The 576716-nt window shown below is 45.1% G+C and overlaps 4 protein-coding genes and 2 long non-coding RNA genes across 12 annotated transcripts; 3 read left to right on the top strand and 3 right to left on the bottom strand.

The window, feature by feature from the left end:
- Window positions 1–51547: 51547 nt before the first annotated feature.
- LOC135984024 (uncharacterized) lies at window positions 51548–54094 on the bottom strand. Its single transcript, XM_065598369.1, has 2 exons — window positions 53112–54094; window positions 51548–52117 (listed from the first exon to the last, which is right to left on the bottom strand). The coding sequence occupies exons 1-2, from the start codon at window positions 53686–53688 to the stop codon at window positions 51642–51644; spliced, it is 1053 nt and encodes a 350-aa protein (XP_065454441.1). The 5' UTR covers window positions 53689–54094; the 3' UTR covers window positions 51548–51641.
- A 95308-nt stretch (window positions 54095–149402) lies between these two features.
- GFRA4 (GDNF family receptor alpha 4) lies at window positions 149403–294480 on the top strand. The gene is made up of 8 exons (XM_005291472.4): window positions 149403–149900; window positions 240749–241027; window positions 257429–257509; window positions 266503–266848; window positions 278135–278244; window positions 279468–279602; window positions 281579–281736; window positions 289774–294480. The coding sequence occupies exons 1-8, from the start codon at window positions 149861–149863 to the stop codon at window positions 289915–289917; spliced, it is 1293 nt and encodes a 430-aa protein (XP_005291529.2). The 5' UTR covers window positions 149403–149860; the 3' UTR covers window positions 289918–294480.
- Window positions 294481–302621: 8141 nt separating this feature from the next.
- ATRN (attractin) lies at window positions 302622–558722 on the bottom strand. Of its 3 annotated transcripts, XM_008169620.4 has the most exons (29): window positions 557170–558722; window positions 497067–497150; window positions 490452–490565; window positions 476349–476477; window positions 472598–472803; window positions 470716–470884; window positions 469091–469181; window positions 467959–468202; window positions 465201–465384; window positions 463705–463859; window positions 458039–458123; window positions 451937–452157; window positions 450050–450165; window positions 449356–449494; window positions 446736–446917; window positions 444343–444559; window positions 442113–442298; window positions 439202–439435; window positions 437569–437706; window positions 432080–432173; window positions 418841–418893; window positions 417139–417233; window positions 413720–413798; window positions 413191–413348; window positions 382995–383056; window positions 351022–351100; window positions 327713–327820; window positions 309468–309582; window positions 302622–308008 (listed from the first exon to the last, which is right to left on the bottom strand). In XM_008169620.4, the coding sequence occupies exons 1-29, from the start codon at window positions 557439–557441 to the stop codon at window positions 307884–307886; spliced, it is 4134 nt and encodes a 1377-aa protein (XP_008167842.3). In that variant the 5' UTR covers window positions 557442–558722; the 3' UTR covers window positions 302622–307883. The 3 variants fall into 3 exon arrangements, with proteins under 3 accessions (XP_008167842.3, XP_065454439.1, XP_065454440.1); XM_065598367.1 differs by lacking the exons at window positions 302622–308008; window positions 309468–309582; window positions 327713–327820; window positions 351022–351100 and adding an exon at window positions 375207–375699; XM_065598368.1 differs by lacking the exons at window positions 302622–308008; window positions 309468–309582; window positions 327713–327820; window positions 351022–351100 and adding an exon at window positions 375207–375696.
- LOC135984028 (uncharacterized) lies at window positions 335777–345150 on the bottom strand. The gene is made up of 2 exons (XR_010601965.1): window positions 336495–345150; window positions 335777–336314 (listed from the first exon to the last, which is right to left on the bottom strand). It is a non-coding gene; the product is annotated as an uncharacterized LOC135984028 (long non-coding RNA).
- LOC135984025 (myb/SANT-like DNA-binding domain-containing protein 2) lies at window positions 357458–378504 on the top strand. Of its 3 annotated transcripts, none has more exons than XM_065598371.1 (4): window positions 357458–357559; window positions 370716–370976; window positions 374664–375201; window positions 376191–378504. In XM_065598371.1, the coding sequence occupies exons 2-4, from the start codon at window positions 370971–370973 to the stop codon at window positions 376412–376414; spliced, it is 768 nt and encodes a 255-aa protein (XP_065454443.1). In that variant the 5' UTR covers window positions 357458–357559; window positions 370716–370970; the 3' UTR covers window positions 376415–378504. The 3 variants fall into 3 exon arrangements, 2 of the variants coding, with proteins under 2 accessions (XP_065454443.1, XP_065454442.1); XM_065598370.1 differs by having other exon boundaries at window positions 357477–357559; window positions 363971–370976; XR_010601961.1 differs by lacking the exon at window positions 374664–375201 and having other exon boundaries at window positions 357477–357559; window positions 363971–370976.
- LOC135984027 (uncharacterized) lies at window positions 384788–437689 on the top strand. 3 transcript variants are annotated; one of them, XR_010601963.1, is made up of 4 exons: window positions 384788–384884; window positions 384968–385451; window positions 420407–420491; window positions 429068–437689. It is a non-coding gene; the product is annotated as an uncharacterized LOC135984027 (long non-coding RNA). The 3 variants fall into 3 exon arrangements; XR_010601962.1 differs by having other exon boundaries at window positions 384794–385451; XR_010601964.1 differs by lacking the exons at window positions 384788–384884; window positions 384968–385451 and adding an exon at window positions 414637–415395.
- Window positions 558723–576716: the final 17994 nt, after the last annotated feature.

Genomic DNA, 576716 nt, shown 5'->3' with positions numbered 1-576716 from the left:
TCAGACTGGGGTATGGATGAGGCCCAGGTCTCAACACAGACAAGACGGAGGTCATAGAGAAAGCCTGTGGGGAGAGCAATGAGAGGAAATGGCAAAGATTATGGCTGGATACTCATCTGGCTTAAATCAGCCCAGATCCACTGACTGAGGATCTCTGCATCTATCCGCACGAAAGTGAAGAATGTGCCCAAAATGCAAATTTCTGTAGAAGATTTTACATTTTGATTGACATTTGAAACTCAAAAACCAAACAAAAAAATGCTAAAAACATTTGGTTTTGGTAAAAATATTAAAATTATTTATATTTTTTAAAAGTTTGGGGGGATTTTTTTGGTTTTTGAAAACAGATTATTTTATGACTAAAATTATTATTTTATTTTACAGTAAATGTTACGTTTTCAATAAACATTTTTGTTCACATTTTGGGGGGTTGGTTTGGCTTTCACTAAAACTTCCAGCTTTTGGTTTTCAAAACCCCAATGTTTTTACTGAGAACTGAACGTTCATACTGAAAATGACTTTTGAAAAATCTGTTTATTATTATTATTTATTATTTATTTTGCTTTTTCTGTTGAAAAACCAAACCATTTTCACCACCAAAAACTAGGCATTTTTCAACCAGCTCCCCTGAACAAGGGGAGGCATCTTCTAGTGAACAGTCTGGTGATCTCGAGATCTTTGGTTGCTTGGCTACTCAAGAAGTCTCTGTGGCTGGGAGCATGTTCCACTCTCTGTACCTACCGAGAAAGGTGTGACCACTGCTTCAGACTCCAACCTCACCACAGCGACTCTGGGCTTTTTCACCCTGAGACAAGACTGCGATAGTGGGTCCAATGAGATGGGGCTGCCCCTTGGGCCTGCTCATAAGCTGGAGTTAGTGCAGAATGGAGCAGCCTATTGCTGCATGCAAAGAGCACGTTGTTGCCTATTAGTTTCCAGGTGGAGCTTAAGGTGTTAAATTTGAGGGCAGGGGATACCAGGGGTGGGGGGAAGCATGACTCGAGTTGTTCCGGGGTTGTGCGACCCCACTGTCAGCAGTCACAGGTCACCTATGGTGGCAGGAGTGGGGCCGTGGCAGTGAATGAGATGGGGAGCTTCCAACAGCAGGGCTCCCTCCTATGCAGTTCAGAGCTGCTGCCCCCCAGCAGGACCCCTGGGGCAAGAGGAGACATACTGCCCTAGCCAGACCCCACCCCTGTGCAGCTGCCCCCGGAGTGCAAGGGGCTGTGTCCCCAGCGTTTGTGGAGATGGATCACACTCTGAAACCCACTGAAGTCAGCTGAGGGCACCTCCTGGAATGGCCCTTCTGCCTAACCCTGCTGCAGGACTCCTCGCAGACATTTATTCCAGTGAAGTTTCCTCTCTCTGCCCCTCTTGCTACAATATCCATTCTGCTGCTGCCAACTGTGACAGATCATCCTTCAGCTACCGAAACAAACGGCCGTGGCCCACTGTTTGCGGCTTACAAATCACCCAGCCGTGTGAAGCAGAGGGCTCTGGGAGATCCATGATCACTTGACTTATGCTCCTTCTGGGTTTATCTGGCCTAAAGGAATGGAGGAATAGGCATTTGCTGACTGGTCATAACTTGTGATGGCTGGAACAGACTTTCCCTGATATCAGACTCTGAGACAACAAAAGACGCACGCAAGTCCAGAGGGGAATGTTGTGCCATCTAGTGGTGACCCCGGGGACTGGGAATGCTGGGTGATGGTACCCACTGATTTGCTGTTACCAAGCACAAGTTCCAGAGTCCCGGTTCAGATACTTAAACACCACATGCTTAACATGCTGCATATGCCTGAGTATTCCCCCACTGATGTCAGTGAGACTACTCACCTGCTTAAGTGCCTTGCTTAAGGGCTTTTAATCTTTGTGCCTCAGTTTCCCCATTGAGCTATGGGGGGAGGGGGGAAGGGCTTCACATACGGTGCTAAAATGTTTTGAGATCTGATCAGCAATGTTGCTATGGAATTGCAAGTTATTATTACCACAGGTCCCTCAATGGACCTTGTCACTGGTCTATCCATCCAAAGAGGTTAAAATGAGAATCTTTCCCTTCCCTCTCTGCCTTTAAATGTACCTGGCTTTTAAGTGGGCTTGTTTGTATTCAGGGTTGTTTGTTGCAATGGTGGCATCCCCGCTGCCTCCTCCTGAGACCCTCAGCAAAAAACCACCCCCAAAACCCAAAACTGGCTGAGCAAAACAAGTAGGTAAATAATTGCTTGCATTGTCACCAGGCTGAATTTAAACTCTCAAGTGGTACTGCCAAGGTGGCAGCTTTTAAAGACAGGCGGTGTATCCTTTAGGGGAAGGATGGTCTTATTAACCGATACCCAGCACTCGGCGTCCAGACTCCTGGCTCCTATTACCAGTTCAGTCACTGACTTGATGTGTGATCTTCCATAACTCACTTATTCTCTTTGTGTCAGTTGCACCTTCTGTAAAATGGGGATACAAATACAAATTCTCTCAGGGTACATCTACACTACAGGGGGGAGTCAATTTAAGATACGCAAATTCAGCTACGTGAATAGCGTAGCTGAATTCGACGTATCGCAGCCGACTTACCCCGCTGTGAGGATGGCGGCAAAATCGACTTCTGCGGCTTTCTGTCGGCGGCGCTTACTCCCACCTCCGCTGGTGGAGTAAGAGCGCCGATTCGGGGATCGATTGTCGCGTCCCGACGGGACGCGATAAATCGATCCCCGAGAGGTCGATTTCTACCCGCCAATTCAGGCGGGTAGTGTAGACCTAGCCTCAGGTTGTGAGGATGAATTTCTTTAACGGAGCAAAGGATTTGAGCTCCTCTGGTGGAAGGCTCTATAGAAGGGCAAAGTACTCTAAGGAAATGGGATGTGTGTGTGTTTTCCTATCCCCAGTGGATGGAATCAGAGCTGGTTAGCTGTGTACCAGAGGCTGTGAAGGCACGTGCTATCCCCTTAAGGGACAGGCTGGAGTCTACAACCAAAACAGGCTGGGTCTACAAAGGAGGCCCGCTCTGGGGCTGGGCTATTTGAAACCAGAAAGGGACGCTGAGTGTGAGAGACGGGAGAAGAAGCCATGCGGGCTCTGGGGCTGCAGTCTCGCAGGTCCTGTCTACACTGGTGCAGGTGTGTAGGTTACATGCAGCTACATGCTGCAGTGAAAAGCAGGCTGCGACCCCCTTGTGATGTGTAGCTACATATGGCAGTGAAAGGCTCTGGTGGCTGAAGGCAGCAGGGAAAAGGTCCAGAGATGGGAAGCTGCCGGAGCTTTTCTCCACTGTCTCCCCACAGCAGAGCCTTTCTTTGCTGCCGGAGTCTTTCCCTGTGGAGGGGACACGCTCCAGCAGCGAGGAGGCAGTGGGACACTATACACTGCTATTTTTAGCAGTAGACAGGGTGATCAGATGTCCCAATTTTATAGGGACAGTCCCAATTTTTGGGTCTTTTTCATACATAGGTTCCTATTACCCCCCACCCCCATCTCGATTTTTCACATTTGCTGTGTGGTCACCCTATGTGTAGGTGAGGGAGGCACTGCTTGGGCATATAGAGAGCCATGTAGTGTATGGTACTCTAAGGTTCGGGTGTGTCTTTACTTGCCTTAAAAATGTCTCGCTATCGATCTGCTATTTATACCCTGCTAGGGCAGCCATGCAGTGCAGTGCTCTTGATGTCAGACCTAGCCTCAGGGTATGTCTACAGCCCATTGTAAACGGTTCTGTGGGACCCAGGCTTGTGGGCTAAAGTGTCCACGCTGCATTGTAAACCTGGGTCACACTTTCTGGCCTGAGGTCTCACTGCCGTGATAGTGCGTCCATCTTGCACTATGTGGACCTTCTGACTTGGGTCTGTGGCTTGAGCTGTGTCCATATTGCAAAATGACAGGGCTTGGATCTGAGTCACAGAAGGACTCTGGCTCTGACCCACCTCCCTAGCAGGGTCCTAGGACCCGGGGCCTGAGTGCTTGCTGACCCGAGTCACGCTGATTTGTGTGTGGACAGAAGGCAGGCCCTGGCTCAAACCCTAGCCAGAACCAGGCCTTAGTGTGCGGTGTAGACACACCCTCAGGCTTTAGGGCGCTCCACTGCCTGGGCCCTGAGACTTTTGTTTGGAACAAGGGCTTGGAGGTAATAGCCTTAGGAACTTTAAGATGGCTCCTTCCTGGAGACGGTCTCAAAGGGGACATTAGTTTTGTTAGTTTGTTTTACCTTCACCCTTGCTTGGATCCTTTATGTAGGCCCAAGAACACTAACAGCGCTGCTTTCTCAGCTCAAGTGGGAGGAGACTGTGCTTTGGGGGAACAGGAGTTCTGCCTGGGTATACCATGCAACATAGCAGTCACCATGAAATCTTGCCTCATATACAGTTTGCTTATAATATCTGTATCTGTGAGGGGACAACAGAGGCAGAGGGTTGGGCTGCTGTTACTATAAGGAACAATTGCTGATGGGGACGCTCATTGAAACTAAGGCCTTGCCTACACTGGCGCTGTACAGTGCTGCAACTTGCTGCACTCGGGTGTGAAAATGCCCCCCCCCTCCCGAGTGCAGTGTTGTAAAGCGCCAGTGTGATCAGAGCCTGCAGCGCTGCACGCTCGCTCGCAGCGCTGCAAGCTACTCCCCTCGGAGAGGCGGCACAACTACACTCGCGCTTCACAGCGCTGTGAATTCCCGAGTGTAGCCAAGGCCTAAGCATACTCCTTGCTAGCTGCAACTGTTGGCTTAACTTGTATCCCATGGCTGATCCCTCTTCTGAGGACCGTTCTCTCCAGCTTCCAACAGACCGGTTCTGCAGTAAAGACTGTTCTAGATCCCGGGTTTTTGAGCCAGCTTCATAGAATCATAGACTATCAGGGTGGGAAGGGACCTCAGGAGGTCATCTAGTCCAACCCCCTGCTCAAATCAGGACCAATCCCCAACTAAATCTTCCCAGCCAGGGCTTTGTCAAGCCAGGCCTTAAAAACCTCTAAGGAAGGAGATTCCACCACCTCCCTAGGTAACACATTCCAGTCTTCACCACTCTCCTAGTGAAATAGTGTTTCCTAATATCCAACCTAAACCTCCCCCACTGCAACTTGAGACCATTGCTCCTTGTTCTGTCATCTGCCACCACTGAGAACAGCCGAGCTCCATCCTCTTTGGAACCCCCCTTCAGGTAGTTGAGGGTTATAACTTCTGGGTAGTTATAGAATGTCCTCTAGAGACCACTGAAAAGCAAACCACAGGGTTGCTAAAAGCAGAGTTAGTGGCTTCCTATTAATCCTTCCCTTCACACAGTGCCTGTTAGCGATGACTTACAGCCTTCCTGAAAATCCTCCAGCCACCGAGGACATACTTGTCTGACAGCCGCCCATGCTTAACTGTCTCCTTTGGCTCCTAATTGCAGTTATTAGCTTTCTGGGGAAGGTTTATTACTATTATGAAACAGCCTAAATATGCTTCTCTTCCTTCCAGTGTCATATTGTCTTCACTTATTTGGAAATCGCAACAAAATGCAAAGAGTTGGTGCTCATTAAAATGCCATCACACGGCAATACATTGACATTTAGTGGAGGATGTTTTGGAGTTTTCTCTGACCTTGTACATAGCCTTCTCTGAGAGTTCGAGGGCGCCTCCCTTCAGAAGGGACACCTCATTCGCATAACGAGCTTGAAGTACAATCATGATTGCTACCAAACACCGGATGCCCGGCACAAAGTTCACTTTCCGTTTTTAACACCCGTGTAATTCTTTTCCCTGGGCTCTCATTTCACGAGACCCTACCAACCAGGCTCCGTATGAAAGCCATGCGGAAGAGTTTGCAACTTCAAGGTTTCCATATGCCAGAAAGGAAATTTTCAATCAAGTCTCAAGTTAGACCAAAAGAAAATTAGCAAATTGGACCTGACCACAAAGTGAGTAGCAAAATTATGCACTCTGTAATCGATTAACAGTATCTTACTTAGATAAGAACCTCACTTCTTTACCCACGAAAGCTTATGCTCCCAATACTTCTGTTAGTCTTAAAGGTGCCACAGGACCCTCTGTTTGTGAGGTGAATCTATGATTCTATGACCCTCTGTTGCTTTTTACAGATTCAGACTAACACGGTTACCCCTCTAATACTTTACATGACTCATGTTGTTGTAACACCTCACAATCTTTGCAGGGCATTTATCCTCCCAACTTGCGTCTGATGAAGTGGGCATTCACCCACGAAAGCTTATGCTCCAATACTTCTGTTAGTCTTAAAGGTGCCACAGGACCCTCTATCCTCCCAACAGCACCCATGAGGTACCAAAGTGCTATTATTCCGATTGTACAGATGGAGACCTGAGGCACAGAGAGATGAAGTGACTTGCCAAGATCACACAGGGACTTGAACCCACGTCTTAGAAGTTCTAGGCTAGTGGCTTAACCACTAGACAATACTTCCCCATGTACTCTCATTGCCCTCATCACCTTATTATCTGAGTATCTCTCTCTCCCCACTCCTGTATGTTTTTGGTGGTCTAGTGAAACGTTAGTGCTTTCACCATCCATTATCACGGGGAAGAATAGGCATGTAGATTGTATGGGACGTTTCATTTTATTGTTTGTTTTGAGGTAGTGCCTAAACTCTCCAACCAAGTGGTGAGGCCCCACTGTGTTTGGTGCTTTACAATCTAAGTGTAAGATGACCAGTTTTGCAAGGGTGCCTTAGATTTATTTCTAGCAAGGAGGGCTGCACTCCTTGTACAGATCTAGGTTTTGTGCACTCAATCTAGGCTTTTTGAGGTTTTTTTGGGGTCTGCAACATTAGTTGAGTTCAGAAGCAATGCGGAGGCGGTGGTTAAGATGGATTTAATGTAAAATATCTCTCCATATGTTTTTCTCTATTATGAAGAGAAGCACAAACCCTCCTATGAGCAGGGATGTTCCCCACTCTGCCCCAGATACAGCCTTCGTGTGCTGTATAAGGTCAAACTTACCACCTTCCTGGGGTTTGCCTTTACTGGGAACCCAAATAAAAGGAACCAACCTCAGCCTACACTTTTGCCCTAAGCCTGGCTGTTCATAGGGATCCCTGCACGACCTCCCCATCTCTGTCCCCCTTCTCTCCGTCCAGAGGGCCATGCCCCTCTCTTTTATAGGGTGCTGGAGCTGGCAAGCCACACAATGTCTGGTTCTGCAGACCGTGTCCTTATGCAGCCGAGCATTTCCTGTCTTTGGCAGTTTGGGATCGAGCTCAGCCTCACAGACTCGGCCCTGATTCATTCTCTCGTGTGAAGAATGGGGTGCGTGGGAGACCCAGGAAGCAGAGCTCAAGCAAACCGCCCGGCTGAATGTTGACATGTGAGCCCCAACAGGGTTTCCAAACTGTCTGCTGTTGGCCTGGAATTCTGCCTCGGCTCCCCATTCATCACAGCCCTGACTGCGACTGCTCCGTGGCCCTGGAGATGCTGGGACTTTTTGGAGCTTTGGGGGAGCTCAGATTTATCCTCCCTGTGCCCACCCCTGGATTCAGCTCGTCCCAGCCTCCCTCAGGATTGCACCTGGGCAGAGCAATTTCACAACAGTTTTCAGAGGAGCTAATTGGCCAGGATTTCGTTTCACTGTCTGCCTCCAGCTACCAAAGGGCATGGCACTATAACAAACCCATAAACTGAGGGCAGTAGAAATCCATGTAAAATAAATCCCATATGCACCCAAAGAGCTGTGGAGATGGGACTAGAGCTCCCCTCCTTCACTCAAAAACTCCACAATCTACCTCCCTATTTTACCAACCTAAATCCCCCCTGCAGACCCAATGAGCAAAGACATTTTTCTTCACTCCCTGTCCTAAAACTCTTGCATAAGGTCGTGCATTACGAAGCAGCTGTTCTGTTTTAATTGGTGAAGTGATTCCTCTTGTGTGTGTAAATTTGGGGGAGGACTTTGGGGGCCCTGGCCTCACGAGATTCTGTATTACCCTCTCACTGGCACCTAGCTTGATGGAGCATAAGCTGTTTCTTGGATTTGCAATCCAAGAGCGAGCCGGTGCCCAAGCCTTCGCTCCAAACTCAGGCTCTGTTTAGTGCAGCCGCTGCAACGCATCAGAGGTTGCTAACCTGAGAGACCCAGCAGAGATACAGCAATAACTGTTAATTGACCAAGACTAGTTGTTGCGGGGCCAACAAAAACAAACAGCTGGCATTGCCATCTGTGCCCATTGAAATGCAGCTCAAAGAAGCTCGTTCCCAGCTGTGAAGGAAGTGTAACCCTTACCTGCTTGGTGTGGTGCTCTGTCTCCCTCTAGTGGCACCTAGACCACCTACAGATTAATGAGTCTGCTACAGCCTTGGTTAAGAGCCATGTGGTCTTTAGCTCATGCAGTGGAGGTTCATACACTAAACTTCAGAAGTCCCAGGTTTGATCCTGGCTACCGCCAACCGGGGTTTGTTGGCATTACAGAAGGGAGCAAATCCAGTACTAAGCAGGGGTTGCAATGTGGTGGAGGCGGTGGTTCCTAGCTGTTGGAATGTGCACCAGTCCTGGCTTTTGTAAATGGTATACCCCCTCCCTACCGTAGTGATGAGCCTCTATCCTGGCCCAGGCTACTACCTCCCACTCAACTGTGCAACCTTGAACTCTCCCTGCTGCTGGGGTTCTTCCAAATCCCAGCCTTGCAATCCATGATGCACTGGGAGTTGAGACTGAAAGGGTCCTTCTCAGTCATAAAGTCCCATTCTCTGCTGTCTCAGGCACTGGAGTAAGCAGTTGGGTAGGAGGTGATGGGCACTGGTTGGCACCCTAGAAACAACTGATGCATTGGTAGATGGTGAGTCCTGATCTAGCCATGGAAGATGATTATTGTTCATAGGCTTGTCATTAGTGATGGACCTGATTCAAACCCCCATTGATGTCCATGGAAAGACTCTCATTGGCATCAGTGGTCTTTGGATTAGGCCCTATCTGTTAGAAGTATTAATAATATTAATATGGGAACCCACCAAACACCAATTTTAACCATACATTCCTTTATTAAATACAAAGGCCAAATGGTATTTTATTCAGTTGCTCTAAACGGGTCTAACATCTCATGCAGTGCACTAAATGCCCCAATAACTATGTGGGTGAAACCAGACAATCACTATGCTCTGAAATGAACTCACACAGGAGAATGAAAAAAGAACACCCCTTCACCTGTGAATGAACAGTTTTACCCAAAGTGATCACTCCATATCTGGCCTCTCAGTCCTCATCTTCAAAGCAAACCTGCACAACGCTTTCAAAAGATGAGCCTGAGTGGGAACTTAAATTCATTATTCTGCTAGATACTAAAAATCATGGCCTGAACAGAAACACTGGATTTATGTCTTATTACAACAATCTGTAACCCACTAATCTCCTTTTTTGTCCTAAGACTGCAGAGGTGTTAATATTCACTCCCTTGAATGGTTCCTTACAATGTTTAGCATAAGTAGTTAGCACAATCTGTTCCATCTTGCATTTTGCTATGATGATGGGAGTACCTTTCCCAGAGCTGAAGAAGAGCTCAGAAGCTTCTCTCTCTCTCTCCCTCTCCACTAAAAGATATTACCTTGTCCATCTGTTAGTCTTTAAGGTGCCACCAGACTCCTTGTTGTTCTTGTCCATCTTGTCAGCCTAAACATAAGCAGTCATTACACCCAATATAGTAACAAAGTATTCATAAGCATGTAATTCTTCTGCTCTACTCTGCGCTGATTAGGCCTTAAGTGGAGTATTGTGTCCACTTCTGGGCACCACATTTCAGGAAAGATGTGGACAAATTGGAGAAAGTCCAGAGAAGAGCAACAAAAATGATTAAAGGCCTAGAAAACATGAGCTATGAGGGAAGATTGAAAAAAATGGGTTTGTTTAGTCTGGAAAAGAGAAGACTGAGAGGGGACATGTACATTTTTAAGTACATAAAAGGTACTTACAAGGAGGAGGGAGAAAAATTGGATAGGACAAGAAGCAAAGGTCTTAAACTGCAGCAAGGGAGGTTTAGGTTGGACATTAGGAAAAAGCTTCCTAACTGTCAGAGTGGTTACGCACTGGAATAAATTGCCTAGGGAGGTTGCGGAATCTCCATCATTGGGGATTTTTAAGAGCAGGTTAGACAAACACCTGTCAGGGATGGTCTAGATAATGCTTTGTCCTGCCTTGAGTGCAGGGAACTGGACTAGATGACGTCTCAAAGTCCCTACCAGTTCTATGATTCTGTGTGATCAGTATACTTACCAGTTGGCCAGACCTAGAGAAGACTGTCTCATTCTGGCATCCTCCAGCATGATCAGGTAGGTTCTGACAAAAGACCCTTAAATTCATAGCTCTTTTTATACCCTTTAACAAATAAATGGTGTCATTGCCAAGCTGACTTCAGATAAAAACCAATTTGAGCCAGTTCATCCTTATTTCCAGTATTAATTCAGTTCACATTTACAATCTCCTTTGTCCCCAAAGCCTTTCCTCCCTATCTCTTCCCTTCCTTCTTGCTGGCTAACAGCTTCTTCTTTGCACCTGGGTTGACATCGGACTTATTTTTTGAGATAACACTGTTATGTGGGGTGGGAAAGACCATGTTGCCTCATTTTAAGACATTATTTTTGTCTTATTTAAAAGCTTCGGCAGTCACCCCCATCAATCAGGGCCTTCTTTTTAGGGGGTTCCCCTTATCTCATTAGTTATTCTTTGAACCAGATTTTCTCCCTACTTTATCCATTCTGTCCTTTATAACTCATTATTTTCAAAGTTTCCTTCTACATGCTAGTCAGGGCCTGTCTGTATAACACCTAGATATATTTCATATACAGGGCTGGCTCCAGCGTTTTTGCTGCCCCAAGCGGCGAACAAAAAAACCCCAAAAAAACGCGATTGGTGGCACTTCGGCGGCAGCTCCACCGGCGCCACCTCATTCTTCGGGAGCAATTCGGCAGCAGGTCCTTCCCTCCGAGAGGGACCGAGGGACCCACCGCTGAATTGCTGCCGAAGACCCGGACGTGCCGCCCTTTTACGTTGGCCGCCCCAAGCACCTGCTTACTGCGCTGGTGCCTGGAGCTGGCCCTATTCATATATCATACTTAAGGTAACTTAAGGGGGGAGGGATAGCTCAGTGGTTTGAGCACTGGCCTGCTAAACCCAGGGTTGTGAGTTCAATCCTTGAGGGGGCCACTTAGGGATCTGGGGCAAAATCAGTACTTAGTCCCGCTAGTGAAGGCAGGGGGCTAGACTCAATGACCTTTCAAGGTCCCTTCCAGTTCTAGGAGATAGGATAGCTCCATTAATTTATTTATAACTCTAATTCTTTAATTTTATATTTATCCTACACTACACATGAGCAATTTCCCCCCTAAAAATAATTAGGCTAGCTATAGGTCCAAAACTGAACAGCTGTAAGTGCAGGCATGGGTGATAATACTGTGTTACAGAGGAGCAGAAAATGCTTGGGAATTGCTTTCTCAGAGGGGAGGTGCTATAGAAGTGCAATTGTTTCTATTGCTTTCCCTTATGCATCTCCAGCAGAGATCATGTGTTTTATCACTTCCTTGAGCAGGAAATTCAGTAGTCTGATTGACTGATTGGGTTAGCATCCCTCTGAACCACCAACCAGGATGAAAAAGAGAAACAGGCAGAAGATGATCAAAAAAATTCTTGAATAATGCGAAGCATCCAACTGTGTTACTGTTAAGACTTTGTTGTCTTTGTCCTGCACCTTCAGATCTCTAAGGGCTTGGCTGTAGAGCCAAGGTCATAGAATCATAGAATATCAGGATTGGAAGAGACCTCAGGAGGTCATCTAGTCCAACCCCCTGCTCAAAGCAGGACCAACACCAACTGATGGATCTAGACTGTTCTCAGTGGTAGCAGATGACAGAACAAGGAGCAATGGTCTCAAGTTGCAGTGGGAGAGGTTTAGGTTGGATATTAGGAAACACTATTTCACTAGAAGGGTGGTGAATCACTAGAATGGGTTACCTAGGGAGGTGGTGGAATCTCCTTCCTCAGAGGTTTTTAAGGTCAGGCTTGACAAAGCCCTGGCTGGGATGATTTAGTTGGGGATTGGTCCTGCTTTGAGCAGGAGGTTGGACTAGATGACCTCCTGAGGTCCCTTCCAACCCTGATATTCTATGATTCTAAATCATCCCAGCCAAGGCTTTGTCAAGCCAGGCCTTAAAAACCTTCTTGTTGCTGTGCTACATTTAGGTTTTATTCCTTCCTCTATATATACTGTTCTCTCTCTCATCAAGCACTTCCTGACAGCAGAGTTCTGGAAGTTGCTAGACATTACACTACAGCCCCCCCCCCATGCTGGGAAACTCTTTATTGTAATACTAAAGGCTCTCCTGTCTGCAGAGCCAGGCAGCCATTTTGTGCCCAGTTCAATGCAGACTGTTAAATAAGGGACAGGCACTTCCTATGTGCTCTGCCAGGAAGGCTTAATCATTGTTTCCTCTCATTCGTTTGCTTTCCTAATCTAAAATAAAGGTCATTTGGACTGAAAGTATATGATGAGGGGAAGCTATAAGCGAGGCTGGAATGCATGCGATAAATATTTCCCCGTGTTTACTCTATATTCATGCACAACACATAACCCAACTAGCAAAGCCTTCTTAAAGTAAGGGGAGAAAAACTGATAAGAAGTATTCTTTATATAACCCAGGCGAAACTATCTCTGTGACAGAGCAAGATCATTATCTCAGTAAGATTTCATTAAACGAGAAAATATCACAGATTTTGCAAGTCCCTTTCTCATGTGGTGTGTCTGCAAAGCAACAAAAGGAGTCTTAAAATAAAATGTTATGTTAAAATCAATATTGATTGCTGGGAATAAGTGTTAGACGAGGCAGTGAAACATCAAGAAATTCCTCCCCCAAACAACCCTCCAGTCAAAGCAAAGGAGAACAAATTGTAAGCCCTTGGCAAATTGGGAAGTATCATTGTGAAGGGCCGTGTCCATACAGCAGCATCCTCTTCCAAACCACGTGCCCTCCAACAAGCGCGGATAATAGCCCATTACTGATTGCACCGTAATCGTGCCTTCAGGGATGGGATTAGCGTCAAGTGTCACTCCAGACATTTGCAGCCCGGCTCAGTGAGTGACACCCTCGCCTTGCGGGGGCAGCAAGCCATTTGAAATTTGCCCACGTGCTGCCGCTTCTGATGTCGTCGTCATTATCTCCTCCTTTCCCCTCTGCGCGGTGTCCCCGTAGCCTGCAAAGGCAGACGTGCTGTTACGCGCAATCTGATCGCTAGCACAGCAGCGTGTGTTCATAAAAGGCCCGAGGAACAGCCACAGACCTCCCGCCCCTTTGCCCTGAGATGGGCTGCCTGCAGGAAATTAAAAACCGGGCCTTGCGCAGTACGTGCCGGCTGCCTGCCTGTTCCCAGAGCCAAGTCTCTGAGCCAGGAAGGGCCTCAGCTCCTTGCACAATCAGCAGACATACTCGATGAGAGTTAGTGCGCTATCAGGAGCGGTCGTGGCCCCGGCCTGCTGTGAGGAATCAAAGAATTTAACCCCCTCTGACAGGGTTTAATAAGTGCTCGGTGTTTAAAATACAGATCCCTGCTCACATTCTCAACCCTACCCCCACAAACCTGGGGTGAAATCCTGGCCCTGCTCACGTCCATGGGAGCTTTATCATTGACTTCAGTGGGGCCAGGATTTCACCCTTGGTCTTCAGCCACGGTCGCTTGGGATGGGCAGGGGCAAGGTCGCTTGGGATGGGCCAGAAGAACTCCCGTCTGGCAGCTCAAGATAACGCCGCCCCCGCTGCTAGCTCAGCTTAAACCTTGGGCCAAATCTGAACTCAGTGCGCAAACACTCTCCTCCCACTCCCTGGTTAGGTGAAGTCCATCCCTGGGTGCCTTGGAAAGCTCTGGCAAACACATCAGGGTCAGGTCCTGCAAGCTCTGGGGAATGCTCCAGGGAAGGGCGGGGGTGGTTGGTGGCAAGACATTAAGTCCCGGAGTGCATAAGATCTTGAATAAGGGAGTCAGAGCCCAGCATAAAGAGATGGGGGGGAGGGAGGGGAGAGCCTCCACTCACTCAGCTGTGGGTTAGTCAGAGGGAAGAGCTTTGTGGCCAAGGAAGCAGGGTTGGGGGAAGGAGAAGACTCCGCTGCGAATGGGAAGAAAGTAGCAGCAGGGTGGGGAGTGGCGAACAAGAGGATGAAGCAGGAAAAGGACCTGAAGAGAATAGTCAGATCAGTTTCAGAGAAGCACCCAAATATTTGAGGACATAGCCAAACTGCAGAGCCTTTTGGGGTTCCACCATCCCTACTCCGTCCCGTACACCACAGCAAGAGGGCCAGACCATTTCATCCCGCCCAGGGCCCATATGAATACATCGGCTGTCATTTTCACTGGCCATGGCTTTGAAAAAGAACCCTACGCTGCAATGACTCCCTGCTTCTGTATAATGTGATGACAAGCTACAAATGCAGGGGGAGCGGCTGGCATCAAACCAAGAGATAATAGCAAATAGCCCCGCCCCGTCCCACCCTGACCTGTGTTATGCAGATGGTCGGCGCTGTCCCTTCTGACCTTAATCTGTAGGCCCCATCATCAGCTGGCGTGAATTGGCGTCAAGGGAGCACCGCTGATTAACACCAGATGAGGGTCTGGCTCACTGTTGTCTGTCTTGAACACCAGCAGGATATATACAGACTGGATGGAGTTCGGAAAACAGCCACGTGAGTGAGTAGAGGGATGGAAGATCTGACCCATGAGACGGTTAAAGGAGCTAACTTTGGAAAGGTCTGGATTCTGATCCAAACACTACACCTTGGGCCCATCTCTAATCCTGATATTTTAGACCCCCACCAATGGCTTCATTTGAGTATGCAGGGCCGGCTCCAGGCACCAGCCCCAGCAAGCAGGTGCTTGGGGCGGCCAACGGAGAGGGGCGGCACGTCCGGCAATTCGGTGGCAATTCGGCGGCGGGTCCCTCAGTCCCTCTCGGATCGAAGGACCTGCCGCCAAATTGCTGCCGAAGACCGAAGCGGCGGCAGTAGAGCTGATCGCGAGTGTGGCTTTTTTTTTTTTTTTTTTTTTTTGCTGCTTGGGGCGGCAAAAATCCTGGAGCCGGCCCTGTGAGTATGACTCGAAAATGTTAACATTCAATCCTGAATGGTGAGGCGTGCTTGCAGCTCCCTCCGAAGACAACACGAGATGCAGCTTCTCAGTCCCTCCTGTAGGGTTGCCAATTTTGGTTGAATGTATTCCTGGAGGTTTCCTGGAAGTTTGATCACATGACATAATTTTTAATTCCTGGAGACTCCCGGACAATCTTGGAGGACTGGCAACCAGACTTATATCTAGCTCTTAGCATTTATACAGTACTGTTTATTTTTCACATGCAGTCAATTAATTTATCCATGTGGCAACACCATGAGACAGACGCGTGAGTACGGTTGCCTCCATGTGGTCAGTGAGACACAGAAAGACTTGCTTTATGTCTCCACTACTTTTTTAATTATTATTTTCAGGGGAAATAGTTGGGCACTGGGGAAGAACTTCTGTCTGTGCCCCTCAGTGAACCGGTAGCTGAGGTGGGATTCAAACTCAAGACCTCCTATCCTTGAGTTCTAGAGCTGGTTGGGAATTTTCCGTTGCAATTATTTTTTGACAGAAAAGAGAATTTATGCAAAAATGAAATTTTCTGTAGGAAAATTTTGATTTCCCCCCCCCCCCCAATTTTTTTTTTTATATGTTTCCATCACAAAAACGGAAATGAAATATTTTTGTTTCAGGTCATTTCAACCTGAATCAAAATATTTCAGTTTGTTGAGCTGACCCCAAATGTTTCGTTTCAGATTAGTTCAATATTAAACTATCTTCTTATGGTGCCACTTTGCTTCAAGAGTGTTGCAGCTCAGGTTCTTGTTGCCCCGTTTCTCTCCTATGGACCAGGCTCTCAGGCCATATTACGCCTACCATGATACAATGTCCTCTGACCAAGCTGAATGGTGTGCCATAGGAGTCACATGACTGTGGGTGCATCATGGGAGATGTAGTCCAGGCCTAGGAGACCAGCCCATACAGGAAAATGGAGGCATGAGGCAATGGGGCAGCATAGGGAGATGCTGTTAGTGTTAAACTGACTCAAAGTTAAACATCTTCTGGAACTTTTCATTCCATGAAAAATCTCTATGTTTCAGCGTTACGTCCCAATTTGGGCCAAAACCAAACACTGAAATAGCGGAATTTCCTTGTGGGATGGAAATTCCAATTTTTGCTCAGCTCCACTGAGTTCAATCCACTTCAAGGCAATGCCTGATGTGAAGGTGGGTGCAGAGTTGGGGGCGTCCTTTTAACCATGCCAGTTTACTCACCCTTAGGAACCACACTGTACCCGTCCTGAAAGCGTTGTTACATCCCTGTCCCATTTTCCAGTTCTATCGAGCCAATTCTTCTTAACCTCCTCTGGCAACAACCAAATATTACTCCCCCTTCTGCATAGGGTGACCAAACAGCAAGTGTGAAAAATCGGGATGGGGCGGGGGGTAGTAGGAGCCTATATACGAAAAAGACCCCAAAATAGGGGCTGTCCCTATAAAATCGGGACATCTGGTCACCCTACTTCTGCACCTCCCCAGTCAAAACAACACTCTTCCACCAGCACAAGTCGGAGTGCTGGGAGACTGTTTAGTTTGGACCCAGCACGAGTGATGGGGATTGGCTGGGGATGATGTGATGGCTTAAATATTGTTTACTGCTTCCCCATCTGCATTAATATGCAGAATTAATGCAGCGTACACAGAATTAGCTCCAAAAGGTTCTTGCTGTGTTTTTCAGTTTTGTTCTTTGTTTATTGAAATTATGGGTTGTGTCTAACCACCAATGACACCATGAAATGTAGCTTGAGTTTTTTTACATTTATTCAAACACCTCTTTAATTGAAAATTACAATGTTTGATGTTCGGGTTTTTTTAACTCTTATCTCTTTCCATAATGAACTGGCAGGGTTCCTCGCCCCTTTTGGTTCGACAGACACAAGCAGAGGACAAAAAACAACCCCACATGATGCACTTCGGCAGCAGCCCCCATGAGAGAGCCCTCAGGGCGTATGAACGATCACCCCAGCACTGCCCCCTGTATCCTGTCAGCAAGCAAAGAACACAGCCACTGAACAATGGCTCCGGCCACCCCTGCCAGAGGCCTGTCAACAAGAGGACAGATGGGACTCGGGAGATTTCAATTCACGGATCTTGGGCAAGTCAATTGCTCTGTGCCTCAGTTTACCCTCTCTAAAATAGGGATGCTAACAATATTTCCCTGTCTTGCAGGAGTGTTGTGCAGTAATGCAGAATAGCTTGTACTCAACACCACCTTGAGGTGGGTGAACAATACCAAAGACACCTGTTAGATACAGAAGAATCAGCATGGACATGTGGTTTTTCATTCATCACCAGGAAGAGTTCGCTGATCAGTGCGATCTCTGCACTGTCACGAAGGTCTATCTGGGCTCCCGAGTTGTTTTGCCCCTCTGTCTTTCACCGTGAGAGGAAGACCAGAGTCTAGACAATGATCTCGGCTCTCCGAGCTCTGGTCAAGTGTAGGTAGTCTCTTGGTCTATCCAAGGCCGTGATCAAGTGTCTTGATGTTTTTGGTCTTTTGGCCTCGAGGTGAAAACCTTGTCTTTGTTTCTGGGACCTTGAAGTGAAAAAAATAACAAATCAGTTACAGTATTGCAAAGAGCATTTTCCTGGCTTGTTGCTTCCACCAAGTGACCAATCTCTTTACATCCGGCTCTGGTTCCCCCTTCCCCATCGCATCAACCACATTCTACTCATCTTGGATTTTAAGGCCCTTCATGGCCTAGCCCCTCTCTACCTTATCCTCTTTCAGATGCTATTGAGACATCAACCACACCTCCGATCGGGCAATGAAGCCAGCCTTCATCACCCACTGGTTACACCAGGCTGCCCCTTCTTCACAGGAGTGTCTCTCTGTAAACTTTTTGCAAAGCCACCTTGTAGTCCTTCAAATCCATCCTTAAAACTCTCCTTTGCCATGAGGCCTGCAAAATACGTGACAATGATTAGGCGGCAGGTTTGCTGAGACTACTGCTTTTCGTGCTGATTAGTTTGGTCTCGTTTCCTTGTTCGCTGCCATCTGGCTGGCTGCATCCCATCTATTGTCTCCTGTCTTATGCACAGATTGCCAGCTCTTTGGGGCAGGGTCTGTATCTTTGTGCTGTGTTTGTACAGCACCTAGCACAGTGAGGTCCTGATCCAGGATTAAGGCCTCAGGGGCATCTGCAATACAAATGATTAAACAATGCTAATTAAATGACAGTATCAATGGCAAGAAGAAAAGGTTTCACAAGGCAGTGCTGCTTATTAGACAGAGCAGTGGCCTGGAAATCTGGAGACTGGCATTCAAGTCCTGACTCTGCCACTGATCTGCTGGGTGATGCCGGGCAAATCACTTCATTCCCCGGTGCCTCAGTTTCCCCACCTGGGAGGATGATACTGACCACCTTTGTAAAGTGCTTTGAGGATGATGGCTGGAAAGTGCTGTCTAGAAAACGTAGGTAGCCAGGGCCTGAAAGTTGCTTTGTAAGGAGAAGTTGGTATCCTGCTCTCTTCAAGCGAAGCACTGAGAATCCCTGCCAGTAATGGAACCCATTGTCTCTGTACTAAGGCTCACCAAACAGCAGGCACATAGGTGTTGAAAGTTGTCTAACTGGACATGCGAGGGGGGTCTCTGTTTCCCCTTACAGCAGGGCCACGTGCTGACCAAACCAATGAGCAGCTAGACACAACATGTGGACGACGCTCACAGAAGCAGTGCTGAGGATAGGCAGTCTTGTCTAATGGTTAGAGCAGGGGACCGTGCACCAGATTCTTTCCCTGCTTCTGCCACCAGCTTGCAGGGCGGCTGGGCCCGTCAGTTCACCGATCAGTGCTGCAGTTTCCCGGCCTGTAACACCCGCATGGGAATGTTGTCAGGCGGTGGGATTTGTATTGCGTCCACGGGTCCCAGTCAGGATCGGGGGCCCGATGTTAGGTGCTGTGCAGACAGACTCGGTTCCCAATCCAAAACGCTCACAATCTAATTGAGAACAAGTCTCAACAAATTAATGTAACTATCCGGGGCGGCTCTATGTTTTTTGCCGCCCCAAGCACGGCAGTCAGGCGGCCTTCGGCGGCGTGTCTGCAGCGGTCCGTGGTGATGAGGATTCAGCAGCGTTTCTGCGGGTGATCTGCCGGTCCCGCGGCTTTGGCATACCCGCCGCCGAAACCACGGGACCGGCGGACCTCCCACAGGCACGCTGCCGAAGGCCACCTGACTGTTGCCGCCCTCACAGCGACCGGCAGGCCGCCCCCCGCGGCTTGCCACCCTAGGCACGCGCTTGGTGCACTGGTGCCTGCAGCCGCCCCTGGTAACTATCAAATGATAGGAAGGGAGGAGACAGGTAATGCTAATAAGATGGTGCAGTTAACAGGCCTGATTCAAGTGCCATTGAAATCTATAGCAAAATGAAATGTAGACTGTAAGTTCTTCCAAGCAGGGTTTGTCTCTTACCATGGATTTGTACGGTCCCTAGAATCCTGGGGCCTGATCCTGGCTACGGCTAGTGGGTGCTAATGTAATAACAATTAATAATAGAGGGGCCCTTAAGGATTAATGTTTAAGGAGAAAGTTTTAACAAGCACCAAGAACCATCTTTCCCTCTGGCTAAACTGATCCCGTTAATACCGTCTGAAGCAGACACTGAACTGTTACAGGCAACAGATGGGGGAGTACGTTCCTAACGAAGCCTTCTGGGCCAGTGGCGGTGCAGCGGTGATCTCACTCGGCACAGGGCGCGCACGACTGAAATGTCACGCTCCGCGCTGGGGCCTGCCTCTGTCCGTTTTTAAATGGGGTGTTTGTGACATACCCCGGCTTTTGTCTTGGCCTGGGAAAACCTAAACAATCCGTTCGTTCATTCTCTGGCTGAGCGGGATTTTTGGCGGAGGAAAGCAACTGGCATCAGCTTGGTGGGATCTGACTTCTTTTTGTTTGTTTCTCTTGAAATACCTCCGTCCCACAAAGGGGGGGGAGGCCTCATTCATCGCGGCACCCACGCTGAGCTCAGAGGAGGAAGGGAAAAAGGGGGCAACGGTAGCTTTGTGTCAACTCTTCGTCTCCCCTGTTCTAGTCCGCAGCACGGGTTACAGCAACCTTGGGTCTCCCCTGCTGTCCCCAGGGTGCTGTTTCAGCTCCTGGTAATAGCTGAAGCACGGTGGTGCTGTGGTCACATCCCAGTGCCACCACCCTTTACATAGGGGGCTGCTATCGGAGGCGGCATAGAGCCATTAAACTGGATCTGTGTCACCCAGGAAAGCCCCTTATACCGAGGGAGTGCTCGGGGGGCCAGAACCATATGCCTTTTTTGCTGGCAGAGCTAGTGCCAAGAGGACTGAGTGTAGTGCTTAACCACACCCTATGGGTCTGATCTTGAGAGGAAGGGGCTCTGTATCGCCCAGGATCAAGCCCCAAACGATCACCCCTCTGTCCCCTTCTCCCACATTGAATTTTGCCCTGCCAGTGCTCATCTAGGAGCTGGATTTTGCAGCTGACTCTTCTCTCTCCAATGGGACAAGCCAGCGCCTTGGACCTCCTCAGCACCCCTGCTCTCTGTGCGGGAACTGGGAGGTTGCTAGATCTTGGCCCACCTCCCAGTTTCACAGCTCCCGCCCATCTCGAAAATAGTGTCGCGTAAAACAAGCGGCCAAGGAAGGCTATCTTTTTTTTTTTTTTTCCAATTCTATTAGAAAAAGCACAATTCCATCTTGTAAGCTTCCCATTTTCCTCTCCGTGGGTGTCCGCTAATCAATTTCACAAGCCACTGCCTGAAGAAGCAGGGAAGTGGTGCTCTTGTTAATCTGGACCTTTTCCATCAAACTGGGCCAGTCGGATTTTGTTCGTGGTGGGCTGTAGCTCGCGTTAGGGCCCCACTGCAACTCTCTCTTCACCGAATGCTGGGGGGAATAAATAGTTTAGGGGGGTTGGTTAACCGGATTTGGAGCCCTTCACCTCTGGCTTGCTACTTCAAAGCCAGCAGGTGTCAGACCATGATCGCAAAGCTTTGCCCATGGCTACTCATGAGACCTGTGAGTCTGAGGGTACGTCTACACTACCCGCCGGTTTGGCGGGTAGTGATCAATCTATCGGGAATCGGTTTATCGCGTCTAGTGTAGACGCGATAAATCGATCCCCGATCGCTCTGCCGTCAACTCCTGTACTCCACCGCAGCAAGAGGCGGAAGTGGAGTCAACAGGGGAGCGGCAGCAGTCGACCCCACGCCGTGAGGATGCGAGGTAAATCGATCTAAGATACGTCGACTTCAGCTACACTATTCTCGTAGCTGAAGTTGCGTATCTTAGGTCGATTCCCCCCCCCCCCCCCCCAGTGTAGACCAGGTCTCAGTCCATAGGCCAATAGACATACCAGTGATTAAACTGATCCATTGACGGTACTTTATATGGCCCTTGTTACCATTGTATCTGAGCACCTTGTAGTTTGAATGCATGTATCCTCACAACCCCTGTACCATATGGAAGTCCTATTCTTCTTATTTTATAGATGGGGATGGAGACGCAGATTTTAAAGATATTTAGTTGTCTATCTGTATCTTTAGGCAACTAAATACCTTTGAAAAACCTGGTGTAGGGAAATTAAGTGACTTGTCTAAACTCACAGAAGAAGTCTGGGGTATAGCAGGGACTTGAACCCCCGTCTCTTGAGACCCAGGCAACCACCTTATCCACCCTTCCTCTCCAGCAGACATCCAGCCCAATGTACCTAGGAGTGAGTGAAAGAGAAGTGTGTGTGTTTGCTCTTGTACATCTCAAGATGCTCAGATCTTACAGTGCTGGGTGTGAGACCGAGACATTGTCCATGATTCCAAGGGAGGGCTGGTCTCCAAAAGGGGTCCGTTTCCTTGCGGGGAGAGAGATACGTTGGACCAGATGCTGGGTGCTTTGTTCTACAGCAGTCTCTTTTGGTCTCTGAGCCCCTTTGAACAGCAATATTACCCAATGAAAGCCGAGCGCTCATTAACTCACATATGTAGCCTAGTACTTCCAGGGCTCCTGTCACCAGCTTTGTTCAAAACTCCAGCCAGGCTGCTCCTCGCCATCAGTGCATCAGGACGCCGCGCGATTTAACTTCTCCCGCAACACTTTACAGGTGGGGTTTTCAAAAGCGTGCAGTGCTGGCCTAACTCTGCTACCCCTGAAATCTGGGGGAGTTTTGTCATTGACTCTAGTGGGAGCAGAGTTAGGCCAGCACTGCGTGTTTTAGAAGATCGTACCCTACCTCTTAGGTGCATACCCCCAGGATGTCACTCATGATTCAGGAGGTATGGGTGTCAATCAGAACCAACCCCAACCAGTGTTCCTGTGTGTGGGTGCTGGGGTACCTTCCCCTTCCTCTTGGACTGCTGTGCAACACCAAAGGGAGCCCCCCGCTCTTCACAATAATGGGCCAAGTGTCTACTAGTAGCTTCCCAGCATTTATTATTCCCACATAAGTACTCAATTAAGTTAGCTGAGTATTGTGAATCTGCTGGATCTGATCCCTATCCACTAATCGGTAATAAGAACTGTATTTTTGTTTGTTACAGTCCTATCAGCGTTTGGTCATCCCCTAGGATTCACCATCTCAGGAGCAGAGCTGGAGAGTAAAGGTAAATGGGCTCACAAGTTTCCCCTTGATAAAAAGGCTGAGTTTTAATCACTAGGATGCACAGGGGTCATGTTACCTGTTATACCTCGGGTGTTCAAGAATCTCAAAATGTTCCAGAAGTTTAATATGAATCGGGGGAGGGGGGGGGGTTGTCCAAAAATGTATTCTGGAAATTTATTAGCCGCTTGTTTCAAATGTTTCAATCATCCAGTCAGGGAGCAGAAACAAGACCGCGCGGCACAGGTGAGACGCATGAATGACAAATGAAGAAGAATTGGGCTGGACAGCTCAGAAATAACCCAACCCCTGAAAATGACTTGCCAGAACTATTCAGTGCACATCTGTGACTCCATGTGCAGATGCATGATAGGATTCTGTGTATTCCAGTAGTGCTGATAGTCTGCAATCATGGATCACGGCCCTATTGTGCCAGGTGCGTACACAGGAAAGAAAAGACTGCCCCTGCTCTGAAGAGCTGACAGTCTAAGTATGAATGCAGGGTCCGTTGACAAATGATTTGCTAAACGAAAACTGGGTCACGTTCGTAATGAATATTAGTCTAAACTAACAGTCGGACCAGTAGCTTGACTCAGATGCAGCGGCTGGATTTAAAAGTGACGCTGAACATTCTGAGCAACAGTGACATTTCTTCTTACAAAGGTTAAAACAAGGGCAATCCAGCCGTAAGCTTTAAGCAAGAGGGATCATTTGCAGGAGTGAAGACAACAATCGCTGCCAGTGCTCGTGGGCAGTAGTGCACAACGGGTCAGATGCACTGCGGGGCAGGGGGACTGCCTTCCTCTGAAGTGTTCGGTACTGGACTGTCCATTGCTGGAGGCCGGATGTCAGGCGTGATGGAGCAGTGCTTTGACTGGGTACAGCACATCCCTTCATGCAGCTCACACGCAGGCAGCGGATCGAGAAGTCAGCGGCATTGGTCAGCATTCCGTTCATTTCTTACATTATTTACTTTCCTCTTTTCCCTTGTCTCGGCAGCCGATCTGTCAGAGCAAGCAGAGCAAATAGAAAGAGAATTGTGGCTGCTGCAGGAATATTACAGCAATTAGAAAGGGCCATAAACAGTTCCTTACATATGAAACCGCTCATTGAAATTGACAAGCGGCCTTTTTTCCCTCTCCTCCCGCCGAACACAATGCAGCCTCTTTCACGCTCATAAAGACCATCGCTTTTTCATTCCCACCGAGGATCCTGCATGCTCAGATCAATATGCTCTCAGGCTGAATGAGACCTTTCTCCCTGCTCTGAATGTCTTGTGGATAGAATTAACACTGATTGAGCATGTCACTGTCAAACTGTAATTTAGAGAGACATCATGAAACCATGCTGGGCTGGCACCGGTCCAGCTGTTAGATGTAATAGAAAAGTAACACGGCTTCCTCCAACACAACAGTGCACCAGTTTGCAGCTCCTGGGTTAAGTATTTTTGTGCTTTTTGATTGGGTCTGATTAATAAGGTACCGGAGACGCTTGATATTCCATATCCCTGAGTGAGGAGTGACCCTAGGGGACTTTGGAGGGTCAGTTTGGATGAGTGCCCAGGGCCCAATAAACAAGCCAACTGGTTTTTAAGATAGAGCTTGACGAGTTTATAAACAAGATTATATGACGTGGTTGCCTGGATAGCAGTGGACTGGAGGTGGTAATCCAGGAGGTCCCTTCCAGTCCTATGTTTCTAATTCAATAAGAACATACGAATGGCCATCCTGGGTCAGACCAATGGTCCATCTAGCCCAGTGTCCTGTCTTCCGACAGTGGCAAGTGCTAGATGCTTCAGAGGGAATGAACAGAACAGGCAATCATCGACTGATCCAGCCCCTGTCACCCATTCTAGCTTCTGGCAGTCAGAGGTTTAGGGACACCCAGAGAATGAGGTTGCATTCCTGACCATATTGGCTAACAGTCACTGAAGGACCTGTTCTCCAGGAACTTCTCTAATTCTTTTTTGAATCCAGTTATACTTTTGGCCTTCACAACATCCCTTAGCAATGAATTGTGTATTGTGTGAAGAAATACTTCCTTGGGTTTGTTTTAAACCTGCTGCCTATTAATTTCATCAGGTGACCCCCTGGTTCTTATCTTATGTGAAGGGGTAAATAACACCTTCCTATTCACTTTCTCCCCACCATTCGTGATTTTATAGACCTCTATCATATCTCTCCTTAGTCATCTCTTTTCTAAGCCAAACGGTCCCACTCGTTTTAATCTCTCCTCACATGGAAACTGTTCCATTGAATGCGCTGTTCCTTGTGGTCAAAAACTGGCCAAGGGTGCGGTGCAATGATGAACTGAACACCCAGCATTTCAGATGGGTCCATGAATACCCTCATCTCTGGCTTCTGCACACCTGAGCTAGAATTCTGTCTCTGTACAGAGCTGCAGTCACCCCAGTGTCTAGGGACTGAAGCCTCATGTGGACATCCCTTCTGTGGTTTCTGGGTAGTATTTGAGTTGGGGCAGAGATGCCATGCGAACAGCTGGTATTTAGACTCCTTGGGGGCTCAAGTGCCTCCTAGGAATGGAGTGATGTTGTAGTGGGGTGGACTGCCCCATTCCCTGAGAGTATGGGCTGCGGCAGGCCAATGGGCCTGCGCAGACAGGGAGCCAATGGGAGAAGGGCTTACTGGGAGCCAATCAGAGCCCAGATTGGAGGCAGCCAATCAGGGCCCGGCTCAGCCCTATAAGAAGGCTGCTCAGGGAGAGGAGAGTCAGTCTGTCCCAGGCCTTTGACAGGGGAAGGTCTGTCTCCAGAGGTGGGAGACTAGCACCTGGGATGGCGCAGTGCTGGGCAGGCCCGGGGGAGCAGAAGGGAACTCCAGCCCGGTGTCTGCCAGGCTGCAGGCCCTGAGGGGAAGGGCCTAGCCGGTGCGAAGGGCCGAAGGGGAAACGGCCCAGGGATGTGGACAGACAGAGGGAGAGAAGGAGGGCAGGACGGCTGCCACTAGAGGGTCCCTGGGTTGGGACCCAGAGTAGTGGGCAGGCCTGGGTCCCCCCCCTTATCCTCCCTTGCAGTACTTACAGCCATCGGCTGTAGGGAGCGGCCGTCATAGACCCACCAGATCCCTGACAAGAAGGGATTAGACTCAAAGGGTGTGGTTGGACATGGTGGCTGGAATGTAGGATTGCTGATCACCCAATCCCCGGAAGGGGGTATGGATGGACTGAGGGGCACTGCCGGAGGGCAGTGGTCCTGAAGAGGATGCCACGAGTTGGTGAGCGATGTGGACTCAGAAGCCAACCAAGGGCGAGACAACGGGCAGGATACCACCGAGAGAGGGTGCTTCACTGGACTGAGCTAATTCCCAGAGACATCCAGTAGGAGGCGCCGCGGTGGTGATTCCCAACCCTGTTACAGATGTGTATGTGAGACCAGTGGTGGAGTAATGGTCTGACAGGTCCCAAGCACACATTTGAAGAGATTCACGCACATGCCATGAATTTATTGGACAAAATTATTATTTTTTATTATGGTGGTGCCATGGGGCTGACTGAGACTGTAGGTCTGTAATGGGTCCTCGGTGGGCCGAGGAGCTTAGGGGTTAGTGTCCACTCGGTCGTGAGGCTGTGGTGGGGGAGCCCGGGCTCACCCACTCCACCAGGCTCCGACCCAGGGCCCTAGGAAGGTCAGCAGTGTTTGGCCTCTGGGAGGGGCCCTCTAAGCTACCTTCCCTGGGTTGCTTCCTACCACTGCTCCCTTCCATCAACTTCTGGTACCAGATAAGGAGAAAAGCTGGGCTCTGCACACCGTTCAGATCCTTCAGGGAGGCTTTGCCAACCCTTTTGGCAGGAGCCAGCAGGGTAGGTCTGCGCTCCTCTCCTGCCTCCCCCTTCTGAACTGGGTTGCTCCCCTTTCAAGCCTTTCTCCATCTGGAGCATGCTCTGCCGGGTTAGAGCCAGGGTGGGTGCAAGGATGTTTCGGGCCCTAGGCGAAACTTCCACCTTGTGCCCCCCCCCCCCCAGCCCTGTGACAGCTCCCCCTCCCCGCCCTGAGGTGCTCCCCCCGTGGCAGCTCCCCCCGGCCAGGGGAGCCCTGCGGCAGCTCCCTGCCCCAGCTCACCTCTGCTCCGCCTCCTCCCCGAGCACGCCGTCGCCGCTCCACTTCTCCTCCCCCCTCCCAGGCTTGCAGCACCAATCAGCCGCAAGCCTGGGAGGGAGAGAAGCAGAGCGGGGCGGCGTGCTCAGGGGAGGAGGCGGAGCAGAGGTGAGCTGGGGTGGGGAGTTCCCCTGCATGCCGCCTCCCTCCCCAACTTGCTGCAGGCAGCCCTCCCCGCACCCCCCTGGCCCAGATCCCTCCACCTAAATGCCAACGATGACCGGGGCGGCCGAAGAGCCGGTCACCACCAAAGGACCCGAAATGCCGCCCCCCAAATGCTAGCGCCCTAGGCGACCTAATGGGTTGGTCGCCTAATGGGTTGCACCGGCCCTGGTTGGAGCTGGGTCCAATATAGTCCTTTAACCCCTTCCATCCCAGTGTGGGGTTTGTATACCCCATCACAGGGTCCATTGTGCTTGGCGCTATACAAACACAGAATAAGAGGCAGGCCCAGCCCCAAGGAGTTTACAATCTAAATTGAGACTCTAAGTTGTGTGAAAAGGCAAAGGGTGGGAAAGGGTTAAAACAGGCAAGCGGCGTGATCCATGTCATGACAAATTCTCTGCCCCATGGTTGGCAGGAGGTCAGCCTACGTGTTCCTAATGGTCCCTTAAGGCCTTAAAATCTGAGACTGGGCCATGCCCTCAGTGAAGTTCTAACAAGTTTGTCGGGGTCCAGCTGATTTCCTGGCTACCAAGAGAAGGTTAAGAGGCGACTTGCTCGCAGTCGGAAAGTACCTGCTTGGGGAACAGAAATTTGCTCACAGAGGGTTCTGCTGTATTAATTTAGAGGGAACATACGGGCCAAAGGTGTTAATATAACCCACTCACTGTCCAACGCTGAACCTAAGCAAGGTTCAGGGATTGGTATGCAGCCACCCCAGTCTGCTTAGCACCAGGGCAAACACGCCATTAAAAACCCTCTTATTAAAGACACAGAAAAGAAGGAAAAACTGCTACAGCGTTTGAAATGTAAAGTGTTAACTAAGGCTGGCATTTTCCTAACACCCTTTGTTCCCTTTGCCTGCGAGAGTTATTAGAAAGACCTCCTCCTTGCTTGACAGTCGTTAGGTGGTATTAAAGATGGTAATAACTGTCCTTTTGGGGAGAAGAAAAGGAGTCAGTGGCGTTGTTGGTGCTGTTATTGTTAAAGTCTGATCCCGTTTTCTAAGACAAAAGAAGACAAAATACACACAAAAGAGGAGGAAAAAGAACAACAGGGATAGAAAATGCAGCTTCTGTCTCTGGTATTGACTCTCACTTGCAACCTCGCTGCTGGGAAAACACTGGCCCAGCACGTGGTCTGATCAGCCACCCCGAGACCTGACAAATTCATACTGGCATCAGGTTGTTTAGGGCATTGATTTTAGTTGTCTCTTTCTAGTCACAGGCTTACAGCAGTATTGCAAAATACACAGGTTTGGCTGATTAAGCCAGACTCTTATTAAGCAGAAGGAAAAAGGAGAGGGACAGGAAAGAGAAGCAATAAGATGGGGAAGGAAAAGAACACACAAATAGGAAGTGTGTGTGTGTGTATATGAGAGAGAGAGAGAGAAGCAAAGTCAACATCCCAGGTGGTAGCTGGGATTTAGCTGAAGGTAGCGATGTAATTTGGCTTCCTCTCTGTAGCCGAGTCTCTAAGCATTAGAATAAAGAAGGTCTGGGATCCTAGGAGATAGTGTGGGTGGCAGCCATGATTGTCAATCATAGAAATGTAGGACTGGAAGGGGCCTTCATAGGACATCTAGTCCAGTCCCCTGCACTCAAGGCAGGACTACATAATAACTAGACCATCCCTGACAGGTGTTTGTCTAACCTGCTCTGAAAACTCTCCAACGATTGAGATTCCACAACCTCAGTAGGCAATTTATTCCAGTGCTTAACGACCCTGATGGTTAGGAAGTTTTTCCTAATGTCCAACCTAAACCTCCCTTGCTGCAATTTAAGCCCATTGCTTCTTGTCCTAGCCTCAGTGATTAAGGAGAACAATTTTTCACCTTCCACCTTGTAACAATATTTTAAGTACTTAAACTATCATGTTCACCCTTAGTTTTCTCTTCTCCAGACTAAACAAACCCAGTCTCTTTCAATTTTCCCTCACAGGTCATGTTTTCTAGACCTTTTTTTTTTTTGTTGTTCTCCTCTGGACTTTCTCCAATTTGTCCACATCTTTCCTGAAATGTGGCACCCGGAACTGCATTGCAATACTCCAGCTGAGGCCTTATTAGCATGGAACAGAGTGGAAGAATTACTTCTTGTGTCTTGCTTACAACACTTGCTTGCTCCAATAGCAAATTTTTCTCTCCTCTTTCTTTAGGGAGCCCAAAAGGGAGTGATGGGTGGATGTCACTTTCTGGGGTGCAATCCAGATTGGTGAAGAGTTGTGCCGCCTCTTACCCTGTAACCCTTAGGTACCTTCATGCTTTGCTACTGTAGCAGTGATACCCACAGTGAGCAACAAGTATGCACTGTATGTCTGTGTATTGGGCAGCCCTAGTAGAACACTGGATCCAGGACTTCCACTGATCTCCACCAGCCTTGGTTAGCAACCAGTAAGTTGATTCCACACTCTCCCCAGTCTTGGTTTCCTCAAAAACAGGTGTTCTGAAAGGTCCCGCTCTGTCCTGGAACAATCAGAGGAATGTTAAGGTTCATTGGTCCCTTAAAGCGTCAATATCCAACATCAGAGGGGTAGCCGTGTTAGTCTGGATCTGTAAAAAGCAACAGAGTCCTGTAGCACCTTTAAGACTAACAGATGTATTGGAGCATAAGCTTTCGTGGGTGAATACCCACTTCATCAGATGCATGTAATGGAAATTTCCAGAGGCAGGTATAAATATGCAGGCAAGAATCAGTCTGGAGATAACGAGGTTAGTTCAATCAGGGAGGGTGAGGTCCTCTGCTAGCAGTTGAGGAGTGAACACCAAGGGAGGAGAAACTGCTTTTGTAGTTGGATAGCCATTCACAGTCTTTGTTTAATCCTGATCGGATGGTGTCAAATTTGCAAATGAACTGAAGCTCAGCAGTTTCTCTTTGGAGTCGGGTCCTGAAGTTTTTTTGGCTGTAAGATGGCTACCTTAACATCTGCTATTGTGTGGCCAGGGAGGTTGAAGTGTTCTACAGGTTTTTGTATATTGCCATTCCTGATATCTGACTTGTGTCCATTTATCCTCTGGCGTAGTGACTGTCCCGTTTGGCCAATGTACATAGCAGAGGGGCATTGCTGGCACATGATGGCATATATAACATTGGTGGACGTGCAGGGGAATGAACCGGTGATGTTGTAGCTGATCTGGTTAGGTCCTGTGATGGTGTTGCTGGTGTAGATATGTGGGCAGAGTTGGCATCGAGGTTTGTTGCATGAATTGGTTCCTGAGTTAGAGTTGTTATGTGCGGTGTGTGGTTGCTGGTGAGAATATGCTTAAGGTTGGTGGGTTGTCTGTGAGCGAGGACTGGCCTGTCTCCCAAGGTCTGTGAAAGTGAGGGATCATTGTCCAGGATGGGCTGTAGATCACTGATGATGCGTTGTAGAGGTTTAATCTGAGGACTGTAGGAGATGGCCAGTGGAGTTCTGTTGGTTATATCCAACAGTTTGTTACTTTAACTGGAGTTACCAAACAGTTCAGTTCAAACGCAGCACTGGATTGGTCTAGATTAAAAATAAAATAAAATCTATTTAATTCTAAAGAGAGAGGTATTGCATGGATTAAAGTGAGAAATGGTTGCAAGAGAAATAAAGATTGAAATACTTTCTAGGGACTAAAACTTAACAAGCTAGACTGCTGTCGTGGAAAAAGTCACCCACGCATTGATTTTAGTTCAGACTCGAGCCTGAGGCCCGTTTATTGCAATACATAACAATGCATTGGGGTAGCAGTCCGAAAACTACCACACCTAGCACAGCATGCAGGCTGCTTTTATTCCGTCAAACCGCAAGCATAGTACAAATAATACGTCATTTATGCGAAAATAAGAGTTGGGGTCTGTCCCTTTTTCCCGGCAGCTTCCTCATTATTTACGAGAATTGGGTGCCTATTGGGTGGGAGGTTTCTTGGTGGTTTCCGACATGGGTGGTACGTGGCACCAGTTGGAGTGTTGTTCTCGTCAGGGTACATGTTTTTTTCCGGGGTCATAGGGGTTTATTACGGGATGCCCAAAGATGATATATGATTAGCTGGTTGGCAGATAGCTGGAACTATAGGAGAAGTTGGCCTTTACTAGAAGCAATTTCTTCATATAAGCCGTTATTATGTTTCGTCAACAAGCGGTTATCATGTTTTTCATAAACAAGCAGTTATCATGTTGCTAAGGCCTTTCGCATTGCTTCCTTCCCCTCCCTCCTCTGGTCATAGCCCATGACGGTATTTGGCAGGGAATTGTACAGCTTAGTTTTGTTCAGGCTCTGGCCTGTACTGTTCTATGTAAAGGCTGTCTATATAGTCAGCCTCTGTCAGAGGGCCTGAATTGGGCCTTCGGTGTTACTTTGGCTGTCATAAAGAAGGCCACCTAGTTCTTTTTCTCCACACTGCGTTCAAGGTAAAATCCTCACCTCGTGATTCCAGCTAGATGGCTGATGGAGCTCCTGGGTCAGGGTCTATCCCACAAAGTCAAAGGGCTGGTACCTTTATCTTCTTAGATGAAAGACAGATAACTTTGGATTCTGCCCCCCTCTCTTTTATAGTCCATTGAATCTTCGAATGGATTCTTCTGAAGGATACGTCCAGATAAAGGCGATTTCCAGCTGTGAGGAAGGCAACATGGAGTCTGTCTTGAAGGAAGTGTCCTGCTGCTTATTATCTGCTAAAATGCAAATTATTTAGTTCCTGCAAGTGAATGAGCATTAGACATGTGATTGTTAATCTCCTCCCCTGCCGTGATAGTGTGTGGTTTGTCTCCACCCCTTGTTAGCTTGATGGCTCTGCTTATGTGACACATAAATACATTCTCATGGTCTTTCAAAATACTTTGGAAGTAACTCCGGGTGGCAGGGCCGGCTTTAGGCCGATTCAGCCGATTCGGCTGAATTGGGCCCCGCGCCAAGAGGGCCCCGCGCTGCAGCTATCAACCCCGCCCCCAGCTCACTTCCCCGGCCCCTCCTCCCCTCCCCTGAACGCCCCGCCCCCTCCCCTGCTTCCCGCGAATCAGAGATTCGCGGGAAGTCTGAGACGAAGCAGGGGCGGGCCAGCAGCACAAGGTAAGCTGGGGGGGGGGGGCGGGAGAAGGGCTCGGGGAGGCGCGGCCCGTGCCCGCAGGCCCCAGCGGCTCTGGCCCAGCTTGGCTCCAGCCCGGCCCCCGTGGCCCGGCTCCGGCCCGGCCCGGTCCCCGCGGCTCGGGTCCCACCCCGGCGCGGCTTCCGCGGCGCGGCTGGGATTCCCCCCCCCCCCCCGGCGCGGCTTCCGCGGCGCGGCTCAGGTCCCCCCCCCCGCGGGTCCCCCCGTCCCCCCCGCGGCGCGGCTCGAGTCCCCCCGCGGCGCGGCTCGGCTCGGGTCCCCCCGTCCCGCTGCCCCCCCCCCTGCGGCGCGGCTCAGGTCCTGGGGGCGGGGCTTGCAGCAAGCCCCGCCCCCAGGAATCGGGCCCCGCTCTTGCTAAAGCCGGCCCTGCCGGGTGGGGAAACCACATTCCTTTGTTTAGAGTGGGCTAACTCCCTGTTGGCTGGCAAACACATTTTAAGAATTATAATTTCAGTTTATGTCCATAACTTTGCATCATTTGCTTGCCCCCACATTACACGATGATGTTAATGACCAGTGAATCAGGAACTTTTCACTGACACCTTGCATGGCACTTAGATACATTGCATGACATTGAAGAAGTGGCGTACATTTGAATGGGTTAAGCCGGCTGCAGTTCATTACCGCATATCGGGTGCCCCTTGCCCTCTACCCTTGGCTGTCCTTAATGTCTCCCACTCTTTTCTTGTTAACCAGGCATGATCTCAATACAGTCCTTGAATTATACCAGCAGGCCTTTTTGTTTGGACCGATTCAGTCTCTCTCTCCCGTTTGCAACGTTTCCCATCAACATTTGTTGCTACAGGTTATTGTGACACTTGATGAACTTTCACTCACTTCTCTCAGTTGGGCTCACAATTAGGTACATTTGTAAGTCAAATTATCACAACAGTTGTTCCATTTATTAGACAAAAATACAACAAAACATCCTGGAAGTTGAAGCTAGAAAAATTCAGACTGGAAATAATGCACCAATTTTTTAACAGGGAGGGCAATTTATAGAGCTGAGAGAACTTAAAAATGTCCATCCTCTGGGAAATGCTGACACTTAGACATTTGCTTGCATCCCAAATCGGAGTTGTATTTTGGGAGCCTCATTCTCTAGGCCAGGCTCCATGGCCGGGCTCCATCTCCCATAATGCACATAGAGGCTAGGTCTACACTACGGGAGGAGAGAGGGGGTCGACCTAAGATAAGCAACTTCAGCTATATGAATAGCGTAGCTGAAGTTGCGTATTTTAGGTCGACTTACCTGGCTGTGAGGACGGCGGCGAGTCGACCGCTGCCGCGCCGCCGTCGACTCTGCTTCTGCCTCTTGCCACGGTGGATTTCTGGAGTCGACGGCAGAGCCATCGGGGATCAATTTTATCGCGTCTTCACTAGACGCGATAAGTCGATCCCCAATGGATCGATTGCTATCCGGCGGGTAGTGAAGACGTGCCCAGAGTCAAATGACTCCCATCCTGCCCCACGCAGCTTGGTGGGAGAGGTAGTGTCAGCCGACTGGAACGAAAGCAGTCTAGCCTCGTGCTCAGAGTGGGTGTCAGACCCGGGGCTTGGAGCAGGCTTCAGGAACCAAGGACTAGGGTCAGCAGTCAGCCAAAACCACGGGTCAAGCTGGAGGGCAGGAACTGGGGCAAGCAGGGTATCAGGCAAGGAGCGGTTCAGGGAAGGGGCAGGACGGATTGCAAAGCAGAAGCAACAGGAACAAAGGAACACAGGAGCAGGCACGGGGTGGGCATGGGCAGCAAGCAAGTGGCTGCTGTTGCTGGCTTAAAAGCCGGCCCGCTGGCCCCTCCAGCCAAGCAGGTGGCATGGCTAATCAGGCAAGGCCAGTTGTACCGCTGAGTCCGCCTGGAGACTCACTCTGCCGCAGACTCTGACAGGTGATCCCAGAGTTCAAGACCAGAAGGAACCATTAATTCATCTAGCCTGAGCTCGTGGATAGCACAGGCATAGAGGAGTTTGGAGCCTGGAATTACAACTCTCATAAAGCAACGGGCGTGTGATAAGAAACACGGTTAATGTTGAAATGCCTGGAAACAATGTGTTTCAGATCATTTCAACGAATCAGACTGCCTGGTTTGGGTCAGATTGACCCGATATGAAATATTTCATTTTGGTTTTCAGCACAACCAGAACTCTCCCACAGAAAACGTAGATTGTTGCATTTCCCAGCGGACACTCATTTTGACAGAAACTTCCTGGCCAGCTCCAGTAATTAACTCTTGGAACGACTTAGGAAGGGCCGTGGTGGATTCTTCATCACTGGACACTTGTACATCTAGTCTGGATGCTTTTCTAAAAGCCAAAGTTCTGGTTCAACCAAAGCAAGAATGACTCCGGGGAAGTCACATGGCCTGGGATTACAGGCGGTCAGATTAGATGACCACAACGGTCTCTTCTGGCGTTCTGATCGCCTACTTCTGCGAGCTCTCCTCTGAGCTCGTGTGCTAAAAATAGTAGTGTAGCCGTGTTAGCACATGCAGGATCAGCAACTTGCTAGCCGCCCCACGTACACCCCTGCCTGAACCTTGCGGGTACATATTTGGGGTGGTTAGCGCATGCTGCCAGTGCCTGTAGTACCGCAGCCGTGTGCTAGCGCGGATGAGCGCTAGCAGGAGTATGGCTAGGCAAGAAGGGAATTGCACCCCTAGCGTGCATGTAGCCTATGCGTTTTGAACAAACTTTCATTCCAGGGGGTTAACTCACTCACCCCTTCCCACCCCCAATTTTCCAGGGCACACTACACCCACAGGCCAACAAAACCACTGCAGATTAAGTGCAGAGGGTCTCATCCTCTGTGCCATTCAGTCTTTGAAACTTTCCCTGGGGGGCAGGTTACCCCATAACTGCCTGTTGTGGAGTTTTCGTGCACGTTCCTCTGAAGCCTCTGGTGCTGGCCACTGTTGAAGACCGGCCATGGGACTAGATGGTCCGTGGGTCTGATACGAGATGGAAATTCCTATGTTGCTAATGTGTGTGTTGCCACTGACATCAGGAGGAGGATTGGATCCCCTCCCCCCACCTTTGGACAGATTGTGGTGCGGGGTGTGGGGGGGATGGGAGCGGAGGTTGGCTGCAGTTTACCCATGCTTAAAAGTAGAATTCTTTCCAGGATGTATTTATCTGAGCTGAAATGTGGGACAAAACACAAAGGGGTGCTGGGTATATAAAGATGGGCATTAATCAGCAGCCCACTAACACTGCAAGGGCAGCCCTCTGTCCCTCTAGAATAAAGAGAAATGTGAATGCACGTAGTGATGAGCAATCAGCTGAGGTGAAATTTTAAGCACTCACTAGAAATGATCTCTGGATGGCAGGGTGATTTTCTAGCGCCGGGCAGCGCGTTTTTGAATCGTAATCCGCTGAGAAGTCCTCCCCAGACACACAGCTCAGTCTGCTGAGAAGAAAATGTTTTAGGAGGGACAGTGGAGGGGTGTCCTCATGACCTCTTTCCATACATTGCAGCTGTACAAGTCACTCACCCCAGTCGCTTGCTGATGCTAATGTTCTGGCTCTTCTGTGCGGCCAGCCGGAAGCCACTGGCCTGAGTTGCTTCATCCACCTCCAGCAAGATCCGAGCTTTACCTGCTAATTCGTTCCCATTTGTGTCCTGAGCCCCCGGGGCTGTCTGGATCTAGAAAAAGGCACTATAGTGCTGAGTAGGCATAAATGCAATAGATAGAAGGAAAGTTATCTGCCCCAAATAGCACACAGCCCATGAGTGTGATCCGCTGGCGGTTGAAACGGATGGGAATCCTTCCATTGACTTCAAAGGGATTTGGATGAAGCCCTTCAGGACAAGTTCTGCTCTGAGGGAGCCTGTATGGTTCACGGCCATCAGGTCAAATTCTGCTCTCACTTACACAGGTGTTACTCCAGAGTAACCGCACTGATGGAGAGATGTTACTCCAGATTTACACCAGTGTAACTGGGAGCAGAATTTAGCCCAGGTGACGGGCTAATGGAGAATCCCCAAAGCCGCCAGGATGTTCTGTGTAGTTGAGTCTCTCTCTGGCAGTTGAATTCTGAATTTGGACGAGAAGCGCATTGTGCACCTAACCCCAGACCTGCCCCGTCCAGGTGTTGAGCTAACTCAACTCTGCACCTTGCAGGATTGAGTCCTCTCAGAGTAGGCCCTGATTCAGCAAAGCATGGGCTTAAATCCTTCCCAAGTCAGAAAGACACTTAAGCACATGCTTAGGTACTTTGCTGAACCAGGGCCTTAGAGATGAGTGTGAAGTAGTGCTTCTAAACTAAGCCCCTCCAAACTTCAGGGCTGGCTGGATCTGAATCCTCGTCTAGAGTTTTCCTCCTGGTTGGAATTCAGAAGTTCTGCTTCCAGTTCCGCCATGGTTGAAATCACACAAGAGCAGTTATACAAGGTTCTGGCCCAGAAATCCTGCAGGCCCAGCTGGTCTCTGCTGTTCTAAACCCCATGACAACTGTTGCTGCCGGTTCTGAACCCTGATCTCTGAGAGGACCCTGAACCTGAATCTGATCCGGATGGGATAAGTTACGCCCTGGTCCTCCCCCTTCTGAGAGCACTGGCTTCATTCCCACAGGCAGCAGGGCAAACGGGAGCTCTACAAAAGGGTCTAAAGTGTTCAGTGGCTTTTAGAAAGGCAGGAGACAGGAACAATCAGGGAAAGGATTTATGGCAAGACACTGAGGATTTGTCATGGTGTGACATTTTATTGTGTGTCTGACGGACCATCACGAGCCCTGTGATTCACCGAGTGAGTCTGTCTCAGGCTTTTTGATTGCATGCTTTTCTTTTGTCTGCTGGACTTTTTTTTTTTTTACTGGTGATTTTATGTTAATGGGATCAGGCATTTAGGCAGAATCTCCCTCCCCTTTGAATAACTTACTGCTGTGGTTAAGTGGCAGCACACCAATTGCATTGTGGGTAACAGGAACATCTGCCATCACTGTGGGTCAGCATCAATCAGGCGAAAAGAGAAAGCACCCATTTCAAAGGTGCTGAAGGACAGGGGACTGGGTGGCTCAGGAATGGGTGATAGAGCCTCTCATTGGCAAATCTTTCTTAGACCTTGTCTCAGCAGATAAAGAGGAACTGATCACAGAACTACAAGTTAATGGTAGCCTAGGTGCAAGTGATCGTGACTTGATCACATTTGTTATGTGCAAACACAATACAGTCCAGACGAGTGATCTATATACTTGATGCTTTAAAAGGGCCAACTTAACAAAGCTGAAAATAATTAAGAGCAAGATCAACTGGGAGGAAGAATTTAATCAGAAATATGTGACTGATAATTTGGAATTGTTTAACACCACTTTACTAGTTGCCATAAAAGCTACAATTGAGGAAGAAGGCTGTATTAGTAAACCAACCTGGTTTAGAAGGCAGCTATAAAAAATAAAATCGTATATGACAAATGGAAGAAAGGAGAAATTGATAGTAAAGAATAAAAATCACCAGCTAGGAATTGCAGACAATTGATAAGGGAAGTAAAGGGACACAAGGAGAAATCTGTGGCCAGCAGAATTTAAGAGAATAAGGAGTTTTTAAACGATCTTAGGAATGAAAAGAATCCTAACAATGTATTGGTCCTTCACTAGCGAGAAACAGTAGCGTTATCAGTAATAATGCAGAAAAGGCAGAAGTGTTCAATACATGTGTTTTGTGTCAACCTCTCCTGCAGTGGTTCAAGAGCATGAGCACCAATGTCAGGGCAGCCTGTTAAGAGGCAGGGCACAAACCCCAAATTTGCTGTGAGGTCTATAACTGTCACCAACCAAGTATCAAGTGTAAACTCCTCAGGCTCTATCACAACCTAATCATGGAGTCATAGACAGCCCCCTTGCCACCCAGACAAGCTGGTCTTTGTGACAGATGGTCTCTTACACCAAAAATCACAATAATGTTCAGGTTACTCCCAGTCCCAAGGGACCAGTCACTTACCCCACGTTAATTGCACCTTAGATCTCACACCAAAGACAACATATATACACACATGAGTTACAGTTTTAAGTTTCAAAATGTAATAGAAGCTTCTATAACAAGCAAGATCTATATGTCCCTTAGAGCTAACCCAGGCTAAACACTGAGGATCACTTGCTTATGCCTTGAAAATCTTGCCCCCCAGTGTACAAGCAGCATAGAAGTATTTTCTCCTTGTCAGGGATTTTTATTCCCTTCCCCACTTCTCTCAGCTGCCAGCTTAGCTGATGAGAGGAATTCATTTGCAGGTCTCCTCTTCATGGGTTCAGGGGATAGCAAGCAACGGGGTCTTTTGTCCTCCTCAATGTTCCACAATAGTTTGTTTGGTGTTGATGGGCCTTTTCTGTGGGGCAGGTCCGAACATCTTTTTTTATTGCAGGCCAGCATGTCACACTAATCAATGCCTCTCTCCTGTTTGGTGACTTACTCATGGCTTGTCTACACTTAAAATGCTACAGTGGCACAACTGCACCCCGTAGTGCTTCAGTGTAGACACTACTTGCACCAATGGGAGGGCTTCTCCCATCGGCATAGGTAATCCACCTCTCTGAGAGGCGGTCCCTAGGTTGACGGAAGAACTCTTGCATCTATACAGGGACTTAGGTCAGCTTAACTACACCACTCAGGAGTGTGGATTTTTCATATCCCTAACTGATGTAGCTAAACCGACCTAATTTTCTAGTGTAGACACAGCTACAGATGCTTACAATGCAAATGCTCGAATATTACCTTGCAATAAGGGATATAAATGTTATAAATGAGATTGATGCAGGCAGCAATTTACAAGCATGCAATAAAATCTAAACCGTAAACACTTTTGTATAACTCTAATATTGATTTTAGCAATACTAACACATAGGTGAGCCAGACTATTCCAGCTACATATTTGTCGGTGTTCAGTTGAGACATGGGGACTTGGCATGAGCTGGGACATGGTTGGTCAGCATCACATTCTGTATTTGGGGGAATGTAATCATATTCTATGATAATACTCTCCATTCCACTAGCATCTCAGGAGGTTGTTAAACAGCAGTTACCAACGTTAGACATTTTTAAATCAGAAGGTCAAGAGACCTTGCATCCAAGAGTTTTAAAAGAGCTGGCTGAGGAGCTCACTGGACTGTTGTTATTCATTTTCAATAAGTCTTGCAACACTGGGGAAGTTCCAGAAGATTGGAAGAAAGTTCATATTGAACCAATATTGCTGCTGGAATACCATGTCCAGTTCTGGTGTCCACAGTTCAATAAGGTTATTGAAAAATTGGAGAGGGTTCAGAGAAGAGCCATGAGAATGATTAAAGGATTAGACAACATGTCTTATAGACTCAATCTGTTTCGTTTAACAAGGAGAAGGTTAAGGGGTGACAATTACAATCTATAAGTAACTATTTGCGGAACAAATATTTAATAATAGACTCTTCAATCTAGCTGAGAAAGGCATAACACAATCCAATGGCTGGAACCCAAAGCTAGACAAATTCTGCCTGGAAATAAGGAGTAAATTTTTAACTGTGAGAGTAACTAACCATTGGCATAATTTACCAAGGGTCACGGTGGATTCTCCGTCACTGGCAATTTCTAAATCAAGACTGCATGTTTTTCTGAAAGATCTGCTCTAGGAATTATTTTGGTGAAGTTCTATGGCCTGTGCTATCATGGGGTCAGACTAGATGATCAGAATGGTCCCTTCTGGGCTAGGAATCTATGAACTGTGGGAACACTTTTGAATTTAGCTCAGGTCAGTAGAAACTGAAAGTCAGCTGTATTTATGGCTCTGTGGGGACCTATGTTAAATGATTTGTATGATATTTATTATTAATAATAATATATGTAGGGGTCTCAATCAAGGATCGGGGTCCTGTTGTGCCAGGCACTGTACAGACTAAACAAGGAGACATTTCCTGCCCTAGACAGCTTATATAAACTTGATGGGAGAGCCAGGAAAGGGTTAAGGGCTGCCTGCTTGTCACATGACTCATCGGGGCTTTAGAGGTGCCCGGGGCAGAGAGTGAGAGGTGCAAAGGGAAAGACTGCTACAGGCTGTTTTACACTGGGAAATAGCCTTCTTTGTGTTTGAATTAATAAACCATGCCCTGAGTGAAGGGCCTGAGAGAGACTAGGCCTCTGGATTTTCCCGGGCTGGGGAGGGTCCCAAACCAGCTTACAGTGGTTTATGACAAGATGCGACAGGTGGATGAAACAGCTAACGAGAGGCAGGCGCACTGGGGAAGGACAATATGCAAGAGCAGAATGAGCAAGGTCTTAATTTGCCCTCTGCCTAGCCCGTTGGTGGCCTCCATCCATTTCCTGGTGTTCAAGCCCCCTCTTCACAGCAGCCACCGGCAGCAGCAATGAAAGAGAACAAACTCATCTGGGCAGCATGTCATTTAATTACAATAAACTGGTACAATTCAGGCTGAGATGTTTAAACCTGCCGAAGGGATTTTGATGCACCCATTGGAGTTGATGGGAGCTCTTTGGTAATACCCCTGAGCAGTGCAGAAAATCGTTGTAAGCTCTTTGGGGGCAGGACCAGTCTTCTTTTGTTTTCTCTGAAGAAGCCAGCTCACTTGTAGCATGGGTGGTGGGGTGTATACCTCATGCAGACAAGGACTGGGTTAGTATAGGCCCGAGAGGCCAATTTGCTGCTTGACTGCACCGGGAGGGTGGGCCAGGCCTAATTAAAGATGAAGCTCAATTGGGGAAGAAGGTGGGTGATTAGTATAAAGAAAGGAAGCCCAGATTAGAGGAGGACTCCATGGAGGGGTAGGGAATGGGGATAGGGATAGGGATGGATATTCTGCAGCTCTTCGCTCTGTACTAGCAAGTGGTGAGACTGGCAGGGTCAAGCAGGCAATGCAGGGGACAGCTGGCTCTGGGATCCTTCCCAGAGCAGGAGCCTGGGAGAGATGAGGAGTGGCCACTGTGGGTGGAGCAGGCTCTGGTGGCAAGGAGTCCTATTAAAAAGGTAGGCTCTGGACTCCCAAGGAGAATACCCTGGGGGATGTTCAAGTGAGGAGCTGAGTAAGGGAAATATAAGAGGGATGGAAGCTCAAGCTGGAGGAGGCAGAAGTGGGTTTCCAGATGTACTTTGAGGGGTTAGTTTGAGGGGGTGCCAAGGAGGCCCTGTGAGTCCTGGCCCTGAGGGAAGGGTGGATTTAGGTAGGCTGTGGGAGAGGCCTGCTGCTGAAAGGCTAGGGTAGGAAGAAGTACCAGGAAACCTGCAGCCAGGAGTCTGACCGAGCCGACTTTGGCTGCTGGTTACTGGAGCCCAGAGTGGGGGAGGGACTGGGCTCCCCTACCAGCCCCCTTGAGAAGGGGATAAGGATGACTGAATGTCCTCCGAGAAGGGATGTGAGGACCATGTGTAGATTAAGGTTAGTACAGTCCCAGCACAATGTGTAGCTGACATACCTAAGGCTTGCTTCTGGAATGGCCTCGGGCAATAGTCCATGATTTTACATGTTTCAGAGGGGTAGCCGTGTTAGTCTGTATCAGAAAAAAGGAACGAGGAGTCCTTGTGGCACCTTAGAGACTAACACATTGATTTGGGCAAATTTATTTGTTAGTCTCTAAGGTGCCACAAGTACTCCTTCTTTTTGCTTTTACATGGTAATCCCAGACCATTAGATGGAAAGCAGTGATCCCATCTTTCTGGGGGTTTCAGTGCATCAGGCTCCTCTGTGTGCCACCACTCAGGTACCACAGTGATGGGTGACCTCAGAGGAACCTAGATGTCCGAGGGAATTGTGGTTGCCCCGCACACACCTCCTCCCCAAACTATGATTTTTAAGTCTCTGAATATGGATTTAACTGCTTAACTTTAGGCACCCGAGTGTGAAAAATTTGGCCTCCCTGTTTGCAAAGCTGTCTCAGCTGATGGTGCAGGAAGGTCTATAGAAGTGCCATCCATTGTTTTATGACATTAGCGTTAGTACCTCGCCCTGCTTGTTTTTTTCCAGTTATCTAAGCGTTTGGGGTTTGACGGTGGCTTTGTCACAACCCAGAGTAAAGAGCAGTGTGTATTCACCTCCTGGAGCAGGGCAGGCAAAGTCATAATCTGGTTCCTTGTTCCTCCAGGAGAATACAGTCCACACAGCCTACCCTGGGCATGGATCACCTTCTGCTTTGCACAAGCCCAGCTGTGCTAGCCAGTTCCTTGACTCCACCCCTACCTATCTATGGTGGTGGTTCAGTCCCTTATGCTTTGACCCATAGTACAGCTATCCCAAAGAGGGGATTAAGGGGTTACGCTCCCTTTGCATGGGTGTATACCATGGGCCCTTGGAGAGAAATACCCAACTCCGATAGAGAGAGTGCTTTTCATCAGTAGTTCTCAAAGTCCTTTACAAAGGAGGTCAGTATTGCTAAAAGCAAAGAAAATATGAGGGCAAATACAGCCTGCCACTCACAGGGGTATGTCACACACAGAACATGCTATAACCCCTCAAAACATGTCCCCATCTGCCTTTCACAGACACCCCTTTTCTTATCCCCCCTCGTTTCTGTACCAGAAGATAGGAAAATCCTGTCCGGATTCTGTCTGTGTGTGCATGTGCTGTAAATTGTCCATCTATCAAAGATATTGTCTACATCCAGCATTTAATGCTACCAGTAAAAATATAATGGGAGGGAAAAGTAGTCGCTCGTGAGGAAGAATGAATAATCTGTGTGAAATATTGAGCCTGTAAAAGCAGCATTTTTCCTTCTGAGTGGTGTGCTGGTATTTCTGACTTTCATTTCCATAAATCAATGCTAAAAAATGTAACAATAACAAAGATTGGCTTCTATTGCTGCAGGAGGGAAGTGGGTTGGAGTCCTGGGGACGGACCATGCAACTCATTCTTACGTGCGTAAACGTCACTCATGCGAGGAGGCCCATTGACTGGGTCCCACTGGCAAGTTCCTGGTAGAACTGATTGGAAAACCAGTTGTAAAATGTCATGATGCTTTTTTTTAAAAAAAAAAAACTTTGCTGGTTTTTCACAATGTTGGCGCTATTGAAATATTATAACCAGCTCTGGAGCTGGTCAAAAAATAGAAAAAAATGTAGATGAAATTTTTCATTGGGGGAAAAAAATTCCCTTTGAATTTCCAATCAAATATGTTGACAAACCACATTTGAAATATTTTCCACAGCTCTAGTTCCGAGCCTGGAGCCATGGACAGGGACACAGGAGACCTGGGTTCTATTGCTGGCTCTGCCATTGGGCTACTCACCGTGAGCAAGTCACTTTAGTGCTCCGTGCCTCAGTTTCCCCAGCTGTAGAATGGGGACGATGCTACTGAACTCCTTTGTAAAGCACTTGGAGAGCTACGGTTGCAAAGCGCTACATAAAAGCTAGGTATTGGTGGTGATAAAGAAAATAATCTTGGAGTTAAAGTCTGAAATCTGGTTCCCATTGAGTTGATATGTGGCCTAAGGAGAGGCAAACTTTGCTATAACGCATCTTTTATAGTGATGTTAATAGAGCCTATGTCTTGGGGAGGGGGCTCTCACAGTATGTGGCGCTGGCCTTTTACCATTTCTCCTGGCATGAAGTCTGGGAGGAAGAGAGGTGTGTCTTAGAAATCCTGGCCCCATTGAAGTCAATGGCAAAACTCACATTGATTTAAATACAGCCAAGATTTCACCTTGAATGTTTTCTTAACGCAGCTTCTTTGTCAACACTGTATGCACCAGTCCTTGAACAGAGGTGGGCACAAACAACATCTAGAGCAAGCTCCTTTTTCAGAAATCTCAGCCCAAACCCCAGTGCTTGATTCTTGGGAGCCACCTCTTTAATTGTACCTCATACCCATTGAACAATATGATAACCGTAGGGTGTCCAAACCTCTTGACATGCCCTAGGGTCATTTTCCCCACAATGAGAACCCCTCGCTTAGTACGTCTCACTGTTAGCTTTGTGGTTTGCAACTGGTCTGGACAAAGGATTAGGAGATATACTACAGAGATCAGCTTTGACCCGCATAGTATGTCCTAAATGACCTACGAGGTCTTGTCCATATATAGTTATGTATGATTGTAACTTCCATAACTCTTTGTCTGAGAGCATCCTTAATGAAACTAAACTGGGACCAAATAGCTAAATCCTCTGCAAATGAAAAACTGACACTCTAGACCTTATTCTCCATGGCTTTGCACCCCGGGTTGTCATTTGTATTCACCATGCACAGGCGCAAAAGGCGGTCAGCACTGTAAGTGAGTGGAAAATTCTAATTGGGAACCTTTGTACCCACTTTGCACAGGTGAAAATGACAATGAAAGGTGAGAATCGGGCCCCATATAACCGTTATGGGCCAGCTCCTGCCTCCTTTACAATGGGTGTAAATCAGGAGTAACAGGATCTCCACTGAAGTCTAGGGAGCGACGCCTGCATAATGCTGGTGTGCGATCAGAATCTGGTCTTTTAAGTGCGATGGAAAGTGCTTCCCCATTTCTCTCTCCTCTGTTTCCCACATTCCCTTTTTCTTTTCCCTGAAGAAGCTGCTGATTATAATTACAGTGCAGGCTGAGGTGGCAGCTTAGCGGAGCAGGACTTTCTATTTTTGTGCTTTGTGCATTGTCAGATAAAATTACCCGGATTATTTGTTGTTGTTGTTGAAGCATTGAATAGATTTGATGTTTAAATCCAGCAGTGTTTTCGATGGACTGCGAGTCTGTGTCGGGAGGGGAGAGACTGTATTTTCGTATATTGCAGTGAATTTGTTTCTAATTCTCTTTTTTTCTTTTTTTTTTTTTAACTAGGCAGCTGAAGTTGAAGACTAAATCCTAGTGTTACAATGAAGGACCTGATTCGGGTGAGAAGCAATTTGCTCCGTAAGGAGTCCCACTGCGATTCACCCCCCCCCCCCCATTAGCTTTAGGGTTCTTATGTGCCTAATAGTATTATTGGATAGTGCAGACCTGGCATCAAGGGAGAATGTGGCTCACCTTTTGTATCACTTGTCATTCCCTACAGGTTATTTCCAAGTGTGTTGTCCAGCCCATCATCCCTTCTCAGGTCCCACCATGGCCTTCTCAAAGGCCCTTCATCTCCAACACACTATTGGAACGTTCCTCTTCATTCTCTTCGGTGGTTTAGCCTGGGTCACCATTGTTCTATCCAATCTACCCAGCGAGGACCATCAATAGTGAACGCAATTTGGTCTCTGCAGCCAGGACCAAAGCCAGCCACAGGGAACCACGGGGAGTGGAATCAGTGCGGTTCCACTGTTCATAGGAGGAGAGGTGGATTCCAGATGGCCACGCAGTGTGGAGGCACAGCTCCCGGAAGGTTTGTGGGTTTGTTGTTGTTGTTGTTTTTGTTTTTTATGTTTTGCTCAGCAGTGGTATGAATGGGGCCAGAGGATCTGCCCCTGTGTAACACGGACAGACCCTGGTCGTCATCGTCCGGAATCAAACCTGGGACCTCTTGAGCTTAATGCATGAGCCTCCACTGCCTGTGCTTAGGAAGGCTGTAGCAGGCTCATCAATCTCTAGCTAGTCTAGCCGGCACTAGAAGGGGACAGAATGCCACACTAAGGGCTTGTCTATACTTACCGCGCTGGTTCGGCGGCAGGCAATCGAACTTCTGGGTTCGATTTATCGCGTCTTGTCTGAACGCGATAAATCGAACTCAGAAGTGCTCCCCGTCGACTCCGGTAATCCTGCTCGCCGCGAGGAGTACGCAGAGTCGACGGGGGAGCCTGCCTGCCGGGTCTGGACGGCGGTAAGTTCGAACTAAGGTACGTCGACTTCAGCTACGTTATTCACGTAGCTGAAGTTGCCTACCTTAGTTCGATTTGGGGGTTTAGTGTAGACCAAGCCTTAGCAGGCCTGGGTTATGCCTGCAGCCCTCCCCCCATAGAACGGGCGCATTAGGGGCTGTATGTAGCTGCCAGCCGACTCACCAACCTCGCTGGGGGGAATTTCTCCCTCTTGCCTCCAACCAGGGTCTAGCCCAGTGACTCAGGTAGGACTGGGGGGGGGGTCGTATTCGGCCCATAGCAAACTGTCCTATCCATAACAGACTTTCCTAGCCCATCGGAGAGACCTTTCCTCATGTGCATTCATTTAGGGTCAGACCTGGCCGCTGCATTCTCTGCCATCACCCAGGCAAAAGCCCCACTGGCTGCAGCTGGAGTTGCGGGTGCTCAGGGAGTCGGAAGCTGAGCACCCCAAGACAGAGATGGCCAAAGTTAAACACTGAGCGTAGTTGGCCTGTGCAAGGCTCCAGGGGGAGTAAGTAGGCTTGGCAGGTGAGTCCTGCGAGGGGTGCTAATTCCAGGGGACAGCAGGTTCTCTGATGCCTCAGAGGAGGGGCAGGTCCAGAGTCGGGTGGGAGAACTGCCAGGTGGGAGGCTGTGAAGTGGGAGAGCAGATGCTGGGGTAGTTTGTGGCAGTGGAAAGACTGGGCATTAGCAGAAGAAAACGAGCAGGGGAGGAAGGGGCATTCTGGGAATGGTAAGAGAGCTGTGGGGGAGGGGGTGGACTTGGGGTGGACAGTTGAGGGGAAGGGGGGAGCAGTTGAGGTTGTTGTGGGAAAGATCAGGAATTGAGGAATCTGGTATTTCACGGGTTAAAAGAAAAGCTGGGCAAACCCCAGGGGTCCCTGCCAACCTTGTGTTCTATTTCAATGCCTGTGAATTTGCAAACCGCTGAGTGCCAATTGCAAATTCTGATTGCATCAAAGAGACACAATATCTCAAATGGAAACTCCCCCCCCCCCCCCCCACGCAATCCCACCAAGTTCCACCCGAAACTCCATAAATCCCTCCCTGGCAAACCTGAACAAAGTGAACACAAGCCAAACTCAGCCTGCCTGGCGCCGGGTTTCACTTGAAAAACCTCTTCACAGTCCATTTACTACCCCAGCCCGAGACGGGACCGAGCGGCTGATGTGAAGCCAGATCTGGGGTTTGGCTCAGACCCATCTCTCACTGCAACCCGGGCACAATGGAACCCCTTTGTCACCCCGTCTGGGACCCGCTGCCGGAGAGCACAAGCACTAAGGCTGAGTGGGATTCCCCTCGCTGGGGCAGCAATTAATACGTCTGTTGAACAAACAGCTGCAAAGCAAAGGTGTGTGACATGCCCAATGCTGACGAGGACCCTGTTTGTCCCAAGTAAATTGTTCAAGAGCAGGTCGGCCATGGGAAAACATGACATTTGCAAGGCTGCCTAGGTCAGGGAGACCAATAGTGATCCAATGAGCATCAGCCATACAAGTTTAAAGCTGCCTGCGGGGGGCTGGGTCTCAATCGTCTGATTTTTTTTTTTTTTTCTTCCAAAGAATTATACCGATTTTTAGCAAGGAGAATGCATGGGTGGCTTGATCATTTGGGTCAGTTCCTCCATTTGCCTTCCCTCGTTTGGGGCATCCCATCTGCCCGCACACATCTCGCAAACTCCCTCCAACATCTGCACTGGATTCTGGGCAGAGGGATCATACAGTCCTTGGCCTAGGCACGTGGTGGTGAGCAGCGAACGCACAGAAGGAATAAGAGGAAAGAGGGTGAAGGTGGGTGATGGGTTCATGCCATTCTCATCTACGGACCATTCTGTTGGTGAGTGGTGTGTGCTCACTAAGAGGATGGAGACTGGATAATGCTGTATCTAACTGAAACATGTACCAACAATAAAATAGCTCCTCGCCTCTTGGTCCATCTCTTCTGCCAATTGCCCTCATCTTTCATTGCTTTCTAAAGCTTTTCCCTTCTACCCTGCTATCAACAGCAATACCAGCAGAAATGCCCAGGGTTAATATATGGACGCAGCTGAGCCATAGATGCTACATGGGGCTTATGGTGAGACCACGTGTCGAGGGAAACATCTGCAGTTCAAAGAAAGGATGATTTAAAGTGCTGAGACGTAACAAAGCTTTTAAGGACCAACCCTTGGGAATAAAACTGCATGGTCCACCTGAAATGCGTCCTACCTGCCCGTGCTCAGAGCACATATTTAGTGCTAGTGGTGGCACCGTGACAGACGGCTTAGTGGAAACAAATGTTAATGTTAATTAAGCTGGAAAACTTCCCAGATTTCAAGAGGGAGAGTGTTTGCTTGGATAATCATTCAGATCGCCGATGCCCTGCTTGGATCGCATATAGTGGGGAAGACAGATTACTCACTCAGAAGCAGGTAATCATACAATTGCAGCAATTCAGCCAGAGCCCATACTTACTCGAGGCTAGAGCAGGATTGTTCCCTTGTCCAGGGCTTTGAGCAGCTTAGGTTTCAATGACCCAAGTGATGTGGTTTCTCTGCTGGGAGAGTATTCTCTAGGCTAATAGAGCTCACTGTTAGGCAATTCTTCCAGGTGTTCTTCCTAAATTCTCCTTCGCTTCATTTCATCCCAATGCTGCGGGATGATGAGAATCAACCTCCCTTATGCAATGGCAGGCACTCACAGCTGTGGAAGGGCTGGAAAGAGGACAGGGTTTAATCAACATGTCCCCAGGTCCTCAGCTGCTATAACTCATAATAGTTCCATTGGCAAAGCTCTGTAGGAGCCAATCTGCACCCGCTAATGCTCGGGCCAATAGACTTTAGCTTCCCTGCCACCACATCCCCATCCCTTGTCATTGAAATCCGTTGCCCGTGCCAGCCTGAGAGTGGTGAATATCCGCTAAGAGCTGTGGAGTAAATAGACGTTATTGTCGTCCTGGGATGGGAATATTATTTTTGCTTTTTAAAAAAGATGTTAAAAATAAAATCAGGGATGCACAGAGCCAGCCTGGAACCCCCTGGTCTCACTTCTAGTTTTATTGGAGGCCATGTGATGGCTCCTATTTTCTGTGTCAGTGAGGAGACTTTCCGTTTTTGGATGGGATGAGCTCTGAGTCCCGGCTGGCAGTTCAGATGCCCATTGGTATTGCAGTTAAGTCTCTTTAGGTTTCTGACCAGGTGATGCTCCCTGGAAGGCTCCATAACACTTTGTGAAGGGACAGCTGAGATCCCACGGAAGCCATGGGCGTGAGGCTAGGTGGCGAGACAAACACGGATCAAGAAAGAGGAAAACTTCTGGCCTTATACTCCATGACTCTCTGTAATGTGATTCCTGTTCCATTTGCGGCATGATGCTCTGCGGAGTTCTCCCAAGGATGATGGACTATGCCCAGCCAGCAGCATGGTTTTATTGCCAGTTGTGTGCAATGAGAGTTACTCACGGGTTCCTTTTCCATCTCTGTTTCTCCCTTTGCTTTCTTCTCACTCTCATTCTTATTTGCACTAGAATAGCTCCTGGAAGACCCAGGCGAAATCAAGGCCCTGGTGTGCTAGATACTGTACAGACATATAGTAAGGCCTTGTCTACACTACGAGAGTAGTTCGATTTTACTTGCATCGAATTTTTGTAATCGATATTGCAAAGTCGAACGTGTGTGTCCACACTAAGGACAGTAATTCGACTTTGTGCGTCCACACTAACGGTGATAGCGTCGACATTCGAAGCGGTGCACTGTGGTCAGCTATCCCACAGTTCCCGCAGTCCCCTCTGCCCATTGGAATTCTGGGTGTAGCCGGCAATGCCTTCTGGGTAACAAAATGAGTCGAGGGTGCTTTTGGGAAACTGTCGTCATCCGTCCATCACTCCCGCCCTCCCTCCCTGAAAGCGCCGGCGGGAAAACAGTTCGCGCGCTTTTCCAGTCATTGACAGCGCGGACGCCACTGTACTCCGAGCATGGAGCCCGCTGCGACCATCGCTGCAGTTGTGGCCGCTCTCAACGTCTCGCAGCTTATCATAAAGGTTTCCCTGAGGCAGATGCAGAAAAGTCAGGCAAGGAGGCTACGGCACCGCGGTGATGTCCTGAAGTCTGAGAGTAGCACAGACCTGTCAGAAAGCAGGCGACCCAGCGCCGAGGACATCACAGTGGCAATGGGTCATGTTGATGCCGTGGAACGGCGATTCTGGGCACGGGAGACAAGCACTGAGTGGTGGGACCGCATAGTGCTGCAGGTCTGGGATGAATCCCAGTGGCTGCGAAACTTTCGCATGCGGAAGGGAACTTTCCTGGAACTTTGTGAGTTGCTGTCCCCTGCCCTGAAGCGCAGTGACACCCGGTTGCGAGCTGCACTGAGTGTACAGAAGCGAGTGGCCATAGCCCTGTGGAAGCTTGCAACGCCAGACAGCTACCGGTCAGTCGCGAACCAGTTTGGGGTGGGCAAATCTACCGTGGGGGTTGTTGTGATGCAAGTAGCGAAGGCAATCGTTGATGTACTGCTGCCAAAGGTAGTGACCCTGGGAAACGTGGAGGCGATCATAGATGGCTTCGCAGCGATGGGATTCCCAAACTGCGGTGGGGCCATAGATGGAACTCACATCCCTATCCTGGCACCGGACCACCAGGCCACCCAGTACATTAACCGAAAGGGATACTTTTCCATGGTGCTGCAAGCACTGGTGGACCACAGGGGACGTTTTACCAACATCTACGTGGGATGGCCGGGCAAGGTTCATGACGCTCGTGTTTTCAGGAACTCTGGTCTGTTTAGACGGCTGCAACAAGGTATTTACTTCCCGGACCACAAAATAACTGTTGGGGATGTGGAGATGCCTATAGTCATCCTCGGGGACCCAGCCTACCCGCTAATGCCCTGGCTCATGAAGCCCTATACTGGCGCCCTGGACACTGAAAAAGAACTCTTCAACTACCGGCTGAGCAAGTGCAGAATGGTGGTGGAGTGTGCTTTTGGCCGTCTCAAGGGGAGATGGAGAAGCTTACTGACTCGCTGTGATCTCAGCGAAACCAATATCCCCATTGTTATAGCAGCTTGCTGTGTGCTCCACAATCTCTGTGAGAGCAAGGGGGAGACCTTTATGGCGGGGTGGGAGGTTGACGAAAATAGCCTGGCTGGTGATTACTCACAGCCAGACAGCCGGGCGATTAGAAGAGACCAGCGGGAAGCGCTGTGCATCCGGGAGGCTTTGAAAGCAAAGTTCCTGAGTGAGCAGGGTAACCTGTGATTTTATAGTTTGTGTACTGAGAAGCTAAACCTGCCCCCGTTTCTTTACCCAGGTAATGTTGACTATCCTATCCAGTTACATACCCCCTTCACCCCCCCTCCAACACACGTGTCGAAATAAAAATAGTTCTACTTTGTTAAAGCACACCGTTTTCTTTAATACTGTTTTAGCGGGAATTTTTTAAAACTGGGACGCAGACTGTGGTGCGGGGCGGGTCTAGTGTTGTGATGCGAATGCAGCTTCTAAACTCAAGGATTGACAGGCTCCGCTGCGGTGGGATGCTTGTTTCAACGGAGCCTGTCACCCCTCCTGATCGGGACTGTGTGTATGGGAGGTCTATTTGACTTTGTGGCAGGGGGAGGACGGTTACAGATCCCATGCTGTGTGGCTCTGTGATCCTGTCTAAGGACCGGCGCTTAAGATCTGTAACTGCCCTCCCCCGCCACAAAGTCACAGAGCAACCCACCCCCCCCAACATTACATCAAAACAACCTCCCAGACTAACCGGGGCAACTAGTCACTGCATCACTGCACTGTGTATGTGCCCTGCTGCTGTGCCTGCCCCCGACTATGTACCCTGCCAAAGGAGACTGTCCTGTCCAATTTCCAACCCCCTTTCCCCTCCTCCTCCAAAAGAACATGATTGAAACAGTAGTTAACAGAAACGAATTTTTTATTATCAACTACACATGGCATTGGGAGGTGAAACTTGGACGTGGGCTTGTGTCAGGCGGGAAGGAAAGAACTTTTCAAATTTTGGGAAATGAGAGCCTTCTGCTACTAGAGCTCTCTGCAGGGGTGGAGTGAGAGTTAGCAGGGACTCTGCCGCCTCTCCTTCTTTGCACTTTGGGTGAGGTGGGTATGGGACTTGGTGGCGGGGGAGGGCGGTTAGAGATGGACTGCAGCGGGGCTCTGTCCTCCTGCCTCCGTTCCTGCAGAACATCCACAAGGCGCCGGAGCGTGTCCGTTTGCTCCCTCAGTAGTCCAAGCAGCGTTTGAGTCGCCTGCTGGTCTTCCTGCCGCCACCTCTCCTCCCGATCCATGTTGGCTTGGTGCATTCGGGTCAAGTTCTCCCGCCACTGGGTCTGCTGTGCTGCCTGGGCTTGGGAAGAGGCCATAAGCTCAGAGAACATGTCCTCCCGTGTCCTCTTCTTCCTACGCCTAATCCGCGCTAGCCTCTGGGAGTGTGATTCCAGGCTAGGTTGTGAGACAGTCGCAGACGGGGCTGTGGAAATGGGAAAAAGGGAGTGAATTCCTCTGAAAGATAAATGTAGTTGTGAACAAAGAACATAGTCTTTCTCTGTGAACAAGACCATGCACAGCACCTTTCACATGCGCACTCAGCACAAGGTCGAATTCTCGGCCTTCGCATTCTGTGCCTGGGGTCTTGAACAGCACATTTGAGAAGCGAGGCAGCACAACGGAATTTCTGTTGCAGGCAGACATGGTAAGCCGTACACTTGTGGCAGTTTAAAACTTTTATATTACCACTGGCCTCATTTCACATTTAAATCAATGTCAGTCCCTGCTGCCAGCAATCCGGCAAGCGGGAACTCTGCCCCTGTCCCACCCCCTCGCGGCTGTCCCCGGGAATGATCCCTTTCGGCTGCCCCTCTCCCGCCTCCACCGCGTGGCTGCAAACCAGCGGTGACAGTTCTGTAAAGGAACGGGAAAGCAGTCCCAACACTAACATTCCCCTACCTAATTAAAAGCAGGTCACCATGGCCGACATCACCCTGATGAGGATCTCCGAGAGCGACAAAGAGAGAATGCTCCGGGAAAGCCTCCAAAGACCAGGGCCGTATGCCGCCCTGCTGTGCAGAGCAATGATCCCCGAGTACCTGATAATCTCGTGGCGCGGCAACGTGTCGTACTTCGGAGGACCCAATAAGGCCGCTCTCCCCAAGAACCTCATGCAACGGCTTTCAAGTTACCTCCAGGAGAGCTTCATCGAGATGTCCCAGGAGGATTACTGCTCTATCCCCGCACATATAGACCGCATTTTACTGTAGCTGCAGTAGCAGGGAATACACAGTAGAGCGGCTTGTGCAGGACAATCACTGAAAACCGGACATTGCTAGATTTCTTTTCAAAACTTGCACTGCCCCTTACTAAACCGTTAAGCGCCTAGGGCACACTAATCATGAACAACCCATTCTTTTAATTGTTAATATTCCTGTTTTGTTAAAAATAAATGTTTAGATGTTTACAACACTTACTGGCTGATCCTTCACCAGATTCTGTGTCCGGGGTAATGGCTGGGGACGCTTCGTAGGGGATCTCTGTAAGGGTGATGAAGAGATCCTGGCTGTCGGGGAAATCAGCGTTGTGAGAGCTGCCAACTGCCTCGCCCTCCTCATCTCCTTCCTCATCTTCCCCGTCCCCTAACATGTCTGAGGAACCGGCCGTGGACAGTATCCCATCCTCAGAGTCCACGGTCACTGGTGGGGTAGTGGTGGCGGCAGCACCGAGGATGGAATGCAGTGCCTCGTAGAAACGGGATGTCTGGGGATGGGATCCGGAGCGTCCGTTTGCCTCTTTGGTCTTCTGGTAGCCTTGTCTCAGCTCCTTGATTTTCACGCGGCACTGCGTTGCATCCCGGCTGTATCCTCTCTCTGCCATGTCTTTAGAGATCTTCTCGTAGATCTTTGCATTCCTTCTTTTGGATCGCAGCTCGGAAAGCACGGACTCATCGCCCCACACAGCGATGAGATCCAAGACTTCACGATCAGTCCATGCTGGGGCTCTCTTTCTATTCCCAGACTGCACGGCCATCACTGCTGGAGAGCTCTGCATCGTTGCCAGTGCTGCTGTGCTCGCCACGATGTCCAGACAGGAAATGAGATTCAAACTGGCCAGACAGGAAAAGGAATTCAAATTCAAATTTTCCCGGGGCTTTTCCTGTGTGGCTGGTCAGAGCATCCGAGCTCGCACTGCTGTCCAGAGCGTCAACAGAGTGGTGCACTGTGGGATAGCTCCCGGAGCTATTAGCGTCGATTTCCATCCACACCTAGCCTAATTCGACATGGCCATGTCGAATTTAGCGCTACTCCCCTCGTCGGGGAGGAGTACAGAAGTCGAATTAAAGAGACCTCTATGTCGAACTAAATAGCATCGCAGTGTGGACGGGTGCAGGGTTAATTCGATTTAACGGCGCTAACTTCGACATAAACGCCTAGTGTAGACCAGGCCTAAGAGATAGTACTTGCCTTGAAGAACTTACAAAGTACAACTCGCCTAGGATATGGTGGATTCTCCTTCAAAATATTTAAATCCAGACTGGGTGTTTTGGGGGTATATGCTTTAGCTCAGCCAGAAGTGATAGGCTTGATGCAGGGATTAGTAGGTGAGATTCCCTGGCCTGTGTTATGAAGGAGGTCAGAGAGGATCACAATGGTTCCTCCTCTAGACAAGGCAGAAAAGAGGTGGGCAGAAGGGAAGGGATTTTCCCCCACTCACCCAGCAGGTCAGCGACAGAGCTGGGTGTGTACTATCCTCATTCGTTAATCACGCTCACTGTTAAAAAAAATTTTTTTCTACTTTCTAATTTGAATTTATCTGGCTTCAGCTTCCAAACACTGGGTCTTGTTCTGCCTTTTCCCGCTAGATTAAAGGACCCTTCTAATATCTGGTATTTACTCCCTGTGACGGTATTTAGACACTGTAGTCAAGTCACTTCTCAATCTTCTTTCTGATAAACTCTAGCTCTTTCCGTCTCTCACTGTGAGGCATTTTCTCCAGCCCTCAAATAATTTTTGTGGCTCTTTCCTGCCTTCTCTCCAATTCTTCGACAACCTGTTTAAAGTGTGGACACCAGAACTGGATGCGGTATTCCCGTATCGGTCTCACTAATGCCAGGCACAGAGGTAAAATCGCCTCCTTACTACTACCCGCAACTCCCCGGTTTGTACATCCATGGATCGCATTCGCTCTTCTTGTAATAGCATTGCACTGGGAGCTCCAGTGACTTGTTTGCCCACTGTAACCTCTCAATCCCGTTCAGCGTCCCAGCTTTGCATAATACAGCTCCCCATTCTGAAGGTAGGGCCTGCATTCTTTGTTCCAAGATGCTTAACTCTGCATTGGCTGTATTAAACCATATATCATTTCAGTGAGCCAAGCAATCCAGATGGCTGCGCATGACTGCCCTGTCCTCCTCGTTATTTATTATTCCACCAACCTTTGCGTCATCCACAAACTTTGCCAGCAGTGATTTTTGTATTTACTTCCAGATCATTGATGAAAATGTTGAATTGTGGCAAGACTGGAACAGATCCCTGCAGAATCCCACTAGAAACACCCCTATTCAGGGATGTGTCCCCATTGACGACTAGTTTTTGAGATCTGTTGCTTAGCCAGGTCTTAATCCATTTAACATGTACTTTACTGATGCTTCATGGTTCTATTTTGTTAATCAGAATGTTGTGGGGTACTAAGTCAAATGGTTTCCAAAAGTATATTGGATCTTCACCGTTACCAAACTTGTAATAAAAACAACAAGGAGTCTGGTGGCACCTTAAAGACTAACAGATTTATTTGGGCATAAGCTTTCGTGGGTAAAAACAGATGCATCTGAAGAACTGAGTTATGCATCCGAAGAAGTGGGCTGTAGTCCGCGAAAGCTTATGCTCTAATAAATTTGTTAGTCTCTAAGGTGCCACAAGTACTCCTGTTTTTTTTGCTGATACAGACTAACACGGCTGCTACTCTGAAACCTGAAGAACTGAGGTTTTTACCCACGAAAGCTTATGCCCAAATAAATCTGTTAGTCTTTAAGGTGCCACCAGACTCCTTGTTGTTTTTGGAGTTACAGACTAACACAGCTACCCCCTGAGACTTGACACCAAACTTGTAATGTCATCAAAGAATGAAATCGGGGTTGTTTGACACCTGTTTTCCATAAATCTATGTCGGTTGCATATTTATTTTCCTATCCTTTAATTCTTTATCAGTTGAATCCTGCATCAGCTTTTCTATTACTTTTCCAGGGATTGATATCAAGCTAACTGGCTTATAGCGTCCCACATCATCCTGCTTGCCTTTTTTGAATATTACCACAACATTAGCACTCTTCCAGTCTTCTGACATTGCCCCAGTATTCCAAGGTTTATTAAAAATTAACATCAGCAGGCCAGAGAGCTCCTCAGCCAACTCTTTTAGGACTCTTGGGTGCAAGATATCCAGGTCTGCTGATCTAAAAATATTTATCTTGGCAATGAGGTGGTTAATGAGGGCCTGTGGACCCAATTGGCCCCTCTCCACTATACCTGCAGCAGATGTCACTTGTGGATGGGGAAGTTAACAGAAGAAGGTCCAGTTCAGTTTGGGACTGGCCAGGAAGGAGAGCAGAGCTCTATGTCTCTCTTGGTGAGGAAAACCTGGATACAACCAAAAGTCTGAGACAGCTTGCTGCCTGGATGAGCCTCCCAGTAGATGGTATGACTGACTCTAGAGCGACCAACTGAAGCACTGGCTACATGAAGACGAGCCCTAAGTAGAAGGGTGGGGTCCAGCCGAAGACTCCTTGGTGAGTCCTGTTTTGGGTTCTTAGCATTGCTTTCTTTCTAGATTTTAATACCCTGGAAGAGGTGGGATGCAAGGATGCCTTACCCAGAGGGCTAAAGCACTACAGTGCCAGAGCCTGTGAGATGCAGCAACCGGCTGTCAGAGACCCTGCAACAGGGTGAGTAGTGCCCAACTGGGTCACAAGGGGGCACTACAGAGGCCAGCTCTGTCACACCCCTAGCAGATATTGTCTGTCTTCCTCTTCAGACTGGAAAATACTTCACCATCCTCATGTAATATGAGTTGACTTGGAAGGATTAGATGTTTATCAGTAAACATCAATTTCACTGTGCACATACAAGCCAATGGAAACATATTTCTATCAATAATAGTTGAAATTTACAGATAGGCAAAGGAAGAAAAACGCTGTTTGAGAACTTTTTTGAGTTTGATTTAAGGATATTGACTTGGTACATTGTGACACGTGATGTTGACAGTTTGGGTTTTAGCAGTTATAAAGCTTTAACTCTTTGAATCTCAAAGTCTACTGTCATTAAATAATTGTCTGACCCTCCCCCATCAGTTTCCTACAACTGTGAAAATATAAATTGTTAGAAACAGAAAAAATGCTTAAAAATAAACATCAATATTATCCATCAACGTTATAAAAATCAAATTCTGACAAGGCTAGATCTGCATACATAATCCTGCTTCTTTCCAAATAGAGAACAGAAGTATTTGTTGAACGCTTCTGTCTTTGTGCATTGTTGTTAACAATTTTACCATTGCCATCTAATAATGGGCCCACACTGTGGCTAGCATTTCTTTTTTCCCAATATACAAACTCCTCCTTATTGTCCGAAGAAGTGGGCAGTAGCCCACGAAAGCTTATGCTCTAATAAATTTGTTAGTCTCTAAGGTGCCACAAGTACTCCTGTTCTTATTGTCTTTAGTCTTTCCAGCCATGGATTTTTCTCTCATGTCCCTAGCTTCCTATATCAATTTTCTGCACTTCATAACTTCTAATTTATAAAATCTCAGATGCAGATAAATTTGGTCAGATTCTGATCAGGAACAGTCAACATGGATTCACCAAGGGCAAGTCATGCCTGACCAACCTGATAGCCAGTTATCTCATCATAGAAGGCACTGTGGATATGGGGAAAGTGGTGGATGTGATATATCTTGACTTTAGCAAAGCTTTTGATACAGTTTCCCACAGTATTCTTGCCAGAAAGTTAAAGAAGTATGGATTGGATGAATGAATTATAAGGTGGATAGAAAGCTGGCTAGATAGTCGGGTTCAATAGGTAGTGATCAACGGTTCAATGTCTAGTTGGCAGCTGGTATCAAGCAGAGTGCCCCAGGGTTCGGTCCTGGGGCCGGTTTTGTTCAACATCTGGATGATGGGATGAATTGCACCCTCAGCAAGTTTGCAGATGACACTAAACTGGGGGAAGAGGTAGATATGCTGGAGGGTAGGGATAGGGTCCAGTGTGACCTAGACAAATTAGAGGATTGGGTCAAAAGAAATCTGATGAGGTTCAACAAGGACAAGTGCAGAGTCCTGCACTTAGGACGGAAGAATCCCATACACCGCTACAGGCTGAGGACGGACTGGCTATGCGGCAGTTCTGCAGAAAAGGACCTGGGGATTACAGTGGACGAGAAGCTGGATATGAGTCAGCAGTGTGCCCTTGTTGCTGAGAAGGCCAGGGGCATATTGGGCTGCATTAGTAGGAGCATTGCCAGCAGATCGAGGGAAGTGATTATTCCTCTCTATTTGGCACTGGTGAGGCCACCCCTGGAGTATTGTGTCCAGTTTTGGTCCTCCCACTACAGAAGGGATGTGGACAAATTTGAGAGAGTCCAGCGGAGGACAACAAAAATGATTAGGGAGCTGGGGCACATGACTTAAGAGGAGAGACTGAAGGAACTGGGTTATTTAGTCTGCAGAAGAAAAGAGTGAGGGGGGATTTGATAGCAGCCTTCAACTACCTATCTCTCACCAACAGAAGTTGGTTCAATAAAAGATATTACCTCACCCACGTTGTCTCTCTCTCCCAGCTCAAAACCAATTGAAGAGCTTTCAGTGGACATCAGGCCCCGTTCAGCCCTTGCGTAAGTGGATGCAACTCCAGGTTCTTCACTGAGATAGAGCTGTGTTCACTCTCTCACACCCAGGTTGAACGGAAGCAAAGGTCTTGAGTTCTCAGTCGCTAATGAAACCCAAAGGAAAGATTGGTGGTTTCTTTGTGAATATTTTGCTCATGCAGGATGATTTAGTTGGGGTTGATCCTGCTTTGAGCAGGGGTTTGGACTAGATGACCCCCTGAAGTCTCTTCCAACCCTAATCTTCTTTGATTAGAAACCTAAGGACACACTTATTATGTATTAATTGCATTACTGTAGCACCTCAAAGCCCCAGTCTTGGACCCGGACCCTGTTTTGCTAGGTACGATGACAACAAAAAATATTCCCTGCTCCCAAAGGGTTTACAGGCGAAGTACCTAAGACGAGAGACAGCAAGTTGATACAGACCCATGGGGGAGAATAAGGAAACAATGAGACAGGAGCGTTCAGCCTGATGGGCAGTGTGTCAGCACAGCAGCCGCCTAACCTTGCCAAATTTTTTGTAGGCATCATGGCCAAGGAGAGTTCTGGGGAGGGATTTGCTATAAAGAGGCTTTCTGCAAATAAACACGAACACAGTGTACCGTCAAACTGCAAGCTTAAGAATAAGGAAAATGGGCACTCAGTGTTTGGTCATAAAAATACTGGAAAAGATGCTCCACAATGAGGTGGAATTAGATGAAATTCTAGCCACTCAGAATACATTATCCCTGCAGCATGTTCCTGAAATCACTCTCTGAATTGCAGAGTAATTTGCTCTTAGCCTATGCAGCCTCTTTTTTTTCCTCAATAGCAATCATTTGGGAGCTCATTTCTCACTTATCTTACTCCCAAAGGAAATATTTTACAACGGGACAATGGTGATGTGTCATCATGACGTTAGGGGTCACTCATTCAGCGGCGATAATGTGCAGTTTCCCAATTGCCTGCCTGTAATCACTGCACTAAACTGCTTCTGGAGGACTTGCATGTCCTTTAACCCTTTGCTGACTCATTAAGGTTTCCATCATTCATTTCAGCAGCCGTGAGCCTGATTTACCAGCAGATCAAGATATGTAGATCTGCCTGGCAAGACTCCAGCTGAAACAAATTCTTAGCCCTATGCAAAGGTCTGGTGCAGGAGATTAATTGTGGGCTAGGGGGTTTTCCCTCTTTTAGGTCATCAGTTCAGGTCCATCTCAGACCAATGATAGGTGGAAGTTATTTCCCTCCTAGAGCTATCTTCAGTTATAGCCTATGTGAAATGAGCACCACTGATGAGTGGCCAAGTGTTCCTGTCACAGCTTGCGCTCATTGGTCGCCTCAGCAGAAAGGCAAAAAATGCAATGTGTTATAAAAAGAAAATGCACTTCTTTTGTGAAGTTATGCTGGCCATGCACTCTGGGGAAAACTTTCCCTGCTCCGCGGCTGAGTAGAGGACTTTAAATTGATGGCTCTGCATTCTAGCCTTTTTCACAAGCATTAGCAATTCATTTTTAAAACAGCTATAGCCCTGAGGACTGATTCTCCCCCGACTCACACTTTGTATTGTGCAAAGTGCTGCCCGATCAGGATAGGGTGACCAGACAACAAGTGTGAAAAATCGGGCTGCGGGGTAATAGGCGCCTATATAAGAAAAAGACCCCAAAATCGGGACTGTCCCTATAAAATCGGGACATCTGGTCACCCTAGATCAGGATGGTAGTGATTTTCACACTCTTTGCACTGGTGTCAGTGACACCACAAGGTACAAGGCAGTGGAATATCAGGCCCTGGTGTTTTAAAAAACCAAACCAAACCCACAACCTCTTCATGTCATGGCCTCACAACAGCTCTTCAAAAATATTATCAACTTCCACAGAAATAAAATAAACCTTTATGATTAATTGAGTTGGTTCAAAAAATTCCATCCAAACATTTCTTGCCCCCTCCCCTGAAAATGGCGCTTCGACTAAATGACAATTAATACAGAATGTTTTTCTCCAGAATATTCAGGCATTTGTTGATAAAACCTAAATATTTATTTTGATGAAAAAACAAATGTCAACCAAACTTAGGCTTGGTCTACACTAAACCCCCAAATCGAACTAAGGTACGCAACTTCAGCTACGTGAATAACGTAGCTGAAGTCGACGTACCTTAGTTCGAACTTACCGCGGTCCAGACCCGGCAGGCAGGCTCCCCCGTCGACTCCGCGTACTCCTCGCGGCGAGCAGGATTACCGGAGTCGACGGGGAGCACTTCTGAGTTCGATTTATCGCGTCCAGACTAGACGCGATAAATCGAACCCAGAAGTTCGATTGTCTGCCGCCGAACCAGCGCATAAGTATAGACAAGCCCTTATTCTTTAACATTTTTGTTGAAACTGGTTTTGGGCAGAGGAAAAAAGCCATTTTCCAGCCAGCGCTAGTAGCTGATACCCCAATCCTGCAAAGACATACAAATAATAATAATAAATAATAATAATAGTCCTGTCAGCTCCAGTAGGACTACTCACAGACCTTAAAGTTAAGCATGTGTGTATCTCTTTGTAGAATTAGGACGCAAGAAAAGAAGTAGAAAAAACCCTGTTTGGATGCTGTTCATACAAATCAAAAGGTTTTTATCGCCTTATGTCTCACTTCAGTGACCTTTATGCTACTGTGTCTCTCTCTGCATGTTGGTTGCCAATCCCAGCTACATTTGCTGATGTCCACCATTAAAAAAACATCAAGAACAGATTTAGTAAAAGTCAATAAAATGTATATGTCAAGGGAAAAGGGCAAGAATATTTAGAAACACTTTTTCCTTATTCTGGCATCAATTCCAGATTCTGGTCTGGCTCACCATTAGGGTTGGCAGGTGCCTGGTTTTTGACCGGAATGCCTGGTTGAAAAGGGACCCTGGTGGCTCCGGTCAGCACCGCCGACCGGGCCGTTAAAAGTCCAGTCAGCCATGCTGCGGGTCTAAAGGCAGGCTAGTCTTACCTGTCCTAGCACCGTGCTGCACACTGGAAGCGGCCAGCAGGTCCAGCTCCTAGCTGGGGGGCCTCGGGGCTCTGTGCACTGTCCCTGCCCCAAGCACCAGCTCTGCACTCCATTGGCAAGGAACTGCAGCCAATGGGAGCTGGGGGGGGGGGTGCCTGTGAGTCAGAGCAGCACGTGAAGCCTCCTGGCCCCCCTCCCCCCCGCCTATGAGCCGGACCTGCTGGCTTCTTCCGGGGCACAGTGTGGTGCCAGGACAGGCAGGGAGCCTGCCTTAGACCCACAGCATTGCTGACCGGGAGCTGTCTGAGGTAAGCCCGGGCCCTTGCCCCAGTCCTGAGCCCCCGCACAAACCCGGAGCCCCCTCCTGCACCCCAAACCCCTCATCCCTGGACCCACCCCAGAGCCTGCACCCCCAGCCCAGAGCCCTCACCCCCTCCCACACCCCAACACCCTGATTCAACCCACAGCCCCTCCCGCACTCCGATTCCCTCTGCCCCACCCCATAGCCTGGAGCCCTCTCCTGCACCCCAAACCCCTCATCCCCAGCCGCACCCCAGAACCCACACTCCCAGCCAGAACCCTCACTCCCACCTGCACCCCAAATCCCTGCCTCAGTCTGGAGCCCCCCTCCCCCACCCTGAGCCCCTCATTTCTGGCCCCACCACAGAGCCCGCAACCCCAGTTAGAACGCTCACCCCCTCCCAAACCAAAACCCCCGCCCCAGACCTGAGCCCCCTCCTGCACCTCGAGCCCCCTCCTGCACCCCATACCCCTCATCCCTGGGCCCACCCCAGAGCCCACACACACACCCCTGCACCCCAACCCCTTCCTAAGCCCAGAGCCTCCTCCCACACCCTGAATCCCTCATCCCTGGCCCTACCCCAGAACCCCGTACCCCCTCCTGCACCCCAATCCCCTACTTCAGCTCTGATCCCCCTCCTGCACCCCAAATCCCTCATCCCTGGCCCTACCCCAAAGCCTGCACCCCCAGGTGGAGCCCTCACCCTCCGCTCCAGTGCCCCAACCCTCTGCCCCAGCCCTGATCCCCCTCCCGCCCTCTGAACCCCTCTGTCCCAATCCAGAGCACCCTCCTGCACCCCAAATCCCTTATCCCTAGCCCCACCCCAGAGCCCACACCCCCAGCTGGAGTCCTCACCCCCCTCCTGCACCCCAACCCTGCCCCAGCCCAGTGAAAATGAGCGAATGAATGAGGGTGGAGAGAGCGAGCGACAGAGGGAGGAGGATGGAGTGAGCAGGGGGCGGGGCCTCAGAAGGGGTGGGGCTTTGTGGGGCGGGGCAAGGGTGTTTGCTTTTGTGCGAGTAGAAAGTTGGCAACACTAGGTGCCACAGGTGCTCTGGGGGCATCCTGGGTGCTGGGGGGGGAGCAGCACACATCCCGAGGGCACCGCAGGTGCTGGGGGCGGGGTGCATGGCCTGGGACCCCTGCCAGTGCTGGGGATGGGGAGGGGGCGGCCAGCGGCCGCCCAGGAACCTCACTGCTGCTGCTGGGAGGTGGGGGGCTTAGCAGCCTGAGACCTCCACCGCTGCTTCTAGGAGGTAGAGAGGGCGCGGCAGCCCGAGACTGCCCCAGCAGTGGCCCCTGCGGAGTCCCGGAGGCAGCCCTGGAGCCAGTCACACCGGCTGCTGCAGAAGTCCCGGCGGTCCTGGAAGGTCACGGAATCCGTGACCTCCGTGACAGACTCACAGCCTTATTTATAGTACATAATCTTGAGACATTGGTTCTTTGCTGATTGAAATGATGGGCTTGTGGGGAAGGTGAAACCAGATATTATGGGGCTAACAGAAACACGGTGGGATAGTCGTCATGACTGGACTACAGGGATTGAAGAGTATGTGCTGCTCAGGAAAGACAGAAATAAAGGTGAAGGTGGTGGGGTAGTATTGAATATTAATGAGGAGGTAGATTGTAAAGAAATTAGAAGTGCTGGAATGGATAAAACGGAACCTGTCTGTGTCAAAATCACTTTGGGGAAGAAATAGCGACTCCACTGGGTTGGTGCTTGGGATATGCTACAGACTCCAAAGGTCCAATCTGGATATGGATAGAACCTTTGTAATATTTTAATGAAATAAATACTACTGGGAATTGTGTGATTATGGGAGACTTTCATTTCCCAGATATAGCTTGGAGGGCAAGTGCTACTAATAATGGTAGGGCCCAGATACTCCTGGCTGTGACAGCTGACAGATTTCTTCACCAAATAGTCACCGAACCAACAAGAGGGGAGGCCATTTTAGACTTCGTGCTGCTAAGTAGCGAGGACCTCATAGAAGAACTGGTTGTAGGGGACAATCTTGGTTTGAGCGATCATGAGCTAACTCAACAAAACTAGGTCTGCAACAAGGGTCCTTGGTTTCTTTAAAAAGAAGAGAATTAGTTAGGGAAGTGGACTAGACTGAAGAACTCAAGGATCTGAATGTGGAGGAGGTTTGGAATTACTTTGTCTAAATTGCACCTGAATTGGAAATAGCACTTTTAGGTCTAATTCCCCCTGGCCTGCACCCTCTGTAGTCGCTTAACCCAATGGGAAGTGGCTATAGAAAGCTGCCGTTCTGATCTAGAGCATTTTATATTCAGCTTGCATTGATGGAAATGACTACCCACGGTATGGCCCAATGGAAAATTACGCCGACGGAGTGGCATACATAATCACCCCTTTTGCATACACAGTTACCTGTCTGCACAACTAATTGACTATTTCATGGGCCCAATCTAGTTGCAGCATTTTGAAAATGTGACCCTTACAGTGGAGTCTGGACTACATCTCTCTTTGAGCTCCTTAACAACACCTAAAACGAGAGGAAATGGCTGCTTGTCAACCTGAAATCTTTCTGATGTGTTCTCAGCTAAGGAGGGTGGGTGGTCTAAGGGTTAGGGTAATAGGATAGAAGAATGGCCCAGTGGTAGGGGCCTTAGTATTGGAGTTGGGAGACTTGGGTTCAGTTTCCTGCTCTGCCACAGATCTCCTGGGTGACCTTTAGCAAGTCACTTAGCTTCTGTTCCCCATCTGTACAATGAGGATAATAGCACTGCCTTGCCTCACAGGGGTGCTCTGACAATAAATCTATTAAAGATTAGTAATCACTTTGAGATCTTCGGATGAAAAGTGTTACGTAAGAGATTATTAACAGGCTGGGGTCGTGAGGCCCTTTCATTGATGAGTTATATGGCAAATGTGAGCTAGATTTCATGGCATTGCTTTATTCTTCCCTCTTGGCTAAGGTGGCCGATACCCCTGCCTCCCTAGATGGCATGTGCAGAGAAAAGATTGCACACTTAACACAATAGCACTCTAGTCCAGTTGCACTGTTGGGCCCTCAGAGAAAGCTGACAGAAGTTCACAAACTATGAGTGAGTTTCGATCAAGTTCTTCAGAGATCTGAAGTGGGGGTGGGGCCAGATTTCTTGTTTTTAATGCAAAACAGATAACTCGTCGGATTCACATAGTTCTGATTGGACAGTTAAAACTCAGCCATTTTGTGTGAATTTCCTTTTGCAAAATTTCAGATCTGGTCGAAATATTTTCATTGAAACATTTTATTGACAAAAAATAGCTTCTCAACCAAAGCAAAAAAATGTTATGGACCATTTTCATGTTGGCCAAAAAAAATTTCTCTTTCTTTCTTTCTTTCTTTCTTTCTTTCTTTCTTTCTTTCTTTCTTTCTTTCAAGCCAAAAACCAAAAAAAAATTCAGTAAAAATATTTGGGGTTTAGTTTAGAAAACTTGTACTGAACACCAAACTTTTTTGCCAAAACCAACTTTCAAAAACCTAAAATTGTGCGGTTTTCAGTTTTGAATGTTTGTTGGGGGGTCGGGGAGGTAACGGTGGGACAGCCATACTGGGTCAGACCAGTGGCTAGTGCCACATGTTTCTGAGGGAATGAACAACACAGGGCAATTATTGAGTGATCCATCCCCTGTCATCCAGTCCCAACTTCTGGCAGCCAGAGGCTTAGGAACACGCAGAGCATGGGATTGCATCCGTGACCATTTTGGCTAATAGCCATTGATGGACCTATTCTCCAGGAACTGAGCTAGTTCTTTTTGGAACCCAATTATATTTTTGGCCTTCACAACGTCCCCGGCAACGAGTTCCACAGCTTAACTGTGCGTTGGGTGAAGAAGTACTTACTTCCTTATGTTTGTGTTAAACCTACTGCCTATTCATTTCATCAGGTGACCCCTCGTTCGTGTGTTATGTGAAGGGGTAAATAACACGTCCCTATTCGCTTTCTCCACACAAGTCATGATTTTATAGACTTCTATCATATTCCCCCTTAGTCATCTCTTTTCTAAGATGAACAGTCCCACCCTTTATAATCTTTTCTCATATGGAAACTGTTCCATTCCCCCTAATCATTTTTGTTGCACTTCTCTGTACTTTTTCCATTTCTAATATATCTTTTTTTGAGATGGGACTACCAGATCTGCACGCAGTATTCAAGGTGTGGGCGTACCATGGATTTATATAGTGGCAATATGATATTGACTCTTATTATCTATCCCTTTCTTAAGGATTCCTAACATTCTGTTAGTGTTTTTGACTGCCGCTGCGCATTGAGCAAATGTTTTCAAAGATGATTGCAAGATCTGTTTCTTTTGTGGTAACGGCTAGTTTAGAGCCCATCGTTTTGTATGTATAGTTGAGATTACATTTTCCAGTGTGCATTACTTTGCATTTATCAACCCTGAATTTCAGCTGCCATTTTCATAGAATCATAAAATCATAGAATATCAGGGTTGGAAGGGACCTCAGGAGGTCATCTAGTCCAACCCCCTGCTCAAAGCAGTACCAATTCCCAACTAAATCATCCCAGCCAGGGCTTTGTCAAGCCGGGCCTTAAAAACCTCCAAGGAAGGAGACTCCACCACCTCCCTAGGTAACCCATTCCAGTGTTTCACCACCCTCCTAGTGAAACAGTTTTTCCTAATATCCAACCTGGACCTCCCACACTGCAACTTGAGACCATTGCTCCTTGTTCTGTCTGTATTTTGTTGTCCAATCACCCAGTTTGGGGAGATCCCTTTGTAACTCTTCGCAGTCAGCTTTGGACTTAAGCTATCCTGAGTTAATGGGAAATTTGGACCGAAACGAATAAAAAAATAAATAAACCCCGCAAAAATATCATGAGCCCTTTTCGGCCAACTCTACAAAACTCCCATGGAGAACGGGAGCAGACATTTTTTGGTGGAAAGCAACATCCTAGCTGCTGGGGTTCCCTCCCGCACAAAGCAAAACTAGCCTAGAATCTGATTCTGCAGAATGTTCAATATCTTCCACTCCCAGGGAAATGAGTGAGGACTGCAGGGGGCCAACGATCCCCCGTTACACTCAGCACTTTGCAGGCTCAGTCCTATTAAAATATTTCCTTGCCCCGTTTCCCACCTGCCCGTGCAGCAGGGACGGGGCTGACGATGATGCAGAATGTCAGCCGCGCGGATCTGCTGCAGGTTGCAGGGGATGAGTCAGGTGCCTGCTGTCTCGCTGCAGTGAGTATGAGTCCTCCTGCCCTCACTGGGCAAACTCCCTTCCTCTCGCAGGGAAGATTTAGGGAAGGAATAATAGTGATAGGTCATTATGACATTTTAGTGTGTGTTTTATAGGACACCATGAGTCACTGATTCGGGGAAGAACTTTGTAGCTCACTATAAATTGCCTGTTTCAATCAATCCTGCCGGGCGATGTCTATAGGAATTTTATGTAGTGTAACTTATATTGGAAACCTGTATTTATTCCAGTTACCATGTGCACCAGCAAAAAGCCAAAGCACCTAATTGGAAACGTGCGAGTTTGAAAGTGCTGAAAGCAGCCGATAGAACACCGATGCATAGCAAACATAGGAATTACCCTCCGGATTGGACCCACGGCTCAGCTAATCCAAGTCCCCAGGAACAGGGCAGCAAAGGAAGCACTGATAGCTGGTGAGTCTCTGCAAAACGGGTTGGGAGGGAGCCCAAGAGGTAATTAAAGGTGTTTACAGACGGACCTGAGATATCGGTGAAGGATGGGAGAGTTTGGGGATTGTGATGGGGTTGCTCGGAGGAGTTTCATTCTGGGGGAAGGAAGTGACCCTAGGTGTTGAAGCAGAGACTAGATCAAACATCTCCTTCCCTCTAAAGGCCTAAGGTTCAGGCTTCCAGTGGAGAATGCTGGAAGGAAGCCCATCTCTTCATCCCCTGGCATCAGATTGGGAAGCCTGCACATACCCTCAAGCGAGAGCTGTGGCTGGAGATGATGGAGAAGGGCTTCCTGGAGCTATTGCTTGTTTGGACTCTTGTTTATCTTGGAAGGGGTGAAATTTCCCTGACTTAGGTACAAGGCTAAATTAGACGACTGTACTAATGGAAAGAGAAATCCAGGCACAGCCAGATGGGGAAACTGAGGCAGGAGATGAGGTAGGAGGTTCCTGGTAGATCGATGCATGTTTTTCATAAGGGAGTGCACTAGTTGGAGGGATTTAAGTCCAGAAGGTGGCCAGAATGAGCGGTCAGCTTGTCAGAGCTCATGTACCTATTGTAAATGCATTGGGTGTGTCTGATGCACAGTATGGGATACGTCCGGAAAGGTTCCACCTCATAACTGATGGTGATGTTAACAGAAAGCTGCTTCTTGAGATGGACAAGGAGCAGCAAACTTCTCTGGTGTTCAACCTACGACCTCTCCTTTTTCTTTCTGGGAGGTTTCCCATCCTTAGCGTCAAATCAGGGCTGTATTATTGGGTCAGGCGGTTGTTGGGCTATCCCTGAGTGGAGCTATGTTTCTGCCACACTGCATAATGGATCTGGCTAGTTCTTCAGTGCCCGACTCCTTTGCTGTTAGTCTATGAACAGTTCATTTGGAGGAAGAACTCACGAGAGGCTCTGGGTGTTAAGGGTTTTGGGACTAATCCTGCTCTCATTGAAGTTAATGGCAAAATTCCCATTGATTTCCAGGGTAGCAGGATTAGATAAATAAGAATCATTATACCAGACTAGACCAATGGTCCGTTTATGCTAGTGTCCTGTCTCGGGCACTCAGACTCAAGTACTGGTTGCATCATGGAAAAGAGTAAACCCAGCCATAACACTTTGGGGGATCTGTCTATATGAAAATTAAGAATTCTGATTGATTTTATGAACTCTGTGTATATTGAATCAGCCATTTGGTAGCAAAGACTAAGCTCTCAAACCCTGTCTGGAAGCTGATACTGGACAATCAAGCAGTCATTAGAGAAAGGTTGGTTGAGTGGTTAGGGCACTAGCGTAGGACTTACAAGCTCTGGGTTTAAGTCCCTGCTCTACTACAAACTTCCTGTACCACCTTGGGCATTTCACACAGTCTTCCTGTGCCTCAGTTCCCCATCTTTACAATGGGGATATTAGCCCTGCCTTATAGGGGTGTTGTACACTAAAGATTTTGAGGCACTCTGATACTATGCTAATGGGTGCCATATAAATACCTAAGATAGGTAATTAGCATTGAATGACTCTGGCCGCTAGAACAATAGGATGCTAAAGAGAGTGGCCAAGCGGATTCTGCTAGCTCGCGTGCAGGGGGAAGTGTTGGAGCAATGGTAAATCCCCAGCAGAAAAGAAGAAACAAAGGAAGACGTGTTAGGAGCTACTGTTAAAAAAGGGACATGCTCTTTGAGTGGGGGAGTCTTTTGACCACCAGACCTGACCAAGCTATGGAGTGAAAGAGAGACCCTGACCAGAACCTGGAAGTTGAGCAGGAGGAGAGGGGTGCAGAAAGTGGGACCCCTGGAAGGACTGCCCAAAGTCTAGAGGGCTCTTGGAGTGGGGAGAACAGAAGAGCCAAGGGATGGGCATGCAGGATTTGTTGTTTTTCTATAGATCTGTATTTCTCTTGTGGTTTCCCTATGAGTAAAGTGGATGTATGCCTACTATGCAAACAATAGAGAGTCTTGTTCGAAAGGAATTCGTGCCCTCCTTCTAGAACCACCAGGGAAACAAATAAAGAAGCCTGCAACCGTTCCAGAATTTGTGCTGTGCTAGAGCCAAATGGGCCTCAGAAGTTCTAGCTCCAGAACCCTTGATCTTCCTGTGGGTTCCAAACAGACTTGGCAAAAATAATTTATTCTGTTGCTGAGGGATCATTTTTAATTCTGCAGCACCAGGATTGAGAGCTCTATTGAGTTAATCCCACTTAAAAGTAATACCCAATGGTATTCTTATCTCCTACAACGTATTTTTCATATAAAGAGAAAGCACTGCTCTTGGTAACATGTTTGCAGATAGGTCCATAGGGATTCCACTTTATAATGCTGCCGTCTCTCTGTGAATGATGGAAGGATGGCTATAGAGCCAAAACACAGGACTGGTAGGCAGGAGACCTGTATACTGATCTCAGCTCTACCACAGACTTCCTGTATGACCCTGGGTAAATCACTTAGCCCAACAGGCTCAACTTTTGATCCCTGAGGATGAGAATTTAAAGCCACAGTTAGGCCCCTAATTTGCAATTTTTCGGCCTCAATCTCGGTCACTCTTTGTGGTTGAAAATATTAACCTATCGGGGATGATGGGACTCGTGGGAGGGGCACAAAGGGTCAAGTGGACCCTCAAGCAGGGTCAAGTGCCCCTCCAGAAGCCGGGCGGGGAAGGGGCGGGGCCAGATTCTCTCCTCTTCCAGCCACGCTGCCTTGGACCCTGCCTGGTTCAGCATAGCAGATGCCTGGGAGAGCACCTGGCTGTGGCAGCAGCAGGATCCCCTCGGTCAGGCTCAGCGTCTGGGGACTGTGGCCGAGCGAACCAGAGGGCCCCCCCCCCCAGCTCCCCAGCATGCTCAGCGTCGGCTCCTGTCCCCAGACGCTGAGCCTGGGCACGGAGTGGAAATAGAATCAAGGTCTTCTGCCCACCAGCCCTGTGCCTCATTCCCTACTTAGTCATATGGGACCATCTAGCCAATATTGGATGTTCTTTTTCTAGACCAGTTTGAAATAACACAAGTAGAGACGTCACCACTTCCCTTCCACAGCCTAATAGATCACACCACTGGAAACGTTCCCTCATTTTTTCCTTTGCTTGGCTGGTTGATACTTTGTATCTTGAGAGGAAAGAGTTCTTCTAGGAACGTGTTGCAAATCCTCAAGTGAAAAAAGAAATACAATGGACGACTAATAATGATGACTGCTCTGTTGGTCCTTGGAAATGCGAACTCATGCCAGCATATCCAGTGAGGGGAAGTGGGGAATCCTTTAAGTAGGGAGAGTTGTTTTACACTTTCCAGGAAGAGCACTCAATATGCAAGCAAAGTGGATAAAAGCTGCTCGATAACAGCCCCAATTGCACAGAGATTGCCTTCTGCATTTCTGCACATCGCTGTCGTTTTGACATTTAACGTTAATTTATAGTAATTTAGCTTGTTATTAGAGACTGCACTATGTTCGGGGAAAGAAAATGGTCTGCTAAGCAGTTGCCTGAAATTCAAAGCAGATACCAAGTAGCTTTGTCTCTTCCTTAAAAAACCCAACCTCCCAGATCTGTGTGTCTTTTGCCACATCATCCTAAATTCTTCCTTGGTGCAAATCCTCTGTAGTGATGGAATTCCCCACAAGGATGACGTTGGCCCATTGGCCAAGATTTTCAAAAGTGGGTGTGTACAGTTAAGTTCTAAAAGACTTTTTCGGGCACCTAGCTAAGGCCCTGATTCAGGAAAACAAAAAGTACATGCTTAAGTCCATCCCTGTTCAGGAGACCACTAAAGTTGGTGCTTAATTTTAAACATATGCTTAAGTCCCTTGAAGTTCTAAAGCTCTAAAGTTAATCGATGCTTACATGCTGTTCTGAACAGAGATCCCTTTCTGAACTGGGGCTTAGGGGGCCTGACTTTGAGCATCCAAAAGATTCCACTGAACTCAGTGGAAGCTACTGGGGACTCAGTAATTTTGAAAAACAGGCTACTTAGGTGCTTAAAAGTAGACATTAGGAGCCTAACTTTAGCACAGGTGCTGGAACTAGGTTTACTGGGGGGGCTGCCATACCCCCCAGCTTGAAGTGGTTTCCATTATATCCAGGGTTTGGTTCAATGGCTCTCAGCACCCCCACTATACACATTGTTCCAGCGCCACTGAACTTTAGGTGTCTATTTTTGAAAATCTTAGCTGCTGGATTTTTCTACATTATCAATGCACGTCGGACGATCACATCTCTGGCAGGGATAAGACAATTGTGTTGCATTAATACACCCAGCTGAAAGGAGTTTTGGTGACTAATTTGTCTGAGCTTTGCCTCTTTCTGTTCATGAGTTGTCTGCAAGCAGCCTGTGATTTTCTCAGAATGGCCCATTATTCCAAATTGCTTGTTGATGACCTTGTGAATATTTCTTGGCCTTTAGGTTTATTCATAAGAAGTTTGTGAGGAGTATTATTTGAGAGAGAAAGCATTGCCTTGTGGGGAAGGCACAGGACTAGCAGTCAGGAGAGCTGGTTCTGACCTAGGGCAAACCACTCTAAAGCGCCACGGGTCTAGAACACAGGCCTAAAGAGCTGTAGCCAGCTTGTGCTCCACTTCCCATGACCCACTGTGGGCACAGACCATGGGAAGTTCCGCCTCAAGGGTTTGACAGACAGCAGCCCCATGACTCGTGATTGGCTCCCTGCCCTATATAAACCCAAGGGGCCTTCCAGGAAGTGTTCAGGGAAAACAGTGTGAGTTTTCTGTTGCTGTCATGACTGGTCCTTACTCTTGAATTCCTGGTTTGGCCTTGGCTTGATTTGGACTTCACCTCCTGATTCAGACCCTGAAACCTGACTTGGACGCTGACCTGGCCTAGAGCGGAGTATGACTCCTGGGCTACTCCTGACTGGCCTGGTTGGGATCCTGACAATCACTTACTCTCTCTCCGCTACCAATTGCTCATTTGTAACTGGGCTAATGTTCTCTTTCCACAGAAGAGTATCGTGTGATGATGCATTTATTAATGTCTGATGTGCTTGACTATTATGGCAAGAGGGGCCATATAAGTAGAGCTGGGTGACCTTTTTCACCTGTGACTTTTTCGACAAGGGTACTAAAAACATAGATTCTCGGAGACCGAAATGTTTTGCAAGTTAGTGTCAGTTTCACTGACCCCCACCCCCAAAATGCGTTTTGACATTTTCTAAATGAAACATTTCAATTTTTCAATTCAAAACAATTTTCTGTTCCTGAAAATTCCTTTAATTTTTTTTAAATTAAAAACATCAAATTCTTGAAATCAAAACAAAACATTTCATTTTAAGCCAAACAAAACTTTTCATTTGACCCAAATGAATTTTTCAGCTTGTTGATTCACTGAACATTTTGAATAATTTCAAATTTTTCAGAATCCAGTATTCACCTAGCTCTGTATATAAGTGTCTGTGCGTATATATGCGTCTGTGTGCCGGTACCTTTGAGCTGCATTGGTTAATTCAAACTGGCCACATGATTGTTTTCATTCTCAATTGGATGAGTAATTTTAAAGAATTGGGTTTCAAAGTACAACATTAATGTTTGCATTAAAGACTGGATGCCTTTCTGGAAGATATTCTTTAGTCAAACAAGTTATTGGGCTCAATATAGGACCAATTGGATGACAGTCACTGGTTATGCAGAGGGTCAAACTAGATGATCTAATAGTCTCTTCAAGGCCTTAAAATCTATGAATTCAAGATTCCCTTTGTAGGCATGCAGCAATTCTCCAAAAAGGGCTATATTGTTGGAGTTTAACAGACTCACTCTACACATACCCACATCACATACCATTTGAAAGTTTATATTCTGTACATTTAGACAAGGTATGATGTGCAGTTGCCAAGTGCAGTAAGCCTATAGGCGAGGTGAAACAATGGTCTCCAAAATAAGAGAGTGTCATTTTTTGCACAATTCCAAAAACATGGCAACAGTTTATGGTAATTTCAACACCTAAATGTGGTGGTCATTGGTCAAAGCTACTAAACAACATTTTATTGGTTTTGCATGGGCAAGTATTTTTTTCAGAAGTAATGAAACTGTTTGGTATGTGGCAAAAATGGTGAATATCGACATTTTGTAATACGCTAACATATTCTGAATTGTCAAAATGTCTTGTAACACCGACAGACCCTGGTTGTTGGTGGGCAGGATTGAACCTGGGACCTCAATGTATGAGCCAAAAGCCACATGGCCCTTAGCTAAGGCTGTAGCAGACTCATTACTATCTCGGTGATCTTGGGGCCACTAGAAGGGACAGAACACCACACCCAGAAGATGTGTGGGTTACAGTCTCACAAGTGATTATAACAGTTTTCTATATTTTCAATTGAAATTTGCTGACCAGATCAGTCTCACACGGAAGGTTGTGAACCAGTAGCAGTAGATTGCGTGCTCCCAGTGTGTACTGCATAGGGAGTAGATACAAATGTATTTAAATTCCTAAGTTAATGCTTCTTTGTTTGTAAGCTCTTATGCATGCTATGTAGCATCTAGTCTGCCTAGCACAGGGGTAGGCAACCTATGGCATGCATGCCGAAAGCGGCACGCGAGCTGATTTTCAGTGGCACTCACACTGCCCGGGTCCTGGCCACCAGACCGGGGGGCTCTGCGTTTTAATTTAATTTTAAATGAAGCTTCCTAAACATTTTATAAACCTTATTTACTTTACATACAACAATAGTTGCGTTATATATTATAGACTTACAGAAAGAGACCTTCTAAAAACGTTAAAATGTATGACTGGCACGCGAAACCTTGTATTAGAGTGAATAAATGAAGTTTCGGCACACCACTCCTGAAAGGTTGCCGACCCCTGGCCTAGTATAAGGTTTTAATTTGCAATTGCCTATGTATGCGGTACAGGGCTGGCCTTACCATGAGGCGAACTGAGGCGGACGCGTCAGCTGCCAGACTCTGGGGGGCGCCACTAGGACTCAGAGTGTAGAAAATTGTGTCTGCTGCTGGTGCATATGTATTCTCTCTGCTCTAGATGCACAGAGATGGTGGAGTGCTGGGCTGGAGGAAGGAGGGCACAAGAGACAGAACAGGCAGGCAGGAGAAAAGGTGAGAGGGAATAACAGAAAGCAGCAGGAGCTGCAGGGAGAGAGAGGCGGAGCCTCTTATGTACCTCTCTAACACCCCCAGGAGCCTGGACTGATTAACACCAGCTTCTCAGGGAGCTTCCTGTTTCCTGCTGCTTCCCTGAACCCACTTGAGGAGAACAGGCAGTCAACTGAAGTAGTAGGAGCCAGTTAGGCCCTTAAGACGCTGATATCTTCCCTCACTCAGGCCCTGCTACCAGCCTGCTTATTTGTCCCCTTCAACTGAGTGCCACTATACCTGGCACAGAACAGCAGTCATGAATGAAAGAAGAAAACGCCCCTCTGAGGCAGCATTCAGAAGAAGAAAGAAAACAGAGGAAGCTTTTCTATCTAAGCAGGAAGGAGCTCTCCTGAGATACATAGACACAAATGTTCACGGTGAGCCTTCCGGCCCCAGCGAGGATGTGAGTGGTGAGGAGATGCCTGATCTTCCAGTTAGTCAGAGTGCAGGTGACCTCGCAGCTACTGCGGCATCCATATCTCCATCTCAAATGGATGTAATTATGCACATTCTTGAAGAAAAGTGTAGCTCAGAGAAGAGTGTGGTGGAGGCACAAGAAACAGCTGCTGCTGAGTTTAGTTCCTTGAGTCTAGATGATCGAGGACTGTGGACCCATTTGAGCAGTAGCCTGAGGGACTTCCTTGTACTGCATGGGCCACAGCAAGTGAAAAACGTCATGTTCCCCAAAGACAATGAAAATAGAAGTTTCCATCCAACACATCACTGGCATGAAATCCCCAATGGTGACAAAGTGGAGAGGCCATGGCTTATGTACTCAAAAACCCAGAATGTTGCATACTGTTTTTGTTGCAAACTCTTCCAGTCTAATGTTCCAGCCACATTGGGTTCTACAGGAACAAAGGACTGGACAAATCTGGCTAGAAATCTGGCAAGCCACGAGAAGGCAGCAAATCACCAGAGAGCAAGAAAGAGCTTGAGATGAGACTAAGGTTAAAGGCCACCATAGATGATCAGCATCAAGAGAAGATTGCATCAGAGTCTCTTTACTGGCAAAATGTTCTGAAAAGGCTCGTTGCCATTGTGAGAATGTTTGCTACCCAAAACCTAGCACTGCGTGGCACTTCAGAACAGCTGTATGTGCCAAACAGTGGAAACTTCCTTAAAATTGTGGAGCTGATGGCTGAGTTTGATGCTGTACTCCAGGAGCATCTAAGAAGAGTCACCACCCAAGAAATGTACACACACCACTACCTTGGAAAAGCAATTCAAAATGAGATCATACAGTTACTGGCAACAAAAGTCAAACAGAAGTTTGTGGCAGATCTGAAGTCAGCAAGATATTACTCTATTATTCTGGACTGCACACCTGACATCAGCCATATGGAACAAATGATTTTAATGGTGCGTTTTGTAACAACAACAGAACCTAGTGAAAATCACCCTGCAGTGGTGACTGTCAGAGAGCATTTTCTAGAATTTATTGACATTGATGATACTACAGGAGCTGGTATGCCAAATGTGATTCTTAAAAAGCTGGAAGATACGGGAATTACGATAGCTGACACGAGAGGTCAGGGCTGCGATAATGGTGCCAACATGAGAGGAAAGAACAGAGGAGTGCAGACACGGATCCGAGAGTTAAACCCCCGAGCTTTTTTTGTCCCATGCAGTTCTCCTTCATTGAACTTGGTAGTCAGTGATGCAGCGTCAGCTTCTAGTGAGGCTGCTGAATTTTTTAATGTAATTCAAAGCATCTATGTATTTTTCTCTGCATCAACTCATCAATGGCAAATTTTGAAGGAACATCTGGGAACATCCTCTCTGACACTGAAACCACTGAGTGTCACACGATGGGAAAGTCGAGTGGAGGCGATAAAGCCTATCAAACACCAAATTGGGAAGATAGATGATGCCATAGTTGCCATTATGGAGGATAATGCTATGACAGGAAACTGTTCATGGGAGAACAGTGACAGAGGGAAGTGGAATCACCAGAAACATACATAACTTCAAATTTCTGTGTGGCTTAGTGTTGTGGCATGACATACTGTTTGAAATAAATGTTGTAAGCAAGAGACTCCAAAGTGTTGACCTTGATATATCTGGAGCAATAGAACAACTGGACAAAACAAAGTCATACCTACAGTCTTACTGGTCAGATGAGGGATTTCAAAACGTTCTGAAGAGTGCACAGAAGTTGGCAGAGGAACTTCACACTAAAGCTATTTTCCCACCCATTCAAGAATAAAAGAGTCACCGAAGAAGACATTTTGATTACGAGGCATGGGATAATCCCATAAGAGACCCCAAACAACAATTCAAAATTGAATTCTTTAACCAGGTGCTAGATTGTGCAATACAGTCAGTTGAAGAATCTTTCATGCAGCTCAAGGAACACAGCAGTATATTTGGGATGTTGTATGATATTCCAAAACTCCTCACTATACCTGAAGAAGACCTACACCAGCAATGCAGGGCACTAGAGACAGTGTTGACACGTGATGACATGCGCGATATTGATGCAAGTGATTTAGGCGATGAACTGAAAGCCCTTTCAAGATACATTTCAGCAGGATCAACTCCAAAGGCTGTTCTGGAATATATGTGCACAAATAAGATGACCACCCTCTTTCCAAATGCTTTTGTTGCTCTGCGCATACTTCTAACACTTCCTGTAACAGTTGCCAGTGGAGAACGCAGCTTCTCCAAGCTGAAGTTAATAAAAACACATCTACGCTCCACAATGACACAGGAGAGGCTGGTCGGCCTTGCAACCATCTCAATAGAGCACGAGCTGACCCAGACTGTGGACCTTCAGCAGGAAGCAGTTCAAATCTTTGCAACCAAGAAGGCACGGAAAACACCACTTTGATTATTCAAACAGATAAAAATGCCAGTGTTTACTATGCAGATAAGAAAAGTTACATTTGCTGTTCAGGCGTTTGAAAGTTAAGTGTTACTTAAAATTTTTGAACAAGGCATTTTAAGTTGTTAGTTCTCCTGTATTGGGGTAGGTAGCAGAGCAGTACCATGGGAGGAGTAGAACAGGAAGAAGGTAGAATTGAGATCTTTCAAACTTTTGGCCCAAGCGAGGGGGCACGTGGGCAGGGCCGGCTCCAGGGTTTTGGCCGCCCCAAGCAGCCAAAAAAAAAAAAAAAAGCCGCGATCTGCAGCGGCAATTCGGCGGGAGGTCCTTCACTCCGAGCAGGAGTGAGGGACCGTCCGCCGAATTGCAGCCGAACAGCTGGACGTGCCGCCCCTCTCCGAAGTGGCTGCCCCAAGCACCTGCTTGGTAAGCTGGTGCCTGGAGCCGGTCCTGCATGGGGGCGTCATTTGAGCTCCCCACCTCAGGTGCCAAAATGATGTGGGCCAGCCCTGGGTACTAACCTTTGAAATATTTTAGAAATTAGATTTTTAGTTCAGTGACACTTATGCACAGGTCAATGTTAGAGATGACAATACACAGCTTCATATAAGGAATATGGAAAAGTTATGAGAGAAAGAAGTAGTGAAGGCAAAGTCCACAAACAAATCCTTGCCTCTGCACTGAAGAGGAATGAAGAGCATGTTACAGCTCTTTCTAACTATGTCATCAACAATATGAAAAACCCATGTGATCCTGAATCAATCCAAAGGTGCTTATCAACATATCTACTGGACTGCATGTAACATTAGAAGTACCGAGTCTCTACTGAAAATAGCAAATGTTGGTGAAGAACAAGTGGAGAGATTTGCAAGAGTTGCACTTGATTCTGATGGGACATGTAGCTTCTTCAGGCTAGTCAAAAAATCTGGCATCAAAACATTTACTGATGTGGCCAAGACCAAATTTAAGTATGGCAAGGGAGGGACAGTCACTGCAGCTGTCAGTCCAGAAATTGTGTTCCACAGAGCCCTGTCCTTAGCAAGCTGCAGAGATGATGTTGCAGTAGTAACTGTTCTTAGTCACCCAAGAGGACTTGTTCCTATGTCTCTTTTCTATGCTAATGGGACAATAAGAACAGACTAAGCTGAATTAGGCATCAGACGAAAGCTCAAGCTGAAAGAATAAATACATGAGCTAAGAGCATGCCGCAAAGAAACCACAGTGAACATCAGAGATGCTATGACTGTCATGCAAATGATGGCTGGAGACAAGGTTGATGAATTGGCTGCTGAGTACCTGAGGCAGATCCTAAAAGGATTTGACAAAGCTAATTCTGTAATGGAAGTCTTTGACATATATGACAACAGTAACTCTGTGAAAGCTGCAGAAAGACAGCGCTGGACAGGATCTCAGGATGGATACAAGAAATACCAGGTGGTTGGTGAATGCCTTGTGCCTCCATGGAAAATGGTTCTAAACATGGCATCCAACAAGCAGTCATTTGTAAAATTCTTCTGAATATATGGCTCAAAATGCACCTGAGAGTGTAGGAGCATCCCCACCACAAACATTCCTCCTTGCTGGAGGCTTTTCCAATGGTGTAGTAGCAAAGTCCATCACCAGGAGAGGTGGTATAGAAGCTCAAGGCTTGTACAATACTCGGGAGGAAACAGATCCAAAGTTGCTTCTTCTTGCTGTATGTGCCAATATGGCTTTTGGGTCTCTTGCTATCAAAGGAACCATAGTAATTAGGTTTCAGAGTAGCAGCCGTGTTAGTCTGTATCCGCAAAAAGAAGAACAGGAGTACTTGTGGCACCTTAGAGACTAGTAATTAGGTCACCTGTTACAGATGTCCTTGCTCTTCACTCATTTCCAACAAAAATGGAACACATAACGTGTGGGTTGAAACAGGCACCATTACCAGCACAGTTGACACGTGTTGCTTCTGCTTCTGCATGCAATTTTTGATGCCCTCCCTCCTGTTTTTCTGTAACATACCTCCTGCTGTACACGCATTAACAAGATGTGACTCTGTGTTATCCCTGTTTGGTAATGGTGGGTGGGGGGATCTATGTTTAATGTTGTCAAAACAAAGGGAGCTTACTGCTTCAGAGATCTTGCCCAATTGGGGGAGAATGATGGACAAGCCACAATTTCTGCGGCAAGGAAGTTGGAAGCAGTGCTGTATGACCAGAGCAAGAAAGAAAAGGAGACCCACAGAAACAAATTGCTGGTGCCTCAGTCTAGCTACTCACTGGCCAAACTTCTACCATGTGAGGACAGTTTTGAGGACCATGTCAAAAGAGCATCTTGGCAAACACAAATTTGGATGTCTTTGCACATTAGTAAACCAGTAATTGGATCACCATTGCAACATGGATGGAAAAATGTGGATGATGAACTATTTCCCGTATTCTTCATGGGCCTAATGGTATCTGAGGTTCTACAAGATCATATTTGTGCCTGTACCAGTGGAGGTTGCTGCACAATCAACTGCATCTGTAGTCAGAACGATCTGAACTGTGCACGTGCCAAGGCAATGAAGACTGCGGTAACCCATGCACTCTCGACAGAGGCCATAATGATGAACAAGATGATGATAATGTTGCTGAAAATGCTACCAGCGCTATTACATTTCAATAATACTGTGCAAATTTATTATTAGATTTTGTTTTACCTTTAGATTGTTGTTGTGATGCTTTTGAGGTCATAAAGGAATCCAATTTTCTGTCTAGAAATAACACACAGTCATTAAACTAACTGAAACAAATGCGGATATTTCAAAGTGGACACTTTACTGTGTTGATAGTGTCATTGTTTATCCACATTTCTATGGTAACAGCACCATTTGAGAGCTGCACATCATACCTCATCTTAAAGTAGACATAATAAACTTCAAATGAGGCATGAGGTTGTGGGTGGGTATGTGTAGAGCAGGTTTATCAAGTCAACCAAATTGGTGGTGTTTGACGCTCACCCATTGGATGAATGTTCTGTAATGTCTGTTGCAAACAAAAAATTTTAATGGATATTCTTCCTAGCAAACTCATTCATTAGGCTAATCTCAGAAAACACACACAAAAGAAGTATCAAAGATGAAGAGAACTTGTTGAAAACGCTACTGAATACTGATAAAAAAAAAATCCTTTGTGACGTTCACTTGCCATGGCTCTCCTTAGAAGCAATCCCCAAATTTCCCCTCAGAAGACCAACCCAAACTCTTGCTGGAGGCATTCCAGTTTCAGGCCCATCGTTATGCCTCTCTCCTTCAGACAATAGAAAAATCCTTCTCGCAGCCTTCTCTCTGGCTTTCCGTGACTTGCTTCCTGCACTTGGTGTGTTTTCTGGCAGATACCTCCTACAAACTTTCTATAAAAAGCTTCCCATTGGCGTCTGATGGAGCGAAGAGCTCAGATGGGCTGACAACCTCAGCGCTGACATTTAGCAAAGGGAAAAACCTACAGTCGATTAGAACACTGACATCAGTGTCCAGCACTAAGTTACTCATATTTCCCTTCAATTCGCTTGACAGACAATGCAGGGAGCGTACTCAGGCATATATCAGTACAATCTCCAACTTCCTGGAGGCAACATTCCTTAAGGTAACGGGCTGGATTATTTGAAGCTTCCCCAGGCCTTTCATTAACACACTGCTGGATATTATGCAGATAGTGGGGGAGTCATACTTGGATACAGTTAGGGTGTCTAGTTCATAGGTTCATTAACTGTAAGGCTGAAAGGGACCATTATGATCATCTAGTCCAGTGATACTCCCACAAGTGGCTCTTTAATGTGTCTCCTGTGGCTCTTTGCAGCACATGATATTAACACACTGTGCGATTTAATTATTAACCAATCAGGATGCTTTTACTGTGTTATTAGCCAGTTGAATTATCAACTGGCACTAAATTATTAATTTATTTGTTGTAAGAATAAATATGTAATTAAATATTTTCCCTATCGTTTATTTAAATAGGAATAGTACTATAGTAAATCGTGAATTCACACGACTGGCTCTTTTGAGTAGTGTTGATCGCTAATTTGGCTCCTAAACCACCGAGGTCTGAGTATCGCCAATCTAGTCTGACCTCCTAGCACAGATCAGAGAATGCACTGTTTTGATTCCTGCAATAGAAGGAATTATTCTTCCCTCCTATTCCAGTGGCACCAATGAACCCAATGAGTGGTGGTTGAACGAGAGCGTATCTCTCAGAAAGCCTCTGGGAAACTGTTCCACTGAATACTTACCCTCCGTGGTAAAAATCGCCTTTTATTTCCAGTATGAATTTTTCTAATGTCAGGGTCAAAGCTTCTTGTGTCAATGCATGAAACAATCTAACATGAGTCACTGCAACCATGGCATTGGAGACAAGTGAGATGGGATGAAATTCTGTCTGTTTCAGGTATTTGTGCCATCCTTATCACTGCAGTCTCTGGGCTGGGCGGAGCCGCTTCATATACCCAGGAAACATAGGCCATTTTTAATACTATTTATACGTTGCCCATGTGTGGCTCAGTACAGCAGAACTGGATTATGCCACCCTTCCTCACAATGGGCTTGATTCTCCGTTGCTCTGCCCCTGTGTAGCCATTAAAAATGGGCCATATTGGAAAATGGGGGGAGGGTGAATCCCACAGAAATGGCGCTTTTTAAAAAAAAAAAACCTGAAACTTTCACAAGCCAACTTTCAATTTGTGAAATGTCCTGTTTCTCCAACAAAATCAGCACGTTTGGTTTTTCCCTCCTTTTTAAAACTTTGCCATTGAAATAGGGTGAGGGCTGGGGGAAGGGAGCTGTTTTGAAGATCTGCTCCATAATGATGTCCTCTCCTTGGGCTTTGAACCCACAGCCTTCAGCACTAAAGTCATTGGTTCTCTACTATTGGAACTAAGAGTAATGCCGTTAGCTGGTAGCAGGCCCACCGATTGGAGGGGGGGCAATTGCCCAGGGACCCGGGCTGCAGGGCACAGGCGACACTGGGGGTGGGTGGGAAGGGTCAGCTGCCCGCCCTCCCCAGATGCCTACTCAGGGCACTCGACCCAGCCCCAGCTGTGGAGAGGAAGAGGTGGGGCCAGAGCCTCTCCTCTTCCAGCCATGCTGCCTGATGCAGCACAGCCGCTGCCCTGGGGCTCAGCTACTCTAGGGACAGTGGCCGAGTGAGCCGGAGCCCTCCCCGGCGTGCACAGAGTCGGCTCCTGTCCCCAGGAACGGGGGTGGTTCCCAGGAGGGGGGGGCGGCCTCCTGCTGCCACCGCCAGGCGCTGCACCGGGCAGCCTCCGGGAGTGGCTCCGGAGCCAGGCTGCCAGAAGAGCAGCCGAACAGCCACGGGGAGCCGGGTCAGCGCAGCAGGAGGACAGAGCCAGTAACGTGGGATGGGAAGGAGGGGATGGGAAGATCGTGGGGGGCCCTGGGCTGGGGGTGGGGTCACATGGGAGGGGTCACATGGGGGTGTCACATGTCCCCCCCCATTAGCTGGTACCCCCCTTTGTGTCCTCCCACTAGTCACTTCTGGCAGGGCTCCTAGGCACGTGCGGGGTGGTACCGGCGGCGGCAAAGGCAGACAGGCAGGCATGTGGAAGCCCTGGCCATGCCGGAAGAGCACGCCCAGCAGTGCAGCCAGCAGCTCGCCGGATACCAGCCAGTGCAAACACCGCACTGCCCAAATGTCAGGCAGACAGCATCCCCCTTGACTGTTCTGCCCTGGAGCCCGGAATTGCTGTCAGCGGGCCTGGCTGGTAGCAATAGTAGGTTCTTATCCTCTTTTGTGAACCCCTACTAACAGCCTGCTTAGTGTGTTATATAAACAGTAGAGTGCCATTAGTCTGTGTCTGGCGGTATAGACCAGCAAGACCTTTCCCCAAAGAGCTTACAATCTAATATTGTGCCTTCCAGGATCAGTCTTGTCTTGGGCAGGGGGGTGGGGGGTGGGGGTTGTTCTAGGGGAATATCCAATTGTTCCTCCCAACAACCAGCAGCAGCATCGGTATTTTAACTTTACCACGCAGAAGAACCTGCCCACAAGAAAAGGAAAGAAACAGAAAAATCCATGTAATTTTATAACCTCCCTTAGTTTGTTAGATTGTCCCTGTGTGGGTATGAGTTACTGGTGCCTGAGGAAAACTACATGACACCTCATCTAACAAATTAAATGTTTCCATGCAATTAAAATGAAGCACTCAGCCTTAGTGTAATAAACTTAAGGCTATTAGTATTCCTAGTGCTGTTGCCTTCATTGTGTTTTACAGTGCCATAAATATGAACTCAGCGTGATGGCTCAGCAGGCACCGGGTATGGAGAAAAATATCTTGTAATATTTTGTTATTAAAACATTAAAAAGTCCTTTCCTTGAACACACACATTTTAAAATGTGCTTGAATTGGAGCCTCTGCTTTTCGTCTTGCAGTTATGTGCTGAGATATTACATCATAGCCTCTTGCGGGCCGGTGCTGTGAGAGATGAAGCACCTAAAGGCCTGGTCCAAAGCCAAATGAAGTCATTGAGAGTCTTTCTGGTTAGAGCTGGCCGAATAATGGATTTTGGGTTCGCTGGCAATTCCAAAAGAAAGAGAGATCATCTCAGGTTGAACTGAAACCCCTTTTTTTGGTAAATTTTTGGTGGGTTGAACAAAATGCTTGACCTGAAATGAAACATTTCATAGACTTTGAGGACTTGTCTATACTATGGGCTAAATTGGCGCTACTGCGATCAATGCAGCGGGCATTGATTTAGCGGGTCTGGTGAAGATGCAATAAGTCGATGAGAGCGCTCTCCCATCGACTTAAGTAATCCATCCCAACGAGAGGCAGAAGCTATATCGATGGGAGAGTGTCTCCCATTGACACAGAGTGGTGTAGACAGCGCGTTAAGTTGATGTAAGTTACGTAACTTATGTAGCTTAAAGAGCATCATTTACATTGCTAGTGTAGACTAGGCCTAAGAGTTTAACATTTAATTAAAAAAAAAGAATTGAAGGAAATTTTAAAACAAACAGTAGTTTGGAACTGAACAATTGAAAACTTTCATTTTGAAAATATCAAAATGAGAGTTTTGAGTTTTTCAGAAGTTTTTCCCCCCCCATCGTGAACAATTCTACAAAAACAACAAGAATTTGTTAAATGTTTGTGTTGCTGATTCTTCATTTTTTGGCCAGAAAAAGGTTTTGTTTGCAAAATTTCCCCCTGTTCTTTCCCCAAACCTATTGAAATCCTGGTGCGTCTTTACAGAGACTGGAATGAGCTTAGGATAAGAATCCAAGTGCTGATACGGAGCCTGCCACACTAGGATCATAGAATCATAGAATATCGGGGTTGGAAGAGACCTCAGGAGGGCATCTAGTCCAACCCCCTGCTCAAAGCAGGACCAATTCCTAGGATATGCTCTAGGAATTATTTTGGGGCAGTTCCCTGGCCTGTGTTATGCAGGAGATCAGACTAGATGATCACAGTGGTCCCTTCTGGCCTTGGAATCTATGAATTGTTGTGTGGCACTCGTCAGAGTAGTCAAAGGAACTGAGGTTGATCCAATAAATTTGGAGGCTGAAGGGCTCTCAGATGTTTTTATAGCATGGACCACATTTTAACACAGAGCTCTGCTCGTGGGCCTACCTCCCCTTCCACTGGGGATCATGCAATATTCTCGCTGACCTGGATAAAATAGATTAGAAAAGTGTCTATGGATTTTGAGCTGTAGCTAATGCAAAGCCCACCGAACTCAATGGGAGCCTTTCCAATGGGAGTCAATGGGCTTTTGAGTTGGACTCTAAGTGACTAATCATGTCACTTTCTCAATTGCTCTAGTTTTGAATGTCACACGTGACTCCCAGTACTTCCTTTGGGAGACTGTTCAGAACCTGGGAGATATCGCTGTCAAGATTCTTTTTCTTGGTACTCAGCCTAAATTTTCACAGTCTAATTTTCATCCCTTAATGCCTGGTTATACTCCCTTGAGTCACCCTGAATGATTCCCTGGCCTACTTTTTGTTTACACCCTTCCTAGATATGTAGCCTGTGATATTCCACACCCCAGCCTCCTTGGCTAAGCTATGCATATTTGAATTCATTTTGAGAGCAGGGTTTCAACTGTTCTAATAAAATCCCATAAACCTTTTATCTGCTAGTGGTTTCTGCTAAAAATAGCAAACAGCGGTATCTGGCAAGACTTACTCTTTATAAACACATGCCTATGGCTTACAGGTGGGTTTTAAAAAAAATCCACTAGATCTCTAGTGATTTCTCTCAATATTTGTTCTATTATTCATAGGGTTAGAATTGTCAGGATTACGTTCCTTTTTCATAGACCATATTTTGTTTCCATTTGTTTTTCTCCAGCCTTCCAGTACCACTCCAATTCACCATGATATTTCAGAAATACTGTTGGTTAATGGTTTAAAAAATGTTGTTAGGTAATTCCCTTAACACCTCACGCCATGTAGCCTAGATGACTGATTTACACTGTGTATGCTCTCACTTTCCAAGTACTCCCTCACCTGCTCTTTCGTCCAGATCTTTAAAGGTCCTTAGGCAACTAATACCCATTGATTTCATTGGGATTTAGGCACCAAAATAGTTTAGAGGATCTGAGCCTTTATCAAGACTCATCTTCACTCCTTAGACATCCAGTCCATTATTCTTTATTGTTACAGACTGATTTAAAATAAAGAGCTTGGTATCGCTGCTATTTGAGTCCTCATCCATTCCATGCTCCTTCTTAAGCCATCCTCACCACTCCTACTGAGGGCTTTGACAATATACTCCATATTATGCTCAATAAGGACAAATGCACAGTACTCCACTTAGGAAGGAACGATCAGTTGCACACATACAAAATGCGAAATGACTGCCTAGGAAGGAGTATTGCAGAAAGGGATCTGGAGGTCATAGTGGATTACAAGCTAAATAGGAGTCAACAGTATAATAATGTTGCAGAAAAAGCAAACATCATTCTGGGATGTATTAGCAGGAGTATTGTAAGCAAGACACGAGAAGTAATTCTTCCACTCTACTCCTCAACTGGAGTACTGTGTCCATTTCAGGAAAGATGTGGACAAATTGGAGAAAGTCCAGAGAAGATCAACACAAAATGATTAAAGGTCTAGAAAACATGACCTATGCAGGAAGATTGAAAAAAGGGTTTGTTTAGTCAGGAGAAGAGAAGACTGAGAGGGGACATAACAGTTTTCAAGTACATAAAAGGTTGTTACAAGGCGGAGGGAGAAAAATTGTTGTTCTTAACCTCTGAGGAAAGGACAAGAAGCAATGGGCTTAAATTGCAGCAAGGGACGTTTAGGTTGGACATTGGGAAAAACTTCCTAACTGTCAGGGTGGTTAAGCACTGGCATAAATTGCCTAGAGAGGTTGTGGAATCTCCATCATTGGGGATTTTTAAGAGCAGGTTGGACAAACACCTGTCAGGTATGGTCTAGATAATACTTAGTCCTGCCTTGAGTGCAGAGGACTGGACTAGATGATCTCTCAAGGGCCCTTCCAGTCCTCTGATTCTATGATTTTATATTATTTATGAAAATATGCTTATGATATGGATGTGACATAACTGAGATGTACTTTATGAAAGATGGGTCTTGGAAAGTATAATTGGAAAGGTTATGATCTACTGAACGTGAGTATCCAATTTGTATGCCTGTATTATTTCTGTATCTGATGTTAGGAATATGAACTATGTAACAATTACAACTGGGTGTTATTGGAAAGACAGCCACCAGACGACAGGCCATCAAATTTGATGGGCCATTAGGGAGAAACAAGGAGACTGTGAAGATACTAATCTCTCTCCTTCCTGGGAGGCATCCTGGGACGTAACTGTGACGCTACTAGGTTAGGTGGTCTTGTCACCTGTTACTAAACATTATCTTGGACTTCTTGTAACTTTCCACTAAAAGGGAAGGGGGGGCAAGTTTTGGAAACAAAGGATTTCTGCCTTATGTTAGTCTTATTTAAGGGTGGGGAGGAAGGCAAAGGGGACTCTCCTTGATTGCCTACCCAAAAAGAAGGACTGCTGAAAGAACCTGGCGGGACAAAAGAGACTAACCTGAAGGGAAAAGCGGGGGTGAGTCCAGACTGAGACCAGGGTCCAGTCTGTAAGAAGAAATAACTGGAATTCTGAGCTACAGAAAGTCTGCATCCAGCCTAATGCAACATCTAGGGTGAGAAACTAAATTTTGTAACCTATCAGAGGGGTAGCCGTGTTAGTCTGAATCTGTAAAAAGCAACAGAGGGTCCTGTGACACCTTTAAGCCTAACAGAAGTATTGGGAGCATAAGCTTTCGTGAACTTGCATCTGAAGTGAGGTTCTTACCCACGAAAGCTTATGCTCCCAATACTTCTGTTAGTCTTAAAGGTGTCACAGGACCCTCTGTTGCATTTTGTAACCTGTTTCTTTAGTGAATCAAGCTTAGTCTGCGTGTTTTGTTTTATTTGCTTAGTAATTTGCTTTGTTCTGTTTGCTAGCTCTTTAACTATGGAAAAATCTACTCTTTCTAGTTAATAAATTTGTTTTGTTTATTATTAAACCCAATTTCTGTAATTTCTAATTGAGGGGGGCAAGAAGTTGTGCATATCTTCCTCCACATTGAGGGAGGGGGCGAATTTATAAGCTTGTATTGTATAGGTTAGTGGAAGACAATATCCCTTTGGGTCTGCATTCCAAGGGAGGTGGACACCTCAGTGCTGGGGCAAGTCCCTTATGCTGAGTCTTCCCAGAGCTGATCTCAGTGTCTGTGTCATTCTGCAGCGGGGTGTGGACCTGCCTGGGTGTGTGCTGGAGGAGGCTTAAGAGCCTGGCTCAGCAAGACAGGGTTAAAGGGTGCCCAGGCTGGCTGGGCTCAGTGGTATCCCAGTACATCAGGTGGCATCTTAAAGGGGGGCAACATGTCACAGGCTTGTCTCCACTTACTGGGGGACCGACGCGCGGTGATCGAGCCACCAGGGGTCAATTTAGTGGGTCTAGCGAAGAGCCGCTAAATCAACCGCTGATCGCTCTCTCGTCGACTCCAATTCTCCACCTGAACGAGAGGCATAAGGTCAGTTGACGGGAGAGTTTCTCTCGTCGTGTCGACACTGCAATAAGTCGACCTAAGGTTTGTCAGGGAGAACTGGAAGTCCTGGCACAGTCAAGGAACTATGATGTGATTGGAATAACAGAGACTTAGTGGGATAACTCACATGACTGGAGTACTGTCATGGATGGATATAAACTGTTCAGGAAGGACAGGCAGGGCAGAAAAGGTGGGGGAGTTGCATTGTATGTAAGAGAGCAGTATGACTGCTCAGAGCTCCAGTATGAAACTGCAGAAAAGCCTGAGAGTCTCTGGATTAAGTTTAGAAATGTGAGCAACAAGGGTGATGTCGTGGTGGGAATCTGCTATAGACCACCAGACCCAGGGGATGAGGTAGACGAGGCTTTCTTCAGGCAACTAACAGAAGTTACTTTAGATCACAGGCCCTGGTTCTCCTGGGGGACTTCAATCTGCTGGGAGAGCAATACAGCGATCCACGGACAATCAAGGAAGTTTTTGGAAAGTGTAGGAGACAATTTCCTGATGCAAGTGCTGGAGGAACCAACTAAGGGCAGAGTTCTTCTTGACCTGCTGCTCACAAACAGGGAAGAATTAGTAGGAGAAGCAAAAGTGGATGGGAACCTGGGAGGCAGTAACCATGAGATGGTTGAGTTCAGGATCCTGACACAAGGAAGAAAGGAGAGCAGCAAATACAGACCCTTGACTTCAGAAAAGCAGACTTTGACTCCCTCAGGGAACTGGTGGGCAGGATCCCCTGGGAGAATAACATGAGGGGGAAAGGATTCCAGGAAAGCTGGCTGAATTTTAAAGACTCCTTAATGAGGTTGCAGGAACAAACCATCCCGATGTGTAGAAAGAATAGTAAATATGGTAGGCAACCAGCTTGGCTTAACAGTGAAATCCTTGCTGATCTTAAATGCAAAAAAGAAGCTTACAAGAAGTGGAAGATTGGACAAGTGACCAGGGAGGAGTGTAAAAATATTGCTCAGGCGTGCAGGAGTGAAATCAGGAAGGCCAAATCACACTTGGAGTTGCAGCTAGCAAGAGATGTTAAAAGTAACAATAAGGGTTTCTTCAGGTATGTTAGCAACAAGAAGAAAGTCAAGGAAAGTGTGGGCCCCTTACTGAATGGGGGAGGCAACCTAGTGACAGAGGATGTGGAAAAAGCTAATGTACTCAATGCTTTTTTTGCCTCTGTTTTAATGAACAAGGTCAGCTCCCAGACTATTGCACTGGGCAGCACAGCATGGGGAGGAGGTGACCAGCCCTCTGTGGAGAAAGAAGTGGTTCGGGACTATTTAGAAAAACTGGACGAGCACAAGTCCATGGGGCTGGATGCGCTGCATCCGAGGGTGCTAAAGGAGTTGGTGGATGTGATTGCAGAGCCATTGGCCGTTATCTTTGAAAACTCATGGCAATCGGGGAAGGTCCTGGATGACTGGAAAAAGGCTAATGTAGTGCCCATCTTTAAAAAAGGGAAAGCGGAGGATCCAGGAAACTACAGGCCAGTCAGCCTCACCTCAGTCCCTGGAAAAATCATGGAGCAGGTCCTCAAGGAGTCAATTCTGAAGCACTTAGAGGAGAGGAAAGTGATCAGGAACAGTCTGCATGGATTCACCAAGGGAAAGTCATGCCTGACTAACCTAAATGCCTTCTATGATGAGATAACTGGCTCTGTGGATGAGGGGAAAGCAGTGGACGTGTTATTCCTTGACTTTAGCAAAGCTTTTGATACGGTCTCCCACAGTATTCTTACTGGCAAATTAAAGAAGTATGGGCTGGATGAATGGACTATAAGGTGGATAGAAATCTGGCTAGATCATCGAGCTCAATGGGTAGTAATCAGTGGCTCCATGTCTAGTTTGCAGCTGGTATCAAGTGGAGTACCCCAAGGGTTGGTCCAGGGGCCGGTTTTGTTCAATATCTTCATTAATGATCTGGAGGATGGTGTGGATTGAACCCTCAGCAAGTGTGCCAATGACACAAAAGGAGTGGTAGATATGCTGGAGGGTAGGGATCGGATACAGAGGGACCGAGACAAATTGGAGGATTGGGCCAAAAGAAATCTGATGAGGTTCAACAAGGACAAGTGCAGGTTCCTGCACTTAGGAAAGAAGAATCCCATGCACTGCTACAGACTAGGGACCGAATGGCTAGGCAGCAGTTCTGCAGAAAAGGACCTAGGGGTTACAGTGAACGAGAAGCTGGATATGAGTCGACAGTGTGCCCTTGTTGCCAAGAAGGCTGATTGCATTTTGGGCTGTATAAATAGGGGCACTGCCAGCAGATCGAGGGATGTGATCATTCCCCTCTATTTGGCATTGGTGAGGCCTCATCTGGAGTACTGTGTCCAGTTTTGGGCCCCACACTACAAGAAGGATGTGGAAAAATTGGAAAGAGTCCAGCGGGGGGCAACAAAAATGATTAGGGCTCTGGAGCACATGAGTTATGAGGAGAGGCTGAGGGAACTGGAGTTATTTAGTCTGCAGAAGAGAAGAGTGAGGGGGGATTTGATAGCAGCCTTCAACTACCTGAAAGGGGGTTCCAAAGAGGATGGAGCTCAGCTGTTCTCAGTGGTGGCAGATGACAGAACAAGGAGCAATGGTCTCAAGTCGCAGTGGGGGAGGTCCAGGTTGGATATTAGGAAAAACTGTTTCACTAGGAGGGTGGTGAAGCGCTGGAATGGGTTACCTAGGGAGGTGGTGGAGTCTCCTTCCTTAGAGGTTTTTAAGGCCCGGCTTGACAAAGCCCTGGCTGGGATGATTTAGTTGGGGATGGTCCTGCTTTGGGCAGGGGATTGGACTAGATGACCTCCTGAGGGCCCTTCCAACTCTGATATTCTATGATTCTATGTCGACTCCAGCTACGTTATTCAGGTAGCTGGAGTTGCATAACCTAGGTCAGCTTAGCCCCATAGCATTGACCTGCCCAGAGATTTACCCATCGCAACATGAAACACAGTTAGTTATGTTTTGAAAAAGAGTTTCATTTAGCCAACATTAAGGGATGAACACTCTCAAGAGCTGACCCTGAGCCAGCTCATGTAGATACTTGTAGATAATCTATCACAAATATACCTTATAAAATACCCAAGTATTCGGAGACTTCAGCCAAATAGATTAGAGCATTCAATTCAAAGCCAAAGAATCGGAGATTCACAAAAGTAAGTTACTGGAAGAATTTGAATAAAACACAATGGAAGAGCCTCCTCTGCCTACTTCCCCAAATGCCCTTAAACTTTACAAGCAGGCACGACAGGGCCATATGGATCCTACGCACATAACCTAAAGCACAAAGCACTTACCATTTACAGTACATAAATCTAGGGAGCTTTCAATATGGATGATCATAAAACAAGGAAGCACTAGAGGTCAGATCGCTTCTCTGATGGCAATTAAAAAAAAACCCCAACAATGCACGAAGCGAATTCCTTGCCTTCAGAGTTCTGGCAGGACTAATGTCTTTCATCATTACAAAATGAAGCAACACTCAGACATAAAAAAAAGGAAGAGAAAAACAGCAAGTTACATGAATGCCGAAAGGGAGCGATAGCTGAAGTGTGGGGTTGCTTAGAGTCTGTGGGGCCAACCTCCTTCATCACTGGCATTAGGTAACTGAAGGCATTTGCATAGTTCCACCATTGTACTGTCAAGGCTCTGCACAGCTTCTGTCATCCCAAAGAACAGCACCACCATATTAGCATTAATCATGTTTATCAGGCTAGGGCCTAAGGGGCAGCCCTGAATGCAGCCCTATTGTGCTAGGCACTGCACAAGCACAGAGTAGTAGATGGTCCCTGTCCCAAAGAGCTTCCAGTCTAAATAGACAGACACAAGGGGAGGGGCAGAACAAGCCAGCCGAGGGAACGATATGATGGTGGCAAATGGCATGTTAGTTCCATGATGTTTTTTGGAGGTGGGGTGGGTTTGGTGAGGAGGGTGACACTAGCCCTTTAAGAGAGAAGAGACTAGTACAGCTGGGACTGGTCAGCTGACCCCAGTTGGGCTTATAAGAAGGCATCTGCGGGAGTTTGGCAGGTGAGACTTGCTAGAGACCAGGAGACTGTAGGAGGTCCTGGAAGGAAGCTGTAGGTGTTTCTGGGGAAAGGCTGAAGGCAGGAGAGCAGCAGAGGGATCTGCGAGCTGACCTCCCAAAGCCAGGACCATTGGGCTGCAGTGTGCTGAAGGCCAGAGAGCAGCAGAGCTGCTGACTTCTAACCCAGATTGCTGAAACCCAGGGCTGAAGAATGGGGAACAGCCAGGGACGTATCCTCAGATGTCTCTGCACTGGAGGGCGGGAGCCAGGGCAGCAGTGGCTGAAGTACAAACAGTGAACCCATTGCTCCAGGAGCCCAAGTGACTGGGTTTTCTCGTGGGGATGGAAGAGGGGGTATGGGAATGAATCCTCCCTGCCCAATGTGTTGGCTTGGCTCAGGGAGGCCGCACAGCCCAGGGGCCCTTCCACCCTCACGGCAGGAGGGGAAGGCCTGTGGATTCCAGTATCTCCACAGGCAGCAAAGATCCAGACTGTTTTCAGGCCCATCTCCCTGGTAATAAGAGCAGCAGCACACAGGGTGAGTTTCAGCTCAGTTACTCGTAGTGTGACCAGACAGCAAGTGTGAAAAATCGGGACAGGGGGTAATAGGAGCCTATATAAGAAAAAGACCCCAACATCGGGACAGTCCCTATAAAATCAGGACATCTGGTCACCCTAGTTACTCAGGCACGGGTACTCAGTCAGGCCTCATTTGGTGCTGACTGGTGCCCTAAGCACATGGACCAAGGCATGACTGGGCTGCAGACCGTGAACTTCCTTTTGCACCCCCAGAGATGACCCCCACCCTCTGCCCCCGAGTCCGGGCTGTGGCAGAGGGACTAGGCAGTAAGGAGGAAGCTTGTCTTGCTGATTCCCCCTGCTGTATCTGCTCTAGCTAAAGGCCTTCAGTCCTCTGTCAATTGTTCACCTATCACTGGCATTAACTATGCCTGGGGAGAGAGAGACAGACAATACAGGCTCTCTCACCAGAGATGTCTCTGTGTGCTATCTTTTCCACGTGGCCTGCCACTGAGCCTTTTAATTACCTTTTCTGTCCCTCTCCGACAACGGGCATCACTCTTCCTTGAGGACTCGTCCGCTAGAGGTGGGTGGTGGCTTTATTAAAGTCTGCCTTCCCTCAAATGTCAGGAACCAAAGCTGTCACACAACAAGCACTTGCGGCCAACCTCGGTCTTTCATGATCTGACATGGAGCCTTCCGGGGATGGCTTTGATCCAGGCTGGCATCTGACACATTAGCACTCCGTGCCAGCCAGGAAAATATGCTGTCCGTGACATGGTCCAAAGGGTGGAGAAGGCCAAAGACCAAGAGAGAAATGTCCCTCTTATCAGTATCCATTTGGGCATGTCTTCAAACTGACATCTCTCCCAACTGCCTAATAAATGCCTCAGCCTCTACGGAGACAGCATGTGGCAGAAGGATCTTGCAAGAGGCTGTATTTCCACCTCTATTTGGGTCATGTCTCCGATCTCCTTTTTAAACCCCTCCCAGGCTGGTGCTGGGGTGTCACTGCCTGACTCGTGACCTTGCTGAGGAGAGAACTGAGCAAGGGTTTCATGCGAGGGGAGTACAGAGGCGAGGGAGCGACAGGGCACTAGCAGGGAGTGTCAGTGCAAGGGAGGCCACAGGGGGAAAGCTGAGATGGGAAGGAGAGGTTGAAATACTGGTTTAAAAAAATGGAACTAGGGACAGCTGGTTTCTGAGGTAAAGAGAGATACAAGAATAGGAAAAAAAGATGAGAGTAAATCAAAGGGAAGAGAGCAAACGCCACAGGAAGGGGGTGGGGGAGAAAGGGAGAGATGAAAGGAAGCGGGAAGCAGAGACTAGAGGGAAACAAGGGAAGAGGGAAGGATGGCTTAGTGGTTAGGGGCATTAGCCTGGCAAATTGAAATCCCTGTGTGAGTTTGGGCTGGTCACTTAGACCCAGATCCTCAGCGGTATCTAGGCACCTAACTCCCATAGACAGTGGGCATTAGGCACCTAAATACCTTTGAGGATCTGAGCCTTAGTCTCTCTGCACCACAGTTTCCCCTCTGTGCCGGGGGTGGGGTGGGGGGCGGTAATGGCATTGCCTTGCCTCCCAGCGGTGTTGGGAGGAGAAATATATGAAGGGTCGTGAGGCGCTCAGGTGGAAATGGGGCCCATGTAAGTACCTAAGATACATAGAAGGGGAGCAATGGGCAAGGAAAGACACAGCCTGCAGGGGAGACGAATGCTTGATTTCTTCCTGTGCTGACACGGCACTCTTCGCCTGGCAGCCATCCCAGAGCTCCATGTTGGGAGTAGGGAGCGCTAGAAAGATGTTGCATTGGGGATTAGGCGGCGTCCTGCGGCATGCGCATGGCGTCGTCTACGTGTCTGTCACGTCGTCCCAGCAGGAGTTGTTTTCAGAGCCTGGTTTGGGACAGAGGGGAATGTTCCTAAATAACACCAAGGAACCAGGCTGTGACCTAGCCCAGTCACTCAGACGAGCGGTCCCATGCATGTTAATGTGTGAATAACCAGTCAAGGGGGCCCAACGAAATTAAGGAGGGAAACAGTGATTGCTGGCAAACTGGCACCAAACTGCCGTGAGGGCGGCAGCTTCTCCTCCAGTCAATGAGGATGCAGCAGCCAGTGACCCCAGAGGGCATCCAGATTCCAGATGTAACAACATGCCAGGCTAGATGGTCTGTGGGGATTGAACTCCGGAGCTCAGCGTACAATGGTAGGGGCCTCTACTGCTTGAGAAGATAAAATATCAGCACATTAACTCAAACCACTAGAGGGGACAGAGTTGTACTGTTAGCAGGGGCCGCACAGACAAGTCATTCAGCAGCATTATTCATTTTCTGACATTTGTCTTTTTGCTCACTAAGTTATTCTGATATTTAACCTCATCCTGCTGGCCAGATACTCTGCATACGGTGCTTAACAGGTTGATGTTGTCTCGGTTGCTACTGTGGCTGCTCTGAAAACTCTGGTGAAAGAGTTGGGGAGGAGGGTGTCTTGGTTGCTAGTTGTTCTGAATAATAAGATTTCACCTAACATCCCTGAGCACCTCACAAATAGATCACCTCACTTCATCCACCACTATAATGCAGCCACCTCTTGGGAGGAGACTCGGCAGCTGTTTATACACAACAACTCTACCCAACATCCTGGGACAGTGGGTGAATGCGTCATCCAACTGAAACGGTAGGGAATGGTTTGGGAGGTGGAAGGTAATTACTCAGGCTGGAATTTGGCTGGGACAGGAAGTGAAACCTCAGGCCAAATTCCACTCTGAAGTCGTTCCTCTTTGCGCCATGGCTGCATTTGGCCACTTGCTTCCCCAGCAAGCGTGTGCCTGGGGCGGCAAGCCACGGGGGGCGGCCTGCCGGTCGCCATGAGGGCGGCAATCAGGCTGCCTTCGGCGGCGTGCCTGCGGGAGGTCTGCTGGTAACGCAGATTCGGCGGCAATTCGGCGGCGGGTACGCTGAAGGCGCAGGACCAGCAGACCTCCTGCAGGCATGCGCCGAATCCGTGTTACCAGCGGACCTCCTGCTGGTGTGCCGCCGAATCCGCGTTACCAGCAGACCTCCTGCTGGTGTGCTGCCGAAGGCTGCCTGACTGCTGTGCTTGGGGCGGCAAAATACATAGAGCCGCCCCGTTCCCCAGTGCGCTAGGAGGTGTAAGGCTCACAGGCAATCAAGGCTTTCGTTTTGTATACACCGCCACCTAACAACACCCTGCTGGAGCGCTGACTGAGCAGTGATGAGGAGGAAAGAGCTCCACCTACTGTCCAAAAGTCTTCGCTGGCTTCCTCGAGCATAGACCCTGCTGTGAATCTAGGCCAAGGTCTGTTTGGCAAGAGATGTTGTCTCTTGCTCTCCATTTGTCTTGTTCACCGTGTGAAAAAGATCTTTCTGATGAAACAGCTGTTCAGAACTGGGGAGCATGCAAACTCCACAGGGCAGATGTCCGCCTTAGGCCCACCATAGACAATGTAGACTTCCTTAGAGATACTCATGGGCCTCGAGCTATGCCTGAGAGTCTGCTGACACTGAGGATTGCTGGGATCCAAGGCCAGCCCCAGAGGCCACTGTGCCAGTGCAGACCCCGACTGTAGACCAGGCAAGACAAGGCAGATTAGCCCAACTTGAAACCATTTGTGAGCTGGGGTAACCTGCATACCACGGAGCCTGGAAAGGGTGTAAGATAAAGCAGGGTGGAGGCTGCTTTAAAGTGTGGGAGAGTTAGAAGGGCAGACCCATCAGCCTATGAGGCAGACCCACGAGACTATCGGATCTCTAATTTTTCTACAGCTCTGGAACCCGCATTAGTGCCAGCGGGAGTCTGTCTCCCTCGTGGCTGGAGGAGGTTGATGGGGTTATGTAAGAGGTTTATGAGTTTACTACTCCAAGGTATCAGAGCTGGTCTTTTAGCTCGAGCAACCAAGGCTGATGCTTTTAGATCTGGGGGATGCTAGAGTTCATTGAGATGTCATTGATAACGGGGGAACACGACCCCTCATTCTCTTCACCAGCCAACGGTGTCCTAGCTGCTTTCCTAAGTACCTGTCCTCTCGACACCCACAAAGCAAGGCTGCTGTGTCCGCAAGAAAGCTGTGAGGCTCCCTCCTCTGCTGGTAATTATGGGGCATATATTTATAAAAAAAAGAGCTTTGAATAATACTCAACCACAGACACAAATTGCACCTTTTCACACCGGCTTCTGAGACAGAATAGTGTTTGTTTGGGACAGATGCTGTAGGGGCTGGGTTCATTTAAACAAATCTGTCTGTTTCCCCGAGATGGCAGATTGCAATTACGGCACAGCAAGCTGGTTAGAACAGGCAGAGCCGTATTTCCGAATTTTGTTTGTTCTCCCTCTCCAGAGGGGGGCGTGGAGCTCTTCTGACAGAAGCCGTGGTCTGAGAGTGCAAATCCACTGCTGGAATTAGTCACTACTCACACAAGCCTGACTAACGAGGCTGCTGCTTCGTTCTCTGCTGATCTATATTCTTTTTAGAGTTCGAGACCTTTTTTTTTTCCTTTTTGGCCGAAGGACATTTAGCGCTGACGGTAATTGGGGGAATTTAAGTCTGGTGCTTGCTTGTTTCAGACTCCCAGATTACAGTTCTCCCTTGGAACAAAATAACATACATAAATCTGGATCAGACGCTCAGCTGTTGCAGACTGGCATAGCTCCATTGACTTCAGTGGATGATCTGATCTACACCAGCTGAGGAACTTACTCTGCTGTTTAAAGTACATTGTTTACTTTACTGGGGGTATTATAGAGCCAAGGTGTGTGAGGTAATATCTTCTGTTGGCAGAAGAGACAAGCTTTCAAGCTACACAGAGCTCCTCTTCAGGTCTGGGAAAGGTACTCAGAGCATCACAGCTAAATACTACCTGGAACAAGTTGTTTATCTTAAGGAGTTAACATGCATTTCAAGGGACAGTTGAAGGTGAAGTGGCCCATTAACACCCCTCCAGTCCTAGGGGGAAAGGAAGGGACAGGGAGGGAAAGGCAGCTGGGGGGGTGGTTAGTGGGTTACAGATTGTTTTAATACTCCATAAATCCGGTGTCTCTGTTCAGGCCATGATTTTTAGTGCCTAGCAAAGTTATGAATTTAAGGCTCATCTCTTGAAAGTCATGTGCAGGTTTCCTTTGGAGATGAGGACTGATAGGTTAGATAGAGAGTGACAGCTTTGTGAAAAGTGTTCACCCACAGGTGACAAGGTGTTTTTGTCTTTTATCATTTTCCTACGTGAGTTCATTCGCGTGTGTAGTGACTGTCTGGTTTCACACACGCAATTGTTGTTGGAGCATTTAGTGCACTGGATGAAGTACATCAGATATTGTGAAAGGCCTGAGTAGGACCCCAGGGTATTTAAAGGTGTGTTGTGAGAGGTGTTGATCATTGTAGTAGCGGAGCATGTCTGCAGGTTTTGCATCTGTCGTTCTAGCACAGTCTGGTGCCACTTTGAGTTGATGTGTCCTGATCTGTGTGGAACTTGCTTCTGATGATGAGGTTGGGGGAGGTAGTTTGACAGCCTAAAGAGGGGATTCAGGAAAGATTTGTTTCAGGATGGGTTGTAGTTGTTTGATGATACCCCATAGGGGTTCCAGTGTGGGGTGGTAGGTGACAACTAGGGGTGTGCGGTCAGAGGACATTTTATTTCTGTATTGAAGCAGGTTCTCTGGAGGTATTGGATGGCCCATTCCAAGATCTGATCTAATTCTCTGGTGGAATGTCCTTGTCTGGTGAAGGCGGTTTTGAGTGTGTTAAAGTGTATATCCCAGAATCATAGAAGATTAGGATTGGAAGAGATCTCAGGAGGTCATCTAGTCCAACCCCCTGCTCAAAGCAGGACCAAGCCCAACTAAATCATCCCAACCAGGGCTTTGTGAAGCCGGGCCTTAAAAACCTCTAAGGATGGAGATTCCACCACCTCCCTAGGTAACCCATTCCAGTGCTTCACCATCATCCTAGTGAAATAGTGTTTCCTAATATCCAAACTAGACCTCCCGCACTGCAACTTGAGACCATTGCTTCTTGTTCTGTCATCTGCCCCCACTGAGAACAGCTGAGTTCCATCCTCTTTGGAACCCTCCTTCAGGTAGTTGAAGGCTGCTATCAAATCCCCCCTCACTCTTCTCTTCTGCAGACTAAATAACCCCAGTTCCCTCAGCCTCTCCTCGTAAGTCATGTGCCCCAGCCCCCTAATCATTTTCATTGCCCTCCGCTGGACTCTCTCAAATTTGTACACATCCCTTCTGTAGTGGGAGGACCAAAACTGGACACAATACTCCAGGTGTGGCCTCACCAGTGCCGAATAGAGGGGAATAATCATTTCCCTCGATCTGCTGGCAATGCCGTTGGCTCTCTTGGCAACAAGTGCACACTGCTGACTCATATCCAGGTTCTTGACCACTGTAACCCCTAGGTCCTTTTCTGCAGAACTGCCGCCTAGTCACTTGGTCCCTAGTCTGTAGCAGTGCATGGGATTCTTCTTTCCTAAGTGTAGGACTCTGCACTTGTCCTTGTTGAACCTTATCAGATTTCTTTTGGCCCAATCCTCCAATTTGTCTAGGTCACTCTGGACCCTATCCTTACCCTCCAGCATATCTACCTCTCCCCCCAGCTCTTCTGCAAACTTGCTGAGGGTGCAATCCAGATCATTAATAAAGATGTTGAACAAAACCGGCCCCAGGAGGGGCACTCCGCTTGATACCGGCTGCCAACTAGACATCGAGCCGTTGATCACTACCCATTGAGCCCGACGATCTAGCCAGCTTTCTATCCATCTTATAGTCCATTCATCTAAGCCACACTTCTTTAACTTGCTTGCAAGAATACTGTGGGAGACCGTATCAAAAACTTTGCTAAAGTCAAGATCTATCACATCCCTCCGAAGTCACAGCCACATTTGGCTTCTTGTATATATATTTTTTTAAACTCAGAGATGATCAATTGCATCAAAATGCCCCTCATGCACCTGCTGTTTTGAACTTGTGCATGTTCAAACTGTATCTTTGGACTGTAATTTTGTGCTAATCTAGAACTTCCTCTGGATAAATTAAAGAATTATTGTTCATGTCAAACAAAATCCTGCTGATTTAACAATTAAATTAATACATTTCTGAAGCTTAGCAACAAGAGTCACTTCTGAAATATTGTGCTAATAATTTTTCAATTTAATTTCAGAGAACAAACTGTATCTTGATTGTGGCTTTATGCCATTCCGGGAGCAAAGAACCCATCTGGTTTTAAAATAAGTCATTCCTGTCATAAAAGAGGACTTGTTGCAATGAAGATCCTGTTGTGCTTTTCATTATATTCATTGTGGGCTGTGATCTCACCAGATCTCTCAAGCGAACCAGGGTCTCCTTGGGTAAGCATTGGAAGGAAAACACAGTCATTTTAGGAAATGAACTGCTGTAGGTAAAGATGATAGGCATTTCCATCCCCTGGGAGATTCTGATATTTTGACATTTGTTTTCCTCTTGAATCAAGCCAGAAAGTCAAAATATCAAAACTTTTCATGGAACAAAAAGTTCTGAAAAATTTTGACTCAAATGTCAAATGTAGCTCTGCCAGAGAAAAAGAATGCCAGCCGTGACGGGAGGTCTAGTCCAACCCATATGTGAGAATCGGGGCACAAAATACCCTGAATTACAGCACCCATGAGGCACTGTGGCATATCAGGCAGACTCAGAGATTTAATGTCAACCCAAATAAGAGGTTTGTTTTTATTCTTTCAACAGAAAATTCTGTGGCAATGAATCTTTTCCCACCATGCTCTTCCTTCAGACTTATTATTGAATCAATGTTTCAGCATAGTGCCAGAAGTGATGTAAATCCAGCTTCTGGTCATTTGAGGTCATTAAACATACAAGATTTGTGCCATTTTAAAGCTTCAAAATTTAAAATTATAAAAAACATCTGATTTTTATTGCAATTTCTGATTTCATGAACCAACCTACAAATCATCCAGTTTTTGTTCTCAACTCTTCCAATTGGAGTCCCTTGAAGCAAGCAAACAAACCTAAAAATGATTGCAATGTCAACATCTGGATTTTTACTCCAGATGAATCAAAGCATGCAACAATTTGAACTGCACATGTTTCAGCATGAAAATCCTATTTTGCAAAATCCAAAATCATGAAGGTGCAAAATGAGTCTGCAACAATTTTCAGAAAAAGATCCACAATTTTGCCCATCCCTGGTGTTTTTGGGGTGTTAATCCCATTGTCTGGACTACACAAACTCTAATCCAGATGTTCTCAAACTGTGGTCCGCGAGCTCCATTCAGGTGCTCTGTGGATAGTTCCCTCTAAGGTGCACGCCTGGGCAGCTGCACACGAGAGAATGAGGGGCCACCCACCTAATTAGTGGAGCCACACAGGCATGGTTCCATTAATTAGGTGCCTGGACCCTGGAGAAGATGCACATGTAAGGTGAGATGGTGGCCTTGCGGGGGGGAATAAGGAGTAGGTGGGAGGGGATAGTGGGGTGAGAAGAGGGGGCGTGGGGAATTTGGGATGTGCAGGGCTGCGGTGGCCAGAGAAAGAGGCGACTTTCCCCAGCTCCGGGGCAACGGCTGCTGGGGAGAGATGGGTCTCCGTCCCAGCCTCAGCTCTGTGGCTGCTGTGGCGGGGGAGAGAGGGAGATTCCCCCCCTCCTTCCCAGCCAGGGAGCTGCCACGGCAGGGGAGAGAGGGCACATCCATCGCATTAGAAAGGTAAGACTACTGATATTAAAATGAGTTGTGTGCTTTTATTTGTAGAACAAAAACCATTAAGTATTGTTTTATACATAGCGCTTCTATCCAAAGCGCTTTAGAATCATTAGCTAACGGTACAAACAACATTTGAAAAGATCATTAAGTGGTCCGCCAAGACCCTCAGCAATTTTCAAGTGCTCCGCGGAAAAAAAAGTTTGAGAACCACTGCTCTGCTCCTTACAGTCTTCCTAGTAAAACTTATTTCAATAGTTATACTCGTTTTACGCTCACCTCAGCAAACAATGGTCCTTTAAGACAAAGGGATAGATCTTCAGATGTCATAAGTCTGCATAGAAGTCAATGGACCGACATCGATTTACACCAGTTGAGGATCTGGCCCAAAGTATCTCCATTAGATTAAGCAAGGAAGGGAGAATCAATGTAGTATTATTGACTACTAGCTGTACTTTACTAGTTTCACCCAATATAGAGCTGCGGCGTGAAGTCAGTGGGTTGTAGATTTGCCATGCATGGAATGATGGAGACCAGTCAGACATGCATTGAATTTCACTTTCATTTTTATTATGAATTCCATAAATAATTGAATTAACTTTCATGAGCTCGTTAATACCGCTTCAGATAACGGCTACTCCTGTCAGGGACCCAATTTGCTCTAGTTAGTAAAAGTTCTGCCTCAAATTGCCTTGTCTATGAAGTCTGGAGACCACATTTGTAAGTCGTTGACTCCATGTTTTTTGCTTCAATCTATCAACGTCCTCACCGTTGGCTGGTGATTTCCCCATTTAGGTGTATTTGTGGCTTTAAGTCATCGTGTCAGTTAGCCTGCTCTGGCCAGCACAAGGCCAATACCCACCATCCATAAAAACAACAACCAGCTCTTATGATGTAGCTTCAGCTCCCTGGAAAGCCGCCATCACACATGGGGCTAGAGGTCCGCAGCATTCCCAGGCCCACTCCCGTGGTTCCTGGAAAGCATCTGCCGACAAGTCGTGCTGACTTCTAGGTCCTGAGAAAAAGGAAGCGCTTCCTCAAGGGATAAGAGCCCGAGTCTCTACTGACTCGGCCGGGTAGTAGGCAGGGCAGCTGGTGTCTGCAGCCTGCTGGCGATTTCTCCATCTCCTGTGGCGTGATACAAGACATCAAGGAAGGGAACATACTATAAGCAGGACAATGCCATACAACAACCCCCTTTGACCCTCCCTGCACCAAGGTTCCCATTCACCACTAGTGTGCCGCCTTGGGTCTACAGCTGGGGAAGTAGCTCTTCTGCTCACTCTTGGATAGTCTCTCTTCTGGTTACTTGACCTTCCAGCCAGGTCCCCATTTAATCCACCCCGTCCAACCAGATCACTGGTTCAATGCCTTCTCCGGATGGTGCTCAGCCCCCGCTCGGGGCTTGGTACCACCACACACCAGTGTCTGGCAGGGGAACCCAGGCCCACCCACTACACCAGGGACCCTACAACCAGCAATTCAGCTCTGCTCAGTCCCATCCATGTTGTTCTTTCCTAGCCAGCATCATGGGCTCCTTCCTTCCCAGCCTCTCTCTCTTCTCTTTCCTGTTTCTGGGTTTACCACGGGAGCCTGCTCTGCTCTCCATGGCTGCTTTACCCCCTCGCTAGACTCCTTACACCAGCTCACAGGGCTTACTCTGCCCCAGACTTCCTCCTTGTCCCTGACAACCTCTCTCCTCCCCGGGAGTAACTACAGCCCCCTTCCCCTGCAGCCTCCTTCTGCTGTCAGCCTCCTGGCTCTATAGTGCTGGCCCCGCCCTTCCCCAGCCGGGCTTCACTCTCCGTTAACCCGGGCCCTCCCTCTCTTGGGTGATGCCAGGTAACCCAACTGGCCTCTCAGCCCTTGTTAACCCTATCAGGGCTAGTGTGGGGTGCACACCCCATCACGCTCCCCCCACCAATACCTTTCCCATTTGGCGGGGCTATACCAAGGACTCCCCTCCCATTTGGCAATGTGAAAAGGGCAGGGTCTGAGAATCCTTCTGGGTTAACCCTTTAGTAGCTATTCCTCCTGAGTACTCTCATCGGCCGTGGTGGATCTTTCCATTATACAGATCAGCCCGCCTATCCTCATTCGTACCCTGAGAATCTTTGCACCAGGCATCGCTGTTGTTACAATGATGTAAATCCACGGGTCCCGATTTCCCCCCCAGTTCACACATTGTTTAGTTATTTTCACTAGTCCAAAGTCTCTGTAAAACTAAACCTTTCTGAACCAGTAGCTTTTCACTCTCACTTTGCACAGGTGTGAATGGTGAAACAAGGAGCAAGATCGTGAAGAATCGGATCCGGAGGGTGGCAGCTCCACTGAAGTTACTCTGGAATTACACCTATGGGCAAAATTTGGCCATCTGGCAGTTTAGCCTGAGGTAAGGGAAGGCCTTGGGGATCTGATCTAGCTAGAGTCAAGCTGGCAAAGAGCTTTGGGATTCCTGTTGTGAAAGGCTCCATATGAATGTGTAGTGACTATGGAGTAGGTGGACCTGCAGACATTAGACATTATCTACTCCGTCTGCTTGCTATTGTGGTGTTTGCTTCATGTTTTACCAGGGGTTCATTCCAGCAGGAGCTGACTGGCAAATAGGCAGGAAGGAGGACAAACCCTTTTGATAGCCACCCATTTGTGGATACTACAAAGACAGTGCAGAAAACCAACTGCTTTGAAGTCTCTCCCAGCCCCACGGGGAGGGCCACATTTTGACAAGATTCAAAAGACACAGGGAGACAAAGAACTTGTTGAGGTTGAAAGGGGAACTGTTGAAAAACAGGTGGGGGGGAGTTGTAATAACTGGGGCCTGGCAGACCTACCCCAGTTGTAAGCTTAACTGTGGGAAAGTAAATGAACGCATATAAAATGTTTTAATTACCAATAGCAATAAATGATAAAGTACAAAAGGGAGACAAAAGAACCTGCACAAAACCCTCACAAAAAACAAAACAACCCCAGCCAAAAAAACCCCACCTACATTAATTCAAGCGGAAAGGCCCACTAATATAACCCACGGAGTGAGTTAAAATTATGTTTAATAAACAACAGGAGCACGGGACTGGAAATCACTGGTGTGTCGGAAACTAGGCCTAAGTGATGAGCAAAATAATTAGTGGATGGGCTATTCCACCCCTCACTCCCTTTTGGGGTCCTTAAAATACTTTGTGGGGAAAATCAAGTCAAATGCTAGCGGGGAGACAGGTAGAGGAGAAAGACCAAGCTTCACCATCATGGCTGCCATCCCCACTATCTCCTGCAACCCCAGGATCCACCATGACACGGTTGGGCTTTTGGCATCCTAATTCTGAGCCATGTCCTGACCAGACAGGGCCAGAGAGAAGGACTCAGATGACATCACCACCTCGACCAGCTCCGGCTGAATTCTGACCACCTGGGTTGTGAGACTTTGTCCCACACCTGCAGTTCATCTTTCCTTTCTCACCTTCTTCTTCTTTCTTCTTCTCCCTCTTTTTTTGCCTTCTGTTTAATAAGAGTCCGGTTTAGCCAGCCAGGTCTGTATATGTTGCAACAGAGCTGCAAGCCTGTGACCAGAAAGGCAGCTAAAAACAATGCCCTGAAGAACTGCCCAAAGTGGGTACAAGTTAGCCTGGTCTCAGAGTGGCTGATCAGACCATGTGCTGGGCCTGTGTTTGTCCAGCACTTGCTGTTGCAAGTGAGATTCAGCACCAGAGACAGAAGCTGCATTTTCTATTTGTTGCTAGTCTTCCTCAAAAAGCGTGTTGTGTGTGTGTTTGTCGTCTAGGAAATGAGGTTGGACCTCAGCAACAACAAGAGGTCCAGCCCATCTCAATTGTTTCTCCTCAAAAAGAAAGTTATTACCATTTTTAATAACTGCCTCTCTGACAGGCTCTTAGGTGGTTTCTCCTTCTCCTTCCAGCTAAAGGGAAGGGGAATAAGCGATATTGTGGAAATGAAACCCTCGCTGCTTTATATCTCAAACATTTTAATTGTTTTTCCTTCTGTTCCATATTTTTCATATAAAGTTTTAAGGAAACTTTTAATGGTGTGTTTGCCAGGGGCCTAAACAGGCCGAAGTCTCTTTAGTCGGAACTCCAAATTTTGTTTTAAACTGTTAGTGCTGTACGGTGGGTCTTGTTAACATCTTTGCCTCTCTGGGCCCATTTATTCTATAAGAATTGAAATAACAGGAGAGAGACAGGGACTGTGGGGAGCAGGCTGAACCTAGCTCCCAGAAGTGGGGGTACCTCAGGGAAGGCTTGCCTACCTAAGCTGTAGGTGGGACAGATACAGGTGTAGACTGTTTGTTATGTTAACCCTTTCACTCTTGTCAGACTCTGTTCCGACGGTTGAGCTTCAATGATACTTCGATTTGAAAAGGCTGGTTTGGGTCACTGTGTCCTCCTGTGCTGGTCCCAGCTCCTGAAGGGAAGCTGCACCCTGTTGGGGCTACTGAGAGGTCATGGCAGGGTAGCCATGACCCAGTCTGAGGCTAGGAGAATAGCAGGCCTCCATCCCAGGTCAGGTGAAGCCAAGAGGCTTGAGTGTAACCCCCGCAGGTGTCAGAGAGACTGAGTAGTGTCAGACATGTTGCTAGCACGGACCCGTGACGGTGATATTATTAGAATCTGTCCGGGGCAGACTTTTCAGCAAGCAAAAACCAAAAGACAATAAATGAGAAACGCTGAAACCCAGGTAGCTGCTAGAGTGCTGCCTTTGAACAGCTGATGAGATGCAGCGACAGGGCTCTTATCGTCTTCCTTCAGGCGAGAATGGTGGCGGCTACGGCTGCTTTTTTTAATCTCCTTTGATAACAGTATCTGAAAGCCAAAATATTGTCATTTCGATTGCTACACAAGCGGACACATTTGGTGCTGCTCTTAGCCCAGCAGAGTCTCTGAAGTAACATTGTTTTGGCTCAACAAACCTCCTGATTAAAGGAGCCTTCCCTTACTGGGAGCTGGTCTCACTGGGATGTATCTGGAGTTGTCCGTACCCTTTGATAGGTCGGGTCTCTAATGCCCCCCTGTATATACACCCTCCATGCTATTGTAATGATCTTTGTACTAGGTATGCCTTGTGAGGCACCATCTGAAACCTCCTAACTTGCTGATCAGTAATATCACGGTAAAAGGCATGTAGCAACACTCCATGTAAAGTTATGAACATAAGCTGAAATCATGACTGAAGTGTGTTTCCCAGATCAGTCTGGGGAGGGGGCTAAACCATTTTCTCAACTACAAAGGGAAAACTGATGCCCCAGTCAGGTGTCTACAAAGCTGATGAGCCATCACCTATCTTTGGCAAGAAAGGGGGGCAGGGACAAAGATCAAAGAGACAAAGACACAGCATAAGAACGGCCATACTGGGTCAGACCAAAGATCCATCTAGCCCATCTTCTGACAGTGGCCAATGCCAGGTGCCCCAGAGGGAATGAACAGAACAGGTAATCATCAAATGATCCATCTCCTGTCGTCCATTCCCAGCTTCTGGCAAACAGAAGCATGAGGTCTCCTTCCTCCACCAGACCCCCTGTCTCATGGTTCTCAGCTGGAAATGCTTTTCAAAGAGAGACTGAAACTATAAAAAGGAGAGGCAAACACCCTCTCTCTCTCCACCTGCCCATCTCATTCTTTGCAGCTGGAAAGACAAAGGAAACAGCCCTTAGACCCTGGGGCCGGGGGCCTGATCTGAAAATTTGGTCAGTAATGCTGTTGGAAGCACGTGGTGAGAAACTTTGCTTAAATCTAATATAGTCTGTAGAGTTAGGCACTAGAAAGCATTTTTATCTTTCTTTTTCTTGTAACCATTTCTGACTCTTGTGCCTCATTGCGTATACTCACTTCAAATCTACCTTTGTAGTTAATAAACTTATTCTATTGTTTCATCTAATCCAGTGTGTTTAAGTTGAAGTGTCTGGGTAACTCCATTTAGGGTGGCAAGTTGTGTGTATATCATTCCCTTATAGGAATAATGGACTAAATATACTTGAACTGTCCAGGAGAGGGCTGGGCAGTACAGGGTATACATTTCTGGAGGTAAATCTGGGACTGGGAGTGTGGTGGGGTCACCCTACAGTATAATCAAGACTGGTAAGAGCCAGAGTGTAACCCAAGTGCGGCTGTCAGGTGGCAATTACACACAAAAACTCAGGATTTGGCTGGAAGGCTGTTTGTGTGCGGCACAGGTGGGAGCTACTGTCACCACGGCATTGTAAGGCACACAGAGTTGCAGGGCAGGGGTGACACAATCCCCCACTAGTCTGGATTGGACCCCAGTACATCACATTCCCAAATCAGCAGACCTTAGGCTGAGTGAGCGGATCTGCATGCTCAGTAGGATGGTTTTGTGGTTGAGGCAAAAGATGAGGGTGTGGCAACGTGCCTGGAACTTGGAGAGAGGAGCGCGGGTTGCAGGAGGGAAGAGTTTGGAAGAAGCACCCGAAAGTCAGTCTGTGCACATGGCTGGAATGACAGCAGCAGTCGCCGCATCTCTGTAAATCGTTCTCTTAATAAAGAGATGGTTTAGTTTTAGAAATATGGAGTCCTCCCATCATGTTATTACCCAGCATACAGTACATGAAAGTTACCTCATCCAGTGCACCAAATGCCCCTATAGCAACTATGTGGGTGAAAGCAATCACTGTGCTCTCAAACAAACTCACACAGGAAAAGGATAAAAGTCAAAAACAGCCTAGCACCTATGGCTGAACGCTTTCATAAAGCCATCGCTCTACAGCTGAGCTCTCAGTCCCCGTCCTCAAAGAAACCTGCGCAATACTTTCAAAAGACAAGCCTGGGAGTTTAAGTTCATAACTTTACTAGACCCTAAAAATGGACTGAATAGAAACACTGGATTTATGACTTATTACAACAATCTGTAACCCACTAATAACCCCCCTCGGCTGCTTCCCCCCCCCCACTTCATTTCCTCTCTATGACTGGAGGGGTGTTAACAGGCCACTTCACCTTGAATGGTCCCTTGAAATACATGTTAACTACTTATACTAAACAAGTTGTACCACCTTCTATTTAGCTGTGACACTCTAATTAAGTTTCCCAGACCTGAAGAAGAACTCTGTGTAAGCTCGAAAGCTTGTCTCTCTCACCAACAGAAGCTGGTCCAATAAAAGATATTACCTCACCCACCTTTTCTCTCTGGTGGAGGTGTATTATTAAAGGTTCTTTGTGTTGTGTTGGTCTCTTAGTTCTGCAATGGTCACATGAAGACTCCTTATGCCTTTGCTGATGCCCAGCCACCACACTGACTGGTGGACCCATTCATAGCATTTCATTAATCCTTGATGTCCCTCATGGATGAGGTTTAGGATTTCTCCTCGTTTCATTTGGAATTATAATGCAATTACCCTTTAATTATGAGTCCATATGACTCACTTAATTGTCCACGGACTGCAAAGTAGTCTCTTGTCACTTCCTTTAATACTGCTCTGCCCCATGGCCTTTTGGTTGCTTGCACCTTCCACTTTCATTTCAATAACACCTTCTAGGAGCCTATTTTAATCAGAGGAGCTGAGTGCCTGCAGGTCCCATTGGGTGTGTTCTGCCCTTCTGAAAAGTAGGTCCTGGAATGATGTCAATTCCCCAGTTTAGCAAACTTCCTCCTGGACATAGCTATTGTGTAGAAAACAATGTATTTGAATGAGTAGCTAGAAAAATGCTCCTGATTGCCAACCATGACAGAATGTGAATTGTCACTTGGGGAGTGGGAAGGAGGGACAAACAAACCAATCTAAACAGCTGACTTCAATTAACCAATCCTGTCAGAGGCTGCTGGGAGTAGGAGGAGTATGGGGCTGTATAAAACAGTTCCAGCTTATTCCAAGGTGTATAAGAGGAGAAGTAACACCCTAGAAGACTGAAGGACTGCTAAGGGGGAAAGCAGCTCTAGAGAGAGGCTGAAGGAAAGACAATGACTGTGGAGACAAGGTACGGTGTTTGGGGAGGATGGGGTCCAGGCTAGGGTCTGCCTCCCTGGGAAATTTTGGATTTGCCTGAGAGGTAACAGAAATTATGGGGAAATAGCACTAAAGATCTCTGGGTGTAGTTGCTGCTGATGCATGCTTTATTTATTTAGTACTACAACATTCTTGTTGGCTCCCTTTTTCTTCCTGCCCCTGCAACACCCCTTTTTTCTGTGGTGGTCAGGTTGTCCTGGCCCAACTTGGTGACCCCAACTCCTCTGCAGGTAGCCTTTCACTCCTGCTCAGCAACATTTTCTATGTGCCTCCAGAGTCCACTGTCCTGAAGTGAAGATGTTTCTCTTTACTAACACTTGAACTTGCATTGTTGGCAAATCCTCAGTTATTTATCTGAGATGTCCAGCCCACAAGCACTTCAACAAGATGTTATATGAATAACTCCGTCTGGAAGTCCCGTGTGGAGGTTATAAATGAGATTAAAGATACTTGAGCCAAAACTTTCCCTGTAGTTGCTATTATCGCATCACTGCAAAAGCTGTGGGGTCCTGACCTCTTGTGGTAATGGAAGATCCCATAACACTCTTGTAAGAACAGGGCATTCAACCCCGCATCCTGGCTGAATTCCAACTGGGCAATTACATTCTGCCTGCCAATAAGGGCAGCCTTTCCACTGACTTCTATGGGCATTGTTTCAGCCACTAAGCTCCCCCATACAGCTTCCGCGGGAGAAGTTATGCTTCGTTTCTTCTCCACAGAACAGTTGTGCTGTAGTGTTGCTGCTGGCTACCACCATTCACCCTAGAGGTATCTGCGCTTTTATGGTGACTCCACAATCCTTGGATACTTCAGCACCAGCTTTCCAGAAATGCACATGCAGCTCTGGATTTGCATGCACAGATAGACATGCAAGTCAAGGGGCAGGGTTGTGTGTGTGCCTATCCACGTGTATTCATGTTTACATGTGTGATGATCAGATAAAATGTGTATTGTGTGTCCCCTTTAAAGCTAGATTGCATACAGGATAACAATGTGCTATTGCTGGCTAGTAATAATTACAGCTTTAGCTCAACTGGTAGAGAACTGGGCTTTTCCGTTGGGGGTTCAAACTCTGCTAATGACCTGGTGGAGGTGGTTACACGTGCTACAAGTTGAGCAGGTGCACTCTGACAATATCGCCCACAGCCTGCGAAGCATTTTGGAGTCTTTTAAGTTGAAAGTTGCTTTATAAATCAATTGTTGGCTCCATCACATATTAATGCCAAAGTGTTTGCCATTAGAAAGCCAGCATTTGCCAACAGGTACCACACAGTTGCCGAAAACTATTTCCTGCAAGCATGGGGGCGGAGAGGGGAAACTATGGTATCTCAGATTTCTCCATGTGCTTACTGTTGCAATCGTTACCATTTAAAAAATCATCACTTAGCATGTTCTCTAAATAATGCTCGATACAGCCCAGGCCAGAGGCTATTTGAAGTCTGCATAATTGGCACTTAACAAATAGCTAATAGGGGTGTCTATTATAGTCCTAATTAAGAGTGTGAAGTTTCAGGGTTTATTACACTAATATAATAATACTGATTCTCTTCTAACTCCAGTGTAAATCAGGAGTAACTCTGCTGCTTAAACTCCAGCATCACTGGGGCCTGCCCCATAGCTCATGATAACTGGAGTAGCTCCATTCACTTTAATGGCACTCCCTCAGTGTAGCTATACTTACACCAGCTGAGGATCCGGCCTTTGTTGTGAGTTCAGAATCTGGGCCGGTGAATTCAGTGAAATTCTTTAGGAGCAAAGACCTAATTCATTTATCATGTGATCTTAGTCCTGGGCCTCTCCCAAAATGAGACTAGCTATTGGGGGGGGGAGGGATAGCTCAGTGGTTTGAGCACTGGCCTGCTAAACCCAGGGTTACGAGCTCAGTCTTTGAGGGGGTCATTTAGGGGTCTGGGGATTGGTCCTTCTTTGAGCAGGGGGTTGGACTAGATCTCCTGAGGTCCCTTCCAACCCTGAGATTCTATGATTTGACAACACACTTCTCTGGATTAGAATTGATGGTTCTGGGATTGAGATGGGCCCCTGGGGACTGCAACAGTTGAAGTCTTTCCATTTAGCGCATTGGATTAGAATCAAGAATTGATGTGTCAGTGCTTAATTTACTAACCTGCCCCTCCCCTGCCTTTCCCTATATATCTAAGTGACAGTTAATTCACTTGAGGTTGATGCTGTAAGTGACTGGCCCCATACTGGTCTCAAAGCCATCTGCTTCCTAGACTTTGCTCCATAGGAACCTTCTCCACAGGGAACATAGCTTTTGCATGCTGAATCAGGGCATACTCTCATTTTCATCTCTTTGCTGTTCAATAACAATAGCTGGAGGTTAGGCAGAGGCCTTCTGAGTCTGTTGGATATTAACACTGAGCTTCAGGTTGTGTTTGGTATCCATCGCAGAGAAAAGAGACAAGACTCGGAGAAGGAATTCTTAATTGAGGCTGCTGGACCCAGACAGACCCTGTAGTTCTCCCTGGTTTTGTCACTCCTGGTCTGTGCTGTCTAGGGTCACCACACAGGGCCTCCTGAAGTCTTTGCTTGCCATAAGCAGTGTTATGGGATCACGTTATTTGGTAACCAGAGATACCAAACAGCTAGGCTTAATTGATTTTTAGTTATCAAACATTATTAGCTAAAGATTCAAACAGCATAGTGCAGATTGGTGGTAACAGATGGATCTTTCTATCTGTGAGACAGTGTAGCTGGCCGACTGACTCAAAATCTGAGCCACGCTCTGCCTTTATAGATACTAGGGTGGAGGATTTCACCATTTCTTTGCCTTACTACTTATCTGTTCTCTTTGACTTGTTTTTGAAGACTCCTCCCCCGGGATTGCACAGACCCTGGAGTAAACAGGACAAAGTTTGTAACTAGTTAATCTTGTTTTGATCCTCGTATTCCAGAAGTCAGCAAACCCAGAGACAACCTTCATCAGTTATAGCTTGATACGGTGGGCCAGTTAGCAAAGCAACAACAAATAGTTTGTCTTGTCCATGTTCTCTAGAACGTGTCTACCTAACACTGAGACTATACTTCCAATTTCCCCTTGTTTAAACAGTTTAAAAAGCTGAAATGAATAAAATTCATAGTTGTACAAAATACATATTATGTAGTGTGTATGGCTAACACTATAAACTTTACAGACTTTCTTTTATCTGGCGCCAGACATATTTGCAAGACAGAAGATCTATAGTAGCTAAGCATAGCAGAACATTAACTAAAGGCTGGCTGGCTGAGTGTATTTCTCAGACATACTGTGTTCTCCTGCTGTATACAGAGCAAGGGTGCTACAGCCTCCAACTATACAACAGTTTTAGAGTTCTATAAGCCAAGATTCCAAATATAATGTACAAGACTTACTCACCATTGGCTACTTTCTTATTCTGGTTACATAACACGAGTGATTAAAAATGAGAGAGCTACAACAACAAACAAACCCCATGATTTGATTAATACATTGTGAGAGCTGAATGCATCTCCCTGCTGGTAGTTCACAAAAAGCAATTTACATTCCTAGTTAATGATTCGGTTTGAGCTGTTCTTCCCCATGTATTCTGGCTACAAGAGTGAGCTCCACAAACCTTGATAAAGTCCATTTCTTATCTGGTAACTACCCCTTTGGCATTTAGCAATGGATGCAACTAAAACTCTGCAACCTCCCATTTTCGCCTTTGGACTGGTGGCAAACACCGTGGGGCCTTGGCTTAGTCCAGTCAACAGCAGCCGTGGGAGGGACCGCTACAAATGATGGAGAGCACTGAAACTGCACTGGATGTCCTATGATGTTGACCAATTACTATTTACCTGGCCTAATTTGTATGGGATTTTCAAGAAGTGCCCAGCATTGGCCCAACCCTGTGCCCACTGAAGGCCAGGATAAGAATCCCTTTGACTTCAATGTTAGGCCAACACCGAGCGCTTCTTTAGGCCAACACTGAGTGCTGCTTGGACCCTCCCCCTGCTGGGCCCATCATTCTGGCACTAGCCCTGCTGAGTTCCCGCACAGGCTGTCATTTTCAAAAGTGGCCTCTGGTGTTTGAGGCACCTCAGGTTTTGGGTGCCCAGCCTGAGATGCTGAAGAATCCCCCACCTAAAATGGGTGGCCACTTCAGAAATTATGGTGTAATCTTGATGGTGCCCCTGCTCTTCATCCATCCCTGCTACCTTATTAGGCTCCTCAAGGCGTCCCATCTGAGGCTGGTTTGTGAGCCACAGTCTTATTATTTGTCATAGGCAGCATCCGGCATGTTCATTTAATAAATAGGTTAATAGATGTGAAGGCCAGAAGGGACCATTGTGATCCTCTATCCTGGCCACCAGCATAACACAGGCCCAGGAACCTCACTCAATAATTTCCACATCAAGCCCATAACTTCTGAGCAAGCTAGAGCATGTCTCTAAGAAAGATCTCTAGTCTTCAAGTGTTGGAGAATCGTAATTACAATCCAGATACAAAGACAAGGCACGTGGGGGATGGGTACACAATAAGAACTTAGAAGAGAATCTAGTAGAATGGGCCCAGACTTCATTATGTTCTAATTTTAGACTGGTTTCTCAGATGGTGTAAATCCAATAACTCCACTGAGTTCAACACACCTTGCCCAATGAGTCTGGGTAACAAAAGAGTAGGGAAGGAAAAGAGGGAGGCCAGTATAAGGGTTATAAGACTAAGATCACCTGGGTGGTTGGTGATTCAATAGTTTGGTTTGTTTATGGTGCGATTTTTTTTTTTTTTTCCCAAGACAGAAGGGAGGGGCAAGCTCCCAAATCCCACTGGAAGTCAATGGGAGTTAGGTGCCTAAATCTCTTGTGCCTGTGCAAAGCTTCCTCTTGACAGACATAAAAACAAGTAGTCCGAGCCAGAAAAGAGACTCAAATCACTGGGCAAGACCAGGCTTGCCGGTTTTTAGCATAACCAGAACAACAAAGGGAGGAGCAGGGTGCTAGAATTGGAAACAATCAGACAGGAATTCTATGGAGCATATTCAACACAAAATAAAATGCGATTTGTACATAGTGCCATTTAACCTCCTGCCCCACTGGCTAATGAATTTCAAATGCTGGAGGATAAAAAAACAAACAAATTAGTTGACCACCAGCAAAAGAACAGCGTATTTTGCAGAGCTTTCCAGCATTGTATCTTAGGGGGCATCGGTAGGAGATGGACAGGCTCGGAGGAGGACTTAAAGCTCAGTCATTGTGTGACTGATAAAGATTTTAATTACAGTGTTTGTTTCATTGCTCCAGCAACACAGATCTGAGCCAATAATACATCTTAAGGGCTCGGAAGTAACATTTGGAAGATAGATGTGTAGTGTCAGCAGCCCCACTGGGCCGCACAGGCACTGGCCAACTGCAGACTAGCCTTCCAATGTATTTTGAGGGGTTTAATGAGCTCTCCAGCCAAGGAAAACAATATATATTTTTTTATGGGTTCCCCTCCCCCTGCTACTAAACACTGGACAAGATTATCGGCTCATGGAAATCCGTCTCGCTCCATTGACTATCCTCCACTGACTACCAGGCTGGGGGTCAGATCCTCAGGTGGTATAACTTCAATGCACTATGGCACAACACCGATTCACATCAACTGAGGGTTGGGCTCCCAGTTCTCTATAATTTGGTTCATAGAACATACAGTCAAGGCAATGACTGTTGCATATGTCTTGGAAGATGAGTAGCTTTTTGTTCTAAGCTGTTGGAGAAGGATGGCATGTATAGCGATCAGGAAGCAGCCAGCTGGTAATATGGTAGCCTATGTGGCAGACCATCTATATAGGGCCCCGGGTTAGCAAAGATGTGCTGAACACGGAAGAGACGATTGGCAAAAGTAGGCCTCCTATTGTTTCATCAGCAGAAGAACAGCAATACAAGTCTCAAGGCTTCCAGCTGACTCGGACTTAAATTTCACTGTGGATTATGGTGATGGTCTATCAACAGAGCGTTGAAGGGGCTACTGGCTGGTATGAGGCTGGAGACAGACCAGGCAGGATGGAGCCTCCTGGTGGAAGAATGATCACTCTGCAACATGAGCGGGACTGGGGTGCAGAGGCTAATCTTATGTGGGGAGCAAAATCCTTCTGTAATGTGGTCAAGGGTTCAGAGGGTCTGTTCTTCCATGATGCCTTCCCTAGAGGGAGGTAATTCCCCCCGCTAAATTTCTACTGTCTTTATCACTGTGGGGTTGTTGGTTGGTTCCATATCTTTAAAGGAATTCAGGCCTTGATCAAAAGCAACACTCCAACAGCCAGGGAAAGCGCCCTTCAGACCAGGTAGAGCGCAGACAGCAGCAGTGCAAGGCTGCGTCCCCTGTGCCAACCTCCCTCAACCCGGACCTGGAGAGAGCCAGCTCCCGCAATCGGACAGCAGCTCACTCTCCCTAGCCAAGTTTGCAGCAATGTTACTATCTTGTTACTTGTAGGAGCGCTACTCATGGACCAGGACCCCGTTGTGCTGGGTGCTGTACAAACATGGAACAAAAAGCCGGTCCCTGCCCCTGCGCGCTTACAATCTAAGTAGTACCAAGCATGCCAGCTGTGATGGCCCTGGGCATGTCTTCACTAGGCGCTGGGTTGAGATCATTACACACCGGCTGATGAACCGGGTGGAAAACATGGCAGAATTAGACAGAGTCCAGCTGTAAGAGGTAGTAAAGAAAATTAGGATCTTTCCAGAATATGGTGGTGATGAATCAGACTGTCTGGAGACCAGTGGTGTAGAATGGGTCACTTTCCTCTAATACTGAACAAGGATCTTTGTTTGCATAGGGGGGGGAAGTATCTTCATTAAAGCTCCTCTATTTGTTTTGGCCTCATGGCAGTGCTTCTGCCTAAAACCGTCTCCTGCCCAGCTTCTGCTGCAGATAGAAAGAAGTAGTCCATCTGTCTGACAGCTGCTAAAACTTAAGGCCAGGTTCAATGTTTCTATTCCCCTATTCTGGGGCCAAAAGAGGAGAGGGAGCTGCAAGCAGATATATTTCAGCTGTTTGGAAAGCAGAGACTATCCTAGAACAATCCTCCGTAAAAGCTGTAGAGTGTATATATAGCACCTAATTTTAAACCCTCCAAGAGGGAAGATGCAAGAAATTGAAGGTCTCCGCATCTGTGAAAGGGGGGGGGAGTGTTGGCAACATGAATTGGGGAGTGTAGGAGAATACCTGAGACATGTCTAATTAAAATATAATAATCCTGGTTAATGAAATGGAAGACCTCATCTGATGACTTTGGAGTGGATTCTCCAAAGTAGTAATGCAATGAATGAATCCCTCATACAGATATTGGAGTTACACCAGAGAGGAATTTGGCCCTGTGGTTTGAGAGGGAGCAGCAGCCTTGCTGTTTGGTCTTTAGTTCTGCAGAAAACGTTGATCTATTATAATCCCTAGTTCTCCTATGGTATCTTTCAGCAGATCTCAAAGCACTTGACAAAGATCAGTATCAGCGTCCCCATTTTACAGATAGGGAAAACTGAGGCTTTGATGTGAAATGACTTCCCAAGGCCTCTCAGCAGGCAATTGGCCAAACTGAGGATAGAACCCAGGCCTCCTGAGTCCTAGTCCAGTGCTTTAGCCACTAAGCCACACCACCTAGGAAGCAGCACATGCTATTGAAGATGAGCTACATAAATGTGGCAGGAACTAGAAAGGCTGTTGAAGACAGCCTGGAATTGGGACTGGGTTCAGTGTGGAAGCAGGTGGGCAGTGAAGTGTCAGGAGCAGCATGGGGGCAGATTTTGTTCTCTAGCTAGAACCTTGGTCTGGAAGGAGGAATATGTAGAATGTGATTCAGTGGATTTTCTGTACCAGGTAATGTAATTCAACCTTCAGAGTAAGGTGGCTTGACAATCTTCCATTGAAACTCTTTGATTTAACAATTTCCAGAGTGCGCTTTCCTCAACCTTACTTTTTTTTTAAATCTGAACTTTTTTCAGCCAAAATCCAGAATTTTGGGCTGAAAACAAATTTTTAGTTTTCAGCTTTTCAATGAAAAGTGGGAATTTTCCAGACACCCAAGCTGTGGTTGGGTTTTTCTGCTGGAAACGGCCACCATTTTCTCCCACCTCTATCTTCGAGGCTGGGAAGGAATCATGTGGCTCAGGTATTGAGATAGCAAGGTGACACCCCCACACAATCTGAACCAATCAGAGCCTGTTTCTGTATTTCACACCTGCTTGCTACTGATTATATAGAGGGCAGATCAAAGATCTTCCTCCCTCAATCCATGGGCCAGATGTCAACTCTCCCACACTGTAATGGGTTCAAAACCCATCTCTGAATCTTGCAGCTCAGGCCTACGTGTGAAATATACCTTGACCCTACAGAGCATTCAGCAGATAACGAGGGAAAACAGTGGCTAAGAATCGCCAGTGTGTAGGAGAGTAGCTCTGTTTTTATTGGTGAAGAGGGTAGGTGTATGACAAGCTGCATTAAATGGGAATAGAACGTTCACTGATCTACAAAACCCTCAGTGTGCCGGGCTCTGCCTTCCTCCCACACTTCTTGAGACCAGCTGGGATTGTCAGGGGCAGGGCAGCTAACACAGGCCAGCGTGAGGCTCTATGGATTGGGGGCGAGGGGAGAGATTTAACTGCAGCAGGACCCCAGCTGTGGAAGATGATCCCAAGGAGGCCAGGGGTCAGATTTGCCCTCTCTCGCTTATTGCCCTGTGCAAAGTAAGTGTAAATCTCTCTCAAGCCAGAATTCTCCACCCACTTACACTGGGGTCAGCGCCTCACCCGCACCGGGCATAGATGTAAATGACCTGGCTCCCGATTCTCTACTCTGTGTGCTCTTTTTGCATTGGAGAAACTTAGCTGCTCCTGATTTATAGGAGCGTGCCTACGCTGCAGTCAGAGGAGGGACTGCAGCATGTGTAGACGTACCCAGGCTAGCGTTGATCCAGTTTGCTCAGGCTTCACTGCTACACCTATTTGAGCTGCTTGGATGGGCACTTGGGCTCAACAACCCCCCTGGGGACCCTATGTACTTGCGTGGCTAGCCCATGCTGCTGCAGTTCCAGTGCTGTTGTAGTTCGAGCTAGCTAATCCCGTCTCCATTGGCAGTGTACACCTAGCTTTACTCTGGTGTCAGCAAGAGGAGCGTCCCCAGCATGTGTTGTCTGCATTTCACTTGTAACTGAAAATACCTCCATGTAATCAACAGCCCCCAGCCTTTACATGACAGGGGTCCTGCTTAAAATCTGAGATGGACCCAAGCCACAAGAGTCTGATCGGAATCTGGGGCTTTGGTTGGGGAAACTTCTATCTAAAATATCCAGACTGGATTCGGGATCAGGAAAGAGGCTGAGGTGGGGATCAGTCTGACATAAGAACAAGGAGGGTATAAAATAATGCTTAGGAAACGTCAGCAGATCTGCATGGAGTTTTGGTGAAGAAACTGATCAGGGACCACAGGGTTTGATCCTTGATCTACAGGGTCCTTGGGCACTAGTAAGTAGTGACCTGCTAACAGGTACCAGAATATAAGATGAACCCTGACAGAGGACTCCAGTCCTGGGAGCTGACTGGTGGAATGCTGGGGGGTACTGATTGGCTTAAGTAGAAGCTGTGAACCAAGCACAGAAACACACAGTTGTCTAGGCAACTGGGCTCTGCCCACTGAGGATTACTTCCCTTGCAACACCTGTGTCTACAACCTGCCACTGATCACCTGGTAACTTCATCCTGCCTGACTCCTGGTTTGCTCTCTGGCCTGGGTCTTGCTTCCTACTCTGACCACTAGGTCAGACCTCCCAGTCTTGGCAAAACAGCACAGATCAGTCCGTGAGAAGTATCCGTATCCTGTTGTGACGCTCCTCAGCCAAATGTCTCCATCCTGGACTGATTGCCATACACAACCTTCCTTTCAAGGAAGAATGCTTAAGGATGGAGTCGCTTCAGCTCTTGGATCCCCAACACATTCCTAACCCAAGTAAATTAGGTGTCTGGGATTTTACATGCACATGTTCCACTTAGAGGCCCCACAGACTGAATATATCAATGACAAGGCTTGTATCCCATCTCGGTGTGTAGTCCTCTTACAATAGCAAGTGCCCAGCCTCTTGGAGCTGATGACTCAAAAACTCTGCGGAATGCTCTCTGTTCCCTTGCATGTTCAGTGGTGGCCATTTAAAATTCCATCTGTGCTAGAGGGGGATTTCTTGCCCTGCCAGGTAAATGCCATTGAATAACACTGAGTTTATGCTGAAAAATACTTTCTTCTTGGAGGAGGTGAAGAATTTTTTAAAGGGCCCACACAGTACCTTGTGCCACGTGGCTATACAAGCTCTGAAGCCACCCAGCAAGTAAAACTTCTTTGGCTCCTCTCCTGAGCACCTCACCTGCCTCTTTTAAACAGGAATTTAAAGCAACAGTATAATCATCACTCTTGTGTATGCGCCTGCAAAGCCCTAGAGTTCAATCTGTTTCTGTTCTGATTTATATGCAGTGTTTCTGTAGTGTGTAAACCGTACGTTGAAGCCCACAGGCTAATTGCTTTCTGTCGGCTGGCGCTAGCTGGCTTCTTTTCTACACCCTCTCATCTGTGTCCGGCGACGCTGCAAGTAATATCGACGCACACTCCCTGTGTGGGGATTGTTTTTTCCTTCTGGCCAGAGTCTGCATTTACAGCAATGGCCTGGCTCCGAGATTCAATTGAAGGCGATTGGTCCCTAAGGAGTACCCTTGAGACGCATGCATTTCCGTCGGCTGGGTCCTGAAAGATTGTCACATTCATATGCAACACACTCCATTATTCATGCCTGAAAATAGGGCATGCTGTGATATCAAAAGCAGCACCCAAACCCTCACAAACTGCAGTCTGTAATTTATGGCCTACACCTGCCTGCACAAGTACCAAGATGCTCTTTCTGGAAATGTTCTCTTCCTCCTGCAGTACTGAACATAATGTGTTGACCATTGCTACTAAATCTACAGACAGTGGGTCTAATTCTATGTTTAGTTGCACTGGTAGAACGGCACTGAAACCAGTGGAGTTGCTAGCAGTTTATGTAGTAATGCTGACCCTGCATCACCTCTGCTGCAGGAGGCTTGAATGCTGTCTCAGGGGGAGAGATGGTTCAAGCTGCCCTCTCAGTGCCGGGACAGAGCTCAGAATCCACCCAAAGGATGGATATGCTGAGCCAGCAGATGAACTGAAGCTGGGGTGTGAGGTGATAAAACAAGAGTAGGGGACTGGGAAGTGAGAAGAAGGAAAGGTTTCAGGTCAGGACAAGCAGGAAAAAAATAGATCTGAGTATTTGCGCAGACCTTATCGGAGAAGGGAGGCAGAGGGAAATAAAATCTACAGACTTGCCAGAGAGAATCAAGGGAAAGAACGGCAAGGAAACGTAATTGGTGGGGAAAAGGGAATCAATCAAAAAGCCGTTAGATGTCAACGAGAAGCCCACCCAGCGTGGAGCTAAAGTCCATGAACAGAGAATGACAGAACCTCTAGTGAAGGAATACAGGGTAAAGGAGCCTAATGGAAAAGTCCAGGCCCGCTGGCTGAAGAAACCCAGCTTGTGGAGAAACTCAGTGAAAAGCGGTACAACCATGGGAACATCAAATCAAAAGAGCACTTCAATCTAAAGAACAGGACATTAAGAGTTGAGCTTGGCTCACAGCCAAGGCGAGGAAAAGTTGATTCCTTTCTGAAGTGACACAGTATATTGTTGAATAATCTTTTTAGGGGGTTTTGTTCAATTTGCTCCTGTTTCTTCAGGGTAAGGAAGAGCTCAAAGGTTAATGTGTTGGAAATCTCTAGTTTATTATTGTAATGCTCTATGTTTATGCTGCGGATACAACTCTGGCATTTTTCCTTTAGAAATTCTAAAAAAAAAAAAAAAAACCCAACCCTTAAAATTATCCCTTTTGTCTTGGTTTGCCTCTGCCTCTCCTCAGTTAGCCTAGCAGGGTCACCACCATGTGGCCTGGTGGGTCTTGTTGGGTATGGGCATGTGTCTACACTTCATGGTCCAGGTCCTCAGCTGCTGTAAATCCACTTCAATAGAGCTATGTGCTTTACCCCAGCTAAGGATCTGGTCCCCATTCTGTTCTTGTCTAGGACACAAGATAGTGAAGTCCCAGGCAGACTGCAAAGAGTTTCAAAAGGATCTCACAGAACTGGGTGACGGAGCAATAAAATGGCAGATGAAATTCAGTGTTGACAAATGCAAAGTAATGCACATTGGAAAACCTAATCCCAACTATCCATACCAAACGATGGGGTCTGTATTAGCTCTTACCCGCTCAAGAAAGCTCATGGAGTCATTGTGGAGAGTTCTCTGAAAACATCTGTTCAATGTGCAGCAACAGTCACAAAAGCGAACAATGATAAGAGCCATTAGGAAAGGGATAGGTGATTAAAAGTAAATATCATAATGCCACTATATAATCCATGGTACACCCACATCTTGAATGCTGCGGGCAGTTCTGGTTGCCCCATCTCAAAAAATACATAGATTAGAATTGGAAAAGGTACAGAGAAGGGCAACAAAAATGATGAGGTATGGAACAGCTTCTGTATGAGGAGAGACTAATAAAACTGACTCTTCAGCTTGGAAAAGCAACAGCTGGAGGGGGGTATGATAGAGGTCTCTAAAATCCATGAATGGTGGAGAGAAAGTGAATAAGGAAGAGTTATTTACCCCTTCCCATAACACAAGAACCAGGGGTCACCTGATAAAATTAATAGGCAGCAGATTTAAAACAAACACAAGGAAGTACTACTTCACACAACGCACAGTCAACCTGCTGTGGAACTCTTTGCCAGAGGATGTTGTGAAGGCCAAAACTAGAACTGGGTTCAGACATGAATTAGGTAAATTCATGGGGGGGATAGATCCATCAATGGCTATTCTCTAAGATGGTCAGAGATGCAATCCCATGGGATGGGTATCCCTAAGCTTCTGACTGCCAGTTCCTGGGACTGAACAATAGTGGCTTGATCACTTGATTGCCCTGTTCTGTTCATTCCCTCTGAAGCACCTGGCATTGGCCACTGTCAGAAATCCAGATACTGGGCTAGCTGGACCATTGGTCTGACCCAGTATGGCCATTCTTAGGTACTGGTTCGGTTCTAGTTGGCTGTGACCAAAAGTCTGAGGCTTGTCCAGTGAGCTACCATTGCACTTCCTAGTGGATAGATGTCCATGCCACAAACTGCTACAGTAGCTGGCATTAATTGACACCTGTGCTGACAGGGAGGACAAGAACTGAATGGGCTGTCACTAAACAAACCTTCCATTCCTGCCATGGACACATTCCATCATAAATCAGAGGCATTTGTTGTACAGCACAGCGACAACTATAAAGAAATCAGCCTTCCACACAGTTCAAGTTCCAGCCTAATCTCCCCATGTTGACCAGGAACACCCCCTATCTGAAATGCTATAGACAGCGCACACACAGCTGGTGGCAAACGGAAGTACTGCACGGAAACTAGTCTTTCTGGGTCAGGGTTGAGATGCAGTGGCAGGATGGGGGGAGGGATAGCTCAGTGGTTTGAGCATGGACCTGCTAAACCCAGGGTTGTGAGCTCAATCCCTGAGGGGGCCATTTAAGGATCTGGGGCAAAAATCTGTCTGGGGATTGGTCCTGCTTTGACCAGCAGGTTGGACTAGATGACCTCTGGAGGTCCCTTCCAACCCTGATATTCTATGAAGGTTACCTTGCAACTGCCCCTCCTGTGTCTGGATTGTAGCTGCAGTCTTCAGAGATGGTCAGCATTGCACCTTGCACAAACTTTGACATTTACTGACTAACAACATTAAATGTAAATAAGAGAACCTCGCTGAATGCTGGCTTAAATTGCCACCAGAGCTCCAGGCCCTTTAAATCGCCAGGGCAGCTGATCCTTTCCCCCGGGTCAGCAGCCCTTCCCATATCGGCGGCCACTTTCTTACCGGTATGCCATACAGGCCTGAACTGGCTTACTTTCACCTCTGCCGACAAGTGAAGCCAGATGCCAAAAACAGCAGCAGCCGAAGCAATAAAACAAACTCAGCCTGCAGATTCCCCTCCTGAACCTGGCAGCAGAGTGAGCAAAGTCATTAAGGGATCATCCATCTCTTAAAATTGCTGCTACTTTAATTAAAACACTGAGGGCTTCGACATTTTCATTTTGATGCAAGGCAAAAATCAAATGGATGCACCGTTGCCCCACAGTGGCCAAGAGTTTAACTGCTGTTAACAAGCAGTAGTTACACTTGTGTGTCCAGGATGGAAACATGAGTAGTCCGTTCCTGAGCATCTCCTGCAGGCAGGGGGCCCCATGGTGCCAGGTGCTGTACAAACATATAGCAGAACAGTTCCTGTCTCAAAGGCCTTGCAATCTAAATAGACAAGACAGGTCAGGGGTGGGAGGTACAAGAGAGGCTGAATGAGTGACTTCCTTAAGATGTCACAGCAGGGGAGTGGCAGAGGTAGGAATAGAAGGTATGTCTCCTGATGCCCAGACTGGTAGCCCACAGCTAGACCACACAATAAACGACTTCCATTTACCTTCTCAAAATGATGGCTCCTACCCTCCCTCCCAGAGTCAGTCTTGCTTCCTGTGGGTAAGGTGAGGACAGTGAGAACTAGTTATGCCCCCAACAGCTGTATGCAAACACAGCTCACCTTCAGGCCGTGTTGTTGGACCAGCTTGCACAGTTCTAAAAATATAATTCACGAACAACCAGCTTGTGCAGTAACAATTCTTGCCACAGAACGTCATTGTGCTCCATACTTTCCCCACAACCATCACCAGCTTTGCTGGGGTTATCTTCCCTTTCATCCAGGCACCAATGGCCTGAAGACACCATAATGGTTGGTTGGATCAGGACAATACCTTAGTAAAGGCCCATTCCAATACTAATGTTTGATTTGGTAGGACTACAAATCCATTCCTAATGGACCCATGTCCACATCATGAAACTATGCCTCTAGGCTCATGGTTGGATTTATAGACCTGGTAGGGAAACTTCCACTGACCTTCTGATTTTTTTTTTTTCATTGCAAGCCCAGAAAAGACTACTATGATCATCTAGTCCAACCTTTTGTATAACCCAGGCTATAGAACTTCTCCAAAGTAATTCCTAAAGCAGAGTTTTTAGAAAAACATCCAATCTTGATTTTTAAAAATTTAGTGATGGAGAATCCATCGTGACCCATGGTAAATTGTTCCAAAGGTTAATTACTGTCCCTGTTAATGTAGGCCTTATTTCCAGGATGATTTTGTCTAGCTTCAACTTCCAGCCATTGGATCATGTTACACCTTTCTCTGCTAGACTGAGGAACCCATGATTAAACATGTTCCCTATGTAAGTAATTATAAACCATAATCAAGTCACCCCTTAACCTCTTTGTTAGTCTATATAGATAGACTCAAGGAATTCAGTCACTAAAAGGCAGGTTTTCTAATCCTTCTCCTGGCTCTTCTCTGAACCATCTCTAATGTATCACCATCCTTCTTGAATTGTGGGCACCAGAACAGGATACAGTGTTCCAGCAGTGGTCACACCAGTGCTAAATACAGAGGTAAAATAACCTCCCTATTCCAACTCAAGATTCCTGTTTTATGGATCCCAGGATCGCATCCGTTCTTTTGGCCACAGTGTCCCACTGGGAGCTCAAGTTAATCTGATTATCCACCTCCAGCCCCAAATCTTTTTTTGGAGTCACTGCTTCCCAGGACAGAGTTCCCCATCCTGTGTAAATACGGCCAACATTCTTAGTTCCCAAACGTATACGTTTCCATTTAGCCATATTAAAACACATTGCTTGCTTGCACCCGTTTAATGAGTGATCCAGATCGCTCTGAATCAGTGACTCATCGTCTTCGTTATTTACCACTCCCCTAATTTCTGTGTCATCCGCAAACTTTATCAGGGATGACTTTTGTTTTCTTCTGGGTCAATGATTAATATGTTAAACAGGTTAGGGCCAAAACCCCAGTGGGCATATCCTGCTTGATGACGAGTTCCCTCTTACAATTACATTTTAAGACCTGTCAGTTTTAATCCGTTTAGTGTGTGTCATGTACATTTTATATCATTTTAGTTAGTTTTTTAATTAAAATGTTGTGTGGTACCATATAGAAATCTAAATAGATAACATCAACACTATTACCTTTATCAGCCAAATCTGTAATCTCAGTGAACAAAGATATGAAGTTTGACAGGATCTATTTTCCATAAACACATGATGATTTGCATTAATTACATTACCCTCATTTAATTCTTTATTAATTGAGTCCTATACCAGCTGCTCCATTATTTGCCTGGGATTGATGTCAGGCTGACAGGCCTATAATTATCTGGGTAATCCTATTACTCTTTTGAAACATTGGCACAACATTAGCTTTCTTCCAGTCTTGTGGAACTTACCCAGTGCTCCAAGACTTGCGGGGGGGGGGGGAGGGGGACATCAACAGTCCAGTGAACTCCTCAGCCAGCTCTTTTAAAACTCTTGGATGCAAGTTATCTAGACATGCTGATTTTAAAATATTTGCCTTTAGTAACTTCTGTTTAACATCCTCCAGAGATACTAGTGGAATGAAAAGTATTATCACTATACAATGAGATTCTATCATCTGTTTCCCACCAAATACAGAACAGATACATGTATTGAATCCCTTTTCTGCATTATTATTGCTAATTCTACCATTTATGTCTAGAAATGGACCAATACCATTAGCAGGATTCTCTTTGTTCCCAATATAATTTAAAAAACTCCTTATTGTCTTAACTCTGCTGCCCACAGATTTCTTCATTGCATCCCTTACCAATTTTCTACAATTCCTAAATTCTGATTAATATGAATGCCTATCAACTTCCCCTTTCTTCCATTTGTTCTATATTTTTATAGGTGCCGTCACGTTCCCCTTAAACCAGGCCAGTTTTTTAGCCAGCATGGCTTTCTTCTTAAATAGTAAGATTGGGGCATCGACTAAGGTGTTCTCAAATGATTCCCAATTATCATTCACATTTTTCATTAAATTCTTCCTCACAGCTGAATTGGCTCATAATTGTGTTCTGCTGCATGAAATTGGCCCTATTAAGGCTGTGTGTGTATATAGATATAGACCTATCTTACTGATCTGGACTTAATTCTGCTTGCACATTATAAATGTGATCAAGTCATGATCACTTGTACCTAAGCTACCATTAGTTTTTAGTTCTGTGATCAGCTCCTCTTTATCTGTTAGGACAAGGTCTAATATAGAATTCCCCCATGTTGGCTGCCACACTTTTTGAGGTAGGAAATGGTCATTTGTAATGGTTAGAAATTCCAAGGATGTTTTAGTACAGGTAACATGAGCCCTCCAGCATGTCACTCAAATTGAAGTTTCTCAGGATCACACCATTTGGGGGGTCCCCCCCCCTACATCTTATAGATAGATGCATAGGGAGTCAGTCATCCTGTTGCCAAGTGTGATTTGGCAGTCTGTAGCAGACGCCAACTAAAACCCCATCTTGTGCTTGATCTGTTAGGACACTGATCCATAAGCTTTCAAGATCCCTTTCTTCCAAGTTATCAGTGACTCAAACAGATAAAGCCATTTTTTTGACAGAGCGCCACCCCCCGCTACCATTTAGCCTACTTGATCCTTCCTGAGTTGGTTAGAACCATTGATTTTAATATTCCAGCTGTGTGAACCATCCCAGCTGGTTTCAGAGGGATTCCACTAGATCAAATTTATTCTCCTAAAGAAGCAATTCCAGTTCCTCTTGTGTTTGCTACCCAGGCTTCTAAGCTGTAGTATTGGTGTATAAGCAATTTTGTGTCTGAACTGGTTTTCATTAGAGCAGAGTGAACAATTGATTTGGGGGGGAGGGGGATGGAGGGGATCAGTGACCAAACCAAAAAAAACTCCCCCCAATTTTTTTGTTTTGAACGAAAACTGATTTCATTTTTTTTCTCCACAAAATGAAAAACCTTTATTTAGGTTAAAAAATGTTCCAGTTGTTGAAAACCAAATGCTTTAATATTTTTTGATATAAGAAAAGTCTGTCTTTGATCAAAACAATTTTGGGTTTGTGGTTCTTCAATGAAATCCCTCAAAGGTTGGGGGGGAGAATACAAAACCTATTTTTTCACTTCATTTACCCCTGCCAAAAGCACTGAGGGTCTGTGCCCTTAAAATTGTGTGTACTTTTCTCAGCTATGATAGAGAATGTTTATATGAAGTAGGAACAAATACCTTCACTTATGAAGAACATTCCCCTGTCGCTGCCTTGCTAATTAGCTGTTATTAACACTGATAATAGAGCTATCCGATTTAATAGGCAGCAGACTATGGCAATTACAATGGGTTTGCCAGCTATGGTGCATAAGCTATTCAGCTGTGGGAACAAACCAGCAAACGTGACCACAATGAGCATGTGGAGCAGAGCTGCTTGTCTGAGACATCCGCCAGGACAGCTGGCAGAATAATGCTATCGCTCGTCTGCACAGGTTCTTGTATCATCCTCCTTTGAGCGCCTATTTACTTTTTGTGAAATTTCTGGTGGCATTGGTGTGGGGGGTTTTGGTTTGGTTTTTTTCCATGTGCATGAAAATTGAAATTTCAGGGTGTTGGGCTTTTTGGGGGGGGGAGAGAAACCGCTGTCCTATTTCCTTCCCTCTTCTCTTTTCCTTGTTCCCCCCCCCCCCTTTTTTTTTCTGCTGGAAAAGTGTGCCAGAAAGGTGGGGGGGAACCTCACCCTCCCCCTCCAAAAAAGTCTGAGCTAAAATACCATTTTCATTTCATTCAAAAAGTTGTTTGGCTTTTTAGTTTTTTGTTTTGTTTGTTTGTTTGTTTTTAAAGAAAATGGCTTATAGGAAAGAATTGCAACCAGCAGCCCCAGCCATGTTTTCATTAGTGATCATCCAAACCACCAAGCCTCTAAGGGTCCCCCTGCACTAATGTATTTTGGATCTTTTTTCCCTCTTTTCCACTCCCTTAACAGCCCCCTGCTCCACCTCTCTCTCAAAGGCTACACTTATGTCATAGAATATCAGGGTGGGAAGGGACCTCAGAAGGCCACCTAGTCCAACCCCCTGCTCAAAGCAGGACCAAGCCCAACCAAATCATCCCAGCCAGGGCTTTGTCAAGCCGGGCCTTAAAAACCTCTAAGGAAGGAAATTCTACCATCTCCCTAGGTAACCCATTCCAGGGCTTCACTACCCTCCTAGTGAAAGTTTTTCTTAATATCCAACCTAGACCTTCTTCCCCCCCCACCCCCCAACTGCAATTTGAGATCCTTGTTCTGTCATCTGCCACCACTGAGAACAGCCGAGCTCCATCCTCTTTGGAACCCCCCTTCAGGTAGGTGAAGGCTGCTATCCAATCCCCTTCTCGTCTGCAGACTAAATAAGCCCAGTTCCCTCAGCCTTGCCTCTCCCATGTCCCTGGGTTTCAAACGGGTTCTGATTCCTCTCAACCTGCACCACCTCCCCTCTCCCCTAGTAACCATTGTCTCTAAAGTACTCCGTGCAAGACTCAGCAGTGGCATATGTTTATGGGCTCTATTACTATGTATCCCACCGTGCACTGCACATCCTGACAAGTCCAGGACTCATTCAGCAGCAGTCAGAGCCACTCAGATGGAACAAGGAGTAATGGTCTCAAGTTGCAGTGGGGGAGGTCTAGGTTGGATGCGAGGAAACACTATTTCACTAGGAGGGTGGTGAGGCACTGGAATGGGTTCCCTAGGGAGGTGGTGGAGTCTCCTTCCTTAGAGGTTTTTAAGGTCAGGCTTGACAAAGCCCTGGCTGGGATGATTTGGTTGGGGTTGGTCCTGCTTTGAGCAGGGGGTTGGACTAGATGCCCTCCTGAGGTGCCTTCCAACCCTGATATTCTATAATCGGAGCCTGACAGATAACAAACTAGCCCTTGGAAAGGGATCTTCAGTGGGATTGTGTTCAGACAAGGACAGGCCGAGGACTTGCAGGAGAATGGAAGAGAATGCGTCCAAGGTCTCAACAGAGCATCATGGCATGGAGTATGTGCCAAAGTCTGTCAGAGTGGGTCAGTTGGAAGGGGTGAGGCTGGGCACTATTAAAGAGACAGGAATGAGATCCAGGGTTACTGCAGAGTCATGGAAGAGAATGAGGCCTTGGCTGATTGGAGGGTCTCAGAATGAGGCTATGACTGAGGACAGTTTCATAGGCACCGTGGCCGAAGCCATTGGAAAGTCACAGCAAGGGTGGTGCTGTGGCACCGGCATCCAGGGAGCCAAGGCTCCTGATTCGAGTGAGGAAGAGGCAATGGGGGAATTAAGGGGCTCCGTGGAAGGTTTGAGGGGCAGGGACAGAAGTGGGGGAGAGGAAATGCAAAGGGCCAGTAGAGCTCTTCCTTTTGTAAATTGGTTTCCCGCCCCCGCCCCAGCTTTCAGCTCTCCTTCCCAATTAACCAGAAGAGTGAAAGTACTTCAGAGAATAGCATTAACCAATTATCCCCTGCTGCTCTCCAGGCTGGGGAGGAGAATTTCCCTCCGCGCGCATTCTCTTTTTCCCTGCTGAATTTTTCTTCATTAAATCTGCCTCTGGGAGCAGAAACAAATACAACATATTGACTTAACAGCTCATCATTTTCCCTTCCTTCCACAATACATTTACCAGGGCCGTCCGGCCCGCTCTGCTTTCTCCATTCTCATCGTAACTCTCTTCTGACAGTGTCTCTGGTTTTCGCAGCATGCGCTGCTCTCCCCCGTCCCCCTCCCCACTCAGACGTGGCTCCAGGCAGCTATACTGGTAAGATGATCTAGTGTACACAGATCCCGTAAATGGGGTTTAAATGATCATTCCAAAGGGTCCACTTTCTGCTTCTCCGAGCAGCCGTAACATGTTCCATTGTCACAGTATGAGGGCCGTAATAAATGGTGGAGGAAACACAAGAGGCTGCTAAACACTCAGTAGTTTTATTATTAATAATTAGGTCTACTACTGTAGCCTCTAGGAACTCCGACTTTGATCAGTGCCTTAGGGCAGTAGGTGCTGTATGAACACCTGGTAAGAGAGAATCCCTTCCCAAACCGCTTGCAATCTAAACATGCAAAGGGGGGGAAAGAGGCCAAATGACTTACCCCAGGTCACGCAGCACAGACAGGCATACAACCCACATAGCCTAAACTCGGGTGCGATTTACTGGACTCCCCAGCAGCTTTCCCGCAATGATTTCAAAGCGCTTCCCCAGGAATGAATTGAATCCCACAAAACCCTGTGGTGGGAAGGGTAATATTATTATTTCTCTTTTGCAGATGGGGAAACTGAGGCACGACAGTTGAGGATTGAGTTGCAAAAGAGAAACCTACCGGGCTGGTGCACAGTTCTAATTGTAAGGTCGTGCCCCTGGATGGGTTGTCAGAAGTAGGATATAGTCCTGGGACCTCTGGAACTTAAGGCATGAGCCACTACTGTTTGAGCTAAAACAGCCGGCTCTGTTAGTCAAGACTGGAACATGCGCATCAATCTCTGAGTTGCTACCTCACCATTAGAGGGAGATCTGTGTAAGCTACACAATTAAAAGACAATTAGGAAAGAGATCCTCTCGCAAAGCTGGGGAGGACCAGACATTTATCATGCACTAGACAACTGAACAAAAAAAAGCCCCTTGAAAATTAAAAACCATTCCCTCTTGTTTTAGCCATCATAAAGCAGTGACAAACAGAGTGGGCGCACATGCTCAATTTTACAAACCTTTATTTATCTGTAAGGACAATTTTTGAACTCGAGTGCCAAAAGTTGGGGAATTAAATCTGTAATTAGACATTAACATAAGCAGCCTGATTTTTTTCAAGGCATGGAGACCCTGTATCTGTCAATTAGCATGAGAGCTGGCTGAAATCTTTTATTTGAAAGGGTTTTGTTTGTTTGTTTGTTTTTTGTTTTTTCCAGTTGGAGGGGGAAAAAGCTATTTATTGAAAACAGACATTTCCACAGAAAATGACCATTTTCTAAAGAAAAGTCAAGGTTTTCATCAAAAACCAAAATGCTCATAATTTTTTTTTTTTTTTACAAATTTCAGTTTTCACAGCAACTGACAAATTCTGATCAGTTGACTAAAGATTTCCAAATCGCAGAATCAGGTAGCCTGTATAAGACAAGGTAGATGAGATAATATCTTTTATTGAACCATCTCCTGCTGGTGAGAGAGACGAACTTTTGACAATCTGCTAAATCAAGATTTCTTGTAGATCATTTGGTACCACCTGCTCACATGGGGACAGCCCCTGCTTTCTGGTCCAGTGGCGCTTGTAAGGTTGGCATGATGCACAGTAGTCTGCCAAACCTATATGCCTTAGAGCAACATTGACTTTAATGAAAGATTTCTGGAAAACTGCCGGATCTATGATATATTCTTGCATCATAGAGTGGTGATGTGGTCTGGTGCTAGGAGTACAGGACCTGCAGGCAGGAGATCCTCATTCTGTTCCCAGTTCTGTTACTATATGGCCTGGTATGTCATAGAATCTTAGGACCGGAAGGGACCTCAAGAGGTCGTCAAGTCCAGTCCCCTGCACTCAGGGCAGGATTAAGTATTAGCTAGACCAGCAGTTCTCAAACTGTGGGTTGGGACCCCAAAGTGGGTCATTGCCAGGATCAGCATTAGAATTTCTGGTGCCCAGGCCTGAAGCCCAAGGGGACCCCCCCCACAGGGGGAGGAGGGTTGGGGCTTGGGTCTGCCCCCCCAGGTCATATAGTAATTTTTTTTTTGGTCAGAGGGTTGCAGTGCAATGAAGTTTGAGAAACGCTTATCTAGACCATCCCAGACCAGTGTTTGTCTAACCTGCTCTTAAAAATCTCCAGTGATGGAGATTCCACCACCTCCCTAGGCATTACTCTGAGTGTCTCAGGGCATGGCTACACTTGCAGATTTAGAGCACCGTGAATTTAAACCAGCGCTCAGAGACCGCAGCAGGGAAAGCGCTTCAGTGTGTTCACATTGTCAGCTGCAAGCACACTGGCGTGGCCACATTTGCGGCACGTGCGGTGGCATTGGGAGCAGTGCATTGTGAGCAGCTATCCCACAGAGCACCTCTTCCCGTTCTGGTGCTGTGGCTTGTAGGAAGGGAGTGGGGGGGGGGGGTTGCGTGGCATTTTGGGTCCTGTCCCAATGCCCCGTGATGCATTGCTTCGCATCTCAGCAATCCCTGTGCTTCCGTCCACGTTTGGTGCCATCTTTCAATGTTTTTTGTACTGCGCACTCTGTCTTCCCTTTCAGTCTGCGGGAATGGATCCCGAACTGCTGAGGAATATGCTGATGGGTCTCACCAGCACGTCATGAATTGCAGTAGAGTTACTCCTTAAGCTACAAAGTGACAGCGAGGACTCCGATGATGTTGACTCGCATAACGCATATGACACGAGATTGCTTGTGGCATTCACGGACATGCTCACCACAGTGGAACGCTGCTTTTGGGCTCAGGAAACAAGCACTGAGTGGTGGGATCACATCATGATGCAAGTCTGGGATGACGAGCAGGGGCTGCAGAACTTTCGGATGAGAAAAGCCACTTTCATGGAACTGTGTGAGGAGCTCGCCCCCACCCTGCGGCACAAGGACACGAGATTGAGAACTGCCCTGCCGGTGGAAAAGCAGGTGTCTATTGCAATCTGGAAGCTGGCAACTCCAGACTGCTACCGATCGGTTGCTAACCAGTTTGGAGTGGGGAAAGTCGACCGTTGGAATCGTGTTGATGCAAGTTTGCAGGGCCATTAATTGCATCCTGCTTAGAAGAACCATGACTCTGGGTAACATGCATGACACTGTGGCTGGCTTTGCACAAATGGGTTTCCCTAACTGTGGAGGGGCAACAGATGGGACGCATATTTCAATTCTGGCACCAGCCCACCTAGCCTCCGAGTACATAAATCGGAAGGGGTATTTCTCTATGGTTCTCCAGGCACTTGTGGATCACCGGGGGCATTTAATTGACATTCACAGATTCTAGGACTGGAAGGGACCTCGAGAGGTCATCGAGTCCAGTCCCCTGCCCGCATGGCAGGACCAAATACTGTCTAGACCATCCCTGATAGACATTTATCTAACATTAACGCAGGCTGGCCCGGAAAGGTGCATGATGCACGCATCTTTTGGAACACTGGCCTGTTCAGGAAGCTGCAAGCCAGGACTTTCTTCCCAGACCAGAAGATCACCATACGGGAAGTCGAAATGCCCATTGGAGACCCTGCTTACCCTTTAATGCCATGGCTCATGAAACCCTACACAGGGAGCCTTGACAGCAGCAAGGAGCAGGTCAACAAGAGGCTGAGTCGGTGCAGAATGACTGTGGCGTGTGCTTTTGGCCATTTAAAGGGCCGCTGGCGCTGTCTGTATGGGAAGCTGGACCTGGCCAATGACAGCATCCCCACGGTTATATGTGCATGCTGTACCCTCTAACATTTGTGAAGGGAAGGGTGAAAGATTCACTCAGGCATGGACCTCGGGGGTTCAATACCTGGAGGCTGAATTTGAATAGCCAGAGAGCAGGGCTATTAGAGGGGCCCAGCATAGGGCTGCAAGGATTAGGGATGCCTTGAGGGAGTAATTTGAGGCTGAAAGCCACCAGTATGTTTGGTGCCCTGCACGGGAGTGAAGTGCAGTGGTTCCAATGTTAGTAGGAATCTGTGTTTGTTACGTATGATGCCCTGACTTGCAGTGCCTATTGCTTTCCTGGGCTACGGTATCTTTTACTTAATGCAATAATAAAGAATGTTTTCAAAGCCAAAAATTTAATTTATTGAAAAGAAACAACTTTTTGGGAAACAGACAGGGCGTGACATATCTGTGCTGGGTGGGATGAGGGAAGGGGGTGGGATGCGGAACGGGACAATCACAGATTTGCATATGTCCTGCTATCCTACTCGGCCTTCCTGACTAGAATGCTATGCAATGAGTGCTGCACTTCAGGCTGGCTAAAATGCATGGGGATGGGGGTTGAGTGCGGTGGGTAAGGGTTGTAGTTTGCAGGGCTGGGTGGTGAAGCTACACGTGTTGGAGACAGCTGGTGGCAATAAGAACCCAGATGTTGGGGAAAGTGGGTTGGCAGTGACAGGCACAAGGGAAAGAGTTTTGGAACAAGGACTGCAGGGGGGGAAGGGTGGGCACGGAAGTGCTCCGCCTGCATTGCTACAAGTGCCTGTATTGACGCTTAACAGCTGCTCCATGCTTTAGTGCCGGCGATCTGCATTCTGCTGGCGACCCTTCTTTCACTCTCCTGCCACTCCTACACTTTCTGATTTTCATGAAGGGACTGCTGCATGACTTCATGCAGCATGTCCTCTTTGCTTCTTCGCAGACGCTTCCTGATTCTTTGGAGGCTTTCAGCCGTTGATAACAAGGACGGCTGGGATCTCAAGGTGGGGAGAGCCAACAGCTGCAGGGGGGGGGCCCTATATTGAACATTGTCCCCACATTTTCCATAGGAGGTCATCCTTGAAGGTATCTTGCTGATGAGGGTGACCTGGGAAGCAAGGAAGGATCTTCTTCTACAATGTGGCTTCCACCCTGGCCGAGATGCAGCTTGCCTGTGTGCAGCAATGGTCCCCCTGCCCCTCATGGCACATTGGCGCAGATATGTTAGCCTTACTGGGACGCTCAGGGGAGGAGGTGGGGCTGGGGCAGGGATTTGGGGAAGGAGTCGAATAGGGGCAGGGAGGAGGCAGAGTTGGGGTGGGGACTTTGGGGAAGGGGTTGAAATGGGGGCAGGGGTGGAGTCGGAGCAGGGCAGGGGGGCACGAGCACCCACCGGCACCAGGAGAAGTTGGCGCCTATACTTACCAGACACGTCCTCTGATGTTTGTTCTTCCCCAAGTACCGTCCGCTGTGATTGGCTACCATCCTCCTGGCTTAAAAACAGCTCCTGGCTGCATGTATCTAGGGATGCTGGGCTGTCTCCCACCTCCTCAGCACCCTCGCTCCCACTTTCCTCCTCCTCCTCCTCCTGCCTTGTTGAACTGGGCTCTGAAGTGTCCATGGTGATCTTTGGAGTGCAGCTGGGGTTGCCCCCAAGTATTGCATCCAGCTCTTTGTAGAAATGGCAGGTCACGGGGGCAGCACCGGAGCAGCTGTTTACCTCGCCGGCTTTGCGGTAGGCATTCCGCAGCTCCTTCACTTTAACCCCGCACTGCAGTGCATCCCGGTCATGGCCCCTGTCCAACCTGTCCCTTGATATCTGCCTGAAGGTATCGTAATTCCTGTAGCTGGAGCGCAGCTGGGACTGGACAGCTTTCTCACCCCAAACACTGATGAGGTCCAGCACCTCGCCATTGCTCCATACTAGGGATTGCCTGGCACATGGAGGCATGGTCACTTGGAAAGATTCACTGAGAGCGCTCCACGCCTGGCTGAGCAAACAGGAAGGGGATTTTCAAAATTCCCAGAGAATTTAAAGGGTGGGTCTGACGGTTGGTCACCTGAGGGCAGGGCAGTAGAGTTCAAAGTGATGACCAGAGTGGCTAGAACAGACATTGTGGGACACTGCTGGAGGCCGATCAGCGCACATTAATAGACCAGGGTGTCCACACTGGCACCTGAAGAAGTGAGGTTCTTACCCACGAAAGCTTATGCTCCCAATACTTCTGTTAGTCTTAAAGGTGCCACAAGACCCTCTGTTGCTTTTTACACTGGCACCATGGCACTCCAGCCGGGGCGCAGAAAGCGTTATGCCTCTCATGGAGGTGGAGTACCAGGAGCGCTCCAGCCACGGAGTCAGGGCGCTCTACGTGCCTTGCCAGTGTGGACGCATCAAGAGTTAGGGTGCGTGGGGCTGCTTTAATGCACTCTGACTCGCAAGCCCCTAGTTCCCCCATCTAAAAAATAAGAATAGTAACGTTTAGTTCCTTTAATTTTGTGCAACACTGTGAGATCTTTGGATGAAAAGGGCTGTTTACGAGCAAAGTTGTTGTCTTGCTAATGTGCCAGTCAGACCCCACAGTACGTAAGCCAAAGCTACAAATGAAGACTCGTCTCCTGTTACTCATTCCAGAACAGGAGGCAGTGTGCAGACCCGGGGAGATCAGTGTGTGTGTGTGTGTGGTGGGGGGGTTGGGTTACTCTCTGTGTATTAGCATGGAGGGGCCAGCCAGAAATGTGAAAAGGCAGAGCCAAACTTAGTTGCCAAGTCCAAGGCCCGGTTTGGGCTCTGCATTCCTGTGCTGAGGTGAATATTCATGCATGTCTTCTCGGCCCAGCGGATCATGCTGCTCCGTGTACCTCTACTGTCTGTGCTGAGGCCCAGGATTTGTGGTACGCACAGCTGGATAACAGCTGATCCCTGCTGCAATGCCTGAATGCTGTGTGTCGCTCAGCCCGGCGGTGGCTTGCAGTCTTTAAGCTGCAGCCAGCTGTTAGGCTAACGCCCGAGCCCAAATTGAGTCTAAATGCAGAAGCCTTAATCAAGCAGAACCAGCAGGGGAGAGGAAGGATACGGTGGTGATGTGGCGGAGGGCAGATAGATAGAACCCTGCCCTCAAAATCTGCAGAAATGTTGTTTTGGGGGGGGTTAGCTCAGTGGCTTGAGCATTGGCCTACTAAACCCAGAGTTGTGAGTTCAATCCTTAAGGGGGCCATTTAGGGATCTAGCACAAATATCTGTCAGGGACAGTACTTGGTCCTGCTGTGAAGGCAGGGGACTGGACTTGATGACCTTTCAAGGTCTCTTCCAGCTCTATGAGGATAGGTATATCTCCATACAATATAATAAATTGTCTGAGTATGACCTCTAGTCCACTGCGAAGGACCTAACATCATGGCCTGATTGTGCCCTTGATTTCAAAGGTGCAGGATGAGATGTTCCCCAGGCAAAATCACCCTGGGTCTAACTCCACTGCTGTCACTTGACTTGTGTCTCACTTTCTCAGCAAAGGAGACCATAGCCTGAAGTTCCAGTTCCAGGGGAAGTGGGTCATTGGCTTGAGGTATTAAAACAGAGCTGGGTACAGTTGTGAAGCATAGATTGTGCCTGGGAGCAGGGGATTGACCTCTGCTATTCCTGCACCTTAGGTGGCCCCCTCCAGGTCTGGACTGAGGCATGCCACCAGGACAGTGTGGGGAAAGTTTCTCATGCTGCTCCCTGTGGAGAGAAACAGCACTTTTCTCTCCGGGGCTGTCAATCTGATTTTGCTCCTTTCCATCTGCACTAGAATTTACATAAAGAAAAACAGATTGAAATCTCCCCTACTCTGGGGGATTGGGACAGGGGGGGAGCATAACCTTCCTGGAGGGCCCCCAAACACTGCAAAGAAGACTCATGATCTACCGCGCACATGTGATTAGTAATACACAGTGCTGCCAGAGCTCAACTGAGGACAGGGAAACACTTTACTGGACCCTGTTCAAACTCATAGTAAGCGAAAGTCTTTCCCCCGAAGAGTTTACAACCTGAATAGACAAGAAGGTGAGAGGAGAAACATTTTGTCCAGGGTCCTGCAAGTCAGCAGGAGCGCTGGGAATAGAATCTGTGTCTATCTGCCAGATCACACTGCCTCTCAACTCATTGAAGATACATCCTGCCTTCTGTGTTAGCACATTGTATAAGGATTGTGTTTTCCTGACAATCCGGAAAGGATCTAGCATACTCTTGATGCTATAGAAATAATAAGGAATAATATGCCCCACTTACCAAATTCTGTGTCAAATGTAAACCAAGCGGGTTCTAGGTCAGGACAGAATTTGCTTTCCTGCTTATCCTACCAAGCTTAGAAGTGAATGAAAGAATGTTTAAAAAAGAGGGGTGGGAGAGAGAAAGCAGGTCAATAAATAAAAAGTCAACTGTGGTTTTTTTGTTTGTTTGTTTTATTAAAAAATAAATAAAAACAATGAGCAGAAAATTGAAAATCTATGACACTCCTTTGACAAATGTCCCTGTTTTTAAATTAGGACAAAGGATTTGGAACAAATGGAGGTTTATGTTTAATAGTCTCTAAAGAAAGGGTTCAGTTTATGGATGAAAGGGAAAATATCCTTTCTCTCTCACACACACACCCCGGAGTTACCAAGGCTACTGCAGCCTGTAGAAAGCTTATCGAGCTGCGTGCTTGAATTGTTGTTAGTGCAGATCTTACGTGGATTTAAGAGAAGTGGCTTCATCTCAATACCCTGAAGTCTGGGCAAGAGACTGAGATAGCTGGGGCCATGAGCAGTTGTTCTTGTAGTTTGGGGTGTCACAATTTTTGCCCAGCTTTAGAAGGGGTCTCAAGTCAGGCACCCAGGACGGTAGGCACTCAAAATCAGTGGCGACTTTTGAAAAATGTTGACCATAAGGTATTTCTAGGGTACTCCTCACCCTTCCATCAGGTCCCTCTTGTTGCTTGTCATGAACGATTTCCTACAGCGAAAGAGCTACACGTCCATCGCTAATTAAGGACACTCTGAAATAAGACAATTTGTGGTGAAGAAAAATCCCATGTCACTTTTTTTGCTAATTAGGGGTGTCTGTGTTCTGGCCCTGTTCTTACTTGCGTAATTCTGTTCTTCCTATCTCCATCCCTCTTTCCTCACTTTCTGGCCAAACCTGTTACATAGTATTGCTGTTAGACAGCCGCTGTATCCTGCCCCAGCAGTGGCTGCATTTCAGTGGTGGGTGAAATGATTCCTTTGTATATTTGTGGCCCAATTCTGCAAGGTTCTGGCCGCCTTCCTTTCACAGTGAAGTCACTTGAGGACCACAGCACCTTGCAGGAGGTGCCCAGCTCCAGTGTCTCAGCAGAATTTATAAAATATGTAAGACCCTCTAGGTGTCTTATAAACTCTACGGGAGCCTAACACGTTCTAGTGGTGTCAGTGCAGAACTTCTATGTAGCATGTGTAAGTTCTGAAACCTGCAGCACCCTGCAGGCTGTCAGAGGCACTGGACTCCTCCCTAAAACTAGAATCTTTGTGGAGATTTTTGCATAGCGGCCAGGATCTTGTTTGTTCACATGCAAGTAACTTTTCTTTTGTCCGCTATGATGCTCCCCAGGGCTACCCAAGCTTGTGAGGCACCTGACCACTACCTGCCCTTGACCTGAAGGAGTCTTGTCTTTGCTTGCTATGGGTTAACCAACAACCTCTAGCAGCACAAACACTGCTTTCCCCCCCACCCGGCCCTGCACTCTCTGTACCAGTGGAAACAGGCACACACCAAAGTCCACAGAGTGTTCCCTGCAGTCTCCAGCCCCTATCCACTGGACACTCATGGAATTACCAGGCCTGAGGTTTCCAAGGGAACAGTGCACAGTTGCACACACCAACCTGGAAGAGTCAATTCAGGACCAGCACATCGCTTAACAGCACAGCACATACATGGATGTGGAGTGAAACCAAGAATAAGGCCCTGTCTACACTAGCACTTATGTGGGCAAAGCTTGTGTCGCTCAGGGGTGTGAAAAAACCACAACCCTGAGCGACATCAGTTTTGCCGGCATAAACACTCGTGTGCACAGCACTGGGTCAGTGAGAGAGCCTCTCCTGCTGCTCGTTGTGCTGGTTTGACGCTGTCGACGGGAGAGCTCTGTCCTGTCGGCATAACGCGGCTACGCGAGCGATCTTAAGCTTGTAAGTGTAGACGTGGCCTCAGTTAATGATCAAAGAATAGAGATTCAAGTGATAGTAAATAGGAACGTTGGAAACAAATTTAAACCAAAATCATAGCACACTTTTTAGAGACTAGACTTCACTCTCTTGCCTAAGGAAGCTTATCCCAGCCAAAGATCTCTTCTGTCCTCCCTTTTTTGTGACGCAAAAGCTCTGTCCTTTTTCTTCCTCTGTGAAGGGAGCCTGCTGCCCACGTGTCTCCTTTGCCTCGCAAATATAGTGGGGCAAACTTTTGACGAATACCTCCAGATAGGGTCCCCCCTTCCTGCCGCTTTTCTCTTTCTGTTAGATTTTTTTTCCACTGGAAATCCTTCATCCTGCATTCAGTTCTGACTGGTGATTGGGGACCCATTGTGAATGAGACAATACCCAATTTAAATGTAAACCGATAGATGGACAAACCTCTCTTGTCTGGTGGAAAACCTGTTTTTCACCTTTGCTGGTGGCTAATACCTTGATACAGACATTTTTGCAGTACAGATACATAACTCCCTACATAGGCTCTCTACATACATTTCACAATGATAGTGATGACCAATGGGACACCGGCTTTCATTTGAGATCTCATCTGACATTCTTTGGTGAACCAGAATGTACATACCAGAGTCAGGAGATTCCTGTAACTCCTTTGCCAGCTGGTTTTAAGTGGTTCTTGGGACGTATCTACACAGCACTGTTCGATATGCCCTTGTGAAGGAGTTTTCCTTGAGGCCCAGCTAATGCTGGAGTGCCTAGAATGAATTGTTTTTAAGCTAGTGGTGGCCGTTCAATATTAGAAGATGTTTCTAAAAGTGCAGTGCTTGGGAGGGATAGCTCAGTGGTTTGAGCATTGGCCTGCTAAATCCAGGGTTGTGAGTTCAATCTTTAAGGGGGCCATTTAGGGATCTGGGGTTGGACTAGATGACCTCCCAAGGTCCTGTCCAGCCCTGATATTCTGTTTTAAGGCGAGGTCTCCCATAAAGAGCTGGTCTGATCAAATGGAGCAAAAAGATTCAACCATGGAGACCCAATACCCATGAAGAAGTAGGGCGGTCAAGTGAGTAAGCCACTGGGCTCAGAGACCTGGGTTCCATTCCCAGCTCTGGCACTGACCCACTGTGTCATTTAGGGCAAAACGATGTGCCTCAGTTTCCCCATCTATAATATGGGGATGAAATGATGTTGACCTTCTTCTCCAAAGCACTCCGAGATCCGTGGCTGGAAGGCTCCAGGTAAGAGCTAGGTATCCTCCTAGATTGGCTCTACAATCTGTCAGGTAGAAGGGGGAGGTTGTGTCAAAACCACAAAGGCAATGGCTTTACCATCTTAACTTTAAAAAGCAACAGAGGGTCCTGTGGCACCTTTGAGACTAACAGAAGTACTGGGAGCATAAGCTTTCGTGGGTAAGAACCTCACTTCTTCAGATGCAAGTCTTGCATCTGAAGAAGTGAGGTTCTTACCCACGAAAGCTTATGCTCCCAGTACTTCTGTTAGTCTCAAAGGTGCCACAGGACCCTCTGTTGCTTTTTACAGATTCAGACTAACACGGCTACCCCTCTGATACATCTTAACTTTGAAATTGCTACTCCAGACCCATCATTCCAAACCCTCTCTCCACCCATCTCTTCTCATGGCAACCAAATACAGCAATGTGTGCGCAGAATATCAGTGCCCTCATCACAGGGATTGGGGTAATAATCAGCGGTGAGCCCTGCCTCCTAGACAACCTGCCACCATTCACATACTGTGCAGCACTTGCACGTTTTAAAGTGTGTGGCTCTGACCTCAGACTGACTCCAGCCCCCCCTTCTCTGTTCAGGTCATCCTCACGCTTTAACATGTCCAGCCAAATCTTTCCATCCTTACGCACTCTTCACTCAGTGACGTCAATGGGCGCTAAGCCTGAGCACGGTTTGTCCAACAACCTTCTTAGTTTTCATCCCGGCTCAGATCTTTGCCCCAAACGCTCCTCGCTCGTTCCCACATGGGTCCTCGGATTTCCTCCTCTGGAGTCAGTTGCCATGCTGACCTGAGCCCTGGAAGCTCTTTAGGACTCATTAATCAAAGGATCCGATTCCATTCAGTGATTTGGTCAAGGTCTGTGCATGTTATTACCCATCTAGCTCTGTTACACATTTTTTCCAAGAACATGATGGGAAAGAAAAATAACCAAACAAAAGAAACCCTTTGCCGCCAAGTACTTTTGGGCAGCCAGCACAGGTATCTTCTTGCTTCCTGCTGCAGATTGCTTTTGCAGATATTCCACATCTCTGCTCTCCAAACGTACCCTAGAAGTAGAAATGTATGTCTACACTTAAACCGCTACAGTGGCACAGCTGAGTTGTTATAGTGCTTCAGTGTAGATGCTACTTGTGACGATCGGAAGGGTTCTCTGGTTGGCATAATTAATCCACGTATCCTAGAGGTGGTAGCTAAGTAGGCAGAATTCTTCCATGGATCTAGCACTGTCTACACTGGGGTTAGGTCGGTGTAGCTACGTCTCTCGGGGGGGGGGGGGGTTCACACCCCTGTGAGACATAGCTATGCTGATGTAATTTCCCAGCGTAGACCTGTCCTTAGAAGCAAGCTGAATACCCCACCATAAACTCCACTTGCTGCCTACCTCAGAAAAGAGCATTTCCCCTCCTCTCTCCTGCCCTCAGACACGTTTGTACAGAAGAAGGTCTGGGCCTGAGTTTTGAAGAAGCACTGGGGCCTGGATCGTCGAAGGCGTTTAGGTGCCTCACTCCAAGTGAAGTCAATAGGATGAGCGCTCAGCATCTCTGAAAACCAAGCCCTGAAAAATCAAAGAAGTCAGTAGAGCTGGTCCAAAAAATGAAAGTTTTCTGCAAAAAATATTGATGTCCCCCTGCCCCCATTTTTGTCCAAATTTCACACTTTTCAAAATGTTCTGAGCAGCTCCCGAAATCTGATCTGGATACAACTCAGGCACAACCACCGTGTGGGAGATAGCCCAATCGTTTACTGTCTTGTTGATCGATGTGTCTGCCTTAGGGCAGGGGATAAAAAAACCTGCCGCTGGCTGATGTCAGCTGACTCAGGTCTTGTGAGGCTTGGTCTGCTGGGCTGAAAAATTGCTATGTAGATATTTGGGCTCAGGCTGGAGCCCGAGCTTGGGACCCTGCAAGGGTGGAGGGGCCCAGAGCTTGGGTTCCAGCCCCAGCCCGAGTGTCTACACAGCAATTTTTAGCCCCGCGGCCTGAGCTTTGTGAACCCGAGTCAGCAGACCCGGGCCAGCTGTGGCCATGCTGCAGGGCTTTTGTCCCCATGTAGATGTCCCCTTAGGGTTTCCTATAGCATCCTGCCTTGTGGTATCTAAGCACCTCTTCCTCTCTCTCTCTCACTGCTACAGCAGATCTTGTGGATTCTCTCACCATCCTTCTCCCCTCCCCCAAATTTCTTATGCAGTTTTGTCTATGGAATGGCATCTTAGATCACTTATTCTACACCTCTATGCCCTAGGGCCTTAGGCAGCACAGGGCTGTCCCTCTCAGCGCATCCGTCTGTCACAAGACACGGGGCTTCTGCCATTTCTCTTGAGTGGATTGTACCACTCTCCAATAATGGAAGAAGAGATACTTGTATGGTTACGGCCGTGGTTTAGCACCCAATTCTGTCTCTGCTGCAACCTTCCTGTGTGTTCTTGGGCAAATCATGTAATCGCTCTGTGCCTCACTTTTTCATCTGTAAAATGGGGATAGTAATACTTATTTTGTCTGGTTTTAAGACTGTAGTTTATAGTGGTGTTGTAGTCGTGTTGGTCCCGGGATATTAGAGAGACAAGGTGGGTGAGGGCATATCTTTCATTGTTTGGACCAACTTCTGTGGGTGAGAGAGACAAGCTTTCGAGCTCCACAGAGCTCTTCTTCCGCTCTGAGAAAGGCACTCACAGTGTCACAGCTATATACAAAGTGGAACAGAATGTTAGGTATAAAGACTTAACACGTGTTGCAAGAGACCATTCGACATGAAGTGGGGTCAGAGGACAAAGGAGAGTTAGTGGGTTACAGATTGTTGTAATGAGCCAGTATCTCCACTGAGTCCATGATTTTTGGTGTCTAGCAAAGTTATGAATGTAAGCTCCCAGGTGTGCTCTTGAAGGGGGTGTGCAGGTTTCCTTTGATGAGAAGGACTGAGCGATCCAATATGGAATGACCGCTTTGTGAAAAGTGGTTACCCACAGGTGATAGGTTATCATTTTTCGGAGTGAGTTCATTCATGAGTGTAGCGGTTGTCTGGTTTCACCCACATTGTTGTTGATGGGGTATTTGATGCGCTGGACAAGGTACGCCGCATGTTGTGATAGGTGTGTGTAGGACCCATGGATCTTGAAAGATGTATTGTTTGGGAGCAGTGATCATGGTAGCAGTGGAGTGTGACCATATGTCCCGTTTTGGCCGGGACAGTCCCTTTTTTAAGCCCTGTCCTGGCCGTCCAGACTTTTTTTTTCCAAAAGGAGGCATTTGTCCTGTTTTGCTCTTGCTGACTTGATCAGCTGGCAAGAGCAAACAAGACAAATGCCCACTTTTGTCAAAAGTGGAACGTGTGGGGTGGCAAAGGGCGATGCCAGCCTCGCATTGGGGAGGGAGGAGCAGGCAGTGCTGGAGCAAGGAATGACCGCCTTGTGCGATGACAGCCAGTTGCACGAGGGTCAGGGAGGGCTTGGGCAAGCAGAGACTCCCAGCCCCACAGGGGAGGGAGGAGGGCTTGGACCAGCCCTGCACAGTGTCCTGTTTTCCCTTTGGGAAATACGGTCACCCTAAGTGGAGATATAGCTGCAGGTTTTGCATCTGTTGTTCTGGCAGGGTCCGGTGCCACTTTGCGTTGTTCCGTAGGGAGCTTGCTCTGGTGATGAGCTTGGCGAGATGGGGGGGTTGTTTGAAGGGCAGAAGATGGGGTTTGGGAAAGATTTATTTCTGGATGTGGTCCCCAGCAAATATGGTTTGTAACTGTTTGATGATATCTGGTATGGGTTCCAGTGTGGGGTGGTAGATGACAACTAGGGGTGTACGGTCAGTGGGCTTTTTTTTTCTGTATTGAAGAATTGCCTTTTACTGTGTGTATGTACAGCTCCCAGCACATTGGGCCCCGATCTCAGCTGGGACCCCTAGGGCTAGTGTGACACAAAGAATAATAGCAGTGATAGATTTCGCTCTTCGGAGCTCTTCTTATCAGTTGAATTTTTCCCTTTTCATCCCACTCCTCCTAATTCTGCACTCCCGGGACCACCATAAACAATTCCTCCTTTCATTGGCGTTCTGAGCCTAGCCCTCATGGAGAATCACTATTCGGGATTGGGCTAGCATGATGCGCAGTGGCTTTTTTAGACATGGATTGATCAATCTCTTGGCTCTGTAAGGGGGAGCAAACAGGTAAACCTCCCGGACCCATGGGGGGGGGTGATTAATACAAGTTATAATTCAATTCACAGACCCCTGCAGGGAGTGGTGACTCTTCTCACTTAGCCACATTTGCAGCACATCCCTTCTGGGTGGCTGTTTCTAAGGGTTTAGCCTCCCCCAGCACATTTAAAGGACAGGAAATGCCTCAGTGTTGGGACACATCAAAGGTCTTGTCCCACACTGGACTTTCCCCATTCCCCACTCACAGGCTACTTATAGTGAAGGAGGCCATGTTGCTTTTGTGCCATTCAATTCTCTCCAGCCTCTGCATTGCCCTGCCGGGTGCTGCTCATCGCCTAAGCCTAGCGCTGTCTCTGTGATGGCCCAAACCAGCTCCGGACGCCCTTGGATTCTGGGAACATTCAGTGATGGCACGTGACTACGGCTCAGATTCATCTTTAGGTGAGTCTACTGCCTTCAGCAAGCTGAAAAGAGTGGCAGTGCCTTACCTAGCCGGCACCCGCTTTGCAAGAGCTGGTGCAAAAGTGGTGTTGTGCATCCAGTTTTTCTGCTCCATCGACATAAGGTGTCTGGTGTAACCCTGCTGGCTTCAGGAGAGTTGTCCTGATTGACGGTGGCGTAGGTGAGAGGAAAATCTAGCTTGGTGCCTTCAGCTGACCTTTGGAATGGGACAAGGGTCCCCTTCACCAAAGCACCCCAGTACAGGCTGTCCAGAGGACATTGCTTCAGTGCAGACATAGATCCCACTATGCCGCCCCACTGATGCACCCTCTAAAACAGGGCATGGTGTAAAGAAAGCAGCAGAAAAGAGTGTCTACATCTTACTGCTTTGTTCCAGAGGAGAAGAGATTGATGGACTTGGCATGGGTCTTAATGGTAACCTGACAGGAGGAAATATGTTTGTGCTTTCTTTGGTTTCTTTATGATGTGCATATAGATAACCCAGAAAGTGTGTTTTTAGTTCATTTTCCCCCTCTGTTTTTCACACGGCTTCCCTGGTTTGTCTGGAGGATCCAGAGAACTAATTTCATCATGGCATTACAAAAAAAATAGAGAAAAACCCTGAGCAGTTCCAGTGGGAAGGGACTTTTAGCCCGACTTTAGATGTTGTTGTCATTGTTTTATTAACACTCATTGAACTCCGACACCTTGCACATAGGTGGGAGAAAAGCTCTCTATGTAAAAGTTCACACCACCTCCTGCCTCACCATCTGCACATCTGTGATTCCCAAAGGGAAGTCCTCCATCACAAAGAGGAAAGATAAGCCTCAGTGTTCCTGATGCTTCTGATATCCATTTGTTAACCAGAGGAGGATGGGGTGAGTGTGAAGTCCAGGCTTTTTAAACTAAATCACAACGAAGGAAGAATATGGCGGCATGACCCAATGGGTAGGTCACTGAACTGGGAATGAGGAGAACTTGGCTCTAGTCCTGATGCTACCATTGACTTGCTGTGTGAACTTGGGCAAGTACAAGTCCCTTGACTTCTTTGCTCTATCTGTTCTGTGCTGTAGCCTCATTGCCAATGCAGTGAGCAGGTGCCTGTTACTCACATTGTAAAGGACTTTAGGAGGCAAGGATGGAAAGTTCTGTAGAGCACTCTGAAAAAAGGCACAGACTTTTTCCCTATGGAGGTCACCTTCAAGGCCATGAGAATCATCACATGAGGCTAAAGGAGATGGAGAGAGGCACACAGGGGCATGCCATGAGGTTTAAGGCAGGGACGAGGCTCATGGAGGAGTCAGATGATGTGCCTTGGGGGTCACAGAGACAAAGGTCTCATGGAGGCCTTGGCCCAGGGGTCATGTAGAGTGGGTTTCATGGGGACAAGATGGGGGGAAGGAGGGGCTCATGGGGGATGAGGTCTGGGGGTCATGTGGACTAGGGGGCTTATGGAGGACGTGAGTTGAGGATCATGGAGATGCGGGGACAGGAGGTTCCTGGGGATGCAGCCAAGGGATCATGTAGATGAGGGGGCTCATGGAGGATGTGGCCTGGGGGTCCTGTAGATGGGGGTTCATGGGAACAAGATGGGTATTCATGGAGGATGTGGTCTGGAGATCATGGAGATGGGGAGCTCATGGAGGATGTGGCCTGGGGGCTATAGAGATGAGATTGGGGTTAATGGAGGAGATGGCCTTGGGGCTCCTGGAAGACAGGGTCTGGAGCTCACGGTGATGGGGATTCATGGGGATGAGATGGGGGTTCATGGAGAATGTGGGCTGGGGTCATGTAGCTGGGGATTCATGAGGACAAGATGGGGGCTCCTCGAGGATATGGTTTGGAGATCACAGTTACTGGGGGGCTCATGGAAGATGTAGCCCCAGGGACTACAGAGAGAGGGGCTGATGGGGACAAGGGGGGCTCATGGAGGAAGGTCGGGCTGGGGGCTCATGGGGAAATGGGCTTGGGGCTCACAGAGGACAACTGGCGGTGTGTGTTTCCTTTAGAGGGGTGGAAAGGGAGAGCGCTGAAGGAGGGGGAGGGGGGAGCTCAAAGCCCTTGTGTGGAGTGGCCCTTAAGTAAGGGGCCGATGCACCACGGGGGGAGGGGGCAGAGGAAAGTAACAATGCCCCAGGTGGGAGGGGCCCCAGAACAAGGGGACAACGTCCCACGGGAAGGGGCGGGGAGGGGGCAGAGCACGCATCCAGTGCCCCACGGGAGGGGGCAGAGCTCGGATCGGGTACCCCACGGGGCGGAGGGGAGGGGGCAGAGCACGCATCCAGTGCCCCACGGGAGGGGGCAGAGCTCGGATCGGGTACCCCACGGGGCGGAGGGGAGGGGGCAGAGCACGGATCCGGTGCCCCACGGGGAGGGGTTGGTGAGGGGTGGCAGAGCACGGATCCGATGCCACACAGCGGGGGGGAGGCGAGGGACCAGAGCACGGATCCGGTGCCCCGGTGGGTGGGAGGGGGCAGATCACGCATCCAGTGCCCCACGGGAGGGGGCAGAGCTCGAATTGGGTGCCCCACGGGGGGGGGAGGGGGAGGGAAGGGGACAGAGCACGGATCCGGTGCCCCACGGGGGTTGGGGGTACTGCACGGATCCGGTGCCCCGCGGGGGGGCGGGGGCAGAGCACGGATCCGGTGCCCCATGGGGGTTGGGGGTACTGCACGGATCCGGTGCCCCGCGGGGGGGCGGGGGCAGAGCACGGATCCGGTGCCCCATGGGGGTTGGGGGTACTGCACGGATCCGGTGCCCCACGATGAGGGGCGAGGGGCAGAGCTCGGATCCGGTGCCCCACGAGAGGGAGGGGAGGGGGCAGAGCAGGGATCCGGTGCCCCACGAGGGGGAATAAGGGGGCAGAGCAGGGATCCGGTGCCCCACGGAGGGGTGGGGGGCAGAGCTCGGATCCGGTGCCCCACGAGGGGGAGGGGAAGGGACAGAGCAGGGATCCGGTGCCCCACGGTGAGGGGCGACAGGCAGAGCAGGGATCCGGTGCCCCACGGGAGAGTGGGGGGCAGAGCAGGGATCCGGTGCCCCACGGGAGAGTGGGGGGCAGAGCACGGATCCGGTGCCCCACGAGGGGGAGGGGTGGGGGGCAGAGCAGGGATCCGGTGCCCCACGAGAGGGAGGGGAGGGGGCAGAGCAGGGATCCGGTGCCCCACGGGAGAGTGGGGGGCAGAGCACGGATCCGGTGCCCCACGAGGGGGAGGGGTGGGGGGCAGAGCAGGGATCCGGTGCCCCACGAGAGGGAGGGGAGGGGGCAGAGCAGGGATCCGGTGCCCCACGGAGGGGTGGGGGGCAGAGCTCGGATCCGGTGCCCCACGGGAGGGGTGGGGGGTGGAGGAGGAGCGGCGCTGCTGCGCCTTTAAGACTCTCCCCGCTGTTCCCTGCCCAGCCGGAGCTGCAGCGGCGGCGGCGGCAGGAGCCGGCGAGGCGGCTGAGGCGGCGGCAGCAGCAGGCAGCCCGCGGAGCACCCCCACCCACCCCCCGGCGGGGAGACCCTCCTTCCCCCGGTCCCCGCAGCGCAACCTGCAGCGCCGCTCCCGCCGCGCTGCCCGGGCAGGCGAGCCAGCCCCCGTCCCCCCCACCGCCCGGGGGCTCCCCGCGCGGCCCCTCCCCGGGAGAAGTTTGCAAAAGCCGCCGGTGCCCTGCTCCGGGGCTGGCGCGTGGAGCCAGCCCGGCCCCCGGGAGCAGCCGGCTTGCATCGGGGACCATGCCCCAGCAGGACCCGGGGTCCCGTTCCCCGGCAAAGAGCGGCATGCCCCGGGGGGATTAACCCTCCCGAGCCCCGCAGCGCCTGCTAGACCCCCCGAGGGTGCGAACCGAAGCCCTCCCCCGCCCCCTCCAGCTCCGGATCTGCCCAGAGTCAATAGGATGAGGGGGATCTGTTACTTTGCCATGCTGATCCTCACAGGTGAGTAGCGAAAGCCCCTGCTCGGAGCCCGGCTTCCGCGCTGACCCTCTGCCCTTGGCTCTCCGGGCTAGCCCGGCCGAGATGGCGGTGCCTTTGGGGGTCGGTCCCCTCGGCTCTCTTTGCTTTTAAGGAGAGGAGCCAACTTTCTGGGTGCGGGATGGGACTGGCCTTTGGGATGCTCGGGATGAGTTGCTCCCTCGCTGGAGGCAGAGAAGAGGAGTGTGTCGTGGATAGAAAGAGAACCGGCTTTTTCTGGGTGTTTCCCTCTACTTCTGGGGCAGGGCTGCAGTTTAAAGGACACGGGGGATTGAGTCCCAGGGCTCTGGATGTAGGAGACGCCAGCCTGGGTCAGACCAGGGGTCCATCTACCCCATGGCCAGGACCAGATGAATCAGAGGAAGGTGCAAGGAACCTTGTAGTAGCAGTTCTGGGATAGCCTTTCCCCCCAATCTCAGTAGTCAGTGGTTGGCTTGTGCCGTGGAGGGTTTGTATCTGGTCCAAGATGAGTGTTTATGTTTAATATTTACGGTTATAACCCTAGATATTCTTGTTATCCAGAGAAATCTTTAATCCCTTTTAAAATCCAGATGTTGCTGCTTCAGTGATAAGGTTCGACATGGGATAAAACTGTGCCTCTTTGGAAGATTTTTGAAGATCCCATCTAACTCATTTAATGCCCCAAATTAGTAGAAGGGACTCTGGAAAATACAACAAGATTTCAGATTCCCCAACCTGTCAGATCAATTTTCTGGGTCCTCCTTCCCCACCCCCTGCAAAAAATGTGGACCCAATAGAACAGGTCTTCTGGTTGTGTAGAGTGTCATAAATCCTATGTGTATGTGCGAGTCTGCCCTAGTGAGTAGATAGCCTTACATTTAAAATGTGGACATGCAACATTTTCACAGTGGAATTGTACAGGGTTTGTTATTTCCAGCGTTTGTTTGAATTGCACATGGGGGATTATCTGCAGAGGTTTCTAAAAACCTATCTAGATCATTGAAGTCTGGATCGTCTCAGGTGTCTTGGACTGGAGAGAGCGAGGGGTAGATGTTCTCCTTGTAATGTGTTTTTGTTTTCCTGTGATCTTTGGGAGCAGATTAGGAAGTAATGCTGGACGGTGCTGCTAACCACTAGGATACAGTGAATGGCATCAAAACCTGCACCAAATATATTAAAAACATGATGCCACATTGGGAACAAATGGTTTTTGTGTCACTTGAGATAGAAAAGGTTTTTGTTGTTGTTGTTTTTGAGGAGCAGAAGAGGTGCTGCTAAAAAGAATTAAATGTGATGTGATTTGTTTTGACAACTGAAACCAGCGATGATGCAGGTAGCACACAGACTGAATACTAGAGACTGTTCAAAGGGGGGAGGGATAGCTCAGTGGTTTGAGCATTGGCCCGCTAAACCCAGGGTTAGGGAGTTCAATCCTTGAGGGGGTCATTTAGGGATCTGGGGCAAAAAAAATTGATCCTGCTAGTAAAGGCAGGGGACTGGACTTGATGACCTTTCAAGGTCCCTTCTAGTTCCATGGGATAGGTGTCTATCTCCAGCGTTAGTTGTACAGCAGTGAACGATGCCAGTCGTTTAGCTCTCTGGATTTCTCTCTCACTTTAGCTGCTATTGGCACTGTGAAATTATTCTCACGCTTCATCATATTTTGTTTTGCAAACCTGCGGCTTCTATATTGTAAGAAAATATCTCCTCTTTAAGCCAGGGAAGAATGGGACTGGACTTAAAAAAGCCCTGAACCAAGAATGTCCAAGACACTAAGGATTTGTTTTGTTTGTGTCACTATTCTTGTGCTGTATGTTGCAAGGAAGTGAAGGAGGAGAGAGCCCTGTCGCTTGAGATTTTAAAAAGTAGATGGGACGGAGTACTAGCAAAATACTGGAGGGAAAAATCCTGCACAGTCCCATGGGAATGGACTAGATTTGCCAATAATTTATTTCCCCTGAGTCTCTGATGTCAGGGTGGGACAGTGTCTCATTTTAAAGACAAAAATAGATTCTAAAAGAAAATTCCTTAGACCATTAATTATTACACTACAAGGTGATTCCTTTTACCTTTTTTCTGAGCCAACAAAAATTCTAGATTTCCCCAAAAGCAGGTGTTTTTCTACAGCCCCGATCACCATAGTAGCTGGAGTTAGGTAGGCAATCTCCATACAGCAAAGCAACAGTTAAAGGCACAGTGTGGTCATTTCATGCAGTGCACATGCATTGCTTATCTGCAAGTTAAACCAGGGGGTAGGTCATGGGTTTGGAACAATACAGTTTATTTACAGTTTAGAATGTATTCTGTGAGGTACATGCAGTATAGAAAGTGAAGAAAGGTAATACTGCACCTAAAGGTACCACCTTCCTTGAAGTTTACTTTCACATAAGGCTCCTGGAGTAATATTAACCTGGACTAATAAAAGGGCTTTTAAAAAGAACAGATCTCTATCTGAGTACGTGACTTAGGTTAGCAGGTTTCACCACAGGTGAATGACAATTGCCACCGGTCAGAGTTGCAACGTTAGCCATTATCAGCTGGCTTTCACACCTTGGCATTTGCCCCTAAGTGGTAGAGAGCGAAGCTCAAAAGGAAGAGCAAAATGACCCTTTTCCCCTTTGAACTGACATTTGCCCTGGCTGGGGTCACTGGTCAATGTAATTCCCGGTGGGATAATCTTGGGGAAGGCCGTCAGCATGAGCTAAAATTCATGAGAGAGCATAGATATTTTTCACTGGTAAAAGTGTTTGACTCTTTGTAATTATTATTATGAAATAATATTTGTCTTGTGATTGCATCTGTCCGAGATCAGGGCTCCATTGTGCTAGGCACTGTACACGTATAGCATGAAAACATCGTCTTTCAAACTGGACCCAACAATTCCTGTGATAATTCCCAGTTTCTCTGTGTTTGTTGAAATCAGGCACGAAATAAATATCCAGCTGTGATGAGATGTTATTAGTCAAGTACGTGCCCTTTGTTTTGTCAAGTGACCTTGCTCCGTGTAAGAAACAATGGGACGAACATTGGTGATGGTGGGATTGTTTTTAGAGCGTAAGACTTTGTCAGGATTCCTGGGTCCCATTCTAGGACCTGTAACTGACTCATTAAATGACCATTTAATCTCTCGGTGTCTCTGTTTTTCCAGGTTTTTAATGGATAGAGAAAGGAAGTGGTGAGGTTTATTTAACATTTAAAGAGCTTTGGGGTCTTTGGGTGACTGATGGTATAGAAGGGCAGAGTATCATTAATTAGTTTTATTAAAATACTTAGAGTGCAGGATCCTGGTTAGTGCCTAACCCAAAGAGTTTATGACCCTCCTCTGCAGACTTATTTGTAAAGAGCAGAGCAGACATTTGTCACAATAGTGATCATACTTAATAAGTAATTATCATAATGATGGTCATGAAACTGAAAAGAAAAGGGTGAAATGTTGGAGGATGGGAGTTGGAAATAGCCTCTTTCCATTGTGAAGTCTCTATCATGCCCAGATGTGGTTCCAGACCATTACAACTCGCCTCTATTAATGATATACCCTGGGACCGTGAAGTGGCAGCTGGGATGAAACCTTTCCACTGTCTAGTAGTGAAGTGTTTACCTGGCAAGTTTTATTGTGCTTGGTACTTAATATAATTTGTTGGTGTATGTTTCCTGCAGTTTAATCACAGCCGCAATCAAACAGAGACGGCTGTTTCTCTTGCTGCTTCTTACCTGTGAGAGGAACTCAAATCCCAGGGAAAGGACAAAAAGCTCTTGAGAAACCACATGTGTGTATGTTTGGGGGGAGGGGGGAATTGGAACGCTACAAAAATGAGTGCGTTTGTCAGCGACACCCATCTCAGCTTTGCCAGAAACAAGCCATTGTTTGCATATTAATGTGCACCTTATACTTCCATTTCTCAATGACGGTCAGAGCTGCATAAGGTTTAAAATGCTTAGCTCAGCAGGCCGCCCTCAGACACGACCACAATTCTGACTTGTGAAAAGACACCCAAATCCAGGGAAATGTGGGGGTATGTACTCTGCACTAGGGCTGCACTTCCTTAAATAACAACTGATATTTAGACCCTGACACATGTTAATCAAAGTACTTTTCACTGACAGCAATGCCTTTTCTGCCAGAATGAACATTTTCACAATATTTTTCCTTGTATCTGAAATTTTCTGCTTTTTGATGAAGTTTGAATCAAAAAAATGAAGAGAAAAGTGATTTTTTTCCCCCCAGCAATCTTTGTTTTGTTCTGAGGGTGAAAAACACACTTTTGTTTTTTTGCTGCCCTCTTCTCTAGTGTAAAAAATGAAAAAGAATTGGGGGAGTTTCCCACCCCCTCACTCCATAAAATATAGTGGAAAATTACACTACAATTTTTTTTTAACAAAAGTTAATTTTTCCCATTTTTCTGTGAATATACTTACATTTTTGACCATCTCTACTAACAGTAGCACCTATTCTTCTATAGCACCTTCCCTACAAAGGATTTCAAAGCCTTTTACAGACTGGGGGTGAAATCTAGGCTCCACTGAAGCCAATGGAAGTTCTACGAATTTCACCTGGAATTTTGTTATCAGTGACAATTAATAGTATTATTTCTATAGTGATTGCATGTAGATGGGGCGCCAGAACAGTGTGGGCCAGGGGGCCATGGCCCCATCACTTTTAAAAGGGCCTCAGAAGAAGGGATGGCGGGGGCCACAGTTTGGGCGCCGGTGCCCCACCACCACCACCACCACCACTTTTAGGGAGCTTCCATCACTCCTGCACCTAGGAGTATGTCTACACATCAGCTATCAAGCATTCGTAAAACTACAATACCCACCTGGGGAAGTGAGGAAACAGATTGACAGAGCAAGACGGGTAGCCAGAAATCAGCTACTACAGGACAGACCTAGCAAGGACAATAACAGAACACCACTGGCCATCACATACAGCCCCAAGCTAAAACCTCTCCAGCGCATTATCCACGATCTACAACCTATCCTGGAAAATGATCCCTCACTCTCACAGACCTTGGGAGGCAGGCCAGTCCTCGCTTACAGACAACCCCCCAACCTGAAGCAAATACTCACCAGCAACTACACACCACACCACAGAAACACCCATCCAGGAACCAATCCCTGTAGCAAACCTCGTTGCCTACTCTGTCCCCATATCTACTCTGGCGACACCATCAGAGGACCCAACCACATCAGTCACACCATCAAGGGCTCATTCACCTGCACATCCACTAATGTGATATATGCCATCATGTGCCAGCAATGCCCCTCTGCCATGTACATTGGCCAAACCGGACAGTCCCTCCGCAAAAGAATAAATGGACACAAATCGGACATCAGGAATGGTAACATACATAAGCCAGTAAGTGAACACTTCAATCTCCCTGGTCATTCTATTACAGATTTAAAAGTCACTATCATTGAACAAAAAAAACTTCAGAAACAGACTTCAAAGAGAAACAGCAGAACTAAAATTTATTTGCAAATTTAACACCATTAATCTGGGCTTGAATAGGGACTGGGAGTGGCTGGCTCATTACAGAAGCAGCTTTTCCTCTCCTGGAATTGACACCTCCTCATCTATTATTGGGAGTGGACTACATCCACCCTGATTGAATTGGCCCTGTCAACACTTGAATTGGCCCTGGTTCTCCACTTGCGAAGTAACTCCCTGCTCTCCATGTATCAGTATATAATGCCTGCATCTGTAACTTTCACTCTGTGCATCTGAAGAAGTGAGGTTTTTACCCATGAAAGCTTATGCCCAAATAAATCTGTTAGTCTTTAAGGTGCCACCAGACTCCTTGTGTTTTTTTTTTTACACATCAGCTAGACACCTGCGGTTGGCCTGTGCTAGCTGACTTGGGCGGTGGGGCTGTTTCATTGCTGTGTAAGACTTCTGGGCTTGGCTGGAGCCCAAACTCCTGGACCTTTCCACCTTGCAGGGACCCTTGAGCCCGGGCTGCAGCCCAAGACTGGAAGTCTCCACAACAACGAAACAACCCCGCAGCACGAGCCCCGTGAGTCGGCTGGCATGGGCCAGCCACAGGTTTTTCTTTGCTGTGTAGACTTACTCTCGGAGTCCCTGTCATGGGCCAGGATCCCATTGTGTTAGGCACTGCACAAACACAGAACAAAAAGATAGATCATAAGCTCTTTGGGACAGGGACTAAGTAATTTAGCTTCAACAGTTCCCCCACTGGGTGCATAATCACCATTATCCCCTTTTAGAGGTGAGAAACAGCCGCACAGAGTCGAACACCTGACTCCCTTATCGTCTTTTGAGAATCCTAGCCCAAATGACTTCAGCAAGAATGTGGTAGGACCCAGGATTAGAACTCAGGAGTTCTTGGAGCCCTGCCACATGCTCAGTCAAACTAGACTGTTGTTTTTCTCAAGTCTAGCAGATTGAAATACCTTGGGGGTTTTGTTTTGCTTCGGTTTTTTTAAGTGTATGTAGTGCTGTGAAGGGAGCCCTTATTTCCAGCTCTCTAAAGGACAACTACATCAAACAGGGATAGTATGGGCTTCCCTAACATTGCCCCACCAGGGTGTCTGAATTCGGACCTGGAGGGACCAACTACATAGGTGTAAAAGCATCTTTAAACCTCCTTGGTCCCTGCCTGCTGTGAACTCTGCCAAAGACAATATATTGAGCACACCCGCCCCACAGTGTGCTTGAATGTGCATCTGTTCACTTACCTGTTTTATAGCACTCCCCAATGGTGTTTTGACCCTGATTTTCCTCCTCTCAAATTCTATTGAGGAAACTTTGCATACAAATCCTCCCACTGGTCTCAGAATCTACCTCTCCTCTTCCCCCAGTGCTCTTTGGCGGTTCTGTCATAGGGCATTGAAGGAGAGGACTGCCATTGAGTTGAGTCTCGAGGATATTTGAAAAAAGCAACAGAGGGTCCTGTGGCACCTTTGAGACTAACAGAAGTATTGGGAGCATAAGCTTTCGTGGGTAAGAACCTCACTTCTTCAGATGCAAGTAATGGAAATCTCCAGAGGCAGGTATAAATCAGTGTGGAGATAACGAGGTTAGTTCAATCAGGGAGAGTGAGGTGTTCTGCTAGCAGTTGAGGTGTGAACACCAAGGGAGGAGAAACTGCTTCTGTAGTTGGATAGCCATTCACAGTCTTTGTTTAATCCTGATCTGATGGTGTCAAATTTGCAAATGAACTGGAGCTCAGCAGTTTCTCTTTGGAGTCTGGTCCTGAAGATTTTTTGCTGTAAGATGGCTACCTTTACATCTGCTATTGTGTGGCCAGGGAGGTTGAAGTGTTCTCCTACAGAGGATATTTGAGTTGAAGAGGGGGAAAAGGACCATGACATACTGGTGACTTGGGGCCTGATCTGAATCCCAAAGAAGTGGCGGGAAGGACTGCAGTTGACTTCAATGAGCTTTGATTCAGGCCCTCATTGAGCACCAAGGCATGAAGGTTTATATAAATTCTTCCTTTTGGCTGAAATCAAGTGGAGCATCAGTTTAACATCTGGTACATTCTTATATATGCATTTTGCATCCTGCACTTGCTGGGGATGGATTTAGTGATTGAATAAAACATTTTCCCCCCCAATACATAAATTTTTTATATAATTTTTTAAAAAATACAAATATACATTTTTATCACCCTCTCTCCCCACCATTGCCAGCAGATTTCTTGTGGGAGTCATAGAATCATAGAAATGTAGGGCTGAAAGGGACCTCAAGAGGTTATTTAGTGTAGCTGCTTGAACTGAGGCAGGACCAAGTAAACCTAGATCATCCCTGGCAGGTGTTTGTCCAACCTGTTCTTCAAAACCTCCAAGGACGGGGATTTCCCAACCTTCCTTGGAAGCCTGTTCCAGAGTTTAACAATCCTGATAGTTAGAAAGCTTTTCCTAATATCCAACCTAAATCTCTCTTGCTGCAGATTAAGCCTGTTACTTCTTGTCCTATCTGCAGAAGACATGGAGAACAATTGGCCACTGTCCTCTTTGTAACAGCCCTTACCATATTTGAAGACTGTTACCAGGTCCCCTCCACCCCCCCAGTCTTCTTTTCTCAAGACTAAACATGCCTAGGTTTTTTTACCCTTTCTTTATAGGCCAGGTTTTCTAAACCTTTTATTACTGCTGATGCTCTCCTCTGGACTCTCTCCAATTTGTCCACATCTTTCCTAAAGTTTGTCCAGTTCTAGGCACCACAATACTTCAGCTCAGGCCTCACCAGCACCAGTAGAGTGGGACAGTTACCTCCCATGTCTTACATACGACACTTCAGTTAATACACCCTAGAATGACATTAGCCTTTTTCACAATTGCGTCACATTGTTGACTCACATTCAATGTGTGTTCCTCTATAACCCCCAGACCTTTTGCAATACTACTGCCTAGCCAATTATTCCCTGTTTTGTGCTTGTGCATTTGATTTTTCCTTCTTAAGTGTAGTGCTTTGCACTTGTCTTTATTGAATTTCATCTTGGTGATTTCAGACCAGTTCTTCAATTTGTCAAGATCATTTTCAGTTCTAATCCTGTCCTCCAGCTTAACGTAATCCACAAATGCTATAAGCGTACTCTCCACTCCATTATCCAAGTCATTATCCATGTCATCGATAATATCTGAGTCATTATCCAAGTCCCTGTGGGACTCTACTAGATACGTCCTCCCAGTTTGACACTGAACCATAGATTGCTACTCTTTGAACATGGTCTTTCAATGAATTGTGCACCCACCAGGGGGGACGGAGTCTTCCTAAAAGTGTGGGGGGCGAGGCCCTGCCCCCCCTGTGGCCCCACCCCTGCACCTCCTCTTCCCCCCCCCCCCCCAAGGATCTGCCCCCTGGCCAAGCCAGAAGCTGCAGATGGGCTAGGGAGCCTGGGTCCCTCCACCTGCCTGGGGTGAGGGGGGCGAGAGCAGCCCCCCGCCTCCTGGGGCCTCTGCTGCCTATTCCTTATAAATGCTATTATCCTCTGGGTGTTTACAAATTGACTGATTGATTAATAATTGGTTCTAATGTCTTTCCAGGTTTTGAAGTTTGGCTAACTGGTCTATAATTCCCCGGGTCCTCTTTGTTCTAAAGATAGGTACGTTTGCCCTTCTCTAGTCCTGTGGAACTCCCCATCCTCCATGAGTTCTTGAAGATAATGGTTCCAAGACTGATTCAACTAGTTCCTTAAATACCGTAGGGTGAATTTCATTAGGCCCTGCCGATTTGAATACATCTAACTTATCTAAATATTCTTTGCCAATTCTTTTCCTATTTTGCCTTGCATTTCTTCCCCCTCGTTAATATTCATTGTATTAAGTATCTGGTTGTGATTAACCTTTTTTAGTGAAGATTGAACCAAATAGGCATTAAACACTCCGTGTTCTGGATGTCAGCCGTTATTAGTTCTCCTTCCCCACTAAGTAGAGAATCTACACTTTGATTGGTCTTTCTCTTGCCCCTCCTATATTTACAGAACCTCTTCTTATTGCCTTTACTGTCCCTTGCTAGGTGTAATCCATTTTGTGCCTTAGCCTTTCTGATTTTGTCCCTACATGCTTGTGCTATTCTTTTGTACTCCTCCTTTGCCATTTCTCCATGTTTCCACTTTTTGTAGGATTCCTTTTTGATTTTCAGGTAATTAAAGACCTCCTAATTGAGCCATAGTGGCCTCTGACTATTCTTCCTATCTTTCTTTCACATTGGGATAGTTTGCTGTGGCACCTTTATTATTGTCTCTTTAAAAAACCACCATCTCTCCTGAGGTCCTTTTTCCCTTAGATTTTCTTCCCAGTTTGCTGAATTTGTTAAAGTCTACTTTAAAAAAAAAAAAGTCCATTGTCCTTATTCTGCTGCTCTCATGCCTTCTTTTCCTTAGAATAATGAAATCTATCATTTCATGATCCATTTCACCCAAATTGCCTTCAATCTTCAGATTACAACATCCCTGTTGGTCAGTTAAATCTAAGATGGCTGCCCCCCATAGTACAGTGTGACCCCTCTCTCCACTTTCTGAAACAAAATGTTGTCCCCAATACATTCCAAGAATGTATTGGACATTTTAGGTTTTGCCATGTTACATTTCCAACAGACGTCTGGGTAGTTAAAGTCCTCCGTTACTACCAGATCTTGTTTTGGATATGTCTGTCTGTTCTAGAAATGTCTTATCCACCACCACTTCCTGATTTGGTGATCTGTAGCAGACATCTGCCATGAAAAGTCCCCCTTTTATCTTCACCCAGACACTTTCGATTGCTCTGTCTCTCCCCTCCTTCTGGACCTTAGAACAAGTGTATACACTCTTGATGTATAATGCAACATGTCCTCTCTTTTTACTTTGCCTGTCCTTCTTGAACAAGCTATGCCCCCCTATACTGATATTCCAGGCATGAGATTTCTTCCACTAAGTCTCTGTTGTAGTCATATGTACTAATACTTCCAGTTCTTCCCCACACTCTTTGCATTTGTAAATAGACATCTAAGATGTTTAGCTGATTTGCCCACTGTTATCCCTCTTGTTGCTCCTATGACCCTATTGCCCTTCTCCATTCCCCCCAACATCTAGCCCTCTGTTAAGGGCAGATTTTTCTATATCTGCCTGTGGACTTTTGTCTCCTGCCTCCTTTTCATCTAGCTGAAAGCCCTCCCCACTGAGTCAATGCGTGAAAAGGCTCTTCTCCTTCTTGGTCAGATGGACCCCATCTCTTCCCAACAGTTCTCCTTCCTGGAACAGCCGCCAAAGCCACAATCCTTCCGTCGACACCACCTGTGAAACCATGCATTCATCTCCAGGATGTGTGTGTCTCTGCCTGGGCCCTTGTCCTCAACCAGGAGGATGGACAAGACACCACTTGTGCCCCCGACTCCTTCACCCTGGCTCCCACAGTCCCGTAGTCACTGCTGATCTGCTCAGGGTCAGATCTGACCGTGTCATTAGTGCCCACCTGGAGGAACAGCCTGGGGTAGTGGTCAGAGAGGCGATGAGCCTCCATAGCCTTTCCGTAAAGTCTCAAACATGGGTGCCTGGTAGGCAGTACACCTCCCAGGAGACCCTGTCAGGTCAGCAGATGGATACTTCCATCCCCCTCAGAAAGGAGTCCCTGACCACCACAACCATACACCTCTTCCTCTTGGGTGTGATGGCCGTGAGCTTCCCAGCCGTGGGGCCAGGTGGGTTCTCCTCCTGTTGCCAGTACATCACTGCCAGTTCTTGACCGTGATGGATGGGGGGGATGTGATAGGGAGCAGAGCATTGTCTACTGCCCAAGGTGGCCAGCAGCCAGTCCCCTCCCCAAAGAACAGCCAGTTCTCCTTCCTCCTCTGATGCCACTGTAGTCATCTGTAGTTGGTTAGCATCCTCCATCCTGTACTTCTCCATGTGCATCCAGCCGAAGTCCTAGAGCTCCTGGATGTGACACAGGTGAGACACCGCCTCCTGCAGCTCTCTCGCCTACTTTCTGAGGGACACCACCCACAGACACCTCTCACACCCGGTGCTTCCCCTGGCCTGGCTTTCTTCAGCAGCGACATGCAGGCCACGTTCCCAACAAGTCACCAGCAGTTGGGTCGAAGCCTCCAGGGTCAAGATGCCTGTCTGCCAGGGCCCCCACTAGGGCAGACAGAGGAAGAGCTAGTAATGGTGTTGGCGATGTGCCATTTTCCTCCCATGGCAAGGTTGCAGAAGCAGCTCTTGAGGAGAGGGCCATAATAATAATAATAATAATACCCAGCTCTTCCATATTGCTTTTTGTCTAGAGATCTCAATGTGCTTCATGAAGGAGGTCAGAATTGTTGTGCCCGTTATACAGATGAGGAAACTGAGGCACGGTGGTGACGTGACTTGCCCAAGGCCACTCAGCAGGCCTGTGGCAGAGCAGAACCCAGGTCTTTTGCATCCCAGCCCAGTGCTCTATTCACAAGGCAAGACTGCCTCTTAGGGATCAGCCCCAGGGGGGACAGCCTATGTGTAAGGGGCAGAATGATGGGCAAGTGAGCAGACAAGACTGACGTCATTGTCAGAGTAGAAGTGACAAGATCAGAAACAAAATCAGGTTAACTGGTGTGTGTGTGTGGAGGGGGGCTTGTAAGTGAAGACAAGAAGCTTGATACAATGGAAGACGGGGTGCCCACTCCAGGGGGTGATGTGGTCAGAGAGATGGGCGAGGGAGAAGATTGCATTTGGTGTGGATTGTGAGGAGAGAGAGTTGATTGGTGCGGATGGTGATATGAGAATCAGGGAGGCCAGAAACCAGGCTGCAGTAGTTGGGGTCAGGATAGGGTGAAGGCTGGTTGAGAGTTTAGCTGTATAGAGAGAAGGAAAGAAAATCTTAGCAATGTCCTGGAGGAAGAAGTGGCAGAATTTGGACACAGTCTAGCAGGGCAAGATAATCCCTGGGTGACAGGCCCTGGTGACGGGCCGTACGGTGATGACAGCAAGGACAGAGAAAAAGAGGAAGGAGAGATTGGGAGGAAAGATCAGGAGCTTAGTTTTGGGTGTGTTGCATTACATTGACAGACCTCCAGGAAATGTCAGAGACATTTTATAACAATACCTAGCTCTTTTCACCAGCACAGCTCAAAGCGCTTTACAACTTACAGATGGGGAAACTGAGGCGCACACAAAGGTGGAGTGGCTTGCCCAAGGTCACCCAGCAGGCCAGTGGCAGTGGTTGCCCAGGCATAGCGCCTAGGTCTCCTAAGTCCTAGTCCCCTGGGTGCACTATTGTTATTGAATATTTGGCTTGTGTTAGCACCTAGGGTCTCCGATCCCCGATTGTGCTAGGTGGTGTACAAACACAGAACAAAGAGATGGTCCCTACCCCAGAGCACTTACCATCTGAGTGTCAGACAAGAAACAAAAGGGGGATGCAGACAGAGAACAGTCAGTGGGCAGAGCTCACCAGCTGCCTGACTATTTAGAATGATTGTGGGCATCCAGGCAGAGGTGAATTCGAAGGTTGGATTTGAAGGAGGACAGTGTACAGGGCTCTCCTTCCACATGTCTGGGATGCCATGGGAGAAAGCATGACCATCGTATGGTCTTTTCTATGGGCCAGCAGCCGAGTTCCCCCCTATTTTATTTTTAGGTGAAAGTTTCCCCATCCTCTTGGCTTCTAATATATCATGTGCTAAGGTTTGCTGGAAAGATGGGGGCCAGATCCTCAATGGGTGTAAATTATCATAGCTCCATAGGTGTCACTAAGTGTTTCTTTCAAGTGATGACTGTTTGTTTTCTTCTTTTCTTTCCTGGGCCAGGAACCACCTGTCCAAAACTCCATCCTATTCTGTATCCCCTCTGCTCTTCATCTCTTTTACGTTCACCTCTGAAAACATCTCTTTTTCTCTCGGTGTGTGGCTCTCAGCGCCTCTCTCTTTTTTGCCGCTATTATTCGTTACGTACCGAACTCCATAACCATATAATTCATCTTTCTCTTTAAAGCCTTCTGGGATGCAGTTTGCATGAAAGGCACTATAAAAATAGTTGTATTGTGGTTTTGATTTATTGCCTCCAACAGCAAAAATCTCTCCTCTTTCCAATCCTTGCAGCATGTGGGTGTTTTGACAGGGTTGTGCAATATCACTTACTAAGCTAACCACAGACACATGAGTTGGAGGGTACATTGACACTCAAGTGCATGCAGCGGGTTTATAGCTCACATGTCCGGTTTATTGAGGTGGGCGGGGGAATGGAGACAGGTCCTCCAATATCCCCTCGCTAGGTATGATTTACTGGTTTATCTTTCATACACCGCTGCTCTCAGCAGCGTATTGTTTGAATCCGAGGGGAGAGCAGTCAGCTTTGGCAACAAGACTTTAAAATTGTCCAGATGCTAAATGGCTAGGATTTAGGGCATAAGGATCCCAATGGGTTTTACTTTCTGTGCTTGTTACTTTTACAAAGAAGAAAAAAGCCCAAGCACGTAATTCAGATCAAGAGTCACCATTATTCATTCGCCGGAATAGCATTTTGCCTGGTGGAATTGGTGTCAATGCCTTTGTTTCTGGCTGTGTACCAGCAAAGATGAATTTAGCTCCCAATGGTTTTATAAACCATGAAGAGCAATCCATAGGGGTGGGTGAAAATGGCCAAGAGGTATGTGGTCTAGTGACTGTATTCTCAGCTCTGCTTCCACTTGCTGTATGTTTCCCCTCCCGTCCTTATCTATTTAGATCAGGGGTGGGCAAACTTTTTTTGTCCTGAGGGACGCATCAGGTTTTGTAAATTGTATGGAGGGCCGGTTAGGGGAGGGGGTCGTGGCCTGGCCCCCACCTCCTATCTGCCCCCCCCCCCCGCCCGGGACTCCTGCCCCATCCAACTCCCCCTGTTCCCTGATGGCTCCTCTGGGACCCCTGCCCCATCCACACACACCCTGCTCCCTGTCCCCTGACCGCCCCCGGACTCCCGCCGCCCAATCCAACCCCTCCTCTCATTCCTGACATTCCCCCCCCCCCCCGCCCCGGGACCCTGCCCCATCCAACCACCCCTTCTCCCTGTCCCATGACTGCCCCTGGAACCCCTGCCCCTGACTGCCCCCTGCTGCCCCATCCAACGCCCCCTCCTTCCTGCCTGCCCCCTGGAACCCCTGCCCCCATTCAGCCACCATGCAGCATGGAGCACTGGGTCAGGCCGGGCTCTGCAGCTGCGCTGCCCCAGAAGCTCACAGCCCCACCGCCTAGAGCATTGCGCCGGTGGTGGGGCGAGCTGAGGCTGCAGGGGAGGGGGAATAGCAGGGGAGGGGCCAGGGGCTAGCCTCCCAGGCCAGGAGCTCAGGGGCTGGGCAGGACAGTCCCGTGGGCCAGATGTGGCCTGCGGGCCATAGTTTGCCCACCCCTGATTTAGATTATAAGCTTCTGGGGGGCAGGGACTGTCTCTCACTGTATGTACAGCACCCAATGGGCCCAATTTTTGGTTGGGCCTCTGGCTAGTACCAAAATAATAATAAAGCTTCCTGACTAAACAGAAGACCCTTTCCATACTTCTCCGTATCCAAGGTTCTGCAGAAAATAAATGCCCATGTACGTTATTGGGTATATCCTGGTTGTCATGGGGTTGCCTGGGCATCCTAAGGTGCCAGGAAAAGAGGTAAGGCCTTTGAGTATTGATGGTGCTCAGATTCCCCAGTGATGGGGCAAGGAAGGCAAGTGAGTCTTTCGCAAATCACTCCCCTGGCAGTTCAGAACTGGAATCAAACCCCTTTCTGAGGCACCATGGTGGGCCTATGTCTTTGGGCTTCAGATGGCTGCTTCTGGGTTTCTTTCTCCGGGTGGCGTCCGTAATCTAGATTTTTTTTTTTTTAAACTCTGGTAAATGAAGCACTCAGCTGCTGTGGTGACAAATTTAAGTAAAATAAGAAAGAAACTGAGCTTTCTGTGGGCAGCTGAACACCAAAGAGCTGCTGATGTGAGCATTAAACTTGGTATTAACAAAACAGAGCTAAAAATGTCATGACATAAATAAAAGCAGGGGTAGGGGGGATCCTTTCCTCCTGCCTTGTGAGGCTCTGAAATTGGGGGGCTGCTGTTGTCTTGGACTTTATTATACTTCAGTTATGTTAGCAGCTAGAGGCACCAACTGAGATCAGGGCCCCATTCTGCTAGGCATGATAAAGCTATGGAATAAGAGAGAGTCCCTGGCCTGAATAGCTTACCATCTAAATAGACACCCACACGGTGGGAGGAAAACTTTCCAGTCACTTGTCTTTGGGGCTGGCGTATGATTCATTGATGCTAAGGCCAGAAGGCACAACTGTGATCATCTAGTCCAGGGGTCGGCAACCTTTCAGGAGTGGTGTGCTGAGTCTTCATTTATTCACTCTAATTTAAGGTTTCGTGGGCCAGTAATACATTTTACTGTTTTTAGAAGGTCTCTTTCTATACGTCTATAATATATGACTAAACTATGGTTGTATGTAAAGTAAATAAGGTTTTTTAAATGTTTAAGAAGCTTCATTTAAAATTAAATTAAAATGCGGAGCCCCCCGGACCGGTGGCCAGGACCTGGGCAGTGCGAGTGCCACTGACAATCAGCTTGCGTGCCGCCTTCGGCACGTGTGCCATAGGTTGCCTACCCCTGATCTAGTCTGACCTCCCGTTTAGCACAGGCCATAGGATTCCCCCAAAATAATTCCTAGGGTAGAGTTTTATGAAAAACATCCCATCTTGATTTAAAAATGGTCAGTGATGGAGAATCCAGCATGACCTTTGCTAAGTTGTTCCAATGGTTAATTACCCTTGCTATACAAAATGTACACGTTTATTCCCCAGCTGAATTTGTTTACCTTCAACTTCCAGCCATTGGAAGTACGCTGCTTTTCTCGCCTAGATTGAAGAGCCCATTATCAAATATTTGTTCCCCAGGTAGGTGCTTCTAAACTGTGATCAAGTCGCCCCTTAACCTTCTCTTTTTAAAAGTAAACAAATTGAGTTCCTTGAGTGGATCACTAGAAGGCAGGTTTTCTAATCCTTTCCTCATTTTCGTGACTCTTCTCTGACCCCTCTGCAATTTATCAACATCCTTCTTGAATGAATTCCTTGATGTTGATAAATTGCGAGTCTCACAATAGAGGGTCCTGTGGCACCTTTGAGACTAACAGAAGTACTGGGAGCATATGCTTTCGTGGGTAAGAACCTCACTTCTTCAGATGCAAGTCTTGCATCTGAAGAAGTGAGGTTCTTACCCACGAAAGCTTATGCTCCCAGTACTTCTGTTAGTCTCAAAGGTGCCACAGGACCCTCTGTTGCTTTTTACAGATTCAGACTAACACGGCTACCCCTCTGATACTTGAGTCTCACAATAGTTGCTGTTCTACTTCACGCCCCAGCTCCTGGCATCCTGTGTTTGAGAACATTTCACCTTTTGTTTTTTAAATCTAGAGTTGGAGCCCTTGTTTCGGGTGGAAGCTTGAAAACATGATCCAAGTGCACCCTAGGGGCTCAGAAACAAGAACACACAGAAAAGCAACCTCCACATTATTATTTTTTTAAAAATCTCTCATGATTTTAAAGGCAATCTTAATGCTGTTTTGCTACATCCTAAGCATATTTTTGGTGCAGAGTTAGGGGATAGTCCAAGTGCAATTTATTTTATTCTCTCTTTCTCTGTCTCGCCCGCCCCTGCCATCCCCGAACCCTCCCAGAGGTGGCCAAACAGCATGCAGGGCAATCCCTTCTCCCAGATATCTCAGCCCAATAATAATGCCTGGCTCCCAAGGAGCACCTCTGCCTCAAGAGTTTACTCTACTCAGAGACCAAGGTGGAGAGTAAACTCTCGGCCTGCTCCCACAGATCCCTTTACCCTGAAACTTGTATAACCAAAACCTAATGGGATGATCCCCAGGAGTATGCAGAGTTGTGAGGCACCTGCCCACCACTGGCCCAGTCTATGCCTGGTGTAGCTCAGCTCTCGGAGACCAATAGCCTCTGGGAACACAAGCACTGCCCTCCGGGCCTCTGCAGACCTTGCTCTCTCCGCACAGGTCAGTGTTAATCCTCCAAGCCCTTCCTACAGTGTCCGGCACTTAACCACTGGCCACTTACAGAAATTACCAGGTTTGTGATCCCCAAGGGTACACTCCAGCTGGTTGATTCAGCTGAGGATCACTTGCAAATGTAACACCATTAATCTGGGCTTGAATAGGGACTGGGAGTGGCTGGCTCATTACAGAAACAGCTTTGCCTCGCCTGGAATTGATACCTCCTTATCTATTATTGGGAGTGGACTACATCCACCCTGATTGAATTGGCCCTGTCCACAATGGTTCTCCACTTGCGAAGTAACTCCCTGCTCTCCATGGGTCAGTGTATAATGCCTGCATCTGTAACTTTCACTCTATGCATCTGAAGAAGTGAGGTTTTTACCCACGAAAGCTTATGCCCAAATAAACCTGTTAGTCTTTAAGGTGCCAGCAGACTCCTTGTTGTTTCTGAGGATCACATCCTTTATAACATCACAGCGCTGAGATATATTTATAGTGAAAACAATCATACTTTTATTATTAAAGGCTTAGATTTAAAAGATAACCGAGGATAATAATGGCAACAAATGGCTACACAAACAACAAAAAGTGTAACACACTTCCTAGAAAGAACAGGAGTACTTGTGGCACCTTAGAGACTAACAAATTAAAGTGCCACAAGTACTCCTGTTCTTTTTGCGGATACAGACTAACACGGCTGCTACTCTGAAACACTTCCTAGAGTCTAAATTTAGCTTTAACAGGCTAATTCCTTGTCTGAAGTAGTCTCACCTAAAGCAAACTATCTCTCACCATCTCCAGCCAACATGACTGGGATCCCTCTTTCATGAATGCCAAAAGCACTGTCCTTTTTGCTTTCTCAGTGAAGATAAAAAGATAGGTGAATATACATCCTTCGTCTGGTCAAAACCTGCTTGTCAACCCTGCTTCGATTCAGACTCAAACATATTTTCCAATATATATATATATATATATATATACACACGTAACTCCTTACATAGTTTCAGTACGTATATTTCACAACAATATTAATGACCAGTGTGATCCAGGCTTTGATTTAAGGTCCCACATGACATTCTTTATGGATAAATACTGTGAAAGCAGTGTGCAAGGTGTAGTGAGTTTGTCTGGCTTAATAAGAGTTGCTGTTAGAGAACAGGAATCCTTTGCCAGTTGGCAATGAGGGATTCTTAGGGTCACATCTGACACGTATTTCTTCCAAGACTAAAAGCTTGCTCACATGCTAGGGAAAAGAACTTAGAAGACTATGTGGAACTGTGCCACCTGGTGACAGCTGCCTTAATATTACTTGGATACAATAAACTGACTCCTTCTGGGAGTAGATGACTGACATACCAGAGTGGCTTGTATGTTTCACCGTCGATGTGGCTCTGGAGTTGCTCTTCCATTAGAATCTTGGTACATACAGTATTGTGCACCTTTAAAAGACTTCACACCAAATGTGACAAAAGAAAGGTATGGACACTTAGGACATCTATAATAAAGGTTGTGGGTTAAAATTGCATGTTTGCTACCTACTAATGGAGAACAAAGTAAACTGATGCGGTGAATTATTATACAGGGCATGAAATGAATCTGAACCTACTTGCTGAAGGGACTGCATGGAGTTAAATTTGCATCAGTGTTTGTTCTGTCTCAAGCAGCCTTTACGCTCCTAGTAACAAAGGTTAGCTGAATTATACTGACCGATTTGCTGCCAAATTTGCAGACAACTTTGTTTCATTTCTCCTTTCCCCCCTGTAATTCAGTTTGTCTTGTTTCCTTCCCTTGTTAATGATCCTGTGCAACGTTTTCTGGACTTCGATGTAGCAGTTTTCCCCCTCCCGAAGAAACAGATCACGCACCTGTGCCTCTTGTTATGGCAACATCTTCTTTTGGATGGAGTGCAGGAGCCAAAGTGTCTCTGCTAAGAGCAATCCAAAAAGAAGACTTGCATGGCCTATAAATACCTTCAAGGTGATGAGAAGGAATTATTCTCAGCCTCAGAAGAAGCTAGGACAAAGAGCAATGGTTTGAACTGATGGGAGGAAAAGTTCAGGCTCTGTGTTAGGGAAACGTTGTTTTCAACAGTGAGAACAACTGGCATAGAAAAAAGTGAAGTAGACTCTCCATTGATGTAAATGGGACTGAACCGGAGTTGGTTAGAGTTGCAGAACTGGATCTAATGGATTCAGGTACCCAACTCCCTTTGAATTTTCTAGCTGCCGTAGGAAAGCTCTGTGATAATTCCAGCCACCGCTGAGATTTAGGCCACTGGCAACCAAAAAGAGGGTTAAAGGAACAAATGGTAGGAGACCTAGAGGGGAAGAGCTTCCAGGACCCAGTTTCACTAGGAAGAACTTGCTGGGATGCTCTGCTGTGCCTTTGAAATGAGAAGGGATCTTGGATTAGCAAATGATGATGTGAGCTAGTGGAAATGAGGACCCTGTGCAGGATGCAAGTGGCTCTTGGGAGTAGCACATTGGAGGAGTGAAGAAGGTCAGTAGATGAATAGGGTCTGGAGATGAGATGCACAGGGGAAAGGGATGGTCAGGAACTGGATTTGGGGAAACAGGAGGGCATCTGTAGAGCAACTGGGAGTCAAGAAGGGAAGAGTGGAGGCAGCGGGAGGGTCAGAAATTGGGTCAGGAATTTGATAGGTTAACACCAAAGGGTGAGGGGATTGGATTGGGTTTCCCAGTCTGATCTCACTGCCCCAGGCCCCCCAGGGAAACTCTGCATTGCTTGTCACTTGAGATTCCAATTCCACTGGACGCACCTGTCACTGGGGAGCTGGGTCATGTACAACCCCAGGTAATAAAGTTTCAAAGTTAGCACATGCACCCCTCCCCTGACTGAATGGAGGGGAATTCGTGGCTCTCTTCTGTCCTTTTTTCACTCTGTCTGCAGACTGTCAGGGCAGCCCTTGGATTGGGTTGTTAAGCCTGTTTGCAATCAAGTACCTATCACAGCAGGGCCCTAATCCGTGACTAGGGTTCTTAGGTATGAATACAGTAAATACGATCATCAGAAAGGCTTGGGGGTGGGGGGACTTTACATTCTGGAGAATCCTGTGAAATCCACCAGGAATCCCTTGGGGGGGAGGGATAGCTCAGTGGTTTGAGCGTTGGCCTGCTAAACCCAGGGTTGTGAGTTCAATCCTTGAGGGGGCTGCTTAGGGATATGGGGCAAAATCAGTACTTGGTCCTGCTAGTGAAGGCAGGGGGCTGGACTCAATGACCTTTTAGGGTCCCTTCCAGTTCAATGAGGAAGGTATATCTCCATATATTTAGTGGTTAGAATAGGGATTCAGCACTTCAGCCCAGGGAAGTGACTGAGGCTATGTCTACACTGCACTTTTGTTGGTAAATTTTTTGTCGGTCAGGAGTGTGAACAAAACACCCTCCTGACAGACACAAGTTTTACCGACGAAAAGCACCGGTGTGGACAGCGCTTTGTTGGTGGGAGATGCTTTCCCGCTGACAAAGCTACTACCCCTCATTGAGGGTGGTTTTATTTTGCTGGCAGGAGAGCTCTCTCCTACCGGCAAAGAGCGGTTACACAGGAGACCTCACAGCGGCACTGCTGTAGCCGCACAGCTGTGCCACTGTAAGGTATGCAGGGAGACATAGCCTGAGACCCTATTCCTGTAGAAACTCAAGAGCAGAGGAAAGCAGGTGTTAGTGGGACGTGTGTGTGTGTGTGTGTGGACAGCCATCCAACAAAACCAAGCGGGTGAGGCTGGGTGACCCAAGAAGTCCTCTCTGACTGTCAGTTCTACAGCTTACACAATGGATGAGGAGACTGTGTCCTAATTCTTCTCAGAGAAGTACCAGATAAGCCCTCTACCATAGGTCTCCCAGCCTCAGGTACATCCTCAGTCTTTCATTCCATCTCCCCTCACTTCCTTGGAGGATTTGACAGCACCTGGAGGTTAGGTTCATCACTCTCAGCCCCTCAGGACGGCCCCTGCTTAATCCACGCAGTCCAAATTAAACATTAGAAATATGAGAGAGAAATGTAATTGTCACCTTTTATTCTTTCATACTGTGACAGGGTAAGGAAACCCCCCACCAGATAAGCAGCTGCTCTGGGCCCAGGCAGCCCCACCCCACCACATCTGCAAAGCATGCCTGGCTTGGAGGAGGAGCTCAGCTTGGGAGGGCAGCAGAGGTGAACTGATTTAGTTGGTGTTTGGTCCTGCTTTGGGGGTTGGACTAGATACCTCCTGAGGTCTCTTCCAACCCTGATATTCTATGACCTGCGCTCTGAGCTCCTGCTGCCTGAGGCCCGACTATAGTAGTGTTACCAAAGTCGGGATTCTCAGAAGGTCTCAGAGTTTGTTTGACTCCAGGAATTTAATGGCTTTACCCATTGGGAAAGAGGGGTCTGGTAAAAAATGATCCGAGGAAGTGGCAGGATAGCACTTTGGTGCAGAATTTTGCTCAGTGGTGGGCATCCTGCGGCCCGCGCCGCTTCCCGCAGCTCCCATTGGCCAAGAACAGCGAACCGCAGCCACTGGGCGCTGCGGGCAGCCGTGCCTGCGGATGTCAATGTAAACAAATTGTCTCGTGGCCTGCCAGCAGATTACCCTGATGGGCCGCATGTGGCCCATGGGCTGCAGGTTGCCCACCACTGATTTAGCTGTTTGCACTGGGCCCTGGATTGGAACCCACCGGGTGCAGGTACCCCTACCAATACCTAGGTGATGCTGAAGGCAGAGGCCGACCCCTGATACTGGGAGTCTAGGGGACAGAAGGCTCTGAGGACAGAAGGGTCAAGATCCTGAGACCTCAACCCAGGGGGAACCCTGGAGCGCCCCCTTGACTAAACCAGAGGGCTACCCTGTCGTTGGACCCTGAAAGGGGCGGATATAAAACACATGACCTGGCGGGACCACCACAGGACCAGAGTGGCTGCCAACATGGGGGTGATAGGAAAGAAGAGAACCTGCCACACCCTGCCTGAGCACTGGATGGCACCTGTGGTGACTGATCCCCTTCACACATACACAATCAAGAGTAAATATTGACCCAAAGATTTGGATAACCACTGCCAACATCCCTTTTGGTCTCCACATGCAAAGGTCAGCAACTTCCTCCCTGCATCATACAACAATTGGTAAAATGCATATTTCCTTAGAGGAAACTCTCCAGGGTAAGAAGAGAATAGAGCATGTGAAATGAACTTTAACGGGGTGGCTGTTAATGCTTTGTCTGCTGCTGCTTTTGGTTTGCTTCTGGTTTAGCTGTGAAAGGCTAAGAACCTGGTCCAGTAGCTACTTAGAGCCAAGGAACATAAGAACGGCCATACTGGGTCAGACCAATGGTCCATCTAGCCCAGAATCCTGTCTTCTGATGTCCTGTGTCCAATGCCAGGTGCTTCAAAGGGAACGAACAGAACATGGTAATTATCAAGTGATCCATCCCCTATCACCCAGTCCCAAAATCTGGCAGTCAGAGGCTTATGGACACAGAGGGGTTGCATCTCCCTGACCATCTTGGCTAATAGCCATTGATGGATCTGTCCTCCATGACCTTATCTACTTCTTTTTGAAACCCAGTTGTACTTTTGGCCTTCACAACATCCCCTGGCAATGAGTTCCCCAGGCTGACTGTGCATTGCGTGAAGTAGTACTTCCTTTTGTTAGTTTTAAAGCTGCTGCCTATTGATTTCATTGGGTGACCCCCTGGTTCTTGTGTTGTGTGCACAGGTATAGAACTCTTCCTTACTCACTTTCCCCACACCAGTCATGATTTTATAGACCTCTATTGTATCTCCCCCCGCCCCACCTTAGTTATCTCTTTTCTAAACTGAACATTCCCAGTCTTTTTAATATCTCCTCATGTGGAAGCTGTTCCATCCCCCTAATCATTTTTGTTGCCCTTCTCTGTACCATTTCCATTTCTAATATATCTTTTTTGAGAGTGGGTAACCAGAACTGGGCACAGTATTCAAGGTGTGGGTGTATCCTGGATATATAGATAGTGGCATTATGATATTTACTCTTATTATCTCTCCCTTTCCTAATGGTTTCTAACATTCTGGGTTTTTGTTATTGTTTTTGTTTTTTTACTGCCACTGCACATTGAGCAGATGTTTTCAGAGAACTATCCATAATGATTCCAAGATCTTTTTCTTGAGTGGTAACAGCTAATTTAGACCCCATCATTTTGTATGGATAGTTGGAATTATGTTCTGCAATGTGCATTACTTTGCATTTATCAACATTGAATTTCATCTGTCATTTTGTTGCCCAGTCACCCAGTTTTGTGAGATCCCTTTGTAACTCTTTGCAGTCAGCTTTGTACTTAACTGTCTCTTAAGTAATTTTGTATCATCTGTGTACTTTCCCATGTCATTGTTTACTTCTTTTTCCAGATAATTTATGAATATGTTGAACGGCAGTTGTGAAAAATGACCATTTATTTCTAGCCTTTGTTTCCTGTCTTTTTAACCAGTTACTGATCCATGAGAGGACCTTCCCTCTTATCCCATGATTGCTTTCTTTGTTTGAGAGCTTCTTGTGAGGGACCTTGTCAAAGGCTTTTTGAAAGTTCAGGTACACTATATCCACTGAATCACCCTGGTACACATGTTTGTGATCCCCCTCAAAGAATTCTAATAGATTGGTGAGGCATGATTTCCCTTTACAAAAATTGTGTTGACTCCTTGCCAACAAATCATGTTCATCTATATGTCTGATAATTCTGTTTTTTTCTATAGTTTCAAGTCAACCAATTGGCCTGGTACAGAAATTAGGCTTACTGACCTTTAATTGCCAAGATCGCTTCTGGAGTCTTTTTCAAAATTGGTGTCACATTAGCTATCCTCCAGTACAGCGACTGATTTAAGCGATAGGTTACATATCACAGTTAGTAGTTCTGCAATTTCCTATTTGAGTTCCTTCAGAATTCTTGGTGAATACCATCTGATCCTGTTGACTTATTACTGTCTAATTAATCAATTTGTTCCAAAACCTTCTCTATCAACACCTCAATCTGAACCGTTCCTCAGATTTGTCGCCTAAAAAGAATGGCTCAGGTGTGGGAATCTCCATAACATCCTGTGCAGTAAAGACAAATGTAAAGAATTCATTTATCTTCCTTGAATGCTCCTTTAGCATCTTGATTGTCCAGTGGCCCCACTGATTGTTTGGCAGGCTTCATGCTTCTGATATCCTTAAAATTTTTGCTGTTAGTTTGTTTCTTTTGCTAGTTGCTCTTCAAATTCTTTTTTGGCCTACCTAATTACCCTTTTACACATGACTTGTCAGACTTTTTCTATTTTCCTCTGTAGGATTTGACTTCCAATTTTTAGAGTAGGCGTTTTTGCCTCAAAGTAAACCACCCCTTTTACTCTGCTTAGCCATGATGGCATTTTTTGTCATCTTACTGTATTTTCTATAAGGGGTATATATTTAATTTGAGCCTCTATTATGGTATTTTTTAAAATTTCCATGCAGCTTGCAGGCATTTCACTCTTGTGACTGTACCTTTTAATTTCCGGTTAACTAGCGCTCTCATTTTTAAGTAGTTCCTCTTTTTGAAGTTAGATGCTACTGTGGTGGGCTTATTTGGTATTTTTCCATCTACAAGGATGTTAAAATTTAATTATATTATGGTCACTATTACAAAGCAGTTCAGCTATATTCACCTCTTGGACCAGATCCTGTATGCCATTTAGGACTAAATCAAGAATTGCCTCTCCCCTCGCAGGTTTCTGGACTAGCTACTCCAAGAAGCAGTCATTAATGGTGTCTAGAAATTTTATCTTTGCATCCCACCCTGTGGTGACATAGAATCAGAGGGCTGGAAGGGACCGCGAGAGGTCATCTAGTCCAATCCTGTGCACCCAAGGCAGGACTAAGTATTATCTAGACCATCCCTGACAGGTGTTTGTCCAACCTGCTCTTAAAAATCCCCAATGATGGAGATTCCACAACCTCCCTAGACAATTTATTCCAGTGCTTAACTACCCTGACAGTTAGGAAGTTTTTCCTAATGTCCAACCTAACCCACCATTGCTGCAATTTAAGCCCATTGCTTCTTGTCCTATCCTCAGAGGTTAAGAAGAACAATTTTTCTCCCTCCTCCTTGTAACAACCTTTTATGTACTTGAAAACTGTTATCATGTCCCCTCTTAGTCTTTTCTTCTCCAGACTAAACAAATCCAGTTTTTTCAATTTTCCCTCATAGGTCATGTTTTCTAGACCTTTCATTGGTTTTGTTGCTCTTCTCTGGACTTTCTCCAATTTGTCCACGTCTTTCCTGAAATGTGGCGCCCAGAGCTGGACACAATACTCCAGTTGAGGCCTAATCAGCACGGAGTAGAGCGGAAGAATTACTTCTCGTGTCTTGCTTAGAATACTCCTGCTAATACATCCCAGAATGATGTTTGCTTTTTTGCAACAGCATATTTAGCTTGTGATCCACTATGACCCCCAGATCCCTTTCTGCAGTACTCCTTCCTAGGCAGTCATTTCCTATTTTGTATGTGTGCAATTGATTGTTCCTTCCCAAGAGGAGTACTTTGCATTTGTCCTTATTGAATTTCATCCTATTTACTTCAGACCATTTTTCCAGTTTGTCCAGATCATTTTGAATTGTAATCCTATCCTCCAAAGCACTTGCAACCCCTCCCAGCTTGGTATCGTCTGCAAACATTATAAGTGTACTCTCTATGCCATTTTCTCAGTCATTGATGAAGATATTGAACAGAACCGGACCCAGACAATATGGGAATAGTTGAAATCCCCTATTTTTATTGGGTTTTCTATTTTTTGTAGCCTTGCAAATCTCCCTGAGAATTTCACAGTCACCTTCACCATCCTCGTCAGGTGTTCGGTAGTTTATTCCTACTGCGGTACTCTTATTATTCAAGCATGGAATTTATTATTCAAGCATGGAATTTCTGTCCATAGAGATGGGTACAATTTGATTCATTTAAGGTTTTTACTATATTTGACTCTGTGCTTTCTTTCCCATATAGTTACACTCCCCCACCAGCACGACCTACTCTGTCATTCCTATATATTTTGTGCCCTGATATTACCGGGTCCCACTGATTATCATCAATCCACCAAGTTTCTGTGATGCCCATTATATCAATATCCTTATTCAATACCAGGCACTCAAGTTCACCCATCTTAGTATTTTGACTTTTAGCATTTGTATACAAGCACTTATAAAATGTGTCAGTATTTAGTTCTCTGCCTTCATGTGATGTAATTGAACATGACTCTTTCATGTGACTGTTTCTCTTCAGTTCCTACCTGTCCTTTATCAACTTCTATCCTCTCCTATTTACTAGGCTATAGAGAATCCCTATTAATAGATCCTCCCCCAAGGGATAGCTCTGTCTGAACCGTGTGCTCCTCCTCCTCCTCCGCATCTGTTGGCTTTCCCCAGCCCTTAGTTGGAAACTCCTCTACGTCCTTTTTAATTTTACATGCCAGCAATATGGTTCCATTTTGTTTTAGGTGGAACCCATCCTTCTTGTATAGGCTCCTCCTTTCCCAAGATTCCCCAGTTCCTAATAAACCTAAAACCTTCCTCCCTAAACCATCGTGTCATCCATGCATTGAGACCCTGTCTAACTGTCCCTGGGTGTGGAACTGGGAGCATTTCAGAGACTGCTACCATGGAGGTCCTGGAGTTTAATCTCTTACCTAGCAGCCTAAATTTGGCATCCAGCACCTCTCTCCTACCTTTCCCTATGATTGTTACTTACATGTCCTATGACCATTGGCTCTGCTCCAGCATGGCACATAACCCTGTCTTGATGTCTCAAGAGCGCCACAACCTTTGTGCCTAGTAGATGACTCACCATGTGGTTGTCCTGGTCATCACAAACCAAACAATCTATATTTCTATTAATCAAATCCCCCATGATTATTGCCTGCCTCTTCCTAATACCCCAGAGGGGTAGTCTCAGAGCGAGAGGATACCATGACATCTGGAAGCAGGGTCCCAATTATGGGTTCATTTCTCTCCACTCCAGCTTGATGTTCTCATTCCCTGAGACTTTCATCCTCCTCAACAGCACAGAGGCCGTCACACTTAGGGTGGGAACACTCTACTGTGTCTCAGAATGTCTCATTGATGTACCTCTCTGTCTCCCTTAGTCTCTCCAGTTCAGATGCTGTGGTCCCAAGAGCCCTTCCTGTACTTGGTCTCTGAGGGCCATGAGTTGCTTGCACCAAATGCACACATATGCCACCTGCCCATACGGCAGATAATCCTCCATGCTGCCATCAGTGCAATAAAGTGCATGGCCCCCACTCTGCCGCTGGACTTCTGCCTATATTAGTTTTACTCCTGTGGGGCGTTTGTTGCTGTTGTTGTTTTGTTTTTTGCCAGTGTGTGTGTGTCATTGTTGGTCTAAGTTTAGAGAACGTTAGGTGTATCTGGCTCTCCCCCTCCCTCTCTAAACTCCCTTGTTCACTAACTCTATTGGTGGCTTAGGAGCTGGCTTTTTAAACCCCTGCTCGTCCTTAGTAGCTCCACCCCTTCATTAAGGGATCCTAACGGGATCAGGGATCAAGGGATGGCCGGCTAGAACTTCGTTAGGATGCTCTCAGCTGTGCCTACCTGGCTGCTAGGCTCAGCGCTCAGCCCCCCCAAAGACACCATGCTATAAACCTCAATCCAGTGGGCACGTGGCCAGCAGCTGGCACAATGCAAACTTACAGACAAGAAACTCACCCCAAGGGTCACATAGTCGCTCCTCCTTCACGTGGAGAACTCCCTCACCCAGCTCCCCTGTGCGCTAGCTCCAAAAGACTCCCAGTGAGTCAGTGGCCACTGGCTCAAGCCCTGTGAGAAGGCAAGACCTTCTGAGTTGAATCTGTCCAGCTCATCTGAATGCCAGCTAATGAAGGGATGTAGACGCCTGCCAGGTTGTGAAAGCTGCCCAGACCTCGTGGCTGAGGGTGGTCTCAGAGGCTCTGACCTCGAGTGCTGGAATAAGAATGAGACATGAAAACTGACGCCGAAAACTTCACGTTGGTGAGAATAGCGGCTGAGCGTGAAGTCAACAGAGCTCAGATAAGTGTATAAGAGGGATAGGGTTCTGCAAAGCTCCCGCTGACTTCAGTCGAGGCAGAATTTCAACCACGGTGTCTAATCAGCTGAGTGATCCCAATGAGGAAAGAGGCTCTGTGCATTAGGCATTGTCCTCGCTGTCAGGAGAAACTAAGCTCTTCTCCCACCTCTGCCGCTAACTTCCTGAGTCATCTTCATAGGCTGTGTGTCAGAGACCGGGAGGTGGGCAGTCATGTCTAGTGGCTGGAGCAGGAGTCGGTAGCTAGGAATTGGAACCTGGAGTCAAAGGCCAGAGCCAAGTGTCCGAGCCAAAGTCAGGAATTAGGAGCAGGGCTGGGTCTGAGGCAGGAACAGGGCTGGGAACAAGCAGGCCCAAGCCCTCTTGCAGCCATGGGTGAGTGCTTTGAGCAGCCAGTGGCCTACTGCTGCTGCTGCTGGGCGTAAGTGCACACCTGTTGTTCTTCCAGCCAATCAGGCATCTGACCAATCAGGAGCTCCTGATGAAGGCCAGCTGTGATTCAGCTGGGAGTCCTTTGTTGCCCACTTGGGTGGTGGAGCCAGCTGGCCCCAGGATCAGCTGCAAGCCCTAATTCCTGTCATTGTGACCCCATGTGAAGGAGTATGCTATCCTTTAACGGCCAATCAGAAGCTACAATCAGGACCACCTGTATATAAATAGGGAGGCTCCCTGTTGCAGGCGGAGGACTATCCTGTTTAAAACAGGAAGAGGAAGCCGAAGGGCATGTGTGGTTAGAAGCTGCACAACTGGCAAGGGAGGGAGATCCCTGAAGATTGGTTTGACCAGACCAGGGGTAGGCAACCTATGGTACGGGTGCCAAAGGCAGCATGTGAGCTGATTTTCAGTGGCACTCACACTGCCCGGGTCCTGGCCACCGGTCCGGGGGGCTCTGCATTTTAATTTAATTTTAAATGAAGCTTCTTAAAAATTTTAAACACCTTATTTACTTTACATACAACAATAGCATAGTTATATATTATAGACTTATAGAAAGAGACCTTCTAAAAATGTTAAAATGTATGACTGGCACGCGAAACCTTAAATCAGAGTGAATAAATGAAGACTCGGCACTCCACTCCTGAAAGGTTGCCGACCCCTAGACCAGACCCAGAGACTTTTGTTTGGGGATTTTGAAGCTCTGAGGAGTCCAAAGTTGGATCCTGAGGTGTACTAGCTTTTAAAGTATTGTACAAGTTCTCCTTTCAGAGGCTTCGTTAAAAGGAGACCCGCTGATGTTAATTAGAGTGCTCAGCTTCTCCTTGCCCAGGCTGTGAAAGTGAACTCATTGTTATCCTCATTGAAGGGGAAACTGAGGCAGACCTCAACAGAGCCACACCCTGCCATGGGGGGATGCATAGGGTAGCCCATACCTCCTACAGCCCATTCCATCAATGCGTGTGAGATCTTCCAATGCAAAGTGGTGCAGAAGGGGAAAGTACTATTATTGTAATCTCTTAGGTGACGGTTGCACCTGATTCCCATGCTCTCTGCAGCTTCCCACCAGGGGCGTGCTTCTCAGGAGAGAGAGCGAGAGAAGTAACATGAATGTCGTAGATATTTCTTGGCTTGCTGAAGAAGTCAGCAACAGAGTCGCTGCTGTCACCTGCCCAGGGCCGGCTCCAGGGTTTTTGCCGCCCAAAGCAGGAAAAAAAAAAAAAGAAAAAGCCGCGATTGCGATCAGTTCTACCGCCGCCGCTTCAGTCTTTGGTGGCAATTCGGTGGCAGGTCCTTTGCTCCGAGAGATACTGAGGGACCCGCCACCGAAGAGCTGGAAGTGCCACCCCTCTCCGTTGGCCGCCCCAACCACCTGCTTGCTGGGCTGGTGCCTAGAGCCGGCCCTGCACCTGCCTGAGAAAAGAGGAAGGGGAATTGTTTAAACTAACTCCAGGGGGTGTACATGGGTTAATGGGATTAAACAGAGCCAAGGAAATTGTTGGCTGGACTTCAGGAAGAATTTTCTAACAATGAGTCTTATTAGGTCTCTCAAAAGCAGGGGCGGAAGCCCCGTTTTAAATTGGGTTGCACAAAGCATTGGAGAACAGGGAACAATCTAGGACTGGCCACAATAAAAGCGTGACATCTCAGAGGTGAGTCTTTATTCCCTGGCCCGAATAACCTGGTATATCCGGGTGCAAAGCTTAATAGTGGATAGGGGTTGGTATCCATGGACTGCAGTGTTTACTATTACAGGACAGGGCGTGGGCAGGATGAATTACTAGGTATTTTCCCAGCTTCATTGTCTGTGATCTGTGCTCAGCGAAAGCCATTTGTACATTACCACATGTCCCTGTTGGCAAGAGCACCTGCGGCCTGATCCGGAACCCATGGGAGTCACTGGAAAGCTTCCACTTTACTGGGTTTTTATCTGACACACACAATTTTGTACGGCGCTCACTAGGCAGAAGGTGTGAAGGGGAAAAAATTCCTTCATGGTGGTTTTGTCTTGTAACAATGTTGACATTATGTGGAGTAACCGAGTATAAAATCTTGCCTATGAGAGTCAGTGTGCAGAAAAGATGTTATTATCTGAGTCTTTTATGCCCAGGCTCCCATCCTTATTTAAGAGATGTCAGGTCAGGTACGTTCATGTTGTTTTATGTTGATCGTTATATAAAGCCTATGAAGAGAGATGTATGTTTCTATACTCTCAACATGTCTTATTTTAATCTATACATTAATACAAAGAAGAAATGTTTGTCTATTATTTTGGTGTGTATTGTCAGTGCTTCTCGTTCACTCTTATTCTTTCGAATAAAACAGACACCGAGCACTTAACGTATGCACATAATCAGTCTCTACCTTTCTCTTTGTACCTTTCTTTGTCTATCATTCCAGTCAGATTTTAATTTACATACTAACATATCTTCAATACAAAAAAGGCTCATTGCTGGAACATCAAAGGCCTCGTGCTCACGGTTGTGCGTGCACACCCTCCTCCTCATATTAACACACACACACACACACACACACACACACACACTCTCATATTCCCACACAAGCATGCACGGACTCGGACACACCTTGGGCCAGTTTCTCCTCTCTCGTATACTGGCTAACCCCCATTGGTTTGACACGCAGATTCTCACATATGCGAACACCAACACATGCTGACACAAACTGACATCAGACTGACACACTCGCTACAAAATACATTTGCCCATAGGCTCACATGCATGAGGAATTACATGTTCAGACATAAGCACGCAGAGGCTTGCACGTTCATACCCATAGATTATATAAACACCCAAATGTGATGACAGCTAGAGCATCTCAGGAAGAGAAGAACATTGCAGCATAGGTTTCCCTCTGAATATTCAGAGGTCCGAAACAGTCTTGTTCTCATTTTGCCCCAGACTGGCTTCCCACCATCATCTCCCTGACATTCTTTTACTGAGCTCGTGCAGTGAGATTTTTTGATGCTGAAAGTAGTGACATAACCTCTTCATTAGCCTAAGAATCTGCATTACTTAGACATAGCCTAGTGGGACTCCAGTAACCAACTGGACACAGTTTCCTTGTGGTCACTATTGCAGAAACCGTCACTGGAGAAGGAAGGCCTACCTAAATCCACAGTTCATTTCTAGCAAAGATTTCCTGCAACTGTATCTTGTTTTCAAGCTGGAATGCTTTGGATTCCTACATTGCAGAGTTCATGTAGCAGGTTCCCACGTTCGTTTCTGCCGGGGGAAAAAAGGCCTTTTCCAATCCCAAAGCCTAACAGAAGCTGCAGTAGGAAATAAAAACAGAAAGCCCATTAACAACCACATAACACCCAAGTTTAGAGCTGGAGGCATTTCCTCACCATTGCCCAGCAAAGCTAATGGAATCACTACAAAGCAGTGGGGAGGAAACAACTGCCTCCAATTGACCTCACTGACTTTTAGTGGGTTTAGTGCTATTAAAAGGTGTCAGGTTTCCAGACCGAGAGCCAGAGGGGAGCATTCACAAGAGTGATTCAGGAGGCAAAGTGCCGTTCTCCTAAATCACATTTGTAAATTTCATTCAGAGCCCCTCTGTCCTCAGCACCAGTAGGGCATTGACAACAGCAAATGAAGCTCCCTCAGCAACAGGGGCGGCTCCAGGCACCAGAGCAGCAAGTGTGTGCCTAGGGTGGCAAGCCGCGGGGGGCGCCCTGCCGGTCCCTGCGAGGGTGGCAGTCAGGCAGCCTTTGGCAGCTTGCCTGCGGGAGGTCTGCCGGTCCCGCGGATTCAGCGGCAATTCGGCCGCGGGTACGCCGAAGCCACAGGACCGGCCCACCTCCCGCAGGCATGCCGCTGAATCCGCAGGACCGACCGGGGACCTCCCACAGGCAAGCTGCCTTTGCTCAGCAATGTGACTGAACTAGAGCTGTTCAGGAACCGGAATTTCCCTTCCATGGGAAATTCCGACGCTTCAAAACCGTTTTTGTTATGAATCAGACCAAAAAAAAAAAATCGCCACAAAGTTGTGTGCATCAGTTGACTGTGAAATTTCCCATCGATCTAATAGTAATACCTGACTCTTTTATAATGCTTTTTATCGGTAAATCTCAAAGTGATTTACAAAGGAGGTCCGTTTTATCGCCCCATTTTACAGATTTTTTCGTCATTTTTGTTTTTAGACTTTTTGTTTTTAATACAAAATAAATTTCAAAACAAAATAATTTTAAGACGACAAACCAAAATGTTCCATTTGGAAAGTGCTGGAATGGAACATTTCAACATTATCAAAATGCTTCCTTTTGGTGCTTTTTCCTCCCCCCCCCAACGAAATGTCATCAAAAGCCTCGTGTTCCCGCAGAAAGTTTGATATAGGTCAAACTGCATTTTCCAATGGAAAAACGTTCCATTGGAAAACTTTCCACCAGCTCAGGGCCAGCTCCAGGTTTTTTGCTACCCCAAGCAAAAAGAAAAAAAGCCGGAGTCCCGCCCCTTGAAAAGGGCCGCCCCAAGCACATGTTTATGTGACTGCTCTGTAGTGGTCTCCTGTCCAAGCTGGCTGAGGGAAGCAGAGAGCCTGATGGGTTGTGTTTTTGTCTGGCAGTGAGCAGTGCCTGGGTACAGGGAATGCAAACTACGGCTGGTTGAAAATTTTCCATCTGAACTGTTTGGGAACAGAGATGTGGGTTTGCGCCTAAATGATTTTCTTTTCTTTTCTTTTTCTTTTTCTTTTTTTTTTTTTTTTTTTTTTTTTTTTTGCAGAAAGTGTCTGCTTCTAGCACAAAACTTAGATTTTTTGTGTCAAAAGTATGAGCCCCTGATAGCCAAAGAGTTTATACTTGAATATGTTGCCCCTCATGGGAGTTGTAGTTCATTTATCTCATGCCCCCATTCCCTGTGGGCTGGAACTCCCTGACCGGACTAGATCTCCCATGATGTATTGCTTCCTTCCCCAAGACAGGAAACTGTGGTGCATCATGGGAGTGGTAGTCCAACCAGGGAACATAACCTATAGCAGCAAATGAGAGCATGAAGCCCCTGAAATACAACTCCCATGGAGCACAGGGGCAGCATTCCAGAATCAAAGGATTTTGATTTTTCCCCCACAAAAATTACAACTTTTTGGTAAAATATTTTTGACAAAAACATTCTTTTCCACCCAATTTTGTTGAGGAGTGTGTCAGCATGTTTCCTACCTGCTTTAGCATCAACACATTCATCCCCAGACCCAGGACCTGTTCCAAATGGCTGCCAACTCAGACATTTTCATGATGTGTGAGGTCTCCTGCTGGGCCCTGGCAGAGGCTACACTTGTGCTACCAGAGCTGTCAGCAGAGTTTCTACTTTACCTGGTCGGTAACGCCAGCCTCTAATTTCTGAGAAAGAAGAGTTTGATCTTTTAGACAAAGAACATAAGTGCTTTGAAAGATGCTTTCAATCCTCCTTGAAGCTTTCTTGTAAAAAGACAAGAGACAGCTTGAAAGCAAAAGGCCCTGGAAAAAGTAGCTCAGGGTCATCGAGTCTAGTGGAGAAGTGGCTTCCCTCATAAAATCCTCCTCGCACACATCAGCATTAATGAGTTTAAACCCGGTCCCTGCTGCAGATGATGCTCTGTTCTCAGGTCCACTCATTGGAGCCTCGCTCTGATATTTGCCGCTCCTTCCCTATGTAATAACTTCTGATATCCATGGGAGAGCCACATCTGTAGGGATACTGGAGTCCAAATCAGGTGTGGTGATGGAGAGCACCAGGTTGCCTTGCCAATTCTACGCTGTGCTCAAATTGAGCTGCAAAGGTAGCAACCCTAACGACACGTGGAGACACTAAAGAAGTTTAGGAGGGATAGCTCAGTGGTTTGAGCATTGGCCTGCTAAAGCCAGTGTTGTGAGTTCAATCATTGAGAGGGCCATTTAAGGATCTGGCGCAAAAATCTGTCTGGGAATTGGCCCTGCTTTGAGCAGGGGGGTTGGACTAGATGACCTCCTGAGGTCCCTTCCAACCCTGGTATTCTATGATTTTACTTGCTCTACCCCTCAGAAATACCAGGAACCTTGGGCCCTATTTTCCCTGGTTTTGCTCTTGGACCCTTTGGAGGACTGGGGAACTGGAGTGGCGTCTGAATAGGCTGAACCCTGACCTATGATGATCCCAGCCCTCCTTTGAGGAGGGAGGAGATATTGAGTCCTGGACTGCCTCCAGGCATTGCAAAATATATCCAGCCTGGTTCTGTGAGAAATAGGTGCCTCTTCTCACTGGGATTCAGTGGAAGCGCTGTTCCTAATTCCCAGAGATCCCTTTGGAATGCCCAACCTTAATTTTCTGCTAATGGGTACACGCCTTTAGACTGAGGTTCAGAGAAGAACCTACACATATGCATCCCCAACACACACACACCAAAAATTCTCATCAAACGTATTCATAGCACCTTGCCGTACACACACTCACAGCTCCATACACACGCTGAAGCCAGTACACGTGCGCCCCCCCCCCCATTGACACCTACATTTTCTTCCCTGAAATTTGGCCCAAATTGTTTATTGAATCAAAAGCTTATAGTAGGGAGGGGTGGAGGAGGAGACAGATAGGATCAAAATCCCAGGTCAGTCCAGGAAGTTTGCAAACACTGGTTCTCTATATTCCCCCTTATATCAAGCAAGTTGGCTCCTGCATGTAGTTGAAAGCCCTGTGAGTTTGTTTATTTCACCAAAGTGTGCTACAGCGAACCCATGAGAACTGGCACAATGAGCAGGTTTGCAGAGAAAATGAGATTTTTCCTGGCCAGTTTCCAGCTACAGCAACAGCACTCCAAGGCACATCTCAATTAATTAACAGAGTCAAACTTTATTAGAGATGATTGTTGGCCAAAAATAACCCGCCCCTTGGAGCTTTCTTTCTTTCTTTGTTTCGAAACCTATCGGTGCACCTGCCTTTGGGTTCGATGACTGCGTGTGGGACAGGAAAAGCCTGCCCTTAACCGAAACTTGGATGAAGAGTTAAAGTCATGATGAAATCTACATTCCCAAGTAGATCTTTGGCTGTTGGCCCTCAATAAACATTGTACTTGGGTGCCTTTGATCCTAAAGGACACTACAGAACTTTGCAGGCCATAAATGTAGAGTGGCAGATGACTATATTATTATGAAGTTGACCCAGTCATAGTAGATATTTTTCGAAACTGCAAGTTGCCGACTTCAAAATTTATGCTTAGGGTATTATTTTAAGGTTGATGTGTGACGGCTACTCAGAGATATAATACATCTAATTCAAGAAATCAGTTAAATTCAGAGTATGCAGAGAGATGTTGGGAAAGTCCTGCACTAAGGACGGAAGAATCCCATGCACTGTTACAGACTAGGGACCGAATGGCTAGGTAGCAGTTCTGCAGAAAAGGACCTAGGGGTTACAGTGGATGAGAAGCTGGATATGAGTCAACAGTGTGCCCTTGTTGCCAAGAAGGCTAACGGCATTTTGGGCTGTATAAGTAGGGGCATTGCCAGCAGATCGAGGGACGTGATCATTCCCCTCTATTCGGCATTGGTGAGGCCTCATCTGGAGTACTGTGTCCAGTTTTGGGCCCCACACTACAAGAAGGATGTAGAAAAATTGGAAAGAGTCCAGCAGAGGGCAACAAAATGACTAGGGGTCTGGAGCACATGACTTCTGAGGAGAGGCTGAGGGAACTGGGATTGTTTAGTCTGCAGAAGAGAAGAATGAGGGGGGATTTGATAGCTGCTTTCAACTACCTGAAAGGGGGTTCCAAAGCGGATGGATCTAGACTGTTCTCAGTGGTACCTGATGACAGAACAAGGAGTAATGGTCTCAAGTTGCAGTGGGGGAGGTTTAGGTTGGATATTAGGAAAAACTTTTTCACTAGGAGGGTGGTGAGGCACTGGAATGGGTTACCTAGGGAGGTGGTGGAATCTCCTTCCTTAGAGGTTTTTAAGGTCAGGCTTGACAAAGCCCTGGCTGGGATGATTTAGTTGGGAATTGGTCCTGCTTTGAGCAGGGGGCTGGACTAGATGACCTCCTGAGGTCCCTTCCAACCCTGGTGTTCTATGATTCTATGATTCTAAAGCTGTGTCATACCAAGGAGTGTTTTGTTGGTTTTGGGAGGTGGGGGGAGATTTTTTTTAGCATCAGGTAGAGACTGTGCAATCCTTACATGTGCTGATGAGCACTTCAAAATATTACCCCTGAGCACAAGGGATTATTATTTATATTATATTAATACCTAAAGGCCTCACACTGGATCAGGACCCCATTGTGCTAGGCATGCAAATGTATAGTAAGAGACAGGCCCTGACCCAAAGTTCTTACAATCTAAATAGATAAGGCACTCACCATGTGGGAGGGACCACACAGGCATGGATTTAGCCCCTAATAATTTTTTGTTTCTTTGGCTGAAACAAGCATCCTTGAATTTAGGGTACCAATCTAAATGGTGTAATTCATATTCCTGGGTAATTATTATGTTTGCTGTGTACTTAGCACCATCAAAATACATTGACTATGAGGGCGAAAGTAATAGGATACAGATCTTTTCACTGATAGATCACCAGTTCAAATCCAGCTCTGGCTTGGTGGACCAAAAACCATCACCATCTTCTGGCTTGGTGGACCAAAAACCACCACCATCTTCTGACTTGGCTGTTCAGTGACATACGTGTCAACACCATACACATCCCCTTGGCAGGGCAGACAAGCACTGGAGAGGCCTGGGAACAGAGTTCCCCTCTCACCCACTGAGTTAGACACACCGGTATAAATGGAAGAACTCCATTCAGGTAACTGGAATAACGTGTTAGAGAGTGATTTCAAACCAGGAACCAGTCCAGTCCTTCCATCTCAGAGCTGAACGTGACAAGGTTGGCTCTGACTTTGTACGTGTTCTGCGAATAAACAGGTGTGCATTCTCCTGAGCGATCAATCTGGCACCTTTAACCAGACTGAAATTAAACGGGGGGGGGGAAAGCATTAATAAAAATATGGCAGCTTTCCTAGGCCATTTCATTAACTATATCAGCGAAGCATATCGCCCAAAGTCCTGTATTTCTGCTGAATACTAACGTTCCCCCCAAACACTTGGCTCTTTCTTAGAACAATTGCTAGTTTGTACCAACTCAATTTAGTCATGCAAACAAAATTCAAAGTAGGGGGGGGGGAAATCTGAGATGATAAAAGCAACAATTCTGCTGTCTCTGATTAGCTGCCTTCGAGGCCAGATTCTGCTCAGAGTGACGGTGTTACTTGGGATGTACGCTGCTGTCACTAAAACCAGAATTTATCCCTCTGCGCCAGTCACCTTGGTTTTAGCTGGGTTGGAAGGAAAAGGCTAAAAAAGGCAATTTCACATTCCCCGTGGAAAGAGGGACAACTCAAAAAAGAGCTACTGTCATTTTTATTCTTCCTTGTGTTGCTCTTTCTTGAGAGCACAAAGCAGGAGGAAAAGGAAGATACCGAGACCATTATTAAAGCTGGTCAAAACTATTTGAACACCCAGGTTTTTGTTGAAAAGTGGCCTTTTCTCAGAAAACATCTTTTTTTTTTCTAAATTTGTTAACAGAAAACCTTTTTTAAATTTTTCTCAAAGAAGGCAGTATCTTTATTTGCAGTGTCGACTTGAAGAAGAGCTCCAGGGAGCTCGAAAGTGGGTCTCTTTCACCTGCAGAAGTTGGTCCAATAAAAGATACTACTTCACCCACCTCATCGATCTCGTTATTTTTATCATCATTTAAATCAAATTTTTTATCAAAAAGGTTTTGAGATTGTTTTTATTGAATGAAAACTGGCTTCTGAGAAGTGAAAAATTTCTGTAACGGTTTCAATAACATTTTTGATGAAAAATCAGAGCAGTTTATTTGTAAAATGAGCCCGTTTTTTTAAATTAATTAATTGAGATATCCCATCTCCTAGAACTAGAAGGGACCTTGACAGGTCATTGAGTCCAGCCCCCTGCCTTCACTAGCAGGACCAAGTACTTATTTTGCCCCAGATCCCCAAGTGGCCCCCTCAAGGATTGAACTCACAACCCTGGGTTTAGGAGGCCAATGCTCAAACCACTGAGCTGACCCTTTATTATGAAACACCTTTAAAATGTAGAACTTTTTCATGAAACTAGTTTTCCATTTTTTCGACTAGCTCCAACAATTCTGTTACAGAGGGTAGTTATTCTGCACAATTACCGCTGCATTAGAATGAAATGCAAACAGTATCATCAAAGCCAATGTGACTTATCCCAATTGTAAGGGGAGCATGATTTATTATTATTTGCATTGTGGTAGCACCAAGGAACCTCAGTCATGGAAAAGGACCCATTGTGCTAGGCACTGTACAGAACAAAAAGGCAGTTCCTGCTCCCAAGAGCTAGCAATCTAAGACAAGAGACCACAGGTGGATACAGATGAGAGTACAAGTAAATAATGCGACGTTATTGGTCAGCATGGTAGGCAGTGGTCTCTACACATTTAGTTTACAGTTGGTAAATGGTGGTGGTAATGAATTTTTCCCTCCACCTACAAAAATTCCCTTGACCAATGATGGAATGTTACAAGTGTGTGTTTTGTTGCACTTCTGGAGAGCTAGTGCGATCTTTGCTTGTCAGTTCCATCTACCAATTGGTTAAATAACATCGCTCCAATTGTCCTTGTCTTTTGACGTTCGCGCCTCATCAATGTGGGCTTTTTTATCATTGCACATTGGGGCGGGGACAGATCCTCCTCATTAGGTCAGCGGGGCAGGAAAGACGATTTGGGCCATCCAGTCATACTCCTGCACCGTGTTTCCAGCTCTCACAATTTCATCACGAGGGTTGTGATATTTGAAGGGGTTTTTTTAATTAAATCCCCAGCATATGGAGACATATGATCACGTGGGACTCTCAGCTTTCTTTTTTTTTTTTTAAGGTAAATTTTCAGGCCTCACAGTTATGGGAAAAGGCTGGAAAAGGGGAAAGGGTCTAAAGGGTCAAAACCCAGAAGGCAAATAAAAAGAAATGAACATCTTATTTTATTTTTAAAATCTCATGATTTTAAGTCAATCTCCCGATTCGGCGTGAAGCCTGGCTCGTGATTTTTGAACGTTTGGGGTGGGTGATACTGACCGCCTCGCCACAGCTGTAGTCGTGAATCTGAGGTGTGATGGGGTTCTGACCCGTCTCCCTTCCGGAGTCGGTTTCAGTGCTATGTTACTCTTCCTGGATGAAATCTACCAGTGCAGCAAGCCGGGACAAGGCCTGTGCCCTGATTGGCTTTAGTTGGACTTAAATGGTGCCTAGGCCTTCTTGTGTAGCCGCTCCATGGGGGGGATCTTCACTGTCTGCAAAAAATGTTTTCCTTAATACGCTGTCTTAACTTTCCTTTTCTTAGCTTCAGGCCATGGCTTCTGGTCTCCTGTTTTCTGGGAGTGTGAATGAGCTCTTTCCTTCCTATAGACTGTCGTCATACCTCCATGGGGTCTTTTTTCCCCTAAGCTATATAAATTGAGCTCCCTTGCCTCTCATCCCATTTGTTAGTCTCTAAGGTGCCACAAGTACTCCTGTTCTTCTTTTTGCGGATACAGACTAACATGGCTGCTACTCTGAAACCTCTCATCCCTGGATCATTCTTGTTGCTGTTTCTTGTATTTCCTCTATGATGATGGTTTCTTCATTGCTATTCTGGTAGTGTCCACAATATGCTAAGCAAAGCGCTGCCAACACAGGGAGAAGGTAACAGGCCAGAGTCTCAACAGGTCTCAACATGGCTTCACTGAACTCAACAGAGCTTCAGTGATTTACCCCCGTGGTCCAGTGACTCCAACAGAGCAGCACTGATTTATGCCAGCGGGGGAGCAGCCTACTGACTCTAGTGGAGCTGCACCGCTTTACCCCCACTGGGGAGCTGTCCCACTGATGCCTAAGGAGCTACACCTATTTACTCCAACTGGGGCTCTGGCCCACAACTCCCTGCCTACAGCAGCTACCCTATAGTTATTCTAAATTACTTGTGTATGCACCAGGGAGAGCGAATGTAGTGCTTGAGAGATGTTTACGCACAGACCGGTCAGCACATAGGCAGTGGCACTGCAGTGTCCCCTCAGGCCAGCCCATCGATGTGCCTGACCGTTAACCTGCAGGGGCCATGTCTTGGCACGCAAGAAGAATTCACTCTCCACACCCATCCGGCGCTTGGTTTCTCTGCTGAGACTGCCAAGAAGAGTCCGCTGGAGAGGTGGGTTTTGTGGTACAGACACCGGGCCACTAGGAACTGGTTTGAGACTAACAGACTCATTTCATGCCCCTAGACAGCCATGAGCTGGGTGTGAATTAATCCTGCACCGCTGGGGAGATCAGCACTGCCCACAGCGCTCCAGGTTCAGTGACCCCAGGGCTGTTTAAAGTGGAATTATTATTACCACTCCATACAATCCCCCTTCACAGACATCTGAGGACAGCACTAGTACTGCTGGTACAACACCCTGGTACTGCTGGAGTCCTCTTTGTGGTGTATTTAGCTACATAACTGTTATTTGGGGGGGGGAAATAGTGGGTGCTCGGTACCCATCAGCCATAGCTGTTCGGTGGCCCCGTTGATCAGCTGTTTGACAACTTGGGGAGGCGCTTGGGGGAGGGCAGAGAGCAACGAACTGGCAGGGGGCTTCAGGGGGAGGGGTTGGAGTGGGGGTGGGAAGAGGCGGAGCGAGGGTGGGGTTTTGGGGGAGGGGCTGGAAGAGGTGGAGTGAGGGTGGGGTTTTGGGGGAGGGGCAGGAAGAGGTGGAGCGGGGGTGTGTCCTCAGGGGAAGGGGCAGAGTGGGGGCGGGGCCTTGGGGCAGAGCACCCCCGGGGAAAAATAAAATTCAGTGCCTATGCTGTGTTGTCTGCAGAGGCAGGCAATAGGGCTAATTGAAAAACAATTTGGACAGAAAATAGGGTTTGGCTCTAAACACATGGTTTCATGAAAAGTGGTGTATTTCTGTACCCTCAGTACCTCATGGGAGTTTTAGTTTGATTGCCTCATGTCCCTGTTCTCCTCTATGGGCCAGGCTCCCTAGCCAGACTACATTTCCCATAGTGCACCATGGCCGGGGACTCTCATGATGTACCGCTTCCCCTCACCAAGAGGGAAGATGGTGGTTCATCATGGGAGATGTAGTCCAACTAGGGAGTCCGGCCTACAGATGAGAATGAGCACTCAAACTACAGCTCCCATGAAGCACAGTGGGAGTACAGTATTTCCAAATCCTAGCATTTCCATTTTCCAACTAGTTCTAGCAGCAGCCATTTTGCGTTGAGTTCAGAGCAGATTCCTTCCGAGGAGACCCAAATACGCTGCACTCACTCTTTGAGACACTGACTTTTATCCTTCCCTCATTTATAGTCCTAGTACAAATTAAAGGTCACTGAAACTGAAAGCACAGGGCTTCTCTTTGGGCATGGAAAAAATCTAACAGCTTTTCTCATTCTCGTAGCAGTCTGACACCTCAGACCCAAGGAACAAAGCCAATAAAAACACCATTGATCAAATCGATCTTGCAAGTCAGATAGCCCCAGAAGGAATAAAGCTAAGCAATGAACCAGAATTCATATGCATGTAACTTCCACTGCGTTCCTACAGCCCTCGGTGTGTGGCAGGCGTGTTGAGCCTACCATTGCTGTTCATCAGCCCCACAGCCGTTCACTGGGCCTGTCTAGCCATTGTCTCATTGTATCCCCGCAACCCAGCAGTTAGGAAGCCACAGAAACAAACTACCACAGGTATATCATTTACCCCTATCACCCGGGGTTCTTTTCCAGTCCTTTTGGCCTGAATTCTCAGCCAAGCGTAGGCTCCTTTCCACTGCTCAGGCCTGAATTTACACCTGCGTTAAGGTCCCGTTGCATTTCTAGCGTGCACAGCGGGGTGTCAGTGTAACTGAGAATCATGCCCTCTGTCGTAGAGGAACAGGAAGTGCATAGCACAAAGAGGTTGGAGGTGAGAGGATGGGGAAAGTGGACGGTGCTGGGGATAAGCCATCAGTCTTCTCCCGCTTATCACCTCCAATCCAGGTCAGCCACTATTAAAAGTTGCCCCTCTCTGTTAGCATATCGACGGTACAATGAGTCAGTGATTTTAGTGCAGAACCTACTAGTCCCGTGTCCACACTAGTGAAACCACCACGGCAGCTGCCTTCTTTACTCGCATTTTCATTAGAGCCCAGGGTTGTAGCTGGCTTCCACTGCCTTTGAAACCCCAGGGGAGGGGGAAATTGATGGCTGACACATGAGAAAAGACAAACTCAGGGAAAAGGGGAACGCTGCAAACAAGGGGGCTTTGATACAGGAGAAGGGCAGGGGATGTTTTGACAGGGATACTCTTCAAGAACATCTATGCTGCAGCTGGGGGCGAGACACTCAGCCCGGGTAAACAGACCCGGGCCAGCTCTGCTTGGACTAGCTTGCCCTAATGCAACAGGGGTGGTGGCTTAGGCTAACCTCCAAGCGTGGACTCAGGGAGTTGAGCACCCTTGGACTCAGGCAGCTAGACCATCGTGCAACACCCAGAGAGCTGTTTTTAGCATGCTAGCTAGAGCGAGTCTGTCTACCCAGGCCCAGAGGCTCGATCCCAGCTGCAGTGTGGACATCCCCTTCCTGGCCAGAGTGTAGCTGATGTTAATCAGGCAGGCGAGAGGAGAGGCTAAGTGTCTTTATTAGGTAAAAGGGAACGTGATGTCTTTGCTAAGTAAGAGCTGAACAGTGTTACTGCTTAAGTCAATGGCAAAATGGGCAGCACAGTGCCTTACTTTATAATGCAGATGGTGGTTGGGTGAGGGGACGGGGGTTTCTTTTAAAAGGCCCATTTAATGGTATTGGGTCAAAATAGTTCTAGTCACTTTGATCTGGGCTGTCTGAACTTTGCCCCCTCCCAGAGGGGATAAGGCTAATGAATGATCTGTGGAGCTCTGCAGCCCCCCCTCCCCTACCCCCACGCACAGCTGTTCAGTCTACATGGAGAAAGGAATAATAAGTCTTAGCCGTCAGCCGCACACAGCGGGGCCCTTCTCACACCCTTCGCACTCATGACTCTGTGTGCTCGCTAGCAGGCAAGGGAAAGAACTGGGGTTTGCTGCACCCCCAAAGCAACCCTGAGTCAGATCCATTCCAGGGACCTCACTGGAGCCACACCACGGGGGGGCCTTGCCCTGCCTGTGTTTATAGGGGAGATCTGACCCAGATTTTAGGTTGATTACGGGGAGGAAATGAGATTTTACAAAACTTGCAGAAATATTTGCCTGGAATTTTTTTTCCAGCAGGGAAAGAGGGTTTTTTTTAATTCTTTTTCAAGAGACCCTACGCCTCTAAAGCCTTTGAAATGCAGACATTGGGCTAGTACATCATTATTTATTACTGGTTAATTTATGGAGTCTAAAACTGTGCCGGGTGCCTCACAGGCAACCAGAAAAGATGCAGTTCCTGCCCCCAAACAATGTATCATCTCGGGGCCTAATCCTGCAACACTGCTGATATTAAGGGACTCAAGTAGGATTGTTCAGAGTAGCAAACACTCTGGCCCCAATCCTGCTCTGTACAATGGGGTTCTGTGGGGCTGCAGGAGTTACCCACACAGAGCAGCTTGCAGGCTCGGGGCCTTTATTGTGTAAGAAATGTTTGCAGGGTCAGACCTTGCATTTTAGATGTGCCTCCGGCTGATACCCAGTAGAGAGGTGATGGAGTGAAGAAGGATGAGAGTTAACGAAAGGAATGCATGAGAACTGGAAAGTGAAACTGACTAGAAACAAAGTGGTCAAAATAAATAATGCTTAGAGGGTGACATAGCACAAGACCTATGCTAGGGTGACCGGATGTCCCGATTTTATAGGGACAGTCCCGATATTTGGGGCTTTGTCTTATATAGGTGCCTATTAGTCCCCAGTCCCATTCCAATTTTTCACGCTTGCTATCTGCTCACCCTGACCTATGCCCCATTTTCTGGTATATGGAAAATTGTGACTTTAATTTGTAAGGGGTTCTTGCAGGCACGTGATCAGAGTTGGGCTGCAGACAGACAGCCTATAGCAAGCTAGGGCACCAGAACAGGGGCGGGGGTGTCGGGGAGCCATGGCCCCATCCCTTTTTACTGGCCATAAAGGCGAGCGACAGGGGGAGGGGGAGGGGAGGAGAGGAGCGACCAGCACGGGATCTTGGGAAGAAGAGGCGGCACGGGAGCAGGGTCTTGGGGGGGGAAGGGGCAATGCAAGGCAGGGTGCTTGGGGAGAAGGGGCGGTGCGAGGGCGGGGCCTTGGGGAATGGGCGGTGTGGGGGCGGAGCCATGGTTTGGGCACTGGTGGCCCCCCACTTTTATGGAGCTTCCACTGCTCCTGATAGTAAGGTGGGGTGAGTTGTGCCTCTCAGTTTTAGGGCGCAGCCTGCCTTGTCTCTCTGAGGTTTGGCGTTCTTGTGTGGTATCATTAGGAGTGGTAAGACACGAAGTAGTGTTACGTTGCAATCTTCTTACGGGAGTATTTTATATTTTTATCCACACATTGCAGAGCATGTAAGTGAGGCCTGGACCTTGTGCTGGGCCAATGCACAGGGATGAGTTTTGCTCACATAGGGCTTGTCTACACTGCTATTTAAGTCCATGTAAGTTATGTCACTCAAGGGTGTGAAAAAGCCACACACACCCCCGAGCAATGTAAATTACATCGACTTAAAAAGTTGTCCTCATTGCACTGTGTCATGGGAGACGCTCTCCCGCCGACATAGCTTCCGCCTCTCGTTGAGGTGGAGGGTACATCTACACTACCCGCCAGATCGGGTAGTGATCGATCTATCAGGGATCCATTTATCGCATCTAGTGGAGACGCGATAAAATCGATCCCCGATAGCTCTGCCATCGACTCCGGAACTCCACCGCGGCGAGAAGCGGAGTCAACGGGGGAGCGGCAGCGGTCGACTCGCCGCCATCCTCACGGCCAGATAAATCGACCTAAGATACGCCAACTTCAGCTACGCTAGTCACGTAGCTGAAGTTGCATATCTTAGATCGAACCCCCCCCCCCCCCAGTGTAGACCTAGCCGGAGTAATTATGCTAACAGGAGAGCACTCTCCCGTCGGCACAGCGTGGCTTCCCCAGTCACTCTACAGAAGCTCAGCTCGGTAGTGTAGACTCGCCTGTCATATAAGCAAGACTGACTATTTGATTTCCATTGGCCAAGCTGAGAGAAATGCAAAAAGGAAACAAACAGCACGAAGCCACGTGGGAACCAGGAATTTTCCTTTTTTAACATATACTAGGCCAGGTCCTCAGCCCAAAACCTCGCTGACTGCAAGGGAGCAATGCTGATTAATACCAGCTGAAGATCTGGCTCGACATTTTTTTAAACCGACATTGTTCCTTTAAAAGATAAATCAACCCTTTGGAAGCTCTCTCCACAACACACATACTATCTACCTCCCGCCCCGGGATAAAAGATTCCCCACGCATAATAATTGGCCAAAATGGAAATCACACATATTTTTCCCTAAGGTATGCACAGCCAAGCATCTGTGGTCTCAGCTGGGAAGTTCAGTTTTCATTTCGCCATTCAGCTCCATGCTCAATAGAAAATGCAAGAAGGACAAAAACTCAGAGGGCAAGGGAGGGTAATATCGCTGGCGGCTAAAAGTTCCTTTTAATCTGGGCCGTCCTCCTGCTTCTGAAAGGAAATGGGGTCTTCATTAAAGCCAGAGGAGAGAGCTGGAAACCTAGGTGTGTCGGGCTGGAGTGGTTTGTCGAGATAAGATTGTATTTTCCGAGCCAAGAGCTGGAGCTTGGTTGTTATATCAGGAAGGGGTGGGCGTGGGGGGTCGGAGATGTTTAAACTTCGTAGGACGTCAGGAACACGAGGGGCACAAAAAGCAGCCTTCTCCGCGGGCGGTCTGATTAAGTTACATATGCACAAATCCAAGGAAGGAGGCAGGAGCCGGAAGAGCAGAATGAGCCTAATTGGTTTTTCCTTACCTTCCGCTCGGCAGAACCTCTCCGGCTTCAGTGCTGTTTGTGTTTGTTTCTCAGAGGCCGACGGGCAGTTCTTTCTGAGCGTGAGATGGAGGGACAGGAGGGAAAATCCACTTTGCGGATTTTCTTAGGAAAGAGGCTCAGAGTCAAAACGCAGCTGGAAAATATGTCAGCCTGACACGTAGCTATGTTAATACATACGTGGACCTAGGGTGGGATCCTCTTCTCACTACACCAGGGTGAGTAACCCCAGTGAAGGCAATGGGGCGCCAGTGGTATAAAACGGAGGTGCGATCAAAATAAGATCTAAAGTCTATAAATGTGTGTAATAATATTCACGTGGGCTTGTGTAAATGGATGGGGCATACTGGTTAAAACACAGTCGCAGGTGCAAATCAGGTGTGAAGAATCACTAGGATCACTAGCTCATTCACACAATGCAAATTGTGTAAATCTTTCTTCAAGCCGCGCAGCGCCACAGAGTCTGTATCCTTTCCAAGCTGATGTCTTGAAGGGTGACGTCAGAAATGACCCTGAGAGAATCATCAAAGGATGGGAAACGTTAGGGGAGTAAGACATGCCACGGCCGGGACTGGCAAAAGGTTGTCAGTCGATAGGTTTTAATGCTACACTCGATTTCAGTGCTCTGGGGAGGTGTACGTCCTGTGAAGGGGGAGTTTAATCTGTCACACAGCAATATACCCTGGCCACAAAGAAGAAAAAGAGAACGCAACTGGCATTCCGCTGTCTGTGATAGCTGAGGCTGGGTGTATCTGAAGCTCACGGAGGGGATGCTAGCCCAAGGAGACCAGTGAAGTGTGCTTGGTCGTATTTTTGCACATCTGCACAATCAACTGTGCATAGCAATTCAGCTTGTTGTCACTAGTGGGCAGGATGTGGTTTGTGGGTGGAGCTTGGAGGAGTACCACCCACCTCTTTCCTCTCCCTTTGCAAACCCTGAACCGAAGGAGGCTAAAGACTAAGAAAAAGGGCCCCTGGATGTCTCAAGTCATTATTAATAGAGCTGTAAAGCCAATGGGGCTAATTCTATTTTCGTTCTAGTTTTACACTAGTGTATCTCTATTGCCTTCAGATTTATCCCAGTGTAAGTGAGAGGACAGGCCCTTTAAATCCAGAGCTGATTGGTAGAGATTGGTGGTTGTTAGTATCTGATGTCTACCTGACAGACTACGTGCAATGAATAAGGGAATCTCAGTCCAGTTGCTAAAGGATAATTAAACCATCACTGCAGTTTGCAGTAGCTGACAGGCATATCATCAGCCTCAGAAGAGAGGGAAAGGACTGGGTGGACCACGGAGACAGACCTCCCGTCTCCTCCAGAGAGCTGGATTCCCACAGAGCAGCATTGCAGAGGGGCATACGAGCAGGCTGGGAAGGAAAGATTGTTCCCATCCCACAAGAGATTTCAAGATTTCAAATTTTATTCCCACACCAAATCAGGACAAAACACCAAAATCTCGACCATTTTTGAAAATCAAGAAGAACATTTTGGATTGGCTCAGTTGGAATGTTTCATTCTGACCTTTTAAAAAAAAAAAGACATTTTTATTTCGTCCAAATTAGCTACATTTGTGAAACAAAAAGTCTTTTTCAAATGGGAAAACGTTTTTTCATTTCAAAAACGTTGGAATGGGACATTTTTGACAATTTCCAAATGTTTTCGAATGGGGATGTTTGTTGAAACTGAACCTTTCCCGGAGTTTAGACAAATCGACGTTTAAAAAAAAAAAAGTTTTATCAGAAAATTCCTGTCCTGTTTGTCGTAAGTAAAGTACTTGTAGCCCACATCCACGCGGCGGGGGGGGGGGGGGGGTGCCCTGTGCCTCTGTAGTTCTGGCTGGGCCACTAACCGCGCCGGATGAGTCTGCCATGGCCTTGACTAACAAGAGTCAGCTCTTTCATGCTTTAAGTTTCCAGAGGTCACAAGTTCAAACCCTGCTGCTGCTGCCCACCCACCCAGGGTGTCTTGTCACAAGTGAGCAGATGTGGGTTACACTTGCACTGCCTGGGCCCTATTTGTTCTGTACAGAAACAGAGAATTGCAGTGTCCGGGATTGTCAATTTGGCCTCTCTCAAGGACGCTCTGCTCTGCTGAGTTAAAGACAGAGAGAGAAAAACCCCTAATCAGAGGCACTAACAAAAACATGCGGTTGGGCACCTGCTGGAAGGCTTTAAAAAGCTATGGGGTGTGCAGTGCTGTTCTGGGAAAAGGTCACCGGCAGAGCAAGTGTGAGGAATTCGTCAGCTGGGTGTGGGGGGAGGAAGCGGGAGAAGAGAAGGCGGAATGAGCAGCCCTGGGAGCGGCATTGTCCGACTGCAGACTTTAGAGGGAAGAGCAGTTGGAGGCTTCAGCAATTCCTCATGTTTTCCTCTGTATTTCATCTTGCCATGGGGTGGATTGTGAATGATGCAGGAAGGGGGCATGGCCTATGGGAGGGATTGTGGGTAAGGCCCAGGCGTGGCAATCGGGAGCCCTGGGTTCCCTGCCCGGCTCTGGGACTTTGGGCAAGTCATGTCACCTCTGTTTCTTAGCCTTCACCTGTGTAAGACAAGGGTAACGAGTGGCCTGTCTCTCACAGGGGATTGTGAAGGTTAACTGATGCTTATCAGCATAGGTGTTGACTCCATGGGTGCTCTGGGGCTGGAGCACCCATGGAAGAAAAACAGTGGGTGCTCAGCACCCACCAGCCACCCGCCGATCAGCTGTTTGGCAGGTCCCATGGATCGGCTGTTTGGTAGCGGGCAGGAGGAGCTTTGGGGAGGGGGCAGAGCAACCGTGGGAAAAGGTGGGGCTTGGGGGAAGGTGTGGAGTGGGGGCTGGGCCTTGGGGCAGAGTGGGGGTGGAGCCCACCTGGAAAAATGAAAGTCAGCGCCTGTGCTTGTCAGGTGCTTTGAGATCTCCTGGGAAAGACACCTTGAAAGCTTTAGAATTGTGTGCTGTTGCCAGGGATCCATTTAATTTATTGAGAAATAAAACATGAGATGGCCGTTATGTCCGGCAGTGATTAGAAATCAAACGTCAGGTGGCCAGGTCACTACGCTGGGACCAAGGAGCCCTGGTTTCTAATCCCAGCTCTGCCATAAATCTCCTGTGTGACCCCTCTCTGTTTCTGTGGTTCGAGCCTTTCGGGGCCGAGGCTGTCTGTCATGGGGCATTCAGGAGACAGCTGCTACTGTGATACAAATTATAATGGGCACGAAGAGTTCTCCAAGGCTTCACAGGGGGTCAGTTTCAGAACAAGGAGTAGAACTCAGGTGTTCCTGGCTCCCAGTCCTGTGTGCAGATCTCTCTTGTGATCAACTTGCCTGTTTTCTTTTTAATGAGAAATGCAGCTTTCATCCGTGGTACCTTACTTTTCCCTGGCGACAAGCACAGGTTCATCTCAAGCCAGACATGTTTTGCTATAAAAGCTGTCAGAGATTATGGCCTGTACCACTGCTGTCACCAAGGGATCAGAGTGAGACAGGTGTGAACAAAACTGTTGTTTGTGTAACACTCAGACACATCCTGCATTCAAAAATTGGGGTCAAGAACACCCTTACCTATGCTAACTTCTCCAGCCCTATTCCCCTGAATGTCAGATGCAATAAAATAGTTCCCCAAATGCCAGACTGAGCATAAAGGATATTATAAACCTAATGGAGCACGTTCATAGTTCTAATTGCAAGTAAAATACCAGCAAATGACTGAATATTTCAGCAGGGTAGTTTAATAATTACACTGGGATGTGAGAGGCAGAATCAAGATGAGCTGAAGCTCGTTACCAGCGGAGTAGAAGGGGCTTTTACCAATGGATTTTGGGGGAAGCAGGGAATATTAGCCAGCAAATGCTGGAATAAATTACAGAGGATGTGACCTCAGCATCTGCAGCCTACCAGAGTTCTAGCTCCCCGGGCAGACCCACACGGGAGGGGTCTTCTGTAGGTGGTGTGATAACGGATAGGGTTGGTTGAAGAAGGGGCTTTTGTATGTGTTACTCTGAGGTCACTAAAATTCTGTCATTCTGAGCTCTGCCAGGTGTGAGACCCAGAACAACAGGCTGGCGAGGATGGGTTGGGATGTGAGTCTACGAGCTTGACAAGTGCTTTGTAACGTCGTTGTTTCTAGTCTGACTGTAGTACAGTTTCTCTGTCCAAAATGGACAGGAATATATATATTAATTAACCAGGCTAGCTGGCCGGCAGTGGTTTCAGCACCCCACCTGCCGACCACGCTGACCGGTTCTCATTGTTTCCTTGTGCTCCTCCGTTTGTCTGTCCATATCCACCTGTTGTCTCTTGTCTGATACTTGGATTGAAAGCTCTTTTGGGCGGGGACGTCTGTTCTGTGATTGTACAGCACTCGGCACAATGGGTCCATGACCGAGGATTCTAGGTGGTACTGGCATGCAAATGATAAATAATAATAATTATACCTGGAACCCCTGGGCAGGGCAGGTGATGAACAGTGTGTGTGTATGTGTGTGTGTGTGTCTGGAAAATGTCCAAATAGCTGAAATACCACTAATGCTACTACACTGGTGCTGACAATGCCAGCAGGGCAAATATAGATGTGGCACAGATGGCATCCACTTCCGGCTTCTATCCCCGGGCTAGGGTAGGGGGAATCCAGCTGCCTGGCTACCCTAGCTCTTCCACTGTTGCTACCATGGTGGTGTCAATGGAATTGCGGTGCTGATAGATTTCCCCAAATAGTCCAGTGTAGACACAGCCAAGGCGCGTTACAAGTGTGCTAGGCGGTAATTGCCTGAGGCCAGGTCTACACTACAGAATTACTTCGGTATAACCGCGTTGCTCAGGGGTGTGAAAATCCACCCCCCTGAGCGACGTGATTATACCGACCTAAGCACCAGTGTAGATACTGCTGTGTTGTCAGGAGGGCTTCTCCCACCAACACATCTACCACCTCTCATGGAGGTGGATTAACTACGCCAGTGGGAGAGCTCTCTCCGGTTGTTACGTAGAGTGTCTTCATTAAAGCGCTACAGCGGCACAGCGGTGTCGGGGCAGCGTTTTAAGTGTAGATGTGCCCTCAAAAGAGCATCAAACAGGAGTACAAGCCCTAATTTGGACAAAGTGTGTTAGGTTACAGTTGACAGTGTTCATAGAATCATAGACTCTCAGGGTTGGAAGGGATCTCAGGAGGTCATCTAGTCCAAGCCCCTGCTCAAAGCAGGACCTAATCCCCAACTAAATCATCCCAGCCAGGGCTTTGTCAAGCTGGGCCTTAAAAAGCTCTAAGGAAGGAGATTCCACCACCTCCCTAGGGAACCCATTCCAGTGCTTCACCACCCTCCTATGCAAGTCAGCCAACTATTTCATTGAACTCTGTGGGAGATGCTCAATCTATGAGATCAATTGCAAGAAATAGGAGGCATTGTTGGGTCCCTGCAATTCCCCTTTAAAGATGTGCATATTTACGAGGATGCCCTTTACACCTCTGTGTTCAGTAGACCATTGTCTACAGTGGCCTTGGGAGGGGAGGGGGTGAGCTCAGAGAACCTCACAAGCTAGCTACTACACGGACAAGCACAATACAGACATCTACATAGACAGGAAGAAGTAATGTTGGGTCTGGTCTGTACTCAGAGGAAGGGATGTTGTGTGGACAAATACATGAAGGATTATGAGGAACTCAAATACTACAGGGATGAGGCCAGAGAAGTACCTGAGAGAAAGAGAGACAGATGTGTACGGGAACGGATGGATAGATGTGTATGGGTGGTGTTCTTCCTACCAATGCTCCAGTGTAGTGCTTAAGGGCCCACTGACTTTAAGATGGGATATAATTCTGTGATCTCAAGCACTGGTGTTTATTAAAGCTGCTGCAAAATCAATGGTGTGTTCGCTCTGGCCTCCTGGCTGCGTTCCAGCTGGAGTAATTATATCCCTCCTCCCCAAATTCCTCTTCGTTTCTATTAGACATAATTTTCTTCTTCACTTCCTGACCCAAACAGCTGCATAGGTTTGTTGTGCAGTGTTGATTAAACAGTTGATTCCTATAGATGGTTGTCAAGTGCTTTATGGATCCTTTGGGATCTGAGCACTGGTGAAATGGAAGATATTAATAGAATTAATGGGTTAATTCCCTGCTAACAGAAGTGCCGCAGTAGAAGGGAGTCTAATGAAAATGCCTATATTCCCTAAACTGTTCCATTTGCAGCAGATGATTCATTCGCTGCTCCCTTCAAACAACATTAACGAGATTAAAAGCACATTTGCTAAATGTGTATGATCAAGGGGTAAGGGAAACTGCAATTAGCTTTTGACAAACCTTGCATTGCCAGCTTCCCACCTTGGTGGGGCACCCCGGGCTAGAGTAGGGGGAATCCAGGGGTGACTGTTGGTAGTCTTTGTCGCAGAGGGATATGAAAGGCGGGAATCTTGCCTAGTGGTTAAAGAATGGGTTTGTTTGGATAAGGCTCTCCTCCCCTGCACCTTCACAAGAACATAAGAACGGCCATACAGATCAGACCAAAGGTCCATCTAGCCCAGTCTCCTGTCTTCCGACAGCGGCCAATGCCAGGTGCCCCAGTGGGAATGAACAGAACAGGGAATCATCAAGTGATCCATCCCCTGTCGCTCATTCCCAGCTTCTGGCAAACAGAGGCTAGGGACACCATCCCTGCCCAGCCTGGCTAATATCCTCCATGAATTTATCAAGTTCTTTTTTTGAATCTTGTTATAGCCTTGGCCTTCCATCAACCTCATCAAGGTAAAAGGTGTTAATCTTTGTCTACACTAGGGAAAAGATCAGGATCATCTAACATTAGCTAAACCTGGACTGCCTCAACCTCTTCTCTTTTTTTTTCCTACTCCAGAGAGACTTAATCAGACTGAAAGCTGAGTTCTTTTCCTTTCCTTCAGCACTGGCTTGCCGTTTGAACTTGTAACCTCTCTGTGCCCTAGATTCCCCATCTATTAAGTGGGGAATAATGAAACCTACTCCCCAGGGCTTTAAGAATTAATGTTTGGAGAACACTTGGAGATCTGTGGGTAGAAGGGGCTAGGTATAGTTTGAATGTAGAGCTAAAAATATTCAGTGATTACGGTGTTCAGCTCCAAAATTTCAGTTCAACTCTGTCTCTGGTAAGCATGAAGTATTGTCACTATGGGGCTTCCTTTTGTCACCAATGGGAGGCAGCTACATTTGGAAGTATTTGTGGAGTTTTCTGTTTAGTGTTCAGTGGCCTAGCAGGAAGTGGGATTCAAGACCAGCACTGGCTAAAATAAATGTCAGCTTAGACGTCAAGGGCTTAAACATCAGTAGATACTGTAGTTGCTATAACTAGATAGGGTAATATAGGCTGATATGGTAGCCAAGCTGTTACCGTAGACCCTATAATATTGTAGTGATACAAATACTGTAGATGTATTGGAGTCATTCAGGTGATGGTTATGGGACTCCTGCAAAAGAAAAGGAAAAGCATTTAGGAACGTATACCTAATAAGGGAGGTGAGTGGTCCAACTTTTTCAGTGACGTGGGCTACGGGCATAGCACAGGCAACATACAGAAACAAAATGGCGTCCTCTGCACAGCACAACTTTGTGTAACCCACACACCTCCTGGGTGTGGTGTTCTGTCCCGTCTGGTGTCACTGAGCCCACTTAGAGAGAGGTTAATGGGTCTGCTCCACAGCCTTAGCTACCAGCCATGTGGCTTTTAGCTCCAGAGGTCCCAGGTTCGATCCTGCCCACTGATGACCAGGGTCTGTCGGTGTTACGCACTAGCCGTGCAAGGTCCCACTGCATGGAGGATGCCATGTGGTAGCATAAAATGGCAGGGGCTGGACAGGATTGTCCCAAAGGCCAGATCTTGCCAGCTGGCCACCAGTTGGACCTCCTAGAAGCACTGAACTGGGATGCAGGAGACCTGGATTAAAATCCTGGCTCTACTGGTGACCTTAGACAAGTCATTTCCCTTCCCTGTGCCTCAGTTTCCCTGTCTGTAAAATGGAGATAAAGATACTGCTCTCCTTTGTAAAACCTTTTGAGATCTACAGATGAAAAGTGTTGCATGAGAGCTTGGTATTGTTAAGCAGAGCTGGTGAGAAAAAGCTTTTTTTTCTGTAGCAAATGTTTAGAAAAACTAATGAAAATTCATTTTCATCTACATTTTTCCATAGAAAATTCTGAGTTTTTGCCAAAAACAAAAATAGTTCAAGCAAAAATGAAAATATGTTGCATTGCGGCTGCATTTCAGAGTGATCATGGGAGATGAAGTCTGGTCAGGGAGCCTGGCCCATTGGGGAAAATGGGAGTACAAGGGACCTGAACTACAACTCCCATGAGTCATCATGACAGCATTTCAGAATCAAACTATTTCCCTTTTGCGGCATTCTGTTTTTGACAAAAAGATTTGTTGTTTTCATGGAAAGCAGAAACATTTTTGTGGGAAAAAAATTTTTTTTTTTGTCCATAAACCTAATTTTCATAGAAAAACAGATTTGACGGAAATGTTTCAGTCAGCTCTATAAGTAAGTAATTGTAACCAACCTTGCCAGCGAAATAAATCATAATGCTATGTTTGGCTAATTTAAGATAATGACAAACCGACAATGACACTTGTGCTTCCCTCCCACCAAAGACAAGGATGACTAATGGTTTGTGGCCGCCTGGCTGTGCGACTGCTGCCTTCTCTCCCTGAGCTAGGAATTCCCTTCATGATGGCCAGGCATGGTGCCGTGCGAGGCATAAGCAGGCTAAGCAATTGTTTAGGGCCCCAAGCAGCTCAAGGAGCGTCCCTTTTGCTTATTATAAGAACTTGCCTGTTTTGGCATTGTGGGGGTGCCCTCCCCTCAAATAGTCCTGCTTAGGGCCCCCAGTCTCCTCCCCTCCCCTGCCTCTAGATTTGCCAGCTGTGCTTCGCGGTTTAAAAATGCTGTGAGGTTGTGTTGCTCGGTAAATGCAGCAGGCCCACGAGTGAAGGGCTGGTGTCTCTTTAAAAAGAGCACTTTGTGAGGTGCAACAGGAAGACAGGCCTTTCCAGCCCAGTGTGGTCAACACTCATGAATTTACTGTGAGTCTTGCAGTCCTTGGTGTTTTTCTTAAAGTCTCAGCTGCTGGAGTCATGGTGTTACCTGAGAATCTCAGCTTTCTGTGGGGGTGGGCGGGAAGGAAAGAGAAGTTTCGAGCCCTCATGGTTCAAGAAAAGCTTGAAAACATGTATAGAGCCCGGCACGGAGACAAAATTTATATCCGCGGATGTGGATATAAATCGGATATCCGCGGAGCCACAGGGATCAACTGGGAACTGAAAGCAGCAGCATGTCGGGCCGCCGCTCGCAAGATCCGGCGTCCCATGTGGGCAGCTGCTCTGGCCTGGCTGTACTGCCCCCAGCCCCTCCCACTGGCACAGATACCAGGCTGACCATCAGCTGTCCTGTTCATGCTAGAGTATGCAAGAGGCTCTGCCGATGTACCATAAAGGCTCAGAAAGCTGGAGGGAAATGGAAAGAATCCAAAATGTATTGATTGTTCTAACCAAAATAAAACTCGCGATTTTTAAGCAGTCTCATTAGTTTGGGATGTTGAGACTTGGAAATATTGCTGTTGGTTTTTTAAGATTCTTTGTTTTCCATGGGGAAGAAGAGAGAGATTTTTTTTTTTTAAATGTTGCTATTGTTGTAATAAAATCTGGAATTGGTGAATAGCAACCACTCGTGGAGAATTCCTTCTCATAATCGCCAGACTTTGGCAGGCCTCCAGGCAGCCTGCCCAGAGGAAAGAATTTATTCTGAATTATCACACTGTCCTTCCTCACTCTTCCAAGGAACTGTGCTCTGTGTAGGTCCTGAGCGGAGTGGTGACCCACCAATCACTCTGCATTTGTATAGTGCAAAGCAGAGTGAGCCCCTGGATTTGGTTTGTCCCTAGACACACGCAGCAGTAAATCTGGAGTGACTTCACTGGAGTCAATCCAGATTTAGACCACAGATGAATGTTGTCCAGGGCATTTACTCCACAACCAGCCATTTTTCAGACACACATGGGGCTGAATGTAAATGGATGTGCTTCCATTAAAATCAACAACGTGATGCTAACTTACACCAGGTAAGAGTTTGGCCCCATCAGAACTAGTTCTGAGTTCACACTTCAATTACAGCTTTGATGTTATTGGAGTTACACCAGATTTCCACCAGCATCATTGAGATCAGAATCAGTTCTGCCCTCTCAATCGGCATATGGGGCCAGAATCTGACCTGGGATATTGGTGCAAATCCAGAGAAACGCTACTGAAGTCAGTGGAATTCCTCTGGATTTAAAGTGGGTGCATCTAAGGCCAGGTCTACACTACCCCCCTAATTTGAACTAAGGTACGGAACTTCAGCTACGTGAATAACGTAGCTGAAGTTCGAAGTACCTTAGTTCGAACTTACCTTGGTCCACACTCGGCAGGCAGGCTCCCCCGTCGACTCCGCGGTACTCCTCTCACCGAGCTGGAGTACCGCAGTCGATGGCGAGCACTTCCGGGTTCGACTTATCGTGTCCAGACTAGACGCGATAAGTCGAACCCAGAAGTTCGATCGCTCGCCGCCGAACTACCGGGTAAGTGTAGCCAAGGCCTAAGATTAAAACCTTGCTCCCACATTGACTTGTTTATCACCGGCTTCTTTCCGATGTTTGTTCTTGTAACTTCTTGCGAAGTTCCTATTGCATGTTCTAGAATCGCTCTGTGTTATAGATCTCAGTGGCTCGTATGTCAAAGAAAAGTTAGATACTATGGGCCGGATTCTCATCTGGTGTAAACCATTGATGCTTCAGTTGACTTCAGTGAAGCTACAGCAATTCACACGGGCTGACTATACGGTACCATGTGAGCGCTCCTGCTCTCACGAAGTCAGTGGGATCTAAGCAAAGAATGGCATTGCAACAAATAAAAGCTGCAGGAAGATAAAACAAAACTTGCTGGAGACACTTGTAAAGAGAAGTACAAAGAAGCCAGCCTGCCAGCGTAACCTGGAGGCATCACCTGAGTGACACTACCTGATGTGGAAAAGAATTCAGGTTGTAGGGGTTCAGCGCGCAAAGCACCTGGTTCACGAGGCTGTTAAAAGCCTGAGACTTTGGTTCTCGGAATCAAACACCTTCAACACAAGAGTAAAACCAGGGCAATCTGAAATCCATAAACTAAGGGCCGGGCAGACTGTACAGTTCTCCCTGGAACGTACTGACATGGATGAACTTTTTATTTTGGGCACTAACGAAAGCTGCCAAATTCCCAAGTATCTGAAGTTTATTTTTTTCAGTAAAACTTTGAGGGAACCTCCAGAGGCCAAGGCCTGTCAAATCTTTGACAAAAACACAGGCAAGGAGCATTATTTGGGAACATAAGAAGGGCCAGACCAGGGGTCCATCTAGCTCAGTGTCTGGTCTCCAACAGCTAGAGCAAGGATAGCCCTGTGGCCGAGCCTAGTGCTCCAATCGCTGGATGCCCTGGCTCAGTTACTGCTGTGCCACAAATATGTACCTTGGCCAAGTCCCTTAGTGGCTCTGTGCCTCAGTTTCTCACATGTAAAGAGGGCAATTATGGAACAATGGGTTCACAGGGGAAGTTTCTTCCTAACCCTGTTCAGCTAGTGCTGGGCTGAAGCCCTGAGGCATGAAGATTTTGCTCCCTTGTGAAAACATTTAAAACTGGGTAAAATTTTCAAAAACACCCTAAGCCTCGTTTTCAAAAGTGACTCTGGCACTTAGGAGTCCAAACCCCATGGATACTCGAGCTTCTGGGCTCAGATCCACAAAGATGTTTAGACACCCAACTTCCATTGATTTAAACCCTTTGGGGAGCTGGGCCCTGAGTGTCTGAGTTGCTTAGGCACTTCAGAAAATACTGTCCACTATCTCATGTAACTTGTATGTTCTCACTATTCGTATAAATGTTTTTAGGGGTTGAATCTTCAAGTCACTTTCTATCTATCTGTCACTCCCATTCCCTTGTTATGTGTGGGCCTAATCCTGAAGTATGCAGAGCCCATTCCTCTCCACCTAGTTCTTATGATCCTTAGAACTTTAGAGCGCTTTACAAAGGAGGGTGCTATCATTATCCCCATTTTACAGAAGGGGCAACTGAGGCAGAGAAGTGAGGACAAGTGAGTTGTCCAAGGTCACCCAGCAGGTCAGAGCTGGGAATAGAACCCAGATCTCTTGAATCCCAGTCTAGTGCTCTGTGCATTAGGATGCACTGAAAAACGTAGTCAATTCTAAGCTATGGCAAACCCAGGCAGGGTTCAGACAGGAGAAATCCTGCATAATTCAAATAGTAACCCTTTGTGTCCACTGTCTATCGATGGGCAGCCACCGCTCTATGTGAATTTCATAGATTTCCAAAAAGCCCTTGACACAGTTTTATGGCAGTTGCTATGCCACTGTGGAATCCCCCAGAAATTTGTGAATATTATTCAGACTTCCTTGAAAATATGAAATGTCAAGTAATACATAGCAGTAAACTGACTAAGCCATTTGACATGTGCAGTGTTGTTGTAGCCATGTTGGCCCAGGATATTAGAGAGACAAGGCGGGCACGGTAACATCTTTTATTGGACCGACTTCTGTTGGTGCGAGAGACTAGCTCAAAACAGAAGTTAGTCCAATAAAAGACATTGCCATTTGGAGTAACTGCCGGCATCAGACAAGAGTGTTCTATCCGTGACCGCCTCCTGGTAATGGATTGGGGAGAGATCATAGAGCAACTAATGGACTTCCATTTGGAAGCTAAGGGCTAGTCTACACTGGGGGGGGGGGGGGGGGGATCGATCTAAGATACGCAACTTCAGCTATGCTATTCACATAGCTGAAGTCGAAGTATCTTAGTTCGACTTACCTCACGGTGGCAAGTCGACCGCCGTGGCTCCCCCGTCAACTCCACTTACTCCTCCTGCCAAGGTGGAGTACAGGCATCGATTCGGGGATCGATTTATCACGTCTAGACGAGCCATGATAAATCAATCCCTGATAGATCGATTACTACCCACCGATCCGGTGGGTAGTGTAGACGTGGCCTAAAAGACCTCGATTTTGCAGAGAATGTCAACCTGCTGTCCCATGCCCCCACGGATATGCAAGCTAAAACAAATGATCTCCAGACCTCTGCACAGTTCGTAGGGCTGAAAATCAAGACAGAAAATTAAAACCATGAGCATTGAGACACAAGAAACACCAATAACACTTTCTGGAGTTGATGTAGAAGAGGTCAGATGCTTCACGTATCTTGGCAGCAGCATAAGCAAAACAGGTGGAAGAGAGGAAGACATTAAAGCCAGACATGTCTTCTCGAGCCTAAAGCCAATTGGGAGAAACAGAAACCTTGCCATCCAAACTAAACTTTGAATATTTAACACCACTCGAAAGTCTGTCTTACTGTATGGTGCTGAAACTCGGAGATGTATCAAAATGATAGTGTCCAAACGCCGTGTGTTTATATATAGCTGCCTTAGACAACCCTCAACATCAGATGGCCAGAAAAAATCACAAATGAAGCGCTTTGGCAGTAAGGAACACAAAACAGAAGTTGATGGAACAGGAGATTACGGAACGAAAATGGAAATGGCTAGCAGAGACAGGGAGCAAGGAACTGAACAACCTAACAAGATAGGCGGTGGACTGGAATCCCCAGGGCAAGAGGCAATGAGGTAAGTCTAGGACAACTTGGAAATGCACAACTGAAAGCTATTAAAATGACATGGGAAGAAGCTAAAACTGCAGCCGGAGATTACCCAAAATGGGAGGTGGTGGTGAAGGCTTTGTGTTCCACATGGAATAAAGGGGGATAAGTCAAGTCAAATTCTCACCATTTCACAAGAAGTGCCCTGCACTTTGCAGAGTCGAGACCCGTGCTCTGTGGCCTCTTGAGGCACAGTTCATAGTAAATTGCATATATACATTGGAACGATCCCATTTATGCTATTTAGATTAAGAAGGCTATTGGGGCCTCGGTACTTCCTGGATGCACTTGTCTGTGATTAAGGCAATTAGGAAGCCCACGAAATGTTTCCTTCTACAATGTTCAGGGCATTGGTGGCTTCAGTGGGGATACGCTGAGTTCAGTGAATGCATTTTCTTAAGATGTACATAGTACTTTGGAGAGACCCTGCCAAGGTAAAAATATCTCTCTCACACACACACACAACTGCACTAAGGTTGCAAAGTTAGGAAATGCCCTAATTAAGGCTGCCCATGCAACCATAACTCAGTCTCCTTGTGCGTGCGCATGATCGTACCGTCTTTACTTACATGACTGCTATTGTTGATAAAATGAGTGAACACCAAGATAGGTGCAAGGGGAAATAGTGATGAGGACGGGGCCGTGGTCTGGGTCATTTGGTAAGCTGGGCCAATTCAAACAAAAGGCCTACTACAGCAAATGAAAGGCCATGCATCTAGGAAGAAGGAACACAGGAATCCATAGCTACAGAACGGGGGCCTGTATTCTGGAAAGCAGCGACTTTGAAAGGATTTAGGGATCATAGTGGACAAGCAGCTTCCAGTGTGATGCTGTGGCGCAAAAAGTCTAATGCCAAACTGGGATGTGGACATGGGAGAAGTGAGTAAGAGCAGGCAGGAGATTTTACCTCGGCATGCGGCACGGGTGAGGCCAACCTTGGAAAACTCTGTACAGTTTTGAGGCCCAGATCTTTTTTGAAAGTATGTTGCCAACTTGGAGAGGATGCAAGGAAGAGCCACAAAAATGGGACAAAATGCCTTAAAGAGATTAATCTGTTTAGCCAATCAAAAAGAGTTTTGGGAGGTGACTTGATTATAGAGCAGAAGTACCTTCACAGGGAGAAAACACTGGGTAGCAAAGGGCTCTTAACTTAGCAGAGGAAGGCAGAACAAGAAGTGGCTGAAAGTTAAAGCCAGATGCATTCAAGATACAATGCACCATTTTTTAACAGTGAGGGTGAATAGCCATTGGAACAAACTGCCAAGCCAGGTGATGGATTCTCCATCTCTCACTGTCTTCAGATCCAGCCTGGATGCCTTTCTGGAAGGTATCTGTAGTCAGACAGAAGTGATAGGGTTCACTGCTGGGTTAACTGGGTGAAATTCTCTGATGTGTGTTATATGGAAGGTCAGACTAGATGATTCAATGTCCCTTCTTAGCCTGAAAATCTAAGCGCCACATTCTATGTCTTCCACAGAGCTCCTGCCTCATTCAGTATGTCAGACATATGGTGCTCAGGGAATTTATCAGCCATTTGCTGACGACAGAGGAATGTTGAGACTTAGAAATCCAGGGTTCTACTCTGGGTTCTGATGTGAGGTGTACTCAAGTTCCCATAGACCCTGTAGCCCCTGGCCCCTTCTGTCCATGACAGCCTCTCCTTGTGTCAGTTCTAGTCTTCCTCTCTTCCCCTCCCCGCTCAGCTCCTCATCCCAGTCTCTTGCCCCATCCTATACTGCCTCCATGTCCCAGTGCCAACCCCGCTCTGGCTCCTCACCCTTCTGCAAGCCAGTCAGGCTGCTTCCTCTTCTTCCTCCTCCTCACTGCCTGGGCACCAGCAGGGGGACATTGTCTCATCTGGGTTCTCAGTCTCCCTACTTTCAGTTCCCATACTTGGGGCTACAACAGCCCCAGGTTGCTAAGAGGAGCAAGGGCCAGGAAAGTCCTACTCGGTTCCCATGACCCTGGGATGGCGCATACACAGTACAGGCTGCGCTTGGAGAATTTGGCTGCCAAACGCTAACAAATCTCTACTGAGCATATACCGACTGAGACTTTTCAGGGGTTCATAACTCAACCAAATTGGGGCAGATTTTCATGGGGATGGCCTAGAGGCCTGTCTGCCAAGTTGAGAGCCCCATTGTGCAAGGCACTGTAGTAAAGAGCTTGCACCTGGAACAGAAAAGATGGACAAAGGGAACCAGCAAGTAGAGGCACAAAGAAGTGAAATGACTTGCCAAAGGTCACCCAGCAAGATATTGGCAGAGCCAGAATTAGAATCCAGGACTCCTGGCCCTAGTTAGTTTTGCAGGCAGCATGTCTCATAACTTTATTCAGTTCTCATATTTATAACTAAATATATGGAAGGAGGAGGAGGTGCAGCACCTGAATTTTTTTCCTTCCTTTCCAGGACACCTTTTAAAAGTCAGCATCTGACCAGCATTACCAGATGGTGGTATCTAAGATACTGTAGCAATTCCACATACTAGGCATCAGGGTTGTCTGTAGTTTCTCAGAACCCACTGTGTGCTTGTTAGCTATTGAATAGTGACCACTGTAATTTCATTAATAGCCTGTTCCCTTTATTGACCTTTCCTGTCTATTCTCAGGAAGCAGCATAATCTAGTGAGTAAGGCACGAGACCAGCACTCAGGAGACGTGAGTTCTAATCCTGGCTCTCCTCCTGTGGGAGTTTGAGAAGCCATTTTCCCTCTCTGTACCTCTCCTTCCCCTTGCAACCTTTGTCTGTCTTGCCTCTGTAGACTGTAAGCTCTTTGGGGGCAGGGACTGCGTGCTTACAATGTGCTTGTACCTTGGGGATTGTGCGTGAGACCCTAGACTGCGCCTTCATAAAAATGAGGGGGAACAATTAGTGAGAGGAAGGAAGAGAGGAGGGGAAGAGCTGAGGTAATTAAGAGGAGAAATTCTGCAGCAGGTTGGAGGTTCAGCTGCCAGCTGGATTGATGTGCAGCCTGGGGAACTTCCAATGGTTTTCTTTGACTTTCAAATAGGAAAAAAAATAAGGAAAAAAAATAGGCTACAATTTGCCAGAATGCGCACATAGCCCTCATGCCCCAGCTTGTTTAAAAATTGTCCATTGAAAAGATTTTTCAGTTGATGGCAACTATGGTTGTTTCCTAAAATAATGACCTTCATGCAACAGCATCCGTGGAAGCATGGCCAAGCAGGCTGAGTACAAACCTGGGAGCCAGGAACCCTGAGTTCTATTCCTAGCTGTGGAAGTGGTTTCTTTGCATGGTATTCAGCCAAGTCCCTGTGCCTCACTTTCCCCATTTTTAGATGGGGGTGATAATACCCACCTCAGAGGGGTGTTCTGAAGATTGGTGATTCTCTGCTTTTTCTGTACCTGGACTCTTCCCCCATTTACTACTCCTGGGGGAATTCTGCACCAAAATTTGAAAATTCTGCACACAATATTTTAAAATTGTACAAAATTCTGCATATTTTATCTGTCAAAATAACACAATATAATCACTCCCGTTTCAATTATTTAAACTACAATACAATGGATGGAGAATAGGAGTGGGGAGCATTGGAAGAAATCCCCAACTCCCCTCTGTCTAATGGTAATATAGCTAGTATTGATCCTTTTCTTCTAGTTATTAGTCAACAAATATATGCAGCCGTATGCTCAGTGTTACATCACCGGCAACTGAAGAGCAAGTGAAGACTGGGGAATCAAACTCGTGATTTATATTGGCTACTGACCATCTCCAGGAAGGTCAGTAGTAAACAGTTCATGGAGCATATTTTGATAGGAAAATTCTTCAGTCCAAAAATGTAGACTAAACACTAAAGCACCATAAGCATTTCTAAGGCCATACTGTCCTTCACACCCCTCTGGCAATGTAAAGGAGCCTTGAAACTTTTACACCTGTTTTATACTCCTGGGGAAATTCACAAAGACAATGGGAACAATTCACTAAGCAGGCAGGCTACTACATTCTTCTCTGCCTGAGGGGACAGAGCCTGCCCCATGCCTACCTCCTCAGAAACACCCCAAAGCCCTTCCCCACCACACTGAGTGTGCCACAGTAGCAAGTGAGAGAGACAAAGTGTCTCTCTCTCTCTCACATGCATGACTGCCCAGCTTCCCCACACACACACACACACACGGCAGTGATTTACATCTCTACCAGCTGCTCTGAGTGCCCAAATCGACCTGCCTGTGCTGCCAGGGAGGGGCGCTTGACCACTCTTGTGGCTTCCCTTTGCTTCCCTGTCAGAAGTCATTTTTCTGCAGGGAAGCAAAGAAATCTGCAGGGGCCATGAATTCGGCGCACGTGCAGTGACACAAAATTCCCCCAGGAGCATATCTAACCGGGATCTATTTAGTGATATGGGAAGGGCATTTTAGTTAGGAGTGCTGATGTTTGGGGGTTGAGACCCCCTGAGCTAGTTCATATCTGTCACATGCTTTGAAGAGTAAAAACACAGAGCCTTCTGTCATTGTTTACTCCTGGGCCCAGCGGGTATAAAATACTCCCCATCCTGACTCGGTAGCATTTTGCAAAGGGGAAGATGACTCCATAAAGTGCCAGCAGTGGAGAATCATGCCCTGGGAGGAGTATTTATTTTTGGATTGGCACCAAGTAGCTCTGACTACTTTCTAGACATGTGACCTTGGAAGGGTTCACCTGGAACCAGATTCTGGTCTGTTACAGCTATGCAAACCTTCAGTAACTCCATTGACTTTAATGGAGCTACTCCTGATTTACCCCAGTGTCAGTGAGATGAGAGCAAAGAATAGCATATTGAAATAATAACAACGAATGCCATTGAAGGAGAGCTGCAATTAGATGGTCACCTGAACAGGTTATTAGGGAAAAACTGTCTGTGACTGAACTTTATTACTTCTTGCTCTTTCGACCGCCATGGTTCAAGCCAAACTTCATGGTGCTTAACATCTGAATAAATGTTAAACGTCTCTAGAAATGGCCAATTGAAGTCAGACGAGAGAGAGCGGCCGCGAGGGCCCCATTAACCCCAATTGATTATATGATAGGAAATGTAATTTACCTTTAAGGCCCTGTCGATCTAAAGGACTGAAAGTCACTGACGTACAATGGGGTTTTTAATAGTACACTCGTTCCTGGTAAGCCTCCATAATCAATTTCTCTTATCCTCGTCTCTTGTATTATCCATTATAATCATTTTTTCCTCACTCCCGCAGCGAGCGGTTTTGAATTCAAAATTTGTTTTCAACCCTGTGACCTTTTTCGGTTTTAATATGAAGCCTCGGAATAATCATTTAATGTGTGTTATAAATAATTACACATGTACCCAATCAAACCTGAATCCTGGAATCTAATTACAGGGTTCTGCTGCTGTTCCTGGGTGTGTTCATGCTTTTCGGAAGTTAACAGCAGCCTTCAATTGAATTACAGACCTGTGGCGGGATCGAGTTATCTTGGATTACATTTCTGTTTTACAAGATGGGTTATTATTTGGAGTGTGTGAGCGGAGCCTGGAAACATACTCATGCCAAAGGAAAGAAGGGGGATGGAGGGTGGGGAGCATTGCTTAATCACTTTTTATTACTATTATTATTATTGTTTATTATCAGCAGTCGGATGCCCTGTGCTTATCCTCTCGGATGTATTTGCAGAGTCTGTCTCAGTTGCTCAGAGCTTGGGATGGGGGCTTTTTTATCTAGCACAGTAGAGATTCCCAAACTGTTCTGGCTGGGTCCTTCTTCTTCATGGGAGTCACAGAGCAGCTCCTGCCCATCTGGGGCAGAAAGTGACACCCCCTCCCCCCCCCCCCACCAAGGGCAGGCAGGCAGTTCATAGCCGGGGCGGCAACAGGACTTGGCAGCCCCCATTTCTAAAAGAACCCATAGCAGTGCTGAGCAGACCGGGGCCCCTTGTCCTCCCTCCCCTCTGCCCAAAACCTCTTGCTCCCCACAGGTTTCAGGGGTTTAAAACAGGCAGGGTGGAGGCCAGACCAGACCAGTGCAACAGCGGGGAGAGCACGCAGGGAGTCCCCAGTGGTCAGGGATGGCAGGGGGTGAGCATCAGGGTGTTGCTGGGTTGGACAGCGCTGTGTTCTCCCTCGCCTCCCCCGAGCCCCCGCCACACCCAAACTGCTGGGGACTTCCTATGTCCTCTTCTTACTGCTAACCTCATCTGGCCAGCCACAGCCCTGCACCCCACCTCGCACCTCTCCCCAATTAACCTCATCGCTCCCCCCCCCCAAGGGGGCATCATGCACAGTTTGGAAACCAGTGCATTAAAGGACATAAATAGAATATTACGCCCTGTAGAGTGAGAATTTATATCCCTTCCATAGGCAAATTTTAACCCAAAACTCTATTATTATTTATCTTATGGTAGCGCCTAAAGGTCCAGACTGAGATCAGGACCCCATTATGCTGAGTTCTGTAGACACACATTGCAAGAGACAGTCCATGCCCTAAGAGTGCATCTTGTAAATAGACAAGAGTGGCAGGGGGTCTGAGGGAAAGGGGAGGAATATGTGATAATATAATTAATGTAATGTATATGCAAAGGGGGACTGAGTTAAGGTTACATGGGCAGCCTTAATTCTGGCATTTCCTAACTTTTGAGTGCTTGACTTTGCAACCTTAATAATGTTATTTTAATGTAGAGTTGTGGGGGGGAGAGGTGTTAATGTAATTTCCTAAGATGTTTAAAACAGGTTCCAGCATGTGAAACCAACATGACTCCCCACATGTGGGACATCAGCAGAGTTGGTACCTTTAGACCCACACCACAGATCTCTGCCTCTTGAGCTAACAGAGTATCTAGTAGCAATAGCAGGTTGTTATCCTCTATATGGATATAGAGGATATATGCGGGCAGGGGACTGGACTCGATGACCTCTCGAGGTCCCTTCCAGTCCTATAATCTATGATTCTATGATTCTATGATATTGACCAGCGCTAGAGGGGACTGAGACACACACTTTGCCAGTGAGTTTCACAGTTGTTTGCTAACCGCAGAGGAATGGTGAGACTCGGAAATGTTGGGTTCCGTGCCAGGCTCTGGACAGCTCTGTGTTCCAATGATCACAGACCCTTCTGCCCATTCCCCCAAAACTTGACCCCTTCTGACCCTTTCTCTCCAACCCGTCCCTTTCCCAGTCCTGTCTCTTATCCCCCACCGATTCCTCATCCCAGTCTGTGTCCCAGCCCCAGTCTCCTCCTCTCAGTCCCCTCACCTAGCCAGTCCCAGTCTCCACCTTCCTGGGCTCCTCACCCCAGTCTCCCCCATTAGGCTTCCCATCCAAGTCCCAATCTTCCCTGAACCCTGCTCCCAGTACCAGTCTGCCTCTCTGGGCTCCTCCTCCCGGCCACGCCCCCAGGCATCTGTGCTCGTCTCCCCATCTTGGGGAGTGCATCCCAGGCCTGAGGCAGGCCCCCAGCATGGAAAAGAGCAGCCAAAATGCTTGGCAAATTTATAAGCAACTAAAAAGTGGGTCTTCTAACAGGAAGTGCCAGGCAACCTGAACTACAGCGAGCCAGCTTTGCCTCTAATATAAATGTGATGTCCTTCAGCCCTAAATCTCACTGAAAAGTGGCATGAAGAGCACCCTTTGAAGCCCAGTGGTTGTATAGAGTCAGAAGAAGGATCAATGGTCCTTTATTCTAACCAACAACATTCGTCTTCATAAAACTTCAGGGTTGTTTTTTTTTAGCTTTTGCTTTAATGAATTTTGTGACTTCCAGAGAAAACACACTGGGAAAAATGGAGTGGGGGAGGATAATTGAGAAATTGCTTAGCTCTGTATTCATCTTAAAGCACGGAGTGCAGATCGCATAAGCAAGTGTGGAATTATATGTGATTAAAACCTCCCCAGCCTTTGTGAAAACTGGTCGTATCCACCACTTAGTCATTCAAAAAAACCCTAATGCAACAAAGGAAAAATTAATCATCAAAAAGGCCGCTACGGCTCAAGCTTGACCTAGAAAAAAATTGGAAACCAGAACTAACGATTGACGCTGAATGCAATGACTCCATCAGACATTGCAGGGGGTTCGCCGAGCGGTGGGCTTCACCGTTGTTCCTTCACCCATCCGTTTTGTACATGGTGCGGGGAGGGAGAGCCTCATCACTCACTTCTTGAGTATGTGCATTCCAATGTGTGCACAGCTGTGCCAGCTTATCCTTGGACTTGCTGAGATTTTTGCTAGCTCAGCAGAGTTGGGGCTAGATCATTGCTTGCTTGGGGGAGACCTCTAACCACATAGGTGCTCATTGGAATGGTGATGGGTGGAGAGTTAATGGGTGGCCTGCTTTCCTTGAGACGTTGCTGATCTTCATGTGGGTCTTCTCCAGTTGAAGTCAATGGGTGTTTTGCTATTGGTTTCTGAGGAAAAGGGCAACGGTATGTGCTCTGCTCGTACAGAGGTTGCAGTGAGTAGAAAATTGCTTTCCAAAGCAGGTGCTGAAGCCTGTTCAGCAGATGCAGAAAGCAAGCAGACCCATCCTGCATGGGCTTCTTCACCCCTCCCCTGTGTTTTTTGGCCAGGAGAGGGCAGGAGGAACTGGACCTACCCCAGATCCTGGGGTGCACAAATGAGTGAGTAAGAGCCACCTTCCTTCTGCTGTGGGTGACTCCCATCTTGATGGTGTCTAGCAAGTAATTCTGATTCCAATTCCTGTGGTATGTGATTGATTCACAGCAGGGCCGTTATCCTTATGGAGCGGAGAGGTAACTGAGTCACAGAACTTGCCCAAGGTCGCTCAGGGAGTCTGTGGCAGAGGTCTCCAGAGTCCCAGATTAGCATCCTAAGCACTGGACCATCCTTCCTCTCCCACAGTGGCCATCTAGTGAGCTAATTCCCTGCCCCTCATTTGAGACTGGTTTTGTGGTGGTGATACACCTGCCTTGGGGCACGCACCGCACTGTGGAGGCGGTTTGCCCAGTCAGTCGCTCAGGGAGTAGTAAGGTGGAAGCCAGCTCCATGGCGAGGGAGGGAAGCATTTATGGAGGACATGAGCAGGACATGTGCAGGAGAAGTATCCGAGCCTGTCTTCTGATCCCACCGACACCCGTTCTGCAATGAGCCACTCCCGTGTCCATGTGGGAGTAAGAGATGCAGTAGTGAATTTACAGCCAGACATCGGGTTTATCTGGCTTCTCAGAAACTCTGAGATCAGAACCATTTTCTGAACAGCATCAGATTCATTTCCTCCTCTCTCAGTGACCTTCTGAGGGCTTGGGACTTCTTCAGCATGATTGAGGGGCCGAGGGCATCTCACTTGTTTGTGTATCTAAAACAAAGGACACTTCAAACCATTGGCAGTAAATCTGGATACCACAAAGCCCCAGGCCTAGTGCACAGCGATCCTCATGGAGGCTAATGTGCATGAGGCAGCGGCGGGAGGGGAAAGGCTGGATATGAATATCAGAGGCACCATCACCCTCCTCCATAGAATGTTTGCTCAGATCCCAATCCCAGCCCTACCAGTCACATCTGAGTCTTTCTGCTCCCTTCAGAAACTTGAGGGCTTCTTAAGAAATGAATAACATGAAGCTAGAGATGTTATCTGTAAGGGCTTGAGCTGCAGATCACACGACCTAGATTAGAGGGGAAATCCTACTTGCTTTACTCACAGGAGTAATCGCCTTCCTCTTGAGCATTGGTTTGACACTGGTGGAACTCTGATGACTTCAATGACGTTACTTCTGATTTACACCGGTGTAAATGTGAGGACTCAGGCCCAATGTCTTCACCAGAGCCACCCCCCAAAATTTTTAACCATGTACCTGCAGCAGCCACTGGCCCGAGCATGTCGCCTTCCAGCCTGGCCCGCCCAGATGCAGTGTCGCTCCCCATCCCAGAAAGGGCAAGGCCAGGCTGGGACCCCGGGGGGAGGCAGACCCACGGCAATGACAATGCAAAACAGTCAACTCGGGTTTGGTGTTGTGACCCCCGGGCACCAAGTCACAATGCAACTCATTCAATTTTGGCTGCACTGCCCCGCCCCCTGTCATGACGGAGGAGCTGCCGGGCCGGAGTTGCATAGGCAGTGGGGTGGCCATTGGTGCTCCTTCCCGCCATTGCCAATGGTACACAATGGTCTTCACTAAGCCTATTCCAGTGAGGAGAGAGGAGCCGAATTCACATGCCACTGTGTGATTTGATCCATCTCTCACTTACCCAGGTTTGCCTCTGTTGACTTCAGAAGAGTTATTCCAGATTTACATTGGGGTGAGGCTCTGCTGTTATATATTTTTAACACAAACACATACACACACACACACGCATCCCAAGACATCTTAAAGAATCACAAATTAGTTATTCATTAATATGATGATGTTCTGATAGGACCTTCCATCCCAAACCACTTCATACATTGTATACACACAGCATCACTAAAATTCACCACCTCTGCGTTGGAGAACAGCCAGCCGTTTCAGCAGAGGACCTGCTGTACCGTAAGTCCTGGTGCTGGGGTTGTGGGACAACTGGACAAATCTCTACTCTTATGAAGAGCACTGTGAGATGTTTTAATATCCCCAAGAAGTAGGCAGGACTTGGGTTCTAGCAGTCTTACCCAAAGACCCTATCTATATAAACTGAGTTCTGGTTCTTTAGAATAGTTGTACCTTCTTCTGATACCAGTGTTACCCCTCTGCTGAGCAGTAGTAGGTGTCTGGGATCTTGCAGGTCAGTTTCTCAGTAGAGGAGAAATCAGTGATGCAGAGTCTGGTATATTCTTAGTGTAACTTGTTTTATTTACACATGTACATCAGTCCTGGAACAGAAGTGGTCAAACAGCATGCAGGGCTCCCAGGAATGTCAGCCCAACACCAACATCTGGTTCCCAGGGAGCAACTTTGCCTCAAGAGTTGACTCTAATCAGAGGGCAAGGCAGAGACTAAACTCTCTTGTTGCTCACACCGCTCCTTCTCCATAGACCTATCCCTACACAGAAGTTTGCCCCAAACTAACAACTCATTATGTCTTTTTGAGACTGAAAATGTGCTCACACGCTAAGAAAAAGAACTTGGAAGATTGTTTCTAAGAGGTGACCTGGTGATGCCTGTCATAACAGTATCCTGGAAGGTTGAAGTGCTGAGTCATCCATGCCAATATCTGAACATGTAGCTCCTAAGAAGCTAAATATTCCAATATAACAGACTTACCGTGCAGACTGACTCATGCTGTCCTGTGGAGCTACTTATAATGAGTAAGGAGTCGTGGTAGAAGCAAAATCTTACCGGGGGCTTTAACCACTCCCTCTTGGTTTGACAGCAGAGTTCAGCCAAGCATACAAACTCTACACATAGGAAGAACAGAGATAATTTTTAACAGGGAGGCTGATTAACCACTGGAACAAACTACCCAGGGACGTGATGGATTTTCCATCTCTTGATGTCTTAAAATCAAGACTGGGTGCCTTTCTGAAAGGTGTGCTTTAGTCAAACAGAGTCATAAGGCTCATTCCAGAGGTAACTGCGTGAAATTCTCTGGCCTGTGTTACACGGGTCTGATGGTCACTTCTTCAGCCCTTAAAATGTCTGTCGTGTTGTTCAGAAGGGTTAACATTGTGTCCTGAAGGTACATTCCAAACATGTTTCCGGGGAAGCTCATTGGGCTCGTCTCTTCTGGGTGTGGGGATGGAAGTGAGGGTGAAATGACACAGCTCCCTTTGACTCCAGTGAGGTCAGGATTCTACCTATGGTTTTTACAGCCATTAAAGGAAATGAGATGTGAAACGCAGAGCTCTCTCCGTGGTAGAGGGGCTATGGGGAGCCATCAAAGTTTGCTTTACTAGTGCTCAGGCAGGCTGTGATGCAGTGGTGACAGTCTATTTCCCCTCCAGACTCCTGATCTGGACTATGGAACAACCAAAGAACCATAGAATCCTAGGACTGGAAGGGACCTCGAGAGGTCATCTAGTCCAGTCCCCTGCACTTATGTCAAAGAAGAGGCTGCCCTATAGAGATCCTCTCCCAGAGATTTTGCGCTGAGCAGAGTGTATGCTGGGAAGGGATATGGGAGGGTCAGTCAGTGCTTGGGGGGATACCAGTGCAGAGGGTAACCACTCACGCATCCCCAGTTCACCAGACATTCTGGTGCTGCTGGGAATGGTGTGAACCTGCCTCCACCGGCATGACCTCGCACACACGGTGCATATGAGGTTACACCACATGAAGGATGCCATTTTGAAGAGCCCGCTGCTCCACCCCTATCAGCATGACCTTGTACACACGTATGGTGGATTCTGCATAACCTGAAGTCTTTAAATTGAGATTTGAGGACCTCAGTAACTCAGCCAGAGGTTAGGGATCTGTTACAGGAGTGGGTGGGCGAGGTTCTGTGGCCTGCGATGGGCAGGAAGTCAGACTAGATGACCTGCCTTAAAGTCTGAGATTCGGATCAAGGACAAAACCCTCGTCCGGTTTTGGCTCAGTTCCAGATGGGGGATAAAGCACCCAAAAAGAGGACTGTCTGGTTTCAAACTAGGCGTATGGGCTGCCTACTCATGCAGTGGAGACGTGCTCAATACATGTTGTAGTTATATTTCTCCGTGGTAGAACATAACAACTCCCATCCTCTACCCAAGAGCTGATCTCTGGCGGTGTCGAACAGTATATCTCTCCGTGGTAGAACATAACAACTCCCATCCTCTACCCAAGAGCTGATCTCTGGCGGTGTCGAACGGCAGGGCTCTAGTTTTTCAGCCGGGGGTGCCTTCTCGGTATGGGCCACTGACTTCCAAAAGGGCTGGATCAGTCCATGTTTAGCCCATCCAGTTCCCCTTTAAAATGTCCAGTCCAAGGGACTCTGGAATACTCCCAATGCCCTGGTTATGGCCAAGTATTGTAAGCGTATCACTGCTTTCTTCTGGGAGGAATAGATACGGTAGGGTTGGGCACCTGAGAAACAGGAATAATATTGGCTGGAGGGCAGACCTGCCGAGTTGTCTTTCCTGTGGAGGCTGGAAGGCCAGACCTAACACAATTACAGCTAGTGAAGATTTGTCTGCCGTTTGGGTGTGGAAGATCTGTATAAGCACATCGCGCCTTGTTGATGCTATATAAATAATCCTCAGGTGATCCGGAGTGCTGTCACTAATGCTGCATGCGTGCTTCTTAGCTGCTCTTCGCCGTGTCTTTATATATGATCGTCTCATTTTACACTGTGCTTTTCCCGTCTGTCTATTGCATCCACCTGTTAGGGCAGGGACTGTCTTTTTATTATGTGCGTAGAGTGTCTCGCACAATGGGTGAACCCTGATTGGTGACCTCTCGGTGCTAACACAATACAAATAAATAATAATATGGGGTTAAATTAGATGAACTAAAGCCTCAACTCAATAAGGCACATTGACGTCAATGGGATTGCTCACATGCTTAAATTTAAGTGTGTGCTTAAGTGCTTGCTAGACCAGGGCCTACAAAGTGTAATCCATAGACCTGAATGAGCTGTAAACGTAATACAGATCTGGGACAGTGTGATGAGTAGAAATGGAGTGAGCTGTATTGTAGTTCAAGTGACTAGGACATGATTCATATCCGCATTTCCCCGCACGTCAGCAGAAATATTCAAAAATCAAAGTGGACTGCTTGACACTTTTCCCGAACGTCATTTTTGTGTCTTCCTCCCTCTATAAATTCATCAAAGCCCCACTTTCTGCTGGGTAAAGAAGCAGAACCGCAGAAGGAAAGACCATTTTATTTCTGTACTGATAAAAAATTTGCTCTACTTCGGAATGAGCCTTATTTTCACACTGCGTCTCTGCGCATGGGGCCACATCGCATTTAGAAACAGTGAACCGCTGGGATGTCGCTTTCCTCCTAGAACCCGAGAGGGTCAGCGCACTCCCCCGCATAACAGCATTCTTCTCAAGAGCTGCTGAGAGGGAAGGAGACTTAGCCTGCACCTAAAACTTAGGTTGACCTAGCTGTGTTGTTCAGCAGTGTTGAAAAATTCACAGCCCCTGAGAAACTTGGCTAAGCTGCGGTTGTGCCGCTGTAGAGTAGAAACGGCTAGGAGCTGTACAGGGAAGCCACACGTTTCACCTGCTGTTTGCTCACTTAAATCCTAGCGTTCTCTTTAGAACACTCACACTCTCGTGGCATGCAGAGTCAATTGAGATGAGGGGGATGTATGTGTCTAAGGAGGCTTTCATCCCCCAGAATCCCAAAGTGCTTAGCTAGGCCAGCCAGAATAGTGGCTTGAAAAAAATTCGGTGCTGGATAGGCTGATAAAGCAATCCACTTAGAGCTCAGCCTGTGAGATCTAGATATATTCACTCCACTTCACGCAGCGCACAGTCAACTTGTGGAACTCCTTGCCTGAGGAGGTTGTGAAGGCTAGGACTATAGCAGGGTTTAAAAGAGAACTGGATAAATTCATGGAGGTTAAGTCCATTAATGGCTATTAGCCAGGATGGGTAAGGAATGGTGTCCCTAGCCTCTGTTCGTCAGAGGGTGGAGATGGACAGCAGGAGAGAGATCACTTGATCATTGCCTGTTAGGTTCACTCCCTCTGGGGCACCTGCATTGGCCATTGTCGGTCAACAGGATACTGGGCTGGATGGACCTTTGGTCTGACCCAGTGCGGCCGTTCTTATGTTCTTACTTCCCCTGTGTCTTCACTTCATTTCCCCTGTGTCTTCACTTCACTTCACTTCCCCTTTGAGGAGGGAGCAGCATCTCCTACACCTTTCCATTCCTCCCCGGCTGCTTCCTCCTGTCAGCCCGGGCGTCCATCAGGGCTCAGGTTGAGATTTTCAAAGAGCCTAAGGATGTTAGGTGCCTATTAATGTTTGGTACATTGGCCCCACTCACTAGAGTAACCTACCACATCACAATCTTCAATACATTTATCCTCCCGACACCCCTGTCAGGCAGGGCTACTATGCCCATTTTACAGATGGGGAACTGAGACACACAGAGACTAAGGCCCAGTTGATTTCAATGGAAGTTAGGCGCCGAAATACCTTTGAGGATCTGTGCCTAAGTGGCTTGCCTTAGATCATACAGGAAAGTCTGTGGTAGCACAGAGAATTGAACGGCGCTACCCTCCATTGTATGCTGTGCTCTTACCACTAGACCATCCTTTTCAACTTCCTTTTGCCCCATTTCTATTGCATTTCGACCCCCCCCCCCTTTGAAAATGCCAGCCTCTGCTTTTATAGTTAGCCTGGGTCATTCCCTGAGTGTGTGTGTGTGTTTGTCTGTCTCTCTGTCTCTCTCTCTCCTGCACTCTCTGTGTTCCCCAGACTGGCATTGCCTCGAGTCCCCAGTGCCCTCAGAAGCACGGCTGCCCCTCCCAAAGAGGGTTACACGGTAAACACCTGGCGACAGATGTTCTCTAGCATCACCCGTGTCCTTGGAGACGGGCTTTGTCAGAAAGCTGTTCCTTTTCCTCCGGCTGGCTGGCTGCGGTTGAGGAACGAGAGGGAGCTGCCAAAGGAAGGAACTGTGTGCCTAGCGTGTGGGAAGCGAAGTGCTTAGGACACCGCTAGACCTCTTGCCTTGAGCTCTTAAAGAGGCGCTTTCACACTGGAGTAAGCATGAGAAGAGAGAATGCCACTGCCAAAAGCAAACCTGCTCGGCCAGTCGGTCCCTTCACTTCCTCGGCTATTGTTCCATAGAATCCAAGGCCAGAAGGGGCCACTGCGATCATCTGATGTGATCTGCTCGGTAATACAAGCCAGAGAACTGCCCTGAATTAATTCCTGTCTGAACTAAAGCCCGTCTTCTAGGGGAAAAAAATCAATCTTGATCACGGGCAGAGAGTGAAGCCCCCCATTGGGGAGGCTAGCCTGCTGGCCCTGCCCCTTCCACCCTAGCCACCCTTCCCCCCTTGCTGGAGGAGACCTAAGCTGCCCTTTCCCCCACCCCCATGGCCAGAGGAGCCCCGAGCTGCCCTCCCTCCCGTGGCCACAGGAGCCACATGCCCCAGCTGCACTGGCCAGCCCCCCCCCCCCCCCGATGCTAGGCTGCCTGCCCCAGCCCTAGGCCGCTGCCCTCCCCCCCCAGCACCACCCCAGGCTGCTGGTCCCCCCAGCGCTGGGCCGGAACCAGGGCTGCCCCGGGCCGCTGGCCTGACCCCCCACAGCCGGCACCAGAGCTGCCCCGGGCCGCTGGCCTGACCCCCCCACAGCCGGCACCAGGGCTGCCCCGGGCTGCTGGCCTGACCCCCACAGCTGGCACCAGGGCTGACCCGGGCCGCTGGCCTGACCCCCACCACAGCCGGCCCCAGGGCTGCCCCGGGCCGCTGGCCTGACCCCCACCACAGCCGGCCCCAGGGCTGCCCCGGGCCGCTGGCCTGACCCCCCACAGCCGGCACCAGGGCTGCCCCGGGCCGCCGCTGTGCCTGAGCTCCAGGCTACCAGCTGGAGCTGAGCCCTGCCGGCTTCAGGGTGGAGGGGGAGGCAGGGCAGGGCCTCGGGGCAGGGCAGCGGCCTGGGCCAGGGGTGGCTCAGCCTGCCCTGACCTTTGATACCCGCCGCCCATGATCTTGACTTAAAAATTGCCAGTGATGCAGAATCGACTGCAACCCTGGGCAAGTTCTTCTTACAGTTAACTACCCTCCCTGTTAAACATTTGTGCCGCCTTTCCCATCTGAATTTGTCTAGCTCCAATGTCCAGCCAGTGGAGCGTGTTGTCTCTTTGCTAGATTGAGGAGCCCATGATCAAATATTTGTTCCCTAGGAGGTGAAGGCACCTGTTAACCTTCTCTTTGTTAAGCCAGCTGGGCTTGCTTCTGAGATTTCCCCCCTCTCCTTTATCCCGGATTCTACCCGCTGCCACATCCAGCAGGGAAGTTATCTTGTGTTTGTGTCATACTCCATGTCCTGTGATGTCACGAATGGTGTGTTATGATGTCACAGCTGGAAAAAAACTGCACCGGAGAAGCAGGAAGCCTTGGTTTAAAACAGGTGATGACGGCCCTGGTTGTTACACATGCAGGGACTGAACCCAAGTCCCGTGAATGGGGAAGCAGGCGCCTCTGCTGCTTGAACTAAAGAACCCATTCCCTTAATTCAAATGCAGTAGCAGACTCATAAACAAATTCATGGGGGCCATCCACTAGTGGGAGACAAAGATCCGAAAGGCCAAAAATATAACTGGGTTCAAAAAAGAATTAGGTAAGTTCTTGGAGGTCAGATCCATCAGTGGCTATTATCCAAGATGGTCAGGGATGCAACCCGCTGCTCCGGGTGTCTCTAAACATCCAACTGCCAGAAGCTGGCACAGGGGGCGGATGACTTGAAATTACCCTGTACTGGCCACTGTCAGAGACAGAATACTGGCCTTCACAACATCCCCTGGCGATGAGTTCCACAGGTTGACTGTGCAGTGTGTGAAGAAATACTTCCTTATGTGAGTTTTAAACCTGCTGCCTATTCATTTTATTGGGTGACCCCTGGTTCTCGTGTTATGTGATAAATCACTCTTCTTTATTCACTTTCTCCACACTGCTCACGATGTTATAGACCCTTATCATAACCTATCTTCGTCATCTCTTTTCTAAACTGAATAGTCCTCGTTTTTTGAATCTCTCCTCAGATGGAAGCTGTCCCATCCTCCTAATCATTTTGATGCCCTTCTTTGCACCTTTTCCAATTCCAATATATCTTTTTGTTGGGATTCTGAGACAGTTCAAGGAGACAGTCTGCGGGGGGGGGGGGAGAAGGGGGGGACAAGAGGGGAGGTGACAACTTTCCAAAGCTGCCAGGCAGTAGAGGTGAGAGCATGAGAGTGGATGTGAACTGCCAGAAGCATGAGACTCTTCAGGGATAAGACTCAGCTGAGTGACGTCCAGGGAGCAGGAATTTCTGAGGTAGCAAGCCCCAGCGAGGAAGCCTGAAAAGGTCTGTGGGCCTGAAGACAGGGCTGTAAGGAATGGGAAACCCTCAGAAAGGCCTGGAAAGTCTCTGTGGGGAGAGCTGTGTAGAAGCTGAGAACCATTATAAACTTCTAAGACTCAGTGAGCCTGGAGAAGTATTGAGTATTTTATGGTAATAAACTATCCCCAGAAGAGGAGTGGTGTTCTGAGAACAACGGATGTGGCAGTTTGTTGGTGAGATGGACGGTAAACTGAGGCAGTGGGTGGGTTTAATGCCAGGCAGGAGAAGTCCCTACTACATACCTAAAATTGAAATTGAACGGAGACACCAATACTAAACCAGACCGGAGATGGTGCATACGGAACTGATCGAGTTTGGAGGCGATATGTTTGTCCATGTCTCACAACCATACAGAAGTGTTGTTATCACAACTGTCCGACAGACATTTAAAACACCTCCTCAAATCCCGAGAGAGCTAGGGTGAAAGGTCAGAACCCACCCCTGGCAGGTTGCCAATGTTACATTTCACCCGAAAGACAGCACCGGTCTGAAGCATTGGGCTGGTTTTGGCTTTCAAAGAAGAGCGGTAGATCATGAGCATCACTTCCCACAGCATCTGGGCTTCCCCAATGCTCTAATAAAATATTGACCCTGCTCAGTTTGTGCAATTTGATAGGGTCGCAGCATGCAGAGACATGGAGGCAGGACAGTTTCAGTCACCAACAAATGGGAGAAAAATGATGACAGTGAAAAGGGGCTGGATCTGGATTTTGCGGTTGACACAGTACGTTGGAGAACTTGCTGAATATAAACTCTTACAAGGGCCTATAGAAATGTATACTAGGGGGGTCCCAGGGTAATGCTGGGCAAACCTTTTTTTGGTGAAAAATGCAGATTAGGTGACACCAACATGTTTTGTGAATTGATGTTGGCTTTGCTCAATGGTGCATATAAAAAAAATTCTGAAAGAGTCAAAACATTTAGTTTTGACGTTTTCTTTGGGGGGGAAAATCAATTTTTGTTTTGAAATGACTTTTTGTTTTGAAATGTCCTTCAATTTTATTGTTAAAAAGTCAAACATTTTAACAGAGTTAAAACTGAAATGAACCATTTTATTTCAGATCAAAGCCATCTTTTTGCTTGTTTGTTTGACTTCACAATTCAGGTAAAAAATTCTGAAAAATCTCCTTTTTGCTTGGACCCAAAATGAGTTCTTATTTTTTTGGAACTGTCAGTGAACAGAAAAAAATCATTATTCGCTCAGCTCTATCCCCGAGGTCTGCACGAAAGTGGAACAGCTCTATGGAGCAGCTGTAACATAACCCAGGTGAGGCAGACCTAGCACCAGGCAACAATCAGGGGATCACTGCAAAATAAAATTTGAGATTCTTTATTCCATGCACTAATGAGAGAGGCCAGGGCCGTGCTGGGTGGCCAGCAGCCAGGAGAAATGCATCTAACGTGTCTGCTGAAAAAGTTTGTCACGGAGAAAGAAAAGGCCTTGAGCTGGACTGTATTTGATCCTTGTACACAATGTAGCTACCAGGGAGTGTGTTTCTTATGTTGGTGTCTGGCATAAAGAATCCTGACTCATATCCTGCATGAGAAGGTGCGGGAGGTAATATCTTTTATTGGACCAACTTGTGTTGGTGACAGAGACAAGCTTTCAAGCTTACACAGAGCTCTTCTTCATATCCTGTATGTAACTGATGAGTGGCTGCACTGAGCCGAGGGCTGTGTTCCAGTATCCTTCTTAGACTAAGACCCACCACAGACAATGCTCTGAGGTAATGCCACATCAGTATCAGATGGTGTGGATGTAACTTTGCAGGGGAGCATCTGAGAACTTGTCTGATGTCAGGACATCCCTGCATGGTATAACAACTACCTAGTGAGGCCACATCTGGAGTATTGCGTCCAGTTTTGGAGAGAGTCCAGCGGAGGGCAACGAAAATGATCAGGGGGCTGCGGCACATGACTTATGAGGAGAGGCTGAGGGAACTGGGCTTGTTTAGTCTGTAGAAGAGAAGAGTGAGGGGGGATTTGATAGTAGCCTTCAACTACCTGAAGGGGGGTTCCAAAGAGGATGGAGCTCGGCTGTTCTCAGTGGTACCTGATGACAGAACAAGCAGCAATGGTCTCAAGTTGCAGTGGGGGAGGTCTAGTTTGGATATTAGGAAACACTATTTCACTAGGAGGGTGGTGAAGCTCTGGTGTGGGTTACCTAGGGAGGTGGTGGAATCTCCATCCTTGGAGATGTTTAAGGCACGGCTTGACAAAGCCCTGGCTGAGATGATTTAATTGGGCTTGGGCTTGCTTTGAAAAGGGGGTTGGACTAGATGACCTCCTGAGGTCTCTTCGAATCCTAGTCTTCTATGATTCTATGATTCTACCTGTGGCTCTAGCCACATGAGCTAAGCAGGGTCAGATCTGATCAGGACGTAGAACGGGAAATGTCAGGGAAGATACGTGTGCTGCAGAAAGTGATGCTATTGGTTCAATAGAGGGCGCTCTTCTCCCTGTGTCTGTACTGTACGTTTTTTCTCTTACTTAATTGGCCTCTCAGAGTTGGTAAGACAACTCCCACCTGTTCATGCTCTCTGTATGTGTATATATATCTCCTCAATATATGTTCCATTCTATGCATCCGAAGAAGTGGGCTGTAGCCCACGAAAGCTTATGCTCAAATAAATTTGTTAGTCTCTAAGGTGCCACAAGTACTCCTGTTCTTTTTGTGTCTGTACTGGCTCTGTCTTCGCATGGTGCTCGGTAGAACTGTGATGCTACAGGTGCTATCACTAGTTATATCTCTAAGGGTAAGAAAAATACGTAAGCCCAGTGGATAGCGCATTGGACTTGCATTACCTCAGATCTCTCAGACCTCCTGTGTGACCATGGGCAAATCATTGCACCTTTCAATGCTTTTCCTTCCCCATCTGTAAAATAGGAACATGGGTAGTTGCCTCCTTTGTGAAGTGCTTTGAGATCTCAGATGAAAAGCATTATCCAAGATAGGGATTATTAATCTCAAAAGAAGTCAAAGGGCCTGATTCTCCACCCACTTGCATCATTTGGAGTCCTTCACGTCTGTGTTTGCAATGGTAGCATCCTATACGCCCTTTGAAGAGGTATAAATAACTCCACAGGGTGCAAAGGGATTGGATAGGGGAGACTTGGCCCCTACAGGATGGCTGGATGGAGTCTCATGTCGGTGTAGGCATATGAGGATTCAACAATCACTATCAATGAATATGTGGGAGATCAGCTCGATCCAAGAATCGCAAATACAATTGCATGTGGGACGCACACAATTTGTCCATGATCATTGCAGATTGTTGTATCCTTGCTTTGCACTGTTCATGTTTTTCGCATGTGTTAATAACTGCTTGGAAATTGGGTGTAATGGCAACGTGACAAATTTCCCCCCACCTTACTCTGTCATGGGTTGTTGCTTCCCAGGTACTGTAATCTACCTGAAATGCTTTCAAGTTTGACCTTAGTGTATCTTTATTCCATTTGTACTCACCACCATGAGAGCAGGTGCCTCACTTTAACCGACCACAAAATATGGCCTTGGGGATTCTTGAGTTGGCCATATGAACAAGATGCCCAGACCAACATAGTCGGAGCTGTTATGAGCATGCTTTGAATGCTGGACATCTGACAACAATTAAGGATTTAGATGTTAGGAATCTTGTCCTACAATTTGACCCTGAAAACAGAGTGAAGATAGCACATCTGGAACTCACCACGTTTCCTGATATGGCGGTGATATGTTGTTAGCACAACTGCCTGATAGACATTTAGCATAGTGCTTATTCCGAGACCCCAATTGTTCCAAAGGCAGCCGACAATATTCCTCGCCTTGGCTGTGCGAGGGGTAATTCCGGAATCCGTTGTGGCATTCTGTGCTGGCATGCTCCGTCGGCAAGAAAACTTACCCACGGACTTGAGAGGAGTGGTGGTGTTATTAATAATTGGGTGGGCGTGTGCATCCCCCAGCAAGTCTGGTACAACTCTTCAGTTTTCTTTAGGCTAATTGTGAAACCAAAGCAGTTAACTGCACGAGCAAAAAGATGAGTTATAAATAGAATGTCATTGATCGATTGGTTTCAGAGTAGCAGCCGTGTTAATCTGTATCCACAAAAAGAACAGGAGTACTTGTGGCACCTTAGAGACTAACAAATTTATTACAGCATAAGCTTTCGTGGACTACAGCCCACTTCTTCGGATGCATATAGAGTGGAACATATATTGAGGAGATATATATACACACATACAGAGAGCATGAACAGGTGGGAGTTGTCTTACCAACTCTGAGAGGCCAATTAAGTAAGAGAAGAAAAAAAAAACTTTTGAAGTGATAATCAAGCTAGCCCAGTACAGACAGTTTGATAAAAAGTGTGAGAATACTTACAAGGGGAGATAGATTCAATGTTTGTAATGGCTCATCCATTCCCATTCCTTGTTCAATCCTGAGTTGATTGTATCTAGTTTGCATATCAATTCCAGCTCAGCAGTCTCTCGTTGGAGTCTGTTTTTGAAGTTTTTCTGTTGTAAGATAGCCACCCGCAGGTCTGTCATTGAATGGCCAGACAGGTTAAAGTGTTCTCCCACTGGTTTTTGAGTATTATGATTATGATTGATCGATTGAGTGAACTACCAGTGCATGGTCATCAGCACATACATGTGTTTTCTCCAGGAATGTGAGGATCCATCCTGACAAATTCTGGGCATGCAGGCACCTAGGCCCAGATCCTTAAAGGTATTTAGGTGCTTAATTCCCATTGACTTCAATGCGGGAGAGGGCCCAGATCCTTAGAAATATTTAGGCACCTGGGAATAGGAAAGCATGGGTAACTGGTGTTGTTTTGTAATCCTGCCCGAGAGAGTTTTGCATTCACGTGTGTTGCTCTTCGTAGTACTTTGATCACTCATGCATGGCACTACCCTGGTTAGCACGGTGTGTTTTGGATCTATCAGCAGCAGGGACTGAGCATAGAACCTTTCAAGAGTCTCGTCTAAAGCCCGTGGAAGTCAGTGAGAAGCTTTCCATTGGTTTCAGTGGGCTTTGGATCAGAATCCTCTAGCCACTTGAGCTAAAGGGGTCATTTCATTAGCTGGTAGAAGTAGTCCACTATCTGGCCACTAGGGGGCGAGGGACACACTTAGCAAACGTGATAGCATTTTTATTATTGTAGCACCCTTGTTGTGCTAGGCGCTGTACAAACGCAGCACAAAAAGACGGCCCCCACCCCCAAAGAGCTTACAATCAAAGTCTAAGACAAGAGCCAGCAGCCAGGTACGGACAGACCAGGAAATAATGAGACAGCCTTGGTCAGCTTGTTGGGCAGTGGTCTCAGCACAGAGTTGTGCAAGCTGATGCTGCACCTACCAGCTGGCGTTGCTCCGAGAACCTCACGAGTTCGGTTGCTGAGCCGCTCTCACCAAAGAATTCTGAGCAAAACATCTCCCTAGCCAGGAGGATTGTTAGTAACAACCGACCAAGCTGGCCTGTGTAGTTGTTTCATTAGCTGCACGTTTTGTTCTGGGGTTTGAAGCCTGTTTTTACACCAAATCTCTAATTCCACCGAGCACAACTAATAACAATCATTATCAATCAGCGGCCACTTGTGTTGGCTGCTCTGACCTAATTCAGTAAAACAATAAGCCAAGCAGCATGTGCCGTGCAATGTGTACGGCAGGGTTGGCTCTAAAGAAACACTCCCCGAGGGGACTGGTGGAAGCTCCGGCGCGTGGGTTTTTTAGAAGTGGGCTGGCTACCGCCCTGGAGGAGGTGCTGGGAACAAACCTTCACTGGTTCGGTTTCACGATGTGAAAGTGGCCTTACATGTTGCTGGTTCTGTTGTGCTTTTCACAGCATACTAAGGAGCTGGTGTATTTCGTTTCCGGCTTAGCATAATAACATGCTTCTCAACAGTCCCTTTCATGACAAGGCAACCTATTCATTATTTTTGTACAGCACCTTCAAGCATTTGGTATTGTAACAAATCATTGGCTAACTACCCCGTAGGGTTGTCACTAGGCTGCCCGTCACAATAACTCTGAGCTTCCCGGAACGGGTGGGGATAGAAGCCAAATCCTCTTGCCTCTAGCACTTATGCTAAAAGAGAATCTCTAGTAGCCTTAGCAGTATGGTGACTATGACACAAAATTGAGCAATACTGATTCTCCTTGTGCAGGCAGTGTATTCGAAGCACATTAACCAGTCATGATAGCATTATCATTATTCCACCGGCACGTGTGAAAACAAATCGTTGCTGTCTATAAAGGGCTCTGTCCTCATGTACACCTAAGCACCTGACCACGCAAATCTACATACGCAAGCTACAAATGTAATCTTAACATTGGTAACGACAATACAGATGAGCCAGGGAACTTCACAACTGCACAGCTGCATCCTTGGACACCAAAATTTGGTGTCTGTCACCCCCATTTTGTGGTTATCTTCTCCATCAAAGCCACGTTTGACCATTTTTGGGACCATTCTGAATAAACTGGAGGTTCGTTTTCCGAGTATTAAGTATTTTGCTGCTAATAGACATATCAGTATCGAGTAACCAGTTTCAATTTCACTGTCAGTATATGAAAACCAGGATCGTCTAACGGCCGTTTGGTGGCCCTTCCATGAAACTAGTTGACAGTGTTAGCTCACCCCCTACTAGGCAGGTGTCCACACTACAAAATTCCCAGAATGAGCTGGGAATCTTGGTGGAATGGGGCTGGAGACTCACAGCATCCTTTGGCCCTGAAAATCAGAGTGGAGAGATGTTGCCGGGGGTAGCTGTCCATGGATAAACAGAGGACTTCAGGCCGTTGTGCTTTCTGGAATCTCTCATCAATGCTTAAGTGAATTAAGTAAAAACCTTTCAATTAAACTAGAATGACAGTAAATAGCTACTGCCACCTAGTGGAGGATCTGAGTGGCCATTTTCCTCTGAGCAGTAGAAAACAAGGCAACTGACACTCTCCCTAGAGTTCAGAGTTGCAGCCGTGTTAGTCTGTATCAGCAAAAAGAATGTGCCTTGTGGCACCTGAGAGACTAACAAATTTATTTGGGCATAAGCTTTCATGCGTTTAGCCCATGAAAGCTTATGCCCAAATAAATTTGTTAGTCTCTAAGGTGCCTCAAGTGTTCCTCGGTCTTTCTCCCTAGAGTGAATAGTTTGTCTCGGAAATAACGGCGATCGCTATGGTCATCCTCAGGACTGTGCCTGAATCCTAAACCCTTCAAGGGTTTTGAATCCACACCTTGTAAATGCGGAACGTCAATATTTAAAGGGACGTTAGCAGATCGTGTGCGAACCGAAATTTTCAGTGGAAATGGGTTTTATCTGCTGTAGGTTTGCAACCTGAACATTGCAATGCTGGGCTAGTGTCGGAGAATTGGGGCATGTGAACCTGGCGTCTGAGTACCCTACTCATATCTTAACCTGACACTCCCCCTGCAGCCTCAGCTGGACAAAGCATGTTTCACGTCATTCCCCAAACTCTTGCCCAGCGTCACCATCCACATCACTGCGATGTCTCGCCCCAGAGCCAGCTACGTTTCAGTGCTGGATGGAGCTGTCCCCATGGCGTAGAGTGGGACCTGCTTGGTCAGTAAAATACTTTGAGATCCCTGAGTGAAAAGCACTATAGATGTGCTGAATACTATTTAAAACACGGGATGATCCTGATTTCCCTCACATGGTGAAAATCAGGAGTAACTCCGCTAAAGTAAGGAAAGCTACTCTGATGTGAGATCAGAAGGAGATCTGACATTGGGTATATATAGCCATATACAGGATGTGAAAATAAACTTCTGACCCCACCTGCCCACAGTAACAGTGTGGAATTGATACCAAGCAAAGGGAATAATACAGGCAAAAGAACTTTCAAAATACACAAATAAAGAGAGATGGGAGCTGAAAGTTCTGTTACAACAAAGAGGCAGCAAGGGAAAAAAACCATATCCATGGTCCAAATGCCAGGGACCTGAATTTGGCACTCACATACTATGGTGATGGGCAGCAGTGTACAAATCATAAGGTAGAATTGTGTTGAGAGAGACCCCTCAAAGAACCTGGTGAAAGCAAGACCATGAACTTGCCCATCCTTGTCAAAGAAGATCTGATTTAGGGCGTGCGGATCTGGTTGCCCCATCTCAAAAAAGATATACTGGAATTGGAAAAGGTTCAGAAAAGGCCAAAAAATTATTAGGGGTATGGAATGGCTGCCATATGAGGAGAGATTAATAAGACTGGGACTTTTCAGCTTGGAAAAGAGACGACTAAGGGGGGGATATGATAGAGGTCTATAAAATCATGACGGGTATGGAGAAAGTAGATAAGGAAGTGTTATTTACTCCTCCTCAGAACACAAGAACTAGGGGTTGCCAAATGGAATTAATAGGCAGCAGGTTTAAAACAAACAAAAGGAAGTATTTCTTTACACAACGCACAGTCAACCTGTGGAACTCCTTGCCAGAGGATGTTGTGAAGGCCAAGACTATAATAGGGTTCAAAAAGAACTAGATAAGTTCATGGAGGGTAGATCCATCAATGGCTATTAGCCAGGATTGGCAGGGATGGTGTCCCTAGCCTCTGTTTGCTAGAAGCTGGGAGCGGGTGGCAAGGGATGGATCACATGATGATTACCTGTTCTGTTCATTCCCTCTGGGGCACCTGGTTGGAAGACAGGATACTGGGCTAGAGGGACAATTGGTCTGATCCAGTATGGCCGTTCTTGTGTTCTTATGTCCCTTTCGCTCATGGGCAGGTTAAGACGCATCATCCATATTGTAAATTACACAGATTTTCTCAGAGAGACACTTTCTTTACGTTGCATAAAATGACTTCCGAGGGCCATGCTGGGGGAAAGGTGATGTTATGTTGTCTCAGCAGCAAACGTACCGCTAACAATAAAAATCCACCAGATCTTTTAGTTATTAAATAACACGATTATGGAATGGGTCATTTGTAACATCCCAGTTAAAGTTGCTTCCAGTGCCTGCATCGTAAACAGAAAGCACCAGCATTCGGGCCATTAGAACTTGATCTGTAAATCTTGCTCCTGGTCTCTCTGTTCATGTGAGCGGGTCTCAGCTTGAGAACCTATTCACTTTATATTTTGTAGGCAAATTTTTGAATCCGTGAATGTTTGATTTATTTTAAGTAGGCTCCCAAAGTACCTTACGGTCTTTGCAGATTGTCTGTGTTTATACCCAGCATGGTTAGTATCTGCTGGAGTTCACACTGGGTCCCAACATCCATTCCAACCCACCTTTGCCAGTTGCTCATGTGATGCTGACAAACTAATTCCTTTTAGGCTGAAATTTTGCACATTTTTTCTTAGCCCAGACACCTTTTAGAACATCTGAGCAAAATCTGTTGTCCGTTTTTTTCAGTTTTTTTCAGTAAAAAAAAAAATATTTAGACCTTTTCCCAGTATGTTCTGCTCATGTGCATGGATAACTCAGCAGTGACTGAAGGCAGAGACACCAAACTTAGCTTGTTTTATAGATCTCATTAAGATTTAGAGAGCAAGCTCAGTTTGAAGAAAGTTGGTTCAGTAGTTTTTAAGGTTATAAGAGCTGAAGGGGGAGTTTCATGCATGCCTAAAAGAATGTTTCTATCAACCTTTTGGAGTGATCTAAACAATCCTAAAGAGCTGAATAAATTGAGATCCATGAATAAATTAGGCTTGCCTTGAACTAAAATTTGTCTAAAGTTTTGAGACAATTTATGCTTTCAGAGATGGGGGAGTTTGAGATGATTTGGAGTTTGACAGGATTGCTGTGGTTGAGAGCCAACCTCGGCATTTCAGAGCAGCCATGTTTGTGCTGGCCAGGAGCTTGGATGGACAGAATTTAACCAGCTGGTGCCCTCCATTCTAGCCAACACAGAAGCAGCTCTTACCAAAAACGTCCTAATGCTGCCTTGCCTGGAGAGGTGAATGTGTCGGGATCACGTGAGTGGAGTTAGTGAAATCAGGGCAGAGAGAAATGGGGATCGCTGGGGAGGAATGAAGAAGAGGGGAGAAGCCCCGTGAATAGAATGGATGATAGCCCACGATGTCCTCTGAGGTGCGGTTGTGGACCATACTACTTCTCCCAAAGGTGCCAAAAGGGGAAAGGAGACTCCCCTACAGGCGAGAAGGTGGTTTCATGCTAGTTGACGTGGCAGCTGCTTGTGCCATAAAATACATTTCAAAGAAATCAGATTAATTCAAACTGGAGCCGTCCCGGGAGGTTCTGAAAGACCAAGCTGTGATGTGCGTCTGCTGTGAGCTACCCCACTGGCCAGTGATGGGCATGCGAGGGGGGCATGCCACATTACAGCCTCTAAAAAGGGGGATTTCCCAGCACCTCCCCTCCCCCAGCTACTTTCAACTGGTTCTTTTCTGAGATGACCCATAGTCCTTTGCACTTATCCAAAGATGGCACTGAGGGAATCACCACACTGGGGAATGGGCCACTCTGTGAGGTTGAGGAGGACCCAACAAGAGTTGTAAGGCAGGCTTTCTCAACCTGCAGATCGTGATCCCACCCAGGAGCTAGGGCTTCATTACCCCCCACCCCCCATTCCTAAATAGTAGTGGGACCACTGGCTGAAAGTGGAGTATTGGTATGGAAAAGGGGGTCCCGATGTGGGCAGGTTGAGAACTACTGTTCTGAGGTAACGGCAATAGCTCATGTTTTTATAGTGCTGGTTCTGCAATTCCTTTATCGACTATGGGCTTAATTCTCCTCTCACTTAAACCAGTTCTACCCCCATGTGACCCCCCGCTGACCTCAATGGAGTTACTCCAGATTTACACCAAAGCGAGAGCAGAATGAGGGCCCCTCTCACTGGGGTGGGACACAACGGCGCTGAGCAGCCATTTTGGACAGGGAGCAAATGAGAACGTCACGTTAGTTTGAAATGGAAGCCGGGATGTCAAGGCCATTCTCTCACGCCAGGAGGATGTCACATCCACTCTGTAACCTGAGCGCCCGTCCCACAGGATACCCTCCCCCCAACTGTCACCCCCGGCTCTGGGGAAGAACAGCCACCTGCGATCCAGGCCAGCATTGAGCACCACACCCAAATGTTGGGGCTGTGTTCAACTGTGACGTGGTCACAGGGGCAGCTTGGATGGCTGAACGAACAGAGGGCAGGGAACGCATGTCAGCCACTTTCCTTCAGGCCGGGCCTTTCCTGGACTTGGTGTTCTCCCCTCTGTCTGAGATGCTCCATCTGCTCTCATGCCTGTTCACCGGGGAACGCTGGGCCACCATCACGCTGCGTGCATGGCAGCGTCGTGACGTTACATCATCATAGTGCTGCACGGAGACCCCAATTGTTCAGCACCCATCACGGCACGGCTTTGTGTTAGTCCCTGGGCTTTTCCCAATGAGCTGTCTAGGGTGTCGTAGGCCAAGGCCCCAGGGCTCTGCAGCCCCTCGGTCCAGAGGTGCCGACTCCGTGGGTGCACAGGGGCTTGCAGCTCAGACAGACACACCCGTGCTAGTTCTAAAGTAGCCGTGTAGCCGCGGCTGCACCGGCAGCGAGATGAGTGTGATCCTGTCTGAAACAGTAGGTACCTACTCGGGGCAGCTAGCGCCCCCTGGTGCAGCTATAGCTACGCTGCTATTTTTAGCTAGCTGGCTCGCTCAGAGCTAGTGTGGGTCGTCTCCAGGAGATGTAGACGTACCTTCAGAGGGGAAAACTCGAGACCCCTCTGCCGAGACATTGGAAATGATCGGACCAGGCACGAGCCCTGGAGAGGTCCTAATGGCTCGCCGGTGACAAACAGGCCTGCCCCCGGAACATACACCGACCCAGTCATCGCACACCGGGGGGCTTGCCGCTGCACATCCAAACCTCCCCGCAGTTACTGAGGCTGCATGCATTTAACGTTTGGAGAATTTTCCCATCCGCCGCCCCACCGAAGGCGTGAGAGCGAGAATGCGCGCATGCGAAAGGGGCTGATTCTCCTCTCCTCCCGCATACGCCGCTGCCCTCCCCGTGGCAGGCAAGGCAGCCGCACCATGCTCAGCTGGTGGGAGACGGAGGGGAATCGGCAGCAACGCAGTAGGTCTGTCCATGCCAGCGTAGGGCAAAGGGGGCATGTTGCCCTCCCAGTTCCCCTGTAGGCGAATCTGTAGAGGCTGTGGGATGGTGTTGCTACACACTGTTAAGCGGCTGCTGCATTGCACCGTAGGCGCATTTCAGCAGGAGGGGAGGTGACTGTATGTTGAAGTCCTGATTTTGCAGTTTCGACTTGTGCCCTTGAGATCAATGGGAGTTCATGAGTAAGGACTTCATGAGTGGGCCCATTGTTTGTAAGGTGCTTGGGGGAAGCCAGGCCATTGAGCTTGTATATTTAAGCAAAGACTTATTCAGAGCCTGGCCCAGAAAGTGGGAGTTGTTGTTGAATTGCTTTGATCTTCAGTCTGGGAGCATCGCACCCTGACTCTCTCTCTCGTTCTCTTGCAGAAGCCATGACGGAAGCAGTGAGTTCGGGCAGAGATTGCCTGCAGGCCGGGGAGTCCTGCACCAATGATCCCAGCTGCAGCTCCAAGTTCCGGACCCTCCGGCAATGCATCGCAGGCAACGGCGCCAACAAACTGGGGCCGGACGCCAAGAACCAGTGCCGGAGCACGGTGACGGCCCTGCTGTCCAGCCAGCTCTCCGGCTGCAAGTGTAAACGGGGCATGAAGAAGGAGAAACATTGCCTGAGCGTCTACTGGAGCATCCACCACACCCTGATGGAAGGTCAGTCGGGGCCACGTCTCAGCAGGCGGGTTTTCCAAACAGGGTCTTAAAAAGGAAATGTGTGTTGGTGAAACACGCCAGTTCCTGCTCCTTCTAGCCACAGAACAGGATCAGTGCAGGGAGCAGCTGGGCTAGCGTCTTCCCCCCCTTGATATGGGCAGACTGAAACCTTCTCCAGGCAAGTTGAGTTGCCATCTCTGCTGAGATGCCCATCTGGCTTGCAGTTAGTGCTGGCTCTGGTGGTGGTTTTTCATGCCCACTCAGATCTCACCTACCCATTTTCCCCAGGTTTCCCACCAGCCACATCTGATGATAGAGAGTTTTGGATCCTTCAATGGACCAGCAGTGACTTAGACATGACAGGCTCTGCAGTCAGTCGCCTGGGCCACTCAGGTCGGGTCTACGCCTAAATCTTAGGTTGCTCCAACGACGTCACTCGGGGATGAGAAAAATTCACTCCCTGCGCAGCGTAGTTAAGCCAACCCAAGCCCTGGTGTATACATTGCTAAATTGATGAAAGAATTCTTCCTTCGACCTAGCTACTGCCTCTCAGGGAGGTGGATTTGCTACGGTGAAAGAAGACCCCCTCCCATTGCTGTGGTGAGCGTCTTCACTACAGCGGTGTAGCTGCAGCGTTTCTAGTGTAGACATGCTTCAGTTCTGCTACCAACGGTATCCAGAATGGTGTTAACAAGGACATATCAGAGTGGCTACTTCATGCCTCAAGCTAAGGTGAGCCCTGGGCCGGGGGTATGTGTGCAGAGCTGCTACGCCAGCTGCATCAGCTAGACCATTTCATCTTCAAAGCCTTTGGTCTAATTCTGCATTGCCCCCTTTATCTATCATCATTATGACATAGCGCCCAGAGACCCAGTCAAGCTCCATCATTCTGGGCTCTTCACCGAAAGCAATCCCTGCCCCAGAGAGCTTGCAGCCTGCATTGTAACGACGTCTCTGGGAGTTCCATGTGGAAGGCACTTGGGATCAAACCCCAAATTCACTCAGCTTCATTTCTCCCCAGCTGTGGGGTGGGGAATTAATTATTAGGAAGTGATTTTTCCCAAGGCTGCAGAGAGCATCAGTGACAAAATGTGGGTGTTCCTGCCCCCCCGTGCCTGTGCTGACACCACCTGGACACAACTCACACATTAGCACAGGGATGTTGTATTTGTGTTTCCAGCACTGGGAAAGAAATGCAAAACACAGGGGATACTCGGTGTGGTTAAAGCACGGAAACTGGGAGCCAGGAGATCAGGGGGTAATAGATTTATACATTTTAAGGCTAGAAAGGACCATTGTGAGCGTATAGCAATCTCAACCAATGATTCCTGCATCAAGCCCATATCTCCTGGATGAGCTAGAGTTTGTCTGTTTGTTTCATACATCTTGATTTAAAGACACTCAGTGGTGGGGAATCCACCAAAGCCCTTGGTATGTTGTTCCAATGGTTAATTACCCTCACTGTTAAAAACATCCACCTTACTTCTAACCTGATTTTGTCTAGTTTTAGCTCCCACCCATTTGATTTTGTTATGCTTTTGTCTGCTACATTAGATCCCTTCCCATATAGGTACTTCTACATGGTTCTTTCCCTAACTGTGCTACAGTTCTGCTTTGTCTAAATCTCTTTACTGCTTTGTACCTCAGTTTCTCCATCTGTATAATGAGGCCAATAATCATTATCTAACTCCCCGGTGGCTACGAGACTTAATCTGTAATGTTTGTGTCCTGGGTAGAGATCTGTAACTGGGGAAGTGCAGCATTTTTCTTAAAAAAAAGGAATAAACTAAAACTGTTTTTTGTTGAGTTTATATAAATGTCCCTTTCAAGTCAGTGTTGAAGAAATAATGTGGTGTGGGTGACAAAAAAAAAACCAATCTGGGAGTTGTGATGGATCCCAACCTCAACATGAGTCAGCAATGCGACGCTGTTGCAAAAAAAGCAAATGCAATTTTGGGTTGCATTAACCGAGGCACAGCAGGCGAGTCACGGGAGGTGATAGTAACGCTCTACTCAGGCCTGATTAGGCCTCAGCTGGAGAACTGTGTCCGGTTTTGGTCGGTGCCGTATAGAAAGGATGTGGAAAAAGTGGAAAGGATCCAGAGGTGAGTGACAAAGATGATCAAAGGGATGGAATACAAGACACATCAGCAAAGGCTGAAGGAACCGGGTATGTTTAGTTTGGAAAAGAGGAGATGGCGGGGGGACATGATAGTGGTCTTCAGACACTTGACAGGCTGCCATAAACAAGCTGGAGAAAAGCTATTCTCTCTTCCCACAGAGGGCAGGACAAGAAGCAATGGGTCAAACTACAGCACAGCACATTTAGATTAAATCTCAGGACAAACTTCCGTACTGTAAGAACAGTAGGACAATGGGACAGACACCTAGGAGGGTTGTGGAAGCTCCTTCACTGGAGGTTTTCAAAAAGAGGCTGCAGCCACCTTCTCTTGGATGGTTTAGACACAACAAATCCTGCATCTTGGCAAGGGCTAGACTAGACGGCCTTTGCAGTCCCTTCTAACCCTGTGGTTCTATGTTTCTAAACCAAACTCCGTTGAGTTTCCTGCCTGACCGTGTCTTTGGGATGTGTAAGATTTGCGGCACCTGCTCCTGACACTGAATTTCATCCCCGCACCCTGCAAATATTTTAGTAAATGTTGATTTAATATTTTTTAAGCGCCCTTATAAAAGTGCACATCAGCAGCGATAACTCTCCCCTGTCAGGCCTGCCAGTGTTTTATGCACCATGAAAATTAAATGAGGAATAAAATGGCCGCTTCCAACCATAGGCTGCAGAACAGATAGGTTAATAAAACGCTGACAGGAGCAGAAAGCAAAGGTGCCGAGGGCGATGTTTGGATCAAAAGGCTGAGCAGAACAAAGTGAACGGGAAAGGCGCTGCCCAGACCTACCAGCAGCAAGGACCGCGTTGCCCATCTCTCAGAAACCTGAGTGCAGCTCTTAGGCCGAACCTACAAGGCGCTGAGTGCTGTGATGTGAAGTCATTGGGAAATAAAGGGGCTCAGCGCCTTGCACGATTGGGCCCTTCTTTTGGGTTGCTTGTTGGTTGAGTTCACTGTCAATGAAATCCCCAAAGCAGGGCATTTCCAGGGCTATTGTGGAGAGATACACAACCCGGGGCTCTGCTTCCATTAGCTATTGTTGTTGTTAATTATCTGTGTTACCCTAGCACATAGGAAACCGTTTTATCACCTTTTTCAGATTAGTCCTTGCCAGCAGGGGCGGCTCTATGTTTTTTGCCACCCCAAGCACGGCAATCAGGCAGCCTTCGGCGGCACGCCTGCGTGCGGTCCACTGTTCAAGTAGATTCGGCGGCGTGTCTGCGGGTGTTCTGCCGCTGCTGGTCCCGCGCCTTCGGTGTGCCCGCCACTGAATTGCCACCGAAGCCACGGGACCTGCGGACCTCCCGCAGGCACGCCGCTGAAGGCTGCCTGACTGCCGCCCTCACAGCGACCAGCAGGCCGTCCCCCGCGGCTTGCCACCCCAGGCACGCGCTTGCTGCACTGGGGCCTGGACCCGCCCCTGCTTGCCAGCCCATTGAGCAATAGGCCAAATGGAGAGTTTCCTTTTTCCCCCTACATATCGCCACTTTTCATCTTCATTTTACGGAATGAAAAATTGATCGTATGAAGGTTTGCATGACAAGTGGCTTAGCTTACGCTGATCTTTCAGGTTACCGTCACATTTGTTGGCTGCTGGGTGATACAGAAACTCGGAAATCAACATGGCTAACAATGATTGGAAGACTATGCTAAAGTCAGTGCTCAGGGGAGGAGCAAACAACATGTGCAGTCATGTGTGGCAGCTCTGCAGGTCACGAAGGGTCACCGTCTCAAAGCTTGGTTTGATAAACAAGCATCTGAAAATATTAAGAAATGTCAAGTACTAAAAATATTGCTTGGCATAGTCAAAACTTCCGCTACTTTAGGTGTCATCTTCCACGGCCACCGTGAGGTGCTGGAGAGCAGCAAGTGTGGTATTTACCTGACAGACATAATACAACTTTTGCCCAACATATCAGCGACACCAAGATAGTCAAATACTTGAGCAAGACAATTACTGGTGAACTTATACGTCTTTTAGCAGGTGGTGCGTACTTAATATCAGCAAAGAAGCTATGTTTTTTTTTATTGTCATTGTAGATGAAGTCATGTATATTAGCCATGTTGATCAAATGGCCATTTTGCTTCGCTTTGTTAATGTTGATTGTGTCAAAGGAGTGGCAGATATAAAAGAGCAGTTTGTAAGCTTTGAGCAGTAAGTGAGGCAGATGCTGCATCCTTGTGTGACCAGTAATGTTTTATCCTGCAAATATGGATTAAACGCCAAATAGATGTCTGGACAGGAATAGGATAGTGCCAGTGTTATGGCCGGAGATCATGGAGGATTGCAAGCAAAAATGAAAGAATATCCTTCAGGCAGGGGAGACAAAGTGTGGGCACCATACATCCATTGCCCAGCACATCACATTAACCTCGTTTTGGCACATGCTGCTGAAGGTAAGGCCAGTCCAGATCTGAAGGTTTTCTTCACAACTTTGCAGGAAATATATAAATATCTCAGAGACTCTAACCATCGATGGGAAAAATTAATGATTAAGTCTAAAGAGAATCTTTATCTTCTTTATCTGTATCGTGCTTGAGAGAGAACAGCTTTGCAAAAGGAAGAGGAGATAATGATGCATTTCAAGCCCCCCACAGAAGTTGACAGGATTGATGCAGCAGATGAAATTGAACACGCTTCTGAAGAATGAAGGAGACCTTTACATCTAAAGGTACGCTGCGAGTCTAGATGGGCAGCTTGAATGAAATGAGGCAACGAAAGTAAATTTTGAGAATGTAATTGAATGCCTAGAAGATTAAACTGTTGCCGAACGCAGGAGTAGCGAGGACATACGTTGAACAAAAAGCAACCTGTCTTTGATGGCTTGGATGGTTTACCTCAATCTATTATGGTGGCATAGGATCTTAGTTATCACAGCTGCAGCCTCTGGAATCCTACAGTCAAAGCAAATTGTCCTGTTCTAAGTCCTCTGGACTTTTGAGAGCACAGTGAATGATCTCAGCAAACTCAGAGCTGAAGAAAAATATGATAAAATTGTAAAAACATCTCAGAGCAGGTGGGAAGCAATGGGTTTTGAAAACGCAAATTATCCAAGCCACAGGAAGAGATGCGTATGCTACATGGATGATAAATTTGCACACGATTCTGCATTGGAAGCAAAGGTAACCATCAAAGAAAATATTTTATACTTAAACAATATGATCGTGGAACTAAAATCTCAGTGTGAGGGATTTCAAGAGATAGCTCCTCTATTTGGTTTCCTCCATCCCAGGCAACTTCAAAATATAACTTTAAAGAAGGAAGTTCTTAAACTGATGGGAAAATACTCATATTTTTCTTTTAGACTTGGTTCATGAGATTGCCTTTCAAGATGTATTATTTTACAAAGAACACATAAGTGTTCATTTTGTTGCTTGGAGTCCAAAGCTACTTGAATTTCAGTGTGTCAAGTTCTCTTGATGCTGTTTTACCAGAAATGGAAATGTTGTTTTACTTTTTCTCACCGTAGCAATTGGAGTGGCTAGTGCTGACTGCACAATAAGCACATTAAGACATGTCAAAAACGACATGTGTTCAGTATTATCACAGACATGGCTGAGTGCCTAGTTCTCCTGGCCGTTGAGAAAGATGAGACAGCTGGACAGCATCGTAGAATAATTTGCCAAGGGAAAATGTCGCTGGGGTGTGAGGGTCCAGTAATTGGATATACACAAGCCAACACAATTTGGGTGAGAATCCACTTTTGTTTAGGCCTGTGCTTTTTGTTTTATGGGACTTTTCTTCACTTTTTATCTTTAAAAAAAGCCGATGTTGATGTGACCATTGAGCCCTAAGCTTTATGTTTGGTGACCAGGTTCTGCCCCTTAAATCTGCCCCTGATTTAAGAGAGTCCTTCCAGTTTGACTTTTATTCTTCTGGCAAGGTTCTCAACATAGGGCTTAGTTCAGCCTTTCTACCTAACCATTGCCCTGTGGGTGGTGTGGAGTTGTGCAAGATGTTTCAATTTTACAGTAGTGCTGTAACTTTCTGAATACATTATTTTCAAACTCTGCCCCTTGGTCATGATGGATCCTTTCAGGAAAACCAAATAAGTAATTGAAGATCATGTTTGCCGCAGTCTTGCCTGACTTGGTGGTGGTAGGGTAGGCTTGGACAAACTTAGTGAAGTGATCCACTATTACTAGGATATATTCATACCCTCCTTTGCTTCTGGCTAGGTGCAAGAAGTCCATTGATACAAGCTCAGACGGTTCTATTGTAATTATGTTAGTGGAGCTCTGGAATGCTGGTGAGGTTTTGACACACACGTACAGACTCTAGTGGTGTGATGTTCAATATCCCTCTTCATCTGTGGTTTCTTGTGAGACTGATTTCTTGCTCTGCTCCTAAATGTCCCATCTCTTGGTGTAGTTCTTGATATTTCAAGTGATCCAGCTGATTTCATAAGTAGGTTTTCTGCTAACGTATTCCATCTGTATCCAAATGCAACCAATGCCATTCACCCATCAGGGGCAGAGATCTTACCACATCCTCCTGTGCTCTTTTGGTTGTTCAGTGTATGCCCCAAGGACTTATAATAAAGAATTTTAACAATAGATGGATCTTCCTTCTGAGCTACAAAAACGTCTTCTCACTGAATAGGCGTTACGGTGGATTTAATAGCCATGGAGAAGTCCTCTGCTGCCAAAGGGTTGGTAGTAATAACTGCTAACCAAGAAGACAGCATTAATAACATCTTTGCTGGTCTCTTCTGTGCCTTTCATCATATATTTTTTCCACATCAAGGGGCATTCTGGATAAAGCATCTGCAACCACATTAGATTTCCCTGGACAATATCTAACTTTGACGTTAAAGTCAACTAATTCTTCAACCTAACGGTGTGCTGTGGCATTCAGCCTGGCAGAGGGGAGGACATAGGTTCATGGGTTGTTATCCCTGTAAACTGTGAAGGATTGTGCATAGTGGAGGTAGTCACAGAATTTGTAAGTTACAGCCTGCTTCAAAGCTAGGAACTCCAGCTTCCCTGAATGAAGGTGATCATTTTTCTTAGCTGTAATTAGTGTTCTTGACCCATAACCAATGATTCTCGGTTTACTTTCCAGACGCTGGTATGAGACTGCACCTAATCCCTTACTGGAAGCGTCTTCTTTTTTCCAAGTCCACTTTTGATGGTGTTGTGTGACAGATTCCAATGGAACAGTCAACAAGTCATAGAAATGGTGTTGCTACTTGAAAAAAAGTCTTGAAGTACCTTGGATAATAGGTGAGGAAGCCTAGCAGCTTGTGAAGTTCCCCGGGGATATTTGGTGGCTTATCTTCAAAATCATGAACAGCCAACGTGTCAGATGAATCCATCTTCTAACCTTCAGCAGGTACCTTCATTCCCAAGTAAAGTACCTCTCTCTTAAAGAGCTCACGTTTGGCAGCTTTCATCTTAATTCCATGCTTCTGCAATACTCTCCTTACATTCTCCATGTGTTCTTCAAAAGTGCCACTGCACACAAGGACATCATCCAGGTAGGGAATGCATATCTCATCCCTAAATTCTGCAAGGCTCTCTTCCATACGTTGCTGGAAGGAAGCAGCCTAATCCATTCGTATAGACCTCATGGAGTAATGAAGGCTGTGAAGTGATGGGTTTCTTCAGTTAATGAACCTTGAGGGCCTTCCCTTGATCTAAGATGGAGAACCAAGATTTACCTCTTAATCCACTCAGAACATCTTGGATTTGAGAGATGGGTTGCTTGTCTGGTCTGGTTCTTCTATTCTGTTCCAATAGCTGATGCAGAATCTTAGATTATCATCCCTTTTCTGGACACATCACACTGGTGATGAACAGGATGACTTTGATTTTGTGATCCATCCCCTGTTTAGGAGATCTTGCAGGTATTCCTTGACTTCTTTATACAGTGGATGAGACACTGAGATGTAAGCCTTCTGTACATGTTGCTGGTCATATAACTTGATATGCATCTGCAGACTAGGTATCCGTCCCATGTCTTCATCAATGCCTTGGACTCCTCTTTCAGCATCTGCTGGGCCATTTTCCTTTGCATCTCTGTTAAACAGCTTAGGCTCAGTGCTGGTTCAAACAGACCTTGATTATCCCCTCTGGCTAGAGGTAGTTCTCTTTGTTGGCTTAGCCTTTCATCCTTGGGTCTGTCATCTCTCATTTTTGACACTACTGCCACCAGGAAAGATTTTATCTGCTGAGTATCCACTGGAATTTCAGATTTAATCTGCTGTAAAATTCCAAGCGCAGTTCATCCTTTCAGAATGATGTCAAGGGATATTTATCTAGTAAGACGATTCTTTTAGGTATTTTCACTAGTGTTCCTTTTTTGTCCAAATTCTCAGGTGACTGAGCAGCAGACATCTGGCTCAAATATTGCTGTTAAACTTTCAGTATCCAGACCTGTATGAATCCATCATGTTACATTAGTGGGTTTTTTTTTTTCCTTTGGGGATAATCACATTCCTTCTCTCCATTTGAAGCATGCTCAGGTTTCAGAATTGTCGTTTCGGATGATGTTCACAAGAGCTTCCACTTTTGCCATGGCAACATGAGGAAATACACATTGAATATTGTCAGTGAGGCTACATGCTGGTGCCTCATCAGGTGAATTTCAGGATTTGCAGCAGTGATATTTGACTGTCTTCGCAATAACATTGTAGGCAATGATTAAGTGCTCTACCTTGTGTGCTCTGACCAGTCCAGGAGCATCAGGAAGTCATCATCTTTGCTTAATTGGAATGGGACGTCAGTCCGTCCTTTGTAAGGGATTTGAGTTTCATTGGCAGCTTTAAGGCCAAGACCATCTTCTATTTCCCGTAACTCTTTGAACTTTCTAAGGTGTGTCTCTGGGAGATTATCTTCTACCTACCAACTTGAGACCTTGCATACCTGTGCTCTAGTGTCCCATAGGACTTGACAAAACACCACCCCGTGCATTTATTTCCAACTAAAGTAGCTATTCTTGTTTCCTGCTTCTGTGTAAAATGGCAAAGGTAAGCTGCTCCTGGTAGATCAGACGCCGTGTCAGCTTTGTCTCTGCTCTCTTGTGATTTTCCTGCATGACATCCTGACTGATCGTATTCATTACTGCCACATCTGAAACAGTGGTCACAAGTACTGCCTCTGGCAGGCTGCCTGCAGCCGCACATCCTTTTCTCTGGAGCTGCCTGTCTGCCTGTTCGATCAAGCCATTGTGACTTCTGGACAGCTCGCTGTAATATCTTCATTTCGGCATCCACACCTTTGATTTAATCCCCACTGGTCTTTAGTTCCGTTATCTCATTCATTAATGAGTCACCTCCTTTCCCCTTGGGAGGAAGTTCTGCTTTACGGTCTGCTGCTTTGTGTAGGGCCATTCCGCACAAGTACATGCTCCAGTCCCCAACTTCTGCTGCTTCTCTACCGCCTCACCTATAGCAGCATGCAACGTCTCAGTCAGGGTCTCCCCGCAACCGGTCTGTCTTTTAAATAAAGTCACATCACAGTCTGAATATTAGAGAGAGAAGGTTGATGAGATAATACCTTTTATTGGAGCAACTTCTGATGGTGAGAGAGACAATCATTATGCTCTCCAATGAACTCACACAGGATGATAAAAGACAAAAACACCCTATTACCTGTGGGTGACCACTTTTCACAGACTGGTCACTCTATGTCTCACCGATCAGTCCTCATCCTGGGAGCTTAAATTCATAACTCTTCTAGACACTCAAAATCACAAACTGAACAGAGACACTGGATTTAGGGCTTATTACAACAACCTGTAACCCACTAACCTCCTCTTTTTGTCCTATGACTGCAGAGGTGTTAATGGGCCATTCTGCCTTGAATGGTCCCTTACAATGTGCTAACTATTTATGCTAAACAATCTGTTCCACCTGGCAGTTAGCTGTGATGCTGAGAGTACCTTTGCCAGACGTGAAGAAGAGCTCTGTGTGGCTGGGAAGCGCCAGTGAAAGCTATGACTTCACCCACCTTGTCTCTAATGTCCTGGGACCAACACAGCCAAGGCTACACTGCATACAAGTCTGAATATTGGCATTTTGCTGTCCTGCCAGGACTGACTGGAGGAACAGGTTTTGTACAAGGACAGGTCGTATCTTAGGTCAGAATCAGCTTCTTATGAGGCAAGCAGTACTCTCTGTCTCAAATCAAGTGTCTGGGCTAGGAAATCCTGAGGTGTCTCCTCTGGCTCTTGGGAGCTGCAGGTAAAGTTCAGTTGCATCTTTTTCCTGGTAATAGGACCTTAAAATGTACATCCGTTTTTGGCAGATTCAAATGTAGGGTTACCATATTTTAATTTTAAAAAAGGAGGACACTCCATGGGGCCGGGGCCCCGGCCCCGCCCCCACTCCGCCCCCAGACCTGCCCCAACTCCGCCCCTTCCCCAAAGTCCCCGCTCCAACTCCGCCCCCTCGCCTGAACACTCCGCCCCCCTGCTCCTCCCCCTCCCCTGCTTCCCGCGAATCAAATGTTCACAGGAAGCCTGAAACAGGGAGGCAGCAGGTAAGCTGGGGCTGGGGCAGTGGCGGGGCACGAGGAGGCGTGGCCCAGTCTGGCCCCTCCGGCCGAGCGGTTCCATCCGGTGGCCGGCCGGCCTGGCCAAGAGGCTCTGGCCCCGGCGTCTCCCGCCTGGCTCAGCTCGGGCCCTGGGGCGGCAGCCCTGGTTCCGGCCGAGCGGCTCCGGCCCCAGTGGCTCCAGCCCTGACCCAAGCCCCAATACCCCTCCCTCCCTATTTTCCCGGACATGTCCGGCTTTTTGGGATTTCCTCCCGGACGGGGATTTGAGGACCAAAAAGCCGGACATGTCCGGGAAAATCCGGACATACGGTAACCCTACTCAAATTAGTTTTCCTTCCAAGTAGCCCCTGAGCCTCACCCCAAGGCAGACTGCCCTGATCACAGCTTCCGTGATCTCTGCTTCACTGTACCCCTTGGGAATCCCACTTTCAGTTGCAATCTTAGGACCCAAACCTACAAGGTGCTGAGTGCTGTGATGTGAAGTCATTAGCAAAGAAGGGGGGCTCAGCACCTTGCAGGATTGGGCCCTCTTTTTGGTTGAGTTTGCCGTCAATGAAATCCCCGAAGCAGCGTACTCCCGGGCTGTTGTGGAGGAATACGTACCGGGGCGTCTGTGTTTCCATGAGTTATTGCAGCAGCGGCTCCAAGCACCAGCGCTCCAAGCACATGCCGGGGGCGGCAAGCTGCAGGGTCGCCCTGCCGGTCCCTCCGAGGGCGGCAGTCAGACTGCCTTCAGCGGCACGCCTGCGGGAGGTCCGCCGGTCCCGCGGATTCGGCAGCAATTCAGCGGCGGGTACGCCAAATCCGCGGGACCGGGGACCTCCCGCAGGCGCGCCACTGAAGGCAGCCTGCCTGCCGTGCTTGGGGCGGCAAAAAAGCTAGAGCCGCCCCTGGCTATTGTGTACCCCATTGCAGGGCCCCATTGTGCTAGGGGCTGTACAAACCCAGAACAAAAAGAAAGTCCCTGCCCCAAGGAGCTTCCAACCTCAGCATAAGATAAGAGACAAGAGATGGATATAGACCGATGGGGGAGTACAAGGGAACAATGAGGCAATTCGGTCAGCATGAAAGGCAGTGCTGTCTGCACACCAGCAGCCCGACCATCGTCCAGTTTTTTGTAGGCTTCACGGCAAAGGAGAGTTTTGAGACGGGATTTGAAGGAGGACAATGGAGGCAGCTTTTTGGATGTTTATGGGGAGCTCTTTCCAGGAGTGACAGATTCTTCCTAAAAGTGGGGGGCCACAAGGCCCTGCCCCATCCATGGCCCTGCCCTGTCCCTCCTATTCCCCCTGAGGCCCCACCTCCTGGCCAAGCCGGAAGCTGGAGCAGGGCCAGGGAGCCACGGACCCTCGACCTGTCAGGGGGTGGGTGGGGGCCCGAGAGCAGCCCCCGACCCATGTCCCTGCCCAGTTCAGATGGAGGGTCCACTGCTGCCCAGGCTTCCCGGGCCGCTCTCACCCTGGTGGGGCTCCAGCTTCCAGCCTGGCCGGGAGGCAGGGCCTTGGGGGGAAGAAGACAGGGAGGGGGCCGGCCTGTGGCGAAAAGTGGATGGGCCAGGCCCGTCCACACTCAAAAGTGACTAAGTGATTATAAGAATGATGGAGATTGACTGGGAGGGGCCTTGGAAGTGAAGACAAGCAGCTTCTGTTGGATGTGATAAACAAAGGGGGGAGGGGATCCGGCGGAGGGATGCAAAGAGAGGGGTGATGAGGTCAAAGTGACGAGCTAGGAAAATGATCTTTGCAGCAGCCTTCTGACTGGCTGCGAGTAGGGCAAAGTTGCATGTGTCACGACCAGAGAGAAGGAAGTTGCAGCAATCGAGACCTAGGGCCCTACCAAATTCACCGTCCATTTTGGACAATTTCACGGTCCTGGGATTTTAAAAATCATAAATTTCATGATTTCAGCTATTTAAATCTGAAATTTCACGGTGTTGTAACTGTAGGGATCCTGAGACAAAATGGAGTTGTTGGGGGGGTCGCAAGGTTTTTGTAGGGGGGTTGCAGTTCTGCTACCCTTACTTCTGCGCTGCTGCTGGCGGGGCACTGCCTTCAGAGCCAGGTGCCCGGCTAACAGCCGCCGCTCTCCAGCCGCCCAGCACTGAAGGCAGTGCAGAAGTAAGGGTGGCCATGCTGCCACCCTACCTAAAATAACCTTGTGACCCCCCTGTAACTCCTTTTTTGGGTCAGGACCCCCAATTTGAGAAACGCTGGTCTCCCCTGTGAAATCTGTATAGTATAGGGTAAAAGCACACAAAAGACCAGATTTCACGGTCCGTGACGCGTTTTTCATGGCCGTGAATTTGGTAGGGTCCTATGGAGACCCAAGACGATGACAGCTTGGACAAGAGTTTTGGCTGTTTGGATGGAGTCGAAAGGCCATATTCTAAAGATGCGAGACAGAAAGAATTGGCACGATTTAGATGTAGCCTGGATGTGAGGATCTAGAGAGAGGCCCAAGTGGAAGAAGATGCCCAGGTTACAGACCTGAGTAAGAAGTAGAACATTGGTGGTGTGGCGTCCCCAGTGATTGAGAGAAAGGAGGTGTTGCCGAGGGCTTGGGGGAGATTAGTCAGATCCACTTCCCCCAGGGACTCTGCAGGCCATCGTTTTAGGTTCTGCAGGTGACCTTTGACCTAGAGCAAGGATTGGCAACCTTTGGCACGCGGCCTGCCACGGTAAGCACCTGGGCTGGTTTGTTTACCTGCCGCGTCTGCAGGTTCGGCCGATCGCGGCTCCCACTGGCCGCGGTTGACTGCTCCAGGCCAATGGGGGCTGTGGGAAGCCGTGGCCAGCACATCCCTCGGCCCGCAGCGCTTCTCGCAGTCCCCATTGGCCTGGAGCGGCCAACCGCGGCCAGTGGGAGCCACGACTGGCCGAACCTGCGGATGCAGCTTGCCAAAGGTTGCCAGTCCCTGACCTAGAGCATCCCAGGTAAAGAGGAAAGCCTCCGCTCTGAGGTTCCCCCATGGAAAAACTAAAGCCTTGGAGGGCGGGGGGGCAGGTAACTTAACACTTACTGTGTTCTAGTTGTGTGAGAAATGCAGCTGGTTTCCCATCCAACAGTTGAAAGCAGAGCAGGTCACGGCCACTAGACCCCATTCCTTTCATATGCGGTGCTTTGTCGATCTACTCTCCGATGGAAATGGTTCAACAACTGAGTAAGAAAGCCAGTTTGATCCACATTTTGGCCTTTTTCAAGCAAGAGAGCATTATCAGCATCCCCGGAGCCTGAAAGCCAGACCTCGGAGTGGAGTGCTGCACGGAGGGGTATAGACAGAGGTAGTGACCAAGGTCTAGGGTGACCATATTTCCCAACGGGAAAATGGGACATTGCATGGGGTTAGCCCAAGTCCCCCCATCTCCTGCAAACAGGGCTGGCCCGAGCTGCTCTCCCGAGCCCAGCCCCCACACACACACGCAGGGCTGGCATTGTTGTTCGCCCCAACCCTGCCTACCCCCGCCCAAGTCTGCCACCCCCTCCCCCCCGAGCAAGGCTGGCATCACCGCTAACCCCCCACCCCCACATGTTCCTCTGCACTTTACGTTTTTGAGAAAAGTGGGCATTGGTCCCGTTTGCTCTTGCCAACTGATCAAAGTTGTGATGGCTGGGACAAGGCTTAAAAAAGGGACTGTTCTGGCCAAAACGAGCTATATGGCATGGGCGGCGGGTATCATAGGCTGGGGGAGTTCAGCCTCCCCCAGCAGCCAGGGGTGGCCCCGCCCACATGCCGCCCCATTCCCTCTCCTGCTGCCCGCTCTGTGGGTGGCTCCTCCCCTGTGCCATGGCCCCGGCTGGGGCTGCGCTGCCATTGCCCAGGGCTGGGGGAGGGGCTGGGGCCTCACTGCCCGGCCTTCTGCGGCTGGAGGGATTGGGGAGGCTGGGGCCATGCTGCCCGGCCTCCCGGCACTCCAGGGCTGGAAGAGCTGGGGCGGTGCTCGGCGCTCTGGGGTTGGGGTGGCTGGGGGCACTCTGGGGTTGGGGGCGCTAGCCTGGGGCGAAGGCCAGCAGCTGCAGTGATCTCCAGTGGGACGGGGGGATAGAAGGTGCGGGGCCTCGGGCGGAAGGAGCGGAGCTGGGGGCTTGAGCCAGCGGTTCACCCGCCACCCATGCTGTATGGTCACCCTACCCAGGTCTGTAATAGCAGGGGGTGCTGTAAGTCAGGGCTGAGACACATCGGCAGAGTTGTGTGGGTGCTCTACACTGGAATAGCAGGGGAGTTGCGGGTCAGGATTGAGACGCATTGGCACAGCAGGGCTGGAAAGGCAGCGAATGCTGTAAATCAGGGTTTGACTAGGTTTTGCTTCCCACTGCTCGTGACCCGGCTTAACTCGGTGTCGTGAGCCCCTTATTTTCTCTGAAAAGCAGATTGACCCGCACGTCCATTAAACACCACTGGATCTTTGTTTGCTCTGCTTTCATTTCCTTTGGGACACATTTTTCTAATACTAGTTACATATTTAAAAATCCCACATGTCTAATTGGCTAAACAAGGAAGCCGATCTGAAACTGACTTGCAGAGGCTTTTGCTTTGCTTTCATCCATACGTACCCAGGAGGCCAGAAAAGCTTCCTAGAAGACCTTTATAAAAATCAGTTGTGGAACCATATGCCCAGGGAATTTACATAGCCTAGCATTGACTCAACATCTATTGAGCAAGTCTGTGTTCAGGCACTTCAGTATTTGGAGACACACTACCAGATGCCATGTGGTCTCATCAGAACATAAAAACTGCTCCACTGCAGCACACGAATGGTCCCCTATGCAGTCAGTGGCAGTCCCAGGTAATTCAAAGAAAGCTGTAAACTTGCCTTGTAATACCCCGGTGGTAATTGCATAGAGCTGTGCATCAAGGCGGCGATTTCTTCCTGACCCCAGCTGGTGATCAACATATGCCCTGAAGCATGAGGTTTGATTGCCCTTTTATCCCAGCTAGTGCAGCTCATATCCATATAAACGTCTAATTCCCCCCAGTGTTTGTTTGTTTTTAAAACTTACTAAGCTATTTCCCTCAGTAATACTCTGTGGCATCAGTCGGTAGGATGGCACATTATGGTCCTTGGAGTTGATAAAAGGAGAACTCTGATGGAATAAAATTTCCGATATCCTTAATCTAGACCGGGAGGCTTTTGCTGGGGCTGCGTGTCATTCACTCTATGCTCAGCTGGAAAGAGCAGCGTGCATTGGGAGCAGATGCAGTGTTAATAAATATCCAGGCACACCCAATCGAGGGTAAGGCAATAAGCAGCAAAACCTAGGGATGGCTGTCTGGAAAGCAGCAAGTTCGAGAAAGACCCCGGGGGGGATAGAAGGCTGGGTGCGTAGTGAATGAAAATGGCTACCATCACATGTGTATTCATGGAGTCTGTCCAGTTCCTTGTATAACTGGGCCCCTCATTGGCAGCAGAGAGGCCAAGAACTGAGTGGTCCAAGGAAACCAAACAGCTCTCTCGCCCATAGAAACTAACCCACCCAGGCCAAGGTTGAGGTTCATTTTCAAGGGGTAGCCTTGGTGAAATCTCCTGTGGCCTGTGCCGGGCATAAGGATAGGACTTGGCTCCCCAGGGTTGTTGATCTGGCCTCTTCCACCAGCCCCTAAGATACTGAGCATTACTCTGGGGAAATGGACTCGCTATAAGAATAGGCATCATGGAGACCCATAATGCAAAGGCTGTTCTGCAGACTTTTGCACTGAGACAGGTTCCTAAAACACAAATCTCAGAAGCCAGAGCTACCTCACTTTGCTGGGGTTCAACCTATCTTCCTTTCACCTCAGGTGTGAACGTGTTGGAGAGTTCTCCGTACGAGCCATTCGTCAGGGGCTTTGACTACGTCCGGCTGGCATCCATCACCGCAGGTAGGTGGGCTGGAGCTCCTACTTGTTGGCCCAAAACAGGTTGCTCGTTGGGAGGGAGCCCACAATCCAGATCTGGGACGGACGGACTGACTAGGCCTCTCCCTGCCCCGCCGCAGTCTGTCGCGCTGCACGGCCCCTTCTCGCATTGTCTGTGCCGAGAATTTCCGTGCTAAGCTGATGAGACAAGAGCACGTTTTCAGGGGAGGCACTTTATATGATTGGACCGGGGCCATAAAGAGCAAGGGACCGGGGCAGAGATAGACAAAGGCTGGATAGGCAGCCTCTGAGGCTCCCCCAGCTGAGGTAGAAAACACCATGACTCTGGGAGAAGAGCTCTGGCCAGAAGAACCCTGCTCTCTCGGCGCCCATCCTCTTCAGGGCAGAGACGGCTGGCCGGATTTTTAAAAGAGATCAGCACTCATTGGCCCTATTCAGGGGCCTCAATGGAAGAAGACCTCTTTGGTAAATCTGGCCCCATGCCTGCCTGATGGGGCGATGGCAAACCCCAAAATGGTACCATCTTGCGTTGCACAGAGATCGATACAGCGTAAGCTCCTGAAATTCGCCCCCTCCCTCAATGTGGAGGAAGACATGCAACAGCTTTGTGCCCCCGCAGTTATGAATTCCACACACTGGTTTTAGACAAAACAAAACAAGTTTATTAACTACAAAAGATGGATTTTAGGTGATTATAAGGGATAGCAAACAGTTCAAAGCAGATTACCTAGCAAATAAACAAAATGCAATCTAAGCTTAATATACTAACGAAATTGATTATAAGTAGCAAATTCTCACCCTAAATGCTGTTTTATGCAGATTGCAGAGATTCTTGAGGGCAAGCTACACTTGCTTGCAGCTTAAAACTCCAGTTATTCCTTTCACAGGCTAGAAAACTCTTTAGCCTGGGTTCAGCCCTTCTCCCCCAGTTCAGTCTTTTGTTTCTTAGGTGTTTCCAGCAGTCTTCTTTCTTGGGTGGGAAGTCAGTGAAGAATGAACCACAATGATGTCACTCCCCTGCCTTAAATAGCTTTGGCATATGGTGGGAACCCTTTGTCTCCCCATTTGTTCCCACTCCCGGTCAGTGGAAAACCACTACTATTATGATGGAGTCCAATACCAGGTGACTTGGTCACATGTCTCTATAGAGCCATAGCAGCCACAACTCGGAGGCTGTTGGTAACATCCTCAGGAAGGCCTCCTAGTGGGAGATTAGCATCTTCAAAGACCTATTGGGTTCCCTAATGGCCCTTCCCAGCCAGCCATCTAGACTGATCGCATTCTGTCTAGTGGGCGTTCCTCAGGTGTAAACGTAAATACATTTGTAATAGATGCATAGACAATATTCCTAACTTTAGATACAAAAATGAGACGTGCCTACAAATAGGATAATCACATTCAGTAAATCATAAACTTTTCAATGATATGACACATGACCTATCTTATACAAAATACATCATAATTATGCCATACTCATATCGTAATAATATTATTATGAAGAATATGGGGCGTAATGCCACAGGGGCATGGGAGCAGGGCCTCGGGGGAAGGGGCAGGACCTCAGGGGAAGAGGAGGCACAGGGACGGGACCACAGTTTGGCCGCTGGTGGCCCCCCCCACACTTTTAGGGAGCTTCTGTTGCCCCTGATTCAGGGCCGTGAGGCATTTACGGTAGCAGGAACAGCTAACATTGTCGATGGTACTAACTGAGACACTGGGTAGGTCTATACTTACCTCCGGGTCCGGCGGTAAGCAACCGATCTTCTGGGATCGATTTATCGCATCTTGTCTAGACGCGATAAATCGATCCCAGATCAATCCCGGAAGTGCTCGCCGTCGACGCCGGTACTCCTGCTCCGCGAGAGGAGTACGCGGAGTCAACGGGGTAGCCTGCCTGCCACGTCTGGACCCGCTGTAAGTTCGAACTAAGGTACTTCGACTTCAGCTACGTTATTCACGTAGCGGAAGTTGCGGATCTTAGTTCGAAGTGGGGGGTTAGTGTGGACCAGGCCACTGATGCCGCAAACATTAACGCGTGTGCTTAATTTGCACCGGCAAATACCCTCATTGACTCCACTTCGGTTACTCACGTGTGAGAAGTGAAGCACACGTGGAAGCAGTTGCAGGACAGGATCCTTATTCAGTAGTTTGCCAGTTCCATGATGAGTCCTATGGTGCTCTCTCCCGTACATGTAGACTCTCTGTACACTGGGACTTTTATGCATGGCCAATGCCTTGCCATTTTTTGAAAATGGGATGAAACTGGTTAGGTAGCAAAGAAAAACAGACCCAGAACAGTAGGGCTCTGGAGCAGTAATGAAGGATTCAGAACCCAAATCAGTATCAGAGAGGTATTGGAAAACCTGTCTCGTTTTTTTACATTTTTACTTGTATTACTCCATGGTGATACCATTAGTCACAGCGTAGATCTGCCTTTCACTATGTGCCTGTGCAGCACCTAGCACAGCAGGGCACTGGTCTACTCTGGGACCTCAGCACTCCTGCCAACCTACTACTAAAATGCAAAGGAACTGACTGAAGCATATATCATTACAATACCTCAGAGCAGAGTCATATCACCAGATATTTTTAACCAGATTTTACATAAATAATGTATTATGGCCACTAAAAAACATACAAATGGAATTACATCTATCTACTGTAGTAATGGTAGTGATTTTAAAAGTGTGTCCTACATTGTTCTGTGGGTGGAGGAGAAAGCTAGCATATTCAAAATGAGATTTAGGGCTTGTCTATGTTACCCGCTGGATCGACAGGCAGCAATCGATCCAGTGGGGGTTGATTTAGCGAGTCTAGTCTAGATGCGATAAATCGACCACCGAGCGCTCTCCCGTCAACTCCGGTACTCCATCAGGTGAGAGGTGCAGGCGGAGTCGACAGGAGAGCGTCAGCCGTTGACTTACCGCAGTGAAAACACTGCGGTAAGTAGATCTAAGTACGTTGACTTCAGCTACGTAATTCACGGAGCTGAAGTTGAGTAACTTAGATCGATTCCCCCCCCCCAGTGTAGACCAGGCCATAGACTTCAAGAATAATAAAGCCATTTCTACTAGCTGTTTGCTATACCCCAAACTGTGGGTAGTGTAAAATGGCATAACAAGACTCATGTCTGTGTATTATTAAACAGGTCTACACCATAGTATATCTACAGGGTATCTAAAAATACCCTTCAACATCATTATAACTCAAAGTTAAACTTTTTATTCAAGTTAAACATTGTAGGCCAAAACAATTCAGCTAACATCAGGGATATTCCATAGCTTCAAGAGAAGGCAAAATATCACAGTCAATTGTTCTCTGAGGTCATCTTGAAATTCACAGCAAGATTGAAACTGACCTCTTCGATATTTTTCAGATGTGGAGTGGCTGGTTTCAATGACTCACCAAAGATATTTTTTGTCTTGATATTGCATTCTAAATTTAGCAAGAGACTTGGCTTCTTCCTCCATAAAATCTTCTCTAATTGGCATAAAGTCCCTCCTGCTTCGAGTCTCAAGTTGACAGAGATGAAAAAGTTTGTCTTCAAATTCTTTTTCTTTGCAGCCAGAAGGAATCTCACTTTATCTCTTTTATCGCATAAGGAGATTTGTGAAGTCTCAGATGAATCACCTGACCACTCCTAGCAGGGATTCTCCTGTGTAAGAGGGATCATCTTGCATGCTTCAATCAAGTAATTTAACGTCAAAATCAGAAAGATATGGATATTTTCCTTCCTCACCGATCCCTAATATTTGCATATAATGTGATTTTTTTTATCTGGTTTCTAAGGTCTCTCCTTTCCTTTCTAAGACAGTGTTTCTCCCAAGTAACCACAGTATTGGTATTTTGAAGCATTCTCCTTCATGGCTTTGTGCATCTGTTGGCCTTCCTCACTGGAGTAACAGCATTGCTTTGTGCACTCTTCTATCCAGATTGCTAGTCACTGAGACATTCCTATGCTTGAGATTCTGCTCTTTGCTTGCACTGGTATACATCAAGGGTGGTTTTGCTGAGGCCAATGGAGTTACACCCTCTAGAAGTGAGTGGAAATAGGCCCATTGACTGCATTTCCTGGTAGAGACAACGTCAAGGTTTGAAAGGCATCAGATTTGCTCTGACTTTTCTTCCAATGATTGATCTCAGGCTGGGGAATATTATTATTATTTGTAATTTGAATTATCGTAGTGCCTAGGTGCCCCAGTCAGTTACCTGCTCTTTGCAAAGAAGGCCCCATCAGTCCACCAAATCCTCTGTAGGCCATTGCCTGAGAACATCCTCCAGTGACTTGCTCTTGAACGTTGGCTTCTTCAGTCATTCACTTTTCTCCTCGCTGTAGCTCCTGGACAATTACAATCGTGTAGCATTCACAGCCCTCCAGTTGTTTCCCGTGATGGTAGTTTGGTCATGCCGGTGAAAGTCCTTAGAAGCAGCCTTGAAGCACAGTCTCCATGTTGAAAACTAGGCTCGCCCGCACACACACCATCAGAGAGCCTTGTGCTGCTACTGCTCTGCAAACGTCAGTAAGGCCTCAGAACAGTGCAGTTCCCAATGGAGATGACTCTAATCACCACCAGGTTTGGCTCTGATCGGCTAGGATGTATGGCTACAGCACCTGAAATCAGGGTGGCCTCAGGTGGTGACCCCGCCCAGAGCCAGCAACTTTCCCGGACCTGGGTCACTGCGGTTTGCATGGCCTTGGCTCCCATCCTCTGCCACCTCTAGCAAACTCTCCCCTTTCCCCCAGGCCCCATGTCCATCCCCAGCCTTGACCTTGGATGTCGTCTGAGGAGGCAGCGGAGTGGTCTTTCCCGTCTCCACTCATATGTGATACAGGGTGGCCCCTTCCCCAGCTTCCGGGGTGGGAGCACGTCATGAAGGCTGAACCTCCTCCACTCTCAAATGCTGGAGTCCGCAGTGCCCCAGAAGCCTTTCCTAGCAACCGCGCAGCAGGGATTATGGGATGTCCAATAGAGCATATGGTTGCCATGGAATCCCAGTAGACAGCCGAAGCTCTAAATGAGTTGTGGAGACAGAACTGCCAGGTGGCTCATCCCACCAGGCCAGGGTCACGGCACTTTCCGTGGGGGAAGTTTGCTGCCGGTGCCGTACTTGTCCAGTTGAATAGATGTAACTATGCCTGATGTAACTATCAGATTGTACAGTGTAACGACAACCAGGTGTGGAGAGATGGTGTAGGGTAGTGGTTAGAGCAGGAGACTGGCTGGGTGTCAGGATTCCTGGGGTCTGCTCGCAGCTCTGTGTGACCTGGGGCATTTCACCTCTGTACCTCTAAAAGTGGGAATTAATGGGCCCATCCAATCCAGTATCCTGGCCAGTACCTGAAGCTAAAGCTGGCAGATAAATAATCCAGACAGGCAGAAAGAATTCCTTCCTGGCCCCTGGGGTGGTGATTTGACACTGTAGCATGGGGTTAGATGAATTTAGCTGAGGTTATTTATCTACAGATGTTATCGCTGCTCATGAAATTCTCCAGCCTCTCTTTAAATCCAGCTCCACTCTTTGACTCTCTGACCTTTGGAAGCTGCAAATCCCAGTCTGGCTCCGTGCTGCCCGGAGAAATCTCTCTCTGCATTGACCTGCCCCAGACCTCACCGAGCAGCCCTCTTGTTCTTGGACAAGGGGGGCAGGAAAAGAACAGATTCTTTCTGTAACTGATCTGCACTCAAATTCCCGCAAACTCTCCAACTTTCAAGGCTATACTCTGCTGGCTTTTTTCTTCCCACCCTGCCATACATCTCAACCTCCCGTTTCTTGTTCTGCCAGCCCCTTTAGCTCGCTCATCCCTGTTCTCCCACAAACCAACATCTTCCATGCTGCCCCGCAAGCGTGGGACCCAACTCACACAGCCACTACCCTGTCCTCCATCAGAACCTTTCTCAAAGTCATCCCAACTGTGGCACTATCTTCCGGCTAATGGCCGGGCAGGTGGCGTATTACCAATCCACTCGGCTCTCTTGTCTTCTTCTCTTATGAAAGACTCTGATGCCTCTAATCTGCGCACTTTGCTGTGAACCTATGTGACCTTGCGGACCTGTCTCTGTCAGGCTCCCATCTCTCCCACCCCTCTTGTGTTCTGCATCCCCTGTTGGGTTTTGACCCTGTTTAGATTGTGAGGGCCATGGGCAGGGACTGTCTTTCATGTTGTGTGTGTCACAGCCGGAGGGAGAGGAAGGATGGTTGAGCAGTTAGGATGCTAGCTTGGGACTCAGGAGATGTGGGCACAGATCTCTGCTCTGCCACAGGCTCCCTGGGTGACCCTGGGCAAGTTACTAAGTCTTTCTGTGCCTCAGTTTTCGATCTGTACAATGGGAATAATAATCCTGCCCTGCCTCACAGGGCGTGGTGAGGAGTCATACATTTAACAGTGGGAAGGTGCTCAGATATGAGGGTGTCTAAGTACCTTGTACCCAGTACAGAGCGGCTGTAATTCTGAATGGGTCCTTTCAGTGCTACTGTGCCACAAACACGGGCCTTGCTAGTCTCCGCAAACTCCAGCCCCATGTGTTACTCCCAGGGAGGGCACGATAGTCTGAAATGGCGTTAGCGCAGAGTCACGGAGAACTGGGGCTTTCGTTAAGCCCATTACAGAAATAGTGGGCAGTCCTGGGGGGAAATCCTGGCCTCACTGGAGTCCATGGCAAAAGCTTTCATCCAGCTAGAGCTGCCCTTTGGGAAAACGGCACCGATAACGCCCCCATTGTGCCTCACAAGGCACTGTAACAGACCTGCCTCTCACTGCCCTGGCCTGTCCTGGGAGACCACCCCACCCCAGGGCTCAGCCCACACTTCAGAACTACTGGCTTACCCAGATGGAGTGTTTGCACTTGTCTCTAGTGGCAGTAGGTTCTGGATGAGGAATTGCCAGCTTGAATCAGCCCTAAGGTCCATCTAATCCAGTATCCCATCTCCACAGTGGCCAAATGCTTCCGAGGAAGGGGCAGGAAACACCACTCTTTGTAAAGGACTCCTCTGCATCCTGCTGCGTGCTGTTCCTCAGATACCCATGACTGGCATCATCCACCACCCACTGACATTCACGGGTATCTTCAGTGCTCACTGGCTCAGGCCCCCACCGTGCCCTAGTCTCTCTCACCACACTGCTGGCAGGGGCAGAGTTCATGAAAGCATTTGTAAAGCAGTTGGACGTGCTCCCTTGAAAGGCGCCACAGCGTGTAAAATGTTGCGATAAATAATCTTAAGGAGGTCACTTTTTGACCAGTTTACAGTATTTGCAGACTGCCTTCATTTGTCCTTTTGGGGAGAGTGGCGTGGCTTGGGGTGCAGCGTGGGCCAGGATGCCTGGGTTCCACTCCCACCTCTGCCAGCCACTGATTCGCTATGTGACTTGTTCCCTCTCCCTGTGCCTGGGTGCCCCCCTCTGCAATCTGGGGGTGGGGGACAGTTGTGCTTCTCCATCTCGCAGGGGAATTGTGAGCTTACTTCATGCTTTGAGATACTGGAACAGGGCAAAGCTTTAGACTTGTGGGGTTCTGGGGGAGCAAAGTGTTTTCCGAGTGGTCTGTGGTGCTACACGCATGATTTTGCAGCAGCCTGGCGTGTGTGCATATCCATGACTTGTTACACCAGTAGGTAGAGCTGGCAATGCCAGGAAAGGTACTGTCATCGGGGGGGGGGGGGGGGGGAAGTTGGCTCTGCCAGGTCCAGGATAGCCGGAGGGGTCAAGAATCTGGTACTGCCAGGTCAGGGGTAATCAGCAGGGACTATCTGGGGAGAGCTGGAACTCACATGTCAGGGATAGCCAGCTGGGGAGGCGAGCATGGGGGCTGGCACTGCCAAGTCTGGGATACCCAGCAGTCCATCCCCCACAAGGCCGGCTTCAGGCACCAGCAAAACATGCAGGTGCTTGGGGCGGCACATTTCTAGGGGCGGCATTCTGGCGCCGGCCATCATAGGCGCCGACTCCGGGGCATGGGGAAAAAGTGCCCCCGCTGCCCCAGCTCGCCTCCACTCCGCCTCCGCCCGCTCCTCTGAGTGCGCCGCCGCTGCTCTGCTTCTCCCCCCTCCCTCCCAGGCTTCCCGCCGGGAAACAGCTGTTTTGCGCAGCAAGGCTGGGAAGGAGGGAGGGAGGAGAAGCCGAGCGGCGGGCGCTCGGGGGAGGCAGAAGTGGTGGAGCGGAGGTGAGCTGGAGCGGGGAGCGGTTCCTCTACCCCCGTTACTTCCTGCGCCCCCCCACCCTAGCTCACCTGCTCCCCTGAACGCGCCGCTACTCCACTTCTTTCCCCTCCCTCGCCTGAGAGAGGGGGAGAAGCGGTGCGGCGGCGCGCCCGGGGGAGCAGGCGGAGTGGAGGTGAGCTAGGGCGGGGGGTTGTTGGGGGGAGCCGCAGGAAGCAATGGGGGGCGGAATGCGGCACACCCGGGGGAAGAGGCGGGGCTGGGGATTTGGGGAAGGGGTTTGGAAGAGGTGGAGTTGGGGCGGGGCCAGGGGGGCACGAAAAAAAACGGGGGGCAGCCAAAAATGTTTTTGCTTAGGGCGGCAAAAATCCTAGAGCCGGCCCTGATCCCCCACCTGCTGCTGATTGGTGCTTTCTCACCCGTCTCCTCTTTGCCACTAGCCCTGCCTCCCTAGCCGGAGCCGCTCCTTCCTCCTCCGGAGGTGACATGCTGCTTCCACATGGGAGTGAGGGGGACAGTCTGAGTGGGACGAGGGCTCTCAGCACAGCTGGGGAGGTGATATTTGCTTCAATCCAGAGTCTTAACCTGGCCCATACCTAGCATGTGACCAGAAACTCCCCCTCCTTCCTGGAACAGCGTGTGTTCCGTGAGCTAGTTTTCTAACGGCCTCGTCAGGACTAATTCATTAACCCCAGGGTGAATTCAAGCTCTTCTTGCTCCCGGGCTCTGGGCTAGCCGAGGGGGGGGGGGAGCCCTGCTGTCCTCTGCAAGCTTGAGGCCCCTCGGGTGCTGGTGTTGCCATGGCTGTTGCTAAACTCGGTTGGGGTCTCTGGGTCATGCAGGTTCCGAGAACGAGGTGACGCAGGTGAACCGCTGTCTGGACGCCGCCAAGGCCTGCAACGTGGACGAGATGTGCCAGAGGCTGAGGACGGAGTACGTCTCCTTCTGCATCCGGCGCCTGGCCCGGGCCGACGCCTGCAACCGCTCCAAGTGCCACAAGGCCCTGCGCAAGTTCTTTGACCGCGTGCCCCCCGAGTACACGCACGAGCTTCTCTTCTGCCCCTGTGACGACACGGCCTGCGCCGAGCGCCGCCGACAGACCATTGTCCCCGCCTGCTCCTACGAGTCCAAGGAGAAGCCCAACTGCCTGACCCCCCTGGATTCCTGCCGGGAGAACTACGTCTGCAGGTAACACTCACGCAGCACAGTGGGGCCCAGTCAGCCCCACCCCATGGAGGCCTGGTCCAACCCACTGAAGCCTGAGGGGAGTCCTTCCAGTGACTCCATTGTGGGCCTTGAAGCAGGCCCTAAAGTGAGACCCTCTGCTCCAGGGGCTAAAGCAAAGGGTTGGCTAGGAGGAGCCCAGGGTCAAATGTAGGGTGAGCTGCTCATGGTGCATTCTTGAGGCAAATCCCTTGGATTGTCCCCTTTTTGCCTCAGGTAGTGTAGCTGGAAACCTGGGAGATAAAACAAATGTCAGGCTGTATGAATTGCACCTGCTGTCCCAAGGAGCCCAAATCAATTTACAAGCGCTCCCTGCTAAGCCTCTCAGCAGGCATTAGAGCTGTGTTACCACTAAGGGGTAAACTGAGGAACAAAGAAATCAAGCCTTTGCCCAAGGTTATGCAGTGACTCAAGGAGCAGTGCCCGGCCCTGCTGACTGCTACGCGCATGTCTACCCACTAGGCATCACTGCCTCTCTGTGTAGGGAAACAGGAAGTAAGAGCCTCACTGGGAACCAGATGCTTAGCAGGAGGGATAATGGGGGAGGGGTGCACACAGTAACCATCACTCGCAAATGGGGTGGGAGCCCTCAGGAAATGTGGCAGACTGCAAGGCCGTTCAGCGGCTTGCATATATCTCCAGCCCCGCCTTTAACCCTAGCAGCCTCAGCAAGGGAGATGGCACGTGGTCACAGAAAATGGCTCTTGACTGAGACGTCCTTGGCAGGATCGGACTGTGTCTCAAGGCGTCTGTTTATGGACCTGCTAAGAGAAGTCAGAGCCGGAACTCACATGTTGTCCTTGCTGGCAGGGCCGGCTTTAAGCCGATGCCCCGGAATGGGGCCCCGCGCCTAAGAGGGCCCCGCAACGTCCGGGGCTGCCAGCGGAGTGGGAAAAAAAAAAAAGCCGCGTCCTGCTTCTCCCCCCTCCCTCCAGCGCTTGCGCCGCCATACAGCTGATCAGCGCAAGCCTGGGAGGGAGGAGTGAGGAGGAGGAATGCGGCGTGCTTGGGGAAGAGGCAGGGCCAGGGTGGGGATTTGGGGAGGGATCTAATGGGGCAGCGAGGGGGCGGGGCTGGGGGTGGGGCCAGGACGGGGATTTTGAGAGGGATCCAATGGGGCAAAGAGGGGGCGGAGTCGGGGCGGGGCCGGGGTGGAGTTGGGGTGGGGGCAGAGAGACAATTTGTGTCCCGGCATGGGGCCCTGCACCTGCTAAAGCCAGCCCTGCTTGCTGGTGATGATATGAAGAATGGGAAATAACTGGCCGAGGCTGGGCAGGGTGCGTTTGTGTGTGTGAGAGAGAGAGAGAGAGAAGGAGAGAGAAACTACTGAGTTTTCCTGGGCCAAAAATAATTTGTGGGGGCGTGGTTTTGGTTCCTTTGTCATTTCTCTGCAGAAACCTCTATTAAAAGCTACAATACTTCAGAAAAGTTTAGCTGGAGAGGCTGCGATACACGGCGTGTGCCAGCTTCCCACAGCTGCCTTCTTTAAAGGAGCTTTATCCCTGCTCCAAGATGCCTTCCCCAGCTCTTTGGTGGAGTTGCTGCTTTGTATGTGTCTACACTGCAGTCCTGGGGTGCTATTGAACCTTGAGTAGACATCCCTGAGCTAGCTTGAATCCAGCTAGCTAGTGAAGCTGCAGCAGCATGGGTTTCAGCGCGGATTAGCTGCCCATGTAATTACCCGGGGTTCTGCACAGGCTTGAACAGAGAATCATTGAATATCAGGTTTGGAAGGGACATCAGGAGGTCATCTAGTCCAACCACCTGCTCAAAGCAGGACCAATCCCCAACTAAATCATCCCAATCAGGGCTTCATCAAGCCGGGCCTTAAAAACCTCTAAGGAAGGCGATTCCACCGGTGTTGAAGTCCATGCTGGTGTTGTTCTACTGTCCTGGGACCTGGGCTAGCTGGGTTAAGCTAGCTCAGATATGTCTTCATCAGCTGCACCCCAAGCTTTTTCAGAGCGGGGACCAACTTCCATCCCCTAATTCAGCGTTGCCAACTCCTGCCATTTTATTGCTAGTGTTGGTGTTTTATTGCTACTTGGTGATGTTTTTTGGACAGCCCCATCTGCTGGAATCCAGAGCTTGCATGAGAATCTCAGCATTCGTTAATTAAAAGTAGATCTCTAGCCTTCGTGACTGCAAAAAAAAGCTTGAAAATACGGCCCAAGTGTACTCCGAAGGCCCAGAAATTAGAAGGCAAATCAAATGAACACAAAACGTTATTATCTGCGCTGGAAGGGGATTTTAGTGGGGGTAGTTGTGTACTTAATGGGGAACACATTTAGTAACAAGACATCTGCCTACCATCCATGTAATCATGTGGCCTAATTTCTGTAACCCTCTGTCCCCCACGCCCTGGTTCATCTAGCCTCCTGGTTCGCATCTCGCCCTTGTGGCAAAGTTTCTGCCATTAGCGAATGAATGAACTCTCCGGGGCAGGAACTGTACCATCCCATATGGCTGAAAACACCCGGTCCATTTCTGGGCACTGCTGCACGATACATAATTAATGATAGCAATCAGATGGATACGTTCCAATTTAACCAAAGCGCCGTCAGTGGTAAAATTCTCCCTTGAGAGAACGCCAGCCACTTCCTGAGAGGCAGTGCCACCTAGTAGTTGGAGGAGGACACTGGGCATTGGCCCTCCTGGGTTCTAGTCCCAGTTCTGCCAGTGACGCCTTGGACAAATCATTTAAAATAGGGATGATAGTGTCTCTTTCTTGGCTGTATGGGGAGGGTGAAATGATGTTTTCAAAAATGCTTTTAGATGAAGGACACTATATGCACGGGCATAGGTGTGTCAACACGTGTGTGTGTGTTAAGTATTACTTTCATTATAGCCACTTTCACCCTTAAGGTTCTCAAAGAACTTTACAGAGTTGAGAGAGAGAGAGACACTTCACCCAGGGCCGGCTCTAGGCACCAGCCCTCCAAGCATGTGCTTGGGGCGGCACTTTCGAAGAGGCGGCACTCCAGCCCTTTTTTTTTTTTTTTTTGCGGTGAGGCGGGGCAGGGGAGGGCTGCAGGAAGTAATGGGGGGCCAGAGGAAACCGCTCCCCCCCAGCTCACCTCTGCTCCACTGCCACCTGCTCCCCCGGGCGCGCCGCCGCTCCGCTTCTCCCCCCTCCCTCCCAGGCTTGCTGCACGAATCAGCTGTTTTGCGGCAAGCCTGGGGAGGAGCGGAGCGGCGGCGCACTCGGCGGTGAGCTAGGGGGGAAGCAGTTCCTCTGCCCCCCCCCAGGGTTACTTCCTCGCCCTCCCCGCGCCCACCTGAGCGTGCCGCTGCCGCTCCACTTCTCCCCCCTCCCAGGCTTGCCGCTAAACAGCTGATTCGCGCGGCAAGCCAGGGAGGGAGGGGTAAGAAGCGTAGCGGCGGTGGCAGGCTCAGGGGAGCAGGCGGAGCGGAGGTGAGCTGCGGCGGTGGGGGGCGTGGGGAGGGCCACAGGAAGTAACGGGGGGTAGAGGAACCGCTCCCCCCAGCTTACCTCCACCTTCTCCCCCGAGTGCACCCCGGTTCCGCTTCAGCCCTTGCCTGGGAGGGAGGGATAAGAGGGGAAATGCAGCGTGCCCTGGGGAGGAGGCAGGGCTGGGGGTTTGGGGAAGGGGTTGGAATGGGGCAGGGAAGGGGCGGAGCCGGGGGGCGCCGGAAATGTTTTTTTGCTTGGGGCAGCAAAAAACTTGGAGCCGGCCCTGACTTCACCCACCCTGCTGCAGCTCTTTCTGGGGTAGAGCACATTAACCACCCTGCATCAGTAATGCCAAGCACTTGGCTTTTAAAGAGGAGGAATGACAAATAATTTCTCCAATTGAAACTTCGGGGGAGCAGAACATAATTCCCCACGTTGGAATTTGGCTCGGACGAGCCCCCTTATTTTTGCCAGACGCACCTTAGGAATTTTAATGACTGTGAGTGGCTAGACCCTCTGTCTTAAGTTTTATCTGAAAGATGGAAAGCCATGGGAACCAGCAGCCATTAGTCCAGGTACTATAGGATTTCACACAGCTAGCCAGTGGATCTGAAATTTAGCAGTATTGCCCCCTGGGGAAAGGGAGGGGCAGAGGGGAACGTGTTGATTTCCTGGAGGATGGGAACGATTACACATCCTTAAAGTAGCACAGCTGTTAATTAGCTCGTTCCTTGGTCTCCAAACGAATAATAAATGTATCCGCTGGAGCCAATGTCCAAAGCAGCAAGGAAATGCGAGATCCGGTCAAAGTCTGCAGAAGGCACAGAAACCAAAACGAAAGCCATGAACAAAAGCACAGCTCTTTAAAGAAACATTTAGAGTAAAATAATACCGGGTTAACCCCGTTTTATACCCAGCTGTAACCCCTTGAATTCAAAGTGAGCTGGGTACTCGGCAACCCTTGTGCACCCACATGCTAGCTTAGAGACTGACACATTTATCTGGGCATAAGCTTTCATGGGCTAGAACCCACTTCATCGGATGCATGGAGTGGAAAATACAGTAGACAGGTATAAATATTCAGCACATGAAAAGATGGGAGTTGCCTTACCGAGTCGGGGGTCAGTGCTAACGAGGCCAATTCAATTAGGGTGGATATGGCCTATTCCTGACAGTTGACAAGAAGGGGTGAGCCTCATTAGCACTGACCCCCCCACTTGGTAAGGCAACTCCCATCTTTCCATGTGCTGTAGATTTATACCTCTCTACTGTATTTTCCACTCCATGCATCTGATGAAGTGGGTTATAGCCCACAAAAAAAATCATATAATATCAGGGTTGGAAGGGACCTCAGGAGGTCATCTAGTCTAACTCCCTGCTTAAAGCAGGACCAATCCCCAAATAGCCCTCTCAACGATTGAACTCACAACCCTGGGTTTAGCAGGCCAATGCTCAAACCACTGAGCTATCCCATCCCCACGCCTAGGCTCAAATAAATTCGTTAGTTAGTTTCGAAGATGCCACAAGGACTCCTTGTTGGTTTTGCTGACAGACTAACATGGCTACCACTCTGAAACCAGTCACATGCTAGCTGTTTCTCAATATGAACCCAGTAAAAAATACAAACAAAGAAAAACCAGGTGAGCATAATAAGGCAGGAAGAAACTGTATGGTGCAGAACTCTCTGTTTATATATAGTTTTCTTTCCTGCCTTCAAACCCCCTTAGCCGTTGGAGTGCCTGGATCTCCTTCCACCACGCAGTCTAGTATTTTATTGTTATTTGTGCTGCAGTCTTGTCTGGCAGCCCCAGGCAGGGCTTGGGGCCCCAGTGGGCTAGGTGCTGTATGTACAGATAACAAAGACAGACTTCTTTGTCCCAAAGAGCAGCCCATGTAAATGAGAGGGTACGATTTAAGTCATAGTTTGCCTCTTGTAGAGGCCAGTTCTGGGCTGTGACACTGCAACGTTTAGATTGCACTTGATAAAATATTAGATAACAGTCTCAGACTGTGGCCCATGAAGTATTAGCAAGACAGGACAGCTTTGTGGTATTCAGCCAAGGAGGCAAGAGAGCTGCATTCATTTCACAGCTCTGCCACAGACTTCGTGTGTGACCTTGGGCAAGCCGATGGGAGTTAGGCACCTAAATACCTTTGAGGATCTGGGCTTTAGTGTCCCTGGGCCTCAATTCCCCACCTGTATAATGGGGCTAATAGCACTTCCATGCCTCACAGGGATGGTGTGAGAATAAACACATTAAAGATTGTCAGGGACTCAGATACTATGGTGATGGGAAGCCATATAAGTCTCTTTGATAGTTTTGCTACCATTGCGGATGGTATGTGACTGAAACTGGAAGGATAGGTGGTCGGGGAAGGGCGGGGAGGGGAAATTGTTCCATGAGTCAATCTCTCTAATGAGACACAGGTTCCACAATGAAGAAGTTTGAGAGCCCTGCACTAGACTTCAGAGGACAATCCACCACCAGCCAGATAGGTGGGGGAAAGTTAGACTAGATGATCTAATAAGCCTTCTGTGACAATCTGGGAATCTGTCTGGACAATCTATGACATCTGTGGGAGATCATGAACTCTCTGTAGCTTTATGAGGCTGCAAACTCCATTGTGAAGGTGCAGCCCTTTGTCTTTTTTATTGTCCGTTTGCCTCTAAGCTGGCTGAAATTCCACCAGCTGGTGGCAAAAGAGCAACAGAAGTGTCATTGACTTAAAACGATCAACCACTGAAATGTAATCACTCCAGAAAATAAGAGCGCTCCTATCCAGGAGAGCTAGTTTGTCAGGGGAGAGGTCACCTGGCAAAGGTCTCGGCTCACCTGGGGAAGCTGGCAAGGGGAGGGTCACCTCACACAAGAGTCTGGATTGTCATAAAAATGGGTCTATTTGGCCATTTTCAGCAGCTCAAGCTGATGTAGCTTTGTGAGGCAGGAGAAACCTGCCTGCCAGCCTGCCTTCTTGAGCCTGGTGGGGGAGCAGCAACTATATGTGAAAGGAAGCGTAGAGTCAAATATAGTAAAAGTCTTAAATGACTCCAAGAGTGCCATCGAATCTCTGTGGATAGAAATTCCATGCTTGAATAATACGAGTATAGCAGAAGGAATACACTTCTGACCACCTGACCAGTGTGCTGATGGTGATTGCAAAATGCTCAGGGTGATTAGAGATGCTACAAAAACAGAAAACCCAATAATAATGGGGGATTTCAACTATCCTCATATTGACTGGGAACATGTCACCTCAGGACAGGATGGAGAGAGAAAATGTCTAGGCACCATTAGAATATTAGGGTTGGAAGGGACCTCAGGAGGTCATCTAGTCCAACCCCCTGCTCAAAACAGACCCATCTCCAGACAGATTTTTGCCCCAGATCCCTAAATGGTCCCCTCAAGGATTAAACTCACAACCCTGGGTTTAGCAGGCTAATACCCAAACCACTGAGCTATTCCCCCCGACTGCTTCTTGGAGCAACTAGTCCTGGAACCCAGAAGGCGAGAGGCAATTCTTGATTTAGACCTAGGTGGCGCATGGGATCTGGTCCAAGAAGCTGAACCGCTCGGTAATAGCAACCATCGTGTAGTTAAATGTAACATCCTGGTACGGCAGAAAATGCCAAAGAAACCCACCACAGTAGCATTTAACCTCAAAAGGGGGAAGTAAATAAAAATGAGGAAGCTAATTAAATGGAAATGATAAAGAACAGTCCCATGAGTAAAATGCCTGCAAGCTGTTTGGAAACTTTTTAAAAGCATCATAATAGAGACTCAATCTAAATGCAGTGCCCAAATCAAACAAAACAGTCCAAGGGCCCCCCCAAAAAACCCAGTTCGATACAAAAAGACATCCTTTAAGAATTGGAAGTGAAATCCTACTGAGATAAATAGAAAGGACCATAAACTCTGGCAAGTCAAGTGTAAACGTATAATTAGGCAGGCCAAAAAAGAATTTGAAGAGCAGCTAGAAAAAGACACAAAAACCAACAGCAAAAATAAAAATAAAAATTAAGTATATCTGAAGCAGGAAGCCTGCCAAACAGTGGGGGCCACTGGACAATTGAGGTGCTAAAGGTGCACTCAAGGAAGAGAAAGCTGTTGCGGAGAAGCTAAATGAATTCTTTTAATCGGTAAAAAGAACAGGAGTACTTGTGGCACCTTAGAGACTAACAAATTTATTAGAGCATAAGCTTTCGTGGACTACAGCCCACTTCTTCGGATGCATCAGTCTTCACTGTAGAGGATGTGAGGGAGATTCCCACACCAGAACCATTCTTTTTAGGTAACAAATCTGAGGAACTGTCCCAGGTTGAGGAGTCAATAGAAGAGATTGTGGAACAAATTGGAAAATTAAACGGTAATAAGCCACCAGTGTTGGACTGCGATTCACTTACTCAGCAGAAGGGTCTAACAAATCTTTATTAAGGCAAAACACTCAGCAAGTAGTGATCAATTTCTCACCACTGGGAAACTCACTGGAACGATCTCATCCCAGTTGCCTCCAGCACTGGATAATTTAGTTTCAATTTCCCTTTGTTACAAACGTATACAAACGTATTTATAACGTATTTCGGTTATCTTTTGTTATGTATTAGTCTCTCATTTCCATGTTAACTCTCCTCCCCCACCAGAATAGGTTTAGTGTTAGTTCAAACCGGTCATTTCTAGCTTTTTAGTTACTTTCTCTTTTCTTGTTCTCACAAACATGATTATGCTGCAATTTCTTACACATAGGCAGTTCTGCTTATGCGTATGCCATTAAACATTAATCAGCACAGACTCTTAAAATCCACAGCAGGCCTAAATATGCCTTCGCTCCCAATACTTCCCACTAGGAAGCCATAGAATCCTTTCTAAGGTTTCATCAAAGCCTGCATTTCGTCTACATCTTTTCTCCTTCCCAGCTGCCTAACCAGGCTCCTATCCTTCTAAATGGATGCGATTAACACCACTACTAGTTTGATTTACACAAAGCCCATTGGTATCATGCGTACCCATGGATTTTCCCCAATATCGTCTACTAACTCTGACCCTGGCCCATTTCCCACCAGACCCTAAGTCACTTTGAATATTTCGACTTTCCTGTCTTAAGGTCAACAGACATTCTGGATGTCTTTCCATTAAGGCCTGCACATTTAATGCAATTGTGGTATGACATTGCTTAGCTGTTTAGCGCAGTACCAGTCAGAGGGGCACCGGTTGATACATTGTGGATTTCATGCTGGGGAACTGGAATAATTGCCTTGTCCTCTGTTCGGGTACGTTTCTTGGATCTAAGCAGAACATTGGCCAGTCACAATCATATGTTTGTCTCCCATATTGGAAGTGCCCGACCTACCAGGGTACACAATATTTGCCTTCTCTGGCTTTTGCCACCTTGGCTTGACCTTGTCCCCATTGCCTCATCCCAACTGTGCAATTTTGGTTTTTTTGCCAGCATGTGGACCCACATGTCAGCAACGTACTCTGCAATATATCACAATGACATAACCAGGTACCACGTCTCTTGGAACAACATGAAGTATCTGGGGCTTTCCAGACCACCCCCCTTCTCCCTCCCAATCCTTACCACTATCTGAGGATGAGTGACATGTTCTTTTAAGATGTAACCTGCCATGGTAGGTTCCAATGAACGAGGGACTGGGCACTATTCACTCTTAATGCCTCATTTAGTCCTGTGGCCACTGGTACTGCTAGCACCATAGGAAGGATCCATGTTTCATCAAGCTTGCATCTTTTCTCAGCATAACAGACCACTGAGCAGCACCGAACCCCGCATCAAGCTATTCCTTCTGGTTTTGTCCATTGTTCTAGCATCTTCTCTGTTATGAACCTAGGCACTTCCCCACCTTGAATTTCCTTTGGTCCTACCAGTGTAGCTCCTGTATTAGGAAGCTGCCATCCCATGAGCAGGTAAATCACCTTTGATACGTGAGGCTGGTTCAGGATTTTTCCCATTTCATTGATTGCTGCTTCCACTTCCCTAAACACCTGTCCTGTTATCCTAGCATCCTGAATATCTTTTAAATCCTCCCCTATAGCCTCATTCTGTTGTTTATTTAAGTTTAACAGATTCTGTAACCGAAATCTCATTTTCTGATTTTCCTCCCACAATACTGTGATATCCATATGAACAAATGCTGAAGTTCCCAAAGCTCCAACTCCTTATACTGTTCCTATATCTCTTTTATCTCCTTTTCCCTGACTCTGTCCCTTCTCAGGCCACCAAATTTCCTTCAATTCCATCCCATCCATCTAGCTTTTTAGTTACTTTATCTTCTCTTGTTCTCACAAACATGATTATTCTGCAATTTCTTACACATAGGCAGTTATGCTTATGCTGTTAAACATTATCGGAACAGACTCTTAAAATCCACAGCAGGCTTCTGTCAGGCCTAAATATGTCTTTGCCCCCAACAACCAGGACCAGATCTATTCACCCAAGAGTTCTGAAGGAACGCAGATATCAAATTGCAGAACTACTATCTCTGGTATGTAATCTATCGCTTAAATCAGCCTCTGTACCAGATGACTGGAGGATAGCTAATGTACCGCCGATTTTTTTTAAAAGGCTACAGAGGTGATCCTGACAATTACAGGCCAGTAAGTCTAACTTCAATACCTGGAAAATTGGTTGACATGATAGTAAAGGACAGAATTATGACATACGTAGATGAACACAATATGTTGGGGGAAGAGTCAACATGGCTCTTGTAAAGGGAAATCATGCCTCACCAATCTATTAGAATTCTTTGAGGAGGTCAACAGTCATGTGGACCAGGGTGATCCAGTTGATATACTGTACTTGGGCCTTCAGAAAGTCTTTGACAAAGTTCCTCACCAAAGGCTCTTAAGCAAATTAAGAGGGCTAAGAGGGAAGGTCCTTTCATGCGTCAGTAACTTATTAAAAGATAGTAAACAAAGGGTAGGAATAAATGGTCAGTTTTCAAAGTGGAGAAATGTAAACAGCTGGGGGAGGGGGGTAAGTATCTGTCCTGGGACCAGTGCTGTTCAATATATTAATAAATGATCTGGAAAAAGGGATAAACAGTGAGATAGGAAAGTTTGCAGATGATATAAGAAGATATATTAGAATTGGAAGAAGAATAGAGAAAGACAACACAAATGATTAGGAGCATGGAACAGCTGCTATATGAGGAGAGATTTAAAAAACTGGGACTGTTCGTCTTAGAAAAGAGATGATTCAGGGGGGGATATGATAGAGGTCAATGCAATCATGAATGGTGTAGAGGAAGTTAATAAGAAAGTGTTATTTACCCCTTCACACAACACAAGAACCTTGGGTCACGCAATGAAATTAATAGGCAGTAGGTTTAAAACAAACAAAAGGAAGTACTTCTTCACACAATGTACAGTCCATCTGTGGAACTTGTTGCCAGGGGATGTTGTGAAGGCCAAAACTATAACTGGGTTCAAAAAAGAATTAGAAAAGTTCCTGGAGGTTAGGTCCATCAATGGCTATTAGCCCAGATGGCCAGGGATGCAACCCCATGCTCTGGGTATCCCTAAGCCTCTGACTGCCAGAAGCGGGGACTCGGTGACTGGGGCTGGATCACTCGATAATTGCCTTCTTCTGTTCATTGCCTCTGAAGCACTTGGCATTGGCCACTGTCAGAAGACAGAACACTGAGCTAGATGGACCATTCCTGACCAGTATGGCCGTTCTAATGTTCTTAGCTATTCATTGTAGGTAGTTTAGGACATCAGTCAGCGAGCATATCAGTGGGCCTAGTTATATGCCAGTGCAGTAAATGCAGCAAGTTAAGTAGTGTTGACATCTCCCTTTGCGCTCTCTGTCCCATGCAGGTCCCGATATGCGGAGTTTCAGTTTAACTGCCAGCCATCCCCGCAGTCCGCGACTGGCTGCAGGAGGGAGAACTACGCTGCCTGTCTGCTGGCATACACAGGAATCATAGGTATGAGGCTGTGCCCATCAGTTGCTGATTCTCCTCTTCTCTCTCACCTCCTGTTCTGGACCATTGCTAGCCCCTCAGATCCAATGAGCATGCTCCATGTCCCTTCCGCCTCTTGCCTCCTCACTGACAACAGAGATGCTGCAATCAGAGCTCCTCTGACAATCCTGGTGGGGATGACGATGAGCCACGAGCCGGATGAGAATCCAGCTCGCTCCCCCATCACGGTGCTGGCTCTGCAAGGCTAATGGGTAACAAGTCACTTGGGTGGGTCAGCAGAAAAAGCAAATATGATTCAAAGGTACCCAGGAAGCAGATTGCAGGTTTGGTCCTAATGGGCACAAAGGTGTCATTCCTTATTCCTCGCCACCTGAGAGGTACCTGCCCATGCTCCATATAGCGTACAGTACGTGATATCAAGGTGTTGGAAGATTTAGTGTTGAATGCTCCCAAAGAACAAGGGCAAGTGTGGCTTTTACAGCATATTTTTGGAACAGCAGACCCCACTCCTCCATGTTTCCAGATCCTGAGCGTCCATGGATTGGCAGTCCCAGCTCACCAGGCAGAATCACGTCACAGCCACCGCTGGTGGAGCCACCTTCCTCCACACTTCATTGGCTTCAGAGGGCTTTGGAGCTCTGAGCATAGCATGGGTCAGTCTGGAAAAGCCAGCTGACTGCTGCTGGAGCCTGGGAAGTGGGCTGGGGAGATGGGAAGGAGAAGCTGGTTTGGGCATATCCTGAACTTTTAGAGCCTATGGAGCCATTCACTCTTAATCCTCCCTTACTGGAGCCATGACCTGTCCATGGCCATGGGCAAAGTGTCTCTGTGTGGATCTAGGTTGCTGCATACCCCGGGCTACACAACAAGCAGACTAAGGACTCCAGGAAGACGTACAGCGTTGTAGCAAAGGCAGTGAAGCGGGGGTGTAATGTCACGAGCTGAGTGCCTCACCCTGGCCTCTCTAACCGCGGGGTGTGCTGGGTATGTGAACGAAGCAGAATTGACCTGGAAAAATGGCCAGGAAAGAAGCAGGGTTCCCCACAGCGTCACTTCTTAGCAGGTCAACTGCAAAGGGAAAGAGGTCCTGGCAGCTCTAAGGGCAGCAGCGTGGAACCCACAGGAACGTGGCTGAGCAGGGAAGGTTTGCTCTGGGGAGCCCATGTGGTTTTGGTTCTCAGCCGGTTCCTCCAGTAACAGCGACCCTGCTCCGTCCTTCTTGGCAGGTAGTCCCATCACACCTAACTACGTCGACAACTCGACCGCCAGCATCGCGCCTTGGTGCACCTGCAACGCCAGCGGCAACCGCCAGGAGGAGTGCGAGAGCTTTCTGCACCTCTTCACCGACAACCTCTGTCTCCGTAAGTAGCAGACGGGGCAAGTCCACTGCAGGGCTGGGGGGCTCCTGGGTGCCTCTCGCAAGGGGGATGGAAAGGCCATGTGAAAGGAGGTCCTGCCACCAGCTCTGCACCTGCCGGTGGTAGGTGAAGTGGTCAGAGCATTGCCTATGCCTGCCCTCACCCAGACATGTCCCCTACAGGCTAGCAATGCTGCACATGACACAGCTAGCCTTCTCCCTTGTGCTGCCCAGACAAATTACAGCTGCCCCATGGGTCGGAGGGGGTCCCAGTGCCCTCTCACCTCCGGCACGTCCACGCTACACAAGGCAGAATTCAGCCCTCATGAGTGTTCCAGGAGCACCGAGAGGTCCCAGCTGAGATCAGGGCCCCGCCTGTGCCAGTGAGAGACAGCCATTGCCCTAAACAGACAAAGCCATCAAAGGGCGGGAGGGGAACCAGGCACTGAGAGGTGAAGTGACTCCCCCAGCTCACCGAGCGGGGCAGTGTCAGCACTGGGCATGGATCCCAGCTCTCCGGACTCCCAGTCTGGTGTCCTAGCCACTGGCCCGTATTAGTTACAAGTACATTTAAAATGTAACCCAGCAGACCCCAAGGAGAACTCAGAGGGCTGGACTGCTGTGTAAAATGGATGTCCTAGCCCTTGAAAGAGCTAGGGGAAGGTGAAGGCTGAGACGAGGCAGTCTGAGTTATGTAGACTGGCTAGAAACATCTTTATACCCCTGGAAAAGATGACAAGTGCTGAGGATGTCAGAATCCATCAGTGTCCTGAGACTACACGCGCTCCGTCCAGCAGCTGCCGGCGAGGCCCTGGGGCCGTCACGCTTGAGAAAACCCGACAAGGGGGAACACTTGTGCCAAGAGAAACTAACTTCGCCAGCATTCTCCTGCGCTACCGTTACTCTGGCCGGAGAGAGCTGCGTGTTTCTCCTCTCTCAGCCAGGCTTTCCCATTGGCCTGACCCTGCAGTGAAACCACAGCCGTCCTGCGCTCAGATAACGAACGCGTCACCTGCGTGATGGCTTCTCCTCAGGACCTGCGAGGAGGCGGCCGCCGGGCTGCGAAGCCGCAGAGCGCCATCGGGCAGTGTGCAGAGGGCTGACGGCAGGGTGTGGCGTGCTGCGTGTTTAAGAGGGAATCCTGGGCCTCATCTTGCAGGAGAGAGTCTGCAGCCGGCTGCCAGGCTGAGCGGCCCATGTGAGCTGCTCCCATACAAAGCCTGAGCCTTCGAGACTCCATGAGGGCCAGCAGCTCCCATTATCCCCTGGGATAACCGCTGCTGTAAACGCATTATGCCCTGATGTCACTGCATATCTAATGCTGTGAGCGATTGCCTTGCTGCTCGGCCTCTGTCGCTCTGCCCGGGCAAGAGGGAAGGTTCCATGTTGATTTTATGCCCCATCCGATATCGCTCTGGGGTGAGCACCCAGGGCCCGATTCCCTCCGCTCAGCCCCTCGTGGAGTCACTTAGGCCCACATCCTCAAAGGCGTTTAGGAGCCTAATTCCTGGCTGAAATCAATGGGTCAGCGGGTGGGGAATTCTGGCATGTTGCTCACTTCTGTAGGCGACTCCACCCGGGGAAACGCCAAGGGGAACCCCGCCTGCTGGGTGCCCCCCATCCACAGCTGGCTTCGATGGTCAGACTGCACACGGGACATGGCTGTGCGGGGCAGTGGAAACGGCTGCCAAACTTACTTGCTCCCGCGGAATCGGGGAGACGAGGCCGAGCCTTTCTGACGGGCTTTACAAACCTGACTGAATTCCGCCTCTCGCCACCCCCCAGGACAGCCCTCCCCGTTTTTACCGGGCAGGAATCTGAAGCTCAGGCAGGAGAGGCAGTGGGAGGCAACGGCTGGTCCATGCCCAGCCTGGCCTGGGGAGGGAGGCGCTGGTTTGGGGGTCTCGGGAGAGGTCGGGAGGGAACGTTAACACTTTCCTCGAGAGCTTTGCTCTGATCACTCTTCCCCCTCTCGCCAAGAAAACGCCATCCTGGCCTTCGGCAACGGGACGTACCTGAACGCGGCACTGGCCCCGTCCGTGCCCCCGACGACGCAGATGTACAAGCAGGAGCGAAACGCCAACAGAGCCGCCGCCACCCTCAGAGGGAACATCTTTGAGCAGCTCCAGCCCACCAAGGTAGGGGTAGACCGAGGAGCTCACGGAGCCTTTGCACTAGCGCTCGCAGAAAATTCACGCTCCTCCTCGGCTTCCTGGACCTCAGCTCCCTCCTTGTGCTGCCCTCTGCACCCTCTATGCTCAGCCCCTGCCACGTGTCCGGTGCCTCCATCACCTGAGACTCCCAGACCCCCCTGCCACACCGCACCCTTCTCCTTCAGGCCCTTCCCAAGCCCCACTCCTTCATAAGCTCTTTTAATAAACCCAGTTCTAATCATCGGGCCACGCTGTCCTCACTCGTCTCCGCCTCTGGTGAGCTTGTCACCTGCTAAGTGCCCGGTGCGTCTATGTCACGATAGGAATAAGTGATGTTAATAGTATTGCCAGCAGCAGAGGCTTGGGAGTCAGGACTCCTGGCCCGGCTGTGGCTTGGTGTGTCACCTCAGGCAAGTCGCTGAACCACCCAGTACCTCAGTTTCCCCACTTGTAAAATGGGAATAACATTGCTCTATCCCGGGGAGGTCAACAATTAATCAATGTTCATTAAGCACTTTGAGATCCTCAATTGAAAGGTTCGAGACACAAGAAAAATATTGTTACATTATTAGTTGTATTTTATTATTATGCTGAGTGGAGCCTCTCTATCCGACAGTCATCGTCAATGATTATTAGTTAAATAAACGATACCCCTGGTTTACGGTGTACTACAGTCATAGAACTATTACGTTAGTTCATCATTCCATAATAACAGTGCCCCTGATTCACTGCATGCCAGATCGCCGAAGCGCCCCAGTCCCTGGCCTGCAGTGACGAGTACTGGACCAGCTGGCCGTCGCTGTCTTTCAGGCTTGGTGGAACCACAATGCCGAGTTGGGGAAGCCGTTTCCCTGCCATGCAATAAGGCAGCACGTCACAATCTGCCTCCAAACGCCTCTGTCGCTCAGCAACCACCTGCCACTTCCTGCCAGGGGCCGAGGTGGAGACGATTGAAATACAGCTGCAGCAGCACTGATGGCTTGTCAGGACCTTGCAGTTGGCCCCTGACGGGTAGATACCTTTATCTGTACCACAGATAAATGGCCACGATTTTGGCTTCTACTTGCGTCCTCCTGCAGAGACGCACAGAACTGGCTTAGCTTGTTACCCGCAGCTCCCTTTGCATTTGCCCTTTGAGTTGCATGTGGGGCCTCTCCCCGCTTTCCAGAGAGATACTGATCTCTTCTTGGGGAGTGTCTCTTCCCTGCAGAGTTAACCCAGGCTCTCTTCTGGGTTTTAGCCCAAACCCCTCTACCCTGTCGCTGTGAATCTTGCAAGAAGGTGGTGGTGAGGGGGAGTTTGTGCCGTTTGAAGTTTATACCCGAGTTATGGGGGGACTTTAGGGTGACCAGATGTCCCGATTTTATAGGGACAGTCCCTATTTTGGGGTCTTTTTCTTATATAGGCTCCTATTATCCCCCACCCCCTGTCCCATTTTTCACACTTGCTGTCTGGTCACCGTAGGGGGCTTTGTAAATTGGATTGTGGTGTGAAATTAAGGGAAGACACCTAAAGCGGAAGAAGCCGTAGCGCTGGGGCCCGGTGACCCACACTCTGAGAGGGCGGGGGAGATGGTTTTATTTTAGCTGCCAATAGGTTGGCACCTGTCCAGACATGTGAGTAGACGCAGAGCGTAGTAAAAGAAACCCTGAGCCATCCATCGTGGAGAGATCATGCCAGCTTGCCCCTCGCTGCCATGGTGCGCAGTGGGTCCTGACAGGGTAAATACCCCTTGAGCCCCCAGAGCAAGCTAGCCAACCAGGGAAGAGAGGGAAATGGCCCCTAACCCTCTACAGGTTAACTCTGGATGTACGTCCCCTCTATTAGGGACGGAGCCAGCTTAGCCTTTGGGACGTGTCAGAGGTGAGTTAATTGTTAATCGGTTAGCATGGGAAGGGGTTTGCCATTCTGGGAGGGATGCCTCTACATTCATTGCTAAACGTTGTGCAGATTTAGAAAGTCAGCAGGTGCCGTAGGTCATGTGGTAAAGGGGTCGTCCTGCGCCTCCCTCGGGTCCCTGCTTGGGCTCCATGGACTCCAGCCCTCTACCTGCACCCTTTTACCTGGGTTTGGAGGTGCCTGAAGCCTAGAATAGTTTACATGGCTGGGGGAGCAGGTTACAGCCTGGGCTCCACTTTAACGCAGGCTGGACCCCACCCACTTTGCAGTGAGGATGTGGGCAAAAATCACTCCCCTGCTGATAGTCCTCCAGTGCCGTCCCACAAATCCCCCCGTAGGACAGACAAGTTCTCCTGCCATTGACGCTGAAGCAATCCTAGAGCGTCTCAGCACACAGAGCCGTGGGACATGTCCGCAGACACCAATGGGCGGGCAGCACCAATGAGGACACAGTAATCCGAGTGTGGCTGCTCCTCCCCGGGTGAGGCTAACCTGGGTGCTCACACCCGGCACCCGACCCTACGGGTTATTAACTCTGCAGCGAAGACATCATTGCCCAAGATTACAGCCTCAACTCGATGTGCAAGAAGCAAGCTCTGCGGCCCTGGCTCGCGTTCCCGTGGAGCAGCAAGCTCCCACCTGCATGGGATTACACATGTTGCCCTTACATTGCACGGGATCACTGGGGACAAACACAACAGGGTGGATGGAATAAATACAGCCTCAAACCTTCACCCACAGCTCAAGCCCAGCTGCAACCACAATCTTCTGGGAGGTTTGAAAACGTGCCAGTAACTTCCCCCCATTTCAGGTATCTCTGCCCTTCCTGCTTCCCTCTGGGAGTGGAGGTGCAGACACCTTTGAGGTTAAAAGTTGGCACTGCTGGTCCTTCCGGCTGTATACTGGAAGAGCCTGTTCGTAGGAGATTTTCAGGCCAGCGGTGCAGGCTGAAGGAGGACGGCTAGTCCTGATCAGCATCCAAACATTAGAGGGCTGCTCAGACCTGGCACGTGGTTTGTGTCGTCCCAACTCATTAAACACCCAGCCAGCTCTAAAGTGCGGGGCTCAAAGTACAGACCCCCACCCATGCTCCAGATGTCCCTAAACCTCCAATTGCCAGAAGCTGGGACTGGACGACAGGGGACAGCTGCCTTGAAATTGCCCCGTTCTGTTCATTCCCTCTGAAGCGTCTGGCCCTGGCTGCTGTCAGCGGCACGATACTGAGCCAGACGGACCATCGGTTTGACCCGACCTGGCTTTTCTTGTGTGTATCATAGAATAGAATAATAGAATCATAGAATATCAGGGTTGGAAGGGACCTCAAGAGGTCATCTAGTCCAACCCCCTGCTCAAAGCAGGACCAATTCCCAACTAAATCATCCCAGCCAGGGCTTTGTGAAGCCGGGCCTTAAAAACCTCCAGGAAGGAGACTCCACCACCTCCCTAGGTCACGCATTCCAGTGCTTCACCACCCTCCTTGTGAAATAGTGTTTCCTAATATCCAACCTAAACATCCCCCACTGCAACTTGAGACCATTGCTCCTTGTTCTGTCATCTGGTACCACTGAGAACAGCCGAGCTCCATCCTCTTTGGAACCTCCCTTCAGGTAGTTGAAGGCTGCTATCAAATCCCCCTTCATTCTTCTCTTCTGGAGTCTAAACAATCCCAGTTCCCTCAGCCTCTCCTCATAAGTCATGTGCTCCAGACCCCTAATCATTTTTGTTGCCCTCCGCTCGACTCTTTTCAACTTTTCCACATCCTTCTTGTAGTGTGGGGCCCAAACTGGACACAGTATTCCAGCTGAGGCCTCACCAATGTTGACTAAAGGGGAACGATCATGTTCCTCGATCTGCTGGCAATGCCCCTACTTATACAGCCCAAAATGCCATTAGCCTTCTTGGCAACAAGGGCACACTGTTGACTCATATCCAGCTTCTCGTCCACTGTGACCCCTAGGTCTTTTTCTGCAGAACTGCTACCTAGCCATTCGGTCCCTAGTCTGTAGCAGTGCATGGGATTCTTCCGTCCTAAGTGCAGGACTCTGCACTTGTCCTTGTTGAACCTCATCAGGTTTTTTTTGGCCCAATCCTCTAATTTGTCTAGGTCCCTCTGTATCCGATCCCTACCCTCTAGCGTATCTACCACGGCTCTCAGTTTAGTATCATCTGCAAACTTGCTGAGAGTACAGTCCACATCATCCTCCAGATCATTAATAAAATATTAAACAAAACCAGCCCCAGGACCGACCCTTGGGGCACTCCGCTTGAAACCGGCTGCCAACTAGACATGGAGCCATTGATCACTACCTGTTGAGCCCGACGATCTACCTAGCTTTCTATCCACCTTACAGTCCATTCATCCAGCCCATACTTCTTTAACTTGGCAGCAAGAATACTGTGGGAGACCGTATCAAAAGCTTTGCTAAAGTCAAGGAATAACACATCCACTGCTTTCCCCTCATCCACAGAGCCAGTTATCTCATCATAGAAGGCAATTAGGTTAGTCAGGCATGACTTCCCCTTGGTGAATCCATGCTGACTGTTCCTGATCACTTTCCTCTCCTCTAAGTGTTTCAGAATTGATTCCTTGAGGACCTGCTCCATGATTTTTCCAGGGACTGAGGTGAGGTTGACCAGCCTGTAGTTCCCCGGATCCTCCTTCTTCCCTTTTTTAAAGATGGGCACTACATTAGCCTTTTTCCAGTCATCTGGGACCTCCCTCGATCGCCATGAGTTTTCAAAAATAATGGTTAATGGCTCTGCAATCTCACCCGCCAACTCCTTTAGCGCCCTCAGATGCAGCGCATCCGGCCCCATGGACTTGTGCACGTCCAGTTTTGCTAAATAGTCCCGAACCACTTCTTTCTCCACAGAGGGCTGGTCACCTCCTCCCCATACTGTGCTGCCCAGTGCAGCTGTCTGGGAGCTGACCTTGTTCGTGAAGACAGAGGCAAAAAAATCATTGAGTACGTTAGCTTTTTCCACATCCTCTATCACTAGGTTGCCTCCCTCATTCAGTAAGGGGCCCACACTTTCCTTGATTTTCTTGTTGTTGCTAACATACCTGAAGAAACCCTTCTTGTTACTCTTAACATCTCTTGCTAGTTGCAACTCCAAGTGTGATTTGGCCTTCCTGATTTCACTCCTGCATGCCTGAGCAATATTTTTATACTCCTCCCTGGTCATTTGTCCAATCTTCCACTTCTTGTAAGCTTCTTTTTTGCATTTAAGATCAGCAAGGATTTCACTGTTTAGCCAAGCTGGTCGCCTGCCATATTTACTATTCTTTCTACACATTGGGATGGTTTGTTCCTGCAACCGCAATAAGGATTCTTTAAAATACAGCCAGCTCTCCTGGACCCCTTTGCCCTTTATGTTATTCTTCCAGGGGATCCTGCCCATCTGTTCCCTGAGGGAGTCAAAGTCTGCTTTTCTGAAGTCCAGGGTCTGTATTCTGCTGCTCTCCTTTCTTCCTTGTGACAGGATCCTGAACTCGACCATCTCATGGTCACTGCCTCCCAGGTTCCCATCCACTTTTGCTTCCCCTACTAATTCTTCCCTGTTTGTGAGCAGCAGGTCAAGAAAAGCTCTGTCCCTAGTTGGTTCCTCCAGCACTTGCACCAGGAAATTGTCCCCTAAACTTCCTGGATTGTCTGTGCACTGCTGTATTGCTCTCCCAGCAGATATTGGGGTGATTGAAATCCCCCATGAGACCCAGGGCCTGTGGTCTAGCAACGGCAGCACTTTAAAGTCAGCTGGCTACAGGACGGTACCGGTGGCCACTTTTTACCAGAATGCCGTACCGGCTTATTTTCACCCCTGCTGTTAGGTGCCCAGATACCGCTGAGGATTTGTGCTTCCATTCCCCGTCTGTATAAAGGGGATAACAGCACCGCCCTGCCTCACGGGGGTGATGGGAGATCAACTCATTCATGACTGTGAGGTGCTCAGACACTACACTGGTGGGAGCCATAGAAGTACCTAGTTACAGCTAGATACCTCCTGAGGTCCCTTCCAACCCTGATATTCTATGATTCGATTCTATTATTCACAGCACATGCTAACAAGAAGGCCTTTTTGGCCTGTGTAGGGACACCACCTCCCCCAATGACATTAGTTACAGCGAAAGACATTCTCTTCCACTGGCGTAGCTGCAGCTGCCCTGGGGGGTTTTCTGGCATCGCTATGTCACTGGGGACATTGTTTTGTTTTCACACACCCCTGATTGGGAACTCTGCCAATATAACTTTTAAGAGTAGACCAAGCACAAAAAAGTGTTTGTCCTCTGTGAGTGTTGTGACTATTTTGCAGAGCCAGCGTCCATAACGTCCTCAACTGGCATGCTTTGTTCCACGTCCGTGTCTCTGCTTAATGCTGGGCTTGCCCTGCGGCATTCATTCTCCTGGGAACAGGAAACACTAAGCTGATTACACAGAAGTAGCAAAAAAGGCCTCCAACCCCCTCTCCCCCCAATACATGGAGAGGTGGCTCTGCTCAGAGGCGTGGTGTGAGCTGTACTGAGAGAGCCTGAGGGGCTGTGAACCATAGGATGTGCCCCAAAAGTCTGGGTGTTATACCAACAGACCTTGGTTGTCGGCAGGTGGGATCCAACCTGGAACCTCTGGAGCTTAGTGCATAAGCCTCTACTGCATGAGCTAAAAGCCATATGGCTTTCAGCCAAGGCTGTAGAGAAGACTCATTAATTTCTCTCTCTAAGTGGTCTCGGTGCCACTAGATGGGACAGAGCACCACACCCAGCAGGTGTGTGGGTTACAAGGGCACCACACACACCTGCATACAGCACCGGGGGGGAGAGGAAACATTCCAGCAAACCCTGCTGTTTCACCATGTGCTCACTCTCCTGCCCACCACCAGGGAGGGAACTGGACCTTAGATCATTGAGTTCACGCTGTACTATAGATGCATCTGACAGTAACTGAGCAGGGGGGGGCTCTGTTATAGAATATCCATGTTGGAAGGGACCTCAGGAGATCATCTAGTCCAACCCCCTGCTCAAAGCAGGACAAATTCCCACGCAGGTTTTTTTTTTAACCCCGGTTCCCTAAATGCCCCCCTCAAGGACTGAACTCACAACACTGGGTTTAGCAGGCCAATGCTCAAACCACTGAGCTATCCCTAATTTTTTAATAATATATGGAGATATACCTATCTCATAGAACTGGAAGGGACCTCGGAAGGTCATTGAGTCTAGTATTTCCAGCAGAGACAGGGAAGGATTAATTCCATTGTCCGAGGCACTGGTAAGACTTTATCTGGGTACAGTTCTGGGCGCCATGTTCAAGAAAGATGAATTCAAACGGGCCAGGTATCAAGAGGCACGACTAGGGTGATCGGGGACTGGAGATCCCATCGTATGAGAGGAGCCTAAAAGAACTGGGCTTGTTTATAGTCTATCAAAGCAAAGGCTGAGAGGGGATCTGGTTGGTCTCTATAAATACATATGAGGGGTAAACACCGGGGAGGGGAAAGAACAACTTCAACTAAAGGGCAGTGTTGGCTCTAGAACAAATAGATCAACTGGCCAGGAATACACAGAGGCCGGCAATTAGAAGAAGGTTTCTAACCAGCGAATGAGTGAGGCTCTGGAACAGCCTCCAGTAGGAGCGGGCATGGGAGCAAACAACCCATCTAGTTTGAAGCTGGGGCATGGTAAGTTTAGGAATGGGATGGCGTGAGAGGGTTGCCTCTGAGAGCAGGAGACTGGACTGGATGACCCAGGAGCCTCCAGTCCTTTGGTCCTGTGTTATCTGGCCTCAGCCCAAAGTGAAGTCACGGTCAGGCCATTCTGCTCCACCGCTTGCCCTGTTAATGGTAGTCCTGAGCTCCGATTCTGAAAGGCCTCCCTTAGAAGCTGATGAGAGCCACTTCCACCCTCACCACAGTGTAACTATCGCCTTCAACAGTGCTGGTTTGAGACCAGAAGTCAGGCCAATGCTTCATAACAGGCCTCCATCCGCCTGGCCCTCACACCCATCCCCACCACGCACAATTTCACCCACAACACAGTTAAATGTCATGTGATGCCTTCGGCTCCTATCTTTTACAGGCGTGGGAGGATGAACATGGGGTTGACCCTCAGCATTGTTTCTGTTCTCTTTGCAGGGATCTGGAGAGGAGCCGCTCCTAAGGGGCTCCACCCAACTGGCATCCGAAACCTCTGGCTTGGTGTCCGCCTCCCGCGCTGCGGGGTGGCTGCTGATGTGGGTTTCCATGGCTCTCGCTGCGCCACTCCTGCTTGCGATGTGAAACGGAGCGAGCACGCAGCAGGCGGGGACTCTATGCGTGTCTCTTTCTTTTTTTAAAAAAAAGCACTCGTTGGGGGTGGGGCTGTATGTGGAAATTGCCCTGCTCCCTCCCCGCCCCCCCAGCCAACATATTTTATTTTGTAAAATCGAAGGCGTCTCACCAGCTCGCTCCTGGTCACCCTTCCCGCTCTTGGCTCGCTTCTCGTCTCCAGCGCCCTGTAGCGTATCCATGGCGTTGCAGACCCACAGACGGGTCCCTTCATAGAGCCCAGCACAAGAAACCAGAGAGTCAGAGGCCCTGAGCTCTCCTGAGACAGCCGACCGAGGAAAGACTCCTGACAGATGAGCTGTCGGGAGGGTTTCGTGAAACGCTGGCCTACGGGGACATGGCAGGTCTCACGATAGGCCATGCAACTTTCTACACCGTGACCCGAGCTGCGGCAGGACCAACAGAACCCCATCCCTGGCTCAGACTAAAGCCATCATCCACTTTGTCAGCAAGGTGTGGCCTTTGCCCACCAAGGAAGACACTAGGCATCTCTGCGGGGTAGCGCAGAGCCAGGGCCGTTGCCATCCCTGACCTAGCTGGTTTTTCGACATGTCTGACAGCATCCTGTGTCACTGGCGTGTAACTCCCAGCCGAACGCTGACCCTTTTCCCCTCTCCTGTAGAAAACCGTCTTCATGCGTTACTGGTCTTCAGGAAGAAACACGTGTGTCACTTTCCATTTTTTTTGCCAGCGTTGGCAATTCATGGTGGCATCCCCTTCTGAGCCCGGAACATTCTAAACTGGCCCTGTCCAGTCTTTGGGGTAGTTTTTGTCATATCCAAGTGTGAGGTGAGAGTAGGATATATTGTCTCACGCAACGCTAGTCTTTTTATAATCGCTTGATATGTGTAAGCCTCCAGGCAAGAACTGATGTTCGTGTCCCTTGACTCATGTTCACATATGACAGGCGAGTTGTTTGGTCTTAAAGGTTGTGTCTACACTGCATCAGAACACCTGCAGCTGGCCCGGGTAGGAATCATAGAATATCAGGGTTGGAAGGGATCTCAGGAGGTCATATAGTCCAACTCCCTGCTCAAAGCAGGACCACTCCCCAGACAGATTTTTACCCATTCCCTAAATAGCCCCCTCAAGGGGGGAACTTACAACCCTGGGTTTAGCAGGCCAATGCTCAAACCACTGAGCTATCCCTCCCCCCGGTCAGCGGGATCAGGCCGTTGGGGTTATACAATTGCTGTGTAGATGTCCGGGCTCTGGGACCGCATGCGCCCTGATGTCTACACTACAATTTTATAGCCCTGCAGCCTGAGCCAGCGAATATAGGCCAGGTGTGAGTGTTTTACTGCAGTGTAGACACCCTTAGTGACACAAATGACGTTCAGTGGTTTACTTGGTATCTCTCTAGTCACAGAAATGAAAGATGGCCTGGGAAAGGTTCAGCGGAGACCTAGCAACCAACCAACTCACCCACACAAATGACCACTGGGGGATACTCCAAAACCCAGCCGCCGTATGAAATGATCCAGGCACTAAATGTAGCAAGGCATGGCTTGCTCTGCTTCACATGGTTAAATAGTTAACAAGAGTTGCCCTTGTTAGGTTGGCTCATGCCCTCATGCTTCAGACACTAAGTCAACCTCTAAATAATGGGATCTGGGAAGAAGCGTTCTCTATACTTGCTGCTTGCTGGATTTAGTGCACCATCTTCTGTCGGTGCATCAGGGGCTGGGCTGCTGGGCTAGATGGCCCATGGGTCTGAGCCACCCCTGCCTTTCTGTTGAGCTAGAGCATATGATCCTGAGGGTGGTGAGTGAGCCCCTAACTCCTGTTGATATCAGTGGCCGAGCTGAGGGGTCTCTGTGCTGGATCAGGCCCATAGAGAGGTTGGTGAATTGCCCTCTCATTAAATACTCAGCCTGGCTGCCCCACGGAGGTGCCTTTCTTGAGGGCCTCCTGCACTTTGGGCCGCTGGGTTCCAGAAGCACATTCCCTAGGTCACACGTCTCCAGCGCCACCAGCAACAGTCTCCTGCCACGTGGATTTGTTGGAAGGATTTTGACAGGGCCCAGCAGTGGCAGGTAGGGAGCACGAGCACCACCCAATGGAGCGCTGCAAGCACAAGGCCCAGGATAGGGGTTTGGCTGCAGTCCGTTGCCCTCCTCTCCCAGTCCCCTCAGAAGTTGATTTCTTAGCTCGATTGCTTACATTTTAAAGGAAAATTGCAACGGAAGAGAAACATTCCCAGGCTCTTAGTCCAGCGTGAAATATGACCAATTAATACTCACTCTGGAGTTCTGGGCCTAGTTTAACCAAAGCCCTGTTATGTTCCCCCCACCCGGGTTGCAGTGACCAAAGCCGGGCTCCAGTGGTGCACCTTAGCACACTAACACCTCACTGGCCTGGTTTGACAGAGGTCTCAGCTGTCCCAGAGATCTTCATAAAATCAGGGCTTATGGGCAGGGACACCAGGTTTAAATGTGAAACAACAAAGCTGGACCCAGACCTATCCTCAGCTTGGTGTCATGCAGCCAGCTGGGAAGAGGAGAGCTACGGAGAACAGCAGACAATGGCCACAGCTCATGGTACATTTTTCAGTTGTGTTTTTAGTGGGATGGGGTTAGCAGGCACTAGCCTAGCCTATGTAGATCCTGGTAGCACACTATGCCTGGGCGAGCCTTTTAATAATGCGTTAAATCACACGACTAACAGCTGTGCTATGCAAATCATGACCACAGCAGAGGCAGGATTTGAACGCTGACCCAATGACAGCTAGACAAGGAGCTTACCTGTGTACCAGGACGCTACCTCATAAAGAGTCCTTGATGTGCTACACTCCTTACCTTTAAATAGCTGTGGAAATTTCCTGCCGTTCTGGCCGCAGTATCCTGAACTGCCATGCCAACCTTCTTGTGCTGAGCCACGGAATCACGCCCCGTTACTGGTTAGAAGGGTCATTAAAATGGCCGCCTTCTGGGAACTTACCCCACTGTCCAGTTCACGTCCCTGGGGCTTTTGAAGTGCCGAGTTCCCATTTCCTGAGCTACGTGTGTTCTAAGTGAATGAGGGTTTTGTTTTTTTTCCCCTGCAGCCAGCAGTAGGAAAAGTCATTCCAGCCTTCCCTTAACGTCGGTGTGGAGAATTTTAGTCATCACACGCTCGGCAGGGTGGAATTAGCTATAATTAAGGGGGGAGTGGCTCAGCTGGTATAAATTGGCTGAAGGAACTGGCATCAGCTGTCTTGCGTACTCCTGCTTAACGCCACCCTTTTTTGAGCGGCAGAGGGTCGGCTGGCCAGACAGCGCCTGGGTTCTCAGCCTCCAGAAGACTGTGCTCAATTGTTCCTTCAAAACCAGGGCTTGAAAAGCAAGCGGTCACGTTTCACACCTCAGACACGGTGGTTGGTCTTCAGGAAACCGGCCCTAGTTCTTGTAAGCCAAATAGTTATTGTTTTCCCCATGCCACCCTTGCAAGCGCGGCAAAGCCAACACATTTCAATGGCGGCAAAAGTGTCACCCTAATTTTCTTCCCCGCGCGAAAGCCCCATGTTTTATGGATTCCAAACACTGGCAAGTATGGGCGGGGTTAGCCTACAAAAGGGGTCACAGAACTGCAATGGACGTGGATGCCATTTGATGCCTGGATGAAATGAACAAACTGTTGTGTATTTTGTTGGCCATGCTGGACGGAGTCAGCAGAGATCTGGCCGGGAGCCCAGTAGGTTTCCTACACCTATAGGACTGGGGGTTTGCCACTCAATTTAAAAATTCAAAGCTTGTTGATGCTAAGCAATGGCGAGGTGGAGAAGATATGTGTGGAAGGGTTAACACAAGAGTTCAAGCCAACTTTCTCTCTCTCTCACACACACACACACCCTCCATATCTCTTCCCTCCCCCTCCACAAAATGGGATGACATTTTTATATGAACATTTCATCCCTTTTTTCCCCATCAGCATTTGAACTTGAAATTTGTAATGAATTTTTTTATCAACATTTGCAATTTCTTTTTTAATCAGTTCTTATACCCAATGAGAAAATATAATCACCTTTGTTTGGGGGAGGGGGGGTTCCCTTTTTGCCAAGGGCCAAAATGTTGGCAAAAATGTAAAACATCAAAAATGATTACATTTTTCAATCCGCTCCACTAACCAGGGCCCTTGGCGTATCTGCTTGCACTGGAAAGGGGCTGAGACAGCCCAATCCGTACCCCACAGACTTTCATAAGCACAAAGCTACGTACTTTTTAATAAAGCAAAATTCTGTGGCATCGCTGAGCTGTTTTTTCTGATGGGCCATTGCCGGAGCGGTTTGGGAATTCAATCGCCAAACCAACAACGCTACCGGTGAGGAAGCCATTTCTGCGGGAAGGAATAATCTCTGCAATAAAACAAGTGATGGCAGGTGATGCTAAGTGACTGTGTGTGCACGCTCGCGGGGGCGGGGGGTCGAATGGCTGATGTTAGCGTATACTCCGGGGATATACTCTGTACTTAACTAAACTTCTATAAGCATCAGTATTCAAACATGTACATGAATAAAGCACACATGCATTTTCCTGATCCGTCGCTCTTTATTTCACCTCTGATCCCATGAGCGTGGCCAGTCTGACACGCCTCCCCTGCGCTGGCCGGGCTCATTGTGTGAGAGCTGACCATGGTGGTCAGTTTTGGGCTGTGGGTGCCATTGTTTGGGACGGAGAAGCAGGCTCATCAAGCACTAGCCCGAGCAGCTGTCTGGAACAGGTCTGCTGAGGTTGGCAAGAAGGCTGGTGTTTTACTATGTACATTACAGTAGCACCTAGTGGCCCTATCAAGGACAGAGCCGGGTGAGCCTGACTAGGAGGGGCGCAGGGCCGTGAGACCATTGCGCCGAAGAGATGCTAACCCAAGTTCCTGGACTCAATGCGACGGGAACAGGGTATAAATGTGGGGTCTACGTTAGCCAGGGGGTCACCTAGCTCGTGTCACGGTCCCGTCTGGCCTTAAACTCTACGACTATTAACTGAAAACATTTGTGCAGCCTTGGAATGTTAATAGAGACTCAGGCAAATCATGGTCGTCCCCCCTACCCCCGAACCAGCTCCACCTTTGGTTTAAAAGCACACAAGGTTCCTGCACCATTTAGGACAGGGAAGAATAGCTTAAGTCAGGGGTTCGCAACCTTTTGCTTTCTGAGACCCCCTGCTAACATGCTATAAAAATCCAGAGAGAGAGAGAGTGTGTGTGTGTGTGTGTGTGAGAGTCTCTCTCTTCAGCCGTAGCATGTATCAGCAATGATTTTAGTAGACTGCATGGGAGTGCCAAGGGGATTTCTGGTTAAGGAGAAGCAAAGGGGTTTTAGGAACACAGACCACTCAAGCATCTGCAGGAATTTCCCTAGCGGTTGCTTGAGACCACATGTCCATCATGGCCACGGGCTTGGAACGAAAAGCCTATTCCCGTTCAAGCTGTGAAGGCAGGGTCTGAAATCTTAGTCTAGAGCCCAGCGATGGAAAGATGTTAATCCTCATTAACTACCAAACAACAACAGGAAGGGCAGCAGATGTTGGGGGGCGGAGGGGAGGGATGGGGAGACGGGGAGCTGAGCTGGGTTTTTTTTTTTAAACGGGCTCCCCTGCCTTTGAATAATGCCATGGAGCTTGGCAGGCAGTGCAGCCTTTTACCTGGTGCTCTATAAGCCAGGGCCTGGCTGGGTGCAGACTTGGCTACGTATCTGAACAAATGAGTTGCCACTATTACTCAGCCCGGTGCCAGTTTCTTTTAGCAGCAAGACAGGTTCCCCCCATACACTGCCTACGCATAGCCTCTATACCCGCCGAGATCCCCTCAGTGATGTCAAGCAGTCGCCAGGCAGGCACGGTGTCATACAGGGGTTCTCAAACGTCATTGCACCACGATCCCCCCTTCTGACAACAAAAATTACTACGTGACCCCGGGAAAGGGGACCAAGACAGAGCTGCTCCGCCCGGGCTGGAGGGGCAAAGCCGAAGTGTGAGGGCTTTAACCCTAGGCGGGCAGAGGCTGTAATCTGAGCCCCGCATCCCAGGGCTGAAGCCGTCAGACTTTGGCTTCGGTCCTGGGCAGCCGGGCTCGGCCATTTGGCTTCAGCCCCCTAGCAAGTCTAATGCCAGCTCTGGCGACCTCATTAAAACAAGGTTCCACCTGCTCCCGTCCCAGGGTTTGAGAGCCACCGGGCTACGTCATTTAGGGACACACTTTTCCACTACATCGGAATTGGCCACAGGGAAGACTGGAAACTTGGTGTTTCCATCAGGCCAGCTGAAGAGGTACCATTGGCAAGCTCAGAACGGACACTGGCACCAATTGTGCTGTGGCAGCCGGTCTCCTTAAATACCAGGCCCACGGGAGGGTAGGCCCCGGTACCTTGTGAAGAGCGGACACAGCCATGTTTTGAGACAGGGGATCTCACGGGGAAGAACGTGTTTGGTAGCTGGGCAGGAGAGAGAGACACCCAGGCTGCTACAGCAATCTGCAACTTCCATCATTGTGCAGAGCGGTGGGCCCCTCACAGAATAACAGTGGGGGCGGGGGGAGAGGCGGCTTCGTTATATATTGCAGTCTAAAAACACTCGCAGCTGCGCGTGCTGAAAGGGGGGACGGAGTGAAGTGTACAATCAAAGCTGATTTTACTTTTAATCGGCACAAAAGGTTTCAGTGGGAAAGGACAGATGGTTGGCCCCACAGGCCCGCGTAAAGCTCAATGGTATTTTTTGTTGTTGTTGCTAAACTCCTGCTGGTGAACAGGGTCTCCTGGGGAGGCGGGGGAGAGGACATGCTGAATTAAGGACTCATTGTGCTCAGCGTCTAGGTTTGTCGTCATCTTGCCTGATTCAAGCACAGAATGCTACAAGAGAACGGAAGACGCACTGAAACATAGCTCCTCGGCAGGTAGCGAGCGCCCTCAGGCCCTGCCTTCCTAGTGCTGCTAGGATGGCCTAAGGGGCAAGGCACTGGGACTCAGGAGACGCACGTGCCCTGCTCAGCGCTGCCACACACTAGCTGCATGATGTTAGGCACGTGATTTTATCTACCGGGCGCCTCAGTTTCCCCATCTGTAAGGCAGGGATAACAAATCTATCAGCGAGCATCTGAGTTCTACATTTGATTAGCTGGGGCTGAGTCTGGCTTGGAGCTGGCTGGGAGTTGAAGCTAGACAAATTCAGACAAGCAATGCAGCTTACGTTTTTAACACTATGGGTAATTAACCACTGGAAAAACCTTTAAGCCAGAACCCTTTCAATCCAGATGGGTTGTGTGCCTGCAGAATCCGCTCTAGTTCATCCACCGCTACTGGACTTGAAGCAGCAAATAATTCAGGGAAGTCCTATGGCTTGTGTTATGCAGGACATTGGACAAGCATATCACAACTGTCCCTTCAAATCTCTGAATGAATCCTTCCGCTGGCGCTTACACCTGTAGAAATGAACTGATGGTAGCAACGGTGGGAAACTTTTGAGCAAACCTGCCTAGTGGGTACACGCAGGCTTCTGTTTTTTACTAATAAAGCACAGCTGGAAATATCCGAGTTCTTGTTCCACTTGCAGCTACTTATCTAGTGCATTTGTCCCCATTTAGTATCTCAGGGATCTCGGAGCCATGGCTAGACATGCTGGAGACTCCAGCGAGCAGACAGCCTGCCAGACTTTTGGTCGTGTCTGCTTGATTTGAATGGGAACCTAGAGGCCAGAGTCAGATCCTTTTTACCAATGGGCTCGTCTATCTGGCTGAGAAGGCAGAACACGAGCCAATGGCTGGAATGTGAAGCCAGACAAATTCAGTCTGCAGATAAGGCGTAACTTTTTATCAGTGAGAGGAATTAACCTTTGAAACACTTTACCAAGGATCATGGTAGATTCTCCGTCAGGGGCCATTTTTAAATCAAGCCTGGATGTTTTCCTAAAAGCTCTGCCCAAGCAATTATTGTGGGGCAGGTCTCTGGCCTGTGTTAGACAGGAGGTCAGAGGAGAGGATCACAATGTCCCCTTTCGGCCAAGGAATCTGTGAATTGAGTGCCTGCCCCAATGGGTTTGCAGTCGAAACAGAGAAGACCAATAAAAGATGGGAGAAAGGAAGTAGAAGGGCCGAGGGGTGAAATGACTTGCCCCAGGTCACATAGCGATTTAGTAGCAGAGCCAGGATTAGAACCCGAGTTCCCCAAAAGCCAGGTCCTTAACTACTGGCCCACACTGCCGTCAATGCAAGGGAAAAGCAGTGGCACAATGACTTTGACAGGGGATGAGAAAGATGCAATGGGGACGATACTGATGGCCCCTGGCTGCAGTCACAGCACAACAAAAATTTGACAGCTGACACCCAGCTCCCGTAAGGAGAGGATTAACATGGAAACAGAAACTTCCCATCAGCTACTGCAGTGCAAACAGTGCTAGAGCATTAACATGGGTGGAGCTGTCGCATTTTGATTGTTAAAAACGTCATCTTTCCTCACCAAGCACAGAGACAGCTGTTGTTAGCTAACGGGCAGTGCTGGAGGGGTAGCTCTGACATGACAAATGTTCAAAGCCCTTCTTTATAAGGAGGAAGTACAGCTCGTTAACACAAGAGATTTCTGTTAAGAGCAGAGATCTGGGCCAATGGAAACATTGCTGGCCAGACTGCTGACAGCCCCCATCACATCTTGGATGACGGCTGGAACCCACTCCTGACCGGATTGTCAGTGGGCTGCTGACAAGGTTGCTGGAACAATTTGTGGGGGTGCTGAGCGCCATTGAAGCCTGTATATGATGGAAACCACTTCAAGCCAGGCAGTGCTGCAGCTATGAATTGGTCCTGCTTTGAGCAGGGGGTTGGACTAGATGACCTCTTGAGGTCTCTTCCAACCCTGATATTCTATGATTCTATGATTGCTGATAGCATGGAAGCAGAAGCTTGTTTATCAAAGTCAGTCTATGAGGTTGATTTCAGTTTCCTCACAACGCCACCCCATGATCAATTGCCATGATTCTGCCCTTCCTCTTACAGCCCCGGTAATCCCTTGCCTTGGTTTCGATGCTGATCTCACTCACACCAGCAAGAATGGGGAGTTGATTTACTGAAGTCACATTGATGTGAGATTAGAACCAGGCCCCTAGACTGTGTAGGGAGAACTGGACTGCTGGTGATATAACTGGGGGGCTGTTTTGACATGAATAACACCAGCACATTAATTATTATTTGTAATACCAAAGTGGCTTGAAGGCCTTTCCTTTTTTCAGGGGCCGTTCTGACCTGTGTTTGTACGCACTCATTGCATTGCTTTCTGGGTACTTACCCAAAATTCCTGGCAAAACTCTCTGCGAGTACGGCTACACTGCATTGTAAACCCTGGGTTAGTAGAACTCAAGGTAGCAGACCCTGGGTTTGTTAACCTAGGGCTTGAGCATCTACACTTGTTTGTAGCCCCAGGTTAGGAATTATTGAATCCTTGGTCCCAACCTGGAGCTCCAGGGTCTACACTACATTATGCAGGGCTGAGTCCAACCACCTAGATCCCGGACTTCCTAATGTCCTTCCAAAAGCTGGCCACTTGAGCCTTCTGTGGGGCAGTGTGGGGAAACTTGACTGTTCAGAAGATAAAGAAAGTCTGCCTGTAGGATTGTGAAATATTTTTGGCAGACTCCCAGAGCATGAGTCTAGTGGGGGATTGTGTCTACACTGCAAAGCAACAGGACTTGAACCCTGGGTCTTAGCTTGACTCAGGCTTGGAGCCTCCACTGCCATGGGGTTCTGGGGCCAAGCCCTTGGTTAACACCATTTGTGTGTAGACAGAAGTGGGGTGGGTTAGGCTTGAGCCTGAGTTTGAATGCTGGGCTTACATAGGAGATTTAGAAAGGCCTTCTGTGAATCATGGTGGAAATGTGTGTGTGGGCAAGTGTCAAACACCCATAAATCCCTGGGAACTATAGCCATTTCCATAGCATATACTCAAAATGGAGGCCAGACTGAACAGTCAGAGCTTGCTCAGGCAGACAAATTTCTGCTGGAGCTCCTGGAAATAAATTACCAAGCACCTCAGAGGAGGCAGGAAGGTGGTTTCCATTCATATGTGCAGGGATCTAGAGAAGCAGCAGTTAGTGAAATTCGTGCTGCAAGAAGCACTCAATTCTCCTGCAACCACACAGTAACCAGCCGTATGTGTGAGGAAAGAGTTCCCACTCAAACTTTCTCTGGCTTTGTCCACCAGACGACAGAGACCAGAACCTTGGCTGGAATTGTTACTCTGGCATCGGTGTTGCCTTTTGCTGGTAAGTAGATGGACTGAAGCCAGATTTGCAAGCAACGGAGATGGACCTGGCAAAGGGTGTCACATGTGTTCATGAGGCCATGTGGCCGAGGAGGGAAGGGCAAGTTCTGGCTGAAGTCTGAGGTCTTGATGACCTGTTTTATGAAATTGCCCATAGCATGAAATCCTTGGATAGGTAGATAAGGTTCTTCCTTATGTTGTCCTGTCTACATCCTGCTCCAGGATCCTTCACCCACCTGAACTTGGATCCTGGAAAGATCCTGTAAGTCATCATGTCAACACCTGGTCCCCTACCTTGGCACCCAAAAATGCAAGAGAAGAATGAAAACCTTCTCCAAATCAATGTTACCGAAACTGTAGAAAGTATTATCTATTTTCTTCAACATCACATTTCTACACATTCATTTTCTCCCCTCATCTCATCAATGGGGAAACTCAAATGCTTGTGCCATAGCTGTACTGAAGCATTATTTTACTGCTGATCACTGACGGGACGCAGGAAAGAGCCACACATTTGGGTACAGATGAATACTTTTGTTTTAATTCAGATTTTTTTGTGGGGCATGTGAGTTAAACAGATTAATTTTTAATAGAAGCAAAATCTGCCTCAGTTCCTTTAGTTGATAATATATAGCTAAAGGTTATGGCAAGAGAGATGAATGGTAAGAATTTGACTTGATCCCTCTATTGTATTCACAAATACTACACAGCAAGCGAAAGGAGCATCAGACTGCCGACTCTAGTGATGAGCCCATAGAAACATGCTTGGATTCTGCTTCTCTCCTCTTCCCCACAAGAGTAAAAACAGCTCTGGAATGAAATACTCCTCCACCGTCTAGCTTTTACCTGGTGTGCAGAATTAACTTTAAAAACCCTGTTCTCCACTCCCTCTTGCCCCCACTACTTTAGTCTTGGCTACATGAGGCTGAATTTTAGGAACTGTGTACCCAGTTGAACTTCATAATCCGACCAGACTTTAGTAGTACAGAGTGAAGCAGCACAAATGATTAGGGGGCAGTGCTGATGGAAACCTTCATGTTTCATAAATGCCAGGTTCAACTCTGCTTCCTCTCAGCTAGTGCTTAATCTGAAGTTGAAGAGGGACAAAAATAAACAGAGAACAACAGACTCTGACTCTGCAGAAATCCCTGTTTCAAACAGCCGAGCCTACCACATTCTGGGCTGTTTGAGAGGGTCAAGTTGTCTCCTTTTCTTGGTTCCTTGCACATATGATTTGCCAGTTGGCTCCAAAATTTGACTATTTGTGGAATCTTTAGTAGAACTTTAAGAAATACAATCTCTGTGGATGTCAAATTATTCTTCTGATCTGTAGGAAGTATTGATTTACTTGCAAGAACTCTGGGAAAACTAGCAATGAGGATAGGAAATGGAAAGGCTGAGATGATACTTCATCCCTTTACTCCAGAAGCAACAAGTTAGTTGTAACTAACTCAGTGATATGCATTCCTGCCACCTCTGTCACTCCCAGTGCTTTCTAGTTTACTGGTTCTTAAGAATGAAAAAGCAAAGAAAGGCCATCCATGTAATTGTAGGTAACATTCAGAAACACAGTGGAGGTTGGGGGAAAGCTAAGGAGAAACATTCCAGATTAGTGAGCCTGAGGAAGGAAATGAATCTCAAACCCAGATCATTTTCAGCTGACCTACATATTGGTAGGAGCCCTTCGCACAGGAATCTCAGAATTTCTGTGACGAAAGCATAGCATTCCTTACCCTTTGGAGCCAGTTATGGGTGGATCAGGAAATACAGTATTCCATGCTGCCATTCCCTAGGCTGGAAATCCAGGCAAGAGCTCACAGTAACAGTACCTCCATCTGGGTCCTAGCCTGGCAGATGCTAAGCTGTCACAGGGGAATGCAGATAAGAAGCCTGACTCCTGCAGGACCTGGACTCCAAGGGAGAGGAGTGATCCACAGCAGAGTGGCAAGGATGTCATCTATATGGACATCTCTATGGAAGGGTGTTGTCCTTTCCTGCAAATCCACCTGGCCTCTATGCTCTGCCGCTCTCACCTAACCCACCAGAGCAAGGCTGGTGCTTGGAAATCTCTGCTAGGAAAACCCTACAGAGGTATCCTCCTCTGTCCTACCACTCCTATGGTTTTTCTTCCTGCCAACTTGGTGGGTCACTGTAGCCCACAAAAAGTATGGTTGTCTAAGGCAACAGGATCTAAGGAATAACAGGCAGAGCAGCTAATAGGGAATTGCTGTTGAAATTCTCAAGACACAATGAAAAGGCGGAGTAAGAAAAGTCCTCTGAGTTAGGAGGGGGCAGGAGAACCATCCAATCCGGATGTACGTCATAGAACTCAACCATCCGCTGGCTATGGGTTTAGCATCTCTTTACAAACTAAGCTGAAAAAAATACCCCAATGTCTCCTTGAAGGGGGAAAAAAAGCCGGAAGCAAAATAAAAAGACATTTTAACCAGATTTTCTACTTTTTATTTCAGAAGAAAGTTTTGCATTATTTACTTTGTATTTATGTACATGTACTTCACATTTGTGTTTAAAATGTACCGACTTCCCATGATTCTCTTGTTCCTGCTTAAATTAGCTGTTATTTTACAATACAAAAAATTATACCAAAAAACTGCAGTCCTAAATACGTGTATGTATAACACCCACAATCCCCAGCAATGAAATAGTTTACAATACTTACTCGGTATTTACATATGAATGCGATAAACGCTAAATTATACATATTAACAAACTAAGCTTGAGTCAGAACACAGATAAGGACTGTAAATAACTACAGAACAAAAAAAATGAAGAATTAGTTCAAGGATCTTAGCGTAAAGAACATTTAGTGTGCACAAATTTCAGAGTAATATAAAACCTACTTTTTTTTATTTTTATTTTTTTTTAAAAAATGGACCAATGTATTTTACACTCGTCCACAAATAGATTGGTAGTGGGGTTTTTTTTTTCCTGGTGAGCATTTTGGAGTGGGTGGATAACACAGGGGGAAATGTCTTTAGTATCTGGAAGACACACAAAGGTAGCTTATTGTTTTAGAAAGACACAGTAAATTGGCGACAATCATCCTTATCCAGAAGCAGAATAAACAGCGTGAGTGTTATTGTAGGCATTACTGGCACGTGATGAACTTACTTATTTCAAGCAACTAGAACAGAAAGCAAGGTCATGACTAAAATTATCTACAGCATGTCAGAAAAGTAAAAGCATCTCTTATCCCTCTTTTGCCCCCACTGCACCCCAAAAGCTAGTGCACATATATTCAAAAATGGAGATGGAGATGCACCTTTGCATATGAAACGTGCACATTTCTTCACAGAACCTGATCTTCCAGCTTACTTTAGGAGTGCGTTGTAAAACAAACTGTTGCATTCCCAAATGAAGATTTAAGCTTAACCTTCCCCCACCCCGAGATTACTATGGAAACTTAGATGGCTTAGTTTAAAAGTCGCTCCTGACATGTACCATCAGTTTTTGTTTTAAGTTCAGTGGTGGAGCATACACATTTACAGATACAATATTTAAAGCATTGTGGCAATCCAATAGCCAACAGATTCAAAGTTCCATTTGACACTCCATCCTGAATGTAGGCTTTTATGAAAAAGAAAAAAAAATCTCTAACGTTCATGTCAGTTCAGGACGGAGAATCAGCAGTCTTTGAATTGGCTGCCCTGGTTTTATTTCAGTCCCTTGGGGGCGGGGGGCATGTATTTCACTAAAGGGTCATTGAAGCTAAATTTAGGATTGGCTAGATGAACAGCCATTTGAGAAAACCCACTCTAAACCCAGTAAATATATAGTTTGGTACAGTTTTGCCAGACAGAGAATGACATACAAGAACTTCTCGGCTCTCTATGAGCTGAGGGATGAAAATATTGCATCCTACCTTTAAGGAAGTATATATCTGGCACAAGACACCTTTTATGGCCTGTCATTCTTTCCTATACAATATCACCATATTTTGGTACATTATATATTGGGAATTCACAGGCACCATGCACATCTGTACATTGGCATTTTTGGTACGGTATGTTTTTAACCCAACAGCTCTAAAAGAGACTCGATGGGTAGGTGTACCCATAAATCTTCCTCTGTATACAAATTACTGACAAACATGACTGCAGGGTCTGCCTGTATCCTATCATGCATGCTAAAAAATTCCAAATGAAATTCTGGTGAAACACTGGAGCAGGTTTGTGAACAAAAATTGGTTTCAATTAATGTATTTTTGTATCCAGTGGCAGGTTGCAACATTTCCAGTTAAAAAGAAAAAAAAAAAGTCTCAAAGAATAACAATGTTCCCAGTGACCAGTGTGAGACCTTGTATATCAAATTTCACCCAGGGTTATAAACCCCCTGAAAATAGTGATTTGGAATGGAATCACTAGCACAATCTTAATGAACAGCACGCCAACGACTTTATAATCTCATAATAGTGGCTGCTTTAAGTATAAATATCACCTTCTCTAATTGTTCTTTTTGAAATGGAAGAGCTGTATTTCGAACTACTTTGCTTATATTGTTCAAGTGAAATGCATTTAAATCCATTAAAATGTCAGATTATGCCCTCCTTGCTTTCTACTGCCAGATATCAGGAATTAATTTGATGACTTTTTAAAGCTCTGGAAAGTTACCTAATCATCATATGAAGAAGATAAGACAAAACTCATACATCATTTAAAATGCATCAAAAAAACATTAGATATTTCTGTTTTATATACACGCTAACTCTTTCCACATTCTGCACACTACTGTATAGTTTATGTACAAGTGCAAAATCAGTGTGTTATTTTTCATTTATTTACAGAATTACAGGTTGTTGTTTTTTAAAGAATCCCCTCCCCGACCCCCAATCATCCACTTTTGATGTTGGTACATTGATGAAACACCTGCAGTTTGTTTTCTTCTCCCCATCTCCTCCCCTCTCCTCACTCCTTCCCTGATAATTTGTTTTGAACTGGGATGAAAGTCCTTGCAGCTGAGATATGTATGAGAGTTCTCTTTTCCCTTGTCCGTATGGAGACGAGATACAGAGCAGGGCTAAAGCCGAAAGGATCTTTTTGTTTCATTTATATTAATAAAGTCTTATTCCTCTATTTACAGTTTTTGGCTCAATTAAACTTAATGTTGATCAATGTCGCTCATCTTCCTTATTTTTAACATCTGACCCTTAACTCCTTTCTTGAGAGCGTTCTGGGCACACTTCCGCTATAAGCAATTGAGACACAACAATCTGAGCGTAAGACAATTCTCTAAAAGGGAACAGAAATGATTTTATTTTTTAAGTAAAAATAATTTCACTTAATGGCCCCCATTTAGCAAAGCATTTCTTTACAGGGAAACACCTAAGCATAGGCGTAACTTTAGGCACCTGTTTAAATGCTGTCCTGAATAAGTATGGACTTAAACATAAGGTGAAGAGCTTTTCTGAATTGTAGCCCATGTTCGTTTTCCCAGTGTGATGGGTAATGGAGTAAGGGTCTATGAATTCTAGATCTGCATCTGAACTGAACATTTGTGAGGTAATTAAATATACAGGGGGGAAATTTTATCTTGTGTTATTTCTCTGGTGTGTTCTAGCCCGGGGCAGCACTATAAACAAGGGAAGTTGCAAGTTCTTTTGGGAGGTGACTCTGAGGTAATCTGTGCACCAGCTAATATTCAAGTTGACTGAAACCCTTCACTCCACAAAGTTTCTCCTTATCACCCCCTCCTGAGGGCATTTAACTTGCAGGTTTAGAAATAGATTTTAAAAATGATGGGTTTTTAACAAAAATTTTTCTGGAGTGTTGTTGTATTTGTTAGGAGAAGATTCATTCGAGTTCTTGTTTGTAGGTTTGTGGCCCACCAACTTACAATCTTTACCACCACCACTATTGTTCTGAGATGCACAGTGATTTATTTTCCTATTCAAATGTTACACCTCAAAGAAAGAATTCCAGTTTTTTGAAAAACCTGAGGGATATGTTGTAGATTGCCAAAAACACAAAAGAAAAAAAAAAGATGCAGTTACTTCAGTTTTATCTTGGGACGAGGGCATTAACATCAAACAATATTCAATAGTTACTTTGCAGTTTACATTTTTTCCTCCAATCAATTTATTTTTCAGTTCGTAAGTAATACCCCAGCCAAAACCAGACTCAACCCCAGTGTTCTGAATGGAACTGAACTTACTATAGTTATTTAACAACTATACCTTGTTTGGTACCTTAACACAACAACGTGTATCAGCATCAACATTGCAACTACTCTTGGCTGTGGTGTGGTAACAAAGTCTGTTAGTTAACAGTTACACTTTGGGTTTAAAAGCACTGGCGATACTGAGAATCTGCAACTCCTCTTATGTCAGATTCTAACAATTACAAGGTAGGCCGAATTTTGAGTCTAATAAACCTTGTCAGCATCATTTTGAGGCTCAATTGCAAAAAGAGTTAGTAAGTGTAATAAATCCCTTGCTACACGAAGCCCTCTTCTACAACTACCGAGTGTATCCTGTCAGCAGTAAGTCTCCCTCAGATGTCCAAGGCAGCTACCTCACACTGTACAGTCACTGGGGGTAATTCAAGATTGAACATTCAAACACGAGGCCAAACAGAGCTACTATGTTTTTTTTAAATTAAAATCCTCAGACCGACAAACAGGGAAGGTCAAATAGGCAGAAAAGGACTCAAAAGGTAACACCAAGGGATAATTAGGTAGCAGGCCACAGGTACACACAACTTCCATTTATGCCAGCTGGGAAAAACAGCAGCGTTCACATAAAATACAGGACCTCAATTCCAGTTTCCCCCCAAGATGCTGCCACCAGGTTAAGTAGTTCCTTGGGTGGGAAAATGCCCTCATCTTCCCTGACTACAAATGATGCATTACAAATGGCACAGATTGCCTTAGGTGGCTAATTAATTTTTACAGGAACATAGGAACACAATTATGTAAAAACCTGCGTGTACTAATTCCCTCACTTCCTAGATCTGCTGAAGTCTAGGCACTTGTGTGCACGTATTTCAACTGGATTAAGACAACAGAAACACTAATGCTTTAGAAAACTACATTCAACTTTGCAAATATTGAATTCAGCGTAAGCAATGTATAATATTCAATCTTTGCTTCATTCTTTCCTACCTTGATGCTATATGTTAAGCTGGACCGTATATGACAAAAGAGCACTAATTAAATAATGTGGGAATAAACAGAAAATCTTTGAAATTATTACATCTGAAAAGAAAGCGACGATGAAGTTTAATATTGTTTTCAGGAGTTGAGGGCTGAGACTTACCTGGAAATGCGGCATCTTTTTTTTTTTTTTTTTTCCTTTTGGCACAGTTTGATAAATATATGTACTATAATGCTCTTTCCATGCAGAAACCTGAGTGTCATTTATGCTTGTACTTCTGTTTTATTGACATTGACCTTCAGTGGTGGTGATTAGAGGTTACTGGACGTGAAATAATTTTTTTTTTTTAAACCAGGGGGGAAAAAAGGTTGAACCATCCAGTGGCATATGTCAGTAAAACTTAAGTGGAGCAATTGTCAAACAAAGCCAACTATCAAGTATATGAGAAAAAAGACTGGGCTCAAGGAAGTTGCGTTTTCCATATATTTTTAGTCTCTTTTGTGTCACAACTGTAAAATCTTTCTTCTCTTCCTCCTCCTATGTGTTACTGGTGTTTAAAACCCTAGAGAGACAGTTTATGATGTCCATGCATCAAATACAGGTTCCTGGCTGTGCTGGGGGCTGTTGTTTCCGATTTCGTACTGCTCCTGATTTCTCTTTGTAGGCAATTGGCATTTGTTGTGAAACGTCCACCAAAGCGCTGGCCACTGCAAGACCTGAAGTAGTAAATCAAGGTGGTTACAGAAGTGAAAGTCTGTGGACTGCAGTTGCATAAAATCTTATCCAAAAGGTGATTGATTTATTTTTAAAGAAGCATTTTGATTTGCAGATTAAACTTGACGGGGTACTCAGAAGCAAGCTATTCAATAATGTACGTTTCCATCAAAGCAACTGCTTCCTGTCACCCGCCAAAGATAATCTTCTGAACATAAAAACTGGGATATTAATTTAAACCGCTTTTATTTGAAGCAAGTAATCATTCCACAGAAGAACAGCAGTTTCCTTAAAGAACTTGGTGATGGCAGGTCCATTATGCTTCACAAGCACTCTGCAACCACACCTCCCTGGTCTGAAGACTAGTCACCCTCCCAAAATAACCATAGATGAGAGAAAACCAAAGCATTTACCTGGACATCCTTGAAGGTCTGGATCTGGCCTCTATTTAATCCAAATCCCTAATTACCCCATCCCCCCGCATTTTGCAAAAAGAGAACTCAGAAGCAATTTACACCCTCTTCTAGTCCCATCCTCCCCTCACCACACTTACTGACTTTGCTGATCGCTAAAGACAAAGATCTTGTCCTGACCATCCTCCAGCTGCAGGCAACAGAAGCTGTTCCAGAGGCTATCTATAGCTCAATTCCTCACAAAGAAACCATTAGCTGAGGGGCTGGGAAAAGCTTGTAGTTTTGGGGGACTGTGTGTGAGAGAGAGAGAACAATCACATCTAACCTGATTTCCCTCATATAAAAAGTGTTAGGACAGGAGTAGGAAGAACAGCATCCTACTGCCCCATGCGCCCATCAGAAGAGAGAAAGAAGCAGGGCATGGCCTTTGAAGGTCAGACAGGTGGACCTCTCTCTGTGAGGGGAGTGGGGAGGCAAATAAGGCCCTTTTAAAAGTAACTATTGAAAACTTCCATCCACTTGTGGCCCCTGTATTTTACCCAGTGACTGGTGTTCAGATGAAACGTATCCCTATTTCTTCTAAAAAACCCTGAGGGGAAAACAAAGACAGACACCACAGCATATGGCTCTAAATTTTCACCAGTGATTACCTTGCACAAGCTCAGTGACGAGAAAAGCATCAAACCTCAGTTACAGTAAGTCTAGCATTTTCACCGTTAGCAGAAGTGGCCTGGTGAACCCTGCATGCCATTTGTTTAGGGCTTAATTATGCCACCCTAACTCAAACTGAGCAGGTCCTTACTCTGCTAGTAAGCCCATCCATTTCAAAGAGCTGACTGGAGGAGTAAGATTCAACCCAACTGGAGTCAAACGGAAGAATCTAACCTGTAGTAAATTAGATTACCTACTCTGTAAAATAAATTCCCACTGACTGGGGAATTTTATGCATTCCTGACTTAATCTGTAAGACCCAGAGACCACGGTGATGGGCACAGTATAAATACTGAGACAGATTAGAAACATGTCAAAGCATAATGATATCATTCACCTGACTGCCCTGGTGGCGGGATACCTCCCATTCCTCGAGGCAACCTCACAAATACTGAGAGGACTGCTGCTCTGTTTCCAAAACAGGGTTCCAGAGCTATTGGTTTCGGAACAGTCTGTAGCAAAAAAGAAAAAGAAAGAACATTGTTGGTTTGTTCCCTCCATGTTCCCTCACCCTTTGTCTTGTTAGATTGTACATTAAAGCTTCAGGGCATGAACTATGACTTTATCTATGGTTGACTAGTGCCCAGCACATTGTTGTCAAAACTGAAATCAATATTATGAACAATCATAAACCTAGTCGCCATAACAAAACACATTTACTTAATGAAGTCTAGTGGTTAAAAATCAAGTCTAGCACAAAGCTTCTCTGTATGAAGTATTACACTATTTACTCTCCTTGCAGAAGGTGCCGAGAGAGAGAGAGAGAGAGAGAGAGAGAGTGTGTGTGTGTGTGTGTGTGTGTGTGTGTGAGAGAGAGAGAGAGAGAGAAATGTAACTATGAGAGACAAGAATGACAGGTGAATTAAAAAGTGAAAAGGGGAAGACTGCCAAAGACACAAAGAGCAATTCAGCACCCAATGCTCACCGACGGTGAGTGGGAACTGGGTGTTTGATCTTTCTGCCATTTAGAAATCCCCCCCAATGTATTTCTATTAACATTGAACATTTCATTTAAAAAGATCAGCAGCTAATTTCAGTGGGTTGTGTTACTAAAAAGACAAGATAATAAAAGAGTGACATGCTTATCTGCCTTTTAAAAGTAACAGAATCACGCTGATATAAAAATAGGTTATTACCTGACCCTGCAGGATCAGGGCCTATTTGCCAACACGTATGCACATGCTTAATTTTACTATGTAACAACTCTGCAGTAAGTGAAGAATGTGTAAGTATTATATAAACCTTAGAGCTCAGGTACTGAGGGTGAGCTCTTGCCTCTCTTGCGTCATATCAGCAAGCAAGCTGAGGTGGACTTTCTATCGGTTATGCTTTGTGGCTTTTAGTTTCCTGTTGATTATGAACACCCAGTGTTGTACTTAAAGTACTGCACAGGGTCTTTTTAGGGGGAATAAGGCAAAATGCCATATTTATTAGTAATACATGTATTTATTAACACTGTATTATATGCATATAATATATTACACTTACCCTTACATATCACACAAACACACTTTGTTTTGTTGTTACCAATTAGTTGCTTTTTTAAACAAAGGTCACACGTGGGTAAACCCACCACAAGGTTATATAAAAAGGCACAATGTAAAGTCATATAAAAATTATCAAAAATTTATCTACAACAGCACCTAGTGGATTCTTTGATACTAATGAAATACTTATTGTGTATAGGAAGGAACAATCAGTTGCACACATACAAAATGGGAAATGACTGCCTAGGAAGGAATACTGCGGAAAGGGATCCGGGGGTCATAGTGAATCACTATGTTTCACTTCTGTTTCGGTCCCCCTACTACAGAAGGGATGTGGACAAATTGGAGAGAGTCCAGCGGAGGGCAACGAAAATGATTAGGGGTCTGGAGCACATGACTTATGAGGAGAGGCTGAGGGAACTGTGATTGTTTAGTCTCCAGAAGAGAAGAATGAGGGGGGATTTGATAGCAGCCTTCAACTACCTGAAGGGGGGTTCCAAAGAGGATGGAGCTAAGCTGTTCTCAATGGTGGCAGATGACAGAACAAGAAGCAATGGTCTCAAGTTGCAGTGGGGGAGGTCTAGGCTGGATATTAGGAAACACTATTTCACTAGGAGGGTGATGAAGCACTGGAATGGGTTACCTAGGGAGGTGGTGGAATCTCTATCCTTAGAGGTTTTTAAGGCGTAGCTTGACAAAGCCTTGGCTGGGATGATTTAGTTGATGTTGGTCTTGCTTTGAGCAGGGGGTTGGACTAGATGACCTCCTGAGGTCCCTTCCAACCCTGATATTCTATGATTCTATATGAGTCAACAGTGTAACACTGTTGCAAAAAAAAGCAAACATAATTCTGGGATGTATTAGCAGGAGTATTCTAAGCAAGACATGAGAAGTAATTCTTCCGCTCTGCTCTGCACTGATTAGGCCTCAAGTGGAGTATTGTGTCCAGTTCTGGGTGCCACATTTCAGGAAAGATGTGGACAAATTGGAGAAAGTCCAGAGAAGAGCAACAAAAATGATTAAGGTTTCAGAGTCTAGAAAACATGACCTATGAGGGAAGGTGGAAAAAATTGGGTTTGTTTAGTCTGGAGAAGAGAAGACTAAGAGGGGACATGATAACAGTTTTCAAATAGATAAAAGGTTGTTAACAAGGAGGAGGGAGAAAAATGGTTCTTCTTAACCTCTGAGGATAGGACAAGAAGCAATGGGCTTAAATTGCAGCAAGGGAGGTTTAGGTTGGACATTAGGAACAACTTCCAAATTGTCAGGGTGGTTAAGCACTGGAATAAACTGCCTAGGGAGGTGGTGGAATCTCCATCATTGGGGATTTTTAAGAGCAGGTTGGACAAACACCTGTCAGGGATGGTCTAGATAATACTTAGTCCTGCCTTGAGTGCAGGGGACTGGACTAGATAACCTCTTAAGATCCCTTCCAGTCCTATGATTCTATTTCATTAGGCATAAAATTGTAATACTGTATTTAAATGCTCAACGGAAACTCAATATAATCCAAGATTCTAGAAAGGGAACAGGAATCAAACAATGCAATTAAATTACTGGCGCCTAATAAAAAAGGATACAACAGCAAACAAAATGAAACTTTAACCTATTTTTATATTTCATATTAACCCTAATGATTACAATGAAGATTTATTAGTCTTTTTGAAATGTAGATAAATTAGTATTTTACAGCCTAAAACAACATAAAGGCAGTCTGTAAAAATCTGCAGTCGTAAACAAACCAATCTCCCCCACCGAAAAGGAAAAAAAAAGGATCAAACTCAAAACAATTATTATTCTGTAAAGCAACTGAGCATATACATGGGTGTGTGGGCTATATTATCTGACTGGCAACTCAATTACTAGGGGTAATGGAGAGAGCACAGGGAAAGCTTCTTGGAAACTGAAGCAATACACAACATCCAGCCTTCTAGCCTACTCAATGGAGAGGAGATGCTGGGCATTTAAAAGTTTATTCGCAATCTCTGAAAAAGAAAAAAATCCAAGCAAACGTTGTATTCCTTCCACTGTCCAAAAATGCTACTAAATTTGTGGGGTGTAATTTAGTGCTGCAGCATTAGCCCGGTGCTTAATCTTACTCCGAGTGTTAGCAACAATAAATAGCAGAGTCCCTGGAGAATACAATGGCATGGAACAAAGTAGTGGGTGAATGAAATGTTGGAGCAACATACCGAACTCATTTGTTTTATGATCTAATTTTAATTTATTCTCTTTGCACCACTCTTGGATTATAAAATACCTTTGCTACGCCATTCCTTCCCCAAACAGAAATGGAAGCATTATAGATAACCTGCAGTGTCATGCCAGTGATTCAGCAGATAACCATCTTCCTTCTGCCAGTACTGAGCCAAACCCTTTATACTAATGAGGATGGGCTGTGCGGCTGGACGGGATATCTTTTGGGTGAGATACAGAACACATCCTGACCTGCTGTAGTCACTCAAAATTCAATGCCACGGTCACAAGAGTGAAGTTAACCCTCCTGCTCTGGTTAATTTCTAAATTAAAGTACTTACATTCTGTCTCCCTAAATGTCTACTTCAGGTTTATTTACTCATGGTATTCTTCTCTTCCTGCACTAAACTGATCAGAAAAGCTGTGTGCTGTTAAACAGCTGTCAATTTTTCACCACAGAGGTGGTTGCATTTCCGTGGTGAATTAAGAGATTTGTGAATATACAATTTGTACAATAGGTAGCCAAACTGATTGTTTTAGGATATATTTGGAAGAAAGGGGTACAATAAATGCCCTATCATGTTGCTTTGGATAACTCCAGAATAAGTGCTATGTACTGCCTACCACTGTGCACTGTTTTGCTAAGACAGGCCCGTCATTAGTAATAACAAATAGAGCATATAAAACAGAATCAAGTCTGGTGAATTTATTTTTGACAGCACCAACTCAGTCACCTGCTTTTTGAACTGTGACTCGCATGACACCTCATCTTCAGCTTGTGTTAGTGAGGGCCAAAAGCAAAAAGCAGCGTGGGGATACGACTCGTGCATCAGGCAATGGTAGCGTTCAGTTTGATGTAGGCAATGGCTCAGCCTGTAGAGAAGGACATACTATGCCCTCTATTACATCTGGCAACTGATCACTGGAGTCTGGGGAATGTGTTCTACAAATATATAGATACACTAGTGAATAAGTCAAACAGCCATTTACTGGCTATCTTGATTGTGATCTCACCAACTGTCTGCAAAGGTGGAGCTGGCATCACCATGGGCCTAGACATTACCATGGTACATCTTGGCCTGTCCCACACAGTAAGGGCGTTTGACGCACTAGTCCTATATTCATATGGGCCACACCAAAGAAGCTTCTCTTATTGCTAGCAGATAACAGGACTTCCAACTGAGCCAAGAACTATCTATAACCATATATTTGTACAGCACTCAACACAATAGGGCCCTGATTGCGAGTATGATTTCTAGGTGCTGCTGTACAAACAAACAATAAGCAGCCAATGGGGAGAGCTTGCTCAGACTTCATCATGTTATTACTTCTCTGCCACAAACAGACAGTCCAAAAATAGTCCCTGCTTTCCTCACTCCCAGCCAGTAACCAAAGCATTAACTTGCTCAGTTTCCTAATTTTCCCCTTCTTTCCCATAACAGAAATTCCAGCTACCTTCAGTCATCTCCCCTATGACAAAAGCTTCAAATGCCTCATGCAAACTCCCCCACTTCCTTCGGAGACTGGAGTCCTATGTTCTGAGATTAGGGCTGCGAATGGTAGGCCACTGAATTCTCACACTGGAGATCCAGGTCCTCTTTCAAGATCCGAGGGAGGCAGACACAGCATGGACATTGAGCAAGGCTTGCAGTTTTCCCTTTGGGTGATAATGAATTATTGTGTTTTTGTATGATTGATGGCTGCTATTTTCCTCTTAAAATAGGCCTCTCCAAACTTTGCAACACCTTTCAGTAGCAGGTTCACCCGAAACAAATCACTATGGGGACTCTGACATTGAGTATTTTGCAAAGCCTGTCATTGAAATATAAAAGCAATTCCTTTTTATTAAAAACCTAATGATACAATAAAAGTGCACATTATGCAAAACTATGCAAATTAGGCGCAGCCCTCAGACTCTTGGCACATCACTAGTGCTGCCCTTGGTGTCCAAACACTTGGATGTCCAGATTTTAAAACCACATGGGGTCTCTCAGTTAGAACAGATGGCCAGGGATTGTGGTTAATGGGATACAAAAGATTTCACCTTTAGGGCACTGGTTCAAATGCACGTTCCTATCATTGCTAGCTGATGGCCCATCAGAAATGAGTTGGTGCTGTTAGTCTACACATCACATAAGCCACGACTGGCACCCTTGTTGGCGGTTTCAAAGGCACCAAGGAGTGAATGGCAAAGAGACTTATTTCCTTCCGGTTACATCTGAGAGGTGGTCAGCGTAGGAGAAGCTTGCAGTGCTGCTGTCAATGCCATATCTGGACTTCAGTCTCCAAGACTGTCAATTTGGCACTTTTCATCAATGCTCCCTCCCCCTCCCCCCCTTTTAAGGAAAAACGTAAATGTGGCCAGAATGACGACTTTGCACAGGTGGTAAATGCCTGCACTGGCTCACCTCTGCCATTAAAGCTACTATTAATGGAAGGGTTCTGGTTTTCTTGCTGAACAACAAAATGCTAGGAGCCAAGGTAACTTGAATTTTATATCCAAGTTATGTCACATGATTGTAGTTCCTAGATCCCATAATATACACACGTCTGAGGGCTGAACTGCAGTGTCAGAAAATGATGAGGCACCTGTCATAACTATAAAGGGAAGGGTAATAGCTGTCCTGTGTACAGTACTATAAAACCCCTCCTGGCCAGAGACTCCAAAATCCTTTTCCCTGTAAAGGGTTAAGAAGCTCAGGTAACCTGGCTGGCATCTGACCTAAAGGACCAATAAGGGGACAAGATACTTTCAAATCTTGTGGGGGGGGGGGGGAAGGCTGTTGTTTGTGTTCTTTGTTTGGGAGTGTGTTCGTTCTCGGGACTGAGAGGGACCAGACATCAGGTTCTCCACATCTTTCTAAGCAAGTCTCTCCTATTTCAAACTTGTAAGTAAATAGCCAGGCAAGGCGTGTTAGTTTTCCTTTGTTTTTCTCAACTTGTAAATGTACCTTTTACTAGAGTGTTTATCTTTGTTTGCTGTACTTTGAACCTGAGATTAGAGGGGAGTCCTCTGAGCTCTTTAAATTTGATTACCCTGTAAGGTTAATTTCCATACTGATTTTACAGAGATGATTTTTACCTTTTTCTTTAATTAAAAGCCTTCTTTTTAAGAACCTGATTGATTTTTCCTTGTTTTAAGATCCAAGGGGTTTGGATCTTGATTCACCAGGAGTTGGTGGGAGGAAGGAGGGGGGATGGTTAATTTCTCCCTGTTGTAGATCCCAGGGGGGTTGGAACTGTATTCACCAGGAGTTGGTGGGAGGAAGGAGGGGGAATGGTTAATTTCTCCTTGTTTTAAGATCCAAGGGGTTTGGATTTGTATTCACCAGGGATTTGGTGAAGGTTTTTCAAGGTTTCCCAGGAATGGAATCCATTGAAATGGTGGCAGCCGAACCAGAGCTAAGCTGGTAGTTAAGCTTAGAAGTTTTCATGCAGGCCCCCACATTTGTACCCTAAAGTTCAAAGTGGGGATCCAGCCTTGACAGCACCACTGATTTTTATTGGCCAGAACAGCCATGAGTTTTGCACTGGTCAATATTAGAAAAAAGTGCCCTTTTTTATAATATTATTTTAAAATGAATGGTATCTTGTTAACTACTGAGGCTATAAAAAAAATCTATTTCAGCATTTCTTCAATAAAGCTGCTATATTGACCAGAAATGCTGTGGACACAAGCCAAGTAATTATTTTGTTTGAGTGTTGATGTGTGCGTAATATGTAGAGTGTTATAGAATTATAGAAGTTAAAAATGGTCAAAGCCTCAGTTAGATCATCTAATTAATCCACCTCCCATGGCAATATTGTTCCCACACTAGCAGTACATTTTGTAGTACTTCCTCTAGATTAGTTTTAAATGACTCAGGTGATGTGTCTACCAGCAGTTCCCTTGGGAGCCAATTTCACAGCCTAATATAGCTCACAATCAGGAATCATTATGTGATGTTTAGCCTAAAATCTTTTTATTTCATCCCATTATCTCTATTAATACAATTAACATACAACACATGCTAACAATTATGAAAACTAATGAATACAGAACAATAAATATTCTATATAATTTAAAACATTGAACAGCAATTTTATTTTTCTAGAACACATTTTAAGTATACTGGCATGTTTAATCCAGTTACTATGCAACACTGACAGGCCAAGCCAATTGCTTTTCAAACATAGTAGGACAAAATGTATTTTTAATGTTTTTATATGGCTTAGTAAATAGTCCCAAACCATCACAAGCTTTCAATTTCCAGTAAGGCTATGTGCCTCACAGAGTTCCTTAAATGGAAGCAGAACCTATGGCATTATTACTGAAATAGTTAAACAGAGTTTCAGCTATGAGTCAGATAACTTCACTGTTGTAGAATAGTGTCAGACTAAATTTCCAGAGTTTTTTTGAATGGTATGATTGAAAACTGACCAAGCATTCATAAAATAAAACGTAAGCAATTTTCCATAAAAAGACAGTATAAATGAAGTTCTAAAAAAAAATCACATCCCCAGAGTATTTCATGTGCTTTCTCATATGGAGACGAATTAACTTCTTGTAATTATTTGAAGTGCCCAATTCTAGATTAAAAATTCATATTCATCTTTGAAACCTTGGCCCTGATATTTAACTAGAAGCTGGCCCACAGTAAATTGGTCTTTTTCCTTGAATTGTTCAGCCCATTTCAATACTGGGTTTATGTCTGGAGTTTAAGAACATAATTTTTAAAAGAGGTGCTCAAGCCTTCAGACTAGTCCTAGCATAGTCAACATTTGGGCATGAGCACACTGATTCATCAATATCTTGTATCAGAAATGCAAACGGCCACAAATGAACAGCAGAAAGATCAATGGGGAGTTATACCCAGCTACATTTAATAAACAACCACCCCACTTTTAATGCAGGAAGTGTCAATCCAGCAAGCATTCGATGCAAGGTCTACGTGAAGGGAAAGATTAGTAACAGGAGAACTTGCAATGTTCCCAGGTAATGTTAAATTACAAAACCTCTGGCCCCATAACGTTCTCACAAATAAGGTAATAATCGCATTTATCTTGAAATTCTCCACTGCTGCCCTAGGGGTAGCGGAAGACAAGGCCACAGCATACAATATGGCCAATATGCATATGGCAAATGTTGAAAGTTCACCTTGATTTCACATGTACCAGAGGGTAGTTATGCTGTTAATTTCAATAGTAGGTTGCTTTTTACACTAAAAGGTGCACATAAAAAGGATGAAACAGCAGTCAGATTATCTCAGACACAAGGCACTTAAAACAACTTCTGTGCACAAAGGAATGCAAATAGGTCCTCTCCAATAGTTTTCAGAAGCTGTTGGTGTTGTTAGTGTTTCAATCAGAAAATGTACTCATTTCTGCCAAAGGGAAAGAAGAGTTTAAAAAGACCCTATACTCAAAGCTTCACAGAGTTTGCTTTCTCTCCAGCCATTTCCCTCTCATCAGCTAAAATCAGAGTAAAAGCATTTCCAACTGGTCAGTTTTACTGAAAATATTATCAGCTTTTCAGTTTTATTTATAAATACTTAGCTCATACATTTACAAAATGTGGACAGTTAAAACTTGCCATCATTCCATTTACTGACCAATATGTATACCCAGGGGGCAGGAGAACCAACCTTTGCAGACACACGGTCAGGACAAACAACAGATCACAGAGCATCACCACCAAATGTGTACTGCATAACAATGCAAAAGCTTTCTCGAAGCAGCAAATTATGTAAAATGAAACCCACACTGACATTAGCTGGAAATAATTCATTAAGTGAAGGGTTTAGCATCTTTTGTTGTTTTCACAGTACAGAGCGTTATTAGAGTATATTAAATTCTAGTAGAGCTAATCAGTTTTACACACCTCACTTGTCCACACGATCTCTAGGTTCTTACCACTAGCAACTACACATTACCTTGACAGGTGTTCAATGGGTAGCACACACTTCTATAAATTAGAAAGCAGGAGAACATAGGCAGAGTCAACAACAAATATAATTTAAAAGGCCAAAATGGATAAATCTCACTTTGTTCTTATGTTCCTCTATACTGCAACACAACAGTAGCTATCCTGACATCCGTTCACCTACGTGGATCACATTTGCTGAACGGACATTCTGGTTCCACTGTTGGTGCGTATTTTCAAACGCAAACAGCGTAGTTACACACTGATGTGCAATCTGAGTGTTTTAGTATTAACGAATCAGCAATTAATCTTTTAAAAGGCAAATGATACCCTCTCAGAAGAATGGAACAAGTAATAAATTAGAACTAAAAACCTGTTATAGCAGCCCTTCTGACTGAAATGCAGTGGCCTGTGGTATGTGAGAGGTCAGACTAGAGCAGGGGTGGCCAACCTGTGGCTCCGGAGCCACACGCGGCTCTTCAGAAGTTAATATGCGGCTCCTTGTCTAGGCACCGACTCCGGGGCTGGAGCTACAGGTGCCAACTTTCCAATGTGCCAGGAGGTGCTCATTGCTCAACCCCTGGCTCTGCCACAGGCCCTGCCCCCACTCCACCCCTTCCCACCCCCTCCCCTGAGCCTGCCATGCCCTGGCTCCTCCCCCTCAGAGCCTCTTGCACGCCACAAAACAGCTGATTGGGAGGTGCGGGGAGGGAGAGGGAGGTGCTGATTGGTGGGGCTGCCGGTGGGCGGGAAGTGCTGGGAGCGGTGCGGGGGGGGGGGGGAGCGGGGAGCTGCTGATATATTATTGTGGCTCTTTGGCAATGTACATTGGTAAATTCTGCCTCCTTCTCAGGATCAGGTTGGCCACCCCTGGACTAGAGCATAACAGTCCCCCCTGTGGCTTTGAAACCTACAAATGAATCATCTAAGTCACAGGAACATAGGCACTGCCATGATAGATCAAAATCAATGGTTCAATTAGTCCAGTACCCTGTCTTTGAAATTGGACAGCACCACAGCTGCTTAAAACAAAGGTTCAAGAACCATTATGCTAGGAAGTTATGGGATAACCTGCCTCTAGGTAAGCTTTAAGACAGGATACTTCTTTACAGTACATATAAAAACTGGACTGGATCATTACAAAATGTCCCAAGTGATGGAAGCCCCATTACTTCCCTGAAGTGACTATTCTGCAGAGCTATAGCTCTCACTAACATTTTTTTCTGATATTCAGTTTAAATTTTCCTCTCAATTGCATCCCATTCCTCTACACAATATCCCTTTGTTGCAGCTTAATTCATTCCTCTCCTCACTGCCCCTTTAAATAGATATAGACAGTTGTGCCCCTCTCAAACATTGCTTAGTCAAACTATACAGTATATACTTGGCTTTTAATCCTTTTAGAAGTCAGGCCAAGCTCTCTGAGAAGTTGGGTTGCTCTCCTCTGAGCTCCTCCAATTGAATCAATTTTTATAAGAACATAAGATCGGCCATACCGAGTAAAATCAAAGGTTCATCTAGCCAGGATCCTGTCTTCTGACAGTGGCCAATGCCAGGTGCCCCAGGGGGAATGAACAGAACAGATTATCATCAAGTGATCCATCCCCTGTCGCCCATTCCCAGCTTCTGGCAAACAGAGGCTAGGGACACCATCCCTGTGCATCCTGTCTAATAGCCATTGATGGACTTATCCTCCATGAACTTATCTAGCTCTTTTTTGAACCCTGATATAATACAGAAGTGCTCAGAACGGAATACAACAATCCAGGTGCAGTTACAGCAAGGCTTTAGAAGTGATGTCTATGTGCAATTCAAATTATTCCCCCCACCCCTCCCCCCAAATGCAATAGCTTACAGTTTTCCAAGTCTGCACCTCATTTTCTTTTGGTTCAAATGTCTAACCGTTCTAGCTATTTCCTGGCCTTGCTGATATTCACAACTCCTCCCAAGTTACTGTGAATGTCCTGAGTGTGCTGTTTACCACCTTCTAGATAACTAATGAAGATGGTAAGAGTGGACAGAGCACAGGTCCCAGTGATACTCCACACCCATCTGAACATACTACTGTTTAACTCTACCTTTTAATAGCTGGGGCCTTCAGACAGTTTTTGATCCCGTTGACAGCATTTCTACCCAGGCCAGTATGAATTGTTGATTATTAGACTGACACAGGCTACACTTGTGCCACATTTCTGCTCTTTCTAAAGTAGAAATCAAGCTTGGTGTCTTGATGCCTGATAAAGGGACAATTAAGAATTTGCAGTGAAACTAACTTTGGCCCTATGAAAACTAATGTGGAATTAAATGCACGTCCATACCTCAAAGACATTAACATTCCAAACAAGCTGCAGACTGTTTTCTTGACAAAAGCCACCATTATTTAGCCATTTAGACTACTTGTAGACATGAATAGCCTCCAGTTCGCCAATGAAAGGATAACCATCTATCAGTGCTGGATTCTAAGTGTGGATAACAGAACACAATACAGTGAAATCTGCACTAATGGCCATCTCTAGTTGACAATCCTGTCTTATGAGACTGCTTTACAATCTCCCTCAAGGTTTCCAGCACAATTTTGTTTGACCTATTATGAAAGACAAACTTTACTAGGTATCTGTTTGTTGATCCCTGGGGTAGCTGCTTAGGACGACTTTCACAGTATATATCTTTACCTCTGCTGAGAATGTAAGTACTAGTTGAATGCTCTTCCCTACTTTAAGATACTTAAAGATCATCTATGCCAACACGCTAAAATACTCTCTAACTTCTGTTTGAAAAGCTGATTTTTAAGTCTATTTCCGACTGACTGCAAGAATCTTCTTAGAGTCGTTCAAAGAAAAATATCTAAACAATAGCCTGACTCCAAGTAACTCAGTTTAAAACATTTGCACAGGTTCTAGATGACCAAGGGTCTTAAATAGTCTTATAAAAGTTGTAATGTTCAGCGCGTCAGGAAGTTCAAACAGCTGCAGCCAAGGGCCAATAGATTTTGTAATGGCCAACCAAATTTAAGAGCAGATTTGTGCTCTACTGGGTATCTGAATGGAAAAACTCCCAAAGGAGCTAGTTATCTGTTGCTTAGCTGCACACTAATAAAATTGTTTCCCTGCAGGTAAATGACTTTCTATTACCATGATGTGCCCTAGGAAAAATACTAATTGAAAACACTGTTCTAATATGTCCAGCTGGAAAATATTAGCTTAGGATGGAACTAGCTTGACGCTCAGCTGCCAGCTGGCCATGCACAATGGAAAAGGAAAGAGGCCACATTCCCCATTTTTCAAGTCTCTTTTGTACCCCAAATAAAGTAGTTATTAACCAAAAACCTCTGATTCATGTGAAAAAAAAGCCAGGGGTTTGTGATTAGCACTAAGAAATCTGTAGTTCTGGTGCCAAATGCGTACAGGGGAGGGTAAGCCAAAGACAGGATCAACAACGGTGGCACACTGAATGGTAGAGTGACTGGATAACCACTTACGGTTCAATAACGTACCCAACACTTCTGTTTTCAATCTCCCTGCTCTGGCAATAGGAAACAGAAGGCAAAATATGCAGTTCCATAGTTGCGCATCTGCCCACTCCACATCAACTCGGATTCCTGCAATTCCCTTCAGCTAAGAGGATTTCCTACCAAAGAGCAAGGGGAGTGTGGACTAAGATGGTGGCTTCTCCTTTGCAAATTATTTGGGGAATTCCAGTGTAAGTGGAAAAGGACTGGGAGAAAAACTGAAATTGACCAAAGGGACATGTAGACGACATATTCAAAACTGAATATACTACACTTAGGTGTAGTTTCCATTACTTTCATTGGAGTATTAGTCAACAATCTAGACCATCTCTCTGGGAATATTTTCTGCAATACTCAGAGCCTACATTTTTGCTTTGCAGCCTTTTAATTTCTCCCCCAAACCATCCCACCTGCACTGGAATGCTTCAGAAAGTTTGTACACATTAGCCTCAATTCCCTGTCTCTGGTCCTATTGTCAAATTCAGCAAGCTACAGAAATGATTGGAATTCTTAACTATCCTTTTACTCTTGAAAAGCTGGACTTCACATCCAATTCCTGGGCCATGTAAGAATGTCAGAGCCTGCCAGGTCTGACAAATCAGATAAGAAAAGATGGCAGGCAGACAGCAGGCATCACGTAGAAGTGAGAAAGGAAATGAATGAGGTCCTGTATGTGTTGCTATTTATGGAGCCCTTCACAACAGAGGGGCAGCCCTGTTTAACGTAGTTCTAATCAAAAAGAAAAAACAAAAGGAAAAGATAAAGAGAACAGAAAAAAGTCCAAAGGAAAAAAATTAGTTCAGAAAGCTAAACAGGAGAGGAGAGGAGGAAATGAACAGATATTGAAACATCCAAAGTGAAAACAAAAAGTGAACAGAAGATAACTGCAAACAAACTTGTCATGAAGTCAGAAAAGTTTAGGACAGCTCTACAATGTTTGGTTCTGGGCTAATACTGCAGGAGTGGTGTTTTCAGTTAGCTTATTTCTAGAAAAATTAGTTTAAGTAATGGAAAGAGGGGAAGGGGAAGTGCCTGCAGGAAGACTGGTTTCATATAGCATCTAACTCATTGCCACTTCTTTTTGCCATTCTAATAGCAAACGTAAAGCTGCTTTTTTTCATGGTAAATGTCATTTTAGTTTAGATGATAGATCCTGTGAAAAGTCAGAGCAGAACTTTAATAATTCATGCTAGTCTGAACTTCTTAACCCTGATCTGAATTTAACAAAGACTGTCTGTTTTCATACTAATGATAAATGTATGCATGGTTTTTACAGTATTATTTTTGTTTTAAAGAAAGCTGGCTTTTCTGTAAACCCTATCAGTTTACTTCTCCAGACTAAAAAGATTAAGAGGGAAACATACAAACAAGTGAGTTGCACATACAGTGTAAAACAGCAGGTGAAAAAGAAGGCCCCTGTAATATATTTTTATAGTACACCTATGTGAACTAAGCCAATATGTCAACATCTCTGTCAAGTAATACAGCTGTTGCATTTCCCCTAAAAAACAATGATGTTCACAGTAGTGCTGGACTGAGTTTGCAGAAACTGAAGTCAACTAATTTAGTCACCAAACAGGCATAGTGCAGGCAAGTTTTCGTGCAGTGGCCCACCAATATGCTTTGATCTTGATTTGGAGGGACCTTTTTTCAGGGAGAGAAGAATGTCCATAACCATTCATTGGAGCCTCTGCTGAGATAACAAAATTGCCAATTTTTATGATCACGTGTGAGATATGGACAACTGGTTCCATAAAAGACTTCCTGTAACCACCTACTTCAGACTCTAAAAATGGAAAAGACCTAATAGGGCATCCAGGATATTAAAGAATCATAGAAATGAAGGTCTAGGAGGGACCTCAATAGGTCATCTAGTCCAGTCCCCTGCACTGAGGCACGATGAAGCATTATCTAGACCATCCTTGACAGGTGTTTGTCTACCCTGCTCTTAAAAACCTCCAATGATTGAGACTCCACACCTCCCTAGAAAATCTGTTCCCACGCTTAACTACCCTGACAATTAGGAAGTTTTTCCTAACATCTAACCTAAATTTCTCTTGCTGAAGTTTAAGCCCATTACTTCTTGTCCTGTCCTCAGTGGAGAAGGAGAACAATTTATCATTCTCGTGTTGATAACAACCTTTTACGTACTTGAAGACTGTTATCACATCCCTCCTCAGTCTTCTCCAGACTACCCCCCACCCTTTTCCCCCCCAGTCTTTCCTCATATAGGTCATGTTTTCCAGACTTTTAATAATTTTTGTTGCTTTCTTCTGGACTGTCTCTAATTTGTCCACATCTTTCCAGAAGTATGGTGGCCAGAACTGGATGCAATACTCCAATTGAAGCCTTATCACTACTGAGTAGAGTGGAAGAATAACGTCTCATGTCTGGCTTACAAGATCCCTGCTAATACATTGCAGAATGATGCTTGCTTTATTTGCAATAGTATTACATTATTGACTCTCATTTAGTTTGTCATCTTCTATAACCTACAGATCCATTCCGGCAGTACTCCTTCCTAGGCAGTTATTTCCCATTTTGTATTTGTGCAATGTATTATTCCTTCCTAGGTGTAGTACTTTGCATTTGTCATTATTGATTTTCATCCTATTTATTTCAGACCATTTCTGCAGTTTGTGAAGGTCATTTTGAATTCTAATCCCGTTATCAAAAGGACTTGCAACCCCTACCAGCATGGTGTTGTCTGCACACTTTATGAATGGACTCTCTATCCCATTATCCAAATCTTTTATGAAGATATTGAATAGAACTGGATCCAGGCAGACCCCTACGGGACCCACTTGATAGGTCCTTCCAGATTGATTGTGAAACAGTGATAACTACTCTGAATTTGCTTTTCCAACCAGTGTGCACCCACTTTAGAATACATTTATCCAGGCTATATTTCTCTACTTTATGAGGTCATGTGAGAGAGCATTAAAAGCCTTACTATAGTCAAGATATATCACATCTACTGCCTCCCCCACATCCACTAGGCTTGTTACCATGTAAAGAAGGTTATTCGGATGGTTTGATATGATTTGTCCTTGATTTATCACCTTATTTTCCTCTAGGTGCTTACAAATTGATTGTTTGATTATTTGCTCTATTATCTTTCTGGGTACCAAAATTAAACTGACTGGTCTATAATTATGGCTCTGTGTCCATCATGGAAGTCATGGATTCCATGACTTCTGCGACCTCTGCAACAGTGAGTGTGGCTGACTCCAGGGCCGCCAAAGCATCTGGCTCCAGGGCTAGCTGCCCAGGTGGCCCTGGGGACAGCCACACCAGCCACTACTTGGGTGCCCCCCACGAGTGGCCGTGGTCCATGTCCGTGTCCTCCCCCGCCGCCCCTGAATGACCCCCCAGACATGCCCCGCCCCCAAGATTTAGTCACAGGTATTTTTAGTATAAGTCATAGATATGGTCACGGGCCGCGAATTTTTGTTTATTGCCCGTGATCTGTCCATGACTTATACTAAAAATATCCGTGACAAAATTGTAGCCTTATCTAGAATTCCCTCGGTTGTCCTTATTCTCCTTTTTATAGAGAGGGTCTATATTTGCCCTTTTTCAGTTTTCTGGAATCTCTCCTGTCCTCCACGAGTTCTCAAAGATAATCACTAATGGCTCATATCTCCTCACACAGTTCCTTTAGTATTCTAAAATATAGTTCAACAGACTCTGTCGACTTGAAGACACCTAATCTTTCTAAGTAATTCTTAACTTGTATCAAACTTTTTCAGTGTGTGGATCACATCTTAACAAAAAGATTGTCTTTTGGTTCATCTCTCTGTCAATTCTAACTCAGAGGCATTTATTTAACACCCTTTTAGAAATTACAGAAACTACCTACCAGTTGGACGTACCGAGGGCTTACTGTTCAAAAGAACTGAGCACTCACAACTCAAATTAAAGTACATGGGAACAGCTGATGTTCCAAAAATTCAGGCCCCGTAAGTATCTCAACCGAGTTGCCCAATCATCGAAACGCTTAAAATTAGTGGATACTCTTGCGAGTTTTGGCCTTACGTTCTCTATTGCTCAGTTCCCTATTTGCAAAATAGGGACAATACCTCCCTGCCGGAGACAGAGGTTATGATAAATTGATGAAGCACTCAGATGCTGTGGTAATGCAAACCCGAGAAAACTCTGAACAAAATTAATTCTAAATTCAATGCAACGTTTGGACAGTATATAGCAAATACGGTAGGGGGTGCACATTGAACAGTGAGGCTAAAAAGCAATGCTGAACTGCTGCCTCACTTATGGAGAGCTGTCCATCCTGTGCCCTGAATGAGGCAGAAATCCTACGGAAAAAATAGTATGAACATGTAATTAAAGACTACCAATTCATATGCATTAGGTGCAGAACTAAAGTCACATGGGCATCCTAATTCTGGCATTTCCTGGCACCTGAATTCTGGACTTTGCAACTTTAACATTCTTTTATCAATATTTTTGTTATATTTTATATACATACATAAACACACCCCACATATATTCTAAATATAGAATAAATATAAAATTCGGGGGGAGGGATAGCTCAGTGGTTTGAGCATTGGCCTGCTAAACCCAGGGTTGTGAGTTCAATCCTTGAGGGGGCCACTTAGGGATCTGGGGCAAAAATCAGTACTTGGTCCTGCTAGTGAAGGCAGGGGGCTGGACTCGATGACCTTTCAAGGTCCCTTCCAGTTCTAGGAGATAAGATATCTCCATTAATTTATTTATTTATTTAAATGGAGGGAATATTTTTTTCATCATCATGGTAAGGGCAGGCAAGAAGATTTTGTGCCGAGGCTCTTAAGTGAGAGTGCCATAAACTTACAGACTAAGTATGTGTACAGTAGATAGACAAATTGTACTCAGGAGAGCTTTGCTTTGCTTTCTAGTGTACAGGTCTTATATCAGAAATTTACCACAGCCATGATCTCTCTCAAATGCTTCATCTTCACTTTTAACTCTGCAGTTTCCTACAATTACAACATACTGCATCTAAAAGTATTCCAGAGTAGGGGGGAGACACTTTGTAATTCTCTCCTCCCTCCTACTTTGTATGCATCACATTTTGCTGTGAACATTTATTTGCATCAAAAAATACATTTATATCTTCACAGAATTCAAAGACAATTACTCTTCTGTTCCTTTTGAGAGACCTCACAAAAACTGTTTCTATTTGCAGCACCTACAGCTATTTCCAGCCAACTGTTCTGCTGTATTAAGCTGTATCCTTCTTCATTACAAGCATAAAAACTAAAAATTGGTGTAACTTTTATTAAAATCAGTGTAGTCCAAAATATGTAAATGCATAACCTGAAGGCACAACATTAAGTCAAAACAGGATGATGGCTTTCAAGTGCTTATAGTTCCTTACAGGTTGCCAATGAGCAGCAGATTCCCATTTCTGCTTTATCCACAGTTGAGAACAAACATCCATGAAGATTAATTACAGGTAGGACTGTCCAAACAGCATGAACTCTCACCTTTATGCTTCCTCCAATGAGATCAGGCGGCTCTTCATCTGTTTCTAAGGCAACGTTGATGGAGGCAAAGGGACGGCTCGCCATCTGTTGCATCTCACGGAGTAGTTGCTAGTGAATAAACACAGAGGTATTAATACACTGTTCCAACATAAAGAATACAAAAATGTTCAACAGATTTTACTGAATATGGAAAGATATGGACTCCAGCATGCAAACGCTTCAAAACAAATTCCTGATGCTTTCACTGGGCATAAAGATGACACAAGGGAACCTGATGAGAACAATTTCTAAATAAAACCAATTGTATAAATATAAACCGGTGTAAGTCACTCCAATGTGAAAATTTTGTATGTCTACACAAATCAGACAGCTGCCATTATGCTTATCATATTGGTATACCACAAATTAATATTAAACATCCCTGTGTATTATTCTCAACACTCCAAATGCATCTGTGAACAGCAAGCATGGCTTGCAGGAATATGTTTTATTAAAATACAGTACACGTTCCTGAATAAATCTTTAGAAGCTCCTAAAACACAAGAGGCATCTTTTATTGTTCTCTTTACAAGTTGAGTTTTAGTGTTATGGTTCTCTCTCAAACATACAATGGCAGTCTCTACATGGCAGACTACAGTTCCAATTTTAGTTTAGCAGTAGTAGGAAAAGATATCCTTTTTAGCTCCTGTGGTTAAAAGTCCCTTGCTCTAAATGCAAATCAAGTCATTGGTAATGAGACATAGGTGTCAAACATCAATTCCAGCAGGAATGGGAATGATGTGGCACCCTGCCCGTAAATAATCAAATAGCATCAGCCACTTAAAGATCAGCATACTAATGAAATTCTTTTGATTTATATACTGTACTGTATTTAGTATTACACTTTTGTATTACTATTACCTGTCAATCACCTTACTAAAACTACTACTTCTGATCCCAAAGCAACTTTGCAGACATATGGAACAGTACTGTATCACCATTCATTCCTGTCCATGGCTTGGTCATGTCCCTCCAGATGATGTCTGACCATCTAGTCGGTGGATGGCCTCTGGGTCTGACTGACTTTGGTTGTACTTGCACTATTTTCATTGGCATCCTATCATCTGTCTTCTGCAGTGTCCGCACACCATTGTAATCTTCTGAATTGCAGCCAATCCCATATCCCGATTTCACATCCTACTCTCCTAACTTAACTTGTCTTAAAATCATTCCACTATACAATTGTCATCTTCTGAAGAAGATATCTTTACTGCCTCCAACCTTCTCATGTCTGTTCATTTAACGCAGCTGCCTCCAGAGTAATACTGTTACTCTATGGTCTGGAAGTAAAGTAAAGTATAATTTCCAACTGTGAGCTCTTCTGTACCCAGAGAAAGTTGTCTCCTGTATGGCAGCAAAGGAAACTTGTAATTTCCTTAACTCCATCGCTACTAGCATGGGTCTGGCCTGGAACAAACAGGGTTCTGATAGTCTAGCTTGGAATACATGTAATATGTTTAGCTGTTACCTGAAATGCATGACCATTTCCATTTGCTAGGTTTGATAAGGCCTGGCTAGAATACCATGTAAGTCAGTCTTGACTTGCTGTACTCTTTTTATAACAAGTAAGTTTCAGATGTAATGGTTTACTAGGCCAATCCGTCATATTCAGTTAATAATGATTTAGTTGGTGTTGGTCCTGCTTTGAGCAGGGGGTTGGACTAGATGACTTCCTGAGGTCTCTTTCAACCCTAATATTCTATGATTCTAATAGGAATGACATGTCATAGCCTGCTGGCCTATGTTTCACTCTAGTCCTCTTGTCTTCCCAGGTTAATGAGCATGGATATCAGTACTAAATGTATTCTATACTCAAAAAGCTAGACTACTGATATGTTGCCAAAGATTGCAAGTTAAAAATCCTCCCCCCCACCCCATCCTTTCAATGTTCTTACTATTGGTAGGTCAAAAAAATCAACTAATTATTATTTGCAGGACTCAAGATGTGTTATGCAATTTGCAAACAAAATAAGATGATTCCCTTTCTCGGCCAACCTAAGACGACAGTCTCAGGATGGCAGAAGAGGATATAACATACCAGCACAGGGAACAAATTTAGGTTTAGCAGACAGTCCTTTAGAGCCATAATTTCTGTATTTTCTTTAAACAGTGCACCTCCTTCTGTCTCTCTTCCTCTCTTGTCCAGCTGACTTCTGCTCAACTCATTCATTGCTGAGGTTAAGAACATCCTTGTTCCCCATCTCTCTTCTACTCTGCCATTTCCACCCACAGACAGGAAGTGGGGAGCGAAAACACTGACTCGGTGAATTTGAAATAGGATATATAGCTGCAGGTCCCTGGTGTGAATGTAGACACTGTCAATAGTGACCAACAATCTCTGCTATCTAGTCTTGTTTCAGTTTGGTGCTTTATGTGAAAAGCTGTTTTACTGTAGTTCCCATGGATCGGTATCCACATTATACAAATCATCATCCGGTTTTGCACTCTTGTTGGCAGTATCAGCTAAGGCACCAAATAGGAGACTAAAAGACCACTCCTCTCATCCCTAGAGTTGAGACACATTGTACTCCTGGGGGAATTCTGCACCACTGCGCAACGCAGAATTTGTGCAGAATTTCACGTTTTTCCTGCAGAACTGGGGCTGCAGAGCTTCTGGGAGCCACTAGGGGCTGCTGGACTCTGCAGAGCCCAGCTCTCAATGAGCAGAATGCCCAGCCCGGGGGATAGAGATTGCATGCTCTGGCTGCCTGGTTTGGCAAAGGGTGAGGAAGGGCAGGGCTGCACCATACCACGGTCCCTGGCAAGACGGTAAAGAAGCTGGGGTGGATAAAGGCTCTGGGGGTGCAGGTGTCTGAGACGGGTGCTGCCCCACGGCTGGGCTCTGGAGGGAGTGGGGTGTGAGTGTCTGGGCAGGGCGACTCCAGGTACCAGAGTAGCAAGCAGGTGCCTGGGGTGACAAACGAAGGGGGGGGGGGGGGGCGGCACGTCCGGCGGCAGGGCCATCACTCCCTCTCGGAGCGAAGGACCTGCCATCGAATTGCCGCCGTGGAATGAAGCGGCGGTAGAGCTGCCACCGATCGCGGCTTTTTTTTTTTTTTTTTTTTTTGGCTGCTTGGGGCGTCAAAAGCGCTAGAGCTGGACCTGTGGCTGGACTCTGGGGAGAGGGGGTGCAGATGTCTGGGCTCTGGGGATGCCCATGGCTGGGCATTGGGGGGGAGAGGAGTGAGAGTTTCTGGGTTCTTGGGGTGTCCACGGCTGGGCTCTAGGAAAGGGTGGCGTGGATATCTAGGCTTTGGGGGTACTCCGTGCCTGGGCTCCAGGGTGGGTGTGAGTGTCTAGGCTCTGGGGGAAGGGGAGTGTAAGTGTCTGGGCTCTGGGAGCCCCACCCAGCCCCCTTCAGTACCCCCCAAGTGGAACTGGGTTGTCATAGGGATTTCTTTAACTCTCTACTCTGGGGGTGGGGTGGGGAGGATCTTTTGTTGTTGTGTGTATTGTTGACATGCTTGTTGACAGGTATTTTGAATAAATTACTGGTGTGATTATGTTATGTTATTTTGACAAATAAAATATACAGAATTTTAAAATATTGTCTGCAGAATTTTTAATTTTTTGGCGCAGAATTCCCCCAGGATGATGTGGTGAGGCTCAGACCACTATGCCTCTTCTATGGACAGAGGACTTCACTTTGTAGGATTTCAATCCAGCACCTTTCACCAACACAAAATTAAATAGCAAATCTTGGTCTGATTTCTAAAAGATTAGCAAAAGCAACAAGCTATACAATAGCACTGATTTGAGACATCGCCACAAACAACGTAAAGGGAAATCCTAGAAATCAGATTTTCTGTGCCTATGTTGATCTTTTTGACTACTTGCCAGACAAACTCAGCAGTGGTAAGGAACCACTCACTGATCTATTAAACCTCCAGAGTTTTAGAACACTTAAAATACACTCAGCAGATCGCAAACTAAAGCAAGTGTGAAGCAGATTGTTGAGTAGTCGTTCCCATAATTGTCCCCTTCAGCTATCATAAAGTGCTTTGTATAATGGCTGCAAAATCAGAGAACAAGCTGTCCTGAAAAAGATGTCCAAAAGAAGAATGAACCAACTCTTACAAGTACGTTTAGTTTACTAAGCACAGTGTGGGGTTTAGCAACATCACTCCTGTTGAAATCAACAGAAACGTTATGGGATAAAATCCTGGCAACACTGTGAAAATACAAACAACTTTGAAGTGACATTACTGCCTACATTTTCACAATTGGACAAGGATTTAGCTCTGCAACTACCATTCATTTCAACAAAGGATTGTACCTTTCAGTATGAGTAATCTGAATATGTGGAATACTGTATAAATGCTGGCTATTATTGCCAGTTATTACAACAGACATCTATTTCAGAATAAAGTCTGGCTCTATCTCAACAACTGTATGGTTATATTTTAAGATGGAAAACCACTTCCTGTGTTTCAAACCGACTGACAGCTCATCTAAGGATAAGGAAGTCCTTTCAAAAGGCAACCCAACAAATATAGCCTGCGTACTTAACCTGCACCGGTTGCAGTTTGGCAGTTCTGCCTGTGTGCATATTTTAACGATATTGCCCTAGTTACGTGTTAAGCTCCCTGATGTAAAGCCTGGTTGCTTTTCATATTTGTATAAAGGAAATCATGTAACAAAAAATAAGATCCACTATAAAAATGGGTTATAGAAATAAATATTCCTTAATGAAGACCTTATTTTTCCCCAAGAGAGAGACATTTTGTACACTTAATCTGTGCACATATATCCCTGCTGAAAGACTGTCAATGGGGTTGATGGTTTAATGAAGGTTTTGCGTTATAGAGCTAGGGAGATACATTTTGCATGGGCAGTGTGTGTTCTTATCTGGAGAGAGAAAAGAAGATTCTAGTGAAATCCTCCTCGGATTCTGATGGCTTCTCGAAAGGGACATCAATTCTTCTATGAAGGAAAAAAAAACCAACAGTATTTTGGGTCTCAACTGCTACTTGTAAATCTTGGTTAAAAAACAGCGACATGATTTATTACTAAAAATTGTAATGAAGATAAAACAAACACTCGTTTTTACCTTTATCATCTTATATTGTTATGCACTAAAAAAGGAGCAAGAGTAGAAAACAGCATGTCACCTTTATTATTTCTTCGACTGATGCCCCAAAGGGGTTTAGCACCTACCAAAACAAAAAGATGTGATCCTTAAGGAGCTTACGCACTCCAATGCTGTGTGACACAAAAAGGGGGAAACAAGAGAGTAAGGAGGGGTTGTGGAAGTAAGAGTAACATCAATATGGTTATGCAGTACTAGAGAACAGACATATGTCAAGAGACTGATTGACACACAATGCAACAATGCAAAGATTCTAAAGGGATTCTAGGGTCAAATTATCCTTAGTGGGGAGAGCAGGAATAATATAATGGGGGGCCCTGAAGTTGAAAATGAGTAGCAGAAGGCGAAATACAAGAGGAAGAATTCCAGAAAAATAACTTCTCTTAAAAAAAAAAAAAAAAAAGCCACAAAAACTGAAAGAATATAAAGTGTTTTTCCAAGATGTAGAGATTCATTAATGGTTTTTAGAGCAATCTTAAATACTTCATTTTTCAGAATCAGTTCTGGAGATGCAGATCCTTCTGGATTCTTAGTTTTTAGAGCTGCAACTGGCCTGTGCATCCAGTGCAAAGAAGATCTCCAGAAGACAATGAAACACAGTAAACTGTATGCTACTCACTTTATCTTCATTAGGAGGTTTAATTTATTTGTAGTGGAGAGATGTCAAGAATCGAAAATATCTTTCCCAATAATTTCTATTCTGCTAGCAGCACCTCCCACAATTTTGATACATATTGCTATTTCCAGAGGCTGTCCAAAATTGCAACAGCGGTTTCAGCTTCACATGTGTCATATCAGAGAACCAGTTTCTCCCTGGCCAGTAGAGTGAGAGCACGATCACCATTGCTTCTTCTCACCTTTTGGATCACCTTTCCTAGGAGAGAGAAGGGTGCGAATGCACATCACAGTCCTTGCAGGCATCTGTCCCCATGGACTTGGGGTGTACTTAGTTGAAGGATTTTGTCTGTTCTGCATCCCTGCACTTGGCAAATAGGTCAACTGAGGGGAGACCGAACATTTGCAAGATCAGAGTGAAGGACTTCCTGGTTCAGACATCACTCCAAGTACTTAACCTTGTATCTGCTGAGACAGTATACTTTTTGGTTCAGCTCTCCTTTTATATGTACTGCCTTTAATGAAAGGGGAGTCCTGTCTTCCCATTTCATTGTCTTTATTAATTTGCATGCAGAGCTACAATCCTTGCTCCCCCTCGGTTGTTTCTGTATGCAACCGTGGCTGTGCTGTCTAATCGGACCAAGGCCTAGTTGATGTCTAGATAGCTCTGCAATCTCAACAGAGCTAGTATGACAGCTTGATGCTGTGGTTCCTTTCCCCTGAGCTCCAGATACTCTTATGCTGTTCTGGGTCCCAGAAGTGCTTCCTATATCTTCAGAATGGTGTCTGTTGTGAGAACCTGCAGGCCCGGAAGACACAGAAAGACCCCTGAGGACACTTTTGGGTCTGTCCATTGTCTTAGGGGATCCAGCATCTGGTTGGGCACCAGTACCTGATCTTGCATTTGCTCTGGGGAATGATCCCATACTCCCAGAAGAAAGGCCTGGAAACTCCTGATATTTGATCTTGCCCATGGGAGACCTATCTAACTAAACACACCCAGAAGGCCCAGTGGGTAGAGTCACTGAGCTATGGTTGGTCTCATACATTTGTCCAGCATGGATACTGTGTCCTGGATCATCTGAAATCTGTCTAGTGATTGGTAGCTCTTTGTCATTGTAGTGTCTGTCTCCACTCCCAGGTGAATCATGGGTCGAGGGAATTAGGCAGCTTTTCCTGGTGTTATTGAGAAGCCATGTTCTTGGCAGCAATCCAGAGTTTCGGTTGTGGCACTGCATGCTGTCTCTTGCTGTGACTACCACCAGTCACTTAAGACTCTGGGTGCAGAGGGTGGATCAGAAGGAAGAGTCTGTGTAGTGTATTAAATTGCTCCCCGTAAGAATGTGCTGCTTACGGTGTACTACTTACGGCTGCCAGTCCTGCTGCTCTGAGTGGCATGGTAAGGAGGCGGGGAGCAGGGGGGTTGGATAAGGGGCAGGGAGTCCTGGGGGGCAATCAGGGGACAGGTGGGTTGGATAGGGGGTAAGGGACTAAAAAAAAATTGGATAATAAAATCTGTCTATCAGTCGTACAAGGGAATCTGCAGACTAAAAAGACGGGCATGAGTGTATGGATGGTGAAATAAGGTAACCACATAACCGTGTTTAGCCCATTGGGTTATCTTTAGTCCATGCATTATACTTTTCCGGGACAATGGCTAAACATCCTCCCCATAAAAAGACAAGAAGTGGGGGAATGTAGAAAGATGAGGCCTTGAAATATAAACCCTTGGTATCAGAGGCCCGGTATGATGCCTGAACTCAAGTAATGGTCAAGACTTTGCGAACATAAAGCAAAGTTAAGCTGTGAGCCAGAGGCAGGCCCTGCTCACAGAAGTTGGCAAGAAGAAGGTTGCTAATTTCACATATACACATATCTAAAAGGTATCAAGTACTAACAGGATGAATTTGTGCCCGGATGGCACCAGAATATTCTGGTACGAACACATTCCACAGAGATAACGAGGAACAGGCTGACCCATCCTAAAGACAGGGTCAAAAAGATAATGATGGATAGAGTTGTTTGTTCGAACCAACATGTACCAGGAGAGAGGCACACATAGAGGGGTTGTACCTCAATGCGTCAGGAGTGATGTGTAACTTGTTTGTACCTGTGTATAAGAATGCACCTCTGAGTGGCTGTCTTTGTCCGGCCTAGGGGCCAATGGAGAGTCCCGCCACTGACTGAGCTGAGTTCATTGTCAGGGGGCACAAATTCGAATTATGTCCTGTACAGTCTGCTGGATATTTTATTAATAAATTCCTTGCAGCCCATTGACTGACATTCTGTCCTGGAAAACGTTCTGTAGGTTGGTTGGCTTATTTTTGTGTTGTGTTCTTTTGGTGTAGTGGGTTTTGTGGTTCCTTTTTTCTTTTTCTTTCTTTCTTCCTTTTTTTGATATGTGTGGTACTTCTTTCCCTGGCTAATCCCAGGGGGAGGTTGTACACTACTGATACTAATCTGGGGACCAAACAAGAGAGATGGGCTCCTGGTACATATATCTCAATTGTGAAAATAGCTTGTTAGCTGTCCCCAGGAGCCTGAAAGGCTGTCTTGCCTGTTCCCCCAGGCTAAATGCTGTAGGAGCAACCTGGTACCACTTGGGAGCTTTTACTTAGGAAATCAGGATAATTTTCATCTTGGGAAGGGATTTATAATTTATCCCTCTGTAATCCCGTGACAGTGCAGCTTCATGGGGGGAAAAATCCTCATGTATCTCTGGTCACAGGCTGCCTGAAATACTCAAGCCTTTAATGTGGAGGCAGTTTGGTGTGGAGAGAGAGAGACCCTTTCCCGACTTTCAGAGTGCAAGGGTTTATGGCTGATGATCAGAAGGCACAACTCCCATTCTTCTGCTGCCTCAAATCTGAGCCCCTTTCCCTGGCAGAATGAGGGTCCTTGGGCTGAAAGCCAGACAGGCTCAGTTTCCATGAGGCTGCAATCTGAGGCAGGTACAGGCTTCTCTGCTTGGTCAGACATATTGCAGGGTGATGGAGGGCTGCTGAGCACGTTACCGAACACTGTGAGAGAGACTATGACAGAGACAAACCCCAGCAAATGCTCCCTCATGGGGCAGAAGGCAAAGGAGAAGGCGGTTTTATCCCCTGGCTTTCACCTCACTTATTTATTAATGATACTAATTGCTGCTTTGTGAAGGACACACTTGCCTTCGCCTTTTTGGGACACGGAGTCTCTGGGTTTTGCAGGACTTACTTCAAAGTATAATGAGAACACCCCAATTCACAGTGGGAGGAAGAGAGCAGTGTAGGTCCCCTGCTTCTTTTCCAAGGGATTCTGGGACCCAATTTATAACTTGCGGGGGGGTAGGAGGGGGAGGGAAGGGGGACACGGAGCCAGGAGCCCAGACAGGGTCTTATTTTTATGGTCCTTTGTTACGCCAGGACCTACCCCGGGGTCAGCCGGATGAAGTCTGCATCCTCAGAGCCTCTTCCTATTCTGCGCTGTCTCCTGGTCAGGTTTCCCTGTGGTGGAATCATGGCTTCTTGGGGGGTTGGGGCCACAACATGCCTGTCCGACTCAGAGCCTTGTGCCTTAGCAAAGACAGGGTTTGCTGGCTCGGTGCAGGTTGGGCATTTTTTACCTTCTGCCATGCCTGGGAATGCTGCCTCATATACAGAGCACCTTTTGGATTCAGTCCACTGCTCTGGAAAGGGGAGCTCAGCAGGGAGGCGCTGTAGCAGAGGCTCCAGGTGGCTGTGACCACCACACTGCTCAGATCTCAGACCAAGAGAAGGCTTGAAAACAAACAAACAAAAAAACCTTTAACTGCCCGGAAAACACCTAAAAATAACAAATCTAAAAGAAAAGGACAGGAGTGAAGCAAACCGCCATTTTGCTGCTGCGGAGGCAGAAGATCTGTCAGCAAGCAGGAGACAGGCTACTCTGCAGCTTTGAACCTCCTCTGGAAACTGCAGACAGGAGGGGAATAGCCCATACATATCAAAATTGTGGGAGCCTCTGGGCTGCAGAAAACAAGATTTTATCTACCTTGAAAATGATCTCTCCAGCAGCTTAGGCAGCCTTATGAGTCCTTGCCACATTCCTAGTATGAGAAACTTGCTTATTTTTCTACCCTTCTTATCTGCCCCTTTTGCATTTTCTGCATAGAAGCTCTATACCTCCTTTCCACTACAGAATGGTTTCTTTTTAATATTCAATTCCAGGAGCTTGGGACTTTATTCATACATAAACCCAGGCAAGTCCTCAAGCTCTCTCATTAGCAATTCCTTACACTCAACATTTTTAACTCTCAACTGATTCTAGATCTTCTGTTTGCAGGGATGTTGATCGTCATCAGCTTTGGGGTGAATTTTGTTAACTCACCAGATTACTTTTCATTGGGATTTTTCAGTGTCGCTCTGATCTGGACGGAGCTCTGTTTTACAATGATGTCCAAGCCTCATAGCTGTCCATGTGCACTACAGTCTCTTCAAGTGAAATTAGATTTTTGCATTTAGTTCATCTTGCCATGCAAAACAGCAGTCATTTCTCTCAAGCATCCTTATGGATTCTCTCTTTCCTCTTTCATGGCCCTCTGTACAAAGCTGCACTGGAGCACTCGATGGAGACCAGTAGCTTAAAGAAATTTGCCTCATCAGCTCTGTATCTCTTTGTAATTTTTAAATATGCAACAATGGTGCAAATCTATCCAGTGGAGGGAATGTAATGAATAGTTACAGTTACATACAGGCTTCAAAGGAAGTTTCGCTCTGTGTGAAATGCTGAAACCCAGTTTCTTCTTGATTAAAATTCTCAAGTAGACAGTATCATCAAAACGGACCCGACCTGTGGTCTGTTACTTAACACTTTAGGGAAAAAAGCTGATGAGATTTCAGATCGTGCAAGCAGCACCAAACTGCTGACCCTATCTTATGTGAACAGTTCCTATCTTCCTATCACACAACACACTAAATTTAGTATATTTGAGCAGAAATCTGCAGTCCAGCAAGCACAAACTCAGTCCCCCCATTTCTTCGAAAAATCAGTCTTTTCCCAGGGCAAGACTGAGAGCAATACTGATGCAGAATGAAAACGTCTTCTTCTCACTGACTCGTCTTTGATAAATACCTTCAATTCTAGCACCGCCAAACCAAGTAGGATGCCGAGATGAAAAATATTCAAATCTCTCTGACCTTTCCTCAAAGCCCAACGCAATGTATATCACGGGTAATTTAATCAAAGATGGAAAACCAAAAAATAAATGGCCTGTGTGAACTGGTGGATTCCCACTGGTACAGGGAATTTGGCAGATGTTGGCTAAAGTGATTTGGCCGTCCAGCTAAGGCCCCAAAGTCTAGCCTCTTCTGGGGCATCAAGTCCAAAAAGTCTTCCACCCTGCTCCTGGGCTCCACTACAGCCCTCCGGGGCCACCTTTTTCTCAATCTCCAAACTCAGCTGCCAGCTTTGAGGAGGGGCACACAAACACTCAGCAGGCAGCCCACCCGGGAGTCACCCTGCATGCTGTGGCTCTCTCCCTTTCCCCGGGATCTCCTGCAGGAGTAGTCTTGCTCCCTGCAGCTCTTACCCCAACTGGGCTATATGCTTGCTTTTATAATCTGAATGCACACACAATTGCATGCATATATTTTAGGCTCTTAGAAATATAAGAGGCGTAGCTACAATTCAGATATTGGGGTTTGATTCAAAGTTTGAATGCATATGGTTAGTTTGGCATCTGTTTATGTGCATACACAAATACCTATTTTTGTGCACACACATCAGGTATTACCCTACATTAGTCAGGCATGCACCAATGTACATGTTCTGTGGTGCATGCCTAACTCTGAAAAAGGTGTCCCACATGGTCTTTAAAACCTGCTCTAGAGTTCTCATTTGATACCATGCGACAGAATTAGAGTTTCCAGGCTACTGACAGTCACTCTTTGAATTTTAATTCTGTAAATAGGATACAGATAAATGCATAGATACATAAAATACCCCACAGAGAGGATCTCTGTTTTTTCAGAAATAAGTGAACAGCAGCATTTGGCTACAATTGTGTTAGGTACTATGCATGTCAACAAATAAATTTTCTCAGACACTTTCATCATCACCGAAAATTAAGTTTTAATTCCCTGGAGCGGTGTTTGTATTAATGTTAGCTAATTAGTTTTGTAACTGACTTTGCAGGCTGCGTTAAAAAAGAGAAGAGGAGGGAATTAATATCCAAATGCTTCTCACCAGGCATTTCCACACTTTAAATTATAACAAACCTAGCAAGTAAAGCTGCTGGGAACTTGTCTCATGCTGAAATGACAGTGCATCTTTACTTAATCAGTCTTGGATTAAAAAACTTATTTATCATAATCATGCCCAATAGGAGAGGACACAAAAGCTGGCCTTTAATAAGCCAACTAAGACGTCATTTTTAAGAAGGAAGAGAGGTGCATGGTACATACAAAATACAAGATATACAATGACAAGAAGCACCTTTGATTGACTATGGAGCTTTTAGCATAATAATGAAAAACTGTATCTGTCACTCATTTTTCAAATGGTCAAATTAGACACTTATACTACTGACTTCCATTGTCATAGAGAAAGATCTATTCCTCTGAAAATGCAACAGGCTGAATGAAAAAAAGAAGTTGTGCTCTTGCTAGTGTTAAACTCTCACCACAGCCTGAAACATTGGGCTGCAGCTCTCTTTCAGTATATATCAGAAGCAGCGTCTTTATTAATACACCTAGATAGTTATCTGAACTGCATCAAAACTGCAGGTATAAAAAAGTATGTGCAATTGCATGTCTGAGTTATTCTTTCAATTGCCACTATGGTGCATGCAAATCAGAAACTTACATGTATAAATGGTCAGCCACCCGCAAGTTCAACTGGGGCTGAGCTAATCGCGCACACAAATTGACTTTCTTTGCACATGCAACCAGCCTTGAATCTACTCCTGAATCTCTCTATACGTTAATAAATTGTTGCTGGACTTCCCTCTACAGCCTCTCTCATTTCTGCTACACATTTCTTAAGATGGTGACCATAAAGCAAATACAGTATCCACTGTGAAGATAACTTAACATTTATATTGTGGTGGAGCTTAAGAGCGACAACCAGGGTGGCTCCCATTCATATATTTCAAGGCCACATGGAACATTATGATATCTAGACTGATCATCTGCATAGCAACACATCACAGAATAATAGCAAGTGATTCCTGCATCAAGCACGTAACTTGTGGTTAAGTTAGAGCATACCTGACAGCCAAATAAATCTTCATTTACGTTTTCAAGTGATCGAGAATTCACCACATCCTGACCCCAGATAAATTGTTCCAATGTTTAATTATCTCATTGCTAAAAATGTGCACTTTATTTCAAGCTTGAATTTATCTAGCTTCAGGTTCGAGCCCCTGGAGCTTGTTATGCCTTTGTCTGCTGGACTGAAGAGTGCTATAGTATCAGATCTTCTTCCCAGGCAGCTACTTAGTCAGGCAGGTTTTACATAAGAACGGCTATACTGGGTCAGACCAAAGGTCCATCTAGCCTAATATCCTGTCTTCCGACAGTGGCCAATCCAAGTGCTTCAGAGGGAATGAACAAAACAGATAATCATCAAGTGATCTATCTCGTTCCCCATTCCCAGCTTCTGGCAAACCGAGGCTAGGGACACCATCCCTGCCAATCCTGGCTGATAGCCATTGATGGATCCATCCTACATGAACTTATCTAAGTCTTTTTGTGAACCCTGTTATAGTCTTGGCCTTACAACAGCCTCTCGCAAAGAGTTCCACACGTCAACTGTTCATTGTCTTTAATATCTTTATTAATGATCTGGAGGATGGTGTGGACTGCACTCTCAGCAAGTTTGCAGATGACACTAAACTAGGAGGCGTGGTAGATACACTAGAGGGTAGGGATCGGATACAGAGGGACCTAGACAAATTAGAGGATTGGGCATAAAAAAACCTGATGAGGTTCAACAAGGACAAGTGCAGAGTCCTGCACTTAGGACGGAAGAATCCCATGCACTGCTACAGACTAGGGACCGAATGGCTAGGTAGCAGTTCTGCTGAAAAGGACCTAGGGGTCACAGTGGACGAGAAGCTGGATATGAGTCAACAGTGTGCTCTTGTTGCCAAGAAGGCTAACGGCATTTTGGGCTGTATAAGTAGGGGCATTGCCAGCAGATCGAGGAACGTGATCGTTCCCCTTTATTCGACATTGGTGAGGCCTCATCTGGAATACTGTGTCCAGTTTTGGTCCCCACACTACAAGAAGGATGTGGAAAAATTGGAAAGAGTCCAGCGGAGGGCAACAAAAATGATTAGGGGTCTGGAGCACATGACTTATGAGGAGAGGCTGAGAGAACTGGGATTGTTTAGTCTCCAGAAGAGAAGAATGAGGGGGGATTTGATAGCAGCCTTCAACTACCTGAAGGGGGGTTCCAAAGAGGATGGAGCTCGGCTGTTCTCAGTGGTGGCAGATGACAGAACAAGGAGCAATGGTCTCAAGTTGCGGTGGGGGAGGTCCAGGTTGGATATCAGGAAAAACTATTTCACTAGGAGGGTGGTGAAACACTGGAATGCGTTACCTAGGGAGGTGGTGGAGTCTCCTTCCTTGGAGGTTTTTAAGGCCCGGCTTGACAAAGCCCTGGCTGGGATGATTTAGCTGGGAATTGGTCCTGCTTTGAGCAGGGGGTTGGACTAGATGACCTCTTGAGGTCCCTTCCAACTCTGATATTCTATGATTGTGTGAAGAAATACTTTCTTTTGTTTGTTTTAAACCTGCTGCCTATTAATTTTATTTGGTGACCCTATTCTTGTGTTATGAGAAACAGTTAATAACATTTCCTTACTTTCTCCACACCAGTCATGATTTTATAGACCTCTCTCATATTTCCTCTCTAAGTCTTCTCTTTTCCAAGCTGAGAAGTCCCAGTCTTATTAATCTCTCCTTATATATAAGCTATTCCATACCCCTAATTATTTTTGTTACCCTCTTCTGTACCTTTTTCTAATTCCAATGCATCTTTTTTGAGATGGGGTGATCACATCTGTATGCAGTATTCAAGATGTGGGTGTACCATGGATTTATACAGAGACAAAATATTTTCGGTCTTACTATTTATCCCTTTCGTAATGATTCCCAACATTCTGTTCGCTTTTTTGACTGCCGCTGCACAGTGAGTGGAGGTTTTCCAGATAAGTCATTCTTGTAGCACTTTCCTGAATCCATGCCAATTTATCAACATCCTTTTTAAAGTGTGGACACTCCAAGTGCACACAATGCTTCAGTGACAGTCTCACAAATGCTGTATTCAGTGGTAATCCCACCTCCCTACTTTTCCTCTATAGTCCTCTGCTTATACATCCAAGGACCTCATTTGTTCTTAGCCACCTCCCTGCGCGGGGAATGCTTGCATAGTTGGTTATTCACCATGACCCCCATCCCTTTCAGAGCCACTGACTTCCAGGATAAACTCCCACATCTTATGTAACCTACATTCCATTTTCCTGGATGCATGACCTTGCATTTGACACAATTTTAAAACATATTTTGTTCAAATAAGCCCAGAAGGCAGAAGCTGGCCTTCTGAAAAGATGACAGGTCTGATCGGTATGGTGAGGAGTCAATTGTGGAGGACTTTGAAAGTAAAGACACGAGGTTTGTATTCATTGCAGTGGTAGAGGAGAACCCAGTAGAGGGACTTCGCATGATGTAGGACAGGGGTAGGCAATCTATGGCTTGCGTGCCAAAGGCAGCACGCGAGCTGATTTTCAGTAGCACTCACACTGCCTGGGTCCTGGCCACCAGTCCGGGGGTGGGGCTCTACATTTTAATTTAATTTTAAATGAAGCTTCTTAAACATTTTAAAAACCTTATTTACTTTACATACAACAATAGTTTAGTTATATATTATAGACATAGAAAGAGACCTTCTACAAACATTAAAATGTATTACTGGCACGCAAAACCAAATTAGAATGAATAAATGAAGACTTGGCACACCACTTCTGAAACGTTGCCGACCCCAATGTAGTAAGAGCAATGAAGATGACTTTAGCAGCCACATATTGAATGGATATGAGGAAGCATCAAGGTCAGAGAAGGAGGAGGAAAATGGTGGCAGTCAAGCTCGAGATGATCAGGGCTTGGACAAGTTTTGGCAGTGTGGGCAGAAAGAAATGGTCAGGTCTTGGGAGATACTGGGCAGGAAGAAGGGGCAAGAATTAGACATGGCTTGGTGCATATGTCAAAAGGGGGGGCTGAGTTGAAGATGCAGCCAAGATTATGGACCTGAGCAATAAGGATAATTGATGTATGCAGTATTGTTGTAGCTGTGTCGGTCCCAGGCTATTAGAGAGACAAGGTAGGTGAGAGAATATCTTTTACTGGAACAACTTCTGCTGGTGAGACAGACAAGATTTTACACAGAACTCGTCTTCAGGTGCAGGAAATTTACTCAGGGCATCACAGCTAAATACAAGATGGAACAGGCTGTTTGGCATAAGTAATTAATACATTTCAAGGGACCATTCAAGGCTAAGTGGCCCATTAATACTCCTCCAGTCATAGGGAGGCTGGGAGGGAAGCAGCTGAGGGGGTTGCTAGTGGGTTATAGATTGTTGTAATAAGTCATAAATCCAGTGTGTCTATTCAGTCCATGATTTTTAGTGTCTAGCAAAGAGATGAATTTAAGCTCCCAGGCTCATCTTTTGAATGCGTTGTGCAGGTTTCCTTTAAGGATGAGGACTGATATGTCAGATACAGAGTGATCGCTTTGTGAAAAGTGGTCACCCAGAGGTACAGAGTTTTTGTTTGTTCTGACAGGGTCTGGTGCTGCTTTGAGTTGGTGTGTTCTGGTCTGTGGGAAACTTGCTTCTGATGAGGAGCTTGGAGAGGTTGGGAGGTTGTCTGAAGGGCAGAAGAGGATGTTCAGGAAAGATTTCTTTCAGGATGGGGTCCCCATTGAGTATGGGTTGTAGTTTAATGATGTGCCTTATGGTTTCCAGTGTGAGGTGGTAGGTGACAACTAAGGGTGTGCGGTCAGAAGAGGTTTTATTTCTGTATCGAAGCAGGTTCAGGGAGAGTTGATGGCATTGGGTAAAATTTTCAGAAGCACCTAAGTAACTTGGAAAAAATTGTACAGATTGTTAGTGATCAAAATAGGGAGGTTTTGGCCACAATCAGGCTCATTTGATGGCTGAACATTCACAAGGAGATATGGCAAAGAGAGGGCAAGATTTTAATTTGGATGGAGGAAGACAGGTCCAGAGTACAGAGGCAGATGTGCAAGTCATGGCTAGTTGTCAAGATCATGTTTGTGGATAAGATCACCCAGAGATGGAAGTAGATGGAGAAGAGGAAGGGGCCAAGGATAAAGCCCTGAGGGACTGCATCAAGAGAGGAACAGGAGAAGAGGACCCTGCACTGTACATGGCTCTTGAAGAAGAGATTTGAAAGACTGGAGGGAGAACCAGGAGAGGATGGAATCACGAAAGCCCAAGGATGACAATTTCAATAATGACAGGTTTCAGAGTAGCAGCTGTTTTAGTCTGTATCCACAAAAAGAATAGGAGTACCTTAGAGACTAACAAATTTATTTGAGCATAAGCTTTCATGGGCTACAGCCCACTTCATCAGATACATAAAATGGAACATATAGTAAGAAGAGATATATATACATACAAAGAACATGAAAAGGTGGAGGAGATAGATATATCTATCTTCTTACTATATGTTCCCTTCTATGCATCTGATGAAGTGGGCTGTAGCCCACGAAAGCTTATGCTCAAATAAATTTGTTAATTTCAATAATAGTGTTGTTTGGTTGTGTCACGGACACCCGGAGGGGTCAAAAAGGATGTAAATGAAGTACTGGCCCTGAAATTTAGCAGGGAATTAGGTCACTGGAGACCCTGGCAAGAGCTGTTTCACAGTGGGGAGAGAGTGCGTGCGCTGGGGAAGTGGGGGTTGGGAGAATGCAGAAGCCAGACTGAAGAAGATAAGGAATGGAATCTGAGGCCTGGAATTTAAGACAGCAGTTATAGATGGATGTATTAACTTATAATGCCACTATCATATTTTGTGCATTATTCTCTATCACCACCTTGATACATCTTAACATGTCACTTTCCAAAAGGCATGTGATAAAAGGACAAATGATTTCACATACCTAATAACCTACCATGTTTCATTTCATTCTAAGCCTCCTAAAAGCAACCTGTATCCATTTCCCTCTTTAAAGTGTCTAAAAATATTTAGTTATGATGTTCACCGGAGAGAAAACAAGTGCACACTTTACAACCCTCTATCTTCTCTTTTCTAGCCCTATATAACACAAAAGATATGTAACTGCATGCAGAGTCCTAGTTTTTACTCCAAAACACGTTTCATATCATGCCAGAACTGCGTTCTTGACAAATGCTAAAACTCCTTTATTTTGCTAGGAAATTTTTTTTTCCCCACACTATTTTCACATCCCAAAGACACCTCTTGGCTTCATGAAGCTGATGCAAGTCACTGTAGGATTACAGACAGACTGTCCTTGTGTATTTTTAATTCTTTCTAGTTTTTTCCTATATCTTCAAATATCTCAGAAGGTGATGTGAAAGTGTTTGGTTACAACCTGCAGTAAATGTTTTTGCTATAAATCTGCGCTGTCCCTCCTAGCTGCCTGGAGGTTAGGTACCATGGCATTACTTCTCTACAAAGGTTTCAAGCCATTTATTTTCTCTTAAATAATCAAGTTTTCAGCATGCAGCATCTGATTTGTTTTAGGTAATTGCTATGTCTTCAAAGTGCTTCCTCCTCCACTCCCCCTCCCTGGGGTTCAGCTTCTGCCATATGCTTTTCATCCAAATGTGTACCTTGACCAGGCAGATATTAGTTGGGTCTAGGCGATATTTGCACTGGAAGTAAAAATGATATACAGCCAGGTATCATCTGCATCATGCTGGTAATGAGACCAGAGCATCTTAGAATTTCATACAACATGTTCATGTGCACATTAAAAAGAATGGGGAAAAGCATCCTTGTGTGACTCCACAGGTGAGTGCTCCGGAGGCAGAGAAGTAGCTATCCAGTTTCTGTAAGCATCTATAAGCATCCTGAAAATAAAGACTGGGCCCCATTTCAGAACTCACCTGCCAACCAGTGCTGCATCTCAGAGGAGACAGTAACATGCCATGGTCTCAGAATGAAATACTGCATATAGATCCCAGAGGACGAATATGGATGTCCTTCCCTTATCTAGGGGCAGGAGGTGGCCATCCATCAGCACTGTCTGTCCCATGACCTGGCCAGAACTCCGATGGAAAAGGGACTAAAATACTGGCAGTATTAGGAAGCAGCTAGGATTATCTTGCCTAAAAATGGGAGATTTTACATTGGATCATAGACTGCAAGGTCTGATGGGGCCAAAGATGGTTTATTGAATTGGCCAGACTATGGCAGGTTTTCCTTTACAAAAATGGTATTGACAATTTGTCAGAAGAAGTCCTACTCTAGATACTCCTGGGCACATTTCACCAGATACAATAGGCATGGAACTGAATCATAGATGGTGACTTAGCTTTCAGTGCATTTTAGAGTGTCCTGCCCCAGTGATGTGCCAAATACTGAAGTGTGTTTTCTGTCTTGAATTCAGTGGTGTTGTTAAAGACTGTATGAAGGTAATCCTCTGCAAGTAGTCATTCAGCTGTGAGGCAGCTGGGACTGAAAGTGATCTGCTTTTGGAAAAACACTGCAAGATGGAATTTAGCTGCTGCAATGGAATCAGAACATAACAACGGTCATACCGGGTCAGACCAATGGTCCATCTAGCTCAGCATCCTGTCTTCTGACAGTGGCCAGTGCCAGATGCTTCAGAGGGGGTGAAAAAAATGGAAATTTTGAATGATCCATCCTCATCATCCAGCCCCAACTTCTGGCAATTGAAGGTTTAGGGACACCCAGAGCATGGTGCTGCGTAAAAGAAAGGTCTTTTCTCTACTATGGCAGTAGCATAGTATATTTCTGTTAAAATTCTAACTGAATCTGACAGTTTCATGACACCATTGCTCCAGATTCCTTCTTTCCCACTTCATCTGATGCGTATCAGAGAATGATGGTGCTCTGCAGTGGCTATGGGGGGGTGGGGGTGGGAGGTGTGTTTATAGTAGTGGCCAGTGTCTGGTCCTATCACCTCAAAGTATTCATGCTCTGTGACCCAACAATTGGGTAAAGTTTTCATAGAAATGGTTCTACTCCCAAGAAACCAGAAGAACTACCATATCTAGAGACAAAATAGAAACATTTAAAACCAGATGGCGGACTACCCTCCAGCACTCTGAGTGAAAACCCATTAGAAATTGTACATTCAAAGACCTAGAGATACTGAATTGATATTAATTACTTTTTTATTTTAATGGTTCGTTTTTAAAGGTAGCTCTGATATGACCGTTTCTCAGGAACCAACAAAAAAAAGGTTCTTGGGGTGCTATCCCAAAGTCTAAAACTTAAAAACAAACTCTATACAACAAAGGAAACAGAATCACAGGGTGGAATGCTATCTAAGTTCTAATTTCAGTCTGAAGACATCTGCCTCTTACTATGGAACATCTGATAAGTGACTTCACGAGGGAAGCTTGAAAGTTGTACCACAGGCTGGGTTTAAATGAATTTCCCTAAGTTTTACAACTATTTGTTTAAAAAAAGGAAAAGTCAATGGCACAGACATATAGGCCACAACAAGGACTGAGACGGATGATGTTTTATAATGAAGCCCATTTATAGTGAATTCTGATTCAATGGAACAACTCTGTATATAATTGCAGCAGGGCCTGCTCACTCCCACCTCTGCTTAAATCTGCAAACAGCTCAGAGACAGTTTTGCTGGTAAAACATCTCAGGCAGTTTGTTTACAATATTCATTTCCACCACCCTGTACACTATGTAGCCTTAAGCCTACAGTCCTGGGGAGCCCAAAGCGCCTGAAGAAAGCAGGGAAGAGCAATCTCTCTCCCCCTCTCTTTTCCTGCTTTCTCCCTTCCTTCCTCTGCCTTTTGTATCATCTTTCTAAGGGCCTAGCTAGCCTCTTCATTCACTCAGCCCATCAATTAGACATAGCTCTAAAGTAATTAGGCCTGCTCTAAAGTAATTAGAATTGCAGTGACCAGAGTGCTGGCTAAGCTGCTGTTGCCGGTCACAATAATAAGGAATTAAATTCCCTATTTGTTTCAATGAACTACAGTGCACTGCATTTTTCTCATAGTGTACTGTACACAATACAATTGTATTTACTGTATACAATAAAAACCACTCTTTGAACTAGTAGAGCATCTTTCCCCTGAGGATCCAAGAGTACATTATCAATATTAAGAGTATGGAAATGATAACTTGACTATATTATGGTTTTACTGAATACAGGGAAGTGAAACAGTCAAATAAAGAGAGAAGAGAGGGATCTTTCAGAAAAAGAAAATGCTGACAAGCTGTCCATCAACCGTAATCACATTTGTAAACAGAGTATAATAAACTTAGTGTAATGCTAAGATACCCCTTCACTTCCATTTGTGACTTAATGTCCCCACCACCAAAGGATAACTTTACACCAGTGACATTTTCCATTTAAGCTCTCATTAAATGTCTCCGCTCCAGGTGGAACGTGGTATAATTTCTCAGCCTACATTCACTATAAACCCTGATTAACATTTTATTCAAGAAGTCAACAGGAAATTTTCTATTGAACTTTAGCTTTCTTTCTTGCCAAGAAGTTGAAGGGTGGAGGGGGAAAAAAAAGATGATCTGTGCTAAATTTAGCTACCTTCGGAGAGCAGGTAAAGTTTCAATGATTTAGATTATATTAATGTATAGTGTTAATTTGTTTGAAAATATTAAGTGACATTATCATTAATGTTAAATATCTAGTAATAGAAACAGCATCTTATGTTTGACAGAAGAGGAAGGTGGAAAAAATCATCATGAAGCAGGCTGTTGAATCAAATAATCAGAATGGGCATTCTCAAATCTAGCAAAGCTACTTTATTTACATACTTTACAGTGAAATAAAACTAAATGTGGATCCTTGAAGATATGCAGGAAAATAAGCACTTATCCAGAACTTTAAATCTTCAAAGCACTGTAAAAATTAATCCTCGGAACACCCGTGAGGTAACTACACATTATCCCCACATTGCAGCTGGAAACTTAAGCAGATAAATTAAATGACTGACCAAGGCCAAACAGCAGAGACAAGATTAGAACTCAGAACCTCTAACGATTTTGTGCTCATTCCTTAACACCATACTACCCTCTTTCTTCCCTATTACACATTTAGCCCACTGCTTCACCCAAACAAAAGTATACTTTGCACTCCTATAGCACCTCCCATAAAGTGCTTTATAGATATTTATGCATTTAGCCGTAACTCCCCTGCAAAAGATAAGTATGACTATTCTTATTTAAAGACAAGGAAACAGAAGCACAGAGAGGCTGCACATGGCCACATAGGAAGTTTGTATAGTAGTTTGGAATGCAACCCGGACTAACCTGCTCCAAGTCCTGTATTTTATGTGGAGACCCATCCTTTCCGATTATAGCAGCACTCCATCATATAAGCAATAAGACATGATATGGCATGCAGCATCCCACATTGACATATCTATGGTTTGTTTTCCTAGTATTATACTTTTGGAATAACATACCGTTGAGAGGAAATAACTATATAATTGCACTTTTAAAATTAGAAGTAAAGAGATCTGACTGATCGAAGGAGTAGCTCACAGGACTGGGTCTTATGATTCTACATGGCAGACAATTTGCCAAGTTTTAGTAGACAAAGGTAGCATATTTACATGTGCAACCCAGATTGCAAAATTAGAGCACTTTACTGAAAACAGCAAAAGTTAGCATGGTGAAAAATCACCACACGTTTATCAGAGACATACGTGCATGAAAAGTACATTTCCAGTGTGCTGTGATATACATTTCATGTTCTGCGTGCAAGAAAGGGAAGATGGGAGCCTGGCTGGGATCTCCATAAAGTGGGAGGAAGAGCAATGTTATGGTAGCCTGGGTGCCTTTTTCAAAAGTGTACCCTTAACCCTCAGCTATTTCCCCCCCACCCTTAGAATTACAATATTTTCCCACAAGCCACTGACGTGGCCCTATAACTTTAAAGTGAGAGTTAGAGCCATTCTGCTACAGAGGCAGTTAGAGGCAGGAGCTAATTGTAGTTTAACACTCCAGCAAAGGAGATGGGCTATAATAGCAAGTTTCTGATTTTCAAATTTCTGAACTGATTGAAAAAAAAACCAAAACATTCCTACTATATACTGTTCTTACACGTACAAACTCTGGAGTCTGAGTTTCTGGAACACAAGATGTTCCCCTGCCACACTTAGTGCATGACTTAAACTGCAGAACCAGGATAGCAACATAGGATAGCTTTCCATCAAAACGCTAACCAATGTATTTTATTATATACCTCTGCAAAGAGAAGTCTATAAGCTTAACTCAAGGTAAATACTGGATGTGTCTGACTAAGTACATGTAAGAGATACACAAAAGTAGCAAAAAGTCATTTAGAGAACATTCAGTACTGTCATTTGACCTGCCTCTCTTCGTCGTGATGCCCAGCAACTTTGTTTAATCTTCCAAACTACGGCAGCCACCAGGAGCAAAGACAGGAAACAACTGTAGAGGAGAAAACACAAATGCTTACTGTCCTCATTCAGAATATATCAGCATTTGAAAGCTATAACAAAATAAAGGCTAGACTAGTCCTCTGATGAAAGGCTAGTCCTCTGATGAAAAAAGCTATAGCAGTGCAAAGTGCTTTGCAAACATTAAGTCTCATTAGGTACTAGGTCCACTTTACGGAGAGATAAACGGGAGACACAAAAAGGTTGTTAAAGCGACTTGCCCCAGGTCACACAGCAAGTCAAATGACAGAGCTGTGATTAGAATCCAGAAATTCTATTAGCAGTTTAAGACAATAAGGCGGCAAAAAGTGAATCACAAGGACAATGCCACACAGCAATCTTTAGCAATATTTATTTTAAATGAGAGGTTAGCTCAAAAAAGGAATAATTTAGTATTCAATATGTACATCAGACAAAACTAATATTTTTTCAAGTTTCAAGTGAAATATTTTAGCAAATTAAACTATGATTATTGGAGTCAAGTATCAGAGGGGTAGCCGTGTTAGTCTGAATCTGTAAAAAGCAACCGAGGGTCCTGTGGCACCTTTAAGACTAACAGAAGTATTGGGAGCATAAGCTTTCGTGGGTAAGAACCTCACTTCTTCATCTTTCTTCATGAAAGCTTATGCTCCCAATACTTCTGTTAGCCCTATGATTATTGGAATTATTTTTCAAACAAAAAGCGTGTTCCCCAGTGTTACATACATCATCAGACCTTACTTTCATTAGCCTATATTGAATCCCAACAAGGAGGAACAGAGAAAGATGGAAATCTACATTAACTGTTCGGGCTTGCAACAACAAACGTTTGTTTTGCATTTTTCATCTCAGATGACATCTATTTCCCAATACAGCCAGATTTCCAAAAACACATTTAATCTGAGGTTTTCAATTTTGATTTTACTTTGGTCCATTGCAAAATCATATGAAAGTCACTTTTCTACAGTTATGTAAGAAAAATTCAGACATAAAAGTACTTTTGAAGTTTATTTTATAGCACCTTATTGGTCCTACGCTTAATTGTGATATATTTTATTTTTTTGTTTTTTCAAGTACAGAAACAGCATGCTCCACTCTCAAACCAGGAAGACATTTAGATTAATTTCTTGCCATCAGGACAAAGAAATGCACACACATACAACCGTTGATTTATGATTTTATAGCTTCCGTTTCCCCTTTCTTTCAAAAAATAATCTACTGATGTATTTAGTGAAGTGTAAGAGCAGAATCTGCATGACCTGTAAATGGCATTTCTCCCACGAACAAGGTTAGATTTTGGCTAGATGAATTTTTGCATACATCACACTTGAACAGGCACAAGTAAATGATGGAATAGCAACCTTTTTGAGCTCCAGAGGTTGTCCTGAGGCTGCCGTTAGCTTCCCCAGCATGAATGCCACAATACTTATTGAATGGTTTGGTAAGCTTTTTCCTCCTTAAGTTTCCCATTCCCAAAGAACCCTGAAGGCTCTCTGCAGGGCACAGCCTCCACTTTATCACAGAGGCCTACCCACTCTAGGACTCCCTGCAGAGAAAAATAAACAAAGGAGCATCCAACCAAAAATGGTGGAACTGAGAACATGCTGAATCTTCACTCTTCTATTGTGCTGCTTATTGGTATATCCGATCCCCAATCCTCCAGTTGTACGCTGGATGTTTAGACTACAGTCCTTGGAGTCAAATATCTTTTATTCCTTCCTGTCCACAACACCTAATACAGACACTAAGTAAATAATATCCAAAAGGTCTGCAGGATGCCTCTCAAGACTGTCTAGGCCAAAGCAATGTCTATATCCTAACTGTAGCTAAATAAATAAAATAAATTAATGGAGATATCCTATCTCCTAGAACTGGAAGGGACCTTGAAAGGTCATCGAGGCCAGCCCCCTGCCTTCACTAGCAGGACCAAGTACTGATTTTGCCACAGATCCCTAACTGGCTCCCTCAAGGATTGAACTCACAACCCTGGGTTTAGCAGGCCACTGCGCAAACCACTGAGCTATCCCTCCCCCCGGCTGCCTGCCAGGCCATCGGGCTAAAGTTCTGGTTTCAACAGCAACTTTCAGCTAAAAGCAAATGGATGGCACTTGGCTTACGGAAAACAGCTACTGTCATAGATTTACTGATTTTGCCATGACCCTCGATATCGCTCAACTCCCAAGGAAAAGAGATCTAAAGTTTTAGACTGTTCAGCAGCTCTTGACTGTGGGACTGGGCCAGTCCTCTCAGATGGATTTTCTTTGAGATCCTAACTGATCTTTTCAGAAAATTTCTCTTGGAAATGAGGTACATAGCGAAGGATTGTCTACACTGTGTAATGCAGAGCATAATTGGGGAAGTTAACCAGAGCCTCACAAGAATGTAGGTTGGGGCTAGGAGATTCTGCCATTCCTTTAATTGCTCACATCTGTTAAACATTATTAATGGAACTCATATTTAAAAGCTCATTTGTCCAGTTGGAAACAAACAAAAAAGCCCGATTGTGAATTAATTGGATGATCGCTGTCATACAACAACAATCTCTAGAAGACATGAAGCATTTTTTAGAACTGTACATGCCGGTTTTCTCTTTTGCCCTTTTCCATATCACAGCTCCCCTTTTGTTTTCATCGCTGATATCACAGAATCATAGAATATTAGGGTTGGAAGATACCTCAGGAGGTCATCTAGTCCGACTCCCCCTGCTCAAAGCAGGACCAACACTAACTAAATCACCTCAGCCAAGGCTTTGTCAAGCTGGGCCTTAAAAACCTCTAAGGATGGAGATCCCACCACCTCCTCCCAGGTAACCCATTCCAGTGCTCCACCACCCTCCTAGTGAAATAAGGTTTCCCAATATCCAACCTAGACCTCCCCCACTTCAACTTGAGACCATTGCTTCTTGTTCTGTCATCTGCCACCACTGAGAACAGCCGAGCTCCATCCTCTTTGGAACCCCCCTTCAAGTAGCTGAAGGCTGCTATCAAATCCCCCCTCACTCTTCTCTTCTGCAGACTATATAACCCCAGTTCCCTCAGCCTCTTCCTGTAAGTCACGTGCCCCAGCCCCCTAATCATTTTTGTTGCCCTCCGCTGGACTCTGTCCAATTTGTCCTCATCCCTTCTGTAGTGGGGGGGACCAAAACTGGACACAATATTACAGCTGTGGCCTCACCAGTGCTGAATAGAGGGAAATAATCACCTCCCTCGATCTGCTGGCAATGCTCCTACTAATACAGCCCAATATGTCAATATCATAACCAAGACTATTTGAGAAAAATATAAATAAAAATTCAAAATTAGCACTAGTTATCTGATTTTTCTAAAACATTTTAAATGCTACACTACATTTTGCAGAGGAACAACACTGATAAGCTTTTTGTACTGTCACAAGGAGGCAGCAAATACATGTGAAAGATATAAAGCCAATAAGGAACACACATATTCCCCCCCACTGCACTGCATCTTTCAGCAGCACGCCTAGAGGAGTAAAATGCAGTGTTTACTTGGTACACTAAAGGATGTCATCTAATGGCAAAGCCGCAGGACCAAACTGAAAGCAAGATCTCTTGGGTTTACTCAGAGTAAAATAGTCTGAAATAGGTAACAGCATTATACTGTGATTCGGAGAGGTCTGCTTTCTGCTAACATCCCCATTTCTTCCACCTGTTTCACAAGCAACACCACAAACACTGAACTAATGGACAGTATTCTCCAGAATTACTAACATGTGGCAGTCATGTGTCTGCACCAAGAGTCACTGCTCTCCACACTTCAACACAATGCTGCTGGCTTGCCTTCACACACGTGGCCATGATGTTCTGTATTCCACTCTCATTGTGAACTAAGACCATTCAACAATTTCAAAATGCCCTTATTTCAAACAAAAACCAACTGACTCTCCCTGTGGGACTTACTCCAGCCTCTTTCTGGCCTTAGCTCTGTCGACTCCACTCCCTTCTATCTCTGTTCATCTAGCAGCAGCCTCTTCTGTCCTGCAACACAATCTGGCCACTGCTGGGTTAGGTCTTCTCTTTGCAGCTCCCGCCACCCTGAACAGCACCTCTTCTCCATCTTTTCTCCACCTACCTACATCTCTTAAAGAGGTGCGCAGGAGTGATATTCACTCTGCAGTAAAAGCCTCAGCGCATTTTGAATGCTATTGAAAAAATAAGGCTAGACTGTATTTTAGCACAGGTACTGGACCTACCAATGCTGCCCACTCTGAGAAGGCTGAAAATAATTATGTGGAGCACAGTTTAAGACTAGTTCAGTTTTTCAAATTGAGGAGGGCAAAAGAGAAAATTGAGGCAATAGCTAAGTGTAAGACCATGGTAACTGAGCCACTGAAAGACCACCACATTGGGGTTTTTTTAGCCTCTATGGGATGAAAACTAAGACCCATGCTCAGGACTAGATCCTACCACATTTAACCGCAAGTCTATTTTTAACTCTTATCTACAGCAGCGACAGAAAAAAAAATCTTAATGCTTTATATTAAGGGTGCATTTATAGTTTATAAAGGATTAATAAATGATAAATAGATGTTATAAGGCTATTACATGAGTTGTGCATGTTAAACAGTCATAGGCACATCAGCAGAGAGTATTACAGAAGGTTATAAGTAACTTATTGACTGCTAGACTCAATTTGATTAACTATTTAAGTGTCTATAATGTACTAACTTCTTATAATCCATAAATGTATCCTTAAAATAAATTCTGACCAAAACCTCAAACATCCCAGCCGCTTCTCTGACAATTTCCTTGCACTCCTAAATGTCCTTAAAATTCTTATAACCAGTAAGTTTTCATTTTTACATGACACTGGAGAGGAAGACATTGTAAGAGGAATCCTGACAACGAGAAGAGAAAATCCAGCTGGCACATTAAGGCCCAAATGACTGAACTACCCTACAATATTTATCAACATTAGAATGGCTAGTAAAAATGGCAGTTTTAAATCTTGAAATAGACTGCAGCTTTGGCTCTAATATGCCTTAGCGTGTGAAAGTCAATTTGTAATTTCTGAAAGCACCGAGATGATGACTAGAAAAACATTTCAAATTATTCTGATGAAGTGGAAACTATTTAAGTGCTATCTGAAAGTAACTTTTAATGTGTGGAGAGTTATAGGTCACATTTTAGCTGTTCCATGCATTAAAATCCAAACAAGATAGAACCAATACATAAAGCCTGAGTGGTTGACTGTATAATGATGCTAGGCTAAACAGACTGGTTAAATAGCTTCTTTAGTAATGCATGCATTGACATTGCACAGCTGGTATTTGTTGAACTGCTACCTGATGCTAATAGCAAAGGAGGGAAGGACCTAATTTACAGATTAATGAACTTTCCTTATTGTGGAAGACACCATAAGGGTTTAATAAACCATCACCCACTTCATCTTGAACAGTTGCCATTATAAGAGTGTTACAGTCTGCTACACTCTTGAATTTTATCATTCGCAGCAGGATGACTGAAACAAAAATACCATTTGGGTAGGAAATTGTTTCATCTTCTTTGGCCTCACTCAGAAAACACACTGGCCATTTGAACTCTGAAAACGGTAGTTAAACCTACTTGCAAAGTCCCCCTAGTAAAATGAGAATGATCCTGCAATATCTAGGAAAAGTACCAACCTGATTTATATTTAATGAGTGAAATAGATTTGCATGAGTGGCAGCACACGAAAAGCCTGCCACTTTATTCACTGCCTGAGCAGAATGTCCTATTGCCAGCACTGCTGCTCTTCTACCCATGATACCAAAGAGCAGACTGGTATCCTTCCCCATATACGAGGATGGGAAATGTCCCCAGGAAAAATATCAGTCCTAGCTAAGTATTTATAAAATATTACTATAAATTTAATCTTACTTTCATCTAGTGTCTTTCCATCTCAAATTTCTCCCAGTACATGCATGTATTGATCTTGCTACAACCATCATTGGCAATTTTAAAATCAAGATTGGATGTTTGACTTGAAGATCTGCTCTAGGAATTATTTTGGGAAACTTCTCTGGCCTGTGTTATACAGGAGGTCAGACTAGAAAAATCACAATGGTTCTTTCTAGCCTTGGAATGTGTGAAAACCTGAAATGCTGCCACTTCCAGAATGGACACAGCAGCTGTATCCAATTTAAAGAAGTGAAGATAATCAGTTGAATTCGGTAGGATTCCGGCATTTGTAAGGACTACTATGAAAAAGCACTCTCTCAAACCTGAAGGAAAGAGAGCAGTTACTGTGGGAGAACAAGTCCATAACATGCTTACACTGAAAGCTGCCAAAGGATCAGACTCTGCCCAGGACACAAATCTGCGTCACCTACAAAATAGAACTTTGAACTTCTGCCTCCTCCCACCAGTTATTTAGTTATGAAACTACATTGCTGTAGAATTAATGGACCAGGAGGTGGTTCTCTCTGGAGCTAGATACCAAACCTGAGGAATGCCAGCTTTCTGCCCTTAGGTCCAGTAAGTGTCTCCTCTTCTTCTGGGGAGGACCACAACCATTATGTGATGGTGGGGTGGGGAGGGATAGCTCAGTGGTTTGAGCATTGGCCTGCTAAACCCAGGGTTGTGAGTTCAATCCTTGAGGGGGCCACTTAGGGATCTGGGGCAAAATCAGTACTTGGTCCTGCTAGTGAAGGCAGGGGGCTGGACTCAATGACCTTTTTTGGGGGGGAGGGATAGCTCAGTGGTTTGAGCATTGGCCTGCTAAACCCAGGGTTGTGAGTTCAATCCTTGAGGGGGCCACTTGGGGATCTGGGGCAAAATCAAGTACTTGGTCCTGCTAGTGAAGGCAGGGGGCTGGACTCGATGACCTTTCAAGGTCCCTTCCAGTTCTAGGAGATGGGATATCTCCATTAATTTATTTTATTTATTTTATTGCTATTTGAAGTGCAGTAGTGCATATGGCCCCATTCACAGGGTGCGTCCCATTGTCCTAGGTACTGTACAAACAAAACTTCAAACTTTCAGCCATTGGATTATGTTATACTCTTCTCTACTAGACTGAAGAGCCCATTACTAAATATTTGTTCCGCATGTAGATACTTCTAAGCTGTAATCAAGTCACCCCTTAACCTTCTTTTTATTAAGTTAAGTAGATCAAGCTTCTTGAGTCTATCACTATAAGGCAGGTTTTCTAATCATTTACAAGTTTTCATGGATCTTCTCTGAACCCTCTCAATTTATCAACCTCCTTCTGGAATTGTGGACACAGAACTAGACACAGTGTTCCAGCAGCAGTCGCACCAGTGCCAAATAAAGTAACCTCTCTACTCCTACTCGAGAGTCTCCTGTTTACATATTCCAGGATTGCATTAGCTCTTTTGGCCACCGCATTACACTGGGAGTTCGCGTTCAGCTGATTATCCACCATGACCCCCAAATCCTTATCAGTGTCACTGATTCCAGGCTAGAGTCCCTCATCCCGTAAATATGACCTGCATTCTTTGTTTCTAGACTTATACATTTACATTTAGCCATATAAAATGCATATTGTTTGCCTGCGCCCAATTTGCCAGATGATCCAGATCACTCAGTGATCATTCAGTGCCCTGTCCTCTTCATTATTTATGGTCCCTCACAAATCAGTATTTGTCTCATCTACAAACTTTATTAGTGATTTTATGTTTTCTTCCAGGTCATTGATAAAGATGTTAAATAGTATAGCATCAAGAACCTACTAGAAACATTCCCATTTGATGATGATTCCCCATTTACAATTACATTGACCTATCAGTTAGCCAGTTTTTAATTAATTTAAAATATGCCATATTAATTTTATATTGTTGGGTTTTTTTAATCAAAATGTCATGCAGGGCCAAGTCAAATGCCTTAGAGAAGTCTAAGCATATAACATCAGCACTATTACCTTTATCAATCAAGCTTGTAATCTCTTAAAAAAAAAAAAAAAAGGTATCAGGTTAGACAGTATCTATTTTCTATAAACCCATGTTCATTTGCCTAAATTACCCCCCTTTAGCTCTTTATTGAGAGCCATATCAGCTGTTTCATTATCTTGCTCAGGATCAGTGTCAAGCTGACAGGCCTATAATAACCTAGGTTATCTTATTTGCCCCTTTAAAAAAATTGGTATAACATTAGCTTTCTTCCAGTCTTCTGGAATTTGCCCAGTGCTCCTACAACTGCCTTCACATCCCCTCTAAATCAGGTTGTTGTTTTTTTATCCAGCACACCCTTCTCTCTCAATTGTGGCTTCTAGGGCACCTCGTAAGGTGTTCTTAAATGAGTCCCAATTACACTGCTCTACAGCCAAAATGCTTCTGAAATAAATGTAGTCAAACTTTACTAATTCTGGGTCACTGAAAATGAAAATGATGCTTAAAATTGTTGATTGGCTCTAGTTTTCAAGATATGCTATTGGGTCAGTATATACGACCCTTGACTTGGGAATGGCGGAGGATAAGTGAGTTATAAAGGGAAGGGATCCCTATTTAAACCAGAAATGATTAAAATACATCTTTGACTGGATCTATGAATAAATCTATGACTGAGTTTGGACAGTACTTGCTTTTTAGGCAAAACAATGAATGATGCAATCTGAAGCTGGTATTGCATCATACATGATATGAATTGCATCATGTTAGTCCTAGAAGTCATGGATGATGCAATCATAACGAAACTTACATCACTCTGCTGAACAAATTGCCCTATATCAGCTCTAGAAATGATACAGTGTCGTGCTCTCTTATTTGTCAGTGTTTGATTTTGCAAAGGGACACATTTCTGTTTAGCCAAAGTGAGCAGAGATGCCTCGTACTTGTGTGAACAGTGCAGATAACTTCTGCTATGTTTGTGGTGAGGTGACTTTTGCATCACAAAAGCGCAGTATAACCACTACGGTTAAGAAAGCCTATCACCTTTATTTTGGCTGCAAAATTGGAGATCAGGACAAGAGGTGGGCCCCACACATATGCTGCAACACTTGTGCAACAAATCTTCGGCAGTGGTTGAACAGGAAAAGGAAATCTATGCCTTTTGCAGTGCCAATGATTTGGAGAGAGCCAACAGATCATACCAGCAATTGTTACTTCTGCATGGTGCCTCCAGTTGGGAAAGGTGTGTCAAAGAAGAAAAAGGGGACTGTGCATTATCCAAACATTCCATCAGCTATACGTCCAGTACCCCACAGAGAAGGACTGCCGGTTGGTTCCTGATGCACCAGAATCACTCTCACTTGAGTCAGATGAGGAAGAGGAAGCGGATGAAACTTTTGGTCCTGAACCATCAATGTCACAGGGCCCACATTTTCTCCCATCCTCCTCCTCTGAACCACACCTCATAACACAAGGTGAACTGAATGATCTTGTCGGGTAGTTCCAAATCCTTAAGAGTAAGGCAGAGCTGTTGAGCTCCACACTACAGCAGTGGAATCTCCTGCCAGGTGATGTTAGGGTTTCCGTGTTCCGTGACCGTCAAAAGGATCTTGTCCCATTCTTCTTCATGGAAGGTGATCTTGTAGCCTGCAACAACATCGATGGTGTGATGGCAGCCCTCAACATCGTTCACGATCCAGATGAGTGGAGATTGTTCATTGATTCATCGAAGACGAGTCTTAAAGCTGTTTTACTGCATAATGGCAATGTTTTGCCATCAATTCCAGTTGGTCATGCAGTCCACGTGAAGGAAACCTATGACAACATGAAACAATTTTTGAGGTGCATAAACTATGACCAACATCAGTGGCAGCTTTGTGGCGATTTGAAGGTTGTTGCTCTCTTGCTTGGTCTGCAGACTGGATACACAAAGTACTGCTGTTTTCTCTGCGAAAGGGATAGTCGTGCAAGAGATTCCCACTACATCAAGAAAGATTGGCCACTCCGACAGTCATTGGAGCCTGGGAGGAAAAGTGTTCAGCATCCACCACTTGTTGAATCAAGGAAGATTTTGTTACCACCCTTACACATCAAGCTGGGTCTGATGAAGAACTTTGTCAAGGCCATTGACAAAACACAAGCAGCTTTCAAGTACCTCCGTGGAGAATTTCCAAGGTTAAGTGAAGCTAAGATAAAGGAAGGTGTCTTTGTTGGTCCTCAGATTCGTGAACTTCTTCAAGATGATGCATTTGACCATGCACTGCGTGGCAAGGAAAAGACGGCATGGAAAGCCTTCCAGTTAGTGGCAATAAATTTTCTCGGAAACAACGAGGCAGACAACTACAGGTTGTTGGTGGAAAACCTCCTCAAGGCATACAAAAGCCTTGGTTGCAACATGTCACTAAAGATACATTTTTTGTACTTTCATCTAGATTTTTTTCCACCCAACTGCGGAGCAGTGAGCGACGAGCACGGCGAGCGATTTCACCAGGACATTACAACAATGGAGAAACGCTATCAGGGCAAATGGAGCCCATCAATGCTTGCAGACTATTGCTGGACAGTGACAAGAGATGTTCCATTTAATGAATACAAGAGACAAGCCAAGAAGCGCTGAGTAGACACTGAATAGGACTAAACTATGTACATAATAGTTTTTTGCCTTTTGTTTCATAATAAATTTTATTTATATAACCCTTTTGCTGATTTTTAAAGAGTTACATAAACAGGACAGGTGAAATATCATGTAAAGCAAAATACATAATAAATAGCACATTTTATCTCTGAAGCAGACGACTTCTCAAAAATTGTAGACCAGTGTTATCATTCACATTTTTCTGATTGAATTCTTCCTACTAGTTGATTTGGCTCATAACTGGTTTCCAGTTTGGTGGAATTGGCCCTGTTAAAGCCCCAAGTGTATATACATGTATTACTACTCTGGACTTTATTCTAGTATTTATACATACTATAAATGTGTTCAAGTCATGATCACTTGACCTAAACTGCCATTAATTTTTAGTTCTGTGATCAGTTCCTCTTCATCTGTTAGGAGAAGTTCTAATATAAATAGAATTTCCCGGTGTTGGCTGTAACACCTTTTGAATTTGGAAATTGTCATCAATTATGTTTAAAAAAAATCTAAGGATGTTTTAGTACTGGCAGCATGACACCTCCAGCTTATGACTTATGGCACCCAAATTGAAGTCCCCCAAGATCATGCAGCAATTTTCCTACACACTGTAGATAGGTGCTGGTCTCAGCTCACCCACTACATATTTTTTCTTTATAGGCTTCACTGCAAAGGAAGAGTTTTAAGGAGATATTTGAAGGATAATAGTAAGGCATTTTGCAGAACCTTACAAGAAATAGTTTCCATGCATGAGGGACAACATAGGAGAAAGCATGAAGGCACTTGTTACATTTTCAAACAGGTGGAAGGGGGTGATGGAGGCTTGCATTATGGTTTGATCAGAGGTAGGAATTGACCGCTCAACAGCGTATGAGAAATGATAGGTAGGGTAGAGATGCTGCGGTGGGCCTTGCATGGGAAGCTCAATAGTTTGTGTTTGATGTGATATAGAATGGGCACCAATGGAGAGGGATGTGATGTGGTCAGTGATGAGCCAGGAAAGTTTAGCTTTGCAGCAGAATTCTGAATGGGTACCTATGGGGTAAGATTGCATTTGTCAAACCAAAGAAGAGGATGTTACAGTAGTTGAAACATGAGGTGAGCAGAAGTTGGGAAAGAGTTTCAGCTGTGTGGATGGAGAGGAAAGGCTGTTATTTTAGAAATATTGTGCAGCAAGAATAGAAAGATTTGGAGATAGCCTGAATGTGAAGATCTAAAGTGGGGTCCAGTTGAAGATGATGCCAAGGTTATGAGACTGAGTGACAAGGAGGAATATCACGTTGCCCACAGTGACTCAAAAAGGAAAGGGTGTATGTAGAGATTAAGAGCTCTCTTTTGGCTAACTGACCTGAAGCTGATAGCTGGACATTTAGAAGGTAGGGGTCTGAAAGTCAGGCAGAGATTTTAGTTTGGATAGGAAATTTTTCTGGTGTGAAGAGGTAGATCTGAAAATCAGCAGCACAGAGACTATTAGTTGTGGATGAATTGCCCAGAGACAATGTTTAGAGGGAGAAGAGGACCAAGAACAGAATTGTGTGGGGAACCCCCACAAAAGGTTTGAGATGGATGAGGAGGATTGGCCAAATGACATACTGAAGGAATGATTAGAGAGATAGGAGAATTTGAGGAGGACTGAATCTCAAAAGATGAGGTAGGACAAGATTCCAAGAACAAGAATGTGATTGACGTGTCAAAGGTGGCTAACAGATTACGGAGGAGGAGGATAGAGAACACGTTCTGAGTAAGCACAGAAAGATGTCAGACTAGTGAGAGCACTTTCAGTGGAGTGCAAAGGGCAGAAGCTGGATGGGAAAGAATCTAGGATGGAACTGGAGGAGAGGAACACCAGACAATAATGTTGGTAGTGGTGTGCAGTGAATACAGAGATGAAAGGGAGAAGAGAGATGCAGCAGTAGATGGAGACACAAGTGGGGTCAAGGATTTGTTGTTTTTTTAAATATGTGAGAGATTAAAGCATGTTTGTATTAAAAGGGTCAGAATCAGAGGAAGAAGAGAGGGTAAGGAGGGGATGAAAGTGGGGTGAGGGAGATGAGATGGCATGGAGGGTCTCTGCCGATTGCAGGAGGGTCTCTGCCGATTGAAGTCACTAAAAACAGGATTGGGGACTTCAACAGCAGAGTCCAGGGAAGGGGTAGGGACGATTTTATGGCCTGCAGCATGCAGGGGGTCAGACCAGATGATCATAATGGTCCCTTCTGACCTTAAAGTCTATGAGTCTATGGGGTCATTAGAGCAAATGGAAGGGTTAGCAGGAGCCCAGATGAGAAACTTCTGTGCCTATGACATCAGGGGAGGAGAGAGAGTGTGAAAAAGATTTACATGCATTTCCTTGCCTCAGGTTCCTAACCACAATCAAATTTAACAAAAACTCTTTTGTATTTGTTCCAGGAGAGACTGCTTACAACCTTGTCACCAAATAATGGATTCCGCATCCACAAAGAGGCATTTCATGATAAAACATGTTTCATAATTTTAAAACATCAGCCAGAATTCATAAGTTGTATGGACAGATTTCCCAGATCTGGGAAGGTCTTGTCATATTTCAATTTGAAGAGATCAGTAAAATCCTGTTTAGAGCGGAAACTGGGGGATAGGGGAGTGGGTTTGAGGAGGGAGTCAAAGGTGGTGAAAAACTGGTTGGGATTACAGGCATGGAATTCAACGAGAGTGAGAAGCAGTGTGACTTGGCTATGAAGATGGCAGAACCAAAAAGAAGAGAGAACAAATTCGTAGTAGAGGAAGTCAGCATGGTCATGAGATTTCTGCCAGACACATGACTCTGAGCAAGAGCAGGAGTAAAGGAAATGGATATTTGAGGTGAATCAGGGCTGGGAGTGGCAGAGTGGACCTTATAATAGGAAAGAGGAGCAAAGGAGTCCAGGGTGAAGGAAAAGGTAGAGTAATGGAGGTCAGCTCCTCAACTGCATAGGTTTGGCTCCATTGTCAGAACTTGTGGGGTTGGGAAACACACAGAGAAGCCTCACTGCTTTATCTCAAATGTTCTATGCTGTAATGGACTGTCACTTGTCTCTATCAAGTGTGGGGATGGACTTCATACTGCCAGGAGAAATCTGCCTTTCTCACCTGTGGGATTCAAGTCTGTGCAAGACACAAGGTGGTTAAGGTGCTGAGAATAGCGATGGACCATGTCTGACAGAGACTAGGCAGGAGAGACTGCACTTCGGGAGGGAACAATATGTTTGGCTGCATATGCAGGTCAGAAGTCTTCTGAGCTGATACCAGGGAGATTTGGCTTCAGATTGTTCATGAATCAGTGTGCCTATATTATTTTTAGAGTATAGTTGGGACATGAGCTCTGCTGTTTCTCAGAAAAATGCATCTGAGATTGGATTTTGTGTGATCTTTATAAATAGTAACATATAATGACTATAAAATAAGTCAATGGATAATCAAAGAATATCAAAGAAAACATCTACTGCAAGACTCCAGGAGGTCTGAATTATTGCAATGTGACATATTCCTGCTTTGCAAAAACAATAGGGAAAGGCTTACAACAAGCAGACCAATATATAGTACGTAAAAGTGTCTCCTCAGCTATTGTGCCACTATACACACTGCTCCCCCTAATGGTGATCCCTGAAATTAAAATAAAATTTGCCATTTCATCAAAATAAAATAAGCAGAATTATATATGGATAAAGAAGAACAGGAGTACTTGTGGCACCTTAGAGACTAACAAATTTATTAGAGCATATATGCATCCGAAGAAGTGGGCTGTAGTCCACGAAAGCTTATGCTCTAATAAATTTGTTAGTCTCTAAGGTGCCACAAGTACTCCTGTTCTTCTTTTTGCGGATACAGACTAACACAGCTGTTACTCTGAAACCTGTATATATGGATAATCACTTACATAGCAACATAAATTTATATGGAGCTTTACAAACAAATAAAACCACAATGCCTCCCCTAAAGATCGCAAAGAAAAATACACAGAATACCAGTACAAGAAAGATAAGACTATGATGAAACTGGGGAGAAACAGTAGCAAATATCCCTGGAAGCTGCAGGCTTTAAGGAGGGATCATAGAATCATAGGACTGGAAGGGACCTCCAGAGGTCATCTAGTCCAGTCCACTGCACTCGTGTCAGGACTAAGTATATCTAGACCATCCCTGACAGGTGTTTGTCCAACCTGCTCTTAAAAATTTCCAGTGATGGAGATTCCACAACCTCCCTAGGCAATTTATTCCAGTGCTTAACAACCCTGACAGTTAGGAAGTTTTTCCTAATGTCCAACCTAAATCTCCCTTGCTGCAATTTAAGCCCATTGCTTCTTGTCTTAGCCTCAGAGATTAAGAACAATTTTTCTCCCTCCTCCTTGTAACATTTAATGCACTTGAAAGCTGTTATGTCCCCTCTCAATTTTCTCTTCTCCAGACTGAACAAACCCAATTTTTTCCAATCTTCCCTCATAGCTCATGTTTTCTAGACCTTTAAACATTTGTGTTGCTCTTCTCTGGACTTTCTCCAATTTGTCCACATCTTTCCTGAAAGGTGGCGCGCAGAACTGGACACAATACTCCACTTGAGGCCTAATCAGCGCAAAGTAGAGCGGAAGAATTACTTCTCGTGTCTTGCTTACAATACTCCTGCAAACACATCCCAGAACGATGTTTGCTTTTTTTGCAACAGCGTTACACTGTTGACTCATATTTAGCTTGTGATCCACTATGACCCCCAGATCCCTTTCTACAGTACTCCTTTCTAGGCAGTCATTTCCCATTTTGTATGTGTGCAACTGATTGTTCCTTCGTAAGTGGAGTACTTTGCATTTGTCCTTATTGAATTTCATCCTATTTACTTAAGACCATTTCTCCAGTTTGTCTGGATCATTTTGAATTTTAATCCTATCCTCCAAAGTACTTGCAACCCCTCCCAGCTTGGTATCGTCTGCAAACTTTATAAGTGTACTCTCTATGCCATTATCTAAATCATTGATGACGATATTGAACAGAACCATACCCAGAACCGATCCCTGCGGAGAAACACAGGATGCTAGTAAAAAGATAACAGGAAATGAAATCAGATGTAGGTGGCATGAGATTAGTAGGGACTGAAGGCTTTTCATAATGCCTTTTGTACAAAACTATTTTGCACACTGTAACAAAAATTACTAGGGAAGTGTGAATGGGGAGAAATAGATTTTGAAGGAAAAAATTGACACTTTTTAAAAACCACAGTCTGTGCATACAAAAAAACCCACCTTTCAATAGTTTAAGCTTTGAGGGAAGAAAACAGCAGGAAGGGAAGGAGGGGGAAGAAAACGTTTCCTTACAATTCATTCGGTTTTAGAAAAGGTTAACAGTGGTTAGAATATCATTTCTCTTACAGTTTCAATTATAATGAAATATTAATGAGCCAGTAAGAGCCATTTTTCTCAACCTTTATCTGCTGACATTTTTGGAGCTTAAAATAAAAAGCTACTGTATGGAATAATAACTGTAAAGTTAACTAGCAAACTTGGACCTGATTTTCAAAGTTGTTGAGGGCCCTAACTCCAACTGAAAGCAAAGGAAGCTGCAGGCATTCAAAATCACTAACTTCAAGCTCCAAATCTTTTGAAGGAGAGGAACTTGGTTGTTAAATAAAAAAGGAAATTAAGTACAAGGCCAGAGTAGAATTTAGTCCCAACCAGCCCTACGTCACACTATTCTCTGGAGTATGAATGTTCTACTGGATTACTGGCTTTCAGCAACCTATGACTTTGTTTGCCCTGTAGAGCTTTTGGGGCTCTGCAGGTTTCCCTGTTCCTTCATAAGCTGAGCTGAGATTTGGAATCGTGCAATCGTTTGGACTCCCAGTAGGACTCCCCATCCTACTGGGATCTTTGCAATTACAGAGTTCTTGTCTCTTACTGCATCTCCTTGCCCTCCTTGCACACATTAACACATGTATGGAACTATGAGACTTGGAAACTCGATCAATGCAAAGTAATGCACATTGGAAACATAATCCCAACTATACATATAAAATGATGGGGGTCTAAATTAGCCGTTATCACTGAAGAAAGATCTTGGAGTCACTGTGGATAGTTCTCTGAAAACATCCACTTAATGTGCAGCGGCGGTCAAAAAAGCTAACAGAATGTTGGGAATCACTAGGAAAGAGATCGATAATAAGACACAGAAAATATCATATTGCCTCTATATAAATCCATGGTATGTCCACATCTTGAATGCTGTGTGTAGATGTGGTCGCCCCATCTCAAAAAAAAGATACCCTTTTCTGTACCTTTTCCAATTACAATTACAATGTGACAAAAATGATTAGGGGTATGGAAGAGCTTCCATATGAGAAGAGATTAATAAGACTGGGACTTTTCAGCGTGAAGAGAGACAACTAAGGGGGGTGATATGATAGAAGTCTATAAAATCATGACTGGTGTGGAGAAAGTAAATAAGGAAATGTTAAGTATCAGAGGGGTAGCCGTGTTAGTCTGAATCTGTAAAAAGCAACAGATGGTCCTGTGGCACCTTTAAGACTAACAGAAGTATTGGAGCACAAGCTTTTGTGGGTGAATGCCCACTTCATCAGACGCAAGTAATTGAAATTTCCAGAGGCAGGTATAAATCAGTATGGAGATAAAGACGTTAGTTCAATCTGCTATTGTGTGGCCAGGAGGTTGAAGTGTTCTCCTACAGCTTTTTGTATATTGCCATTCCTGATATCTTACTTGTGTCCATTTATCCTCTTGCGTAGTGACTGTCCAGTTTCACCAAGCATTCTCAAAACTACGATACCCACACAAGGAAATAAAGAAACAAATCAACAGAGCCAGACGTGTACCCATAAGTCTCCTGCTACAAGACAGGCCCAAAAAAGAAACCAACAGAACTCCACTGGCCATCACCTATAGTCCTCAGCTTAAACTCTCCAACGCATCATCAGTGATCTACAACCCTGGGGACAATGATCCTGGACAATGATCCCTCACTTTCCCAGACCTTGGGGGGCAGGCCACTCCTCGCCCACAGACAACCCGCCAACCTTAAGCATATTCTCACCAGCAACCACGCACCGCACCATAACAACTCTAACTCAGGAACCAACCCATGCAACAAACCTCGATGCCAACTCTGCCCACATATCTACACCAGCAACACCATCACAGGACCTAACCAAATCAGCTACAACATCACCAGCTCATTCACCTGCACGTCCACCAATGTTATATATGCCATCATGTGCCAGCAATGCCCCTCTGCTATGTACATTGGCCAAACTGGACAGTCACTACGCAAGAGGATAAATGGACACAAGTCAGATATCGGGAATGGCAATATACAAAAACCTGTAGGAGAACACTTCAACCTCCCTGGCCACACAATAGCAGATGTAAAGGTAGCCATCTTACAGCAAAAAAACTTCAGGACCAGACTCCAAAGAGAAACTGCTGAGCTCCAGTTCATTTGCAAATTTGACACCATCAGATCAGGATTAAACAAAGACTGTGAATGGCTATCCAACTACAGAAGCAGTTTCTCCTCCCTTGGTGTTCACACCTCAACTGCTAGCAGAGCACCTCACCCTCCCTGATTGAACTAACCTCATTATCTCCATACTGATTTATACCTGCCTCTGGAAATTTCCATTACTTGCGTCTGATGAAGTGGGCATTCACCCACGAAAGCTTATGCTCCAATACTTCTGTTAGTCTTAAAGGTGCCACAGGACCCTCTGTTGCTTTTTTAAGGAAATGTTAATTTACTCCTTTTCATAACACAAGAACAAAGGGATAACCAAATGAAATTAATAGGCAGCAGGTTTAAAACTAACAAAAGGAAGCATTTCTTCACACAACACACAGTCAACCTGTGGAACTCTTTGCCAGAGGATGCTGTGAAGGCCAAGACTATAACAAATATCAGAGGGGTAGCCGTGTTAGTCTGTATCCACAAAGGACTATAACAGGATTAAAAAAAAAAAAAAAAAAAAAACTAGGTAAGTTCATGGAGGATAGGTCCATCAATGGCTATCAGCCAGGATGGGCAGGGACGCAAAACCATGCTCTGAAGTATTCCTAACCTCTGTTTGCAAGAAGCTGGGAATGGGCAACGGGATGGATCACTTGATGATTACTTGTTCAGTTCATTCCCTCTGAAGCACCTGGCATTGGCTAATGTTGGAAGAAAGGATATTGGGTTAGATGGACCACCAGCCTGACCCAGTATGGCCGTTCTTACGTTCCTTGTAAAGAATGCATTGATGTACCACACAGTATGGCTAATTTTAAAAATTAGTTACATACCATTATGTATGCATAGGCTAAGCAAAGTATGAAATGTTCGAACCAAGCCATTTTTAGCTGGTCAGACTCTGATAGAAGTTAGGCAATCAGTAAAATAGCTCTGTACCTCCGTATATAAAGTTCTAAAACCTAACATCCTAACACACTAACGCACAAAATTAGATACAAAAATTGTTCCTAACTTTGCTTAGGTACAGCTGAGTTTCTGTAAATAATACTTAAATGCTGCCAATGTGCTTGGCAATATACAACTCAGAAAGCCCTTGTCCTGAAGAGCTTAAAACCTAACAAAAGAACATAGATACAGGATGTGCTGAAAAGCTCAAAGGAATATTCAGTATTTATAACTTTTATAATCTGTGCTACAGTAGCACCTAGAGGCCCCAGTCCAGATATTGTGCCACTGTACATGGCAGTGTACATACTCACAAGAGAGAATCCCTTCCCTGAAGAGCTTACAATCGAAATCGACAAGACAGGACAGGACAGGACAGGACGATAAACAGAGGCACAGAGCAGGGGAAACAGAGGAGAAATTATCTGACGAAGGTCATACAACAGGTCAATGGCAGAGCTAGGAATAGACCCCAGTGTGGTTGATATGGCAATTTCCTGGATATCCTTGGGAGACCATATTGAATTAAGTTTAAGTATCTTTTGAGTCCATTGTAAATGCAAAGTTTATGAATTATTGTGGGCTGGGCCTGCAAGTAACCTCTCTGGGGGGGAAATGTGATGTGAGGCCTTTAATATAGGACTAAACTGAACAATTTGCAGAGAAGAATGTACTTTTGGGACAATACTGTGAACTGGATTTCCTGGGAAATACCTAGGGAGAGGTTAAATGCAAATTCTTCATTGCAGTTATACAAAAATCCAGCCTTTTGAAGCTACGCCCTGAAGAATGGGTCACTGTCTGATGATTTATCTGTTCCTGGAGACTGGAGATCAAAGGCCCCAACTATACAAAGAAATGGCTGAACTGCCCAGCCTGGGTTCTGAATCTGAGATGGTTATGAACTTGTAACTACAAAGAAAACCCAACTGTGATTTTGAAGAATTGAAACCTACAAGAGCCTTGGGTTGGAGCTGGGGGTGACCTCTGGAAAGGTTTTTAGCATGCGTGTAGGTTCTTCTGTTGTTTTTAATATGTTTTCTCTGTACTGCTTTCACCTTAATAATGTGCTTGCTTAGAAAGAGCTGTGTGGTAAATTATAACTGTGGCAATACACTGATCATAGGCCTCTGGAAAGAAAGCAAAGCAAAGATGCTGGCCTTCTAGGCACTCTGGCTTGCTGGGGATATCACAGTGCAAGCAGGGAACTGTGCAACCTTAAAGATCCCCTTGTCAGGTGGGAGTGAGACGCAGGCCTCCACTCAATAGAGAGATGATAACTCAGAGCTGGAAGCTGTCGGAGAATAACAGAGTTTTAACTTTTTGTTTGGGTACAGCAAGTCAGATACTTTATTTTTTTTTAAACAAGTGCTTAGAGGGAGAGAGCTAAACAGGTTTTTTTTACAGGTAAACGATTACAGCAAACCTTTATACCTTTTATTACAGACAATAATAAGCAACAGCTGCATTTTGTTTATACATAGGCCATTTTGATATATATATATTTTTTTTACTTGTTTTGACTTTAGTTTACATACAATATTTTTTACACATTATTTATACACGGTCGCAACAACTTTTTACACAGTTCTTTTTTTATTTGCCTTATATAATTCTTGCTTTTATAAATTTTGCGTTATTAGGGTTACAGTTAGCCTGACTTTTGCTAACAAACTGTTATGCATTGCATTCCCTTTCTGTTAGTTCTTTTTTTGCTTCCACAAAGCCTAATAGTGGGTGCCTTCAAGGGACCACAGAGGGGGAATACAGGTGCAGTTGCCCTAAAACTGTGACACTCAGATGTCCTGATACCCAGTTTAGTACCCTATCCAATAGACCACTCTGTCTCTTTTTAGCAGCCCTGGAGGAGAGAGCTTTTAGGAAGGATTTCAGTGAAGAGAGGATGATGCTTTGTTGGATCAGAAAAGGAAGGGCAGTCTATGTATGGGGTTGGCATGGAAAAACGCCACAAAGACAGTTGTATGCAAAACAAGACAAACTGAACAGTGTGATCGGCATAATTGGTATGCCAGAGGAGGCAATAGGATGAGATATGGCTGCTGATGTAGACTAAGGCATAACTATGCAGAACCTTCAAACTGATGACAAAAATACAGTCTGTGCATTAATTTTCAAGGAGGATCAACTACATGGGAAATCTGAAGGAGTGAAATAAGATATCTTTATGTGTGTGCCAATGGCACTCAAAGAAATGTTAGACATTAATCAAAATTTCAAAGTTAGGGTGTTTTTTTTTCTTTTTTAAATGGCCCATAGTTCAAATACAGTTTTAACAATTTTCTTCAGACTTGGCAGAAAAATTCTCCTTCACTTTAAAAAAATCAGTCTGGAAATTTTCATATCAATTCTATTTTGCTAATCAAAGTTATAAGGGACTAAAAATAAGACTTATTTATCATGGAGCCTGGTTGCAACCTTAATTATGGAACCATGACTAACATTCCATCGTGGAATTTCAAAAGCAAGACAATTCTCAACGCAGTTTAACTCTAAACAGCAAATATGAATCATACTGTTCTAATGCGGTTGGTTATTTAGCATGTTACATGGATTGTGAAGTAAAATAGTGTGAAAGAAGGCTAATAGTCACTGCTACGCTTAGAGAGTAAATGCATTATAGATGGATGGATGGAAAACATTGATAAACAGCACTATTGTGAACTTAGATATTCTTATTCTTCTGGCATGTTAAGTTTTTATTAAAATGTTACAGTATCACCTTCTAGGAGATTTATAGAAAAATCACCACCATCAACGGTCCAATTCAGCCACTCCCTTAATTTTATTTTTAAATTCTAGGTTTGTGTTAGCATATATTTCATGTTTGTATCTTCTTTTTTAAAGTCTGTTTCTATTAATATGATAGCATCAGAGGAATACTTCTTTACTGTATCATTTAGACCTGGGGATCTCAAGCACTGGTCAATGGACCACTGATGATCAGTAAAGCATTTGCTGGGAGTCTGCAGAGTGAGGGAGCTTCAGTATCAAGTCCAAGACTTAAGCTTGTACAACAGAACCAAGTGCTGAGTCAGATCTGATGGCATGGACCAAGGCAAAGTGTTTAGATAAAATATGCACTGAAGCCCATGTAGCAGCTCTGTGTGTCTCAGACACTAGAATGTTTTTGAGTAACACTTGGAAGCTATTTCTGATCTGGCACAGTGTGCTACAATTCTCTGGGGAGGTAAAGCACCAGCTGCATGCATCATAGCAAGTGGCTGCCAACTATTCAAATATGTCCCTATGAATTGTATTCTCTGTACGGGGGGCTGACTTGGACTACTTTGTGTTTAGCTGGAGCCCCAACTCCTGGAAGGTAGAGAGCTGTATGAGTGGAATTTAGTACTGCTTCAAAAGATCAGCCCTTGAGTAGCCAGTCATTGAGATACAGGAAGACTACAATTGTTTCTCGACAAAGATCAACTGGCACTATTACTAAAGCCTTTGAGAACACCACTGGGGCCAAAAAGACAGGCCGAAGGGAAACACTCAGTAATGAAAATGATCCTGGCCCATGGTGAAATGCAGGAATCTCCTGTGCACGGGACATATTGCTATATGGAAATAACTGTCCTGCAGTTCGAGGGCTAAAAACCAATTTCTTGTCTATTTAGAAGGGATTAGATCTGCCACAGTCACCATCCAGAACTTCTGAGACTAAGGCCTGGTCTACACTAGGAGGTTATGTCCAATTTAGCAGCGTTAAATCGAATTAACTCTGCACCCATCCACACAACAAAGCTATTTAGTTCGACATAGAGGTCTCTTAAATTCGACTTCTGTACTCCTCCCCAACGAGGGGAGTAGCGCTAAATTCGACATGGCCATGTCGAATTAGGGTAGGTGTGGACGGAAATTGACACTAATAGCTCCAGGAGCTATCCCACAGTGCACCACTCTGTTGACGCTCTGGACAGCAATCCAAGCTCGGATGCTCTGACCAGCCACACAGGAAAAGCCCCGGGAAAATTTGAATTCCTTTTCCTGTCTGGGCAGTTTGAATCTCATTTCCTGTTTGGACATCGTGGCGAGCTCAGCAGCACTGGCAACGATGCAGAGCTCTCCAGCAGAGATGGCCATGCAATCTCAGAATAGAAAGGTTTCAGAGTAGAAGCCGTGTTAGTCTGTATCCGCAAAAAGAACAGGAGTACTTGTGGCACCTTAGAGACTAACAAATTTATTAGAGCATAAGCTTTCGTGGACTACAGCCCACTTCTTCGGATGCATATAGAATGGAACATATATTGAGTAGATATATATACACACATACAGAGAGCATGAACAGGTGGGAGTTGTCTTACCAACTCTGAGAGGCCAATTAAGTAAGAGAAAAAAACCTTTTGAAGTGATAATCAAGCTAGCCCAGTACAGACAGTTTTCATGAGGTTGATGGATTTCCACTCTTTTCATGAGGTTGATGGATTTCCACTGTCTGTACTGGGCTAGCTTGATTATCACTTCAAAAGTTTTTTTTCTCTTACTTAATTGGCCTCTCAGAGTTGGTAAGACAACTCCCACCTGTTCATGCTCTCTGTATGTGTGTATATATATCTCCTCAATATATGTTCCATTCTATATGCATCCGAAGAAGTGGGCTGTAGTCCACGAAAGCTTATGCTCTAATAAATTTGTTAGTCTCTAAGGTGCCACAAGTACTCCTGTTCTTTTTTCAGAATAGAAAGAGGGCCCCAGCATGGACTGATCGGGAAGTCTTGGATCTGATTGCTGTGTGGGGCGATGAGTCCGTGCTTTCGGAGCTGCGATCGAAAAGACGGAATGCAAAGATCTATGAGACGATCTCAAAAGCCATGACAGAGACAGGATACAGCCGGGATGCAACGCAGTGCCGCGTGAAAATCAAGGAGCTGAGACAAGGGTACCAGAAGACCAAAGAGGCAAACGGACGCTCCGGATCCCAGCCCCAGACATGCCGTTTCTACGAGGCACTGCATTCCATCCTAGGTGCGGCCACCACCACTACCCCAGCACTGACCGTGGACTCTGAGGATGGGATATTGTCGACACCCGCTTCCTCGGAGATGTTAGCAGACGGGGAAGATGAGGAAGGAGATGAGGAGGACGAGGCAGTCGACAGCGCTTACAATGCTGATTTCCCAGACAGCCAGGATCTCTTCATCTGCCTCACCGAGATCCCCTACCAACCATCTCCAGGAGTTAACCCGGACCCAGAATCAGGGGAAGGATCAGTCGGTAAGTGTTATAAGCATGTAAAGATTTATTTTGAACAGAACATTAATATTAACAGTGGGTTTTTCATGATTACTTTGCCCTAGGCGCTTAAAGTTTTATTCTTTGGCAGTGCAACTACTGCCAAAAAATCTAACAATGTCTGGTTTATCATGATTGGTTTGCCCTAGGCGCTCTACTGTTTAGTCCTTGCCAGTGCAGCTACAGTAAAATTCGGTCTATATGTCCGGGGATAGAGCTGAAATCCTCATGGGACATCTCCATGAAGCTCTCCTGGAGGTAATTGGAAAAACTTTGCATGAGGTTCCTTGGGAGAGTGGCCTTGTTGTGTCCTCCGTAGTAGGAAACGTTCCCGCGCCAGGCTAGCAGCAAGTACTCCAGGATCATTGCCTTGCAGAGCATGGCGGCATACGACCCTGGTCTTTGCAGGCATTCACGAAGCATGCGTTCTTTGTCGCTCTCTGAAATCCTCATCAGAGTGATGTCGCTCATGGTGACCTGCTTTGAATTAGGGGAATGTTAGTATTGGGACTGCTTGCCTGTTCCTTTACAGAACTGTAACCGGCGGTTTACAGCCATGCGGTGGAGGCGGGAGAGGGGCAGCATACAGGGATCTTTCCCGGGGACAGCCGCGAGGGGGGTGGGACAGGGGCAGAGTTCATGCTTGCCGGATTGCTGGCAGCAGGAACTGGCCAACGCTAGGAGCATTGCTTTGAACGTGAAAGTAGGGCAATGCTATTATTAAAGTTTTAAGCTGGCACAAGTCTACGGCTTACCATGTCAGCCTGCTACCCAAATTCTGCTGTCCGGCCGCGCTTGTCTGATCTGCACTGCAAGACCCCAGGCACTGAATGCGAAGGCCGAAAATTCGACCTTGTCCTGAGTGTGCATGTGATAGGTGCTGTGCATGGTCTTGTTCACAGAGAAAGACTTTTTGTTCACCAAAAAATTTATCTTTCTGAGGAATTCACTCCCTTTTTCCCATCCCACAGCTGTGACTGTCTCCCGACCTACCCTGGCATCACACTCCCAGAGGCTGGAAAGAAAAGGACACGGGACGACATGTTCTCAGAACTTATGGGCTGCTCCCGAGCCGAGGCAACCCAGCAGACCCAGTGGAGGGAGAACATGTCGCAATACCAGCGAGCACACAGCGAATGGGAGGAGAGGTGGTGGCAGGAAGACCAGCAGGCGACTCAAACGCTGCTTGGACTAATGAGGGAGCAAATGGACACGCTCCGGCGCCTTGTGGATGTTCTGCAGGACCGGAAGCAGGAGGACAGAGCCCCGCTGCAGTCTATCTGTAACCACCCTCCCCCGCCACAAAGTCCCATACCCCCCCTCACCCAAAGTACCAAGAAGGAGGGGGGCAGAGTCCGTGAAAACTGTCACTCCACCCCTGCAGACTGCTCAAGTACCAGAAGGCTGTCATTCCCCAACATTTGATAAGTCCTTTCCTTCCCGACTCACCCAAGCCCCCATCCCAGTTTCATCCCCTAACTGTGTAGTTGCTAATAAAAAATATGTTTCTGTTAATTACTGTTTCCATCATGTTTTTTTAGAGGACAGTCTGTTTGAAGGGGGGGAAAGGGGTTGGTAATTGGACAGGACAGTCACCTTTACTAGGGTACAGACATGGGGGCAGGTTCAGCAGCAGGTCACACACACATTGCAGTCACTAGGCACCCTGGTCAGTCTGGGAGGTGGTTTTCATTTTCGGGGGGGGGGGGGGCCGCAGGGGGGCTATGTGACTTTGTGGCAGGGGAGGGCAGTTAGAGATCTTATGCAGCGGTCCTTATCCTGGATCACAGAGCCACGCAGCAGGGGATCTGTAACCATCCTCCCCCTGCCAGAAAGTCACATAGCCCCCACACCCAGAGTCCCGAACAGGAGGGGTGGCAGGCTCCGTTGAAACAACCAGTCCACCAGTGCGGACCACTGTAGAAGCAGGAGCACGTCATTCCTCGAGTTTAGAAGCGTCCTTTGCATCACTACACTACACCCGCTCCCTACCACAGTCTGCGTCTCAGTTTCAACACTTTACCGCGAAAACAGTAATAAAGAAAACGGTGTTCATTAACAAATTTCCAGTGATTTTATTTTTAAACATGTGTTGGAAGGGGTGGAAGGGGGTGAACGGGGTATGAAACTGGAGAGGATAGTGAACATTCACTGGGTAAAGAAACGGGGGCAGGTTCAGCTTCTCTGTAAACAAATGTAATAGTCACAGGTTACCCTGCTCACTCAGGAACCTAGCTTTCAAAGCCTCCTGGATGCACAGCACGTCCCGCTGGACTCTTCTAATCGCACGGCTGTCTGGCTGGGCGTAATCAGCAGCCAGGCTATTCGCCTCAACCTCCCACCCCGCCACAAAGGTTTCCCCCTTGCTCTCACAGAGATTGTGGAGCACACAGCAAGCTGCAATAACAATGGGGATATTGGTTTCACTGAGATCAGAGCAAGTCAGTAAGCTTCTCCATCTCCCCTTGAGACCTCCAAAAGCACACTCCACCACCATTCTACAGTTGCTCAGACGGTAGTTGAAGAGTTCTTTTTCACTGTCCAGGGTGCCTGTATAGGGCTTCATGAGCCAGGGCATTAGCAGGTAGGCTGGGTCCCCGAGGCTCACTATAGGCATCTCCACATCCCCAACAGTTATTTTGTGGTCCGGGAAGTAAATACCTTCCTGCAGCCATCTAAACCGACCAGAGTTCCTGAAAACACGAGCGTCATGAACCTTGCCCGGCCATCCGACGTTGATGTTTGTAAAACGTCCCCTATGGTCCACCAGTGCTTGCAGCACCATTGAAAAGTAGCCCTTTCGGTTAATGTACTGGCTGGCCTGGTGGTCCGGTCCCAGGATAGGGATGTGAGTTCCATCTATAGCCCCACCGCAGTTTGGGAATCCCATCGCGGCAAAGCCATCTATGATGACCTCCACGTTTCCCAGGGTCACTACCTTTGACAGCAGTACCTCAACGATTGCGTTGGCTACTTGCATCACACCACCACCCACGGTAGATTTGCCCACGCCAAAGTGGTTCGCGACTGACCGGTAGCTGTCTGGCGTTGCAAGCTTCCAGAGGACTATGGCCACTCGCTTCTGGACAGTCAAGGCTGCTCACATCCGGGTGTCCTTGCGCTTCAGGGCAGGGGACAGCAACTCACAAAGTTCCATGAAAGTTCCCTTCTGCATGCTAAAGTTTCGCAGCCACTGTGATTCATCCCAGACCTGCAGCACTATGCGATACCACCAGTCCATGCTTGTTTTCCGTGCCCAGAATCGCCGTTCCACAGCATCAACATGACCCATTGCCACCATGATGTCCACGGCGCGGGGTCCCATGCTTTGTGACAGGTCTGTGCCACTCTCAGACTTCGTGTCCTCACTGCGCTGCCGTAGCCTCCTCGCCCGATTTCTCAGCATCTGCCTCTGGAAAAGGTGGATGATAAGGTGCAAGGTGTTGACAACGGCCATAACTGCAGCGATGGTCGCAGCGGGCTCCATGCTCGCAGTGCTGTGGCGTCCGCGCTGTCACTCACCAGAAAAGTGCACGAACGGATTGCCCGCCGGCGCTTTCAGGGAGGGAGGCCGGGAGTGACGGTTGGATGATGACAGTTACCCAAAACCACCCTCGACACATTTTTTTCCCCAGCAGGCATTGGGGGCTCGACCCAGAATTCCAATGGGCAGCGGGGACTGCGGGAACTGTGGAATAGCTGCCCACAGTGCACCGCTTCCAATGTCGACACTTGCCCCGTTAGTGTGGACTCGCACAGTCGAATTACTGTCCTTAGTGTGGATACACACGTTCGACTTTGTAACATCGATTCCACATATTCAATTTAAGTAAAATTGAACTACTCTCGTAGTGTAGACATACCCTAACAATTTGTTCAGTTGTCTTAGATTGAAGATTGGTCTCCACTGTCTGTCCTCCTTTGGCATTTTGAGTAAAATATTTTCCACCTGTGCGGGGATGGAAATGATTCTATTGCTCCTAAACAAAGGAGAGAATGTACTTCTTGACTCAGCATAATCTCATTAGAGGGCTCTCTAAAGTGGAACAAGGAAGGGCGGTGGGCTTGCGGATGAGATATAAAGTTATAACCTCCATGACCCACCTGTCTGTTGTAATACGCCACCAGTCCAGTTACAAATGGAAAAGGCAGTCTCCAAAAGCGGGAAGGTAGGCAGAAAGTAGCAGCTTGCAAATTAGAGGTGGGGGAGGAGTTGAGCCCTCAACCAACACATCAAGATTGCTGTTTTGATGATGACAGGTTACTTGTTGAAGGAGGGTGGGAAGCTCTTTACCTTTGGAATTTGTCTTTTTCTAGCAGGCTCAGCAGTTCTGTGAAAACCAGAGAACTAAGCCAGGCACAATCTCTGGGAAGTTTGAGTCCTGCTAAATCTCCTCTTGTTTGTAGGCGTGTATATAACAAGATACCTCAATGTGGCCCTGGAGACCTTCACATGTACAGAGACTAATTCATAGCTCCCAAGAAGAGCTTCTGACCAAACAGGAGGTCTTCCACCATGTTATGAACCTCTCTCAGGAATCTTGACAACTGGAGCCACAACTCCTTGTGCATGACAACTGCTGTGGAGATGGATCTAGTGGCAATGTCCGTGGTATCCAAGGACGTTTGGAGAGGGTCTGGCTAATAACTAACCCTTCTTAATAACAGCATGGAAGCGTTCTCTATGCTCCTGTGGAAGATGTTCAATCGAGGATGCAAACTTGTTGTAACTCATGTAGTTATTCTTGGCCATGATTGCCTGACAGTTTGTGATTCGAAACTGGAGGGTCATAGATGAGTAGGCCTTCCATCCAAAAAGGTCTAACCATTCAGATCTTCTCCTTATGATAAGGACCAGGAGTAATTTTGTCTCTCTCACTCGTTTACGGCAGCCACCACCAGGAAATTAGGTGGGGGTGGGAAAACAAAAATTCTGAGTCCCTGAAGGTAATATGTTTCTTATCTGCCCATTTACAAGTTGGCTGTACGATGGCAGAAGTTTGCCACACAGTCTCTGCAGGATCCAGGAGTGCTTCATTAACTGATAGCACTACCTGGGTGGCTGTTACCAACTGCAAAATGTCCAGGAGCTTGTGATGTGAATCTTTAACCTCATCAAGAAGTATCTGGAGGGTGTTTGCCACTCTCTTCACAAGGTCCTGGAATTTATGAAAATCATCAGTCACCGATGATGGTAGAAGCACGACTGCCGTGTCTGGAGATGAAGAGAAAACAGGGGCATTTGTGACCCTAGTTTCCTGGTGCAGTGGAGCCAGAGGTCTGGAAAATTGCTGCCAATAAGTTGTCTAAGGATCCCAATAAGACCATTGGAGAGGCCCATATGGGAGAGGGGCTGATACCCAGGACTGATTCCACAATCCCTCATGTGGCTGAGGGTCTTTTTGTCAGAATATGAGTTTCTGTAATGATGCAGAGGGGAACCCCACACAGATAAGGAGGAAGCTGATTGAATGTCTCCTTTATCCTCCTCAATGTCCTCCAATGTGGGAGAGGGGGTGGGGGCAAGTAAAGAAAAGTGGAGAATTCTGCAGTAGCAGGAAGCACAGGTAATCTAGAGACTGATCTTGGTACTCAGTGTCATTCAGTACCCTTAAGTAGTGAAGACTCCAGCTCATCCAACACTGACAAGTCCATGGAGTAAAGGAATTTCTGAGGCTCCAAGAGGGTCGGTACTGACACACCAGTTGACATGGGCAGTAACGTAGGTTTGGAGTGCGTAGGCATTGGGGCCGAAGGGGTGTGCTTTGATTTTGTCAGTACTGAGGGTACCAAGTGGGAAGGCACCATTGGTAAGTCTGAAATAGATGGTGCTGATCTGGAGGCAGATGGTACTGGGGCTCTGACGGCATTATGTTTCTCTGAAGTGCTCTGGGGTCTCCCTGCTCCACTGGTACTGGAGGAACAGAGTCTTCTGCCTCGAAAGTACCGAGTTGAGAGACTGAGGCCTCCAACACCATAAACCTAGCAGGATATCAGAACTTCTTGGGAGCTGGCTCCTTGTGGTGGGAGACTGAGCTCCTCTGCTTCAAAACCTTCCCTAAGTCCTCTGAGATCTTCCCCCTTCTAGGCAAGACCTTAGCCAAAGGGACACTGTCTGGAGACAGATGAATGGCAGGGGAAGGGAAAGTGGAATGTGTGCGATCTGCTGACCTCAGTCGGAAGGAGGTCGAAGGGAGTGCTCCATCAGCAGCAGCTTCAGTTTGGTCTCCCAGTTCTTCTGAGCTCTAGATTTTAGAGCCAGGCAAAAGTTACACTTTTGGGATGATATGGGACTCTCCCACGCAATGGATACATTTAGAGTGGCTGTTGCTGATTGGAACAGTCGCCCAACAAGAGAAGCAGCTTTTGAAACTTGGTAAGCCGGGCATACCCAGCCAGACCAAATAAGCTTACCAGAAAAAATGGGGGAGGGGAAAAAAAGGAGGGGCAGGGAGAGAAAAAAATGAAACCTCTCACATCTATCTAACTGATTTTATTCTAACAACTAACAAACACTGAACTAAACTACAAAACACCCTGAGGCACACACAAAGCAGGCACACTAGAGCTCCGTCTCAGGCGGAGGTTGGATAGAAGGAACTGAGGGCGATTTGCCCACGCAGCCCTATATGCCCTGGGAGCGTGGCGCAAAGTTGTATAGTATGCATGCATAGGTCGAACAGATGCTACTAACAGAAAATCTCCAATCAAAGGCTTGAGAGGCACATGTGTATCTGAAGTGGAGCACCCTCAAGGACACTACTTGAAGAAGAACCCTCATTTACTTCAATGGGAAAAAGATTTTACTCCATATCCAACATGAATGAGACAGGAAGTAAACCATATACAGTAGATGCTTATTAGTAGGAACAGATCGGCGCCCTTTTGCTACATTGCGCCTAAGTGACTGTTGCTGTTATGGGGAGTGTCAACAATTCACAGTAGGGAAAGTGTTCCCAGGGGAAATGTTGCTCACAAGCAGCAGTCGCTCTTACAAGCTGTTGCTGTAAACAAGCATCCACCGTAAAATGTCCTCACAGCACTATTTTAAGATGTAGTCCACACTATGAAAAAGGTTTGATATAGGAGCCCTGATAAGTGATCTTCATGAAATGCCAACTCAGTTCTCTTAGGTTTTATGACCTCTTCTGCCACTGAATGTCTGTAAAAGCTCAGGCAGGATACCATTTCTGTATGTGTTTACTCACGAGTAAAACGTGTATAATCCTTACCTACTTCACAAAGGATTGTGAGGCTTTAATGTTCATAAGGCACTTTGAAATGTTTACTTGAAAGTGCTACTTAAGTAGCTTATATATAGTATTATTATGGTTATGAAATATTAACAGTCCCTACAATTAGAAAATCCAGCACATCAGTTTATGAAATCCTAAGGACCTAATTTTCCATCACTTCTGGAGACGTCCCATGTTCTTATTAAGAACACCCTTTTGAAGAATGGAAGAGGAAATAGAATATTTTTTTACTTCTGTTGATTCCATTCTTATGGCATCGTGAACCTGTTTCACACGGAGGATAAGGGCTCATTTTATTCAGAGGATGGTGTGCGCTTGCACTGACGTGTAGCCAATTACTCTAATTTAACCTTACCAAGAAAAAATATTTTAAATGTTAATAGTAGTACTTTCAATTCACTAGACTTAAATGTTAGATAAAGATGATGGTTTAACTTTAATAAACTATAAATCAGTGTATTGATCAAAGGAGCTTTCTTAAAACAGTTGAAATATTTATCTGCCTAAAATGAAAAGTACCTGAAAAATGTCACAAAGAACTGTACGAGGTCCATAAAGTTGCTGTGCTGTGAGAAAGCAATCTGTAAAAGAAAAGCAAATGTTTTCCTGTTACTTCACTGACAGGTAATTTATATCCAAAATTCATCATTACACTGCTGTTGGGATCAACAATTACTATGAAATACTGCTTCATTTTCTTCAAATGTACACCATGTTGATTTTTTAAAAACAAATATTACGTAGTATTCTGAGGAAGAAGAAACAGACCTCAGATTAAGGTTTGAAATGCTTCATCCAAATTTCTTTTTAAAAACAAAACAAATAATTCAGCTCTTCCAGTTACAGTCCAGGAATAGATCACTTTGGTAAATGAGGCAAAAGAACACGGTAATCATGTCTGAAAAGCTCCAAATCCAAAATGATCACAATACTCATAAATAACAAGCAGCATACAGCTAAAGTAGAATATTTTGAATTACTGCAGACATATTAACCAATAAAGTACAATACTAAAAAGTTTAAAAGTAAGCAGAATTGCTTGCCCCCATTGAAATAATACTCTTAAAGTAAGATCTTCTTGAATAAGTAACTTACACCGAGAGCAGCAAAAAGGCATGAAACACAGAAGATAATAGATACTGTAAAAACAACTATGGCATTCATTTTAACCCACTTTCCTGCAGCCACTCAAACTGAAATGTGAAAAACAACCCAATTTTTTGGACACAAAACAGAAGGAAGAAAGGAACAGGAAATTGGGAGGTGGTTAGAGGCAAAAGGAGAGATTAGAGAGTCTGGTTAAAAACAATAAAGCAAAGGGAAGGCAAGCCAACAGAAAGGCAACTTGTGATTGCTAATATTGCACAAATTCTTTCCAGGTACCTCCTATTTCCTCTGACTATCAATCCCAGCACCACAACAGGAAATTAACTCTTTCATGAACAATCGGAACTTTTCCCAACACTAAATGGAGGCAGTTTATACAGCAAAGCTTTTCATTTTTATGGAGTGTCTCAAAGCATCGTTTCTATTTTCCCATTAAATTACACATCATAACAATATTGGTATCAAATTTTAACCTATTCCCACTGTTAGCTACTGGTTGAATATTATGAATACCAGAAAAATTAACATTGGTATATTATTTTTTTCCAGAAACAGTCTGGAACAGTCTGCCATATTTGCTTTAAATATCTATATAATATTACATCTGATACAGTAGCAGGCCAGAACCATTTGTTTACAAATACGCTGAAGTGATCTTTATACACTGTAATCTCCTTTGGAGTGCATAATGGTATACTTTCTGTTTTGCTAGAAAGCTTATACCCAACAGCACTGAAAGCTGCAGACTGTATGATTCCATGCTTTCAATCCTACTGCCTATATACGACGGGAAGATTCAGCAAGCTGTAATTTTAATGCACTACCCAACAGTCTACTTGAATTTTCCAGTTAAAAAAAGGACAGCAAATGTATTGTGAGCTGCACTTACAGCACTTTACATTTTAAGCACAGAGGGCTACATCTATATTTTCCTTAAAACAAATAACATAGGAATATTAATAATTTCAAACAAATCAAATAATTTCAAGTTCGTGATATATTATAGAAACAAGAAGTGAGAGTAACTAAGATACTTGTTATGTTATGTAATGCCTAAGATACTTGTATGCAGTAGTGTTGCAGTCATGTTGATCCAGGATATTGGAGAAACAAGGTGGGTGAGGTCATAGCTTTACTAGACCAACTTCTGTTGGTGAGACTGATAAGCTTTCGAGTTTACACAGCTCTTCTTCTTCTTCTTCTTCGTAAGCTCAAATGCTGGTCTCTCTCACCAACAGAATTTGGTCCAATAAAGATGTTACCTCAGCCACCTTGTCTGTCTAAGATACTGAAACATTACAGGTAATGTTATACAGTCATACATTCACAATACGAACTATATTAATGAGATAATATGAGAAAACTGTATATTTTTAAACTAAAAGCTTTTATAGAACAAGGAATCTAGAAGCAGAAAGAGAAACTGGACAGGCAACCAATCCTCCTGAAAGAATCATTATCAGCCTACTGCATATGCTGGAAGTCAAAGCCGATTGCAACTGAAATACGAGTCAACAAAATTAAACAAGTGGTAGGAACCTCTTTCAATACATTGGAGGACAAATGACTATGGGCCTAGACCTTCTTTTAAAACAGACCAAAGTGGGATTTATAGATTAAAAACAAGCTTCTGCCATTTCAGTGCAGGATGGATCCCAGAAAAAAACTGAGATGCTTATGTGCATTCCAAAGCTGTAAACCACCTGTGATAACAGAATCGAGGAACTCATCTCTAAGCTAGAGACTAGACTAGAAAAGGATGGCCGGAGACAGGAGTCTGAATAAGGAATTCAAGTGAAAATACAAAGATGGATAAGTTCTAGGTAACACAGAAAAGTCAGCTTCCTCTGGTGCATCATAAGTGACCTAGTAAGTGTGGTTTCTTGATTCATTTGGCAGAGCTTATATTTTGGGAGGACGCAACAGGGGAGTTTGCACCTTGTAAAAGGGTAAAAAAATCTCAGGTGATTTCCATAATTTACTTCTCACAAGTCGAGAACACCTTGTGCTGTTGACGTGACCCCATCTGTAGCCTATCATCATCATAATTAGATATAACAACAATTAATAACTTTGCTCAAGTACAGCCTAATTTCTTTGAATACAGCCTATACTCAAGATTTAATTAATTTTAACTATATGGAAAGGTTGAAGTGTTTGTGTTATACTTTTATTAAACTCATTCAGGAAAAACAAAAGTGATATGTAAAATTTCTTAATGGATCCAGTTTTTGATTAATGTTAACTCACACTAATTAAAAAATCTACTTATAAATTGTTAGAAAATTCATTCTGTACTTTAAAAATGTAAGTGCCGTACTTTTGGGGAGGAGTCACTGTATTTTCCCATGTGAAACAAGGAGGTTATATGTGCAAAATGGAACTCAATCTTAACTATGGAGTCATGACCTCTGGTTCTTCACTAACTAGTGTCACTGTACATGCCTAAGAATAATTTTGTACTATTAATAAATGGTTAAGAGTAATGAGACCAGACAATTCACCACAGTAGTTCAACATAGCACTACTAGTAGAATCTGTTTCCCTGTAGTGAGAAGATAGCTGAAAGAAAGCATACAAACTATCACATTTTTTGAAAACCCAATGACTTGCAGTATCACATAAAACTGCTTTTCAGATATATGAAAACTGGATTTTAATGAGATATAAGCTAAAAATTAAAGAGTGTACCTTTCATTTGATTACAGTAAGATCTTACAGTAAAATAAGATTAAAGGTGACATGTGGTTACCCCTACTGGTGAATTTCATAAGACATTTGAAATAGCTGTAAATCATTAAGTGGATTTTGTGAGTGCACATAAGGAAAGGGCTTGGCGATGAAATGCTTTCTAGGAAGGCAATTTTGAACTGAAATTTCAGTATTTAAGTAATAGCTGGTATTTCTAACTTTAGAATCACTTTTAGTTTAACTGTCATGGATCATTTTATAGATTTAGATTGATGCAAATAGGCACTGCACAAGACTAAGATTCTTTAGTTGTGGGCTGGTATCACAATTAGCACCTCAGTACTGGAGAGAATTAAAATAAGTTTAATAAGACTAGAATAACTATGTCCAAATACTGATTTACTGAGATTGTTTTTCACTCCATCAGTTAAAATCTCTAAATTGAAATCAGTTCATTTAAACTTTGTAAACACTATTATAAACATATTTGTTTAGCTTATGTTTACATTCTTATTTAATTTTGAGTAATAAAAGTTATAAATAAAGCTCTTCTTCACGTGCTTGCTCGTGTCAATTCCAATCTAGCTGTGTGCGCACCCACGTGCACGGTCGTTGGATATTTTTGCCTTAGTGGTATCTGTAGGGTTGACAGTGGCACCTCTTGAGTGCTGCGCTCCTGGGTCAGTGCCATGACCCTACGGATCAGGCGAACCGACCCTACGCCCTCTCAGTTCCTTCTTACAGCCCTTGGTGGTTAGTCGGAGCGCCTTTCCTTGCATTGCACGGGCTAGCGGTTTTCGTCTTACTGACTTGGAGCCTTAGGACCTTGTAAATAGTTTGTTTATAGTAGTTAGTGTTAAGTAGTTGTTAAGTGTAGTTAGCAGTTAGGGTCCCAGCGGGGACTTTGCCCCAGGCCGGGCATGCTCTGGTCTCCTGGGTTTAAGCCCTGCGTGGACTGTAACAGGCCTATGCCTGTAAGTGACCCCCATAGCAGCTGCCTCAAGTGCTTAGGAGAATCACACAGTGGAGATAAGTGCCAAATCTGTAAAACCTTTCGGCCCCACATGCAGAAGGAGCAGGATATTCGATTACGGGCTCGCCTCATGCAGTCCGCCCTTTGTCTGGCTTCTGTGCCATCCCGCCAGGACTTGCTGAGTACCTCGCCGCGCTGTGTGCGCCTGGCACCATTCCCTGTCCGTAGTGCCCAGGCAAGAAGAGCCATGGGTCATTGGGCAAGGGATCTACTTCGGGGTGCCCGGCCACTCCGGATCCATATGTTTGTGCCTCCCTAGTCAGGGCCCTTAGCCCCTTGAAAATTCCACCACCAACTCCTTGGAGCAGCATGGGACCTAACACCCTGATGGCACCGACGGCTTCACAGGCTCCCCCGGCGCTGAGAGAGCAAAGGCCTCCACCCACACCACTGATGCAGCACGTGCCTCAGAAACCAGCAAAGGCTCCCTAAGAGGGAAAGCCAGCTGCTAAGATCCCTCAGAGGGCAGTGGAGTGTCGCTGATCCCCTGAGAGGAAGAAGCACTCTCCACTTCCACGCCGCAGGAGTCCAGACCCTCTGTGGTTGCAGTCCAGACCCTCTGAGGCTTGCCCTCGGTCATCGGCACCGCGATCGCGGTCCCCGCCATCTCGATGTGGATCGCTTAGATCGCCATATTACTGGTACCGTTCACCCTCCCACCGGTCATCCTCTCAGCGCAGGTCCCAGCCACCTGCCTCGTTGGAGTGCTCCCCATTGAGTCTCCACGCCCCCCCAGCGGCAGCACCAATCCCCTCGATGCCTGCACCAATCCCCTCATTCTGAGCACCGTTCAATGGCGACAGTTGGCAAACAAAGTCAGGTGTCGATGGCCCCCACCGTGGTCACTGGAAGTGGATTCCTCCGGCACGGAAGCTCAGTTCAGCCCCTCGCCTAGGCTCCCAAGGCCGTGTGGACGTCAACAGCGCCAACTTGGCAGCATGCATCCGATACGGTTACTAGCTCGTGAGTGTGCCTCCACCGGCAATAGTCAAAGCGCACTTGACTAGAGCGCAAGCAGCATCTGCGGCCTTCTTGGCTCAGGTGCCAATCCAAGAGATCGGTAGAGCTGCTACCTGGTTGTCTGTCCACACGTTTATGTCCCATTATGCACTTACCCAGCAGGCCCAGGACGATGCTGGCTTCGGCAGGGCAGTGCTGTAAGCTGCAAGACTGAAAACTCTGAGTCCACCTCCTTTGGCACTACTTGTGAGTTACCCTCGAAGAAGAAAAACGGTTACCTACCTTTCATAAGTGTTGTTCTTCAAGATGTGTTGCTCATGTCCATTCCATTACTTGCCCTCCTGCCCTTCTGTCAGAGTTGCCGGCAAGAAGGAACTGAGAGGGCGTACGGTTGGCAATGCCTGATACAGCGGCACATGAGCGTGGTACTCAAAGAGGCACTACTGCTGAACCTATGGATACCACTAAGGCAAAAATCTCTGATAACCACGTACATGGGTGCACACACACCTAGATTGGAATGGACTTGAGCAACCCATCTCAAAGAATAACAGTTATGAAAGGTAGGTAACTGTTTTTTATAAATTCATCAAAAATGCTTGAATCTGCACAATTACGTGACAAAGTTCAATACATTCATGAGAAATACGGTAAGAGTAATTGATTAATTAAGAGTACTTAAATGTGTGACTCATATTGTACTTAACTTAATATTCTGACATACATTTTATGAAAACAACTACACACAAATTGGAACAATATAATTCCTGTAGGATGTTATAAATTAATTATCCCTAACTGCCATTACAAGGAAAATGGAAAGGGTATAATTATAAAAGAATAAATTACTTACATTAATTGCAATTCTAAAAGAGCTGTAATAGGGTGCTAGCATTTCATTTAATATAATGTATTAATAGTTTTATATTTCTGAAAGTTTTTTTTAAAAGATACTTAACTATTTCAATTTTCCTATTAGAATATGCAGCATTTTTGATGTCTTGAAGCCCAACTCAGCCTTCCCATGCATTCATTCACAACACATGAATCATGTTGCCTTTTCCACCTTGTCTTCCACTATGAACTATGGACATGCCAAACTATGGACATGCCAAATTTAGGTTTTTGCCCACACCCAGCAATTTGTAAAGCATATGCAATTTGAACCATTAGAGCCCTTCTATTCTCGGTCCTCTCAGATTCGGGCTGACAACAGAAAGTGAAGCTAGCAAGGATATTTTGAACAGGAGGCCGTCTTTTAGTACAAAATACAGCTCAGTTAACATATGCAAAAGGATAAAATGAACTGGAGAACAAACACAAACAGGAAACAGGGTACTAAAGTTTTGAATTCACTGAAAAGTCAAAAGATTTATTTAAACAAGCAAGAAAGCTTGTCCTGTCAGAAACCGTAATCTATTAACTGTAAGAACACTACATACTGTACATTTTCTAAGTCTATGGGACAACATGGTATTTTGAAAAGTGCAGCGGTCCGAACAGAGATTCAGGCTACCTTAATTTATATTTAGACAAAACCGGAGTGCCAAAACAAATCAATAAAAAAATGACAGAACAGAAGGCTAATAAGATTGGCAGGGTTTCCAAGTCTCAGGGTTTCCGAACAGATAAAACAAGCATCCGAACAGCAAATAAGCTACATGTGGCATTTACGTACATCTATGTTTATTTCCTCCCCCATAGCTCGATTTTCTGCCATTTTTATGAAGCATGAATTCAGTTTGACTTTGGAGAGTGCAAACAACAGTAACAAGAAGCCATGGCCAGAATTTTAAGTGCCTGCATTTTTGTCAGCTTATCAGCTAAACATTTTTAAGTATTCTTCAGTTATTTAAAGTATTAATTTTGGCCCTTTACAGCTTTTGGTAGGGAAAGCAGGTAACGATATTCTTCCTCTCAAGATGCTATGACTGTTACTCGTTGCAATGCTTCTTAAAACACAGCTAAAACCTGTGCCTTTTGCCCAATTATGTGCTTTAAAAGTATAACACATTCACAGTATACTGTCAACAACTGATAGCAAATAGGGAAAGGGAAAAAATCTTTCTTGATAATTTCTTCAAGTTCCTCTTTACTGAAACAGATGTAGAGGATAGAAAATAGCACCAAAAAGTGCGTGTATCTGAATAAAAGGGTATGTCTACACAGCAAAGAAAAACTTGCAACTCCCCCTTGCCAGCCAACTTGGACTCAAGAGAAATCATGTGCAGAACGCGAAGCCCCAGCCCGAGCTTGGAAGCCTACACTGCAATGAAACGGCCTTGCAGCTTGAGCCCGCAAGCCCGAGTCTGCTGTCACAGGTTCTTCTTTGCTGAGTACACATACCCTAAGAGGCCAAACTTCCAAAGCTCAGTGGAACCTTCTGAGGAAGTTTTGTGCTCTCCTGTAAAGATCAGAGTTCTGATTTGCCAATCTGTAATGTTCACATTTCCGAGTATGCAAAAACTGCAGAAACATTAGCAGTGTGTTCTTCTGGCCATACTATTAGAAGGTTCATCTCTTGGTTCTCTTTCATTCTGGCTCCTCCTTACAGATTTAGACAACCATGACTGCTCAGAACCATTGCCTTGTATACACATGATTTCTGGCACTGTGTCTCAGAATTTTTGGTCAGCATTTCCCAGTACTCGAGATTCAGAATGCATCTCCTGACCTTTCTCCAGCAGAGAGGATGAATGATCCAATAGTTAGGACTCTAGCCTGGGACTATGGGGAGACAGGTCCAATTCCCTGCTCTGCCACAGACTTCCTGTGTGACCAAGTCACTTAGACTATGTGCCTCAATCCCCATGTTAAAAAAAAAGGGAATTCCTTACCTCACAGGGGTGCTGTAAGGGTAAATAATACAGTAAGGATTGTGAGGCAATAAGATGTTAGGGTGACAGTGGCTGTGAGAGTCCTTTGATTAATTCTTGGTTTTAATCATGTGAGGCAGCACCAGATAACTCTGGAAACTTCAAATTCAGCTTTCTGCAAGACACCAAAAATAGCTGGGGTGTTCTCATGCTAAAGCGAGTTCACAGGCTACTGTGAATTCCTGGGCCTGGAAGCAGTCATATTATATGTGCACTGAGCTATTCCTCTTGTAATGGCTTGAACCATATACCTTGGATGAAGACTGATAAACCAATATCTTGTACAACTGAGCTCCTACATATACTAGTGCAAAGGTAAGTCGACACTACAGAGACTACATTGGCATAGCTATGTCACCATAGCTATGCAGGCATAACCTTGTAATATAGATACAGCCGACACCGATGTAGGGGATTTTTCCATCTTTTTCCACCTGTGTAGGAACATCATCTTCCCAAAGTTAGCCAAGTCAATGGGTTCTCCCATCAACAGAGGGTACATCTACACTGCAAAACACCCCTCCCCCCCCACGGCAGCAAGTCTCAGCTCCCGGGTCAATTGACTTGGACTTGTGCTAGGAGGCTAAACACAGCAGTGTAGATATTCACACTTGGGCTGAAGATTGAGCTCTGAGACCCAGCAAAAGGGGAGGGTCTCAGAGTTCAAGCTCCAGCCTGAGTGGAATGTCTACACTGCTATTTTTAGTACAGTAGGCTGAGCCCAAGTCAGTTGACCTGGGCTCACAGATTTACTGCCGCAGAGTTTTTGTGTTTTTTTTGCAGTGTAGAAATACTCATAGCTGCATCTGCACTAGATGTTGACCTAGCTACAGACATGCCAAACCTGTGGGAAAAAAATGTAGAAATTGGGCTTTTTTGGCTTAATTGGCTTGTGAGTTGCTTGTTAGCTAGTTTTTGGCTTGTAGCATGTTGCTTGTAGCTTGTTCCTTTTGTTTTGATTGGCTCCCAGCAAGCAGGGGTGCAAAGCGGGCCCACCATAGTCCCAGACTGCATGCCGGGGGGGGATCTAGTCACATAGAGTGTTGGGGTTCTTAGGGACTGGCTTATTTTGAAATGGGATTAGCTTGATTTTTGGCTTATTGTGAAAGTTGGGGTGCTTATTTACCGTGTGAAGTTGGGAATTGTGCCTAGCTATGTCAGTCAGAGGCATGTATTTCACACCCCTGATCAACATAACTAGGTCGACCTAACTTTTGAATGCAGACCAAGTCTGAGTTTTATACTAGTTACATACTAGCCAGTGGCCAGCACCTCAGAAAAGGCCCTTAATGCAGTGGTCAGTCTCAACAGCAGAGCTTGATGTTGATCATGCTATCCCCATGTTTGCAAAGCACAAGGAAGCAGCCACTCTACAGGGCTGATAGGTTAAGTGTTCTGCAGCTCCAAAAAAGCAACCCCCCCGCCCCCCCAACACTGCCCTAATGGTCAAATCAACACTAGTTCTAGCAGTCCAATGAAAAGAGTAAATTCCGGAGTTGGTGTTTTCACCCAAATTCTGTAACCAGTATCTGACTTTAAATCTAAGAAATGTTAATAGGGCTGCTTCATCTTGTTGCAACTGTTGAGCAAGTCAAGACTCTAACCGCATATGATCTTTACATTAAATACTAACATTTTAAAGGGAACAAAGAAGGAAATAGGAAGGTCATGCACTATACAGCACACATGTGTAATGTGCTCGATAATCAACTATTGATTGTTTGATTACCATAGCACCTGAGAACCCTAGACATGGCTCTCATTGTGCTATGTGCAGTACAGACACAGAACAAGACAGCTCTGTCCCGCAGAGCTTACAACGTAAATATCAGACTTGCGATAACAGATGGAGACAGGCAGACAAGAGAGCACAAGGAAAGGAGACAGTGTTGGCCAGTATGATGAGCACTGGTCTCAGCACACCAGCAGCCTAATTGTTGTCAAGCTTTTTGCAGGTGTATCCAAAGGGGAAAAAAAGAGTTTGAAGGAGGGATTTCAAGTAGACTAAATGAGTTACTTTTGTGGCTATGAGGGGCAGCCTGGGATGTTATTGAGTCTGTATACGGGGGTTACAGTGTGGAAGTTATTTAATCATCTGAGAAAGTTGACAAATCTGAATAATGCAATGAGAAAGGGTATCAGATGAATAGTTGCAACATTGATTCATCTGGCATTTAGAGGAGGGGAAGATAATAGATAGAGAGGCTTTGGGCACATGCCTTGTTGGTCTAAGGATTAATCTCATATTAAAAGAATCAGCCATCATTCATTTAAACCTCCAAAAATAATTTTCTATCCCTCCTCCTCTATATGCAGCTTTATAATTTTGTAGAAAAACAGCTTGCACCAAACCGAGAGTTTCCCACAGTAATACTTACTTCTCACTATGAATAAATGGTCAAAATAAAGCTTCCATTCAAATTGGATTTTCTGACCTATTGTTAAGGGCTATGCTGTTGAAAAATGGCATCACTTGTTACATCAGTGTGGGAGACCAATGCAAGAGAGGATTGATTTATTTCCTGCTTGCCTTACCTTACTAGCTGAGCCCCACAACTTTATGGCACAAATGTAAAATATGGTGCAAATACAAGAACCAGCTTACTTCTGATGTTCAGCTGAGATGAAAATTGATTTACATTCTACCACTGGGCTGCCTTACTGCAGTAGTCACAAATTGTCACTTTTCAGCTAACTGGCTGCAGTCAGCAGTTGGCTCAGAAATACCATTTATATATATTTTTGTCTCTCCCTGTGAGCTTTCAGATTGCTGTGCAGAGCAAAAAGTGGGAATAGTTTTCTTTAAATTACAAAGAGTACTTAAGATCTAGTTCCCCCCCCCCCCATTTCTGTGTGTCAAAGAACTTCCACACAAATCTATCAGACTGGCAGGGTCCACTCAATAGATAGCCAGGTGCAGAATAGTGATGCCCATCTAGATGAAAGTGCACAAGCAAGCAATATCATGCAAAGGCTCATAATTGGTAGAGGAACCTTAATTCAGGTCCCTTATATATACACACGATAGCACACTGCCAAACATCATGTACAAAATGTGTGGCTCAGCAAGAGAGAGAAACCAGCTCTTCTCACAGCCTTTTGCCTTATTCACTTTCCAGCCTGCCTGCACACTGAATGAGATAAGTGTCTTGTAGAGAAAACAGAATGTAGTCATGTAACTAAAGACAACTATAATGCATACATGCAAGAAGTCTGAATTAAAGTTGCGTTGGCAACTTTACTTCTGGCATTTTTAAAAAACGTTTGTAGCCTTAAGCAGTCCTCTCTACGTAATTTCCTAGCGCACACTCAATGGAGATAGAATGTTCAGAGCTTGCAGGAGCAAGTCTAAGAAATTCAAATGAACCTGTGCGATTGGTATTTGTCAGGAGTTTGTAACTCGAACACGTGGGTGCATTTTCATGTCGACAGCATGACCACAGGACTACTCCTTTGGCAAATTTCAATCCCGAACACATGGAGGCACTTCAGCTTTCCAAAAATACAATAGGAAAAACTAGGAAATTTTCCCGCTCACGTGGATCCTGGAAACAGCTGAACTGGTTTTGTTGAAACTTTACATAATATTTCAGCCTAAAGCAGAGGGCCAGCATGGAAAATTTCATCTCAACTGGTTTAGTTTGGCAATGTTATCATCAGCTGAAAACAAAGGCTTAGGGTGTTAAGCAAATTTAACTATAGATATGTCTACTTGCTCAGACTATAAAAAGGGAAAGGTCCTAAAACCTTTGTATTTGCCTTGTTTTAATGCTGTAGGGAACAAAACTACCAAATTGAAATAATCTCCAGATTTTATTTATTTCTAGTGGCCCAAGCACTCTATCACCAACTTTGCATCCTCCCCCGAAATCCTTGTATTGTTCACATAAGCACACTTTATCCTGAGCTCAACGAAAGGGGATAGGGGACTAATAAAGCATAATCAAGAGATGCTGGCAAGGTCTTCCTGGCCAAAGCAGTTTGCCTCTGAACTGGTCCTCTTTTTGGCTATGTCCTGACACTACGACGATCCTATTGTCTTCACTATCCATCCTTTTTTATCCAATTGTGTCTAATTCTGAAGATTGCATCAATGCTGAATAAAGTTGCCTCAGGTCCGATCTCTATTTCTGGAATGACCGTGTGTTTTAATTTTACAGTTTAAATGCTTAGTATTTCTTCTCAGCACATTATAAAAACAAATGTTTCATGGTATATTGCTTTCAGAAAAGATAAGACAGACTAGACTACAAAAAAAAAAAACTTTGTAAAAACATATCATTCGTTATTCAAAACCTAAGTTAGGAATTTGCTACAGGATGTGGAATTCATCTGAAACTAAAAAGGAAAAAAAAAACATTTGATTTAAAAAAAAAATCACATTTTCCACAGCTAGGTTTAAAAGCATTTGAGTTCAAACTATGAGACTTCCTGAAAAACCTTTACAATATCAACCCTTATACTAGACCTCAGATGTGTTTATGCTGCAAAGCTGTTTTGAGTTATCTTGAGCTTGGCAGCTGGGATATTAAACTAATGCATTAGCCTGAAAGTCTGTCAGTTGGCAAGCTTCTTGCAAGGGAAATGGGTACTGCTAATGGAGTCTAGCTGTAGGAGACAAATCTCAGCTACAAACAGCACAAAAATTACCTTTCCTGGTAAACCACAGGCCAGTCTCTCCATACCACAAAGGCAGGAAAAAAGTTATTTAGAATGTCATCTGGAGTTTAGGGCAACTTTGCAGATGCTAAGTGGACATTGCTACTACTGCCAGTGTCTTTGTACCCCAAGACTCTATCCTACATGTAACGATAGTTTACATTTATTTATTTTAATTTGATTTTGTTTTATAAATTAATATAAGAGTAACTATGCCAGAGACTAGACACCCTTTAACAACAGAACAAGAACAAATCCAACAGCCAATTATATTACACAAAAACACACAAACTAAACCATTACCATTGAAAAAGTCCCGCCTTTCGCAGTTATCACTCAATGTTAGTATTCACTATAAAATATTGCTGTTTGAGCATGTTTGTAAAGAATCAAACTAGTTGACCGCATGCTGACCAGGACTTTGCAAGTCAATGTAAACCAAGACAAATTGTGTTCATCAACATATCAATTCATTGTGAAGGATTCAAATACTGTCAACATTTGTAGTGCAGGCCAGCTCCCAAACATTCTCCGTCCCCTAAAACCTAGGAAAACAATGAGCTTAACTTTGTGATTTTGTCCTCACCCACAACTATTTCACATTTGGGGACAATATATACCTTCAAGTCAGCGGCACTGCTATGGGTACCCGCATGGCCCCACAATATGCCAACATTTTTATGGCTGACTTAGAACAACGCTTCCTTAGCTCTCGTCCCCTAACGCCCCTACTCTACTTGCGCTACATTGATGACATCTTCATCATCTGGACCCATGGAAAAGAAGCCCTTGAGGAATTTCACCATGATTTCAATAATTTCCATCCCACCATCAACCTCAGCCTAGATCAATCCACACAAGCGGTCCATTTCCTGGACACTACTGTGCTAATAAGCGATGGTCACATAAATACCACCCTATACCGGAAACCTACTGACCGCTACACTTACCTACATGCCTCCAGCTTCCATCCAGGACACACCACACGATCCATTGTCTACAGCCAAGCTCTAAGATATAACTGCATTTGCTCCAATCCCTCAGATAGAGACAAGCACCTACAAGATCTCTATCAAGCATTCTTAAAACTACAATACCCACCTGCTGAAGTGAAAAAACAGATTGACAGAGCCAGACGAGTACCCAGAAGTCACCTCCTACAAGACAGGCCCAACAAAGAAAATAACAGAACACCACTAGCTGTCACCTTCAGCCCCCAACTAAAACCTCTCCAGCATCATCAGAGATCTACAACCTATCCTGAAAGATGATCCTTTACTCTCACAGATCTTGGGAGACAGACCTGTCCTCGCTTACAGACAACCCCCCAACCTAAAGCAAATACTCACCAGCAACCACACATCACTGAACAAAACCACTGACCCAGGAACCTATCCTTGTAACAAACCCCGATGCCAACTCTGTCCACATATCTATTCAAGTGACATCATCATAGGACCTAATCACATCAGCCATACCATCAGGGGCTCGTTCACCTGCACATCTACCAATGTGATATATGCCATCATGTGCCAGCAATGCCCCTCTGCCATGTACATTGGCCAAACCGGACAGTCTCTACGCAAAAGAATTAATGGACACAAATCTGACATCAGGAATCATAATACTCAAAAACCAGTGGGAGAACACTTTAACCTGTCTGGTCATTCAGTGACAGACCTGCGGGTGGCTATATTACAACAGAAAAACTTCAAAAACAGACTCCAACGAGAGACTGCTGAGCTGGAATTGATATGCAAACTAGACACAATCAACTCAGGATTGAATAAGGACTGGGAATGGCTGAGCCATTACAAACATTGAATCTATCTCCCCTTATAAGTATTCTCACACTTCTTATCAAACTGTCTGTACTGGGCTAAGTTTTTTTTCTCTTACTTAATTGGCCTCTCAGAGTTGGTAAGACAACTCCCACCTGTTTATGCTCTCCGTATGTGTGTATATATATCTCCTCAATATATGTTTCACTCTATATGCATCCGAAGAAGTGGGCTATAGTCCACGAAAGCTTATGCTCTAATAAATTTGTTAGTCTCTAAGGTGCCACAAGTACTCCTGTTCTTAATGAGCTTAACAGAGAGTAGGTACTTTACAGACATGTTAAACAAAAGGTGCCTGTAAACTGACCAGGAAACAAGAAGAAAATGAAACTAGGGATTGACAAAGATCAGTATTCATGTCACTTTTTGTTTTGGTTTTGGTTTAAGCTGTGGAATAGTTGCCAGAAGAGAGGTGATAGCCTCATTACTTGTATCAATTCAAACCGGACAAAACTCTAGAAATATGCACAACAGAAAACAATCCTGCACTGATAGGCGATGGAATGGATGGCCTAATAAAGTCTTGGCTATCTACAGGTTACAGGGACCTAAAAGCGATTTCTATCAATATACACCTCTACCCCCAATATAACACTCTCCTCGGCAGCCAAAAAATCTTACCACGTTATAGGTGAAACAGCGTTATATCGAACTTGCTTTGATCCACCGGAGTGCGCAGCCCCGCCCGCCCCGGAGCACTGTTTTACCACGTTATATCCGAATTCGTGTTACATCGGGTCGCGTTATATCGGGGTAGAGGTGTATATGGGATGAATAACGAAAACTCACAGATTTTATTAATATTTGTAAAGTGCTGAGCATTAAAGTCGCTATAGACGTGATAAGTGTTTTATATAAAGCCCAGTAACAAAAATATTTTCTAGTAACGACACTTCTCATCATTAGACAATACCAAAGCTGCACACCATTTCAGATTGCTTGTTGTGTCATCTTACTGCATGAAGCAGCTGTAATCAAAAACCATTTCTCAACAGCCTACTTATTTCTAGGAAAAAAGATAAGAGAACCAGAGTTTTCACACTGATTAAAGGAACTGTATGGAGGTCCATTTCAACATTATAAAAATCATTTGTTTGCTCACTGTTTATATAATGAACTGTTGGAAGCTTGAAAATGAAATTGGGCCCTTTAAACTTTTTCTCTTTATTGTGTGCATACTGGTTGCAGGGTTGGTTGTTTCTGAGTATAAGGCTGCTGGTATTTTTGTTTTGTTTTTTAAATAAAAAGAAAGAGCAAAGAAGTATGTGCTTTGGAAAGAAACAGGATTATTCCAGCAGTGTATCATACCATAGTAAGGCACATCTAGCAGCTGATCGAAGGACTAGACTGATTAAGCAGCAACATCTGACAATTCATTATTTATTCAGTGTTCCTATGCCAGATTGTGTGTCATATGCTGGACTTTGTTTGGGTAGATTTTTTCCCTGGGTTTATGCTACAGGAGAGTTGAGCTGGAACTAAATTTCACTTTTCTAGCAGGCAAAATAAGCAAGCCATTTAAACGACTTCAGGACACTCATTATCAGTAACCAGCAGTCCCTTTCATTCCACCAGTTGTTGAAGGCCCAGATTATGTGGAATATTTGTCTTCTATTGTGACATAGAGAACTTTCTCATATAAAGATGGACTGATAATTCCGAATTAATGACTCATTTTGATCCTGCTATCTAAAACATTTACTAATACTTTCATATCATTTAGTGAAGCAATGGGTCTATAGGAAAACACCTTAATGTGTTCTTATTGGTCCTATAAATTAATGAATTCTGGAAAAGAGGCAGATTGTAGGCAATAATTATACACAACATTTAAGATTAAATAAAAAGGATGTGTTTTTTTAAAATGAAATAAAATCTACTTGAGCAGTTTTGTCATATGGTAATACAAATATCATCCATTTTAAAAATCCTGCCTTTTTCCCTTTTATACTCTGCAGGGAGTCTCTACCCTGTTCCATATTTACAGGACAACTAATTTAACTTTTTAATTGGGATTTTAAGAGAGCATCTATTCTTAGTTACAGGCAACTAAAACACTCTTACGCATTCAGATACAACAGCAACTGACATTATAATTATGGCAACTGGCATATAAACACCTAGACAGGTAAGTCTCCTGCAATTCAAGCATCATATAAGCAGCGTAAAACTTACCACACCCACGTAAGAGAGACAAGGTGGGTGAGGTAATATCTTTTATCAGACCAATTTCTGTTGGTAAAAGAGAGCAGCTTTCGAGCTACACAGAGCTGTTCTGCAGGTGCCAGAGAAGACCTCTGTGTAGCTCAAAGCTTGTCTCTTTCACCAGCAGAAGTCTGTCCAAAAAAAGATATTACCTCACCCTCCTTGTCCCTCTAATATCCTGGGACCAACACAGCTGCAACAACACTGCACACACCAACATTAAACCAATCCGTAAGGCCACCAAAAAAACCTTCTTGCTCTAAGAAGCCCAACACCCACAAATCCCTCAGCTGTCACATAACACTTGAGAAAATAGATGGGAGTTTGCAGCATACACCGAAGGTCAAAGGCTGGCTATTTTAGAAAAAGGGGAGCCAATTCAAGAATGAAGATTTTTTTTCATAGGAGACAACACTGCCTTTTATATGATGAAGGCCCAGCTTGGGTACCTCCTTGGACCACAAATCTCTTACACAGGCATGTTCCAGATCACATACCAGTAAATATCCTTCTATCCTAACACCATTTCAAGTAAGGAGATAGCAGACTTCTCATTTCAATGGAGAAGGGAGCTGCCTTATTGTTGGAGCATATACACCTTTACCTAGATATAACGCTGTCCTCGGGAGCCAAAAAAATCTTACCGCGTTATAGGTGAAACCGCGTTATATCGAACTTGCTTTGATCTGCCGGAGCATGCAGCCCCGCCCCCCGGAGCGCTGCTTTACCGCGTAATATCCGAATTCGTGCTATATCGGGTCGCGTTATATCGGGGTAGAGATGTATTTAAATTTAAGTAACTCCCTTTCTTGGATCTCTCTGTTAGGTATTAGCCATTTGGGACCTGGAGTTTTACATTTGAAGAGGTACAATTTGTTTTTGTAAAACAATCACCATCCCCCATCTCCCCATATCCCAAATGGAAACCCAGCTCTTCAAGTAACCCCATCTAGTCATCAGTAAATTTCTCACCCTACATCTCTTTCATCCTGCAGTTTACAATGCTGTACGAATGTATTATAATAAAACTGGAGAATGAAAAGATTGAAGCATCTGTTTAAGACTGTGAAACCATTTAACACAACTTAATGACCCAAGAGGCAGAACTACAAAAAGAATAATAGATTAATTCACTTCTAAAGGTAACATTTTCTGGCTTCAAGAAAAACCATTTCTTCATTATCAAAACACTTTATACATTGCCATAACTACAGAGACATCCTAAAACCATTATAGATAATACTACATTGTTCCTCAAACAAAAACTGATTTCAACAACATAGGGCTGTGGTACCATCACAAAGCCCAACTTATCTGAAATGGCTTTAAAGTCGCAGTTCACTCCAAGTGCAAAAACCCCACCATAATATATGGATTACACAGAAATACATGCCATACTACTGTTCTACCATAAAACATCAGCAACCTTGAGAAAGAAAGCTACTCATGCTGAAATCACCTATCATCGGAAAGTCATTACCTTAGGTGGCAAGTCCTAAAAGTTGCAACACCTCCTGAAAATGGTGGACTGTCTTCTAAAACAATTCCTAATTTTCAAGGATTTAGAAAGCTGCTTGCAAAAATGCTCCCTAATGTTAAAGGGAAGAACTTCTAAAAAGGGAGAAAAATGTCACCAATTGAGGCCAAAAATAAGAAAGAAAGAGCAGCTAGAAAGGAAACAGCTGTTTCATGTTTTAAAGTATCATTTAACTGTTCTGTTTCAAATCTCCCCATACCCAACAGGAGATGTCAGTTTGCCTGTTCTGGAAATCAGCATGTAATTGCATATCACTGAAAGTAATTACATTCAACAGTAAATTTCACAAGATTAAAACAAACTGATTTATCTTTCATTGTTCAGTTTAAAGCAAGTATCCCATCATGGTCAGGAAAAGATGTAGTGTGATGGGCTCCTAGGCATATGCAATTATATTTATCCAAAGGAAAGAGACACCATGAACCATCATTAACAAGAGACTTGAATATTCTACTGCTGTCAGAGTCTGACAATGAAGAGTGTGAGGGGGTGGGGTGTACATATCTCACACTGGCTTTACTCCATCACCTTTATCCATCCCTAATGCAGGGAGCATAGTAAGCATACACAGTCAACACACTGAAGGCCTTTCAGGAAAGTTATCAAAACCTCCACATTTAATTTGCTTATGAACATGGAATCGGTTATCATCCAGTCTTAATTTAGGGTAGTATTTCCATTTTACCCTTAAAGCCTACCAGATGCATTACAAAACAAGCTTTGTAGTTAGTCTGTAAAGCTCCTTAGAGAGATAACACTCTAGGTGGGCTTTCTGTACTGGATACATGTACCCTTAAAGAAAGAGAAAGCTTAAAATAAAAAAAGGAACTATAAATCCAATATTACACATTCACCAAGTTCCATTCTTATGCTACAGCCTACTGCTAACCACCTGTCAGAGGGTAACTGCATCTCAATGTTTGTTTTGCTGAAATGTTCTGACTCCGCATTCTCACAAATGCTTCCCAAGCCATACTAAACACTGTATTGCATGTAAAATTTAAGTCTAATTGAAATGGCTATGCCAATTCATACTAATGATGGTCACCTGATTTAACAGTGACAGAATTGGTGAAAACAGCAGCACAAAGAACCAAGTATCATAAGGAAGGAAACGTAACTCAAACCTGCTTTAGTAATGGTTTAACCTTTCTTTGGTTTTGAAACAAGAATTTAATGTTTAAGCATTTTGCTTGAATAGTCCTAAGAACTCCAGACATATTATGTTAGTGATAACATGATAATGAATGTCCCTTACATTGTATGAGGGTTTAACCTCTACTAGTAATATAAATTTATGGCAATTTGCAAAATATTGGTTAATATTTCACTTCCAAATAGCTGAATTGAGTATAGCAGGAGATGTGCCTGCTGTATTCAATAAGAAGTCCATTCTTTGGAAGTATCTTAATTTATCTTAAATTAGAGATGTACTCTGAAATTTGACTAACAATGGTATCTTAGTGTTCCATGTGTGCTGTGTCTTCAGAATGCCATATCGAGTGCCATATCTAGCTCCCAGCTCTGCAAACTTTGTGCATTCAGAGTCAATTTCAATTCTTGCTTCTTGCACACAACGAAGAGTATATGTTTTGGAATCAAAAGAGACATTCAGTGACAATTGTGCAACTCAAACACCTTCAATGGGATTGCACGTGCATTCATTAAACTGACCGGCAATTAATTCTCTTGATGCACAGCAATATATAGAATCCAGTTCATTCCTTCTTAACTGTGCTGGCACTGAATGATTAACAGGAGAAAAAAAGCAGTAAAAAAGGCATGAAAAATAAGTACAGTAGCACCTCAGAGTTACGAACACCTTGGAAATGGAGGCTGTTTGTAACTCTGAAATGTTCGTAACTCTGAACAAAATGTTATAGTTGTTCTTTCAAAAGTTTTCAACTGAACATTGACTTATTACTGCTTTGAAACTATACCATGTAGAAGAAAAATGCTGCTTTTAACCATCTTAATTTAAATGAAACAAGCACAGAAGCAGTTTCCTTACTTTGTCAAATCTGTTTTTTTTTTGTTTTTTTAAACTTTCCCTTTATTTTGTAGTAGTTTACGTTTAACACAGCACTGTACTTGCTCTTTCTCGGGGAGTGGGAGGGGGTCTCTGCTGCTGCCTGATTGCGTACTTCTGGTTCCAAATGAGGCATGTGGTTGACCAGTCAGGTCGCAACTCTAGTATTCATAACTCTGAGGTTCTACTGTAGCTATGACTCCATAAACAAAGGAAGCAGATTTGTTACATGAGGTGCCATTTTATATAACCACTTTTTAGAGAAGAACAGTACTCCCATACTTATATGTTCTAAGGTTTCATTTCATTACTATTTGATTTGGAAAAGTGATATGTTCATCTTTCTACAAGATACAACCATCTTGACCAAATTTGATAAGAAACTGGAGGAAACATAAAAAGCTATGTACAATAGAATCCACTAATAAGAAATTCCATTTATAATGAAATAGAATGCAAGTCCCAAACTGTTCCAATGTGCCAATTTCACTTTCAGTCCCACTGACACATACTCCTTACAAAATGCTTTCATTTCAAGAGTAATTGGTGTGCTGTGTAACTTAAATGTGTACATTTATATGAATGGATAAGCTGCCCTCATCTAGATTATCAATGAAAAGAATACTTTACATAAATTAAAAAATGGATTTATTTAGGATGTGTTACAGGCCGAACTAAATTTTCAATTTTGCCATTTGTTACAATTTCTATGCTTGAGTTTTCAGCCTTTAATCATAAGCCAACTATCAATTTCACAAAGGTGGATGATTTCCATCTTCATGCTCCATATTCATTTATTTCACTAAATAAGTTTGTAAGTGATTCGATATATTAAATGGATTCACAAAATACTTTGATACCATGATGGGAAGCACCTTTTAAATACCTAAAATGCTTGGCTTATGAGAACCCCAGAAAGTGGGACACATGCTATGCAGGTGATTTAAAATATCCGCAAGTAGGAAGCGTCAAAGCTCTATATAGAATACACTATATAGGGCTTAGTTTCTGAAATAAATGTGCTGGAGAAATACAAAAAAAAAAAAACAAGATTGAACTTCACACAAAAACCATTTCAGAGGTTGGGGATATGCAGATATCAACAGCAGAAACAATTTCATCTATACTCCACTCCCCAATCCCCTTTCCCCCTCCATGGTAGTAATTAAATCCAGGGCCACCCAGAGGGGGGGCCAAGTGGGGCAATTTGCCCCAGGCCCCGGGCCCCATGAGAATATAGTATTCTACAGTATGGCAACTTTTTTTTTTTTAATGTAAGGGGCCGCCAAAGTTGCTTTGCAACTTAAGTGAACTGAAGCCGTCCCACTGGTCACCCCATATTTCAGGTCCTCAAAACCTAAACTGTCCAATTGCAACATGATGCTCTACCCTGAAATATTATGCTGTGATGGCCACTTCTACCACGGAAGTTTTCTTAAGCCTCACGTGGTTGGGATGGAGTTCTTCAAGCCAATGGCACGTAGTGAGCATATAGTGAGATTCTGCAAAGGAATATTTAATATACTTCATATGCAAGAGGTTGTAAAAGTCGCTATGCCTTCCTTGCTCTTTGGAACATGTGGTTCATAAGGATGCTAATAAATTAGAGAGGGTTCAGAGAAGAGCCAAGAGAATACATACCTTATAGTGATAGACTCAAGGACCACAATTTATTTATCTTAATAAAAGGAGGTTAACGGGTGACTAGATTACAGTCTTTCAGTATGTACATGGAGAACAAACATTTTATAATGAGCTCCTCAATCTAGCAGAGAAAGGTGTAACATGATCTAATGGCTGGAAACGGAAGCTACACAAATTCAGGATAGCAAGTATAAAGGCACAATCTACCGTGGGTAGCAGTGGAGTCTCCATCAGAGCCATTTTTAAATCGAGACTGGATGTTTTTCTAAAAAATCAGCCCTAGGAATTATTTTAGGGACATTCTATGGCCTGTGTTATAGAAGAGGTAGACTAATTGATCACAATGGTCCCTTCTGGCTTTGGAATCTATGAATAATTTAACAGTCAGGTCATTCAGTAAAGAGAACTCAATCCAACACAGGAGAGAGAAATGAACCAAACTGATGGTCAATGATATGGTTACAAACTATATCTCCAGGGACCATGTTAACTTGTTATATACAGAGGAAAAAAGAGCCAGACTTTAGAATTTGTGTACTCCCAATGGCCTCAGTACAAGAATCATGACACAAGAAAACAACGTATATATTTATTTTGAGTGGTAAAAATACCATAAATACTAGATTTGCAAAATACGCTTGCCTGCCTAGCCTCTTACTTTATTAGAAAACTTAAAGCTGTTAAAATCGGTTTCAAATTAGCTATACTAGCATCTAAATGTTTGATCTACTAGAAATTTTGAAGAGAAGTTCATTTACTGGAGTTTGTTCAAAGTAAATGCACGTCAGTTTAATACTGCTGATGTTTACACAAGTATCAAAGAGGATTTCACGTTCTCTCCATTAGGTGCTTGTCAGATACTGTATTTTAGTTTCACAAATGTAAACTGAGAGGGAAAACACTGTTTTCAATTCAAATAATCAGTAAAATTCCACTGCAAGTTCCTACGTTGAATTTCCTTCCTCCTTAGTTGTGATATTCTAAAACTGTATTATTTTTATAATCCAAGAGATTATTTTCCTGTACAAATAGAGCAACAGTTTTATAAACTGTCATAAAAGACAAGGATTACAGGTAAAATAAAACGTTAGCTACATCATACCACTTTCACATGACCATTCCAAAAAGAATGATATTTTTAGAGGTACATTGTCTGTCCTGCTTCTGGTAAGGATTACTTAATACAGCACATTCAAGACAGAATAGACTGAAGTGGAAAGGTCAATAGTATGCCTTATACAATGCTCATAGGCTTAATATGATTAAGCCAAACTAAATCTACTAACAGCGAAGAACTAGAGGGCAAATAGAGAAGAATACCAAGACATTTTTCAACAAGAACTTACCTGTGTTTTCAAAGGAAGCTTGGCAAACTAAGTTTTTAAATGAACTCCACAACGTGGCTTTCATAAAATGGAAGTTATTCAGACAGAGCTAACCCAGAAACAGATTTCTGTAACTTTTTTAAAAAAGGCCCTCTACATTTTGCAGTTTTAATTCTGAAAGGATTTTAAATGATTATTTTCTAAAAGTAGGGGAGGAAAAAAAGACATCCTACACCAATATACTTTAAAAACTAACTGAAGTGGTTTTGGAGAGAGGTGGAGCAACCAGGGGAAAAAAGCCAGATTTCAGCATTGGCAAGAACACAGCTATCTCTAGCACAAAAGAGCATTTATATGCTCAGAGTCCAGCTTAAAAAGGCAAGGAGAGCGGGTAGGAGAGCCAGAAACACAGGGCAAATTTGAATTAAGGACCTCAGGAGCAATATTTTTTAAAAAAAATTAAGTAGTATCATCTACTGTAGATTTCTACAGCTTTTTTAAAAAGCTTTGTACTAGACAGACTTGATCATGCAGAACATGACAAAGATGAGAATGAGCTAGTACAACAGAACTTGTGTACTAGGAATATTCATTGTGCTATTCAAACTAGAAAACAAAAAGGCCAATCTGAGCAATACACATCATTAGATATGAATAAAGAAAAATGGCTAAAAATGTTTAAGTTGCAAAGAAATGACATAGAACTACTCTGTCTGCTAGCTTATCACACAAGCCACAATTTGAAATTATCACATTTTAAATGAATTCACCACAATTTAAGAACTGAAAACAGTAGTTTCAAAAGAAAATTAGCACATTGTAAGTATTGGCAGAAAGTTTAAACATGAAACATGTTGCTGCAATGATCAAAACTGCAGGAGGCAGCCTTCTTAAAAAAATACCTCCTAGATACTTTGCAACATGGAGTCTGAACTAACAAATTAAGCCAAGCTACTTGTCCCAAAGGACTTGCAATCTAAATTCGATAGGACATACATGGTAAAACAATGAACAATAATTTAGGAACGCGCATTGAGTGGAGAGATTACTAGAGAGGCGGAGGCAGGAAATATTCTTGAAAAGTGTGGGATTTAAGATAAGGAGGAGGGAGGGGATGGACTGTTTCACTTAAAAAATCCAGTAATGTCTAGGAATTCCGATCAAGGAGCAGTTATTAAGCAGTCCCTTCCCAAATTAGTTCACAAGGTAGGTGAGGAAACACCACCACAGAAGGTAAGAAGCTGAGTGTGGAAAAACAAGGGAAACAATAAGGGAGAGGAGTGGGAGAAATATAAGATGCTAGTGAGTGAGTAGGAAAAAATGAGATGAGGTAGATTACACAGAGCCTTAAAGGCAAGGTTAAATCCCTCACTGCAGACCCTGGAGGACAATTATATTTTCTCATCCACCTTTTTCAATGATCCTTTAGGAATTCTTCCCCGTACATCTTTTATACAAAAGCATTCTGTGAACGGCTATGCAAGAATTATGAGGAAGTGGAAGGAGCAACTGTTGGAGCAAGAGACCCTAGGTTTATCAACATCATGTATAAATCTAGACTAGCTCAAGTTCATGAGGAGAAAATTGTGCAATATAAAGAATTAAGGGAAAAGAAGAAAATAATTGGACTGTGAGATACTAATTTTTAAAAAAAAGTTATGGCAAAGATCAGAATTTTCCCAGGGGAAGCAGAGGAGAATTTAAGAAATCTGCGCAGAACTAAGGAAAATATGCTACTGTTGGTGAATGTGCAATGCGGAAGAAGCCACATAATTCAGATGTGGCATTTAAAAGAGCCAAATTAGGCAGATTCTGGCATTAGAATGGGGAGCATAATGTGGGATGATATACAGTGTCCTAGAATTCATTATGGCAAATCTTTCAAGTAGTATGAAGAAAAGCAAACCTGCTAATGCATCTGTAAGAGTCATACGATAATTGTGAGTCAAGGGAAACCAAGGTAAATAATACAGGGTAGTTTAGTAGTTAGGATCTGACAGATGGCAAAGTTGATTTTTGTTATTAGCAAAATAAAAAGTTCATTGAATTCTTGAAAAACACTGTCTACACAAAAAATTGCTTTGAACATTTCTCAAGCACTCCTAGTACCTTTACAATTACATCTGCTCAAAGCAAGTCCCATCAATGCCTCACACGAAACTCAACAGGACCAAAGTATAGGGTGCTGTGGTGACAGAAAGAGCAAGTGTCACCAGAAGGGGAACAAGGTCAGGCACCATAGAACCCGCTGTCACAGACGTGTCACTGAGGATAATGCAGAGAACTCAGGTAATGAAAGAAACTCAACACACGACTTATGATTTCATCTTTGTATTAGCTAGAGAATGGGAGTGAAAAGGAGTACAAGAGTTGGGTTTATACTTCACAGTGGTCACTATTACTCTAAGGGAAAAAAATTTCTTCCCTCTCCAGGGAGCAAACAAGCAGGGCACAGAACACATTCTGGTTGCTATTTAACAGCTGCAAGAATAACGGTCCTCCAGGCCCATCCCCAAAACACCCCTTTGCCTGCACCTCCAGATGCCAATTAATCTAGCTGGGAATTGGTCCTGCTTTGAGCAGGGGGTTGGACTAGATGACCTCTTGAGGTCCCTTCCAACTCTGATATTCTATGATTCTATGATTCTATGAATGGCTCTCAAAATGTGGGTTGGGACCCCAAAAATGGCATTAGACTTGCTGGGACCCAGGGCTGAAGGCCGAGCCCCACCGCCCAGGGGCTCCGGCTTCAGCTTCAGCCCTGGGCAGTGGGGCTCAGGCTACAGGCCCCCTGCCTGGGGCTGAAGCCCTTGGGCTTTGGCCCCCCTGCCCAGGGCAGCGGAGCTAAGGTTTTGGCCTTCCCTCGATTCCCCACAAGGGGCTTGGGCTTCGTTCCCCCCTCCTGGGGTCATGTAGTAATATTTGTTATCAGAAGGGGGTCATGGTGCAATGAAGTTTGAAAACCTCCTGATTCTAGCTCAAGGCCATCACTATGTTTCATAGAATCATAGAACTGGAAGGGACCTTGAGAGGTCATCTAGTCCAATCCCCTGCACTCAAGGCAGGACTAAGTATTAGACCATCCCTGACAGGTGTTTGTCCAACCTGCTCTTAAAAATCCCCAATGATGGAGATTCTACCACCTCCCTAGGCAATTTATTCCAGTGCTTAACCACTCTGACAGGTAGAAAGTTTTTCCTAATGTCCAACCTAAACCTCCCTTGCTGAAATTTAAGGCCATTGCTTCTTGTCCTAGCATCAGAGGTTAAGAACAATTTTTCTCCCTCCGCCTTGTAACAACCTTTTATGTACTTGAAAACTGTTAGCATGTCCCCTCTCAGTCTTCTCTTTTCCAGCCTAAACAAACCCAATTTTTTCCAATCTTCCCTCATAGGTCATGTTTTCTAGATCTTTAATCATTTTTGTTGCTCTTTTCTGGACTTTCTCCGATTTGTCCACATCTTTCCTGAAATGTGGAGCCCAGAACTGGACACAATACTCCACTTGAGTCCTAATCACCATGGAGCAGTGCGGAAGAATTACTTCTCATGTCTTGCTTACAATACTCCTGCTAATACATCCCAGAATGATGTTTGCTTTTTTTGCAACAGCGTTACACTGTTGATTCATATTTAGCTTGTGATCCACTATGACCTCCAGAACCCTTTTTGCAGTACTCCTTCCTAGACAGTCATTTCCCATTTTCAGAGTAGCCGCCGTGTTAGTCTGTATCCGCAAAAAGAAGAACAGGAGTACTTGTGGCACCTTAGAGACTAACAAATTTATTAGAGCATAAGCTTTCGTGGACTACAGCCCACTTCTGTATGCATCCGAAGAAGTGGGCTGTAGTCCACGAAAGCTTATGCTCTAATAAATTTGTTAGTCTCTAAGGTGCCACAAGTACTCCTGTTCTATTTCCCATTGTGTATGTGCGCAACTGATTGTTCCTTTCTAAGTGGAGTACTTTGCATTTCTCCTTATTGAATTACATCCTATTTACTTAAGACCATCTCTGCAGTTTGTCCAGATCATTTTGAATTTTAATCCTATCCTGCAAAGCACTTGCAACCCCACCCAGATTGGTATCGTCGGCAAACTTTATAAGTGTACTCTCTATGCCATTATCTAAATCATTGATGAGGATATTAAACAGAACCGGACCCAGAACCAATCCCTGCGGGAACCCACTCGTTATGCCCTTCCAGCATGACTGTGAACCACTGATAACTACTGTCTGGGAATGATTTTCCAACTAGTTATGCACCCACCTTATAGTAGCTCTATCTAGGTTGTATTTCCCTAGTTTGTTTATGAGGTCATGTGAGATAGTGTCAAAAGCCTTACTAAAGTCAAGATATACCACATTTACCGCTTCCCCCCATCCACAAGGCTTGTTACCCTGTCAAAGAAAGCTATCAGGTTGGTTTGATGCTATTTGTTCTGGACAAATCCATGCTGACTGTTATTTATCACCTTATTATCTTCTAGGTGTTTGCAAATTGATTGCTTAATTATTTGCTCCATTATCTTTCTGGGTACAGAAGTTAAGCTGACTGGTCTGTAATTCCCCAGGTTGTCCTTATTTCCCTTTTTATAGATGGGCACTATATTTGCCCTTTTCCAATCTTCTGGAACGTTTCCCATCTTCCATCACTTCTCAAAGATAATTGCTAATGGCTCAGATATCTCCTCAGTCAGCTCCTTGAGTTTGTTACTTTGCTGATGCAAACAACCAACCTTTGAGAGCATCCCCCTAATCATAGCAGCATGCCTATTGCTCTCAGCCAGTCTGGGGTTCTGAACTACAGCTTCTGGTTCTGGTGAATGAAATGCTGTTGCCTCACTTCCCTGGCCTGTCCACCCAACATGGAAAATAGCCTTTTCAGATGACAATCATGCTTGCTGGGCAAAGAATAGAACTATGGTTGTCATCAACAGTCCAAGCACAATTTGGGAAACAGCTTGCAAAAACACTTCATAATCTCAGAGACATTGTGCACTTTGATTACACATCCTATGTAGGGCACTATGTATTACCATCTCCAGCTAAATAGCCCCCACAGTAGGCTTAGCAACATGAAATGCATATATCCATCAGCAGTACTCATCTGAGGTTGCCAGTTTTCACAAAGTAATTACTACTCTCGTTAACAGCAAGTACACGTGGAAGAATTTATGCTCTCGTGTCTGGACAAGTTCCCCAGAGATACAGAAACTGTATTACTCATTAAGACATTCTATACCAACAGCACCTCATTCTAGGTCTCGATCACAACCCTGTTCCCCCCAGTCACTGGAAGTATTCCCGGCCCAAAAGTGGCACTTGGCCCAGTAGAAGTCCAGAGTCAGCTGGCAGTTGACCTAGGCCTGAATAAGAGTATGGCCAGATCTCTTACCTACTTGCACTGTCAGCAGCTGCAACAAGGACTCCATGGACTACAGTTCTTGCTCTCTGGAGCTTTCTCCACTACCATTTCTGAGCCTCTGCTGCCATTTGACTCTGCATGTCTCCCAGGCCAGGAGATCCTTCTGGTTTCCACAACACCTTACAAGTTCTACACATCCCTATGCCATGAAGCTGTGACAGGGATAGCGAGTTTGGATGTTGAACCTTCCTAGGGTCAAGTGGTATTATAAACACTTATCTGCAATATTTAACCTTGAAACTGTTAAAGATGCACCTCTCATTAACTGTACTGGTTCCATGCCAACAACATAAAATAGTATAAAAAACCCCTCCTTTTTTTTGCCACCAAAATTAGCAGGAATGATTCTGGTTACCTGGGTATTCAATCTGTTGAGTAGGAGGTGCCACTTTATTTGTAATTTTTCTGACTACCACCATACCTTGGGCAAAAAAAGTCTTACATTATCCCGATGTACTGTACCTGCTAATGATTTCTAAAAAGAGTAGTCCAACAAACTATATAAAAAAAAGAAAGTTTAAAAAAGTTTAACCTAGAAAAAACACAAAAAGAAAAAGCATTTTAAAGTAAAAAGAATGTGCAGATTCACTAGGTTAAAAATGGCAACTGTGCTGTCTATTGCAAAGTATCTGAGAATATGATTTCAGAACTGAGCAAAAATATAAGCGAAGTGTCTGACCCAGTATGGCCATTCCTATGTTCTAATCCCTCTGATGATGTAGGACTACTGTAATGAGGTGTACTTGCGCCACATGTGACCAGAACAGAAAGGGGTAAACACAGGGCACTGAACCAAAGAAGAGAACTAACCCACAGGCCCCATCATTCCTGGAGCAAAGCCTCCAGCTGTGTGTAAGCAAGAACAAGAAATAAAAAGAAGCAGCAGAACCAACAAAAGCTTCCTCTGTTCGTTTCCACACCAACGACCTGCGTTTTTTGACATTTGGTTACTTTTCCCTGACAGTGAGGAACAATATAATATATTTGTTATGAAAGCTAAAGACTGTTGTTTTTTTTTTATATATATATATTTCTATGACAACACTGGACCATGCTGAGTGCTCCCCGAAATAATCAAAAGCCCAATTTCTTTGCTTCTGGAGCAGCGGATTTCCCCAGGTCCATTTTCAGATCTGTAGGAGACAGCGGCAATGCCAGAAGATGGGGGGGAAGGGGGCACCATTTTATTATTAGTCGTTTTGGAATTGCTTGCCAAAGGAAAGATCTTTGTTCATCCTTTGTCTGGTGCTGTGTTCCACTATCTGAGGCTGTGGCTCAACTCAGACAATGCACAGCATATCACATTTACTGACGCTTCAGGGAAGGAGGAGATGACAAGTTGTGTTAATAGTGTACGTCTGTTAGTTATTAAGAGTTCTTACCTGTATTTTTATTGGCCAGGTGAAGTTGCTGACATAAACAAAGAAAGTGATGTTGGGATTGCTCCGGAAATCAAATTTCTCATTGGAGAAGCTGTCCTTGTATTCCTTTATGTTGGACTTTGAAACAACTGGAATCTCCTCTCCTGCCTGTGTGCCAGCTGTTTCAGAATTTAGAAAGTAGCATTAAAGTTTGCTCTCAGTGCAGATCTTAAGTGATTTTCAAAGGGGACCAATTATCCTACGGCTTTGACAGTAAAAGGAACTATTCATCTGAAGACTGCAATTTTGAGTTGTATTTCACTAGTGGCATCAATGAACACACAAAATATTGCATTATAAAAAATCAGAGCAGCATTTCAATGGTCTCCAATGCACATTATCATGATGTGAGAATTGGAAAATGGAGAAGAGAAAACTAAAATTCCTTTCTTAATTTCATTTCTTTCCCACATCCCAATTTCTAAAATGTAACGTATAGTATTTAATTATTCTCATACAGTTCATATTCTGGTTTACTTTTCTCTTTTACCTGCAAAACTTGTCGACCAAGTTATGTTGAGGTTGAAGTTTTTAGATGCGTTGATAAACATGTCCAGGTCTCTATTTTGCTGATTTAGAGAAAAAAGAGAGAGAAGAAAACCGTTATTTTTAACAGATGTCATTCCATTAAAATTGTTCTGTTTTGAAAGCAACTCACTAAAAAAAAGTGTCAGAATGAGAGTTATTTCACAATGTTAACTAGAACACTCATCTACATGCGAGAGCACTAGCATCTAGCAAGACACATTTGAAAGACCCACTGTATATAAAATAGAACATAGCTGTACATTTTCATTTGGATCTCCCCACAAAAGAAAAGTTTACTGCAGTGTAATTCCAAACCATATTCATTTAGGGCTCTTTGCAGCTATCTTAAGTATTATTCTGGGATGGTTGGCACTAGCAGCATTCAAATATATTTTAATGCAAACACAGATAATTTTTTTGTTTTAAATACTCTCTCCGCCCCCCAATAAAATAATTAATTTTGTATTCTCACAAAATATCTGCCCTGGTCTAGATTCAAATCATGTAATCATGTTTCTTATTGGTATTCCTCCCCAGCTCTGTGTTTGCTCTGACAATGGCCCTCCATATGTTCCTCTCACTCCAATATCTGTGCCTTCTTTTAGAATATGTAATAATATAATTTTTTATAATATAAATTTGTAGGCTCTTTTGTGATAAGTGCGCCTACAAATTTTCCCTAACTCTGAGCTCAACTGTGAAAAATGAGTGAAAGTTCACAAAATGTCACAGTAACTCATAACAAATGTTGACGGGGAAAAGGTGCAAAAAGACTGAATTAGCTTGAACAAAAAAAGGCCTCCTGATATAACTCAAGGACTGTGTTAAGACCATGCTTGGTCAACAAGAAAAGTATGGGACTGGAAATTAATGAACCAAAATTGGTATGTCAGAAAAGAGGCTTAATTGGTGGACAAAATAATGAGGGGATTGGACTATTCTGTCCATCACTCTCTTTTGGGGTCCTTAACAAAAAAGACGTGGGGTGAGGGGAAATACAGATAGGTGGCTGACTAGAGAAGAGGAAGGTGAAAACTTCATCATGACAGTTGCCAACCCCACCATCTCCTCAGACTCTTCATCGTCCTGATACTGAGAGATGTCCTGAGCAGACTGGGCCAAGGAAGAGGGACCCCAGACAACATCACCACTGCCAACTCAACTGGCTCATGCTAATCCCAAATATCACCGGACATGTGAGGCTTTGTCTCATACACATCCTTCTCTTTTCCTTCTTTCCCCCATTTCCCAAAAGGTTCTTTTCCTTCCGACCACATTTCTTCTCTTTCCTAGTACTCTCCTTTTTCCTTTTGACCAGCTAATTGTCTTGATTAGACAACAATGCTTATTTTGCAACATTGCTGCAAGCCTGAGCCTGGAAAGGCAGCTAAAAGCAATGCCCTAAACATCCCGATGCTGGTACAAATTTGTCAGGTCTCAGAGTCGCTGATAAGACCTTCTGCTGTGCTTGTGTTTCTCCAGCAGTGAAGCTGCAAGTGAGAGATAACACCAGAGACAGAAGTTGTATTTTCTATCTTTGTTGTTCTTTACTTTTCCCTTTTGTGTGCATTTCTCTTGTTTTGTCTTCTAGGAAATGGGATCAGACTTCAACGATAGTAACAATAGCTCCTGCCGATTGTAAGTAACTTTTTCTCTTTTCCCCAAAAAGGATAGCTAACATCCGTAATACCATCTAAGAGACTTTCAGACAAGTGGGCATGTTTTTAAAGACTCTCTCTGGCTAAAGGGAGAGGGAAGAAAGGATGTTGTTAGGATGAAACTTATTAATACATTCCTTTTTAAATGCTTTTTAATGTTTTTTCCCCCCTTATTTTCTGTATTCCTAATAAGAGATTCAAAAGATTCTTAATAGTGTTTGCCATGGTACTAAGCAGGCTGGGGTCTCTGTATACCAAACCCCAAACCCTTTTTAACACTGGTTAATGCTGGACAGCAATAGCACCATGTTAATGACTGACTCTTTGGGCCCATATATTCCATCTAACTGAATACAACAGAGCCCTTACTTGGAATGACACCCCTGGTCATGGAGTGCAGGTCCCATGGGGCCTCATTACACTGAAGGGTGCCAAGGGGAGGTCATCCTGGCCCCCAAAGCCATGGTTTCCCCATTATTAGCCTTGAGGCTGTGGCTGTTGATCCTGAGGGAGAATGCAGAGCTCTCTCATAGAACCAAGAGGCACCTTAAGAGCAGCCAGCAAGAAACTGTAAGCTGCATTCCAAGGAAAAGTCTCTTCTCAGGTGTGTGTTTGGAGAAGTTCCTGTACTCAGCTGGATTGAGCAGACAGAGGATAGTAGTGCTTTGACTTATCCCATCCACAGCATCTTTTGGCAGGAATTATGTGAGCACTGAAAAAAATGGGAAGTGATTTTGTGTGCGTCATTCACTGCATCAATGAGCCTCCTGTTCATACTGCAATAGCACCACAGACCACAAAGATGGACCAAAGACCCGTTGTACTAGGCAATGTACAACCAGCTCAGTGCTGGTGGCCTCTGAGCTACATTCTGATGTTCTTGGAGTCTGACTGAAGAAATGGAGTACTGCTGCTTTTTCCTGTCTCCCCACCCCTCAGTTCTAAGGATGAGCCTGACAGCATTAACTCACTGCAGTGTTTGGACCAACAGTACTTTTTCTGCCCTACAGGATCTGAGGCATTTGGGGATTCTGAATTCACCTGGTTATTAAACCTAGAAGGAGCCCTGGTGTTAACTGACTAAGAGTTATTCTGGCTAGCCCATGGGCTTTTTCCCTGCAAAGTGACTGGAGGCTGACCTCTCTTTGAGCTCTTGAGGTGAAAGAGAAGCAATGAGAATACCTCCCTAGCAGGTGAGCTTCACTGATGCACAGGTGTCACCATGAATACGGAGCTGCATTTGAAGTTAGATACCTTATGTGACTGCTCCATATTTCCATTCCAAAAGGAGATGGCCTTTTGCACCAGGAAGAAAAGCAAAATAAACAACAGAATGAACTGTGCCATGGCATAATTCTACACTGACTAACTATATTAGAGTAAAAGAAAGTGAAGAAATAAGATACAAGACCAACTGCAAGCAACAAGAGAAAGCTAGAGGGTTTGACTACATATTCCAGCAGTACAAAGCAACTGAACCGCAGGTTTAGGCTGCAGTTCCTTATGCCCCACTTTGGCCACAAACATTCGGTGCTTCAAAGAAGCAAGATGTAGCTACACAGATTGAGGACATTCTGGCTAGGACGTGAACTACGCATGTGCACCAAGACGGTAGTTCTGTTCAAAGAACTGTATGAGCCACTCTCTTCAGGGCAAGGAGATGGCAGACATTTGAAACAAAGTATGAAATGTGGGAGTCCAAAAGGGAAGAGACCATACTCACTTCTTCAGGTGTTGCTACAAAATTGATTGCAGTATAGTAGTGATCATCCTCTTGGGAAAGGCTGAAGGTGAACTGATAGTCAATAAGAAGAGTATCTATAAAGAATACATGCAAAAAAGTGAAAAAATGTCTTCAAATAAAACAAGCTTCTGGAAAGCAAGGCAGGTAACTGATTGCTTACACTAAATTAGAAAACAGCTTACTGCAACAAGAGAGAGTTACTGCACTGTTATAATCTGTCCCCAACAGAAATTTGAGTTTGGGAGAGAATAAGGAACACTTTAGACACCTCACTATCCCGACCTTGGAGGGTATTATATCCTACTCTATTAAAGTTAACCAACCTTTTTTTGGAAGAGGAAGGGGGAAAAGGATAAAGGTTTACATTTCTCAAGCAGGACATCTGATAAAAGCCTCCATCCTAAGAGAACTTGGTAAAAGGGAAATGTGGATGACTACATAATTTAACCACATTTTGCTTGGTTCTTGTAGTTTCACCAAGTCTAAAGTATCTATTAAAACTGCTTCTCAATGTTATGGGAGTTTAAGGAAGACCAAACATATTCTCGGATGGCAGAATACAATGTTCCCATTAGAACAGGGTAGGGAAAAACATTCACCCATCTAGCAAAACTGGTGAACCACCACGTTTTCACTGCATTTGGGAAAAATCAAAGGCCAGGCAAATACAATAAAATTGGCTAATAAAACAAGGCCTTTTTCAAAAAGTGGGTTGGGGCTTCATGACCCACCGATATCTTATCTTGTTCTTTTCTCTTTTCCCCTCCCCTCCCCTAACGTGAAAGAAGCCTAATCCAGTCCACTGCAGACTCTACTGGGCTCAAGGGAGTGTACAAAGGACCTAAATATTGAATGAAGTATTTGTGGCTATCATGACAATGGATAGCACTGACAATAACATTTTTAAAGATCATCATAATGTTCCCAGTCTACTGGGCTTCAAAATTACTACCAAGAAGCCTCCCCTACACTGTGCTGTTTCTCCTTTCCCATGTGGTTGACATAAGCAACATTGTTGTGTTTGATAACTGCACAAGATTATCTTAAAACCTATCAATGCTGCTCCTCAACTGCCCAAGCAGGATTTAGCACACTTCTAATTTCCACACCCCCTTAGAAATCCTGTCTGAACCCTTCATTGCTTTTTAATTTAAGATAATTTTCCCATCTAATGTCTTTCTAAAAGTGTTGATCTCAAATATTTAAGAGTGGTAAAATAAGAGTATCCATTAGGATAATCTGAATTTTAATAGTGTAATGACAATATTTCCTAACCCAGGGATTCTCAAACTTCATTGCACTGTGACCCCTTTCTGACAACAAGAATTATTACACAACCATGGGGAGGGCGGGGGGTAACCAAGCCCGAGCTCACCCAAGCCCCGCCACGACTGGGGTGGAAGGGTGGGGGTGAAGCCAAAACCCGAGGCTCAGGCTTCAGCCCTAGGTGGTGGGACTCGGGCTTCAGCTTTGGCCTCAGGCCCCAGCAAGTCTAATGTTAGCCCTGGCGACCCCATTAAAACCCACTTTGGGGTCCCGACCCACAGTTTGAGAACCACTGTCCTAACCCACCTGCATATAAACAGATGCTGTGCTACGTAAAATAGTTGTAACTTATTTGGTCATATATATCAAATAAGACATTTACTATTTTCAGGCAAAGAAAAGCAGTTGTACTTACAATAACATGTTCCTTTAAGTGGATTTCCCTGGTATCGATTTTCTACTTCACACCTAAAAAGAATATTTTTTTTAAATCAATGTTGGTTTTCAGTCCTATTTTCTCTCTTTTTTTCTTTTTTGGCTTGAATCTCTACCCATTTAAAAACAATTACAGAACACAGCTTGAGCTCAGAAGATAACTGTATACAATTAAAAACAAAAAGGTGCAAGTCTGAAGCTGTAATGAGATATGGAAGAAACCATGGAAACTTGGAAGACCCAAGCAAGCGAGTAGAAAGCGATGAAACCGAAGTATAAAAATTACAGGAAGGAGAGGTTACTCACCTTGTGCAGTAATGGGAGTTCTTCAAGCTGTGTCCCCCTGCAGGTGCTTCACTTTAGGTGTGCACGTGCCCCTGAACAGAGATTTTTGGTAGCAGTGTCCATTCTGCCCACACATGCGCCCTGCACATCCTTGTGCCCCGTACCAAGGCTTCACATAGTGGAGCGGGCAAACCGCTCTCAGTTCTTCCTCTATCACAAAGCCTACACAGGCAACTCCTAAACAGAGGGGAAAAGGGTGGGTAGTGGAGCACCCACAGGGGAATGCACCTTGAAGAATTCCAGTTACTGCACAACATGAGTAACAACTTCTTCAAATAGACTCCCTGTGGGCACTCCACTTTAGGTGACACCCTAACAGTAACCCTTTGAGGAGGTGGAAGTTTTGGAACAGAATCCATCACCAGAGCGAAAACGGTGTTGCCTATTGCCGCATCTGATCATGCAGCGTAAATTAGGGCGCAGTGGTTAGAAACCATGGGCATCAAGGACCATGTTGCAGCCCTGCAGATTTAAGCAACGAGAACATCTCTGAGTAGAGATACAGACCGTGATCTAGTAGAGCGTGCACTCACTCTTAGGGGAGGTGTAACTGCAGGGAAACCAAAGCAGGCAATAATACATCCAGGAGATACATTTAGAAAGTTTCTGAGTAAAGATAGGTGCTCCATTAGACTTATCTGCAACGGAAGCAAAGTCTGGGGGGTCTTCCTGAATGGCCTAGTCCTGTCCAAGTGAAAAGCTAACGCTCTCTTAACAGCTAATGTATGAAAAGGCGGCTCTTGTGTAAACTGATGCAACTTAGGGGAGAAAACAAAAGATGAATAGTTTGGTTGATATGAACTCCTGAGGACATCTTAGATAAGAACTTTGGATGAGGTCATAAATGTACCTTCTCCTTGGAGAACAAAGTAAAAGGGAGGGTCTTCAACTAGAGCCCCCCGTCTCCCCATCCCTTTGAGCAGAAATGATGGCCACCAAGAAGGCTGTCTTCATAGACAGATAGAAAAGTGAGCACATAGCTGTTTCATGAAATGGTTAAGAACCAGGCTGAAAACCCAAAGCAGTGTAGGGGCTGTTATCTGTGGGAAAAGATTTATAAATCCTTTTACGAATCTCACTGTGGTTGGATGCGTGAAAAAAAAAACAATAAACCTTCCCCTGGCACGTGGAAAGCTGTTATTGCTGTTAAATTAACCTTGATGGAACTCAAAGAAAGGCCTGAATTTTTCAATTCCAACAGGTAGTCCAAGATTGAGGAAAGATGACTGGACAGAAAACAGATGGCATTGGTTACACCAAAGGCTAACATGTCTCCATTTCTGAAGGTAAGTATGTCTATTAGATTTCTTTCTGCTATTCAACAGTATCTTTGTACTTCTGATAAGCATAAGGTCTCTTGTCCTGAGAACCACTGAGGAACTAAGATTGGGGTGAAAGGTCTGACTCACATCCTGAGACAATATTGGAGGTTTTATCTGTAGCCTTCACAAAGGGTGAGAAGTGAGTCTGAAGAGGTTCGAAAACCAAACTTATATTGGCCAAGTTTGGTGCAATCAAAATGACTTTGGCTTCATCCTCTCTGTTCTTGATAAGGACCTTTAAGAGCAATGGAGTTGGAGGATCTGCATAGAGAAGACCCTTTGTCCATGTAATGAGGAAAGCATCTCCTAGAGATTGCTGATCGAGACCCCCTTTGGAACAGAATTTCCTTTCATTTTGTGTTGACTGCTGTGGCAAAAAAATTCATCTCTGGAAATCCCTAAGTCAGGAGTATTTTATTGAGCACTCAAAGAGTCCAACTCCTATTTGTAATTTAAGGACAAATGTCTGCTCAGATCATCGGCCATGGTGTTTTGTATATCTGAAGGTAAGAAGCCCAGATGACTATCTGGCTATGAAACAGTTCCGAAGTTTTACCACTTAGAGGCAGAGTGAGAAGAACACACTCTGCCCTGACGATTGATTTAATACATGCATGCTATGTTGTCTGTCATGATCTTGGTGGACTTGTTTTTGAGTAGGGGAAGAAAGCAGAGGAAAGCATTTCTGACCACCCTTAATTCCAACAAATTGATGTGTAAGCAGTGTTCCTGTTGTGACCATTTTCCATGGTCTGCGTGAGGACCCAAATGTGCTCCCCATTCTAAGAGGGAAGTGTCCAATGTTAATATGACTATAGGAGGGATCGGTTGAACAGAAATCGTGCATAAACTTTGGATAGATTCTGCCACCAGATGAGTGACTGTAGGACCTGATTGGGTACAGGTACTTGCTTGTTGAGACTGTTTGCGCTGGGTGTATGAACAATCCTGAGCCACCCCTAGAGGCATCAAAAGATGCAAAAGACGGTTACTCACCGTTGTAACTGTTGTTCTTCGAGATGTGTTGCTCATATCCATTCCATTAGGTGTGTGCGCGCCGCGTGCACGATCGTCGGAAGATTTTTACCCTAGCAACACCGGCGGGTCGGCTGTGGAGCCCCCTAGAGTGGCGCCTTCATGGCGCTGAATATATACCCCAGCCGACCCGGCGCCCCCTCAGTTCCTTCTTGCCGGCTACTCCGACAGTGGGGACGGAGGGCGGGTTTGGAATGGATATGAGCAACACATCTCGAAGAACAACAGTTACAACGGTGAGTAACCGTCTTTTCTTCTTCGAGTGCTTGCTCATATCCATTCCATTAGGTGACTCCCAAGCCCAACTTAGGTGGTGGGGTCGGAGTGAGACATTGCTGTGTGCAAAACTGCTGATCCGAAGGCAGCATCGTCCCTGGACTGCTGCACTAGTGCATAGTGAGCCGTAAACGTGTGGACTGACGACCAAACCGCAGCTCTACAAATGTCCTGGATCGGAACTTGCGCCAGGAAAGCCGTCGAGGAAGCTTGGGCCCTCGTGGAGTGAGCGGTGAGGTGTGGTACTGAGACACCTGCCAGGTCGTAGCAAGTCCGGATGCAAGACGTAATCCAGGAGGATAGGCGTTGTGAGGAGACCGGTGATCCTTTCATTCGGTCGGCCACTGCAACGAAGAGTTGCGTCGTCTTTCTAAAGTGCTTTGTGCGGTCAATATAGAAGGCCAGGGCCCTTCGCACGTCCAGGGAATGCAAACGTTGATCCTGGCGAGTAGCATGTGGTTTAGGGTGAAAAACCGGGAGAAATATATCCTGGTTGATATGAAATGGAGAAACCACTTTAGGGAGAAAGGCGGGATGTGGACGAAGCTGCACTTTATCCTTGTGGAAAACTGTGTAAGGGGGCTCGGATGTAAGCGCCCTGAGTTCAGAAACGCGCCTTGCTGAGGTGATGGCTACGAGGAAGGCTGTCTTCCAGGACAGGTACAGAAGTGAACAGGTGGCCAGTGGCTCGAATGGAGGACCTGTGAGCTTGGAGAGAACCAGGTTGAGGTCCCACGTCGGAACGGGCTGACGTTGTTGTGGGTACATCCGGTCTAAGCCCTTGAGGAATCTAACGACCATCGGGTTAGAGAATACCGAGGACGCGAGTTCCCCTGGATGGAAGGCCGATATAGCGGCCAGGTGAACTCTAATTGAAGATATCGCCAACCCTTGCTGTTTTAGGGAGAGGAGATATTCCAAAATAAGAGGAATAGGTGCGTGCAATGGGGACGTGGCTCGTTGTTCGCACCAACAGGAGAACCGCTTCCACTTGGCCAAGTATGTGGTCCGTGTTGAAGGCTTCCTACTGCTCAGCAGAATCTGTTGGACAGAGTGTGAACACTGTTGCTCTGCCTGGGTGAACCATGGAGCAGCCACGCCGTGAGGTGGAGTGATTGCAGGTCGGGGTGACGCAGCCGGCCGTGGTTCTGCGTGATGAGATCCGGATACAACGGAAGCGGGATCGGTGTCTGAACCGAGAGTTCCAGCAGCGTGGTGTACCAATGTTGTCTCGGCCACGCTGGAGCGACCAGAATTACCTGTGCCTGGTCTCTGCGCAATTTGAGCAGTACCTTGTGGACCAGAGGAAACGGAGGGAAGGCATAAAACAGGTGGTCTTTCCAGGGAAGGAGAAACGCATCCGAGAGGGAGCCTGGGGCTCGACCTTGCAGGGAGCAGAACACGTGGCACTTTCTGTTGTCTCGAGATGCAAACAGGTCTATCTGGGGAAACCCCCACTTCTGGAAGACGGAATGTATGATGTCCGGACGGATAGACCACTCGTGCGTTTGAAAGGACCTGCTGAGTCGGTCCGCTAAGGTGTTCTGGACTCCAGGGAGGAACGATGCCGTGAGATGGATTGAGTGGGCGATGCAGAAGTCCCACAGGCGAATGGCCTCTTGGCATAGAATTGACGAACGTGCTCCTCCTTGCTTGTTGATGTAAAACATGGCCGTGGTGTTGTCGGTGAGAACTAACACACAGCGGCCCCGTAGGAGATTGAGAAATGCCTGGCACGCCAGGCGCACCGCCATCAGTTCCCGAACATTGATGTGTAGGGCTAGCTGAGGTGCAGTCCACAGGCCCTGGGTATGGTGCTCGTTGAGATGGGCGCCCCAACCCAGAGATGAAGCGTCTGTGACCAGGTGCAGAGAGGGTTGTGGGGCGTGAAACGGCATCCCTTCGCAAACCACATTGTGATCTAGCCACCATGTGAGGGAGGTCAGGACCGAGTTCGGGATTGTAACCACCATATTCAGGCTGTCCCGATGTGGGCGGTATATTGATGACACCCAGGTCTGGAGTGGGCGAAGCCGAAGTCTGGCATGCCTGGTTACGTACGTGCAGGAAGCCATGTGACCCAGCAGGGTAAGGCACGACCTCACCGTGGTAGTTGGGAAGGCCTTGAGTCCTTGGATGAGGCTCGTGATGGTGCAAAAGCGATTGTCTGGCAGGATGGCTTGTGCGCGTCTGGAGTCTAGAACCGCACCGATGAATTCTATTCTCTGGGTAGGTTCTAGAGTGGATTTGTCCTTGTTGAGTAGGATACCCAACTTGTTGAATGTGCGCACTATTATGTGGACGTGATCGCGAACTTGTTCCTTGGTGCGACCGCGTACCAGCCAGTCGTCTAGGTACGGGAACACCTGTATCCCTTGCCGACGAAGGTACGCTGCCACGACAGCCATACATTTCGTGAAGACCCGTGGGGCCGAAGATAGGCCGAAGGGAAGGACTGCAAATTGGTAGTGCACCCTGTTTACCACGAATCGGAGGAAGCGTCTGTGAGGCGGGTAAATAGCAATGTGAAAGTATGCGTCTTTCATGTCGAGGGCGGCAAACCAGTCTCCAGGATCGAGGGAAGGGATAATGGCCCCCAGAGAGACCATGCGGAACTTCAACTTTACTACGAATGTGTTGAGTCCGCGCAAGTCCAAGATGGGTCGCAGACCTCCTTTGGACTTGGGGATGAGGAAGTAACGGGAATAGAATCCCCTGCCCCTTAAATCCACTGGAACCTCCTCTATGGCCCCCATGGCGAGGAGCGTAGAGACTTCCTGTATAAGAAGTTGCTCGTGAGAAGGGTCCCTGAAGAGGGACGGGGAAGGGGGGGAGGAGGGGGGAAATGAAGAAAACTGGATAGCGTATCCCCTCTCCACCGTGCGGAGGACCCAACGGTCCGAAGTTATAAGGGACCAAGCACGGTGGAAGTGGGAGAGGCGATCCCGAAAGGAGGGGGCTGGATCCTGGGGGATGACTGGGGCGCCGTCCTCGACCGCACCTTCAAAAGTTCTGCCTGGGGCCTGAAGGTGGTCTAGGTGGCCCCTGGTTCTGGCCAGGTTGAGGGCCGGTCCACCTTCTTCTACCACCTCGCCCTCGCCTCCGGGCCGAGTCCTGTCTCTGACGAGGCGGGGGGGGGGTAGAAGCGCTGAGGCTGCGGCCTAAACGGCCTGCGCTGGGGGCCCACAACATGCATCCCCAGGGAGCGCATGATTGTTCTCGAGTCCTTGAGGCTCTGCAGGCGAGAGTCCGTCTTATCCGAGAACAATCCATGACCCTCAAAAGGCAGATCTTGTAGGGTTTGCTGCAGCTCCGGAGGCAAACCCGAAACCTGAAGCCAGGAGATCCTGCGCATAGCGACACCCGAAGCCAGGGTCCTCGCCGCTGAGTCTGCAATGTCCAAGGAGGCTTGCAAGGAGGTCCGAGCCACCTTCTTGCCCTCCTCTACCATGGCTCCAAACTCCTCCCTGGACTCTTGGGGAATCAACTCCTTAAACTTCCCCATAGAGTTCCAGGAGTTGAAATTGTAGCGGCTCAGTAGCGCCTGTTGGTTCGCCGCTCTAAGTTGTAGCCCTCCGGCTGAGTAAACCTTGCGGCCAAACAGATCGAGCCGCTTAGCCTCTTTTGATTTAGGCGCTGCAGCCTGCTGGCCGTGGCGCTCTCGTGCATTCACTGATTCCACCACCAGTGAACACGGTTGGGGGTGGGTATACAAGTACCCACAGTCCTTAGACGGGACAAAGTATTTTCTTTCCACCCCTCTCGCTGTGGGTGGAATGGAGGCCGGAGTTTGCCATATCGTATCCGCATTTGTTTGGATCGTGCGGATCAGAGGTAACGCCACCCTCGATGGGGCATCTGCTCCAAGGATATTCACGATCGGGTCGTGAACCTCCACTATCTCCTCCACCTGTAGGTCCATATTACGGGCCATCCTACGCAGGAGATCCTGGTGAGCCCGAAGATCTATCGGAGGGGGACCCGTACAGGAAGTGCCCGCCACTGCCTCATCCGGAGAGGAGGAAGAGGATGCCTCCGGTGGCACTGGATCCAAGGGGGGGTCCTGATCCCCCTGCTCTTGGGCCGGGGCATCACCTGCACTTGGGTCCCTGGTGTCGGGTGGCGTGGACACCGAAGCCTCCATGCCTCCTGGCGGAGGCCGAGAGATGGTGGATTCTGGGGCCCTTCTGACCGAGTGACCCGAGCGAGAGGTCGATGGTATTGGAGCCCCTTGCTCTTGGTGGTACGCCCACGGGGTCCAAAACGACCAGTGAGATGGTCCCTGAGAGTGGTCCTCTGCCATCTCTTGCCAGTGGCCGAAATTTTGTTCCTCGGCGTGCCCTTGAGGGGGGTATGCCGATCTCGACAGGTCCTCCGAGGAACGAGACACCGATCTAGACGGCCATGGCGGTGCCGAGAGAGATGAAACCATCCCGGTGGGCTGCGGTGCCGCACGGTGCCGGTCCGGAGATGATCTATCTCTGCGCGGTGCCGGCGATCGGTGCCGGGACCGCGACCGGTGCCGATGACCTCGTCGGTGCCGGGAGTCGGATCTGGACCTCGACGAGGACCTGGAGTATGCCCGGTGCCGGGAGCGACCCCTCGACGTCGAGCGTCGACCGTAGCGGTGCCGAGAACTACGTCTCGACGTTGATCGGTGCCGACGATCATATCGGTGCCGAGACGAAGAGCGGTGCCGCGAAGAAGATCTTGGCCGCGAGTACGACCGGTGCCGAGACGATATTCGGTGCCGGGACTGCGAGCGGCGTGGGGACCTGCTTCGGGACCTGGATCGGTGCCGAGGTTCCAGCCCTTGTGATGGCGGGCGCATCAAGGCAGGTTTCCCCCTCGACTGGACCGGGCGAGTCAACGGTGCAGTCGGTGCCGGTGGTTGAGGCGGTGCCGGCTCCGTGAGAGCTATTAAGTCTCTCGCCGCCGCGAAGGTCTCTGGAGTCGACGGGAGGCACTGTATCACCGCCGGCCTGGGGGGAGACGCTATTTGCACCGGACTCAACGGCCTCGGCGCCGGAGTCGACGGTGCCGGAGGCACCTGTTTTCGTTGCTCCACCGGTGGACGCGGCTCTACCCCCGACACTGGGGGAGCTGGCGTCTTCGGCACTGATGTCCCCGTCTTATGGGCTTTTTTATGCCCTGGGGATAAGGACCGGCGCCGAGGCACTTGCTGTGTCTGCGGTGCCGACGAGGTCCGGTGCCGGGGAGGCTTGTCTGACGCCACTCGCGTGGTCGTCGCAGCCGGTGCCGCCGGGGCACTGCGCACCGAGGTGCTAGGTGCCGGGGCCTTGCTCGTAGAAGGAGCGTCCGGGCTAAGAGCCGCCTCCATCAGAAGTTGCCTGAGCCGAAAGTCCCGCTCCTTCTTGGTTCTCGGACGGAAGGCCTTACAGATTTTACACTTGTCTGTCTGGTGTGACTCTCCCAGGCACTTCAGACAGGATTCGTGCGGGTCGCTCGTGGGCATAGGTTTAGCGCAGGAGGCGCACAGCTTGAAGCCGGGAGCGTTGGGCATGAGCCCGGCCCCGCGGCCGGGGGAGAAAGGGGGGAGACGACCCCCTTAATCCCCTGGACTATTTAGAACAACTTTAAAACTACTTAACTAACTTACAACAAACTCTAAGACTATAACTATAACTACAACTATGATACAACAAGATAAGCTAGGGAAAGTGGAGAACAGCTAAGCAGCGCTCCACAGTTCCAACGACCGTCAGGGGCGGTAAGAAGGAACTGAGGGGGCGCCGGGTCGGCTGGGGTATATATTCAGCGCCATGAAGGCGCCACTCTAGGGGGCTCCACAGCCGACCCGCCGGTGTTGCTAGGGTAAAAATCTTCCGACGATCGTGCACGCGGCGCGCACACACCTAATGGAATGGATATGAGCAAGCACTCGAAGAAGAACCTGGCGTTTTGTGCCACAAAACCACAAGCTGCCATGCGTCCCAGCAGTTGCAGACATGTCCTTGTTGGAGGGCTGAGCAACGCTGTTTGTATAAGGCTATTTAGAGCAAAGAACCTGTCGGAGATAAACTCTGCCATTATAGAATCCAGAAATGCCCTATAAAGAGAATTCATTCTGTAGGGGGTCAAGACTGATTCTGAGATTTATCTGCAGGCCTAAACTTTGGAATAGTGAAGTTGTTATTTGAACTGCGCCTCCTGATGTGACTGACCTGTGAGGAGCTTGCCATCGAGGTAGGGAAAGACAACAGAGGTAAAAAGCACCGAAGAGTCCTGTGGCACCTTATAGACTAACATAAGCTTTCATGGGTGAATAACCACATGCGAATGATGAAGTGGGTGTTCACCCACGAAAGCTTATGCTCCAATACATCTGTTATACTGTAAGGTGCCACAGGACTCTTTGTTGCTTTTTACAGATCCAGACTAACATGGCTACCCCTCGGATACTTGACACAACAGAGGTAGGCAGCTATGACCACCATGCTGTTTCAGAATACCCTTGGGGTGGATGACAGGCCAAGAGTAGGACCCAATACTGGTAATGACTGTGATTGAAAGTGAGATTCACCTGTCTCGCAATAGTAGTAGGCATTTTTAGATCAAAGGTCGCAAATCTGTCTCCTAATTCCAGGGACAGAATTACAGCTGCTAAGGACACCATCTAGAATTTCAGAAGTCTGACATGCTTGTTCAATTGTCTGAGATCTAGTATCGGTCTCCAAACCTTGTTTTTCTTGCGTATCAAAAAATATCTTGAATAGAATCCCTTTCCCCTGTGTTGAAGTGAGATTGGCTCCATGGTTCCTAGACTTAGGAGTGATGACATCTCTTGTGTCAGCAATTGCTTGTGAGAGGAGACCCTGAAGAAGGACAGGGAAGGGGGTTGCAAGGGAGGAACAGAGGTAAATTGGGTAGTATAACCCAAAGTAATGGCTTCCAATATCCATTTGTCCGATTTTATAGCCTTGCACGCTTGAGGAAATAGAGAGAGGCAGTGTTCAAATTGAGGAAATGGAATTGTGTTGTGCAGATGATAAAACCTGGTCATTGGTTGGTCTGGACTCAGGCCCAAACAATCAAAACTGGCATTTGGACAACATTGAAGGCTAGGATGAAGCAGTCGAGGTAACTGAAGACTTTTTCTTTGAAAAGCGTGACCTCTGGTAGTTTAAGGCGTCCAATGGAAGGCTGAAAATAGAGCAGACCGGGATTTTGCGCTAACTGAGACCTGCTGAACTTTCTTTTATTTGCAGGTATGTATATCCCAAAGACTTAAGTATTGCCCTAGAGTCCTTTAGGGTATGAAGCAAGTCGTCCATGGAATCTGCAAAAAGCTTCTGGCTATCGAAAGGTTAATCTTCCACAATCAATTTTCCTTCCCACCGAAAACCAGACAACTGAAGCCAGGAAGGTCACCTCATCACTAATATAGTGAAAATAGACCTGGCTGCCATCTCTGCCACATCGTGTGAGGACCACAGTGAAATTTTTGCCAACAGCTCACTCTCCTTTGTTATGGAGCTGAACTGTTATTGATGTTCCTGTGATAAAAGATAAATAAAAGGTCTCCTCGGCCTAAGAATGGGGAGGAGAGATGCACTGTACCAGGGAACCAGGTCTTCCATGTTCCCCGAGGGACTGAGGTGAGATTGCTGAAAACTGCCGGTGATCCATTGCCCATGGATCCCAGGAAGACCAATGATTTGCAGGGAAGAATTCAATGCTGGTCATCCCAAAAGTTGGATGGCAGGAGTCTGGTGTCCTGCCTTTGCAACAGAGAATAACATCTCCTGGAATAAATTGGAGATGCTTGAAGTGAAAGCTCTGTGTGGAAGTGAAAGCTCTTCCGCCTTGTATCAGAGGTGACAACCACTCCTCATGGATAGTCAAAGATGGAGAAGAGAAGTCTCCCAGAAACATGAGCAGTTGGTGAACCAGCCAACCTCATTACTGAGAGGCATCCAGAGATTGCAAGGAGCGGAGACTCAGGCTCATTCAGTACCATAATGTTTTTCAGGTACTGGAATTTCTGTGGTACTGGCACAACCAAACTCGGTATCGGCACCGATGGTGTGGCAGAGGTCATCATGCAAGGCGCTGACGACAATACCAAAGGAGTCGAGGATTCCATTGAAGCTGGTCTCCTGGTAGTGGAAGTCTTTGGTACCAATCTCTTTACTGCTGAGGTATGGGACTTAGTTGAAGTCTTAACATGCTTCATGGTACCTGAAGTACCCAGACCCTCACTAGCACTCCTCTGAGGGCCTGAGGTCTCTGGTGACTAGATCTGCTTTGATGAGGAACTCTCTGTTTTGCCCCTCTTATCCCTTTTTTAAGCTTGGGCTGCGAAGCTCTCAGTATTGGCAGTGAAAGGGGGAACAAATGTTCCAAGTATAAGGTAGTAGGGTTGCAAGGAATAGTTTCATGCCAAACCAACCTAATTTCCTGGTTTGACAGGGCTACTGACCCAATGGATAAGGAGGAAACAGCAGACATGATTTTTTTTTATTTTTTTATTTTAGTAAGGCTTTTGTCACAGCCTCACATGACATTCTCAAACGAACTAGGGATGTGGTCTAGATGGAATTAAAAGGTGGGTGCACAATTGCTTAAAAGACTATACTCAAAAGTATCGGACTGTCAAATTGGGGGGACATATCTAGTGGGGTCCTACAAGGGTCTGTCCTGGGTCCAGTACTAGTCAATATTTTTATTAATGACTTGGATAATGGACCAGAGAGTATGCTTATAAAACTTGCTGATGACACCAATGTAGCACTTTCAAGGACAAGATTAGAATTCAAAACAAGCATGATATATTGAAGAACTGGTCTGCAATCCACAAGCTGAAATTGAATAAAGACAAATGCAAAGTATTTCATTTAGGAAGTAAACATCAAATGCATAACTACAAAATGAGGAATAACTGGATAGGTGGTAGTACAGAAGAAATGGCTCTGGTGGTAGTACAGAAGAAAAGGATCTGGGAGATGTAGGGAATCGCAAATTAAATATGAGTCAGCAATGTGATACAGTTGCAAAAAAGACCATCATCATCCTGGGGTGCATTAACAAGAGTGTCGTGTGTAAGACATGGGAGGTAACTGTCCCGCTCTACTTGGCACTGGTGAGGCCTCAGCTGGAGTACTGACCACTTCTGGGCACCACATTTCAAGAAAAAGGGGGAGGGGGAAATGGAGTATGTCCAGAGAAGAGCTATAAAAAATAATAAAAAGGTTTTTAAAAACTGACCTATGAGGAAAGGTTAAAAAAATTAGGTATGTTTAGTCTTGAAAAAAGACAACTGAAAGTGTTTTTGAGTATGTTAAGTGCTGATATGAAAAGAGGACAGTGATCAATTGTTCTCCATGCCCACTGAAGAAAGGACAAGACGTAATGACCTTAATCTGCAGCAAGGGTCATTTAGATTGGATATTAGGAAAAACTTTCTAACTCTAAGGATAGTTGAGCACCAGAATAGGCTTCCAAGGGAGGTTGTGGAATCCCCATCATTGGAGGTTTTTAAGAACAGGTTGGACAACCACCTGTCAGGGATAGTGTAGGTTTAGCTGGTCATGCGTCAGTGCAGGGGGCTGGACTTGATGATCTCTCCAGGCCCCTTCAAGCCCCATATTTCTTAAGTGCTTAAGAATGGGGGTCCCATTGTGCTAGGCACTGTACAAACACAACAGCAGACAATCTCTGCTTCATAGAGCTTAAAATCTAAACAGATAAGCAGATGCAGAATAGGGTTGTGTAAAAACTTTTTCTACACTTATATTTTGTGACTGTTTACACCTCATTGTGCTCCTTTAAAATAGAGTTTGTTCAAATCTCTTTCAAAACTTACCTCAGATTTATCTATATTTCCTATATATTGACTCTCCACCCCTGCAAGAACTGCTTAAACAGAGTGCCCTAAAAATGACAGTTTACATCTATTTAAAAAAAAAAAAAAAAATAGGGATACGTGCAGTGGTATGTAAATTCTGAAAGGAAAAAAAAAACCCTTACTTTTAATCTTTTAAAATCTGTATAATGTTCTCGGTCAGTTGATAAACTCTTAATATAGTAATTTTGAGAAAACCATTTTGCTCACTACCACAATATAAAAACTACGGCTGGTTTCATTAATGGTGAAGTTAGTTAAATGTCAACACTAGGAAATGTTTAATGCCATACTAAATACATCCATTTTTCATTATTTAGAATTAGTTTATGTACAGTATTTGGATAGCAAATATTTATAAGAAATGGCAACTCACAGTTGACACTCATCTCCTTTAATTCCTTTGGTAGTACAGAAACACTTTCCTGTATTTGTATTACAGATAGAGGCATGGCCATTACACTTGCAAGCTGTAAAGGAGATAAAAAAAATAGTTTTGAGTAAAACAGTAGGGACAGATTTGTTTATCGTGATTAAAAACATTTAGGCAGAGAACTGCAATGTGTTAAAGATGAACTATACCAAAAACGTACTTGTGCCCATTTGATTCTTTATGATGCTTAAAGACCTCAATATCAATTGGGAAGTTATCAGATTTTTGGTTTGTTTTATGTTTTTTGGGGGTGGGGTTAACATTAAAAATATCACCATATACAGGAATCACTGGGTGAAGTTCTGTGGTCTTTGTTATGCAAGAAGTCAGACTAGGTGATCACAATGGTCACTTCTGGCCTTAAAAAAAATATAATAAAATCTATGACTCCTCAACTGCCCTATTTCTGCTGGAGGACACTTTGAAGAACTGGTGTACTAATGTGATGACCTCACAAGGGAATGAAAATTCAAAAAGGAGGAGCTGGTCATTGTTTACAATACCAGACAACAATATTAATACCTATTTTACTCAAACTCCTGACAAACATTTGGGAGAAAAGCTCTGCACGAACAATTCAACACTTCTACCTCTTCTTTTGGGAGCTGAAGGTTTCTCCAGGAAAAACGAAGACTTGATATCCCTGGTATTTCCAATGGTCAACAAGCAGAAAAAACTCTTGTATTTTCCACTACATGCATCCGATGAAGTGGGCTGTAGCCCATGAAAGCTTATGCTCAAATAAATTTGTTAGTCTCTAAGGTGCCACAAGTACTCCTGTTCTTTTTGAGAAAAAACTCTGACATCTTTATTCATAAAGGAGTAGTAAAAGCACAAGACATTTTTTCTTTAGAGTTAATTTAATATAATTCATAGGTTCATAGATTCCAAGGTTAGATGGGACCATAGTGATCATCTAGTCTGACCTCCTATATAATACAGGCCAGAGAACTTCCCCAAAAATAATTCTTAGGGCATATCTTTCAGAGAAACGTCCAATCCTTGTCAGTGATAGAGAGTCCACCCTGGCCCCTTGTAGATTGTTCCATTGCTTAATTACCCTCCCAGTTAAAACTGTATTCCTTATTTCCAGTCTGAATTTGTTTAGCTTTAACTTTCACTCACTGGCTCATGTTATATCCTCCTCTGCTCGATTGAAGAGTCCATTAATAAATATTTATTCCCTTTGTAGATATTTACAGATTGTAATCAAGTCACCCCTTTACCTTGTCTTTGCTAAAATAAACAGATTAAGATCGAGTCTATCGCTATAAAGCATGTTTTCTAATCCTTCAATCACTCTCATGGTTCTTCATTGAATCCTCTCCAATTTATCAACATCCTTCTTGATGTTAGATGAAAATTAGATGAAAGGCTATCACAGTTCCTTTCAAACAGTGTCTAGATTCCTTTTGTGAGCTGTTCAGGTAAAGGACTGAAAGGCAGACTTATCTCCTGTACCTTCGCAAGGGATGCGTGTGAAAGGGAAATGTACATGGCTTCTGAAGAAGTACTGAACTAGACACTTCCAGGATTATAAAAGCAGTTTCTTCAGCCTTCTGATGTAAATTATTTGACCTTATCAGGGTGGCTTGATTCAAATTAGAGCAATTTACATCACTGATTTTAATCATGATTTAAATAAGCAAGCAGAAAACCTTGATTTAAATCACTGATTTTAATTGTGTTTTGCATTTGGACTTTTTAGTTATTTTTCAAAGGTTGATTCTCTTTAGTTCACTAAAACAAGCTTAAATGTGCTGGATACATTAGAAAAAAATATCGAAGTTTATCAAACATATTTTGTATTTAAAACTATCTGATTTATTAAACCAAAGCAGCATTATCTGTAATCAGTAAACTGAACTGATTATTTCTGGTCACCCTTCAAGATTTCAGACGTAGTTCTCCTCCTCTCACATCTAGCCATAGTTTGAAAGAGAATATAAAAAAAAAAAAAAAAATCCTGCTTTTCAACTCCCAATTGGTTTCTTAACTTTGAATGAACTAGTCATTAAACTGAACTAGTTGAATAAACTGAAGAGAAAATGTTCTCTCTGCACCTGAACAAAAGGGTACTGCTATCCAACACTGATTTAGCACTTCAGCAAACTCTGCTTTCAGCTACTTAGCCAGTGACTTCCATCAGTAGAGCAGTTTGATTTTCTTTAAAACTTGGCAGAAAACATGTATTGCTTATTATTTCTTGTATTTAATTTAAATGATAGATTATAATACATTTCAGCCTTAACACAGGATGACAATTTCCATTTTTGTAATAGTATTTTTTTAATTCCTGTATTTAAATTAAAAAATCCAATTTGATTTAAAAATATGAATTTTATTTATTTTAATTAGTCAATTTTTATCCACTGTGGACCTCATAAAAGCCAAAACAATTTATGAACTATAGATTAGCACTCCCATAGAGCAGAGTTCCTCAGACTTTTTCCACAGTGTGGACTGCAAAATAAAGAGATTATCTCAGGGACCACCTCCATTCTCATTCACTCTCATGAGAGCAAACTCCCTCCTCATTCATGACTTCATAACATCTCAGTGGCAGCTACTGCACCCTTCGCATGGAAAAGGATTTATATAGTTTAGCTGTCTTTCAGTGCAATTTAGCAACTCACAGGGCCAAGTTCAGTTCCCCGTCACCACCAGCTGTCTGTGGACACCAGCAAGTGTTCCAGGCAGCACCATTTTAGAATCATTACCAGAGAGGAAATGTATTTGACCCCAGAGATACCAGTGCCTTCTATTTTATTCCAAATACCATTTTTATCTCATACTAACATTTCTTCATGTGAAAGTTCCATCAGAAAATTCAAAAATACTGAATAAACTAGAGAAAACTCCCTTACAGCTATTTTTGCATTTCGATTGGTTATATTTTCTGCCCTTAGTTAACACACTGTTCTACACAGGACAACACTATTTTTAAAAAGCAGCTGCTGAGGCGTGAATTAGCTAGCATCCTGTTATCTTTCTGATATTGCAAATGGCAAGGGGCCAATGAGAAAAGGGAAAAGAACTCTCTTTTGACCAAGTGGCCATAGCTTTATTAAACCTTAAAAACAGCAGCATCCTAAAATAACCTGTCCCAGCAAAACGGAAAAAGGGGAAGACCTCAGCTACCCCCACTTTTTGTTGCCACCTTCCCACGCTTTTTGTCAGTCACTCAAATTCCAAGTATACCAACATTTTTAGGGTCTACAAAGCCTACATTATTCTGAGGCCTACAACTATTCCAAGACCTGACCACAGTTCTATGCAGACCAATGCACAAGTCAGCCACCAAGTCAGATACAAGAGCTCAATTCACAGGAAAGAGGGATTTTTTCCAACTTCCATCCTCAGGAAAGTTGGAAACACCAACCCTGCCATCCCTGACATTAATGTTATCTCATTTGAGGGGGAACCTAACCCATGCTGCGCCATACTGCCAGAACCAACTGACTAAAATTGCAATCCTGTAAATCAAAGGTATGTTGATCATACTATACAATCATAATTACCACCAATAGCTGGTGAACACACAACTACTTCCAAGTATTCAAGCTCCCGCAAAGGCTGTGACTGAAACACGGTGTGTAACAAACTAACCAATACAGACAGAACAAAGAGGAATTAATACCCAAATAATTCCAGAGGAGAAAAAAGGAGGCAGCGTAAAGGATTAAGATAATGGAAAACTGCTCCTGGTACCCACCAGCCAATCCAGTGCCAGTAACAAACGCTAGAAATTTACCAGTGGCAGCCTTTCCAACAAAAAACAGCTACAACTGGCTAGCAATTGATCTGGCATCATGGGATGTAGCCTTGCCTCCCTGGTCTCCATCTATAATCCAGGCTAGCCCTCATGGGTCAAACCATTTTTTTCACCTTGATAGTACATATTGATAGAATGAGGGTAAACTAAAAACTTGGCCAAATACAGTATATTTTTTCTTCTGACATTACCTACTAGCTTTATCACCTATGGATTAAATGTTAATTGCTATCCTATTAATACTTAGCACAGTTTCTAGTTTTTTCCATACCTTTGAATAGAATTTGGCTTGGGATTTTATAAGGATACTAAGAGAGAGAAAGGCATTCCACTCTCACTGCATATGAACGGATTTGAGCATCTAATTCCCTTAGGTCCATTGAAAATCTCTGCTTCAGTGCTTTCCACCTTTGACAGATTTTCATTAGCCAAGTCCCTAGTGGATGTCATTAAGTCTCTGACTCTTCTTTTTTTAGGTGTTATAGAAAACTCTGCTTGGGGGAGGTTCTTTGGAAGTATGGATGGGTGGGAGGATACTAACCACAGACTGTGACAGGAAGCCTTCCCCTCTGTGCCTCTTTAAACCTTCTTATTCCTCAGGCTGTAGACCATGGGGTTCAGCAGTGGAATAATCAGGGCGTACAGCACAGAACTAGCTTTGTCCTGCTGATCAGAATAGCTTGGCCCCGGCCACAGGTACCCCAAGATCAGAGTTCCAAAAAAGATGGAGATGGCTGTGAGGTGGGAGGTGCAGGTGCAGAAGGTCCTGCACCTGCCCTGTTGGGAGGGGATCCTGAGGACGGCTGTAAGGATGTACAGGAAAGAGATCAGCATGGTCAGGAAGGACCTGACACTGACGATGCCGGCCAAGGCCAGGGCAACCACCTCGTTCTGGGTCTCAGCTCAGAAGAACTCCACCAATGGCATGATGTTGCAGGAGAAATGGTTGACGTGGTTGGCTTCACAGAAGCACAAGAGTCATACAACACATGAGCAACAACATAAATTGTTTCTGTATCATGCTCAGATAAATAGGCTGGACCCTCCCCCACCCCTAAAAAAGTAACTTATTCTATGTCAAATTCTGTGTCACAGAGACACACTATAATCCAGTAGTTAGAACTGATTGCTGGGAGTAAAAATTCATGCCTTCTATTGCCAGCTCACTCTCCAATTCATTGCATAGCTTGGGCCACTCATAACTCTGTACCTCAAGGCACCCTATGTAAAGTCAGTTCAAGAATACCAACAATAATAATTCACATAGATGTTACGTGGTTTAATGTTGTATTAAGTATAGAACATCATGCTTACCATATTCCTAGTACTGCCAATACCAGCACACAGCATGGGTTCTACCTCTCATTCTGCAACAGATTTCTTATGTGATGTTTGACAAGACTCTCCCATAACGCATATGCACAGGAGGACTGAATTAATGTTGCACAGACAGCCTTAATTCTGGCATTTCCTATTTTTTGAGAGCTTGGCTTTGCAACCTTAATGTTCTTTTAGTGTAGTTTGGGTATGTAATAAATGAAATACATTAGCTGATATACACAAGAGGGATCTGATTTCCACTCAGATACTATGGCGATAAACTGCAGTATAAAATCCCCGAGATTTGATTATACTACAGATTTAAGACTTCACTTACACTGGCATGTTCCTCCATTAGTAGGATCTCCATAGTAGCCGGATATACAAGTCTCACAGTGTTTGCCAGTTGTCAGGTTCTCACACTTTTCACAGATGCTTTCATTTACACATTTACTGTGCCCATTGCACTGGCAGGCTGAGGGAACAAAGAGATACTTGATAGTTGTGCTCAAATATAGTGCTTCACACAATGTCTGAAGAATCTGATCTGCATTTTGGGTTAGCAGCTTAATCATGTTATGAATGGAACTACCTCATGCAAGTTCTGAATTGGAAAGAGACCCTAGGCCGTGACATCTGAGACCATCAAGAAGATGGCTGTTTCAAATGTAAAATGTTAGAGAGGTATAAAATAAATTGATTACCAAAGTATACAACAGAGATACTGTTCTGACTGGACTGGAAGCAACAATTGGGAGAGGTTCATGGGGTTGGAGGGAGGCAGGCAGTCCACATATTTCTGGGATCCTCACTACATAATTCAACGCAAATGTGCTGCATAAGAAACTGGGCCTTGCTAATAGTCAACTGAATGTTTTATTTAGAAAATAAGAACTGCATTTCTTCTTATTTTCATTCATTCCTCCTGTTTAAATATACTTAAAAGTGATTAATATAAAGACTAAAATGCTGTAGTCTGACTGTGGACTCCTTCCTTTTCAAAATCAAATTTACATTCTTTGTGTGTATTTCACTTTTTTCCTCTTCATTTAGTAATAGGAAATTAAGTTCTGCAATCATTTAAGCATTTGGTCTTTCACCTGGAGTCTAAGGCTATGTCTATACTACACAGCTTTTAGCAGGGGTGAAAGTGGGCTGGTACAATACGGCGTACCGGTAAGAAGCTGGTACCGGCCCGTACGCAGCCGATGTTAAAGCACTGTCGCTGCCCCTTTTGCCTCCCCGTTGGCAGCCCTGCCGGTAGGGACCGTACCACCAGGGCCGCTGACGGGGGTGGGTAGGGCAAAAGGGGCAGTGGCGTTAAAGCACTGCTGCGGCAAGGGACCCTCCTTAAAGCACTGTGCCCCTTCTTCCCCCCCCCCACCCACCCATTGGCAGAGCCGCCGACAGGGGGGGCAAAAGGGGCAGCTGCCCTGGAGCTGGCGATTTAAAAGGGCCCATGGCTCCCGGAGCCCCGGGCCCTTTTAAATCGCCACCGGCGCCCCGGGTGGCAAGGGTCAGGCAGCATGGATGGGCTGGCCGGGGGAGGCTGACTCCCAGCCCTGCCCCTTCCGCCCGAGGTCCTGCCCCTTCCGAGGGCTCAGAGCCGGACCCCCGTACCGATAAGAGTTTAATATTACTTTTTCCCCTGGCTTTTAGCAACATGGCTGGGTCACCACAGCCGTGCCACTAAGAGTCAATCAGCGTAGCCGCTGTTTGTCTGCCCTCCTGCCGACAAAAAACTTCTATTCCCAATGCGGCGTTCACGTTGTCGGCAGGAGAGCGCTCCTGCCGACAACGTGCTGTTCACACTGACACTTGCCGTGGCAAAACTTTTGTCTTGTGGCGGGGAGGGAGGGTTTAACACCTCTGAAAGACAAAAGTTTTGTCGTTCAATTGCCAGTGTAGACATAGCCTAAGTTGTATGACCCCTGAAGTGTTTCAATTATTAAAAAAAACTGCTCAGTTACCTGGACACTGGATAAAGGACCAGTTGTATTTGTTCTCTGCTGGGCACATGCTGACATTAAGGATGGGTTCCAGGTAGGATTTTCCTGTTGTTGGTGGCGATGGCATCTTTACTGGACCTCTGTAGGAGCCTTCCAGGCATTTCCCCTTTCCTGTGTTACTAGGGTCCGTACACCAACCACAGCCAGGCTGTTCCAAACAATGAGCACATGTGCAGTAGCCAGAACAGTTTGCAGCTTTGAAAATAAATGTCAAATGGTAAAATAAACCATTGGACGCCTCCCAAGACAAGACAATATTTGAAATAAGAATCTTCATAGGCCTTTTATTGACCTTGAGACTGATCCTTACAAGTTGGAATCAACGTTCATTCTAATACATTTATAAACAGATGTATTTTCATGAATTTCTATTAGTGTACTTAATCCGACAATCTCAAAGCTTGCTTTTAAACTTTATTACAGACGAAAACAAAAAACAAAAAAAAGGCCTGTTATCCAAATTGGTACAGTAAGGCACAGAGTCTAAATCATTTAACCAGTTACAGAGAAAGCCATTAAACAGCAGAACAACACCCAGTCCCTTTCTAACATTTAAACAATGCACACTAAAATTTTGCTGAATGTTTTCAATTAACTATTTGAATTATAACTGTCTTATTTACAATAAAATATTAGAAAGATAAAATACATGATCTCCAAATGAAGGAAAGAAACCCATTTAATTTGATTAACCAATGACCTGTTTCAAATCTTTACTGAGATGTACCCCACTTTATTTATACATGAACCATATACAGCTTAATATTACATGATTCTATATCAAATATAAACCTACATTAGAAAGAAGGGGTTATCAAGGTAATTTGTCCTCAGTCTACTGTCTCCACAGAACCACTTGGTAGAAATTGAGTGCAGCACCATGCAGACGCAAAACATTCTAAAGCAAACTTGACAGTTAGGGGGCATATGAAGATCCCTCAAGCCCAGCGTTCTGCTGAGCTAGGGTGTAAATTCCACACACCCATTAGCTATTCCTCAGTTCCTTGTTAATAAGTGTGACTGTTTCAGTGATGACATAGAAATTGTCTTATTTGCAGGATCAAGCTCAATGCTGTGCTATTCTACTTCAATACACAGTTTCATTCAATCACAAATTTGAGCTTGAACAAATGAAGAAAGATTTTCTGTTCTCAGAGAGGACTATAATGTCTTTCTATCTTAACTACTGAATTCTTGGCAGCGTTTGCATTTTGACTTTAGAGGTAGAAAATATGCTTCTATTATTTTGCTCCATTCAATCACGTCCCCTATCACTTCCTTCAACTTCAGGCATGTGGAGTAAAATACCAACTATCTGTTTATGAATTAATAATTTAAAACTAATCATTTTACAGTGTTTATAAGTAATTTTCATATTCACTGAAGAGAGAATAAAAAGAAACAACCTATTGCAAATACTGTAGAAGGAAAAATAAGCCAGCTTCATCCATGTCAAGGTGTCCCCCCCACTCTGAACTTTAGGGTACAGATGTGGGGACCTGCATGAATAACCCCTAAGCCAATTTAGGCAAAACAGTCGCTGCCACCACCAAATGTTTTTAAAAAACGTTTGAGGGATTGCCATTTGGGAACTCTGCCTTCCCCCAAATATTTCCCCAGTCCTTATCCCCCCTTTCCTGGCAGGATTTGACTAATTTCCCTCCCCCAAGTCTCTATACCCTTTTTCCTGGGTAGACTCAAGAAAATTCCCTCCACCAAATCCTTGGATCTTAAAACAACGAAAAATCAATCAGGTTCTTAAAAGAAGACTTTTAATTAAAGAAAAAGGGTGAAAGGAATACCTCTGTGAGATTAGAAAGCAAGATGATCTCACAGACAACAGATTGAAAACACAGAGGATTTCCCTCTGGACAAAACCTTAAAGTTACACAAAAACCCAATTTGATTCTCCCTCTATGTTTGCAAAAGAAATTACAAATAGAAATAAAAGTAATTTAATACATTCCTTCTCTAATTACTCACTACCCTGTTAGGAGTGGGATGGTTCCTTCTCCCTGTCCGGCAAAAGCACACACAGAACAGACAAAGACTCCCTCCTCCCAACTTTGAAAGTATCTTATTCCCTTATTGGTCCTTCTGATCAGGTGTCAGCTAGGTACTGTGAACTTCTTAACCCTTTACAGGTAAAAGAAGAATTAACACTTAACTGTCTGTTTATGACAGTCCAGAACCATATCTTCAGACTCCCTGACCAGCCTCCAGCAGTTTCTAGATCCTAGCAAACTCAGCCCCCCTAATTTCCCTCTAAAATATTTAATGATAATTCATTCCCCCAACTACACCATTCTCTATTACCAATGATTTTGCCCAGACCCCCATTCCCCGAGGCTGCTACAAAATTCTATAACCTCTTTATGGTTTCAAAATACACAAAACAAGAACCTTGCTGTTTTCCTCATTGCTCTTTAGCTTTTAGAATAGCTCTCATTTCAATACACAGATCAAATTAGAAATGAATACTTCTAACTTAGCAAAAATATTTTACATATGTTTTGCTAATATAAACGTTTCAGAATGACACATTGAAAAATTTACAAAATTCGGAAAAAAATACTGGATGTGTTTTCTTCCTGAAAAAAATGAGTTTTCATAACCCCATTTGAGAGCTTACGTTATTTGCTGTTTAGGTTAGAGCCATACTTTAGTGCACAATCCTGCTTAACACCTTCCATGAAACATAACATGTTCAAGGACTGGTCCTTACATTTGCAGAGATCATGCAATCAGGGAATCTGTGATTTTTCTAACACTATGTAACTGCATATGATCTTGTCACATTAAATTGGTTAGCAATTTATGCAAAGCCAAGCTTTCTTAGACCATCTTTCCAGGTACAGAGGAAATTACTTACGTGGACAGCTGCTCATGGTGTACCACTCCATGCACTGGCCATAGGGGAAAGAGGCCACGTAAGCATTTGAGTCCACGCACTGTTTCATGTTACTGCACCACATGCACTCAGAGCTGCCACTCGTGCACTCTCCACATGCCGCCCTCAAGGCACAGGGTGTGCGACATTGCTTGGCACTGTGGTTAGCTGGGCATTAAGAAACAATACTTAATGACATGGGAAAACAGATTACACAATATTCTATTTTACAGTAGTAAATTACAGGCCTTTGCTCATTTGCACAATAAAAAAATATAGAGGTGAATCACTCTTTGTCCATTAGTCAAACTGGGAAGTTCAGTGTGACTAATATACTAGAGCTGGGTGAATACTGGTTGCTGGTTTTTTTGGTTTGCTGGCAGCTCTGAAAAATTGAAAACAGCTTAGTTTCAGGTTGAACCAAAAATAAAATATTTTCAAAATTTCTGATGAATCAAGAAGTCAACAAAAATTGAGTTAGGTTGAAACAAAACATTTAGTTTTAACCTAACTTGAAATTTTTTTGTTCCATTTTCAGAATGAACTCTTCCTTTGCTTTTGTCAAAATGCCCAAATTTGAAACAAACAAATCTGGTCGAAACAAAATGGCATTGCCAAAAAATTTTGATATTTTTGGTTTGGTCAAAAAACTATGCGATTAACTCGTGCCCAGTTTGTGAATAATTTCGGGTTGGCCGAAACTGCATTTTTCAGTGATTCGTTTATTTGCCAAAAAAGAAAAAAAAAATAGCCTAAGTCTACTACTAATTGAAAAATCTCTCGAAATGTAGTTTGAGTATTTAATCAGTTAGTTGTTGCTGAACTGAATCATTTCATCTGTAAAATGGCCAGGATGAGAAACTTTACAATATGAGATCTACGCAGTAGGAAATATATCAGTTACAGCAATTCATTTTTCAGTAATTATGAATTCTCTTCAGTGCAAATGCAAAGTAAAACTGAAAGGAAACAACTTAAATGCTATTGCTATTTACATCTCTATAGTGCTGCATATATGTTATCCATACAGTCCTCTTCACGCTTCTGGGAAGTTAATAGTGTCAGCATTTTACATGTGGAAGAGTGGGATAAAGGTTAAGTAACTTGACCAATGTTACAGATCAAATCGGTATTAGAACCAGAATTTTAACTCAAGAATTTTTGGCTCCTAGTCCAGTGCTTAATCCACTAGACGACAATTTAAACTAATCATTCTCAGACCAAAAAAGACAGACCAAGTTAAGTTTTAAACTAGTTATAGACTAGGTTAAAATATTGTGAGAATGTTTAGTTAGAAAATTGGTGACTCACAATTAAAGTTTCTGCAAACATCTTCATCTCTGACTTTATCCTGTACTAGCACAAAGCAGGACTTACATTGGTGTGGCTAATTTAGATATGAAATCAGCCAGCCTTTCTAAAAAATTAGAAAGGCTCTAATTGTTATTCAGAATAACTATCTAGCATGGAGAGTTAATAGACCCAGCCGTTTTAAAGATATGCAGTTCCAAAAATGACAGAGGACATAAGAACATAACAATGGCCAGACTGGGTCAGACCAAAGGTCCATCCAGCCCAGTATCCTATTTACCGACAGTGGCCAATCCCAGGTGCACCAGAGGGAGTGAACCTAACAGGTAATCATCAAGGGATCTCTCTCCTGCCATCCATCTCTACCCTCTGACAGAGGCTAGGGACACCATTCCTTACCCGTCCTGGCTAATAGCCATTAATGGACGTAAACTCAATGAATTTATCTAGTTTTCTTTTTGTTTTGTTTTTTCAAAACTCATATTTCCAAAGTGTTTTGCTCAATTAACTTTAAACTTCAAAAAAAAAAAAATGATCCTCTGGCTAGACAACGTGTACAAAAAAATTCAGGTAGAGAATAGTTTTTATTTTTTAGTAAGAAGATTGTTCCACACCATAATTAACCTGAATGTCACATACAAATAAACAATTGGAAAAAAGAGTTAAAGCTAATTATTGCTCAGTCTCATTGTACTTCTGCTGTTTTTTTAAATGCCTGATTTTTGTACAGAAAAACTAAACAAAACTATTGTTCAAACTGGTCTGTTTGGTTACTGAATGATGCAAACATTCAAATTTAACTGGGGGGGGGGGAGAGGGGAGAGAGGGAAATCTTATTTGTATTACTTAGACAATAAAATACTTCCCCGTAAAAAAACCCATTCATCAGCAGCATATTTACCAGGCCTTTCACAGATACTGCCATTAACGTGGTTGATACATGTTGCGGCCTTCAATCCCTGGTGGTAAGGCTCAGTTAAATATCCACAAAATCCAGCATCACTTGGTTCCCCAGGCAGCCACTGGAGCAAGGTGTTTGTAAACGGAGACATGTCTTCCCAGCACCAGTACGACACATTGATCTTCCGCAGCCCAACCCATGGGGTCAAAGTTTTGGGCTGGAGATAAAATAAATGTTCGATTGAATGAACACCACAATTTTACCACTTCACATAGTTGAGAAGCAGGACGTTTAAATAAATAAATAAATAAATAAATAAAACAAACACTAACATCTTGCAATGTGTACGAACCACTCTAGCAGATTTGGAAGTGCCAACATTAATTAAGGGCATACTGTTTTCTCAGTCACACTGGACTTACAGAGCACATCAACTGGAGAATTAACATCCTTCAAGAATGTGCCTCATTTATCTAATTTAAAACATGCTCCCTCCCATCTCCCAAACCACTCCACACATAGTTTTTAAATAGCTGAAAAAAGGTCAGAACTAGAGAGGAAGCAGAACATTTTAATACATTTTAAACCTGAACAATTCTGAAATTAACAAAAAGAGTTGGTCTTAGATGCTCATGAGTGTACTGTAAAAGGAGAGAAATAGAAACAGCAGTTTTCTGGGGTTATTGTTATGCAGAACGTAATGGTGACTTAAAGAAAACAGCTACAAATAGTTTATCTAAGCAATGAAAACAGTTACTATCATTGGGCGGCCCACAAAGTAATCCACCTACTTCAGAACATTTTATCTTCGATTAACTTAAACCTGCAACACTTACTGAAGCACTGTGGGTACTCAGCAGCTCTGAAAAAAATCAGGCCACATTTTTTCAGAGGAACTACAAGTGAACAGACAAGCTGCAATCACTGGACTCTTAATCAGTGAGCACTCCCCCTCAGAAAGTCATTACCAGAGTGAAAGCAGCACATCATTGAAAGGCAGAGTTCAAATACCAAATGCAGTGTAGCTTTCTACCAAAGCTATTTTTAGAAATTACAAAACATGCTAAAACAATAAAACATACAAATATAAACTAAAACCAAAAGATTCCTTAAAAATCTGCACAGTTTTTTCTAAGACCCTCACCATTACCAACTCTCTAAGAATAAAGTAACCAGAGGTAAGTGAACGACATCCTTTCTAAAAGAAGTTCAAATGTTAGAGCGCTTATGGGAATGGCCATCAAGTTCATCAATTTATGCAGCACTCATCACCATGGTATCTAAAAGCCTTGAGTTTTGAAAACCATGTACTTTTACAATATTCTATGTTTCTCCCCCTTGCCTCACAAATGATTATTTTAATGTGTAATCTTGTATAGAAAGTACCTCATATAGGGTTGATAAAAATGGAGCACCCTAGTGTCTTATAACTATTGAACTGTTTCATTTTAAGATCACGGAGGGAGCAAAAGTGGGAAGAAGGAAAATGTTCTTGTTTCAATTTAACAATTCAGTTTTTCTTTAGATATTTGTATTCTACATATAAAGTATGTTTCTGCTCTGAAAAGTAACATAATATGACGTTCCATGTTTATTACCTCATTTCTTTCTGTTGACCATTTTTTCCGTTTACCAATAAAAAATTAATGTCACTGACTGCTAGCCCTGCGCAGTCTTGGCTCTGAGAGCTTATATAAGTTCTTCTTCTGTACCATCAATAAAAATGGTTCTGCAAGCCAAATTAGGACCTCAATTACATCCGTGGACCACCACTACAACCGTAGTAACACTTACGCTGCCCCGCCATTCATGTCTTTGTACAAGTTTAATTGATTAGAAAGTCAATTCTATTGATGTGCAAGTCCTAATAAATTCTAAATAATTTTATTAGTTGTGTTAGCTCTGTAACATTAACAGGGAAAATGTTTGTCACTAGAGCAGATCTAACTGAATATTTCACATGGATCTGTTGAGTATCAAACCACTTTTCAGAACAGAACAGAACAATTTAAGTGCTTTACACTAAGTATATATGGTGCCCCAATGGAACCTTTATTTACAGTCTAGGGTGCCATGTGCAGTTCACATGAGAACTACTCACCTTCATGTTGCAGTCATTTATCCCAAATCAGAAGTGTGTGTGTGATTTTATTATGCAATGATATCCTTGAGGCACCCTGCATGTTTATATTTATGTTACACATTTACATTCTTTACTATTTCACTGCAAAGCTGCCATGGAATATGTTGAATTTCAAAAAAAAAAAAAAAAAGTCAGTCCCCTGAGTTAAGGAGCATATTTTGATTTTGGTACAAAACACACAGTACCACAGTAAGTACTCTTCCATATTCAGCGCTCTACTACTCACATGGTATTCAAGAGTAACACTCACCAAAGACTGCATTCTCTGCAGCTCCTTTAGAACAAATTCCACCTTCTTCTGGGTTGTGAGAGATGCCAGTAGAGCATTGTGAGTTCTGCATGCCAACTTAGCATTGTCGTAGCTCTCTTTTGTGCCATTGATTTTCAAACACGAGTTGCCAACCAAATGCCAGTTTGCTCCACAGATATTTTCTATGAAAAAGTGAAACCAATTAATGTTACACAACACCTTTCTCCCCCTATTCAAAAAACATCACTTGGAGATGGTGAATGTACTCCAAAAGGGGCCCTCAGCATTGGAGCCTTAGTCCAAAAGAGCTCGGTTCACCAACCTTCCCGCCATGGTAAAAGGCACATCTATTAACAAAGGCTTTTGAAGAAGGAGTAGCTTTGATGGAAACTGATCTTTTGGCAGGAGTGGAGTTTTGTTTGGGGTATGCAGGTTAGCTACTAGTTTTAGTTGGCTATTTGTCTCTAATTTATGTCAAATGCACCTTTTTAATATTTTTGTCAACTGAAAGAAATTAAATATTCAACTACTAAATTCTAGTAGAAGAGATGTGCTCCCTCAGAAACAGCCAAAACAGGAGGTAGGGTGAAGTACTGCCAATCCCAAGAATTAAATTTTGAGTTACACACACACACACACACACACACACACACACACACACCACCCCATCATGAAATTGGCTTTAAAATGATTAAATAAAAACGAATACATTTGGGGCTTCAACTGCTTTTGGTTCTAGAAATTTTTAGGGTGCATTCAGGTCACACTTTTAAGCCTCTCTCTATAACCATATGGGCTAGAAACTTATTTTGTTTTAAATAAAAGCCTTTGCTTGTCACATGACTCCAAGCGCTTAGGACTAAAGAAAAATGCCAAACATTGAGAAAATAATGAAATTATGAAAGCTGGCAATTTTGGAGGTGGGAGGGAAGAAACATTTCTCTTTCAGATTTTTTGCTAAATAAAGTATTAATTCAAGGCAGTATACTCATTGCTCTACTTCATCCAGCTGTGGGAATATTCAGGATACAGAAGTACTAGGAAAAATAATAGTATTTAGTATTTTATAACATGCTCTTGATTCCCAAATGAATAATACAGTACACCTCTACCCCGATATAACGCGACCCAGTATAACACAAATTCCGATATTACGCGGTAAAGCAGCACTCCAGGGGGACAGGGCTGCACGCTCTGGCGGATAAAAGCAAGTTCAATATAATGTGGTTTCACCTATATCACAGTAAGATTTTTTGGCTCCCGAGGACAGCGTTATATCAGGGTAGAGGTGTAGCAATCTCACATTAGACAACAGATCATGGGAAAGCACGCAGTTTTTGATAATTAAATTAACCTTGATTAAATTTGGGTCTGACTGGGATATAAAATCTTTTGAAACAATTATATAAATAAAGAAATAGATAAAAGAGGGACAAAAGCAGATCTGAAATATTGTGCTTGGAGCTTAAGTACTATCTCTTCATCCACTAGATTACTACTGCTAGGGCTGTCAATTAATCACAATTAATGCATGTGATTAATGCAAAACAAATTAACTAGATAAAAAAATTGTCATGATTAATCGCACTGTTAAAAAATCATAAAATACAAATTTAAATTTATTATAAATATTGTGGATGTTTTTCTACATTTTCACATATACTGATTTCAATTACAATACAGAATACGAAGTGTACAGTGCTCACTTTAAATTATTACTTTTATTACAAATATTTGCACTTGTAAAAAAGATAAACAAAACCTCATAAGTCCATTCAGTCCTACTGCTTGTTCAGCCAATCGCTAAGACAAACAAGTTTGTTTACATTTACGGGAGACAATGCTGCCCACTTCTTATTTACATCTCCTGAAAGTAAGAACAGGCATTTGCCTGGCACTGTTGTAAGTGTTGCAAGGTATTTACGGGCCAGATACGCTAAACATTTGTACGCCCCTTCATGCTTGGACTTGTAGGCTCCAAAGTTTTACATTGTTTTGGTTTTGAGTGCGGTTACATTAAAAAAAAAAGTCTACATTTGTAAGTTGCATTTTCACAATAAAGAGATTGCAGTACAGTAGTTGTATGACGTGAACTGAAAAATAATATTTCTTTTGTATCTCTTTTTCACAGTACAAATATTTGTAATAAAAATAATAATATAAAGTGAGCATTGTATACTTTGTACTCTGTATTGTAAATGAAATAAATATATTAGAAAAAAGTCAAAAAATAGCTTTAATACATTTAAATTGGTGTTCTATTGTTAACAGTGCGGTTAAAACTGATTAATCGCAACTTTTTTTTAAATCTTGCAATTAATTGCAATTTTTTAAATCATTTGACAGCCCTAATTACCACTTATAATAATATTAATAATACTAAGCTTCATATCTAATTTGGAATGAACAGACCAGAAATGCCAGTCTAAGATTTCAGTTGGATTTCAAAGCAGATCTCACATAACATTAACATATATATAAAATTAATTGTTCCTTACAAAGAACAGTCCTTACCTCATCGTAATCTTAAAAACATACCATAGATTTTGAGCAGGAAAAATAAAGAACGTTTTTGGATTTAGGGATTTAGTATTTGTTTTTAAATACAATACATACGTACCAGGTAAAGCTATGCACTCTTGATTCCTGGGCTCCCACTGACAGTTCTGATCCATGGCACAGCTTTTACAACTTGTCTTTTTGTTACAATAATATGCAGGGTTATCCTTGGGGCATTTATCATATTCAGTAATGGGTACCTAAAACACACGGCATGTTTAAACTTTTTTTCTTACATGTCTGTTCACATTCACGAAGACCACCACTATAATTCTGTAGACGAGGCAACAAATTAAGTCTATAGAAGGACCAATATTTTCAAAAGATGTATCATGTTCAGAATTCCTTCCTCAAATCTGCACGCTAAACCACCTCTCTCACCATGCTCAAGTTCCTCTTAAATTAATTGTGCCATCTTGCTTATAAGATGTGAGGAGGGAATCAAGGGTTTTTTGACCTTATGAATGGAATTATCAAGATGTGCATATGCCTGATCAAATAAATCATACTGATGCCCTCATCTTTCCTTGCCCCTTCCCATTGTCTCTTTAGGATACAGCTACCTAAGTAGTGAGAAGTATAATATGATCCAAAAGCCACTGAACCTCCTCAAGAAATTCAGATGTTTGTAGTGACAGTTACTTTCACAGCAGAAACACATAAATAGAGGTAATTGTGACACAGATTAGTTTTCCTGACATTTGAAACTTCATAGCGAGATTAACATTTTTAGAGTGATATTTAAACACCTTTACCTGATCTTCTGTGCAGTTGTTATGCTTTAAGATACACTGGTCAGTGCACCATTGACAGTTATTTGTATTCGCTGTACAGCTATAGCAGTCTGTAATCTGATTACATTTGTCATGATCTACAACAATTAAAGAAAAATCCTGCATGACCAAAAACAAGCATTTCCTGACAGAGTTCTAAGAAACTGTTTACACACATGATATAACCAATGGCTGTGCCAACAGATTTCCCATAACCCACAACAGCTATCAATTAAACTGGACTTCTTGATTTTACTTTGATTTAATTAAGTTGAAGGAAATTCCATTAATTTCTTCTGTCAATAATTTTAAGTCATTTTCAGGAAAGTGCACATGCAATTAAATGCAGAAAGACACACAAATGTTGAGATTGCCCATGCAAGTCCAATAGATAGATGTCCATTTGTCATTTGCATATACAACAGGGCAATTTAGGTGTGCAAATGCAGGCACATTTTTCTGAAATCCTGGCTCTCAATTGGGAGTTTCATGTGATGTTTAAATCTTCCAGTTCATCTTTTTCCTCATTTATCTTCTCTGCTTATGCAGTATTTTGTTTACACATTAAAGATCCCAAATTACTGTCCTTTTACATCAATTGTTTTCACACAATTAAAGGATGCAATCTACTACAGAAGCATGTTTCAGAAAAAAATCAACTCTGGGAGCTAGCAGAGCACTGGCATAAACTACTACAGACTTGATAGCTGTTAGAAAATTTAATAAACGGAGACCAGAATTAAATGTAGTTCAAAGAAATTGCTCAAAGATTGGTAACTCTATGAGCCCCCTCTCCCCACTCTAGTTGAAAAAGTGATAGCAACAATCATCTGATGACACCTCCTCTCTTGATGAGCACAAAGGAGTGCAGCATGGCCTGTCCAATCTTTCCCAATGGTGCTTGTCAACAGAGTTGGTGGCTCTCAGAATGACAAATCTCAGTCATTTTCTATGGAACAATGGTCCAAGCCTGGCTCCTATTGGGAAATTTAATAAAGGAGCAAAGATAATAGCAACAGTCTGAGTTGGGTAGAAGTTTAAAGGAGAAAAATTGAGGCGTTTTAACTGTCCACACCCCAAACTGCCAAGCAATCATTTCAGCAGCAATCTGTGGCCCTCAAGCTATTTCTATCACTTTACTGTAGCATTTAATTTGTAAACTGTCCAGTTTTTATTAAAACAAAATTAAAGTCATGCTCTCACAGTAATACACATGAGGCTGTTTATTAGAAGTCTACAGGTGCACCTTCTTCACAAGGTATGTAGCAATAGCTTGCTAATGCACACACTGTTGATGTTTTCTGCTAGAAGAAACAAATACTGAACACATTCACATTATTTTTGGGACCACAGAGAGCCAACTCCTGGATTTTTACTCATTTATCTTTTTGCTAACTCTTGGAATGCTGAATATTTTCATGAAATAACCTGAAGTTTATAATGGCAGTAGTGAAAAGATTTGGCATACCCAATAGAGTGGGTGCAGTTGACTTGTTCATAATTATATCTGAAGTTCATATCATATAGAATCTTGGCCCATAGTCCCTGATTTTGGCTATTTAGTGAACAATGTAATGTACAAAAATGTGAGGAGGAACAGAGAAGATTTGAAACAGTATGGAAAGAAAAAAGTAGAAGTCTATTCTATATACGCTTTTATACCACACTCATCACCATTGTATCTGAGTACCTTCCAGTAGCACATTAGGATACGTGACTATACATCGGTCATGTGATGTTTGTTCTTTTATACTCTCCTCAGATGGAGAAGCATGTGCACTGGAGTATCTTGTTTTGGTGGTAATGCATCTTAACACAAATATACTCATTGCTATGTGTCTATGTTATGGAAGTGTAATGCATACATACCTGGTTTAGAAGGACATTCTTCGAAAACTTTTTGTTGTTGCTCTACTGTTGCTCTTTCCCATGGGACACACAGAGAAAAAGTGGTGTTCCACACACACCTGACTCCAGGACCTGCTCTCAAGCAAGACGTCTCATTGTCATAAGCTTCACAGCTTTCTGGTGTATACCTCAGGATATCGCTCAGGAGGAGACTGTTGAACCCTCCAAATATATACACAGTGCTAAACATAAATAAGAAAATTGAAGTAAATGTTATGTTGATATATTTGTAGACCATATATAGCTTTTGTTAACTGTGCAGGGCACCTAAAGTATATGGATAGGTGCCCTTTTCTAGTAAATCCAACTAGATCAATAGATGTTGTTAGGGAACACATTAAACAGAATGGTATCTCAGCTTTTCACTAGTTCAGTGAATCTCAACCCATGACTTTTAAGCCATAAATTGCATCAGATCACTCCTCAGTCTGGGACTGTTGTGATGTATATGTTGTAATACACTATAGGCCATACGGGCCTAGTATAAATGCTGTATGTGCATGTGAGTTGTGTGCTGGCAGCTGAAGCAAGGACTTAAGGTTATGAGCAGTCAAGAATTGTCATGCAAAATAAACTTTGTCATGTCCATAAGTGGAAATGGAATGTCCTGGATTATGGCAGCCTGCCCGGAACTGCTCTCCTGGAATTATGGGGAAAGCCTAAGTAAACAGACAAAGAGCTAATGACGCGACAGACGGGTCTATAAAAAAGGTTGTTTGCTATAGCTGAAGTCGGAGCAGACACCGACCCAGAGCCCTGAAAAAGAAAAAGCGTGTAACGTGTGGCTCCCCATGCCTTGTGATCGGCCTGAATTTCGACTGGCCATCGGGATTTCCTTCGGATCAGACTCTGGCGTAGTATGAAAGGAGTGTGAATGTGGAGTGAGTGGGGTTTATATTGTAATCAATAACATTTAGAGTATTATATACCAACACTGGTTTCAGAGTAGCAGCCGTGTTAGTCTGTATCTGCAAAAGGAACAGGAGTACTTGTGGCACCTTACAGACTAACAAATTTATTTGAGCATAAGCTTTCGTGGGCTACAGCCCACTTCATCAGATGCATCTGTGAATACTGTGTCCGGTATCTGCCTGCTCCCCCCCATCCCGTAGGGAGGCCTCTATCAGAGCCTAACATTTGGTGAAGAATTGCGAGGGGAGGGAAGAGATATAAGAAGTGCCAGATTGTGAGACGGGGTCTCACAGGCGACTCCTTATTTGTGGGATTAAAAGTACGCATGGGGAGATACTGCGTGGAGTTTTGGGAACATGCAACATTACGTATAACTGAATGAGAGTGTGTGGGGAGATTCCCCAAGGGGTTATTGAGATTGCATTTGCGACCTGCCCTTGGATGGAGGATACAGTAGAACCTGACGTGATAATTGATACATTAGAAAACATGTTTGAGACGTATGTACAGCTGTACAAGCCTAATGCCAGCAAGAAGCAGACAGCTGTGATATGGTTGTGGTGGTGGGCTAAGAAAAAGGTACACCTCTACCCCGATATAACGCGACCTGATATAACATGAATTTGGATATAACGCAGAAAAGCAGCACTCCGGAGGGGGGCGGAGCTGCGCACTCCAGCGGATCAAAGCAAGTTCGATATAACGTGGTTTCACCTATAATGAGGTAAGATTTTTTGGCTCCCGAGGCATCAGAGTTGGGAATGGAATATTGGGGAACAGACTCTGCGAGCGTGTAGAGCAGGGGTGGGCAAACTTTTTGGCCTGAGGGCCACATCGGGGTTGTCAAACTGTATGGAGCGCTAGGTAGGGAAGGCTGTGCCTCCCCAAACAGCCTGGCCCCTGCCCCCTCCCACTTCCCGCCCCATACTGCTCCCCTCAGAACCACCCGACCAATCCAACTCCCCCTGCTCCTTGTCCCCTGACCGCCCCCTCCCGGGACCCCCACCCCCAACCAGTCCCCCGGAAACTCACCCCTATCCAATCCCCCCTGCTCCCTATCCCTACTGCCCCGACCCCTATCTACACCCCGGCCCCCTGACAGGCCCCCCCCAGGACTCCCACGCCTATCCAACCCCCACCTTACCGGCCGGAGCCAGCCATGCTCCCCCGGCAGGAGCTCGCGGCCGCACCACCCAGAGCATTGCGCCAGTGGCACAGTGAGCTGAGGCTGCAGAGGAGGGGCGACAACAGGGAAGGGGCCGGGGGCTAGCCTCCACGGCCAGGAGCTCAAGGGCCAGGCAGGATGGTCCCGCGGGCCATAGTTTGTCCACCTCTGGTGTAGAGCTATGAATATGTTTGCTCGGAATTAAGCCCAATAAACATTGCAGTGCCTGCACTTCGGATTTCTGGTCTTGTGCTCTCTGTCTGCGTGACAACAACCAGCAGAGAGGGTGGAGGAAAGGAGGCACTTAAATCCACTTGTAAGAGGTTTAGAGTAAAGGCACCATTATGGGAGAGTGCCAGTATTTTTTCTACGTTTGGTGCTACTCCAGTAAAGGCAACTGGAGGATTGTAAATTAAAGTTAGGGGCGGTTAGAGACGACTTGGCACAACAGGGTTTGGAGACAGAAGCAAAGTGAATAGACCACCTTAAGAGACAGGAGCTGTGACTTGGTCGGAGTGAAGAAAAGGAAAAAAAAGGTTTTCATAGAATCATAGAATATCAGGGTTGGAAGGCACCTGAGGAGGTCATCTAGTCCAACCCCCTGCTCAAAGCAGGACTAATCCCCAATTAATGGGCTGCTTAACCCCTGAAGTTGCTCAGAAACAATTAACTGCAACAGAGAATAGCACTTCTGCAATTCAGTTGAGGTGTAAACAAAAACAAAAACAAAAAGCACAGGGAAAGGCAGCTGTATTGCCCCTTAAAGAACTGAATGCAGAAGTAAGTGATTTAAAATAAGTGAAGAGTTACAAGTAGCTTTTGCAAAAATGAATACTACAGACTTCGTAGGGAAGTAAGCACTTGGGAGTTGTGAAAAATGTTAAAAAGTAACAGTTGTGTTATAAAAAGGGAATTCTTGGTTTAATAATAAAATTCAGTTATGTAAATATAAATATATGTGCAATGCGGTACAGTCACACTGAGAAACGTGGTAGTTAAACAAATCATACAATTGGTCAGGTAGAGTGGCTACTGCTACCACTGTGTGTTATCCCCAGAAGTTTTTACAACTATTCTGAGGGGATATGGGCCTTTTTCCCACAGGAATAGTTTGTAATCAAAATCAGTATGGTGTGTGTGTGGGCGGGAGGGGTATTGGAACTTGACTGCCTTCAATTATACAAAATGGGAATGTAATCTGGGTATAGGGATATTAGGCAAAAAAAGAATGTGTGTGGGTAAATATTTTTGTGTAATTATGTATGGTTTTAAGGACCTAAACCAACGCTCATAGTTTGTAAAATTCTGTTTGTAGGTTTAAGATAAATTGGGTTTGTTTTGTTTTTAAATAAAAAAAATAATGCCACTAAAACTCCATTTGAATCTCACATCCAAAGTTGCAACATTGACAGACCCTTTTTCCAGACATGGCCAGCTAGTATGATGAGGCTTTGGTATTTAGCATTTAACCCTTTGGGTACTTCCATGTGGTTATAAAGTTTAATATCTTTTTAAATGAGGAGCAAAGAACGTGGCCATGGCAGGGGCAGCCACAACCGGGACAAAAAATTAAAAGACAGTTTACCTCTAAAGCAAGAGCAGGGGTGCAGTGTACAAAAGAAGCAATGTCAGAAACAGGGAGCGCTGAAGTGGCTCTAAGTAATCAGACTGTCATAATGTTATACCTTGACATAAATGCTAGTGAGTAAACTTGTAACAATGTGTAATGTGTGTAATTTGGGGGGGGGGGGATTTTCAGCATGTTAAAAATGATAATTGAAAATAAATCTCATGTTCAAAGATCTCATAGTAATAACCTTAGCTATTATCTGTGAATAAACGTAAAGCTTAGCACAGCAGAGAAGCCATTACAAACCTGGTCTGCTGTACAAGAAGGGAAACTGAGATACTCCACCTCATGAATTTCAAAAACAGTGGGATAATTCACCCTTTTCTTTAAGGGTAGAAGCCATTGAAATCTGGCCTGTCTATAGAACAAATCGCAGGAAAGTATAGAGGTAATTCCTCTGGGTTTTTTTTTACAATCAGTAAGGAGATTTGTAAAAGAGATATTTTTGTCCCCATAACGAGGTAGGAAATGTTTGTTTTTCAGACACTATACAGGCAGAAATTTGGTTGGCAAAAGTTCATTCCTTTCATCTTATAGATATTTTTGGTCCCAATTAAGGAAAAAACTTAAGTATGCCCTTAAATGCAATTCACAAAAGTCATTGCATTGAAGGTATTTAGTATACAGTCAAACTGCTATCTATTTTGTGTGAGATTTTCAAAGGCACGAAGGGCAGCTGGAAGCTCAACTCCCTTGAAAGTTACTAGGAATTACAGGCCTACCTCCCATTTGTGATTTAAATAATCTCCCCCCTTTCATGTGTTTAAGAGAGGCATCCTCAGAGAGAGATAGCCCTGGATCCAAAACCAGAGACTTAGCAAATCACACACTCCTTAAAACATGGATATTATTATAGCAAATGTAGCCAGCAAAATGGCATGGACCCCCAGCTGTATTTGTGCCTAAACAGCATACGTTTTGCGGGTGGCAAAGAGAGAAGAGGCCAGATAGGAGGAAGGCTACAAGCAAGCAAGAAAAGGTAACCAAGATGTGGACAGAGGTCTTAGGAGTAGGAGCAGTGAAGAAAGAATAGATTTTTTGAGCTATTAAAGCTAATAAAAGCAGAGATGACAATGGAGATAGAGAAGGGAAGAGAAGAAGTATTTGGAGGGAAGATGAAAAATTCAATTTTGGACTGATTGAGTTCTAGAGATGAGATGGCAACAGTGGCTGGTCTAGTCGGAGAAGAGAATGAGTCAGGGCAGCTAAAAATAAGAAACTGGATGGAGTCAAGAGTAGGGTTACCATATTTCCACAATCAAAAAAGAGGACATTGGGAGAGAGGGGGAAGAGCCCCGCTCTAATCCCGCCCCCGCCCACTCCCTCCCACTTCCCACCCTCTGACCCCCTCAGAACCCCCAACCCCCCCCCCCCGCTCCTTGTCCCCTGACTGCCCCCTTCTGAGACCCCTGCCACTAACTGCCCCCTAGGACCCTACCCCCTATCTAAGCCTCCCTTCTTCTTGTCCCCTGACTGTCCCCTCCTGAGAAGCCCCCACCCTAACTGCCCCCCTAGGACTACCCTACCTGTTCCCTGACTGCCCCGACCCTTATCCACACCCCCACCCCATATTCACAGCCCCGCCCCCAGACCGACCCCCAGGACTCCCATGCCCTATCCAACTGCTCCCTGCCCCTCTGACAGCCCCCCCGAACTCCCAACCCATCCAACCCCCGCCCCACTCCCTGTCCCCTGACTGCCTCCCTTCTCCAACTCCCCAGCCCCCTTACCGTGCCACTCAGCTTAGAGCAGGTGTCTGGCTCCGCGCCCCAAGGAGCGCCCCGCCCGAGCGCTGCCGAGCAGCGTGCTAAGGCTGTGGAGGAGGGGGGAAGCGGGGGAGGGGCTCTGGCCACCGCTGCCAGCCCCGCCGCCGCGTTCCCTCACAGGCGCACAGCCCCACCCCCAAGCACTGCCAGGCGACATGCTAAGGCTGCAGGGGATTGGGGGGGGGAGCCGGGAAGGGGCTTTGGCTGCCGAGGCCCCAATGCGAGCGGTGCTCGGCCGCCCTGTCAGCTGCTTTTCGATCGATAAATAGCCGACCGGGGGGAAATCCTGGACATCTTTAGATTTTTAGAAATCCCCCCCCCCGCCGGATGGCTATTTAAAGAGCGAAAAGCCAGACATGTCCGGGGAAAACTGGACGTATGGTAGCCCTAGTCAAGAGGTTATAGGTTGGAAATCTTCAGCACAGAGATGCGAACTGAAGCTATGAGAGGAAGTAAGGTCACAGAACTTCAATTTGGTTTCCAGTTGAAGTTCTCAGTGACCTTATAAACACATACATATATGTCTGTATATGGGCTCATTTAAGTACACAGTATGCAGATTTAAAGTAAGATTTTTTTTGTCTTCTGACCTGTCACTCAGCACAGCAGAATGTCCAAATCTGTTGACGTCATGATGGAGATCAGGTCGAGGAAGTACTGACCAATGATCACAAGCTAGGATTAAGGAAAGCTCACTTCAGAAAAGTTCCTCTAGCATAATTAATAACCGACATTTACATAGCACATTTCTTCCTGAAAGATCCCAAAGTACAGTACTTCAATAGCTAGACAGAAACCATTTCACCCCTCACCACAATGCAACCACCTCTACAGTGGAGTGGGGTAGCTGTTTAAAAGCACAAGGCACCACCCACTATACAACATTTCAAGACAAAGTGAACGCTGTATCCATTTGAAACCATGTTAGGGCCAGGTACAGCCTGGCCCTTACCCGGGTCTCTGGAGGGCAGGAGTGCAATGAGCCCTACGCCCTCATGCAGCCAGCATAAGGACTGGGCACAATAGCATTTCCTGTCCTTCAGAGAGTTAAGGAACTGCTCTTATCCCTACTTTCCCATGGGGCCCCCAAAGAGGAGGAGATGGTATGCAATGGTTCTTCCTCAACCTACGCACCCATCCATGCAGAAGGGGAGTAAGTTGTACTGCTGGAGAGCTAGCTGCTCCTGCTGGCCTCACTTTGAGGGGACTCAGTGGAATAACCTTCAAGGACTTTGGACACGATTTTTACCTATTTATATGTGAACATGCTCAATTTTGCCCTGAACTGACATAATGTGGAGCAAGGGCTTTAAGATATATATACACATATCATTATTATTTTGCAATTATGTGATTTGAGGGTAGCCTTGCATAATAGTGTTGATTCATACTTTTTTAAAAAACTATTGTGTGATTATTCCATCATTTATATTAGCATAACATAGAATCATAGAACTGGAAGGGACCTCGAAAAGTTAATGTAGTCTAGTCCCCTGCACTCAAGGGAGGACTAAGTATCTAGACCATCCCTGACAGGTGTTTGTCCAACCTGCTCTTAAAAATCCCCAATGATGGAGATTCCACCACCTCCCTAGGCAATTTATTCCAGTGCTTAACCACACTGAGAGTTAGTAAATTTTTCTAATGTCCAACCTAAACCTCCCTTGCTGCAATTTAAGCCCATTGCTTTTTGTCCTTTCCTCAGAGGATAAGAACAATTCTTCTCCCTCCTCCTTGTAACAACATTATATGAACCTGAAAAAACTCTTAGCATGTCCCCTCTCAGTCTTCTCTTTTCCAGCCTAAACAAACCCATTTTTTTCAATCTTCCCTCATAGGTCATGTTTTCTAGATCTTTAATCATTTTTGCTGCTCTTCTCTGGACTTTCTTCAATTTGTCCACATTTTTCCTGAAATGTGGCACCCAGAACTGGAAACAATACTCCAGTTGAGGCCTAATCAGCATGGAGTAGAGCGGAAGAATTACTTCTCGTGTCTTGCTTACAACACTCCTGCTAATACATCCCAGAATGACGTTCACTTTTTTTGCAACAGCGTTACACTGTTGACTCATATTTAGCTTGTGGTCCACTATGACCTCCAGATCCCTTTCCACAGTACTCCTTCCTAGGCAGTCATTTCCCATTTTGTATGTATGCAACTGATTGTTCCTTCCTAAGTGGAGTACTTTGCATTTGTCCTTATTGAATTACATCCTATTTACTTAAGACCATCTCTGCAGTTTGTCCAGATCATTTTGAATTTTAATCCTATCTTCCAGAGCACTTGCAATCCCTCCCAGATTGGTATCGTCGGCAAACTTTATAAGTGTACTCTCTATGCAATTATCTAAATCATTGATGAGGATATTGAACAGAACTGATCCCTGTGGGACTCCACTCGTTATGCCCTTCCAGCATGACTCTGAACCACTGATAACTACTCTTTGGGAATGGTTTTCCCACCAGTTTTGCACCCACCTTATAGTAGCTTCATCTAGGTTGCATTTCCCTACTTTATTTATGAGGTCATGCTGGACACTATCAAAAGCCTTACTAAAGTCAAGACATACCGCATCTACCACTTTCCCTCATCCACAAGGCTTGTTACCCTGTCAAAGAAAGCTATCAGGTTGGTTTGACACGATTTGTTTTTGACAAAAACATGCTAACTATTACTAGGTGTTTGCAAATTGATTGCTTAATTATTTGCTCCATTATCTTTCTGGGTTCAGACGTTAAGCTGACTGGTCTGTAATTCCCTGGGTTGTCCTTGTTTCCCTTTTTATAGATGGGCACTATATTTGCCCTCTACCATCTTCCATGACTTCTCAAAGATAAATCGCTAATGGCTCAGATATCTCCTCAGTCAGCTCCTTGAGTATTCTAGGATGCATTTCGTCAGGCCCTGGTGACTTGAAGACATCTAATTTGTCCAAATAATTTTTAACTTGTTCTTTCCCTATTTTAGCCTCTTCTGATCCTACCTCATTTTCACTGGCATTCACTACGTTAGACATCTAATCACCACCAACCTTCTTGGTGAAAACCGAAACAAAGAAGACATTAAGCACCTTTGCCATTTCCACATTTTCTGTTGTTATTTTTTTTTCCCTCGTTGGATAAGGGGCCTACACTGTCCTTGGTCTTCCTCTTGCTTCTAATGCATTTCTAGAACCTTTTCTTGTTACTCTTTAGGTCTCTAGCTAGTTTTATCTCATTTTGTGCCTTGGTCTTTCTAATTTTGTTCCTACATACTTGTGTTATTTTTTTATGTTCATCCTTTGTAATTTGACCTAGTTTCCACGTTTTGTAGGACTCTCTTGATTTTTAGATCATTGAAGATCTCCTGGTTAAGCCAGGGTGGTCTCTTGCAATACTTCATATCTTTCCTACGCAATGGGATAGTTTCCGCTTGTGCCCTTAATAATGTCTCTTTCAAAAACTGCCAACTGTCTTCTATTGTTTTTCCCCTTAGACTTGCTTCTGATGGGATCTTACCTACCAACTCCCTGGGTTTGCTAACGTCTGCCTTCTTGAAATCCATTGTCTTTATTTTGCTGTTCTCCCTCCTACCATTCCTTAGAATCATGAACTCTATCATTTCATGATCACTTTCACCCAAGCTGCCTTCCATTTTCAAATTCTCTACCGGTTCCTCCCTATTTGTCAAAATCCAATCTAGAACAGCGTCTCCCCTAGTAGCTGTCTCCATCTTCTGAAATAAAAAAATGCCTCCAATACACTCCAAGAACTTATTGGATAATAAACTACATTTCTGAGTGCTGCTTATTTACTTTGGTTTCTCATGCAATTTCTTTCTTTAGGCACTATGAAGAAATCACACAAGAAACACAGAATCCACTAATCAGCCAAAGGAACAAAAGCAGAAAAAGTTGGCTAAATTGAAGTGCTATATGTTGGGCCAAGTAAAAGGGAATGCTGTGGAGGCTAATGTCCAAAAGACTGCACACTTTTTATCCCTGCCAGTGTAGGTAGAGCCTCTCTCATAGTTTGGCTTCTTCAGCATCAGAAGAGGAAGACATTGAAGTTTGTTAATTGATCTACAATTAGTCAACATGTTTCATAAGATTGAGAAACTAGAAATCTCTATGCAATTAATAGGGAAAAGTCAGTATGTTATTAGGGAAGAAAATCTAAAGAGCTCCGGACTGTTGACAAAGTCTTTAATTTGAGGTAATGCTATGTTGCATCACAGGTTGAAGCAACTGGGAAATAAATCCACATCCTCCAACAGGTGTGCAAATCGACTTACAAGAGGGTGCAGTGAGAAATAATCCTATTATTTCTTTAGGGAAGTTATTTGAGGAACTGTGGGGTAAGAGATTTGATCTGGAACTACCCTTCCACAGAGAGAAAGTCATTGATTTACCTTCTTCCTGTGCAATACCTAGACAAGAAGGCGTGGTGAGAAGAGAAATAGATAGGACTCTACTAGCTGCATTTAATGCTCTAGCAAATGGTTATTTTGAAATTGATTTTTTTTTTAAGTTATCTACTAAATTGTTACAGGATGTAACCTTTCCTGAAATCATTCATAAGACTAGCACACATGGTTCAAGTTTGTAACGGAAGACTTCAGCAAAATTGAAGCATAATTTGCAATTTTATATCCAGCAAGTTGTGAGTTATGAGGGGCCAACAAATATATTTTTCTAGATTATTAAGAGACTTGGAATGTTTTGCTTTCTAAGCTCCTTTCTCAATCTAACAGAAGATCAAATATTGGAAGAAACTAATGGTTTAGAAATTACTAAGAATTCTCTCCTTCCAACCTTAGATTTACAATGTATTGATTATCCAAACAGAATTTATGTGCTGTCAAAATATACAGCTTTACTCAGTAATTGGTATCATAACTGAGTTTGATAGAGCAAACATTAGAGATTTATTTTTTCCTCTTTTGGAAGGGAGAGTAATTGTATTCATGACCTTACTGTAAATGATTTTTATGTTGACCTTTTAAAATGATAAATAGTTTAAAAACTTGCTTAAATCAAGAAATCAAAATTCAGAATATTAACCTTATTGCCAGGAATCAGGAAGGGATTCTTTACTTCAGGGAATTTCAGTAGGTGAGATCTATATTTTGCTGTATTTAATACCTAAGGGGATGTCTACACTGCAATTAAAAACCCACAGCTGGCCTGTGTCAGCTGACTCCGGCTCATGGGGCTCGGTATAAAGGGCTGATTAACTGCAATGCAGATGTTCGGGCTTGGGCTGTAGCCCAAGCTCTGCGACCTTCCCACTCTGTAGGGTCCTAGAGTCCAGGCTCCAGCCTGAATATGTACACCTCAATTAAATACCACCTTTGCCCAAGCCAGTTGGCACAGGCCAGGTGCAGGTGTTTAATTGCAGTGTAGATATACCCTAAGATACAGCGATTTGAATTCTGTATGGTGCTTTCTCCTCAAATTTCAATTCTCTGGATACGCATGTATTTTCTCTTTTTAAATAATTTCACCTCTTATTTTTATTTAACATAGTTTCTGGACTAGGCATTTGCAAATAAATGCTGCCCTCTTCTGGCTACACAAAGTCACCAACATCTAATCCTTTGAAATAAAACCCAGTCATTTGGCTTGGTTACTCAATAGCACTTGCAGAGACATTTGGATTTATGGAGTGTACACATTAATCAATCAATCAAGATTTATCTTGTTGTGCTGCTTTATATTCAGGAGACCCTGCTCCTAGACCTAAGCTCAGCTAACTAGAGAATGCTGACTACATGGCAAGCTCCAGCAGCACCCAGTGTTTGTATTTGTCACGACATACTACGTTTCTGTTCCATCACAAATACAGAGAGCCTATGAGATGTCCGATTAGTTCCCTGGATGAGATGTTAAAACTACATCCCTTGTACTAGTGTGTGTTGTTTACCGAAGCTAAACATCCCCAAACACTTTCCAAAATGAGTAAACAAAAAACTTACTCCAAACCACATATCTCCTACTCAAAAATGGGGTTTTAATATTCCAGGTTGTATGTGAGCTCCTATTGACTATATAACTGCTGCTGTACTTGCCTACAAAGTCGCTGCACTGCTAGTATCCAGTTCAATTGTTTTGAAAAGTGTAGTAAACCAAGCTGTCAGTCCTTCCTCTTTATGCATTCTCCTGCAGCATTCGTACAATAGAATACGGTATCATATACACCGCATGTAAATTAGTCTTTTTAAAGACAGTTTTCTCTTTTCATCTCCATGGAAAAGTTTTTGCTTGGGAACTTACCAATATCATATGCCATAAAATCTGAAGAAAAGCACTTAGCACCATGGCTCATTGATGTGTCATTGTGTGTATTTCCTCCAAACACCAGCATGGTTCCACTCATTATCACAGCAGTGTGCAAATAGCGGAAAAATCTACTATCTTTAAGAATTGTCCTTCAGAAATGAAAAAACAAAAAAACAAAAAACAAAAACAAAAAACACATTTTTTTTTTAAGAAACTAACCACCACCTGACAAGACAAAGTAATTTCCAAACCCACTTTGGAGAGAGATTTGTGGTGGTAATCCACTTAATTATTTTTCTAATATAATATGCAATGGCCTTTTCTTTCCAGTCTGCTCCTTGCCTCCTATAATTTGATTTCCTCTTCTCAACTACCCTCCCTCCCTCCCTCTCCCCCCTCCCCCCCCCCCCGATTCTTGGGCCATCTTCATTCAGTGGCTTTCCACTGAAACATCTTGTCCTGAACGAGGATGTAATACATCCATCTGCCACCTCCAGACTTCACCAAAAATCAGTATTTAGCATACGGCCAGCAACAGCCATTGAGCCAGAAACTACCTGGGAGAATTTCATGATTGTCTTGTGGTTACAAAACCCTAAACCAACCCAAATGGGTCATCATTTAAATTGGATACTGTCCCTCCCTCAACCTAAGCCTTGACTAAAACTTCTGAACTAGTAATATAGCCCTGCAGATTAATACATGTAAAACTGGATGCCTCATCCATGATTAAATCATGGACAGCATTAATTATATTAGCCACTGACCTTGCATCAAATCAACACGATTAACAGTACTGAGAGCTAAACAGAGCACTCTCTTCTGTGATTTCCCCGTTGATTTGAGAGAGTAAGGCCTTAAAAGGTTTTGGGCGGAATGCATAGCTGACTGAGTATCAGTTTGCTGGCTATGTGGGTTCATGCCACCAGAACCAGCAAAGTTGTTGTAGCTGGGATGCTGCTGGACATCAACATTGTGATTGTAGTTCATGTGGAGGGAAAGATTTTCCCTACCTGTAAGTCACATTTCTACAACAAAGCACTCAACAATGCAGCCCAATGACCTGCTCTGATTTGGAATACAGAGCTGAGCGCTGTGGTGCTTCCTGCATGGAAGGAGTTCCTGAACACTGCTCTGTTCCTGGACGGAGGCCGGAATGCAAAAGCCTGTTGAGCAACCAGCCAAAAGCATGGGTGGGCTTTTGAAGCGCCATTCCCCTTAAAGGGGAGGGAAGTGCTAAGAAAAAATGGGCTGCCAGAAGGCAGTTTAGGAGATCTTATGGGAAGTACCACCAGTCCTGAGAAGGGAGCGAAACTTCTAACGTTAGTTGGGCAGAAAGGAGTGAGCTCACAACCTGAAACCCAACTCACAGAAAACAGTAGTATTCTACCGTCAGTTTAATTAACCAGATAATACTTCATCATTCTGCGAACAGCCAGTACCCTAATACATTACATGCAGATGAGGTCAGAAGGTGAAAAAATACTTACCACATCCGTGTATCAACTTCATATTTGTATAAGTCATCTGCTAGTCTATACTTGTTGGCACTGAACGCTTTGTAACCTCCATGGATATAGATTGATTTGGTGTTTGGATCGTAAACACTGCTGTGACCATACCCTCCCTGCACCAAGGCTCCACTTGTTTGTAAAATATTCCATGTATTTGTCGCTAAGAAGAGAAAAAAAACTTGTATGTGACAAAAGACTTATAATGTATCAGCACTGAAAACAGGTCAATAGATTTAGCTAGGAAACAAACTCTCCCTTAACTCAAAACCATTAGCACTGCATATTCCATAACTACAGCCTCTCTCTGTCTTTTACTGTTTAAGAGGCAGTCTGAGTTACTCCTCAAAGAAAAAAAAAAAGTGCCACTCAGTGGGTAAGTTAGCTGCCAAGAGGTACTGTGATGTCAGATTCTTTTAATTAGACCATAAGCATTCTCCTCCAACACTCATTCATTAAACTTCAAAGACAAACCAAGAGAGTGAAATACAAAAAGCATTAAAATTATCTGTCACATTTTGGTGACATCAAATCACCAGTAAAGTTATTGATTTGTTATGGTATCCGAAAGCACTCTTTCTGAATATTCTAGAGATTTAAGGCAAGAAAGCATAGAAACTCACTGGGATATATTTTTTAAAAGAATGTCCGCCTGGTGGCCTAACTATAGTGTTCTTCATAGCCACGCTTGAGAGCCCAAGCCCTGGTCCCTCACTCCCTGGAATGGCAGGGCTTGGAGTATAACGAAGGAAACATCATAAGCCTGAGAGAAACATTTCACCCAACTAAACACCAAAACTTTTTTTTTCCCCCCCAATTAAGGAGCAATGCTGAGAGGCTCTGAATAAAATGCCATGCAGACTTCCCAAGACAGGCAAATACGTGAAGAAACAAAGTAACTTCAGGGTTCTGACAGATATTCAAGGAACTTCTTCCGAAAAATTAAAGGAAATGAATGGTGTAGCCTTTGGAAACTTATGCATGTGCGTGTCTTTAAGAACTAGGAAGAAAATCATACAGTACCCACACCATAATTTCCTAAAGCAGCAGACTCTAGCTCTGAATACAAGTCTATCTTCCCAAAGGCATTTTTCCATGCAGGAAATATAAAACTGAGGATGAAGGAGACTCCCCTAACGAACTAAGACTGTCTCTTGATTTGTTTCTATCACAATCATTTCCTCTGTTTGACCATAGATTGGGACACAGTTGTTGTTCATATATCAGGAGACTATGTGTTTCCTAGATATCAAAACAAGTTTTGGACTGTTTTTATTTAAAGGAGAGGGTGGCACACGGGGAAAAATGCCTCTTCCCAGCTTTAATACTACGCAGCAATCAACTGTATAGAATTTTTGCCAAAGTAATACAGATAATCTGAATGACCCGTGAGGGAGATTTTGGTATCCATATTTGCCATAGCTTCTGATGCCACCATTCAACATGGCAGTCTAGAAATCCTGTTTCCTTTTGCTCACTTCTTAAGAAAGTCACAAATTCCTATCACCAGCTATTTCAGATACAGTGACTACATCCCAGCATGTCACCTAGTGGCACTGCATGCCTAGATTAAACAAAAAGCTATCCAGGTAAATCAAAAAGTCAAACTAATTCCAGGACTGTGACATTAGAGATTTAAAGGAGGACTAGTAAAAACTCAGCCGTGGCTAACTACAAAATTTGGCCCCAACCAAACGTTGGGTATCCCTGCCTTAAAATCAAGATAAAACTGCAATGAATTAAGGAAGTAAAAAAGTTATTTATGAAAATGAACGGGAAGAGCTAACACATATATGAATACAATGTATAAACCAATAATATACTGCAAAAATTATGATTTGCTTTTTATAGTATGCTAATACTTATAGGCACCAATTGAGATCAGTGCTTTACTGTCTTGGACATTGTATATAAATACAGCAAGACACAGCAACCATCTGGGAGAGCATACAGTCTAACTTTTATATCTGAACTTCTCTAAAAGCTGATGAACTGAGATACAAATAGCTTTTGCTGAATGTATGCATATGTGTGAAATACAATACATGAAATGTGAATCCAGTCACCCCCAAAGAGGATGACGTTACATTACGTTTTATCTGGGCTCTAGGTACTGAATGCAGCAATATATACACAAGAAGAAAGGCATCCCACTCACAAGTAAAGAACAGAATTGTTTTAAATTCATTTCATAATGAATCTGACTCAATTATTCACATACCATGCATAATGAAAGCTGCTACAAAACAGAGTTTGTAGCTTTCCAAACTTCAAGAAAACATCATGGAGAGTTTGAGGTTCATTCTGCAGGCATGGTAGGGAGACACCATGGTGAGGAGACACCAACACTTCCCACAGTCAAAAAAGGCTCTCCACAAGCCTTGCAAGAGTGTGGCGTTCCTGGTATTTTAGTTACATATCTACTTTGCTGTGTATTTTTAGAATGCTGTCAACAAAACTCAAAGTTGCTTCATAATTAGTTAGACTTGCCTCATAATTCATTGCAGTTCTGTCACATATACTGGATAGCCATAAGGGGTACATGCCTTTCTAGTCACTGTACAGATATTCAAGCATTTTGTACACGACATTAGATTCAAGTTCTAAAAAAATATATTGTAGAAAAAAAAGGAGGAACTTGAACATCAATAAGTTCAATAAACTGTTTTTGCCTGGATCTGGTTAATGGTTGCAAACTGAACATTGAAATGCAAACAAGTGGTAAGACTGTACCTACCAAGGTTATATTCCTGCACATTGCTGATATACCCATACAGAGGGCAGTGCCCAAAGATGATGAGCATAACAGCACTGCCATCTTCCAGCGTGACAATGTGTGCTGAGTGGCCAACAACTGCATACTGCTCCTTGGCTTTTGGTGTCACTTGAACCCATGACTCATTGTGTATATGGAATACCCACAGCTGATTGGTCACATTCCCCGTTGCATCTATTTTTCCTCCATACATATAGATTTTATTCTGGAAAAAAAGTTGGTTTAATAAAGAAATGATCAGACTTTTTGTCATTAACACACCACACATACAAAAGAAACCAACTGCTATGGTTTATAGCTCCCCAACAAATGTCCACCACATATTGTGCAATGTATAGAAGGATTTATACGAATAACTCCAGCTAATGCTAATGGAAAATTAAATGAAGTCTTCTAAGCATCCATGGAAGATCCAACCGTTTCACTGGATGTTAAACAAAAATTAAGAAAAATTGTTTCTCATTATTTTTCCTTCTTAGTATAAGGTATATCAAACTATTTGACTCCTCCTCAGCCTCACTCTGGAAAAGCACTACAGTAAGTGTAACTTTTTCTTGTTAACTATTAAAGAGTTATGGTAGAGTTTAACAAGGGCAATGCAAACCTAAGGCAACATCTGTCCATCTCCTCCTGGTCTTATTCAAATTATGTTGTCTGATGCACAACGTACTTAGGGAGGAAAAAAAGGGTAAATTCCCTATGCTATCCTCCCTACCTCAAGAAAAATAAAAATGAAAAGTCTGTTATTTAAAAAGTCTATGACTACTAAGCAAGTGAAGAGCCTCAAAATATTTAACCAGTTAGGATTTATCAAAAGATGACGAAGGCTGAAATTATGCTAATATACAAATGACACATCCAGCCGTATTCTTTGTGTATTTGTATTCAAAAAAATTCCAACACAATGTATATGCCACTAAATTTAACTGTCTGGTAGGATTACCTTAAGGTGAACTTTTTGTTTTCTTTTCTTTTATCCCTTGGGCTGCCCTTGCCACTCAGATAAGTAAGCAATGCTTCTCCCAGGACATTATATACACAGAACTAAAACAATTGAAAGCAAGATTTAATTAGCACTAATACATCTACCTACCTCGTGTAACGCCAATGAATGACCATATCTGATCTCTACAGAGTTCACAGTGCTGTTCAGTGCAAGCCACTCCTCAGAAACAAGGTCATACCTGTATAAATGAGAATTTGAGATTATTCTGTGTAATTTATTTACAAATTTACCTGTCCTCCTCTGGATTTGTTAGGAAAGATATATTAATAAAAAGTGTGAAGACACATGGTTACAAATTATATACAAAAAAATCTTTTATGGATAAAAGTTAAACTTAAGCAATATATTTTAAACAAATATACTTTTGTTTCTTTACCATACTTAGTGTTGCACTTCCCTATGCAAAACCAAGAGTGACAACATTCGCAACGGAGCAATGCCAATTTATATCAACGGAGGATCTGCCCAAAGGTGTGCCAAAAATAGGTTCTACAAAAGCTCAGGGTAAATTCCAACATTCCTACAGGAAACCGTCAATATTCATAGCCTAGTATTTTTTAATTACACTTTCATCATTCAACCATAAAAACTCTCTCTAAACTTAATTTGGCACAGGAAATCAACAAGAGAAAGACCCCATCAAAAAAAAAAAGTTCATTGGCTTTACACCTAGGGAAGTAGCTATATTTGCAATGCTTACATTTATGTAAAGAAAAATCAGCTTTAAGATAAATCTTTAATGAAGTCTATCCTCATGTGTTTAATGAGATGAAAAAACAAGGCAAGTCTTTGAAAAACTAGCTAGTGAAAATGAGGAAGGACTGCCTTGCAATGATATGTGAATTTTCGAAAAACCTTCAAGTATGGCTTAGAGAAACTGCTACTTATGGACCAAACGCTGTCCCCAATTCTGAATGCATTACTCTCGCTGAAGCTGACGGAAGCTATATGTATGCATTTTCGGGCAGAATTAGGCCCTATACCTTTTAGTTTGTAACACTATCTGGGTGATTTAAAAGCTTTCCACAGAGACTATTAGTGTGCACTTAATGATAATTGTATAAGTGATATAACAATATTCTTCACAACAGTGGGCGTCAGCCTCATTTTACAGATGAGGGCACAGAGTTTAAATGACTTGTTCAAAGTCATACAGTGAGTCCATTTTGAATTGGCCTGGTGACAAGAATAGATCCAGCATAGCCAAATCTCAGTCTGGTGCCCTATCCATTGGGATATTGTTCCTCTCTTTCTAAGTTCAAATATCCATTTCAATAGCCCATAGAGCTTCATTAAGCAGTCACAGCCTGAAATCATGCAGGTTAAACAGCAGAAACTGTTTTATTAGAATGAGTTAATTCAGATGGTCTCTGAGAGGATGTAGACTCGGCCTCACTGAAGGTGAGGCAAGACAGAACTCGTGGGGCTTATGGATGAATATACAGAAAGTAATAACAGTGAGACAGGATAGTGTTATAGGAAGGATGGCGTAGGTCAGCAGTTACTGAACCTCACGTCTCTGTATGAAGTTTTTCCAAAACTAGCTCCCATCAAACATTAGAAAACTCATGTTGACAAATCCTAGCTTTGGGTAGGGCGCAGGTGTGGACACAGTTTGCAGAATGATGTTTTCTAAAATTAATTCTTGACATCTAATAATATCTTGTAGTTGAAAAAGCAAAAATGATATCCAGGTATTTGGGTTTACTCACGCTAAAACCATGCGGGAATCGGAATGATTGAACATGTAGCCTCCAACAACCCACATTACATTGCCATTGACAACAGCTTTGTGAGACGCTCTGGGAAGCTTCGGACTAGAGTATTCCTCACGAGTCCAGAATGACTGATTAGCTGGTACAGGGACTGCACAGCCAGGACCTTTTAATGAAAAATAAGTTTAAAATGTTGAGAAACATTGTTACAAACATACATGTAAGGGACTATTTATGGATAAAATAAAGCTTCAAAGTAGGAAAGTAAGGACGCAGCTTGTAGCTGTGCCATATTGGGTGGCAGTTTCATTGCAGATTTCACAACCTAAGCCCAATACTTGTATGGTAGACCTCAAAAACACTACTAAGATTCCTGAAGCTGGGGATTCAGTAAAGAGAAATCTTCCCTCTCTGTCAGTACTCAACCAGTCCTCTAACACGTTATTTGGAGGCCTGGTGTATATAAGATGCGGTGCACATAAGTTCTGGGTCCTAATCACCTGTGGCCATTAAACATTCCATGGGTTTTCCCCCCAGGAGTAGAACTGTTATCCTTGATGCTCTGGTACATTTGGATAATCCCTGGTGCCCTGGATTTGGATAATTTAATTTTGTTCATCTAAATTCCTTCTAAAGTTTCTGCCAATATATTATTCACACTTCCTTCTCTAAACTAATTTGCAGTGTTGCTATGTGCTGTCAAACAGCTGCTGTGCTTAACCCTAGAGGTGGCTATATTTCAGTACTATACACATTCACTTCTTAAAGTATGTGGGGATTTTTTTTAATGTGACTGACTAATTTTAGCAATTAAAATATACTTATACAAAGAAAATCAATTTTATGTGAGAAACTGAAAATTGCCAAAGGTGAAATTCTAGGGTTTTTTAATTAAAAATGGAGCAAAGCACCACACTTCAGTGTGGCAGTACCTGAACAGAATTAGAAACAAACATGTTTCATTTATTTTTGAGACAAGTTAAATCCTACCTGAAGGCTCAACTTTGCCTTCAGATACAATCATACATCCTTATATGTCTTCTAAGATCCATATTCACTTGCTCACATGACCAGTAAGCAGATTTTTTTTGGAGATACATGCTAATGTTTGAGAAAGGAGGACCAAGGCTCTGATGCATGCAGGTCAGAAAGGTACAACTGGGAGGAGAATGGAATGCTGCTGAGTGAAAACATCTGCCAGACACTATAACAGGGGTGGGCAAACTATGGCCCAGGGGCTGTATCCAGCCCTTCAGACGTTTTAATCTGGCCCTTGAGACCCCACCAGGGAGCGGGGTCTGGGGCTTGGCCCACTGCAGTGCTCCAGCCGGGGAGCGAGGTTGGGGGCTTGCCTCGCTACACGTGTGCCATGGCTCCGCGCAGCTCCCGGAAGCAGCGGCATGTCCCCCTTCCGCTCCTATGTGTAGAGGCAGCTAGGGGGCTCCGCATGCTGTCCCCACCCCCAGCAGCGCCCCTGCAGCTCCCATTGGCCGGGAACCATGGCCAATGGGAGCTTCAGTGGTGGTGCCTGCAGACGGAGTAGGACGCAGAACCACCTGGCTGCAAGTAGGAGATGGGAGTGAGGGGGAACATGCCGCTGCTTCCGGGAGCTGCTTAAAGTAAGTGCCGCCCGAAGCCTGCACCCCTGACCTCCTCCCACGCCCCCACTCCCTGCCCTCCAAACCCCCCAGTCCCAGGCCGGAGCACCCTCCTGAATCCCTCACCCCCTCCCGCACTCCAACCCCCAGTTTCGTGAGCATTCATAGTCTCCTCCCACCCCGCCATACAATTTCCATCCCAGATTTAACTGCAAATGTCACACAGGCAAAAACATCCCCCTCTCAGTAAAAAACCTGTCCGTGTTTATCAGGGCACTTACCTTGCCAGCCTGAATTGCACAAGCATCCTTTGGTCCCATTCATGTTGCACTGACCTCTTGCAGGATATCCACAACCATCTGTACAATAAGGAATATCGCACGCCTCTCCTTTCCAGTGTTCAGAACATTCACATTTAACAGTGTTACTGCCGTTATTGTGTCTGCACTCTCCTCGGCCAGAACAATTATTGGGACACATGTCAAAACTGCAAACATGGGGAAAATAATGTTTGTCAACAGCTCAATTGACTACTAAGCCACACATCTTATTGCACAAAGAGGTGCTGAACAATGTTAATACAAAGGTATACATGTTTATTCTACATATCTATGCTGAGATAGGATTTGAAGTTATGAGTCTATACTTGTTTTTGGTCTAGCTAATATTTTAAGTAGTAACATTAAGAGCGATTTCTATAACTGAGTCCCAAATTAAGTGAGCTGATGAGGAAACACTAGTGATTTGCCAAATTCTTAGTGCTCAGAAGAAAAAATGGTACTTTGCTTAGAGTCCCAAAATAACTGACTGACAAGTTATGCTTTTCAGATCTGAACCACCTTTGCAAAAAGTTTTGTTGATTTGGTCCACAATTTAAAGAGCTGGTTCGCTTAACAAGTTAAATCTACAGCAATGCTTCTAAAACAATCCATATACATGCCAGTTATTTATAATGAAAATAAATCACCCCAACACCACTACAGTGAAGGATTTCATCAGCTCACATGAGGGCTATGTGGTAATAGTGTGATCTATCCAACCAAACTAGTCCCAATTACACTTTATTCTGGGACTCACTTAACAAATGCACCACAGGGTGCATGTCAATAACCTAGTCGCACACAATCCTTTGGATCATGGTGCACACAGTACTCGTGTCGAATCAACTGTGACAAAACTAGTCCTCCATCATTTTTAAGCAATATCTCTGTTACAGATTCCACGATTTGATAAAGAATAAGGCCCCTGAATGTGAAAGCTGAAGTTTATTTAACCACTGACTTTGCATTCAACAACATGAATCAAAGATAGGGATCACTATCCAAAATCCAACTGCACCAAGACTAAATGAAATAAAAGGATTTCACTCTCCTTTGTAGTAAGGGTCAGAGTGAATTTCAAAGCTTGACTTTGAATTCAAACTCCAGCACAATACTCTGAGCTGGTTAGAATACATCCAAGTTTTAAAACAGAAAATCCTTGCATCCTCTCTGTTAAGGAAACATTAGGAGGAAGTCTCTCACCCATAACACACAGAACAACCAAAAATTGAAACAATATTTTAAAATTTTTTTAAAGAAAACTATCTGAAATGAGATCGAGCATGTAGAATTAAGAGAAATTTTAAAATACAGCTTAACATAGCAAGTTCATATCCACCTTCTTTTAAGGGAAGGTAGATTAGTTGTAAGCGAATTTATTCATTGCATTGTTATGTTGGAGTCTCCCACCGTAGTTGATGTATGAGAGTCAGTTTGTTTCAGTGCATCTTGTGCAAATGTCAACTCATGAGGAATCCACAGATGCGTCCACATCTCAAGCAGACATGGCCTCAGGTTTTTGCCACAGCCTGCTTTCTTCACTCACACTTCTCTTTGGCTTTTTTCGGTTCTGCCAGTTATTGTCACTATGTAGTACTGGCAGCTGCCAGTAGATGGTATCATGGTTTTGGGCATCAGAGTGACCAAGATATTCTACATTAGATGTCTAAAATAAGGCTGCTAAATACATTTTGGCATGACTTTGGAAAGTGCTGAGTACCCTCACCTCCCACTGCAGGCAGCAAGAGCTGCTGGATGCGCAGCACCTTTTGGGGAAAAAAAGACCACTTATTTAGGTGCTTAAATATGGATTAAGAGCCTAACTTTAGGCACCCAGTTTTTAAAATCTTGGCCAGCGGGTTTAAGCCAAGGGCTCTCTAGTAGACAAAAATGTATGAAGTCGAAGGCGAGCCTGGGAAGACACGGATGGCTTGGCCGTAGCTATATGTCCCCCTGAATAAGCAGCACGCCATCCACTCCCTTCTGACTTTTTTTCCTATTTAAAACAGCCCAATATAGATAGTTGGGCCACATGACAAATGCATTTCACGGGTTGATCCACATTTAACATCCAGGGATGCTTAAACTATTCCTGTGGTAGACAGTCATTTGTAACTGAATTTCTTCAACCAATCAACATTAAATGTTACCAAGAGCTAAAATTTCCTGCACATGAACACCAATTCACACCCACGGTAAAACAAATCCCACTCCATACAAAATCCTCATGCACAACTATACTGAAATAAAATTCAGAGGCTGTCACACCCACAAAAGCAACAAATTCAATTAAATGTCCAATACCTACAAGGATCTCTACTAGCATGTGTACACTAGCATCTTCTACTTAGGTCTCTAAAGTGACCATTCTGAAAATAATTAGCCCATTAGGGAATAGCCTAAAGGTATTTCAAAAACAGCACTGAGCATAAAGTATACTATAGCAAATGTTTACAAAGAACTGATGCGTATTGCTTCTTAAAATTATAAACAGGGAAAGCGAGGAAGTTTATTCATAGTCGTTAGTCCCAGAGGGGTAGCTCTGCTAAGGCAGCCTAGTAACCAACTGGAACTGAGATGATCTGAAGCTTTTTAGAGATGCGTCTACACATTTCTCTTTACTATAGGCTTAGTCCAGTGGCCTGAGGAAAATTCTTGTGTGTATGCAGGAATGTGGGGAAGAGAAAGGAAAAAGGCTAAGAAGTCATATGCATAAAGGGGATAAATTCTATTGATTGCATGTGATTGTACAAATCTAACATTTGCTCAAAAATAGTCGCTATTACTCATGTTGCATTTACCCAAGTTTACAATCCACATGTGAGATTAATGCTAGTGACAAAATATTAGACACCTTACACAAATTATGTGATTAATTTGCCTCTTGGCCTTCCAAATAAGCTATTTATTAACGTCATGTGTTAAACCATGCATTACAAAAAGTTCACATGAGTATATTTACCTTTTTAGAAAAGGTAATTAAGGATTAAAACTTAAATTAACTTCCAGTTTCATGTTTCAAGGGCAGCTGCCAGTACCAAGAGAAATAGAGAAAAGAAGTGATACATAAGACAAGAAGGGACCTCCGGAGTAATTAAACCCAGAACCCTGCTCTCTCAGGAAATGCCATCATGTCATCCCATTCATAAACATATCAAGTTTTGTCTTAAAACTAGTTAGGTTGTTTGCTCCCACTTCTCCTGTTAGACTGCTGTTCCAGAACCACTTCTCCAATGCTTAGAAACCTTCTAATTTCCTGCCTAATTTTATTCCTGACCAGTTTATCCCCATTTGTTCTTGTGCCAACATGGCCTTTCAGTTTAAATAGCTCTTTTCTGCCTTGGTGTTACCCCCTCCCCCACGCGCCATATATGTATAGAGACCAATCATAGTAAAGCAAAAGCTGAGAGGGGCTATATGTTGACCAAGCCAAGCTCTTTTAGCCTTCTCCCATACGACTGGTTCTCCATATCCCCGATAATCCTTCTCTGCACCTGTTCCCATTTGAATTCATCTTTCCTGAACATGGTGCCCAGGATTGTACACAGCTATCTAGGTGGGGTCTTGCCAGTTCCTTGTACAGTGGAATTCATAATTCCCTAGGCCTACTGGAAATACCTCTCCTGATCCATCCTTGGAGTGCATTTAGACTGCTCTCTCAATATGCAACATTTAAATTTCCTCAAAACCATTTGGAAGAAGTATTACTTACTTATAGGTGATGTTAAACCCTGTCAAATTATAGGCAGCATCACTAAAGAAATGCAGTAGGACATAGCCAGAAGTGGCTACAACTTCTGGGATGGTTTCATTGCCATCCCTCTCAGGAACAATAAGACCACTGAAAAAGAAAGACAAGGTACGATGTTACATATACAGTCATGGGAGCATAACAATTATAGTAACTCCACTATGCACACGTCTCAACTATGTGTAAAAAATGTAATTCAAGACACAAGCCAGATGATTTCTTAAATTTTATCACTTTGAAGTATTACATATTTACAATAGTAACCAAAGACTTCCCAATAGAAATATTATCAGATTTAATGTTTTGTTGAAAAAACTCCTTGAAAACCATCTTGAGAAGGGGGGGAAAATGATAACGCCCTTAACTTCTTAAATATACTGTGGATTTCTCCAAAGCAATTAACTTAGTCTCACATGACATTCTGATTTTAAAAAAATTGCATTACATAGAATTAATAGGACACACAATTAAATGGATTAAAAACTAGTCATTGACAGGTTTCAGAGTAGCAGCCGTGTTAGTCTGTATCCGCAAAAAGAACAGGAGTACTTGTGGCACCTTAGAGACTAACAAATTTATTAGAGCATAATACTCCTAGTCATTGACAGTTCTCAAAATGTGGTTGTTAATGGGAAGATATCAATGAGTGGGCCATTTCTAACAGGTTACAACAGGGATCAGTTCTTGGTCCAAACCTATTTAGCATGGTTGTAGTAGTTCCTTCTGACCTTGGAACCTGAATATATGAATTCCCCTTCTCACTCCCTGCCTTTATAGACCATGGGGATTACAGGTTTGCCTGCATGCTCTTAACACTTGCAGCTATGTCCTAAGACAATAACTAATAATACCAACTCACCCTTATCATAGCACTTTTCATAAGTAGTTCTTAAAGTGCTTTACAAATGAGATTAGTATCATTATGTATAATCAAATCTCATGCTTCAGGGCTTTTGCTGGTCACCTATACGATCAAGAAGGATCTGTATTTCCCCCCAGTACACAATTGGCCAGATGTACTCTGGGTTTTTCCCCCCTCCTGCTGAAACACTGATAGGCCACTGCGAGAGATGGGGTCTAGCTACAGTCTGATTAAAGTCATTGGGCTCAAAATAGGAGTACCTGGGTGAAATTTAGTGGCTGACAGACACAGGAGATCATACTGAATAATCTAATGGTCCCTTCTGGACTTCAATTTTATTTAAAAAAAAAAAAAAATCCATGAAATACACTATCCCCAACAAATAATTACATATCATAGAATCTCAGGGTTGGAAGGGACCTTAGGAGGTCATCTAGTCCAACCCCCTGCTCAAAGCAGGACAAATCCCCAAGTTTTGCCCCAGATCCCTAAATGGCCCCCTCAAGGATTGAACTCACAACCCTCGGTTAAGTAGGCTAATGCTCAAACCACTGAGCTATCCCTCCCCCAAAGGCATAAGAACGTATACAAAACAGTCACTACGGTGAAATCAGAATCTTTAGAAATGTGATGCATAAGGCCATTCAGCAAATGAGTATAATAATTTGCAAAATCATCTATTTTTAAATTAACAATGTCAAAAAAAAAAAACACTGCTAACATAATAGATGAAAAATACATACTGCTTTTGGTCTTTGTATAATCTTAACTATCACATGTTTGAACTGGTTCCATTTTCTGTTGGTTTGCCAGTGATTTTCAGGCATGAAAAAAGCATGTCATCAAATGAACTGCTGAAACTGCAACTGATTGTTGGTGTGCTTGAGCTTTGCTATGCTGAAGGCTGTTCTACTGAACTTGGGGCACTTGTGCGTGAATGGGACTATATGCAAGTTGACCACTGCTCTTACCAATCTGCTTTTGATACGGTCAGAGAGGGTCTATGTGCTATTCTGCATAAACTGGGCTGCCTAAGAAGGTCCATACGAATCACCCATCTGTTCCATGACCACATGACAGAGCAAGTGCTCGCCAGTGGTGACTTTTCTGACACATTCTAAAACTCGAATGGAGTGAAGCAAGGCTGCATACTTGCTCCAGTGCTGTTCAACTTCTTCTTTGTCTGTGTCCTCAGCCATGCCACAAGGGACTTGGTCAGGGGATATATATATATCTGGTACCAGCTTGATGGCTCCCTCCTTGATCTTCAGAGCCTCAATGCTAAGACCAAGATGCTGAAGAGACTTCTTATCCAGGTATTTTTTGCAGATGACTGCGCCTTGATGGCCTATAGACATGATGACCTTCAGGTCACCATTGACAGATTTTTCTGAAGCATCCCAGCTCCTTGGCCTCATCATCAGTCTTGGGAAGACATAGGTCTTGTTCCAATCAGCACCTCATTCCAATGCCCCTGTGGTAGCCATCTTCACCCAAGGCACACAGCTCAAAAATGTGGATCAGTTCAAGTATTTGGGCAGCACCATCTTGAGTGACAATTCCCATGATAAGGAAATTTCCTCCAGAATTAGTAAAGCCAGTCAGGCCCTTGGTCGACTCACAAAAGTCCTTAACCAACACAACATTCGTCTCTCCACTAAAATGAAGATCTACAGTGCAGTGGTTCTAACATCTCTCCTGTATGGATTGAGACGTGGACTCTCTATAGACATCACATTAAAAAGCTTGAGCAATTTCACATGCACTCCCTCCGCTCAATAATCAGAATTCACTAGCAAGACAGAGTGACCAATATTAAGGTCCTTGAGAGAGCAAACACAACCAGCATTCAGGAAATGTTACTGAGAGCACAACTTAGCTGGACCGGACATGTCATCAGAATGGAAGACCACCATCTACCAAAACAGATCTTCTATGGGGAGCTGAGTCAGGGCAAAAAGAAAGAAGGGTCATCCGTATAAGTGCTTCAAAAGATAATCTGAAGAGCCATCTCCAGTGGGCTGGCATCAATCCCAAAGAACTTGAGCAAATGGCTCAGAACAGAACTCACTGGTGGTCTTGGACAAGATCAGCATGTAACAGATTTGAGCAGGATCGACAAAATCATCTCCAGGCTATACATGAATGGCACCACAGAGCTGCATCATCAATCATCATAGATACAGACTTCCCATGCCCTCAGCGCAGCCGACTCTGTGCATCAGGGTCATATGTGTAGCCATAGATGAGAACTCCGATAATATCACAGTCATCGTCAGCGATGGACTACCAATCTTAACTATGCAGAAAAAAGAATGGAGGTGGGAAAGCTTAAAGGAACCAACTCGGCTCTTGGAAAAACTATTTTCTTTATATTTGGCTGGAGTAATCTTCAAGATGTCTCAAAACAGAAATTCTACTCAAAGAAAATACTTCCCTCTTTCTCTCACTCCTCATCACTGTGCCATACAAAGAATTTGGATCATCTAAGGTCACCGAAGGTCTGAGGCAAAATTTTCAAAAGAGCCTAAGTGCAGTTTTCAAAAGAGATTTAACTCCTAAGGGTCTAAGTCACTGGAAAAATAGGGCTTAGACTCTTTTGAAAATGTTACCTTTCTATACTAACCCATTATGGGGTTTGCTAAAAAAATCTTTGATATCTGAAGAGAAGGGTCGAATTCTTTAAGTTTAACAATGAGAAAATAGTCAGTCCCCCTCCAATAAAGACACACCCAATATGCATACATCCATTTTTTATCTTTATGTATTAAAGCGCTGTATTTAACACCTGTGTTTAATGAACATTCTGCTTTTCTGTTCCTAACAGCAAAACTTTTCCCGCATCTCCATCAAACTTCCTCCCACCCTCAAACTCTATTCTATTTTCCAGCAGGAATATTTTAACAGTAGCTAAATCGAATTTAGATTAAAAATAGAAGAGTCAAATCTTCCCCCCAAAACCTTGACTGGCAAGAGAAAGAACTGTTTCTAAGGAAACTTTAGATGCAACAGTTAGTTCTGTATGCAGGCACGCACCATGTAGAAATCTAGTGTCCTGAAGCACATGTAAAGAAGCTGATTCTACCGGGATATGTAGATGAGCTTGACTTCATATAAGGGCAGGACTGACTAAAAAGCCATGCTGAAAATGGAACATTTTCCCAAGTTAAAAATGTGCATTTTTATATTCCCTTTCAGAATCTAAAATAAAACAAATTAATTCAAAGACTCGTTCACAAGGCTACATAAATAGAATGCTCCTATTTATCCTTGAGTTTTCCAGCCCAGGAAAGCAATATGCAGTGAAACTTTTACTAACCACCCTGCTAGTCACACTTAAGTGTCCTAATTGCCTATAAAATCTCAGTCCCCACATAAGTACTTCCATATTAATGGTGCTATTATATGATTGCCTGCTTCAATAGCTAGGAACACTACAGACCCTTCCTGCCCATTTTCACTATGTTTTGACACCTGAAAATGAAAACAAGACGTTGCAATAGTTTGCACCATGCATGTTACAAAGACACATTTTGGCCGTGGTAGTACAGCTAAGCTGTCCAAAGACACTACTTGTTAGAAGCTGGCATGTGGCCTGCACGTTACCAAACTAAGTACGTGCTACATGCTTCATTTCATTGACATGCCACAAAATTCTGCATCATCATCTGATGTTTTGGCTAGACAATTTCCATTCCAGTATGTCCACAAACATGATTTTGTAAAACATTTTTTTGTAAGAAAGCCAGATGCATTTTTTTTATCCCAGATCCTGGAAATTTTAAATCGATAGTACCCAATTAATTCCTTTTCATAGTTTATTCATGCATAAGAGACATTTTTTTCATTTTGAAATTTTAGACTGCTGATCTGAAGATAGTATCTCAAGGGAGATCATCTTCCAACATGTCAAAGATGTAAAGTCTAATAAGTTTCTCTTTGTTGCTTGAGGAGTACCGTTTTACTTTGTAAAAGATGAATACGGGAACAGCATGTCTCTGCCATATGAAAATAGTCATCTCAACATAATTCAGCCAGGGCAGAAGAACAACTCATGGACCAGAGGGACAGCATACCTTTCTCTGCCTCTCGAATCATCCACCATGTACTATTAATATCAAAGCATAGCCAATCCAGAATTGGAAGGCATTGGGATCAGCAAAATCAGGAAGAAAATACAGGCAAAAGAAAGGAGTACAGTAATGATAGAGGAACAACATGGAAGAGAAAAAGTGAATGAGAAGTAATAAGAAAAGGAATAAAACAGATATAAATTTAAGAAAATTACTTTTAAAATGGCTGAAAGGTGACAGGTATTTGCCTCATTTTAGAGGAAGTGGTGTTCAGGATTTATGTGGCAAGAGTTAAGATATATGTCTGCCACTCTTCAAATCTGTCTCCTGCTGCTTTTCCCTTATTTCAATTTATTTCTCTCCATTTTCTTTGAATGGCATGTTGGCCTTTCCACATGCGTTTGTCACACTCTGTGAGCCCTGATGTAATCAAGTTACTGTTTAGTACCAAAATTCTTTAGACAGTTTTACAAACATGTATTTAACTGTTGCAAATGTAAGGGGTGGGGGAAATAAACTAGACAACTCTAGTGACTACATATCTGAAGAGGCTGAAGAGAATAAATTAATCCAGCTGAGAGAGAAACCGGAGAAAAGTCAGGATGGATTTGAATGTTTAATGGTACTGCATCAACTAATTGTTTAATCCAAAATGTATGGAATCTAAGGCTAGGTCTACACTACCCGCCTGAATCGGCGGGTAGAAATCGACCTCTCGGGGATCGATTTATCGCGTCCCGTTGGGACGCGACAATCGATCCCCGAATCGACGCTCCTACTCCACCAGCGGAGGTGGGAGTAAGCGCCGTCGACAGGAAGCCGCAGAGGTCCCTACAGCGGGGTAAGTTGGCTGTGATACGTCGAATTCAGCTACGCTATTCACGTAGCTGAATTTGCGTATCTTAAATCTACCCCCCCCCCCCCCGTAGTGTAGATGTAGCCTTAGACAACATTCCTCTTTGAGTACTCTCTGAAAGATGGATGATGTGGTGATCTTCATGCTGCTATTTGCAGAACTGCATCATACCCGTGATCCAAAACATATGGCAAAAGCCTTTACACACAAGTACGAAGTCTTGAAAATGTGTAATGAATATTTGACAATATAGCTGCCTTAAAAGGCAGGCCAACCGTGATTATGTTAAACAATGTTTAGTATCATTCTGGAGTAAGCCAAAATTGGACTCAGTATTCCAGCTGGGGTCTCACCAGTGGTGAGCAGAGCAGTACAATTACCTTCAGTGTCTTACATACAACACTCCTGTTAACACACTCGAGGATAATATTAGCCTTTTTGGCAGCTGCATCACATTGACAACTCATTCAGTTTGTGGTTCACTATAACCCCCAGATACTTTTCCACAGTACTACCACCTAGACAGTTATTCCCCATTTTGTACTTGTGCATTTGACTTTTCCTTCCTAAGTGAAGTACTCTGCACTTGTCTTTACATTACCAAATTCTGATGAAAGTAAATAATGGGGAGAATTGGAAAGATGACAACCTTTAAAAAATGTGCTTTAATCTGGTCCACAATCTCCTGGAGCCCTTATTCTGTTCTAGACTAGCCTGTTTCAGAGGTTGTCATCCCCACGTTCTCTCAGAGGATCTCGGAGCACTTCACAATAGTCAGTCTCAACATACAGGTAAGGTAAGTAAAATTTCCCTATTTTATAGGTGCGGGAACTATTGCAGCAATTGTCTGAGTGGCAGAGTCAATGGCAGAGCTGACAGCAGTACCCAAAAGCCCTGTCTCCCCTGCTCTATTATATTCTCTCTCCACTGCATGCTTCATTTTTAACAATTCCCATTTTTGTGTGGTCTCTTCTCCCTGCAGGATGCAGGCAGCACAGTGCATATACAAGAATTATGTTCTCTCGAGACATTACTTTCCAGCATATCAAAGGTCAAAAGTCTAATTAGCGCTGCCTGCCCACAGAAGAGAGTGGAACAGCTAAGAGACAACTTGAGAACTGTGATGGGACAGAGAAAAATACAAAGATACAAAGGACAACAGGAAAAGAAAAAGGACAAAGGTAACACAAAACTGTGGTAGGAAGGCTACCAGTACACTTATTCCCCGCACAGTGATGTAAGCAAGGGAACACCATTTTATCTTAGTTTAACATAGACCCAGCAGCTCAGGTCCTTGAAACCATTACAGGTCTGATCCTACATTAAGAGCAATGAAGGTGGACACTTTCACCCATGCAGAGTGCCCCAGAAGTCAATGATGCTTCATGCGGGTGCAGGGGCTTGTTCAAATGGTTCTTTTTGCTTGATCGGCACTTTAAGATCTAGGTTACATTGTCCTTCTTCTAAATTAAGCTAAGAAAACAGTATCAATCTTAGTTTAGCAAATATGTCCCATGAACAAGCTTAATAATGAATTCATGCCACTTTAGATGCATTACTGTAAAGCCCATAATTCATTACAGTATGTCAAGTGAAACCAACTGTTGCTAGGGACAAGTGTAAGAACAACAAATGCCTTGTTTTACCACCACAGTGGTGACTTATTAAAATATTTCCAGTGTGTTGAAGTAGTTATTCATGGACAGATGCCCTATATTAATTTAACCATGTTAACTCCTATGGTGCCAAAACTTATTTTTCAGCATGAATCCTATTGCTATCAATTAAATATCTGGCACCAAAGACTTAAGCTCCTGACAAAAAAAATACCATATTCTTCTTCAATCCATCAAGTGACAATTTTCAGTTCAGAGTCCTTAGTTTAAAAAGACCAGGGACACTTTCTACTCTCAAAACCTCTTCAGCTGTAAACAGAGATCCACTTCATGTAAACTTCTAAAGACATTTGATTAGGTACTGCATGACATTTTGATAAAGAAACTAAAATGACAGAAAATCCACTTAATACACATTATTAAATAGATTAAAAACTGGCTGATGGGTCTCAAAACATAATTGTACACAAAGAATGATCACTGAGTGTGTGTGTTTCTAGCAAGGTCCCACACAGACTGGTTCTTGGCTCTATGCCATTTAATGTTTTAATCAGTAAATCTTAAAGAATCATAAAATCAACACTGATAAAGTTTGAAGATGGCACACCCTGGAGTAAAATAATGAAGAGGACAGGCCACTACAGAGCTATATGGACCCTTTTGAAAGCTGAGCATAAGAAAACAATGTGTGTTGCAACATGGCCAGATGTTAGGCCTTACATCTAGGAACAAAGAATATATGCCATATTTAAAGGATGAGGTACTCTATCATGGGAAGTAGTGATAACAGAAGAGATCTGGGAGTCATGGTAGATAATCCATTGAACATGAGCTCCCACTGTGATGCTGTTGCTTAAAGGGCTGATGTGATTCTGCGAAGTACAACCAGAGGAAATACTGAATAGGAGTACAGAGGTTATTTTACCTCTATAACTGGCACTGGGGTGAGACCACTATTGGAATCCTATGCCCAGTTCTGGCATACACAAATCAAGAAGAAATTGATAAATTGAAGAGGGTTCAAAGAACCACCACAAGAATGATTACAGGATTGGAAAACATGCTTGACAGTGAAAGACTCTTGGATCTCAATCTATTCAGCTCATCAAAGAGAAGGTTAAAGGGTAACTTGATCATAGTTTACAAATACCCACATGAGGAACAAATATTTGATAATAGAGGGCTCTTCAATCTAACAGACAAAGATAACAAGATCCAATAGCTAGAAATTGAAGCCAGACATATTCAGGCTAGACATATTCAGATTAGAAATAAGGTGTGCATTTTTAACAGAAAGGGTAATTAACATGGAGACAACCTGTCATGGGTAGTGGTGGATTCTCCATCACTGGAAATATTGTAATTAAAATGATTTTATCTCAAGGATATGCTCTTGTTGAATCACCACTATTGTACTTTAGGCAGGAATTAATTAACAGAAGTCCTGTGGCCTGTGTTATGCAGGAGGTCAGACTAGACAGTCCAGTGGTCTCTTCTGGCCTTAAAATTATGAACCTATGCCTCTCAAACGGAAAAGTCCATTAAATTTACTTCCAATCAAGGTTTTTATATAAATATACAGCGCGCGTAGGTGTGAAGAGCAGATCTTGCCTTTCTCTGAGAACTTCCAGGACCCTGGATACTAGAAATGAAAACATTTTGAGCAACCTAGCTCACTCCATTGCGAATTCTGGGTTTTCCCTGCAATACGTTGTCTAGAACTTTGAGTTGAAAGAAATGTAAAAAAGCTTTTGTTCAGACATCTCTTCTCCAGCAAATATGTAACATCCCTTCCTGCATAAACAGAATTCAATGGATGTATGCACTAATGTTCTGTAATAAGAAATGCAGTTATTTTTTAATGCTCAACTTTACTGTACTTCAGCGCCATCCAAAATATCAGATTTGGACTGAATGAGGCATAGACGTTCTCGGAGCATTTTATTCCACTGCCCATCACTGAACAGCAGTGAACAGACCTATTTTTGGCACTGATTTGTTAAGTGTCCCTGGCCATATAAACTTCTTGGTGCTAGTTATTCCATTTGCAAAATGTAAGCAATGATATTTGTCTTCATTATAGAGTGCTGCAATGCACATATAACAAACCCCAAGCTCATTCTTCTAGGCCCTGGCACCTTTGTGTAGAAAGAGCAGGAAGAAAAGGCTCAGCATATGCTCAAGAAGTGCGAGGCAAAGTTCTGATAGCACAATTCTAGGTTGGTTGCGATGAGATATTTCAATACACCACTGAGCAGCTGTGCTTGCATATGCAAGCGGATTTGTTAAGCTAATAGCTATGAGCAATTGGAAACGTACCACAGTAAATCTATACCAGCATATTCGAAGATACAGGTTTCTAACTAATGCTTATCACTCCACATAACAAATCTTAACTTAGCAAATAGGGAGCAGAATAGAAAAGGAAATGTGCAACATAGACTATTACTACTTCTACATCTCGTGTTATAGTAGGGTCCTGAAGCTCTAGTCAGATCAAGGCCCCATTGAGGTAAGCATTATATAAAAACATCGTGAGAGACATTCCCTGTCCCAAATGTATGAGTTTATTAAAGATCAGATATATCAAGTGGTTGTAACAAAGAAATGGAGGTAGGATGAGGAAACAGCGGAAAATATGGTTACTAGACTAGCAGTGCCCACAAATTTTCAAGTTTCAAGTCAAACAAACGGAATGACTTGAAACCTGCATTAGGCACATTTTCTTATCCCTATTCCCTCATCCTCCCTATGTTTGTTACACCCACTTTTTGCATTTTGTCTAAGCTCTTTGAGGATAAAATCTGTCTCTTCCTTATGTTTATATTCCCCCTTTTGACTGGGACTCTGGATGCTATTGTAATACAAATAATACCCCTCTCACATGTTTTGTGCATAATAGTTAACCATGTTGGCACCTCCTCAGCCATTATCAGTTGGCAATTTACTCTAGGCATCATGGTAGAAGCATATCTTGAGAGGATAGGGTACATAGATCTTGCAGATTAGTTGAGGTAGGATGTACCGGGCAGCATGGAAGTAAAAAAATGTTTGTGGGAGAAACGGACAACGAAGGCTACTATCACTGGTGGAGCACAGGCCGGTTGCGGGGGTGGGGGGCGGGAGCTGTGTTCTAGGAACATGCAAGCGGGGGGTTAAGTTGTGAAGCGTATTAAAGGTACGAACAAGAAATTTTATCTGATGTGGGGAAGAAGGGGGAGCCAGCAGAGGGGCTCAATTAACAACACGCTCAGGATGACAAGTCAGGAAAATTATTTTAGCAGCCATATTTTGAATGGTCAGAAAGGCACAAGAGGAAGAGTTAAGAGCTTGGACATGTTTTAGCAATATGGAAAGAGGGGGGGGGAAAGGCTACATCTTAGAGGCGTTATGTAAGCAGCAGCAAGATTTGGGTAGCATTCACATTATTTAATACCAAATTTTGAAGGTTTAAAAGCATACACCCTGCAACCTTTAATTCCTACAAGTTCTCTGTCAGCATAGTCAATAAGCGGACGAGGTGAAAAGCTAAAGAAAGTGATAACAGTAAATATTAAAATTCAACCCAAGCAAAGAAAAGAGAGACAATATGGCCATAGTTCCTTAAAAATTCTGAACAGTTCTCTTGTGTTATGGTGGTAGGAGGAGAATTTTTGAACAGATGCCTTTTTTCACCCTTCATCTGCTATTTCTTCAAATCAGTTTAGAGAGCAAATCAGCTCTGTACTAATGAAGAGTGCAATTCAAATGCCAACTAAAGCAGCAATTAAACAATAATTGAATATAATTTTTCTACCTCAAAAGCGCCACTGCATTATGCTCAAATTTTCAGGCACAGACTTCCTGGTGATTTGCAACATGATTTTAAACTATGAATCACAAATTTTAATGCTATGAACTACCTATAACCTCATTTTAAAAACCAACTAATTTGGGGAAAATATATAAAAACTGGAGGCACATATCATGCTTATTCCACCTGTTCAGCAATGTACTAAGAATCAGCTTGATAAGAGCTGATGATTGAAGTCAGGAAAATGAAATTTTTTTCCCAGCTCAGACATCACCCAAATTGATGACCAAAGCCAAGTCACTAAATTTTCTTTTTAAAGCCCAAAATTTTCCCATATATAAAATAGGAATGAAAAGAATATGATATCCTAATTGTGCTTCCTCTTTTTGAGCCCTAAATACAGGTAGAGTGTTTACAGCAGGGGTGGGCAAACTTTTTGCCCGAAGGCCACATCTGAGAATAGAAATTGTATGGTGGGCCATGAATGCTCACAAAATTGGGGTTGGGGTGCGGGTTCCAGGGTGGGGCTGAGGGGATGATGAGTTCAGGGTGCGGGAGGGGGCTCCGGGCTGGGGAGGGGGAGTAGGATGTTGGGGAGGGGTGAGGACTTCGGCTGGGGGTGCGGGCTCTGGGGTACAGGAGGGTGCTCTGGGCTGGGACCGAGGGGTTCGGAGGGCAGGAGGGGAATCAGGGCTGTGGTGGGGGGTTGGGGCACGGGGAGAGGCTCAGGGGTGCAGGCTCCAGCCAGCACTTACCTCAAGTGGCTCCCGGAAGCAGCGGCCATGTCCCCACTCCGGCTCCTATGCAGAGCCACGGCCAGGCAGCTCTGCGTGCTACCCCTGCAGCTCCCATTGGCTGCGGTTCCCGAAAAATAGGAGCTGCGGGGGCGGCACTTGGCGCGGGGGCAGTGTGCAGAGCGGAGCCCCCTGGCTGCCCCTACGTGTAGGAGCCGGAGCAGGGCCATGCCGCTGCTTCCAGAAGCAGCGTTGACCAGCCCTCGACCCTGCTCCCCGGCTGCAGCGCCGGAGCGGGACAAGCCCCAGACCCCCTCCCTGCAGGCTGTAGTTTTCCCACCCCTACTTTACAGGAAGCATCTGTAAGGTATAACAAAATGTTAATATTTACATTTTCAATCAAAGTAACAAACAAACACACACACACACACACACACACACACACACACACACACACACACACACACACACACATTTGTTTTTAATAAGTTACAACCTTTTTTGTCTTTCCTTTCCCTGTCCATTGTCTCTACCTCATTCTTGTTCCCTTTTCTATGTACCGCGTAGAAAGGCTGTCGTGTCTAGAGCAAATGCAATGTATTTTTCGAACATTATACGAAAACTGAAGTGTAAATTAAGTATGATGGTAATTCTGGAAACGGTAGCACAGCTCGCCCGTAGGAAAGGATTCGAGTCCAATGTGGGTATTACCAATTCATATGTATTCTATTTACCTCAGCTGAAGAAGGCAAGAACATAAGTTGGTCTGTTGCTACAAGAGTAAACTATATTGGATTAGGTCTTTTTTCTGCACTTAAAACATTAACCTCTTGGCACCAGTAGCCATAATGCCTTAGGTTACCACCAATACTGCCAAATCTCCCTCGTCCCCAGGAGATTATCACTCTACCTGTATTCATTTTTAAAAGGTCCATCACTGTGGTATCCAAATGACTTCATGAGAAGTAAACAAGAATCTCTCTTCCAAAATTACTGGAAGAAACTAGCTTTACGTTTTGGGTTTTATTTAAACTATATAATTGAGGGGGTTGCTGATCTGTTTGTGAGGCATGTATGGCTATAGTTCTGCTTGGTTCCAGTCACACAAGCAAGACCCAAACTTATAACCTAGTAAATTCACTACCAGGTGTAAGCCTGATACTTTAAGGGCAGATTTTGTAGTTTACATAAGGCTTGCATAATGAAGATCATCAAATTAAACATTTTCGATATTAAAAAAAATCAGGGTTTCTGTATTTCACACATGTGCCAGCAATGCCCCTCTGCCATGTACATTGGCCAAACCAGACAGTCCCTACGTAAAAGAAGAAATAGACACAAATCAGACGTCAAGAATTAGAACATTCAAAAACCAGCCGGAGAACACTTCAGTCTCCCTGGTCACTTGATTACAGACCTAAAAGTCGCAATATTACAACAAAAAAAACCTTCAAAAACAGACTCCAAGAAGAGACTGCTGAATTGGAATTAATTTGCAAATTGGACACCATTAAATTAGGCTTGAATAAAGACTGGGAGTGGATGGGTCATTACACAAAGTAAAACTATTTCCCCATGCTTATTTCTCCCCCCTACAGTTCCTCACATCTCCTTGTCAATTGCTGGAAATGGGCCATTGTGATTACCACTACCAAGTTCTTTTTCTCTCCTGCTGATAATAGCTCACCTTAACTGATCGCTCTCCTTATAGTTCTATGGTAGAGGGAGGGGGGGGGGAGAGAGAGAGAGTGTGTGTGTGCGCGCGCGCTGTATTTTCCACTACATGCATCCGATGAAGTGGGCTGTAGCCCACGAAAGCTTATGCTCAACTAAATTTGTTAGTCTCTAAGGTGCCACAAGTACTCCTGTTCTTTTTACACAAAATAAGGATTCAAGTGTACTACTGTTAAATCCCCTGATCCATCCCTCAGCAAAATACTAACAGTTTTTACTATTGGTTGGCTATGGTTTGATTAACAGTACACTTATCACCAGTACACACACACAGCTATATATTCATGATACTTAGACCCTTTTTTTCCCCCCTTGGAAAGCCAAATCTTCATTTAGGAGTCAAGTAAAACAATAGCATAATATACAATTAGCTTCATACTGTGTGGTAGGACTTACCTAAAAGCTGCCACTAATGGAGCATAAACTGAGTCTCCGTCATACACGTACAAATGGTCCCAACTGCATTCTGTAGCAAAGTGATTGAATCGAAGCCTCAGGATTGTATTTGGCCTAAACAAAAAACAAACCCTAAATTAACCATACAAAAAACCCACAACGGACAGCATCCCCAAACAACTGCCTTGATGTGAAGTTTCACTCTCAAAGTGACTCTAAAAAAATATATCAGTTATTCACCTTACAGTAACTGTGATTTCTCAAGATGTGTTGTCTATTTAGATTCCACTCTGTGCACCCCATGCGCAAGATTTGGCTAGCTGTGTCCACTGGGGCCGCCCCACCCCAGTCCCCCAAAGGCATTAAAGGCAGGCTGTTCCTATGCCAATATAGAATTCTGTAGTTAGAGGCCTCTAAAAGCGGGAAAGGTGGGTGGGTCATCATATCTTTGATATCCATGATATCCACACATCTCAATTTCTGTAAGGTAAATATTCAATTATTAGACAATGACTTGGGGAAAAAAATAGATTCCAGTATTGGTGACTAACAAACATTTATCTGTTTGCACGGAATTGGATAAATATGGTATAACAACATATACAGAACAGCATAAGATACTTAAACAATGACTAGAGAGGACGAAAGAGTAGTGTCTTGCAAAGGTGTGTACTGAGCTCCGAGTAGCTGCCCTATAGATTTCAGAAGTAGGGATGTTTTTGAAACAGTCAGCAGAGGCTGCCTGAGCTCTAATGGGACCAGGTGACTAACTTAGCTAACCCATAGCAAGTCCTCATACAGTTGGACTCCCACTTAGATATTCTGAGAGAATGACTGACTGACCCTTAACCATTTCTGCAAAGGCCACAAACAGTGTAAAAGTGTGTTCCTGAATGGTTTTGGCCTGTCAATATAAAAAGGCAGTGCCCTTACAACAAGCGTGTGAAACTCAGCTTTCCCCGGGGCTGAGTAAGGCTTGGGGAAGAAAACTGGGAGATGAACAGACTGGATCATATGGAACTCAAACAATATTTGGAAGGAACTTGAAACGAGGTCTGATTGTGACACTATCCTTATGAAAACTATACAAGGGGGACCTGCCATGTGGGCCTAAATCTTGCCTATCCTTTGAGCTGATGCAACGGCCACTCAAAAAAGCAGTCTTCACTGGAAGGTGGTACAGGGAACAAGCTGCTAAAGTCTCAAAGGTGGGGGGGGGGGGGAACCCCATCAACCTTGCTAATCCTCTACTGAGGCACAAAGAGGAAGGGGGTTCCTAAATTGGGGAGAAATAAACATGTATGAGGACTTTCAGGAACCTATCTACTGCAGCTGTTCTCAAACTGTGGGTTGTGACCCCAAAGTGGGTTCTGACCCCATTTTAATGGGGTCACCAAGGCTGGCTTAGACTTGCAGGGGCTCGGGGCCAAAGCCAGAGACCCACCGCCAAGGGCCAAAGCCCAAGGGATTCAACCCTGAGTGGCGAGGCTCAGGTTACAGGCCCCCTGGTGGGGGCTCAGGCTTTGGCTTTGTCCCACCCTCCATGACAGTGGGACTCACACAGGCTCAGGCTTCAATCCCCCCTCCTGGGCCCTGTAGTAATTTCTTGTTGTCAGAAGGGGGTCGTGGTGCAATGAAGTTTGAGAATCCCGATCTACCGTATGATGAGAAAACACAATGTGGCCCTCGATAGGAGGGTGGTGAAGTATTTTAAAGTTACATGAATTGAAATGGTAGTTGAGTCTGAATAAACATGGGTACCTTATCTCTTCCTTCTTGGAGCGGAGACATACAGGCCTAGGGAATGTGGATCAGCCTGGGAGTCATTTAAAGAATGCAAGGCCTGATCGGTCTTTGAATTAAGAAATTCATTGTCGTCAAAGAGAAAGCCCTCAATTGTAGGGCTGTCAAGCGATTAAAAAGATTAATCACGATTAATCACACGATCAATAGCACTGTTAAGCAATAATAGAATACCATTTAAATATTTTTGATGTTTTCTACATTTTCATATATATTGTATTGTGTTGTAATTGAAATCAAAGTGTACAGTACTCACTTTATATTTCTGATTACAAGTATTTGCACTGTAAAAAAACAAAAGAAATAGTATTTTTCAATTCACCTAATACAAGTACTGTAATGCAATCTCTTTATCATGAAAGTTGAACTTACAAATGTAGAATTATGTACATTTAAAAATAAAACAATGTAAAATTTTAGAGCCTGCAAGTCCACTCAGTCCTACTTCTTGTTCAGCCACTCAAACAAGTTTATTTACATTTGCAGGAGATAATGCTGCCCACTTCTTGTTTACAATGTCACCTGAAAGTGAGAACAGGTGTTCTCGTGGCACTATTGTAGCCGGCATCGCAAGATATTTACGTGCCAGATGCGATAAAGATTCACATATCCCTTCATGCTTCAACCACCATTCCAGAAGACATGCGTCCATGCTGACGACGGGTTCTGCTCAATAACAATCCAAAACAGTGAAGACCAACACGTGTTCATTTTCATTATCTGAGTCAGATGCCACCAGCAGAAGGTTGATTTTCTTTTTGGTGGTTCGGATTCTGTAGTTTCCGCATTGGTGTTGCTCTTTTAAAGACTTCTGAAAGCAAGCTCCATACCTTGTCCCTCTCAGATTTTGGAAGGCACTTCAGATTCTTAAACCTTGGGTCGAGTGCTATAGGTATCTTTAGAAATCTCACATTGGTACCTTCCTTGCGTTTTGTCAAATCTGCAGTGACAGTGTTCTTAAAATGAACAACATGTGCTGGGTTATCATCCAATACTGCTATAACATGAAATATATGGCAGAATGCGGATAAAACAGAGCAGGGGACATACAATTCTGCCCCAAGGAGTTCAGTCAGAAATTTAATTAACACTTATTTTTTTAAATGAGTGTTATCAACATGGAAGCATGTCCTCTAGAATGGTGGCTGAAGCATGAAGAGGCATATGAATGTTTAGCATATCTGGCACGAAAATACCTTGCAATGCAGGCTATAAAAGTGCCATGTAAATGCCTGTTCTCACTTTCTGGTGACATTGTAAAGAAGAAGAGGGCAGCATTATCTCCTGTAAATATAAACAAACTTGTTTGTCTCAGCGATTGGCTGAACAAGTAGCAGCACTGAGTGGACTTGTAGGCTCTGAAGTTTTACATTGTTTTGTTTTTGAGTGCAGTCATGTAACAACAAAAATCTACATTTGTAAGTTGCACTTTCACTACAAAGATTGCGCTACAGTACTTGTATAAGGTGAATTGAAAAATACTATTTCTTTTGTTTATCATTTTTACAGTACAAATATTTGTAAGCAAAATATACACTGATTTCAATAACACAGAATACAATATATATGAAAATGTAGAAAAACATCCAAAATATTTAATAAATTTCAACTGGTATTCTATTATTTAACAGTGCAGTTAAAACTGCAATTAATCACAAATTTTTTTAATTGGGATTAATTTTTTTTAGTTAATCGCGTGAATTAACTGCAATTAATCGACAGCCCTAATCAATTGTTATTTGGACCTCCATGGGAATCCCGAATGCTTGTAACCAGGATAATCTTCACATCTCAGATGTGACCGTGGTGAGTAACGCTGTATTAAAGGCATCTAGTGCAGCTCATAGAGAAGTGCGAGATATCAGCTGCTCCTCATTTATCATAGATTTGAACTCTTTCCTAGACTCTAGAGAAAGTGTGACTGGAAATTGAGACAGCTTGTCCCAGGGCAAGTAATTATATTTTGCTAGCAGTTCTGGGTAATTAGTTTCTCACATCTAGAGACTGCCTAGTAAGTAAACTTTATTGCCCAAATAGACCCCACAAAGCGGGAGCTTTCTCCCTTTGTGTTGGTTTGGGAGGTCCTTGCTGTTTGAACTTCTCCTGGACAGCTGCTTCAAGAGATCCTGGCACTGGATGAGAACACAAGTACTCAAATCCCTTTGAAGGGTGGAATCTTTGCTGGAGTCTGCCACAAGTGCTTCGCAGGTTCCAACAGTCCCTGTTTTATAGGCATTGTGAGCCTACCAAACACGAAAACGTAGGGAATATTCAGCAGTCATATTTCCGGTCTGAATTTGTCTAGCTTCAATTTCCAGCTACTGGATCTTGTTATACACCTTTGTCTATAGACAGTCTATAGTAGACTCTAGCAACAGAGGGTCCTGTGGCACCTTTAAGACTAACAGAAGTATTGGGAGCATAAGCTTTCATGAGTAAGAACCTCACTTCTTCAGATGCAATACCTCACTTCTTCACTTGCATCTGAAGAAGTGAGGTTCTTACCCACAAAAGCTTATGCTCCCAATACTTCTGTTAGTCTTAAAGGTGCCACAGGACCCTCTGTTGCTTTTTACAGATTCAGACTAACACGGCTACCCCTCTGATAGTAGACTCTAGAGCTCTCTTAACAGCACAGGATTCACTCCAAGGAGGAGGTGAAGACAGACACCTGCACAGTTGATAGTTGTATAGAAACTTTTCAGAGTGGAACTATACTTCAGAATTGCATACCTTTACATTTGGCAAACCAGAGATAGTTTAGACTATTTCTGTAAGGATGTGTACTTTGTTTTTGGCAGCATCATTCTCTACTATCTCCTTTCTGCCCAGCTTGAAGCCCCCGTTCCCACTATCCTCTGATGCCAAGACTAAAATCAAGTGAGAAGGTGAAGCTGGAAGAGCTTTGGGTGTAGCTCAGCACTTTGACTAACACATGTTCATTTTGTTCATCTCCTAGCACCAAAGATGTGGTATGACTGAGGAAGAAGATTTCTAGCTCACTCCTCATAAAATATATGTTTTCCTGGGAAAGCAGCCAGATACATGCAAGGAAACACTGCACATGAACTAAGATTAGCTATGTTGATATTTATCAGGGAATTGTGAATAGAACATTTTCTTTGGTAAAAATAAGTTAACGAGTAGAAAACTTTAGCCTAGTGATATGAGATTAAAGCTTGTTATAAGAGAATTGCTGAGCTTTGGGGAATTTTAAGGAACATACCACAGAGACAAACACAGACATCTTCTATTATTTGAAATTCAAAACAGGGTGGAGTCAAATCTTCCTACAAAACCAACGGAACCTAAGTGTACAGAGAACATAGGTAAAAATGTATTCGTTGCTGTTTCAGGATCTTCGGGACCCTGATCCTGCAAGATGCTGAGTGACCTCAACTCCCAGGAATTTCAGCACAGGTGAAGTCACTCATTCCATCACAAAACCTAGTCTTTACTCAGAAACCTGCCCATTTAGCCTCTTTCCAGAGTTCCACAGTTCTGCTTCAACCTCACTTAAAGCTATGTTGCTTAATGCATGACAGCTGACAGTTGAAATATTTAAAAACTAGACTGATTTTGCAGCTCTGGTGCTGGCACTCACACACACACACACACACACACACACACAAAAAAACACACACACCTTTATGATGGTTAAACCACTAATCAGATGATCATCAGAAGCTAAACACTGTAAGTGTCACTCTTAAAATTACTGCAAAAAAGTCAGTAAAACCAATAAAAAATTATCAATGTCACAGTGTAACACTGACAGACCCCGGTCATCAGCAGGCAGGCTTGAACCTGGGACCTCTGGAGCTAAATGCATGAGCTAGAAGCCACCTGGCTCTTAACTAAGACTGTAGAAGACTCATTACTCTCTAAGTGGTCTCAGTGCCACTAGAGGAGAACAGATCACTACACCCAGGAGGTGTGTGGGTTACAACAGCAACAGGAAACCTTTGGCACGCGGCCCATCAGGAAAAGCTGCTGGCGGGCCGAGACTGCTTGTTTACCTGCAGTATCCGCAGGTTTGGCCAATTGCAGCTCCCACTGACTGCCGTTCGCCATTTCAGGCAAATGGGGGCTGCAGGATGTGGCGGCCAGTACATCCCTCGGCCCGGAGCGCTTCCCACAGCCCCCCTTGGCCTGGAACGGCGAACGGCAGCCAGTGGGCGCTGCAATTGGCCAAACCTGCGGACGCTGCAGGTAAATAAACCATCCCGGCCCGCCAGCAGCTTTTCTCGATGAGCTGCGTGCCAAAGGTTGCCGATCCCTGATGTGGGAGATTCCCAACTGCCTTTTCAGACTTTAAGAGACCTTTGCAAGAAGGGCAACCATTCCTCTAAAGTCATTGGGAACTAATGAGTAAATACACATTTGGAAAGCAACAGAAGCTCAGCATTTATTTGAAAATTGATTTTTTTTTCATGCACAGGATTTTTTAAAGTTAGAGCTCTCTGCTTTTGGCATTTGGGGAAAGAAAAGAAAAAAGTTACAAATGCAGGCTAGCCAAACATCTGAAATTCAGAAATCTGGAGAGTTTGCAACCATATTTAAATCATTTTAACACCAAACCAAACTTCTATTTGTTTTGAGCTTTTCAACTATCCAATTTTATAAAGCAGTCAAGCCCTTGAAAATCATCATTTAGAAAGAAAGGGCAATGTTGATTATTGTGAGAGTGTTCTTTCCCATAATAATTCATAAAAGTGAGTGAAACCAAGGTCTAAATGTGTTCACTAATTGAACTGCACTTAAAATTATTGTAAATAACGCTCTATAAAAATTAAGATGTTTGTTACTTACTTTCCTTCAATGAGCCACGTGCATTTTGTTTTGTATTTATAATGTCCAGGCCCATCTGTTACATATCCGGAAGATCCAGTTAGCCTGTAAATAAAAATTAGAAATGTAGGTTTCTAATGTGATTAAATACTTGAGTTTTTCCAAACATCTTAGGTTCAAAAAAATGCCCTGATTAAAGCACCCAGCTTTAGGTTTGCATTTATTGAATGGCCGTTATAAAAAAACACACACAAATCCATCAGACAATTGGGATTCTGCTACTGTACTCTTGGTCTGTACCCCTTCTCGTAACTAGCCAGAGTACCCACAAGTTGTGCCAGGAAGTTCAAAGTGGTGTTCTCATCTGGCTTCCTTCTCAGACCAGCAACTCAGCCAAATGGTATTTCTTTCATAACGGAAGACAGGTACAGAAAGAGTAATGTAGGGAGGATGGCAATAGAACTTCCCTTAGTATAGCAGCCAAAAGTGATGAAATAAGGTACTTGTTTTTAAGTACTGTAGTGAAAACAAATAGAAAATGAAAGATTTGTTGAAACAATCTGCAAAGTTACTACAAAAGTAAAACTTTCAAAATACAAAGAAATATTACTTTCAAAAGCAGAGTCTAGAGGAATGCGGAGTACTTGTGGCACCTTAGAGACTAACACATTTATTTTGGTTAGTTTCTAAGGTGCCACAAGTACTCTTACAGTCTAAAGGGTAACTCATGGTCCAGTCTAGATTGGACTTATGTTATAGACTCTTCTCCAAGACCTATGCGCTGAACTCCCCTTACTCTCCACTCCATTTTCAAATGTAATAACCCTCTCTGTCAGTGCCTGGATCAGTTATAACTCATTTCTGCTTCGAAGACTTTGATAACCCACATTGCGGGCAATGGTCCCTGTTCCTGGTATAAGTTTATTTCTTAAAAATGCTGCCTCTTCCATCAATTTGTTTCCCCTTAGACTACTCAAAATTATTTTCCATGGTCTTAGTTGAAATGCATCACTGCTGGACACAGACTGAATGGATGATTTTAGCCACTCCTTAGCAGATTCATTAAATCTAGCATTTGAGGTGTTGGTGTAAAAACAAAAACAAAACCCTACCTATGGAAGAATTTGAGAGTAATCGAGGATGCACCAGCTGTACTGGTGTGAAGTGAGTGATTAAGTGTCCTCAATTAAACCGTATTTCCCTGATGTTTCCTTTTCTCCCTGGGAGTAATTATTTTCACTTTAGCATTTCAATTGGCCAGTTAAGACTCAGGCCTGTGTGTCACCTGAAATGAGTATACTAATACTGCATTTCAAGCAACACAAATGCAAATTTTAAATGATATAAAATCCAATCTTACTAAAAGGTACAGACAAAATTATTTGTAACAGCAGGTACCAAATAGAACCTCATAAGTCAAGGATAATTAGCAATTTCTATCATAACATGTTATAAAAACTAGGGCTGTCACGCAATTAAAAACGTTAACTGCACGATTAAAAACATTAACCGTGATGAACTGCGCTGTTAATAATAGAATACCATTTATTTAAAATATCTTTGAATGTTTTCTACATTTTCAAATATATTGATTTCAGTTACAACAGAATACAAAGTGTACAGTGCTCACTTTATATTTATTTTTATTACAAATATTTGCAATGTAAAAATCAGAAGAAATAGTATTTTTCAATTCACCTAATATAAGTACTGTAATGCAATCTCTTTATCATGAAAGTTGAACTTACAAATGTAGAATTATGAACAAAAAAATAACTGCACTAAAAAATAAAACGTCAAACTTTAGAGCCTACAAGTCTACTCAGTCCTACTTCTTGGTCAGCCAATCACTCAGACAAACAAGGTTGGTTACATTTGCAGGAGATAATGCTGCCTGCTTCTTGTTTACAATGTCACCTTAAAGTGAGAAAGAGGCGTTCGCCTGGCATTGTTGTAGCCAGCGTCGCAAGATATTTACATGCCAGATGCAATATGTCCCCGCATGCTTTGACCACCACCTTTCCAGGTTCTGCTCAATAACTATCCAAAGCACTGTGGACCCACATATGTTCATTTTCATCATCTGAGTCAGATGCCACCAGCAGGTTGATTTTCTTTTTTGGTGGTTCGGGTTCTGTAAGTTTCCACATTGGAGTGTTGCTCTTTTAAGACTTCTGAAAGCATGCTCCACACTTCGTCCTTCTCAGATTTTGGAAGGCACTTGAGATTTTTAAACCTTGGGTCAAGCGCTGTAGCTATCTTTAGAAATCTCACATTGGTACCTTTTTTGCGTTTTGTCAAATCTGCAGTGAAAGTGTTCTTAAAATGAACAACATGTGCTGGGTCATCATCTGAGACTGCTACAACATGAAGCACATGGCAGAACGTGGGTAAAACAAAACAGGAGACATACAATTCTCCCCCGCCGAGGAGTTCAGTCAAAAATTTAATACATTTTTTTTTATCATCAGCACAGAATCATGTCCTCTGGAATGGTGGCCTTGCGAACGCCCGTTCTCACTTCTCACTGTTAGGTGACATTGTAAATAAGAAGCGGGCAGCATTATCTCCTGTAAATGTAAACAAACTTGTTTGTCTTAGCAATTGGCTGAACAAGAAGTAGGACTGAGTGGATTTGTAGGCTCTAAAGTTTGACATTGCTTTGTTTTGAGTGCAGTTATGTAACAGAAAACAAAAATCTACATTTGTAAGTAGCACTTTCACGATAGAAATTGCACTACAGTACATGTATGAGGTGAACTTAAAAACACTTATTTTTAGTGCAAATATTTGTAATCAAAAATAATATGAAGTGAGCACTGTACACTTTATATTCTGTGCTGTAATTGAAATCAATATATTTGAAAATGTAGACAAACCATCCACAAATAGTACACCAATTGAAATTTATTAAATATTATTTAACAGTGCGATTAAAACCGTGACTAATCGAGATTATTTTTTTTAAATGGAGATTAATTCTGAGTTAATCATGTGAGTTAACTGTGATTAAACCCGTCCTCAGGCTGCAGAAAACGCCATTACTCCAAGAAGCTGCACTTCTGGAGGGTATTGGCTTTGTATCTCAGATCCTACCTCTGTTTCAGTTATTAGATCAACTGAAAACTCTATTTTTTAATTACACACTGATAAGTCCCCACTATTTCAGGTACTATGGAAGCAAGAGTCCTTCCCAGGAGATAAATGTGAAAAATTTCTCCAAATCCTGCCTCTCAGCCTCCCTTCCGAAGAGAACTGAGTACTAAGCCATGACATCATTCACCCTCCCCCTCATGTGGGTCATTCCACCGTTAACAAGCTCACTAGGCTTCTGAAACCCAAGGGCTTGTGAGATTTAAAACCACTACAAGTCACCGATTCCTTCCTTTTTCCTCAGTTTAACTATTGACTGGGGCTGAACAACATCCTTTACCAAGGGAGGAGCAGCAGTGCACACGTGCAGCCCATCCTGAGAGAATCTGAGAATCCATTGGCATTCAGGGGAGAGTGCAAGATCAAGACCAAAACTATCCGGCCCAGTTTGACTGATACAGATAAAATGAGGCCGAGTAGTCCTAGTGGGTCCTCACAGATGCATTATAAAAACAAGAGTTCCAAAAGAATTTTTACAAGAGAATTTTGGCATTAAAAACATTGTGAAGTAGAAATCAACATGTTCCAGCAACATTTTCTGGCAACTGAGCAGCTACACGACGCTCCACTGGAGAACATGCTTGTATTTTAAAGCAACTTAGCAAGTTCTCAGAGAAATATATTTTATTAGAGCTGGTCAGGAAAAAGTTAGACAGAACCATTTCCGGAGAATGCAGCTCCATCAAAATGAAACATACTTGATGAAATCATGTTGATTTCATCAAAAATGGAAAGAAGTTCCAACTATGTCAAAATGTCCCATTTCAACATTTAAGAAAAAAATGTTTTCACTTTTCCTTTCTAAATGACTTGTTTAAATTTTTTTTTTTAAATGTGTAGGCTATATATGATAAATAAAAGTCAAATGGAAGTGAAATGTTCCAATTTTATTGAAGCTATTTTAATTCACCCAAAATGAAATTTTGGAAATTTTCTTTCACTGAGAAATTTCAAATTTTGGGTGTTTGTCCCTAATTGGAACTGAAACAAATTTTGATATCTTGATTCAATTTTCATTCTCCACACAGCTCTATATTTTATACTTTCCAACTTAAATATCTGGGCCCAAAACTTTTCAGCCTGAAGTTCCGCACCAAATCCATTTTTGGGCAACTAGAGCAGTGGCCCAATTTTCAGAGTTACACTTGATCTTAGCCAAAAAGCTCCTGCAGATTCCGTGAACTTCAGTGAGGTGGCTTTGAGTATTTTTGTTTGTTTTTTTCAATTGTTCAGCATTTCTGAAAAGTCAGACTATCCATTTATATTTTTAAACATGGACTCAGGTACCTAATTCTAGGCACTACTAATATTTGAAAAATTTGGCCCTCTTTTCTATACCTTAATCTTTTGAAAACAGCGGCAATGGGGAGCCTGGGAATCTTACTGTTTTAAGTAAGCTAATGTTTCAACTCTGAAGGCACTTTGCCTGCAACTGATACTATGCAGACTTTGGAAGCGGAGTAAATCTCAGGAGCTAAAAAACAATCAGCCATTACCCAGGAATCATTATGAATGACCTGCTCTGGAAACAATTACTCTGGGATTCACTACAGAAAAACTATCAAAGGCAATATAAGATAATGTCTCAAACATTCCAGGGAACCTTGCATGCTCCAGTGTTGACAGAACTTAGACATATTTGAACAATACAAAAACAAAAATGAACTGTTTAAGTTAAAAAAAATAACCCAAAACTTTATCAACAAAGTTTCCTTGGTAAAAAACAAGATCTGAATACTAATCTGTAAATGATTTACATCCCTCACTAACCTTTGGAACATATTTCATTAAACACAAATAACCCACGTATACTAAGTATCATTACAGAGAGTTCAACACCAAAGCAAATGAAATTGAAGCTAAGTTGTCATAACTGCACTCTGGTATTACACAACACATGGTACTGTATGAACAACCCACAAGCTGGAGATAAAGAGAAATACCTGGCACAAAAGCAAGCTAAGGCTGGAGTCTTATCCTTAAATTAAACAAAAACAAGCTGATAAGAGGTTAAATTGCATTCCCAATACTAATGAAAAACAAAAACCCTAGAATTTTTCTAATATTGGTCCTCGGTCTACACCACACAAAAATCTACCATATTTAAGCACTGTACTTGAGCCTGGCAGAGGCCCATCATTCCTTAAACATGGTTTGGTTTTCCCTATGTAAAAAAGATCAAAACATGATCTAGGAGCAAGGTACTTAAGGTCTGGGGAAATTTGCAGTGTAGCTGGTGCCACCCCAACACCAGATGATATGACAACTAGAACCATTATGAGAGAGAGCTTTTTACTAACATACTATTGGGAATAAAAGTCACTTGAGTCCTATACTGTCACTGATTCTCATACAGTTTGACTCACTGACATCAGTATTTTGTATATTTATAATGTTATCACCTAGATACTAAGGATGGGCATCCTAGAAATGAACTAAAAATTGTACTCTTATATTAATTCATAACTTTGAATGCTGTGTATTCTGACTGTTCTATCCTAAACCAGCAGTGCATTACATCATTCTGTAAGAAGGTCTTCTGGACTGTTCAGGCTTTAACTGGCTCCAGCCTCTCTTCTTGACTGGGACAAGCAGTTGCAGTAATGTAAGGACAACAGGCAAACATGAAGGGAGTGAGTATAGAGAAGCTTAACACCTTCAGAGCTCTAAGAGGAACTTGGAGGACCTCCAGAGTGGAAAAATGCTATAAACAATATCTGTTTTACAAATACACCTCAGAGACTTTTTGGATTTAAAAAAACATCAAAAGCAATTAGTTCATTTTTAACATTAACAGATGGCAAAAAAGACGGTTACTCACCGTTGTAACTGTTGTTCTTCGAGATGTGTTGCTCATATCCATTCCATTAGGTGTGTGTGCGCCGCGTGCACGATCGTCGGAAGATTTTTACCCTAGCAACACCGGCGGGTCGGCTGTGGAGCCCCCTAGAGTGGCGCCTTCATGGCGCTGAATATATACCCCAGCCGACCCGGCGCCCCCTCAGTTCCTTCTTGCCGGCTACTCCGACAGTGGGGACGGGGGGCGGGTTTGGAATGGATATGAGCAACACATCTCGAAGAACAACAGTTACAACGGTGAGTAACCGTCTTTTCTTCTTCGAGTGCTTGCTCATATCCATTCCATTAGGTGACTCCCAAGCCCAACTTAGGTGGTGGGGTCGGAGTGAGACATTGCTGTGTGCAAAACCGCTGACCCGAAGGCAGCATCGTCCCTGGACTGCTGCACTAGTGCATAGTGTTCTGTAAACGTGTGGACTGACGACCAAACCGCAGCTCTACAAATGTCCTGGATCGGAACTTGCGCCAGGAAAGCCATCGAGGAAGCTTGGGCCCTCGTGGAGTGAGCGGTGAGGTGTGGTACTGGGACACCTGCCAGGTCGTAGCAAGTCCGGATGCAAGACGTAATCCAGGAGGATAGGCGTTGTGAGGAGACCGGTGAGCCCTTCATTCGGTCGGCCACTGCAACGAAGAGTTGCGTCGTCTTTCTAAAGTGCCTTGTGCGGTCAATATAGAAGGCCAGGGCCCTGCGTACGTCCAGAGAATGCAAACGTTGATCCTGGCGAGTAGCATGTGGTTTAGGGTGAAAGACCGGGAGAAATATATCCTGGTTGATATGAAATGGAGAAACCACCTTAGGGAGAAAGGCAGGATGTGGACGAAGCTGCACTTTATCCTTGTGGAAAACTGTGTAAGGGGGCTCGGATGTAAGCGCCCTGAGTTCAGAAACGCGCCTTGCTGAGGTGATGGCTACGAGGAAGGCTGTCTTCCAGGATAGGTACAGAAGTGAACAGGTGGCCAGTGGCTCGAATGGATGACCTGTGAGCTTGGAAAGAACCAGGTTGAGGTCCCACGTCGGAACGGGCTGACGTTGTTGTGGGTACATCCGGTCTAAGCCCTTGAGGAATCTAACGACCATCGGGTTAGAGAATACCGAGGACGCGAGTTCCCCTGGGTGAAAGGCCGATATAGCGGCCAGGTGAACTCTAATTGAAGATATCGCCAACCCTTGCTGTTTTAGGGAGAGGAGATATTCCAAAATGAGAGGAATAGGTGCGTGCAACGGGGACGTGGCTCGCTGTTCGCACCAACAGGAGAACCGCTTCCACTTGGCCAAGTATGTGGTCCGTGTTGAGGGCTTCCTACTGCTCAGCAGAATCTGTTGGACAGAGTGTGAACACTGTTGCTCTGCCTGGGTGAACCATGGAGCAGCCACGCCGTGAGGTGGAGTGATTGCAGGTCGGGGTGACGCAGCCGGCCGTGGTTCTGCGTGATGAGATCCGGATACAACGGAAGCGGGATCGGTGTCCGAACCGAGAGTTCCAACAGCGTGGTGTACCAATGTTGTCTCGGCCACGCTGGGGCGATCAGAATCACCTGTGCCTGGTCTCTGCGCAATTTGAGCAGTACCTTGTGGACCAGAGGAAACGGAGGGAAGGCATAAAACAGGTGGTCCTTCCAGGGAAGGAGAAACGCATCCGAGAGGGAGCCGGGAGCTCGACCTTGCAGGGAGCAGAACACGTGGCACTTCCTGTTGTCTCGAGATGCAAACAGGTCTATCTGGGGAAACCCCCACTTCTGGAAAACGGAATGTATGATGTCCGGACGGATAGACCACTCGTGTGTTTGAAAGGACCTGCTGAGTCGGTCCGCCAGAGTGTTCTGGACTCCAGGGAGGAACGATGCCGTGAGAAGGATTGAGTGGGCGATGCAGAAGTCCCACAGGCGAATGGCCTCCTGGCATAGAATTGACGAACGTGCTCCTCCCTGCTTGTTGATGTAAAACATGGCCGTGGTGTTGTCGATGAGAACTAACACACAGCGACCACGTAGGAGGTTGAGAAATGCCTGGCACGCCAGGCGCACCGCCATCAGTTCCCGAACATTGATGTGCAGGGCTAGCTGGGGTGCAGTCCACAGGCCCTGGGTATGGTGTCCGTTGAGATGGGCGCCCCAACCCAGAGAAGAAGCGTCTGTGACCAGGTGCAGAGAGGGTTGTGGTGCGTGAAACGGCATCCCTTCGCAAACCACATTGTGATCTAGCCACCATGTGAGGGAGGTCAGGACCGAGTTCGGGATTGTGACCACCATATTCAGGCTGTCCCGATGTGGGCGGTATATTGATGACACCCAGGTCTGGAGTGGGCGAAGCCGAAGTCTGGCATGCCTGGTTACGTACGTGCAGGAAGCCATGTGACCCAGCAGGGTAAGGCACGACCTCACCGTGGTAGTTGGGAAGGCCTTGAGTCCTTGAATGAGGCTCGTGATGGTGCAAAAGCGATTGTCTGGCAGGATGGCTTGTGCGCGTCTGGAGTCTAGAACCGCACCGATGAATTCTATTCTCTGGGTAGGCTCTAGAGTGGATTTGTCCTTGTTGAGTAGGATACCCAACCTGTTGAATGTGTGCACTATTATGTGGACGTGATCGCGAACTTGTTCTTTGGTGCGACCGCGTACCAGCCAGTCGTCTAGGTACGGGAACACCTGTATCCCTTGCCGACGAAGGCACGCTGCCACGACAGCCATACATTTCGTGAACACCCGTGGGGCCGAGGATAGGCCGAAGGGAAGGACTGCAAATTGGTAGTGCACCCTGTTTACCACGAATCGCAGGAAGCGTCTGTGAGGCGGGTAGATTGCAATGTGAAAGTATGCGTCTTTCATGTCGAGGGCGGCGAACCAGTCTCCAGGATCGAGGGAAGGGATAATGGCCCCCAGAGAGACCATGCGGAACTTCAACTTTACTACGAATTTGTTGAGTCCGCGCAAGTCCAAGATGGGTCGCAGACCTCCTTTGGACTTGGGAACGAGGAAGTAACGGGAATAGAATCCCCTGCCCCTTAATTCCACTGGAACCTCCTCTATGGCCCCCATAGCGAGGAGCGTAGAAACTTCCTGTATAAGAAGTTGCTCGTGAGAAGGGTCCCTGAAGAGGGACGGGGAAGGGGGGGAGGAGGGGGGAAAAGAAGAAAACTGGATAGCGTATCCCCTCTCCACCGTGCGGAGGACCCAACGGTCCGAAGTTATAAGGGACCAAGCACGGTGGAAGTGGGAGAGGCGATCCCGAAAGGAGGGGGCTGGATCCTGGGGGATGACTGGGGCGCCGTCCTCGACCGCACCTTCAAAAGTTCTGCCTGGGGCCTGAAGGTGGCCTAGGTGGCCCCTGGTTCTGGCCGGGTTGAGGGCCGGTCCACCTTCTTCTACCACCTCGCCCTCGCCTCCGGGCCGAGTCCTGTCTCTGACGAGGCGGGGGGGGGTAGAAGCGCTGAGGCTGCGGCCTAAATGGCCTGCGCTGAGGGCCCACAACGTGCATCCCGAGGGAGCGCATGATTGTTCTCGAGTCCTTGAGGCTCTGCAGGCGAGAGTCCGTCTTATCTGAGAACAATCCATGACCCTCAAAAGGCAGATCTTGTAGGGTTTGCTGCAGCTCCGGAGGCAAACCCGAAACCTGAAGCCAGGAGATCCTGCGCATAGCGATACCCGAAGCCAGGGTCCTCGCAGCTGAGTCTGCAATGTCCAAGGAGGCTTTCAAGGAGGTCCGAGCCACCTTCTTACCCTCCTCTACCATGGCTCCAAATTCTTCCCTGGACTCTTGGGGAATCAACTCCTTAAACTTCCCCATAGAGTTCCAGGAGTTGAAATTGTAGTGGCTCAGTAGCGCCTGTTGGTTTGCCGCTCTAAGTTGTAGCCCTCCGGCTGAGTAAACCTTACGGCCAAACAGATCGAGCCGCTTAGCCTCTTTTGATTTAGGCGCTGCAGTCTGCTGGCCGTGGCGCTCTCGTGCATTCACTGATTCCACCACCAGTGAACACGGTTGGGGGTGGGTGTACAAGTACCCATAGTCCTTAGACGGGACAAAGTATTTCCTTTCCACCCCTCTCGCTGTGGGTGGAATAGAGGCAGGAGTTTGCCATATCGTATCCGCATTCGTTTGGATCGTGCGGATCAGGGGTAACGCCACCCTCGATGGGGCATCCGCTCCAAGGATATTCACGATCGGGTCGTGCACCTCCACTATCTCCTCCGCCTGCAGGTCCATATTACGGGCCATCCTACGCAGGAGATCCTGGTGAGCCCGAAGATCTATCGGAGGGGGACCCGTACATGAAGTGCCCGCCACTGCCTCATCCGGAGAGGAGGAAGAGGATGCTTCCGGTGGCACTGGATCCAAGGGGGGGTCCTGATCCCCCTGCTCTTGGGCCGGAGCATCACCTGCACTTGGGTCCATGGTGTCGGGTGGCGTGGACACGGAAGCCTCCATGCCTCCTGGCGGAGGCCGAGAGATGGTGGATTCTGGGGCCCTTCTGACCGAGTGACCCGAGCGAGAGGTCGATGGTATTGGAGCCCCTTGCGCCTGATGGTACGCCCACGGGGTCCAAAACGACCAGTGAGATGGACCATGAGAGTGGTCCTCTGCCATCTCCTGCCAATGGCCCAAGTTTCGTTCCTCGGCTTGCCCTTGAGGGGGGTATGCCGATCTCGACAGGTCCTCCGAGGAGCGAGACACCGATCTTGACGGCCATGGCGGTGCCGAGAGCGTCGAGACGATCCCCGTGGGCTGCGGTGCCGTACGGTGCCGGTCCGGAGATGATCTATCTCTGTGCGGTGCCGGCGATCGGTGCCGGGACCGCGACCGGTGCCGATGACCTCGTCGGTGCCGGGAGTCGGATCTGGACCTCGACGAGGACCTAGAGTATGCCCGGTGCCGGGAGCGGCCTCTCGACGTCGAGCGTCGACCGTGGCGGTGCCGAGAACTACGTCTCGACGTTGATCGGTGTCGACGATCATAGCGGTGCCGAGACGTAGAGCGGTGCCGCGAAGAAGATCTTGGCCGCGAGTACGACCGGTGCCGAGGTGATATTCGGTGCCGGGACTGCGAGCGGCGTGGGGACCTGCTTCGGGACCTGGATCGGTGCCGAGGTTCCAGCCCTTGCGATGGAGGGCGCATCAAGGCAGGTTTCCCCCTCGACTGGGCCGGGCGAGGCAATGGTGCCGTCGGTTGAGGCGGTGCCGGCTCCGTGAGAGCTATTAAGTCTCTCGCCGCCGCGAAGGTCTCTGGCGTCGACGGGAGGCACTGTATCACCGCCGGCCTCGGTGGAGACGCCGTCTGCACCGGACTCAACGGCCTCGGCGCCGGAGTCGACGGTGCTGGAGGCACCTGTTTCCGGTGCTCCACCGGCGTACGCGGCTCTACCCCCGGCACTGGGGGAGCCAGCGTCTTCGGCACGGACGTCCCCGTCTTATGGGCTTTTTTATGCCCTGGGGATAATGACCGGCGCCGAGGCACTTGCTGTGCTTGCGGTGCCGACGAGGTCCGGTGCCGGGAAGGCTCAGCTGACGCCACTCGCGTGGTCGTCATGGCCGGTGCCGCCGGGGCACTGCGCACCGAGGCGCTAGGTGCCGGGGCTTGACTTGTGGATGGAGCGTCCGGAGTAAGTGCCGCCTCCATCAGGAGTTGCCGGAGCCGAAAGTCCCGCTCCTTCTTGGTCCTTGGTCTGAAGGCCTTACAGATCTTGCACTTATCTGTTTGATGGGACTCTCCCAGGCACTTCAGACAGGAGTCGTGCGGGTCGCTCGTGGGCATAGGCTTAGCGCAGGAGGCGCACAGCTTGAAGCCGGGAGCGTTGGGCATGAGCCCGGCCCCGCGGCCGGGGGAGAAAGGGGGAGACGACCCCCTTAATCCCCTGAACTATTATAACAACTAGACAACTTTTAAAACTATTGAACTATTTAACTATAAACACTAGGACTATAACTATAACTACGAATAATGAAGTAAGCTAGGGAGAGTGGAGAACAGCTAAGCAGCGCTCCACAGTTCCAACGACCGTCAGGGGCGGTAAGAAGGAACTGAGGGGGCGCCGGGTCGGCTGGGGTATATATTCAGCGCCATGAAGGCGCCACTCTAGGGGGCTCCACAGCCGACCCGCCGGTGTTGCTAGGGTAAAAATCTTCCGACGATCGTGCACGCGGCGCGCACACACCTAATGGAATGGATATGAGCAAGCACTCGAAGAAGAACTGTAATTTACAGTATTGAGGTAACATTTTCCAAAGCACTTAGGTGACTTAAAAGTCTAAGCATCATTGGCTTTCAATGGGACTTAGGCTCTTAAGTACTTAAGTCACTTTTGAAAATCGTAGTCCTGAAGTCCCATTTTCGAAAGTAACTATTTCATGCTCCACAGTTAGACATATACAAGAGAGTTATCAAGCCATGAACACTGTGGGTTTCATTTTTTTATAAATCAAAGGGTCAATAGATTTTGCTGAAAAAAAAGCTTACAACATTTAATGTGAAATGTTTTATTATTTAAAAGCATTTTCTTTATTTAGATCCTCCTGTGTGGTTCCAACAACCCACACAAAAGCAAAATCCTAATACAAGTGAACCAGAGAGTGAAACCTATCAATCAAGTTTCAATAGACCAACAGAATGAAATGCAAAAACTGACCACAAATCAGAAAATCAGATTTAGCAACTTCAGCTCTCAAACTCAGATTTATTAATACTGGAAGGATTTTTTTAAACACACAAATGACTGTATATTCACAGAATTACTCTAAAAACACAGACTGCAACCAGACTAATACATCAACTCATTTACTTAAAATATCAAGTAGCCGGTTTTGCTAACAACAAAGTGCATAAAGTTTAAAAAACAACAACAGACTAAACAGTACTACAATAGAACTACCACTCAGTCACATAACAATGTGTTTATTAGCAGAGAAGAGCAACATTTGAGGTAAATTTAATACTGGTGACAAACAGTAAAAAGTACTTGCCTTCTATTTATCTACAGAAATAGTACAACACAAACAGCATAAAACTCCCCCTACCCTTCCTTCATTGGTCTTTCACCATCATGACTTAATAAGGGCCCACAAGGCCAACCCTAGGGGAAAGCGGATAATTCTATCCCTATGGCCCATCAAATCCTTGACGTCTCTAAAATACCATCGACAACAATGCTCATTAGTGCTGGCTGTGATATGGACCCCTCTTCACTAGGACCTGGAATGAGACCATATATTAATTCCACATAAACCACTTACAGCCATTATTATAGATGAATTTAAACTGCTGATCTATAACTAAAAGGTTTTATATCCTGTTTACTAGTCCCACAGCATCCCATCCTAAATTAATTAATGTTGCTCTTATTTCATAATTGATTATTTTCTCAGAGAGTGCACACGTTGCTTGAAGTGGAAAGGCCCGCGCATATGGTTCAACGTAAGTACGTTTTTGTTTAAACTGTAGACAAAGAACAGCTGCCAAAAATTCGCAAGAGAGAAATAGACAAATTAACCTGTGCCTCTATCTACCTTATGATTTTCTAACTCCTATAAAAGCAATGTCTCTTTTCCTTACCAATTGCAAAGGTCATTGGTACACCCGAGAACCAAACCTTAGCTAGGCAGGACAGCCAGCAGGAGTGTCCCTTCAGACACAGACCTCTTACAAATAGAGTTTGTACTTGTGAAAACTGTGGTTATGTACATGAAAATTTTAAGCTTACAATGCTGAAGACAAGGGTGAACTTTTCATTTGCATATTAAAGAAACTACCTAAGATGGTATTACATGGATTCTTTTGTGCAACAGTTAATTAAACCTGTATCTGTGCATATTTTTCATCTAGTTATCAGGGAGCAAAAGGAAATCTATAGGATAATACCACATGTATTGAAAGGATGGAAGTTTTAACACCCTAAGGATATGTCTACACTGCAATGTAAGCCTGGGCTCAGACTCAGGCTTGAGCCCAAACCCCCACACCACCTACAAACAACTTGTGCTAACCCCGGGCTTGAACCCAGGGTCCCAGGACCCCACAGGGATGGAGAGTCCAAACCTGAGGCAACTCAGGACCCAGGGTTCAAGCCCTATTGCTTTGCAGCGTAGATGCAGCCCCACTGTATTCATGCTCTGGGAGTCCACCAGAAGTATTCCACAGTCCCATAGGCTGACTCTCTTTGTCCTCTAGGGTATGTCTACACTGCAATTAAAAACCCACGGCTGGCCCATGCCAACTGACTTGGGCTAAAGGACTGTTTAATTGAGGCGCAGATGTTCAGGCTCAGGATACAACGATACAACTGGAATTAGACTCTTGAAGTCTTCCATCATCAAAACCTGTTTTTACAATAGCTGTGGAAAAATGAGGCATCTTTAAGAAACGTACTAGTAGTTTTTAAATTGCAATATATGTTTTAACTGTGTATATTTCTTACTGATAAGATTTGATTTTTGGTGGGGAAGGGTTTTTATGTTGCCTGGGCTTTAAGACCCTGAGAGATAGGAGGGTCCCAGAGCTCAGGCTGCAGCCCGAGCCGGAACGTCTACACCCCAATTAAACAGTACCTTAGCCCAAGCCCCACAAGCCCAAGGCAGCGGTCCAGCCAAGGGTGTCTAACTGCAGTGTATACGTACCCCTAGACAGTCAAGTTTGGTAGATAATAAAGTTTTCCCACAGTGCACCACAAACAAAGGACTAGAAAGGTCACATTTTGGGAGGACACTAGGAAGTCTAGGGCACAGGTGGTTGGACTCAGGCCGGCACTATGCAGTGTAGAAACTGGAGCCCCAAGCTAAGATACAGGGTTCAACAATTCCTAACCTGGAGATTAGAAGGCAGTGTAGATGCTCAAGCCCTAGGTTAACAAACCCAGGGTCTGCTAAATTTGAGTTCTACTAACCCTGGTCTTGCATTGCAGTGTAGACATACCCTCAGACTCTGGTTCAGACACAGGTTCTTAGGACTCTGTGGGAATGAAGGGTTTGAGTCAGAGTCAAGCTGGGACCCAGGGTTCAAGTGCTGACACAGTCCCCCTCAACGTAGGTCCTGGAAGTCCACCAAAAGCATTTCACAATCCCATGGGCCAATTTCCTTCATCTTCCCTATCCCCAAAACTGCCAATCAACTCCAGAGAAATGGAAGCAACTCCCCTTGTGGTAGTGCAGCAGCTCGCTGAGTCAGCAGTTAACTCTTCCATTGTTTTTGGACCACTGAGCTGCAAACACACCATCAGAGAACCTTCTATGTTTGCAATGGAGACTGAGCAGAAGAAGTCCTTTGCAAAGCACGCTGCTTCAAGGTCTGGGAACAGAGTTAGATTTTGGTGAATCTCTGGTGCAAGGCCAGCAAAAAACAGTGGACTTTAGTAAGGGTACCAGGAATTATCACACAAACCAGCAAATAGTAAAGGAGCTTGCAGCGCCGCAAATTTACCAGACCGGTAACAAGTGCAGAGAGTGGATTAACTGGCTCAATACCAAGTACCAGAGAATCGGGAACCCAGAACTGCACCTTGGGCAACTCACCGAGATCATGCCCATTTTATGAGTTTGACCAGGTGCTGGGTGCTGCACCCAGCACAGAGCAAATATTGGCACATGATGGCCTGTAAGCCGGAATAGCCATCTGCTGGCCCCAGAAACCAGCATGGGGACTGGTGGGAGCAAGCAGAAAGTGCAGAGTGAGACCAGCGAAGTGTCTCTGCTGCTGAAACCAGTCTCAGAAGAGACTTTGTTGCAGAAGCAGCAGCACATCTTGGGGCTGTACCCGGAGAAGCTTTCTGATGCCCCCTCCCCCCAAAGAAACAAAGCGTCATGGAACTGGCAGCAGACACGGAAGGGACAAAAGCATGTATCCACTAATGGTGGAATGAATGCCAGCAGCTTGGCTCCCTCCTCCACCCCACAGAGTTCAAAGTGGCAACTGGGAAATGCAAACAGGAAGTCTTGAAAGTACATTTTTCTGGAAAGGAGCACATATTTGCCAGGGCCTCTGAAATCAGGGTACGGTTCATAACCCCCAGACAAAAGGGGGTATGTTGGGTCCCCCAGAATAACAGTGGAGACAGTAACTACACATTTATGACAAGGTCATCTGGTGGGACTAGTGTCCCAGCCTGTTCATGAATATAGGCTACCAATCAACAAAAACAACCAACCCTGGCATCATGAACTTTTCCAGTGCAACCCACGTTGACATTCATAAATTGACCTCTGTGGTCCCCGAGGGCCTGTATAACAATGGAGTAGTACCCTTTTATGTTTATGTACTCATGTGCTCCTGAGGAGGGCAAACAATGGATACAAGTCCTAACAATGGCCCTAGTGTAGTTTGGAAACTCCATTCTCTCAAAGCCAGCAATTACCTCAAGAATATCTTTTATGCCTGCTACCTTGAGGTAAACCACACGTCTGACTGCCTCAGAAACCTCTCCCACCACTTTACCCACAGTCAACTTTTCCACACCACACTGGTTAGCAATGGACCTGTAGCAGTCTGGGGTAGCCAGCTTCCAAAGTTACAGCAACCCATTTCTGGACCGGTTTGGCCACTCATGTGTGTATCTTTATGCTGGAGGCTCAGGGCAAACTGCTTACAAAGCTCCAGAAATGTAGCTTTCTTCATGTGTTTCTTCTGGGCCCACTGCTGGTCATCCCAGGTCTGCTTGACGATATGGTCCCACCAGTCTGTGCTTGTGGCCTTGCTCCCAGAAGCAACTGTCTAAGTAGGGGGCATCAGCAACTGTACCAAGTGACATGAGCAGCATCAGTTAATTCGAAGTCTGCCATGTCTGTGTCCTTCTCCTCCTCCATTATAAGCTCTGTCATGTTTCTTCAGTGAGTCAGAAAATGTTGCTGAAATGTTCATCAGCGTCTCACAGAAGCTCTGCCCTTTTCCTGACACGGGAGTGAAAGCCTAAGCAACAGAATTTTTTCAAAAGGCGCCTCCTCCATACTCCTGGCTTCAGTTGCTGGGAGAACACAGGCCAAAATGACTGCTTGGCAGGATGTGTTGGCAGGCTGTGTCAACTTCCTGTAACATGCAGGATGGACAGTCAAGTTTTCCCACAGTGCACCATGGGGCTAGAACGGCCACATTTCAGGAGGATGCTAGGGAGTCTGGGATATGGTTGATTGGACTCCAGTCTGCACACTGCAGTGTGGACACCAGAGCCGCAAGTTCAGGCCTGGCTTAGTCAATTCTTAACCTAGGGTCGACAATCAGTGTAGATGCTCAAGCCCTGGGTTGTTGAACCCAGGGTCAGCTGACTTGAGTCCCACTAACCCTGGGCTTACAATGGAGTATACACATACCCTTAAGGACTTAGTGTAATTAGGGATCTCTCTATAAAGAATCACACAACAATATTTTACAGTGCCTTCAAATGACATGACAAGTGGCTAAAAACAACAGTGATGGTCCACAAAGTCAACAACAGGTGAATCTTATATGTGCATCATATAAGGTGGGGAGGGATAGCTCAGTGGTTTGAGCATTGGCCTGCTAAACCCAGGGTTGTGAGTTCAATCCTTGAGGGGGCCACTTAGGGATCTGGGTCAAAATCAGTACTTGGTCCTGCTAGTGAAGGCAGGGGGCTGGACTCGATGACCTTTCAAGGTTCCTTCCAGTTCTAGGAGATGGGATATCTCCATAAATTTAATTTAATTTAATTTAATTTAAAAATCATACATAGGCACACTGACTGATTCCTGTAATGGGTTAGACACATGGCTGTTTTGCTGTGTGGGCAAGCAACCCAAACCATGACATTGTAACTGGTAAAAACAGTACTCCCTCCTCCCATAACTCTGTGCGCTTATTTGTAGATGTCAAGGTCAGAAAGGACCACTGTGATCACATAGTCTGCACTGATGCAGCTGTGCCACTGTAAGCTCTCGTGTATTAGCTCTAAACCGATGGGAGAAAGTTCTCCCGTTGACATAATTAACCCTCTCCAATAAGTGGCGGTAGAGCTTCTCCTGCCAACATAGTGCTGTCCACACTAGTGCTTAGGTTAGCGTAACTTATGTCGCTCGGGGGGGGGGGTGCAATCCAAGTTATACCGACATAAGCAGTAGCGTAACCATAGCCTGAACGTTAGTCCTCTGGTTACAATGAGTTTGCTAAGTTTTATAAGCCCCGTCTAGAGCAAGAGTTCAGTTAGGAATGACAATTTTTTTCACAAGGGCTTGTTTTAAATAATCTCAGGATACAATCTGCACCTGTGAATCTACTAAACTGAATCAGTACTTCTAGCAGTCACTCCCTTTTCACTTTTTTCCCCCCTCAACCTCCGTTCTGTTTCAAAGCTCATTGTGATTCATACTCAGTTACCAACAGCAAGCAAGGTTTGCCTACTGATAGTTCAGCAGTTTCCCAAAATTAGAAACATACAATTAGCCAAAAATGTATCTTAAATACATGTGCGAGAGTTTAAATTACAGTATTCTGCACCTGTGTACCTTGTAAATATGGCATCATAATTATAATTTTTAAAACCACACAAATGTTTCAAGATTTATAGTCACATCAATATTCCTCCCCAGTTTGAAAGAACTTCTACTCTGATAGGAGTAATATCTTGAAGACTTACATTTAAATACAGATAAGAGGGCTGGGCTAATGGCCTAATTGTGTATCCGCTTTGTTATGTGATTGAAGAGGGTTTGTTTTCCAGACATGTATTCCTCCCTCCAGGACAGTAGGAGTCGACAGTATTTTAGAGGTATGTGGTCGGCTCCTGGGAGCAAAGTGCACCATTTTGCTCTGTGACCATGCAGATATTTAATGCCCCAGGACAATGAATTACATCATGGAATTAAGAGATCATCAAAACCTCTGACTTCCAAACAGACATGTTGACCTCCCTCTCTGCTCATCTCTCCTCCCACGGCTACAAACATGAAACTCCTCCTTAAATTCTTCACAATCTCTACACATCTGGAAACTGGCCAAATTTGAACCCACAGCACCAAATTGCTTCGCTCCCCACATCCTAGTTCTATCCTAGTCTGGATTCCTCCCCACTGATGATTCCGAGTCAAAGGTGAAGGACAAGAATTGGTAGCAGGGAAGCAGGTTGATCAGGGAAGTTCAGGCCAAAGATCTACCCGTTTTTCAGGCCAAAGGGGGGCTACTGAAATCAAGACTTCTACAAGTAAGCATCATAACCTAACCCGCATTCCCCTCACTGCTGCAACTACTCGCAGATGTTTTAAGTAAGCTGATGTTTCAACTGTGCCTAACGTTCAAAACCCTCAGCCAATTTCCCAGTGCTATCCACTTGGGAAATAGTCAGTTTCCTGCAAGTTAAGCAACTACTATGGCTCAAGAATAAAGTTTTGTTCAGCCTTCAGCTGGAAGAATGAAGGACTTGTACCTTGAATGTAGAGCATTAAAGTAACAGATAAGCAAGGGATGCCTTAAGTTCCAGCTGGGATGTGATGAAGCTCCCAGGGGAAGAGGAGTATATAATAGCCAAGCAGATTCTAAAACTTTTTCAGCTACACTGACAAACAGATGCTCATCTATAGATTAACAAGTCAATATCTACAGATCGGTTCCAAATTGCAATGTACATTTTAGGTAACTTGTCAAAATTGATTTTGTTTGTATCGATTTGATGCTACAGAAGAACACCTTGAGTGCTCAGAAAAGATTTCAAATAAAAAAGCAGAGTCTGACACTACCCAAACACTTCCTACCGACTCTGACAATAGAGTTGAACAAGTATCAGAAAGCAAACTCTAAAGACGTTTTCAAATTACATTTAATAATGAAATAGGTCTTTACACAAAAAAATGGATTGGCTAATATTTTTGGGAGACAAGCTTAAACTAACTGTAGGCAGGGTCCATTTATTTAAATGAAGGCGATTAAAATCAGTGATTTAATCATGATTTAAATAAATCAATTTTAATCTTGTTTTGCATTTGTACTTTTGAGTTATTTTCCTAAGGAAAGGTTGAGTCTCATTGGTTGACGTAGTATGGTATTTTTTTGCAAACAAGTTTGGGACACACTACATCTATGCACATTTAAGCAATTATACAGTTAATTTTTACATTTTCTTTTATATTATTAGAAAATAGTGAATGATATTTCTTATTTACTAGATAATAATTAATGGTTTACTCACAATTTGTGTCAAGCTGTGTTTGGATGGGAATTGGACTTCCATTAAAAATGCACAAAAACAGCACTTTAAAATATTTGTTTTTATTAGTTAAATAAAGCTACTTTAAATGTGCTGGATAAAGAAGAAAAAAGTTCATCAAAACATGTTTTGCATTTATAATTAACTGATTTATTAAATGAAGCAAAAGGTGTCTGTAGTTAGCAAATTAACCTGATTGTTTCTCATCAGCATGTCCTTCAAGATTGTAAGATTGTAGAACTAGATCTCATCCTCTTACATCTTGTTTCTATTCATAGATTCGAAGAGATCAACAAGCTTTCCTGCTTCCTCAACTCCCAACCAGTTTCTAAATTTTGAATGAACTCGCTGAATAAACTGAAATGAAAAAAATATTCTCTGCGCTTGCAGACGAGCCTACTGCTATCAAAAATTGGTCAGGTAAGTACCACCCGGACAGAGCCTGCACCCTTCACCGCCTCCCACACCCCAATCCCCTGCCCCAGCCCTAAGCCCCCTCCTGCACTCCGAACCCCCTCATCCCCAGCCCCACCCCAGAGCCCGCACCCCCAACCAGAGCCCTCACCCCCTCCCACAGCCCAATCCCCTACCCCAGCCCAAAGCCCCCTCCTGCACTCTGAACCCCTTGGTCCCAGCCTGGAGCCCTCACCTGCATGCCAAACCCCTCATCCCCAGCCCCACACCAGAGTCCACAACCCCAACCAGAGCCCTCACCCTCTCTGGCACCCCAATCCCCCTGCTCCTCATTTCTGGCTGCACCTCCAGCCAGAGCCCTCATCCCCTCCCGCACTCCAAACCCCTGCCCAAGCCCGGTGAAAGTGAGTGAGGGTGGAGGACAGCAAGCGACAGAGGGAGGGAGTATGAAGTGAGCGGCGGCGAGGCCTTGGAGAAGGGACGGGACAAGGGTGTTCGGGTTTGTGCGATTAGAAAGTTGGCAACCCTAGGTACCAGGTGATTAGCCAGTGACTTCCACCAGTTCAGTGGTCTTACTTTCTTGAAATCTTTGACAGCAAATATGGACTATTTGAATATTACTGATGTAATTTAATGGTTTTTAATAGATTATAGCAAGTTTAGGCCTTAATGTACATTGTCATGATTTTAAATAGATTTTTAAAAGAAAAACAATTTAAAGTACGAAATCTGATGTTTTAAATTGTAATCATTTAAATTTTCTAATCCCATAAACATTTTGCCCAATGGTTAGGCTCCACTAAACCCCTCTCTCCTGCTGGAACTCCTCTAAACTCCTCTTCTGGAACCACTGGCCCCTTCAAGTGCTAGCCAGCAGCTCCTCCCCTCTTCTTGCTCTAGTAGCGCAGTAGTCCTTAGCAGAAGCAGTTAGTCTGGTTTATCCTTGTTTCCAGCTGTTTTTCCAGACATCCAGGCTCTTCCAAGGCTTGTAGAACAGCTGGAAACAAGCAGCAGCCATCTCTCCATGACCGAAGCAGGCAGTATTTCACTTCAGATTGGGAGGGGTCCAAATGAGGTAACTGAAGACAAAGACTTTTTTCTGCTCTATCTTCAAATCTTATTCAGCAGTAGGAACTCCGTGTATTTGCATATTTACAGTTTGTACAGCACTGTGTTCATTTAATGGCACTATATAAATATCAAGAATGTTAGGCATTTGCACATTCAAGCCAGCTGTTTCTCCTAACCCACAAACTGTTTTGATAAAATGATAATTTCCTAATGACCCACAATATGACAGTGAGACAGGAGAACGATTGCTGACTTACTGTTCCAGAACACTAGGACTGCGATTTTCCCCTGACTACTCGTCTTTAGTTAAAAAGAAAAGCTATTTCGCATAGTTAAGGAGAAGTTATGGGAACTAAACATTAAGTACTCCTTAATATCTGGCAAGCCTTATTGATTGGTCAATTTAGCTCCCCTGAGGAAGAAGTGTCTTCTTTGTTAAACAGAACAAAACCTAAGATTAAATAGAGAATCCCAATGACTACAGTTCAGAAAGGACTACACTCAGACACTGTTCAAAATTCACATTTTTATTCTTATGGGTAAGAAGTCTCATTTTTCTAATGTTTTTGTTGCCACGAATATACTGTAATTATCTAAAGTTATAACTAGGGCCCTACCAAATTCATGGCCATGAAAAACACATCACTGAGCATGAAATCTGGTTTTTGTGTGCTTTTACCCTATTTTATACAGATTTCACAGGGGAGACCAGTTTCTCAAATTGGGAGACCTGACCCAAAAGAGAGTTACAGGGGGTCACAATTTTAGGGGAGGAGGTTCACGGTACTACCACCCTTACTTCTGCGCTGCCTTCAGAGCTGGGTGGCCAGCGAGCAGCAGCCGTTTGCCAGGCGCCTAGGTCTGAAGGCTAAGGGCGGCAATACCATACCAGGCCATCCTTATTTCTGTGCTGCTGCTGCCTTCAGAGCTGGGCTCCCGGCCAGCAACCACCACTTTCCAGCTGCCCAGTTCTGAAGGCAGCCGCCACCACCAGCAGTGCAGAAGTAAGGGTATCAGTACTGCAACCCTCCCTGCAATAACCTTGCGACCCTCCCACAACTCCTTTTTGGGTCAGCACTCCTAACATTGCAACACCATGAAATTTCAGATTTAAATAGCCAAAAACATGAAATTTACTATTTTAAAATCCTATGACCGTGAAATTGACCAAAATGGATCATGAATTTGATAGGGCCCTAGTCATAACCAATTGATCCCAGGATTAGAGAGACAAGGGGGATGAGATCATATATTTTATTGGACCAGCGTCTCTTGAAGAGACAAGCTTTCAAGCTTACACAGAACTCTTCATTAGGTCTTCTTCAAAGCTCTGTGTAGCTTGAAAGCCTGTCTCTCTCATCATCAGAAGTTGGTCCAATAAAACATATTACCTCACCCACCTGGTGCCTCTAACATTTATCTAGTCAGGCTGATAAACACCTCTTGCTGGACATCTATCTTATGGTCTGGACAATTATTTTTAATTAAAATCTACAATATCAAATAATATGAAAGACTGATCCTCCCACATGGACAAACGATCAGCTTCTCTAAATATAAAATAAACCCAACTCCTCAATTATGAGGCACACCTCTTTCAAGAAAGCCTGGGAAAACAAAAAGACATACTCTCTCTTGATCCACCAGCACTCAGATTGGAGCAAGTTTCAAAGTTAGGGGACCTCATTGAGCATACTTGCCAACAACCACCTACCATTTATAGCAAAGGAGTTTAGAATGCCCTCACAACATGTAACAACAGCAATATTGTCCAGGGAGAAAGGCACTCTCTCAGGTAACCAGGGTCCAAACTATTACATTTTAATAATTTTTGTAATAAACTTCAATAGCCCCCATCATATTTTGGAATAATCTGCAAGTGCATTTATTTTCAGCTACCAAAATCCACAAATTTCTTTGCTAGAGGGTTCTGGAAAAGAGACAGACTCACTAAAAAAAACCATCCAAAAAAGGATCCTTTTTAAGGGCTTGTATCTCACACTAAACTGAAATTGCAGTTTTTCAGGATATTCTTTTTGCACTTAGAGAGAAAGTGCTGTAAATCTGGTGAGGATTCACTACGCATATATAAAGCGGAGATTAAGTTTTCATCAGTGTTACCTTAACTATGGATCCACTACAGAATCTTCATAATACAGGAAGTGTTAGTGTTTACGTTACAAGCAGCTGTGAGTGTTTGTAAAATAGCTCAGACAGTGCAGTGGAGGCTATGGCCAACAGCCTATTGATTGATAAGGGCATGTCTACACTGCAAAGAAAAAATCCCTGTTCCAAGTCTCTGAACCCCAATCAGTTGACTCGGGTTGCGGGGCTAAAAAGACATTCCCCAGGTTTCAGAGCCCAGGCTCCACACCCAACCCAAATGTCTATTTTAGCCCCGCAGCCCAAGCTACACAACTCAGTAGTGCCACGGTTTGTTCTTTGCAGTGTACACATACCCCAAGTGGAGGTGGGCTGTAAACATACATATTTAATTTCCTTCCTCATAGTAATCCATTTTCCCATGTATAGTTATTTTTATCCCTTGCTGAAAAGGCCCTTATGAACATTATTAACAAGAGACCACAGAAACTCTTATAAATCAAATTTAAAGGGGATTTTTAAGGGACAAACTATTTAAAGCATGCTCTACTCAATTTAAAAACATATCGGGTTGACCTTATTCCTTTAAATGCAGTCAGTTCAAGCAAACTAAACCAAGTAAAAGGATAGTTGTCTGAGAGAAGACTTAGTTGTAATATCATTGCTTCCAGTTCCCCGTCTGCTACATGTACCTTTCCCACCTCCTCAAAGATGATTTAATAGGAGTTATTCTTGGACATAATTGTGAGATAAATCAAATCCCATCTGTTCCCACCAAATTAACAAAAAACACTTGCTCAACACCACTCACACATCATCAAAAAGTTTAAAAGTAAACAGCCTTGGAGTTAAAGGAAATTCTGCAGGATGTACTGATCTTAAGAGTAGGTTAGATAATGTCTATCAGGGATGGTCTAGACAGTATTTGGTCCTGCCATGAGGGCAGGGGACTGGACTCTGACCTCTCGAGGTCCCTTCCAGTCCTAGAGTCTATGAATCTATGAATCTTGCCAGTTGCTCTCAATATAACCTTTCTGGGGGCAGAGGAGGAACCAACAACCAAAAAAACCCCCAAAAAAGCGCCATATTTGTCACCTGAAAATCATGACTTTTGATTGATATGGCCCATTCAGATCATAAGTTAAAAAAAAAAAGTTCATTGACAATGTGAGTTTTGTTTTAACATCACCACTTTGCACAGTTACCATATTTTTATTAAAATATTTTTTCCTTGTTCTGTCCTCCCAATTTGTATCTGCTTCGTTCAGTTTTACTTAATTATGACTACAGATGCTGCTGTGTGGCATTTTAGTTATTAAGAAGGGTCAGCAATAAAATACAATAAGGCTAGAAATGCAATACACTCTACAACGAGCACCTCTAGTAGCCCCTTACTTTCACGTAGAATGTGATTTATTTATTTTTTTAAATCAGGCAGCGAGAGTTGGGAGGGTGGGGAGTGAGAGCAGGAATGAACAGCGGAGTCAATAGCATCCTTGCTGTAAGTAGGAAGAAGTGGAGGAGTAAAAGGCAACAAGTCTGGGTGGTAGGGAGATTAGAGATATAGGGGAGAGCAAAAACTGTAATGAATCTTATTTTCCTTTGCCCCCTGTTGTCCCAGGACGGACGGAGGGTGAATTCCCTCAGGCCTGTAAAGTGCTTTGAGATCCTCAGATGAGTGGTGCTCTAGAAGGATAGGGCATTCAGTTTCAGGGGTAGAGGCTGTGTTCCTGCCTTCCCAATACTTGACTGCAACAGACAATACTGCTGGTTCCTTAGCAATCACAAATTTTGGACTGAAGGGGCGTGGTGCCACTCATCTGACCAATTCCAAAATTTCAAGGGCTGTTCTAGGTATCTAGGGAAGAACCTACTGATTTTGGTAAAAATTGGAAAACTGGAAAAGCCTGATTTCCGTTGATGTAAGTGAGAGAAGAAGGACCGCCGAATGCCCATTGGGTGCAGCAGGCAGAGGAGTGTCTCTGGCGCCCCCTGCTGCTGCCTACACATCACAGACAGCAGCTTTATAGGATGGTCTTTCACCAGGTGTACAGCTCAGCCTACATAAGCAACAATGCATCAGAGCCGCTATCGTTTATTGTCATTTCAATTATCTGACAGGTACCTCAAATGTTCACATAGGGCCTCTTGTTCCTTGTTAATTTACAAATCTAAATAAATAAATAAAAATAATAAATTCCATCGTTGAAGAAAAGATCACACGTAGTATGACAACACACTGGTCACCAGACATAAAATTGTCAGCACTTGGATGTGTTTCTTCAGTAGTTATTTCCCCGTGTTGCTGACATAAGTAAACATGAACTTGCCTTAGTGCCTTTTCTACCTTAAATGTAATCAGGTAAGTTTCATAGTGCAATGTACTTTGAATAATGTTGGGTGTGTAACAATTGAGTTTCCCTTCTGGCTTTACAACCCTAATTTAACTCTATTCCCCTGCATGGACAAAACCTTGTAAAGCCTTGCATTGAAGGATCTCAGAGCACTTGACAAAGGTACGTGTCTTGTTCCCATTTTACAAATGGGAAATGAAGACATGGCCCCATGATGTTTCCTCTGCAACCTCAAAAATCAACATTTCCTTTCTTTAAGGATCACTTTAACAATGCAAAAGGCCATGGAGCATGCAGGCACATCCCAGTCCCCCGAGTCCTTCAAAACAGGCAACTGTAATTGCAGACCGCAAGACTAGGAACAAGCATATGACCTATACAGGAAGCCAAATATTAGGCTTCCTGTCTCTCACGAGGGGCAACAGACAGGAAAAACTAAAGATCAGGGAAGGACCTGCAACACCGCCTTACAGAGTAGCCAGGAACGGCTAACCAGAGCATAGTATCCCTCCCACTTCCCCTCCAGCTAACAGAAAGCAGGAAAGTCTTTGTTTTTAAGTGTATTACTTTGAGCCTCTTGCATCTTCCATTATTTAATAAACATACCCTGAAGAAAGAGACATGAAATTCAATGCAAGCACTTAGGCTTTATATTTACACTGCCCCGGGCTGGTGAATCCGCCAACTGGCATACAGTCAAGATATCCTACTAATTAGGATCCTATTTTAGGGAGTGACTCCAAAGTCAAAAGTTTTCCAACCACCTAACATCAACTTTATGGACTTGAAATCTAAACTGAACATATATTACCATACTTGCATCTGAAGAAGTGAGGTTCTTACCCACGAAAGCTTATGCTCCCAATACTTCTGTTAGTCTCTAAGGTGCCACGGGACCCTCTGTTGCTTTTTACAGATTCAGACTAACACGGCTACCCCTCTGATCCTTGATACCATACTACAGTGCATGGAGCATCCAGCAACCCACAGACCACAAAACAGCATTCCTAATGAAAACATCTCAATATAAAATTTCAGCTAGAAAATTAACCCAAGTTAAATCACTTGACTAACCCTAGTGGAACGTTACCGGCTCAGCCTACACAAGCAACAAAAACCAGCCGTACTAGGTATAATAGCACAATGGTGGCACAATATATCCACTAAGGACTAGTAGCAACGTTACTATATCTACAGGATTTAAAACCTATGTCATTAAGCCTATCAGAAGCTGCATACTAAAAGCTATGCTGAGAGAAGTTCAACTTGCCAGGTCAGGCACTCAGAAGTTAGGAATTGGCAAAACTTGACAAGCAATGGGAGGGGGAGGCTGCTCAGCACCTTTGAAAGTCAAGCCATTTATTTAGGTACTTAATCAAGGCTTGAAAAGCCTAACTTTAGCTACCCACTTCTGAAAGCCTTTGCCAGAATGCTTCTAATATAAAATCCAGAAATGCTTCATTACCTACCTAAATACAAAACTACTGAAACAGAGCCACCACCTCTTTGGTGAAAGGCAGCAGCAGGGTCACACTGCACAATAGTAAGAAGAGAAGCTTCAGCAAAGTGTCTCTGGACAAACCCTTACTCTTAACATCCAGACAGGATAGACAGGACAGATGTTTTTAAAAACCCTCATTTGAAACACAAATTGGGCGTGACGAATCTTACTGTAGCTTCTGAACCTGTAGTCCAAGCGTCTAGTTACTATCTGGATGATAGACAACACTATGGTGTTGATACTGTCTGGCAGTATAAGCAATAGGCAAACCACCACATGAGTTTTTTTCTAATGCTGTTGTTTGTTTAGGTAAAAATTGGATCCAAAAAGTACCCTTAAACCAACTCTAGATTGGACCCCAAACCTTTTCGTATGAGAACTTATCCTCAGCACTCTGAAGACAAAATGAATTCTACAAGAACAATACTGTAGCACATCAGCCGCCTTTGTATTTAACATAAGCAAACATGCATTAGCAACTCAACCCTTGACCCTCTAACCTAGACCCTGCCATTGAATGACATTGGGTGATTTTCTTCATTTGTACATAAGACTTTATTCACATGAGTAGTGACTATTCACGTGCCTAAATTAACTATGTGCACATACGTGCCTGCAGCATCAGGGACTAATATTGTGGGAAATGGGGGGTTCCCACTAAAGATTCTCTTTGTGACATAAAATCTTTGTCTCTTCAGAATGAAATTGCTTCAGTGCTAACAAGGAAAAGTTTAGAATTTCTGTACATTAACTTTATACACGAGACAAAATTTGCACAACTAGGAACCTATAGTTAGGTTCCTAAGACCGTATTTCAGCACCTAAAGCATGAGATTTTCAAAAGCACCTAAGTGATTTAAACATACCAAGTCCTACTGACTTCAAATCAAATAAGATGGGTGAAGCATTTCAACTTTCTTGACTTGTGGAAGTTCAATATATCATCACGTGATGTTGTATGCAAATATAGTACAGGCCATTTGCTTATCAATTTTGAGTCAGAGTTTGTGTTGTTCTCACATCAAGGATGTTAATGAGACCCTGGGCTTATCTTTCAGTACAGATGAACATTTCTTAGAAAAAAAGACTATATAAAACCTGAAATTCTACTAACAATTACAAAACTTCCCTTTTATCAATTTAAGACTAATATGTTAAAAAGTAAAGAACTAGCAACTATAAATAAAAATAAAACCAATTTAACTTTAAAAAAAAAAATCAGTAAAAGTCCCAATGATTTTAAATCATTATTTTTATCCACCCTGCAATGAAGATCTGAATAGACATCTCAAGTGATGAAACCCCAGTACACAATCCAATTTCACTACATCACAATTCTAGTCAGATCCTGACCTCAACAAATTTTACACACAAGTATAGACAGACACAAGATGGTCAAGTGACTTACTTGAGGCACAGTGAGTCACTGGCTGACCCAAATTAGACCAGCACTACTTTGAAGTCAAAATGAGCGGCTTTTCCAATTCTTTAATCACAAGACCATAATTGCATGCTAGCCAAAATACACTCTCAGTATTCTGAAAATTGGTTAATATCTAGTACTCTCATACCACTGTTCCAACATTACCTATTCCTCACAGAGATTAAAAAAAGTCAGCGCTAGTCACACGGTACCCAGCACCTAATAATGACCGCATACATAATGACCAATGCTATATTTTAATAACAGTTCTTCAGTACTTGTTTCCAATACTTAAATATTCAGCAACTAAGGAGAAATCTTCATTAATGGGAAACATCACAGATATACAAGAACTTCCCCATGAAAAATTAAATTTGAAATTTGGCTAAATATGGAGCTTACTTCATACATGTTTAAGTATATTTTATACATCAGGTGAGGATTATGCAAGGCAAGAAAAAAGTGAGCAGACTTAAAATCTGACTTAATTGAGAAAAAAACATGTCCTAAAATCATAACCATGGTGCTAATTATAAGAACGGCCTCCCTAAGATATCAGCAAAAACAGCTATATGCTTTCTTGTGTAAGTGTTTCAATTAGCAAAATGGACACAGATTTAAAAGTTCAAAACACACAAATGAAAAAAGCAGATTCTATAGGACAGAATAAACCCTTATTTCAAAATATATTATAACCGGGTAAAAGCTTATAGCAAAGCAAGCAAGTTTCCACTGATGGTTGTTACTTCATAACTCAAGAATATAGATTTTCTAGCTCAGAAATCAATTCATAGTTGTAGAGTCAATTGGAACTTGCATGTTCTGCAATAGCTCAGGTGGACTGCTGGTTGGGTTCACACACTAACATGACTGCTTGGGTTGCTACAGACGGCATTTTGTTTCTCAATCATAATGGCTATTTTCCAAAAGCTTCAATGTCCTGTTTATTATTAGTTACTAATTTGTTGCCATCCTCCAACTCCTCCATGATAACATGCCCATAATGGTCATCAGCAGAGGATGCGAGACAGACCACTTCCTAGTCAAGCAAGGCTGTGTCATCACTCCAACCTTTTTCTCCATCTTACTTGCTGTCATCATTCTTCTCATCGCTGACAAGCTCCCCTCCGGATTTGACATCCAATACAGAATGGACGGCAAACTCTTTAACCTCAATCGCTTCCAATCCAAGACAAAGACCATCTGTCATAACTATAAAGGGAAGGGGAACAGCCCTCCTGTGTACAGTACTAGAAAATCCCTCCTGGCCAGAGACTCCAAAATCCTTTTACCTGTAAAGGGTTAAGAAGCTCAGGTAACCTGGCTGACACCTGACCCAAAGGACCAATAGGGGACAAGATACTTTCAAATCTCAGTGGGGGGAAGGCTTTTGTTTGTGCTCTTTGTTTTGGGGGTTGTTCGCTCTTGGGACTGAGAGGGACCAGACATCAATCCAGGCTCTCCAAATCTTTCTGAACAAGTCTCTCATATTTCAAACTTGTAAGTAAACAGCCAGGCAAGGCGTGTTAGTTTTTAATCTTTGTTTTCTCAACTTGTAAATGTACCTTTTTGCTAGAGTGTTTATCTCTGTTTGCTATAACTTTGAACCTAAGGCTAGAGGGGATTCCTCTGGGCTCTTTAAGTTTGATTACTCTGTAAAGTTAGTTTCCATCCTGATTTTACAGAGATGATTTTTACCTTTTTCTTTAATTAAAAGCCTTCTTTTTAAGAACCTGATTTATTTTTCCTTGTTTTTAGATCCAAGGGGGTTGGAACTTGATCCACTAGGAGTTGGTGGGAGGTAGGAGGGGGGATGGTTAATTTCTCCTTGTTTTAAGATCCAAGGGGTTTGGATCTGTATTCACCAGGGAATTGGTGAAGAGTCTCTCAAGGCTACCCAGGGAAGGGAATTAGCACTTTGGGAGTGGTGGAAGCGGACCAGATCTAAGCTGGTAGTTAAGCTTAGAAGTTTCATGCAGGCCCCCACATTTGTACCCTAAAGTTCAGAGTGGGGAAGCAGCCTTGACACCATCATTAAATCAGTCACTGAACTCCAATATGCAAATGCTTGTGCCTTGTGCATCCATTTGGAAGATCTCCAAAAAACAGTCAAAATCTACTCTGATGGCTACAACCAAGTAGGCCTCACACCCAACACCAAGAAAACTAAAGTGCTCCACAAACAGGCTTCAAACAACCGGTAGCCTGTTTCCACAATCAAGATCAACAAAGAGACCTTGAGCAGGTCCCCGACCCTGGCAACTTTCCCTAAGATAAAACAGTTTAAAATAAATTCAGACACAGAAGTATCTGCCAACAAGTAAAAGGATTCTAAAGCCAAAAACAGAACATACCCAGAATATTACCACACAAAATACCTTCACCCACAGACATTACAGTGATGCAAGAGTATTCAGGACCAGGAATGAGTGATTTTTAAGAGATGATCAAGTCACTTAGTTTGGCTACATATCTAAAAGCTAAAATTAGAAACACGTGACCTAGAGAAAAATCTTATGAGGATAAACAATGAGGAGTCCTCGTGGCACCTGAGAGACTAACAAATTTATTTGGGCATAAGCTTTTGTGGGCTAGAACCCACTTCATCAGATGCATGGAGTGGCACATACAGTAGGGAGGTATAAATACACAGCATATGAAAAGATGGGAGTTGCCTTACCAAGTTGGGGGTCAGTGCTAATGAGCCAATTCAATTAAAGTGGAAGTGGGCTATTCTCAACAGTTGACAAGAAGGGGTGGAAATCACTTTTGTGGTGCTAATGAAGTCAATATAAACAACGTGGCCCATTTCAAACAGTTGACAAGAAGGTGAGAGTATCAGCAGGGGGAAATTAGTTTTTGTAGTGACCCATCCACTCCCAATCTTTATTCAGGTCTAATTTGATGGTGTCCAGTTTGCAAATTAATTCCAGTTCTGCAGTTTCTCGTTGGAGTCTGTTTTTGAAGTTTTGTTGTTGAAGAATTGCCACTTTTAAGTTTACATGATTTCAATTCAAGTCCCGTCTTAAAAAGCGATTAGCAAAGAGGAGAATTGCTACCAGAAGTGCGAACGGTTCACTGGATGTATTCATTTATTTCTACCACTTTTAATGTGATTAAAACAAATCAGATGATTTTTTTTAAATAAATTCAACTGCAGATTAGTGTAAGAGCAACTTGTGCCAAAGTCAGAATCATGTCCTGTTATAAATCATTACCTCATCAAAAACCAATCAGGATTCTATATTTCCTATCAGAAGCTCTTATTTTATTGGCTATGGTACCTTATGCTGTTCTCAGAGTGTAGGGGAATTTTGAAACTCTATGCATCTGTCTGCATCCTAATGAATAGTTTCTCTCCAACAAAGATAACAGGCCTCCCTTTATATACTGGACTTACTATGGATAGCCAACTTCTAGCCAGAATTTATTACATTTTTTATTTTTAATTTTTTCATGTGAATTAAATACTTATGGCCACACTCAGTCTGGGAACAAAGAATGAAGGCCATTCTGACAGGATTGGGGATGCTATCCTAGAAAGCAGTGACTCAGAGGTTTAGGAGTCATGGTGGATAATCAGCTGCACATGAGCTTTCAGTGTGATGCTATGGCCAAAATAACTAATGCGATGCTGAGATGCATGAACGGGAGAATCGAGTAGGAGTCAAGATTCATAGATTCTAGGGCTGGAAGGGACCTCAAGAGATCATCAAGTCCAGTCACCTGCCCTCATGGCAGGACCAAATACTGTCTAGACAATCCCTGATAGACATTTATCTAACCTACTCTTAAATATCTCCAGAGATGGAGATTCCATAACCTCCCTAGGCAATTTATTCCAGTGTTTAACCACCCTGACAATTAGGAACTTTTTCCTAATGTCCAACCTAAACCTCCCTTGCTGCACTTTAAACCCATTGCTTCTTGTTCTATCCTTAGAGGCTAAGGTGAACAAGTTTTCTCCTCCTCCTCATGACACCCTTTTAGATACCTGAAAACTGCTATCATGTCCCCTTTCAGTCTTCTCTTTTCCAAACTAAACAAACCCAATTCTTTCAGCCTTCCTTCATAGGTCATGTTCTCTAGACCTTTAATCATTCTTGTTGCTCTTCTCTGTACCCTTCTCCACATTTCCTGAAATGCGGTGCCAGAACTGGACACAATACTACAGTTGAGGCCTAACCAACGCAGAGTAGAGTGGAAGAATGACTTCTCGTGTCTTGCTCACAACACACCTGTTAATGCATCCCAAAATCATGTTTGCTTTTTTTGCAACAGCATCACACTGTTGACTCTTATTTAGCTTGTGGTCCACTATAACCCCCAGATCCCTTTCTGCCGTACTCCTTCCTAGACAGTTACTTCCCATTCTGTATGTGTGAAACTGATTGTTCCTTCCTAAGTGGAGCCCTTTGCATTTGTCTTTGTTAAACTTCATCCTGTTTAACTCAGACCATTTCTCCAATTTGTCCAGATCATTTTGAATTATGACCCTATCCTCCAAAGCAGTTGCAATCCCTCCCAGTTTGGTATCATGTGCAAATTTAATAAGCGTACTTTCTATGCCAATATCTAAGTCGTTGAGGAAGATATTGAACAGAGCCGGTCCCAAAACAGACCCATGCGGAACCCCACTCGTTATGCCTTTCCAGCAGGATTGGGAACCATTAATAACTACTCTCTGAGTACGGTTATCCAGCCAGTTATGCACCCACCTTATAGTAGCCCCATCTAAGTTGTATTTGCCTAGTTTATTGATAAGAATATCATGTGAGACCATATCAAAAGCCTTACTAAAGTCCAGGTATACCACATCCAACGCTTCTCCCTTATCCACAAGACTCGTTATCCTATCAAAGAATGCTATCAGATTGGTTTGACATGATTTGTTCTTTACAAATCCATGCTGGCTATTCCCCATCACCTTACCACCTTCCAAGTGTTTGCAGATGATTTCCTTAATTACTTGCTCCATTATCTTCCGGCACAGAAGTTAAACTAACTGGTCTGTAGTTTCCTGGGTTGTTTTTATTTCCCTTTTTATAGATGGGCACTATATTTGCCCTTTTCCAGTCTTCTGGAATCTCTCCCGTCTCCCGTGATTTTCCAAAGATAATAGCTAGAGGCTCAGATATCTCCTCTATTAGCTCCTTGAGTATTCTAGGACGCATTTCATCGGGCCCTGGTGACTTGCAGGCATCTAACTTTTCTAAGTGATTTTTAACTTGTTCTTTTTTTATTTTATCTTCCAAACCTTCCCCCTTCCCATTAGCATTCACTATGTTAGGCATTCCTTTAGACTTCTCAGTGAAGATCAAAACAAAGAAGTCATTGAGCATCTTTGCCATTTCCAAGTTTCCTGTTACTGTTTCTCCCTCCTCACTGAGCAGTGGGCCTACCCTGTCCTTGGTGTTCCTCTTGCTTCTAATGTATTGATAAAAAGTCTTCTTGTTTCCCTTTATTCCTGTAGCTAGTTTGAGCTCATCTTGTGCCTTTGCCTTTCTAATCTTGCCCCTGCATTCCTGTGTTGTTTGCCTATATTCATCCTTTGTAATCTGTCCTAGTTTCCATTTTTTATATGACTCCTTTTTATTTTTTAGATCATGCAAGATCTCGTGGTTAAGCCAAGCTGGTCTTTTGCCACATTTTCTATCTTTCTTACCCAGCAGAATAGCTTGCTTTTGGGCCCTTAATAGTGTCCCTTTGAAATACTGCCAACTCTCCTCAGTTGTTTTTCCCCTCAGTCTTGATTCCCATGGGACCTTACCTATCAGCTCGCTGAGCTTACCAAAATCCGCCTTCCTGAAATCCATTGTTTCTATTTTGCTGTACTCCCTTCTACCCTTCCTTAGAATTGTGAACTCTATGATTTCATGATCACTTTCACCCAAGCTGCCTTCCACTTTCACATTCTCAACGAGTTCCTCCCTATTTGTTAAAGTATTTGTTATAGGCATATAGAACATCTTATAGTGCTATACATCAGTATCTTATATGCTGATTCCCCCCAGTAGCTTTTTCAACCTTCTGAAATAAAAAGTTATCTGCAATGCAGTCCAAGAACTTATTGGATAGTCTGTGCCCCGCTGTGTTATATTCCCAACATATATCTGGATAGATGAAGTCCCCCATCACCACCAAATCTTGGGCTTTCGATGATTGTGTTAGTTGTTTAAAAAAAGCCTCATCCACCTCTTCCACCTGGTTAGGTGGTCTGTAGTAGACTCCTAGTATGACATCACCCTTGTTTTTTACCCCTTTTAGCCTAACCCAGTGACTCGTAACACTTCCATCTCCACCTCAGTCCAAGTGTGTACATTATTAATATATAAGGCAACACCTCCTCCCTTTTTCCCCTGTCTATTCTTCCTGAGCAAACTGTACCCATCCATACCAACATTCCAATCATGTGTATTATCCCACCAAGTTTCAGTGATGCCAACAATGTCATAGTGGTATTTATTTATTAGCACTACCAGTTCTTCCTGCTTATTACCCATACTTCTCGCATTTGGATATAGGCATATAAGATACTTATGTATAGCACTATAAGATGTTCTATATGCCTATAAGATGTTCTATTAACTCTGTATTTGGCGTTTGTGCAACCACTGCTTGAATACTGTGTCCACTTCTGATGCCCACAATTCAAGAAGGATGTGGATAAATTGGAAAGGGATCAGAGAAGAGCCACAAGAATGATTAAAGGATAAGAAAACATGCTTTATAGTGAGAAACTTAAGTAGCTCAATCTAGTTAGCTTAACAAAGAGAAAGTTAAGGAGTGATTTGATTATAGTCTAAGTACCCACACGGGGAACAAATATTTAATAATGGGCTCTTTAGCAAAGAAAGGTATAACACAATCCAATGGCTGGAAGTTGAAGCTAGACAAATTCAGACTGGAAATAAGGCATATATTTTTAACAGTGACAGTAATTAGTCAATGGAACAATTTACCAAGGATCGAGGTAGATTCTCCATCACTGACAATTTTTAAAATCAAGATTGGATGTTTTTTCTAAAAAGCTATGTTTTAGGAGTTATTTTGGGAAAAGTTTTATGGCCTGTGCTATACAGCAGGTCAGGCTAGATCAGGGGTCGGCAACCTTTCAGAAGTGGTGTGCTGAATCTTCATTTATTCACTCTAATTTAAGGTTTCAAGTGCCAGTAATACATTTTAGCGTTTTTAGAAGGTCTCTTTCTAAAAGTCTATAATATATAACTAAACTATTGTTGTATGTAAAGTAAGTAAAGTTTTTAGAATGTTTAAGAAGCTTCATTTAAAATTAAATTAAAATGCAGAGCCCTCCGGACCGGTGGCCAGGGCCCGAGCAGTGTGAGTGCCACTGAAAATCGGCTCGTGTGCCACCTTCGGCACGCGTGCCATAGGTTGCCTACCCCTGGGCTAGATGATCATAATGGTCACTTCTGGCCTTAGAATCTTAGTCCTTTATCCATGTAACAGGAGAGCCTGGGCATCAGCAATTCAAACTTCAGCTATAGTGCCCTTCAGCTATAGTGCCCTATCAACGTGCAATAAGCATGACATGGGAGGATTACCTTTATGGTATGACAGTACAGTCCATTCAGTTCTTGACCTCACTGTTGGAAGTTATTTGTAGAAATGGCTTTGTGAAGTGGACAGCAGTGTTTTGGTATTATTCCAAAATAACCCATATGCATACACACCACACATTTCACACATGACAAAACAGCCTACAAACCTAGATTGGAATCTGCAAACCAACTGTTAAGTGTGCTCTGTCTTTTGCAAATATAGAGCCATCCAGCTCTCCTATCATCACTCTAAAACATTTTAAAATGATCGACTAATTTAAACACAGTTGGCATGTATTACCTTTAAATTGTAAGTCCATCTCATGCAGAATTTCTGCTTTCTACTTCATAGGCCACTGAAAAACTGACATTTTTACCACCTAAGAAATAACCAAGTTACCTCTTGTCCCAAGACAAAAAAAAATACAAAACAAAAGCCTTGTTTTACAGTGGAGTTAAGGGAGTACATACCACTTATTCCCCACCTCACTCTTTGCACAAGAGTCCCAGAAAATTAAGATTCTCTGATCCACATTCAGCATAGAAGACATGGGGAGTGAAGAATTCCTTCCCACGGTTGCATCCTGCTGTTCCCCAGACCTACTGGTCCTGATTTGAGCAGGGGGTTGGACTAGATGACCTCCTGAGGTCCCTTCCAACCCTGATATTCTATGATTCTATGGAGGATATCAAACCATATCTCCTTCAAGGTACTCTACAGCTTTTAGGGTCAGTCCACAAGAAAGGAGATGGGGGACTATGGGTAGCAGGGTGCTTAAGGAGCAACAGAGCAAGAGACCTTCTCCCTTCCCCACCTGTGCAACTTCTGAACTCTGCAAAAGGGAAGCCCCCTTTCTGTGAACCTCGTAGTCACCATAGGAATGGAGTACTGCTCCGGCAGACTTTAGGAAGTTCCCAGAGGACAAGGGAGAGAAACCGAGGATAAAGATGATGGTTTGAGAGGGCACCCACACAAGGAAAGCACAATGAAACGTGTATTTGAATCAGATAGTTTGTACTTATTTTTAAAGCAACTGACAAAACCTTAAGTTTTTGCTCCAGTACCTGATATACCGAAAGTGCACCAACCCACATGAAGTTAAATAAAAGACACCTAGAACACGTGGCAAATACCACTGCACTTTGCTCCAGCTAACAGCAAAACAAGTGACATCATAATGTGGACAGAAAAGTCAGTATCTTCTTAGACTCCAAACACTAACAGTACAGAGCTTTTGCAGTGTTATTCTACACATGCAAACCTTTACTACTATATTTCAGTCAAGAGACCCTCAACCCCACTTACCTTCAAATGCTGTCAAATGGCAGTTAATTTTCATATTGGAACCAGCCCATTTCTTACTAGATGTAGCAGTAATGGTCATGTTAGCCTAGGAATCAGAATCCTCTAGCTACTCAGTCCTTGTTATGCGCCATTTTGTGTTTACACCTAAATAAGATCTGAAACTTTTTTTTTTTTTTAAACAGGATTTGCAGTTAGTTTTATAGAAAGTTTATTTAACAAGGTCATGGACAAAGGGTTCTCACAGGACCCTTTTTCTCACCAACTTATTCACTCATACTAAGCACCCTCCAATTAGGATTCTGAAATTGATACTTACCAACTCTAGTAGCTAACAAGGCTAACAGGTAAGGCAGGGAAGTCAGGCATCATATTTTCCATGAAAGATTTTCATACATAAAACAAGATTTAGGATGTGCCGTACTATAAAATGGGCCCTAACTCTTGCATTTGAAGAAAACACAAGATCTGACTGTCAACAATGAATTTCTGTAGCAAAATCAAGGCTTCTAGTTTTCATATCACTTTCCATTTTGCAAAGATGATAATTATCGTCACAAAATGAGATTTTTATTATTTGTGATGCACAGACCTAGCGGTGAGAGAAGTCAACTGGAAGTCATAAAGTTGGTTATTCTCTCATGTGTAGGGCCCTACCAATTTCACGATCGTGAAAAATGTGGCACAGACCATGAAATAAGCCGTTCCACGTGAAATCTGATCTCCCCCTTGCTGCTCAGAGCACCATCTGTCAGGGGGCTCCTACATAGCTGGGCTGGGGAGGAGAGGACTTGTCCTTCCCCTGCATGATCGCGATCACTCTCAGGGGAGATCAGGCCCACCTTGGAGTGCCTCCCTTGCTGCAAGAAGCTCCAGCCCCAGAGGTTCCTGCAGCTGGAGGAAACTTGTGGAGGTGGGTCCGATATTCCCCTGCTCCTGGAAGAGCCCCAGCCAGAGAGCTCCTAGCTGTGAGTCCCTGCTGGGCCACAGAGAGACAGAACTTGTCCTTCCCTTACATAGCAGCTCTAGGAGGGGAGGAGATCAAACCCACTTCCGAGTATCTTTTGGGTTGGGACCGCCATGGTTACAACACCGTGAAATTACAGATGTAAACAACTGAAAACATGAAATTGACCAATTTTAAAACCCTCTGGCCATGAAATTGATCAAAATATACTGTGAATTTAGTAGGGCCCTCATAAGCTAGCAAAATGGGTATAGTACTTACCTACTTCACGGGGGGTTACATTAATAAGTTCATAAAGAGCTTTGAGACACATAGCATCGTTCATCTAAAGATATAACACAATCCAATGGCTAGAAGATGAAGCTAAACAAATTCAGACTGGAAATAAGGCACACATTTTTAACAGTGACCGTATTTTCATGATTAACTATTTTGAAGGCTACACTAGCTTCTAGCATTTTCCTTGTAAGCCTCCAGTTTTACTCTATTCTGAGAAGGAGCTTTTCTCCATTGCATTAAATGCACCAAAATGACATGATGTAATGCAACTTCCATGTCAAGAATTTCAAAGCAGCAGAAAGTTTGAAAAGCTTAATATGTTTTCAATGCCACACCACTAGATGTTTCAAGCGTTTATGGCATGAATTCATAAAAGTTTGGATATGCAAGTCTCCTTATCATTTTTGGCCATTCCCTTGTATTAAGTTAAAAGCAGCCGTGAGAAACAAAGATACATTCTAGTGGATTAGCTATAAAATACCTGTCTTAGAAACCTAAGACACACACACACACACACACACACACACACACACACACACACACACACACACAAGCAGAATAGGGGAAAATCAGCAGGCATTCTGATTTCACCCAAAATCAGAGACCACATCATAATCTATAATTGAGCCTTGGCTAAAAGGCCAAAAAAAAACAACATAAGATGACAAGAGAATTCATGGTTTAGAGTAGCAGCCGTGTTAGTCTGTATCCGCAAAAAGAACAGGAGTACTTGTGGCACCTTAGAGACTAACAAATTTATTAGAGCATAAGCTTTCGTGGGCTACAGCCCACTTCTTCGGATGCATACAGAGTGGAATAAATATTGAGGAGATATTATCTCCCCTTGTAAGTATTCTCACACTTCTTATCAAACGGTCTGTACTGGGCTACCTTGATTATCACTTCAAAAGTTTTTCTCTCTTACTTAATTGGCCTCTCAGAGTTGGTAAGACAACTCCCACCTATTTATGCTCTCTGTATGTGTGTATATATATCTCCTCAATATTTATTCCACTCTGTATGCATCCGAAGAAGTGGGCTGTAGCCCACGAAAGCTTATGCTCTAATAAATTTGTTAGTCTCTAAGGTGCCACAAGTACTCCTGTTCTTTTTAAGAGAATTCATCATTTTCTTATTTTTCCGGGATCACACTATTTATCACCATTTACTATATATCAGTGAACTTATCAGAAGTATTAAAAGGCAAGGGGCAGACATGAAGATGATAGCCTGTCCTGATCTTGACTTCATTTATACCATATCATAACTTTCTGTCAATACTAAGGTTAGAAGCTAACTGAGCATCCACATCAGAGTTGGATTTTATTACTTTCAATAAGCATTAAACTTTTTTTGTAAGCCTCAATAAAGCTGGTATTGAGAATGATTTAGAAATATGTATTACAGGTTAACTGTACTTCTATAGGAAAATATTGTTCTAACAGTAGCCAAAAGTTTCAGGATAATAGTTGCAATACAAAATAAGCATTTTATACTTTTCATTTTCAAATTGCTATGTAAATATTAATCATAATACATCTGATAAATGTAGATGAGTAACTTGTCACTAATTTGTAGATGGAGAAACTAAGTCAGTGAGGATCAACGATTTGCCCATGTTGTGTGGTTATCAAATCTTTACGACATTTGCATTTTCCTACATCATACCTTTGTGTTTTCTTTTTCAATGATGACATCCAATTCTTATTAAGGCAAAATAATCATGAAATTATACAAACCTAAATATCATATAAATTTGCACATCATAATTTGGACAAAACTGTAGTGATGCTGGCCAAACTAGAAAAACATTTCAAGGCACTAGCAGGGGTACCATTCTCACTTCCATTGCAGGTATAATGAAGTTACTTCCCTGTAACTGCAGGTTCTTCAAAATTGTTCTGCCCAGTTGAGGCTAAAGGTTCTTTAGGGATTCTCGGTGCAGGACTGAAGTGAATGACCCAGGATGAGGAGAAATGGATACAACTTAATTTTATTGTAAGATGGTAAGTATGATAAGGATCCGTGTAATAAATATTTACCAAACCACTACAATAATATATAACTAAATTTATACAACTATAGCTGCCATATATCCAAATTTAAGCGAGCAAGGTAAGGGGAAGATAGCATATAAGAAAATAAAGCCCTTTGTTAATTAAACACAATAGGGGATAATGAGCGAGATAACTACAGACAAAAACACACAAAAAATGATGGTTAACTAATTACTTATGACCATGCAAATAACAGCCAGATGGGGAAGCGTATACATAGTGAATTCGAGCCGGCTACACGACACACGCTCGGGCTGGATTTGGGAGCGGGAGGGTCAAGCCCTGATTGATCAGACCTGGACTGGCAGTGATGTTAAATTGTTTCGGGACACCTCTAATTGCTATACAAGGGTGACTAAGTATATAGTTCAGAAAATAAATGTGGCACTCGTTGATTGGCTTTTAGTGCCCAAATTGTCTTCCTCTTATTAGGAAGAACAATATAATGCCGAAACTGCAGAAACGGTTTTTGCGGTAAACACTATGGATACATCCCTCATAAGTTTCCTGTGATAAGCACTATGCCCTAATAAGGTTGTGCAGTTTATTGGGGCCTCTCCCCTTGTTTCGGGTTCGCCGCGGGGTTGAGAGTAGGGGGGGAGTAGGCTGTATTAACAAAGATGTGTGGTCCTTATCCACTGAGGGTTACGCACATGCGCCATGAGCTTGGAGCCAGAGCTTTTCAAAGTAGTCCTGTTCGGCAATCCACGTGTGCGCCCTGCACCGCCTTGTGGTTTTGCCCAAGGCGATAAAGGCCACAGCGGGCCACTGGCGTCTCCAGTTCCTTCTCTACCACAGTCTACTGTTAGATCTATAGCAGAGGGGAAGGACGGTGGATCTGGAATCTCAAAGAGCCTCCAGTTAGAGGTAAGTAACTTGTTTTCTTCTTTAAGTGATGGCCCCTATTGTATTCCACTGAGGGTGAATAACAAGCAGTACCTATGTGGGAGGATGGTGCGAAGAGACTGTGGAAGGGAGGACTGCTGTATCGAATGAAGCATCCACTGTGGAATCAAGCATTAGAGCATAGTGTGTGGGAAAGGTGTGTACCAAACTCTACATGGCTGCCTTGCATATGTCTGCGAGGGACACATTGTGAAGCCGAGCTGTGGTTGATGATTGCACTCTTGTAGATGTGCCCAAATCCCTTTAGGTGGGGAACGTCCCGATAACTGATAGCAGTGCATAATGCACTCAAAGACCCATTTGGAATTTCTCTGGGTGGAAATGGCTAGACCTTTGATTCTCTCTGCTACAAAAAGCCCAGGAGATTTTCAAAATGTTTTTTTCCGCTCAAGATAAAAAGCCAAGGCCCCCTGAACATCTAACAAGTGAAGTCTGTATTCTTCATTGGAGGTGTGAGGCTCGGGAAAGAAGGTAGGTAAGTGTATGGGTTGACTAAGGTGGAATTGGGAAACCACCTTGGGTAGGAACTTGGGGAGAAGGCATAAAGAGACCTTGTCTTTATGGAAAGATGTGAAAGGGGGATCAAACCACCATGGCTCCCGGTTTGCCAACCCTCCTAGACGATGGAATGGCGATGAGGAAAGCGACTTTCATGAAAAGGAGAGACAGTGAGCAGGAGACCATAGGTTCAAAGGGAGTGGTGGTTAACAAGGTGAGGACTAGGTTAAGGTCCCATTAGGGGGGCAATATGCTGAATGGGAGGGTATTTTCATAGGAGGACCTTCCAGAATCATACATTTAAGGAGTAGGTAAAAATCAAATGACCGTCCACCTGTGGGTAAAAAGTGCTAATGCACCTTAATGGAACTAAGGGCAAGTCCCGAGTTTTTCGGATAGAAGAAATATTCTACAAGTAGAATGCCTCCAGCTTCAGGGACAAGGCCTTGGCATGTAGCCCAGGAAATGAAACACGTCCAGTTGGCTCAATACGAGCCTCTTTCCTGATGCTTGAAAAGACATCTCACACTGCTAGAGAGCACTCCTGCACTAGTGGAGGTGTCCATCCAAACACCAAGCCGTCAGTCGAAGGGTGCGCAGGTTGGGGTGTCTGAGTGCCATTGTGTTAAGTCATTAGCTCTGGGAATGTCCAAAGGCAAGTAAAGGGTGCAATGTAGTTGCATGCTGCTATGGGTCGTCGTCCCCCCCTCCCCCCAAAAAAAAAAAGATTTTGGCTGAAACCGAAGAGCCTGGAAGTCACCAAAGTGACTAGTTCTTGCATTCTCTGGAATCTGTCCCATGGTAGATAAACTCAGGCGGAACTCAAGGGATTATGTAGGGCATAAAGTCAAATTTTTGATGCTGACGCTGACCCCTAGGGAGGAGAGGAGTAGAAGCAACTGGAACATCGATTCCTGGGTCTCTTCTTTGGACCATTCTGCTATCAGCCAGTCATAAAGATAGGTGAAAATGACGATCCTCTGATGTCTGATATGAGCTGCCACCACAATGGAAACTTTTGCGAATATTCCCAGAGCAGTGGTAAATCCAAAAGGGAGACCCTTGAACCTCAGGAACCTTCTGTGTGTCGGGTGTATATAGATATGGAAGTAGGCTTCCAGCATATCGACAGCTGTACACCACATGCCTTTTTCTAGGGAAGGAATGACAGTCGCAAGCATGACCATGTGGAATCTTGGTTTGGAAATCGAAGATCCAATATTATCTCCATACTCCATTCTTTTTGGGAACTAGGAAGTAGCTCAAGTAGAATCCTGTTCCCTGACACAGCTCCCCTCCAAAAGAGGGAGTCTACCTCTAGTTGGAAGAGGTCATCAAGTGGGTGTTCCATGCATGAAGACCAAGGAGGAGGGCAAGATGGGGCTCTCTCTGTAAACTGGACACTACTGTGCTAACAAGCAATGGTCATATAAACACCACCCTATACCGGAAACCTACTGACCGCTATACTTACCTACATGCCTCCAGCTTCCATCCAGAACACACCACACGATCCATTGTCTATAGCAGGGGTGGGAACGTTTGGCACGCGGCTCACCAGGGTAAGCACCCTGGCGGGCCGGGCCAGTTTTATTTACCTGCTGACGCGGCAGGTTCAGCCGATCGCGGCCCCCACTGGCCGCGGTTCGGGAAGCGGCGTGGGCGAGCGATTTGCTGGCCGCGGCTTCACGCCGCCCTCATTAGCCCGGGACGGCGAACCGCGGCCAGTGGGGGCCGCGATCGGCCGAACCTGCCGCGTCAGCAGGTAAATAAAACTGGCCCAGCCCGCCAGGGTGCTCTAAGATACAACTGCATTTGCTCCAATCCCTCAGACAGACAGAGACAAACATCTACAAGATCTCTATCAAGCATTCTTAAAACGACAATACCCACCTGCTGAAGTGAAGAAACAGATTGACAGAGCCAGAAGAGTACCCAGAAGTCACCTACTACAGGACAGGCCCAACAAAGAAAATAACAGAACGCCACTAGCCATCACCTTCAGCCCCCAACTAAAACCTCTCCAGCGCATCATCAAAGATCTACAACCTATCCTGAAAGATGATCCCTCACTCTCACAGATCTTGGGAGACAGACCAGTCCTCGCTTACAGACAGCCCCCCAACCTGAAGCAAATACTCACCAGCAACCACCCACCACACAACAAACACACTAACCCAGGAACCTATCCTTGCAACAAAGCCCGATGCCAACTCAGTCCACATATCTATTCAAGTAACACCATCATAGGACCTAATCACATCAGCCACGCCATCAGGGACTCATTCACCTGCACATCTACCAATGTGATATATGCCATCACGTGCGAGCTATGCCCCTCTGCCATGTACATTGGCCAAACCACATTTATTCTACGCATAAGAATAAATGGACACAAATCTGACATCAGGAATCATAACATTAAAAAACCAGCTGTTGTTGCTTGGAATGCTCTGATGCCACCTGGATGACCAATGAGTTTGGTGGAGGATGAGAGAATAGGAACTCTGAACCTTTTGGGGGGACAGTACCTCTTCTCAGCTCCTTTCAGGGTGGGTGCACAAATGGCCATGGTGCACCACACAGTGCGTGCCAGCTGGAGGATGGCGTCATTGATTGGTAGGGCCACCAAAGTGTGGAAGATGTCAAGCAGCTGGTGTTGACTGTCCTGTACTACATCTAGTGGGATCTCTAGGGCATTGGCTATTCTCCACAGCAGCTCCTGGAACTGGCAAGAGTTATCCGGAGGAAAGGAGGGAATTGAAGAGGCGGCCACATCTGGAGAAGATGAAGGATGCCTCTCCAATCTATCGGAACCATCAGAATCAGGCTAATCGGTGAGTGGCGAAGTGGAGGTGTCCTCCCGAACTGAGCAGGACTGTTTAGAGGGCAAATATTGTGGCCATGAGCTCCAGTATGGCCAACCTGATTGACCCTACTGTTGTGTGGTGCCAAATCCCAACTCTGCAGGGAAGATTGGGAACTGCCACAGTGCCATTGGAGCCTTCCGGCAGTCATGCTTCTGGAACAAGCGCAGATGGACCCTGTCGGACATCAATGTCTTCCGAATCAGAGGTGTTAGGAATCCTGCCAAACGATGGTGCCGTCGGAACTGCTGGAACAGGAGGCAGCAGAAACATAGCAGGGAAAGGATCCCTGTGAACTGATGATCAGATCGGGGCTCGTGGAGACCACAGCCCCTCCAGTGCAAACACCTTATGGGGAGCAGGAGTGCTTCTGAGTCTCCCAGGGGTCAACGGTATCTGTTCCGTTGGAGAAGTCTGTACAGGTAACTGCATCTGTCTGGAGACAGACGGTTCCTGGGGTACCAGCAGAGCCAGAGCAGGTGGAGTCGCAGGATTTGGCGATCGGTGCGGGTATTCCTCAGTCTTGTGAGTGTAGGAACGCATGATTCCTTCATGTCCAGAACTCGTGGACGGTGCCAACTCCTGCTTAGATTTGGAGGAAGACTTACTACCATGCTTATGTGCATGCTGTCTTGGTTCATGGCTAGGCTCCAGCACAAGGTCCTTAGCATTGTTACTGGCAGAGCCCGATGGAGATTCTGCAGTAGGGGAAGAGCTCTTCGCCTGTTAAGGCCAATTTATAGGAGGGTTCCCCAGCCAGGTTCTGATGCCAGTCCCATGGCAGTCTCCATAAGGTGTTTCCTGAGGCAGAGAGTCTGGTTTTCTTGAGTAGGGGCACAGAAGGAGAGGCAGTACTGCACCTGGACACGATGTGGGCTTCACCAAAGCAGTACAAACAGCACTGGTGCTCGTCGCTGATGGAAAATGAGCAGGGGCAGAAAGCACAGATTTTGAACAGTACTAAGAAGTACTTTTGTAAACTTTTGGAAAATGTGTCAAGGTCGACAGGACAGTAGAAGGTCCACTTGGACCATATGGCAGTGAGAAGGAACTGGAGACGCCTTTATCACCTCAGGAGAAACCCCGAGGCAGTGCCGGGTGCATGCGCAGACTGCCGAACAGTACTACTTGCACCCAGAGCTGAAGCTTTTGCATGTGCATACCCCTCAATGGAATACACTAGGGACCATCACTAGAAGAACCCCACAACTCAAACTGGTATAAAGTCTAGGCGTCTTGTTTGATTTACAATTAAGCTGAAATGACCGGATGCCATATGGGTCAAAACATACCAACTTACATGTTCAGTTTGCTGGCAAACTTTGCTCTTCTCCCTCTGAGAAGAATTAGGCAACAGCAAGCCATACTTCCCACCTGCAACGTGCCTTATTGTAACACACTGAACTGGAAGCATTACAGATACTCCAACTTGTACAGTATGCAGCCACCTGCTTCCTCAGCAAGCATATCAACACCACCCGTGTCAGTTCCTGATCTTCAGAGACAGTGATGAATTAGAACCTTGCTACATCTGCCAACTACATCTCTATCCACTACCTGACAAGACAGATGCACAACTCTGGGACAACACAGTTTAAAAAAAGAGAGATATGCACAAGAGTCTCTACCTTCAAAAAATTATCAGAACTTATGACTTACTCACCATATGCCATGTTTATTGGTTTTAATCTTGATCTCTTCTTTCTCTGTCCCCTTTCTTGCTCTCTTCACCTTAAAAGGTTATAAACTCTTTGAGGGCAGAAACTATCTAAAGCACCATACAAAGTATTGGGAGTTATAAAAATGTACTACAAGGAACTACAGACTACACATACCATACAATCTCATTTTCCAGCACAATTCAAATCTTTAACTTTTGAAAAATCAGCCACATTTAACTTCATTATCTGTATTTAAGTAACTTGTATCATCTGAATTACAACAGAATTACACAGTGGGATGCATCAGACCCAATGTTTTATTTGCCATTTCAAAAGTCTTGCTGGGTTTAGATTACTGATAATTTAAAAAATGGCATATAATCCAAGGTAAGGTTGGGCTTTTAGGGGGAGGGAAGGAATTTTTTTTTAACACAATAAAATGTTATTGAATCTTTTTACCTAAAATTTGTAAAATGAATAAAAAAATTCAATAAACATTTTGAAAACTGACAGTAACATCAGAACGGATTTTTTCATCACCTCCTATACAATATTGATTTTATAATGTATGTTTCCTAAATAAAGGCATTTTAAAAAGCCAAATAAAGGCCAACTAAATCAGACATGTTTAAAAGCCTATTTCCAGCCCCAAAACAGAGGAGACTGACTTCAGAGATTCTTTGCAACATGAAATGACAAGGAACAAATACTGACTGTTTACATTAGGGCTGTCAAGCGATTAAACAATAATAGAATACCATTTATTTAAATATTTTGGATGTTTTCTACATTTTCAAATATATTTATTTCAATTACAACACAGAATACAAAGTGTACAGTGCTCCCTTTAAATTTATTTTGGATTACAAATATTTGCGCTGAAAAAAAAACAAAAGAAAAGGTATTTTTCAATTCACCTAATACAAGCACTCTAGTGCAATCTCTATCATGAAAGTTGAATTTACGTATGTACAAAAAAAAACGGCATTCAAAAACAAACCAATATAAAATTTTAGAGCCTGCAGGTCCACTCAGTCCTACTTCTTGTTCAGCCAACTGCTCAGACAAGCAAGTTTGTTTACATTTGCATGAGATAATGCTGCCCGCTTCTTGTTTACATGTCACCTTAAAGTGGAACAGACATTCTCATGGCACTGTTGCAGCCAGCGTCGCAAGATATGCACGTGCCAGATGGACTAAAGATTCACATGTCCCTTCATGCTTCAACCACCATTCCAGGGGACATGCATCCATGCTGATGATGGGTTCTGCTCAATAACAATCCAAAGCAGTGCAGACCGACGCATGTTCATTTTCATTATCTGAGTCAGATGCCGCCAGCAGAAGGGTGATTTTCATTTTTTGGTGGTTCGGGTTCTGTAGTTTCCGCATCGGCGTGTTGCTCTCTGAAAGCTCCACACCCAGTCCCTCTCAGATTTTGGAAGTCACTTCAGATTCTTAAATCTTGGGTCAAGTGCTTTAGCTATCTTTAGAAATCTCACATTAGTACCTTCTTTGCGCTTTCTCAAATCTGCAGTGAAAGTGTTCTTAAAATGAACATGTGTTCATCATCCGAGACTGCTATAACATGAAATATATGGCAGAACACGGATAAAACAGAGCAGGGGACATACAATTCTCCCCAAGGAGTTCATTAACACAACACATTTTTTTTTAAACGAGCGTCATCAGCATGGGAGCATGTCCTCTGGAATGGTGGCTGAAGCATGAAAAGGCATACGAATGTTTAGCATAGCTGGCACGTAAATACCTTACAATTACTGCTCTCACTTTCTGGTGACATTGTAAATAAGAAGAGGGCAGCATTATCTACTGTAAATGTAAACAAACTTGTTTGTCTTAGCGATTGGATGAACAAGAAGTAGGACTGAGTGGACTTGTAAGCTCTGAAGTTTTACATTGTTTTGTTTTTGAGTGCAGTCATGTAACAACAGCAGCCTCAAAAACAACAAAAATCTACATTTGTAAGTTGCACTTTCACAAAAAAGATTGCACTACGGTACTTGTATGAGTTGAATTGAAAAATACTATTTATTTGTTTATCATTTATACAGTGCAAATATTTGTAATCAAAAATATAAACTTTGATTTCAATTACAACACAGAATACAATATACATATGAAAATGTCGAAAAACATCCAAAATATTTAATAAATTTCAATTGGTATTCTATTGTTTAACAGTGCGATTAAAACTGCGATTAATCGTGATTAATTTTTTAAATCAAAATTAATTTTTGAGTTAATCATGCGTGTTAACTACGATTAATCAACAGCCCTAGTTTAAATGTAAAGGACTCTCTCTGCTACAAGATATGTACTTGAATAGAGTGAATCAATCAGTTTACAAAAATGCACTCAAATGTGGTCAGGCAAGCAAAAAGCAGCTATTAATAAATACAGCTAAAAGTACAGCATACCCTGTCCAACCGACTTAGTTCAAATTTTAAAAATTTGCAAGCCACTGACTATAAAAATCGTATGTTGACCCCCTAATCCAAACATAAGGTGTTGAAAAGTTTTAATCATCAGCAGCCTCAAAAACCATTCTTTCTTGATGTACCATTTAAATTCAGCATCTTCCTTCCACTGGACAGGCATGTTTTATGTCTGATCACACTTGGAGGTAGGCACACATGGTACACTTAAATAAGATGACAGTGAAGCCTGTAATAAGTCTTTAGGAAAAACTGCTGCATGCTGACCCTTAACATTATATTTTGTCTTACAATAACAACATGCATGGTCAGCACTAAAGGTATAAAATACTTTTCATTTTATTTAAGACTTGCAGTAACTAAAAAAAGTATTTCTTGCCATAATGTCCAATAACAGCACACAAGACTAAATATAGGAGGTAAAGGTTGAAATTTCCTATATTGAGCCCTGGAGTCAGGTCTGATAAAGTTAGCAATATAATTAATTTGGCATTCCTAACTGAATACCAATAGAGCATCTGTCTACTAATCAATCACTACACAAAGCAGCCCAGGACTTCAGTAGTAAGCTTGCTATAGGTCATCATAAAACAGCCTGGACAAAGCTGTCTCAGAAAGCTTGCTTTAGCATGACTCAAACATACATGGCTCCACCCAAAAATATTGATCCTTGAGCTCCACAAACTCTGAACTCACAAAAGTTGTAAAACCAAAAACCAGGACTTATTCCAGAAGCTCACAAATGAATCAACTGCTTATTTAGATTAAAATAATTGATGGAAATATGCATGACATAGCACTGAATGTAACCATTTGAATATTACAAGACCATGAAAGAGGGGGCACACAAATTATAGTAATATGCACACAAAGACTGAAAAAATAAGATCCATTCAACAGTTTTTGAAGTTTTTTTGTTGGAGTATTGTGACTTTGAGGTCTGTAATTGAGTGACCAGGGAGATTGAAGTGTTCTCCGACTGGTTTTTGAATCTTTTGCAAAAGAATAAATGGACACAAAACTGCAGAATTGGAATTAATTTGCAAACTGGACACCATCAAATTAGGCTTGAATAAAGGCTGGGAGTGGATGGGTCATTACACAAAGTAAAAACTACTTCCCCATGCTAATTTTTCCCCCTACTGTTACTCACACCTTCTTGTCAACTGTTGGAAATGGACCATCCTGATTATCACTACAAAAGGTTTTTTTCCTCCTGCTGATCGTAGCCCACCTTAATTGATCACTCTCGTTATAGTTAGTATGGTAACACCCATTTTTCCATGTTCTCTGTGTATATATATCTGCCTACTGTGTTTTCCACTACATGCATCCGATGAAGTGGGTTTTAGCCCACGAAAGCTTATGCTCCAATAAATTTGTTAAGTCTCTACGGTGCCATAAGTACTCCTTGTTCTTTTTGCTGATACAGACTAACACGGCTGCTACTCTGAAACCTTTCTGTTTCAGTTTCCCACTGAAATCATAATTTATTCTCTTTTTAAAAAAATAAATACAAAACAAGTTCGGAACTCTGTAAAGCTTACATGTTTTGTACGTATGTTTATAAAACAATTTTACTGAACAAAGTGCCCATTTGTTTTTTCCAGTATTCTTAAAGTCTCCTTAAAGATAAATCACTCTGTGCAGAGTCGTAGGTATTCAGTTTCAGCCTCAAGCAAATACTCAATAACAAAAAAAATTCATTAAAGGGGAGTTAAGAGTGTTTAGCAGTGCCCCCAGAATATGAAAATTAGCTACCAAAAACAGAAGCCTCTCAACACCAGAAAATACACTCAGATAAACAAGACAAACATTAGAAAGCCAGGAAGTGTACAGTCACAGTCATGCCTCCCACACCACACATGTAAACAACCTTACAATGCATCCATGGAAATGGCAAGACACATTAGGAACCTTACTCATTCCAACAAAACCTGTTATTTTCTCAGTGCCTACCACCTCAAATCATGACTCTGTTTGAACACTTGTGACATTCACCAAACATGTCTGCCTCAGGGGGTCTGTATGTCATGCACCAAGCCTGCCTGTTTTCAGTTCCTAAACCCAGTCTCAGCATATGATGCTTGTGACATGCACTGAGCAAGCGTTTAAATAAATAAATAAATAAAAATAAAGGCAATTAAGGGGCAGGCTGTATCTCAGGAACCCCTTAATTAAAATGAACTTATATTTTCTTCAGACAATCTCAGACCCTCAATTAGAAAACCCATTTTCAAGCCAATCCAACTCTGCATGTGGATTTTAGAGCACACTGAAGATTCAAAATAGCACATTTAGAAGGGTGGGGGTCTATATTTCAGGAATCCCTTATCAAAATAAGCTCAAAGGTGCATCACAAACTCTACCCCAAGCTCTCAGGTGGTATAACAATTTTCAAACCCATCTGACTGCCTATGACTTTTAGAATACTGAAAATGTGCCTTTAAACAGAAATGCTGCTCAGTAGCGTATTGCAAAACCTCACACTATATTTTTCACATGATCTATACTAAAAGCTGTCTTCAATGTAAATATGCCTCAGCATAATGGATCTGTTTTCTTTAAAACATGGTCTTATCCTGGGGGTGGGTGGCATTCTCGGGTTCAGTATTCGCTGACTCGAACTTCCATACCAAAATTGCTTAGTTTGCAAGTAAAATAAGTGTATTCTAACTACCAAACCCTACACATCCAACACTCAAACTGAGGGTATGTCTACACTACAGAATAGCTACGTCGGCATAACCCCAGAGTGAAGATGCAGCCTACACTGACAGGAGTTTTTCCCAACACTGTGGGAACAGCACCTTCCCAAATGAAGTTTGCTTCCACCAACACAGCTTTGTTCAATGGACATAGCTGCAGCCACACACCTGATGACATAGCTGTGTTGACCAAACTTTTAAATGTACACAAACCCTGAGTTCTGTCCATCTTGAACAGAACCCATATTTGAGATTCTGCAAACCAAATTATGCCATTAACTACATCTGTACAATTCCATGGTCTTCAGACATCTGGGCAAACTCATATTATAATTTGGCCTATGGAATCATTCTCGTAAAGATGCACAAGATGGAAATAATCTAATTTGACTTTCAAACCCCAGGCTATGTGAGGCTTTTATGTTTTTAACTGACATCTTTTTACTTGCAGATTTAATACATTTGTTATGGAAATCGGTGAGACAATTAATATAAAACCTCATTATGCCATTTTTACAAAGTCATTTTTAGAGCAGAAATGCACTTAATATTGCTAAGCTATTTCTTCATGGAAGTCTTCTATATGGAATTTAAACTAGCGACTAAGATTTGAAAGTTTAACAAGACAAGTACAAATAAATTGAAAACCGATTTGATTAAACTGAGATAAAAATGTATTTCTAGATGTCAAGTACTGAATTATATTAAGTAGTAATACTGCATTTAACGTTTGGCACCAACAATAAGTTTGACATTGTATACGACACAAAGTTTCAAGCAAGAATTGTCCTAAGAATCTTACAATTTAAGTGACGGAAGAAGGGCCATAATAAGAAATCCTCACTTGGGAATTGCAAATTTTGAGAATTTTTTTTTAAATTGGGCAGGTCGAGCTGGAGGGGATTACGCACTCAACCTGTGGACACTGAGGCACTAAGAAATTGATGATGGATGCAGGAGTGATAGTAGTGGCATTCTTTAATAGATTGTAAGGTAATTTCATGCAGATCAGGCCGCATGGAAATAAGGCAAGAAGAAAGAAGCAGAAGACGGAAATGAAGCAATTGTAATATTCTGTATTTGCTGCTTGCCGAGTCCAGCTTTCAAGACAGTCCAAGGGGTGCACAGAAATACCTTAATATATAATTAGATGGGGGCTAAATATTATTAAAATTACTCTAGTCCTGCCCCTTAGACTTATTTCAATGGTTTGTTATGGTTTGTTCCTCCATCACCCGACCCCTCCTCTGTCAAGTCCCAAGTCTCAATCCTAATTCCTAACTTCTTTTTTAATGTATTAAAGGCTTGAGTTTAAGACACCTTGAAGAAGTGATTTTTGAGAATGGATTTAAAGAAAAGAGGCCGGCAAAATGGCATACGGGACTGAGAAGGAAGTTCTAGGCATAGAAAACACAGACATACAGCTGGTCAAAAGAGGAACATTTGAAGGATGACTCCGACTCCATAGCACCCTGCTATTATGAGAAAGGGAGCTTAAAAAAAAAAAAAATGTTAACCTGCCCATGCAACTATTTAGCGAGCAGGTGTCATTACCCTCAATATGCAGCACATTTTCAGAGCAATTTGTCACAGCCGAATTATGTGAAGACCACAGTTTTACCTTTATTGCTTGTAATTTGCAGAGCTGAGTGAAATAAACCAGGAGAGTGAAATTTGTCACACATACTGCATGTGGTAACATTTAGCTTCAATTGGATGCAAGTGAACAGCATCGTTGGTCTCGATCTTCTCAAAACTTAAAGACTGCTCCTGTGAAGTCAGCATTCACTTCAGTAGTTTGAGTGATATTTCAGAGGAAGTCATTTAGGCTGATGGTAAATTGCCTAGAATGTTTAAGAATCCCATTTGGATACAGTCCTCACCAGAAAAGATGAGCTCACGTAAGTCGATAATAGAAGTGGCAATAGGAGACGTGGAATAATGAAAAAATCCAGAGTGGTAGCTGACTCAGAAGGCCGATGCATGATATTGACACAGAAATTAGTAAAGGAGACGAAAAAAAAAAAAAAAAAGGACCAGAAATTACTTTAGCCTTGACCAGTGGAGACAAGGGGACTTTTATAAATAATTATTTCCCTTCAGCATCTGGCGCTCGTCTGTGGCTACGGAGTTACACGTTAAACCCCCATTCACTCGGCTTCATTGATCTCCCGCTGCAACAGTCTTTACAATCAGTCTTTTTCTTTTCAGCACTGGTATGTTCTTGGATTTGGCAGAGGAAGTAGGAAATCTCCAGTTGTGTTGTTCACACCACAGAGCTCTTAACTCTTACAGAAACTTAGGAGGAAGGAGGCTGTTGGATGCTGCTCTCCTCAGTGGTCTTCAGTTGAGCCCACGAGTGTTTGACAACTCAGATAATTACACTAGAACAGTTCAGAGGTTTGACATAAAAGAAGCAGAAAGACCCAGACTGAGTTACATTATCTCACCACAAGAGGTACACTTATGTCTTCCACTTAACCTTCTCTGACTTTTCAGCCATTGCTCAATTGCCATAAGGTGGAAAGTTTGAACTGAGGGGAAAAACAAAGTTTAAGGACAATTATGAAAAAACATAGCAGCAAGCGACATATTTGTGCTGCTCATTTTGTGCAAGCCAGATGAAAGTGAGGAAGCTTACAATAGCCTAGGAACAAGCAAGAAAAAACTCCATACTTTCATTTGTCAATCCTTCCTGTCAAAATGTGACCTATACAAAATCTCAGAGACTGCCTGTCGAGCAGTGGTGGGCAACCTGTGGCCCATCAGGGTTATCTAATTGCGGGCCGTGAAACATTTTGCTAGCATTGTCTGTCCGCAGGCATGGCCCCCCGCAGCTCCCAGTGGCTGTGGTTCACCATTCCTGGCCAATGGGAGCTGCGGGAAGCAGCGACCAGCACATCCCGGGGGGCCGTGCCTGAGGATTGTCAACTTCAGCAAAATGTCTCGCGGCTCGCAATCAGATAACCCTCATGGGCCACAGGTTGCCCACCACTGCTGTAGAACATAGGCCCATCTTATAATGCGATGGTTTTAAATTGAGTTGGAATATTAGCATGAACAACAGGCCCAAAGCATTGAACCAAAAACAAAGAAATCATGAGAAAAAAAAGAGTTGTGTTAAATTTGTAGTGACCCTTCAAAATATCAGTGTTATCTTATTTAAGATTTGGGCTAAAGTAACAGAAATAAAACACGGTTAATTGGGTACTATGAGCAGTAAATATAATTGGCTATAATTGAATTCCTTCATCTGGCTTAGCTAAGGTCTGATAATTGCTAATCCCATCACACTTGTTTGTTAAATGCAATAAAAAATAAACTCCTAAGGTTCATTGCTAATACCTGCCTGACCATGTTAGAACACTCCTGGCTTTAGCCCATTTGTAAGTATCTTGATCAACTACTTACAAATGTTTTGTAACTGTTTGCATCTAGTAAATTGCTCAGTATTTTGGCATGTTTAGAAGAATTGTATAAATATCATTTGATGTTTGGATTTATTTAAGGAATTTAAAGGTTAAATTAGTATTTTGGTAATATCCTGCATAAATAATAAGAAATCCAACATTGCCCTTGTCCATTCAGAGAACATTGGTGAAGATGAAACAATTTGAATTAAGGGTGAAAGTGTCAGCTAAGATTTCCTGCCTTAAAGGGACACAGTCAATTTAAAAATCACAATTCTGCTGGAAAAATGATACATTCTATAGTTAAAAGTATAGCCTAATATGACTAGAACTGAAAGAGATTGGAGAAAAAAATGTTTAATTTTCAATGTAATGTATACCTACTGGTTCCCCTTGTATTGTCACTGTCCACTGTTTGTGTGGGTCTTTCATAGAACAAGGAAGGTTTTCTTTTCTTTTCTTTTCAATATATATGATAATATGATAGTAAAAACAAAAAATGGCATGTGATCAGGGCAGCTGCAGTACCTGAAATTACTTTTTAACTTTTTTTTTTTTTTTTTAAATTGGCAACTTGAAATCTAGTCAATGTACCTTTAACTGTTGCTTGAGGGGTTTTATTTTGTTTTGACAATAGTTCTGACAAACGTACCTTCAACTGTTGCTTGAGGGTTTTTATTTTGTTTTGACAATAGTTCTGACAATACTGTATCACTCAGCATTTTGGCAACTGAAGATATTTTGCTTGTTTGTGTTTTTCCAAAAGTTCCATTTTATTTTTAAGAGTGAAAATTGTGATAGTACTTTGCTAGCTAATGGCTCACTCACCTAGTGATTTACCCACATTTTTCTAGTTTACTATTGTATTCTTTGGTCATGTAAGTACATTACATACTCTATCATAATCAACCAGTAATCTAGAACTACTTCCATTAAGCGAATTAAAAAAATTATAGTATTCTTGTTGAACTATTTTATTTCTTAAAGTGTGGTTTTGTGGGGCCAAGCACTATTGAACAGTTTCTACCTGACCTCAGAAGTAGCTGTTATGTCAGTAGCAGATGGAGTGTCCCCTATAAATGCAGTGTGCAATTTTTAAAAGAGTTAGGTATGCAATTGCACATGCAAAAGCATTTGGCGTTTTATGTATGCAACTACAATCATACATCTAGTTGTCCAGCTGTGTGCACAAATATCTTATTTTCATTTAACTAATGTTTTGAAAAGACAAAATCAGTAATGAAGATATTTGTAGCCGAAACCAGCAACTGCCTCTATGAGTTCAGTTTCAGTGGCTTTCTTGGTGTAGATGTATGAGGACTGAAGACCAATTAATTATGAAACATGTTTAACAAGGAATGCTGCTACATGGCCGGAAATCAGGTGGTTGCCAAAAGCTTCAGTGGCACAATCAGATTGCCAATAATGGACATAAACTGAATATCAAGCCAGACCATCTGAAGGAACTAGCTATGGATTGAGCCAGGTGGTGCTTGATTTGCAAGAAGGTTACATCCCTGCTTGATTTGCCATGAGGGTGATGAATGTTTTGAAAGTCAAACCCAGAATTTAAAATTCAACAATTTGGGAACTTTCTGTATAAAAAGTACTGTATAGAATGGTGTTAATCTTTTAAGCATAAATTCTACCTAGTCTACACAGCCCTATCTTTCACCATGTACAACCAGACCAGTGCCACCAAGGATGAAGAACAGCTGGTTGAAGCCAAACCCAAGCAAGACAGAGGTTATGCTTATGGGCAGAAGAAAGCATCTTGAAGAGTTCACAACCATGGCACAATCTCTTTTTGGTGGGTATGCACCCACAATTGGTCAATTCACTTCATAATTTAGGAATGCTCCTGGATTTCTTGCTGAGGCTAAGCGCTCATATGATAAAAAGTATTAATCACAGATGCTACTGTCTCTGGTTGGGTAGGTGAGACTATCCCATCCTAGCAGACTATGACCTGACTGCAGTTACCTTTGTCATCTCCTGTCTGGACTATAACAATGTAACATTCCTAAAGGCTGATGGCTCCATGTCCAGTTAACTCTATACAGTACAGAATGTCTCCTCAGCAACAAAGGCTACCTCAAACACATGAAGTCTGTCCTCTGCTCTCTAGACTGGCTTACCACAGAATATTGAGGTTAACTTCAAGGTCTCAGTCCTTGTCTTCAAGTTGGTCAAAGGCCTAGGCCCAGCATATCTCAGATCATCTCTTCGCTGAGAACCACAGTTGACCATTCTGCTCCTCAGGCAGAGTGTAATTTTCTACAAGGGTAAAAGCTCAATTGTGCAAGAAACAGAGCCTCCTTGGAAGCTAGTAAGAGACTATGGAATGAACTCCCAAAGGAACTAAGAATCATCACCACCTTCCTTGAACACTTTTCTGACCTTGCCTTCTCTAAAATGCCGAGCAGGTGTGTACATTTAAAAAAACCCACAAAACTCTACTAAAACAAAAACACTTCACTACACACAAAATCTGAGGAAAGAATGAGAAAGAGAGAGAATATAACCTGCACAAGAGTTGTTAGCCATGTCATTTAATGCATTACAGAAAGGTGCTCAGATGCTACAGTGATGAAGAATAAGAACCTACACAGAAAAGAAAAAGCAGATCAAAAGCCAACAATTTAAAGCTAAGGCATTCATTCTTCCATTAACAAATATGTAACTAACCTTTACATATCATTAACATCTGGGAGAGAAGTTTAGTAGGTCAATGAACCAAAATATGTACTAGATGTCAAACTAGGTGTTGCAACACAAGCATAAAGAAATCATGGCCAGATACACATTAATCGTTAACACCTAGATAGGAACAGAGTTACTCATCTGTGTTAGTCATGAAATTCAAATACACAGGGAAGTCTGCCTCCAGACTCCATAAAATGAAACAACCTGAGCGATATCCTAAAACTAGTTGCACACAAACTGACCTAAATATCAAATGATGATTTCAGGATCAAACTGGACTCTGTCAACAAGAGAGTGCAGACAACATTCAGTTCATGCTACTGACTCAGTAAGAACTTTAAGAACCAAGCTATTGATTTCAGGAGCTGGCATGGCCCAGGGTTATGTTCCTCACAAATACTTCACAGCTAGCACATCAAGGGGAACTAGGATCCAGCCACACAGGCTGTCTACAGAACACTCAACGTAGTTCATCTACATTAGCTGGATTTCCTTCACACATATCCAGTTGCCCTCAACCCCCGAGATACCTTTCAGACGGAGGAAGAATCATCCTTAGCCAAAAGGACCAAGTACCTAACATTTGCTTTCTCACCCCAACAGCTGGCCTTAACAAAGAAACTGGACACCTCATTCAAACACGATTTTGCTTCCCCATCAGAGATGCCACTGCCTAGAAGAGCCAAAGCGCACAAAACATACTCCACGGTCCCCTCGTCTCCTCTAGAGCTCACCGTACCCACAGGAGCCTAGCCCTTGACACAGTCATGACCCATGATCCCTTTGTTGCCAAGACTGGATCTACCCAGAGAAGCCAGAGCCCTCATACCCACATCCATCCCACTAACCCAGGGGTGGGCAAACTTTTTGGCCCAAGGGCCACATCTGGGTATGGAAATTGTATGGAGGACCATGAATGCTCATGAAATTGGGGGTTGGGGTGCAGGAGAGGATGAGGGCTCCGGCTGGGGGTGTGGGCTCAGGGGTGGGGCTGAGGATGAGGGGTTGGGGTGCACGAGGGTGCTCCAAGCTAGGACCAAGGGGTTTGGAGGGTGGGAGGGGGATCAGGGGTGGTGCAGGGGGTTGGGACACAGAAGGGGGTCAAGGATGCAGGCTTTGGGGGGTGCTTACCTCAAGCAGCTCCCAGAAGCAGCATGTCCCCCCTCCAGTTCCTACAGGGAGGCACAGCCAGAAGCCTCTGTGTGCTGCCCCGTCCACAGGCGCCACCCCTGCAGCTCCCATTGGCCATAGTTCCCGACCAATGGGAGCTGCGGGGGTGGCACTTGAGGCAGGGGCAGCATGCAGAACCTCCTGACTGCCCCTATACGTAGGAGCAGGAGGAGGAACATGCAGCTGCTTCTGGGAGCCATGCGGAGTGGGGCAAGCCCCCAACCCCGCTTCCTGTCTGGAGCGGGGCAACCCTTGGAGCCCGCTCCCCAGCAGGAGTTTGAGGCAGGCCCGGATTAAAATATCTGGAGGGCCGGCTACAGCCCCCAGGCCGTAGTTTGCCCACCCCTGTACTAACCCCTTACCCTTTGATGTGGAGCTACCCAGAAACCTGCGCCCCTCGCACACATACTCCTGCTGCACTGCTTCCCCTGGGGTTGCCTCCCGGGGGAACGGGGGGGGGAACCAAGCCCCTTCTCGCAGCTACCACAGCGATCCTCAGGGCGAAAGCAGCCAGGCCCCTTCTCCCACATTACGGCGCCCACCACTCCCCGCTGGCGGCCGGCTCTAGCTCACCTGAAGCGGCCCCCGCAGTGCTGGCACTGGTCCCCCACCCAGCCGGCCTGGCACTCGCACTGCCCGCTGCCCGGCTGGCAGCGCCCGCCATTGGCGCACGGCTTATCGCACTCCTTCCCCTCGACCGCCGCCGCCGCCTCGGGCCCCGGCACCAGCAGCATCAGCAGCACCAGGAGAAGCTGAGCCGGGGGCCGCCCCCCGGAGCGCCGCGGCCGGCCGCCCTGCGAGCCCAGTCTCCCTGCCGCCGGCTGCCGCCGGCTGCCCCGCTCCATCTGCTGCCGCCGACTTGGGGGAGGCGAGAGCTTCGGACTCCTCGTCTCCGTAAGCCTCCCGGGTGGGCTGAACGACCGGACGGTGGCCGGCGAGGGAGCTGCGGGCTTCCGATACGGTGGCCGACGAGGAAGGAGGCTGCTCAGCAGCGCCGCTCGCACTCGCTCTCTCCCGACTCTCAGCGGCAGGACTGAGGAGCCCGTCGGGCCGCGGCCGATGACGTCATCACCCGCACGGCGTCCCCTGACATCATGTCGCCGGAGCGGACGGGGACTGCCATCGAGAGCGGGCAGCGGCGGCCAGAGCGGCGCGGGGTGGGGCCCGTCTTCTGCTACAGTGCCATAGAGCAGGGGCGCCCAGCAGCCAGCGATGGGACCGGGCGGAGGCGCCGCTTCCCCCTGGCGTTCACCGGCTCAGCAGCGAGCGGGACAGGAGGTGGCCATGCCTCGGAGCTCAGATTAATGCACGAGCACTGGGGGGGCTGGCTGCTAGTTAAACCAGAGCCTCGCCAAGCTGGGGAGTCTTCCCCCAGCCCCCACCACGCTCCCAAGCCCGGAGCCAGCAGGCACTGGGAGCAAAACCGAGCCTGGATTTCCCTGGTTATTTCAAACTGCTGGCCCAGTCCCGGGGGGATGTCTGCAGGGCGGCACGGTATCCCACACATACAATTCTTCTCTCTTCCGAGTAGCTGAAGAAAGCCTAAGGACTCGCTCCCAAAGCCCATCGCAAAGTGCAAGAGAGAAGAAACAAGTGTCGACACAAGAAAGGCCTGACTCAGTGCTGAGATGAGGTGGAGCCTGCAATGGGAGAAAAACGTTCTTTATTTCTCTTGCAATGTTCATAGAGTCTAAGACCACTGTGATCATCTAGTCTGATCACCTGTATAACACAGACCATAGACCTTCCCCCAAAATAATTGCTAGAGCAGATCTTTTAGAAAAATAGCTAAGTTGATTTAAAAATAGACAGTGACGGAAACTCCACCATGACCCTTGGTAAATTGTTTCAATGGTTAATTACCTTTGCTGGTAAAAAAATTACTATTTATTTCCTGTCTGAGTTTGTCTAGCTTTATCTTCCAGCCATTGGATCATGTTACATTTTTCTCTGCTAAAGTGAAGATCCCATTATTAAATATTTGATCCTTATGTAGATACTTATACTCTGTAATCAAGTCACCCCTTAGCCTTCTGTTTGTTAAACTAAATAGGTTTAAGGACCTCTATCACTATAAGGCGTGTTTTCTAATCATTTCATCATTCTTGTGACTCTTCTCAGAACCTTCTCCAGTTTATCAATTTATTATCTAAAGACTTCATTGCACTAAGCACTGTACAAAATAACACACATCCCAAGCCCCATAGAGCTTACAGTCTAGGTCCAGGATTTAGAGAATAAACAACAGGTGAATAAACAGTTAACAGGTGGAACAAGAAGTACAAGGGAAGAGAAAAACATGGGTATTTGCATTGATAGTGCTCACCACTAATGACTAAAGGACATAGCAGTATGTTAGTTTTACACTGAAACTCAAATTTCATACTTCAGTTACTACTGTGTAGACAAAAAGTTTGCAATATCACAATGCTCAATGTATTCCAAAGAATCTGTAAATGGGAAGGGAAGTTGAATTCCCATATCTACATTTGGGAGTAGTTAAAACAGATATTACTCGAGAAAGGGGTATGCTGTGGGCTTGCTTGAATAAAGAAGGAGTTGCAGTTGAGAATCTTCACCATTGTTTAGGGGCTGGTCCAGGAGCGCAAAAGAGTGAGAAAGAGCAAGTAGAACAATATCATCATTACAGTGTGATTGACCTGAGTTATCTGAGTGAGGCGACAAATACCTTTCTAAACAGACTAGTCGAAATGAGGTTGTTATTTGCAATGGGAAGAAGGAACAGAGCTCAAATTAATAGTTTTGTTAGAAATAAGTAAAACCTCGATTATGGATTTGGAGAAGTATGTGAACTACTTAAAGTGACAAGAGGCTAAATTTCACTGAAGTTACTGGGTCAAATTCATCCCTGGTGGCTCTCCATTGATCTGTTTAATAGCAGTGAAGTTACACTAAGGGTAAATTTAATTCATTGTTTTAAATTTGGAAAGAGGTGCATGGTAAGGCTGAAGATTAAATTATTTTATTAAGTGGGGAATCAAAAGTGAAAGTTTTGGAAGCACTGTAAAAGGGAGAGGTTGAAATAAGGTGCAACAATGCAAAGAATTATGTTTTTGAGGGTTGGGTCAACATTTCATTGAAGCTGATGGGTGTAACAGTCACCCTTCATTTAAAATAGCTGTAAGAAACCAGTGAACTTCTTTATGGAACCAGAAATCTGAAACAATAGCAACCGCCACCTAAAACATAAGTATGTCACCACCCAGAACAAAGGTATATGTGGGCAGAGAGGTTTTGCTGTGTGTGGTTTTGAGTAGAGGTGTATGAGAAAGAGAGAGAGAGAAGAAAGAAAAACACTATAGAAACATAGAGAGGAGGAGCATAAAGCTAGACATAACCTGAACAAAAACTGAGAGTATGGCTGTTAAAAAAGCCTAGAGAGAGAGCTTTTGGGCTGAGTGCTGGCTGAAAGATGCTCGAGGCTGGGAGCAAAGACACTATTTCCAGTTGTTTGATTCCTGCTGTGTTCAGTGAAACAGGATTTTGTACATTCTTTGTAAATAAACAAGATTGTATCAAAGATACCTGATTCCGTCATCAATTTCTCCTCCTAATGGAAACAGTGCACAGAGCCCTGAACCTTGGCTAACTGGTCAGGTAAAAAATCTAAAATAAAATAGTTAATCAATTACTATATTTAATCCAGACAGATAATTTGTATTTAGAAGTAAAAAAAAAAAAAAGCACTTGCTTGTTTGAGCTGAACCAGGTTCCTGATGGTTTCAATGTGGTTTCTGAATGGGTTACTGAAGAGAATGAAAGTATTGATTAGAAACACCAGAAAGTAAATCTAAAGATGTATGCAAATAGATAATCTAGTCAGTCAAAGCACTTACCTGACACAGTCATGGTTATTAAATCCTTTACCTTCCATGCCTGAGAGAGTGGCAGAGCCTGTCGTCATAAAGAAAGTTTGCGACATAGAGCTTGTCTACATTTACCGGGGGATCGATGAGTGGTAATCGATGCATCAGTGGTCGATTTAGCGATCTAGTGAAGTCCCGCTAAATCGACCGCAGATCGCTCTCCCATTCGTGAAGAGCAGGGGGAGTCGACAGGAGAGCATCTCCTGTCGACATCATGTAGTGTGGACCCCACAGTAAATAGATCTAAGCTATGTTGATTTGAGTTACGCTATTCACGTAACTCAAATTGCGTAGCTTAGATCAAATAGACAAGGCCTTAGTTTAAAAGTTCTGTGCTAAGATGTCCTGGCACCCAAACAAAGACAATAAAGTAAATTGTTAGAGACTTAAGATAGCTATTGCAGTTAAACCCTCCTTTCCATACTATAAAGGTGGAGGAATGGAGGGCTCTTTCCAGGGTGCCCTATACTCACATTCCTGGAGCTGCAGACTGCTGCCAAGGTACAGTGGGTCAGAGACTTAACCAAGCACCCCTAGGCTAGAGATACCAGCAGTGTATGTTACTCGTACTCAGCTTCTGCCCTGCGTGTGCTATATAGATGCTGCTACTCTACCTTGCTTCATGCTGTAGGGATCCTACCAGTGGAAACTTCTCTGAGGCAGCTCTGCTCTTCATGTGTCACAGAGATCTTGCTAGTTCTGGCATCTGCTAAAGAGATCCTGCCTTCAGACTCTGCTCTGACTCGCCAGGTCTGGCCTTGCCTGCAATTGTCATAGATGACAATACTTTTGTTTCTGCCAAAACACATGGATGTTGTCCAAGAGAATAAAATCAATTGCAACACAGTAATATAATAAAATACCATCAACTTAAAATAAAACATCAAAACAAATAAGGTGTGAGTGATGTCTCTCCATCTCTGACTCTCCTATATGTCTAGGTATTTCTCTCTAGTATAATGGATTTCTCACTCAAGTGTTTTTTCTTACAGTGAAAATTCCATTGGATTTGACAATAAAAAGATATGTCTTAAACTGGGTAACTAGAATACTTTGCATGTTGGAATATAATAGATTTGTTTTTATCAAGTAAACTTTGAATCTCTCAAGTTACACTGTAAAAGTTAAGAAGAGTTCAGCTCTACAGATTCACTTTGAGTTGAAAAGTAGAACAAAGGAGTTTTCATAGTGAGACAGACCTCTACTCCATCAAAGACAGTATCCTTCCTCTGACAAAGGCCAATCTTGGATGCTTCAGAGAGAGTTGTAACAATCACAAACGCCTTTTAACTGCTTGATACTATACCACCAGAAGAAATTCCTTCCTAAACAAATTGTGCCCTGAAGCATGATAGTTGCTAGCCCTTTGCATACACAATCTCAAAGTCAACAACAAAACTCCCGCTGACTTTAACAGGGCCAGTATTTCACCCACAGGGGCTGAGTCGCAGCTGAGCTGAATATCAGGGAGAGAAGCAAACAGTGGAAATGCTTTGGGAAGCTGACTCCCAGGCTGTCTAATTTGTGTGTCAGTCACCATGGTGTCTGGGTGTCAAGATCACAAGAAAGTGTAACTACAGCATGCTCACCACTGTATTAATGAATCTTTCCCTCCTTTGAGAGACGAATGGTTTTGCAATGACCCGTTCCTTGTTGTGTCTGTCCTCTTATCTCCATTACCTCTCCCATGGAAACAAATATAACTCCCTTCTCAAGTTATTAGACACTGGGACCAGCTACCGCTGACTAGTGTGTCGCCTAACTTCAGTAGCTTTTCATTCCTTGTCTGTAACCCATTCAGAGCAGATTTTCTCCTCAGTTGCAAGGAGCCATCTCCTGACTCTCACCCTCAACTGCCAAGGAACCTTCTGGTCCCAGCATTCCAGCCCTTCTGTTAAAGGGGCCTCCAACAATCATGCCCAACTGCCATGGAACCTTCTGGTCCCAGCATTCCAGCCCTTCTGTTAAAGGGGCCTCCAACAGTCATGCCCAACTGCCATGGAACCTTCTGGTCCCAGCATTCCAGCCCTTCTGTTAAAGGGGCCTCCAACAGTCATGCCCAACTGCCATGGAAGCTTCGGCTCTGAGCATTCTGTCCCTTCTGGTGCCACCCCCAGATTTTGGGCCTGGATCTGAACTCTGCAGTATCAGGCCTCTCCTAGTCCCTAAACAATATTTACTTGAAATACCCAGTTAGCTTTGAAGGACAAGCACTGGTCAACCATTAAGGCTGCAGGTTTGTAACAGATAGCATGATTTTCCCATTGTCTGTGGCTTTTTTATGTCTGTGATGCACCACACAGTGGCAGCTCCTGTGTCCCATGGGGCTGGACCTGGCATCCTGCTCTTGCCATTGAGTCCAGGTGTGCAGGGTCACAGCATGGCTCAGGTTTGACCCAGCTGCCTCTGTGTCATGCTGGGGGTGGGCAGGCCAAACCTGAGCAGCATTGTGATCTGGAGCACCCAGAGTGGGGAACAGGACCCAGCCCTGCCAGGCACAGGAGGTCCTGCTGCCCAGGGTGAGTAAGGGGCAGGCTCCCTCTCCATCCATCCTGGCCTTTCCTCTGCATTGGGTCTAGGAATAGGGTTGTGGTACTAAGGCAGAGAGTGCTGCTGGGATGGTTGGTGCCCCCTCATCTCTCGCAGCATTTTTTATCAAAAATTACAGAGCAATCACTAAACCCGTCAGTTTTATTACATTTATCGTGAATGAGCTGTGATTTTTTTTTATTAAAAAAATACCATGACAAATCTGCAGCCCCACCAGTCATATATCTTAACTAGTAGTTGAAAGCTCCCATGCTGTCACACAGGTGTGGCACTTGGGCCATGTAATCTACCAGCTGTGCAGTGTCCCTTATGTGACCAATTAAATTGTTGCATGGAAATCAGCTGTAGCATAAAGGTGGTGATTGGTTAAATTACCTCTGATATCACAGTGATCGAGAACTCTTGGCATGGCATAGATAACATGCCTTACTGTACTGTACACTGCCTGGGTATAATTCATAAAGTCAAAATGGCTGCAAACAAAAATTTGATGGTAACAGACCATGAATGCCAGCGATGATTGAACATGGGGATATTCTGAGCAAAAAGAGCTCTCAGCTATGCTTGTAGCTGTTTCATCTCTTCACACTGATTCAACAGATATTCTAGGCTTCAGAGTGACACGCAGACAGGTAATTTTCCTCCAAAGTTTTGTTTCAGTAGTTTGAAGAAGAGCTTTGGGTTTTTTTTCAGCATTAAGATTTCTTGCAAACAGCTCACTGTTGCTCTAGTTTTGTCTCTGTTGTAGTATGTAATACACCAGGGGTAGGCAACCTATGGCACACGTGCCAAAGGTGGCACACGAGCTGATTTTCAGTGGCACTCACACTGCCTGGGTCCTAGCCACTGATCCGGGGGGCTCTGCATTTTAATTTAATTTTAAATGAAGCTTCTTAAACATATGAAAAAACTTATTTACTTTACCTACAACAATAGTTTAGTTATATATTAGAGACTTATAGAAAGAGACCTTTAAAAAATGTTAAAATGTATTACTGGCTCGTGAAACCTTAAATCTGAGTGAATAAATGAAGACTCGGCACATCACTTCTGAAAGGTTGCCAACCCCTGTAATACACCATGTTGGCACTAATTCTGCTCTCTCTTACACTTGTATAAATCAGGGGTATATCCACTGAAGTCAGTGGAATTGTATAAGTGTAAAACCAATGGGAGTGAGATCAGAATCCCCTATTTTCTATTTATCTACATGGAAACCTCATTGCAAGTATATTTGACAACACACTGGTCTCTCATTACAGTGAACTTATGTATAACTCAAGATATTGCGAGAGGTCTCATTTGACCTTACTTTTCCTTTTTTTAGTTGTGAGTATAATTGCCAAAGAGTCTTAGAAAATATAATTAATGAGAAACGCACATATAACTATGAAATGTCTTTAATTAATCAAATGTCAGTGAAATTTACAGACATAATAATAATAATGAATAGCTGAAAAATAATAAAGCACCTTCTGTTCAACAGGATTTTAAGATACTTTGGATTCATCCTCAAATGCAGTCATCTCTGGAGTTGATGGTAACAACTGGTGCATATCAGCACTATACAAGTTAGGTCAGTAAGTGAAGAATATCATACTTCTTCAGAACTGTAGTGGAAATTGTAGGTAGACAGAAAATAATTACCAAAATGAAATGTAGTTAAACAAACCTATTCTTGCATGAATTTCAGTAGGATCTCTAACAATCACAAGTTGTTAGGACCTTAGTTTTATATCTTATTCAGAAGACAGTGCCTTCAATAGTACAATGCTCCTAACACCACAATGAGGTATTGGATCAATTATGATCCAAAAGGAAGAATACCAGTGGCTGAGTCACCAACACTACTTCTTGCAGCACCTGCGTTTTCCTTGTAGGTTTCCCATCTATGTATTGACCAAGCCTGACCCTTCTTATCTTATGGACACCAAAATCTCCAGGAATTCAGTAGCAGTGACACTGACAGAATTCAGTCAGTTTGAGCTCTGCACGGATTATACTAAAGTCAAGGCCTAAATGTTCACAAGTGTCCACTAATTCTGAATGCCTTGAATTTTGGGTGTCCATCTTCAGCCACCTGGGGCCAGATTTTCAGAGGTGTGAGGCCCATGCAACTCCATTTGGCTTCCATGGGGAGCTGTGAGTGCTCTGAAGATCAGTCCCTAATTCTCAGAAGTTGGGCACCTAAAACGCAAAGGTATATAAAAGTAGCAAATACTTAAAAATGTATATGCCTTCCCAAAGATCACACAGCAAGTCCGTAGCAGAGCTATGAATGGCACCTGGAGTAAAGAATGCCAGTCCTGTGCTATAACCATTACTCACCAACTCTTCCACATTCTGAAATAGACTTGCCACTGTTTTTAAGAGTCTTATTATTCTGCAAAGAGTTAAAAGGAAATGGATTACACTATTCAGTAACAAAAAATCAACTCAATGGGCTGCAACTGATGAGTATTCTCAGAGAAATACCACAAAGCGAACAAGAAGTACTTATAACAATCTTGAATTCCGGTATTGCAAGAATAAAGTCTTTGTCTGTGAGCCATACTTCCTTAAATTCTAATTGTCCAATTCTAAGTTGTTGGGGTTTTTGGCAAGCATGTGCTTTATACATCATGCTATCTTCTGCTAGAACAGACTGTGAAGTCCCAACTCCAATAAGTAATTTGCAGACTATTAGCTGACAATCAGAAGTTAGATAATCCCTGAAGAAAGCCTAAATTGCATAAAAAAGCACCCTCTTTCCCATCTCTCCCCCTCAAAAAAAAAGATTCAGTGAAAGATAATGAAAGGCATTCAGATTCATTAGAATCATAGAATATCAGGGTTGGAAAGGATCTCAGGAGGTCATCTAGTCCAACCCCCTGCTCAAAGCAGGACCAATCCCCAACTAAATCATCCCAGCCAGGGCTTTGTCAAGCCTGACCTTAAAAAACCTCTAAGGAAGGAGATTCCACCACCTCCCTAGGTAACCCATTCCAGTGCTTCACCACCCTCCTAGTGAAAAAGTTTTTCCTAATATCCAATCTAAACCTCCCCCACTGCAACTTGAGACCATTACTCCTTGTTCTGTCATCTGGTACCACTGAGAACAGTCTAGATCCATCCTCTTTGGAACCCCCTTTCAGGTAGTTGAAAGCAGCTATCAAATCCCCCCTCACTCTTCTCTTCTGCAGACTAAATAATCCCAGTTCCCTCAGCCTCTCCTCAGAAGTCATGTGCTCCAGCCCCCTAATCATTTTTGATTCCAATGCAATGTGGACAAATATGTTTTATTTACAGTCTTCAGTCAATTTGCTGTGAAGAGGTGTGCTGCTGCAAATATGCAGGACACTCAATGAAAGAATAAAAGGAATCAGGGCAGCTGTTCAGGAATTATTTTTTAAAAGAGAGGTTACATATTGGCAGCGGAGTTTATAGAGGCCTTGGCAGAGAAGCATGTCTCTTAAGGCTGACACAAACTGCTTTGTTACTCAGTGATGGAGTTCTAGGAATGGCCAAGATTAGCAGTGATTTTAACATTCAGAGCACGTCTACACTGCAGCCACAGGTGTGATTTCCAGCTTCTGTAGATGTACCCAGGCTAGCTGTACTCTAGTTATCTTGCTAAAAATAGAAGCGAGGACACGGCAGCATGGGCTTCAGCATGGACTCTACAAGCCCACCTGACCCCCCAGGATATGTACTTGTTTGTTCAGTTGGCACTGAAGGCAGTGCGCAGTGTCCTCACTGCTATTTCTAGCTAGAATGCAGTTCACGCGGGTATGTCTACATGAGCTGCAAATCACACCCCTTGGGGTATGTCTACACTGCAGCTGGGGGCCTGCTCGCAAGCACAGGTAGGCAGACCCATACTAGCTCTTCTCAAGCCAGCAAACTGAAAATAGCAGTGGAGCCAGGGTAGCATGAGCAGCAGCTGGGGCTAACCGCTGGATTACAAACCCACCCAGGTCCCCTGGATATATATTGAGCTGACACTTGTGTTACCCCAGTTACACTACTATTTTAGCATACTAGCTCGAGCACAGTCAGTGCGTGTCTATCTGCTCAAGCTGGGAAGCATGTTCCCACCTGTAGTGTAGACGTACCCTAAGAAACCAATCCCATACATTACTTTACCTTCATAAGGAGTGCAAGATTGGGTCTTAACTAGTGGACCTCTACTCCTCCCTCTCACCCATGCACACATTACACCAATCCTTTCTGGTGTTTGGGAGGACGTCTGCTTGTTATTTAAAACTGGTAAGGAACTTCATATTGGTGCAAGATGCTGGCCTATTTAACCTCAACTGAAGTTACCTGTTCTGGGCACGAACAAAAAAGCAGTAGCAATGGGAATTTACTCTGTCCACACTGCCCCACCAATGGGCCTCAGTCCTGTTTTGGAGGACCATCTCAACTGAGAAGGTAGCTTATGATTCCTGTGCATTCAGCCTCTGCTGAGGCTCCCAACAAGGGTGCTAGCTAGTGCCAGGCATTGTAATATGGACACCTGTGCACTGGAAACTAGACCGAGACCAACAATCTAGTTCATTCGGTAGTCACCCCTTTGGAAGACCTATTTTACAACACAAGAGCGCATCTTGCTAAAAATCCAGCCTATATACTAAACTGTTCTCACAACGGACTCCTAAGTGCCGTAGACAAATTCTATAGTCGCATGGCTCTCACCCCATTTTGTTTCAGCTAATAAACTCCCTCCATCTTTCCATGCTGTTAACAATGGTGCCGTGTGGGAGTATAAATAGCAGCCCTCACAAGCTGCCTCATGTGACCTAAAACAGAACTAAGAGTAAATACTGGGGACTGCCCCTGGATCTGGAGAAACTTTGGGGCAAAAAGACATTGTCCCCCAGGAAAGAATACCTAGGTCCTTACGTTAGGTAGTGAGGACAGAAGAAGAAAGAGTTCAGTATTTGGGTTTTCCCTTGGTCATAATACATATGTGTAATTTCAATGCAATTAAAATTCATTTTTGTATTAACCCTTTCATAGTTCTACTCCTTGGATTGTTTTCTCTCCCTTGCACATATACTGGAGGTTGATGTTGTTACAGGAGTGTTCAGTATCTATATATATGTAAATAGATAAGGTGCCAGTCGATGACAATCAAGAATATGTATAGGGCTTCTGACTTTCAGTTTTAGCTGACAAAACTGATAAAACAGTTTTAACTCATAAAACACTGATAAAACTCCCCCAATATAAAAATGAAATAAAATAAAATCAGTGTTTATCCACTAAGCACTGGTAATAGTTACTTGCATCAAATGGCTTGTCTACGCGGAGGAGTAATGCAGACTACGGGGATGTAATTTCTAAAGCACATTACAGGGTCCATGTAGACCCTGCTGGCATGCACTAAAGATTCCCTTGTGAGCTTTAACATAGTGCAGTTTGAAACGGTATTACGTTAAAGTGCACTAGAGAACATTACAAAGAGAATACTTATTACAGTTTAGACTACTGTGATGAGTAATGTATATAATAACATTACTCATTACAGTATATAGAACGAGTAAGCGCCAACAAACTTTGCTTTTTGGACATCTACATAAAACCCAACAATTATTTAAAAATACCACCCCCCATGAAATTAATAAACCAACCAAAAACAAAAAACCAAACCCAGAAAGCCCTAAATATGTAGCATAGTTCTTTCTTGGGTTTTGTAGGACCAATGAAACTTGTGCACCCTAAATGGCTTCTTGTGTGTAGTTTTTCACATCAGCTCTTAACACATGTTAATAATTCATGGTACTGGAAAGACCTCTTGGGTTTGGAATTATTGGTTCATAGATCTTTGAAATTACATTTCTGTAAGTCCCTCACTCCGATTCTACACTTTTATTTAGAATCACAGGTTGAAGTGAGAGAATTGTAATCCGTCTACTTTAAAACCTGGATGAAATCATATTGTTTTAAATCATGTTAACAATGGGCTCTGAGCTGGGAACTGTGTCTGCAGAACCAATTTAAAGCGTGATTTGAAACCCTTTCAGGCTAACTTGGTTTAAGCACAGTTTGGCCTCTTGGGTCTGGGTCCTGTAAAGAATTACACATCTTCTTGACATTTAGAAGGTCAGTAACACGGTTGACTTCAGTGGGACTATTTACATGCATGCTTAAACTTAAGCCCAGGCCTAAATCTTTGCATGATTGACACCCCATTGTGAATGGGGCTGTTGGGGTTACTAGGCCTGCCTGAGCCAGGGTTCTTCCATGTTTAAACTCTGTCCTTCCATGTTTAACTCAAATCTACCTCAACAACCAAGGATAGGAATTGGAATGTGTAAATAGCCAGTTAGCAATTACGACCTTGTTCATACCAGGTACCAAACAATAATGATGAGGTTTGCATGTTTCTAGCTGGGGAAGGGGTAATAAACTAAGGGTAAACAGAACCAAATAACTGTTTAGGGAGAAGTTACTAACAAGCTAGATTTATAGCCCTAGAATGATTTAATTGCTTAAATGTATAAACATGCCTTCGGTAGAGAGGGGAGGGGGATTAGAGGGGGAGTAGTAGGGAGGGGGACAGAAGGGGGGCTTAGTTGTAAAATGTATAAAGAAGAGAGAAACTGTTTTTGCTGGTGTGCTTGATTTGAGACTTGCCTGTCTCCTTGCACCACTTTGAGATCTCAAATAAACTTTGATTGTTTCTCCACCCCGGTATGTTTATTGACGCGAAGCACTCCGGGCAACGAACCCCACTGTTGCTGTCCTCGGGCCCCTGTGCCGGCAACAGAGCCATTCTGTGTTTAAACAGAATGTAGTGAACCTTGTTTCCAGATTCAGTCAATAAGTTTTGTCCCTGCCCACAATGACTGGTCAACCCATTTTAAAACCATGTTTGAAACCAGTTCAGTGATCGGTGCCAATAAAATGCACACAGGAAATAATTTTGCAAAGTATAATATTATATATCATAAAGTCCAAGATAAGTATAGTACTGTAAATAGTATGTGATTAGGAGTTGGCTGAGTCACACTGGAAAGTATGAAGTTCCTGAAAGACTATTATATACAAAGCAACAACAACAAAAAAGCTGTACACTGTTTTACAAACATAGGTCACCATACAGCCATTGATAAAGCCCCAGAACAATAATTAGAGAAGGGCTGGGGAATCCTGGTCACATGCCACCTTAGACAAGTTGCAAATAGTTAAGAAGCTGACCCAGGCCAGCCACCTTTGTTTAATTGCTGTGTAGACATACCCATAGAGTTAAGGACAAAAGGGACCTTTAGATCATCTAGTCTGACTTTCTGGATGCCACAGGCCCTTACATTTCAGCCAGTTATCCTGTACTGTGCCTGTATGTAGACTCTTTGTCCACCACATGCCACTAATGTGTCTGTTCATCCCTCTGCGTTTCAGTGTGCTGTCATGGATCACTGCTCCGTAGCACACTGTGGGTTGCATTTCCACTGCAATTTGATCCTGGTGCAGCTGTTCAGAGGCACGTAGGAGTTGGCTCCAAAAGACTATTGCTACAGAATCTCTTGGGTTGCTTGCAAGGAAACATTGTCTCATTATAATCTAAATATTTTTTTAAATGAAAATGTAAAATCGATTGTGATTTATTCAAGAAATATAAAAGGGATTAGTGTGCCGTTTCTTTGCTTTGAACTACTCTTGCAGAGTTCCTGTGTGAGAGGTGCTGGATTGAGTAAAGGCAGCATGGGATGAGCAACTGGGGGTGGATCCCAGAAAGGTTACGGTCAAAGGAAAAAGTGGGGGCACTGCTTGAAAGGGTGAAGTTCTAATGTTTGCAACAGAGGAGTAAAAAAAATCTGTCAGGAAATTAGCATGATGGTGAGTGGGCTGTGACAACATGTGGTTGGTGGGTGGGGTAGGTCTGTAAATACTTTACTAGCAGAGGGAGCTGGCCTGCTGGTGAGTCATGGGTAGCCTTTTACCAAAAGAAGATACTGCTATTTTGGAGACAGAGAAAACCGTTAGTGCACAGCAGTTCCAGGAGGTTTATAAAAAAGTGTCTAAAGTATGTCCGTATGTGGTAGCTGTAGCCACATTAGTTGCATTTGAGGAGGTAGATGGACAAAAGAGAGAGTTCTCAAGTGACTATTGTTTCCCAAGAGGTGTCATTATACCACAGTGATGAGTGCTTCATAAATAACCTCAGACAGATGCATCTTGGGATCTGTGAACAACCTTATGTTCAGTATTTTTAGATTCGTATGATAGTTGAATACTACTAATAATACCCACCTCCGAGACTAGGGAAACAGCTCAATTACAAAGACAGTAGCTATGTCCGGTATATATTTTCAAACTGCAGACAGCCATCTGTGATAATAGGCTGTTATGATTAAGTGCTCATTACTCCGGGAATGCCAGGGAAATTCACTGCTCTGTAGAACAGGACGTTAGTTGTGCATAGGACTTGTGCTGGCCCTCTGCAAAGATATGAATGCCACCCTAACTCCTCCCTTGGGCGTCTGCCCTCCAATAACATCATAAGATCACATGCTATTTTTCAGATAACAATGTATCATAAATTTTTCTACAAGCTTAGATACACACGTGTTCCATTTTTGTATATATCCACTAATTTCACTGTCATAATGGTCCAGTGTATTATAACTGAGACAGCGCCAAGTACTCCTCTACGTTGTGGGCCTGATCCAGAGCTCTTGGAAGTCAATGAAAAGGCTCCTGTAGATAGTGACCAGATAGCAACTGTGAAAAATCAGGACAGGGGCTGGGGGGGTAATAGGCACCTATATAAGACAAAGCCCGAAATATCAGGGCTGTCCCTCTAAAATTGGGACATCTGGTCACCCTACCTGTAGACCACCATGAGAATTTGGTTAGGCCCTATAAAGGCTGCGTTTTAATAGTGGTATAATGCACTGCTTAAATGATACCTCTCCCCAGGGAACTCCAAGAGGCAGTCTGGCCCTTTAAGGCTGTGCAGGTTACACTGTCCTCAGTGCAAGACCATACCCACAAGGCATTATCTAGGCCGACATTAGTATCGCAAATGTTTCTCAGAAAAATCTAGAGTTGTATTGCCAGTGCATATTTTTAAGGACTTGTTGCACTGTGGGCTGCAGTTGAGCAGAGCACTTAAACACATGATAACTTGCATCACATGAACCTTCCCACTGAATGCAACGAGACAAAAAATGTGCATCCGTGCTCTGCTGGACTGGAATCTCAATCCCTTCTGAAGTGTAAATATTTGGAAATTCTCCTGTGACGACTCCTCAAATTGCCTTAGTCAAACTGCAGTATGCTAAAGGCTGGGTTTTCTTTAACATGCCATTAATCTCTCTTTCTTAATGAGAATCTGCCAACTGAATTTGTACTCTAACTCTACAGATTTAAAAGAGACCAACACATTTCTAATGGGAATATACAAGTAAATGGAAAATAGATTTTTTCCCATAGTCTAACATGGGAATATATTCTAGTCCAAATGATTTAACTGAATCTATTATTGATTATATATATTTTTGTATTACACTAGCAACTGCGGACCTCAGTTAAAGATCAGGGCCCTGTCACAGGGTTGCTGGCCCATTAAGTGAAACTGGGCTCAGCTTTCCTATGCCAGTCCAGGTGCTCCCAGCTGAGCTAATTAAGAGGGTGAGGGCAGCACCTGGGGGCTATAAAAGGTCAGTCAGGACACAGCACACTCTGAATTGATCAGGAGAAAGGCAGCAGGGAAGAGCTGCTAGCAGGGCTGGATTAACCTTTTGTGGGCCCACCCCTGGCAGCAATGGATCATGGTGTGGGGAGGTCAGTCCCCAGAGTGAGCAGCCAGCCAATGGCAGTGGGGCATGACATGGCAGGGGCAACCCCGCTCTGCCCAGTGCAGGGCACTATTTACAGACCAGCAGTTGCCAGCTGCACAGTGGCCCCCCCAGCTCTATGCTGCCAGCATGCCCCTTCCCCTCGGGGGTGGGCCCATGCAATGCCACATAGCCCCCCCCAACACCCCATAAGTACCAACTAGGGTGACCAGCTAGCAAGTGTAAAAAATCAGGGTGGGGGGTAATAGGTGCCTATATAAGAAAACGCCCTCAAAATTGGGGCTGTCCCTATAAAATTGGGACATTTGGTCACCCTAGCACCGACTCCAGGGGTGCTCCAGGGCTGGAGTGTGGGCTGAGCACCCACCAGCGGCCCTGCCGATCAGCTCCTCCCCCTCGCCCCCAGCACCTCCTGCCTGCCGCTGATCAACTGTTCAGGGGGAGGGGGAGGAGCAGCGGGCAGGAAGAGGTGGAGCGAGGGCGGGGGGGCACTTGGGGGAGAGTGCAGAATGGGGCAGGAAGAGGCGGGGTGGGGCTTTGGGGGAAAGGGTGGAGTGGGGCCTGGGCAGAGGGGAAATCAGAAAGTAGGCACCTCTGCAACACCCCCACAACTCCCTATGGCCAGGGCCCCACTATGCCCAGCACCCCTTCCAGACCCTCCCCAAATGCACAATGCCCTGCACACCACCACCCCTGCCCAGTATGCCCCTGCTCACAGCCCCACCACAGCTGCCCAGCACCCCACACGCAGAACCCCCACTCCCTAGTGCCCCAACACACAGAGATCTTCCCTGCTCCCTCATAGCCCAGCACTTGCCCCCCACACACCCACTCCCCCACGCCCTCCCTCCCGGCCACACTCACCAGCCCTGCTGGGAGGCAACTGTATCTGCCAGGCTGAGCCGGCAGCGCAGCCAGAGCTGGTCCTGGGGCGGAGAATCACTCCGGCCCCTCGGGAGTGGCACAATCAGGACCCACTTGCCTGGAGGAGCCCAGCCAAGGCCCCTGCCACCGTCCCATCCCACCCCCCAGCTGGCTGAGACTGGCCAGGCTTCTGCACCTGTCCCAGGTGGCTCAGCTCTGGGGAGACAGGTGGGGCCCCACAGGTGATGGGAAGCAGAGACTGCCCAGAGCAGGAGGTGCACTGGGATCTGACCAGGGGGCAAAGAGGAGCCGGCGGGTGGGGCCAGGGGATGGAGAGGGCTGAAGGTGGCAGCGGCAGCAGCAGCGGGAGGTGTCTGCTGGCTCCAAGCTGGAGCCAAGAGCCAGGGAGTGCTGAAGGAAGGGGGAGCAGTGGAGGGCTGGACCCTGAGGGCCAGGGGGAATGAGGGATGCTCCCAGCAGAGAGACTGTGGGAGTTCCTGCTGGGGAGATCAAGGTTGCACCCCAAAAGGAAGGGCTGGGGTAGCTGTCCTGACAGAAGAAGACAGATGAAGAGCGTGAATGGTGGAAGATGCTGGAATGTGGTGTATCAATGACGAGAGAAGATGTGATTTTATAGGACTACTTGCACTGGGGGGATGAATGGACTATTTTTGAGACTTATGTTTTAGACTATTTGCACAAGGTTTTTGTAATAAACTGGCTCCAAGGAGGGACATTATTGAAGCAAGAGAGCTTGAAGTGGAGTCCCTTGGGATAGCCAAGAGAGAAACTGAGGTGAGGTGCCACTTGCAGGGCTGCCATGGGGTGGGTGCCTGGGAGGAAGCGTTTGTTTACAGGCCCCTTTGTGCTAGGTGCTGCACAGACATAGACCAAACAAGAGAGTCCTTGCCCCAGAGAGTTCACAATCTGCATGTCAGACAGGACACAACTGGTGGATGCAATGGACAAACGGGCTGGAAGGATGAGGAAGAACTAAAGCAATGGTTTTCAATCTTTTTTTCATTTGCTGACTCCTAAAAATTTTCAAATGGAGGCGTGGACCCCTTTGGAAATTGTAGATATAATCTGCAGACCCACAAGGGTCCGTGGACCACAGGTTGAAAACCACTGTTCTATGGTAACCACAACTCTTGGACACAGTCTGTGGACCGCAGACCACAGGTTGAAAACCACTACTCTAAAACAAACAAAATGTAGCAGAAGCCTAAGCTTGCCGCTGGCCTAACCAGTGTCAATTGGGAGAGATGACAACAGAAGTAGGTTTAAAGGAGAGATTTTAGAGGATACGATGGCAACTTTACAAATTTTTACAAGGAGTCTTCCCACGAGAGGGAGAAGCAGGCAAGCAAGTGACAGAGTGATGGCAGGTGAGACAGCTCAGTAAGCCAGTAGTTTTGACAGAGATGGCAGAGCTAAATGATGAGGGGCCTGAACGGCAATGACAAGGAACTTGCATTGCTAATCCTTGTTCTAAAAGGAGGGGTAGCTCAGTGGTTTGAGTATTGGCCTGTTAAACGCAGGGTTGTGAGCTCAATCCTTGAGGGAGTCACTTAGGGATCTGGGGCAAAAAAAACAGTAGTTGGTCCTGCTAGTGAAGATAGGGGGCTGGACTTGATGACCTTTCAAGGTCCCTTCCAGTTGTATGTGGTAGATTTGATGCAATATAGGAGGGGGAGCCAGTGGAGGGGTACAAGGAGGCATTTGGAGCAGTGAGCCAGAAAGATGACCCTCACAGCAGTGCTTGGAATAAAGTAGCAGCAGAACTACAAGAAGATGTATTAAAGAACCACTCCTAGGACCAGATTCTCTCGCTTCTCTCCCCAGGAACTTTAGCTGTAGAGATTTTCATTAAAAGCTGTCCTGGGTATTTTTTATAATGGGCCAAGTGCATTTTTTTGATCACTGTAACCTCTCTCAAAAAAACAACCACCGTTTGTGGGCACACCTAGCACCAGAAAAATCATTCACCTTTGGGCTGAGACCAAACCTGGAAAATTTTAACTCAAAAAGTGCCATTTTCAGAGTGACGGGTGACTGCCAACAGCGGCCTGGGAACAGAAGTAACCCTGGAATAGCAGTGACAGCAGCTTGCGACCAGCACCTTAGTATAATTAAGTATGAAAAAATAACCTACCATTAAATGATCTTATTATAGTCTCAATAATGACCTCAAGCCTGGATATTCACTATGAACAGTTGAAACAAGAGAGCTTCCCCACCATGCGGTTATCTCCAGGAAATGCTTTGGACCTCAATTGTTATTACTTAAATAAAACAACTAATGACATCGTTTAATGTGAATGTCATATAAGAATGTCAGAGTAGAGGGTATGGGGGTGGGGTATTTTTACAAAAGTATTGGCAGTTTTTAAATTTCCCCACCACATGAGCCACTCCTGACAGCGTGACAGGGGAAGCTTGCTCATTTTGGACAGTGACATGGTACCCAAAGAGGGGTGGTTTAACTTGGCTGGAGAGCCAGATACAAACAGGGCCCAAGGGAGAAGAAAACAATGTGTTGTGTTAACCGTCTCAACTGGCTGCACTGTATCCTGGAAGGCAGAGAAGGAAGTGGCATTGGAGAAAAGGAAGTGGGTGTATGTCTGAGCCTTGGACCCTTTCCAGTGCTTTCCTGAGAAGCACCCATCCTGTGCTTTAGATGTCCCTGCCAGTATTGAAATTAACCTAATACATGTAAAATGGGGATAATTAGTGACCTCCTTTGTAAAATGCTTTAAGAGCTACTGATAAAAAGTCCTGTCTGAGCTGCCAAAATCCAATACTGGACACCAGTAAGCCAAAAATATATTCCCACCTTACACCACAATTAACTACTCTGTCCTCAGCACTCCCTTCTCAAGCTGAGCAATCAAGAACAGGGCAAGGGCTGCAAGCTAGCTGCAGATGAGGAGGGAAGGCAATTAATGCAATGTGCAGCTCTAGAAGCGATACACAATCCCAAAGGACCCCCAGATTGTGACTCATACTGGAAAATGGCAGCACTACATCC

This window comes from Chrysemys picta, chromosome 5 (assembly GCF_011386835.1).
Source record: "Chrysemys picta bellii isolate R12L10 chromosome 5, ASM1138683v2, whole genome shotgun sequence".
Taxonomy (NCBI): Eukaryota; Metazoa; Chordata; order Testudines; family Emydidae; genus Chrysemys; species Chrysemys picta.
Note: the sequence above shows the minus strand (reverse complement) of the source record. Positions and strands in the feature narration are given on the sequence as shown.

Coding starts and splice junctions, on each gene's coding strand:
- ATRN (XM_008169620.4), bottom strand. CDS start 557,441: ATGGAGCGGGGCAGCCGGCGGCAGCCGGCGGCAGGGAGACTGGGCTCG. Junction 450,166..451,936: donor AGAATGTCCTTCTAAACCAG/GTATGTATGCAT, acceptor TAATTGTTGTAG/ATCATGACAAATGTAATCAG. Junction 413,799..417,138: donor TTGTAGCAACACCTGAAGAA/GTGAGTATGGTC, acceptor TCTCTAAATCAG/CAAAATAGAGACCTGGACAT.
- GFRA4 (XM_005291472.4), top strand. CDS start 149,861: ATGAGGGGGATCTGTTACTTTGCCATGCTGATCCTCACAG. Junction 278,245..279,467: donor GGCATACACAGGAATCATAG/GTATGAGGCTGT, acceptor CCTTCTTGGCAG/GTAGTCCCATCACACCTAAC. Junction 279,603..281,578: donor CACCGACAACCTCTGTCTCC/GTAAGTAGCAGA, acceptor CCTCTCGCCAAG/AAAACGCCATCCTGGCCTTC.
- LOC135984024 (XM_065598369.1), bottom strand. CDS start 53,688: ATGCAGAGCTCTCCAGCAGTGATGGCCGTGCAGTCTGGGAATAGAAAG. Junction 52,118..53,111: donor ATCTGGTGAAGGATCAGCCA/GTAAGTGTTGTA, acceptor CCATTTCCACAG/CCCCGTCTGCGACTGTCTCA.
- LOC135984025 (XM_065598371.1), top strand. Junction 375,202..376,190: donor ATCAGGGGAAGGATCAGTCG/GTAAGTGTTATA, acceptor CCCATCCCACAG/CTGTGACTGTCTCCCGACCT.